Source organism: Schistocerca piceifrons, chromosome 6 (assembly GCF_021461385.2).
Source record: "Schistocerca piceifrons isolate TAMUIC-IGC-003096 chromosome 6, iqSchPice1.1, whole genome shotgun sequence".
NCBI lineage: Eukaryota > Metazoa > Arthropoda > Insecta > Orthoptera > Acrididae > Schistocerca > Schistocerca piceifrons.
The window spans coordinates 273,597,041-274,151,540 of NC_060143.1; the positions used below are offsets into that span (position 1 = coordinate 273,597,041).

A 554,500-nucleotide genomic window follows, 5' to 3' on the forward strand; every position below is an offset into this window, starting at 1 on the left:
CAACTGTGTCAATGAGTCGTGAGTCCGGCGTGCGAACGCGATAGCGGCGGCGGAAAACCGCTGTGACCGGCGCGGCCTCGAACTTTGCCGTAGGACCGCCAGTGGGTGAGCCGAGCGGCGATTTCTCACGCAGATCCACCGCCTAACGGCCTTATTATACGCCGTTTTGTTTCTCGGAATTAAGCGACACCGAATCAGATACAGCTAATGCTAGAGTTATGTGCCGGAAATCGTCCGAGCGTCGTAAAATTTAAAACCTAACCACGTTCACAAGGTCGTCTGGAACTGCCGGCGACTCGTCGCCAGAGAGTGGAGCGGATATTGCGGTCAGCACCTCGACAGCCAGTTTCTCTAAGGGTATTGTATATTCAAATTTCCTGTCAGATTAAAACTGTGTGCCGGACCGGGGCTCGAACCCGGAACTTTGCCTTTCGCCGGCAGCGTTCTTGCCGACTGAGCTACCCAACAACGTCCCACGATATATTCTCACACATTCAATTCTGCCAGAGCACCTCTCTCCTACTTTCCAAACTTCACGTTATCTCCGCTTGATATCTTGCATGCTAGAGCAACATTTTTGGGGAAAAGTATGTCGCGGAGAAGTGGATTAGCCACACAAAAGGTAAAAATGCCACAAAAGGCAGTGAAATAGTCCAAGTCTGTATAAAACTAAGCAGCGCAAAAGCGTAATGTTAAATAACAGCTCGGCTAGTGTACCAGCAATGCGAATGAAGTTTCGGGACGCCAAAATCGTAAGTGGATGCAAAACAACCTGCATCCCACACAGGCTGTGGTGTGAATCACAACAGACCACGATTGACAGCTCCACGGGAGCACAGGACACCTCTGGACACCGATTTCTGGCCACCCACTGTCGTCTTACCCCTCTCACACCCCAATAGCCAAAGTACTCTTACGTTAAATGGCTCTGAGCACTATGGGACTCAACTGCTGTGGTCATAAGTCCCCTAGAACTTAGAACTACTTAAACCTAACTAACCTAAGGACATCACACACATCCATGCCCGAGGCAGGATTCGAACCTGCGACCGTAGCGGTCGTGCGGTTCCAGACTGTAGCGCCTTTAACCGCTCGGCCACTCCGGCCGGCCATTCTTACGTTAATTTAGATTAAGACGCTTATCTTTAAATTACATATATCTGTATTCAAAACGCCTGACGAAGAGCGAAACAGGAAATAGGCTGCGGTATGTTAAATTAAATATAAAATAAATAAATGTGATTGTTGGCAGAAAGCACAGATAATTATCACACACAGACACCGCTCCTGAACTTGGCCAGCATGGCCACAGTTACTAATGCTCTAAGTCTTTCATTGTAACCATTAATGTGTCTGGAACAAATCTTAGACCGAAAGCGATTATGTAAATGAAATAGTAAGTACAGCTGTCATACGATACAGTTCCCAATATTCATGAAGGCCGTCCAACACCGTCCACACAGATTACTCCCCAAATTGTTTAGACGTTCAGGTCTTGCAGCTAGTCAAACGTGAGCTGCAGAACGATGAGATTTTGGCATGGTACTGATACCATTCTTAGTCATACGCTTGATGCGCTATCTCCTACTAATAACATTTGTCTGATACGAGTTACTATCTGGCAGGACTTCTTACGTTATTGTTTCCCAATGTTAGAGCATATTTGGCGTCGTTGAATGTTCCATTAAGCGAGCGAGCAGACTCAGTCGCCGGTAAACGTAAGAGTACAATGTTCACTTACAGGGGACATTACCGTATATATCAGAACTTTTACCACGTGTCGTCCCTGGTGAATCTTTTCTTCACATCTTTGAGAGGCGATGCCTGCGTTAAAGGCAAACTGAAAATTCCTTGCGCCGCCCGGTATTCTGATAGAGGAACCATTCGGTCTTCAAGCACAGACCTCGCCAACAGACAAGATCCGACAACTGATGTGTCACACACACACTAGTAAAACCATCAGTGGGCACTTCCACTAAATCCAAATTTTGTCCCAACCTCTCATTGTATCGTTAGGCCAAAAGGCATAACTGTTTCACTATACTCCTCAGGCTGACAATTTCGAGAACATTCACTTTCTAGTTGCAGATCCGTTTTTTTCTATTCACACTCAAAAACCGTTCCTGAGACCATACCCAGTCACTGCTGAGACACGTACAGTGCAGACTGAAAGTGTAGGTAAACTGTATTTGCCTTTTGAAAGAATATGGGTTTATGCGCTGGATCACAACGTTTTGCACACCCAGACCACCGTCTTCGCAGCTGTAGTCACAAACGAGCACCCCTAGCCGCTTGGGCTCTCGGTTAACTCCATCAGACGTCGACTCGTATCACGTCCCACGATGCACTGCAAAACTTAAAATCCAAATCGTATTGTTACTCCTCCGAACACTGGTCTCCACTGGCAAACCGAGCTAGGCGGTGCAGAAATTAAGGCAATAGATTCGCATTCAGGAGACGTGGACTCATGCGGGTATCAAGCGTCGCCTCAAGCGAAGAATTGATCTTCAAAAAGCGAACTCACATTCTGCACGCCGCACAGACATATCAATGCTGTATCATTTTGAAGAAAGGCGGGATGTGTAATGGATACTTACTAGTATTAGGTGTACCCAGAACTATTTGCCACCAATTCTGAAAATTATTTCGTCATGAAATTGCTTAAGACAACTGCCAGGATAGCTCCCTTGAAAAGGACAGGGTCAGTTTCCTCCTAAATCTTCCCCAAAACCATGCTGGATGATAACAACCTCGTTGTCGAGCGCCCGTAAGCCCTACCCACCGAGCCACCCATCCACCTACACACACCATGTTACTGACTCAGCGTCGAAGCCTAAGTTGTTTTCCTATCTCGCATTATGTAGTTTCCGTTTGAAAAAAAAAAAAAAAAAAGGAAAACAAAAACACTCGACGGACGCGGAAATGATTTGTTACCAAGCGGCTGGGAAGGTTCAAAATAAACCTCTCGGTCACTGTGCCGCATGTTGTCTTTGGTGGTAAGACTAAAGTAGAGTACTGGGATGTGAAAACTCGAGTTGAGGTAAATAAATGTCGACACTTACGCCTACATCGGAGAGGCAGAACTGTTAGCGAGCGCTACGGTGGGAAATGTGCAGCAAAATGTGAGCCGGTGCGGCGATGCACCTGCAGAGTAAACGAGCTAGCCGGCGGGGCTTTCATCGATAGCGGCGAGCGCTGCTCCCGTTCTCCGAGGAAGTTCGTGAGGCACGGCGGCGGCGGCGCCGGCGATCGGGGGCGGGTTTCCAGGTTTCCCACAGCCGGCGGCGGCGTCGCGCCGCCCCCGGTGCTGGCGCTACCGGGAAGGAATGCCTAATGAGGCCGGCCGCCACCCAGGAAGTCCTCTCGTTAGGGCGACACCGCAGATAACGATTTTCGCGGCTCCCACTTGCTACACGCGCAGCCTCCTGCCGCTGCCGGCGATAAATCTGGTGGCGGGCGGCGCGACGACCCGGCCACTCCTCTTTTTCCGTTCTGTCGCTTCTTCGCCAAACCTACTTGTAATTGGTTCGAAATGACAACGTTCGTGTGTTAAACGGCCAATTTATTTTTGGGAGCAGGGCGATAAGTCAAGTGATCGGGCGCTCTCGCCGCAGTGTGGGCGGTGTTAAGGGCGGAGTGCCAGGTTTCTGCAGCGCGCTTCCTGCTCTACGATACTTCCCGTTTCTCGTCTCTGAAGGCGCCGGGTGATTAAAATTGCGATTTCGGGGAGAGTACTCCTTTGAAAAATTTTCTCCAACCCGATACGTCTATGTAATCGTCGTTAATGTGACGATTTCGGTGTGCATAACTCATAGATTAGGTGAACAACTTTTCTATAATTATTTGTGACACGTTAAAACTGTGTGCCGTATCAGACGTGAACCTCAAACTCCTGTGTTTGCAGTCGGTGCTCTTCCATATTACCCGCTTAAGAATGCCTTACCAACCGACTCAGAAGAAGCTGCAGCTGAGCTCATAGTATGTCGAAACTTTACATTGATCCGTGAGGCGCGATGTAACGGCCATAGCGACTCAGTGTCAATGGACGCGACTGCTAGCTGCAGCGAAGAAGTAAACAAACTAGGCGCGCTCGCGTCTCTGCGGACGGGACACAAACGAGACATCCTCGCCGCTCACCTGCCGAAAGCAGACTGATTGATGTGATGGAATTACATTTTCCTGGAGACATTTCAGTCTCAGCTCTGTCTTCGATAAGGATAGAAGCTGAAGCGAGGGATTAAAAATCTGCGCCAAGGCCGTTACTGCTGCTCACTAGGCAGGTGTGGTAACCACTACAGCAGCGCAGCCTTGTGACTACCACAGGTGCACGGACTAATCTGGTCCAATGCCCCCTCTAACACAAACTTATGTTCATTCATTCGGCAGTAAGCAGGAGACTCGGGCTGAAGTTGGGCCCGTGGCGTAAATTGTTAATTCGTTTGTTTCAACTTCTGTCCTCGCCTATAGGATCGTTTGCATACGAGAGTACACGCCTGCGTTGCCACTAGAAGGCTGGCACTCTGTGTTGATGAAATTGTTTCGTCACCCTTTTTTGTGACGCTTCTTTCATTTGGTCTGAATTTGTTATTTTATACTCTTACAATGATGAACCATGTGTCATCTCTGTTCTCAATAAAATAACCTTGTCCTTGGGGGGGGGGGGGGGGGTTGCATTTCTTACCCCGGCAAAGAAAGTATTATTTATTATTATTGTCTGACAATCAGGGCTGTGGAAGACCGGTGAATTGAACATAAGCGTCACACACGCTTACAACAGCCGAGCAAATCCGCTATTGGAGAACATTGCCTTGGCACCGGTCATCCTATGGAATACAACAACACGGAGATTCTGGCTTGCACGTCCAGCTATTGGGATAGTGTTATTAAGGAAGCTGTTGAAATCAGACTATCAAGCAACCTTATTAACAGAGATGTTGGATTGTGTTTAAATGCTGCTTGGAATCCGGCTCTGTCTCTCATAAAAAAACAGAGGGACAGAATTAGTGCTACCTCACCTGTCGATTAATAGTAACTATCGATATTTCTGATGTTGGTTACCTTTGGTTGCGTTGACACTTGTCCTGTGTGTGGTGTCTTCCTTGTTTGTCCTCTGTGAACCGAGGTATTAAATTTGCTTGCACATTTTTTCTTCCTTGCATTTCTGCCTTGAGAATGACAGGGTGTGCTCCTGTCGAAATATCGTCGGTGTTTGTTCGACGACGTCACCCGGCAGCAAACCCGTAAGTTATTTGGCCCTATATAGTTTGTTATTGCCTAGTTGAGAAGAATATGATTTATAATTTATTCAATTCAAACGTCAAAAATAAACTGAAATAAAAAATGTAATACAATAAGATAGGTAAAAAAAGTTGCAATGTATAGAAAGAAATGATATGCTACATTTGGATGTGTAATATAGTCTACGTAGCTTGTTGGTTGATGATAGCCTGTTTCTACCTATTTCAGGTGGGAAGGTATCGGTAGAACATCGAGTTATTCTCATCTGAAATGGTGTGTGTCAATGTTGGTTTTTGTGTTGGTGTATACTGATATATTACATGGAGTGTTGCATGTATGCACACTACAGGATATTCAGTAGTTGTTTGTTTGTCTAATTGTTGGCAGTTGGGGTATGTTGTCTGTTATACCTTAGATATGTATTCCTAGTGTTATACAGATTATATACTGACTGAGCATTTGCAACATGCAATACATGAATGTTAGATATAAATTAAAAATAAACTTAGAGTTGTAAATTTATTAGTAGAAATAGTACGTAGTTCACTGCTACTTGTCCACAGTGTTGCTTAAGTAACTCAATACGTTACATTTTTAGTTTCATACATGGTTTATACGGAAAATACATTTGATATATATCATATATTGATTGTAGCTTTACTTAAAAAAGAGAATATACTTCTGCCTGCACAAAATAAGATGAATAATACATTACTGCTTGTTTGCAGTATACTATAAACAATATACAATGAATCAAATGGTTCAAATGGCCCCAAGCACTATGGGACTTAACATCTGAGATCGACAGCCCCCTAGACTTAGAGCTAATCAAACCTAAGAACATCACAGACATCCATGCCTGAGGCAGGATTCGAATCTGCGACCGTAGGAGCAGCGCAGTTCCGGACTGAAGCGCCTAGAACCGCTCTACAACGTATCGTTGGGGAGGAGGAGCATCGAAGTAAAAGGTATTCGAGCCTTTTGCTCCCAAACGACGGTATGTATGAGAGTCGTGCGGAAATAAGCTATATCGGTGACCTGTCGAATATTCATGTCCCTCGTAAGAGACCTAACATGCAAACTGTCTGAGCCACATCAAATAGAAAGATTTTACTCAGGTCGTCAGTGAAGTTAATCGTTAAGAATTAAATTTCCGCTGCAGTTTTGTCCTTTTCGTCCTATAATGAAACCAGTTGCACGTTGTAGTCTAATACGAAACCGCCGTTCGGAGGCGAGATGGTTGGGAATGCCGATGCAGTGAACGAGGCGAGGCGAGGCTCCCGCGAAATGTCTGAATGTATTCGAGATGCGAGCCAGCTATATTTCAGGGGCGGGAGCGCGAGCGGTGAACGGCCGCGCGGAGCTGTTTCTGGAAATGGTGGGGAGGCAGGCTGGCGGCCAATTTCCATACCGCCTGCCGCCGCCGCCGCCGCCGCCTCTTGGACGCTACCGAGCGCCGCGCCACTAAATCAGCCGCCGCGACGCCGACGCCGGCTCCCCGGGTCGTGCCCGCGCCGCCGCTCCTCCCTCCCGACAACAAATGCTTCGGCATAGTGGCCTTTAATCGTGCCCCTTGGATCTACATGCAATAGACTCGGCATATCAGCAACCTTACAGAACCAACCGTGTCTCCGTTTGCACTACCTTGCGCAACACAATGTAAGAGGCACTTTCTCGACTCCCCATAATTATTTCCCATTGCATCGCAGTAGTTTGAAATTTTACCTAAAGGTGTTTACCACCTCCCTTTGTAATGATGCAAAAGCGTGGCACACTGCGACGTCTCCTTCGGGCTCGGCGAGGCTTCAGACAGCAATGTCTCGACACGTGCGAGGAAAGGCCAGAGCTCAGGAGTTGGTGTCCCGTGTAGGATGGGTGAATGTTGTCATATTGGCACCACAATTTTCCCCCAACCACCGTGGACGAGTCAGACGATGGGGAGGTCTGACACCCATTCTTGCTCACATTTCACCCCTTCTTTTGACGCCTCTGCGGTACAGGTCAGAACCGCAGCGCCCAGCTCTGAAGTCACGCAGTTTGCTTATGCGTTGCCGAGAAAAACATTGCAGATTCAGCGATATTCAGGATTGACACAAGAAGTTCGCAGGGTGTCGCATAAAGGTATCCGCAGTGCGATGACCGACAGGAAGACGATCTGGACAGACACTGACTCTGCTGACACCCACCGGACGATTCAGCCCTTCTCTAAGGAAATTGTGGCACTACAGCCCCAGTGAATGTGGTCGCACCCAGTTGTAGATTGGCGCGACCACGAGTTTTCTTTTGGTGTACATCGTAGAACAAGTAGGGATCGTCCAAAACCATTCGTCGAAATGCGATCGTGATCCGAAGCAGAAAAAGGGTGTTTATACTTTTTCAGCCCTCCTATTTCGGACCCTCTTGTTGCGTGATCGAGGAGAGGGGCGAGACGGGTTTCAGACATCGACACGTGGGTGGATAAAACTCAGATGGTTCCTCTAAGACGCCCCCTCCATAGGTCCTGCAACACCTTCAGTGCCGACCGCACACCTCTGTTAAGCACTTTAAAAATGACCCTGTACAGACACAGCCAGTCACTCATTCCTAGGCGCCGGCGTGGCAGGCATTCCTTTCGCCATCCTGAAGATTTCGCATGTGGCCAGCAGGTGCTAGCTAGTTCAGTGACATAACGCCATTCAGCTCAGCGGTGTCCAAATGGTTGCCTGTCACACCAGCCCACAATAATCAATCATTGCCTCTCTCTGTATACGTACATTTTTGAAATGCTCAACAAGGGTGCGCGGGTGGCACTGACGATATTGCCGAACTCAGGAGCGGATTGAGGGAGGGGAGGGGGGGCTCAGAAGGACCCTTTGCCGTTTTATTAACTCATGTGTCAGCGTCGGCGCCCCCCTTCCCTTCCCTTGGTACACCACAGTAATGCACCACACAGAGAGACTGAAAAAGCATAAGCATCGTTTGCTGATTCAGATCGCGTTCAAATTTCGTCGATTGGTTCCACCACGTACCACACAAAAATTGTGCTCGCGTTACGCTCCACAGAACGTTCAGTGCGGTTGCAGGAGCACGATGGCCTTAGTAAAGGGCTGAATCGTCCAGAGAGTTTCAGCGGTGTCAAAAGTTGGTCAAAAACGTTTTCCCTGTTGCTTTTCGTAATGTGATCTGTTGTTCTCGACTGCGAAATGTGTGGGAATTATACCCCAGGGAAAGGGGCGGTTTCATTGCAACCCCTTTACGCCCGCTCGTGTCAGTAGTAACCGACGGAATGTCTGGAATGTTTCCCTCGGCCATCTTCAAGAAAATGGCGTCATTTCAAAAGCTGCGCGTCGCGGTTCTGACCTCCATCGCTCAGGCGTCAAAAGAAGGGGTGTGAGACCTCCCCATCGTCTAACTCGTCCACGGTGGTTGGGGAAAATTGTGGTGCCAATGCGACATCATTCACCCACTCTACACCTCGTATAAAATTCTAGCGATTTGTTCGCCTGTGTCGACACCTTCCTGCCTGAAGCGCCGCTGGGTCCGAGGACGACGTCGCAGGGCGCCACACTTCAGCGCCGTTACAGGGGAAGGTTGTACGCAACTTTGAGCCAGCTACGTCCAAACTCTACCATTCACGTCTCTTTACACGAGGCGACGGAAGTCGTTGTTTATGGAGAAGGTCTTACGCGGCCGGGTCGCACCAAGAAATAAGAGCGGTTGGCAGAAATTAATAAAATATAACTTCAGAAGTTTTCCATGGAGTTGTAGGGCAACAGTCAATAATTGATGGGTCTATTCGTGGAGGGTACTCATAATTGCACACCAGTGCAGAAAGCAGTGTCGTCATTTTCATCAGCATCATCCGTTGACGGGTTGTATTATTACTGAAACAGTTATTATGACTACCGTGAATTGATATTAATTAGTAAAATCAATACATCAGTGGCAAACTTCATTTTGTAAGCGGAACTAAATGTGACTGCTAATATGATGAGCACAAGCTGCAATAAACGATAGGATCGAACAAAGATTTCATTCGACAGTGTAACGCTCGTCTGCGAACTTTGGAAGCCAGTTTGTAGCAAGAGTCGTCGACCGACTGCACAAGCACCAAGAAAACAAGCATAGTCCGTGAGGGAAAACCAGGCGTCGTAGTAGCGTTCGTCGTCGACGTTGAGTCCGTCCGGCAGATTGCGATGGTAAACGGCATAAGCGTAGCGCCAAGAGAGTGCTGATGCTGCCGTGGTTGACACTCCGTCTCAGCCAGTAGGTGATTCGCCAAGCCCGTCGCTACGTTCTTGTGTGTTGTGTGGTGACGTTGACCCCCCGCCACCGCCCCCCCTCCCCCTCCTCCCACGGCGAGAGACACCTCCCCTCCCATTTCCGGTGATTGCATAGTTATATCTGGTGGCTGCCCATAGTAAAGGTTTCAGTACAGAAAAAGCAAATGGAAAAACTCAGTGAACGGTTCGCCGCAAGCTACTGTACTAGCGCCAACACTATTCGACCTTCATTAACGCGATATCGACATGCGGAAACTTATTTATGTAATTTAAGTGGCAGCTTCCAAACAATATGTGAGGGTGGTAGTAACAAGCGATATGAAATCAAACATGTAGTGCATCTGCAAAGGGAATTGCATACAACACGCTAAAGAGCGCTGTTCCAGCTCTTTGTCCTTACCATGTAGGTTTGATAGCAGTAACCATACAAATTCTAAGACGTGTTATTAGGTTAGCCCACACGAAAATGTAACTCATGTACGTGGGGGAATGTAAAAGGAAATCTTTGGAAGAAGGGCAGCGTTATTCTCTGCTGTTGAAAGTGACGAAACCGGTATTAATTGAGAAGAGAGTGAGGCAATGAGGAATTTGGAAAGGAAATTAAATTTCCGGGAGAAGAAACAAAAACTTGTAATCGTGTCGGAGACAGAAAAGAATCGGAAGAGTAGTTGAACGGAATGGACAGTGTCTCGAAAGGATGTGAAAAGCAAAAATAGGCTAATATAATATAGCGAATTAAATCAGGCGATGCTGAGGGAATTAGATTACAAAATGAGAAACTAAAAGTACTTGATGAGTTTATTTATCTGGGCAGCAAAACAGCCGACGATGGCCGAAGTAGGAAGAATGTCATGTACAGACTGTGACTAGCAAGAAATTTGCTAAAGTCGAATATAATTTAAGTGTTGGAAACCCTTTTCTGAAGGTATTTTGTGTGGAGTGTAACCTAGAAAGAAAGTGAAAAGTTGATGATGAGCATTTTAAGCAGGGAGAGAATAGAAGATTCTGACACAAAGTACAAAAAAATGTTGAAAATTAGACGAGTAGATCGAATAACTAATGAACTATTGAACCGAACTGGAAAGAAAAGGAAATTTGTGGTACATGTTAACTAAAAGTACGAGTCGATTGACAGGAAACATTCAGAAGTATCAGGTGATCTTCAATTTCGTAATGGAAGGAAGTGTGTGGGGTAAAAATTGTAGAGGGAGACTAAGACGTGAATACTGGAAGCAGTTAAAAATGGATGTTCGTTGCAGTAGCTATGCAGAGAAGATCTTCCACCGGATAGACTAACTTGCAGAGCTGCATCGAACCAGTCTTCTGATTGAAAGTGAGAAAGGAAGTATTTCCTACCCATCGCTACCCGAAGTGAAATAGGTGACAAGTTCACAAAAAAATGGACGATGAATTGCACAGGGGCTGGCGTAATATATTTCGATATGTATATGTAAATTAAGCGTAAGAAATGCATCGCAAATTGAGCTACGTAACGTCCCTCGGAATTAAATTACCTTTAAGTTTAATCGAGTAGGTACTGCATACGAGTGTCAAACTCGAAGACTTTGATCGTCAACCATTTTCAAAAGTTTGACGCCCACGAATTGTTGCAGTTTCTTTCTTAAAGCAGACATAGAGTATGTCGTCAGTACGTAGCAGAGACACGATGTACTGCTTTTAGAAGTTTCCTCTTACGGAGCCTGGGACTGGTCCGCAGGCACGTTGATGTATGGTACTTAACACCTCGTTTTACAAGTATTACGTGTTTAAAAGAAAGTAATGTTTTATGTCCGCTGCGCAGCCGCCCGTGGAGCTAATGAAAGAGAACTCTCAGGCATACCGGGTGAAATAGCTGGCACTCCGGCCGGCTTTGTCGCTGTCAGCGTGTTATCTGGGAAATTAACAGATGGCTAATGAACGGCATCAATCATCGCGTCGTGTCCGGGACGCGGCGCAGCCCGGCCGGGAAAAGTGGCTCGGGCGGGTGCGACGCGGCTCGGTAATGGCGCCTCCGCCCTTATCAGGGGCCGCCTCCTCCGTCACGTCGCGGCCTTCTCGTTCCGGCAACGTGGAAACAGCCGCGTCCGCCAGCCGTGCCTTCTGGCCGCGCTGCCGGCTCCGTCGTCGCCGTACCGAGACAAGAGAGCGTCTTAGCTGAGGACCGTAAAGCGCGCACCGGACGCTCAGTAATATTGTGGAATATTTCCTGATGCGGAATAATACTGAGCTTGTAAGGGTGAGATTGAGAGATTGCGCAGTAATACTGAGAGCATCAGAAACAATGTGAGACCTTTCCCGGCGAATCGAACGTTCAAATAACTTACGGGTTTGCTGCAGGGTGGCGTCGTCGAACACCGCCGATATTTCGACAGGAGCACACCCTGCCATTCTCAAGGCACAAATACAAGGAAGAAAAAATGTGCAAGTAAATTTAATACGTTGGTTCACAGAGGAGAAACAAGGATGACACCACACACAGAACAAGTGTCAACACAACCAAAGACAACCAACATCAGAAATATCGATAGTTGCTATTAACCAACAGGTGAGGTAGCACTATGTTCTGAATTCAATCCACCCGAATATTCAGTTCATTATGGAGGTGGAAAAGAATGGATGCCTTCCCTTCCTTGATGTGTTGGTCAAAAGAAAGACTGATGGTACGTTGGGACATTCTGTTTATAGGAAGCCCACCCACACTGACTTGTATCTGCGAGCTGATAGTTGTCACCATCCAGCTCAGCGTGAAGGGGTACTTCGCACCTTGGTTCACAGGGCCCACGTTATCTCAGACCCTGAAAGTTTGGCAGCTGAGCTAGCACATCTCGAAGTCACCTTTCGTCACAATGGTTATAATGAGAGGCAGATCAAACGTGCGTTGCGCCATCAGCCTTCTGTGCAACGGGTGAGGGACGATAGCAACGAAGTGGCACCTAAGTCTACGGCCTTTTTGCCTTACTCAGCAAGAATTTCCAACAGGATTGGCCGTATTTTGCGGAAATATGATGTGAAATGTGTTTTTCGACCACCTTATAAGATTAAGGCCCTGTTGGCGTCCGTAAAAGATGATCTTGGTTTGCGTAAGGCTGGGGTCTATCGTATTTCTTGCAGTTGTGGCATGTCCTATATTGGTCAGACAATCAGGACTGTGGAAGAGCGGTGTATTGAACATAAGCGTCACACGCGCTTACAACAGCCGAGCAAATCCGCTTTTGCAGAACATTGCCTTGACATCGGTCATCCTATGGAATACAACAACACGGAGATTCTGGCTTGCACGTCCAGCTATTGGGATAGTGTTATTAAGGAAGCTGTTGAAATCAGACTATCAAGCAACCTTATTAACAGAGATGTTGGATTGTGTTTAAATGCTGCTTGGAATCCGGCTCTGTCTCTCATCAAAAAACAGAGGGACAGAATTAGTGCTACCTCACCTGTTAAACATCTTAAAACCAATGTGAATGAAGAGACATTGTGCACAAAATTTTCCATTTGCGTACTTACAAACTTCAACTTTTGCATCTCATAAGCATGAGGATCAGCACAGACTATGTGATTTTGATGCTGAAAATTTTGTAAATACTTGTCGCCAGTTTTGTATAGGCCTCGTCGCTACAGTTGTGGAGGCCGAGTTGCCCGCCGGCCGGGGTGGCCGAGCGGTTCTAGGCGCTACAGTCTGGAACCGCGGGATCGCTACGGTCGCAGGTTCGAATCCTGCCTCGGGCATGGATGTGTGTGATGTCCTTAGGTTAGTTACGTTTAAGTAGTTCTAAGTTCTAGAGGACTGATGACCTTAGAAGTTAAGAACCATAGTGCTCAGAGCCATTTGAACCATTTTTATCCTTCCCCAATCCGAATTTATGTTCCGTCTGTAATAATCTCGTCGCTAACGGGACGTTCAGTTGTAATTTCCCTTTCTTCCTACAACAGTGAGTGTATGTTCCGTAGACCCGCCTCCGTAGCTGAGTCGTTACTGAATCTGACTGCCATGCGGAGGACTCTGGGTTCGATTCCCGCTTCTGCCACGTATTTTTCAATGGTGGGAGGACTGGATATTTTATGAGTATTTTAGTATAAGGGAAACAGAGTCAGATAGGCTCGTTATAAAATAATAATGCAATTATGGTTTTTTCGGTTTGTCGTCCTGATTACCTTCGATTCTGCAACACCTACAGCATGGGGGATTCTTTCCACTCCGGTGCAGAGTGACAGTTCACTCTCGAAACAATTCTCCATGCTGTATCTAGGACACGACTCAGCAATATCCTTTCTTCCAGGAGTGCTAGTCGTGCAAGTTACGCAAGAGAACTTCCATTAAGCCGGAAAGTAGGAGACGAGGTACTGTAGAAATAAAGCAGTGAGGGCGGGTCGTGAGCCATGTTTGGGTAGCTCAGATGGTGGAGCACTTGCCCGCGAAAAGCAAAGGACTCGGTTTCGAGTCCCGTGTTTTGTAATACACTAGAAAAATATTATCCACATTTATCGCTGCCAAAAAACTCATAATTAAAAACGGTCAAGTCCATTATCATGACACAGAAAGACACAAATTCGACAAATTTCAATACAAACGGAAAAGGTTTTAGAAATGAAATAAACGAACTGAACACAGTAATGCAATAAAAGCAATAACTATGAAAATGGAAGAAAAGAACATCCGGCACACAATTTTAATGTGCCAGGATGTTTCATATCGGCACATGTTGCACGGCAGAGTGAAAAGTCATTCTGAGCACTGTGATTTGGTTCCTGCCGCAGTGGGAACAGCTCACTGTAACATCGTTGTGTCAGTCTTAACACTACATTCAGTGAACCCATACTCGAGTTGCATATCGACTACTACAACTGCAACGCGCATATTGTAGTCGTATCTTCATCATTTCCCTCTCCTCCCTCTCCCACCCTGCTGCATTCGCGGATAGCACGAAAACCTATCAGTAAATTTATACAAACTGCTGTGAATCGCAGTTAACGAACAACTAACAATGCCAGAGACAGAACCGAGCAGTACTGAACGCAAACTTGAGGGTGAAGAGTAAAGTCGGCATTAGTGCTATCAACAGCAAGTACCATCAGTGAATGAAACAAGTCTGTTTTACAAACTAAGCACACAGCCCATGCTATCGAAATTTGCACTGGTGTGCAGATATTGTAAGTGCAGTAAAGGTCTAATTTTTTTTAAGATAAACTGGTGGTAGGAAAACAAATGAAACGCAGTTCTTCTGTAAAGAACAACCAGAGACCACGGGTCCCGTGTGGGACCTACCAAAATATTCAGAAAATATCATTGGACAATTTTTGAAATTTTTTGATTGGAGTTCGAGTTCACTCAGCTAAGTGGGTGAAAGCTTTAGAAACATTACGAAATGTGTAGAGACTTGCAGATGGTCAGTGCCTGGCGAAAATGTTAATACCTAATCCTAAACGTAAATAAATGTAATGTATTGCCCTTAAATAGAGCCGTCCAGTGTCGCATGACATCATCATCGACAAGCAACGACTAGCATCGGTCACAACAGTCAGGTGGCCAGGGAATCTGCGGAGTCATTTAAGGAGGGACGCGCCAGAAATTGAACCGTGGGAAAGGCAGATGTGTGATTCAGATTTATGAAGAGAATCCTAAGGAAATGTAACTGATGCACGTAAAAGGTCGCTTACAAAAGCCTTGTTCGACTAGTTCTTGAGTATTTTTTGTCAGTCTGGGGCCTTAGCTAACTGGGTTAACAGAAGAGACACAAAAGATTCAAGTAATACCTGCACCATTCGTGTCGTCTGTTTAGCCAGCATGAGAGAGTCACGGTAATGTCCAACGATCTGCAGTGGAAGACGCTTCTACAAAAGCACTGCGAATCGTGGAGAGCCTGCTCAGAGAATTCCCATCGTTCGAGTTTCAAAATGACTCGAGAAACATACATGTATTACTTGCCACGACGCCGAAAGTAGAACAATTTGAGCTCATACAGAGGGCTACTGACAATTTTTCTTTTTGCATACTATTTGCGAATGCGTCAGCAAGGGGAGAAAATGGCAATCGTTCACTACGAACCCTCCGCTACACGCCGTAAGGTGGCTAGCGGAATGCAGTTAGACCTGTACAAATAAAAAGATCCGGAAACAGCTCTCTGGCGCACCGAATGGTCAAGTAAAAACCCTATTGTAAATATAACGGTCATTTGTATCATCCACCTAAAAGGCCCTCTCATAATGGCACTGCGACTTGGCCCATAAAAGAGGTCTCTAACTGTTTTATGGTCTACGTGTGAGTTAATACAAGTTAATTATTTTAGTCTGTGTTATTTATAAATTAAATCTCTTACTTGGCATTCGAGACTGCGTTTAGAGGAACTTCCCGCCAAATTTAAGCTTTGTGCCACGCGAAATACAGTTCAGGCTCTCATGCAGATCATTCATTATGAAAGCAGAATGGCTCGTTCATTGCTTTTAATTTATGCAGCTCTGTAGTTGGGACGGAGACTCATTTATCTAACCTTCACGCAGTAAGCCTGGGGATTCGAGATATAGTCGGAAATGAATGTGATCTTTCCTAGAGAATCCATGAACACCCCGTGTCCACGCATGCTACTCTTACTTGTGTCAGAAATAAGCAGAAATGTAGTAGTCCAAGTTGTTTTAAGCATTTGTTCCGTTAACGTTTTACGTAATAGTGTAACCCGTGAATGAGACGTATTTGTAACGAGGGGGATGGTTCTCCACATTGAGAAGCTCCTACTGAGTAGGCCACCAGTGATGTACGAACTGCTTCGATTAAAAGAGTGCATTCACAAATGGACGGACGTTTCTGCTTTATGAAGACACTCAACAAAATGGAACGGCAGCTGTACACCACAGCTATCAGGGGGCCGTTTCCATCTCAGGCAGATGTGGACACCCAAAAGTAGGGCGGATTTCACGACTCTCAAAATTTCCAAGTAATATTTGTGACGCGTTGAACTGTTTATCGTAATCTAGAGACTGATTTTCACAAAATGTAGAGCAGGGCAGCCAACAAACATTCCCATGTGCTGAAAGAGATGAGTGAACGGTGGATTGTCGAAATGCAAAGTTAGTCTCAGTTGTACAGAGCCTTCCGCAAATCAACTGTGAGGTTTGAACGCTGAGTAATACCACTCGATCGCAAAGTGATTCCGAAATTGGCACCCCAATTCACTTACCTTACACAGGAATATCAACCCTAATTGCCGATTACCTTCTAGATAAGAATAACTGTTACATATATTTTAGGAATAAAATTTATTTTTGTTTTCAATCAAACATGTGTACATAGTCGGTTCAGTCACATTCAGCCATTCAAAAAGGAAATAAAAGAAATACTTGTTTGCTTAGTTATAAGTATTTTGTTTCAAAATACGTTTGCTTTCGTAGCAAGCTTAATGTTCATATTCTTCACTAAAAAGTACGTAGACTCGAGACTTACTTTCACGTATCCTGTGTTATATATATGTGTCGAATTGGCTCTTCCGTAAGCAATGACTTACTCAGTGGTCTTTGACAAAAGTTTTCGTTTAACTTCAAGTCAACATCTTGCCCTTGGTGAATCACCTGTACTTGTCACTGGGCTTACTAAGGGATTGCGGGAGCTGTAGAATGTGTCAGCAGAATTAGGTGTGGAGGTTTACCAAGGAAGGTTTGAGTAGACAATTACCCGCACAAGAGTCAGTGGGCTTTACTTGTAAATGACGTGAACATTAAGTTAATATAAAAGTGCTACTACGTAACACTGTGTGTCTCAAAGCAAAATATTTATAACTGAGCAAACAGTTATTTCTTTTATTTCCTTTCTGAAGTACTGAAGATGTCAAAAATAAGTACGTGAAAAACATTTAGTTAAAAAACTCAGTTGCAAAAAACGTATAATAGTCATTGTTAATTACAAGATAAAAAGCACTAAAGTATCAACTGGCAAGAATGTGTGTAAATATTAAAAATACGAATCTTCATACTGTTGTCACGCGACGTCATTTACTGTTGTCGGAAATAAACTGAAAATTTCAGTAAAGGACTCTTTGTTTGTTGTTCGTTTCAGAGAATCGAAATACAAATATCTCGACATGTCTGTGGAACTGTGCAAGCGAGCAGGACATACGTGACTAGCGTAGCGCAGACACCACACTGCCATGTTTTAGCTGTACCTGCAGCGAGGTGTGGATTCAAAACGAGCCGCAGCTGCCCTGGCTTCTGGTCTACCTCTTAGCCTGCCGTAGCCGTCCCCCCGCGGGACAAACACACAACAGTGGCGCCCGCTGCTAAGCCGACCGCTCCGACCGGGGAGCTGCGTCACCGCCGGAATGTTAAGACGATTTTGATTGTGCTCGGGGCGCGCGATACACGGACGCGCTTGCTGATGGAATAAAGATGGTGATTACCGCCGCCTGCCGACGGGCGCCGGCCAAATCTCTCTTAAATTGTGCCGTAATTTCTCTCATTTCCCGGCTGTTGTTGATACAGGCCCCTTCTTCCGCAACTAGCCGGCACGTTTCTCTGCTTACCTGCTGCCCTTCGTAACTGTCCTTTGTCAGCGAACTGACTGCGGGTCTACGACGTCAACTGCCGTCTGCCAAAGAAACAGTAGGCAGACAGTTTTCTGGCTTTTAGGAAGGCTTAATTTTCGTGTAATTACATGTTGTACTGTTCTATTTCTGGCTTACTGACACTCCAATGCAACTGCACAAGCATCATGTAAAAAAAGAGTGCGTTGCTGATATTCTAAATTTTGAAATATTTCTGGGGCTTCTACCAACCACCTTCCTTCATAATTTTCTTAAATTATTTTATATTGTAACTGCCATTTTTTCTTGATTATGAGGTTACATCTCGAAAAACGTTGCAATATAAGAAACATTAAGCAACTTAACAAAGAATTTTGACTGTTAGCGATCACTGAGAAACTTGTATACAACTTTAAGAAGCAGTCACGACCGAATAATAGCTAGAATGACTTTCAGTTGCGCTATACTACAATTTCTTAATTTTTATTTACAAATAAAATGATAACGTCTTATGGCCTTCGTTCCGTGACTTTGTTACTTAGATTTAACAAATCGCAGGTGTTGTCCGTCAAACATAGATTTGTGTACAGCAAAAGTGAATGAAACGACTTTAAATGGTGTGTTTTTCTTGAATACGTGGTTTTGTAACGTGGGAAAAGGGAGACTGAGATTTGCTTGGGGTACTGCAGCAACGCCGAGGGTGGTTCCGGCATTGGTCTCAAAAGAGACGCGTTTCCTGACAATTCCTCGAATAATGCTCTGACATATCGTACGCAAATAAATAATTTGAAGAACTGATTTAGGAAGATCAACAACATCTGCGCGCCAATCCTGGTCGCCGTAGCTGATCGGCAATAGTCAAAAAGCAGAGTTGTTTGCTTACAGTTCCCTTGGAGCGAAATTCTGTTGTGTATCTAGTTGCAGATAAGTTTCAGAAGAGGAAGATAAAGATGAAGACGAAGAGAAAGTCCTTTCTCTGTATTAAAAGGGACGGGTGGAATAGAAAATCTTGGGGTTCTGTCGGAAAAGAGAAAATTTGGAGGACCCTTTGTATGTTTTTGCATGTCACATGAACTCGTACCTATGAAGTGTACTAACTTACAGGTATTTGTGGAGACGGCAGTGCACTCATGTGGTCTGATGATCTGCCACTGTAGTGTTATAATTTATGCGTATTCAAATTTCTCGACGGCGTTGCAAAGTGTTGAACAATGGAAGGGCCTGCAGTTGTTTTATTCGTTGGGTGTCCGCCGTGAAGATAACAGCTGCTTTATCACGCTAGGTTTTACGTTTTAATTTTTTGGTAGTTGTTCTTCTTTTTGTAGTGTTCCTACTACGTTTTTCTACGTATTGATTGATTGAATGAATAGCAGTGGCAACTTTTTTACTAGACTTTATTTTGGAACTACCAAGTAGTCGGTTCTGTGATTATTCAAACTGACTAGTATCTGATCTATATCTGCGATGGAAGGCTCATGTGATAGGCATCCTGGACGTACTTGCAATACCGTCCATAGAGACTCACCTTAATCTTAGTGTTGTGATTATTGGATGTGTTGGAAAGTTTACGTCGATATTAAATCCAGATATGAATTAGCCTGCGATAACTGTGTCCGAAGAAAAAGCAGCAGACTACATTCTGTGTTTGCATTTTCGGTTCGATTCAGGTTTCTCAGCAATGAAGGTGCTTCAAATTGGGCCGCATGTGCGACTTCATTGCTTAGTAAAACCGAGCAGGCCGTAGCTAAGTGTAAGCCAATTCACTCCCTAAGGGTAATTTGCAAGACAAGACAATCGAGCTCCGTCTTCGTTAGGCAGGCCAGAGAAACTCTGGTGTCGCAAAGGAACAAAGCAAACTGATGAAATTGCCTCGACAAAGGGATGCGGTGTTAGCATCTGAAGCAGAGGATTTGTTGCTAATAGGAAACATCTTTCGGTATGTTCCTTATGATAAGGTCAATTCCTAAAATGCTTCAGTGAGCGTCGTATAATTACAAGATTGCCGAAAAAATCACTAGAAGCGATCAGATAGATTAAACATCTGTGAGTGTGCGTACGGACCGATTTAAAGTAAAACAACGACATAGAACGAATTGTAGGAAATACCAGACTGAGATTCACTGGAAGACTCGTCAGGAAGTGTAGCCCATCCTCGAAGCAAGCAACTCACAAAACTCTCGTCGACTTTTACTTCAGTAAACCTCGTCAGTGTGGGACTCTTACCAGACAGCATTGACAAAGGAGACGTGGAAGGTCCAAAGAAGAGCAGCGCGTTCTCTCACACGTTCGCTCATCCAACTCCCATGTCAGACGCTACAAGAGGGGCGTTGTGCATTGTTGTTGTGGTCTTCAGTCCTGAGACTGGTTTGATGCAGCTCTCCATGCTACTCTATCCTGTGCAAGCTTCTTCATATCCCAGTACCTACTGCAACCTAAATCCTTCTGAATCTGCTTAGTGTATTCATCTCTTGGTCTCCCTCTACGATTTCTACTCTCGACTCTGCCCTCCAGTACTAAATTGGTGATCCCTTGATGCCTCAGAACATGTCCTACCAACCGATCCCTTCTTCTAGTCAAGTTGTGCCACAAACTTCTCTTTACCCCAATCCTATTCAATACCTGCACATTAGTTATGTGATCTACCCATCTAATGTTCAGCATTCTTCTGTAGCACCAAATTTGAAAGCTTCTATTCTCTTCTTGTCCAAACTATTTATCGTCCACGTTTCTCTTCCATACATGGCTACACTCCATACAAATACTTTCAGAAACGACTTCCTGACACTTAAATCTGTACCCGATTTATCAAATTTCTCTTCTTCAGAAACACTTTCCTTGCCATTGCTAGTCTGCATTTTATATCCCCTCTTCTTCGACCATCATCAGGTATTTTGCTCCCCAAATAGCAAAACTCCTTTACTACTTTAAGTGTCTCATTTCCTAATCTAATTCCCGCAGCATCGCCCGACTTAATTCGACTACATTCCATTATCCTCGTTTTGCTTTTGTTGATGTCGTGCATTACAGTGTGGTTTACTGTTGACATTCGGAGAGCGAACGTTCGAGAATACCCAAAACATTGGTTCCTCCTACATATGAATTTGTCTCGATGAAAGACACGAAGTTAAAATTAGAGAGATTGGAGCTTACTCGGAGGCCTGCCAACAATAGTTTTCCCCGCGCACCATTCGCGGCTGGTAATAAACGGGCTAAGGGACAGTGGCGCACAGAGTAAATCCTCACCACACTGGATAAGGGGGTTTGCCGAGTACGGACGTAGGTACAGAACTGGTACAGGAGCAGCCACTGGGTTTGAGCGAGGCGGGCGGCGCGGCAGACAGCAGACAGCGGGCGGGCGGGCGCCGCAGAGCAAACAGCGCGGCGCGGCGCGTCGTTATTCTCGCATCAGCCTCCACCCACCGGCACGCATTAGCCGCTAAGAGGCGGGACGGCCAGCCGGTGGCGCAGTCTGGCAGGTGCCGTGCCGCCGGCGTCACAGCCACCACTGCCGCTGTGCGCAAGTGCCGCCACCTCAAGTCTCTAAACTCGACACACTTCGCGCTTTTGTCTAGTGTCATACTTGCAACGTTAAGCACCTCCCCACGTCAGGATAAGAACCGCTCCCCGGCCGTGGAGGCCTTGCATCGAGGATAAATTCGTTTCCGCCGTATCGTTCCTCCTTGCCATTTCAAATTGCGGTTGTGACACGAGAGATGCAGTCTGTCTTTTACACTGATACTGCGAAATACTGCCGAGGCACTTGTTTAAGAACCGCACGCCAATGCTATTATACTTCTTGCTCTCCTCCCCCTTCAGTTCATCCTCCTCCGCATATATGCGGTGGTTTACTGTTTGCAAAGTAGTGGGGCTTAAATCCTTGTGAAGAAATTCTCCTTACAGATGAAATGGAGCAGTGTCATACCTCTGTGTCGGTCTGATGGTTTCTCGTCGCTTAAAGCTGCTCTCTTTCACCGCTTCTCTCGCGGCGTCGACGATTCTCTCGCCACGCGTGTACTCACGTGTTGTGGTACGAGGTACCCTCCGCCACGCACCGTATATATGTAGATGTAGAAGTCACTGTCATCTTCGCCCCCCCCCCCCTCCACTTCAAGTCTATCTCTCTCTCTCTTACACACACACACACACACACACACACACACACACACACACAACCTTTGCTACCTTTCATGAACAATGAGGTGCTTCCCACTCTTTATCGAAAAACCACCCGATAGGCTGCCTCAGACTTTTTAGTAAATATCTTCTAGGATTGGTGTACATGTTGTCCTCCTCTACAAAATTCTGAAGACACTAATCTTACGCTACACTCTCTGACAGTTCCTTTATTCAGGTCTTCTTAGCTACAGTTTTTCCACAGAGTGGAGTTAAAATTCAGGGTGAAAGGATATCAGTGATCAGATTTGCTGAAATTTATTCTCATCGTGGAATTACAGGATCAGTTGCATAGAATGAACAGTCTAACGAGTACAGAATATGGATTGAGAGTAAACCGAAGGAAGAAGAAAGTAATGAGAAGTAGCAGAAATGAAAACAGGGAGAAACTTGACGTCAGATTTGGTAATCACCAAGTTGACGAAGTTAAGGAATTCTTCTACCTAGGAAGCAAAATAACCAGTGGCGGACGTAAAAACCAGGCTAGCCCTGGCAGAAAGAGTATTCTGGGTCATGATAAATCTAAGAAAAGTCTCCTAGTATTAAACATAGGTGGACTGATGAAGTAAAGAATGAGGAAGTTCTCCGCAGAATCGCCGAAGAAGGAAATATACGGGGAACCTTGACAAGAAGAAGAGACACGACAACAGAGCATGTCTTAAGATACCAGGGAAAAGCCTTAAATCCAGAGCACTAGAGGAAGATGTACAAGGTAAAACTGTAGAGCAAGACAGAGACTGGAATGCGGCCAACAAATAACTGAGGACACTGGGTGCAAGTGCTAGGACATTTGGAAATTTGTGGTAAGTTCCTATGGAACCAAATTGCTGAGGTTCAAATGGCTCTGAGCACTATGCGACTTAACTTCTCAGTCATCAGTCGCCTAGAACTTAGAACTAATTAAACCTAACTAACCTAAGGACATCACACACATCCATGCCCGAGGCAGGATTCGAACCTACGACCGTAGCGGTCGCTCGGTTCCAGACTGTAGCGCCTAGAACCGCACGGCCACTCCGGCCGGCATTGCTGAGGTCATCGCTCCCTAGGCATACACACTACTTAATCTAATTTAAACTAACTTACGCTAAGGACAACACACATACCCATACCCGAGGGAGGACTCGAACCTCCGATGGGAGGACCCGCGCGAATCATGGCAAGCCGCCTTAGACCGCTCGGCTACCCCGCGCGGCCTGCGAGTGCTACCCTCAGATGAAGAGGTGGCGCAGGAGAGGAATTCGGGGCGGGCCGCATCAAACCAGTCAGAAGATTGATGAGTCAAAAAAACGTTATATGCCTAAAGGGGTTTAATTATTCACTTTAGAATAATGAGAAGTTTAACACAGTAAACGTCGGCTTCCGCGATCGTCGTTACTGTGAATAAAATTCTTCAGGGTATGTGACGCATTGTCAGTAAGTATAATTCCCCAACGTTTTGGTCGGTGCTGTGATTGGCCCTCCTCAGGGTGTTGCGCAACACAATGGTGGAGACCTTTGCATCAATGGACGAAATGGTGGAGAATTTTAGATGTTGACAGTGAGGTCATAATAGCCTGAAGAATTTTAATGACAGGTTTTACCCTGTCTGGCAGATCAGTGGAAGGCTGACGACCACAATTTAGACGGATTTAACACCATGGCGGGGGAGAGAATTAATATGTATCCGCTAAAACATGTTGTCAGCTAACTCACAGCTGTGGAGCAATACATCCCACAATTTGTCTCGTGCGCCGTAGATCGCTAAGAAATTCTGACCACACGACGCCAAGGAAGCTCCGAGAACAGAAAATATGAACGTTTTATCCCGTATAGTAAAATTGAGCTAGCAGTTTGTGTTTCGAAAGATGCACCGAGGAATTACTATATTTTAGTGCGCTAACAGCCACGGATAACCAGTAATCTCACAAATTGGACGTCGTTCCTCTATGTCCCACGCCGTGCATCGTACATATTGTTCGAGAGCTACGGCTCCGTGTGTCCACACCGACTGCAGACAGCGTCTTTCCTGTTGGTGCAGCCGTGTTTTACGCCGCGACGGCTCGTAGCTTGTAGTCAGATAAACAGATCGCAGGTAGCGCATTGCCTTTTGACGCTAAATAGTCGAGGGTTTGGCGGTCCTTCACGGCAGCCGTAGTTCTGTTTCGTGAGCTCTTCCCTCTGTCTAGGGCCACCAGTCAGCTCGAGACGCACACTCGATTCCCGCCGATATACTACTCAGAAGCACTCAGGCGCAACCAACGCTCTGCATCGTGCGCGTAATTTACGAAAGCGCGCCTGTCACCGGGCCGCCCTGCGTGCCCTCTGCCGGTACCCGTACGCACTATCGCGTTCGTAACACGTCCAAAATAGTTCTAGCGTACTTGGCGTACTCTGAAGCATTGATGCATGAAGAAAATTGTTGTAATAGTTCGCTATACAGTATAAGAGGATGTTAGAAATGTATGTGCAGATATTTTTATTGGTGATTGAGGACAGTCTACCGAACAACACTACAGCAATATTTACTTCATCTGCAGACTAATAATTGTAGCTACCTGTATTAGGAGTAGTATGTTTTTAGATTGGTTGGTACCTCCGAGTACATGTGACGATTAATGCTTGTTTTCCTCTGAGCTGCAGGTCAGGTGTTGAAATGTGGACGCAAGGCGATTAATCTATAGAGACAGACGTAGTCGTCTTGGTGGTATAGTTACGACCGTGCAGAAGGCACCAGGTAGTAAATTACGACTAAGTGACATGTTTGCGGGAAGAGTGCTAGGCGCAGAGAGAAAACAAGTAACACACTGAAGTGGGTACGTATTAAGGTTTCAACACCTGCATTTACACCCCTAGCACCGGATATTGCATACGATAAAAGAGGTGGCTTTACGAATAGATCCCTCAGTCCACAACGGGGAGTCTGCCGTTAGCAAATTTCGTGGCTGACTACAAGTGCGAATGACGGGAATCGAACTCGGATCTCTGACTCCGGGGGGAAATTCTGTTACCTATTGACCTACCTAGTCACGCGTTACAGCCTGAATCAGATCCTTGGCCTGCTCTCTGTAGACCGCGATCACACTGAAGCATCTACACACGCGACGAAGCAGCTGACGGAGACGTGAACGCGGACGAGAAACTCAACCGCACTTGACGTCCGCGTCGTAAAGGACGTGATGGTTAACATGGTCTGCGACTATAGCGCTTTCCAGCTATGGATACGTGTGAAATTACTACGTTAGCCTGTCCGCCGCTCGTGGTCGTGCGGTAGCGTTCTCGCTTCCCGCGCCCGGGTTCCCGGGTTCGATTCCCGGTGGGGTCAGGGATTTCCTCTGCCTTGTGATGACTGAGTGTTGTGTGATGTCCTTAGGTTTAAGTAGTTCTAAAGATGTTAAGTCCCATAGTGCTCAGAGCCAGTTGAACCATTTTTGAACTACGTTAGCCCTATTAAAACTCGCGTTTCCTACGTTGCCCATATGCTAGTCACGTTCTTCTGTCTACCGCATACATAAATAAAAACTTCAATACACTTGAACATGTTATAAGACAAAAAGGAAAGTTCCATGTCCAGTCAGTAAGGACAGCAGCTCTCAAAAGTTCTTGAGAGAGAGGGCGCACTTACCTTTACATAACAATATCAGATAAAATATTTCTATTAATCAAAAAGAAGTCCCGCTGCTTTTTACAAAACGTGAAGGCGAATAAAAAAAAAAAGGCTGGATACAGCAGGACGCGAAACCGCTTCCCGTGATTTCATATCTCGGCGCCTCTTTCCACTATGCTACAATGTGAAACACGACGTTATATTTTATGTTACGATCTTTTGAAGGCTTTAATCGCCGATATGTTATTAACTGATATTTAATTGTAACAAATACCAACACGAAATACGCGTTTTCGATAAATCTCCAATGTGCCGTTGACTTAAAACAGCACACTTTCATATCACGCGCATTGTTATACCAAAATAACTAATTACGAACGTTATTTATCCACCAGTACGACCTTTCTCGTCGATTTATCACAACAGATCGTGCTAGTGGTGATGTGGTTTGAAGACATCCTCGATGTACTGGTGCTCTGAAACAGCATGTATTCGAAGGACGTAACTTACATTGCAAAATCCAGCAAACGTGGGGTTCAGCTGTTAGCGACGAAGGCCGGTATGCCTGTGAAAAGTTCTGCTAGTGACGTAGAGACTGTTCTTGCTTCCTGTTGGCTCAACCTTTCGTAAACGTTGCGGAAAAGGCAACGGCAATGGCTCCTGAACTTGAAGTAACAGAAAGTGATGTCACAAAAGTCCTACTGCTCCACGTGGACATTAGCTGTCTCGTCCCGTGCGAGGACACCTCAACTTGAACCTTTTTTCCAGTTCGTTAAATCATTTGTGATGTGGCATTTTTCACGTATTCGTATGTAATGAACGAATTCCTCGTTTCTGCTAAATAAGAAGCTAAAAAAGAGCTCTGTTTTAAAGAAACCTGAATCAATCGACAGGGGGCTTTCATTACCCGGGCGCTACTCTGTTTGGAAATAAAATCATACTCTCTGTCAAGCCAAGTAAGGGCTATGTACCTAACAAGGACTTTGATAGATGGAAAAATAATATCTATTGTCATTTCTCGTGAATGTCCCTGCAATATTTGCTACGCATTAGCACACGCACCGTCGCAACGTACAACAGATCTCTTTGTGTTTCGTATTGTTAATTAAATTGGCTTGTCTTCAGACTACCACTCGTGAGAATAATGGATGTCAGTGCTACACACTGTAGCTGTAACGCTCACTAATCACAGAGCCTTCGATTCCTGTTGTTTCCTTCTCATACACGGTACTTGATTTTAATGCAGTTTTAAATTCGGAATTTTTATTACCTTTTCTTCATCTACTCGGTACCCAAAACCGTTAAAAGGTGGTCCGTCTGCGTGACTGTGAAGTATCCGCTATTCGAGGAGCTTCCCACCGGAGTTAAGCTCTACTGGCGGTTGCACTCTTCCTGGAATCTCAGTCGTAAGCCGGCTACCTAAGTGCTCGAGGTGGACGATGACGATCGCTCGCATCGAGTACGCGATAGTGCAAATGTTGCCAGCAGGTAACTCGTAGGAGTGCTTAACCGTAAAGCGCAGCAGTATGTATTTGACTGAAAACGCGGACGCTCGGGGAAGGACGTCGGTTTACGGCCATAGTGCTCACAAGCGCCGAGTCGCCGCCACGATTTGAGGCGCGGCGCCCCGCGCGACCGCAGTAAACGTCGCCCGCTGAGAACCTGCATCCGCTGACCGGCGTGACGCTAGTGGCTACTTACTGCAGCGAGCGCGGCCGCCGCTCCGCGAGCCTCCTCAGATAGCAGCCGCCGAGCTGCGGCCGTATCGCGGCTACTCGCTGTTTACAGTGCTTCGACGTGCGCACCTCGGTTCCGATACCACTGACTCGATCTGGCGTTCCGAACAGTCTACGCTGCCTACTCTGAAGAAGAATCTAGTGGAACACTGAGCAGGTTTGTCGCCCCCTGAGCAGCAGCCACCCATCTCGAGATTTATTCACGCACCGCCGAAGAGACTGCCGCGCGCTCCTACGTCACCCGTCGGCATGTCAAGAACGCCTGTAACGCGTACCGAGAAATGAGCTGAGCGTGGGCAACAAAGATGCATTGCGTAAGAGGTGACCTCTGCTCCTCTGGCCGCATCCTGTCCCTTCTCACCGAGACGGCACCGACTCCGAGAGGGCACCGCGCCTCACCGAGTGTATTATGACTCGATGGCCCGGCTGTCGTCTACTGTTGTTCCGGCGGCGGGCGGGCTGTAAATAACACTTTTACTGTGACGGGCTTAAGTGAGAAAGGGAGGACGCGCCGCACACCGTGGCCGGCAAACCAGTTCCGGCGTCAGCGGCTGAGCCCGCGGCTGCCCTCCGTCCACGGTCCGTGTCCTTTCGCGGACCACTGTGGACAGGGCAGCCTTCGCGACACCGGAGTGCCGAAAAATTGTCTTCGGGGCTGCTTGGAAACGTCTAAGTTATGAATCAACTTGCGCTTTCGCTTATTTATGGCATAGGTAACTACAGTGTTACAAATGAAACTGATGGTTGAGATTATACACGGGCAGTTGTGAGCGCTCTCTCTCTCTCTCTCTCTCTCCCTCTCTCTCTCTCTCTCTCTCTCTCTCACACACACACACACACACACACACACACACACACACACACAGAGAGAGAGAGAGAGAGAGAGAGAGAGAGAGAGAGAGAGAGAGAGACAGAAAGACTGTTAACTGGTCATTTACTCGACCCACCAGGTGGGTTCCCGTCAGTCAATGGACTTGGACTTTTTTCCACTTTTAAGTGTATCTACCGATAATACGCAATTTTGCCACCTGGAGGAAAATGCGGTTTGGCAGTTCTGTCTTCTTATAGCTCCAGTTTTCTCAAGCCACTTGTTCTCTTCGCACGATGATAAACGAAAATACTTTTAAGTGTAACGAAAGTTGTCAAAGAAAATCATTCCGTAGCTTCAGTCCGGAACCGCGCTGCTGCTACGGTCGCAGGTTCGAATGGCTCTGGTTCAAATGGCTCTGAGCGCTATGGGACTTAACTTCTGAGGTCATCAGTCCCCTAGAACTTAGAACAACTTAAACCTTACTAACCGAAGGACATCACACACAACCATGCCCGAGGCAGGATTCGAACCTGCGACCGTAGCGGTCGCGCGGCCCCAGACTGTAGCGCCTAGAACCGCTCGGCCACTCCGGCCGGCCAGGTTCGAATCCTGCCTCGGGCATGGATGTGTGTGATGTCGTTAGATTAGTAAGCTTTAAGTAGTTTCTAAGTCTAGGGGACTGATGACCTCAGATGTTAAGTTCCATCGTGCTTAGATCCAATCGGTAGCAATTGGTGCACTTCTAGAGATGGCTGCAGTACAATGTACAGGCACTCATTACCAAACGTTATACTCACATTTCCTGTAAACTATCAAATTTTTACCAGCAGCGTGAGAACGTTGGCATCATCTCGGCTAACAGATCCAATACGGCACCTAAGAGAAGTTCAGTTCAGCCCAGAGATACCTCCGATCCCAATTTCCCTGAAAAGACAAAGATACTCGTCTGTTGTACGTAGTGACAGATATCCCGAGTAGAACAAGACGTCCAAAGAAATCACTGACATGTGTTATACAGAACAGTAGCAAATGTCTGCACTAATATTCATGTGCAGACGGAAACCGTGAAAGCTTCATCACGAATGTTTCCCAGTACTATTTTATTACAGTGTCCATTTCGAAGCTTATCTGCTGCGTCTATGGCTTTCTGGTGGCCATCAACGTCTTTATGAGAGGTTTCATGCACAAATATCGTTGTCAGGTTCCGGTAGAAGAAAAGAAAACGGCAAGCTGTAACGAGAAAACAGCTTTCTGCATATAGGCAGCCATTAAAACAAATAACACTTCATAGGAAAGTATTGGACCTTTGTGTACAGTAAAGCAGCACTCGAAATGACAGGCACTGGTGTTGAAAGCGGCGATTACTTTGCCTTATCTCCGTAATGAGTTTACTGGCACCTATAACGCCTTCTGCGGACATGGCCAGAGCTCTAGCGTATTTATTTGTTGCAGTAAACAGGCAGACTACGACACGCAATTGCTGCTCTAGCGTCTTTCAGTATTTGTATCTTTGCAGTATCGTTTGGCTTTCATAGCAGTGCGAGCTGTTGACAGGAAGAAGGTGTAAATTCTGTTTCTGCATCTACTCGACTGGCTCACAAAACACACATCCGTCTGTCTCAGTCCTCAGATGTAGCACTTACGTAGCAGGGTTTTCGCTGCATGGTATAAAATTATTCGTCGTTACAGTTGTTGGTCGTTCAGTAAGACTTTCAATAAATGCTTAAACACTGTGGGACACGACATACCGAAGACGTTTCTGTGAAATTTAATTCCCCTGCTAACAAGGAGGAAAGCATTTTTAACAAGATATAAACGACCTACACCTTAAGACAGGACCAGTTTGTAGCAAGTGACGACCAGCGGCGTCGATGGACGCATTACAACAGCACATAAAAGTTTGGTGCACACACTTAAATGTGTCTGTTGTATAAAGAGACTGACAACTAGGACCCTATTAAAGAGTTCTGCAATACTTTACGTTTCCGTACACCGACGACTTATCGAGCTGCCCATGGGACAGAATCTCCCCACCCAATCCAACGATGAAGGACTTTGTTATTTAGGCGGTGAAAGACGTTAGTAAGTGCGATGAAACATTTCGCCGTCAAGGAAATGCATATTCTCTATTGACTGTGGTGTCACATTTAGAATGAACATCGGTTAGTGTGAACCATTCAGACGGAATGCCAACAAATAAGGTCCTCTTGATCTTGTCCGTTCCAGCTCGTAAGTCGTTACATAATTGTTGTTGGAGAAAGTAACGCGTTGATTTTCATCAATCCTGACATGGCTGTTGTAGTTGTTAAATCACCACAACAGTTGAAAGAGGCCTCATTCGTGTACAATACAAGGTGCACCATTGCGCTAGATGCTCGATTGAATTAAATAAACTCTGCATTTGATTCATTTGACCGCAGGTGAATTCTTTCACTTCGTCTACCACCGTGTGGTATCAAATTCTGATGTTAAGCAAGTCTTTATTTATCGTTCTAGTTATCTTTCTTGCTCCATATTTTATCCTTAAGTCATAGTGACTCGAATTATGCACAGAAGAATGAAAGAAACGTAGAAGTCAATCTCGTGGAAGACCAGTTTGGATTTCGGAGGTATTTAGGAACACGAAAGGCAGTACTGACCGTGCAAATACCTTAGAAATCAGATTAATGGAAGATAAACCTACGTTTGTAATATTTGTAGATTTAGAGAAAACTTTTGACAATGTTGACCGGAATACACTGAACCTCTGAAGGTAGCAGGGATAAATTACAGGAAGCGAAATGTTACTTGTTGTGTAAGCCCCGAGTGTAACCTGTCTCCGATGTTATTCAGTATGCACATTTAGCAAGCTCTAAGGGAAGCTCTAAGGGAAACCAAGGAGAAATTTGAAAACGGAATTAAAGTTTAAGAGAAGAAATAAAAAATTTGCGGTTTGCCGATGACACTCTCACTTAGGCACCAATGTAACTGACGATTGGTCAGGTAGACTGACAATAGCAAGGTAAGCTTTTCCGCAAAACAAGACCCTATTCAAAAATGTTAAAATGTGTGTGAAATCTTATGGGACTTAACTGCTAAGGTCATCAGTCCCAAAGCTTACACACTACTTAACCTAAAACACACACACCCATGTCCGAGGGAGGACTCGAACCTCCGCCGGGACCAGCCGTACGGTCCATGACCGCAGCGCGTCAGACTGCTCGGCTAATCCCGCGCCGCCAAGACCCTATTACTTAATGCAAATTTAGTGTAAGCAAGTAATTTCCGAAGATATTTGTCTGGAGTGCAGAATTGCACGGAAGTGAAACGTGAACGATTAGTAGTTGAGACAGAAGAGAATAGGAGCTAATGAAATGTGGAGCTGCAGAAGAATGCTGCAGATTAAACTGCTGCATGTAATAACTAATGGGAAGGTATTGAATTATAGAAAAAATAAATCTATAGCGCAGTTGATAGGACAGATGCTGAGGCATCAAGGAATGGTTAGTTTAGTAATAGAAATGTATGTGTCTGTGTGTGCGGGAGGGGGTAAAAGTTGTGTCGGGAGACCTAAGTAAGACTACAGTAAGTAGGTTCAAAGGGATGTTACTCAGAGATGAAGAAACTTGCTCAGAGTAAACTAGCCTGGAGCGGTGCATCAAATCAGCGTTCGGACTGAAAACCACAACAGCAACACCAAGAAGCCGTGTCCTGTTCTAAGTTTGCTGCCCACACCTGTCTACAGGTCTAGTAAGTCCTCAGAAGTCGTGTTCTGTTCTAAGTTTGCTGCCCACTCCTTTCTTCATGTCTAGTTAGTCCTCGTTACATCCAAACAGATGGGCTGTGTTGTCTGGGAAACTTAGAATTGGTATTCGTTCGCCATGTTTCTTTTTTCACGAAATGAGATTTTCACTCTGCAGCGGAGTGTGCGCTGATATGAAACTTCCTGGCAGATTAAAACTGTGTGCCGGACCGAGACACGAACTCGGGACCTTCACCTTTCGCGGGCAAGTGCTCTACCAACTGAGTTGCCCAAGCACGACTCACGCCCCGTCCTCACAGCTTCAATTCTGCCAGTACCTCGTCTCCTACCTTCGAAACTTTACAGAAGCTCTCCTGCGAACCTTGCAGAACTAGCACTCCTGAAAGAAAGGATATTGCGGAGACATGGCTTAGCCACAGCCTGGGGGATGTTTCCAGAATGAGATTTTCACTCTTCATGTTCCGAAATTTCCTTTCACTTTCTTCATTGCTTCTTCGACACACACGTTGCTGCAAGGCCGTCTCACATCGTTTCTTAAACGATCTGTTCTTTCTCACCCTTGTACTTTTATCATTCGCACTTTGGTTTCGTTGACGTCGTAGATCATCCATCTCTTTGGTTTTGTTGACGTCGCAGATTATCCGTCTCTCTCTCTCTCTCTCTGCTTTTGCCACAATGGTACATGAATGGTGGAGGAGATTAGTGTTTAACGTCTCATCGACCGTCGATAACTATACCATTAGAGATGAAGCACAAGCTCGGATTAGGGAAGGGCGGAAAAGGAAATCGGCCGTGCCCTTTCAAAGGAAGCATCCCAGCATTATCCTTAAGCAGTTTGAGGAACTCTCAGAAAACCTAAATCTGGATGGCCTTCCCTCCGAACGCGAGTCCGGTGTGCTAATCAGTGCGCAAACTCGCATGGACATCTTATCCTGTCAAACGTTGTCAACAGCATCACCTCGACCTACAAAAGGCACACTTTCCAGCAGTACGCGGCGCTCCGTTGGCAGTTGGCAGATGCGTCGTTAGGGCAGCAGCGCCTGTCGCCGCGGTGTGTGCCGGGACGTCGGGCACCGCCGTGGGAGCGCCGCGCGCGCCGCCGCCGTAATGAAATGTTACGCGGATATTACGCGCGCAGCCCGGCCGCCACAGCCGCGTCATCTTGTTCATTATAAGGGGGGCCAGGGCTGTCCACTGTCCACGCGGGTCGCAACACTCGGCCGCACCCGTCCGCTGGGATTTTCATTCTTTTTTTCAGCGTTATCTCGATAGCCGTCCGCAAAAATTTTAATCTAGCCTAGATGCTGAGGCAGTCAGCTAAGTGTTACAGTGTGGTCTTCGCGTTCCAGAATGCGCCTCCTAGAGTTATCTATAGCGAGTAGACATTTTTGAGTCATGACAACGGCGTATTTCGCTCTCTCTGTGAGAGTTAGTGTTGGTGAATTTTCAGTGATGTTACGTATCATATACAGGGTGTCACAGTAGTACTGGTCAGTCAGGAATATGATACGAACACTGTAGGCAAAAAACTTTACACGGAAGTATGGTTTCCATGTACAACACATTTAATCGTAAGTTACTAAACCCTCGTAAAATGTACGATTGTAGGTGGTATCGGTTCGCGGTTCTCGCCAGTCTGGTATTGTCAGTGTAGGGTGTAAGACAGGACATTTTCTACTTATTTTGTATGTGACATAACATTGAAGACCTTGCAATTGTAATTAACTAGTACATAAACTATAAATTGTCATTTCCTTTGAATAAAATATGGATTAGTAAAAGTTACGATGGTTTAGTAACAATGCAACTTTTTCCCCTCTTCAGTGCCCTAGGGTTAATGTAAATCGTTATTTATTTTCTGTATTATTCAATATATTGTCAGGTTTACACGTACACGACAGTCAGTAAACATTACGACATGCGTTTTACCGCTAACGATAATCGTACACGTCACATTACAGTTGTTGTACAATTCATAACTAACGTTGGAATATGGTTCAAATGGCTCTGAGCACTAAGGGACTCAACTGCTGAGGTCATTAGTCCCCTAGAACTTAGAACTAGTTAACCCTTACTAACCTAAGGACATCACAAACATCCATGCCCGAGGCAGGATTCGAACCTGCGACCGTAGCGGTCTTGCGGTTCCAGACTGCAGCGCCTTTAACCGCACGGCCACTTCGGCCGGCTAACGTTGGAATATCCCACTGTCAAATTCAGTCGATTTATGCATTCTACGGAGAACATTGTGCGTTGCTTGTCTGACTAACTCTGTACGTCATCTAATGACGGCAACAGCGTCCATCATGCAACCAGACAGTTTCATCTCGCGAATTCACCTTGCGTTTGTACCCCTCGGACTTCATCCAATGAAATGAACAAAAATGTAATGGCATAACATCTGACGGTCTTCGTGGCCAGTTAATTGTCCTAGCACGACCAATCCAGCCATTAGGGTAAGAGACATGCGTGCACACGACTAATCCAGAAACAAACGTATATTAACTGTGTTGTGTCTCGGAAACCATTCGGAATAGGGCACAAGTCCATATGAAGTTTTTGACTTCAAATGACCGTTCCTGCCTTATCCCTGAGTTTTGACCATTCCTGCTGCGACATCCTGTATTATGTGTACATTACATTTTAGCCTAATGTTTGCCCTGTTGATCTGTAGATCGCCTGAAGCTGTTCATTTAGAACGAAACAGGTTTTGGCGTAATGAACGCATCTGAAATGCAGCTTTGGTGGTTTTTATTAACAGTTAACTCAGATGCGTGATCTTTTAGACTGAGGAGATAATTAGTCTGTTCTCCTCAGTTCTTCTCGAGACAGCGGAAGAGTATTGAACAGAGTGCAAGATAGCAATGTTTCTTGCAGCCACAACTGCGGGCGTTTACCTATACTGAGAAGGAAAGCTTAAAGCACTCTGTGTGTTGCGTTTTACTGTTTTCGTTACAATTCCACGAGCCCTGCATCATCAGACTTCTTGTAGGCAAAGTACCAGTGGATCATGCACCATTTCTCACTTTAATCAAAAAACACTTTTAAACCGCTATTTGACAGGATTCGGTCAAAGGCTTTCGTTAACAGCAAGAGTAACATTGGAAGAAAATGACGTCCAGAAAGGAGCAGGACGTCAAAAATTCCTCGTTGAATTTTTTGCTCTCCAGGTATCTAATTCTTTGGTACTTAAAAATATTTTGGAATCTACCGAGCCAGGCGTGAAGTTGTCCTGAAGTATCAACGAATGAGATACAATCCTCGAAAGCTCGAAAGTCAACAAGCGGTGCCCACCTAAAGAAGTGACACCGACGTGCACCAAACTCAACAAAAGTTTTCAGTCGACTTTTTGACGTTGTACTTATTTTACATCATTGTATTCCAATGTAACTTTTATTGTTAACCCAAGCTGTGCTGGAAAATGGTCTTTGATCGAAGTTTATCGTTATTGAAGAATGCTTTTAACTTTTTCATTTCTGAAGTCGATCAAAGTTACGTAACAGAACCAAAAGAAATTTTTTTGGCTTGATTAGAGATTTGTTCTATCGTAGACATAGAGGATTTGCTGGTAGGAGAGTGCGCTGGTATACGAGTACTCCAGCATGAAACGACCAGTCATTCTGTGCTAAGTGAGGACCAGGACGACTGACCAGGACAGATACAGACGTTCATGCCGTGAAGCTGTTAGTACGTATTAAGACGCCACCTTGATAGATAGCTTTGTGGGTACGAAATCCGGAAGGGCTGATCACCAACCCGCACTGCAAACAGCGTGCCGAGTCAATATCTGCACCCATCTAGAGTTGAATGCATTACAGGTCACACACAGACAAACTGGCTGCCAAATGACAATACTGACTCGAGCGCTCTGCTGGCACGTGACCAGTATGCGAACCGGCCGTGCTGATAGCAGGCTTAGGGAGGCGCACTCGGCCGTGGACGGACACTGCTCTGAGCTTAGCCCTGCCTAGTTTAAGCACTGAACGTGCGTCCCCAGGCTTCAGATGCGTGGTCTCATATACCCTCTTCGATTCTTTTTTACCATAACTGTGTAAGAACGCTCCAATGATGAGTCAAGGAAAAGGAGGTAAGCAGATAGGACGTTTCACATTCTTCGCAGTTCTCTTCGCCTGTTGCGTTGTTTTAATCCAGGATAAAGTCTCCAGGTGCAGTAATGTGGAAAGAAGTTATGATAAGTTGAATGATGAAGTTCAGGAAAGACTCTGATGTATACCGAAAACTATCGAGTTAATTTTTTCGGTCATGATGGGTTAGTATTGAAGTTATTAATTTCACCCCCGCTTTCTGTGCGATTATAGTAAACAACGGGTAATTAATTTCCCAAATAGAGAAAATCGTTAGGCGTTTGTGGTCACGAATTGAATCTTACAATCTGATAAAGACTACATGACGAGCTGCATAAGCACTAAGCGGGCCGTGGCGGCCGAGCGGTTCTAGGCGCTACTGTCTGGAACCGCGGGACCGCTACGGTCGCAGGTTCGAATCCTGCCTCGGGCATGGATGTGTGTGATGTCCTTAGCTTAGTTAGGTTTAAGTAGTTGTAAGTTCTAGGGGACTGATGACCTCAGATGTTAAGTCCCATAGTGCTCAGAGCCATGTGAACCATTTAAAAAAAAAAAAAAAAGGCTCATAAGGTAACATTTTGCGGGTTTCAGCGTAAACACGGGATGAAGATAAAAAGAGCCTGTCTGCATCGATCTCACAGATGATAGAGATAGATACGGATATTAAGCACGCAGTAAAATATTCGCACTTTCGCGTCCTTCCACTTGTCGGAAACATTGTTCCTACTTCATTAGTTGTTTATATGTTAGAGACACATATTTTTTGTGATCATTCACTGTTGAAGAGAAGTGGTACCGAAATCCTTATGATCACTGATACCTTCCTCTCCGTTAACTGATTCGACAAGTTCAGGTCTGTCTGTTGCCAGGAGGTTACCCTCACGAGTTGGCTGTCTAACTATCTGCTCAAGATGATTTCCGGACGCAGGTTCACGTATGTGTTTACTTTTATTGCGCTGTTGGTACGTACAATTCGTGTAGTGCAATGCAATGGAAGCCTACTACTCCACAAGTGAAATGATATTCTGCGATGGTGTAGCAACTGGACGTAGCCTGCGAGTCAGTGCCCTCTGCGCTGAAAAATATCCACATCGCAGAGTGCCCTCTGGTCAGCTGGTCGGCAGACGTTTCCAGCGTTTGAGGAACACAAGTACGCCGGCACCTCGGAAGACTGACGCTGGAAGGCGCCACACAGTCCGCACCCCTGACATGGAGGAGCGTGTGCTATGTTCGGTGGAAGGAACCTCTGGGACCAGTGTGTGACGATTAGCGGCAGCAGAAAGCGTGTCTCTCTCTCTTATCTGGGGGCTACTTCACGAGCAATTGCCGTAGCCATGTCATCCACAGCGCGTTCAGCCTCTAAGGGCACACACAGACTCATCTTGGCAGACGGCGGTTCTATTAGTGGCCGTTGCAGATCCACTGTCCACATCCCAGGTTTTATGTACCGTAGAGGCAGAGTTCACAAGAGATGGCGTTGCGAATTTCCGTAACCAGCTTGTATTGGCAGATGTAAATCCCCGAGCAATTCAGGAAAGAGGGCATCAACACCGATTCTCAGTCAAGGTATGGGCATGCTTACTTGGCTATAGATTGATAGGGCCATACAAAGGTTAACAGGAGCGCATTATCTGAACTTTCTCATTAATGTGTTGCCTACGTTGCTGGAGGCTGTGCCATTGCAGCAACGAATACATACGTGGTTCTTGCATGATGATACACCAGCACTCTTCCGTCACAATGTACGCGACATCTGACGCAGACATTTCAGGACTGCTGAATTGGACGGGGGAGCCCCACACCTTGGCCTGTCCATTCCCCAGTCCTCAGTCCCCTAGACTTTTGGCTATGGGGACATTTGAAGGAATTGGTCTAAATCAACGAAGTGCGAACAATACAGGGTAGAGTCTTCAATGCGTGCCAGCAGGTGCAACAACAACCGGGTACACTTCAAAGGAAGCGTCGTTCCTTACGCCGAAGGGCAGAGGGAGCACTGTCATGAATGGACGCCACTTTGAACACTTCCTGTAAACACGTGTTTATCGCAGGAAGTACGCATTTCCGGACCCAGGTTTATTGGACTTATTTTTCTTGTTTCGATGAATACTACCACCTCTCAAAATATTCGACGCTTTTTTGAACACTCTATGTAGTCGGTACGCTAAACAACTGTGTCTCATGCGCTCCCTCCATGAGACATTGTGGAGAGGTTGGAATTTGAACAAGAACATTGGTGCAAGGAGAGGTAATAAGCAAATGTACACTACCACTGCTCCTCCCACTGCCGGCCAGATACTAACGATTAGTACCTCTTCCACTACTGGAATTCGAAGTGGCTAGCTCCGAGTCGAGCCCAGCGCAGAAACGTGCGCCAGCGGAGGGAGCTTCTTATCTGCGCTGGGGTACTGCTGGACGACGCCGGTAGTTCCACTCTGAACTACCCACGCATCAATCACAAACTTTTCGCTGGGAGCAAAAGTCACTCACCAGTGAAAATATTTTCTCAACGAACCTACAGAGTCACGAAGGGGGGCAGACGAGGCAAGACGCGCGCGCAGGCACGCGTTCCAGCAGAATGAAGGTTTCTTCCGACGAGGGTACTCAGGCCTACAAATATTTGCGTCGCCTTCGAGGGTATTTATGCAACTCCTTAGCCGTTAAAGCGCTTGACGCTATCGCAAACAAGGGCTGGCGAGTAGCGGCCGAGCCGCACGGCGTCTGTAGCAAGCGGACGCGGCCCAGCCGGTCCGCATTGTTTGAACGTGACAGCGACTGGCCTGTGTGCGTAAGAGTGTGTGTGTGTGTGTGTGTGTGTGTGTGTTGTTTGTTGCGCAGCTGACGGCAATATTTGTGGGCGCGCGGTGCCGCGATCGGCCGAACATCATTTCGCTAATGGAAGCGGAGTGATGGTGCACTTCGGCTGCTTAATTGAATAGCCCAGCCCCCGCTGCCGCCGCCGCTGCTGCCATACCTGGACTGCGGCGAGCGGCCCGGCTGTACCGTCCCGTTCCGTCCGGAACGCGTCGCGTGACAGCTGCCGAAATGCTGCGTCTTCTTCTTGCAATAGAATTCGTATGTTTTCTGCCTCACTGTGCTATTGCGGTATTTTATTTCACTTGGTCAGCTCTTATTCACTTCGCAGTCGTAACTGTCAAAGTATAAAAAAGTGGTGTGGCGATTTCAATACACCCGCGCCACGTTGAACTCTCATCCAAAATTAGCACCTAAATCCCTAAATCACAGTAGCTGAAGCCTGCTGACGATCTGTTTAAGTGCGCACAACATCTCTGTCATCAGCGTCTGTGTACTAATACTTAAAATTTCAAAAAAAAGAAAAAAATAATTCAACGTTTCTAGCCGCCGCTGTGGCCGAGAGTTTCTAGGCACTTCAGTCTGGAACCGCGCTGCTGCTACGGTCGCAGATTCGAATCCTGCCTCGGGCATGGATGTGTGTGATGTCCTTAGGTTAGTTAGGTTTAAATAGTTCCAAGTCTAGGGGACTGATGACCTCAGATGTTAAGTCCCATAGTGCTTATAGCAATTTGAACCATTTTTCAACGCGTCTGAAAGTTGGTTTGAGCACCGCATTATGTCACTGTGCTTTCCTCCGACTTCATAACTGACTTTCCCAGCTCGTTTTCGGGAAGCCTATAGTTTAACTGAGGTACAGCTTGGCGTTTTTCACATTGACAGATCATTACCAGTGGTAAAAGAAGTGACAAGTGACTCCAACGACTGAGGATCAAACACCAGACCCTTGGATTGGTGGTCTGCCATGTACCAACGAGCTTCCGATTACGTGTTAAATTGATCGGCTGCAAGTCTTACGGTATCCTACCACAATTTTCTAAAAGCACGACCTTCGTGCTAACAACTGCTTGTTTTGCTAACAGCCTGTTGTCGTAGCTATTTAGCAAGTCTTTTACACACAAGGTACGCCATGCAACGCGGCCATGCCTAATATTTCGCAAACGGTTCCAAATTCTAAGATAACATTTTCGGTACGAGGTAGACGAGCATGAGTTTTGTTCGCTGATAAATACTTGCACTGTTACTCATATACAGGTCAAATTTACACTCAATTGTCTTAAGATAGAATTCTAAAATCCCAAAATCAATCATGTAATATGAATGACTTCAATAAAAAGCATACGTGAAGCAAAATGAAGGTTAAAGTCCTGCCAAATGGAACTGCAGAGGAGCAATCTACATAATTACTTGGACTGTCTTAATCTTGCTATATATAAAAGCAATTTCCTCTAGAAATTAAGGAAACTGACAAATTTTTATTGTTTTTGCGTCGGTAGTGAAGGTGGTAGCACGGAATATAAGCTAATTAATGTTGGCAACGCAGAATTTCGCAGAAACATGCTACAAATATGGGTAAAAATAAAGGCACATAAGGTAACATTTTGCAGGTTTCAGCGTAAACACGGGATGAAGGTAAAAGGAGCTTGTCTGCATCGATCTCACAGATGATAAAGATAGATACGGATATTAAGCACCCAGTTAAATATCCGCACTTTCGTGTCCTTGCACTTGTCGGAAACATCGCTCCTACTTCATTAGTTGTTATGATATGTTAGCGACACCTATTTTTTGCGAACATTCACTGTTGAAGAGAAGTTGTACTGAAGTCCGCACACTATCTTTTCAGTAGAATAATATTTTCGACTCTGTACAGTGCGAAGCATAGCTTCATCTTCAGGGTTTCAATTTGCTCTCGAAGAACTTTAACTGTGATGTCAGTGTTACAGATACACCTATGTGTTAAGTTTACTGCCTCTTATTGCACATGACATCGCAGTGATTTTCCGTATGATTTTTACTCTCGTATGTGCTTAAACAGTTTTGAAACACGAATCAGTGCTTTTCAACCCACTGCTTGGTTCTTTGATCGGATTATGTTTTTGCTAAAATTTCTATACAGAGCAAGTTTTGAATCAACATTTTCTTCGGACACATTTAGTTGAAGCGTTATATTTTCTATACCATTAACTAACCTCAGCTTAATGCATCTGTATGTGAGAAATGTTTTAATTGTTTGACCAAGTGTCATAGATCTTCAGTTACAGTGGTTATTCTTGGCAAAACCGATATGGTGCAATAAATGGAAAGTAAGTGTACTGTCTTTTCAGTAGTAGATTTTGTTCTCCAGTGTACATTTCAAAGCAGTCTTCAGAGGACCTTACATTGGGTTTTCAAAAGGAGCTACAGTTCCTCTCGTGCGTCGGACGACGCTTTGGCAACTGACGATGTCTTGCCGTTGACAAAATCTTACTGAATTGTGTTAAGTAATAAAAACTCAATGGCATGGCGAATGTGGGCTGGTATTCGGTGGTTTGGCTCCCCTGTTCCCGGTACGGTTCCGCCCTTCTTCCGCGCCGCACGCGCCTCCGCCGCGTTGCGCGCCCGTGCCGGGGGCGGCGGCGGGGGTGGCGGCGGGGGCAGGGCGGCGGCCGTCTCCCAGGAATGCCATTCTGCGGCCGGGCCGCTCTTTTTGCTTCCCCCTGTCACGTTCCTCTCGCCGGCGCCCGTTCTCTCTGTCTCTCTCTCCCTCTCTTTCCTGCCTGCTCCCTACCCGTCCTTTCATCGCCATCTTTTTCGTCGTCTCGTGACCTCTTACCTTCGCACACCCGTCAGTCCTTTCGCGTCGATGCTGCCTTCACGCTAGGGCGTTATTACGTTATTAAAACACGGGCCAATAGGCTAATAGACTGTGTCATTCTTTCGCCTGCCACGTTGCCGCACACGATATGCCGTCTGTCACAGCCGCAGGAACGAACAGCTCGTGGCTTCCTCAGGGGCTTCCTAAGCGACTGCACGACTTGTCGTTGCTGATTGATTTATTTATTATATTAACTGCCATACTCAAATTCAAAGGTCCGATATTCTGCTCGCTTGAGGGGCCTTGGATTTTTTCTGTCTCCTATCGCTTTTTTCTTCTCGTAGGTTCACCTCGAACAGCAACTTGCCTAGTAAGGCACTGCGACTTATATAACCACCTTCTGATTGATAGGAGCTTTACTTTTGTGAGTACACAGTACTCGTATTCTTGTCGGGTACGCAGCTGGACCACACGTTAATCACCACTGGTGCACAATGCCTTTACTTTACGTTACGATGCAGCATCGACAATTTTCTCGCTCACGGGCGTTTTGTGTCCTTGGTATGTGAAAGGGCCGCCGTACATGTGTTTGCGAAGATAACTGTCAGGCTTAGGAATCAGCCACGCACCCTCCTGACGGGGCTGCATCGCCCAACACTCTAGCTGCCCAACGTTGCAGTTTGTTCTGCGAACTATAGGAAGGAATATTCTTCGACTTAGGAATCGGCCCCGCATGCTGCTGACGGGGATGCGTCGATCGGCAATCGTATTACCCAACGCCGCAGATGGCAGACATCCGCGACGTACCGCTTCCGACTGAGTGATGTCATTTGACGTCTGTCTTACCTCTCTGACCTGTCCCTAGCCTGCCACGTGCCTGTGAGTGTTAGAGAAACGTGACTGAATACATGTTTGCAGAATACTCTGACACGATCCTTCTGTATGGCGAAGCTCGGGGTATTGGAAGAGTTGCTCGTCGCCTTTATCAAGATCACTATGAACAACGTCTGACTCCATCGGAAACCCCTTTCGACACAATTACGCAACGGCTTCCAGAAAGGGATACGTTCGGCGTCAACAGGCGTGACTGTAGCGCTTCACGGAGACGCCCCACACCCTAACTGGAAGAGAAGAACCCGTCAATGAGTAGACGAGCAATTGCTCACCAACGTCTGGTGTGTTGTGCATAACCAGCAACTGCACCCATACCACCTCCAACACTCCGTACAACCTCCGACACTCACAGACCTGTGAATCAAGCTCGAACAAGCTGAGAGACGTAGGATCCACATCAAACGACATCACCCAATCCGACGTAAGTATCCCCACAATGACTACTCTGTTGCAAGCCTACCTAGCAACCATGTTTCTAAACAGGCTTCGCACAAAAACGGTACGAAATATTATATACTCACTCCTCTCTCCAAGATCTAGAACCTATTCAAAATGAAAATGAGGTCTTATTTCGGAGTTTATTGTGGCGATTTAAATTGCAGCAACTTCAGTTGGCTATGGCATACATGAGCGACTGTTTATCAGGGGCTGGAAATTAGTATGAGACGATTCATTGACAATACATCAGTGATAGTGGAAAGTGAAGAGCAATCTCGTTTTGTGCTAAATGTAATGGAACATATGTTACCTGTAGCTTAAGATAGTCATGTAACTAAGAAGAAAGCGTCACAGGTGGACATGCTGGAGGACTAAATGTTACAGCCGGGAAAGGAAATCTTAAATATTTATATACAGTTTGATGCCTGGAAAGCAGAGAGTGCCTGTATTACTGACCTGGGAGAGAACTGCTCGCGACAGGCAAAATCAGCCAGCAACTTCTTCTGTAAGCCGCCGTCTTTGCTCAGGCTCCTTTGTGACGACCCAGTGTCGTTGAAATGGGGCAGGCCGAATCTCACTGGGCTGGAATGCCAGTTGGACAGTTTCTACGTGCCAAAAATGGTGCTTAGTTCTTGGACGACACGACGGCGATATTTTTCCTGCGAGCTGTTATGGACTGAGCCGGCGCTCTGCATGGTTGGACGACGGCCGCCGCTGTGGGCAGGACAGAGCTAGGCCCGCGCTGCACCGGGTCACGCGCGCTCCTACTGACAGCGCAGGCCTCCGTCCGATAAGCGGCCCGCTTCACCTCTGTCGCCGGTGACGGCTCACTTCCCGTGCCACGCGACGCCACTTGCCGTACGTACGCTCCCGCCACCACGTCACAGGAAGAATCCGGGCCGGCCGTAGTGGCCGAGCGGTTCTAGGCGCTACACTCTGGAGCCGCGCGACCGCCACGGTTGCAGGTTCGAATCCTGCCTCGGGCGTGGATGTGTGTGATGTCCTCAGGTTAGTTAGGTTCAAGTAGTTCTAAGTTCTAGGGGACTGATGACCTCGGAAGTTAAGTTCCATAGTGCTCAGAACCATTTTTGAAGAATCCGGAGCCTTAAGGACACATGCAGCGTGACGGCACTCTCCAGCTGTCGCCGTTACTAAGTATTTACCGTGTTTGATACCTCATAGTTATCACCATCTGCTTCCAGCTTATTTAGGATTTTATGAGTCGCGTGGTTGCCTGTAGCTATTTTCTCAACTGTTCAATATATTGTTACTATTCATGACGTTTCGTACAATGTTGTGGCTCAACGATACGTATTTGCTGCGATCTTGCACTAGTTTCAGTTTTAATCTTTACCCCACGTCCTCACCGTCAAGGACGCTACACCTTTTGAAATTGCTTAGAAATCCATTCCTGCTGCACTAATTTTGTTCGTTTGCATATACAGACACACACAGCAAGCCACCCTACGGTGCACGCCTTGTACCACTGCTCGTTGTTTACTTTACTGTTCCAATCGCAAAAGGAGCGAGCGAAAAATGACGCTCTGTATGCTTCTGAAGGAGTCCTGATTCCTCTTACCTTGTCTTCGTGCTCCTTACGCGAGCTTTATGTCGGCGGCAGTAGAGTTGTTCTGCAGTCTATCGGAGATGCCGTTTTTCTAAATTTACTCAAGAGCGTTTCATTAAACGGATGCCTTCTTCCCTTCAAGGATTCCCATTTGAGTCCACGGAGCATTTCCCTAGTACTCGCTAGCTGACTGGTCCTACCGGTAGCATATATAGCACCTCGTCCTTGCGTTGCTTCGATGTGTTCCTTTAATTCGACTTCCAACACAGGAGCAATAGTCAAGGATGAGTTGCACAAATGTTCTATATGTGGTCTCCTTTACACATGAGCTCCACTTTCGTAGAATTATGCCAGTAAACCGAAGTCGAACAGTCGAACTCTGCAACCGACCTTATGTGCGCGTTCCATTTCATGTGCCTTTGTAACTTTACACCTAGATATTTAATCGACGTAACTGTGTCGAGCAGCACACCGTTAATTACATTTTCGAACGTTACAGGACTGTTTTCCCTGCTTACCAGCCCTAAATTAAATTTTCTACATGTGCCGCTCATCTCACCAAATGGAAATTATGCCGAAATCATGCTGCACCATCCTACAGTCACCAAACGAGGACACTTTCTCGTACACCACAGCATTATTAGGCGACAGTCGCAGATTGCTGCTGTCCGATCTGGCCATGAAATCGTTTACTGTTACATGGAACAGGAGGGGTCCTATCGCATTTCCCTGGGACACTCCTGAGGATGCTTTTGTCTCCGACCGACGCTCGCCGTCCAGGACAACATATTGCATTCTGTTACCGTCACATTCTCGTCGTCAACGACACAACGCCTTTTGTCAGTGATTAGAAAGTCATTGGTGCTATATGAATTTTGTTCTCGTTCTTACGGACAATGGACCACGCTTTTAGAACAACATAGTAGTTTTAGGATTTCCGACGTTTTATAAAACCGAACCAAAAAGGCAGACAGCAACGGAAACTCCAAAAAATATATATGCTCTTTATCACTGGCGCTGCTCGACTTGAAAGATTAAATGCGAGAGCTTAGGAGACGTATACTCCTTGGAAGTTATTTAGTTTCTGAATCCGTCTCCCATGCAGTGTGCCTGTATTGCAATGCGGGGAGAAGTGTATCTCTGCAGAATCGTTGTTGTGTTTTGATTTTGAGTTTTGTGTTGAAGAAGTGGATGGGAGCCAACGCCATTTGGTTACATTTATTCTTTTTCCTGCTTTGTGTGTCTACTTAGTGTGATTCTAAACAATTTTACTTCCTTGGCCATAGCACATCTTGAATGGAGAGCTCGAGACTGCCCTTCATTCTCTTTCAGCCGCGAATGATAGACACCTGCTAAATTCAGTCAAGAGTAGGATATTCATTCTGGAAACAACCACATGTGCTGTTGCTAACCCAATTCTCCCCGATCTATTTCCTTTTCGGGGTGCTAGTGTGACAAGGCGTGGAACGTAGGAGAGAGAGAGTGGAGAACTGATATCTCACTTCCACGAGCCCCCTAGCTGTAACCTGCTCACACCCACTAGTCCATCGGTGCAGGTCGCTCATACCCATCCACTCCCACTTGCCCATTCTCATACGCTCGTTGTCGTTATGTCTTTGCGTCTGTCTGGCTGTCACTATCGCCTGTCTCACAGCCGCAGTCTCCTCCGTTCTGCCCCACTACTGCTGTCTCTTTTCGCTTGCTCTTTCTCGCTGCTTCTGTCCCACTCATTCTTTCCAACTGCTGCTGTCTCTTGTCACTGTCACTATCTCTCTCTCTCTCTCTCTCTCTCTCACACACACACACACTCTTTGTCATGTCATTAGCCTTTTTTGTGCTTCATTATTTCGCATATTCCCTTTTGTTCTTCCCATCAGTAGAGATGTCACCTGTACGAAAAACCTGTATGGGCCAGTAAAATTTTGATAGTTTGCTTGGGTGAAACTGAAATAATGTAAAACTAATTTTACTCCTCAGACCGGATTTTACGTGCACGAAACATTTGACTACAACAAGCGGTTCCCAGAAACCTCCTGATGATAACGGGGACAATTTACAGCATATTTTTCCGTGCTACGTCACTTTATAAACCACGTTTCAATCTCACACAGGGTACTACGAGCGTAAGTAAGGTAACTTTGAACCTCTGTATCTCAGAAACGGTTAAATATATCACGAAAATTTTCAAGGTTGTTCGAGACCGGGGTCCTGGCAATGTATCGTAAAAATTTAGGAACCGCCCATTAACGAAATGGTGCCTCCTTAAGGCGCACCATGTCACGCAAAAAGAACCAACCGATTTGCTCCATTTTGAAACTTTAACTGTGTACTAAGGGATAGTTACAGTAAGACGATCCTGCTGTCGCATGCGTACCAATGAAGCCCACAGCATAAGAGTGACCTTACCTGTTACCATTCCGCGGCGTCCGATGTAGAAGCGCAGACTCGGTGGAAGTTTTCGGCTCTGGGAGGACGCGCCGCCCCTGGTCCCCTGCGAGTTGTCCGGCGCGGCCGCCGCCCACCTTGCTGCGGGTCGCGGCTATCTGGCGCGGCCATCGCCTCTCCTAATGTGACGCGCGGGACGTGCGGCGACCGATAACGCCGCCCACGGCCATCCTCTTTGCGACACACCGCCATTAAACAAGTCCGACGAGGTAATTCTTGAAACAATATGCTATTCTCCCGCCGACAATTTCCGTGAGCCCGCAACCACTAAACAGCCGATTCAGCGCTTCGTTTGTCAAGGCACCTCACGTTCCATGTTACTATGCGTTCCTTGTTCGTATATACACTAGTGCAACGAACAGCCGGCCGAAGTGGCCGTGCGGTTAAAGGCGCTGCAGTCTGGAACCTCAAGACCGCTACGGTCGCAGGTTCGAATCCTGCCTCGGGCATGGATGTTTGTGATGTCCTTAGGTTAGTTAGGTTTAACTAGTTCTAAGTTCTAGGGGACTAATGACCTCAGCAGTTGAGTCCCATAGTGCTCAGAGCCATTTGCAACGAACATAATACTTTATAAGGGAAAGAAAACCATTACAGACATCAGTCTCAGCAGTCATTATTTCCTTCGAGAGACGATGTGTCGATTTGTCAGTTAGAGCTGTGTCAGAACTGTGCTCTCGATTAAGCCTTTCTCTCCCAGAAGTCCCCGTTTTCAGTTACCTGCAACTCCTTCTACTAAATCTAAGTGCAGTATCCAAAAAGTAAGTTATGGACCCATCAGGACCTATCACCAAGCGCTGCTCACAACAATCCTGTCTCTCAAATGGTCCGAACTTAAGAAAGTACTTCTCAGGCTAACCCATAAACCACCATGTATTTTGAAAACTACACTCCTCTACGTTCTTCTAGAGTCATTGTAATCGCTACGCACTGAAATCCTTGTCCCAAAGTTAAAGATCATCATCTACTCTCCCAGGGTGCTGCTGAAAAACACGACCGAGGACGACGACAGATATCAACTACTTTAACTCAGTTTCAACGATTCTTCGCTGCGCAGTATAGATGACTGCAACTGCCGAACGCTGCAGTTAGAACAGAAAGATTTTCATAAGGATGCTACTAGTTAGCGCCTACAAACCCAGTAGCACACACTCCATGTTTTCCAGGTTTTTCTGTCCACGTGGGGGTGACGAGATATCGTGTAACAGTACCTCCTTGCCTCCCATAACAATCAAGACACTGACCTTTTGAAGAGCGTCTAGCACAAATATTTTAACGTACTTGCCGTCGACCCTGTAGAATATCTCCCGTCTCATTGGTATGAATACGTAGTGTTCGCAATAAGTCGTCTGCGGAGAAACATTCCCGAACTCTTCTGCTAGCAGCATCGTCAAAATATTCTGTCGTTCCAGGAAACTGTACCGAACAGTTATTAAGTTCTTTTCTGCTAGAAAGATTCTGATAACGTCTCAGGTCACCTGGGTGCTCGACGGCCCGCCTGATGAAAAGGAAACACTAGGATGGCAGAAGACTAGTTTAATCTAACACTGTACTCCTCTCTGTTTTCTACAGATGAGAAACGCGAACTCCCAGCCACAAGGACGGAGTTCAGATAACGTCTCAACGTGAGTATAGGCAGAAGTGCTCTCAGTCACTGAACGCTGCATACTCAACGACGATTCCCTACCCGGAGGCGACGTCCAGAACCGTATAAGTTCGCAACAGTACAGTGCCTAACCGTTCTAACTATAAAATCTGCTAAGAGCAAAGACAGCAAGTCAGTCTGTACGAACAAAAGCTGATACTGAGCGACCGTCAAACACGGCGCTCAAAACGGAAGATCTCTTTCTCTCCACCGTTGGCTTCTCAGCAGAGCTCGGCTCCCCTCCCTCGAAACTGAAGAAGGCGGATCATATCCTCGAAACCACGGAATATTCTCCCTCTCTACAGATTCTTCCGAATGTCGACCAACCATATTTTAGTCTTTTGTCGACCAGCGCGGAAAGTTTTCGATGAAATACCTATCCTCGTTAATTAGGAATACATATAGTGGTACGCTTCTCAGAGTAAAAATCTTCGGAAATAATCCACCTTGCGTGATTTCCGAGGTAAAGGTTCCTCTCTGTGGTGTCCAAAATTTTCTGAGTTTCCGAAGTATTATCCGGTTATACTTCCTGCCTCGCTACCAAATCGGCCAGCCGCCACTCTATTGTGCTTCAGCGCTCTGTTGCCCCGACCGTTCATCTTGGGCTACTTCCTGTTTTTAGCAGGAGCAACACACCTGTACGGGCTTTTCCACCCAGGGTCTGAGTTACGCCTGCCTTTTCGTTTCCACTGCCGTTCCAACCTATGCTAGTATAGGCAATCATTCATTACGCCGTTTTGATAATAAAGACGATCCATCACCTTTCATGCAATAAGCGTTAGCAACTATTTGCAAGGTGTTCATGACAATGTCAGTCTTCTTTAAATATTCAAATATACGATGTACAACCTAACAAATGATACCTAATTCCCGTTATAAATCACGGCAAAGTATGTAGATGAGAGGCGAATAGAACCTCAGATTTTAGGAAGTGCTCTGGGATCCTGCCATGTCATCTGTGAAGTAGATTGCATACAAGACGCTAGTGGGGTCTGTTGTAGAGCATTTGGAGTCAACATCAAGTAGACAAGACAGCAGACATCGGACGAATTCAGAGCGGCGGTGGTAGGGTCATAATAGACCGGTATAACTGAGACGTAAGTATAAGACACAGTCCCGGGAAACAGTAATGTGAATTTCTTTAACGAGTCCATGATGATTTTTCTTTGGACACAGAGGCAGTGAGAGATATATATTTTGTGATTAAAAGTCCGTCGCTTGTCAGAAAATTGTTTTTTAGGTTTTTTATTTCCGATAATTATTTTGAAAGGAAAGCTCTATCATTAGGGTTGCCAAGATGCTATTGAGACTTTTCTTCATGACTTGGGGAAAGTTGTGTGTTATATAACTGTAAAAATGTACGAGCACTAGTAAATTACAAACTTCGGTTGTTTAAAATACCTTCACATTGCGGAAATTGACCGTCCTATAATATTCTGTTAGAGTTGGCTTATTTTATTGATGTGGTACAGTGGAGAATCAATGATAATAATTTCCTTAGTACTGCGAGAAATAACATAGATCATAATGAAAAGAGTGTCAAGGAGTTCTCTTTAATTGTGAGTAGCTGTTTTTTTGAGAAAAATTTTGAGAATTCCGATGTATTCACTGTCTGCCTTTTCGTTAAATACGTGAAGTGGTTGATTAATTTTGTGCCGGGAATCACTGGTGGAAAGTTGACGTTTTTCTTGTGAAATCATGCTGCATAAATTTAGAGAGAGGCGGAATGACGTTGCTGTTGTTAGCCTCATGTACCTAGCGTAGGAATTGTGAGAATAACAGAGGAGACTGTGTCTCGAACAGAGACATACACCGTCGATCCAAAAGGATCGAGACATATATTCCTAGAGTACAAGCAACGTGAACACTGTAACTAAAGTGGAAGCTTGAACTAACAACTACAAACAAGAGATCTGGATTCTACTCTTAATAACCAATTTCGCCCAGCAGTGTTAAGGATGGGCTTGCGATGGTGCTGTGTCACCGTTGTTGTGTCACAAATCGGAATGGGGAGTGATCAAGACGTTCTCCAGGATATTTTGAAGAAGAGAAAAGTGTGAGTCCCGAATAAAAAACAACGAAGCGTGTATGCGTGCCGCGACTTGATTGCAATGCAAAACGTGGAAAAAATCGTCACGGTTGACGGTACTTGATGTTAATCAGTACAACAAGAGCACAATGAGTCTCTGACGGTTCGTCAAGACTGAAGCAGTACTACGGTGACGCGCGAACATCATCCCAAAGAAGGACTTCTCTGAGGGCTTCACATGGTTGTAGGAACTGTTTGTGCGCTGTGCTCTAGCGGGGGAGGTTACGTAGAACACCTGAAGCACTGAAACCGCCATCTTAACTTTTATCTGTTTGTAGGGTTCCGTGCCTCGATCGGTAAAAACGGAACGCTTACAGGAGAGCTTTGTCGTCCGTCTCTATGTCCGACTGTTGAAAACGCTTTCTTCTCGGGAATAAGTAGTCGTACCGAGTTGAAATTTAGTCACATACTGAGGCCTGCTGTCCGTGGCGGTGTAAAAAATTGAAATTTTCAGGTCAGTGCAATCAAAAGGCACGGCCAGTTATGTTACATATTTTGATACTAGCAAACTTACTCATCAAAAACTTGTGTACTTCCCGTCGATCTGTAATGATGAAATTTGGAAGACGTAAGATTCACAGTACAAGTAAAGGAGAAGAATCCGAAAAGTCTTAATTTGTAATTATATCACACAAAAATTATTTCTTTCGTCATTTCTTATCCGACGACAAACTTGAAATTAAAACAATTAGTAGTTCTGCATTTAGGCGGATTGGGTGGCAATGGAAAAAGTCAAACATCAGGCAAGAAATCGCTTTATTGCTCATGTGACGCATTTCGGAATTTGTCCGTCATCAGATATGAAACGCAATATGAGCAGTAGAGTCATTCCTTGCCTGATATCTGACTTTTACCTTTGCGTCCCAGTCAGCTTGAATGGAGAACTGCTGATTATTATAATGACGTGCCATGCCTGCTGTATGACTTTATATCACATCTATATTACTGACATTAAAACATTCCCGAAAATCTTGGAGTTTTTAGGACTGATGTTTTGCCAGTATCGATGTCAATAACAGGCAAAAATGGTCGATATTCTGGATTTCCGGAATGCACGAACTGCCTACATACAGAAATAAGTTCTTAAAAGAGATCATAGTTGCCGTTGACTGTATAAAATATTTATTGTTACTATTGCAATTTCTGCCTTATGGCTATTTTCAAGTAACACTGCAACAACATATTACAATGTAATAAGTGTCGCACTCATCAGATCTTGTGGGACTGGCACAGTCGAAAGGCTGCATTTTGACAACGACATGTAGTCATGTCAGATAGTTTTATATTCTGACAGTATGTAACTTTGCAGTGTTACTTGAAAATGGCCATAAGGCCTAAATTGCAATTGTAGCAATAAATATCTTATACAGTCAACGGCAACTATGATGTCTTTTAAGAAATATTATATGACTGTGAATCCCAACCAGGAGAAGAAATAAGTTCATTCGGGGCCCTCAATGCGCGAGTCCTACTCGCACGTGGCCATTTTTTTTTTATTGTTCCAGTCTCAAAACGTTTTGGACAAATGGGATGGATATTTCTCACCGCTTGGTTCGCGAATGGTGTAGAACAGAAAATAAAACATTGGTACGGAATACCGTCCGCCACGCATTGTACGTCGTCTTACAGGTTACGTATGTTGATCTCGATGCAGAAAAGAGGAAAGAAGTTCGTTTGGCGTGAACGCGTACCGGTGTCTGGCTCGAAGTGAGTCCGAAAAGGCTTTGGAAATAATGCGCCTAAAACGGAGTACATTTAGATAGCAGCGGGCAGGCGAGCGGGTGGGAATATTTCGCCGGCGGAGTGTGTGGGCGCCAGCGCAGGGGGCTGTTTCGGCGCGGCCTCCCACCACACCGCCGAGTCCGCACACGCCCTCGGCCTGGTCCAGCCTGGCCCGCCTTGATGGACTGCTCTGTTGTCGCGCGGGCCGCGCCGAGGTGAGAACGGATAGGCGGCGAGAACATATTATAAATAAAATACAAGCGGCGCAGCGGCGGCGGCGGCGGCCGGAATGAATGCCGATCGTTTGTGGGAACACGCGAGTGCACTTTGGCGGGATAGGACCGGCGCCGATAAGGGGCGAGGCGGCGGCGGCCGGGCGGCGAGGGCCACGGCCGGCTGGAGCAGGAGGAGGCGGGGGGGAGGGGGGCGGTGGACGGCGGCGGCGACACGCGGGCCTGCAGCGTAGTGGAAATGTGCCGGGCAGTACTGCCAGTGTGGTGTCCACAAAAGGTTCATACCACTTCATAAGGCTGTCTTCAGGTTCAAGCCCTTCTGTCCGTGTTTGCTTGCAAATAGATTTCTTTTCGGATGGAGTCCACCTTGAGAGCCGGCCGCGGTGGCCGTGCGGTTCTAGACGCTTCAGTCCGGAACCGCGGGACTGCTACGGTCGCAGGTTCGAATCCTGCCTCGGGCATGTGAGGTTTAAGTAGTTCTAAGTTCTAGGGGACTGATGACCTAAGATGTTAAGTCCCACAGTACTCAGAGCCATTTGAACCATTTTTTTCCACCTTGAGAAAAACTCACTTTTATGTTCTATTTCCCACATATGTTTCGCTGAAGTTTCGGCATCATCAGTGTGTTTTTATTTTATTTTTTTTATTCAATTTGTTGTCTTTCACAGTTTCATCGCTCCAAAAACAAATTCATGAGGCTATATCTTTACATTAACTGAGATATGCACCTCCATACGACCCTGCGTAGTTTTTCACAATTATGTTCAGGATCAAAATTTTGATTTACTTCTCACAAATGTTTAATGTGCCCCCCAACAGACGCGCGAAACAGATTTCGATGATAGGGAAAGTTTCCTTCCAACAATCGTCGGGTAGACCAGACACGACAGTAGGGCGTGCTCAAAACTAATACCTCCAGTTTCTTTTTGTTCTATTCTCTATATCGGCTGGGAGGTATTACATGTCATGCATATTACTCGATCGACTTTCCCACTTCACTGACGCAGTTTGTAAGCCACTGCTACTACAGGGCTCAGAATTATAGCTGTAACATGGCGGTGTTGCCGTGACCACTCGTATGTCGGCGCGTGAGGAACAGTGTTCTGTAATCGAATTTCTAACCACAAAAAAGTGCATCCAGTTGAAATCACTAGAAGAATGAAAGATGTGTACAGTGATGACAATACCAGACCACACACAAGCGCTGTTATATCTGCAACTCTCCGACGTCTTGGTTTCACTGTCATCGAACATCCTCCATAAAGTCCCAACGTGGCCCCATCAGATTTTCATCTGTTTCCAAAACTTAAAGAACACCTTCGAGAACTTCACTTTGGCAATGATGAAGCAGCCCAAGCAGAGGTGAGATTGTGGCTCCACCAGCAACGCCAAAAATTCTACCGCCGGCCGCGGTGGTCTCGCGGTTCTAGGCGCGCAGTCCGGAACCGTGCGACTGCTACGGTCGCAGGTTCGAATCCTGCCTCGGTCACGGATGTGTGTGATGTTCTTAGGTTAGTTAGGTTTAAGTAGTTCTAAGTTATAGGGGACTGATGACCACAGCTGTTAAGTCCCATAGTGCTCAGAGCCATTTTTTTTTTTTTTTTAAATTCTACCGCAGGGATAGTCTACCTTTTTTACCTACTGCCCAATTTTGCGCCTCTGTTATTAGTAACATTTACTAATCATTCATTCGTTCTTCAGTAATGGCGATTTATAAAGTAGGAATGTAACTCTACTTTACAACATTTATAAAGCTGAGTTGCAGTAAATTACAGCATATAATAGTAATGACTTTGTCAAAATTTTATGAAAACCTATAGAAAAATTATTTAAAACACCTGCCGCCCCAAATGAAAGCTGGAACGCCCACTAGTAGGCGGTACGGACCAGGTTAACTACGACTGTCCTACAGTAACGGTATCAACAAACTGATCTCTCGTTGGGAGAACTGAGTTCGTCGCCAGGATAGTTACACTGAGAAACAAATGTGGGAACACGAAGAGTAACTATTTAGAACGTTAATAAATTTTGTTTTATTTTTAAAGCTTTAAGAGTTTCCACATGAAAATTCGGAGGCATTACCTTTCAGCACTCTCTCCTGTATCTTTATGTGCGAGGATTGTTTTTTTTTCCAACCTCCAATCGGTGGCGAAATGGAAATCGCAGTGAAAAGCAAAAATGTTTTATTTGTAACATTTGGTTACACCTTCCACCTACTTCTCTACATAGACGCCACTCCAACTTAAACTTTCATCGTAGCGTGGTACCAAATTTCCAATAACTTCGTCATAGAAGGCAGCTGCCTCTGATTTGCCATTTTCAGAGAGAGGAATCCGTGCACTAAAAGTAACTGTGTCTTTTGCCAGTGCCCACGTAGGTCATAACTAATACTGTCAGATTGCGTTACAACGCGAGGGAATGTCTATTAAGAGATATCTATTCCACTGGCAGGGAGACACAGTTACGTAGTAATAACAAGCAAGTGACTAGTAATTAAAACTGGCGCTAATGACCGGATAACTGACATCTTCTCAAACTATCCTAATGCATCGACAAAAGAGTCAGAAAACTGATGCGAAATATTTCCGACCGTTATGAGTAACTTGTTTCCGTCCAATTGAGTTCATAAATAGTTAAGTCGGACTACTTTTTAAACTGCGTGAAGGCGTAAGTCTCAGCGCCACGTGTGGAGCACAATACGGTCGAAATTAAAGTTTCAGGTTTCTACTCGAAGAAGGTTGAGGAACAGACGAAATTTTTCAATGAGATTCACTCCATACACCTTCATTTTATATTAGCTCATCTCGCTGGGAAGCTAACGTTCCATGTCGTATGCTGTACTTTCTGTGATCAGCTTTCCCCTACTTCCCACAGGATCCAGACAAGTTCAAGGTATTTTCTGACTGCAGACTTGAACCTTTCGGTTCAGAATCATGCATATGGTACAGATTTCTCATTTGACTACTTTCAGATAAGGACTAATGGTCGGAAACGAATATTTAGTTTCGTTATTGACATAAGCTTACACGTGTATCTACAACTCAAGCAACTGTTCAACTACGATCGCCACTCTCAAGACATACATTACAGCAACGCTTAAAATGTTCCCTCCCTCTCTCTCATATATCCTGTCACCTGTTGTACAAAGAGACAGGCAGCTACGCCTCGCTAACCAGGTCCTCCTCTTGAGTTTCTACTTGAGCCTATACACGAACGACTTCATGCAGAAAAAAAAAGTCCGGTGTTGGAATACAGTATATAGAACTTCGAGGTAACACCACCAGCGTTGACGCAGAAACATAAAGTTCACGCGCTGTGTTCAGTCCTTATTTAAAAATACTAAGCCTGGGTACCTCTGCGTCTGTACAGTTTTGACCCTAAGGCTTTTGGACATCCAGTAAATTTGTTTGCCAATGATGAGGTACTGAGGTTGCCATGGATGCAACAGCTACCAACCATAATCTAAATGCGTTTTCACAACTCATCATTTCATATGCCATTTTGCAAAAGTAAGATATTACTGCCTGTAAGTACGGGTTTTATCTTAGGCAGTATGAAGCTTCACTTGGTGGCTGGGAGCAAGACCCGCGCCGAGCGAAGGACCGGCGTTGTGACGTGGTCGCCATGTATATGGCAGATGCCGCCCTCGCAACTGACAAAACGGCTGGCACTAGAATACGGAATGAGTTGAGGTCACGTCACGAAATTGGCCGGACTGGAGACGAGGCACAACTGAATTTAATATGAGCGGGAATAACGGGCGGGTCCCGGAGGTGCAGGGGAGGGGGAGGGGCAGGCGATTTATGGCGGGCGGCGGCGGCTCCCACGTCACCTGCGGGGGCGGGGGCAGGGCGCAACTGCCGCCACCTCGCGGTCCTCTGCTCACAGCGGGCAGGGGTGTGGCCCGGCGTCTGTTCCAAGTGAACTCGACTCATTTTGTTGCTAAAACTTACTGCAATTACTCATCCACGCACATGAACTGTGAGCTCTATGCTGTCGTCACTCGTCACTTTGTCCCTTGAGGTAGCCTATTTGCAATGCGTAGGGTACAGCAGAAAAATCATTGCGAACAAGTCTCTCTCTCTCTCTCTCTCTCTCTCTCTCTCCCTCTCTCCCTCCAGCCCGAATAACTATCTGATGAGATGACGGATGCGCGAGCAGGCTTTTCGAATCCATTTCACTTGCTCAGACTGTGTCACCTCGTAACGGAACAGAAACAGGAGGTAACGTGCTGTATAAATGACTGCGTTACTATCTTTTCCAGCGGAACACTTACAGAAAATCAAATTGTTTTAGCGTCTTATAGGCAGCACTATTGGAGGTTAAAACAATACACTACAGAATTTCCCAGTTATATCTCTGTTGTTCGCATACTGTAAAAAGATTCTTTTTATAATCCAGTATCTGACTGTAGTTTGTCATTCTAGTTCGTAGAATTGTCTACAATAATTTAGCTGATATCCGTAAAACGGTGGCAACTGATTAAGCAGCTGTACAGTAATCCAGCCGACTGGGATTCAAAGCCCTGTCGAAAGAAAACCATCTAGGGTTTGTTCCACTCTCAAGTATTTTGGTCTGTCCATATTTTCTTTCTTCCATAGTCTAACTTACAGCTCAGCAGTGACTTTGAGATTCTGGTTTCTTCCAGTCTTCACTGTTCCTTCATTCAGATTAAACGTCTTTGATTCTTCCTGATCTCTTCATTTCTCTTTCTGTCAAGTATGTGTAGCCGGCTACTGCTCCTCTCTGCACTTCATATCTGGTTGATCTGCGTTTAATAAGTGCCTAACATTCTTAACCATACAACAACGATGTTATTGCTATTACTTTATGTATGTTCATTGTATCAATTCTGCTGCTTTTAAAATTCCATTTTATTGTGCTAGATGGATGCTGCAATTTATGAAGCTTTCTATTCCCAAGTTAAAGGAATTTATTAAATTCTTCTTTTCATTCGTTATAAATAACAATTTTGACTGTAATTGGTTCATATCATTTACACATCATCACTTCTCCGAAATAATTTAAAGAATTCTCTTTTGATGCTTCACAAGCAGGTGCAGCCCACGGCATAAAAAGTCTTCAGTTGCAGCTAAAATCATTTGGTCCTCTGATAACAGTATTGTGCCTAAGAGCAGCGTTTATAATTTTAAAGTGTTTTGATAAAATTTCTGCCAATTATTTATGACAACATGAACGTAAAAGTGATATGGAGGCCCAGAAGTGGCAGTTTCGTCACTAGACTGAACTTCCATAGCCCTCGTAATGCTTTCAAGGGGCACTTTCCTTACTGAGAACGTTAACGCTGTCATGGCCATTACTGGTGTTCTCTTAAGATTTACGAAAATTTTCTGACTTAAACCTCACGAAACTGAAAAATCCTAACATAAGGCCGATTGGCTTTGGTGGGAAATTCAGGCTGAATGAAGAAAGAAAACAGCCTACACTCAGTGAATAAAGAAAGGTTTCTGCCATCCAGTAGAAACTAAGATGCAGTTTAAATGCATCTATTTTGGGTTCCGTTTTACCGTGACTGAAATGAGTTTTAATTGAAGCTACAAATTACTACTTCGTGTTTCTGAGGATCAGACATCCATCATCAGGTGAATTTATGTAAATTAGTACCGTCTGTAAGTATTGTATTTACGAGTTTTGTGTAACATATAGCACTGTTTTTCCGTGATCGCGGGTCCTGTTTCCTGTCATATTTACAGTACACACATGTGCATGTCTGCGCTTTACTTAGGTGTCTCACTGACACCGTCTGATAATGGAGGTTTAACAGTAGGTGAAATAAAAATAGATTTAAGACATTAAAGTAATTCGTTTTTTCAGTTGGCGAGATACAGTACCGAAAATACAATAAATACGTAAGAAACACCTAGGACTGACAAGCGCAAACTGGTGGCTGAAATGAACTCGGATACTGTAGCCGGAACTGGAGAATGGGAGATACTGCGACCAACCGTGACTTGGTGTTCGTATGCGTGCCAGGGCGGGGCGTCGAACCCCGGGCCGACACCATTTTAGGGCAGGCCCATCGGCCCGCTGATAGCGGCGAGGTTATTTAGTGTCGGTCGGTGTCCTGCCCGAGATAGCGAACCCACGACCGCGCCGCCAGCGGCCGCCCTATCTGTACTGCGTCTTAATTGAGAGGCCTCCTCTGGGGCGTAAAACAGGGCTGCGACATCAAATAAAAAGATGTTGTCCCCCCCCCCCCGTCTTTTCCCTCGTAACTGCCCCACACTCACTCCTTCCCTCCTCTCTTCGTATTTCTCGGTTTCCGCTTAGCCAGGCTGACCGGCCCGTACGCCGCGTCGCGCAGCTGCTCCGCGATACAGCGCCTGCGTGTGCGCTTGTCTGCAACCCTGCCGCGCGCTGCGAGGCCGTAAATTTGTTGGGACTGTTTGGGGGGGGGGAGGGAGGGGGGAGGTCCTAAGTGTCAAGCCCCTAGGCGTGACATCTGCCCACGTGTGCTCGCTGGACTTTCAGCAGTGCTGTGCCACATCTCGCTTCGTATTTCACTGTTAATTCGACATAAATTAGGGTATAAACCTCTGTCGAATGGCGTCCGTGCGTGGACACGCTTTTAGAAGCCTGCTTTCGCGACATGATTCGCGAGGCGAAACAAAAAAAAATTACTTCTTCTGAGACCACTGTACCATAATTTATCTGCGGACTCCATTTTTTAGTGTGCGGGCAGTGATGAGTTGCTCTATAGCAATTAGCAGAGCCACTCCCGCAGGTAGAAGTTCGATGGTCATTTCGTCGAAGATCTGCTCGGATGCTTCAGCACGTGCACTTACAATTGTTATAGCCCATCTCGAGACCGGGACATATTCATTTGGTAACACGGTCAAATAGAACGCTCTCAAACTACATTGCAGCGTGCTGCGACAAGTGTGTAAATAAGTCCATTTTTGTGTATGTACTAATTCTAAGTGATGTTTTTCTTGTAATCAGTAGAGGTCGTACGGGAATTTTTTGTCTACAAGTAGTATATTTTCCTTTGCAGGTAAGCTGAAGTCGGAGCCCCGTTGCAGCGCCAGTACAAGCGCATTAACTGTTGCAGCCAACGCTAGCGCATTAACTGCAGTCTTCTGTGATTGTGTGGTGAATTAATACTGCCGCTAAAGGTATCCTTTCTTTTGACCTTGGTTCTAAAGGTATCCTTTTTTTTACCTTGGTTCTATAAAGAAGATGAGAAGAATAGCATAATATTAGTTTGATATGCAACACTCAACACAGTATTCCCTTAGAGCCACTATCACTAATGGAGAGCTCTCTAGGTTCTGCCTGATGCCAGAGTAGCATGATGTTAATTCGATCTGCAGCACTTAACAATTTAATCTTTTAGAGCCACCAACAAAATTGTACAAGACTCTGTAGTAGATCAGTAAATAATTTCATTTTAAAATAAGTGACATTCTCTTGGGTGTTGACTATGGAATTTATGTTTTTATTTTCGTTGCCCACAATATTTTGATTGTCACTTATGTTTCTCACGTTACTCAGTAGCTTTCTTTTTTTCATCTAGCATTTAGAAACTAACACATTACTCTGTAGTGCGTTTACTTACTTGGCATTCAGTGCCTCATCACCGTCAGATACAACATTCAGTTACAGTGCCGTGGTTTTGAAGCGAATCTGCCTCAATATCAAAAATAACCGTTTCCGAGGGTTTTCCAGCTCCACTAAGTAATATTTTGTGAGTGAATTTAAGTGTAAATCTTCAAAAAATCTCCCGCAATAACAGGAAGGAATAGGCACAGGCGGTAACGCTGTTTTACATTCGTCATCTATAACATTTTTTTGTGTGTATGGACCGATCTCCTGCTAGAGCTCGCTTTGGTTTGCTAGCACTTAGGAAGCGTGTGACAGAAAGACTGGAGGAAACGACAAAACATATATTGAAAATAGATGTCAATGATCGCTGTTTATCAAACATAAGAGTTACGCTACACACAAACGGGTGTGAAGAACAGTATCTGAAATTCAGACGGGTACTGGAAATGCGATACCTCAGCGTGTGACGTAACTCGTAGTGGATGTAGTTTCTACACTGAATACATCCACATCTTTTGAATGTAGGACACCAGGCAGATAAAGCCAGTTATACTAATCACATTGTCTTACCAAATAAAATTATTTTACAAATTTCCTTCCTTCAACACTGAATTACAAGAGATGTTATATGTACTAATGTTAGGGACGGGGCGAACAACGTACATGCCACATGCTGTGTTGTGAATGAAAGGAGAAAATGGACGGTAACTTCAACTTTCAATTGTCTCGGAAAATTAAAAACTAATCGACCGACAGCTATTTGGATAGCGGAGATTCTGTGCAAAGATCGGACCTGTGTTGATCACGGGGTAAGAAAAAAATTGTTACCAGCCTTGCGATCGAAGTAATAATCACGGTACAGGTGGAATGTCCGTGAGACTCTCAAATTTCGTGTACAATCTTTCACATTGTTTCCGCTTGACGGTTTCAGTGTGTTAGTACGAAGAAACGCAAGTTAAACTTCGTGTGAATTTTTTTTTCTTCAGCTTTCTGACTAATTTGTTGCGACCGACCACGATTTCTTCTTCTGTGACAGCGTCTTTATCTCAGAGTAGCGTTTACACTCAACGTCCACAATTATCTGGTGGAAATATTCCAGTTTCTGTGTTCCTCTGAATTTTTTGAGGCTGTTTATGGTACCATGGAAGTAATTCCCTGATGTATTAAAAAATAACTTATCATTCAGTCCTTTGTCCTAGGTAATTGCTTGCGCTAGACTGTTTGTAACGTCTGCCTTGCTCCTACATTCACTGATTGCCCACGATAAGAAGACCCATTTTAGTGCTGCTGGCAGTAGCGGAGAAAATCGGCACTATTTGGAAAACATTTATTTGTCTCCGAGCCCCGCAAACGTATACGCGAAATCAGCCGTGCTTTCGTATAAGCACAAAACACGGAGCCAGCGCCGGTTGAGGTGGCCGTGCGGTTCTAGGCGCTTCAGTCCGGAACCGTGCGACCACTACGGTCGCAGGTTCGAATCCTGCCTCGGGCATGGATGTGTGTGATGTCCTTAGGTTAGTTAAGTTTAAGTAGTTCTAAGTTCTAGGGGACTGATGACCTCAGATGTTAAGTCCCGTAGTGCTCAGAGCCATTTGAACCATTTTTGAACGGAGCCAGCCATCACTGCGGCAAGGAGTCGACGCTAGGCTCGCTTCACCGCGCCCCTCTCATCGAGGCGGTCCAGTGCAGGGCAAGGCATGTTTCCTGCCGTTCTCGATAGCTACCCCGTGAAGGCCTTTCACATCGTGGCAAAACTATACATAAAAATTTATATACCGCGAGATATGCAGTCGCTACATCATAATGGCTTCGTCCGTTATGCTTCTTCACGTCATCTACTGTGTGCTACCCACATTTGTCGATGATCTTATTTCTTGTGTCGCATTTGAACCGTCCAATGCATTTAGCTGTTAAATCTTACTTTGTATGGTGTTACATGTGACTTTCTGCCAAAACAAAGATGTCACCTCGGGATAGTCTTCGAACCTCGATATTGGTACGGACGGTCGGCAGTGGCAGTAAGTTCCACATTTGTTTATCTCGGCTTTTAAGCTGCTACCGCGAATTTGTCACCTGCGAAAGTTGCGGCTTGCGAGCCGCCCTTAATTACGCCGTGACGGGCGCGCTCGCCTTAATGCGCCCTCGCGACCGGCCGTAATTTCAGCCGACCTCTTGTTTAGGAAGCGGCGGCCGCGGATAAGTCCATTACGGGTCACGAGGGGACCTTATTAACAGCCGCGGAGCACAAAGGCGTTATTACCAAAGTGACTCCCGACAGCCCCGATGTTTCTTATGCTGGGGCGCCGACTGCAAATCGCTCGGTTCCTCACACTGAGAAACGTTCACTGTCAATCCCTTCCTCTCATCTTTAGACTCTAGCCCATACCTGTCTAGACAGCTGCTGCGCTGTTCGCAGATAGGAGGCGCACAGGACTTTCCTATCTTGAGGAGCCAATACACTGATGAGCCAAAACATTATGACCATATGTTTGATAGCTTGTTTGTCCGTCTTTGGAACGAAATACATGATTGATTCTGCGTATCAGAGACCAACAGTTTGTTTGTAGGTTTATGGAGGTGTGTGGCATTAGATGCCTACATATAGATTACGTAATTAGCGTAAATAAAGGGCCGCTGATCTGCGTAAATCGGTGATGGCACCCTTTAGCCATCTAGATGGGTTCCATGGGATTTACAGCAGGCGAATTTAGCAGCCGAGACATCGATTTGAGATCACTATAATGCTCCTCAAACCACTGTAGCACGGTTCTGAGTCCGAGACACGAACAATTATACTACTGAAAGATGACATCGCCGTCGGGGAGGAGATCAAGCATGAAGGGATGTAGGTGATTCGCAGCTGTCAGCGTGTCTTCGATGTGTACCACGGGTCCCATGCACCCGCAGGACAATGTCTTCCATAGCATTAAACTGCTATCACCAGCCTGCGTCCGTGACGCGTTGCACGTTTCGAGCCGCCGTTCACCACGGCGACGGCGTTTGTGGAGACGACCATCGACCTAGTGTAGCAAAAATGTGTTTCACCCAACGAGCCGACACGTTTCCAATGATCGACGGTCGAATCGCTATGGTCTCACGCCACTTTCCGTCGTAACTGACGATGCCGTTGAGTCAACATGTGAGCACGTAGATGTATCCTGCGAAGCTCCATGTTCAACAGTGTACGATGCACGGTGTGCTCTGAAACGCTTGAACGCGCACCAGCATTGTGGTCTCTCGGCAAAGATGCCACAGATCACCATCTACCCTACTTTACAGAGCAGAGAAGCATACAAACCCCACGTCGTGTGGTGAGTCGTTGACGTCCAACCATTTAGCGCTTAGTGGTAGTTCACTGTCTACTTCTTTCCGTAGATGCTCACTCAAGTAGGACGTGAACGGTCAATCAGCTTCGAATTCTTTGAGAGGCTATGCGTAATAATAATCTGCCCTTTGTCAAAGTCGTTTTTTCTGGATTTCCGTATTTTCAGCCCATATCTTCTCGACCGTGATTGCCCGTCCCTATCTGCCCCACGTGCGCGCAACGCTATCCGGCGGCATCCATCGTCGAGGTGAGGAGTGGTGTTGGCTGATCACTGTATATAAATATATATATATATACACACACACAGCGGCGAACGCCGCTACGACGGCCAGGTTTCGTTCAGACAGCGGCATAACGTAGGAACGGACGAGAGCGGAGTCCAAAGTCCGCAAAAAATACACTTTCACTGAGACGAAAACGCAAGATGGAATTTCGAGACATACTCTAGTAAACTTTTTTAATTATTGGGTCGCTGCTAGACTAGCAATAAACCTCCCTAGGGTTATTTACGCTTACAGTACATTGAGTTCGTAGATAAAGGTGTTGTAAGATTTATTTTCCATGTCAAAGGCAAAAAGTTAAAAATGAAAGATACATAACTCCAGATATGATGAAATCGTAAATAGCAAAAACTAATCTTATGAGGTTTTTGCAAAATAATTCACGGATTCAGGCTGAATGCCTTGCTTAGGTAACGACATCGTTAAAGTATACTGCAATAACAAAATAAAAGTACAGTTATAACAATAAAACTATCTGTAACCACAATCATTATCAGTGTCCTTGTAATGAATTTTTTACTCTGCAGTGGAGTGTGCACTGATATGAAACTTCCTGGAAGTGTGCCAGTCCGGGACTCTAACACGGGTACTTTGCTTTTCGCGGCCAAGTGCTCTACCGGCTGAGCTACCGAAGCACGACTCACGACCCATCCTCGCAGCCTTACTTCCGCCAGTATCTGAGCTCCTACCTTCCACACTCCACTAAAGTCCTCCTGCAAAACTTGCAGGACTAGCACTCCTGGAAGAAAGCGGAAGGACTTCTGTGAAGTTGGAAAGGTAGGTGATCAGGTACTGGCGGAAACAAAGCTGTGAGGACGGGTTGTGAGTAGTTCTTGGGTAGTTCAATCGGTAGAGCACTTGGCCGCGAAGAGCAAAGGACCCGGGTTCGAGTCCCGGTCCGGTTTTAATCTGCCGGGAAGTTTCATTTATATTCCTAATTTTGACCGTAAATCTGCAGTTGTGGTATATCATTAGACAATGAAACATTTACAAGGCGATTTTTTCAGCATAAAATCTCCAAGTGAACAGTGCTGAAACAAAAAACTACAAGTGCGGAAGAAATACGGTCTCTATTTTTCCGCACAAACAGTGAGCTGCAATACCGAATCCGAAAGAAAGCCTTATGTTTTGAATCGTAATAAATTTGAGATTCACATCATATATTCGGATGACCAAGGCAAAGTAACTGTCGAAACTTCACATTATCAACACAGACTGACAGTTTCAGGCTTCATAATGCCTGCTGGACGTATGCAGGAAATTTTATAACGTGTAGACTATCTGTCGTCCTTTTCGGAAACTGACGTTAGTAGCGACACAATTCACTAAGAAAAGTAGTAGTGTCGACATCAAGATCTGAGCTGCAAGCCAGTTCTAAACAATGAAGGAAAGGCTGGAAGATGGAAGGCATATATAGATGGGCTACACAAAGTAAACTAACGTGAATACAGTATTGAAGAAAGACGAGATACTGTAGCAAGAATTTGACATAGCATTGAAAGACCTAAGACGACCTCCAGCTCTACCTAAGCGTCAGACCTGAAGATGTAAACACTGCAATTGCTCAGATGAATGATGATCTGTCTTCAGTAGTGACATGGGCGAAAAACCTGGGGCTTAAACTAAATGCAAAAAAGACGCAAGTAATCTTAATAGCCCATCAGAAATTAATAAGTTCAGATTTCCGCAAACGGCTACCTCCTATTCTGCTCGACGGTACTCCAATACCATATCAGAAAACAGTGAAGAACTTGGGTGTAACTTTGGAGGAGCATCTCAACTGGGCGGAGAATACAGTCGCAGTGTGCCGAAAGACGTCTGCTTGTCTCTATGCTCTCAAAAAGTTTCGGAACATATTTCCACAGGACTTGAAACGCCAGCTCGTGCAAGCACTCGTTCTACCGAACCTCCACTATTTTGATGTGATTCAACAAGGCATGAGTAGTGAAAAGAAAAGACGGCTAGAGCTAACCATGAATGCCTGTGTGCGTTACACCTGCAACATTCGCCGATATGATCATGTTAGTGCTTCATACTCCGAGCTAGGGTGGTTGCGGCCGGACAAATTGCGTGACTACCACACTCTATGTCTACTCCACCGACTCCTCGTCGCGCAAGCACCCCAGTACCTTGCTTCAGAGACTAAAAACCTGTCATGTCATCATAATCGAAACACGAGGTCACTCTTATTTGGTATCCTAACTGTGCCCACTCACAAAACAAAAACTTTTGCAAACTCCTTCTCAGTTGCCGCTGTCCGCCTCTGGAACAAACTGCCCCTTACCCTGCGCAAAATTCGATCTCCTGCTGCTTTTAAGAAGAAGTTGAAGCATTTCCTACTATCATCCTCATAAAGTTCTCCACAAAATTAATGTACAAGGGCAATCCCCTCATCTGTCAAATAGCAAAGCTACCGTCTCCTATCTTGCTCCTGAGATGCCTTCCTCTTCATCTATCTCTATTAGCCACGCAATCTTCTTTTCCTTTATATTTCCTTAATTATTTTTCATCATGTCTCTCTATTCTTCTCCTCCCTTCACCATGAGTCTCCCTCATACTCCCTGCTGCCAGCACTCCTATCTAAAATCTGTCTCTTCAATAATGTCTAATTATAACAGTACTTGTGACCTAAGAATATAAACTCTATATGTATGTATTTTTCCAAGTGTACCTATCAAATTGTTTATTTCACTTTTTGTACTAGATGTAGTTTAACATGCCTACTAAAACATATGAATGTAAAATAAGTAGAATGCCTGGTTAGATGTAAGAGAGGGCCTGATGGCTCTAATCTTGCCAGGTTAAATAAATAAATAAATAAATAAATAAATAAATAAACAAGTACATCGGATTAGACGACAATTCCTCAGAATTATGGGCATTTTGGGAGAGCCAGCCATGATAAAACTGTTACACGTGGAGTGTAATCTATATAAGTCAGACGAAATACCCCAAGATTTCAAGAAAAATGTAATAATTCAGATTCCAAAGAGCGCAGGTACTGATAAGTGTGAATATTCGCGAACTATCAGTTTAATTGGTAATCGTTGTAAAATACCGACACGAATTGTTTACGGAAGAATGGAAGACTTATAGATGTCGATATCGGGGAAGATTAGTTTGCGTTCCTGAGAAATGTATAAAACAGGCAAGGCATTACTCAACCTATGACTTAGTTTAGCAGATATATTGAAGAGAGGCAGTCTGCGTTTATAGCAGTTGTAGATTAGAGAAAGTTTCCGACAATGTTGAGGACAAGACACTGTGTGAAATTGTGAAGAAACCAGAGGGTGAAAAGTTCTCTGCAACTTGTACGGAAGCCACACTATACCTATAAGCGTTGAGAGGCATTTAGGGGAAGCAGTAGGTGAGAAGAGTAAGACAAGGCTTAGCTTATCCTCGTTGTTACCTGTACATTTGCTGTTCAACCTGTACATTGAGTAAACTGTAAAAGAAACGAGGAAGAAATTTGAAAAATGGATTAAAGTTCGGGGAGAAGAAATAAAAACTTCAGGTTTGCCGATGAGATTGTAAATAGCTCGGAGACGGCTAAGAACTTGTAACATCAGTTGAACAGAGTGAATAGTGTCTTGAAAAGAGGTTATTAGATGTAAATCAACACGAGTAAAACAAGGGTAATGGAATGTAGTACTGGCGATGCTGAGGGAACTACATTAGGAAATGAGATCTTAAGATTACTAATGAATTTTGCTGTTTGGAGAGCCAGCTTACGAAGGCAGAAGTAGAGAGGGTATAAAATGCAATCTGGCTACAGCGTTCCTGAAAAATAAATTCTAACATCGAATATAAATGTGCCTAGAGTGTAGTCTTACACGGAAGTGAAACGTGAACGATAAATTGTTCAGACAAGAAGAGGATGTAAGATTTCGAAATGTGGTGTTACAGAATAATGCTAATATTAAATGAGTAGATCGGTTAACTGCTGAGGTACTGAATCGTACTTGAGAGAAAAGAAATTAATGACACAACTTGACTAAAAAAAGGGATCTGTTGATAAGACACTTCTTGAGACACAGAAGAATCGTCAATTTGGTAACGGAAGAAGTATGGAAACTAATAATTATAGGACACCACTAAGGTTTGACTACAGTAAGCAGGTTCAAATGGATGTTGGTTGCAGTAGTTATGCAGAGCTGAAAAGGCTTGCACAGGTTAGACTAGTTTGTGGGGCTGGATCAGACTAATCTTTAGACACAAGACCACAAAAACAACGGAGGATGGGCCATACCTACATGTACATAAACGTTTCACAAGCCGCGGTACAGTGTGTGGCGGGGGTATTCCATATCAGTACAAAGGATTTTCTTTCTTATCCATTCCCACATTCAATGTGAGGAGGAGGGAGGGGGGGTAGAATGTTTATATGCCTCTGTAACTACCCTCATTCTATAATTGTATTACTCAGATCCATACCAGACTTATCGCACAGTCTTCTTCGTATGTCGTTTCCTTAAATTAACTCAGCTAGTTTTGTAATAGGATACCATCGATATCTTTGTAGACATTACAGTGATCTATCATTTATTAAAATAGGAGAAAATTTTGTCCATTTTTCCCTGCATTTCCTTACGATCGCCCAACGAAGGCGATGCCTGCCTTTGGACAACGGCATGTACGGCGAACAGTCTACCGATTTTGACGAGCACATATAACTCGCTTATGTAAATGGAGAACAATAGGAGTTTCAATTACGCTTCCTTGGGGCAACCCCGATGGTGCTTATATTATTTGTGACAGGAGAGTCGAACGCAGAAGAAAGAAGAAGTCCTCAGATCTACAGATTCATACTGACAATTTCAGTTAGCAATTCGGTCATTTCTGATAGTGTTTCTAAGTTTTCTCCAGTGACTATCGAAAGATGTCAGACGTGCCCTCCCTCTATTGGCTGAGTCTCGTAAGTCGTCTTGGCGCTCTGTGCTTCACTCATCTTGCTCCTGCCAAAATGAGCTGTACAAGATCCTGAAATGGTATTTTCCTCTGTCATCCGAGTATTATCTGCAGGTTAACGTGCCAGCAATAGCAACGTTTTAGAAAAGAATAAAGTAAGGCCACAGCTCGTTCGGTACGATAACTTTCTCGTTTCAACTCAGAAACAATATGCGACTACAACTAGCGAACTGGATCAGGTGTTTTCCTTTTACCTCTCATACTTACGTGTACCGTACGAAGAGAGACCAGGCGGAACGACTGTGGCTCCATTCTTCCCTTTCGTGCAACTCTCAAGTCTGCCAGAGGGCTCTCTTCCTAGATCGAAACCTGTATTTATGAATTGACCAGTCTGAGCCGCGCGTGTATGGGTGCCAACTATCAGTGTATCATAAACTTTCCTCTAGCGCTGTGCGGGGAGGAGAAAGTAGTGGGAAGGCAGGGCGACCTCTGAACTGCAGCAGCGGCGCAGGAATGCTTGCAGCGCGCCGCCTCGCCCTGTTATTCCAGTCTGTCCGCCCCCACCCTGACGTCTCTGTTGCCTGCCCTGCCGCAGGAGCCAGTCTCGTGTCCAAGCGACTGTCGATACACCCTTCACCACTAACAGCGTCATTCAGCCCACCTCTCATACTCTCTGCATTCTCACCAACGGCAGAAGGCATCCGAAGATACACTGCTGCACACACACGGAGACTCTAGGGCCTTGAAGATTATGTAGAAAAAAAATTAGCTAGCGAGCAATCTGTGTCAAGAAACAGGGAGTTCAGGATTTCATTACTTTCCGTTCGTGCTCTATGCTTAACAAGAAGCATTTGAAATCTATTCTTATTCTGAAGTCTTTGCTTGGTAGGAAATCTTTGCTTGTGAACGTTAATATTTCTTGCGGAGCTTGTCGGAAGCAGGGTATGTTGTGAGACATATCGCGATGTGATCACGTGAATGCAGTGTGTGATGGTGTTTCCTATGAGACGTTTCGTGTTTTCTGATTATTTAGTTCGGCCGAAATTGGAATAAAATATTGAACACTGGAGCAAATGTACGCGAGGACGTCACATTCACTTCCTTTGTCTTCGTATAGACACACATTTTTGCTTTTTAATGTTTGTGTGTCACCTATACAATGTGGCGTTCCCTTCATAACTATTGTCACGAGGTGCTGTAGCGAAAGAAATGGATCGTGCAATCAACACAAATGTAACCATCTGAAGTCGAACGAATAGTGTCCGAAATCGGTAATGGCTTTCAAATAAATGCTTTCGTTGGTGCGATCTCTTCAGCAGTCTTTAATTAAATAATACCCACGGAGCTTAACATAATCCATCTTGAATAATTTTACTTCAGCTGACGCAGAGGCCATGTTTACTAGACAAATGGTCCAAATGGCTCTGAGCACTATGGGATTTAACATCTGAGGTCATCAGCTCCCTAGAACTTAGAACTACTTAAACCTAACTAACCTAAGGACATCACACACATCCATGCCCGAGGCAGGATTCGAACCTGCGACCGTAGCAGCCGCGTGGTTCGGGACTGAAGCGCCTAGAACCGCTTGACCACAGCGGCCGGCGTTTACTAGAGAAATTTTCTTTTTCTGTCCATACTACCTCCTCCTAAAATGTGGAAACCAACGGGCTAGCAGCAGAAGAGATTTGTTTCACAGTATCCAAGATGAAAAGTCGGTCATAGCTCTTAAGACACGCATTTTAAAGCCCACGTTTACTAGAGTGTTTTGCTTCGAATGATCGTTCCTATTGTATCCCTGAATGTTGACCAGTCCTCCTGGCACATCCTAAATATATGTAGGCTATTTAAAAGATACACAGCACCGTTCTGCAGTCAGCCTAAACATTAAAAAGATACCTATAAATATTACAGCAGATATTTTAATCGATTACAATAGAAATGGCGGTCGTATCTGTCACTTCGTAACTGGTGGTTACCATCGACAAGAAATGGGACGGTTCTGATAATTCAGTGTTACAGATATTCGAGCACAGCAAGATGTTATAATTTTATGTACGGCTCATTCATTCGCTGCACAAGGAAATAGCGCCGCTTGTCGAGAAATCACACGTACTGTGCCATTTATTCCCATTTGAAAACTTTCTCTTCGTTGCGTCCAGGTAAAACCGTGTTGAGACACAAATTTGAGTGGACAACGGTTCAGATCCCATCCAAAATCGATATTTAGGCCTTCCATGTTTTTTCCGCAAATCACTCAAGGCGAGTGCCGTGCTTTTCCCTTTGAAAAGGACACAGCCCATTTCCTTCCCCAATATGAACCCGTATTCCGCCTCGTCCGACGTCGTCGTCGTCGTGGTCGTCAACGCCGTCGGGACGATGATTCCTAGGCTTTCCCGCTGTTTTGCAGTGTGTGAGGACTTGTCGTAAAACGCACATTCCACTGCAGATCGGCTGTCTGTTTCCTTCCTGCAGATGCCCCCTGCTGTCCGCCTCGGTTGTCTCCAGAATGAAGGCGATGTCGCGAAATAAAGTCTCGCCAGTGGTCGGGATCTCTCGCGGCGGCATTAATCTTTCTGTCTCGGGAATTATGCTAATGCGGCCTTGTTAATGGACCGATATCTGCATCGCTACACGGGGGCACGGTGGGGTACGTCGCCGCCGGCTTCTGCCGTTCCCGTTCCCCCGCTGCCGGCCGTGACAGCGTCGCAGGCCCCCGAGATAGGCGCGCCTCACCACTCATTAGCCGGCTTTCTGTCCCACTGCGCACGCAAGACGTTTCATTTGCTCGTACTATTCGCCATCTGCACTCGGCAGATAATAAATCGTTGTGGAGCGTAAACTGTAGCACAACGGTAAGTGTTGCTCATTGTTGCTCTCGTCGGGCTTCTTTTCATCCATCGGTCGCCGATCTTCTTCACGGTCAGTATCAAAAGCCATCCAACAGTGATTTACTTCCTCTGGAGAGTATTCGTCATTTTTTCAAGCCAGCGGTCTTTCGACGTATTTGATACTGTCCTCCTGTCTTGTGTTACTTTTCTCTTCATTTCCGCGGGGTTATTACACCCAACGTTATCTGTTTTGCACATTCTAGTCTTCGTCTGACCCTCCAGTTCTCCCCGTTCACTGCTCCTTCCAGCGGCAAGTGAACTACTCTTGCATGACATAGCAAATATCCTACTAGCTTGGTTCTTTTCCTGCTACGGAACTTCCCTAAACCTTTATCTTTACCTTTTCCTATTAGTACTTCTTCTCCTCGTGCGTTATCTGTACACGTAATTTTTGCAATTCTTCGAGAGCTTCACCCTGCGTCTTCTCGCCAGATGTTAATGTGTGAGTCGGTTCTTGGAATCACTTGCTGGACCTATTTCCACTATATGGGACACTTGTCTCTACTTTATGCTGTATCAGTTACCTCCCCCATATTCGTGTTGAATATGTTCGAAATGTTATTTGCCAAGAAACGTCCTGGTGGATAAAAATTGTGTGACGAAGCACGAGTTGAAACTAGAACCCTTCTTTACATGCTGCGCTATCGAGGCTCGACTCATGACACGTCTTCACAACTGTACTTCCGCCAGTACCTCTCTTCTACTTTCAAAACTTTACGCAAGCGCTTCTACCTAACTGGCTGGAGTTGCACTCCTTTCTTAAAGGTAGTCCAGCGTGACGGGACGTCGCATTGCGGATATCAAAATTCAAAAGGCTCTAAGCACTATCGGACTTAATATCTGCGGTCATCAGTCCCCTAGACTTAGAACTACTTAAACGTAACTAACCTAAGGACGTCACACACATCCATGCCCGACGCAGGATTTGAACCTGCGACCGTAGGAGCAGCGCGGTTCCGGACTGAAGCGCCTAGAACCGCTCGGCCACAGCAGCCGGCGTGCGGATATCGGTAGACCCCTTCTTGCCAGCAGACAAAACCTGACGATGTCTGGCACTTACTTCGGAGAATTTGTGGGGGGGGGGGGGGGGGGGGTACACAAAAAGTGATCCGGTGACGGACATAAGAGCCGTATGCTGACGATATCCGCCGCGAAAAACTGAAGAGTGACAAGATTTTAATTATTCGTACGCTTTGCAGTTTTCTCCTCCTTCGACGGAGTCCTCTCCTTCCCTTCGTGGTCGGTGTGTGCTCAGAGAACGAGACCACTCTCCGGGTTTCGGCTTCCTGTAGGAGTCTACAGAAGACAAGTAATTAGCGCTGCTTGTGGCCACCGGTGGACCGGCAGGGGCCGCGGTGGCCGTTTGCGCTCCGCAGCGAGTGTACGTCGGCGGCGGGGCTGGCCCGGTAAATTAAACACTGTGCCCGTGTCTCCGTAATTAAGTAGGGTTGGTTCCTTTCCGAATTCCACGGCCGGGGACGCGGGGAGGCTGTTGGGCGTGACGCTCCGATAACGCGACCCCCGGTCCCTCCCTCCCTCCCAGCCACTGCCTAGTTGCCGTCGTTACCCACGCTGTCGCCACCGGCCAGTCGATGCCGACACGTCCCACAGATACTTAGACGACCACCTTTTCAACCATGTTGCGGGCGTGCTAAATGTGTTTTGTTCTCGTCATCGTCGCCGTCTTCGTTGTCGTGGTGGTAGTAGTAGTAGTAGTAGTAGTAGTAGTCCTCAGTGCAAAGATTCTTTCCCTGCAGCTCTCCACCCTAGTCTATCGTGTGCAAGTTCCTTCGTTACAGCGTAACAACTGGAACCTACATCGATCTGAACCTACTTACTGCAGTGAAGCCTCGCTCATGCTCTACCATTTTTACCGCCTCCTTCACCTACCGACACTTCCCCCATTACCATATTGACAATTCCGCGTTGTCTCAGAATGTGTTCTAACAACCAGCACCTTGTTTTGGTCAGGTTTCTTTTTCTCGTAATGGACAGTTTCGCCTATGCAACTATTTTCAAATATATGTACAGTACAGCCCATCAAAATGAACATAACTGGCTCGAAACCAAAGAACTCGTCAAATCACACAGTAATTTAAAAGTAGCAGATTGGCCACATTACCGGAGTTGGTAGTCACAGACATGCCTCTAGAACGTTCAACCAGCATATTGCTTCCTGCTACCCAAATAGCGTGGGAGTAAAATGAGACGGTCCTACGCCACATGGAGGCTTACCAGCAGCCGCTGTCCTCGCGCAGCACTAGCGACTGCAGCGGGAAAGGGGGACGTGACGGTGCTACACGAAGTACCCTCCGACTCACACCATCACTTGGCTTGTAGATCATACATGTACGAGGCTCATTCAGTAAGTAATGCCCCACTTTTTTTATTTAAAAAAAGCCATTAATATACGTAGACAAAAGTCCTTTTGGTGCTTCGCATTTGATGTTTGTTCTGTGCGCCGGTGAAGTTTCGAACCGTTCTGGTAGGTGGCAGAGCCGTAGTACAGCGTCAAAATGACGTCTACGTACGATTCACGTTACAAGCAGCGTGCTGTTATTGAATTCTTCTGTGCAGAAAAAGAAACCCTGGTGAACATCCATAAACGTTTGTGTGCAATGTATGGCGATGCTGCAGTTGATAGGAGTACAGTTGGGCGATGGGTAAAGACAGGAAATGCAGAAACAGATCTCCACGATCAGCCACACCTGGGACGTCCCGTCACAGCCACTGCCCCAGACGTGCTGAATCCTGCGAATACCGACCGCTTACAGATTCGCTACGAGGAACACACTCTCAAGCTGACTAGATTATCAGTCACGCAGTGAAAACATGGGTACGCCTATAGGACAAGACGTGGACATGTTGATGTATATTGCCACCAAATTCTGAGTCTTAACAATAAATGTTTTCTGAGAAAAAAATGTGGGGCGTCCACAATACGAGCACGAAGAGTCTCTACATTTGGTACCGGGGTTGCGTAGACAAGAGCTTTCAAATGCCCCCATAAATGAAAGTCAAGAGGGTTGAGGTCAGCAGAGCGTGGAGGCCATGGGATTGGTCCGCCTCTACCAATCCATCGGTCACCGAATCTGTTGTTGAGAAGCGTACGAACACTTCGAATGAAATGTGGACGAGCTCCATCGTGCATGAACCACCTGTTGGTCGTACTTGTAAAGGCACATGTTCTAGCAGCACTATCCCGTACGAAATCATGATAACGTGCTCCATTGAGTGTAGGTGGAAGAACACGGGGCCCAATCAAGACATCACCAACAATGCCTGCCCAAACGTTCACAGAAAATCTGTGTTGATGACGTGATTGCACCGAAGTCAACATTACCTTCCTTCAATTGAGCCAACTGGCGATGAATCGAGGAAGTACAGTACATACTGACGAAACTAAAATGAGCTCTAACATGGAAATTAAGCGTTTCCGGACACATATCCACATAACATCTTTTCTTTATTTGTGTGTGAGGAATGTTTCCTGAAAGTTTGGCCGTACCTTTTTGTAACATCCTGTATATCACAAAGTGGCACATTGTGAATATAGAGTATACACACTTTTCGTCCTACTGCGCATTTGTAAACACGGTTCAAACAAGTTAAACACTATCGAAATGCAAAGACCTTTTTCATCCAGTTATAAGTCCCTCTATGCTTACAGTTACGGCCACGTGGCATGAGATGGATTAAAAACATCCAGTTCTACGGCTTGTGGTACCACGAAGAACACTATGAGACCATAAACCAAGCGTGCGGCACGCTTCGTATGGGCTTTTAAAACAATAAGTCCAAGCGGCAGCGGTACTGTTGTAGTAGAATTGTGATCTCTCAACATTTCTCAATTGTACTTTGCTATTCCTGTTGATAAAAAATCTACACGACCCATGTATTCGTGTTAATAACACACGAATAGAAAGTAACATAACAATATCATAATAAATCCCGTTAATGCCTAAAACCGGTACTTCCAAATAGTTCCATCAAAACTTTTATGAGCCTCGCTATCTGAAAATATGCTACGTTTGGAATGCTGTAACAATTTCCCTCTGTAGTGCTGCAGACTTAAATCGCAAAGGTGACTGATATAGTAACTAGAAAAAAGAACGCATTTCAAACATTTATTGCATCAAATTTATAACAAAACTAAATTCAGCTTATCGCAGTGGTTTATAGCGCCAGCAACGCCGATGACAGTTGCCAAATTTGGCACTCTTCCTAATGGACGACATACGACATAGCTGGACTGTGGAGGGGACAGAAAAAACCAAAAGTCTCTAATGGGAATGGCGAAGCCGCGATACGGGAGCTCGCAGGCCTGGAAGAGCTGAAAGTTTCATTCAGTTACGATCGACTAGGTCGTGTTCTAGTCGCATGCTGAGACTTTATCGTTAAATGACATCACGTCGGCAATAATTCTGCACCGGCCGCAGATACACAGCCGCGGAATTATCACTCTCATTACGCAGATATCCAGTTTTATCTGGCAGTACTGGTCGTCGACGCGGTGCGGCATCAATCTAATCAGAGGGAGGCACGGCCGCAGCCGATGTGGAGCGCGGTTTCCACTGCGGCCGCGACTCGCGCCGGCTAATGAGCGGGGGCAGGAAGTGGGGCGCCTTTTTGTGCGCTTTGTGACGGCGACTCCGTGGAGCGTGCGTGAGCGGCCGCGACGGAAACAGGGAAGTAATATCGGCCGTTGCGGCGCTGCGAGGAGCATCCATCAGTGTTCGCGTCGCGTCGTTCAGGCTTGACAGAAGAGCCGGAATGCCGCGCAGGCAGCTCTGCCTCCTCGCCACGCATTGCATGGAAATTTACGGCCTAGGGGAGTGATCGTGTTTCCTCATGTATCTAGCCACGATATCGAGCATAGTGAGTATGAGTGCATGTGTGTGTGTGTATGTGTGTGTGTGTGTGTGTGAGTGAGAGTGGTGGAGGGGGAGTTGGGGGGAGGGGACTGCTGTTCACACTTTCGTTGTATCGCTTTCTTAAAATATGAAAATTCTTTATTTTCAAAATGGTAAAATAGTGAGCTTATAATACTCAGATCTTATTGGGTTTTCAAATTCTGTCTTCTGGAACACGCCGTCTATTTCCTTTTTATTTTATTCTTTACCAAAGACGATTCGACACCTGCGTGCCATGCTCAGGGGTTCTCGTTTTATTTCTATAAATTATTGTACAAAATCATTTGCTCCTTTTCTATTTTAGGCCTAAAAACTATAAACACGTGCATTTTCATATTGTTACTAATGCACCGTACAGTGCTTTGCAATTGCTAAATGTTTATAGGAATTGGATATACATCCTAAATTCCTTGCCCTCCCCTCTCTCTCTCTCTCTGGCCATCTTCTCATTCCCCCCCCCCGTCCCTCCGTACATCTCCTCCTCCCCCAACTGTGTGCATAACCTCTTCCCCTATCTCTGTGTCCATTTCTGCCTGAATGTTCAGTAGAGTATAGTGCAAAAATTTGGAGTGAATCTGTCAAGATCTTTTCGAGTTTTTCGGCAACAACGTTTCGCCTTTATATATTACACATATATTTATTTATGCAATACACTACAAAAATGTGTGCCTATGTCCGTCCGAATATTCATTAGAGTATGACGTAAAAAATGAAAGTAAATCGATCAAGAACTTTTCGGGATTTGTGGTAACAACGCTTCCCCATTTATGTATTATATATTACAAAAATATGTGGCCTATGTCGGTCCGAACGTTCATTAGAGTGTCGTGTAAAAATTTGCAATAAATCTGTCAAGTACTTTTCGAGATTTTCTGTAACAACGTTTCCCCTTTATATATTAGATATGTATTTATATATTATATACCTGTCAAACGGACATTTTTTGTTATGAAAGATGAAAATGGTTCAAATGGCTCCGAGCACTATGGGACTTAACATCTATGGTCATCAGTCCCCTAGAACTACTTAAACCTAACTAACCTAAGGACAACACACAACACCCAGTCATCACGAGGCAGAGAAAATCCCTGACCCCGCCGGGAATCGAACCCGGGAACCCGGGCGTGGGAATGAAAGATGAATGCAATTTTTTATTTTCTTTTTAATATAAAAAATTCCAATACCTTCAAAAATTACGAACGTACACAAAAAAGTCGTTCGAGCAGTTTCAGGTGCTGATTTTTCACAATTGTTTTTAAATTCTAACTGTTTGGGTGGTTTTTCCGAAAATTTTCTTTCTTGCAAACCATGTCCTGACTATTACGAACACAACAAAGACAAAAATCAACCAAAGCTGTCGACCGTTCTTAACTGATGATATTTCATATATGAAGTAATTGACGTTAACCTCCGACTTTTCCTGACAGTAACGAATAAAAAAATAAAAAAAAACCAAACCGGTCAAGCCGTTCTCAGGTGATGATCTTTCATATATGCGGCAATTCATTTCTATTTGTATAGATGGTTGTTCACTTCATGTTGCATATCCTGTACAAATCTCATATGGAAAGTAGTCGCAGGAACATGTGTCTTTGTTCAAAGAGTATTTGTGTATACTTTTTTTCAACGAGTATTTATGTATACTTTTCCCTATAACGGCGGTGGGAAAGTACACAAAAATAATTACTCTTCGAACAAAGAAACACATTCTTCCGACCACTTTGCAGATGACATTCTGCCAAGCCAAAAAATGGATAAGCGCAGGGCTACCTGTACAACCAATTTTGGAAATAAATGCCATTTTAGGGAGCAATCAGACGTACTACTGTTTTTAGGCTTGAAGTAAAAAGGAACAAGTAATTTTTATAATACCGTAACAAAAAAAAGGAGACCGACTGAAGATAACACATACGTGTCGAAATATATTTGGGCAAAGAACAACAGGAAAGAGGCAGAAGGCGGAGTTTAAAAACTCAAAATTAATTCGCAAATACGGAAAACCGGCATCAGAAGCTTACGCTCCTGGCTTGTATCTGGATAATAGGTCTGCCTGAACATTCTCCACCAGTCAGACCGTTCGCATGCGACAAGTTGTGTACTATAGAGGCCTGTAATCGTTACAAACTTGGTACGAACTGCAGAGAGAGTTGAAGATGATCAGTGCTTGCTACAAAGATTAGCAGATGACCCCCAACATAAATAAACATAAGGTAATGTACGTAACAAGACGGAAAGATTCGATACCCATTGATACCGTCATTCCCTTCATGTAACTGGGAGTTTCCGTCCGTCGTGATTTCGGGTTTCGGTCTGCAGAAGGCGGATTTACTGAACTGTCTTTCTTTGGCCGTCAGCCAAGCTCTACTGTACTCTTTGCTATGATATGTACGTGTGTTGCTCTGTGTTTTGAACTACGTCGCACAAAAAAGAACAGTCGAAATCTGCATCGTTTACTTCATTAGCGAAGTGTGTCGATCTCAATAAACGAATAAATAGTCTTCGCAACGATAAGGACTAAACTGATACAGTAATGGGTTACGTCACGAAGGAGAGGAGGTGAGGTAAAATTAAAGTTTCACTGGACGCCAGTTACCCTAGTTGCGCCACTACTTGCTACACAAGTGAATTAGTGCTACGAGACATTTATTGTGGTGCTCAGACATCCTTAGTACAGCTGTCTGTGCGGATGAGAAATAGTGACGTGCAATTTCACCTGTACGTGGTGTACCTTGTGTAAGACTGGGGTGTGTAAGTAACGGGACAGCTCGATGAGCGTAAGGTGGGGCGGTATTCGGGCCCCGAGATCGCACCGCGTGTGGTCGCACACGCGCAGTTGGCCGGCAGCTAGGCGGCGCCGTTCACCTGTACCAGACTCAACAAATACCAGCGCCGATGAACGAGAGGGCGTAGAGTCAGCGCGCGCTTCCCAGAAGAGGAGAAAGTCGCATAACTCAGCGAGAACAATACTGGTGCGCACATGTCGGCCGCTTGTCGATTCGCCGGCTCGTAAAACACACGGCCGGCCGGCCCGCCGGGCGGGATTCCTCCGCAGCTGCGGAAGGCGCACGTGACGTGGTCCCCGTGAGCGTGCGGCGCGGCAAAAGGTGGAACCGACGCGGGGGCGGGGGCGGGGGCGTGGGTCGCCTAGCCTAGCGCGACGCCTCTGCGGCTGTTTACAGGGCGAAGGGTGGGCGCAAACGTTGATCAGCTTTTCTTGTGCTTTTACCCAGTATTCGAACATCAACTCACGTTTTCCTCTGTGTGAGAAAGCAGAAATGAGAACACCCGACAACAATACTGTCAAGGAGCTTGTCTGAGACCTTCCGCACCAAATCCTCTCTTTTGTACTGGCCCTGCAGTAGCGTTCCAGTATTTGGACAGAATTTTTGTTTCGTGCGATGACTGGCAGCTTGCTTCAGACGCAGATAAATACAGGGTGATTCCGTTATGATGCTACTGTCATGGAGAAGGATAGATGTATCAGTTTGATGTGAGGGACCCACGTCAGGAAACGAACGATTCGAAAGTTATGACCGGAAATCGTTCTGATATTTCTACCATTGGACCTCTTCTGCTGCAAGCTCTTTTTTGTTTTCCATATTTTTAGTGGAGGCAGTATACAACAAAACAAGAAAAACTGTACAGTAAACATGGGCTGTGAAGTGCTTACCTTAATACTTGTTCGATAGAGGAGATGTGCTTCATAGTCGCAAAAGTGAATAAGTATCCGTAGTCCTTAGGGTACGCCCTTCACGGCTCACGTTTATTGAACTTTTTTCCTTGTTTTGGTCGATACTACTACCTCTGTAAGTAGCTTGCACTAGAACATGATCGGTACTTGTACTCATATCCCACTGTCACAGGTATCACAATGATTTTCACTTATAACTTCCGACCCGGTCGTTTCCAGACCTGATTCCCTTGCCTCAAATTTACCGGTCTCCGTCGCCCCTGAAACTTTTTAATATCATCACGGAGTCACCCTGAATAAGTTAATGCGGATGGATAGCGAAAACATCACTGTAATGACGGAATACAATGTCAGTGGCGTGCTGAGTGACTCAGTCATGTCGATTCAACATTTAGGCGTAGTGTTGCAAACCGACAAGTAGTGAGACAGTAACATATAGCGACAGTTGTAGAGAAGGCGAATGTCCTTTTAGAATTGTTTCGAGATTTCTGGGCAAGTATAGCACTCCTGTAAAGAAGACGGAATACCGGACGCTTCTACGACCATTTCTCGCGCAGGCCTCCTGCTCGATTGTTTGGGATCACCACCAGGTTGGACTGAAGGAAATATCGAACCACATCAGACACGTGCTGCTAGGATTCGATCGCTACGGAAACGCTTCGTGACCTTAGATGGCAATGCATGGAGAGAAGAAGATAATCTTTTCGCGAAACTCTATTGAAGAAGTTTAGAGAACCAACATTTGCAATAGACTGCAGAACGAACACAGCTTCCAACATAAGGACCGTGAGGATAAAGTTAGGGAGATTTAGGTTCGCACAGAAGAACGCAAGTATCATTAAGCCTCGTTCCATCCGCAAGTGGATCACCGAAAGGGACGGACTCGAGGCAGTACAACATCAATAACACCTCCATCCTCGATTTTTTAAAGAATCCGAGTCCCATGTACAAAACCGCTTCAAACATCTGACTCCTTTACAAATGAGTTAACGTGTTAAAATATCTGACGTGTAAAGTTCCCTCATTATCAAACACTGGATGAATACAGTCGAGGTAATTTTCACGCCGTGAGTTATGCCGCCTCAGTTTCTAACTTCAGTACTTGGTTTACTGTATTGAAGCTTTACTGTAAGATTTTACCTCTTAATGAATAGCTTGTGGCAGCATTTTAAATTTTTAAACTCAGTCAACAATTATATGAAATACTGACAACCAAATTGTTGTTACTCCTGGAAGCAGTTAGATAGGTAACCTGCAACTAGAACCTGGTGATGGGCTGACTGTTTTAGTTTTTTAGTAATATGCAGTAGATACCCACTGCTACATACGGAACTGTAGATTGGGGAGTGTATCTGTAGATGGAGATGATTGAGCGACATATAATGAACGTCTGGGAGTATTGCGCTTCGACGGACCAGGACGTTTACTGTTGATTCCAGTGGAAGAGTTTTGATTAGACTTCGGGAACAGACGTCGAAAAGATTTCCTTTACTGGTGTTCAGTTGACAGGAGGAGAACATGCAGAAACGTTGCTCGCGACTGTGAACCTGAAACACATATTGTGATATGAAGAGGCGTTCAGAATATTAATTTACGGACGTGAATCGACAGATTAAATGCTTAGTTTTATCTTCTTCAGCGAACTAAATGCGGAGGAGATTAGTCTTTAAAGTTCCGTCGACAACGAGGTCATTAGAGACGGAGCACAAGCTCGGATTAGGGAAGGATTTGGATCTGCCGTCCCCGTTCAAGGGAACCGTCCCGGCATTTGCCTGAACTGATTTAGTGGAATCACGGAAAACCTAAATCAGGATGGGCGGAGCGGGTTCGAACCGTCGTCGTCGCTGGACGTCTTCAGAGGCGGTGCTCCTCTGTGTTGTTGATTACACGTACCGAAGCATTTTTAGAGTCGAACAGTAACTGATGATGGTGTAACAAAGAGATCACATGGCAGTAGGATTTTAGTAATTTTTTTATATTTATGGCACTTGAAGTTCAGAACTCAAACGTCTTACAAAGTATTTGGGGGCAACTCTGAAAAATTCTCAACAAAATCGACTGTAAATAGATAGTGGTACAACAAACAAGTGCCTGATGCAAGTTATTTATATCATAAGCAGTTAGTTATCAGTTTTATCGACGGCCTACTAGCGTAAGGACAAACTGACACGGTATTTGTATGCTGCTGTTGAGTATCAACATGCGTCTACGATAGACCACGCAGTCAGTAACCAGATTCATATGGATCTGACGGGGCGAGTCACCGTAACTGTTACTTGCTCCGTGATACAACGTCAGTTACAAGACGAAACGCCGACGCGGCAGAACGGAAGCTTTCGTCAGTGCAGGAGCTCCTACCGTGCAGGGTGCTTTACGTCGTTACGAGCGCAGGATCTGGAACCAACGCTGGGAGTGCCGTATCGCCGGCTTGTTTATACTGCGGCGCGTGTCCCGGGCGCCCGACCGCGTCAAAACACTCGGCACGGCCGTCGCAGCCCGCGCGGTGGGCCATTTGTAGCCCGGAGCCGCGTATTCACCGCCGTGACGCCCGCCGTCCGCCTCCGACACAAAGATGAACGCGTGTCTTTGTCACTGCTGAGCCGCATTTCCTGCTCCATGCACCACATTTCGTTCTCCTAGACGGCCGTGAGACAGATATGCTGGCAGACATTAAGCCGCCCTCACTCCTATCTGTTGTGCTTCTTGATGGAACGTTCGTTACTGCGCAGTCAAGACGCGAGTAATGCGATTCCCCAGAAGAAATCTAAAACGAATCTTGTATTCTCCCGACCAAAACGATTTTTAAAATTCCCCCAATATTCTTGAAGTTTACAAAGATTTCTATGCTGTAATAATTCATTTTTTTCTCATACTGATCGTGACAACAGATGGCTCTCAGCCTACAAAAGACGTAACTCGCTTTCAGGCTCTTGTAATAGCGTTGAACTGCTACCATTTAGACGCACGTAAGTTACTCTCTGGACACTCCTACCAAATTATCAGTGATCATTTTGCAACTACTTGCAACTTTTATAGCATTGTATCCATCATACCATCCTTGATATTTCCATTCTTATAACGAGCCTTCCATCAGAATTTCTGAAATCATTGGGGGAAGTGAAAACGAAACGATTAATCACGTTGATGTGTAGAATGTATGAGTCTGGCGACATACCATCTGACTTTCGTAAAAATATCGTCCACACAATTCCATGACTGCAAGACCTGACAAGTGCGAGAATTACCGCACAATCAGCTTAACAGCTCATGCATCCAAGTTGCTCACGAAAATAATATACAGAAGAATGGAAAAGACGATCAGTTTGGCTTTAGGAAAGGTAAAGGCACCAGAGAGGCAATTCTGACTTTACTGTTGATTATGGAAACAAGACTAAAAGTATCAAGACACGTTCATAGGATCTGTCGATCTGGAAAAAGCGTTAGACAATGTAAAATGATGCAAGGTGTTCGAAATTCTGAGAAAAATAGAGCTAAGCTACAGGGAGAGACTGGTAATATACAATACGTACAAGAGCCAAGAGGGAATAATAAGAGTGGACGGCTAAGAACGAAGTCCTCGGATTAAAAAGTGTGTAAGACGGGGATGTAGTCTTTCGCTCCTACTGTTCAGTCTACACCCATCAAAGAAGCAATGATCGAAATAAAGATTCATGAGTGGAGTCAAAATTCGGAGTGAAGGGATATCAGTGATACGATTCCCTGGTGACATTGCTATCCTGCGTGAAAATGAAGAAGAAGTACAGAATGTGCTGAGTGGAATGAACAGTATAATGAGTACAGAATATGGACTGAGAGTAAATTGAGGGAGACGGAAGCAATGAGAAGTAGCAGACATGAGAACTGGGAGAAACTTAACATCAGGATTGAAGATCACGAAGTAGATGGAGTTAAGGAATTCTGCTACCTAGGCAGCAAAATAACCAATGACGGGGGACATCAAAAGCAGACTAGCAGTGGCAAAAAGGGCATGCCGGCCAAGAGAAGTCTTCTAGTACCAAACATTGGCCTTATTTTGAGGAAGGAGTTTCCGAGAATGTACGTTTGGAGCACAGCATTGTATGCTAGTCAAACACGGACTGTGAGAAAACCGGAACATAAGACACTCGAAGCATTTGATTTGTGGTGGTACAGACGAATGTTGAAAATTAGGTAGACTGATAAGGTCAGGAATGAGGAGGTTGAGCGCAGAATCGGAGAGGAAAGGAATGTGTGGAAAGCACTGACAAGGAGAAGGGACAGGACGATAGGACATCTATTAAGACATCACGAAATGACTTCCATGCTACTAGTGGAAAAGCTGTAGAGGAAGACAGTGAGTGGAATACATCCAGGAAATAGTTGAGGACGTAGGTTGCAAGTGCTACTCTGAGATGAAGAGGCGGAGGATTTCGTGGCGGGCCGCATCAAACCAGCCAGAAGACTGAAAAAAAATCCTTATTAGGTTGTTTCAAGTGAAATTTACGCTGCTACTTTACTTATTATGTCAGTATCTCCACATTGAGGTTTTGTTAATGTTTGAACACACACGGAAAGAAACACGTCTTGCTAGATACTACACTGATACCTGTACACCTGTTCGTCAATGTCAGTGGAAGCTATTGTAGTTACGAGTAGCTTAGCTTAACCGTATCGTGTAATTTTTATAAATGCATCATTCCAGCCTTCACAATAAGCGATTCAGGGGATCCGCGGAGAAATTGAATCTTGATTATCGTATCGAACTTTGGATCAATGCCTCTTGCAGATACGAGTCGAGTGCTTCAACAGCTGCATCGACTCGTTGGCCAGCGGCTTAACGAAGTTCTGTTTGGCGATATTTACAAGCAAATATAACTAAGATTCTCTCATGTCGCCAGACTTTGACTTCAAGGTAGAAAACATTTTAGTTTTTTTGCGAAAAGTTTTATTACGGTCATTTATATGTGTTGTTCCTTTTATGAACTCCTATATAAATATAATGTCATTTTAATAGCGGTGGGTTTTGTAATGTTATTCCATTAATGATAGTTAAGGGAAAACGTGACCAGTCACAAGTACTTTTAAAAAGCGTTATTTTACTGCCATTATCACCTTCAATGCATTATGCCTATCCTTAGAAGGATTCTCTTGCCGTGTTGTAGCATCACAAGTGCCATCATCATGTCATCTTCTCCTGTAATTGTTCTATGTCCATCTTTGCGACTGATGGTCTACCGGACTTCGGCCGTTCACTTACGTAATAAAATGAAACACCTGCAGCTGTCGTTTCCATGTTATTTTATTGTATTGCAACCAGTTTCGGTGAGTCAATACCCGATCTTGAAGTCTTAACTGATACTGAGGGGTTCAACTCCAATCGTATACACCAACTTGAATCATGATTTTGTTGCTAGTTGATGGTTGCAGGCACAAAATCGCTTTTACAGTATTGTACGGAATCCACTTCATAGATGCTGGCCATTGATGGGACCGCGTATAAGATTGGAGTTCAACTACTCAGCGTCACTTAGGGCTTGAAGATGGTGTATTGAGTTACCGAAATTGGTTTCAATATAGTAAAATAACACGAAAACGGCGGCTGCAACTTTTATTACGTCACCCGTAATTTTTTTCCAAAATCATTACGTGTAAAGTACGTTTCTGAAGCTGCAAATATCAGGAACAGTATCGCTAAATTTTCCTGTATCACAGCTAATTATATAATATGTAACTGCGGTTTTCACGCAGACACTTTGTGTTTCCTGCCAAAAAGGTATAAGGACCAGGGTGAGGCTAAACTGCGTTCAATAGAACAAATTGCAGGAACAGGTGACATGCTGCTGCCGGCCGGGGTGGCCGAGCTGTTCTAGGCACTTCAGTCCGGAACCGCTCGACTACTACGGTCGCAGGTTCGAATCCTGCCTCGGGCATGGATGTGTGTGATGTCCTTAGGTTAGTTAGGTTTAAGTAGTTCTAAGTTGTAGGGGACTGATGACCACAGCAGTTAAGTCCCATAGTGCTCAGGATCATTTGAAACATTTTTTTTTTTTTTTTTGTCAGAGATGGCCGCGATATGGAACTCATACAGTAGCGTGCTCACTTCGCAGACAGCATTACTCGTCCACTGGTAAGGTTCCACAGGAATAGTTTTTGAATGACGACGTCACACCTTAAGTAAACAAGATTGGTGACCTCACTGCGGCTCTGTTCCGAAGCGATTGGTCGAGCTATACAGGCGGGCGTCCTGTCAGAGTGCGTGTCCAATAAAGGTGTATTTTTAACTGTGGCAGGCGTGGGCGGTAACCGAGAGGACTGCGACGGGCTAGAACTGAGGCAAGAGGTGCAGCGCTAGAGGCAGAGAGGGGCGGCCAGAACTGTTGGAGCCCGACTGAGCATGTCACCGCCGGGGCCGACAGACTAATGGAGGCGCTTATCTGGGCCCACGGATCTCTCCCAGTCACACGGGGGGCGAGTAAAAAAGTGGCCAAATAAGAAAAGCCGGACAGAGTGTGTTACCCGGCTCACCCTGGTGGCCATGTTGGCGCGGCCTTTTTGTGGCGCGGGGTGGCGGCGGAGAGACGCGCGCGGCTGCAGCGCCGGCCCATCCATCAGAGCTGTCGGCGGCTGGTGGGCGGCGAGGCGTCATTTACACCTCGGGGCCCCACCAGCCCGCGGGCCTCCCTCGGGACCTCCGCATTGCGGACGCGCCTTCTCCGCTAATCGCCTGCCACCGAAGAGTTGTGGCCGACGTCTGGGACTACAGTTAGCTCCCTCGGATAACGCTTCTACCGTACCACACCGATCTGGATACCAAATGGGAAGAAAGTGAGGTCACAGCATCTAGTTGTCGTTGAGGTCATTACAGACAGAGTCCTAACTCGAGTTCAAGTGAGCGACCGTGGCATATTTTGTGGTCCGCCACAGATGTTTCTCGAAAATCTAAATGGGAATGCACAAATAGAAATCTGAAGTTTCTTTCTGTCGTGTACGGGAAAATATCATCGTTGGACGAACGCGATGAATTCCAAATAGAATTTTTATAACAATACTGGCCTCCCCCCCCCCCCCCACATATATGTTCGATATCCATGTTGAACACACATCATCCATGCTATCTCTGTGTCCCCACTCTCTGCATCTCATCCTGACCCTCTCTTTCTCCATTTCCTCCACCCCTCTCTCTGACTTCCTCCCTCTTCTTTCTGACAATATCCTCCTTCCCCCCCCTCTCTCTTTCTATCTCTACCTCCCTCTTTCCCTTTTCCAGCTGCCCACTACCCTTCTACACCAACTGGACTCGCATTCGGGACGACGACGGTTCAATCCCGCGTCCGGCCATCCTGATTTAGGTTTTCCGTGATTTCCCTAAATCGCTCTAGGCAAATGCCGGGATGGTTGCTTTGAAAGGGCACAGCCGACTTCCTTCCAGGTCCTTCCCTAATCCGATGAGACCGATGACCTCGCTGTCTGGTCTCCTCCCCCACAACAACCCCAACCCCTTCTACACCTTCCACCTGCCTCATAAATCTTCCTCTGCTCCTCTCTTTCAGTCCAATTCCTCTTCCCCCTCACTCTGTCCATCTCTTTTCTATCCCTCTCAACCTATCCCCAGCCATGCTCATTGACAACTGTAGCCTCTGCAATACAGCTCAAAAAAGCAAGCCAATACTGCTCCCACAATACACTTGTGCAGGATGCACATAAAGGGTTTGAAAATCATTTATTTGTCCCTGAGGTACAGCCTGCCATGCAAGCAGGCTGATATTACACCAAAATGCTTGTCATACAGGCAGCCTACATGTTGGGGCTTAGAAAAACGTTCCTTGCGCATGTCATGTAGGTTGCCCTGAAAAGCAGCTTGATTTGGCCAGCTGATACTGTTCCTGTACAATACGCCATTCGTGCAAGGCAGTCTATATGCCACGGGTGGGAAAAACCGTTTCGGCCTGTACCTCCACTCCTGTTGGGGATAGGGCATTGTAAACACCACAGTACGGATACTTGTGAGGCCTGCTGTTTCTGTGTCAAGTTTGGTTGAAATCTGTCCAAGGATTTGCGTGGAGATCCTGGACATACACACACATACATATATGCACTCTCTCTCTCTCTTGTAGAACTACACATAACTGCTTTACCATTGTATTGATACACGGTTCCAAGGAGGCCGGCCGCTGTGGCCGAGCGGTTCTAGGAGCTTCAGTTCGGAACCGGGCAGCCGCTATGGTTTCAGGTCCAAATCCTGTCTCGGGCATGGATGTGTGTGATGTCCTTAAGTTAGTTAGGTTTAAGCAGTTCTAAGTCAGATGTTGAGTCCCATACAGCTTAGAGCCATTTGAACCATTTTGGTTCCAAGGATGTAGAAAGGGAGTCGAAAAGTGGCTGGGTTCAATGAAGAAGCTCTTGTGTTCCTGATGGTTCCAATTTACCACATTGTATTACACTTCCTTATCACAGGTGAACCTCTGACCTTTCAGAGATTGTTTTAAGGGGTTGAAGATATGTGAGTCACATGGGGCTGTGAGGAGGCTCTTCTTGGCCACACAGCTCGCCTCATAATGCTGACACCACTGGAGCATTGTGCGCCGCGCCAGACACTGATCTCTGTACACGTCTTTCATCTTGTGATAAATTTGTGAAGCACGCTCTCTTTTGCGAGAAGAAATTTGATAACTGCTGTTTGTGCCGGTCTGGTGAAATCAGTCGTGCGACGAACTGCAGAAACAACACTCAAAAAATGAGGAAATTGTTCCGAAGCCGTCAGCTCTACTTGTGGAACAGGGAATACCACCACATCATCTCTTGACAATTACATTCAACTACTGGGATTGCACAATGGAGTTCTCCCTCGTAACTGGTCATACCTTATATTTAGCGATAAAACTAAAAAGTAATATGAAATAGAATCGTCACTTAAAAGCAGTATCGGGGAAGGCGAGTGGAAGACTGTTTGTTGGAAAAACTATGGAAAAATACTATGCGTTTGTGATGGGAAACGCAAACAAGACCCTACTGCCATCTATTGCAGAGTAAGTTACAAGCGTTTGGAGTTCTTATCGAGCGCACGTGGAACGCATTTAGAGACACGCTGCCAGGATCGTAACAGTAGAACTCTTAATTCTTCCATTTCTTCCGTATTTACATCGTCGATAGGATCTCTTCTTCCCTCTTCCAAAATGTCATTAACTCTGTCACAGTCGTCTATGTCAATAATAGGGATGTCAGCTGAAACATTGGTGCAAGGTCGGCCTTTGCGTAGTTTGCAAACAGTGGTACTCTGTGGGGAAACATCAAAATGTGACTTGGTTCGTGACAAGAGTTTCTCACAACATTAGTAGATACGGGGACAGCTATCATAAACGTGAAGTTCATATGTACTTGTAAAATGAAGAAAAAAGTGCAAACCTTAGGCACGTTTTGTTATCGCATAAGGATTTCACTTTCGCGCTTTACATATGGGCATCACGTCTGTAATAGCTGAGACTGTACGTACTACTGTGAGAAGTTCTTATTAAGAATTCCATCATATTTTGATTATTCTGCATATGTGTGTCGACTGTAACACGCTGTGCGTATAATAGGTTTTGATGTGCTGCATCTTGTTAAGACCCAAAAGTGATTGGCTAACTGCTAAATAACCAAATAAAAAGTAAATTTTGAAATAAAAGGACAGCCTTCGTGGAAAGTGACTTCATTTACGAAATTTACTGCGGCTGTGGACCCACACGTAAATAGTGATACATATTTTCGTCTGAAGAAGATGGCAATGCAGAGTTTGGATTATCCACAATCCAACAGGGAAATGGCCCGTGTTTGGGGAAAAAGGGAATTGCGTGTGGGGTGGGTCGGGTGGTGCAGCGTTGGCACCTCGCAGGGTAGTGCGGCCAACGTTCGGTTTCCCACGCGCACGCGCAGACGGCGCGTATGCTAATACGTTTGGACGCCCCGGCGCGCGCGGCGAAGCGGCCGCTGAAGCGAGCAACATCGCCGGCCTTGTAGGCGCGCCGTACAATGGCGTGACGCAACGCCCACCCGCGACAAACTCGCCTCGTAATTGGATGTAAGTGAAACAAGTGACACGGATTACTGCGCGGGTCGCCGCCAGGGGTCAAGGGGATGCACCCCGGCAGCCCGGCGCCCCGAGCCCCCACCTGCGAGAGCTGCCCAATTCTCACTTCGTCGGCGCGTCAGTTAGTGGCTGCGGCCAGTCCAGCGACAACTCTTCGGCTGTAGACGAGCGGAATATTTTACCTGCACACGATTTTCACCCGACTGTTTCAGTCCCTCGGCAAATTATTTACGAAATTTTTTCAGGAAAATGTGAAATGCGAGCAATGCCCGCACTCCCTTGTAATTGTTACTGATTTTTTACCATCGGCCAGTTTTGGTTATTATGACACTTTCAAGCGGAAGCTGAATAGTAACTGTCGTAATTACAACATTTACGAAGGAAAATACAAATAAAAACGACAAATTCGGTGTATTATACCGACTGTACGAATGAGTGCCAGTCATAAGTCTGCTTGTCGTATGGTCGTTGCTACATAGCTTGGTCGCTTGTGCTTGTGTACGTCAAGGAAGTTTTTATTGATTCGATGTAGTGGTGTAACTGTCACTTATCGTAATTTCATCTTTTTTTCCTTTTTGAATTTTCTAATTACGGCCATTTCGTTGAAGCTATCGCTCGAAAATGGCTTAAAGGGCGAAACTGGCCGTTAGTGGAAAACAAATCAGAATTATAGACCAACGCGAAAACCGTGATTTCAGAAATTTTGTCTGTGGTGCCTACCAGAAGAGAAGTATTTCTAGGGAATGAAAGTTCACGTTGTTGCAGAAATTCAGCAGATAAGACAATATGACATTTCTCACTTACCTTTCTACAGACTACCATGGTCTCTCCTTCACGCTGAATACCGTAGGTCTTCATAATCACTGCTCTCCCCCCCCCCCCCCCCCCCCTCCCTCGATTTCACCAACCTGACGTTATGATACATATCCCCTGGTATTTAATGTTTCAGGCTGGACGGGCAGTTTGAACCTCAGCGACCTAGAAATTAACGAAAAATCGTTTGCATGTCTGTTGGCTGATGTTAGTACCTTTTGGTAATTTTCTTGGTGTAACTTCGCTCTGTAGCTGAATTTGTTTCAGAACTGCAACCCAGTTCAGCTTTTTCACTAAACCTTTATTTGTGACTGAAAAATTACACACAAAAATTGTGAGGCTTTCGCCCAAAGCAAAGAGAATTAAACAGTGGCAGATACTTTGAAACCCACAGCCATCGCCCATTCCAGATACGCACTACTCGCTCTGTAATTCGCGTGAAAAGTGAATCTTAACACTTACATCTTTTAACCCTGAATATTAATAAAACCTCAGAACGTTTCTCTTATTTCCTTCATTGCTTCTTCCATATACCGAATGAACAGTAACTGACACAGACTGTCTTACACTCTCCTTTTTAATATGAGCATTTCTCAGTTAGCCTTCTATTTGTATTAGTCTCTCTTTCTCTTTGTGCATACTGTCACTTACCCACCTCTCCCTATAACATAGATAAATTTTTCTGAAAATTTCAAAGATCGTCTACCACTTCACACTTCGCACACTGTTTCGCGGTCTACAAATACAGGGCTATTACAAATGATAGAAGCGATTTCATAAATTCACTGCAGCTCCATTCATTGACGTATGGTCACGACACACTACAGATACGTAGAAAAACTCATGAAGTTTTGTTCGGCTGAAGCCGCACTTCAGGTTTCTGCCGCCAGAGCGCTCGAGAGCGCAGTGAGACAAAATGGCGACAGGAGCCGAGAAAGCGTATGTCGTGCTTGAAATGCACTCACATCAGTCAGTCATAACAGTGCAACGACACTTCATGACGAAGTTCAACAAAGATCCACCAACTGCTAACTCCATTCGGCGATGGTATGCGCAGTTTAAAGCTTCTGGATGCCTCTGTAAGGGGAAATCAACGGGTCGGCCTGCAGTGAGCGAAGAAACGGTTGAACGCGTGCGGGCAAGTTTCACGCATAGTGATGTGAAAGATTCAGTGTTTAAACCTCCTCTACCAAGAAACGTGCCAGAACTGCGAGCTCGCATCAACAATGCTTTCGAACTCATTGATGGGGACATGCTGCGCCGAGTGTGGGAGGAACTTGATTATCGGCTTGATGTCTGCCGAATCACTAAAGGGGCACATATCGAACATTTGTGAATGCCTAAAAAAACTTTTTGAGTTTTTGTATGTGTGTGCAAAGCATTGTGAAAATATCTGAAATAATAAAGTTATTGTAGAGCTGTGAAATCGCTTCAATCATTTGTAATAACCCTGTACTGTGAGAGCGATAGGTGACTCGAGAGGGCTGAGCTAAGAGGGGATACAAAAAAAATTAAAGCTGTATATTTTAAAATTGCTTAGAAAACAATCTTATCCCCTTCAAAATATTCCCCATTACAAGTAATGCATTGTCTCACTGGTGCTTTCACTGCTCGAAACATTTTTTTGTAATCATCTTTAGAAATGGCTGACAGCACCTGCATCGTTTTTTTCTTGATTTTTTCAATATTGTCAAATCGGTGTCGTTCCATGCTCCTTTTCATGCGCGGAAATAAGAAAATGTCGCACGGAGCCAGTTCAGGCGAGTAAGGTGCGTGGGACAGCGGAACCATGGTATTTTTAATCAAAAACTGTGTAACAGAAATGGCTACGTGTTCAGGTGCGTTGTCATGGTTGAAGAACCAGTCTCATGTCTGCTACAAATCGGGTCTTTTTTGACGAATACTGTTGCGCAATCTTCTTAGAACTTCCAAATAAAATGTTTGATTGATGGCGTGTCCTGGGAGAACAAACTGTGAATGAAGGACGCCCTTGGCATAAAAAACGCAAATCAGCTTTGTTTTGTTGTTTGATTTGATTTGACGACATTTTTTTGAAAGGGGTGGCGATGACGTGTTCCATTGGCTTGACTGTTGCTTTGTTTCTGGGTCGTAACCATAGCACCGAGACTCATCACCAGTAATGACCTTTGACAGAAAATCTGGATCAGTTTCAAGCTGTTGTTTCAAAGCACGACATGTTTCAACTGAAGTTCCTTTTGGTTGTCAGTCAGAACCCGAGGAACAAACTTGGCAGCAACCCTTTTCATTCCCAAACCTTCCTTTAAAATTCGCTGAACCGAGCTCCAAGATAACCCTCTAATCTCTGACAGTTGATAAATTGTCTGTTGATGGTCAGTGAGCACAAGCTCTCGAATTTTTTAAAGCACATTTTCGTCGATTCGGGCAGTTGGTGGACGTCCAGAATGAGGTTTACTATCAATCGACATGTCGCCATTTTTAAATCGAGAATACCACGTACAGTTGAGTTTTTCCCGTAGCGTCATCTTGGTTAGCTGTTTTCATCATTAAAACAGTTTCAGCAGCATTTTTACCGAGTAGAAAACAATATTTCATAGCTGCACGTTGTTCACTTAAATTTGGTATCATAAAAAACGAAATAAGAACAAAACAGAGGTAGCAAAAAAAAAATCACTGCAGTTGAACAGAACAAGCCATGTCGACAACACAGGCGGCACTGAACTGGCAATGAGTTCGCTACACACGCCCTGCGGCTGAAATGCATACTAAACATGCTCTGCCCATGGCACTGTTATTCGGCATTTTTTTTTTTTTTGTACGCCTTCGTATACCGGGCGCGGTCTTTTTAACGCAAAATTGTGACCTGAGCACTGCTCGGGCTTCGCCTCCAAATTTTTTACGAGTGTAAAGTTATTTAAGACTGAAAATTTAGGACCTTCATTCTGCATATGAGCGCTCAGGCTTGCCTCCAACTCTGAAAATTTGAAATGCATACTGAAGTTGCGTTGAGGTAATTCGTGTCCCTCGGCAGATGCCGCGCCTGTCCGCTGCCGCAGCGCGGGGGAGGACAGAGTGAGGTGAGGAGAGGTGAGGTGGGCGGCGGTCGTGAGCGAAAGCGGCCGAGTGCGGACAGCGGCCCTCACGTCTCAATTAGGCCGGGGAGGGGGAGGGGGAGGGGGTGGCGGCGCAGGCGCCCCCGCCATCAATTACCCCCGGCGCTCGGCCGCATCTTCTTGTCTCGGTCGCATTACATCAAGGCGCCGGGGAGGCGCTGTTTGTGAAAAGTGAATGATAATAACCACGATAATGAGGGGCTTTCACAACTAAGTGACAACTCACCTTAATCACTTAGGACGGAGTAACGCGGCCTGATGGAAAATTCTTTCTTACCCGGTTTCTTGCGCGCATTTGTACCTCTCCGCGTTTCTCCGAAAGCTTTCTTTTTTTCTTTCGCTCTCTCTCTCTCACTCTGGCTGTCCGGACTTCACTCTGAAAGATAACGACACAAAAAACGCGCCAGATCCTTTACACCTACAGTCATCGTCTCATTTACGCTTCCTTCGTTTGGAAAGCCTCTGATGAGGTAATGAGATACAGAAACATTGCGTCAAAATGGCTAGGACTTTTCTTTCTAATCGTTATGTCTTTATCCTTATCGTTTCACTAAATCTGTTCGCATTTGGTGCGTAGAAGTTAACAGTGATTTTATGAACGTAGTAATTCGCTAACTTGAAAACTACAATTAGTTTCTTTCTGCTGATTTCCACAGCCTCTAAGAATCATACAATTGACGAAAACTTTCATTTTCCGCAGAGTATGTTCTATTCTAGAGTAACCTGGTCTACTATTTCGTCAGGAAGTTTTGTTTTGAGTGTTTAGGTCAGTTTCAGATTTTATATGTGTCACGTACATGTATCATTTCCCTAACATCCCAGACCAGCTTATCCATCTACATGACAAACACTAAATCTGAATAAGCAGACGATTCCATTAAACAAGCGGACGGAACCGGAAGAAGTTTTATGAGCACGTCGCTTCCACATGCTAGTTAACCGAGAAGATCATGTGACGTTCACATGCTCAGTATAGCATAGAAACATGAAACGTTGTTCATGCGTCGTGCCTCCAAGCGTGGAAGCGCTGTGCTCACTCTACTCGTTCTGTTTTGGATCACTTTCATAATGAATTCACCTGTTTATTCCATTTGAGTATTTATCACACAGTTGCATCATATGGTGTGGGCTGTTACAAAACAGATACTTTCACATGTAAACAAAACGTCTGCTGGTCTGACAAAATCTCCGAAAAATTTGAACGGTGAACTGTTCTCACAAATCTACGAAAAATTTGTACGGTGAATCACCTGCCTGATAAACAGCTTGTAACGTGCTGCTGTGTTAGTTCATAGTCGACGTTTGCAGCTTTTATGTTTGACGCACGCACAGATACGCTGCATTTTTGGTGCTGTTGTACCAAATTACTGTGACACACTTGGCGCTGTTTTCCACAGTATAGGCATACTGTGGTACAGCTTTGAGCAGCTTGTTGTTGGAGTCTCAACGAATAAACTGGCATAGTTCCCACTCTGGAGTCAGTTTAGTAATGACTGGAAGGCTCGTGTCCGAAATATCACATGAAGAAATAATTAAGCTTGGATGCGCTCTGAAAAGTGATGCATTAGTCCTTGGTTTCACTACTGAATAGCTAATTGGCGTGTTCATGTTGCGGCTAGCAGTTAAGTATCCCATAGGCCCATTATGGTCACGTGTTTTGTGGCTTCTCGTTATCATACGACCTCTCTTAAAGAGCAGAAGCAGAGATCGCCCCTAACGTCGACCTAGTGGTTGCTACCATGCTGTCCAGTGTCTCAAGTGAGGTTGCTCGGTCAAACACTGTATGTCTCGGGAGAGGCATGGCCAGCTTTCAGCTATTTTCCTGTGTGGCCTTGACAACTTCTGTAACTGCCGGCAATGCCTGCAGCTCTGAGTCAACTGGTTCTCGCCTCTCAGTGCCATCTAAGGTCGAGTACCTTTCTTCGTCGTGTAGACGTATCGCGCATTTCATCGTTTCCACTCACGACACATGGTAGCGAGCACACGCCGGTACAGGCGTCTCTAAAAGCCTCTTTGCAAAAGCCACGGCTGCCGCTGTGAGCGTCGCAAACGCGAGAGGTACGCTTGTTCGCTCAAAAATTACACGAAAAGACCGTTACAGCTACAGTAAATTAAATCATACAGGTAAAATGCGAAATACTGCTATCACTACCAAACAAAAAGGTTTCACTGTAATGCACGATACACTTCGGCTCGTCCATGTTCGTGCACCTGTTGGCATTGGTGTATTCGGACTCAAGTACAAGTCATTACTCTTCACACACACTGCGCCGCAATAGCTTTGGAGCTGGCTTGGCAGCAGTTTTGAAGAAGTCGGGCCCTTTTATCTCGTACGTCTTTGTGACGTTATTCCCATAAATTTTGTTGTGTCCGAAACAAAAATTAGCTCGTACAAAAGCATAGCCTTTCGTCGCACGTCTATGCATTTCGTTACTTTGCTCTTTTTCCTTTTGTGTGAAATTCCTTGTGATGATAATATGATTCAATGTTTTGCAGACATACCTCGTTGTATACCTCTCGCGTGGACAAGTCTTCCCTTTAGAGGGTGTCGACATGCCGGCCGACATCTGAAAATGATATGATCCAGCTACGATTTCTAAACACCGTTTGTCATCGTTCTTGCTCAGTTATTTCTTACACAGGGTGTCCAAGTAGAAACGCTCACTATTCAGTGATATGACAAGAACGACCAAATGAAGCAAAAAAGTCTGGTAAACAAAGCGCATACCTTAAGACGTATGAACACTTGATCAGTAGAAGTGATGCGTTACACAGTAGCAAAGATGAACAAGTGCTAATAGCTCGTAAGATATGCACTTTAGTGCCCATTTTTGATAGACTTTTTTGCCGGCCGAAGTGGCCGTGCGGTTAAAGGCGCTGCAGTCTGGAACCGCAAGACCGCTACGGTCGCAGGTTCGAATCCTGCCTCGGGCATGGATGTTTGTGATGTCCTTAGGTTAGTTAGGTTTAACTAGTTCTAAGTTCTAGGGGACTAATGACCTCAGCAGTTGAGTCCCATAGTGCTCAGAGCCATTTGAACCATTTTTGGTAGACTTTTTTGTTCGAATGATCATTTCTGTCATATCCCAGAATACTGACCATTCTTCCTGGGATATCTTGTATGCGAAGTACGTAAGTTTCCGTAATGTTTTACATTTCGAATGAAATTTTATGCCGTGTCACACGGAGCAGAGCTACGTACAGACAGAACCGTTTACGACGGGCGGAGCACAGTACTGGCAGAGGCCGTTGGATCGGTGCTGTGCGTATGTCGTTTTACCTACCAGTGTCCGTCATATCTACTCGTTTATGAGGCGTATCTTAACTTTTTTGGGTACTACCGTCATGCACACATCCAACGTTGCACCCCAATGACAGGAAAACACAAAGCTTTAGTTCGACAGAAGAAACAGAAGCTCACTAACTGTAGAACGTAGCTCGCTTACGTGAATTGTTTATACAACATTCGGTTTCTAGTGGTCGTTTAATATATCGGGTGATCAAAAAGTCAGTATAAATTAGAAAACTGAATAAATCACGGAATAATGTAGATATAGAGGTACAAATTGACACACATGCTTGGAATGACATGGGGTTTTATTAGAACCAAAAAAATACAAAAGTTCACAAAATGTCCGACAGATGGCGCTTCGTCTGATCAGAATAGCAATAATTAGCATAACAAAGTAAGACAAAGCAAAGATGATATTCTTTACAGGAAATGCTCAATATGTCCACCACCATTCCTCAACAATAGCTGTAGTCGAGGAATAATGTTGTCAACAGCACTGTAAAGCACGTCCGGAGTTATGGTGAGGCATTGGCGTCGGATGCTGTCTTTCAGCATCGCTAGAGATGTCGGTCGATCACGATACACTTGCGACTTCAGGTAACCCCAAAGCCAATAATCGCACCGACTGAGGTCTGGGGACCTGGTAGGCCAAGCATGACGGAAGTGGCGGCTGAGCACACGATCATCACCAAACGACGCGCGCAAGAGATCTTTCACGCGTCTAGCAATATGGGGTGGTTCTAATAAAACCCCATGTCATTCCAAGCATGTGTGTCAATTTTTACACGACGCGCGCAAGAGATCTTTCACGCGTCTAGCAATATGGGGTGGTTCTAATAAAACCCCATGTCATTCCAAGCATGTGTGTCAATTTTTACCTCTCTATCTACATTATTCCGCGGTTTATTAAGTTTTCAAATTTATACTGACTTTTTGATCACCCGGTGCTACGACCTCTTACCGAATCGAACAACCAGTGTAGGCGCTTGATTTGCATGCAGACTTTTTGTTTCGGATGTGAATAGGATTTCTACGTTTATCACTACAATTGACATTATAGTATTTAATTTATTTTCAAGGCATTACTTTCCTGATTGCTATTGGAGGCTAAATCACTATCCCCATCCTTTGCTAACGTAAAAGTAGCCATCCATATCGCTGAGCACAGCCTACTGAAATTACTGAAACAGTTCCAATCCCTCGGTTCCGACCGAGGTTTTTGCCTGGGAACATCAAGGCCCCACAGTGACGACGCTACGTGCAACAAATGATGAGTCCATAAATAAACATACATTGCATTGTGTGTGTATGTGTGTGTGTGTGTGTGTGTGTGTGTGTGTGTGTGTGTTTGTGTGTGTGTGTCATTAAATATGGATTTTATTTACTAAAGAAAAGTTCTGCTCAATAGAAGTAGGAGAATATCATGAATGGGACGCTAGCTCAGTGGATATTAAACAACGAGTTCCACTCCGTTTCTACGCACACCCCCGCGACAGTGCAGGAAGTAATCTGCTGACTGCCACGCACGGTCCATCATCCTCAGAGAGAGAAGGTGTACTAATATTTTTGCTGTTTGAAAGCTGGAACGGTAGAACCGTGTTACGACTGTGTACACGTCTGCATCTGTACTCCGCAGACCGTCTTACGGTGTATGGCGAGAGATAGTTGTGACACCAAAGTCATTTCCCTCCATGTTATGTTCACGGACGGTACGCGGGAAGAACGACTGACTGTTGGTAAAACCGAAAATTCGGTGGCACCGCTCGTGCGACTGCCTGCAGAGGGTGCATCGGCACAGCCCGAGGCGGGTCTGCTTTCTCGGAACGAAATTAACGGTTATGTTCGCAACGAGGATGTACGCTTTTGTGGCGGAACGGCCAGCGATTGTTGCTCGGAATACTGCTCTCGGACCATTGTTCTCGGCAACAGGTACAAAGGCTGATTGTACGGGCAGCATGGCAGGGCGGGGGGGGTGGTGGGGGGAAGGGAGGGGAGGGGGAGAGGAACGAGGTGAGACGGGACGGACACGAGTGCCGAAAAAAGAAGGCCGCGGGAGGCGAATAGCAGAGGCTCGGGACAAATTGAAGCTAGTAGCCGGTAGCCGGTAGCCGGTAGCGGTGCCACCGCAGCTGCTCTCGCCAGGAATCTGCGACAGCCAGGCGGCGCTTCCTGGAGAGGAGACGGCGCAGCAGTCACAGAGTGGCTGCATGCCGCCTGCAGCCGCGCACGTACCAGCCCACAATCACTATTCGCCATCAAATCAAATCCACAACTTTGCAAGGTACTCCTCAGCGACGTCAGCACTATCCTCTTAGTCGTGTTTAGGCTGGACGGCCTTATTCATTACGTCCGACGCTAACTCTTCAGAAGAATTTTGTTTTTGACATAGTGGTTTCAGATACGTGCTTGTGTCAATATTTTGTAATGGCCACTGACTATTACATTCTCATCTAAATTTCCCATAAAGGTGTCATAAAGACAACTGCGGCCTCTTCATTATGCGGAATAGGCTTCAAATTCTATTAATGTGTCTATAACCTTTCTGAAAACTGGCACTTACCTTACGCGCCCGCGTCCGGTTTTCAGTAACTTGATTTGTTTCATCTTGTTTTGTAACCCTCCATTCGCTCCCGGAGCTGTTAAGATGCTCTACCTTTAGTTGTTGCTTCGTCTTATACGGCACTTGTTTGTCATGGTTCATATCATACTTCTTCATTTATTACTGAAGACTCCATCTTTTCCTGGGCGCTAGTGGTTCAAATGGCTCTGAGCACTATGGGACTCAACATCTTAGGTCATAAGTCCCCTAGAACTTAGAACTACGTAAAACTAACTAACCTAAGGACATCACACACAACCATGCCCGAGGCAGGATTCGAACCTGCGATCGTAGCAGTCCCGCGGTTCCGGACTGCAGCGCCAGAACCGCACGGCCACCGCGGCCGGCTGGACGCTAGTGAGCGGAGAGAAATAAAAACCCATCATCAATAAAACATCTCTAACAAAAAACAAAGCTTACCTACATCGGTACTCTACAGGCCACCGTACGACGAATGACATTACGTGGTGAACAAAGATCGACAGTATCGTTCTAACTTGCCTAGTTTTAACGTCGCACTCGTTAAGCGAGATATATTTGGGGGGGGGGGGGGATATATATTCTAATATGGGCTCTGCGAATATTGTGAGTATGGTTCTCCGCGATGCACAAAAGTCTTTCTCGTAACGTTTCCCATCGCAGTACTTTGAGCATTTCTGTGGCGCTGTCTCGCGGAGTAAACAAACCCGTAATGATGATCACGCAGCTCTTCTTTGAATCTTCTTTATCTCTTGCGTTAACCCAGCTTGGTGAGGGACGAACAGGATTGAAAGAGAGCTTTGTAAGCGACATCTGCCGCGAGGGAATTGTACTTCCTTAGGATGTCCCAGTAAATCTGAGTGTGGAATGTATCTTCCCGATTATATATTTATGTCGTCGTTCCACCTTAGACTGCTCTGGACAGAAACTTCTACATACTTAAAGAAAGTGGGTCATTCCAGAGAGAGGCAATCGGAGGAGTTGTAGAAAGGTATCGGATCTTTTCGCCTTACATGCGATATGTTGCATTTATTTATGGTTGGGTTCGGCAGCTAAGCTTTTTATAATTACCCTAACATGTGGCTGAAGCTGTCACTCCCTTGTACACGTTCTTATATGTGGAGGATGTTTCCTAATGTTCAAATGTGTGTCAAATCTTATGGGACTTAACTGCTGAGGTCATCAGTCCCTAAGCTTACACACTACTTAACCTAAATTATCCTAAGGACAAACACACACACCCATGCCCGAGGGAGGACTCGAACCTTCGCCGGGACCAGCCGCACAGTCCATGAGTGCAGCGCCCAAGACCGCTCGGCAAATCCCGCGCGGCGATGTTTCCTAATCTTGGCATCGAATGTCTAAGGGGTGACAGATCACGCTATGGGGAAGAACTTCTGTTAAAGACCAAATTTCGCTAGTAGTAACCAGGTGTGCTGTATCTGCATTTCTAGCTACCCAAATAAATTCGTAGACTGATTTTCAACAAGAAATTCTTCAAGATGAGTGTCTGTAAGTGGAGAAATAAGCTCGGCCTGTCTGCTTCTACAGTGACTTTTTACAGATGACTGGACGGTAGACAACCCACATTGCCAGCGAACGCCACAGAGAGCCTACGCCCTGCCGCCTCTCAGGGGCATAACTAATTACAAACGACGCCTAGCGAAGCATCAGCGAACATATGTCTCTAACAGAAGCTGTTGCCGATGACGTGATGTATCACCACTAGTCGTTTGAAGCAAAGATTTTGAGCTCTGTTCGAAAATATCCAAGACACAAAGCATATCTCCTAAAATGTGTATCAGTACAGCAAGGATTTAAAGAGAAAAGAACGGTCGTGATTTTTGTAAATGAGTTTAGTTATATTCGTCGCCGTACAGCGTCGTTATTGGACATACACGTATAATAAAGAAGCGCGCTACAAACTTCACAGTGGGTGCCGCGCGGGATTAGCCGAGCGGTCTAAGGCGCTACAGTCATGGACTGTGTGGCTGGTCCCGGCGGAGGTTGGAGTCCTCCCTCAGGCATGGGTGTGTGTGTTTGTCCTTAGGATAATGTGGGTTAAGTAGTGTGTAAGCTTAGGGACTGATGACCTTAGCAGTAAAGTCCCATAAGATTTCACACACATTTGAACATTTTCACAGTGGGCATCACTCGCTGGCGTACTGAAAATACTTCAGTTGCTTCTAAACAAAATTTAACTATTCGGTCCCGTCCGCTTTAACTTGCAGTTAGCACGTCTCTTGCAGGGTTTGACCGCAGTGAAACAAAGGGGATTAGCTGAAGCTCCGCGAATGGTGCACCGAAACAGATGCAGATGCTACTGTGTGAGACTCGGCCAAATACACGAAAGCAGACGTGTTTTGTTGGTCACCGTGGGTCCTGCTTTCCCTCGAGTACTGTGGGGACCCTCTCTCAGGGGATGCCGTGGGAACAGTGGGTCGCCTCTCGCGTCCTTGAGCCCTCCGCCCCGTAATCGCATCCGAGGACGTTTTTCTTGCACGTCCCTTCCCGGATAAGTAATGTTTATTGCCGGCTGCTCCATTAAAAGCGACGGGTTGATACGCATTGTAGCCTCATTGCGGGCCGGATACAATGGCTCTCCGGCCGTCCCCCCGCGGCCGATACCCAGAAGTGATTATTTGCTAATGACTCCGTATGTCTGTGTCATTTCAGCGGGGCACAACAATGGGACACTAAGTCGCTCTCAATGGCTCCCGTTCGATATAGAAGAGAGATATGTAATTCAAGAGGGCTTTGTTGTTGCCGGGTGTCCTGCGTGAAGTCGGCCGCGGCGGACGTCCGCTTGTCCGGCGCAGACGGCCGCCGCCCGGCGCCATTGTGTGGGCGAGGGGCCGCCGTTAATTTGCCGATAGCGCACGCGGCGGGCGGCCACGCTGCTCGGTGCAGCCGCCGCACCAGCCTGCCCTACTGCGGTCGCTCTCAGATGTGACGTTTATGAGCACGAGATGTTGCAGGAACACGTTTCGTTCTCCTCCTGTATTTACCGCGTAAATACGTTACATTGGGCTCTTGGAATCACGCGACACGTCAAGCACACAAAATTTCCGCTAAGAAAGAAAGAAAAGGACAAGTTCGGTTTAACGTCCAGTCGACGACCAGGTCGTTGGAGACGGAGCGCAGATTCGACTGGGGAAGGAAATCAGCCAAATTATTTTCAGCGGGCCATGTAGACAGTCGCCTTAAGCTACTAACGAAAGTCACGGAAAACCTAGGTCAGTATGGCCGGACCGGAAAACCTAGGACAGTATGGCCGGACGGGGATTTAAAACGCCTTTCTCACGAATGCGAGTCTATAGTAGCTTAACTGCTGCGCACCTCCTAAGGTAAGCAGGCAATACTCAGGGTGTGACAAGTGCACCGCTAGATGGAACGACGATTGGCTAAGCTGTAGCTTTGCCGGAAATGCACCAGAAACTATTTTATACTTTGTAAGATCGGTTTTACTTTACGCACATTCTTGTCCCCTCTTTAAAGAGGAAGACTCATTTTTTCGAAACTTCGAAGAGAGTTGAACACGGAGGGAGATGCTTCATGCTGAGATTCGTTCGATCCACACTCTCTTCGCCAGCATACTTCGCTGCAACCTGTGAGCGACGAAATTCAGTGTTGTAACGTTCCGTATTGCTTCGTGTGAGATTTTTTCTTATGCGTTCCACCATGCTGGCGACCAATTCGTCTGCAGCAGCTGTATTTTCTATCCCGACTAATACGAAATGTGGTGCTACTGAAGGACACTAAACAGTAGATAACTGATGAAGAGATGATGAATAGAATACGGGACAGAAGAGAAAAAATTGTGGCACAATTTACTAATGGAAGGGATAGGTTGATAGGAGACATTTTTAGATCAAGGAATCGTCAACTGTTAATTGAGGGAAGCGTGGAGGGTAAAAATTGTAGACTTCAACACACAATTAATATGGTGATGGAGGGGAATTTGAGTGGCGAAGAGAGGAGGCAATTATAGGGCGAAAATCTAGGATTGACTGCAGTAACCAGGTTCAAGTAGATGTAGGTGTAGTAATTGGGCAGGGATTAAGAGACTTTCACAGGATAGCCTAGCGTGTGAAGTTGCATCAAACCAGCCATTTGAGTGAAGATCACAACTTATCAGCATTTTCTTGTCGGAAATCGTTCTGATACGTCTGACAGCGTACCCACGTTCCTGGAACACATCCCACATGTTATTCGTCAGCGGAGGTGGTTCCAACATGATGGAGCCCCACCTGTCTTTCGACTGACGGTTTGTGGACACCTTGATCAGACATTCCCTGGAAAGTGAATAGGCCGAGGCCGCCTTGTTTCGTGGCCGGCGCGTTCACCTGGTCTCATCCCGCTTGATTCCTCCTTGTGGGGCCATATGGAAGGTCTTGTATACATGACGTGTGTCCAGACTGAAGAGAATGACAAGGATTCTCGCTGCGTGCTACACTGTTCAAACGACACCGGGGGTATTAAAAGGGGTATCACAGAACTTCGATGCACTGGATGGCACCATTTTGAACAAGTATTGTAAATGTAGCAGTTTGTGAAACGTGGATATAAATAGAATTCATTATCACAGTACCATAGACAGCTTTTTCGGTCTCTCGGACATGAAGCTGCTTGCGCCGTTACTAGTCCAGCAACAGGGGAAATTAATTATCTGAGGGTTGTGGGGAGTATTCAGCAGGAATTCTGTACGTCATGATCAGGATTAGGAAGTTGCGGCCCTCAGTTTGAGCGCTATGCGAGGCTAATGTATAGTGTATTACAAGCTACATATCTACTTATACGCTGTAGAGTTCCATATATCTTACTGTAACTGTAGCAGTAAAACAACATGGGTCCAAACGCCCCGTCCCATCCAGTATTTCCAGATGTCGCTTAGTTTCTACGTAAAGAATGGAAGTGGAAATGCCGACACTATTGCAATGGACCAACCCGCTCGCAGGGAGCATTTTAGTGGAAATTTGGCTGCGCCTGTTACACAATACAAACGAGTAAGGTATTTTTGATTCTGAAAGCAAACGCAAAGGGAAAAAAAGCTTTTATACGCTGCATGGCGGCCATTCTTCCCTTAATGAGCATAGGCTGTCTTTAGAGAGTCAAAATCTTTGAAGTGCACTTCTTGCAGGCAGTTGAACCTACGCTAAGAGTTTTAGCTCCTCTACATGGGTTCTAAACAGGTTCACATTCGACTAAAGGATGGGAGTCATTTATCGGTAAGAATTTTCTTCCCTCCTTTCTTTCTGACTTGGAGAAGTGCCTCGGCTGTTTGGGGGGGGGGGGGGGGGGACGGTAGGAGGAGCGAGAGGTTCTTGGTTCGTCCACTATTACAAAGCTTTCTTTCATATCTGATACGGAGATTTTTTATTAACATCATGCCGAATGTATTATGTATTTTGGTCTGTGTCCTCTCTCGAACACCTAAATCTACTGATCGCCAGGGGAAAACTGTAAGTTTTGATGTTCTTCCACGAATGAGTGTGCGTCACATGAATGCGACAAACAAACAAAATTTCTTGAATTCTTCATGTTATTTATGCAAATCCTAAAATGACGCTGTGGGTTCAGGGGTAAGGTCAATGTTCTTCATTTATTCATTACTAGATATGCTACAAACATTTCGTGTAAAGCTATTTGAAGCTTTGATGTTTCCATAATTATCTCTAGATCATTAAAACCGATTTCAGCAACTAATTACTGTCTATTGTAGAATTCGAGAGCTTGGTAGATAAAAGACATCTGTCTACCTGGAGAACGAGATAACCCACATACAAATTGCAGATGGACGTACGCCTCAAATTTTGAAGCAAAACGTGACAATCGCTTTAAGATCTGCACTACAGTGTTGTATTAATGGAGACTACTGGCTAGGAGAGTCAAAGCTTTGGAGACATTCATTTCTATGCCGGCGATCCAGTTTTCTCGCGAAGAGGCATAGTGAAACCTTGAGACCCTGACCGGTGTGTGAAGCAGTCTCGTAAGGAATAAGACGGCAGAGTTTTTGCCACAGCGCTCTGTTCCGCTGGAAATGCAAGCGATGAGCGGGGCGGGGCGGGTTTCGAGCCCCGCCGCGCCGCACCTCGGCTTCCCAGAAGCCGGCGGCCGCTTAATATGCTCGCGTGCGTATTTGTATGGCCGGCCGGGGCGCTGTATATGCCGGCCGGTCGTGCTCATTGTTCGGCCGCGCAAACACGGCCAAAGGAAGCCATCTGCATACGGCTTATTGTAAATGTCCGTCCGCGACGCGGCTCAGCGATTCGGGGGCTAGGGCGCTCGCCGCTGTCCGCTCTCGCACACAATGCCCCTCATTGCGCATGCGCCCTCGGAATCAGCTGCTACAAGTGCCGTCTCTGCGCTCGATTCTCCTCTCCCCCAGCCTCCTCCCCCCCTTTCTCTCTCACACACACACACACACACACACACACACACACACGATATCAAGAATACAAAAACGCCGATAGAAGTTGCGTGTTTACTTTCTGGATTAGGAATGACACTGAAAGATGCTCCCGGCTTCCAGGAGGTCGAAGGATAAGGTTAAAATCTCCGTCGACATCAGGTATCATTACAGGCGAAGCATTACCTTAACTGAGCGCGATAAAAAAGGAGGATGACCTGAAGCCTAGGTGAAGGAATCACGCTGCCATTCGAAAAAGAGATTTGGGGTAACAACGCAGACCTGAAATCGTGATGGCCGGAAGGGTGGCACGCCGTCGCTGCCTAGCGTTTGTCCGCTAGAATTTAAGTCCTGTTTCTTTACGCGTTCTACAGTATCAATAATATAAATGAATGATAAATAATACACTGGATAAAATGTTCTCTGGTTTCCAACTGCGTCAATTGCTTAAAACTACACGAACTTTCGGCCAAGCACTCCTTGGCCATTGTCAAGTGTTATGATTGCCAGTGGGCTGTTGGTGCGTCCTTATATATGGTAGCTGCCGGCTGTGACGTCACTGGTGCCCGTGACATTGCCATATATGGACATACCAGCTGGTAAGTGGTCATAATGTTCTGGGTGGTCAGTGTGCATTCCCTTATTAGCGTTGACAGTTATAGTAGCTTTCGTGCAGGCATCACACTGCACGTATCTATTACCCCGAAAAAAACTGACGTATCCATATTCTAAGTTATGAGTACTGGTTACAGTACATTTCAGTAGGAGTATAGGCCTAGTCGGAATATACAGGTGAAGATTTCCCAGTTTCCGCACTCAGTATACGCTTAAGCAAATCGTGCTGTTCTCTTTAGTTCGTTTGGGGAATTGATTCAAAAATAACCTTAGGAGGAATTCATATTAACATCGTCAAGAAATTTATGGACGGTTCTTTTATTTACTCTTCATAAATGTTTTCACACTGGAGCCGTTGTAACAGACACGAAACTTCACTCATTAATTGGAATGGGGTAGGTTTCCGTGTGTATCAGAAAATTTGAAATACAGTAGCAGTGCGAAAATGGTGACAGCATCGTGACCAAGCAGTTTTGTTCAGCGCAGGATTTTTCGTCACAGACCCAGGAAGGTTCCGAATTTCAACAAAATACTGCCTTTATTTATTTGGCCTTTAGGTGACGCTATTTAGTCATGTCATTATATGTTTAGTCCTCATTGCTCTGCTTGCGGCGTTTTAAAAAGTTTAAGACATCCAGCCTACATTTATTCACAAGCAACGGATACAACTACCTTGAAATATAGGCAGGTATCGTTAAAACTACAGAGATATCAGGAGGTTCATCTTTCGATGGTCTTCTTGGTCTTCATTCAACTGGCTCACTGCTGTATATCTGCTTCATCCAAAAATGTAAGCAGTATGACGTAAACGCCAGACTTAGCAGCCGGAACATTGTGGTAATTACCGTACCGCTGGCTTTCGACAAAATTGGCGACCTAACTTGCTTTTCCGAACTCTGAGATATGTGTGCACCCCTGTAATTTAATAGGAAAGTAATGTCGACGACTGGATCAGTCTCTCATCTTAAGCCATTATCTGGTGGCACGTTTAGTGCCCACTTCGCTACGTAAGTTCCTAAAAATACGTTCTCCGTTGTGCGTCAACGACGATCGAGAGAATGGAGCTGCGTGTCGCGAATAGTTCCATTATCTCCCACTTGAAGGGGAAAAGCAGCTCCGTAAAAATTTTACGGCTCTCCACGGACCGTTTCCTAAACCAGTTTCGTGTCACTAAACTAAACGCAATTCCGGTTGGGATAAACAAGCAGTGTGTGAGCCGTGTCGGAATTAGCCCCAGCACGGCCTCGAAAATCACTGTTAGCTAATTGGGAGTCACTTTTGTCCCTAGCAGCAGCATAAACTGGATTCGTTGCGGCTCACTGCGCGCCTAGAGACAAGACACTGAGATCGCCAAAGGAGCGGCACAGAAATTGCCACATCGTCCGAGGGCAAAGGAGCGAGTGGGGCAGTCCGCCCGAGGTAAGGGCCGGGAATTTGCAAGTTTGATGTCGTGGCCCGCGGGGGCGTTGCTCCCGGCCGCCGAGTGTGGGGGCGGCATCGTGAGGGCCGCGGGCGTCCGCAGGTCCCCAGCCTCGTCTCAAGTATCCTGCCGCCACCCAGGTGTTGTCTTGCACGGTCTTACTGCTACAAGTTTGTCTTTGCCCCCGTTAATCGCGACGTCTCACAATAGAACCTAAAGCTGGATTTAGTTAATTCTCTGCCTGTCGCAGTTAAATAAACAGGTGGAAGACACAGCATACCGCCAGAAACCATTACAGTTGATTTATTCGTACGAGTATGAACTGCTGTCCTCAATACCTCTTCCTGCTTATCAGTTACCTATCATCGCTCCATAACTACACTCATTTTCAGAAAAAAAACCTTCATCGACTATGTTCATATTCACAGGGCATATACATTAATATGTCCTGCAGAAATGATTAGCATTTCAGTAACTTCGATTCGGCATGTGTCCTGTTGCCTAGTAGACACAGGGTCAGCCATTGGGCCCTGATAACTTGCATCATGTGCGGTGGCATCGACACGTATAAGGCACTAATGGCGTCCTGTGGTATAGCCATCCATGCTACATTCACCTGGTTCCAAAATTCATCCGTCGTCAGAATGAAATTTTCACTCTGCAGCGGAGTGTGCGCTGATTTGAAACTTCCTGGCAGATTAAGGATACAGGGTACTTTTCCGGCTCAATATTATGTAAAAATCAACACCTATTTCTTTCAGGCACTGCTTATAATCTATATGTTTTACAGATTTTTTGTTGATATCAGGTAATTCAGCACACTTTCTAAACAAATTAGAAGTATTCTGAATATTTTTGCACCTGCTTAGGGTTATTAAAAAATTACAAAGAAATTGATGCAATTTTTTTCCAAAACGCTTCCTCAGATTGAGGTACCATTTAATCCAATCTTATACATAAGAAGGAGACCAAATATTTACTAGATATGCATGACATGATGGCTGAGGTACTAGACCTATTTAATTCCACATATTTTTATAAGTATAAAAAATATCACATCTTACATTTTAATATTTATAATTTTTTTCCTAATAAAAATGTTATTTTTTCTATAATTTAGTTGATTCAGCAATAAATCTTAGGTCTACTACATAAGTATGGACTATTGTAAATTACAGAAAAAAATTAGAGCAATGCTTTATAAATTTTAGGAAATATTTCTACCCGAATTCTGAAAAATACAACATGCGGGAGACAGTGAATGAAGATATGAGTCCAATTAAACAAACTGTACCTCAGAACATTCCTGAAGCATAGTCTTCATCCTGCAACATTTCTCCATCTTCAAGCTTCCACTTCGCATTCCTTTTAGTACTTCTTACTTCTTTTGTAACTTGAAGAGCGAATCTTTCAGCTTCATGCACCCGTTGCCTGCCACACGCAAGCAATTGATCTTCCATATAAGAGCCACATTTTATGCCTAAATTTCTTAGGTCTTCCAACCTTCCTGTCACTCCATCACTGAAACATATCACTGCATCTAGTACACCAACTTTTAATGTACAAAAGTATTCTTGGGTAATCTTTCCCGTATGCAATGGTTGAAACTTTCATTTGTATTCTGAGTGCCCCCATGAAGAAATTTACTAAGCAAAACACGGTCACTCAGGTCTCTAAAAATTGATTTTATTTTATTCATGACAGGCTCAGGAAGAGAATGCTTATGATGGTATATTTGACGACTTTCTTTTGCCTTTTGGTAACCACACCAAGAATCTGCTCCTTTAGGGCAAAGTCCGTGAACAGAGTTTTCATCTGTGGACAACATATGAAAGTAGGTGGCCCATACAGCTTTTCTCATTGCTGTAAGATCATTCAGAGGTGTAGTTCGTCTAATGGCCAGTCCATAATAACTCTGAAGAAGGTCTATTTCAGTTTCTGTCAATCTGCCTCGGCCACACAGAGATTTTCCATAAGATAGCAACTTTCCTTTCATTTCTCCTCGTAGTTTCCTCAATCTAGCACCCATCCTCTTTTGCACATGTCCACAACACTCCAATTTTGTTACCAGGGTATCGCCACAAACGTTGAACTCATTAATTTTATTGAAAGCTTTAGAGTTCCCATAGCCTAGGTACTCCGTACATCTAACTTTACAAACGGGCACCGACCTCTGAAATATTTTTAAAGCTCCATCACACTCCATACCTTCACTGTAACCATCATAATTCTTAGAACATTGATGTTCAATATGTCCTTCAGTGTTACCATGGCAGTACTTACATAAGTACTCAACATCAAAATGTTTTCTATTCTCCAGAAAAGTAGCACTTACAACACCATTCACGGAACGATGTCCTCGACGTTGCCATGGCCCATCAAGTGCAACAGCAATATCAAAATTGGTTCAGATGGCTCTAAGAACTACGGGACTTACCATCTGAGGAGATGCTTGATCTTCTCGGGGGGTGATGTGGGTGACGCGACCTGTGTCGTACGGCGTCCCATGAACCATTCTGCACACACTCGTTGCACTGCCGAAACACTTCCTCCCACAAGAGCAGCTATTTGCCGGATAGATGCATCACATTCTCTCATGCCAAAAATGCGCCCTCTTTCAAACTCAGTGATTGGACAGTACGGTTCACGCATACGTCTGCGGAGCATACTGCACGTCTTCTCAAGCCACACTGATCCGTTACCTTCGGTTCCTAGCGACTACGAGAGCCGCAGGCACATCTTACCGGTAGGTGGTGTTGCACCGCAATGTAGATGTTGACCATGAACCCGCGGGCCGACATGATTCAAATGTTAATCATTTCTGGAGAACTAGTAACGTACATGTCCTGTGAATATGAATGTCCTATCCCAGTTGTTCGAGGCATTCTGTTTTTTTCTGAACATGAGTGTAATACGTCCACGCGTCTTGGCTGTACCTGTGAATAACTCTAAACCTTTCTTCGTCTTCTCCGTTCAGCTACACGATTCTCGCGCAAATTACCCACTAACGTGCGACTGATTCAAAACCTATCCGCATTCAGGTGAATATTAAGTATTTACTTGCCGTCATCAGCAAACTTTCGCTCTCGGCATATCACAGCTGTCCAACAGCGGACTAGTATTTCTGTTATATTGTCAACATTATACCACCTTTTCTCATACCAATCTATTCCTGTTCTTTTTCTTCCATTTCAACTGCTAACATTATACTATCACTTCTCACTCTACCCTGGACGAGGCATCCTCTTCTCCAAAATTGATTTCTTCGATACTGCTGACACACATTTATAGTGGTATGTCATTAATTCCAGTCGATAGGCAATAATGAGAAACCTACTAATCAGTATGTTAACAACAGCGATTTTTCGGAAGTAATATACAGGGCTATTACAAATGATTGAAGTGATTTCATAAATTCACTGTAGCTCCATTCATTGACATATGGTCACGACACACTACAGATACGTAGAAAAACTCATAAAGTTTTGTTCGGCTGAAGCCGCACTTCAAGTTTCTGCCGCCAGAGCGCTCGAGAGCGCAGTGAGACAAAATGGCGACAGGAGCCGAGAAAGCGTATGTCGTGCTTGAAATGCACTCACATCAGTCAGCCATAACAGTGCAACGACACTTCAGGACGAAGTTCAACAAAGATCCACCAACTGCTAACTCCATTCGGCGATGGTATGCGCAGTTTAAAGCTTCTGGATGCCTCTGTAAGGGGAAATCAACGGGTCGACCTGCAGTGAGCGAAGAAACGGTTGAACGAGTGCGGGCAAGTTTCACGCATAGTGGTGTGAAAGATTCAGTGTTTAAACCTCCTCTACCAAGAAACGTGCCAGAACTGCGAGCTCGCATCAACAATGCTTTCGAACTCATTGTTGGGGACATGCTGCGCCGAGTGTGGGAGGAACTTGATTATCGGCTTGATGTCTGCCGAATCACTAAAGGAGCAAATATCGAACATTTGTGAATGCCTAAAAAAACTTTTTGAGTTTTTGTATGTGTGTGCAAAGCATTGTGAAAATATCTGAAATAATAAAGTTATTGTAGAGCTGTGAAATCACTTCAATCATTTGTAATAACCCTGTATATTCATAATTTACATCACATAGCTGAAAGTGAGATACATGTTTTTCCATTTTCCATTTAGCGTTATATTAGAATATATTGGATGTTTTCCTTTTAAAAAAATGGTTCAAAATGGCTCTGAGCACTGTGGGACTTAACTGCTGAGGTCATCAGCCCCCTAGAACTTAGAACTACTTAAAACTAACTAACCTAAGGACATCACACACATCCTTGCCCGAGGCAGGATTCGAACCTGCGACTGTAGCGGCCGCGCGGCTCCAAACTGAAGTGCCTAGAACCGCCGGCTTTCCTTTAAAGGCTATAATTTTATTTTCTGATATTTTCAAGTTATAGAGATTGCTTATCAAATGCAAACGATGTAGAGTAAATTGTAAATCATCCTCTGTCTTTTGTAAAATCATTTGGTCTTCAACAAAGAGTACAGGAATTAATTTGATTCCTGAGTTAACTTCTTTTTTACATTCTCTAAATATGTTTTCAGTTTGTATGTTTAATAAAGTGGGAGAGAGGCTGCAGTCTTCATTATTAACACAAATATGACTAAAAAGGCTATTTTCATCTTTTTAATCTGAAAATGAAACACGAAGCGTCTCACGTTGAAGTTTCTTTCCAATTCTTGTTAAGGCTTCACGATCGTTTTGTATTATTTTTGTAAAACTCGATCCCAGAGCTCTTTAATCAGCTGTATGAACGTTGTTGCAGTTGTAGTCTCGAGTCAGAAGGCAGATTTGATGCAGTTCCCCTGGGAAGTCTATGGTGTACAAACCGCTTCAACTCTGCATAACCAGTGCACCCGACATTCCTTCGAATCGGCCTATTGTAGTGAAGTCTTGGTCTGCTTCTACGACTTTAACCTCCCCCTTCGCCCAATACGTCTCTCCATTACCACAAAGAGGATTCCTTAATGCCTCGGAATGTGTCGAATCAGCCAATCAGCCTACTCCCTCTCTGTATCAAGTAACGCCATAAATTTCATTGCTTCCCAGTTCGATTTAACACCTCTTCATTAGTTAGTCGATGTTCCCATATAATCTTCAACATACTTCTGTAGCACCGCATTCCAAAGTGTCTGTACGCTTTTTATCTGAACTGCTCATAGTCCACAAGATTATGTTGCCGGCAAATACGTTCATAAAAGATGTCCCAACACTGACATTTGCATTCGATATTTACACATACCCATTTTTCAGGAATGACTGTCTGGCTACCGACAGTCTGCGTTTTATGTCACTTGTATTTCTACCGTCATCAGTTATTTAGCTACCTAGATATCAAAACCCACTACTTAGCTGGAGTAAATTAATATTTCTTCTAAAGGAAATCGCAAGATTGTAAGCCAGTGCCCATAATATTCAATTTATGCATGGTGACTGTACAGTGTCTTACTTAGCTGTGCACATTGTCGCCATTCTTACACTGCCTTCCAGTTGCCTTGGCGACTATGACCTTCCATTCATTGTTCGCCCTTACGACACTTGTCCGTTGTCTTAGTTTTCTCTTTCCAATAGTTAATGTCTCCTTGCTGGAGTTATGAATACAAAAATACAGCTGGTCAAGGCAATCATGTGGAGAGTACGTTCATGTGCTCGCGAAAGCTGGACGTCGTTGAAGACAGACAAAAAGCGCTTTCAAGCGTTGGGAGGGCGGCTTTGAACAAGACTGACAAGGACCAGTTAGAAAGAAAAAAAAACAATAAAGATATTCTAAAAGGGATCTGTGAGCAGGGAAAACTCATAAAAACTCTTCAAAATGGGATAATAAAACCTTTTTTGAAGTAACCAACTGCCAGATTCATAAAGACCTAGAGTTGTAAAACCACTGTAGGTTAGCACACCAAGTAAGCATAGCCTACGGCAGTTTTCCTAGTAGGCTTGGTCAGTAACCGCATAACCTGTACATTAGGTGTGTTGCAGATCTACCGGGCGTTACCTCATTTCGATCGCTTTGTATGTGCGGTGAGTGTCTTACTAGATTCCCCTAGAAAACGGATGTGGTGAACCATGTAGGAACTTAGTGAGGATACATAAAGCGCCGCGTAACCTACGGAACATTGTTGTTCTATGTAGTTATCCTCCTATCTCTTAGTTAAAATAAACAGTATCTATAGCAAACTTGAAATTGTCAATGTTTAATCCAGGTTATATTCGAAAAATATTGATTTGTAATGTGAAACAGACGGATGTTACAGTAAAAATAAAAAAAATGCATGTTAAGCAAATAGTGGTATGTATAACCTTTTTTGTGAGGAAATTATGTTTTCCATACAAAAAACATCGTATCAATACTACGTCGAGCTTATGTAAAACATATTTCTGATATTCATAAACAGCTTTTTCACTTATCAATATCTTGCTTTTGATCATGAAGAAGAACGTTCCATTGAGCACAAAATAACAACAATAATTATACAGCTTTTTTATCTTTCTGTGTGCAATTGTACTTGTATCAAAAGTAATTGCATTCGTTACATAAAAGGGCAGCAGGCACGCGATCAACTAATTGTTATTACTTATAAAATGCAATTTGTATTTTGTAAGAATATAATTAATTCTAAACATGTGCCCAACAAACAAAAAAAACAAAGAGAAGTCGTCGGTTCCCAGTTTCTGTTCCAGACGTCCATTAATATTTTTGCCCCTACCAGTAATCCTACCATTTACCATGTCATTTACGCAGTGTACTAAAACTACCGAACCTAGCTTCGGTAGAGCGCAACTCTGTAAAGAAGCGAGAGGACAGCGCAAAACAGGGGTGATTGACTGCAGCGAAAAGCCTTTACAAGATGACGATGCTAGAGACGCTACCCCGACCCTGGTAATTTTCGGAAGATTGTGGGCCAGGAGATGAAAAAATTCGACACGGTACGTACGGTTGCCGCAGTGGAAGCCGAGGCGCCGGTAGCGGACCGGTCACCGCGTGCTGTAGATGGCCGATAGCGGCCAGCCTCACACCTTGTCACCTGTTTCCGCCTATCAGCGGGGGCTGTCGGCCCGGGGCGGAGGTATGCCGTGCTGTGCTGTGCTGGGCGCGGCGGATTTTTTCGGCGCCGTAGATTCGTGGAGCCGCGGACCGTGCAACCGTGACAAGCGGCAGTATATAACTGGCGGGCCCCGTGTAATTTGGTGTCGTGTGTGGAAGTGTTCGCCGGTTTATCTCGACGCCTGTTTTCCTCTCGGCCGCTATAATTAATTACCGCTTCGTCTGTAAGCAGTGCTCGAAATGGGTGGCTTCACTCTGCCTTATGATATATGGTCCCGCGCCTACCACATGTTATTTAGGATCGGCCCGCTGATTACGGTTTTCAATTAAACTATCCTTCTTGCGCGGTTTGCGCTCAAACACATTACTCCGCCTGCGGAACTTCTCCCGGACGTGGACCGCTAAATCAATTTATCTTCCGGCTGTGTTAGCACAGCGGAACCCGGATAATTTCACCAGACACTTGTAGGAGATATATTCGATACGTACAGTTTTACGTCGGCCGCGTCAGATACGTTTGTTTGATGCTTATCTCTTTGCAACCTATTCGCAGTCGCTTCTGGGGTTTATGATGTTTCTCTAAACGTACACTTTCTCGTCGAAATTATTGTAAGCTTTGGACCAGAATCCCGCATATACGAAATTGTGACTTCTACTCTCGGAGGCATCTTCTCCGTGATCTCTGTCGTCAGCACCCTCTCTGATGTCATTTTATTATCATTGTTCTCTTCCTTCTCTTTCATCTCATCCTCCTCTCTCTCTGTCTCTCTCTCTCTCTCTCTCTCTCTCTCTCTCTCTCTCTCTCTCTGTCTTCCTCTCTTCGGGGCAATGCCCGTAGGACCTGGGACCCCAAGGCGCCCAGAAAAAAATAAGGAAAAAATAAAATGGGAAGTATTTACACGAAATTTCGTAGTTGTTGATGGGCGACATATGTAAATAATCCTTAGAATGGCAGCTAAATGGAGTCCGATCCGATCATCCTGAGCTAATGCCTTACTGTAGGTGACTGTACACAACGGTGGTTGATTTCCGCCAGTACACCACCTCAGGAGAAAACAAGAGAAGAGATTTCTTCGATTAACTGAATATCTTCGGCCGATTTTGAATTAGCCTGCGTGGACTGTCCATAAAGTTGGTTGATACACTGATGTGTCCAAGAGCTATTCCCGGGACTGTGGGCTGTGTGCGACGAGTGTGGATGACGTTTCGGTAGGATGGGCGCGGAAGAGTGGACAGTCAGAGATGTATTTTAACTGGAGTTCCCATAACTGTAGATACATCCCTGCTTCCTTTTACCACTCAATGGAAGATGTTTACTCATGAAAATTCATTGACGAAGTACATATAAAACCATTTTTCTGATTTCGCAAACGATTTTTTGTAGTGGTTTCGTTTTTTCTGGCACGACTCCATCAGCAATTTTGCCGCAGTTGACCACTATCTCAGTGGTAAGTTCACCCAAAATAAACAAGCACGACCAATCAGTTCCGACTTTTGCAATTTTCTGTCTTCAATTGTAGCTTATTACAGTCCTCCAAACTGAGAAAAATTTTAATGCAAGACTGCGAGGCACTAGCTCGTGAGTTTCCCACACCTCAGATTGTGTATTTATTTAACCTGAGCAGATTAGGGTCGTTAGGCCTCTACTTACGTCGGAGTAAGATTTCACGCATGCAAGACTTTTCACATCACTGTTTCGTTAAATCACAATAAGGATAATAAATAGCAATGACAACGCTAGTAAGAATTGAAAAAAATATTTGAAACAATAAATTCCTGTATCTAAGGTCATTTGGAATAGTGATACTAATCAATAATAGGTGCAGATGCGCCCTTAGAATTAAAGGGTGGTATCGATTGACTGAGTTTGGGTTAGCAATACAGTTTTTATTTATTTATTGATAACATGAATAACAGAACTGACTTGATCAGACCAACCGACCACAACCACCAGATTCACGAACAGCATGTTTCGAAGACCAAATATTAATACAGCTATAAATTATTAACGAAGAATTAGATTAAATAAAATGTAAATGAATTTACATCATAGTTAAAATAACAACAGCGTAAGAAAATGAACCTGTGTAAGGCAACTTCAGAGATATATTGAGTCGAAAAGACTAAACGCTTACCATAAATACTATAAAACTTAAGAACAGTAGCTTCCCTTTTGAAGGACCACGAGTGCTTGCCATAAAAATACACCTTGGTGCATGAAACTAGTTCACATTCGCACATACAAGTCTAAGAAAATACCAGAGAATCTAGTTTTATACAGTTCAGTAATGGAATCAGAAAATAATCATACGTTACTCTATCAATAATATAGGACCAGCTGACAACATACAATCGGTACAAAATATGTATCCTATACAGCAAACGTGACACACTGTGGGCAGCCACCCCGTGTCATCAGTTATTAACACAGTCTAGCAAGACACTGTCGGTTGGTAGGTGTTATATAATGCCAGTTTCGGCAGACTACAGATTACAGTACCTGTTTAGTAGATAAATCTGCTTGGCACAGCTAGCTATATACACACCATGGACACAGTGTAACTTCCTGTGTTTGATGTACAAGCAACGCCAACACGCTACAAGCAACATCCGTAAGCCACAGGTTCTTGCATCAAGTCTGCTCAGCTCAGCAGGTGCGCCCTGACACAAATGTGTCTGCTCTCGACTTGTGACCTAACTGCTACCGCAAACCAACCAGCACCGTCAACATTCGTGGCTCCACTCACAGTTCCCTCTCTCATCGTTCTGTGCTGGCGGATAGGCGTTTCCTCCGCCAGGACGTCACACCACATTCACCAGCCACGGAAGTGCAAACCTAGGAAACCTAGACAAAAACAGTGCCGTACTTGGCACAACAGTAACAGCAGCTACTGCTAACAACACTAATACAGAAAAGTATTCAGAATGATTCAGCTGCCTCTACCTAAGGGTTTTATGCAACCTGCAACACCTTCGAGAACTGCACACGAGAGTTTCATATTCGCTCACTCGCTGAGGTGCAAACTTGTTAGTGCTACAGAAAAAAATGAAGATGACCTTTTTGTAGGAAATTTAATGTAATTAAATTTTTTATAGAGATATGCTTTCACTGGAGGCCACTGTTTTCGATTTATTAAAGAAAAACGCATCTGAAGATCACTTTTGTACGTTTTTCTTGAGCAATTGGAAAACTACGGTCTCTAGCGAAAACTAGTTAAGTTTCGTACAAAAAAGGTCCTGTTCATTTTTTTTCTGTAGGATTAGTATGCTCGTAGCGAGTGAGAGAATATGAAAATATTGCGTGTGGTATCTAAAGAATATGAATGTCTTGCACGTCCTATTCGAAGGCGCTACAGGTTGCATAAAACCCATAGGTAGAGCAGATGAATAACGCTGTATATGGTCGTACGAAAATGAGTTTTATGACATAGCGAGTTATAAGAGAGGTAAATTCACATAGACCGCCCAGGTAGACTCTTCTGAAAATGAGAAATGCTTGGTGGTAAAGCAGGGTACTTAGTTACAACGGCGTAAAAAGTGCTTACGAAAACAAGGACATGCGTTGTTGTTCGATTGTTGTTCGTTTGGTATGTAGATTATAAACTGTTTTTGGAAGCTGGGGATGTGATTCAGATCTCTGATATTGTGATAGAGGCGGTTTCAGAATGTGGTTCCTGCTACCGGGAAGGCATCAGTGAAGGTGGTTGTATGACGACTCGAGAGATAAAAGATTGTACTCCGACGTGAAGAGTCAGGACAGAGCGATGAGGCTGAGGAAAGATATGACAGCAAAGGGGACAATGAACGAAAATCTCTGCACTTGCATGCACGTAGAGAGGATAGCCGCACATAAATGGCAGAATATAATCGAAATGACGAACCTCAGAAATGACGTGTTCAGATGCTGCCTACGAGCATATCGAACAAGCGTTGCTGAGACGTATGTCGTAATGAGGTTTCCATCCGCTGAACAGATGAGGCCGACGTTGGGAACGAGTGTGCGGTATTCGTGTAGGAAGGTCTCCGAGGCTGGGAGCTGGAAGGGACACGCCAGAGATGGCAGCACCAGATGGGGCCGCGGTCATGGGCCAGTAGCGGGACCCGGCTGCTGGCGTATCTCTCGCCGCGCCGTGGCTCCCACCGCCCCTGCGAAGTCGAGCTAACGAGAGAGCTCAAACTGAGGTACCTGCTGCGGCGAGCGCCCTCGTAAAACAAAGGAGACTCGGGAGGGCAACAAAATACTTCCATTCTCCCTCAGAGTGATGCACGTTGGCCACAACGTGGTTATGAAGTTAATGGAAAGTATTAGCAAGGACTTCTTTTACAAATCATATCACACGTCCTTGATGCAGAAAGCTTTCCTCTGCGACAGTGATACTTACCTACCTTACACCGCCAGGCTTCATATCTCGCAATGACAATTTGTAGAAAAAATGCATCTCAGTTGCTCTGTTTAAGACCTTTCCGACAAAGGACCTGCTCGATCGCAATTGCTTCACCTGTATACCTCTGCCTCGATGTCTGCTGCTTCGAGAAAGCTAACCTAATGCAGGGAAAGATCCATACGACATTGTTCCATACGGTATCCAACGACTGTGCCCATAGATCAGCTTCTGAAACTCACTCCCTAGAGTTCGATTTACATGCCAAAATTTTCATTTCTTTGTTGTTGTTGGTTGTTTTTGGGAAGGAGACCAGACAGCAAGGTCATCGGTCGCAACGGATTAGGGAAGGACGAGGAAGGAAGTCGGCCGTGCCCTTTGAAAGGAACCATCCCGGCATTTGCCTGGAGCGATTTAGGGAAATCACGGAAAACCTAAATCAGGATGGCCGGACGCGGGATTGAACCGTCGTCCTCCCGAATGCGAGTCCAGTGTCTAACCACTGCGCCACCTCGCTCGGTCATTTCTTTGTAGTCCGTCAAATAATCAGAAGAAATACTGTTTGCAAAAGCGGATTTTTTGCTTTGGGGGAAACTACTATATAACTGGCCCTTTGTAATGTACTCCTGGACGGTGCGCATTGTTCTCTATAAGATTTATCGCACTCGCTCGGAATTCTATAAACCCCTGTCTGAAACAGAATTCAACAGTGTTTGACCGATGACAGTTGCACCGAAAGTTTTTTGTAGGATAAAATATAATATTTTTCTGATATTTTTTCAGTATTTCACCTATTTTTCACGATAGAATTCGCAAAGTATTGTGAATACTGGGCAGGTCTGAGTGTATGAAAGTCTACAACAGCCTACCTAGAACTGCAAGTTTTATTCTGTTGACGACGCCAGAAGGCGGTTATGTTGAGCACCTGTCGATCAGGCGGCACAGCACTAGAGTGTACGGATTAAGACTATGTCGATAGTTATTGTACGAACCTATAACATATGTTAGCTTACGGCAGTTGTAACTCCTCAGCCTCTACAGTTTACAGTTTTCCCAATTATGCTTTTGGAGACTCGTGGAGTTCTTAGCTTCCTCAACTCCTGTCACCCTTCTTCTAAGAGGGCGACCTCGTTTCCTTTTTTCCCTAGTGGGATCCACCTCCGTTCCTTCTTCGGCCTCCAATTATCATCCATTCGTTCTAAATGGCCATACCGTGGTAACCTCGTCCTCTCAATAGCTTCTATCATTTATCTGATTTCAATACTTCTTACATCGTCTAATCTTGAGATACCATCACTTCATCTTAAATAATCAATTTTCATGGATAGGAGTACATACACTCCTGGAAATTGAAATAAGAACACCGTGAATTCATTGTCCCAGGAAGGGGAAACTTTATTGACACATTCCTGGGGTCAGATACATCACATGATCACACTGACAGAACCACAGGCACATAGACACAGGCAACAGAGCATGCACAATGTCGGCACTAGTACAGTGTATATCCACCTTTCGCAGCAACGCAGGCTGCTATTCTCCCATGGAGACGATCGTAGAGATGCTGGATGTAGTCCTGTGGAACGGCTTGCCATGCCATTTCCACCTGGCGCCTCAGTTGGACCAGCGTTCGTGCTGGACGTGCAGACCGCGTGAGACGACGCTTCATCCAGTCCCAAACATGCTCAATGGGGGACACATCCGGAGATCTTGCTGGCCAGGGTAGTTGACTTACACCTTCTAGAGCACGTTGGGTGGCACGGGATACAAGCGGACGTGCATTGTCCTGTTGGAACAGCAAGTTCCCTTGCCGGTCTAGGAATGGTAGAACGATGGGTTCGATGACGGTTTGGATGTACCGTGCACTATTCAGTGTCCCCTCGACGACCACCAGTGGTGTACGGCCAGTGTAGGAGATCGCTCCCCACACCATGATGCCGGGTGTTGGCCCTGTGTGCCTCGGTCGTATGCAGTCCTGATTGTGGCGCTCACCTGCATGGCGCCAAACACGCATACGACCATCATTGGCACCAAGGCAGAAGCGACTCTCATCGCTGAAGACGACACGTCTCCATTCGTCCCTCCATTCACGCCTGTCGCGACACCACTGGAGGCGGGCTGCACGATGTTGGGGCGTGAGCGGAAGACGGCCTAACGGTGTGCGGGACCGTAGCCCAGCTTCATGGAGACGGTTGCGAATGGTCCTCGCCGATACCCCAGGAGCAACAGTGTCCCTAATTTGCTGGGAAGTGGCGGTGCGGTCCCCTACGGCACTGCGTAGGATCCTACGGTCTTGGCGTGCATCCGTGCGTCGCTGCGGTCAGGTCCCAGGTCGACGGGCACGTGCACCTTCCGCCGACCACTGGCGACAACATCGATGTACTGTGGAGACCTCACGCCCCACGTGTTGAGCAATTCGGCGGTACGTCCACCCGGCCTCCCGCATGCCCACTATACGCCCTCGCTCGAAGTCCGTCAACTGCACATACGGTTCACGTCCACGCTGTCGCGGCATGCTACCAGTGTTAAAGACTGCGATGGAGCTCCGTATGCCACGGCAAACTGGCTGACACTGGCGGCGGCGGTGCACAAATGCTGCGCAGCTAGCGCCATTCGACGGCCAACACCGCGGTTCCTGGTGTGTCCGCTGTGCCGTGCGTGTGATCATTGCTTGTACAGCCCTCTCGCAGTGTCCGGAGCAAGTATGGTGGGTCTGACACACCGGTGTCAATGTGTTCTTTTTTCCATTTCCAGGAGTGTATTTTCTCTCTTTCTTATTTTCTAAACTTCCAATTAAGGTAATTAGAACTAATAGCGATTCCGGCCAGGACAGGAAGAGCAGAAGGAGGGTAGACGAGAAGAGGGAAAAAAATCCAAACAGTTGTACAATTTAATTAGTTACATATTCCATAGATTAACTTTTGAATCCAAATGATATTAAACTGTCAGTGTACACGATGTGTGTGTGTGTGTGTGTGTGTGTGTGTGTGTGTGTGTGTGTGTGTGTGTGTATGTGTGTGTGTGTGTGTGTGTGTGTCTGATTTTTAGGCGGTTTCCCCACATCCTACTACGTGAATACTGGGCTGGTTCCCATGTTCCGCACGCCACCCAAACAATTAGAACACTTTCTCGCACGTGCACACAGAATTTACTCTGTATGCGGGCAGGTTGGGTCCACTGCTTCTGTGAAGAGGAGACTGACGATCTTAGCTGTTTGGTCTCGTTAAACACTTAATCAGCAGTGGCAACGATGTATATATACGGTTAGTCACTGTGGATGTCTACTACATGCTGGCCATTTACAAGTTCCTAAATGGCACAGTGTCCTACATTTATCATTAATGAACATTTTATTTTTCAATCCTACTCATGCAGCTACACTTAAAACTAGGTTTCTTCTTACAGTCTACCAGATTTTAAATAAAATCTCGTCTATGGAATAGAAGAAGTGATTTTAGCGTTTCTATCTGTCAGCCGAAATATTGTATTGGGAAAATGAGCAAAAGATTTTTTTGATGCCGACTGAACTCCTTCTTGAGCCACTGACAGCTTCACTAACGGTTAATAAAGGTCACTGTTTTCTTTTAATGTTTCATTAGAACATTACTGTTCTTTTGAAACTGTGGTGGATTACTTACTACCAATTTAATTAGTGACTATATATATTGCGAAGATGCAGTTAAAACACCGATACATGACGACCTTCAGTGAGCACTACGTATTATTCTTACTGCTCGCTTTTGTGCAATCAGTATTTTGTTTCTGAAGTATGAGTTACCCCAGAAAATAATCCCATAAGACATTACTGCGTGAAAATGTGCAAAATATGTTAAGCGGTAGATTCGTTTGTTTCCAAGACTAGCAATAACACGTAAATCAAAAGTAGCTGAATTGTTTGACCAGCTCTGTAATATGTTTCTTAGACTCAAGTTTTGTTAATGCGTATATTCAAATACTTGGAAATTGTATTCTGTTAACTATACATGTGCCACCTCAACTGCTGATTGCTATTTGTTATACAGAACTGAATATAGTGTATTTTCTGCCATTTAATTGGGAGACTATTTTCAGAGAACCATATAATAATTCTTTGAAAACCATGATTAACAATTTTTTTCTGTTGCTTTCTCTCTTAATGGGAGTTGGTGTAAAACTAGTATTGTATGCAAAAAGTATCAATTCTTTTTGATGTTAACTGGTAAGTCATTCACATGTCCAAGTAATAGGAGCGGTCCCAAAATTGAACCCTGTGGGGCTCTTTTCGTGATTCCTTAAATTCTCTCTCCATTTAATATTGTTTGAATCATTCAATACAAAATTTTAGAATTTAGCACTCTCCACTTACCCTCATGCTAAATCATAAATTTTAAACTTGACCCGGTTCAGATTATTTCACTGAGTGTGTGACATTTTCTGGCAAGACTTCCTCTCCTGGAATGTGTACCAGAGGGTTCAGAATGGCGTCGCTGGAGACGGAAGACTCTGGCGCTGCGAATAGCGGGACAGGCCGCCGGGAACCGTTACGATTGCCATGCATGTGAGCAAAACGTGCCCGGAGATGTGCTATCGGGGCTCCCGGGCCGGACCCGACCCGGCCGCCTGCAAATTCGCGATGTGCGATCTGGCCACGTAGCGAGGTCCGCGGCAAATAAAAGCAGCGCAGGCCGGCGGGGCAGCCAGGGGGAGGGAAAACACGCGCTCCGTGCACAGCGATACCTAACAGCAGTTGGCACGTGCTCAGTAAGGCAATGGTACACCAGGAGACGGATTTTACACAGGAGAGGCGTAACGCGTAAATACTACCAGGCCTGTCAGAAACGAGGTGCGGAACATATGCGCATTTACGATGCAAGCCATAGAACAATGAGTGGTGAAGGCTACCAGTAGTAGTGGATTTCTCCTCTACGCCATCCACGGACTGAGCGACGGAAAAAAAACGTCTGTAGGAACACTTCTCTCGTTCTCATGATCACTATGCGAGATATGCTGCCAATAGAACTGATGCGCAGTGTTTCTCGAAAACCACATCTCTAAATGTACCCAAAAGCTACGAAATTATTGAGGCCTTCGTGGCAACTTGTCGACAGACTGCCTGTTGACCCTTTATCGTGTTCTTCGGGCGGCGTTTGTTTGACGATTTTTCTAACGTGGCCACCAGCAATGGAAGGTGAAGCTTTGACAGTGCCAGTCAGTCGTGCTGGCGAAACGCCAGAAAAATCACCAAACGTCGGCCGAACAACCCGAGGCAGCAGCCAACAGTTACCCTAAGGGGTTTCGCTAGAACGACCTTTACAAGATTCCTATTTTAGTCCCCGCGATCAAAATGGCTCTCAGCACTATGGGACTTAACTTCTGAGGTCATCAGTCCCCTAGAACTTAGAACTACTTAAACCTAACTAACCTAAGGACATCACACACATCCATGTCCGAGGCAGGATTCGAACCTGCGACCGTAGCGGTCGTGCGGTTCCAGACTGTAGCGCCTAGAACCGCTCGGCCACTCCGGCCGGCCCCCGCAATCAACTGTGCTACACTTCCATTTGGGTTACATTGACCTGTTACGATCTTAGTGGTGCATGAATTTGTACGATTCAAGGTGTCGTACCCACTTGGTAAGGACTCGAATTCTGGCGTCTTTTATGTGATTTGCGTTACAGATGCACTTTTCCAGAATCGGAAGACAATCCGGAGATGTTCGCTTTGTAACACATCTAACAAATTAACTGGCGTGCGTTCTTCATCACTTCTGCAACACAAACAGATTCTGCAATAGTTGTACACGTTCGTCAATAATGTGTATATTATTTGAGGATGCTTGACCTATGACATTAACAGTGTTACAACTTTACCGTGAATCACTTGCTGTTTCCGTAGATCCGAGCGACCATGATGCTGTTATGTACCTTAAGGTGGCAGAATCTGACGTGTTAGAAATATGCTGGTTCTACGTGTTTCCACAATTTATTGGAGGACGGTGACCCTCATGTGCAGCACTGTGGCATAGTTTTTTTTCTATTCTTATGAGCGCTGTGTAATGCCCACAGCTTAGGGTTTAGTCTAGTACTTTTCTGCCGCTGGATAAAACAAAAATGTTGCACCTTTATTTGGCATCACGCGTATGGCCGTCTTCACACAGTGACACTTGTTAAGACGTGGTTCCCTACAGAAGGCAGCTATGAAGAGAGAGAAAAAGCCGTCGTGGAGTGGAGCACAATTTCTCCAGACAAAGCTCGTGATACGTTCTCTAGATTGTAGTCTCTGTCTCCCTTCTTTGCTATGATTCGACCACTGCGCAATGTAGAATAATGCACACAAGTGAGGCATGTGTGGAAATTGCCATATCTACGAATCAGTGTAATCGAGCGGAGTAACTTGAACAAAAAGGGCACAGAACTTTTTTTTCCCAAGTTGTTTAGCGCCTGAGTGAAGATTGGACATACAGTACCGAAGAAACATACTGCGTGGTTATAATTAAAGGACAATTACTCACAGAGATCCATAGTGAACTGTAATTATCGTATGACAGCGAAACTTGGTAGATATTGTAATGTGTTAGTACGGGACAGATTACGCTGGAAAAAATTAGTTCCAATTTTGGCCACCAGGTGCAAACCAGGCGCTGTGAGTGCAAGAAAGGCGTGTAATGGATAGGAAGCAGAACGTGCGCAGAAAAGGTCAAACAAGTGAGAAAGGCATGTAATGTTGTAATGTTGATTTCATTATTAACCGCCGCTTACACAGTTTTTTCAGTACGAGTACCGGACACGTGGATGAGATGCTGTACAGCGCCAGATTTGCACCTGCTGGCCAAAATTGGAATTGCTTAACGCGTCAGAATGCGTACCGAGTTTTGCAGCCCACACTGAAACTCCGTGAGTAGCTGCACTTCAATTGTAACCGCCCGGTACTTCTGCTTTGCATAAATTCTGATCTTAGTTTTTGCGGAATATGATTTTCATGACCTGTTCATCCAACGACGACAAACTTGTAAACACTTCGGTGTTCGCTCAGGACGAGAGGTTCTGCCGAGCCTCTTCTTTTACTTTACGGTAGCGTTCTCTGCATATTTTGACCTGCTCTTTGGCGGCGAGGCGTCTCGCTTGTTCGTTTTTCTCGTTTTACCGCACTCGTCCTCATTCTCCCTGCCGGCTTTTGTTCGTCGTACGGCAGAGAGGCCACATCTTTTCGCTCTCGTTATTTCGAGTTGCATGTGCACTATTTTAATTTCGCGTGTATTGTTTATAGGCTGGGCGGCCAGGGCCGGCCGCTCTGCGGCCCGCTATTGTCGGCGATGCAAATGACATATTCGGACATTCCGCGGGGTCGTCGCTTGATGAAGCACCCGCCGCAACAAAGGCTTCATTTGTAATGCAGAGGGACGCGGGGAAGGCGGCAGTCTGCGGGGTAGGGGCCGCGGTGCGGTGCGTGCGACGCGCCTCCGGGAGCAGAGTGCGAGGGGCCCGCGGCGCGCCGCCGGCCGCTCCTCACAGCCGAGTCCGGAGCGAGAGCAGCAGGAGAGCGCGCGTAGCTTCCGAGATAACCTGGTCACGACAGGTTCACCGAACAGTTTGTACATGGACTGTGGAACACGAAAACCAATTTGTCTCTCTCATGTGCAGGGACTGATTTGTCCATATAATGAACAGTACAAAAGGTGCAATTGGCGATTTATGTCTGTTACATGCACCCAATCTCCTTTTGAATTTGACACAATTTATTGACTTTAATTACTGTGTGCGGCTAGACGTTAGCTAGTATCGTCGTGCTGGCGAAAGAAACGAATCTTCAGTTATAAATTACCGAAATGTTTATGTAACGAAAGGACCGTTACGTTTTAGGATACTTACACGACACTGTCTCTTGGTACCCGTGGCGAATATCTGCTAGCTTAAGCACACGTACACAGTTGTGTTGCCATACCACAAACAAAAGCTAAATTTATATACACATTACAGCTTTCAGTGGTTATCTTTGTATGCTGCTAACTCGTTCACTCTTTAATTATATACTAAATATTTTAATTTATTTCTTTGCATGTAGCTTTTCTATCCGTATTTCATGTACGCTGTCAATTATCATTATTCTGCAGTTTAATGCAACTTAGCCGGCCGCGGTGGTCTAGCGGTTCTAGGCGCTCAGTCTGGAACCGCGCGACTGCTACGGTCGCAGGTTCGAAGCCTGCCTCGGGCATGGATGTGTGTGATGTCCTTAGGTTAGTTAGGTTTAAGTAATTCTAAGTTCTAGGGGACTGATGACCACAGATGTTAAGTCCCATAGTGCTCAGAGCCATTTGAACCATTTTTTTTAAATGTAACTTATGTCAAAGACCGCGATCTCGCAAAGTTTGTAATCCAGCACCTTCGTATACAGGGTCCCCCAGAAGGAATTGCCGATTTTCAGCGATGTGATAGGAACGCTCATTCGAAGTGAAAAAAGTCTAGTAAACATAGGCACTAAAATGAATACCTTAAGAGTTATGAGCACTTCCTCGTCTTCGATGTGTGAAACAGATCTCTTCTATTGCACGTTCTTTCCCTTCCATATTTTGAGAGGTGTATTATGGTCAAAAACAAGAAAACTATGCAAAGAAATGTAAGCTCTAAAGTGCGTACCGTAAGAGTTGTGAGGGCTTACTCGTCTTCGCTACAGACATTGTAATTCTGTCAGAGACAGCAAAGGACTTGGAAGAGCAGTAGAACGGAATGGACAATGTCTTGAAAGGAGGGTATAAGATGAACATCAACAAAAGCAAAACAAGGATAATGGAATGTAGTCGAATTAAGTCGGGTGATGCTGTGGGAATTAGATTAGGAAATGAGACACTTAAAGTAGTAAAGGAGTTTTGCTATTTGGGGAGCAAAATAACTGATGATGGTCGAAGTAGAGGGGATATAAAATGCAGACTAGCAATGGCAAGGAAAGCGTTTCTGAAGAAGAGAAATTTGTTAACATCGAGTATAGATTTAAGTGTCAGGAAGTCGTTTCTGAAAGTATTTGTATGGAGTGTAGCCATGTATGGAAGTGAAACATGGACGATAAATAGTTTGGACAAGAAGAAAATAGATGCTTTCGAAATGTGGTGCTACAGAAGAATGCTGAAGATTAGATGGGTACATCACATAACTAATGAAGATGTACTGAACAGAATTGGAGAGAAGAGGAATTTGTGGCACAACTTGACTAGAAGAAGGGATCGGTTGATAGGGCGTATTCTGAGGCATCAAGGGATCACCAATTTAGCATTGGAGGGCAGCGTGGAGGATAAAAATCGTAGAGGGAGACCAAGAAATGAATAACCAATCAGATTCAGAAGGATGTAGGTTGTAGTAGGTACTGGGAGATGAAGAAGCTTGCACAGGATAGAGTAGCAAGGAGAGCTGCATCAAACCAGTCTCAGGACTGAAGACCAAAACAACAACAACAACAGCGAAACACACCTCTTCTGCTGAACAAGGGCTCATAGCTCTCAAGATATTCATTATAGAGACCATGTTTACTAGACAGTTTCTTCTTCTTTGGTCGACACTATTTCCTACCAAAATATGGAACGCAAAGAGGCTGCAGCAGAAGAGATCTGTTTCAAAATTTCGAAGATTAAGAATTGCTCATAGCCCTGAAAGTATGCATTTTAGAGCCCATTTTTACTAGACATTTTTGCTTTGAATGATCATTCCTATTATATCCCCGAATAGTAGACCATTCGTCTTGGGACACGCTCTATAAATAATATTCTAACAGAAGAAAAATGGTTCAAATGGCTCTGAGCACTATGGAGCTTAACTTCTGAGGTCATCAGTCCCCTATAACTTAGAACTACTTAAATCTAAGTTACCTAAGGACATCACACACACCCATGCCCGAGGCAGGTTTCGAACCTGCGACCGTAGAGGTCGCGCGGTTCCAGACTGTAGCGCCTAGAACCGCTCGGCCACTCCGGCCGGCCGAATGTAGAAAGGATACAATTACAGCGTACAAGAGAGCGCATCCAGACGATAGAACAAAATGGATAAATCAGTCAGCGAAGATGCTCAACACTCTTATTCCAAAGAACATATATTCATGTCGCACAGCGTGACGATGACAAAGGGTTAAAAGATGGAAAGATCAGGTCTGCAGACAATAATTGCAAATCGTCATAGACTACACTTCTTAGTCGTCCATCTTTTCCTGTCTTGTGTCATATTTTCACCTCTTTGCAGATACTACCCACAACGTCTCCCATCCTCACAACAGTTTTGTACGTCCTGGAGCCAGCCTTTGTCTGCCCCTATTGGTTTCCAGCTCTACTGTTCCTTCCGGCGCAGAGAGGTAACGGATGCCTCTAACTTCTCGCATCTATTAGTAAGGGCTTCCACGGACTTTCTTCCTTTGCAAATCGTCATAGACTACACTTCTTAGTCGTCCATCTTTTCCTGTCTTGTGTCATATTTTCACCTCTTTGCAGATACTACCCACAACGTCTCCCATCCTCACAACAGTTTTGTACGTCCTGGAGCCAGCCTTTGTCTGCCCCTATTGGTTTCCAGCTCTACTGTTCCTTCCGGCGCAGAGAGGTAACGGATGCCTCTAACTTCTCGCATCTATTAGTAAGGGCTTCCACGGACTTTCTTCCTCACATGCTTGCTTTAGCACTTCACGTCGTACATTAACCGGCCGCTAAATTTTTAACATTCTTTGACTGCAAAACATCAGCTCGTGAAATAGGCAGCTAAATCTGAAAACTGTGTAAGGTTTTTGCTTGGTTTCAATCGGTGGAAGAATATAAAGCGACATAGTTCCATCATGCTCTAGAGCACTGGTTCCCAAGAGGTGGTCCGCGGACCCCCAGGGGTCCGCGAGCTATGCCAGAGGGGTCCGCAAGATGCTATTAGAATAAAAATGTATTAAATACATTTCGTATGATAACAGATTTTTTGTTTTGGACGCTTCCTCCATGAGCAGAGCTTTAGCGAACGCTAACTTCCACGTCTAGCGTCTTCCTAGAGCCAACTAACACCCAGCGCACTCTACCGCAAAACTAGAATTAGATAGAGGCAAATAGTTTCGCTGTGTGCCTTATTTTTCACACATGTCTACTCAATGCAATCTCAAGTGTACTACACTTGAAAGACCAATACACTCGGTTTTAATTTTTTCCTGTCATTATCAGTTCATAATCAATTTTTATTTTTTTAAGGAGATTTTTATACTAAACACCCAGATTTGAAGACAAAGATTTTGAGCAATAATCAAAAATTTAACAATAACGATGATGGCTAAATTGAAAATGTTTTAATCTCAATATTTTTTAATAATGAATATGTCAATGTTTTTTCTAAGTACGAAAAATAGAAAACGTATAAAAAGACTCTTAATTTGGCTTTTTTAGGTACTTGATACTGTAATATGACAAGGTACCAATCATGCTCGATGAGGGGGTCCTCGGGAAAATTTTGTTGGGAACCCCTGCTCTAGAGTGATGCCACTCCAAGTTCGTCGCCATCAGTTAAAGGCTACAACGAATTCAACATTAAATACAAAGGCGGCAGCAAGCTTTGCTACTAACGCCGACTGCTAGTCGCACTCGGCCGGCGAGCGAACTCTTGTGGACGGGGCGGCGCGGGCGTTTGTTTCCGCGGGCAGCTGCCGCGCCTGACCCGACTAACCCCGCGGCTGCGGCTGCGCGAGTGTTTTAAGAGGCGCTCGCCGCCCGACACAGTCAATGAGTCAGCCTGCCTACAGGGAAAATAGGGGGAGGCACGAGGCAGGGGTCAGTTCGGCGCTTTGTGATGCAAAATAGTGATCGCCGGCCGCCGCGCTGCCTTACTGGGAGGATGGCGCAGGACGCGGGAGGGCAGGGTGGATACGGTAGGATGGGACGGCGCTGTGCACGTCCTCCCCGTGGCTGGGTCGCTGTAATCGAAACTAGTCGATACTAGACGATTAATGGTGAGGTGAGCTTTGCCTGATTCTTAACAAAAGGTTCGAGCAAGATACGGCGTACAACAATTATCTGCACGCAGCCCTTTCTGATGATAGCAGTCTCAGGCACGGTGTAGATGAGATGCAAAGGAAGCAGATTACAATTACCTGAATGCAGGTTCAGATTCCTCTATTCAGTCCAATGTATTAAGTGTGCTAAATTTCTTAAAAGTATGTCTCCCTCTTTCTTTTGTAGTCTATATTAACAAAAATGATGTACGTATGCAGACTGAAGCGACGAATGAAAATTTGTACCAAGGTCGGGATTCGAACCCGGGTCTCTTTCTCACTAGGCGGATGCGTTAGCCAGTACGCTATCCTGGCTCAGTGGCTCTGCACAGACTACCCTAGCACGCCTTCCTCCTGAATCCAAATTCCCGTTCACGCCTCTGCCCACTTGATATTCCCCCTAAACTCGAAAAGCATTGCAGATGCTCTCCAAATAAATTAGAGTAGCATCTCACCCTCGAAGGAAAGGGGATCACGCATGAAACCAAGGTATAGGTGCTTTTCATTTGTCGCTATAGTCTACATACATTGTATTGTATTGTATCGTATGTTAATCAGGGGTCTAGGAACGACGCCGGCCGAAGTGGCCGAGCGGTTCTGGGCGCTACAGTCTGGAACCGCGCGACCGCTACGGTCGCAGTTTAGAATCCTGCCTCGGGCATGGATGTGTCTGATGTCCTTAGGGTAGTTAGGTTTAAGTAGTTCTAAGTTCTAGGGGACTGATGACCGAAGAAGTTAAGTCACATAGTGCTCAGAGCCAGTTGAACCATTTGAGCCTAGAAACGACGGAGAGGCTCCGTCCCCGCCGCAGCCGCAGTGGTCCACAAACCCCACGACAACTACCGCAGTCCATTTCACCCCTCCGCCGCCCCACACCGAACCACTCTTTCAGTGGTATAGTCTACACACACACATCATAGATGTTTGACAGTTCAAAAGGACGCTGGAACCATATGGTTTCATTTGATTGAAGCACCTATGCCCGGGTTTCAGGCAGGATCCCCCCGTTTCGTTCGAAGCTGAGGTGGTGTTTCAATACGTTTGGAGAGCCTGTTCGAGTTTAGGATGAATACCAAGTGGACTGAGGTGTGAGCTGGAGTTTGGATTGAGTAAGGAGGTGTGCTTTGTGAAACTGGCAGAGCCACTGTCCCAGGGACGCGTAGTGGTCAGCGCATTTCTTGAGTGAGTAGCAGACGTGGGTTAGACTCCTGGCTTTGGTATAAATTTTCAGTCGTCGCTGCAGTGTGCTTATATACGTCATAGATGTTTGAGACCTAAAAAAAGGTCTCTGAAACCATATAGTTCCGTTTAAATAAAAATAATTTAGCACGTCCCTGACTTTTAAATAAAATCATTACCGTGTGGCTCCTTAAAGTGTTTGAAACGCTGTTATACTCAGAGTTCAAAGTTGGTTTTGAAATATAATTAGAACAAACAAGATGTCGTATGGCCCACAGTCGCATTCTGAAATACTCGTAGTCCGTTGTTCACTGTGTCTAAATGTACTGCCATCCTGCGTATGTTTTATGTTCTGTCAGCTTGATTGCTACCATTTTCTATGAGTCTGTTACTGGTGAATAATTAAGTTTGTTTAAGCAACGCGGTGTATCTCATATATTACACTAATGTTCAGAAAAAACAGAACAGCTTGAAACACTATAGACAGGACGTTCATATTCAGCGCACATGTACATTAGTATGTTCTGCAGAAATGATTAGCATTTCAGTCACTTCGGTTCAGCATTATGTCCTGATGCCTAGTAGGCACAGAGTCCGCCATGGGCCCCCATAACTTGTTCCATGCGTGATGGCGTATAAGGCGCTAATTGCATCCTGTGATATAGCAATCCATGCCGCATTCACCTGCTTCCAAAATTCATCAGTCGTGTTTGGCATTGGGTCACAACGCTACAACCGTCGTTTCACCATGGTTCAAATGGCTCTGAGCACTTTGGAATTTAACATCTGAGGTCATCAGTCCCCTAGAACTTAGAACTACTTAAACCTAACTAACCTAAGGACATCACACAACACCCAGTCATCACGAGGCAGAGTTTCACCATGTCACACACGTTTTCTATCTGGTGATCTGGCGGGCCAGGGCAAAAGACTGACATCCTGTGACACCAAGAAGGCACGTGCTCGTGCAGCAGCATGTGGTCGTGCATTGTGTTGCTAAAAATGGGGTCTGGGGTGTTGTGTAGAAAGGGTTTAGACTACGGGTTGAAGGATGCCATTCATGTAGTCACACTGCTAACAGTGCAAAGGACACGCACCAGCTGTGATTTTTGGTTGTACCCAATAATATCCCACACCATAAAGCTTTGAGTTGACGCTGTATGTCTTATGCGAATGCTGTAGCTGTGATGCCGCTCCCCCTATGTGCTGCAAATCAAAATGCGGCCATCATTTCCAAATAAACAGGATCTGGATTCGTTCGGAGACACTATCTGACGCCATTGCTGTCCCCAGTGACGTCGTTCCATACACAATTGCCGTCTAGAGTGTTTCTGCACTGTCGTCAAAGGTCAGCGGAAACGTGGGCGACGCGCACCCAACCCATACCGTAATAAACGGTGACGGATTGTCATACCTGTGTGTACGATGTGTTGCTCTGTTCCACAGTTGCGCCAGAACCGAAAAAGACGTAGATCTGTCCTGCAAATCCATTCGGATGAGGTGTGGATCTTCCCGGGGGGGGGGGGGGAGGGGGGGCAAGGGGGGGGGGTGATCTGGGAGGTTCGACGTGACCTATCTCGTCGTATTCTACGGCCTTGCGTGAACCATTCGGCACACACGTGTTGCATAGTGATCCATTAATTTCGGTTTATAGCGACAATGAGAGACGCACGCACGTTTTACCGGTAGGTGGTGTTACGCCGCGATATCGATGTTGACCTTGAACCCGCGGGCTGACATGGTTTAAATGCTAATCATTCCTGCAGCACATACTAATGTACATGTCCTTTGAATAGGAACGTTCTATCTCTAGTCGTTAAAGGTGTTCTGTTTTTTTTTCTGAACATGAGTGTAAATGACGAGGCCCCATGTAAGTGAGCCTCACGTGTTCGATGAACAGGCGTTGGTCGTTATACACTTAATTTCGCTTTCTAGTGGTTTGATGGACAGCAAATAATGCTCTCGTACAATGAAATTATTTCTTGTTCACAACTAATATGGGACATAGCTATTCGAATAAGAAGCTACTATATTCAGAAATTGCGTCTCTTTTGTTACTGAATGGTATTACTTTAACCCCATTTGTTATAAATGACCATTAATCTTTTATGCGCAAAATTCGTCGAGGACTTTTGGAAAAATGTTCAAAATATTTTACTTACATTTTTTGATAAATAATTTTTTGTAACTTTGTGTATCTGCAAAACTGCGTGTACGTGGTCACATTACCAATATTCGTATAGAGCTGCGTCATTTCAAATAAACAAAACAATGAACAATGTTAGAATCTGATTGACAGCAGAGAAAATCCAGCTGAAACCCAGCATACGAGCAAAAGCAGCGCAGTGAAGAGCAGAACTATCGGATGGATGCTGTTTCCCACCAATTCGATGTCAGGCTATTTGTCCTTGTAAGGTTTACAGTGAATGTGATTTTAAACTCTCTCCCTCTCTGACGAACAAAATGTCAGACGTAGCTTTTCCCACCCGCTGCACGTGGGCCCACTTTGTATTAATTCTCACATACCGTGTTGACTGTAGTGCAGCTGTAGGAAGCATTAATACCTGCACACCTGCGCGACTGTCAGTAGCAATTTGCATACAATAATAGGCCGCTAGTGTCCACGAGTTCGAGCCTGCTAAGCACAAGGAGACTAGTGTAAACGAATTGTATACGTTTATTTCCTCGCCGACTGTGTAGTAGGTGAATTAAAGCGACGGAATCACTGCAGCTCGCACCAACAAATAGAGGGGCTTCATGCCACCTACTGACCACACTTGGAAAAACGCGGTAATGCTAACATTGCGTTTCCTCCTCAGGCGCGTGTCGTATTGTCTTCTTAGGCTTCTTCATTTGGTAAACTATATTTAGACACGTCACACATCTACTTCACTACAGTTGTGACTTCAAAGTTGAAGCCATCTTACGGATGCGTTTTATTCGTGAACCATCTGCAGCACTCTCTCGGTCGAAAAAAGCATTTATTTCTGCGGTTTCACAGAAAAGAGTCAAAACTGGCAGGTTACTATGTGTGCTAGAAGAAATTAAATACTGAATTAATACTACATAACCAGTCGTTAAACTTTCATTATTCAGCTACACCTTTCGAATGTTTTTCCCCATCATTAGGTGACATTTTTTGTTTTTAGCTCCACAGAATTGCTCCCAAGAAAGGAAGTCATCTAAAAGTAATGCTGCTGAGCTAAAAAAAAAGTAAAACCATCGAAATTCTTCGCAGTTGAAAAAATATAATTTAGTGACTGGTTACACAATGATTATGTTTTATTTATAGTTTAAAAGTACAGTCGCGAGCAGCCTGTGAAACATGTTTGCGTGTCAGTAGCAGGTCTGCAGTTTTGCACTTGACGTTTCAAGCTGTCAGGCGACAAGGTACAGTCTCTCGTACCAGCTGCATTAGCACCACTTGTAGGGTTTGGTCCGTCTTCCGAATAATGAACCCCACGTCTTCTCTACTGATTTCTCTCCGCTCATGTCTTCGCTACAAACGTGTCTCTTCAGTAGTAAACGATGCTCTTCTTTTTAATGAAGGTGATATGTGCTAGAGCTTTTCCCATGTTCTGCATGTCTTCTTTGTTGAGATCCTCGTTGCAGGACGTCTACATTTCTCTCCGCCGTTGTTGGCTTTGCTTTTACAGTACCCTTACGTGACCTAGTTACAACTTAGCCAACTTGCCGTTCGCTCACTGCTGCTGTCACTGCTATGGTCACAATTTTTTTTTTCTGGAGTAATGTGCGCCGGCTTACTCGATACAACCGGATGTCTTTTAGAGAGTGCTCCGCCCGCCCTCCCCCGGCATTTGATTGCTGTCACGATGTTGATTCATCGCAATGACGAGACCTTGGCCAGGAAATAAGAAGTCCTTACGAAGTTCGAACGTACAGTTGCAGGTTTTTGTAAAACAACCAGGAAGAACTACTGCTTCAGCCGTTTTACAGTCTTGAGATAACACGAGATGAGCAATTGCCTTTGTACTCACCCTGTCCACCGCTCCCCAACCCCAACTCCAACCCCACCGAAATTTCGTAAAGACTCTTATATCTGACACATCGTTAGGCACGGTAAGGTAGCCATTCTCGACCTTTATTAAACAACGGTCATGGAGACTTGGAAGGAGGAGAGTTCATCGTAGCTTCAACCCTGATGTAGTAAATGCTCGCTCAGCACGTTCGGCTATTATTGGTCGTCAGACTTCTTGCCGCGTCAATTCGGGGTAGAACCTCGACTTTTCGACGATTACCTCCATCGTCTTCGTCAGCAGCAACTGGCTGTCAAAACTGCTGATGTGGCAGCCTTATATAGTCCAAAGAGAGCTTCTGATTGGCCAGTAATTACGTCATGCTGTCGCAGATGGTGTCAACGTCTTCGCCGATGGCGACACCTCTCCGACCGTAGCGTAAACATTGCGACGAATATCTGGCTTGTGACTCCATAATCAGAGAGGCTGTATAAATAAGAATATATGAGGAAATCTTCAACCGTGATAGCGGATATAACCTTGGCGGTGCGTCGAAGCGTGTTCTCGATGCAGAGAAGATCCAGAGATGTTCTCCACAATGTTAAGGCTGCGGCGGGAGCGTTAGCGCCATCAGATCAGACATTGACACCATGTGCGACAGCATGACGTAATTACCGACAAATCAAAAGCCGTCTTCGGGCTATATAAGGCCACGACAGCAGCAGTTTTCACAGTCAATTGCTCCTGACGAAGATGATGGATGGTTCAAATGGCTCTGAGAGCTATGGGACTTAACTGCTGTGGTCATCAGTCTCCTAGAACATAGAACTAAGTAACTAACTAACCTAAGGACATCACACACATCCATGCCCGAGGCAGGATTCGAACCTGCGACCGTAGCGGTCGCGCGGTTCCAGACTGTAGCGCCTAGAACCGCTCGGCCACTCCGGCCGGTTGAAGACGATGGAGTTAATCGTCGAAGGCTCGAGATTTTACCCCAAACTGATGCGGTGAGAAGTCCGAGGATGTTTCATACAACAATGCCATCACGGAAGACTTCGTTCTCATTTCAGTTACTCTGTTGGTGAATTGCACAATGGAACACGGTGAAGTATTAGTAGTCTCGACTGTTTCTATATTCCAATCACCAAGTTAAACTCGAGTTATTCATGCTCCAGGTCTACATTCGCTCACTTTCACGTGAATAGCACTGCACACAGACATTTGGGTACACGTATTCAGTCCCGCTGGAGAGAGGGGAGTCATTTGGCACCCCATTAACTAACACTACCAAATCTGTTCATAACCACGCCGACTCTGTCCCTATGCGTGACAAAGGCACATAAAAAGAAGATATTCTCGTTTCAGGTCTCACTGGGTAGCCGCTTTCTCTGTCTCACTAGTCGTGCTCATACATGCTGTGAAAAACTGTGAGGTTGCTACGTGTTCTGTAAGGTAACATACGTGCGGGAAACCGTTAAAAACAGCTATCAACAGGTTGTCTTTCAGAAGGCTGCGGGGGGAAAAATCCGTCGCTACCCGTACGGGAGAGTTAAAAATAACAGCAGAGTGTACCAGAGTTTCCGTGTCCAGTATATTAAGTGCGCGGAAAAACACAGAAGGTATGTAAACTGTTTACTTCTGAGCAATACCTCAAGTCAAAATCGTGTATGTTACGAAAATGTGACGACTTCATGAAAAATGCTGCGCGGTCGAAGATGCACTCGTGGGGACTGCATGGCTTCTACACACTGTTGTTGATCGGTTCCTCATAAAATTATCAGATGACAAGTCCATTTGTGAACTGTGTTCCAAAAAATCTGATAAGGAAGGAGTTCAGAGACTACCAGACGACGAACTGTAAGTAGTGCCTTCTGTATATCCAATATTTGGTTATGTGGTGAAGTCTCGACAATATGATTTTCACCACACATACTTAACACACCCGCTCTGATAGTCGCGTGCTTTAGTTAAGAGCTTCCGGTATTCCAGGAGGTGCGGCGGCCTGTGTGCTGGCCGTCCGGGATATGGTTTTTAGGCGGTTTCCCACATTCGACTAGGTGAACACCAGGCTGGTACCCACATCTTAGCTCTGTTGCACGATTCGTAAACGTTCAGAAAACGTTCTCACAGTTTCACCCGAGATACCACCAGACGCAGACAGATGGAGTACACAAGTAAGGGGGAAGGGGCAGGGGATTGCAAACGGGAAAGCGGACGCGGCCGTCCTCTCCCGCTAAAATTTCCAAATCGAAAGAATAGCATGCTGACCGCGTGAAGACACGTCCAGGAAGGTGAAAGAAGCCTACAGCAAATGAAACATCCTATGTTTACCACAGATTGCTCAGCTGCTCTTTCGATTTCCGCTTGGCCGGCCGCTGTGGCCGAGCGGTTCTAAGCGCTTCAGTCCAGAACCGCGCTGCTGCTGCGGTCGCAGGTTCGAATCCTGCCTCGGGCATGGATGTGTGTGATGTCCTTAGGTTAGTTACGTTTAAGTAGTTCCAAGTCTAGGGGACTGATGACCTCAGATGTTAAAGTCCCATAGAGCTTAGAGCCACTTGAACCATTTGATTTCCGCCTGGCCCCTATCGAAACGTATTACGGTGTTTTACCGTACATTACTCGTTATTTCAAGTACTGTGCTAAATGGAATTTGACGTTATACTGTTTGCTTGTTGTTCGTCGCTTTAACGAATCACATACACAGGGAACCTGACGCTTTGTTGTTCTGCTGTTATGATGCGTAGCGTGATCCTTGCCTGGCGCGGACCCCGGGGGCGGGGACGGCAGCGCAGGAGCAGATCATAGGCGCCACTGAGGTAAGTGTGGAACTTGCGTGGCTGCAGCACAAACGTACCGTAATAACCGTACGTACGCGTCTACCCCTCGACAGGGCACGTTGTACGTTCCGCAGGAGGAATGCACAGGACGGTGTTTACTTCCGTGTTGAACGTGTTGAAGTTAGGATGAAGCTGATTTCCGGACAGAAGCCCACCGGTACTGCCCCGGCGCGGGTCGGGCGGCGCGAGACAAGGCCCGGGCAGCGGGCTGGCACTAAGAAGGGCGCAGACTTATGACCCCCGCGCGGCCGGCCGCCTGTCTTCACTTTGTATTCCGCGCACAATGGGGGACGTCGCGCTCCCGGTAAGGCCGTCCGGCGAGCGCGCGGCGGCGCAGCGGCGCGATCTCCCAATAAATGGCCGCCATTGTGTGCGCGTCACAGCCCCTAATTATTGCATGCGGCCGCTTTTGAATATGGAACGCGCGTCTATCACCTCGGGCCGCGCATCCGTGGAAGACGACAACAGACGCCACTATTACTGCGTTTCCGGACATCTCACGTACCATTCCGTTAGATGTAAATATCTCAGCTCTCTATTGCCCGAGGGCGAGTTAAAAGTGCTCTTTGTCTCTCGGATGCGAGGTCATTTCCTGACCTTCGGCAGGGCACAAGTGCTTACGAAAAGCGCACGTTCGGCCGAGAAGCAAAGAAGGACGATTAGTGTTTAACGCCCCGTCGACGACGAGGTCATTAGGGACGGAGGCACTGGAGGGAAAACACGAACGACCTAAATCGGGATGACTGAACGCGGATTTGAATCGTCGTTCTCCCAGTCCACGTTCGGTGTCTTGCCACTGGGCTACCACACTCGGCGTTCTCATTACTTCGTAAGCGTCAAGGAATAAAAACTAGGAGCAAAAAGTTCTCAGTTGGCTTTTGGACCTGCAAATGACGCATCCATTCCAGAGAAAACTCTTTGATCTAAATGAGCTGTTAACTAATCCAAATTCTTGCTGTAATTCATTGTACAAAATGTTAGATTCAGGGTAGCAAATCCCTTATCTAAATAAAAAACCAAAAAACAACTAAACTCTACCTGAACAGTCCATGAACGCCCAACGGTACCGACTGACCGCCGTGTCATCCTCAGCTCACAGGCGTCACTAGATACGGAAACTGAGCGCCATTTGGTTATCACACTGCTCTCCCGGCCGTATGTAAGTTTACGAGACCGGAGCCGCTACTTCTTAATTAGGTAGCTCCTCGGTTTTCCTCACAAGGGATGGGTGCACCCCGCTTGCCAACAGCGCTCGGCAGATCGTATGGTCGCCCATCCAAGTACCAGGCCGCTGTTTAACGTAAGTCTCCTCTTGCCTGCTGCACAATGGAGTGGTTTTCTGCTGCTGCAGTTGACCGTGTTCGGGCAGCAGCACCTGTGGTTCGGAACGCTCCCCCATGCGTGTGAAACAGTGCTGTAAACAAAACCAAACTCCTGGGCTGCACACCACACTTAGTCCTTCTTCCAGTTCCCCGATAGTTCTTCTATCACGCTCTGCTTGTTTAGCATCACGTTCTCTATCGCGTTCTGCTTGCATAAGTGCAAATTCAGCTTGGAAATTGAGCATGCGCTCGAACATAACCCTTAATGATGGTTTTCTGCTGCTGCAGTTGACCGTGTTCGGGCAGCAGCACCTGTGGTTCGGAACGCTCCCCCATGCGTGTGAAACAGTGCTGTAAACAATACCAAACTCCTGGGCTGCACACCACACTTAGTCCTTCTTCCAGTTCCCCGATAGTTCTTCTCTCTGTGAAATCATCCATATCTTTTTGCTGTACACCCCCATAGTCCACCGTAACTGCTCGCTGATTGACACACACACACACACACACACACACACTGTCCATCTTTTTCCGTTCCTTCTGCATTATGTTGCGAGGCCAGTCCCAAATAACACTATAGTCAAGGTGACCTCGCACCGCCTGACGTCCAACCTTGCACGTACGACAGGGAGATCTCTGGCAACACGATCCCGCACTTTCTTTTATTTCCACCGATTCATTTCCACTGAGTTTCTAGTATGTTAAGTTACTGTATCTATCTCTGTCTTAAGCTTTACAGAGCAGTGTATTCGTAATTGGAAATTGGGTAAGGGCTGTTGTTCCACATAGACGAATTGACTGGATCAAACGAAAAAGATGTGGAAGAGGCATACTCACATAGTTTTGAGGGTCTGAAACCGGGGTTTCTACAACATGGCTACTGTCATTCCATAAGCTAATTCTTATTAACGTCACGAAATAAATATTGCGTAGCATTGAAGTAAAAGACTGCGAGAAAAGAAGCAACGTAGAGACGTATCGGCGCGTGTTTCGCGTGCGTCGACACCCACTGCCTGTGCGTCGAGAACGAGGCTGTAGAACAAAAAGTGACGCCGGCGCCGGTTCTTTCTCGTGTGATACTGCCAGGTGGTTCAGCTCACGACATCTAAGATGAATACAGGGATTAGTCGTGTGACAAGAATTAATTCAAGACTGCTATCGAATAAAGGCGGTGTAAGGCGGGTCGATGGGATCTTTCTCGGACTTGCAGCTTTTTTTTTATTAGGGACAACGTTTTGTAGTGTGTGAGTTCTGTCCTGGCATGAAAAGCGTAGCTAGTAATACTTACGTTGGGCCAGTCGACAGTGTGTACGTAATGAATATAGCTGAAGAGTTCATTTGTAATTCTTTGCGCTTCACAAATTTTAAATCCTTATAATATGCCAAACTTCGAACTTTTAATTATTTATCCTGAATAACAAGATCTTGGTGAGTAACGTAAAATCACTTATTCAAAAGAATTTTCCTGAAGTTATTCCGCGTGTGTTAACTGGACTACAATCGTGATTGGTCATCCAGCATCGATTTTGTATTCGTTGATGGTCGTAAAACCTTAATCCGGAGATGATTCTAACCCTAACACCACTTTTCATTTAACCATATCTTACTGTACTGAATGGTAAGTGTAACACGCTATCAGAACGTATAAGGGCAGTCAAGTGAAAACGTGACGGATGGAAAAAAAAGTGAGTCAACTGTTTATTATTTCCAAAGTAATCGCCGTAGCTGTTAATACATTTATCCCACTGTGAAACAAGACGGTCAATGCATTCATGGAAAAATGTTGTCAGTTGCCTACGGAACCGTGATTGTTCCCAATCGTGCACCTCTTCGGCCGAAGCAAATCGGCCGCCAAGAACGTCTTTTTTCAGAGCTCCAAAACTACAGAAATCGCTTGGGGCAGAGATCGGGACTGTGCGGAGAATCTCAGCGAAACTTCCGCAGCGTAGTGGAAACAGCCTTGGCCATATGTGGGCGGACACTACCCTGCAACAGTGAGATGCCGCCCGTCAAGATTGCTGGGTGTTTGGACCGCATGGCGCATTCCAGTTTTTGAAAAAAGGCCACGTAGTGCAGTGCGTTAATTGTGGCGCCGTTTTCCATGAAGTCAACGAGCAGCGGACCCTTGCAGTCAAAGAAAGATGTCGGCGTGCCTGTTGTTTCGGCTACGCTGCAGAAGTTTCTCTTGATAGCCATTACACATCCTTCATACGGTCCCCATTTCTCCCAATGAGATTTCCATGTTTTTCGAGGCTTGAAGAACGACATTCGTGACTGTCGATTTCTTTCGGATGAAGAGATGCACGCCTGGATACAAACGCAAACATTTTTCCATGAAGGCTTTGACGGTCACGTCTGACAGTGGGAGAAGTGTGTTAAGAGTTATGGCGATTACTTTTGAAATAATAAACGTTTTTTTTACTTTTCTCGATCTGTTTCGTTTTCATTTGATAGCCCCTTGCAGCTGTATCATTCCGATAAGCCTCACCGAAAACGTGACGTGTGAGAGAGAGACACAAGCTGAATTACACTCCTTTTTATTTTTTACAACATGAAAAACTACGCTCTTATATATCACTGTGAGGGAACCAGGTATGACACTTGATTGTTGACTATGACAACGGAAAGTAATTGACTTAATATATTCAACAATGAAGGTAAATGAAGACATGTATAGAACTTACAAATTGTACAGAATCAGATTTTCCGCTAATGTAACTCGAAGGGTCAGCTGGACGGATTAGGTGGTAAAATTATCCACTAGTAGCTCTGCGCACACCGTTCATCCGTCTTTGTGTCTTTGCAGAATCTTTATCCAAATTACCCATTCATTGACATCTCAGGATGTGTTCCATTGTGTCCCACTAGTGTAGTTGTGTCTTAAAGATCTTTTCTCTCCACCTTCATTAGCTGCTCGATCAACACACCTAATCTTCGGCATTTTCCTGTAGTACCACATTTCAAAGGCTTCTGTTCTGTTGTATGTACTGTTTATTGTCCACCTGTCACTTCTGTGTAATGCTACACTGCAAGTAAATACTTTCAGAAAAGACTTCCTAAAACTTGAATTTGCCGGGCGCTGGCTGTGGCCGTGTGGTTCTAGGCACTTCAGTCCGGAACTGCGCTGCTGCTACGGTCGCAGGTTCGAATCCTGCCTCGGGCATGGATGTGTGTGATGTCCTTAGGTTAGTTAGGTTTAAGTAGTTCCAAGTCTAGGGGACTGATGACCTCCGATGTTAAGTGCCATAGTGCTTAGAGCCATTTCAACCAAAACTCAAATTTACATGTGATGTTCATGTCAATTCCTTTCAAGTGATCTCCCATGTCCTATGTCGTCTCTAACAGAATTGCAATGTCATTGGCAAACCTCAAAGTTAATCTTTCTTCTTCCTGAACTTCAATCCCTTTTCCAAATTTCTCCACAATTCCCATTACTACTTGCTTAATATGCAAATTTAACAACACGGGAAGTATGATATAATCATGTCCTACTTCTTTCTCAGTCACTGCCTACATTTTACGGCTTTCGACTCTTAGAACTGCAGTCTGATTCTGTACAGTTTGCAGGCAGTATACATGGTCTTTATTTACCTTCATTGACGATGAATCTTGTTTTACAATGCACATGACATGAAGTGTGTAAATGTGGTTGACTCGATTACTATGAATGAACATGTATTGACGTCCTTAATACTGAGCTGTTACTTGAGAACGACAGATTCAAAAGCTAAATTCTCGCTTGCTGACAAATTTAATAACGGACAAGACGGAAAATGTAATTTCTAAAAGTCTTTCTCGAGATGATCTCGTAAGCATGGCCTTAACATCTTATAGTTCCCTTTGCAATTTGTAACTAACGATACTAAACATCTTGAGCTTAAGATTCACGTTTCTGGTCTGTTGTGGCGACACGTGTTCCATAACAGCAGTTGAATGAATGTCAGAACGGGACTAAGTTTTGTTTTTATGACTTGCGGAAGTATGACGACTTACGAGAAACAATTACGTTAAGTGTTGCCCGATTATTCTGCGTTCAGCTTTAGTGTCTGTGGACAACCAAGGAACAGTGACAATTGAAGGTTCCACCTGTTGGAGAATATCCTTACACATATACTAATTCGGGTAAACAAGGAACAGTGATAACCGGAATTTGTAGTCTTGCAGTTCTCCAAAGCAGGGAGCCAGTAAACGTGACAGCTGTAGGTTGGGCACAGATCCGTAGCGTGTACACCGTTACGTTGAGAGCCACGTGGCCAGGGCGCCTTCTAAAGGTCTCTGGTTTCCTTGCTTTTGGTCACCCCTGCACTACATCACCGGACACACAACGGGCTTAAGCCGTACGAGCATGAAGGGCTTTATCGTAATTAATGTGCCGAATTATTGTGAAGGATTCCCCACCTCCAACCGCAGCTGCTAAGCTCCCCTCTTCACATCCTGCTTCTCCCGGCCGAGAACATATTTCCAAGACAGACAGGCGAGGGGTAGGAGGGGGGAAGAAAGTGTGTGTGAGAGAGAGAGAAAAAGTCAGAAAGAAGTATGCTAGAGGAAAAAGAGCAGATGGTGAGCAGCATTTATAAGCATAAATCATATGGGTTTATAAGTGTCACCTCCTCGGAGTTCGTGCTACCCAGCCCGAACGACTCGTTCCCATTAGAGTCGCAAGAACTCGTCGACCGGCGCCAAATTTCTCGATCTGAGGAGGCAGAAAAGATTAGCGAACTGTGTGCTTCTTCACACTGTCAAAAGAACTTCAGGAGGGAGTAATAAAGTACCGGCAGTCTCATTGTGCGGGTCTGCGGGATACGCAGTACAGTACTCGTCCCGCTTCGGGCGAGTTTACACAGTTGTCGGTACGGGGCTCGGATGTGCCACGAGGAATTTCCCGCGTGCGTAGCGATTTCTCAGTCGCTATAAATCTCAATTAAGCTGAAGGGCATTTCCAAGTGGCTGCTTATCTCAAATAAGAAACGCCGCCGGCACGGTCAAAAGAGTTTCCCGAGTACCGCGCCGTCCCGTGCAGAATAAGGCTCGTGAAGTCTTAAACCGAGACGGGGATGCGTTAGTTGTGAAAATAAATTTGCCTCGGACCACTGATAAATTTTAGATCCGTATTTCTCTTTCTTTTATTTTCGGACGCCACTTTATGCAGAGCCGAAGACGTTCATTGCCCGGTGTGTGGCAATTTCAAGTGTTTCTATAAATATTATTACAAAATAACTGAAAATCTATCGCTTACGTGCTTCTCTCTATCTGAGTGAATCTTCGTAAAACAGTCTACCAAAACACCTCAAAAATGATTACCAAAAAACTAATACATAACTTAAAGTCTTGTACCGTGCTAAATTCTTAATTGTACTGAATTATACAAAGACTTAATGTGATTGGCTCAGTACTGTTTACAAACTGAAGCTAACTGTTTCTATACAAGTGCAGTGCTATCCTGAATGTATCCTGACTTCTGAAATAAATACAGAACTAAACTTTCAAAGAAATTCCTGGCCCTAAACTGTAATTTCATTTCCTTCGTATTTTGACAAACATTTTTGCAGATTTCACGAACGCAGCGCACAACATGGAGCAGCAAAGCAACATTAAAAACTTCGACCGCCAATTCCGTACCTCAAAGAACAATGTGCGTACGAACGTAATGAACTTAATAAGACTGGGAATTTTAACTGGTAAGAAATAACTTCTGATAAAATTCAAATGGAACTCTATACTCGCAATAGTATTTACGTAACATGAGCTAACGAAATAATGTAAGCAAGGGGAACCTCACCTTCCTATCAGAGCAATACATATAACAATTGTATTTCTGAGCTTGGTTACTACAAGCTCAATTACACAAAACAACGCTACGTGCTTGCGTGCTTACCTCAGTCTCTCAGCATTCCAGAAAAGCTCTCAAATAATCTCCTTAGCTTTTCTCTCCGTAACTGCATCAAAAATATTCAAACTCCAATTCTATCAATCTCGTATCACATTTTGAAAGAAAATTTCACGACCATTTTTTAAAATACGTGTGCTGCTCTACTTAAAAAGCGGGGACCTTTGTTAACGCTCTCAGGCAGAGGTGGTATAGCAACAGATAGATGTTGTAGCAATAGTCAAAGATTACTCAACTACATGGTTTCTCTCTGTGTGAGCTATGCATATTCATATTTACGTGAGAAACATTTACAGAGCGGCCAAAATAATATGCGTACCTCAAAACAGTCGTCACATCTGTTTGCCAAGTTTGTTACATTCGTCATTGAGGGCTTTATTAACAAACTTAATGTATGTTGTAATTTCATCACTATCTCTCCGTCCCCTGTCACTTCAAGATTCCGACTGTTAGCTGACATGTGTCCAAACTCATATTTCACATAATTGTCAAAGAGTATTCCACACATTCTAAACCACAGCCCAGCCCGTTCAGAACTTGCTTCTAATACAATAAACGTCATTCCTTTCGAAATCTTCTACTGGTAGGAAGCTGTAATTTTTTTTTAACGCAACAAACTTGATCATGCAGACACTCTTAAGCCACGTTCATGAAGGTGGTAGCTTCAGGATAACGTCAGACGGAATGTAACGTTTTTGGATTTGTTTCATTTGTTTAGATAAAGATTCAAATCTGCGAAATATACAGGGTGAGCACAAAGTCTTGCCCTGATTATAACAATTTATTACAGAATAACCGTTTGACATAATAATTTACATTTGATGCAGTTACATAGGTTAGTGTTACTAGTTCTTTTTAAGACCACTTACGTTAGTAAACCTCAACGCGTGCTCCCTTGCTAGCTCGGAGAATGTCGAGGCGGTATTCCAGTTCCCGCCAGGTGTTTCGTTAACATGTCTCCTGTCACAGTACCCACAGCAGCCTGTATCCTAGCCTTCAATTCGTCGACGTCAGCAACTGCTGTGACGAAGACTCTGTGCTTGATGTCGCCCCAGAAAAAAAAAGTCGAGGGGCGTAATGACTGGAGAGCGGGGTGGCCAGGGTGTTGTTGGACCGTTCCTTCCAATCAACCGATCCGGAAATGTTTCACCCAGGAAATCACGCACTATCAAAGCCCAGTGTTGGGTTGCTCCATCTTGCTGGAAAATTATCCATGGTTGATATTCTTCTAAGTGTGAGGCAATGAACTGTTGCAAATCGTCTAAGTAAATGTTAGCGGTAATGGATTTTTCCGCGAAGAAAAACGGTCCAAAACCCTTGTTAAGTATGAGGCCGCACCAAAGATTCACTTTTTCGCTGTCTCGCTGTAACTGTACAGTAGCATGTGGAGACTCTGAACCCCATACACGGACATTATGCCTATTTACTATTCCACTGACATGAAAGGTGGATCCATCGCTAAAGCATATGAGATTTAAGTAATCGTTAGCGCCATCAGTCCTGTATAGAATCTCAGGCAACCTAAGCCTTTCATGAAGAATGTTCACCATACTTGCTTGCGGTATTTGAAGTTCACGTGATGCTTGACGAGTTGATTTAGACGGACTCCGTTGGAACGATTGCCGAACACGATCAACAGTTGCATCACTCACACGGGTCTGCCACTTCGAGGACGATCTTCAACGCCGCCTGTTTCGTTAAACTGTGCATACCATCGCTTTATTGATTTAACGTCAGGAGGGCTGCGTCCATAAGAAGCCCGAAATTTACGCTGAACACTGATCGGTGATTTCGTTTCGTGAAACTAAAGCATACATCGCGCTTTCTCCTGCTTCGACGCCATTTCGCCAGCAACTAACGTGACCTAACAGACCGAGTCGGTGTTCTGGAGCACTGGCGCCATCTATTGGTCACAACAACTAGTAACATTAACCTATGTAACGGCATCAAATGTTACTTATTACGTCAAACGGTTATTCTGTTATAAATTTTTATAATCAAGGCAAGACTTTGTGCTCACCCTGTATATCAACTAATAGAAAACCTCGTCATTGGATTTAAAGCTGTCGGCGTGAGGGGAAAAAAAGAAAGATAACGGTGCTGTAATGCTAACAGTGACAGTAGAAGAAACTGCCTACTGAGCGTTACCGTCTGCCTAGCAGTTTTAGAGCGCTGAACTGTGACTGTATTGTTGTGTACTCCGGCGTCTCCGACTTGACCTTTCACTTTCTTTCTTAGTAAGTGTTTGTTGTTTGACAGCATTTAAACGAATTACTACTGTCAAGATTTTTAGGTTTTCTGAAAAGGTATAATCTAATATTTGTGCAGATAAGGGTATTCATCTCTAAAACCAAAATACACAGAAAGTAGTACAAGAAGAAACGCCACGTTATTGAATTACAGATTATTTCGGAAAGATAATCTTAGACTTAACGCAACGTCACAGTAATTGTTGCTAGTGTTAGTGGTTGAGCGAGAAGCACAATACGTGCTAAACTCTTAATGGACCAATTTCCTGGTAGTAGATACGTCAGTGTTGCCGTAGTTATGGCTGTTAGCCACGCTTCTTAATTTGCTAATGTCACTGTTTCACTAGAATAGGAAGTAGCCAAAGCCGAAAACAGCTCCAGATGTTGAGTGTTGCCATAGCTTCACTTGTCTCTGAAGGTAAAATTTTCGTGGATGACACTAGTCTGTGAGAACAGTCCCGACTTCGACTTCACGAAAAGTACGTTCATACAAAATTACTAACCATATACTCCTGCTACAGAGCGCTGGACCGTTAATACTAATCTAAATGTCGTGGAATCAAGCCAGGTTCTTCTCATTTCTTTTCCTAAAGATACTGCATCTGACGACGTAACAGAACAAAAAAAGAGGAAAACTGCACAGATGCATGTGAAACGTGAACCTCTGTAGCCACAGTTTCCTGGGAGCGTGGCCTGTCGCAACTGCCCATCACAAAAATGTTTTCTTACCGCGATTTACAATCTGGTTTTATAGAAACCGCTGCCAACTATAAGCAAAATAACAAAGAACTAAATTATTTTAATTTTGACTCATGTTTCGACTAGTGACCTCATTGTCAGGCAAGTATGGTAATCAAAATACATTTCCTTAAATGTACGTAGATTTTACTGTAGGGTCTGGTAGCCTCGGATTGTGCTGTACTGCGGATTGTGCTGGCTGCGGATATAGAGAAGTGTGGCACTTCTGAGACATCGCTTGCTTAGTTTGTTGATGTGTTGTTAATCACTCACTTTATTCAACAGAATTAACTGTGCTCGTCCTACGTATGGTCCTTTCTCCATCACTGCTCTATACATTTTGAGTTCCACCGTCTGTAACGTTGTGAAGAATACAAAGAATGCGCTGAAGCATACCAAGGACGCACTGTTTGTTGTGTACAATATCACTGAGCACTAGAACCAAGACGATCCGAAGAAATCCTGGTTCCACTTTACTACGGGTGGTTGCACGGTCTTCTATACATCTGGAAAAAGCAGATTTGATGTCAGTGGTCGGAGTGTGTGGCCACATTACTTCTAACGACAAATAAATAAATATTCTAAAATTAGGAACACATAGTTTGGAAAATGCTACTGACCATTATAGACGTTTTAAATTATCGACAGATCATTAATGCTAGCCGTGTGCTCTTGAAATCCGTTATTCCAGTTTTGCAAAGTAATATTTGCAAACCATCAGAGGCAGCTGACAGAACAATCTTTATTTGATACCAGCTTCGGCCGAAACTATCGTCACCAGACCAAGTGCTGTGATAGAAATGACACACGAAAGTAACAACGCTTCGTAAAATCGCTTTCCAGGGACGTTCATGTTTATATGGTACATTTGCAGTAACACTCGCAGACCGGGTAGCTACAATGCGACAAATGCTAGATCGATGTGTTGTCGGAAATCAAAATATCATAGTAACGAACTCTGAAAGTAACGTTGTGTATTGACATCGTTATTTGGGCTTGACGATGTGGCCGAGCGGTTCTAGGCGCTTCAGTCCGGAACCGCGCTGCTGCTACGGTCGGAGGTTCGAATCCTGCCTCAGGCATGGATGTGTGTGATGTCCTTAGGTTAGTTAGAGCCATGTTGACATCGTTATTTCATTACTTTTCTGTTAAGAGTAACTTTCTGGTCATCTGCCACCGTTACCAGAAAATTTGGAGTAAATTCCTAATTTTCAATTTCTTCATTCTGAATAAGTACGACTTCCGACTTCCATTATTGTATGGAAACTATATTTGTTTTAGGCTATCCCTAGGAGATTGCTAATGGGTCGGAGTGAAAGACACGGAGCTAGACACGCAACTTTTGCGTAGAGAAAGTAACAGAAATGTGGATATTCTGTTTTATTGAATGATACGTTTAAACGTGCACTTAAGGTAACGCTATATAATTTTGAGAGTCACAATTGCCGTTTGATGAATTTATAGTGCAAATTTCTTAATGCAAAGAATTTCACATCAGAGGTTACTACAAGTGATAAAATGGCATTGAAAAAAAAAAAAAGATTCAAATGGCTCTGAGGACTATGGGACTTAACTGCTGTGGTCATCAGTCCTCTAGAACTTAGAACTACTTAAACCTAACTAACCTAAGGACATCACACACATCCATGCCCGAGGCAGGATTCGAACCTGCGACCGTAGCAGTCGCGCGGTTCCGGACTGCGCGCCTAGAACCGCTAGACCACCGCGGCCGGCGCACTTTATCAAGCACGTATTTAAATGATCTAAGAATTCAAGAAAAGCCAAAGAATTAATTGAATAAAATTTGTATCTACAATAGAGCATCTACTATGGTCAGTTCTGCCGTTAAAATTTCAGCGATAGTTTTTCTTGAGTGAGGATATGTGACATTTGTTATCATCGATCGGGTCCAGTGAATACATGTAAAGATTCATGTCATGTGCAGTTAAATTTATTATTATTTTAACACTGTTGGTCGAATTTCGAACACAGACAATATTAGTGTCTATAAATTGATCCATTCCATGACCCTGCGGGAGACGACAGTGTTCCCAACCGTGACAAATTGTTCTGTTGGCAAAGTGCTGGTTGATTCCGCGTACTTAGTACCTGGAGGCAACGCTTTTGTCACGTTTGCGCTCGCAGGTGAGTGCGACCGGCAGCCGGCCACGTCGGCGCTACGTGGGGAGGTGGGGCGGCGGCGCCACGCGTTTGGGAAAAAAAGGGCGTTTGTGGGCGGCGGCGGCGGCTGCGGCGGCGGCCCCTAATGACTTCATTGGCAGCCGGCGCGGCTCGCCGCCCTGCAGGTTTTGTCCGCCGGCTTGTCGCGCCGCATTCCTGCGCGGGGAACACCGGAATGAGCGCACCTCTTCGTGAATTATTGGCAATCCGCGGCGACAAAAAAGTGCCCGCAAGAACGGCGGCGCGAGCACGGCGACAGCTGCGCGAGGGTGGAAGTCGACCAGCTGGCCTGCGTCTACTTGCTCTCTGCGCAAGCCTCTCTGCAGTGCGTGCTAGTGTTTCCAGCCCCCACTGGCAAATAGAGCGAGGAGCATATCAGTGTCCGCATCCCTCTGTACGAGACGAAAACCTTATTTTGTCCTTTCGGGAGATGAACCTTTCCATAGTTACCTACATCTACGCGTGTCCTTCGCAAGCCGCTGTACATTTCGTAGTGGAGAACATTGAACAAATGTTATCAGTTTCCTCTCCTGTTCCATTCGCGTATTGAGTAAGGCAGGGGCGGCCAAGGATGCTGCACGTGTGTCCGGTGCTCTCGCCTGGCCACACATTCCCCCCCAGCCACGCCGAGCTGTCCAGAGCGGGGACTGTGGGTAAGCTGCGAACAGCCTGCGTTCACGTGCCGCTTGGTTTCATACTTGGTGTCAACAAACATCAAAGCCAAAAATTTTCAGTATTATTCGATTACTTTTTCCACACTGAAGACGTAATGAAATTTATGTCTAGTACTAACCGTCGGCATATAAACAACTGCATGCAATTTCTCAAATTTTTGTTACTCAGTTTGCCATGTAATCGCGTCTCAATTAGTTTCACAGTTGTAAAAAGTCTTTTGCAGAGATATTTCAATCGGAAAGTTTGCGACTTCATTATCCAAGGTGAGTCACTAACTATTGTCACCTAGAATAAATCCGAAAGTATGAAAGTAGCTGAAAAGTTTGTGGGAAAAATGTTGCATGGGACATGTTACTAGGTGGGGTCGCGTGAGAGATATGAAGGTCAACTGTATTTGTTTAAATGGGATGCTATAGTTTGGTACTTGTTTTCTGATAGCGGCTATCGAGGTGAATCCAATGATGTGTAACAGTAAAGTCTTTGAGGGTCAACGAAGGTCACAAAGGTGGCATGAATGTTCATTTAGAGAAGGTGTTCGAAGTGATGACTGTTAGTATCAGTGCGGTACTGCAATCTTCTTATCATGGATTCAGAGGTATTCCTTATCACTTCGGCACTTATCGAAGCACATGCTCTGACAGTTCTCTCTCGTATATCGAGTAAATAGTAAATATTCGCCGAATACGGCGTATCCATCCAATTCTTATCACACAGTCATAACCGTTTTCGGCCATACAATGACCATCTTCAGATTCTATAACAATACAAAATAAAATTTATAATATACCTAAAAACAAGTGCAATATTTAACCAGGCTTATTAGTAATCTACTGAATTTATTCGAAATACATATAGTTCATACCTAAAAGCGGCATACACTGATTACAGGTTCATGCGTTGTCAAACTAGCTATAAAATGTAAAAACCGGTCTTATATAGATATAAAAATTTGTTAAATTTTGTTCCTCCTCTTTGTGGTAGATGCGCGCGTCCTCTATAAGAAGGTCTTTATTTTTGAAAAGCCTAAAATACGACAAATTTACTATTAATATTTAGGTCAAATGTATATAAAATTTAAAATTACAAATGTTATTTCACTGATTTATTTTGTATTGTTATAGAATCTGAAGATGGTCATTGTATGGCCGAAACCGATTATGACTGTGTCATAAGAACGTACTTGGATACGCCGTATTTGGCGAATGTTTACTATTTGCTCGATATACGAGAGAGACTTATCAGAGCACGTGCTTCGATAAGTGTCGAAGTGATAAGGAATACCACCCAATCCATGCTAAGAAGATTTCAGCAGTACACTGATACTAACGGTCATCACTTCAAACACCTTCTCTAAATGAACGTCCATGCCACCTTTGTGACCTTCGTTGACCTTCAAAGACCTTACTGTTACAAAATGGCTCAAATGGCTCTGAGCACTATGGGACTTAACATCTATGGTCATCAGTCCCCTAGAACTTAGAACTACTTAAACCTAACTAACCTAAGGACATCACACAACACCCAGCCATCACGAGGCAGAGAAAATCCCTGACCCCGCCGGGAATCGAACCCGGGCGTGGGAAGCGAGAACGCTACCGCACGACCACGAGATGCGGGCAATACTGTTACACATCATTGGATTCACCTCGATAGCCGCTATCAGAAAACAAGTACCAAACTATAGCATCCCATTTAAAAAAACAAAGTTGACCCTCATATCTCTGACGGGACCCCACCTAGCAACAAAAAACCGTCATATTATGGCCCCCGTTGCCCTATGCAACATTTGTCCCACAAAGTTTTCAGCTACTATCATACTTTCGGAGTTATTCTAGGTTATTCTAGTTAATGTCTCACCCTGTAGAGATGTGCAAACTCATTTCGAGGAAAACTACGTAAAACTCATGGATAGTTTTATCGTAAAACTCATGGACAGTTTTTATTGTCTTCCAATCGGGAATTACACTGCACATCGGTCGGCTCCGTCTGCACATGTGCAAGGGCACTCTGAATTGAAACGACAAACTGTCTCGGAAACAGCCCAAAAACAGATGTATTAATTGGCGGTGTCCTCAAAACATCTAGAAAACTATTCCTATAATTACTTCAACACCACAGTGAATTCTTCAAAACATGCGTTTTCTTTAACGCCAGTGAATTCAGAGATATGGACGGTCTTTTTGTGAGAAGTTGCCCCTTTCACAATGCGATTCTCTTTTTACATGCGTCCCAACCCCATGAGGAACAAGTTATGTAACACGTTGCAACGTCTTAGTGTAGGTAGTGTGCAGTCAAGTCCACTTAACGTGAGAAGCCTGCAGTCCATTCTGGATGTTCTAATTTTCGTTCCTGCTTTTCTATTTTCCTTCATAAATTCAGCAATAGCGGGTCTTAAATCGAAGAGCGTGCTACGGGAAGCGCAAACCTCGGCCAGGCCTGCCCTATACTGAAGCAAGCTGGACCATCAGCATGTCCTCTAGCCCCGCTTACATGCGAGTTGCTGGCTCTCAGGACAGGAGCCACCTGCAGGAAATGCCGATGCCAGCTCGGTTTCACTTTTGGCCGATCATACTTCCGTGAATGTAATAGCTGCTCCGTCCCTCACATAGTAAAAATGAGGTTTACCGTTTATTGTAAAATTATCGGAGGATGAGGGAAGGAGAGGCACATAGCTGTCAGTCGCAGTCCCGTTAGTTTTTAATTATTATTCCAAATCTAGATTTCGGCTATAAATAGCCATCCCCAGTGCATTTGCGTTACAATTCGACAGACTTGCGGCAGTTCACGTTACCATATTTTCTTACAGGTGTATAGGCCTGGGAGAGCAACGGCCTTGCCGCAGTGGTTATACCGGTTCCCGTGAGATCACCGACGTTAAGCGCTGTCGGGCGTGGGCGGCTCTTGGATGGGTGACCATCCAGGCTGCCATGCGCTGTTGCCATTTTTCGGGGTGCACTCAGCCTCGTGATGCTAATTGAGGAGCTACTTGACCGAATAGTAGTGGCTTCGGTCAAGAATACCATCAGAACGACCGGGAAAGCCGTGTGCTGCCCCCACGCCCCTCCTGTCCGCATCCTCCACTGAGGATGACACGGCGGTCGGATGGTCTCGGTAGGCCACTCGTGGCCTGAAGACGGAGTGCTTGTATACGTCTGGCGCAAGTGTGTTGAATTCTAACGTAAATACACTGAAGATGGCTATTTATAGACGAAATATAGATTAGCAAGAATAATAAAAATTAACGGGATTCCAACTGACTGCTGTGTGCCTCCCCTTACTTATAGTCTTCGGTCGCTGTGCACAACGGTTCGCGGTGGAATCAAAGTTAAATTAGCATTATATATTAATACCTTCAGCTGCTGACGGCCGTTGATATATATCAACGGGAACAGGTGAAAATGTGTGCCCCGATCGGGACTCGAACCCGGGATCTCCTGCTTACATGGCACACGCTCTATCCATCTGAGCCACCGAGGTCACAGACTGTGACTGCAGGGACTATCTCGCGCACGCCTCCCGCGAGACCCACACTCTCACCTCATACGTCCACACACTACATTCATAGAGTCCCTACCCAACACACTCATTACTCGTGGAAGACTTTTTTACCGAGTCCCAAAAGAGTTCGGGTAATATGTGTGCACCCGCACAGAAGAGGAAGGTCATAGCCGAAATTGCCAGAACTATGTGCTTATATGGATGTGGTGTCTGTTCTTTCGGACATGTACGAAAGGACCGACACACCACATCCATGTAAGCATATAGGAATCAAAATTGGTTTATCGGAGGATTATTTTTGTGCGTGACGGCAGCGACTGACAGATTGGTGAGTGCGGAAGGCCAAGGACGCGGAAGGCAGTGACTAGCGGGCAGCGGCGGCCCTGGTCGTGCCTCGGGCTCGGGCTGGTAGTGGTAACTGGTAGTGGTACCGCGGCCACGCCCACGTGCCGCCGTGGCCTTGGCCAAGCGCCGGCGGTAATGAACGCGCAGCTAGCGACCTCGCCCCTGCCGCTACTGCAGCGGCTCCCGGTGTACCCTCCCGCAAGGAAAACGTGCGTTACTTGCTGGTGTAGCTGCCCACCAGACTGCGTGAATCTAGCCGCGGTTGGCCTGCTTGTGTACCTCAGCGATACGCGGACTGTCCGATTAAAAGTATGCGGACACCCCTACTTTGATGCGGAATTGGCCACTAGATGTCACCGGAGACGGACACGCAAGCATAACACGAGGCAGGGGAGTGTTGTGTTGTCAGTAGAGAAGCGGAAACAGCTGAATGGGTAGGGCAGGAGATCTCAGTGACTTCGAAAGTCATCGGATATCACCTGAGTAACAAAACCGTCATGGACAGTCTAAAAGCTGCCCAAGTCGGCTGTTGGTGATGTGACTGTGAAGTGGCGCAAGTGGAGGAAAAATCGCGGCTAAACCACGAACAGGGAGACCTCATGTACTGAAGGACAGGGACCGTCGAGCACTGCGGAAGATGGCTGTGAAAAACTGCATGAAATCAGCGGTAGGAATCACTCGCCTGTTCCGTGTAGGCAGTTAAAGAAGAAATGGGGAACAGCGGTCGAGCAGCTACTCATAAACCACACGTTACTGCAGTCAATGGTAAGTGACGCCACTGGACAGTGGATGACTGGAAATTTGGAGTGATAAATGAGCCATATCCTGTGGCAATCCGCTGGAATCAGTTTGGCGAATGGCTGGGGGACGTTACCTCCCGACATGTGTAATGCCAACACTGAAGTACAAAGGGTGTGGTGTTAAAAAGAAAATAGTACAAGTATGTTCTTCGTGGTTAGGATGTAGTCCTCGTATTCCACTTAACAAAACTCTAACTGCAGAAGGTTTTGAACGCATTTTAAGCATTGTGGGCTGCGTGTAGGAGAGGAGCAGTTCGGAGACGATGGCTGTTTGTGTCAGCATGGCGATGCACCTGTCACAAAGAAACATCTGTGTGGACAGTAACATTCCTCAAATGGATTGGCCTGCCTACGGAATCGGCTTGAACCCAGTGGTACACCTTTTGGGGTGAATTAGAACGTCAACTTGGCTAGAGGCCACAGCCTCTAACATCACTACCTTCTCTGGCTTTGCCGGCCGAAGTGGCCGTGCGGTTAAAGGCGCTGCAGTCTGGAACCGCGAGACCGCTACGGTCGCAGGTTCGAATCCTGCCTCGGGCATGGATGTTTGTGCTGTCCTTAGGTTAGTTAGGTTTAACTAGTTCTAAGTTCTAGGGGACTAATGACCTCAGAAGTTGAGTCCCATAGTGCTCAGAGCCATTTGAACCATTTTTTTTTCTCTGGCTTTGGCTCTTGAGGAAGAATGTGCTGCCATTCCTCCGCAGACATTTAGACGCCTGACTGCCAGTTCTGTTCAAGTTGTCATCAGAGCGAAGGGTGGACACATCCCGTATTGATATCCACAAATTGGTGTCGTCACATGTTAGATTACGTAGTGTATGACCGTAGATGCAACCGCATGAGACGGGCATCTGTGATCAGGCCAGAATGACACATTTACCTTTTCGTGTCTGGGGTTAGGAGGCTAAAAGAAAAATACATGTCTGAGTTTCTTAAACTTCTGATGTGTAATGACGTACAGTTTTCGCAGTACTCCATTTCATAATGGATCACGGGGTCCCGGGTTCGATTACCGGCCGGGTTGGGGATTTTCTCTGCCCGGGGACTGGGTGTTTGTGTTGTCCTCGTCATTCCATCACCATTCACGAAAGTGGCTAGATTGGACTGTGTAGTGACTGAGAATTTATACGGGCTCTGATGACCACGCAGTTGAGCGCCCCGCAACCCAAACATCTTGATCATCCATTTGATAATGGCCACACGGCCAGTAAACGACTATCAAGTTGGTACTTTGTATGGATCGCAAGGAAAACTACAATCTCTATATTTCCTGGCGACATAAGGGCGTTATCAGAGAGAGAGAAAAAAACAATCAGAAATGGATAGGTTGAATTTAGTGATGTGCAATGGTAGAATTAACAGAATTTTTTGTCAGGTTATCACAGAGTTATCAACACAAAATCGAATTGGGGCAAGGCAGGAGTAAATCTAGTAGCAAACAGGAAAACAATAGTTCGGGAAAACTATTACGAAGAGTATAATGAACGCCTTATCATAGCCAAGATAAAGAGAAAGATTCACTACATTAGTGCAAGTATGTATGCTCCACTGATGATGAAGACTTTGGAGAAGTGTGTGAGAAGTTAAAAAAAATATTTAGTACGTTAAGAGAGATGAAAATTTAATTGAGATGGAAGAGTGGACCTCTGTAATAGGAAAAGGAAGAGAATGTTAAGTTGCATGAGAACACCGACTGAGGAAAATGAACTAAAATGTGGGCCCCCAGAAGAATTTAATCAATGCTAACACTTATCCGAAGAATCATGAAAGAAGGTAAAGTGGAAGAGACCTGCACACACGAGAAAGTTTCAGATGGATTCTATTGTGGCATGCTAGATATTCATAAACCATATTTTAACTGCACAGCTTTTCTAGGAGTAGACCTTAATTTGTTAGTTACGAACTGCGGATAAAATTACAGAATGTGGGGTTAAGGAGATCTTGAGTAAGTTGAAACATCCAGAGATTGCTGAGACTTTCAAAAGGAGCATTAAGGAACGACTGGCAGAAATAGGCGAAGGAATTACAGCGAAGACAAATGAGTAACTTTGAAAGAAGAAATAGCGAATGCAACAGAGGAACAAGTAAAAAACACAACGCCCAATAGGAATCCTTGGATAACAAACGAGATATTAAATTTAACCGAGGAAAGAAGAAACTGTAAAAGTGCAGCGAATGAAGCGGGCAAAAGAGAATGCATACGTCTAAAAAATGAAATTGACAGATGGTGCAAAACGGCAAAGCAGGAATGTCATAAGGGCAAAATTAAAGAAACCTTTGAAGAAAAGACAAGCAGTTGTACGAATATTAAGAGCTTAGATGGCAAACCCGTACCAAATAAATAAGTGAAAGCTGAAGGAATGTATAGAAGGCCTATACAAAGGAAACGGACGTGAAGACAATATTATGCAAAGGGAAGGGCAATGAGATGGAGGATGTGATACTGCGAATGTGCGTTGAAAGACTTAAATCGAAATAGAGTACGCGGAACAGATGATGATCTCTTAGAATTAATAATGTACTTGGGAGAACCAACCACGAAAAAACTGTTCCACTTGGTATGCAATTCATATGATGAATATATTGTAATAAACCAAAGAGGGTAGGTGCTAAAAGATGCGAATATTACCGAACATTTAGTATAATAAGTCATGGCTACAAAAAGCTAATATGAGGCAGGTACGGAAGAGTGGAAAGACTGCTATACTGTAGATTAAGATTATGACTCGTCACTGCAGGAACCTTAGCACGTAGGCTTAACAAAAGAAATAGCGATCCGAAAAGACTTGGCACATTTCATGACGGGCTGCTGCAGTAACACATTACGGAGGTGCTCATCATCCTACAACGGCAGACGCTGCGAAGGGCGTCGAGCGTAAGTTTAATATGAAAAATTTTAAGAGCTTACGTTAAAAAAAATAATCGTGCTACAACGTATTTCTTCCCGCATACATCTCGGAAAATGGCAACAATGGGAAAATCATAGAAATTGGAGCTCATATGCCAACTACAAATCGAAAAGTCTCGGATTTGGTCCCCGGTTAATCGTAGGATTTTTATCTGTCTCTTATCACTTCTTTTATTTCTGGGAATGTTTGTTGATGTGAAGTAATGACGCGTTGTAGCGTCGTTCGGAATCGATGGCAAATTGTATGTCCCCCTATAATTGGCGGCTGCACCAGTTCGGAGGTGGGAGGAAGCCCAACGACATACCACCTCCAACAGCCGGCCGGTGTGGCCGAGCGGTTCTAGGCGCTTCAGTCTGGAACCGCGCGACCGCTACGGTCGCAGGTTCGAATTCTTCCTCGGGCATGGATGTTTGTGGTGTCTTTAGGTTAATTAGGTGTAAGTAGTTCTAAGTTCTGGGGGACTGGTGACCTCAGAAGTTAAGTCCCATAGTGCTCAGAGCCATTTGAACCATTTGAACCTCCAACAGGAAAATGCCTAGTAAAGCACTGTTGCGTTGAAACCATTCTTCAGATTGATGAATGCATTACTTTTTTTTACGGAAGACTACCGACAGTCGTTAATCCCGCAGACCATTCGTGAAAGAAAGAGTGAAGGGGGGAGATATAGCGGTTCGAGATGTACCCTCCGCCACACACCATAACGTTGCTTGCTGAGTGTAGATACAGATATAAAAGCGGTTTTCTACGTTGTATATACAGGACTGCCCATAATGTCTGCTGTTCTTCATGTTTTTACGAGCAAGACTCGTGAGTTCGTTTTAATTCGTGGATATTGGCTCTTCGTTATGGAATTTTACTCTGAAGCGCCCCTTCATAGACAAAACATTTCATGGATTAGAAAACTTTTTTCTGGCTGTTGTCTACTTTTCACTTTCCGAAATAAGTGAACATTCTTTTGCTGAATAGCAGTGGCATTCAGTGGTATCTGACGATGGGTTTCGCACTGAAGTTTCAGTGTTGCATTTTTACTTGAGGCTCTTAAATTCTTCATCTCGGCGCTGGCTTTCCGACATTCGCTATCATGTTAACACACCTAGAATTCATGGTACATGAAGGTCACAAAATACAGTTTTTTAAACCCAGTTTACGGTCCTGCGAAAAGTTAGAGGTATATCTATGACAAAAAAGTATTTGTGGGAACGAGTATACTATGATTTATAGACTGTCTAGAAAAAGTATTACCATTGCATAATGACTAAGATGCCTAGTAGAACTGAAATAAATTCATCATTTAAAAGGCTGGAAATAAGAGAAAGTATGCATTATAAGTACACTTATTTTAATCTCAGTTGTACTGAAAATTTGCCGTCCTCTGTTTTATTAAGTAAACTTATCAGTCACCCACTGTCTGAAGTATGAGATCGTCATCACAAGATTTTTTTTTCAGTCGAAAGCATCGCCAAGCCCGACAACCTTACCTGGCTGATAGAGTTGCCTGCTCGGAGTACGATTCATCGCGATGTCCACCAGGGACAGTTGAAAAACACCTGTCTGCTTCAACCGCTTCATGGATATTGCGAAAACTAGCGTCAACAATTAGGAAAATCTTGTAATTATTTACGCTACTCATTATAATCCGCTCTCCGCAACCTAGAAACTACGTGACAAGCTTGTTATCACTGTCCAGGACGTATCAAATACAGCAACACTTAGAAAACTGCGGTACCAAGAAACAAAACGCCCAGTCATCTTGAAACGCCACAATATTTACACAGAAGGTTCTTGAAAATGATGTTCGCACACGTAATTAACATAAACATAAATCTAGGCGCTACACTCTGGAGCCGAGCGACCGCTACGGTCGCAGGTTCGAATCCTGCTTCGGGCATTGATGTGTGTGATGTCCTTAGGTTAGTTAGGTTTAATTAGTTCTATGTTCTAGGCGAATGATGACCTCAGAAGTTAAGTCGCATAGTGCTCAGAGCCATTTCAACCATTTGAACCATAAACATAAAACACTAGCAATCACAACACTCTTGCCACTTTCCCAAAACATCACAAGGTTAGCACTAAACTAAGCTGTATTTACGATTGACAAAAATATAAAACGGAGTTTTACTGATGACAAAATATTTCCTCCGATCATCTACCCTAAAAAAAAAGTGACTGAAACAAAGTCATTGTGATTGCTATTGAAATATAGACATTAGTAATATTGTGGGTGGCGGGGCGGCGAACCCCAGCGACTTGGATAACAAATTAACGCTGTAGGAGGAGAGAAAGCTGGGAGAAGTGTCTTCTGCAAAGTGGTGCTACCTAACGGGGCATTTGAAACTGTTTCTAGCCAGGGAGTTCGCAAACAGAGTGCAACACCGTGTGACGTACGCGCCGCCACTTCTCAGTAGCCTGTATCCGCATATACGTTGAGTGGGGTGCCGTGTCGACTGTGGCCGAGTCTGGTACTGGCTGCTGTCAACAACAGAGTACCTCCCGGTAAGCTGCCGCGCGAGGTAAGGAGCGGAGGTGAGTCAGAAGGGGCCACCCGGGCATCGGAGGCGCGCTCTACTGGCCGCTGCGAGCCGCGTAAATCAGCCGTGGAGCCCGCGGCCGTGGCTGGCTGGGATCGGCTTTACGAGGAGAGAGGCCGACTGAGCCCACAGCCGCTCAGCTGCTCAAACGCACCAGCCTTCTCTTCCGTTTCGGCCTGATCGGATCGGACCCGGCCTTTGTCACACAGACAGATAACTTCTCTCGGGCATTTATGTAGCAACGCTACACCGGACTGAAAACATTCGACTCGGGGCACGGTACGCACCAGCATTCAACTATAAATCCACTTCTTTTAAGTTATCAGTCGTTCTACTGGATCATTTCCAATCCTATTTCGTATCTACGTAACGACTACTCGTAAAGTCTTCCATTATCTGTTTAGCACATTATGCATGTGGAGCGTCATTAATGTTTTCGTACTTAAGACACCACTTCGGCCGGCCGGAGTGGCCGAGCGGTTCTAGGCGCTACAGTCTGGAACCGCGCGACCGCTACGATCGCAGGTTCGAATCCTGCCTCGGGCATGGATGTGTGTGATGTCCTTAGGTTAGTTAGGTTTAAGTAGTTCTAAGTTCTAGGGGACTGATGACCACAGCAGTTAAATCCCATAGCGCTCAGAGCCATTTTTGAACACCACTTCGAAACTCCCTTCCTTTCATCGAATGCGAGTCTGTCACCAGCCATGTTTACTCACATAACTGAGAACATAACAAAACAACGCTTATGTGACGACTATCACGTAACAAAACAAAATAACGTTACTGGCGTCTGCCTAGTAACAAAAATAAAATAGCGCCTACGTGGCACCTGCCATTGCGTTGAACTATTAAACCACCAAAAATCTGAAGTTTCTGTCAGTTAATTTGGAAATTATGAACAGTTAAAGAGTGTGTACATTTTTTTCGCCACTCTGTAGATACTTGACCCCGTTTCCTTTGGGCAAGTATACGTACATGCGTGTTTTCTTTCCTTGGCTTACAATTATTTCTTTGGAGAACGATGTTTGATACATATGTAGAGTGACATTAGAAATGTTGGAGTGTGATTTATTTTGGTGTGTTTTTTAGGATGTGTTTCTGTGCACTTGATGTTCCTAGTGTTTGTGTGTAGCTTGCAAGATCCCCTCGTTGTATTAAACCTCCATGAAAATTTCTCAGATTAGCCACGAGTCCATAGAAAGCGGCATTGATGACGTACGGTACAACTGATCATACCTTCCCGCTCGAGACTGCGCAACTTACACTAAGCCTTTCTTGGATTACTTTAATAAATCGGTGCTTACGATTTACTCTTACCAATTATCTGTGAATGTCTCGTTGTTGATGTCACTCGAAGCAGTTTTGTGATTCGTTAGGTGATGCGATGACGCGACCTGTGGTTATAAGTGGAAGTGCGGGTGGCTAATCTACTTGAAATAAGCTGCGGTTTGCCATTTCGGTGTATTTATTAGCGAACACCGTAAAACAGTTACAGTTAGTGTGAAATGATTCATCTCAAAAATTAATGAAATTCGAGAGCATGTAAAACCGACTATTAAAGGAGGACAGACTGGGACTGCCTCCTGTCTCCGACTGGCGAGGTTGTCGTGCAGCCTAAATCTGTTGTATGCTTCATAAATCTTCGCAGCTACTCGTATGTTGTCGGTAGCTTAACAAAATTTGTTAGTTTTCTGATTTAACTAGTTTACTGCGTAGTGGTATTGTCATATTGAAAATCTGATGAAACGAAGGCTCCCGCTAATATCCAGTATACCAAAAGTGCACATTTCTTACTAATATTTAATTAAAAATTCTAAGTTTCGCGCGGGAATGTAAGTGGTTCCCATATGTACAGATAGCGAAGCACGATTACTTCTTAAAGCTGGCCACCTCTTCTCACTCCCAATAATTCAGTACTGCGCCACATGGTCCATCCGTTATCGACGCATGCGTGGGAAGTGTAGCGTGATTAAAATTACTTGATAGTTGACACTTCGTGGGGTGGAGCTGGTTTCTTCCAGTCAGACCGCTCAACGCTACGCTCGAACCGTTCGCCGTTGCCAAACTGCCTCAGCGATTGTTCAGTTCAGCTTTTCCGGATTTCTTTTTTTTTATGTCGAATCCTGGATATGTCCCTTTAATTTCGTATTTCGTCACACATGATAACCGTAAAACAACACAGCCCCCCCCCCACCTCTTCCACACAAAAACACACACAACGATGCTAACGATGTACACAGCCTTACTGGATCCTTCCGCACTAGGCGCGATTCAGCGTCACGTATACGTTTACTATAATCAGAGACATTGGCTAGCAATTGAAAGAGAAATTTTTGCGGGCTGCAGTTTGTCAAATGGTTCAAATGGCTCTGAGCACTATGGGACTCAACATCTGTGGTCATCAGTCCCCTAGAACTTAGAACTACTTAAACCTAACTAACCTAAGGACATCACACACATCCATGCCCGAGGCAGGATTCGAACCTGCGACCGTAGCAGTCGCGCGGTTCCGGACTGCGCGCCTAGAACCGCTAGACCACCGCGGCCGGCTCCAATTTGTCGTTGATACTGGAATATGCGTCGTAAATGTAGCAATCTGAAGCAAGATAGTGTCATAGCGTAGTGGTATGAACTTTTCATGTATAAACTCGGATTTTAGAAATCTGGGAAAGGCAGCGAAAGTTTTTTTATTTCTAAATCTATTCTAATTGCTTTCATCACTTTTTATTCAGTTAATTGATTTAAACGTATTTTTTAAAATTTATAATCCTTTTCCGCGTCGTTTTCACTATCGTATTCACTTTTTTATTAGCCCACATTTTTCTTCCTATTTTTCTTTTGTCATTTGGAATCTGCCAGTATCGTCTATAATCTACAACCGAATGTCAAACGTGACTGCTCGTCGGTTGATAAACACCAGTTCATGTAGTCGTTGTGGGGGTAACTTCAGGTAACCAATGAATGGTAGCGAGAAATTACAGTTCGTTTTTTTAGCGCTGAAACGGAATTTTTTTGTCTTGAGTTCACTCGTAGAGTAGCCATGAAGAAAGCGTTCGTGATTTTAGTTTTGCCGCAGATTGGTGATCGCCGTTTTCTCGGGTACACTGCACATCACGAGTTTGTGGTCAGGCTATGACACGAGTTTAAATTCAGGGCTACAGTACGTGTCGTCTACCGCAGCTCAGTCACTGGTCACTTAATATCAGCAGCATTTCCGTCATACCTCGGGGCGGCCGCATCAAACATTGCTCCGCGTTACACATTGACGGCATTTGTTAAGAGACCCGCCGTGTTCCTGTGTCACTATACGCGAGTGGTAGCCGACAGCCCGTGTGGAAACACTGTGCGGCAAGTGACAGGCGTCAACTGTGGAGCAATCCTAAATCAGACTACAGCTCCTCACTCGGTGCTGTTGCATTCAGCAGTGCCGCTGAAGCCAGCGGATTGCGTCTGTTAACTGAAGCGTCCCAATAAAATGCACAATTTAGAAAAACAAAATGCTGTCCGAGATGAGAGGAGCCCAGCGAGCAGGGTGAGAGGAGCAGCGCATTGCTCGGCGCCGGCACAGCACAGCCAGCACAGCCGGCTGCTGCGGCCCGGCCCGGGCCACAGGCCAGCCAGGCCTCCTACGGCGCGCGCGCCATTGTGCTGCGACACACGGCTGCCTTTAATTAGCAGCGAATTAGTCTCACCCGGCGCTCAATCATACGTCGGCTGGCCGGCGACCCCAGCCCGCGTATCGCCGTGTATTTGTCGGCGCGCCGCCACATTCTGCTCGCGCTAGCTCACCTCGCCCGCCGCTGGGGCGCAGTGGGGCTCCGCGCGCAATTACGTGGGCCGCGTCCCGGCCGACGGCCCCGTGCTGTAGCCGCCACCGCCTCTCATTCAGCCGGGCCCTCGTTATTCGCCAGTATTTTAGCAGCCTCGGTGGGCCGTTAACTACTTCCCTGCGTTCATTCAGAAGACGACGACTCAGGGAGGGATCGTGCCGCCGGTTCGGTAGGCTTCGAGTAAAACACCAGGGCTCTATGGGGACGCACGACTGCAGCGAAGTCAGAAAAGAATTTCATTTGAACATCGCGTACGAGGGGTTATTATAATGCTTTTATCATAACATCGAAAACAATTTCTGTGGGCGCAGTTTGAGTCCGCACCGCAGATTTTTCGTGAAAATGTCGGGATGTGATCGTAAACAGTGTTTCGTATTAATACGTAGTTTATTTATCACAATCTCTGTAACATAATTTTTGTCACTCTGGCAACAACAATGGGAGGTTAGTGATAGGGCGCGCCCTATATAGAACATACTCCCTGATATTCAGGAGTGGCTCAAGATCAGCTATGCCAACCTCAGCCGTGGTGTGGTTCCCTTTCTGACCGGAATCGACCCTTATCCCACTCATTTACGTCGCATAACACTGAGCAACGATTCAAACGGCGCACGCAGGGAAACTGGAGCCCCGGGACACACCGTCCTGACCTGTAGGCTGTTCAACAACCTAGGGCAAACAGGACAATACAAAAATACGTTAACACGTAACATCACGCACAACATAGTGGGTAACGAAGACATATGGAACACACTGAAAACAATATGCCGCGCGGGGTAGCCGCGCGGTCTAGGCGTCTTGTCACGGTTCGCGCGGCTCCCCCCGTCGGAGGTTCGAGTCCTCCCTCTGGCACGGGTGTGTGTGTTGTAGTTAGCGTAAGATTAAGTAGTGTGTAAGCTTAGGGATCGATGACTCAGCAGTTTGGTCCCATAGGAATTCACATACATTTACGACACAATACCTACTGCACTATAACTGAGCACCGGAATAGACGAGTTAGCTGGCTCAAATGGCCCTGAGCACTATGGGACAACATCTGAGGTCATCAGTCCCCTAGAACTTAGAACTACTTAAACCTAACGAACCTAAGAACATCACACACATCCATGCCCGAGGCAGGATTCGAACCTGCGATCGTAGCGTTTCTCTGTCTCGTGATGACAGGGTGTTGTGTGATGTCCTTAGGTTAGTTAAGTTTAAGTAGTTCTAAGTTCTAGGGGACTGATGACCATAGATGTTAAGTCCCATAGTGCTCAGAGCCATTTGATCGTAGCGGTCGCGCGGTTCGAGACAGAAGCGCCTAGAACCACTCGGCCACAGCGGCCGGCAGACGAGTTAGCCACAGACAACATAAGAAACAGAACCAAGGTTAGCTCCAATAGGGTAGACGAATGCAGACAGTGGACGAAAAAAACCAACAGCCAATATGGACATGGGACAAAACCCACATAAGCAAACATGTAAATACAGCCTAATTACAAAGTAAGCTTAGGGACATAAAGGGACCAGAAAATAAACGTATTAGTACCCTATAAAGCAAAAATATATTTAGTGAAGTAGATAGTGGTCGGTGGTTGTCCTACAAAGAATCATTTTAAACTTGTACTTAGACATGTAGAATTACAATAGTTAAAAAAGTCACATTACAACAAAATTACCAGACTCCCGACACAAAACGTATATAAGTACAGTTTAGGATTAAAAATAAGGATTATAATAATTCAGCATAATTAAAAGCGTTAGGAAGTTAATGGCTCGACGACATAACCGAGATTTTCATCCCCGGACGCCTAAGGTGTGAAAAACCTCCTCTCTACTCTGTCCCATCGTCCGTTAAATCTAAATTCGTTCCTATCCTTTTGGTTTCCTTCTCTTACATAAAGTGTTATGTTTAAGCATTTAATTCCGTAATTAGTTTTGAGTTTACACCTATTTAAAGCTGCAGCATCGCTATACTTGTCTTCGCATTTAGGTGGCAGTTCTCTGTAAGCGGCAGCAAATAAAATGAAACAAAATAAAAAAATACACAGTGGTTAGACACAGTAGGTAGTATAATGGTTCAAGAACAGATAAATCACAAGTTGGGACTGCGGCGTTTTTTCATTTCCTTTTCAATACTGCCGTAGGTAGCTCTCGCATTTGCTCGGCGGTAGACTTTTAGGCGCTTTGCATTCCTTTCGCGCGCGCTCTCCAAAGACTTGAGTTTTCTATAGTCCAAAGCATATTTACGAATCGTATGAGATGACGTCTTCCATTATTTTGTAATTTTTAGTTTAATACCGATTTTCACTTATATTCCGGCGAATATCTGTATTGTCCCACTTATGATCCTATCAATGATCAGAAGCTCTTCAGAGTGACACCTGAATCGACGTCCTAGCTAGACACGTTTCCAAGCTATACCAATTTATAACTTTGCGAGAAGCTCACAATTGATGCATGAGTAGTTCATCTCCGTACTATAAAACTGCTTACTAACTGGTGCATAAATACTTCACCTCTCTACTATTACCTGTTGCACGTACCTCACGTTTTTCGTTCTAAGTATTACAAGTATATTCATACCTATTTAAAAAATCATGATCACAAATTTTCTGGACTGTTTGAATGGCATTACGAATCTGTATGGGGGTTGGAGAAATTATTTTATGCTTTTTAGTCCAATTTAAAAACGTGGCATTTAAAAATTTATTTTTATTTAAATAATTTTTTTCATTTATGAGGTTTCGTGGCACCATTTGGGCCAATGCTACTTGGTTATGGAACGACTCAGTATTTAATTTGCAGAAGGGAGAATTGAAAATCTGTAAACAAAAACTGTAGAATTAATAAAACACGAAAAATATTTTGAGCTAGTACGTGAATAAATACAGACTACAGAAGAAAGTGCTCAACAACCGATATACTCCTCTACAGAATGGAATTAGTGTGCCACGAGGAAACCTTTCAAGTTGATATGAAGAATTGGAGTTTACGCTCAATTTCCTTTCCATTTCTTCTAGAAGCCTATTGAAAATGAAACTTGCTCAGTAGTGTGGATGCTTCTGTACAATGCTTAAGAAAGAGCAATCCAACTGCAGATCCTTTTTCTGTCTAATCTTCGGTGAACGAATATTTCAGTTTGTTCTTCTAGATGAATTGGGTGAATGTCGTGAACAACAAATCCCATATTGGAATATATGCACAGGAATGGCAACGTTAGAAATCAAAGCACGTAAACAACAGCCTACACGAAATTCGAGAACAGACAGCGCAGATCTGCCTGTCCACCCTTTCGTAAGCCAAGAATGTTCTTGGTGAGTGCACCGAATTGACACAGAATATAACGCTTACAAGATAACAGTGAACGTAAGCAAATCAAACAAGCCTTCGCGAGCGGTTCTAGGCGCTTCAGTCCGTAACCACGCGGCTGCTACGGTCACAGGTTCGAAACCTGCCTCGGGCATGGATGTGTGTGGTGGTTGAAAAAATGGTTCAAATGTCTCTGAGCACTATGCGACTTAACTTCTGAGGTCATCAGTCGCCTAGAACTTAGAACTAATTAAACCTACTAACCTAAGGACATCACACACATCCATGCCCGAGGCAGGATTCCAACCTGCGACCGTAGCGGTCGCTCGGCTCCAGACTGTAGCGCCTAGAACCGCACAGCCACTCCGGCCGGCCGGAATTGTGTGTGATGTCCTTAGGTTAGTTTGGTTTAAGTAGTTCTAAGTTCTAGGGGACCGATGACTCCAGATGTTAAGTCCCATAGTGCTCAGAGCCATTTGAGGCAAGCCCTCGCATTTTCAGTGTTAGAGTCGGTGGAGATTATTCTTTTGGTGAACATAACAGCGTTTAGTTACTGCACAAGTTCTTGAACGTGGAGTTTTCGAGAAAGCCTTTCATCTAATCTCATTTGAATTTCAAATATCAACTTCAACTTGATACTTCCAAGAAAGTTTATTAAATGCCCACAGACGTAGAAAAAATGGACTTCACTCACCGTTTGACCACCGTGTGACGGTATAAGCTCGCTTTTAGTAGTTTTCCGTTTCAGAAACTGTTTGCATTACGTTTTGTTGCAGTTAAGCGTCAACTTGTTCTCTGAAAGGGACATAGTGACGTTACCGACTACTCTGTTAGCTGTAGCATTCCAAGTCTTAAACAAAGACACTTGTGTCAAATGCAAAGAGAAATATATTTTTTAATCGTATGTCATACGTAGAGAGAAATTACTGATGTGGCATCGACCTGTTGAATTAAGGATGTATTTGTTTATTACGGTATATTGATAATTTTCTTCGCATGGGCTGGTCTATTGTAGATTGGACAGCCGTGCTCGCTTGCAGATCCATCCGACGCTGTTTTGAAGACAATTTACTGCACACAATTTTTGTAAGGATGTCATTTCTTGCTGCAATTTCCTTGACCGAGCGAGGTGGCGCAGTGGTTAGCACACTGGACTCGCATTCGGGAGGACGACGGTTCAATCCCGCGTCCGGCCATCCTGATTTAGGTTTTCCGTGATTTCCCTAAATCGCTCCAGGCAAATGCAGGGATTGTTCCTGTGAAAGGGAACGGCCGACTTCCTTCCCCGTCCTTCCTTAATCCGATGAGACCGGTGACCTCGCTGTCTGGTCTCCTTCCCAAAACAACCAACCAATCAATTTCCTTGGCTGTGTGCTCACAGTTGTGCCGCGAAGGTACCTGAGCGTATACACGTGCTTCGGCGACTGCAGAAGACGAGTGAGTGACGGCGCGTGTCTGCTCGGTGTGCCCGCAGGTGTCGGCGACGGACCCGGACTGCGGCGTCAACGCGATGGTCAACTACACGCTGGGCGAGGGCTTCGGGCGCGGCGGCCAGCTCGAGGTGCGCTCCGGCACCGGAGAGCTGTGCGTCGCCGGCGAGCTCGACTACGAGGCGCGCAGCTCGTTCGAGTTCCCCGTCATCGCCACCGACAGGGGTCAGTACCTCTCTCTCTCTCTCTCTCTCTGCTCTCCACTGCCGCTGCTGCTGCTGCGTGTGTGTGCGCGCGTAGGTGGACGCAACTGCCAGTCTCCTCCACGGAGTTTTGGCTGAAATTAATTTACCCCTTAACAAGACCTTCTACTGTGGCCGGTGGCGTAACTAGGTCAACTGGCGCCCATCGCAGACTTCGATTTTGTGCCGCTGGCGACATCTTCCAGTATTTTGTCTAGACCTAACCCCCATCGCTGCTGAACGACCGTGCAATCAATTAAAAGGTACACATTTCAATAATTCTTTTTGCATTATTCAGTTCCAAACGTGAAACAACACACAGTCCAAATTTGTGTTGTCTGTAGCAGTAATGCGATTCCTTTATCATTCTTTCATTGAGAATCAGTTCATCGTCATCAGCAGCAACGTTCTGCCCAAAGGCAGGTATTGGCGTCGTTACTTACCGTGCTCTCCTGTCTACTGCCATACTCTTCGGATCCCCGTAATTTCCGTTTCCCTTTACCTGTCATCTCGTATCTCCTCCTTCCTCTCAATCTCCTCTCACGAACTAGGCCTTCCAAAGCGCCTGCAAGTAGGCACTCCTGTCTCGTCGAATGTCCCATCCAGTTCACCTTCCTTTCTTTTATAACCTGCAGAACTCTTTTCCTCTCAACGACAGTTTCCAACACTCTTTCGTTACTTACTCTATCCGCGCAGCTTATCCTCTCCTTACTCCTCAACATCCACGTCTCGAATGCTTCTATCCTTCTCTCATCCTCTCGTCTCAGTGTCCGTGTTTCCGCCCGATACGGGCCACACTCCAAACAAAACACTTGCCAAGTCTTTTCCACAGACCTTTATCTAGTTTTCCACATAATAATCTCCTCTTCCTATTTAATGCCACCTTCGCTATAGCAATGCGATTTTTCACCCCCTGACTGCATCTCAAGTCTTCAGTAATCGTACTTCCAAGATATTTTAATGCTTTTACTTGGCTAATAACAACTTGTCCCATCTTAATATGTGCCAATCTCCTTCCTTTGCCGATCACCTCACTCTTTGTTTTTGCTGTATTGATTCTCATCCCATATTCCACGCCGGTGGCGGTGGCCGAGCGGTTCTAGGCGCTTCACTCCGGAACCGCGCGACTGCTACGGTCGCAGGTTCGAATCCTGCCTCGGGCATGGATGTGTGTGATGTCCTTAGGTTAGTTAGGTTTAAGTAGTTCTAAGTCTAGGGGACTGATGACCTCAGATATTAAGTCTCATAGTGCTCAGAGCCATTTGAACCATTTTTTCCATATTCCACACAACCATCATTCAGATCTTTTGGCATTTTATTTACAGTATTTACAATTTCTGCCACAGATACGATGTCATCAGCAAATCATATACATTCTATTCTCTTTCCGTCAATAGACACTCCTCCTTTTTTCCATCCGAGTCTTGCAATAATCTCTTCCAGGGATAGGTTGGACAACAAAGGAGAGAGGCAGCGGGCTTCCAATGCTGCTTCCTTCAGAATTTCATTTCCAGTCCTTATTCGTACTTTTTGTTGTAAATGTAGGTTCTGCACCAATCCTCTCTCCTTCCAATCTACTCCTTTCCCCTTCAAAACATCCATCAGCTTGTTCCACTGTACTCTGTCGGAAGCTTTTTCGAAATCAATAAAAACAGCATAAATTTCTCTACCTTTCACAATATATGTTTCCCCTGGGGGTCTAATCGCACAACAACCCTGAGTTCGTTGTGGAGCGGCGGTGGGGTGGGTGGATTGCTGTGGCCTGTTGTGGGGCTGTGAACCACTGAGGGCTATGGCAGGGATTAAGCCTCTCCGTCGTTTATAGGTCCTCAGTTTCAATACACAATACACAATTATAAATGCACTCAGACTGAATTACATCTTTGCATCGTCCGTGACATTTGACTTCATTACTTGTGAGTTCAGGTACAGCTTACATGGCAAAACTCCGCTTGCAGTTACTATCTGTAACGTCAATAATTATGTCGTAGTTTCTGGGCATTTTTACGACTCTGTGCAGGCTCTTGTGTCAACTGATGGCACAGGTAGAGTGGCTGTACATAGCACATTTTACCTGAAGATCTAAAACAACAGTGTTACGGACGATGCAGTAGTGTTGTACACTGCGAGTGCATTTATAATGCTACATGTGATCTGAAGATGATAGTAAAGATACCGAAACTGGTCGCCAAATTAAAAAAAAAATTAATGTTAAGTGTAGTTGAGACAATATATAAACATATTTTTGAAGTTTTAAAAACTTTTATAGAACGTTTTTAAAATTTTTATGATTTTACGTTTGATTATCTGCTTACGACCGCTTTTTCCCATTCTGACAATGTGAGACGTATTCGTTAAACCTGCAGTATCGTTACGTAATGCAGGTTGTGTAATAAAAATTGTAATTGTACAAATATTAAAGCATACATTCATACAATCTTTATTTGGTGTTGAATAACTCTGCAAACTTCTTAAAACGAAATATCAGGATTATTTACCGTCGAGTAGATGTGCCATTTAATAAAATATGAATAATGACATAGTACTCCTAGAGCAACTAGTGCTCTGACACTCAGAATGTATACGTAACCATTCTGAAAAACTGAATATAATTACTCATTATAACTATTGACTGTACGCTACTGTCAGAGTACTAATGAATTATTCTGTCCATGTTACGGTATCTAGTCCACTGGAAGCCTTTCTAATACGAATTAATTTTACTATCTTGGAGTATGAAATGTCCAACCCCTGTCAAGAAACAATTCCTGATCTCAGATTGGTGGCTGGTCCGCCCCTGGTAGCTGAGTGGTCAGCGCGACAGAATGTCATACCTGACAGCCCGGGTTCGATTCCCGGCTGGGTCGGAGATTTTCTCCGGTCAGGGACTGGGTGTTGTGTAGTCCTTATCATTATCATTTTTCCCCATCGACATGCAAGTCGCCGAAGTGGCATCAATTCGAAAGACTTGCACCAGGCGAACGGTCTACCCTAGCCACACCGCATTTCCATTTCCATTGGTGGCTCTGACTAACTCTGTCCCAGCATCCAAATCGCCTTTCCACCGGGCTCATCAGCAGCCGTTTCTCCTCGAATATCCAAGGAGAACGCGCGCAGGACACTCAACCCCGATCACTCAGTCATATCACGAAAATTATCTTCCATTAGTAGTTCTTTTATCGCTGGTCTTCGAGAGACTCTCGCGTCGCTGAAAAGGACACTTCCTGATTTTATCACAACTTCCAGTGATATTTCTCCATCTGGATTGCCAGAGGGAGATTCGAACCGCCGTCCTCGAGACTGCGAGTCCAGCATCTTGCCACTGTGTCGCCTCGCTCGGTACGAACAATCTACAGAGGTTTTTACATCACGTTAAATACTGTCGAAGGTTGTAGACGTTTGCTACCGACTTCCTCTGGGTGCTGCGCTTCCGACAGCAAACCCGCCAGTCACCGGCGGTGCCCGCTAAACGCCGAGGGCGCGGCCGCCAGTCATAGGTCGCTCCTAAATCAAAGCGGGGCGGGTGGCTGGAATCTGTCACCCGCGCCTCCACATAAATAAGCGGCCGGAATCCCAGCGCCGCCGCGCCGCGCCGCGCAGACGCCGGGGCTTTTTTCGGCGCGCCGGCCGCCGGCCACCCGGCTTTTTTATTAACTTCTCTCCCAGCCTCTTTCTTTAAATCCCAGCTGCCGCGGCTCCTCGTGTTCGCGCCGGTCTTCGCCCCCGAGTTCTATAATCCCGTAGTCTGATTGGAATTAGAGGCCATCTAGCACTCCAGGTTCGTCGTTGTCGCTCCGAGCACTGTCTGCAGCCCGTCACGACCCTTCCTTCTCCGCGGCGTTAGAAAATTGATTTTACTTCTCCCTGATCTTCTCAACACGACTCCTCACCCTGTTTACCCAACTCTCAGCCCAATTTTTCCTCCATACCACTTTTCCAGTGCTTCCAGCCCTTCTTCCTGATCTTTTCTGAATGTCCGCTTACTGCGCAGTGTAAAATTGTGCCCCGTCGTTTCCTTAAGTTTCTGTTCTTACAAAAATCAAATACAAAGCAAGTAAACAATCATATTCCAGTGAGTAACATAGATATATGACGACCGAGAAACAAACGGATCTAGTTAAAACGGAACTGGTTGTAAGCCTACTCCATGAAGTGAAGAAGACGAAGAAAGATCTGAAATTCCCCTACGGAGTAAGTGCTCCGTGAAAAACTATTAATAAGAAGGCATTTTTTCTGACATTGTGACGACACTAATTATAAAATTTTATTTTTGTGGCGGTCCACAGCCTGAACGTGTTTTGAGAATGAGAACATGGTCCACATAGGTTGTATTTTTTTATTATTATTATCTATACGATTGGCCAATTTCGACAATTGGACATTTTCAGGCACGTATCTTAAGCTTCAATCTTTATTTTACATTATATCGCTCAAAGCTTAAGATACATGCTTGAAAATGACCAAAGTTGAAATTGGCCAATCGCATTGGAAAAAAAAAAAGAATGCAGCCTATCTGGACCATGTTTTCATTCTCCATATTAGTGACATTTACAAATTTTATTTTGATTTCTGTATTATTAGTTACAATTTAAATTTGAAGCACTTACTGAATACACCAAGTTTTCTCAATTTTTAAAATTTTATGAGCCTTCGAAGTAAACAGGGTTTCCATGAAAGTATCAGATTCTCAAAGTGCTTCGTCAGAGGAAAAGTGTGGGAAGCCCTGAATGTGTACTGTATCTAAGCATGTCAATAATTTGTTCTTAATTTTTATTAGGGCCGGTGTTATGTCAATTTCTTTTCTGAGATGGGTGAAACTTTTCCGAACGGGAAACATCAAGCGATCACTTCGTACCTTGAAAGCTATTCTTGTTGTTGTGGTCTTCAGTCCAGAGACTGGTTTGATGCAACTCTCCATCCTACTCTATCCTTTGCAAGCTTCTTCATCTCCCAGTACTTACTGCAGCCTACATCCTTCTGAATCTGTCTAGTGTATTCATCTCTTTTTACCCTCCACGCTGCCCTCCAATACTAAATTGGTGATCCCTTGATGCCTCAGAATATGCCCTATAAACCGATCCCTTCTCCTAGTCAAGATGCGCCACAAATTTCTCTTCTTTCTAATTCTATTCAATACCTCCTCATTAGCTATGTGATCTACCCATCTAACTTCAGCATTCTTCTGTAGCACTTCCATACATGGCTACACTCCGTACAAATACTTTCAGAAACGACTTCCTGACACTTAAATCTATACTCGATGTTAACAAATTTCTCATCTTCAGAAACGCTTTCCTTGCCATTGCCAGTCTACATTTTATATCGTCTCTACTTCTACCATCATCAGTTATTTTGCTCCCCAAATAGCTTTGTTATTTGGGAAAGCCATTGACCTTGCTGAAACCCTGTTTCAGTAGTTGATTACCGAAATACCTCGCTCCGCAACCGATGTTTCCTAAGTCGCGTATCGTATTGGATTGTTATGTGTTTCCTCGGGGAATCGTTCGCTCGGCACGACAACATTACGAAGATGCTCAGACAACTCCAATGGCAGAGGCTTTGTGCATCACGGAGAGGTTTACATTTGAAATTCCAAGAGAGTAAGTTCCGTAAAGAGTAGGGCAACGTATTACTTCTTCCTGCGTACGTCTCGCGAAATGATCACATCGAGAAACTTCGAGAAATTAGAGCAAATGCGAAGGCTTGGCCACACTTATTATTCCCACAAGCCATTCGCGAATGTAACAGGTAAGTGCGACGAAATAGTACTAACAGAAATACCCTCCACAACACTCCATAATGTGTCTGCGGAATATAGATGTAGCTATTTAAATCGTGACAAGTACAGACTTTAAAGTCCCTACCTCTTACCTAAAAAAAAGACGAAAATTCTCAAATTCACATATTGTGTTGCTCTCTGCGATGTCTATAAGGATGTCAGAAAACCGTTCTTAATTGAAATTTCGTCCGAAGTTACGTTTACTGTGCACATAGGCGAGTCCTGTTAACTAAAGGAACAATATTGTGCGCAGCGTAGTCGCAACACTGTGAGAATCTAAAATGCCAGCCTCCCATTGATACATTGCCGGCGGGAGCATTTCTATTCACTACCTGCCAAATGCCAACTAATTGAAATCGGGTTGTAGTTGTGCCAGTCCAACTACTCACGTACTACGTTTACTTGCTACACAACTGACGGAAGTCGAAAATCGAATATCAGTAACTATTTTTTGTATCATGTTTGAATGTTAGGACTGAACAGATTTTGCCAGCCCAAATAAGTATCAGCTTTCAAGCGTCAGTTTTACGCGAATGGCGCTTGTAAATCAGCTGGTCTGATTTCGCCAGCTCGGTGAAACCAAGTCATCGGTACCTTAATAGTATTTGAATTGTGAGAGATTACGATTTCCTCATGGATATCAGTGACCTCGTAATAAGGTGGAGATTATTCGAGAAGAAGTGTTTAAAAATATTATACAGCCGATGCGAATCTGCTCGTGTATATCGTGTACTTTGTAGAAATAAACTTGGCTGCAATAATTAGCGGAACATTATTGTACTCAAAAATTTTGGACACTTGGACCAGCTAGAGGACTTTGGAATGACTGAAAACACGTTCATATTCTTGTGCACATAATCAGCAAATACTTTATCACAAGCCATTGATTGTTTACTAGTGCCTTTGCAACTCTGAGAGAGTGGGGAAGTAGGAGTTAACATATTAGGTCGCTGGGCAGAGTATGAGGTTGCGGGACCGATCTGGCTGAGTATGCAAGCAGACTAGCACTTACGTATCTGAAACTTCCTGGCAGATTTAAACGGTGTGCCGGGCCGAGACTCCAACTCGGGACCTTTGCCTTTCGCGGCCAAGTGCTCTACCAACTGAGCTACCCAAGCACGACTCACGCCCCGTCTTCACAGCTTTAATTCCACCAGTACCTCGTCTCCTACCTTCTGCGCAGGAGAGCTTCTGTGAAGCTGGAAGGTAGGAGACGAGGTACTGGCGGAATTAAAGCTGTGAAGACGGGGCGTGAGTCGTGCTTGGGTAGCTCAGTTGGTAGAGCACTTGCCCGCGAAAGGCAAAGGTCTCGGGTTCGAGTCTCGGTCCGGCACACCGTTTTAATCTGCCAGGAAGTTTCATATCAGCGCACACTCCGCTGTAGAGTGAAAATTTGACTCTACTTACGTATCTGTTTGCAGCTAATGAAGATAAAATGCGCTTCTCTTTAAATAAATAAAGGAAATGAATAAAACTTCTACTTATTCTTCACTCCACACAAAATCACTTCCTCCACATTAAGTAACACCCAAAAAACAAAGAAGTAACTTGATTACCGACTCACAACTCGAATTCGGTAGAGCGTTTACACGAAGAGAAATGTGGCAGCTCAGTCGGAATTTCCAGAAGCGATTCTTAAGTTCTTACTTGGCTAACGAGAAGTGGAACTGGGAAATCGGCTCACAGAAAGGATGATTTGAATAAGCGTAACAATTGCTGAGGCAAAGCCGGCCGGAGTGGCCGTGCGGTTCTAGGCGCTGCTGTCTGGAACCGAGCGACCGCTACGGTCGCAGGTTCGAATCCTGCCTCGGGCATGGATGTGTGTGATGTCCTTAGGTTAGATAGGTTTAATTAGTTCTAAGTTCTAGGGGACTGATGACCTCAGAAGTTAAGTGCCATAGTGCTCAGAGCCATTTGCACCATTTGAACCATTTGCTGAGGCAATTGCCAATTCGTACGCTTCTTCCGAATAATTGAGTCTGGTTACCATATTGACACCATTTTAGATTGTGTCTTGGTGCGTGTGTTCATTCCACGCCGCAGCCACTCGTATTCACTGGCGAGCAGTATAGCGCTCGATTTCCACCTCTAATCATTCCTCCGAGGTTCGACGAATGAGATCCGTTACTACTTTGTGAAACGAGGCCATAAATCCGCGTCTCTAGCCATCACGATATCAGTTTAAATTCTACCTCGTGTTTTATTGAATCGGGGAGACAAAGGTCTGGCGCCCGTTTACACACTTGTCCGTGATTTACTTGACATGTAAATCGTTCTGGAAGCAGAAGGTTCGGGTGGGGCTAGGGCGCTATTTACCGAGGGGCCCCTACGGAAAGGGGAACTCGCCGAGAGCGGCAGTACGGAGCCGGAAAATTTACGAGTGATAAAATACGGAGCGGCCGGGCTCGTTACGCGATACGCGGGGAGCGGCGGCCACCCGCGCGCGGCGGCCGCGATGACGCGCAGGATTTACGAGTTTTTCCCGCGGTCGCGGCAGTCGTCACTAGGCGGGCGGCGCGCACAAAAAGCCGCGGTAAGTGGCCCATTTAGGCGGCCGATCGGGGGTGCGCGCGCGGGTAGCGGGGAGGGTGCATTGTCTTGTGCTAATGACGGCTCAATCCGGCGCTGCCCCCGCAGTAATGGCGGCCCCGCCGGACCCGGTATCAAACAATTTGGCCGCCAGTTTCAAGACAAATTGGGCAATTGCTCTGTGATGATGGGCGCCGGCCGCGCGCGCTCCCGAGAGAGCAATGAAGCGGGCGACTCATTAGGGAGGAAGAAGTCGGCGCCGCGCAGCGCTCGACACTTTATTGGCCGCTGGTCGGCTGCGTAATGGACGCGCCGAGCTGGCCGCTGTCCGTCCGTCTCGGACTCACGCCCCTCCGCCGCTGCGAGGCGCCGTCCGCCTCGTAAACGCACTGTGACGTCACAAGCAGGTGCGGGTGCGAGGGGGCTCCGTGGGGACCGTGATTCGCCCCCACAGCAGGGGCGCGGGAAACCTATAACACTGCAATACGTGTTTACGTAGCTCTTGTAATCAAATACCAATTTTGGTTTATTACGTACTATGCCCCAACAGAACAAACACTCCTGTCACGGAAAAGCCACGTATAAAACTACCGTCCGCTACTGCTATACCATAACCTCAAAACTGGAGACAGTTTGTAAAATGGAACTATTTTGTTAGAGTAATTATGGTATAAAGCAACAGAGCAGTGTTACCCTCTGAGAGGAATTTTGTTATGTTGACCGTGATATACCTAACGGAGGTTGCGTACCAGAAATATTTAAACAGTAATAAATGACGTTTAACCTATCCACACTGTTTAAAGGATAAAGAAAACGGTCGCCAGCCTAATTAGGCAAGAGAATGATTAACATTCTTGTTCAATAAAATAGTTATTAGTAACTTTAACGGACAAACACAACCTATACTTTACCACACGCGAGTGCAATGAACTCTGACACCTGCATATGTCACCGTTAAGGTTGGGACTAACAGCTAGAGCATAACAAACTATTTGCAAAAATCTAACAGATAACGAAACACACTATTACTTTCAGGGCTTATCAAACTGAATGGTCTTTATAACATTACTATTAACATTCACTGTAGAATCATAAATTGGACATAGGTTCAGTGTTACTTTTCACACATTTTCCTAGTTTACATAAAATTGTAAATGTAGTTCACTGCAAAATTATGAACTGTTCACAGGTTGAATCTCTCTCAACTAAATACTTTTCTATTAAGAATGAAGATTAAATGGAATTCATTAACAGGTTACTTCTCACTGTCTTTTGAATAAAGAAATTATTCTTTTCATAAATAGTGGTCATTCTATTAATTGTTATTTTTCATGAGCATAAAGGATAACCTGTGAATCCTATTACACTATTAATGTGCACTTTCAATACACGAAAGAAACAAGTGCTTAGCAAGCATGAGTATATAACTTTCCACAATTTCAGTTTTCCACTTTTATTACAGTGAGACACAAAATTAACATATTTGTAAGATACTGACTCACCTTCTGCGATTTACAACAGGCAGCAGTGTGATCATTTACTAAGCAAAACTTTATAAGCCTCAGTCTTAAGAACTTTTACTTTCGAAGTTGGCAGCAACATATTAATAATCAGTTTTAATAGAAAAATTATTCTCTGCAAGCATCATTTACTTTAACTCACTCTCTTGCCACATTAACTTTAACTTTCTTGTTACTATGTTCAAGAGGCATTAATTAGCAAAACACTGGGCTTTAATGTTCTTTCAGTGAGGACACTCGGTAATCACTTTAGTTCAAACGGAGAGGAACCGGAGAGGTGTTATGATAAGGAAAAAAAATCAAGGTAGGTACAAAAATGGTTCAAATGGCTCTGAGCACTATGGGACTTAACATCTCAGGTCATCAGTCCCCTAGAACTTAGAACTACTTAAACCTAACTAACCTAAGGACATCACACACATCCATGCCCGAAGCAGGATTCGAACCTGCGACCGTAGCAGTCCCGCGGTTCCGGACTGCAGCGCCTAGAACCGCACGGCCACCGCGGCCGGCAGGTGGGTACATAAATTCAGTTATAAATTACCTTATATTTGAGCACACTAACACATCCAATAAGCTGATCCTTCACTGTACATTATTATAGTGTTCTGTTACAGTGATTGCATATTGGTAGGTCGAATTGCTGGACTCTGTCATTTCTTGGTGGCGATGATAGATACCAATTTCAGAATAATTCCAGCTCTTTGTCTATCCATCCGAGGCATTGGAAAACGTCAGTGAAAGCCTCTCTTGGAACCAGCACAATATACAACTTTTACATGTACAATTCGCAGTTTGGTAGCTCGTCCCCGACTGACTCTTCGTTTCACCTTTTCTACCTAGGCCAACCACAATTTGCGCACGCTACACAGTTCCGTTCCCGAGGGGAACCACTACACCTTTTACATACAAACTCACTAAGAACCCTAAGTGAAGGTCAGCAGTTTACATAACAGCAAACAAACATTTTAAATAAAACACAACATTTGCACATATTAGTATTTCTAAACAAAATTATTTAAATAAAATTATCTAATTTTAAACATAACCAAAGAGATTATATGAGGAAGACAAAACATCATTTGCTCATATTGTGCATATTACAGAGATTACGCTTCATTACAGTATCGAATTAATCGTACACTAATTACAGAAGTTCAACGATGGGCTGTTGAACACAATAGAAAGCTAAATGAATCAACAAAAGGTATGTAGTGTCTAAGCTATGGTGTTACAAACCGATCGGCTAAAACCGGTACCGTTACTTTAGGTCCGAATCTCCGCTATTTTCGGTATTTGCCTAGTCTCAGTTAGAACATTTTTTTTTTTAATTTCTTACTAATAAGCGGGTTAAAAATATCAATTTGCCGTAGCAGCAGTGCTAAAATTTTTGTTTTTTAAATCAAACTTTCTTTTACGATCGAAAAATGTTTATTTGTAAAATTTCCATTCCTTTGAAATATTGGGTTATTATTTAAAATGGGGACAGAGACCAATGCTCTTTTAATAACAACGCCAACAGAAACTAGCAAGAAGCAAATGACATAAGAATCACTACAGCATTGCTGATAAAATAGTGTACTTTAATAGCATGGGGCGTGGCATATCAAACGGTACGTGTGTACGTGTAGTGTGCAAGTCTTGCACCCACTTTCTCCTTATCGTCTTAGGACATCGGTTGTATTGTGGAATCGCACCATCCCTAGGTTGGAATTATTTTAAGAAGTCTGACAGCAATGAATTACGACGCTTCTCCGTTTGCTCTGAGAGATTAAAAGGTAAGGAGCTACATCAGACTTGCAACACGTTATGAGGAGAGTACATCCACAATGTCCCTCACAAGTGAAGGCAAATTTAATCGATATACCTATATGTTGCTTGAGGTTTTCCCGACGGACATGTTGTATATATGGTTTTCGGGCGAGACGTCGGATGTCGTAGTGAAAACTCCACAATATTTCATCAGCGCAACTGGCCGACATGAAGAATACCTATAATTTTATTAATGTGCTATAAAATTGGAATGATAACGGAACTGCTAATTTTGTGGTTGCTTCAGGGCGAAAAATCGATACAAACAAAAGTGAAGATGTAGGAAAGTCATCAGTTTGTAGACATGTTGTTGTTGTTGTGGTCTTCAGTCCTGAGACTGGTTTGATGCAGCTCTCCATGCCACTTTATCCTGTGCAAGCTTCTTCATCTCCCAGTACCTACTGCAGCCTACATCCTTCTGAATCTGCTTAGTGTACTCATCTCTTGGTCTCCCTCTACAATTTTTACCCTCCAAGCTTCCCTCCAATACTAAATTAGTGATCCCGTGATGCCTCAGAACATGTCCTACCAAACGGTCCCTTCCCCTAGTCAAGTTGTGCCACAAACTCCTCTTCTCCCCAATTCTATTCAATACCTCCACATTAATTATGTGATCTACCCATCTAATCTTCAGCATTCTTCTGTAGCACCAAATTTCGAAAGCTTCTATTCTCTTCTTGTCTAAACTATTTATCGTCCATGTTTGACTTCCATACATGGCTACACTCCATACAAATACTTTCAGGAACGACTTCCTGACACTTAAATCAATACTCGATGTTAACAAATTTCTTTTCTTCAGAAACGCTTTCCTTGCCATTGCCAGTCTACGTTTTATATGCATCGATTATTTCTGAACTGTTTTAAGAGTCAGGTTAAACTGGAGACGAAAAAGTCGGTATAACCAAAAACTCGTTTCTTTCAGCTGTAAATGCCATCGCAGCCCCAAAGAACATTTTACTACAAGGTTTTACAAAACTTATCCATTACGGTTATTGTTGAACCGGCGTGACTGTTTTTTATTTCTATATACATCCATTGTTTCCTCTTCATCATCATCTTCTTCTTCTTCACTGGATTTTAGTCCAGACGTCTCCTCCGTTGTCTTCCCAAAATGTAGTTTTCCTCGCAGTCCGCCATCAGCAGTGGAGGGTGAACCTGTGACAATGTGCCAGGCAGTCGTTAATTAGCGAAAGGGCATGAAAATCGTTCAGCAAACGTAGGCCGAAGTCGTTGAGACAAAAGCCACCACGCAATATGTCAACAAGTGGCCACGAAAGCGTCAACAATTTTGTTATTGTTCCTTCTGTCATCATATACAGGTGCTCTTCTCAACTTACTCCCTTTTGTTTTATTAATCCGTTGACCAAATCAGCACTGATGTCTTCATTTCTTATCTGATTCCTCAGACTGTAACGCCTCGTGTGCCTCATAAATTGCATTTCAGTGGCTCGTAAAATCTTTTTTTTCTGTCTTACTTTCTTATTGTCAGACACTCTGAAACGTACTCAAAACAAATGTACCTATTACTTTACAAAATTGTATTTTACGCACTTTGTTTCCTAATGTTCCTTGTATTGTACCACACATCTGAAATTTATTTAATTTATTGTGTTTGTCATTTCCATTCAGACAATTTATCTAAGAAATTAAAATGAGAAACTTGTCTTAAAACATTACCCTTTAGCACTGCTTTAGAACGTAGAGGATCTTTTCCTTTAAAAGCCTTAATCTTAGCCTTTCAGTGAGAAATATTACAATTTTTGCCCTTGCACATCTGATCCAGACAATGTACTTTCCTTTACAGATCGTCCTCACTCCCTTGTAAAATTGTTCAATAATTACAACAAACTAATTTTTCGTTACTTTTGAGACTCCAAATGTGCCATACAGAAGTTATATAATTATGTTTGTAGCATGATGCTGTTAGTTACGTAGCACATTGTATTGCAAAACGAATTCTTTCACATTCTGCGGCAATATGGGCGGTATTCATGTTAATATCTATCTGGCAGCTTTCATTTCCATTGTCTCTCTGCCACAGAATCACTAAATCAGAACATCAATTTACCTTCGCTCCTTTTATTCTGTAGTCTTTGTCGCACGAGAAACCTGTATGCAATTTCCTTTACTGATGGACCCCGCCTGTCTGGAACCCTTCCAACAAATCCATCTTTTATTCGCTTTACCTATCACTGATTTTACGTGTTCGTTCATTTCATATCGCGTCCAAATACTTACACAATATGGCTTTTTGCAGGCGATAACTACTACCTATTCATCCTCTTTTTTACGGACAGTTTATCTGCTTCTAACTATGTTAAAAGAGAACTGCAACTAATTACATCAATGTGAATTTTGTTCAGGTCTTTCCGCATTACGATCGTGTCAAACTCTCTATTAATCGTAAATGCAAACAAGGGAACCTCCCCATCTCACCCTTCTCAGATTTAATAATAAGTTCGCACAGTGGATAGGCCTTGAAAAACTGAACACAGATCAATCGAGAAAACAGGAAGAAGTTGGGAGGAACTATGAAAAAATAAGCAAAATATACAAACTGAGTAGTCAATGTGCAAGATAGGCAACATCAAGGATAGGATGAGCTCGGGAGCGCTGTGGTCCCGTGGTTAGCGTGAGCAGCTGCGGAACGAGAGGTCCTTGGTTCAAGTCTTCCCTCCAATGATAAGTTCAATTTTTTTTTATTTTCAGACACTCACACATAATCAACTTCGCTCTCCAAAATTTTCTTGGATTTGCAGGATCTGACGGTCTACACACGGAAAAATTTGAAAACGTTAAAAACATATGTTTTGAACAGAGCACAGGGAAAACTGTGCGACTGTGAAACTGTTGCATTCATTTGTTGCAGTTTATGTGATAAACTCATCTGTTTTCATCACTTTTTTGGGAGTGATTATCACTTCCACAAGAAAACCTAAATCGGGCAAGGTAGAAGACTCTTGTTACCCATTCGCCAAGTGTGCAAGTTAGGTGGGTCGAGAACTAATTACTGTCATGCGACGCATATGCCGTCACCAGTGTCGTATAGAATATATCAGACGTGTTTTCCTGTGGAGGAATCGGTTGACCTATGACCTTGAGATCAAATGTTTTCGGTTCTCATTGGAGAGGCACGTCGTTTCGTCTACTGATCGCACGGTTTTGCGGTGCGGTCGCAAAACACAGACACTAACTTATTACAGTAAACGAACGGACAGATCGGCAAAAATAAATAAAGAAAGTAAACTTTTCACTCAAGGGGAGACTTGAACCAAGGACCACTCGTTTCGCAGCTGCTCACGCTAACCACGGGACCACGGCGCTCTTGAGCTCACACTATCCTTGTTGTTGCCTGTTTTCCGCATGAACTACTCAGTTTGTATATTTTGCTTATTTTTTTCATAGTTCCACACAACTTCTTCCTGTTTTCTCGATTGATCTGTGTTCAGTTTTTCAAGGCCTATCCACTCTGCCAACTTATAACTAAATCTGAGGGGGGTGCTATGGGGAGGTTCCCTTGTAAGTATCTCGGATGGACAAGCAGTATTCATGCATGGGTCGAACGAGATCTTTGTAATCCACATCTTTTTCAGTCAGGCGTGCTTAAGCTTTTGTGATTCTGGAGAATGCTTTGCCGATCGCTGTTGGCTGCCCCCAGTCTGTAGTTCGGTGTGTGGACGCCTGTCGCAGGTGGGCTGAGCACGACTGCCATGGTGAAGGTGCAGCTGACCGACGTGAACGACAACGTGCCCACGTTCTACCCGCGCACGTACAACGTGTCGCTGCCCGAGGGCGGCGGGGGCGGCGGCGGCGGCGTCGGCGTGTCGGCGTCGCAGCCCGTGGTGGCGGTCGTCGCCACCGACCCCGACTCGGGCAAGTTCGGCGCCGTGTCGTATCGCATAGTGGCGGGCGACGCCGCCGGACTCTTCCGCGTCGACAGGTCCACGGGCGAGATCTTCGTCACGCAGCCCGGCAGGTGAGTCTTGTCACGTGTCTACCTGTGTTTGTTTCCCGTCCCGCTTTTCGAGTCGGAGTGACAGCAGCAATTTATCTACTCTTCAGTCATGAAGTTGAAAAGAAAAGTCGTGTAAGATATGATAAAAGATGCAAATCTCGTTAGTCTAAAGTTCTGATCTTGATGGGATGGTGTCACCGATGGTGGTAGAGTTGATCTTGCAATTCTGCAGAGGGTGTTGATGAGGGTGTTGATGTTGGAGTAGCAGGTGGTCTGCCTAGGACTTGATGACCAGCTCAGATTAAATGTGGAGATGACTTTGAGACTGAGATTATCGGAAAGAGAGCGGAAATGGGTGGTAGGTGAGGGGCTGATGAGAGAGTCTTCTGGGGAGCCTTAGGATGGTTGGGATGGAGGAAGAGGATCTGGCTGAGTTTGTGACGCGGATCAAGAAGAGCTAGATTGGAAATGTTACAGTGGATAAACACCCAACTCCATAACATTTCATATGACTTGCAGAACGTAGCAACTTTACACTGGAGGCAATAAGAAAACCTCACAACATGAGAAGATGCGGATGAGGAGAGAACATGGATTCTAGTTCTGTGTTACAAAGTATATGAGTGGTAGGTTACAGGGGTCCTTACACATAAGTGTTGGGCAACATACCTCATTCAATCAAAAAGATCTAAACATTATTTGCATTGTACCATATTACAATTACAGCATTACAATTTACAATACTACAAAACACTTTTACAATGATGAGTGAGAGGTAACCTACATGGATATGTGGGAGGGATGGTTACGACATTGCATGCCACATGATAGCCACAATTTGTATTACCGACGCAATAACAGTACCAGTTTAGGGGGTTTGTGTTTGAGTAGGTCACTGGTGTCATACTCGCACTCACTGACGAAGGAGTGTGTCGGTTGAGGAAGGAGGTTTGGCATGAAAGCTTTCAGATATGAAGCGGATCTCCACTGAAACAGTCTTTATTCGTAAGTCATTATGAATCGTAATGAAACGTGGAGCATTTAGCATGATTCGAAATGCATTTTGAACAACCTGGAAGTTGTTGAGAAGCATAGACACCACATGTCCCCATATGGGGGCAGGCAAACACCATGGGCGGTTGTACTGCCGATTTATGAAGCACGAGACTGTTTAGAGAAGACTGTTTAGAGAAGATCTGTTTATTAAAAGATATAAGACAGCAAATGTGAGGGTTGTCCAGACTTATGATCCGATCCGTCTCGAAGCGGAAACAACAGTGAAAATCAGAAAGGCAAGAGTCAGCTACACGTTCCAAGCTTCTTCACCACATAATGGGCGCCCCGACTTCGACATATGTCGCAGCTTTCTAACTCTCTCGTCAGACGAGGCAGCCGCCTGTGCTCCCCGCCAGTTCCCTGTGCTGGCCTGCAGCTCGTTGTCTGCGCCAAACTGTCGTCTTTGTAGACAGCGGTTCGTGTGAGCAGAAATGTGAAAATCAGAGGGAGCCTCGTCCCGACTGTACGATGGGTGATCAAACACTTCCCGTCGAAAATGCTGCAGGGGCTTCCTCGTCGCCCCTGCAGTGTGCAGCCGTGAATGGTCACGAAGAAGGAAATGCATGGCAGTTACATTATGTGGGGATGCCTGAAATCAGGCGCAATGTCTTGGGAGGCACCCACGCTTGGCGGGAGACGCTATTTTTAGGTATCTTTACGTGCTAAATTGCAAAATGTAACGTGACGCGGCTGACGGGTATACAAGAGACACTGCCCAACACATCTGTACTAAGCTTCATCGGATTTTCTCTGTGATTTCCATTTCGCGACCATTCAGAACTTACTTTCCGGACACCCCTCGTATAATGTTTGCTTTGTTCTCTACGCCGCTTATATGTACTTAAAGATAGGAGGTTTATAACAAGATTATCAAGCCCGCAAAAAAATGGAGTAGATTCGGGAGTGTGTCGCGATGATTAGGTGAAGTACAGAACGGGCTGCTAGTGTGATTTATTGGAAGACGTGGAGCCGTTCAGGTCAAAGGGATGGATAAATTACGGAGAGCCTTGCTGACGAAACAGATTGTATCTTCGGTGGTGCGGTGGGACGTAATAAATTGTTTGGAGGAAGTGTTGTATCGACAGAACGGATGTGGACGGCTTATTCTGGTTTGGTGGGAGAAGACACGGCCTTACATTTACAGGAATAGGTTTGGGGAAGGGGATTGGGGGGTAGGATGCAGGTGTCATGTGAGAGTGGAAATTGTAGTTTGGGACACAGGACATTGATTCGAGGTATAACGAGCTTTGCTTTGGGAAAAGGTGTGTGTCGAATGAGGTGGCAGTTGTAGGTCACCATTATGTTTAGACTTGGTGTCCTGAGGGTTCAAAGCGGTGTCTGCAGTGAGGGCATCATTATTAACTGGGTGATCGATACTTGTAGGGGATTCTTAGACTGTACAAATTACACTACTGGCCATTAAAATTGCTACACCAAGAAGAAATGCAGATGATAAACGGCTATTAATTGGACAAATATATTATACTAGAAATGACATGTGATTACATTTTTACGCAATTTTGGTGCATAGATCCTGAGAAATCATTACCCAGAACAACCACCTCTGGCCGTAATAATGGCCTCGATACGCCTGAGCATTGAGTCAAACAGAGCTTGGATGGCGTGTACAGGTACAGCTGCCCATGCAGCTTCAACACGATACCACAGTTCATCCAGAGTAGTGACTGGCGTGTTGTGACGAGCCACTTGCTGGGCCACCATTGAGCAGACGTTTACAGTTGATGCGAGATCTGGAGAATGTGCTGGCCAGGGCAGCAGTCGAACATTTTCTGTATCCAGAAAGGCCAGTACAGGACCTGCAACATGCGGTCGTGCATTATGCTGCTGAAATGTAGGTTTTCGCAGGGATCGAATGAAGGGTAGAGCCACGGGTCGTAACACATCTGAAACATAACGTCCACTGTTCAAAGTGCCGTCAATGCGAACAAGACGTGACCGAGACGTGTAACCAATGGCACCCCAGACCATCACGGCGGGTGATACGCCAGTATGGCGATGACGAATACACGATCCAATGTGCGTTCAATGCGATGTCGCCAAACACGGATGCGACCATCATGATGCTGTAAACAGAACTGGATTCATCCGAAAAAATGACGTTTTACCATTCGTGCACCCACGTTCGTCGTTGAGTACACCATCGCAAGCGCTCCTGTCTGTGATGCAGCGTCAAGGGTAACCGCAGCCATGGTCTCCGAGCTGATAGTCCATGCTGCTGCAAACGTCGTCGAACTGTTCGTGCAGATGGCTGTTGTCTTGTAAACGTCCCCATCTCAGGGATCGAGGCGTGGCTGCACGATCTGTTACAGCCATGTGGATAAGATGGCTGTCATCTTGACTACTAGTGATACGAGGCCGTTGGGATCCAGCACGACGTTCCGTATTACCATCCTGAACCCACCGATTCCATATTCTGCTAACGGTCATTGGCTCTCGACCAACGCGAGCAGCAATGTCGCGATACGATAAACCGCAATCGCGATAGGCTACAATCCGACCTTTATCAAAGTCGGAAACGTGATGGTACGCATTTCTCCTTCTTACACGACGCTTCACAACAACGTTTCAGCAGGCAACGCCGGTCAACTGCTGTTTGTGTATGAGAAATCGGATGGAAACTTTCGTCATGTCAGCACGTTGTAAGTGTCGCCACCGGCGTCAACCTTGTGTGAATGCTCTGAAAACCTAATCATTTGCATATCACAGCATCTCGTTACTGTCGGTTAAATTTCGCATCTGTAGTACGTCATCTTCGTGGTGTAGCAATTTTAATGGCCAGTAGTGTAAGAATGTGGGGCCGAAGCTGTTGCTGACGAGAAGTGGGAACGAGGCTCGGCTTTTAGTTGCAGCTCAGACTCACCTGCTACGATTTCGCGATCAACTCCCGCGATGATGTGAGTGAGGGTGGGATGGACTGGGGTTTGTTGGGGACGCGCTGCGACCGGAGTGTTGCCGGCAGGCTGGTGGCGCGGTCGCAGCACCGCATCAACGTGTCGGCGACGGACGGCGGGGGGCTGCGCGCGCCGCACGACGCCGAGGTCTTCCTGAGCGTGAGCGACGCGTCGCAGCGGCCGCCCATCTTCCAGCACCCGCGCTACACCTTCAGCGTGCGCGAGGACGCGCCCCGCCACTCCGTGGTCGGCTCCGTCAAGGCCAGCAGCAGCGACATCGGTGAGTACCCCACCTGCCGCTCTGCTCGCTGCCCCGCCTCGTCTAGCTGCGGGTGCCACCAACACGACTCAAAGGAAGGCCTCGGCGCTTGTTGGTGACGTCACGTCAGCTTGGCAAGGCGAACGCCGGATCTGTTGCAGGCATACTCATAATGGTGGTGTTTCCCTCTCTCAAACAGGAAAATCCGGAACTATTGGCGGTAGTTGGCCAACACACATTATTCTGAGAGATTTCTGCAATCAATTAATTGTACAATTCATTTCACTTCTTAACAAATAGTGTACTCCTGAACTTAAATTTCCACCTGTTTTAAGGACTGACATACAAAAACAACTTCATGGTCCAGCAGCAACAGAATTCGTACTTCTTTACCTTATTTGTAAATCTGAGGAAGTTACATTTCTACTGGGTTGCTTTTACAAGAAACTGTGAACATATTGGTGCTCTTCTTTAGGTATCTTGGTTGACTATGGGGTGAGGAGCACTGAATTTCAATGAAATATCTTGCGATTGTACACTATGTAGGAGGGGGTGGGGGACAGAAGAAGAGGCAAAAGAGAGATACTTGTTTTATCAAATAAAATTTTTTTATCTTATAAAATTCCTCCTTTCAGTTGCAAGAGAGGAATATTTATCTTTTCTAATGTGCATGTTTAAAAAAGTTTAAGCTCAGCAGTATTTTCGATGTATGAAGCTATTTTGTTTCCTATTTAGAATTCCTTTCGTTGAAAACGACTGTAATCTAATGACTGGCAATAGTTGGGCATTTACACATGTAAATTAGTTCACATTTCCAGTGACGATGTCAAACGAAAATAAATAAACAAATAAAAGAAACGAGTTAATTGTAAGGGGGTTGGGGTAAGTTTCGATAGCAAAATGGATCAAGTAAATATAGTTACTTGAACGTAAAATTTCCGAAGCTTGCAATGGGGCAAAGCATCTTCTTATATTGATCTACGTTTGTTTCGACAGGATTCAGTAATACAGAACTATGATCTTCATTTGTAGCTTTACGATAGTAAGTAAATCTTTCATCTAAATAAAACTGCAGAATCGAAAACAATACCAAACATTTTGTCCAAAAGTAAGAGATTTAAAGTGATAAGCACGCCCAGGCGTTTCTGTCTGCAACAGACTTGGCGTTCGCCGTGCCTACCCGACGTGACGTCACCAACAAGCGCCGAGGCCTTCCCTTCAATCGGTGTTGATGCCACGCCCCTTGTCTCCATCGGAGAACAGCGACGTTACCTCCGGCGCCCGGGGTCAGGGTAACAATTCGAAGCTTATCCTGCCCTAGAAGGCTGGCACATGCACCCACAATTTTACACTTAACTGCACAGGCCAACTGAGATATACGTCTTTTCAATAAAAGCGTCTTATTCCCACAGTTTTTAACCCACAATTTTACACTTAACTGCACAGGCCAACTGAGATATACGTCTTTTTAATAAAAGCGTCTTATTCCCACAGTTTTTAACCAACTGAATCGTAATACGATAGCAAAACACCTCTGTCATCCACCATGTTTTTCTATCAACCCTCGATATTGAAGAAAAATCAGCTTTTCAAACGAGATGTATTTTACGTACTGATTCAATTAATAATATTATGAAGCTGAAATTTCGCTGGTAGTAATTGCACTGGTCAGTTTTCTCCTTATTTTTGCATAAAAATCTCATGGATGCGATAAAAAAGGGAGCTTAAAATAGATACTACACCAATAACAACGAAGTTGGCTCTGTAGCAACCTAACTGCACTGGAAAGGACTGCAAGATACGACAGCTGGACTACAAAAAGTAGAACGCTGCTACTAAACATTTCGTTACGACTTCAACACGAAGTTACACAAAAACAAAAAGACGGTTAACAGTTCAAAACTATGGAGGTAGACAAATGCACCAAAATCAAAACTCTTCAACTTCCCATAGGAACAAACGCCGTTTCTTAACGTTAAATACAACTCGCCAAGTTCGTCTATTCCCGTAAGAAAGCACCTTCCTCACATCAAAAGCTTACGTTTGAGTACAAAATCGCCAAGCAGTCAGTGGAATCAGTCACAACCTATGAGTATCTAGCTGTTTGTTTCAGTAGTAAATTAAAGTGAAATGGCTACAAACTTCACTGTGTAGAAGCCAGATGCCAGGCTCATATCTATTGGAAGAACACTGGTGTGGTGTAATTGACGTTGGAAGAGGTAGGTTATAAAACCCTTCTTTGATCAGTGGTATACTTTTCGTCGATCTGCAACTCTTACCTAGTGGCATTAACATAAGCGATTTACTTAGTCAGCGGACAGTGTCACGCAAATGCTAAAATAATTGAAGTGGGAGACGTTACAAGAAAGCCATTGTGCCTCACTGACAGATTTCTCACAAAATTCCGAGAGCCTACGGTTCAAAATATTAAATATCTTATTTCCTCGAAAATACATCACGAGGTGAGTTACCCGTAGCACTCTGTACTCACACATGGCCACTGACAGCTGTCATTCTTGCCTTGTACACAGACCAATGGAAACATCTTTGACCAAGTGTCCATTGAGTAAGATTTTGGAGTTTTCGTTCGTGTTAAGTTTCCTCATGAAGATCGTCAAACGATTCCCGTAACCCATAAGGGTCTGTAGTAGTCACTCGTGGCTGATGGGATCGAAAGCTCTTTGAAAGTCGGTGAATAGTAAGCTACCTTTGACTTTACTTTCTCCGCCGCTGTGCAGATGGCATCTCTGAGCGTACATGATGCAGTTATAGTACTTCGCCGACGTACAGTGCAATGCTGATACACCCCGAGGCTTTTACCCTAAACAACTTCCAACCTCAGTTATCTATATGTCATGTGCCAATTCCAGTAGTGATACTCCGATAGCGTGCCAAAAAATGTTGGTGAAATTAAGTGGAAAGACGGTCAGGTTCCTGTGATCTTCTTCTTTGTGTTTTGAAAGCCGGCTGAGCAGTTCTAGGCGCTACAGTCTGGAACCGCGCGACCGCTACGGTCGCAGGTTCGAATCCTGCCTCGGGCATGGATGTGTGTTATGTCCTTAGGTTAGTTAGGTTTTAGTAGTTCTAAGTTCTTGCGGTTCCAGGCTGAAGCGCCTAGAACCGCTCGGCCACAAACGCACGTAAGGATTGCCCATATTCGTCGTAGACTTTGTGGCTCATCATACTGTTACACCATCACACTTCTCGTAAAATGTTACAGGGAAGCAGTTTCACCGTCGGTGGCGTCTTTCGGTTTGGATGTGAGAATAATTCCCTGCAGCTGGTGCTGTCTAATGTTTGTCAGTTTACCTCTGTGCTTTTTGCAGTAGGTGTCAACGTTAAGGGCCTTTCCACTTTCAGACAATTCTCGAAAATCCAGAATTACCGCCTCCACTCACGGGGCATACCCTGATACGTGTCATCGGCACCACCGCCGGCTATTGAACTGATATAAAGGCTAATTAACAGCGCACAATGAACGCCCGCGTCGGAGCAGCGAGCGCAGCCGGCGGACTGCGGTTTCGGTATTTAGAAAACGCGACGCGGACGGCGAAAAGCGCGCCTCGCAGCAGGCCAAATACTTGAGTCGTCGCGCCCAATTTACGACTCAATTGTGGCGACCGAGGAGGCAGGCGGTAAGCGGCGGCAGCCGCTCCTTAATGACGGTGGCGTCGCGGGGGTGGGGCGAGGCGGCGGAGGTGGCGTGCTTGCGGGCGCCACTGCCAGGTGTCAGCACGGTCGCGCCGCCGCCGCTGCCCCGTCCCACGCTCTCCTGACAGAGGCCGCAGGCGCGTAAATTAAACGGCGGGCGCGGGCGCACGGCCGAAAAAGAGCTGCCAGGGGGCATTCCTCGCCACTGTTGACCTCCAGCGCCACATAAAACACCGCGCCCGGCAGAGGGGGCCGCGACAATGGCCGCGGCGCATGCACGCGCGGCCGCCCGCGTGCCTGCCCGACTTAATGGTCGCCCGAGTGGGCGGCGCCGCCCCTGCCACGCCGCACCCCGCCCCCCAACAGCTGCTGAAAAGTGTGTTTTCGGGAAATTAACAAGGCCCGGCCCCGCGGCCGTCCTCCCACCTACCTGTAATTGTGTGCCACGCCGCGACGCCTCGTGTCCGTTTTATTTTGGCGCCGCGGCAAGGCGTGCGGATTGTCTTATTGTGCGGGTCGTTACACGCGGTTGTACCAGCGACGCCGCATTCCCGGTACGGCGCGGGCGAGCAGCGCGCTCCGCCGACACGGTGGCCACTCCCCGGTACACACTGGTTTTATTACGAATCTTACATCACGACTCGAGACTTAAGAGGTAGCCACGCAGCCCTCTCTCTCTCTCTCTCTCTCTCTCTCTCTCTCTCTTTTCCTTTTGGGTTCTGTTACCTCCGAGCGAGCAGAGCGTAGCGTATACAGCGCTTGTGTCGCTTGCGAGGTGCACTTTTTATTTGGCGGATCTCTATACACAATTTATTGGAGTCGTGAGTCCGGGGACCGCTGCACGGCCGCTCGGTGCTCGGCTTCTGGGGCAGCGAGGGAGGGCAGGAAGAAAGGGAGGGAGGGGTGGCGTCTCGCCCCGTAAGGGTGGCTGCGAAAAATGAAGCGCGCCGAACGGTTTTAAAAAGCGAGCACCGGCTATCAGGCAGACATCTGGGGTGGGGGCGGGCCGCCTGTTTATCTGAGTGGAACACACGGGAGTTACACGGCGCGCCAGCTGCAGCAGTCGCGTAATCAGGAGCATAAAGAAGTCGCCAGCGGCCGATGTAAGGGGCGCGGAGCGGCGCGGCCTGTATAACACAGACGTCGGCCGGGACAGAAGAGCTCAGCGCCGCTGCCGTGATTCACTGCGCTGCCGCGGCACGGCACGGCATAGCACTCCCTCTCTCCGCGTTGTTAGGTTCTCCGCCAGGTGCTACTCCTCACTGATCATATCGCGTCCAATACACCCCAGAGGCCAGCAGGTACCGGCGCCTAGGTTGATGCCGTGTTCCTCGCCTTCCGGAAGGCGTTCTGCACAGTATTAATGCCGCTGTTTCGAAATTTACTGATCGATTGAAACTGTGTGTGCCGGAGCGAGTTTCAAACAAGGAACCTTGCCTTTCGCGGGCACACAGTTTTAATCCACCAGGAAGGTTCAGGTTCGATACAATTCCGCACTGTCGCCTAACGCACAAAATGGGTGGAACACCAATGGAATGAGGACTTACGTAGAAGAGAGCATGTCATTATTAATTATTATTTTTTAGGTGTAACAGTAGCTTCGGACGTATGGCACGGAATCTTGAGATTTCGCTTGGAGGCTTTTTCTACCAGAGGCTTCTTCTGGCTGAGTGGATCTGCAAGGTATTGATATATCTTTGAAGTGCATTTCCCGTAAGTAGGTTTGTAGTTCTGATTATTTATTTTCTTATTACTGACTTTAGTAGGAGTATGTTGCTCTTCAGTACATGCGTAAGTGATTAGTCTTTGAGGCCTCGTATTAGATCTGAAGTAAGGACGAGCAGTCCACGTGGGAACACAATGACAATGTATTTCTAAACGACCACTTTGTATACTGGAGAGAAACAGCCCACGTGCCGCGCGGGATTAGCCGAGCGGTCTAGGGCGCCGCAGTCATGGACTGTGTGGCTGGTCCCGGCGGAGGTTCTCCCTCGGGCATGAGTGTGTGTGTTTGTCCTTAGGATAATTTAGGTTAAGTAGTGTGTAAGCTTAGGGACTGACGACCTTGGTATTTAAGTCCCATAAGATTTCACACACATTTGAACATTTTTTGAATAGCCCACGTGTCGGCATTGCTATCTCATTTTCCTATGCGACTACCGTGTTGATTGAAGCTTCCGACTTTCTAGAGTCTAGACGATCAATTTAATCTGTATTACGTTGAAATAAACTTTATTCCTCTGACATACTTTTTACAGCCGTTGAAAGTGACGCTCGATGTAGTCACAATAATGCTGAGCCTCATGAGGTGACGTGATCTTATTTACTTTTCGTGAAATTGTCAGTAACTTGGCCGCCGGAGACAGGAAACTAATTTGAGAAGAACACACTAGTGTACTAAACCGTGTTTTTGCTGTTTGGAATCCCGAATTCTACCGAGCGAGGTGGCGCAGTGGATAGACACTGGACTCGCATTCGGGAGGACGACGGTTCAATCCTGCGTCCGGCCATCCTGATTTAGGTTTTCGGTGATATCCCTAAATCGCTTCAGGCAAATGCCGGGTTGGTTCCTTTGAAAGGGCACGGCCGACTTCCTTCCCCATCCTTCCCTAATCCGATGAGACCGATGACCTCGCAGTTTGATCTCTTACCCCAAATCAACCCAACCCAACCCAATCCCGAATTCTGCAGAGAGTGAGTGGAATTAAAATTTTAACTGTATCCGAATACAAGTTCAGTGCTTTAACAGTTCCTGCGATCTGTCGACTGGAGGGAAATCCTGTCGGCGTCAGTGTGTGTGCCTCTGCGGGAGGCAGCCGTGTTTGTTGACGCAGAGTATAACAGACAAGTGGTGAGCGGCGCTAGGGAGCAAGACGGCGGGCGGCGGGCGGCGGGCGGCGCGCGGCGAACACATGGCCGCCAGCGGACGGCGGCCGGCTCGTCGTGGCCGCGGCGCGAGATAAGCGCGGGCGAGCAGCGGCCGCAGCCGCTGCCCGCGATACGTATCTGTCCTCTGGCCGGGTTCGCATAAATATGCATGCGCCCGGCGTTCGGGCACGGTCCTCTTTGTATATTCTAACGTGACTCTGAGGTATTAATTGGTTTCCGAGACAATGGGGAAATGGTAAACTGCGCTCTCTAAGTGAACGCCTAGGAAAACAATTATATGCTCTTAGGTTAACATCTCGGGCAATTATATCATAAATATTTATAATGCGGCCAGCGACGACGCCGACTGCGAGTGTCTCCTCGAGATGAATTCCTCTCTCTCTCTCTCTCTCTCTCTCTCTCTCTCTCTCTCACACACACACACACACACACATACACACATACACTCACACACACATTCACACACAGAGAGTTTAATTTTTGGCTGGGACCGTGGGCAACACTGTCTCAGTACTAAAATAGTTCGAATCCCCTACTTGCGATCGAGATTTCGGAAGGTTTCGATAGGTCACCGGGCGAATGCCCCAGCTGGAAACCCCGTCACAATAATTTCTTACTGACAATCCCGCTCCCCCGCTCCCACCCTACTGCAATATTTTGCTGGAGAGGACAAAGTTCCACAACAGCACACTCAGATCTTACTAACAGGGAACGACTGTGAGTAGGCTGTTTAGGTTTTTATATTGGTAACGCCCGTAACGCTCTGTATGAAAATCACTGGCTGTGCTCTCTGCAGTCTCTGGCTGGTTAGCATTGTTGTAATACTCGCTATTGTAGTGTTGCGCAGTTGGCTGTTAACAGCGCGTAGCGTTGCGCAGTTGGAGGTGAGCCGCGAGCAGTGGTGGATGTGGCGAAAGAGATGCCGGAGTTTTGAGAGCGGATGATCTGGACATCTGTCCATCAGAGACAGTAAATTTGTAAGACTGGACGTCATGAGCTGATATAATGTCTTTTGAACACTATTAAGGTAAATACATTGTTTGTTCTTTATCAAAATCTTTCATTTGCTAACTATGCCTATCAGTAGTTAGCGACTTCAGTAGTTATAATCTTTTATTTAGCTGGCAGTATTGGCGCTCGCTGTATTGCAGTAGCTTGAGTAACGAAGATTTTTGTGAGGTAAGTGATTCATGAAAGCTACAGGTTATTGTCAGTCAGGGCCATTCTTTTCTAGGGATTACTAAAAGTCAGATTGCGTTGCACTAAAAATATTGTGTGTCAGTTTAGTGTTGATCGGAATAAGTAAAGAGAGTAATGTCTGATTACGTTCTGTTTTGCTCAGCTGTTCGAAAAGCAAATAATGTAAGAGGTTTATAAGCACAGTAATTCAAAAATTTTTCTAAGGGGACGTTTCACGACAAATGGAAAAAAGAAAAAGCTTTTCCGCAGCACCAATACTTCCCTTTGTCCATTCCAGTGACGCACTCTGCCCCTTGTGCTAGTTTCGTGGTGATCGCGCTAGAGGTATGACGCGCCGGTGAAAGACTGCAGTAATTTACTGGTTACCGATACTGAATTTTATTTCCTCCTCCGGCATCCACTGTAATGGATAATTATCGAAGCGAGCTGCATCTATAGGAACTGCCCTCGATTTGAAGCTGCTGTATACGGGCTACTTACGTAAGGTCTCGAGCCACAGAAACCGTCAATGTCAAGAGATATGGAACGTGTCCAGCTTATGGAAGGTGGGAATAATGCGGGATTAAAAGTTCAAATACCTATAAGGCTGTGGTACGTGGTATACGAGGACACATTTGGACCGAACAAAAATTTCCACCATCATTCGGCTCCTCTTGAACCACGGCGCCTTTCCTGCACATGTACTCAGAATCGACATTTACCGTTGTCCTATATGTGAGACTGATCCTGAGTTAGAAGCTGATGTAAAGCGCATCTTGTTTTCGTGTCCCAAATCTGACAGCAAACGATTGTAATTTTGTAACGCATTGATCAGTATGGGTGGCAACGGGCTTGCCGCAGTGGATACACCAGTTCCCGTGAGATCACCGAAGCTAAGCGCTGTCGGGCGCTGTAGGCACTTGGATGGGTGACCATCCGGACCGCCATGCGCTGTTGCCATTTTTCGGGGTACACTCAGCCTCGTGATGCCAATTGAGAAGCTACTCGACCGAATAGTAGCGGCTTCGGTCAAGAATACCATCATAACGGCCGGGAGAGCGTTGTGCTGACCACACGCCCCTCCTATCCGCATCCTCCGCCGAGAATGACACGGCGGTCGGGTGGTCCCGGTAGGCCACTTGTGGCCTGAAGACGGAGTGCTATTGATCAGTATGGAAAAGCACCTCGCTCAATCAGCTTCCTCTGTTTCGTTTGCTAAAGACATTCATATTTTTAAAGTGACTGTTAATTTCCTTAAGATCGTGGGCCGAAATCTGTACCTTTTAATAGTATTCACTTTTGTGTATAGCTTACGATAAAAAAATAGCGTGACTTGATAACACAAAAATGTCTACTTAACCTCCCATGCGGTTTGTTAAAAATTTACTGTGGAAAAAAAGGTCTCTAGGGAGAAAATGTATAAACTCCTATTTACAATTAACTATACAATGTAAACACAAGTTTTAGGTTGCTAAATAGACTACCAACTGTGGAGGCCAAAATAAAATTGGGTAGTCAGCAAAGAAAGAATTACGAGACTCTAAAAATCGTGTAAACGCGCTTGAAACTTATATAATAGAAAATTCGTTTTCACAAAAGGCAAATACATGACATTACGATACAGTTGTTAAAGCAGAAGTATTTTATGCATCTGAGGCTATAATAATTGCTGGTAGAACTCAAATCAAAAACACAGAATATATAGTAATGCAGCAACATATTATTTCACATTATTTTCTGTGTACCAACTTTTTAAACTTAACGAGCCTTCTGCATTAGCTATGAAGTAACAGAAAAGAGTTGTGAAACTATGTGACGACTGTAGCGAAAGTTTTGCGAACTCTGGGCAACTCTGGAGCCCGGCATTCGCGAGCGTGAGAAACAAGTCGCGGGCCCACAAAGAACAATGAGAGAGAACACAGGGATGGCATTCCTGAGCACATTTACCTTCAGAAAGAATTTATACTAAAAGAGTAGTGCGCCGGCCATTTTTACTTATTTTTATTTTTTTTCCATATAAGGAGACGGCGATAGCCCGGCAGCCGGACCGTGTTCCCGGCAGACAGCAGCCGCTTGTATATTCGCCCCTCGCGAAATTTACACCGCGCGGAACGTCTTTACACTCCAGGCGAATAATGTCACCCCGTAGCTGGCGTGGAGCCGCGCAGCAGAAAGAGAGAACCGCAGAGCCCTCCGCATGCTAAAAGCCGCGCCGGGCCTCTTCGGTACTCGACCGCCGCGACCAAGTTGTGCAAATGTTCCCAGAAGCCAAAAGGGCAACAGAAGTTAATGAGCGCATTGCGTTTACCTGCGGCGATGCATTTTCCAGCAAAACGTTGTCATCGGCTCCCACCATCTGCGCCTGACATTTAGAACTTTTAAATGATTTATGTTACGTGCAAATGCCACCACGAGTTGAAAAGGCTGCCACAACAGAGAAATTTGTGGCGGACCGCATCATACCCTCTCAGAAGACTGATAAATTTGTCGTATATATAGAGTGTTCATCTATAGATTCTGATAAGTGAATTTGCTAGTACCAAAATATGTGACATAAATGACCGTACCTTTTGATTCCATTGACTTAGGAGCTTAAATTTTATACACCGGCAATTTCAGCTTGACACCACTACCCGTTCCTGAGAAGAAGGGTTCTTACCAGACAAACAAACAACAAAGTGACCGTACAAGAGTTTCATTTTTACCGACTGAGGCACGCAACCCTGCCGCTATTTTTTAAAGCACAACAATGTATGGAAGTGAATCATGGACTGCATAAAAGGTGGAAATGAGGTACGAGGAGGATGCTGAAAATTAAGTGGACTGACAAGAAATGAGGAGCTATTCTGCAGAATCGGAGACGAAAGCTTTATGTAGCACATACAGACTAGAAGAAGGGACAGAATGATTTGACATGTGTTCTGACATCAGGAAATAACTCGCATGGTACTAGAGGGACGCGTGGAGGACAAAAGTTGTAGAGGAAGCAGAGTGTGAAGTGTATCCAACAAGGTATCGAGGACTTTGGATGTAAATGGTACTGTGTGATGGGTGTGGCATAGGAGAAGAAGTCAGCAGATTGATGCAAAGAAAAAGTAAGAAAGAGAGAAAGGGGGAATGCGGACAAGTGGTGTATGGAGCGTGATACAATTAGCTGACGGCTTAACGATTAACAAAGCAAAGACGAAGGTGATTGGTTGGTGGGTTGATTTGGGGGGAGGGGACAAAACAGCGAGGTCATGGGCCCCATCGGATTAGGTAAGGATGCGAAGGAAGCCGGCCGTGCCCTTCGAAAGGAACCATCCGGGCATTTGCCTGAAGCAAATTAGGGAAATCCCGGAAAACCTAAATCAGGATGGCCGGACGCATATTGGAATCGTCGTCCTCCCGAATGCGAGTCCAGTGTGCTAACCAGTGCGCTACCTCGCTCGGTGACAAAGACTAGTACGAAGAAGAACGACTTAACATGAAAACTGGAAGTAATACGATTCATAAAGATTTGGAGGAATTCTCGTATCTGACACGTAAAACCATACAGGATGTTCGAAGATATCAGAAAGCACATTCGTACAGAAGGAAAATGCGACAGAGTCAGAAAATTTAAAAAAAAAAAGCTAACAAATGTACCAATCACGGTCGCCTCCAAACGATAAAAATTTCTTTTCCTCATAAAAAAAATTAAAGTAACGAATCATACGCAGCTGGCTGAAAGGATGGATCATTATGTGACGGGTTAAAAGACTGTGATCCGACTACAAAACTCCCAGTAAGAAAAGCTAGCACAGTGACAGACTGCACGAGCTACCAGAGACTGGCCTAGGTCTAACCTGCACCTGCAGCAAATTCCATATTTTCCATTTTGAACTTTCTTCCTTTACATTACAATTCCTTTACGATGACATAGCTATATTAGTAACACCCCACAGGTCTAGATTATTCAGCGATTTTTTAAATTAATTACATGTGAACTGAGGAGAGCTTCATATTAAGGTCCAGTAACGCCTGTAACGAGTATTTTCCTCCTCTCCTGCAATTCACGTGCCAACAAAGAAATAACTATCCTTCATTCGACAAAACGCAACGGCATTATTTTGCTTTTGTTTACCTAGAACTATTGAGTTTGTCGTGAAGTTTTTGTAATGGTTTTAGTGGCTAGAGGAAGCCGACAGCAGCCGCGCGGAGTGGCCGCGTGGTTTGAGGCGACATGTCACGGAGTGCGTGGCCACTCCCGCCGGAGGTTCGAGTCCTCCCTCGGGCATGAGTGTTTATGTTATTCTTAGTTTAAGTTAGTTTAAGTAGTGTGTAAGTCTAGGGACCGATGACCTAAGCAGTTTGGTCCCTTAGGAATTCACACGCCAAAAAAATGGTTTAAATGGCTCTGAGCACTATGGGACTTAACTTCTGAGCTCATGAGTCCCCTAGAACTTAGAACGATTTAGACCTAACTAACCTAAGGACATCACACACATCCATGCCCGAGGCAGGATTCGAACGTGCGACCGTAGCGGTCGCACGGTTCCAGACTGTAGCGCCTAGAACCGCTCGGCCACCCCGGCCGACAATTCACAAACATTTGAACAACAAACCGGCAGTATAAACAAATAACAGAAGAACTGATGCAATACGTGCGTGTTCAAATGTGCAATAGTGATGTTAGAGAACAGTATGAAATCTTCTGGAATGTTTTGTCATTCCGCACATTCTCTCCCAATTCCATGCCCTTCGTCTTGGTCATGAACGTCACCCATCTGTAACTCTGCAAACCATCATTTCTTTTGCCTCTTGAAGTCCTGATGAATAAGTGCATGTATAATGTTCAGGGAAAGAGATTCATTCTTTTCTTGCTGCAGACGGATAAGCTACTGCATTGATAATCTTCTTCTCCTGTTGATCTGTAGTCCTTTATGAACTTTGTCCTCTTCAACAATTCTCCTTCAGTTACAATGCAACGCTCGACTTTTCCATACCCTAAAGACCATTTTCTATAGGTCCTCCATGACTCCATCTATCTATCCATTTGGTTCTCGGTAGACCCTGTCCTCTCTCTCTCTCGATTTCCATCTAATAACCTTTTAGCCACTTCCGTATCATCCCTCCATGCCAAGCGCCACACCCATCGGTGGCTGATTTTCTTATTCTTCCGCTATACGGAGCTTATAAGTTGCACTTCTTCAAATCACGTTTATCTCAAAGAAACCAAGCATTTCAAAAGCTTTTGGTTCTTAATGACTAAGTTTCCGAGACATCGTAAACACTGGTCTTTTAAATGTTTTATAAATGGTTAATTGGTGACACTTGTTAAGAACTTTGAGGGAAATAGTTTTTTATTGCAAAGTAGGCTCTGTTTCCTGCTATGAATCTATATTGATTTTGATAAGATGTGATATCTGAGTGGGCGACCTTCGATCACAGGCATTTAGAACTGCTCAACTCTCTCATAAATATAACTGACCAAAGTCATTGAGGGCAGCACATCGTCCTTACGTATGCCTCCAGCAGCCACATATTTTGTTTTCTGTTGGTTGGTATTCAATCCCATATTTCTGCTGGTTCGCTCAAGTGTGATGAATGTCTCATCCGTTGCTTTCCGAGTTCTTGCAACTATATCTAAAGTGTTACCTTCCATTGATTTATTCCAGAAATTTGGACAAAGTTCTCTAGACTGCAATGCTTTTAGAATAAGCGTATCCTATTATTATGGGTGGAGTTTATTACAATATCATGCTTGTAGTTCTTTCGGTGACACCAAATAATTTCCTCCGGTAGTTGTATTACTTTCAGTGTATGATGAAATGATATTTGGTGTGAATAACAATAATTACGGTAGCCAAGATGTTTCTGGCGCACGACGCGAATAGACAGTGCAAAGGTAACCGAAGGACGAGTGCGCAGTCGTCTGAGTAAGAATCCTCGTTAGCGGTCCACCCTCCTGGTAGCGCCGGGTGGGACCGCCAACACAACTCCTAAAGAGCTGCACGCTGCATTTTATTTTTGCAGTCCTCGTCTGGCTCGTTTCTTATTTCTGCGAAATGGGCGCGGTTTCCTGTTTTATTGCGTCGCTGAGGAGCCAGAATCGTGAGTACAGCCCGGTATGCTCCGCGAAATAAGCCATACATTCTAGTTTACACATGGCCTTCTGCCTGCCTCATTGTTTCCGATTCGCATGATTAACTCGGTGAATATATTAACGTGCTGGCCGCAGCCTTATATACGACAATGTCTTTTAAATGCCGATGCATCTTTCATGAGTATGTGGGAGCGCAAAGAAAAAATCGGCGAACAGAACTTTGCGAGCGGCTGACGGTTCTTAGTCTATAGAACGCTGAAATATCAAAAAAAAATTCACGGAGCACAGAAATAACGGAGAAAACGCAGAAAACATTATTTGCCAGATGCTCACGATTTGTACCTATCTAGTTGTGAATAGAATGTGCAGGAGGCTCATAGGGACTTGTGTGTTTTCACTGCATTTTCATTTGTATGTTCAAAAAACAGCTATTGATCCGATACGATAGGATAATTTATAGCAACAGTACCGTTAGGAGACGCATCTAGTTATATTTCATGATATTTTCTTTTTGCCGACCGCGGTGGCCGTGCGGTTCTGGGCGCTGCAGTCCGGAGCCGCGGGACTGCTACGGTCGCAGGTTCGAATCCTGCCTCGGGCATGGATGTGTATGATGTCCTTAGGTTAGTTAGGTTTAAGTAGTTCTAAGTTCTAGGGGACTGATCACCTAAGATGTTAAGTCCCATAGTGCTCAGAGCCATTTGAACCATTTTTTTTTCTTTTTACTCAGTTTACAGAGCGTCGAAAGAACAGTGATGAGACTTGCAAACATAAAAATAGTTTATATAGTTTTTACGTGATGAACTATTTGTAACAACTCAATGTAAATTAAGCGGCTAGCCAGAGAACAGGATTGCGTTAACAGAATCTTGTTGTAGCTTAGGAAGCCTTCTCTCGTTTATTTTGTTGATCTGATCTTTCTGTTTCCTCCTGTTTTGAACTATTTTATTCCGATTGTTACCTCCGCCTTTTATAATCATTTGTTCTTGTTATTCAGCGTTCGTGTCGTAACTTCTGTACCCCTAACATGTATGACTTCCGTTGAATAGGAATGTCACGGATAGCTGTCTAGGGTCGTATATGAAAAGTACATTGCGAAACCATCAATTTACGTGCAGAGGTATAACGCGAGGGATGTTCAATAAAGATCGTCACTGAGTTTCCAAAACTTTATTTCAGAAGTTCATACTTCTGTTACTGTCGTCGTACTTCTTACCTAGCGCGATGCACTTGCTTCCTCTGCGTTACCACTGCTGAAAGATGTGGTGGAGGCCGTTATTTGCCACACATTTCAAAATCGCCTCTAAAGCTTTTTCTGTCACAATTTCATTATCAAACTGTGTCCCTTAAGGTCCTTTTCGACAGTGGGACAGAGGAAAAAGCACAATGTCGGGTCTAGACTGAAAGTTGGATATGGTACTGTACAAATCCTTTTCGCTTCACAAACGGTACCAAATTTCGGTCAATGTGAGTTCTGATATTATCCCGATGAAGTGTCAACTTCTAACAATTTCTTCCCTTTTCATCGGAATGTGCTTCTTTGTCAGTTGTCTCAGGAACTGTCTATTGTATTTTTTCGTGACTGTAGGTCTCTTGGAACAATGTGAGTGTACGTCATGACTTCATAATCGACTAATTCGCGGACTACCGTACTTGCAATTTTTTTGGGTATTTGACCGAGTTTCATACACTGTGCATGGCTCCGATCCTTCCTGGGTCGTACTAAAACACTCGCTTTGATCTACAGCGAAGATGTTTCGCCACCATGCATCACTCTCATAATCAGCACACTGTCTTCCGCAGTGACTCACATCAGCACGTTCCTGCTTTTGGTCTCGAGTTAGCAAACGCGGATCCAGCGCGCACACCCTAGACGTGTGCAGATTCTCCTTTAAAAGAGTGTGAACACTTCCAGTTGACCAGAACACGCACAAGTTGTCTGTTAGTGAGGCGTGGATCACTGCGAATAGTGGCGACTGAGAGTCCATTTCCAGAGCCTCCGGGGATATATCTGCAGAATGTCTGCAATAATAACTACTTTGCGATTAGAAGCTAAAGTACAGTTGCCAATATTGTTATACGATTTTCGTCAAATTCCGATACGATTAGCGAACACAATTGAACGGAGCGGCAGCGTACTTTTGTTTTAAGGGTAGCTGATACTTGATATCTGCCGTCATTCTTGCAATGTTTGAAGGAACAGGTTCAGCGAGAGCCTTTGTCCTTCCTTACTTTTTGAATGTCACTGCTTTCCCTACACCTAGTCACTCTATTTTACGACGAAAATATCATTTCGACAGTCTGTGAAGCGAGTTCTGTACGACTTTAGTGACTGCTGACTGCGTGCGAAGTGCGAATAGTGGAATTTCTGTTACCCCCAATTAACGTTTTTCATTGCTGTAGTTATCAGCTGAAGAGGGTATCAGGCCAAACATTGCTGGCAGTGCGTTAGTATAACACCACGTGCACAATTTCGTGTAGAGTGAAGCGAGATACCAAATTGAAATAGGCGGTTTCGACGAATTTTGCTTACACTTTTTTTCTTGCTGAGGAGAAAGTCAAAGATTATAGTGGCTTGTTTTGCGTCTAAAACCACATTACTGAATACTCGCACGCGGATCAAAGACTTTCGATTTGCCGATACCATTTTCTTAGCCGCACAGACGTCTACTCTTCCCCATACGTGGTCGCCAACCTGGGGGTAATTACCCCTTTAGATGTTAAATGAAATTTTCTGAGGGTTAAAAACAAAAGGATTCGATTGTGTTCCGCTCACAATTCAAATTTTTTCAGAGAATATTACTACTACCTCTATTTAATGAAACTGTAAGTTGCGAATAATTTCATTTTTTAATACTAGCATTAACACGTGACACAATGTAGAGAAGATCACAGCTTGTGAAACGAATGTATGATCATCTTCTTCCTCACAGAGTCCATCCACTAGACCCAACTTCGTACGATGCATCTGTGATAGTGAAACTGAGACACATGCATCGCACATGCTTAAATATCTCATGAAAATGCCTACTCCGAGTTATAGGTAGTTCCCAAAATTGACCAGAATTATTCATTTCAAAACAGAAAAACGAACTATTTGACAGCACAACATAACAGTAACTAGACGTACGTAATGGCTACTACACAGTTGCAGAGCGTACACCTCATTATTAGCGCTAGTGGTCAGACACAAAGCATTGGCAGCCTGAAGTCTTCCAACTTCTGCCGGTTCAAAAGTATGGAGACTAAGAAGTCCAACAATGAAATGATTTGCGGACAATAAATACAGCGCACACATTTTAAGTTGGTTGATTTTTAATGTGTGTGCCTGGTGTGGATGATGCAAGTGTCGCTAGGGAGAGGAGTTATGCAGACGAATTACGTTTCGTAGCAAGAGTCATAGCGTAAATGTAGATATTCACTTTCTTTTCTGACAATCAGTTGTAGATAGCACTTGCAACCCACTTTGTGAACTTCTTCGTCATTCTATTAAGAAAAAGGTTTTTAGGAATAACCAGTATCTGTTGTTGTTGTTGTGGTCTTCAGTCCTGAGACTGGTTTGATGCAGCTCTCCATGCTACTCTATCCTGTGCAAGCTTCTTCATCTCCCAGTACCTACTGCAGCCTACATCCTTCTGAATCTGCTTAGTGTGTTCATCTCTCGGTCTCCCTCTACGATTTTTACCCTCCACGCTGCTCTCCAACGCTAAATTTGTGATCACCTGATGCCTCAGAACATGTCCTACCAACCTGTCCCTTCTTCTTGTCAAGCTGTGCCACATACTCCTCTTCTCCCCAATTCTATTCAATACCTCCTCATTAGTTATGTGATCTATCCATCTAACCTTCTGCATTCTTCCGTAGCAGCACATTTCGAAAGCTTCTATTCTCTTCTTGTCCAAATTATTTATCGTCGACGTTTCACTTCCATACTGGGCTACACTCCATATAAATACTTTCAAAAACGATTTTCCTGACACTTAAATCTATACTCGATGTTAACAAATTTCTCTTCTTCAGAAACGCTTTCCTTGCCATTGCCAGTCTACATTTTATATCCTCCCTACTTTGACCATCATCAGTCCTTTGCTGTCTCAGACAGAATTAGAATGTCATCGGCGAACCTCAAAGTTTTTATTTCTTCTCCATGGATTTTAATACCTACTCCGAATTTCTCTTTTGTTTCCTTTATTGCTTGCCCAATATACAGATTGAATAACATCGGGGAGAGGCTACAACCCTGTCTCACTCCATTCCCAACCACTGCTTCCCTTTCGTGCCCCTCGATTCTTATAACTGCCATCTGGTTTCTGTACAAATTGTAAATAGCCTTTCGCTCCCTGTACTTTACCCCTACTACCTTCAGAATTTGAAAGAGATTAATGCAGTCAACATTGAGAAGAGCTTTCATCAAGTCTACAGATGCTAGAAACGTAGGCTTGCCTTTCCTTCATCTTTCTTCTAATATAAGTCGTAAGGTCACTATTGCCTCACGTGTTCCAACATTTCTACGGAATCCAAACTGATCTTCCCGGAGGTTGGCTTCTACCAATTTTCCATTGGTCTGTAAGGAATTCGCGTTAGTATTTTTCAGTATTGACTCATTATCCTGTCGTTGAATGAAACACCTACAGAAACTAAGTATAATTCATCTTCTGTCATTTTAAAGCTAAGCGTTCGAAGAAAATTCTTTGTCATTCTGAAGTCTACATCATGATGGTGGAGAGGGGGTACCGGCTACCGTCCGGCTGGTCTGAGGGGTGACGGCCTCACATCGGACAGGCTGGTACGGCGTACGCAGGCCTGTGGCCGTGTATCGGCGAAGCGACCTGCGACCGTGTGTCGGCGCGCTGCGCCACCCCTGCACTCAGTATGCAAAACTGCCGGCCCGCCATTGTATTCGGAATGTGGCGTCCGCCGTAAGCCTCCCCACCCCCGCCCCCACCTCCGCCGGGCCGCCCGCGCCCAAATCCGGTCCTGGGCGGCGGGGCTCGCCGGCGCGCCGCTCCAGAGCCTTATTCCCCCGCGAGCGCGATTCGCCGATGGCATCGCGAAGGCCATGAAATTTCAACAGTGTTACAGTTGCCCTGGCCGCGCACTGGGTTACAACGCGAGGTCGATAACCCGGAGGCCGCACGCTTCACCGAACGTATAAGTGTAGCAACTTCTGGCTGTACCGTTAGTTAAACCCAAATGGACTAACATATTCCTTACATACGCCACCTGACAAAAACTGAAGCAGCCACAAGACAGTTACAATTCTCTGCGACAGGTACAAGACACCCAGGTTTTATATGTGTTGCTCATTTTTTACCAGCCTGATAGAGGATATAAAGGGCTTTAACGGCGTCAGCTGTTGAGTAACCACTGTGAAGGACACGAAAATGCCTCGTACTCGTATGAGCGTTATCAGCCCTTGGTAGGGTTTGAAAGGGGCCTCATTGCAGGCTTCCATTTGGCTGGCTGGTCGAATCGTACAGACTTGTGGGGCATTCGAATGTGACAGCGGTCCGATGTCAACAGCACAGGAACGTGAGGGCAACCGCACTCTTCGTCCAAGCTCCAGTCGATCACGTCTGGCCACCAAAAGGGAGGAGGGGCATACTGTGCACCAACCACGTCTTAGCTCTTTCCCATGTAAGGCTGTCATCCGAGAACAAGTAGTCGACTCCACGTAACGTTCTGAGCCATACCACTCCATTGGTCGGAGAGTAGCAGCGACTGAGCTATCGAGTTACCGTTCCATGTATAGGCCGCCATTAACACTATAACACAAAAGGTCGCGGTTGGTCTGACCCTTGGCCGGGAAGCACGGACTGCTGACGAATCGCGATTATGCGACGGCGACATCCTACTCGTCCAATGGTTCGGAGAGGGACAGTGATGTTCCTCCTAGCGTCGCGGAACCATCGAATGTAACTTAAATTTACGGTAGTGACTGAGGGAAATCTGGCGGTACAACTTACATGTGTGTCCTCACATGTTACGTCTCATGCGACGGTATCCTTGTGCCATTCTTCAACAGGGCACCTACTTGTCGACGCATAACACGTATCTGTATGAACTTTCTGCGTGATGCTGAGATACTCCTCTGGCCTGCAATATCACCAGATCTGTTCCACACAGAACACGCGCGGGACCAGCTTCGACATCAGCGCCAGTATCCAGGATATCAAGAAGCAATTGGAGCAGTTGTGGCTTCATGAGTCCATTTGTAACCGAATCAGTGCCTCCAACCAGGCTGGAAGTGAGACAGCATCATACTGAAAAGTGGATTCATACTGAAAAGTTCTTTGTAAATTTTACTCGATTTTGTAATGAGTGAAATCACGTCCCGTACACTCGTAACCCGTGAAGTTTCCTTTCGTTCCCACCTCCTGTTCTGGGTGCTTCCGTTTTTTGTTGCGCCTATTGGAAGCAAAAGTTGTTGAGTGCAACGAAAAACTCATCAGCTGCAAGTAAAAGGCAGTCTCTGATAATTGCGTCCAACAACGCAACATGTCAGTTTGTATCTGATGGAGAATATTTCTGTTTTATGGACTACTGCTCGAAGGAATGGAATTCCAAGCATGCTGTACTATCAGCGTGTGCCAAGGGTACTCAAAAAGCTTTATCACTTCGGAAAATAAGGTTACGTAATTTAATTTTTGTTTATTTGCCGGTTCGTTTCTGCAGACTTGATACACATTAAAATCGTGGCGCCACGGTACCGCATCACCGCACTACGGAAGTCAATACGACACGGAGCATTCCACTGTTAAAAGTGAAACATCGTGCGTTAACTAGTTTTCAGCAGCAGTAGGAATGTTGCAGCTATGTCCGTCGAACCCAAATTACTTTTTTTGGATGTCTGCATTGACTAATTCCGCTGCAACATTTCAGAGCTGCCGAAAAGTAATTAACGCACAATATTCCGCATTTAGCGATGGACGGTGCCATTTCATTTTGATCCATCTGGCGGCATCGCGAGGTGTCGTGGCGCAGCAATGAGATTTGTATCAAGACTGTAGAAATGTTTCTACATACAAACAAAAAATAAATTATATAACTTTAGTTTTAGAGTTGATAATTAAAACTTTATAAGTCTCGTACAAAGATTTGCGTAACAAAAATTTGTAGCTGACAGAAATACTGAAAGCTCTCAACTACCAGATACATAAGCACGGTTACTTTTTCTCTAAATCTTCTTACGAAATTACAGTACCTGACAGGCCAGATTCCACGAATATCTCCACATGTTCTCCATACCCTCACTCCAAGAATTTCTTCTGTAGGGCCTACTAAAATAAAGTTAGACCAATAAAGGGTCACTGAGAGCACACGAACAAGCCTCTTTTCAACGCTATATCGTAGACTGAAACGAGAAGAAATTGTAGTATAGCGCCTGAAAGGACTTATTTTAGTGTGAGAAGTATAGATGACGCAAGACGTGACAGCAAGGGGAAAACCCATAATTCAGGCGTGAATAATACTATACTTTATTAATTATTGTAATACGAGACGCTAAATGTCGATATGGTGTACCAAGAGAAAAATTGTGATACTTCTGAAGTCTTGTAAACATATCAAGAATTGATGGCGCTGTCGGTAGCCGAATGTTTACGGAAGGTAGACAATAGAACTGAGCTAACTTCGCAGTGCACAAAAGTTTTAATTGACTTCTACGAGTGATTCGAGTCATTAGCTTAGTAGTAAAGAAGGTGACATTTGAAACTTCCTGGCAGATTAAAACTGTGTCCGGGCCGAGACTCGAACTCGGGACCTTTGCCTTTCGCGGGCAAGTGCTCTACCATCTGTGCTATCCAAGCACGACTCACGCCGCGCCCTCACAGCTTTACTTCTGCCAGTACCTCGTCTCCTACTTTCCAAACTTTCCTCTCTTTCAGTAGTGCTAATTCTGAAAGGTTTGAGTGAGAGCTTCTATGAAGTTTGGAATGTAGGAGACGAGTTACTGGCAGAAGTAAAGCTGTGAGGACGGGGCGTCAGTCGTGCTTGAACAGCTCAAATGGTAGAACACTTGCCCGCGAAAGGCAAAGGTCTCGAGTTCGAGTCTCGGTCCGGCACACAGTTTTAATCTGCCAGGAAGTTTCATATCAGCGCACACTCCGCTGCAGAGTGAAAATCTCATTATGGTGACATTTGTCATATTTCAACACTAATGTTAATAACGTCCACCAATGCTCAGATTTTTTCTGAATCAATAAAAAAAATTTGCCGGCACCCCGAATTAAAATTTTTTCGTAGAGGTTGCATCTCGGCAAGTAATACTCGGTTACGTATTTCAGAGAGTCACGACGCCGATCGAAGCTATCTTCTGCAGGTACATCGTGAGGGAAACGGATAAATAAGTGACTCTAATCCGCATATTTCTTGATTCAACAAGTTGCAAACTAGGGAAAGAAAGAAAGAGCTAGAGTAACCAAAATGAAGTCTCCAGGGCCAGGGTTTTAGCGTGCAAACGCTTGCAGTACCCCCTGTCCAGCCTACGAGTGATGTGGGTAGTGGCAGTGTAGATCACGAATCGCAAAGGGACGTTTCAAGCAGACTTAGTCTGTTGTAGAGAGTCCTATAGTTTAGCGTGGAATGTTTAACAGTGAGCAACGTTACTTTTTCTTATACTACGTTAACTACCTACCATGCAACAGGCCGTTGGATTCTTATTTGTCGGCCGGAGTGGCCAAGTGGTTCTAGGCGCTACAGTCCGGAACCGCACGACCGCTACGGTCGCAGGTTCGAACCCTGCCTCGGGCATGGATGTGTGTGATGTCCTTAGGTTAGTTAGGTTTAAGTAGTTCTAAGTTCTAGGGGACTTATGACCTCAGCAGTTGAGTCCCATAGTGCTCAGAGCCATTTTTTTTAATTCTTATTTAAACACTTGGCTTCTAACTCACATACTGATGAGACAGTGGTGCGCTCTTAAGTACTCTGTGTATCGTAGAGCGGACTTCTCAAGGGAACAGGTCAGCCGCCATGTTTCACGGAGAACATCGAAAGAGCCGCCCGAGTCCTCCCACGCTCCGCCCGAGCTGCTCACAAATCAGTGTAATGCGATTAGCAGAACTCAACCAGCGCCGGAAGTCAGCTAATAGGTCTGGCCGCTTCCACCGGTGTTGACACACACAAGGCGAGCAGTCAAAATATTACGTCTCAGCTCGGCACACAGGCGACCGAATCGCGTAAATCCTGTGTCGGAGGCGACACGTGACGCGGATAAGCCGAGCACGAGTTATTAGGGGGCCGTGCTGGAGAGAGCGCGCTGCCCACACGCCGGCCGTCGCCTCCTTCTTTTTACAAATTATCGCAGTCTAGCAATAAATACACTCCGCACCGGCCCTAAATTTCGCCCCTACACCACCTGAGGATTGGGGAGTAATCGGTCTAGTTCACTGAACCTCAAATCCCTTATCGCGTGTGAAGGAGGGCGTAGTACTCGCGCACTGTCCGCGTTTCAGCAGTCTAATTGTGGAAATGGGATTATTGCGCACCGGTCCCAGATATATATCCGCTGGGACTCCATTAATAAAGCCGATGCCTGCGAGAGAGAGAGTAAAAAAGAAGGAAGGCGTCGAAGAAGGATGAGGGAGGGGTGGGGATGCTTGTTGTCTCCTCGTAAAATACACGCAAAAGTTCTTCCGTGGAAATATATTTATTAGAAAACACCCGCAAGTGTGGATGTCCCAGGATTTATGGGTCCGGCCGGGGCAGATGCTATCTGGTCTCCGGGAAGGCCGGCGCTGCCCCGAAAACAGGCTGCGCGTTCCGCTCCGCTCCTCTCCTTGCATAATGAAGTCATTGGCCGGCGGCTGCGTCTGCGTCTGCGCCCGCTTCCCCCCCACTCGTGTATCTCTGGGCTGTGGATTAGCGCGCGCGTCACAGCCGGGAGCGCTCTGCACCTCGCCTCTGTTACTCGGGATCGCGGGCTGTCTCTTGCTCCTGTCAGCCCGTCCGGACTGTACTGCGTTTTCTCAGTGGCCATTTATTCGTTGCTTAAAGCGCGCGCTAAAGCGAACGGGAAAGGCCGCTGTGGGCAGGGGCACCACAAAGCGCACTTCGGGACTGGGAGCACAGAGAGCAAGCTATCGTAGCGTCGAGTGCTAAAAGGTGACCAGCAGTATCCAGGTTGAGGCTTTGCTCCATTTTTCCTTAATCGTGCCAGGACGGTTCTTTTGAAAAAGGCACGGCCGATTTCCTTTCCCATCCTAACGCAGTCTGAGCTTATGCTCCATATCTAGTGACTTCATAGTCGACGGGGCAATAATTGTAATCTTCTTTCCTCCTTTTCGTCGTGGCAGTGGACGAAACGGTCATTATTTGTGAAATAGCGGTGAGCAGTCGGCAGATGAAGGAAAGCTCCTCCGAAATTAACTTCTTTTAGAAGGCCAATACTCTTTTCCACATTAACTGCGAATGAACGAGGATAGCTACTGATTCTTACGTGACCCTGTGATGAGGAAAACAGTTACTTCTTCCGAGAAATACGTAAACACCCTCACCGCCAGCTTCACTTCTACTAGAGGCCTCAATGACACGGGTTTCACGCAGTACTGTGAACGCAAAGATTTTATATTCTTCTTAACTCCCTTCACTGTCATCCGCGGTCTACGCTCATTTAACGTACGGCATATTTCGTTTATTCGTATATCACGTTTGTTCCTGTTCTGATAATCTTTACTTCTCATGTCCAAAAGACTGTGATTCAGTTCATATTATTCAACTGAAACATTTTCCAGTTCTTTACACCAAGTTGTTGTAGCCTGTCTTCTAACTTCTCGAAATCACTTCGTCATCGAATCGCGGGAACTGTGAAGTGCACAGCTGCAGACGACTTCACCGGTTGTGAAAGCTGCATTTGACAGTGAGCGCCTCGACATCGATCGTCAGCATTTGTGTAACACAGTATGAGCTCTCGCGCACGGATGTAGACTTACCTCTGTTTCCGTGCAACATGCAACAGTGAGGTGACGGTAGCGAGTTTATGCTTTCTGCACAATTGCTAGGGCTCTTGTTATGCGCTAAAAACAACGTGGAAATAGGCGCCTCCAGATCCATGGTGTTATAGGTCCATTCGTGAAGTTTTACCGAGAAGAAGGTGAACTGTTTCAGCACTAAAAATAATAAATTCTGTGGTGTAGTTGTGGTCTTGAGTCTGAAGAGTGGTTTGATGCAGCTGTCCATTCTGCTCCATCCCGTGCAAGCCGCTTCATTTCAGAATAACTATTGCGACTTACATCCTTCTGAATCTGCTTACTGTATTCATCTCTTGGTCTCCCTCTACAGCTTTTATGCCTCCATACTAAATTTGTGATCCTTTGATGTCTCAGAATGTTCCCTATCAACGGACCCCGTGGTTTGGTCAAGTTGTGTCCCCCCCCCTCCCCCCCCCCCCTTCCGTTCTATTCAGTTCCTCCTCATTAGTTACGTACTCGACTGATCTGATCTTCAGCATTCTTCTATAGCACCACATTTCGAAAGCTTCCATTCTCTTTTTGTCTCAACAGTTTATCGCCGATATCTCACTTCCATACATGGCAACATGCTATACAAATACCTTCAGAAAAGATGTCCTAACGTTAAATCTATAGTCGATGTTAACAAATTTCTCTTCTTCAGAAACGCTTTCGTTCTCATTGCGAGTCAGCATTTTATATCCTCTCTACTACCGCCATTATCAGTCATTTTGCTACCCAGATAGCAAAACTCGTCTATTACTTTAAGTGTCTCGTTTCCTAATTTAATTCTCTCAGCATCATCTGATTTAAATCCTCGTTTTGCTTTTGTCGATGTTCATCATATATCTTCCTATCAAGAGACTGTCCATTCCGTTCAGCTGCTCTTCCAAGTCCTCTAACAGAATTACAACTTCATCTTCAAACCCCATAGTTTTTATTTCTTCTCCATGAACTTTAATTTCGTCTCCAAAATTTTCTTTTGTTTCTGTTACTGTTTGCTCAGTGTAGAGATTGAATTTTACTGTTTGCTCGGTGCACAGATTGAATAACATTAGCGAGAGGCTACAATCCTTCCTCACTCGCTTCTCAGCCACTGCTTACCTTTCATGCCCCTCGACTCTTATAGCTGCCGGCTGCTTACTATACAAGTTGTAAGTAACTTTCCGCTCCCTGTCTTTTACCCAGATGATTGAAATTCAGGTCATAAACTGTAACATATTATTTCCTGTCCGTGTCTTGTGCGAGTCCCGTTCGCTTTAATGTTACCCATGTCCAGTTTCCTATTTCAGTGTAGAATGAGTTAATGAGTTTTCCTTCTGCATGAGTATGATGGGCCGGTCTTTCCCTAATCCTCCTCAATGGTTGGTGGTCAGACGGACGTGGCTGCTTTCAAAGGCGAGTAATTTTCCAGTGACGTTTGGTGTTTTCCAACAGTTGTCGCTGAGAAACGTCTTGTAAGTCCGGACAAGAAGCAGCACCTTACAGCAGCAGTAAGATGGCCATGATGGCTTGATGAAAGAAAAATAGCACAATAGAAATCGTGGAAAATTCGGAAATTTTTGGTACGTTTCTGTGGGCCCAAACAGCTGAGGTCATCGGTCCCTACGCTTACACACTACTTCATCTAACTTAAACTAACTTACGCTAAGGAGAAAACACACACTCATGCCCAAGGGAGGACTCGAACGTCCGACGGGGGGAACCGCGCGTACCGTGGTAAGGCAACTCAAACCGCGCGGCTACCCCGCGCAGCAGAAATCGTGCCTGGCTGATCAATGGACTACAGAGAGATGAGCCAGCAGCATTGAAACATACTAAACCCTCCAACCTAACAGTTTAGGCTAAAGTATGGAACTCACTATTTAGCACATAATACAGATAGAGAGAAAAAATGAAAAATAAACAAAGACAGGTGTATTGAAGTGTAGCAGAAATGACATTTGCGACGAACTTTACATCGGAAATGGGGATCACATAGACGAGAAGAAAAATTCTGCTGCATTTAAATCTACATAATGGATGAGAAATTAAGCAAGGAGGCTATAAACAGCAGACTAGCACAGGTAGAGAGAGCATTCCTCACCAAAAGAAGGCTGGTAAAATCAAAGGAAGCTCTCGAGAAAGCAGTTTCTCACGATGTCCGTCTCGAGCAGCGCACTGAATGAAAGTGAGTCATGGACTGCTAAAATTATTTATAGCTGTTAGGGTCGTGGATGTGTAATAGGAGGAGGAGATTAGTGTTTAACGTCCCGTCGACAACGAGGTCATTAGAGACGGAGCGCAAGTTCGGGTGAGGGAAGGATGGGAAAGGAAATCGGCCTTGCCCTTTCAAAGGAATCATCCCGGCATTTGCCTGAAGCGATTTAGGGAAATCACGGAAAACCTAAATCAGGATGGGCGGAGGCGGGATTGAACCGTCGTCCTCCCGAATGCGAGTCCAGTGTGCTAACCACTGCGCCACCTCGCTCGGTGATGTGTAATAGCTTACTATTGTTAGAACGGATCCTCGAGCCACTCACAAATCCAGAAGCCCACTCAGTCGTTCCAACTGATTACGAACCGTAACAGGAACGCGTTTTTTTCTAATCTACGTTGATACCTAACTGGGAATCGCTGATGAATGTTCCCTCAGTTAAATTGTAACTCGGGGTGAAAGTCGTGACAATTCACACAAACAAACTACTGTGCCACAGTAATATTTATTATCGTTAGACTAAAAAATGGCTAATGTGATTACAATTGTTCGCATAAACGATTCATGCTTCTGCCGAAAGACAGATACTGCCACTGAAATAACGGCAAAAGCCCTCTTTCCAGACGAATCAATAGCGTTTCTCTGAAAAGAATTTTCATTTACGTAGGTATAAATGTTTTGCAAGATTCTCCTGCAGATCGATAAAAAAGGATTCTGTACCACACCGTTTAAATATTTTACAAGAACACGCAGCTAATACCGTCCCTGCAGTTACGCATACGTTTACTTAAGTTCTTAATTCTTTGAACAGAAGTGAAAAAAATTATGTAGTAGTCAAATTAAAACAAAAAATCAACAGTATTCACAGTTCCGATGAATTTTTTCCAATTTATTTGCGGATGAAAATGATTCCTTCGAAACTACCTTTGTAAAACTTACCAGAAAACTGTTGATCGTGGAAATACGTATTATAAAATTGCGTTCACACAGTGAAGTACTTGCGTCAATACTTGCTACGAAAATGACGCTTCCAACGGAATGAAAATGGTTGGAAAGGGTGTTTAAGCCTCTGTCCTCCCAAATTTAAGACCAGTCAGTTGACGGTAGCGGAACTTTTTTCGGCTGGCTATGTGTACTTGCTACCGCGATACCTACCAACACGCTTGTAAAATTACTTGCGAGTGCCACTAAATCGTTTGGCGCGAAAGTCTAATACATTCGACGACACAGTGCTGTGTTGCTGTATTTGTTTGCTTCATGCGTTCCCGTCGAGCCAAACGCCGTCGATCGCTGCAACCCGCAGTACAGACAGCGGCACCTGGTTCCTACTGCACTCCACAGATTTGGCGCTGAGCAACAGGTAAAGGCGCTCACTGGATGGCAAACAGCTCGTTAACGGTTACACAAATTTACTTCAGCCTCATGCAAAATCAGATGAAGTAACAAAGGTGGAGCACTTGTCCCAGTAGCCTGCCGTTTTCCTCGTAGCCTGCCCCCAGGCTTCTTTTAGAGATGCGTATTTTTTCTGTGACCAGTTGCCTCTGTTTCCAAGCATGCTTACTATCACTACAAAATAGTCCACTGCAATCCTACTAGAGAAAGATTTTCATTTACACCACACTACACTCCATACGTATACCAATTATTAATGTTTATGACACGGCGCTACAATAACGCTAATTATTTTAAAAAAATTTTTTTAGATGTTTGTAAGCAATTTAAATTATTTGATGTCAGTTTCTATTTAGTACAGTTTAAAGTAACATAAACAATAACCGACCATGCCACGAAGAACGTTCACATTAATATACATAAGTACTTTTGGTAGACACTTCTCCAGTGGACTAGTTTTTTAATGATGAAGCAGTTTTGTTCACAAGATACTATCGCTCTTCTAATATTCGAACGTTTAGCACCACTTTATGCTTTAAACTGCAAGAGCCCTTACGAATAATTCCTTACAAAGTGTCAATGTTCAGAAGAAAAGGAACCAACTTCTCGCTCTCACAGCAGACGGAAAAGAAACGAATATTAAGCCCAAGAAGAAATTATATTTGGAAAAAAGTAGGCTTTCGTATTACACAACATAGAGCACCGCTGTGTAAAAGTGTAGTTGTTGTTATATAACATAAAAATTTGCAAATATTTTGTGTGATGCTCTCACTAACAGAGGTAACTCTGTGATGAACATTTTTCGTAGCAGGTATGGTAACTTTCAGATTCTCTCATAGTATGTTTTTGCCCACAGATAGGAATGCACTGAAATTTCCTTGCGGATTAACACTGTGCGTCGGACCAGGACTCGAACCCGAGCATTTGCCTTTCACGAACTATCCAGACACGACTCAACCACGGAAGACAAAGGGTGTGGATTCGAATCATGGTGTCACACATAGTTTTAATCTGATAACATTCCACTGAAGAGTGAAAATTCATTCATGAATGTTCCGTTGTAGACAAAAGTATCTTTTACACGCTTCAGTGTTTGACCAACTGAAAAGTTCTTGGAGCATATTTCAGTCTTGGAAACTGCTCGGATTTAAATACTACGGTATTGTTGACTGGTTTGATGTAGCTGCCCATGCTAGTCTATCCTGTGCGAGCTTCTTCATCTCTACATAACTACCACAAGATACGTTCGTTTGAACCTGTGTGTAGTGTGTTCAAGTCATTATCTCCACCTGCAGTTTTAGACCCCTACACCTCCCTCCATTAACAAATGGACAATTCCTTGATGTCTCAGGATGTGTCCTGTCAACCGATCTCTTCTTCTCTCAAATTGTACCATAAATTTCTATTTTCCCCAAATTCGATTCAGTACCTCCTCATTTGTTATTCGACGTACCCATCTATTCATCATTCTCTGTAGCACCACAATTGAGAATCTTGTGTTCTTTTCCTGCCTGCAATGTTTATCGTCCACGTTTCACTTTCGTACATCACATGTTAACAAATTCCTCTTTTTCAGGAGTGCTTTTCTTGTTACTGCCAGTCAGCAATTTCTATCTTCTCTACTTCGGACATCATCAGCTATTTTACTGCCCTAATAATAAAACATTCGTCTAATAAGACTAGATTTTTGTTTCCTAAACCAATTCCCTCGCCATCGCCTGATTTGAGACGATTATACTCAATCTCCCTTATTGTACGTTCGTCTCATATTCTCTTTTGAAGACACTACGCATTCCTTTCAGCTGTTCTTCCAAATACAACGCCGTCTCTGCCAGAGTTACAATGTCAACGGCAAACCTTTAAGGTCATATTTCCTCTTCCCAACTTCTCCCTGCTCTCCTTTACTGCTTGCCCAATGTACAGATTGAGTAACATCGGCAATAGGCTACAATCGTGTCTCACTCCCTTATCAACTACGGGAACTCTTATAACTATCATCTTGTTTCTGTACAAGTTGTAAATAATCTTTGGCTCCCTATACTTTATCCCTGCTACCTTCAAAATTTCAAAGAGTTTAGTCCGTATATTAGTCATGTAGCATGTTTCATGGATACAAAGTGCGTTGTTGGTTCACCTGTAGTTTGTTTGCAGATGATCTGCCTGAAAAAAATCCTTGCGTAATATGGCTAGTCATTCTTCTGATGCAAATTACCGGCTTAGAATCGGCCTCTCAGATTTTGGTTAGATACCGGTAGTGCCATGCCTCTCTGCCTCCGGTTGAGATATATGGAGGTCCGAAGAATGGACGATCTTCGGAATGTTGCCTCTCGGATAAAGTTCCGCGCATTCTCTGTCTCTAACCGCTTGATCCCTCTTTCCTGATTCCGTTTTATTTTTCTCCTCTCTCTTCTTCCCGCCAATAGCATCTTGTCCCTCGTTTTGGATTAGACTGTTGTTCACGACAGCAAATATCTGAATACTGAAGACTTTTGTGACCTCCGAGGAGGGTATCGACCGCTCTTTGAGGTTTTTAGGCAGTACGACTATAAAGAAGGAAAAAAGATTAATGTTTAACGTCATATTGACGGCCATATCGTTAGAGAAGGTACGACTACAAAGAGATAGCTGCTTATTCAAATTATTATTTATAATAACGTTTCACGGAAGGTAGAAAAGTCGCCGTGTGTTCAGAAAGTGTCTTGCACAGCACGGAAGTATCTATCAGTGCTGTTTGATTAAAATAAAGGTAAAGACAGATAGGTATGACAGATTTCCTTGTGAGAAAATTCTTGCAAGTGTCGTCATAGTGTACCAGAGTGACGGCAAGTTTGCAGTGGCTGCCATTACTTGTGTGTACGGGTGACTGAATTGTTCCGGGTGATTGCCGATGTTTTGGGTGGTGTGGTAAACGTGGTCTTTAATGCGAAGCGATTGTTGTTATAATGATGGTAATGAGGAGGAGAAGTGGAAGCTTTCAATAGAACAGTGAAGTTGATGTATACCAGCACCTTAATTTGAGTCGCACCGGTTTGGAGCTGGGTGCGAGTGGATACTAGAAAGGAGCCCATGCTTAGCCAGGCATTTGGTTGATGCTGCCTAGAAGAACTATCAGAATTTAACCACGGTACACAAACAAACAGCGTACTCTCATCCCCTCGGACATCTTAACTGTAATTGAAAAGTATATGAATTAAGAAGTGTGAAGCATCCAAGAAAGACTGACTCCATCTAGGGGTATAATCCACAACACACGGTAAAATTTATAGCGGAGGTATGCGTACCGATATACCTACTGTGATGCCTACTTGGTAAGGATCCTTTACAGTGGAGCACAAGTTGTCACACTAACATTATGCGATTTCCGTTACACCTCCACTGCACTTTCTTGTAATCTTTCTAAGAAATCCAATATTCTGTTCCCATTACCCATTACAAATTTTACATGTTTGTACCATTTCAGTTCGGTTTTTAGTGCTGTTCTTACATATTTAAGACGGTCGGTGTGGCCGAGCGGTTCTAGGCGCTTCAATCGGGAACCGCGCGACCGCTACGGTCGCAGGTTCGAATCCTGCCTCGGGCATGGATGTGTGTGATGTCCTTAGGTTAGTTAGGTTTAAGTAGTCCAAGTTCTAGGGGACTGATGACCTCAGATGTTAAGTCCCATAGTGCTTAGAGCCATTTGAACCATTTTTGAACCTCAAATATTTAAATTTGTTTCAGATTTCTGCCATAAATCTTGTGAAGGATACTGTCGGTTTCTTTCTCTTTGTTATTGACATTGTCTTGCATTCGTACCATGTAAAGAGAGGCATAATTCATTACAGCAAGGGAAAACTTGGTCGAAGTCTTTTCTCGCATTTCCATACGTCCGACCACTGATGACCCTCACCTACAGACCACAGCACCATGCTGCTGATCCAGTCTAATGTGTCGTTTATGTATACTGAGAATGTTACGCGTCCTATTGCGCTTCCTAGGAACACACCGATGTTAGTTTCATTTCTGTTAAACATTCACCCTCCAATATTATTTACTGGGTTGTATTACCCAGTCATTCATCGAAACCATCCCCTATCTGCGAAGATGGTCCATGTGATTTCGACGGGAATGAATCAAGTGACACAGATCAATTGAAGGACAATCCAATGGAAACTTCAGGAGAGAGGCACACCTGGAGCAAAGCGAACGCCGGACCAGGCGGCGGACTGAAGAGTCACGGCCGCCCGATAGCTGGAATTTAAAAGAAAAAAGGAGATGACAGCGGTGGCACACTGGAACGCCCACTAACCTCATCAAATCACGACGGCGTCGTCCGCAGTGAAAGGAGGCGTGGAGAAAGAAGTCGGGGCGTTGGGCCGGCTGGCGAACAAAACTGGTCCCCGGCGTTCCGCGAAGCGTGTGTTCCGGCTGCGACACCGTGAGAACCCACCAGCTGCGCCCGGCGCTCGGCTGGCACGCTGGCCGCGGGAAACCCGGAGCGGGTAGTCTGTGCCGGGGCTCGAACTCGGCTCCCTCCGAGTGGAAATCTGCTGCCTCAGCCACCGCGATGAACCGCACAGTCAGATACACGTTCAGAAGGTGATCCACACAACAATGAACGTTCTACAAGAGAGGTTATTTAAACGGAACGGTCTTCCAAAATAGATTTTGCAACCGATGCTTCGGCTGTCTGCCCCTATACGTCTGACTGCCAAGCGGATGTCGATGATCCGATTCCAAGAATTGCCAAGCATTTTTCTTCGACAGTAGAATTGGAACAGAGTACACTGTGCCTCGCGAGGTATACGAAATAAAGTAACGATTAGATATTAATGTTTTTATTTTTGTTTAACCTGATGAGATTAATGCCTTACAAGGGTTTTACGTATAGACGATTTCTTAAATTACGTTTTACTTAAATAATAATAATAACTGTAATACCATAAGTAGTAGTATTAGCGGTTACAACAGAAATTAAGAGATAATTTGATTCAATGTTTTCATATGCGAGTATCTAAGGTCGTTTGGATAATATGTTAGTAATAATAATAATATTGGTGGCAGTACAAGGTAAGATAAAATGTTTTTATGGGTCTACAAAATGATACGTGCTGGAAAAAAGGATATTTAGTTGTTGTGGGTCAAGGGGAGCATACAAAAATGAAGCTAATATTACTGTTACATTTTGTGCAGGTAGCGCCTTGCAGTTCATAAGTGTTTGAAAAAAATGTCATATTTAAAATCCAAGACGTCACTTTTCTGGATATTGTTGGCGGCCGATCGCCGTGACTACACGTGGAGATGGTTTAGATTATCTAAATATAAAACCACGTTGAACTGTAATATTGCCTTGCAGAAGGGTCTCTGTTACTCTTTTCCGTTGGAGCAAACGAAGCGACTTGAAATAGAATTCCTCTTGAGAAATGCATTTCATAAATTCACAAAATTTATTGTTGGAAGAAACAACCCACTCTGAATGAACAAGGTATCATTGAACATGTAATAGGGTATTAGTCCCATATCGACAGTAATTACTGGAGCGGAGAGAACCTGCAAAGGGGAAAAAATGGTTCAAATGGCTCTGAGAACTATGGGACTCAACTGCTGAGGTCATTAGTCCCCTAGAACTTAGAACTAGTTAAACCTAACTAACCTAAGGACATCACAAACATCCATGCCCGAGGCAGGATTCGAACCTGCGACCGTAGCGGTCTTGCGGTTCCAGACTGCAGCGCCTTTAACCGCACGGCCACTTCGGCCGGCTGCAAAGGGGAAACCGCATTACGAATATTATGACGGGGTGAGGAGGATGATCAGATACACGGGAAAACGGAAGATAATCCGTCATTAATATTCTACCCGAGCCACACGCGTCTCAAAGCACGCATGAACCTTATATTCCTCCACCATAGGAACTCCTTGGGTGTGCTGAGCAGTTCACAAGCTGCGAAATATTGGCTACAATGGACACGTGCTTCAAGTGCCAAGGACATTTCGGTATTACACGGGCTAAATAGCGTAACAGACATATTTAAACTCTAGTGATTGCTAGTGATCTCACAGGACATTCGCACATAGATTATTATACTTCACATATAAGTGAAAAGGACAAACTAAAGATCAAAAGCATCGAAAAATGAATCCGAATCAAGATGCAACTATTGTCTGAATTAACATGACACACCATAACTAATCTAACGTAGCACGTAATCATTCAGATGGGAGATTACAACTGAGTGCACATAGTCACCGCCATCGTGAACGAAGCCAGGTGCTTGCCAAAATGTTTCTCTCCTAAACTAACCAAATTGATTCACTGAAACGAAATAAAAACATTCCCGAAGGTTCTGGAAACTGAGTGAAATGACTTTCTCCTACTCAGATAACGCTTTTCCACACTAACAGAAGTACGAACACGTTAATATGCTTTCCGAAGGAACAACAGGTCTTACCATTCCATCGTCTGGAGCAGGTCTCCTAGATTTAAGACGGGCAATGAAGGCGATAGGCATTGGAGAGCGCTTTCTTCAGCCTGTACTTCTGTATGACCTTACACCACCGTAAGACTGGCACATTAAGGCTTACGTTAATCGTTTTACAATACACGTTTGTTTAATCAGTAGCCCTTGTTGGTTCTTAAATGTGACTTCCTTCAAACACAGTTGTTATTGCAGTGAACAAATGTCTTACTGTCATTTGAAACTGGAAATGTGTCCCAACTCTTTGATAGAGTGAGGGAGACCATTCGAAAGATAGTTCCTGTTCCCGAGAACTAATTAAAAAACGCGGCTCTGTTCAAATGGTTCAAATGGCTCTGAGCACTATGGGACTTAACTTCTGAGGTCATCAGTCCCCTAGAACTTAGACTACTTAAACCTAACTAACCCAAGGACAGCACATACATCCATTTCCGAGGCAGGATTCGAACCTGCGACCGTAGCGGTCGTGCCGTTCCAGACTGTAACGCCTAGAACCGCTCGGCCACCCCGGCCAGCCGTGGCTCTGTTGTGCGATGGGACTGGAAGAATTGATATTTCTGCTGTTTCGTTAAGGAAATTTGGGAAATTTTGGTAAGTTCGTATGGGATCAAACTGCTGAGGTCATTGGTCCCTAGGCTTACATACTACTTAATCTAACTTAAACTAACTTACGCTAAGGACAACACACACCCCCATGCCCGAGGGAGGAGTCGAACCTCCGACGGAGGTGGGGAGGGGAGAGGGGGAAGGGGAGCCGCGTGAACCGTGGCAAGGTGCCTAAGACCACGCGGCTACCATTAAAGCAGGAGCCTTAAGATCGAGGAGAGATGTGGAGGATTTCATTACGTAGCCAGTAAAGATGCGTGTGGTGCAGTGAAGTATGGTCAAAATTACGAACTCCTCAAATATGTCGCACGCGGTTTTTCATCACCAGCTTTTCTGCAGGATAAGATCGCGGTACTTAAAAATTAGAAGTACATGCAGTGACGCCGTTGGTGGAGGATGGCTCTGTGTGGCCCGGGAGCCCGAGCTCAACCATAAACGAGCCGTGCTCTTTTTGTCCGAGACAGTATTTACTTTTACATTACACAGCACCACCAGCGTCACTAAGCGACGTGTAGGCACTACTGTCGCCACACGTTTGTACAGGAAGGGCGAATTCAGGAAGGATAACCGCAAACGCCGGCGAGGTGCTCGCTCCGTACTGCCGCGCCCGTCCGACACGCTCGTCGCCGACTGGTTTGTGACGAACGAGACGAGTAAGTAGCGTCGGACACAGGCGACGATGAAGCGGGTGCGTCGCGCCGCGCATACAAAGCAGCCGCGCAGTAAGCTTACAACAGTATACGACGCTGGCGCGGCGTCGCCAAAGGCTGATCGGTAAACACGGCGGCCGGTGCTGTTTGCAGAGCTGTAACTCACGCCGCGCCAGCGGGTCCGCGGTCTCTGCCGAGAGCGATAACTGTGTGACGAGGCGAGGCGAGCCGGGCAGAGCCGAGCCGGCAGCTGAAGGCCTTCCGTTTCCCATGCGGCCCGCGCCAGCCCAGCTGCTGCGCCCGCCTTGTATCCTTATATGATTAGCAACATCCCGCCGTCGCTCGTCAGTTAGCGTTTACAGTCAAATCGTGAAACCGAGGACGAGTGGAGGACGTGCCTGGCACGCAACGAGGCGCACGAGCACGCGAGGAGGTGCGGGCGCAGCCGCAGGCAGAGGCTCTGGCCTACTTGTGACAGATTTTTGACATCGGAACGCCTGTTCGCCCTTCGGTCGAACGTTGTTGTGTGAGAGAGTACCGTCTGAATCTCCAATAGCAACCACATTAACGCCGGCCGCGGTGTCCGAGCAATTCTAGGCGCTTCAGTCCGGAACCGCGCGATTCTTACGGTCGAAGGTTCGAATCCTGCCTCGGGCATGGATGTGTGTGATGTCCTTAGGTTAGTTAGGTTTAAGTAGTTCTAAGTTCTATGGGACTGATGACCTCATAAATTAAGTCCCATAGTGCTCAGAGCCATTTGAACCATTTTTGAACCAACCACATTAACAATGCGTAAACAGTGGTGTTCAGCCCAAAACGGATAGGTCACGCCTGACGTGTTTGTCGCGCAATACTTGTTTTGCCTGTGAGTACGTCACCGTACCAGCGTATGCGCATGCGCGTCATTGTTACGAAGCACCTTGGTGTAAAGTTATCAACTGATGCAGCGTGCAAACTCGTTAAGCCACAATATAGACGCCGGTGTCATTGTGAAATGCTTGCGGGTAGCTACTGGGACTTTAAATCAGGCAATAAAAATTATCGCTGGAATATAAGTGAAAATCGTATTAAATTGCAAATTACAAAGTAATGAAAGATGTCGTCTCGTGTGATTCACAGGCATGCTCGGAATTCCAGAAAACGCAAGTCAGGGGAAAGCTGGGGTCGAAAGGAAGCCAAAATGTCTAAAAAGTCCAGTGCCGAGCGAATACGAGAGCGACGACAGCATAGAAAAGGAAATGAAAAAAAAAAACGGCGCTAAGCGATTACGTAGCTGGCCCACAGGACAAACAGCGACCAGCTGTATCTACAGCCAAAACTTGCGATTCATCTTTTTCGTAGCCGTTATACTACTTTGCGTAACCACTGCTGAAAAGAGGTCGATAATTAAACTAGATGTTAACACGAAACACTTGTTAAGATTTCACCCTGACGCTTTTACGCAAAATCTACGGCGCGAACCCGAACTGCGCACACAGAATTATTATTACAATTTTTTTTTCAGAAGCTTTTCACTTTGCAATGCATTGTGCTGCTTAACACATCTGAAGTCATTGTTAAATTTTCCAGGTCTGCTCTTATCTGTGCTACAGTTGGTTCGTGACAGTATAGAACTGAACTCTGTATGCCCGTGCACCTACGCCTACGATTGCCTTCACACACATACTGGATAAGTCATTATTCTGTCCATGGCGGAGGGTACTTTGCGCATTTGCTATTCATCTCTCTTTCTCATTTCTCTCTCTAATGCATTTAAGCAAGAATGTCTGTATGGCACTGTACGTGCCCTGATGTCCTTTATGTTACCCGCATACGAGGTGATCGTTGGATGGAGCAGAATCTTTCTGCAGTCTGCTGCAAATCCTGCTTCTCGGAATTTCCTGAGCAGCGTTTCGCGATAAGATCTTTAATATGACCTCTTGCCAACCCCAAGCACTCGGGCGGCACTGAAGAACGGACCGCACTAGCTTTCTGTATGCTGCTTCCTCTACAGATGCACTGCAGTTTCCCCATAACCCTCCTGGCGCCCCATATACCCTCCCCCAACTTTCATGTGACCGTTCCGTTTTGTGAGGTTACCTTTGCTGCAGCTCGATCGGTACGAGAACAAATATACAACCTCTGCCAGGTGCGACAGAGCGCTGTTAAACTTCTTTTAGCTCAACGATGAGTATTATAGTGGCCTGTTTTTGAGCAGTTATTAATGTGGAGTCTTCAGGTGTGGTCCGACACGAACTCTCGGTCCTAGAAAGCCAAATAATGCACTGAATTTTACGGTCGCAAGTCGGGAGAATATTGAATAGTAAAATCAGACGTATTAAATGGCCTCCATGTCTGAAGAATTACTGAAAGGTGAAATTTAATTCGGATGTTATGGCATGGTTTTATGACTTATTCACTAATACCATTCGACAAAATATGTAATAAACGAATACTGGTATCTCAATCCATTGTACTTAATGAACTTCACCCAACCTATCATTAAATAATATTAGTGACGAAACAATCAATCGTCGTTATGGAGAAGTATAAGTATCAACGAAGTGAAGAGAGAGAAGGAACCTCGTAATTTCACATCGTTTCTCCAAGATATTATCCGATGCGACAGAGTTAAGCCAAGCGTTCAAACGTAATAAGGACGTAGCATAATACTTAACGATAATACCTGTCATTGTTATCTAGACTTCGTCACTCATCGAACAGCTCTCGACTAACACATTATTATAATTTGTTCTATGTATCTGACATACTCATGTTTCCTTATGGGGATTCTGTTCACCGTGTCCGAAATATTTCATTTTGTCAAGATAGTCACGGAATTTTATAAGCTGTTTACACCAAGATGTTGAATAGCTTCCACAAATACTCTAACACTTATATTGAAGTTCGCAGAGTTTCTCGTCTGGACGACGTTTTGAAGTAACTGAAATGGATCAAGTTTTTTTAGTCTTCATTTTATCATTACATCTCTCGTTAGTGTACAATTCGTAATACACTCATAATTCCCCAGTTTACAAGTTAAAAATGATGGCACAGAGCTGGATTTTTTAGCGTTTGAAATCATTCGTAACGGCATGCTGTAGGAATTTAGTTTCACTCTATTAAATAGCAGAGAATATTTGCAACTGCAATCGTAAAAGCCAATAATTTATTGATTTTGTGATTTACCGGACAATTTTTAAGAATTTCTCATCCTGACAGTCCTGTAATTAATAAAATAAGTTGACTTGTTTTTCTTATTAACAGTTCTTCCTTCCGCAGCGAGAGTGTGTAAACTGCTTCTCACTTTCGCTCATTGTGATGTATCAGCTGTCGCAGTAGTGATAGAGAATTACGAATTAATTGACGATTTGTGCTAGCTCCACGAGTTAGGTTGTATGTTTGTACCCAGAGGAACTGAGGTTCAAAATACCTCTTGTGACTGGCAGGTTTCCGTTTTTGAAGAGTACTTCAGCTTTGGTAATCGGTTCGGAAGCTCGCGGGAACGGCTGAATGCAGTGCTCCGTCATACAGTAGGTAAGTTCTTAGAATTCGAGACCGCCGACTAAAATTGCAGAATTATAGGCGGTACGGCAGCTGGGACCCAGACCTGTGGGAAAGAGGGGCCGTATCGCACCCCGAGCGCGGTTAAACTGCAATAAGTTATACTCGCCGGCGTTTATTTACCACTTTGGTGGCAGTCGGTATTTCATTTGCACGCGTGATTTGCTGCGTTTGATCGATTACGATAAATAATTAGATAGGTGCGCGAGCGCGGCTCGGGGTGCTACACAGGCAGGCCGGACGGATTTTTGCCTTCATTAAAACGTAATTGATCGCCGGCGCCCACCGGCTCTGCACTCTGCCAAAGCCTACAGCGACCTTTCCAGCCTGGCGCTTATCTAATAAAGCAGCATAATAAAGTATTTATGCCGCTCAGGAGGTGACGCCCCCCCCCCCCCCTTGCTCTTCCCCTCCGCCTTGAGTTGCGCGCGCGCGTGTTTCACATGCGAGAACTGCCCCCCCCCCCCAATCATCCCCCTCCCCACTCGACCGCCATCACCTCCCCGCGTCCCGTCGCGGCTGTCTGGACGGCGCCCAATGACATGCGAGCCGGCAGGCGGTGTTTTTCAATAACTAACTGTAGGTGCGCGCTCATATAACGCGAGTGCTTGTCGGTGTCGAAGTCTCGCCGATGCATAACTCACGCTTTCACCGCTCTGCGTCCCCCCCTCATCTGGCAGTCGCGGCGGGGTGCTGGCTGTAGTTCTAATTGAACGCCGATAGCGGCCGCGATACACTGCGACGCAAGCACCAGCGCGCTCTCGCAGAAGAAAGCGAGCGAGTGGAAGAATCCGGCCGCAGCTTGACGATGTGGCAGTAGCCCATCCTCGGTCGATAGCAGATACTATTCATGTAATTTTATTAATTTACTGCTATTTCATCAACACCTGCTATCTTTAAAAACCAAGGATCACTATATTACACACCACGGTCGCAGGTTCGAATCCTGCCTCGGACATGGATGTGTGTGATGTCCTTAGGTTAGTTAGGTTTAATTAGTTCAAGGTTCTAGGCGACTGGTGACCTCAGAAGCTAAGTCGCATAGTGCTCAGAGCCATTTGAGCCACTATATTACAACGCATTGTTGTTCAGACTACAGTCATAAAGCTATTTATAACAAAACAAAATCTTTAACGTAAAATAGTGAGCAAACTAAAAATAAATTCGCACGCGCAGACCAGAAAAAATCTAAACGCCATTTATCTATAAGGGACAGTCAAATGAAAACGAAACAGACTCTACAGGTGGAAGGGTATAAGTGCAGATATTTTTATTGGTGACTGAGGACGATGCAGTGAACAACATTAAATCAGTATTTACGTCATTTGCAGACTAATAATTCAAAAATGGTTCAAATGGCTCTGAGCACTATGAGACTTAACATCTGAGGTCATCAGTCCCCTAGAAGTTAGAACTACTTAAACCTAACTAACCTAAGGACATGACACACATCCATGCCCGAGGCAGGATTCGAACCTGCGACCGTAGCGGTCGCGCGGTACGAGACTGAACCGCCTAGAACCGCTCGGCCACACCGGCCGGCGACTAATAATTGTGACCATAACAAGTCATATGTTATTAGTTGGTTAGTACCTCCAAGTACATGTGACAAGAACAAGCTATTAATGCTTATTTTCTCCTGGACAACAGGTCAAATGTTGAAGTGTGACGCATGTATGCAAAATGGGTAGTCTATATTGACAGGGGTGCAGTTACGATCGTGCAGAAGGCCTCAGGTGGTAAATTGTGTGACATGTTTGCGAGAGAAAACTGTTGGACGCCGAGAAAAAACAAGAAACACACTGACGTTTGTTCAAATGCTTCAAACGGCTCTGAGCGCTATGGGATTTAACATCTGAGGTCATCAGTCCTCTAAAACTTAGAACTACTTAAACCTAACTAACCTAAGGACATCGCACACAATTCCGGCCGACCGGAGTGGCCGTGCGGTTCTAGGCGCTACAGTCTGGAGCCGAGCCACCGATACGGTCGCAGGTTCGAATCGAGCCTCGGGCATGGATGTGTGTGATGTCCTTAGGTTAGTTGAAACCTAACTGGGAATCGCTGATGAATGTTCCCTCAGTTAAATTGTAACTCGGGGTGGTAAAAGTCGTGACAATTCACACAAACAAACTACTGTGCCACAGTAATATTTATTGTCATTAGACTAAAAAATGACTAATTTGATTACAATTGTTCGCATAAACGATTCATGCTTCTGCCGAAAGACAGAAAAAAATGGTCCAAATGGCTCTGAGCACTGTGGGACTCAACTTCTGAGGTCATTAGTCCCCTAGAACTTAGAACTACTGAAACCTAACTAAGCTAAGGACATCACACACACCCATGCCCGAGGCAGGAATCGAACCTGCGACCGTAGCGGTCGCACGGTTCTACACTGTAGCGCCTAGAACCGCTTGGCCACCCCGGCCGGGTGAACTTGTCCATATTAAGGTACCAAGTACAAAAATATGTGCACTTACGCCCGTTGCACTCCGTATAACGAGCTTGGCGCAGACGTTGATAACACTGGTAGGTCTATGTATAGAAGTGACCTCTGTTGCGAAACAGGAAGGAACAGCACGAAGGTTAAGAACAATGTTCCATTTGTCTGTTAGGCGTGCACGACGTTAGTTCAGCGAGTCCTGTGTACGCCCAACTTCGCTATGGAGGCCGGGATAGAGGAACAGCTAGGTGTAGTGCAGTTTTTGACTGTGGAAGCAGTGTCAGGAAGTGAATTTCATGCCCGAATGTCTGCTGGGTATGGGTTTGCGTAAAATACACGATTTCGACGAGATCAAGTGTTACCGATAAACAGCAGTCGGCCAGGACGGGCTCATCAGCTCATTACTACGTCTGTCATCACTGCGGTCGGAGCTGCTGTCAGAATTGACCGACGGCGGACTGCGGAAGAGGTTCGGCTCATGTCGGACATCAGTCACGGTACCGCTCACGGCATCACGAGAGAGCATCTGAGGTTGGGGATAATCTGTGCACTATGGGTTCCCCACAGCCTGACGGAGGAACAGGAGTTGGACAGAATGTCGACATCAGCGCAGCACGTAGGACGGTATCGCGATGAAGAATTTCGTTTCCTGCCCCCGTATTGTCGCCGGCGTCTTCATTTTGAGCCGGAGAGCTAGCGACAGAACCAGCAATGATAGCACATGGGTTCGCCTCCACCGAAAACATCGAAAGCCGTCACTCCAGCTCCGGGGAAGTGTTGATAACCGTTTTCTCTGACTGCAAAGGCCCGCTGCTCGTTGGCTTTATGGAACAGGATGCCACAGGTAATGCACAGCGGCACGTGGGCACTTTGCAAAAATTGAAGCGCGCCGTTAAGTCCAAACGCCCAGGAATGTTGACGGATGGAATCATTCTGTTGTAGAATTCTGTCCGTCCACACATTATCCAGGTTCTTTCGACTACGCTGCAGAAAAATCGCTTTCAAGGCTTTGGACATCCTTCACACAGTTCAGATCTCTCCCCACGCGATTTCAATATATTTGGAGTTCTGAAGAAAGACATTTGTGTCCGTCAATTTGGTTCGGACGATGATGTGCACTCCTGGGTACAATCATGATTCCGTAGGCAATCGCAAATATTTTCCATGAGGACGCCGACACTGTTATCTCGCAGTGGGATAAATGTATTAACATTCATGGCGATTCGTTTCGAAATAATAATCTGCGTCGATTTCATTTGACTTCCCCTTAGGCTACTACATTGTTTATATCCTGCATATGTTAAACATTTTGTGGCTGTCTCGGGAGGACTTCGAATCTTGCCAGTCCCTCGTTGTGCATCTCAACTACAATAAGTAGGCCTACAACCATATCTTATCTACTCGGATCTCTCCAGTTACGTGTCTCGGCCCTGTTCGAGCCTTCGTAAGCCAGTGCGGGTTACTGCTACTCTAATTCTTCTACTATTCTATAAATTTCTTACATAACACTGTACAAAACATGCAAGTACATCGCCGGAAAGGGGTAAAACAGAGCTCCATTTTTGTCAGTTGTGCCCACTGATGAGCACAGTTCTGAATTTCTTAGAAAGTTATGAAGCTGTTGATAAAGGCTACTCAAAATGTTATTTTGGGAGTACCAGTCTGTTTGTATGGCTCATTTTACACAGTGTCCCATAACATTTTGCTTATTGGAAGCGTGTTAAATTTATGAACTTAAAGTAGGTACACAACGTAATGGGATTAGCTTCCCCGTATCAGCAGGACACGTGAAAAGCGAGACACTGTCTGAAAAGTAGCTTGTTAAGCAGGACCTTGTTCTTGACGTCTGTTACTTTCAGTACTTTCTGTGTTTTGCTTGTATGTTTTCGCAATTACAGCGAGGGGTGCGACAGGTGAAATCTCCCAGTGATGAGACAAGGGAGAAACAGAGCCATTGTTTCGTACACAGCTGTGAGTTTCTCCCATTCCAGTAGAATTACACACCGAGGTATACACTTTTGTTATCCTATACGAGTTCTCTCTGTCAGTCTACGGCGATTTCAGGCTGATAAAAGGTCGTTATTTTTTCTGCGTTGTTTCGTCACACTGATAGTTTAGACTGCATTGCTCCATTCCTCTGTACCTTGAAAGTATGTATATCTCGTCTCGAAAAATATACGATTGCTCTGAAACTTGCTCATTAACAGCTTACCTCGCTTGTGTTCTCCTGAACAAGTCACTGGGCCGCAGTTCTAGCCGAAAAACATAAGAAAATTGCAAATATTGCTTGGAATTCCACGCCTGCTTATGATACCGTACTGACATGGAAATCACATTGGACCAGTAACAACGTAAGCGAAACAGCATCTGCACTTCAAAGGCCCACACTTGCTTCGTTCCTACAGTACGATTGCCGACCGATTCCTCAGTTTTCAGAGTAGACGAAGTTGCCGTGTGGTGTTTTAAATTTCTAATGTGTTGCCACAGGAGCAATGAGTGTCTGAGGATGCTCACATCAGGTGAGTGAAACTACTTATATGAAGAAAATAATACACTACCTGTGGCGATTTACCTGCAGTTCACTTCCGAAATTGTTTAAAAATACGCGACTTTCAGTCACTCCACCTCTGGACCACAATGCAGGCGTTCTCATTGACCGTTCCCTTGTTCCCTCTGATTCTTCTTGTGTCTTTTATAACTTTCTTGAAAGTTTGTTGCCAAATGCCAAATTACATGATGCTGGAGAATAATCCTGATGTCACGGGAAAGGTTCGAGACCTTAAGCGAGCCTAATAGGGCGCGACCACAACATCTAGGATGCCTGCGCTACAACACACTTTGCGCAGGTCGACAAGAAGATAACACTAGGCCACGAGACGCGCGGTGACTGCACACTGACAGCGGCCGAGCCGAGGTCGCTACACGGCCGTTTACCGGGTCACACTCAAAAGAAAATGACATCCCTGCCTCGACTGACGTACGAATCGGATAATTACTTCCGCACAGCTCCGTCTCGACAGACTCGGGAATGAGACGTCACAGAACCTCCATGCGACGCGCCGCGGTGAGCGCAGATAGGGGTGCCCGGCCGGAGAGCCGCTCTCGGCCGGCAGATTTGCAATTAACTCGAGTAACGGGCGCGGCAGTAAAACAATGAGATTTAAGGCTTTGATTACCGTTCGCAGGCCTCGGCCGGGGCCCCCTGTTGTCCCGGGATAGCTTCCGCGGCGCTGCCGACCCACGCCACACGAAGAGGCGCACTAACTGCAATTAAAGTGCCGCGGCTGAGATTCGGCCGAGCAGTGATGCGGCGCCGTCTGCGGCTTTGTCGTTAAGCACAGCGCCTGATCGTCTCGGGCTGTCTACATCTGCAGCATCGCGAAGGCGACGCGCAGCATCTACATCCGCAAGCCACCTAATGGTGTGTGGTGGAGGGTACTTTCGGTACCACTGTCTGATCCCTCCAACCCTGTTCTATTCGCGAATCGTGCGTGGGAAGAATGATTGTCGGTAAGCCTCTGTTGTTGTTGTTGTTGTGGTCTTCAGTCCTGAGACTGGTTTGATGCAGCTCTCCATTCTACTCTATCCTGTGCAAGTTTCTTCATCTCCCAGTAAATACTGCAGCCTACATCCTTCTGAATCTGCTTAGTATATTCATCTCTTGGTCTCCCTCTACGATTTTTACCCTCCACGCTGCCCTCCAATACTAAATTGGTGATCCCTTGATGCCTCAGAACATGCCCTACCAACCGATCCCTTCTTCTAGTCAAGTTGTGCCACAAACTCCTCTTCTCCCCAATTCTGTTCAATACCTCCTCAATAGTTATGTGATCTACCCATCTAATCTTCAGCATTCTTCTGTAGCACCTCATTTCGAAAGCTTCTATTCTCTTCTTGTCCAAACTATTTATCGTCCATGTTTCACTTCCATACATGGCTACACTCCATACGAATACTTTCAGAAACGACTTCCTGACACTTAAATCTATACTCGATGTTAACAAATTTCTCTTCTTCAGAAACGCTTTCCTTGCCATTGCCATACTACATTTTATATATCCTCTCTACTTCGACCATCATCAGTTATTTTGCTCCCCAAATAGCAAAACTCCTTTACTACTTTAAGTGTCTCATTTCCTAATCTAATTCCCTCGGCATCACCCGACTTAATTCGACTACATTCCATTGTACTCGTTTTGCTTTTGTTGATGTTCATCTTGTATCTTCCTTTCAAGACACTATCCATTCCGTTCAACTGCTCTTCCAAGTCCTTTGCTGTCTCTGACAGAATTACAATGTCATCGGCGAACCTCAAAAGTTTTTATTTCTTCTCCATGGATTTTAATACCTACTCCAAATTTTTCTTTTGTTTCCTTTACTGCTTGCTCAATATACAGATTCAACAACATCGGGGAAAGGCTACAACCCTGTCTCACTCCCTTCCCAACCACTGCTTCCCTTTCATGTCTCTCGACTCTTATAACTGACATCTGGTTTCTGTACAAATTGTAAATAGCGTTTCGCTCCCTGTATTTTACCCCTGACACCTTCAGAATTTGAAAGAGAGTATTCCAGTCAACATTGTCAAAAGCTTTGTCTAAGTCTACAAATGCTAGAAACAAAGGTTTGCCTTTTATTAATCTAGCTTCTAAAATAAGTCGTAGGGTCAGTATTGCCTCACGTGTTCCCATATTTCTACGGAATCCAAACTGATCTTCCCCGAGGTCGGCTTCTACCAGTTTTTCCATTCGTCTGTAAAGAATTCGCGTTAGTATTTTGCAGCCGTGACTTATTAAACTGATAGTTCGGTAATTTTCACATATGTTAATGCCTCCTTTCTTTGGGATTGGAATTATTATATTCTTCTTGAAGTCTGAGGGTATTTCGCGTGTCTCATACATTTAGCTCACCAGATGGTATAGTTTTGTCGGGACTGGCTCTCTCAAGGCTGTCAGTAGTTCTAATGGAATGTTGTCTACTCCCAGGGCCTTGTTTCGACTTAGGTCATTCAATGCTCTATCAAAATGTTCACGCAGTATCATACCTGGCATTTCATCTTCATCTACATCCTCTTCCATTTCTATAACATTGCCCTCAAGTACATCGCCCTTGTATAGACCCTCTGTATTGGCTCTAGTTTCTCGAATTTTTCTCGTAGCCAGTACGCGAAACGTATGTGGGGGGGGGGGAAGTAAAGTGCTGTCTCGAAATTTCAATGCGCAACGCCTCTCTTGTAACCTCTGCCAGTGGAGTTTGTTTAGCATCTCCGTAACGCACTCGCCAGCTATGATCCCGTGACGAAACGCGCAGTTCTTCATTGGCTCTTCTCAATCTCCTCTATCAGTCCTACCTGATAGGGATCCCAGACAGAGGAACAATAATCGGGCGAACAAGCGCCTTATAAGCCACTTATTTCGTCGATGAGTTACATTTCCTTAAGACTCTTCCGATGAATCTGAGTCTGCTGTCTGCTTTTCCCACTATCTGTTTTATATGGTCATTCCACTTAAGGTCGCTCTGGATAGTTATACCTAGATATTTTACGGCAGACGCTGTCTGCAGCAGCAAACGTCAGAGTGAAGTGTACTACATGCTCGGATATGCAAATGTGTAGCATTTCAGCGCAACCGCGCAAATTAAACGCACCTACCAGTGCGTGTCCGTATTCGTCAGCAGCAGGATCGTGACCCATCGATACAGCAGTTTATCGCTCCGCGACGTTGCTGCTCACCTCGGTCCGGATCACAAGACAGACGTGCAAGTATGGAATCGATGGGTTCAGGAAAGTCACGCTGCATCTACATCTACACTCTGCAATTCATTGTGGAGGCATGCCAGAGGGTACGTCCCACTGTACCAGTTATTCGGGTCTTTTCCCATTCCATTCTCATTCGGAACGCGGGAAGAGTAATTGTTTAACTGCCTCCGTGCGTGCTGTAATTAATCTTGTCCTCAAGATCGCTGGGGGAGCGATACGCAGGGTGTCGTAGTATATTTCCGGAGTCATCATTTAAAGCCGCTTGTTGAAACGTTGTAAGCAAGCTTTCACGGGGTGATTTACGTCCGTCTTCAAGAGTTCAGTTTCTTCAGCATCTCTGTAACACTCTCCCACCAATCAAACAAATCTGTGACTGTTCGTGCTCCCCTTCGCTGTGTCCGTTCGGTATCCGCTGTTAGTCCTGTCTGTTACGGGTGCCGTACATCTGAGCAGTGTTCTTGGATGGATCGCACGAGGGATTAGGAAACAATTTCCTGTATAGACTGATTGCATTTCCCAAGTGTTCTACGAATGAGCCGAAGGCCGCCACCCGCTTTACACACCACTGAGCCTATGTGATAGTTCCATTTTATGTCCCTACAAAGTGGCGCACCGAATTATTTGTTTGCATTTACCGATTCCACATGTGCCTCACTGATGACCTATTATAGTCGTTTTTGCTAAGTACACACTTTTACATTTCTGCACATTTAAACCAAGTTCCCAATCCTTGCACCATTTTGAAATCATATCGAGGTCTGATTAAATATTTATGCAGTTTCTTTCAGACAGTACTTCATTATAGATAACTACCTCATCTACAAAAACTCTCAGATTACTATTAATATTGACTGGGAGCTCATTACTATACAACACGAGCAGCAAGGATCCCAACACACTTCTCTGAGGTGGCCCTGAAGTTACTTCTACATCTGCTCATGATTCACTTTCCAAAACAACTTTCTCCGTACTCCCAGCAAAAAATCCCCAAACCAGTGACAAATTTCGCTGGATTCCCCATAAAATCGTACTTTTGATAATAAACGGAGATCTGGTGCTGAGTCAAATGGTTTTCGGATATCAAGAAACACTGCGTCAACCTGAGTGCCTTGATCTAAAGGTTGCAGGATGTCGTCGTGTGATAAAAGTGAAGTTGTGACCCATACAATCCATGTTTCAAGATATCTTATTATGTTTGAGCGCATAATGTGTTCTAAGATTCTACAACAAATCGACATCAACGATGTTAGACTGTAAATTTGCGGATCACTTGTACTACCTTTCTTGTAAACGGGTTTCACTAGTGCTCTCTTCCATTACCATTCAGGATCTCAGCGATCCCACGCGACTAGCACTCGAGAGGACAGATATATTGTTCGCTTGGCCATGCGAAGTCATATAGCAGTGCAGTCACGAAATCGGTTTGTTTGCAGCAAGTATCGACGCGAACACTGCGACGTCCTAAGCATCACGGACTACCAGCACTGCGATCAGTGTTGTGGCATCCTTAGACGCGGCAGCAGAGACGGACGTATCGACATGTTCCCAACTACATCACTTCGCACAGGAGAGGCACCATGCCTTCTTATCAGACGAGGCCCGGTTCTCTACACAGCAATACGATGGACTTGCCGGTATGTGGAGATTCTGTGGACAACGAACGTCAGCAGATTGCATTCGTCATCGTCATATGGGCCAGGACCTGGTTCGCAGAGCCGGTAATTTGGACAGCTGCGTTTACGCTTCTGCCATGGTTAGGCTGGTGACTTAGCCCTATCTTCTACCGACCCGTGGCATTACCTTCCAACAAGATAACGCAAGACAGTACAATGATCATGCTTCGCTGGCCACCAGGATCTCCAAATTTCACTGCTGTGCGCGACGTCTGACCATAGGCGGCCGAGAAAATGACATTTCACCGCTCGCCAGTCACTACGACCGATGGCCTTTTGCGTAGAGCTGAAGCGAGATGTAATGACTCACCCGTATTTGTCATCCAAGCTCAGTTCGACTCGATGCCCAGCCGGGGTAGAACCGTTGTTGCTGCTATGCGTACTGAATTCCAACGTTTTATACCCCCAAATCACCTGCAACTTTACTTATGTTTCCTTCCTAGCATTGTGTACGCACAATAAGTCAAATTTCATTGTTAGCCATCCTTGTCCATTTTTGTCTTATTCCATTCGCGTATTGGTTAACGTAACGACTGTCTATTGGCCTCTGCGTGCGTCCTAATCTCTCTTACCGAACGTGATGGACCCATATGCAAGAGAACACCGGTTCAAATCCCCGTCCGGTCACTCACATTTACGTTTTCTATTATTTTCCTAAGTATCTTAAGATGAACGCCAGGATGGTTGCTTTGAAAGGGGATCGTCGATTTCCTTGTCCGAATTTGTGCTCCGCCTTCAATGAGTCCATAGTCAATAGGACAATAAACCTTACCCTTCCATCCTTTTCTTGATCATCGTTATACATTTCTCATAGTGATTACGCGATAGTATGTAGTAATATTGTCTCACAGACATCCTCGAATTCTAGTTTACTGTGGTTCACGAGAACAGAATCCTTCTTTTTTCTTTTTTTTTTTTTTCGGCTTCTGAGGTCATCAGTCGCCTAGAACTTAGAACTAATTAAACCTAACTAACCTAAAGACATCACACACATCCATGCCCGAGGCAGGATTCGAACCAGCGACCGTAGCGGTCACGCGGTCCTTTTCTTTACAAGCATTCCGTTTAAGGAGATAGCCCTCTTTGAACGCATGAAAAAGAGGTGATTTTTCTTAAGTAAAATAAAAAGTAAAGCTAAATCTGATGGTACAACTTTATTCGTTACAGTTTTGTCTTCATTAAATAATCTTTGTGTCCACGTCGGACGCTCCCTGTAACCGCTGCATAGGCTGGAAGGACGCTTTGCACCAAGAACATTGGTGACTGGCGCGAATTCCCGAAACTCTTCTGCTGGACCTGTACCAAAATAATTTTGTGTAAGTCATTTTAAATATATTTTCTATGAGCATATGTCGGACAATTGAAAAATATCAAATTCTGACAAAATGGCGACGTGCCGAAACAAGTGTCGATTCCTTCGTCCACAAAATCGAGACGTGCACTGGAAATGGACTTTTGAAGATATCGCAGAGCGGCTACGTACGCTGATAGGGAATTCAATTGAAAATGCCGACATCAAGTCCCGATCAAAATCATATGTATTGTTCTCAAGTTATATTTCCCGCCAGTTTTAAAAATACGTTTTCGAGTAAAACGCTTTTTAATTGATGGGTTACGTTGTTGTAGGTAGATCTGTAGTCAGAAAACTCTGGACAATACAGAGATCCAAAAGGAGGCTCAACTCCATCTTCTTCGTAGAGACTTTGGTCCTGCGGGCCACTTTGACAGCTTCTCTCATCCGCTACTCAGCTGACTGCGTAATGTCTTCGTCCACACTTGTCCAAAACGCCTGTAAGAGTGTCGGTGAAATTACTTACAACCACACTGGCCGCGATGTCAACTATTTTTTCTTCCGCTGCGAATGTTTTACGGAGACACGTTTTCACAAATCGCCTTGTTGCTAGATAACGCAGTTTCTAGCGAACTTGGGATGAACACAGCAATAAAGGAGGCATCCGATATAACCTTTTAAGCAAAAAGAAATCGATTTTTTGAAATTTTCAGAGAGGACTGATCCTGTAGTGTTACACTTACATGTGAGCCTCACAAGATTTTACCAGCTCGGTTCCGAATTAGATTACTGCTGCGGTTCCAGAACATTTTTCCACACAAGCGGGTTATCATTTGGCGACCTACCCCCTTCCCCCTTTCCCCACTTTATACACAATGTTACACTTGGCCGTTTCCGGCGTCGCACTTAGCCTGGTGCCCCAACCGTCCGCTACTAATTCTGCTACGTCTTGAATTGTACTGTTACCCTTGTGGCGTCTCTCGCGTCCCTTTCAGGTTTACGCCCCAAGCGTAGGCTTGTGTCGTTTGGCCTGAAACCGGCCCTCTTGGTAATGACTCCAAACACCGGAACAGTGGACCAGCGCCCTAGAACTGGCAGTAATAGCGTCATTTAAGTGACTTCATTTAGAGATGCTCTGTACTTTTCGAGGACGCTTCCAGCAAATCTGTCTTCCGTTCGTATTACCTGCTACAGATTATCCTGCCTATTACGTATTACCTGTTACGTGTATTCGCAATTTCATATCGTCTCTAAGTATTGTCCCCCAAATAATTAATCGATGTGACGTGTTCCAGATGTTCGCCACTAACCTTGTAATCGCAGTAATGAATCATTCTTCTCTGTTACGGATAGTACCTAGCATTTATCCACATGTGAAGAGAGCCGCCGTTCATTACACCAAGTAGAAGTTTTGATAGTCAAAAGACAATACTTTCCGTAGACGACGTATCCTCAACGAACAGTTTAATGGTGCTGCTAATCATGTGTAATAAATAATTTACGTGTACAGAGAACATTACGTTTCCTTGGGGCACGATCAGTATTAGTCTCGTTTCTATTGAACATTTGCCGCCCGTGTAACAACTGCGTGCTAGTGGTCAAAAAGTAATTCAGCCAATAGTATATCTTTAAAGCTACTCCTTACGACGTTTCCTGGGTTGTCGCTTGACGATGTGGTACAGAGCTACACCTAGGAAGACTTAATCTGCTGTGCACACGTTGCAAGACACCGTATTTGATAGAAGCTAGCTGTGTCCAGCACGAGTGGTGTGTCTCTAATTTATGCTGATTCTTTTCAGAGAAACATCCTTTACTGCTGACTCACAGATTATTTGGTATCATACTGTTTTCCGTGCTTCAAATTAATTGTCCGATTCCCTACCGGACGTAAAACTTCATCACAGATCTTCGAAACTCTGTTTGCTCCAGAGGACGGTTTAAACGCCTTTGTATTCATTCTTGTCTGCACAAAATTCTTTCAATTTTTTTGTGTATTTTGTAGAATCATTCATGAAAACGCAGCCGTTTGAGGCGTGTCTGTTTTCGGAGGCAAAATTTGAGTGTCTGTTGCATCAGATGAGCCAGTAACCCGCTGGAGAGTGTTTCAGTCGAAAACCACGTTGCCTAAATCACCTCGTGTGAACTTTTTGAGAACTGTGCAGCCACGCTCGAAATCACGACCACGGCCAACACAAACCAGAGCTATTATCCTTGGCAGACGTGAGAGGCTTCCACCGAACAAAGATGCAAAAGCTTCACGAAACAAAGGACTGGCAGAACACATTGCGTGATCATTCGGTCCACCCGGTGTTTGAAGACGCACTGCTCAGCCGCGAGCGGAGCACAGATAGCAGAAGGGCACAACACTTCTTTCTTAATTGAAGTTAAGACGCCTGCTCCGTGGTCTCGAGTGGGCGGTGAGCGCCACGCTACGAGTATGTGTGTGTGTGTGTGTGTGTGTGTGTGTGTGTGTGTGTGTGTGTGCGCGTGTGTGTCCGTGCGTAAGGCACGCGGCCGCTCCGTGTCCCACGCGCGCCTCTCACGTGGAACCCGCTACATCTGTTGATAAGCCGCGCTGCAGTCGAGGCCTTAAATCCACGACTTATCCCCCCCCCCCCCACCCCCTGCTCCTGCTGCGGTCCGGTAGCGGCAGTTCCTCGCCGGTGTCGGCAGCTCTTATCGAGATGACGCGAAGCACTAATTTTTCTTCGCTTCCTCGCAGATTCTGTTACCTTTGACACCTCTTTGTAAATAGCTGAAATCCACGCAACGGCGTGTTCCTCCAGCAAAAGTTTTATTTTCGCGCAAAGAAAACGCAACCAGCTCGAACAGTTAATGTCTCATTCTGTACTCGAGCGACTCGGTAGCGTACTTCTTCGGGGAGAGTGATGTTCAAAAGGGCTTCTTTGGGTTTTCGATGCCTTCTTCGGGAAAAGCCCCAGCCCCTTCCTTCATTTTTGCCAGACTGACTAGTGTATCGGATGCAGTGACGTTGATGGCTAAAATCGAACCTTCTTTATGTTAACAGGTTCGTTGGACTAGTTAAAAGGTTGAAATCCACCATTTTGAACGCTACGTGTACGACACTGCTGATCTTGCCAATTGCAGCGTATATAGCGTCTGAAAACCATGACTAGCCACGGCTAGCTGTGCTCGTTTCCTTGTTGACGATGATCGAAAAAGCACAGTCGAGGCTGTGTGGATCAGATAAGCACGGATCGCTCATTTTCGTCGACCTAACACAACACTGCCGACCTTCGTGACGACAGGAGGCAATTCTTCTGCGAAAGAGCTAGTGCATTCCTCTACGTACGCCCCACGAGAAAATTACAGAACATTTGTTGAAAACTTTTGTCGAACAAAATGGGAAACGCGTCTGGGAAATTAAATGCCAACACTGTAGCAAAATAGGCGCTTTTTTACAAAGTAAGGCTTCGTATTGAGACTTCTTATGAGCCGGCCGATGGTGGCCGAGCGCTTCTAGGTGCTTCAGTCTGGAACCGCGCGACCGCTACGGTCGCAGGTTCGAAACCTGCCTCGGGCATGGATGTGTGTGATGTCCTTAGGTTAGTTAGGTTTAAGTAGTTCTAAGTTTTAGGGGACTGATGACCTCAGATGTTAAGTCCCATAGTGCTCAGAGCCATTTGAACCACTTTGAACTTCTTATTGATACTTACAGTCGCTCTGATTACCTGTAAGCTGCTGGAAATAAGCGAGTTCTTTAATTCTCATCGGTAACTTCACAAACGACAGTACTAAAGGGTGAGTGAAGTGTAGGCTTGCAGAGAGGACCTTCTCAAAGTATACAGACCCCTCTTCAACTCACCAAAACACACGCCTCAACAATAGATCTCTGTTTCGTTATAGTCTCTTTCGCCCCAAATAAGCTGGTTTATGAAGAACATTATGTTACATCACATACTTATTCGCACGTCCACGTAATCCATTAAAGGTTTACGTGAGGAAATACTGATAATTAGGACTTCTTTCAATTTGAGTTGGATTGATTGTTGAAGACAGTGCGTCAGGGCTGTAGTCTGTCATTTAGGTTATGCAGTATGTGCAATATAAATACTGTGAAAGAAGCTAAAGTAAAGAGAAATTCAGAATAGGAATAAATTACAGGAAGAAAAAATAAAGATTTTTAAGGTTTGCGTATGAGATTGTAATTCTGCCAAAGACTGCAAAGAACTTCCAAGATGGGTTGAACGAAATGGATACTGTCTTAAAAATGGGTAATGGCGGGTACAAATTAAAGCTGTGAAGACTGTGATGATGGAGTTAGGTTATGGAATGAGGCGTTAAAAGTAGTAGACGGGCTTTTCTGTTAAACAGCGAAATAATGGTAATGACAGATGCAAAAAGGATTTTAAATGTATTCTAGCAGTAGCAAGTGAAATATTCATGAAAAATAGAAATCTGTTAACATTGAGTGTAATTTTAACTTTTGGCAAATATTTTCTGAAAGTAGTGTGTAGCTTTATACGGAGCTGTAATCTGGACGACAAACAGAACAGACAAGAAGAGAATAGAAACATGTGAAATGTGGTGGTGCTGAATTCTGAAGATTAAATGGGCAGCTGTAGTAATTAATGAAGACGTATGGATCGAATTAGAAACGACAGAGCTTTGCGGCACTACTTGACTAGTAAAAAGGATGACTTGATTGTGAGACGATAAGGAAAAATTAATTTGCTGGCGGAGGGAAGTGTGGAAGGTAAAAACTGAGGAGGAAGACGAAGACCAGAGTACAATCAGCAGGCAAATAAGGATTTAACTTGTTGTAGATAGCCTAACCTGTAGAGCTGCGTCAGACCAGTCTTCGCACAGATGACTGCCACCATCACAACACTAACAAAGGAGATGGTGTGTGAAGCACACTGACTCACACCACACGTCCTCTCACTTGTTCCCGCAGTCAATGAAGGAGTTACATCAGGAAGTAACGGTGAAGGCAGTTACCTTTAAAATCTCAATTCTGGAGAATCGGAAGTACACTGACGGCAAAAAATCGTAACACCAAGAAGCAGTTGTGTGACTTAAACAGAAGGTGGTAGGCGTGTTTTTACTTCTGAAAGATGATGTCTATTCAGTCGCATGAGGATGTTAATCAGGTTTGCTTTAAACACACACTGTAACGATCGTGAGCATTAGTTACGTTTGAGGTTGACCGTGGTGAACTGATGAGAGCCAAGAAAGCTTAGGCCACAAAGACGCCGTTATTAATACCTCACTGAGTTTGAACGAGGTCGCGTAGTAGGGTTACGACAATCTGGACGTTTCTTCTGCGATACTGCAGAAAGACTTGGGAAGAATGTAGCCACTGAGCATGATTGGTGGCAGCGGTGGTCTCGAGAATGTATGGTCGCAAGAAAGCCGAGCTCCGGACGGCCGTTGGCACTACCAAGAGGGACGGCATCGTACTGCATCTGCAGCAGTAATATGAGGAGCAATTGGCTGCACAGTGGCACAACGAACTGTTACGAATCGGTTACTTCGAGGACAACTACGAGCCAGCGCGCATTCCACTGACTCCACACAACGGCTGCTTCAGTAGCGTCAAGCGAGAGCTCATCAGATGGCAGGGTGGAAGTCTGTTGTGTTTTCTGGTGAAAACTGGTTCTGTCTCGGTGCCAGTGGTGGCCATGTTGGTTATAAGGAGGCCGGTTGATGGCCTGCAGCCAATTTGTCTGCGTGCTGGACACACTGGAAGTACACCTCGAGTTACGGTCTGAGGTGCGATTTCGTATGACAACAGGAGCATTCTTATGGTCATCTCACTCACCCTGACTGAAGATTTGTACGTCAGGCTGGTTATTCGACCTGTTGTGCTGCCATTCACAAGCAGCACTCCAGGAGGTGTTTTCCAACAGGATAATGATCGCCCTAATACCGCTGTTGTAACTTAACATGCTCTACAGAGTGTCGGCATGTTGCCTTTGCCTGCTCGATAACCAGATCTGTCTCCAGTCGAGGACATATGGGAAACCATTGGACGACAATTCAAGTATCGTCTACAAACAGCTGTAACCGTCGCTGTATTGACCGGCCAAATGCAACTCCATCACACAAACTGACATCCGGCACCTGTATGAAACAATTCATGCACATTTGTATGCTTGCATTCAACATTCTGGCAGTTACACCGGTTATTAATGTTCCAGCATTTCACATTTGCAATGACTCATCTCGCGCCTACATTAACCTGTGATATTCCAATGTTAATCACTTAAATATGTTACCTAGAGAAATGTATTCCCAAAATTTCATTACTCTACAGTAACCATTTTTTGGAATCGCGATTTTTTTCCGTATGTGTATTTAGCTTCGTAGGTCGTTGACACAGAAACAACCGTCTGTCCGCCGCTGGTCGTTCTGGACGACGTGAGCCTAATGGCTCGCTAGCGTGACCAGCTCAGCTATCCGAACGACGAGTAACCACGCCTCCGGGAGCGACGGGGGACTTCCCGTCGTACTCTCTCAAATTATAGGACAGTCTCTAAGAATCTCCTCCACGAAGATATCATTGTTTCCTCAGTAATCCTCAGATCTCTCTCGCTTCATGTTGATAAATCCCAGTTTTCTTATTTGGAGAATCTTTACGCAGTTTGCTTTCTGCCGACTTCTTACTTCACACACATTCCGTGTGTCATAGTGTATCATTTGTCTGAGTGTCACTCATTAGAAGGGAAAATTGGAGGATAGAGTCGCAGACAGAACCTTCTAGCACCGGTGAAGGAAGTACAGAAGGGTCACCGAAACAGTTCGATGTCACTATCCTCAACCGTGCTTGCAATATTTCTTTGTTTTGAAGTTGCAGAACGCAGCGTTCGCCTTATTTTTTGGACCTCTGTGTCTCGATATATGTGGTTCCAGCTGTGACTTTCCAAATATCCAACATCCCAATTCTATCGGGTGAAGAGTCAATAGCCAAGTTAGCACACCAGCCGACGAGGCGAGAAGAATAACAGTTAATCTGCCGCGGTCTTCATTCCGTTTTCATGACGCGAGCTTCTCGCGGAAATCGCTAACGAGGCTAAGCCGTATAAATCACCTGCGGCGCCCCCTCACAGTCCGAGGCGGATACGTTTTCTCGCTCTTGGCCCTCGTCCTTCGCTCGGCCACTTGTACATCGTCCCCGCTGAAGTGCGCGGTAATTGACTTGTTATCGTCCCGTCAGCGGGGATGGCGCTGTGGCGTGCTGTTATATCGCTCCCTATTTCAGCCTGCTAGTATGTGTGTGTGTGTGTGTGTGTGTGTGTGTGTGTGTGTGTGTGAGTAGGGGACAATAAGATGTATGAATGTCGTCAGGCACGACTATGTGTTTGTTTCTAAAAACAGAAGATGTAATCCTGCTTTCATTGGAAAGGCACAGAATGCTTCAGCCCATTCTATAATTCTCTCTGTTATGTGCTACAAAGAGGATTATCGCTCTGAATAACTATAATCCCATGTTGAACTGAATGTATAAACTTCTACCCGTTCCATTAATACTAATCCACGTTTATTTCTTATTTTTTCAAATTTATGCAAGCGGATTTGCTACATTTTATTCTAGAATAAGAAACCCATATCCTTTTACAGTTTCCGTCCCTGTCTGTGAAAACGGCTACTTTGTACACAGTAATGTCCTACGAGCTCATACTGATTATAATTTAATGTTTCGATCTTCTTAACAAATCTTAATACAACAGTGCGTGTCCAAGAAAAGCAATTTTATCACAAGTTTGCATCGCGTAATGTATTAACAAAAGTCCAGGCAAGTTGGTATTTTACTTTCTTTCAGTGTCAGCTCCACATAAAACTGGAAGAACATTAATTTCTGATAGCCGCGTTGCGATGATGCTCAATGCCACATTATTTGCGAATTGTAATACTTCCATAAGCTTATTGCTTTACTCTACTGCGCATTGAGTCGTAGAATATCTACAGTCGCCAAGTGATAGCTGAGAAAATATATTGCAAAAGGTGAAGGACAAGAAAAATGATTTTTTGCCCGCCGAAAATACTTTTCGAAATCGAATTGCTATTCGCATGACTCTGTGAGTGCAAGATGACTGATACGGGTAGTCACACCGTATGGTGCTGTTCCCACACGCTCCTGTCGAAATTCTGGTGGCACCAGTTTCGACGGAAATTATTCGGACAGACATTGGTGATGTCATGCAAGTTATGACCTTGTAACTGAGCAAATTCAGCAAGAAGAAGAGGAAGCGCTGATGTTGGATTTGGCAGTGGATTTTGCGCAGAAATAACAGGAGGGTACCACACAAGTTTATAAAAGAAAATACCACTCGTAAACAAAATCCATTCGTGGAGCACTTTGAAATAACAGAAGTAAATGTCGAGTACTTTTTGGCCTGCGTACAGAATCAGAAATCTCAAACGCACACCAGAGGTGCCGTACTGGCTCAAGTGAAACTAAGAGTGACATGTTGAACATTTGGCGATTGCCTGATAAACACTACGCCCCCGAAAGTACATATTCAGAGTTCTTGTACGATGTTGATGGATGCTGTTTACAGTGCCTTCAAGACTCATTTTAAAGCTGGTATTTTCGCTCTTGTGCCACACGTCGGTTAAATAAGACGTTACGGCTTTTGTAAGTATTAAACTTATTCCATGCCGAATTTTGAAGTTACGGTTTGTGCAAATACAGTAAAAGACAGCCGGCCGGTGTGGCCGTGCGGTTGTAGGCGCTTCAGTCTGGAACCGCGTGACCGCTACGGTCGCAGGTTCGAATCCTGCCTCGGGCATGGATGTGTGTGATGTCCTTAGGTTAGTTAGGTTTAAGTAGTTCTAAGTTCTAGGGGACTGATGACCATAGATGTTAAGACCCATAGTGCTCAGAGCCATTTGAACCATTTGAACTAATAGACACGATAATATTCATGTTCCTGTATTAAAAACTACTATGAAGCTGAAATTGTACTCCCGTAAGAAATGTTGTTACTTCGTTTCTCCAATTCATTGGCAAAGTATTTAAGTGTATTTATGTCCTTACGTTGGCAGTCTACAATCGGAAGATCGTGCCAGTATTGCATTACATAATTTTTGTGATTCCATAAACGAGGTCGCTTTTTTTACAATTCGAAAAACTATACAGTTGTTGCCAACGACTTGTTGCCAACAAACATTTTTTGGCATTTTTTTGACACTGCAAAATACACGCACGATAAAATTACTAACTCATAAGTGAGAACAAAGCGATCTAACTTCGAAATTCATCCACGAGGTGGCAGTCAGATGAGGCTCATCAGGAATAAATGTGGCGTCACAAAGCTAAAGTGACTTTATCTTGTAGTTGCACGGCTAAAACTGGCGTCACACGAGTGACGGTACAGGAATCTGGGATATCCACGTGCAACTTCGGTGACGCCGCTCGAGAGGCCTCACTTTAGTCGCGTCGTGAACACGGCTTAGATCGTCGCAAAATCCAGTCTGTACGCCAGTTCACTACGGACTACCAGTACTTGGCAACAGAAGTCGCATCACGACCACTGAACGCCAGGGCGACCCTACCTGGTACGGGCCGTCACTCTCTCACCACGACGGACGGATGTCCCCTTGGGACGCCGCCTTACGTGAAGCACCTCAGCCGTGGGGCGTGCCCCTATGAACGGGCGGGCGGCCGCTGGTACGCTACTCTACTATAAGGTGGCGCCCGTGCCGCCTGTCCCCCCCCCCCCTCTCCATCTCGCCAGCAGCGCGTTAAGCGTAATTTACAGACGACCGGCGATTTCCACCGGCCGTGTAATCCTGAAATATGGATGCTCGCCCGTGCGAACAAGTCGGTGGACGGCGGCCAAAAAATTTCGTGGCCGGACCTCCCGACTGGAAGGTCGCGTCGGTGTCAGCCCAGAGCGCTCCACGGCGCACCACGCCACACTTGTGGCCCAGACTGGCGGAGCCCCTGCTCCCGTCCCGTCTTCCGATGTCGAGCTCGTCTGACGCTGGTGAGGGAGTAACAGCTTGAAGACGTGCTATCAATACGCTAAATATAGATTATTTTACTCTGATAAATAAAATTATTAGCTTTAGTCATGGGAACTTTACTTTAATGTACCTTTTGGTTCAATGCAAGCACAGGATGCGGAGAACGACATAAGGTGTGAGATGAAACTCTAATTTTATCTAAAAAAATATTTATTGTTCAAACTTTTAAGGCACATGTGAAAAACCAAAAAAACTTCTATAGCGTGGATTTACGAGAAAGTTTCACATTACGCTTATTGCATCAACAATGGGATTTCTATCTAGCTTTTAGACGTTATTTAACCAAAGAAAACTTATTTTATTAATTATTCTTTCTAGTTTCCCCAGGTATGTGCCGAGTTTCGCTCAATATATAGCTTATTATATGCGTAGCGCCAATTCTTACTTTGATGCTGTCACGACCCGGCTGCCTCCTGCAGGCATCTAGCTCCGACTCGAAACACGTCTGTCCGTCTCTGCGCATCTCCTCACCAGCTCTGTTAGCTGTCAAAGATCTTACTACTCGAAGATGTACTACTCGTCCAACCTTGCGGTTGGGAACTATCGACATTCTTCACTGGCTCTATACTGATCGAATCTCAGCACATACCTTTCACAACCCTCTGATCCGATAAACCAGAATTTTGTGGGGGGACCTGTGCAGTTAGCACAGATTTCCCCACGAAATTCGTAAAAAAATTACAATGGAAGATACAATATTTACATTCGATGTTTCAGTAGATGTATCTGCTTACGATCCTAGTCTGCGAGTATACAAACAGTTCAGTCTATCGACGATATCTCCAAGCGCCTACTGGAAAATTTTAACTAGCAGACCCTGAAAACAAACACCAGATATCCCGCGGAAACCTAATTACAAAGTTTTAAGAACCATTGATAAATGAAGAGCATAGAAATCAGCTCCGCAGTTACTGCACCTACACACAGTCAGCTCGCATATAGAAAACATCGTTCCTGTGAAACACAACTAGCTCTTTACACACGAAGTGTTGAGTCCTACTGACGAGGGAATTGAAATGGATTTTGACATTGTACCACACAAGCGGCTTGTAGTGAAATTGCGTGCTTACGTAAGATCATCTCAGTTACGTGACTGGATTCGTGATTTCCTCTCAGGAAGGTCACAGTTCGTAGCAATGCACGGAAAGTCATCGAGTAAAACAGAAGTTATTTCTGGTGTTCCCCAAAGTAGTGTTATAGGAGACAATCTGAGCAGCCGTCTTAGATTGTTTGCATATGATGCTGTCGTGTATCGTCTAGTAAACTCAGCAGAAGGTCAAAACAAATTGCAAGACGATTTAGAAAAGATATCTGAATGGTGCGAAAATTGGCAATTAACCATAAATAATGGAAGATGTGAGGCCATCCACATGAGTGCTAAAACGAATCCGTTGAACATCTGTTACACGATAAATCAGTCTAACCTAAAGGCTGCAAATTCAATCACGAACAATTTCAGTAGGAAAGAACACGTAGAAAATGTAGTGGGGAAGGCAAACCCACGACTGTGCAAAACACTGACAAAATATAACAGGTCAGCAGACAGCTGTGCAGTCTGTTATCCTTACCAGATAGAATTAACAGAATACATCGAGAAAGTTTAAGCAAGAGCAGCACGTTTCATGCTATTGCGAAATAGGTCAGGGACTGTCACGGACATGATACAGAATTTGAGATGGACACCATTAAAGGAAAGGCTTTTTTCGTTGTAGCGGAATCTTCACAAGAAATTTCAACCACCTAGTTTCTTCTCTGAATGCGAAAATATTTTGTTGGCGCCAAGTTGCATGGAGAGAAACGATCATCGTAATAAAATAAGAGAAATCAGAGCTCTCACGGAAAGATATACGTATTCGTTTTTTCCGCGAATTTCTGTGAAGGTGGTTCAGTGAGCCCTCTGAAGGCACTTGAGTGTGTTTTGCAGAGTATCCATGTAGATGTAGATGTAGATGCTCCCATAGGGAGATTCGACTAAATGCAGCGCATACGGAAGTATTTAAACATTCATTATTCCCGCGCTTTATAAGCCATCGGAGCGCGGAAAAACCCTCACATGTGGCGCAATACTGAATATCCTACTCCATTCACTTTACAATGTTTTTCAGAGTAATTATGTAAATGTACGGTCTTCCTAAATTCCTCCTTCCTCTGTGTTGATGCTGGAGCATTTTAGGTGGGAATCTTGTCCTCTGGTATGCTTACAGCCTTTAGACCGGTATTTTTGTACATAGTGTTCCACTCTTGTATGGTCGATTATTTTCCTCTGTTTTCCTTTCTCAGTCTGTCTCTCAGAGTTACGTCAGATAGGGAACGTAAGAATGTCATCTAGGCGCTGTTTAATGTACTGTTACCGTCTTTGCGAACAGCCCGACATCCACCCCCATAAAAACAAGCCGCTCTTCTTGCCACATTGTGAAATTTGATTTGTATTTCTTGTCTCATTTCATTCCTAAAACTTCTCTTTCGTATTCCACTCAATTCGTTGTATTTTGTTACATTTTTCTGTGTGTCTGTTTGGTTCGTAAATTACGAAATTGTTCCACATGATAGATTCTTGTTTTAGTTTACGAAATTTTCATTTTTACGTAGACATCAGTATACTTTCCGGTCCCTCAGTCCACACAGTGCTATTGTAAAACTATTGGTATTCTATCCCTGCCCACTTAGTTAAATAACGTTCACACTCACCAACAGTTCGGTAGGGGCATTGTTTTTATCATAATAATTCAGTTAGACAAGCAATCAATAAAATATAGGTACAAATCAAGAACATTTATGAAGTTATCCTAAAGACGTTTAGTGGAACCGATGACTGTAAATCGGACGTTGCTGTTTCAAATGGCGGTACCAGCAAACACCGTTTTCCGAAAACAGGAAGAACCGCTATATGACGTAAATCGTTAGCAATAGACAAGAAAACGATCTCTCCACTATGCAGAATAATCTCTTTACTGAGATCTTGTCTTTGTAAATACGCGAGCCATGTATAGCAACAGGATAATCCTCTGTACTTTGATCCGAGTTCTTCTGAACACTGAACGCTCGCATATCACTGACAAATGAATGCTACGGCGATTGTTGAATCTAACTTTAAGATCTGCTACCGACTGAGTGCTATTCCTCTCTTTCATAAAGGAATAATTCAGTGGAAAAAACAGATTTGGGCAACAAAATTCAGACAGAACCATCACAGATCACAAAATCTGGTGCGATCTGGTGTTTTACATTGCACTTCTCCATAAACATGTAATGAATTATCATGCGACTTCATAAAAAAACACCCATTTCGAGGACTTGTTCCGAGGAAGCTGTTCTTCGTTTACTAAACTGATAATTCTATTTTCGGACAGAAGTTGTTGAACAGATAAAGTGGAATGGTAACTTGTCTCACTATTTCCATAGGTCTCGTTCTCCAATGTATGGTACGTCCACATACAATTGCCCGAGGTTGATAAATGTCTCCGATAACTCAGCGGCTCTTCGTCTTTGCGAATGTAATGTTTACCGTACTCCGATATAACGGTGTGAGCACTTATTAGTTGGTGTTTTACTGCCAGCGTGTTTACGACTGAAAGAAAATCTCACATAAAGAATAACAGCTATTACGTGCAGCGTCCTCGTTCTTCCAATAACGGCACTGGCCACGAAGATCTTCGCGAGAGAAAGCAAAATGGCGTCTCCAACCATGAGACTTCTAAATCACGGTTTTTATCGGTCGTGGCTGTGTTGCTGTTGGTCGGTATCTGCGATCTGGGGCACGAGCAAATATTATGCTACAAGGGTCCGCTTGTATTAATGAGCTAATTCCTCGAGAACAGTATCAGATTATATATTAGCGTACGTGATCGCCCTGCGCTATTAATGCGGCTGCCGCAGCCGCTTGCAAATTAGAATCCACAGTCCCAGCAGATGTTTCTACAATCGCGCGATTCCGAGAATGCACTCTCCCAAATCGTCAGCTGAGGTGGGTGGAGGTAGTTCGTTCCTCTGCTGTCGTAAATGCGTTGCAAAATAAGAAACAAAACCTTTAAAGCCGAAGAAAGCACTTTGCGCAGTGCGAGGTAATTTTTTGTCATTCTTGAGACAGCGCTCTTCTACAGCTATTATTTCTGTACGATATTGCTATTGATTAGTGCTTCGAGAAGTAGGGAGTGCCCACGCAGGGATCCATGGTTCGGGTCTAAGGGATACAGCTTCCACAACACCCACATTTGACGTGGCACAGATGCCTGGGACTTTAAAAAAAAAATGGTTCAAATGGCTCTGAGCACTATGGGACTTAACTTCTGAGGTCATCATTCCCATAGAACTTAGAACTACTTACACCTAACTAACCTAACGACATCACACACATCCATGCCCGAGGCAGGATTCGAACCTGCGACCGTAGCGGTCGCGCGGTTCCAGACTGTAGCGTCTAGAACCGCTCGGCCACTCTGGCCGGCGCCCTGGGACTTTCAACAACTACAAAAATAAAATACTTAAAGTGTTATAATAACAGTAATCTGTATACATCAGTAACTAGTGCAGGGGTTCTGCTTTTTTTGGAAGGTGGGGGGAGGGGTCGTTACACTTATATACTCTCTTGTGTCCGCGGCTGCGAATACAGTGTACTGAGGCAGCCACATGTGTTCAGATCCATCTGTAATCTTATTCCTTACTCCACTCTAAAGGATCGGACCACTAGTAGAGAACGTGTAGACGCCCTGTATAATAAGTGTTAATCTGTAACTGAAGTGGCAGTCACGTACCAGGGGTTAATGATTTACTTTCGGTGACTCCATGTCTGGATAAAAAGGAGGTAAAGCTGTCGACAGTTCGAAGGTCGCTTTGAACACCACAGTGGCTTATTAGATGTGGTCGTATTGGAGGTGATATAGCCCTTGCCTTCCTCCTACCGTCGAACTGTCTTACCCAGACAGTTGTAGGAGGAACTACACGTAACATGGACGTCGGATCGCGGTGTAGCTCGGCATTTTTGATATTAGCAGATAATTTGCGTGGGTGAAAGAGCCGATGAATGACACAAAAATTTTTGGATCGACCGAGGATGGAAACCAGGAGCTTCGGGTTTTTAACCTAGCACTCACCGAGCTAGTGTGGCGCACATTACTACTGAGTGATTCTGTGGTGATGGTACAACCTTTCAGGGATGACGGAAAAGGGTAAATGTATCAATCTGCGGTAAGGGACCCTGGTTCGGAAAAAATGGATCGAAAGTTATAAACGAAAATAGTTCTGGCACCTCTGACAGTCGAATACACATAGCAGTAGTGGTGTTGGCAAGACTGCAAGGTAGGTAACTTTCAGAGGTGGTAGTATGGACCAAAGCAGGAAAAAAAGTGTAGTAAACATGGCCTCTAAAATGCTTACCGATGAGCATTTGTTTATCTTCGCTACCGTGAAACACATCTCTTTTGATAAACAAGAACTCAAAGCTCTTAATGTATGCATTTTAGGGCCCATGTTTACTAGACAGTATTTTTACTTTTTTGGCCATACTACCTCAAAAATGGCTCAAATGGTTCCGAGCACTATGCGACTTAACTTCTGAGGTCATCAGTCGCCTAGAACTTAGAACTAATTAAACCTAACTAACCTAAGGACATCACACACATCCATGCCCGAGGCAGGATTCGAACCTGCGACCGTAGCGGTCACGCGGTTCCAGACTGAAGCGCCTAGAACCGCACGGCCACACCGGCCGGCTCATACTACCTGGTTCAGAAATATGGAAACCAAAGAGGATGGTGTAGGAGAGATTTGTTTCACGGTATTAGGGATGAAGAAGGGTTCGTAGCTCTTAACGTATGCATTCTAGAGCCCATGTTTACTGGACTTTTTTCCTTGTTCCGGTCCAAACTACCGCCTCTGAAAGTTTCCTACCGTGCAATCTCAGCGTCAACAGTATCGGTACACGTATTCCACCGCCAGAGATAGCGGAATGATTTTCGCTTATAACTTACGACCCGGTCGTTTCCGGACCAGGGCCCTTTACCTCAGACTTATACATTTATTCTGCTCCATCATGCCTGAAAGTTTGTAACGTCGTCACGAAATAACTCTGTATACACACCACCAAAGATATTGTGCGACTGTCTGTCGTATTCCCTTCGCGTAATGAGCGATACAAAACCGATTGTATTCCTTTTATCTTGTTCTCATGGGTCCTACGTCAGATACACGATGGATGCAGTAGAATTGTCGAGGTCTTCCTCGAATTTAATTCCTGATAATTCACGCAGCAGATTTTCGCAAAATCAGATTACACGAATTATTCCAACAAAATTGACTGCCAGTGTCAGATTGTAATTCAGATTTTTCCTTAGGTTGTCTATTGACGAGAGCATGCTGGAAAGGAATACCTCAGAGTTTTGTATGTGTAAACTCTAAAGAACACAAATCTTATTAATATTCTACATCTTTATCCTATACGTCTACACATTTACAGTCCTCTGCCGCTAGAGAACTCCGAATTGTAGCTCGTAACACGCGGTACGTAGCGTTAACTATGTCGGTGCTCCTCTACGCACGGGGAACGACGAGTGTATCGAACGTCAAACTTCTCCAAGAATTAGAAAATAGATGTTTCCGTTTCATCCTGAAGGCACCATGATGGACTACGGTCCGGGATCTTTATCTGGAACTCTACATGGCAACCATCCACTACCAGATTGTTGAGAGGACGAGAAAACTATTCGACAAGGTCGACTCTCTTAGACCAGGTACGTGACAACTCGACTACGCAGGGACCGTCGCACCAGAAAGGTGGCACCGTGTCAAATTCCCCCGAGCAGTAACTGAAGCACCCACGTAACGCCAATGCCAAGCACTGACCGACACCATAGAAGGCTTTAAGGACCCATAGAGCCCACAGTCCTTCTCGAGCCTAATAAAGAAAAATGTATCCTTTCATAAATCAAATGGTAAGTCCAGCTACAAGGATGGCAGTACTTCTGCACACTAAAAAAAGTAAATAAAATAAAATAAAATAAAACTTGGTGTGTGAGAAACAGCATGGTGTAATCGATTTTCGAATCGAAGAGTTCGAGAGTTCGTTCACACATACAGCACCCTCTCCTTCAACATTACAATGACAGATCACACACGAGCGCTGCGACATTTGCAACAATGCGACGCATTGGATTCACTGTCATCGACCATCCTCCATACAGTCCCGACTTGGCCCCCTCCGATTTCCATCCGTTTCCAAAATTTAAAGAAAACTTTAGACGACTTCACTTTGATCGTGATGAAGCGTCGTAAGCAGAGATGAGGTTAGTGCTCCGTCAACAGAGTCGGACATTCTACAATGATGGCATGGACAAACTGGTCTCTCGTTGGGAGAAATGTGTTAGCCGACAGGATGACTGTGCTTAGAAATAAATACGTAGGCGTGACGAATGAAGATGCAGAATGTTAATAACGTTTGTTTTATTTTAAAAGCTTCACATAAAAAATTCGGAGGTACTGCTGTACTTTTCAGGATGCCCTCATATGACGCCATAGCGCACACCAGGGCTTCGGAATCGAAACTTCATGAAAGTCGCCACGAACAGTCATTCGTCTGTTGATACGCCCGTTATTGCGTGACGCTGATAGATGTGATAGCGTACCCCGTTGAAGACGGCACGTCCTTCACGCAGGACGCTGCGTGCGCTCGTTGCGGACGCTCGCGGCATGTGTGAGCCAACAAAGCGAGAGTTCCCACCTAGCGAGAGAGCTAATCAAGCGTGCGCACGTTAAACAAAGGCGGGGTAATTAATATAAGTCGGGCGTCGCCGCGGGGGCCGCGGCCGGAGACTCGACGGACTCTCCGGGGAGCGCCTCGCCTCGCCTCGCCAGGCCCCGCTACACTACACTACACTACACTACACTACACTGCCTGCATGCCCCCGTGTCGCTTGTCACCTGCAGTGGGTGAACCGGGGGCGGCCGGCACTGTCATTGTCAGGGACGGCCGAGGACTGGCCAGGGAATCTGAACTGGATGCACTGTGTATTGAAAACGTGAACGTCTTTAGATGCGGCTTTACCGCAACTGTTACTGATATCGAATGAAACAACAATTTTACTGTTACCAGTTACAATTTACTTATATCCAAGAGGCGTTTCGACGATTTGAACCTCCATCATCAGGCACATTTACGTATGTCAGTATGACATACGTGTGTAGTGTGTTACGATTTTGGCGTATCTTGTGGCACTGTCTAGTGGAGACATAAAAACACAATTTCAAAACACTTTTTTTTATTTACTGAAAACTAAACATATCTAATGGTGAAAAAATAACAAGTAAAATAGAATACCTCCAGCGATCACAGGTTCCTTCCTGTCTTAACAAATCATATGTAAACTGTCAAAAACAGTGTCTGGAAAGTACTAATTCCAAAGAACATATAGCAAAAGAGAAACATTATCTCGAAGTACAAGGCAACTATTATTTCGGAATAAGTTTTAAAGAATCCTGGAGCTCTCTGTTTGAGTTCTCGAATACATGCGTTGGAATAATGATTTCAGGTGGTATACAAATCCGATGATGTCAAGTTTATATAGCTTAAATTTAATATTTTTTTATAAAATCAGGTGGCATGTTGCGCGCTTTAAGTACAATAGTTATGTTTCCAACAGTGGCAAAATTATACATAAATAGCAATTTTGGGTGGGAGTCAGATAGGGATAAAAAGACGGAGGTGGAAGGAGAGAGAGAGAAAGAGAGAGAGAGAGGGGGGGGGAGAGGAAGAGAACATCAACACAAGTGAAACAACATCTCGGAATAAAGTCGAATTAAATCAGGTGAAGGTGAGGGAATTAGATGTGAAAGTGATACACTAAAGGGATTCCAATGATTTTGCTACTTTGGCAGCAAAATAACCAACGATAGCCGAATTAGAAAGCGTGTGAAATGTAGACCTGACGTAGCAAGAAAAGAGTTTTAAAGAAACCGAACGTTCTTAACATCGAATATAAATTTGAGTGTTACTAAGTATTTTCTGGAAGTATTTGGCTACAGCACAGCGTTGTCCGGAAGCGAACCGTGGATAAACAGCTCAGAAAAGACCAGAGTAAATGCTTTTGAAATAATAATCCTACAGAATGATGCTGAAGATCAGATGAGTCGATCGAATGATTAATGACGAGGTACTGAATGGAACTGGGGATAAAATAAATGTATGGCACAACGGTACAACGTGACTGGAAGAGGGCAGCGGACCACAGGACACATCCTGAGGCAGTAACTGAAGGCCAACTTGGCGATGAAAGGCGCGGTTAAAAACATGAACGAGTTCAAACGTATGTTGTCTGCAGTAATTACGCAGAAGATGAAAAGGCTTGCACGGCGTAGACTAGCATAGAGAATTGTGTGAAACTAGTCTTCGTTCTGAGTACCACAGCAACAAAATTTGTGGATATCCGCAGTAATAATTACTATATGGTTAAAAGTGTCGTATTATTATGTTCGTCTGTTTGCTTTACATACTACCGATAACAATATTAATAACTATCGTTTTGTTTTATTATTATTACAAATTGTGAACGGAGTGCCACTACAGTGGCTTCAGTTTTTAGCGTCCTGAAAAAATAAATCCGTCTTCTTGGGTATCCATATAATTATTCTTGCATCCTTATTCAGTCGTACCAACAGCTGCCTTACGTATCGGTCATCCCTGTATTGTTTTCAGTAACAGAGATCACTTACGCAGTTATCGAAAGTAACCACGAAGAGATATATAAAGGGCTGAGTACCCTATGGCACATTTTTTCTCTACATAGTTGTACTTTTGTCAGTTATTTAAGAATGAACAATATTTATAGCAAAACCGAAACTGGCAACGTTTAATTGTGGTTTTATTCGAAAATGCTGATTTGTAACGTGAAACAGAGGGATGTTCTAGCAAAAAAAAAAGCATATTTTTATCGTATAGCGCCAGAGAACTCAATTTCCCAAAAAAGATAAAAAAAGCTCAAAATAGAAATGTATTAAACATCGCTTCAATACTTCATCGAACTTATATAAAACATGGTCCTGTTTTTCATAACCAATTTTCGCATTTAATAATAACAATAAGGAGGTCTCGCCTTTGATTATCACGAAGAACGTTCTATTGAATACAAAATAACTGCAACATTTATATTTACTTCTTAATATCTGTGCATGTAAACTGTACCTGCATCAGAAGTAATTGCTTTGGTAACAAACAAACGCAAAAGTTACGCTATCAAGTAATTGTTATTACTTACAAAATGCAATTTATATTCTGTAAGCATATAAAAGACAACACACACTGAATGATGTGCAGTTCGAATTATGTGCAAAACAAACAATCAAAAAGAAAGAGAAGTCATCAGCTTCAAGTTTCTCTCTTACATATTCTTGTACGCTTTTTTCCCTACCAGTTGTATCAATACTAGCAGTAATCCTACATTTACTACGTCATTTATGTAGTGTACAAAACTACCGACATTGCCCTCACAGTACATATTTTCTTTAATGTCGTTTGTTGTTAGCAATATTAGCCTGTTCCCAAGAGTTAGCAGCTTTCACTCAGTTAATACTACGCAGAAATCAAATCTGCATGTGGAATGCACTTCCTTGACTCTTGTGCAGAAAGGAGTGCAGTATTCTGCTGCATCCATTTTCAATAAGCTACCACAAGAACTCAAAAATCTTAGCAGTAGCCCAAACTCTTTTAACTCTAAACTGAAGAGTTTCCTCACGGCTCACTCCTATTCTGTCGAAAAGCTCCTGGAAGAGCTAAAAAATTAAGCAAGTTCCAGTGTTACATTGTTGGATTTTCTTTATTTAAACTTACGACTTGTCGCCTGAATATGTTTTTTATATTTCATTTTTTCTGTTTCTACTATCGTGTTATAATTTCATATATTGACTCGTTCCGTGACCATGGAGATTTCTCCTTAATTTGGTCCCACAGAACAATAAATAAATAAATAAATAAAACCGAACCGTAGTTTTGGTGGATCGCAACTGTAGTCGCTATCAGGCACCTAAATTTCACGTCTGTACGATTCCTAAATTCCACATCAGTGCAATTACCATAGAGAACTAAAGTTTTTCAAGTAAAGGTATCTAATGTAATTCAGCAAGCGTTCTGAATGATTTTTCCTAAATCCAGCCAGTCATCGTTTTCCAGCAAGCGCGACAGTTCATCTGGACACCTGCCAGGTATCTTCAGACTGGCTATAGAAGACTGCTTTTGGTGCCCCACCAGAAGAGTGTCTGAAAGGTGCTCAGATGATGAAAGAAATGTCGTGTTTGGTAGAAGAAGGTGATCGGCTGTACTCGGCAGACATCATCGAGTCTTCTGCACGCTGAGGAAATTTCAAGATTCACATCAGTAAGTGTTGTTTAGTGCGAAGTCAGCCTCGGTATAAGCCCAGCGCGCACGGACGGCGCTGGTGGAAACTCGGAAAAAAGATGTGCGAATTAATGTTAACTTCCGTTCTAGAGAGGTTACGGAACCAGAAGCGGATAGTTACGACCGATGGCTGCGTGTAACGAGGAGGTTAGCGGACGCTGTCTCCGTTCCCAGGTGCTATAACGGACACCGTGAAGCGCCGGTAATTACACGCATTGTTCTGCGTGGCTCACGTCAGGCGAGTAACCGACCGTGCGACATGGTCGGCGCGGGGGAGGCGACGCGGCCTGCTGACCCGCGGTCACCCATCGAACCTCTGGACAGCGTCCGCCTCGCACTGACAGGAGCACCGCCGGCGCCGCGACGCCGCGCCCACGTGTGCGGCAGGCCGGCGCCGCGGCGTGGCAACGCCGCCCAGATATGAATGTCGTGTAATTTGACAAGACATTGTATAAAGGTAGAGGGAGGCCGAGCGTCGCGGCTCGTGAGAGAGGGGGACAGTGACTGGCAGAGGAGTAAAGCGAGAGAGCGAGCGAAAGCGCCGAGGATACAGAACCAAAACGACGAGCAAGAGAGAGGCCCGAGCAGGGCGAGGGGAGGGGGCTCGGTTCGTAAATGAAAGACAGAAGAAGGACGAGATGGCGCCGAAAGCAAAACGAGCAGCACGATCGAGATGACGGGGAGGCTGAAAGCGAAACGAGAAAAGAATCTGCATGCATATTAATTCGTGTGGAGAGAGACAAGACTCTATTAAGGTATTGACAAGCGGCGTCAGCGGCTGTTGTGCCAAGAAGTGTCTGGTCAGTGGGAGATGGTGGATGAGGGGGGCAGGGGGAAGAGGGGGACGGGGGAGGAACAGAAGGGCCCTCAGCCCTCCCTGGCGGACGCCTCTAATTACTGACGCGACTTGGCTTTTATTACAGGCTCCGCCCCGTACAAATGTTTTCTGTCCGCGTCTATTTGTGACTTCATTACTGTCTGGCGGTCACCCGAGGTGAGGTCGCGCAACTCCCCCGCGCAGCGCTGCGCAGCCCTGTCCGGAATCGGCCCGTCCAAATTAGGGGTGTAACAGAGGTGGTTTCAACGCAGCCGCAGTCTGGGCCGGATGCCGCGCAAGTGTTTTGTCAGAGGCTGAGTCGGAGGTGGTATTTACGTAATTGTGATTTGTGAATAAGGATAGCACAGTGGAAAATTGTTTATCTCTTCTTCCTCTTCTACTCCTCAACACATCCTCGTCTGTGCACTACTTTAATTTGGAGCAGCTTCCATTATTCTGGTATCTCATACTTTGCAACCTTGTTCTCTCTTTTGTCCATCATGTTTTCGTACAGGAACTCATTCTTTTCTGCAAAGTTCTGGCAGCCTGAATTTTTAATTAAAAACTCACCCTGTTGCGAATTTCCGTGTTCTGCATTCCCGTCTCATCTCGATCCTTGTGTACCTCTTCAATTTTTTCGTTCACTTGTCACACAAGAAACTTCATTGTCTGATGATATGTGCACGTCCTCTGGTTCAGTCTAAAAAAGTGTCGGAAGAACTTTGTTCTTCTTTCTCTCACAGTGTCAGAGATCCTTTCCATCTTTGCATACAGTTCTTTTTTCACTCGCCTTGTGTGTTGACCACCTGTTGTTCTTTGAGACTCCAGTATCCTCCTGAGAATACTTCGTTTCATAAGATTGTCCTACTTAATAATCCTGTTCTTACATTATTCAGACGTGTAAGACTTCATGCCGGACCACCCTCTGGCAAACTGTGTTTTTACTAAATAACGAAATTTTTTTATCGCAAGTGACTTACAGACAGCAAATTTGATGGTTAAACCGAGACATTCTAAAACTGACCGACTTATAATCTATCTATTAAGGGGGCGTATATAAACCCTCTAATTTTAGAAATGTTCTTTCTTCCTACTGAACCGTTTGAAAGAGACAAATACGGTCGTTCTATGGGATGAAATATTTGGAACTTTATGTTTACGACGAAAGATACTCAACAGGAGAGTGCGTTTTAATCTTTTGTACCCAATGGGTTATCTTTCAGAAAACTGTTAAGGCTTTTACTAAAAATCAATTTAGTGACACGATATTCCTTAGCTATAGAGTTATTATTATCATCATCGTTGCAAATGGATAAAATAAACAAAGACTGAACCATATTTTCACCCATTTTTGTCATAGTTTTAGGGCTAACGATACGTTCAATAGACATTGCTTATAACCTGTCAACCAGTCTACTCTTTCTTTTTTCTTCTTTGGAGAGGGAGGGGGGGGGGACGGGTTGTACGTTCTCAAATCTTCAATTTGACTAACAAACTCACTCAATGAATCATTGAAACACATTGGTTCTAATTGAACTTTTCTTTAACAGCGTCACTCAAACACTTACTTTTAACCCGTGAGTCTTCCCATAGGTGTCACAGTTGAAGTGGTTTGTAAAGAACCGAATTCCTTTGGAATTATACAGCTGTCAACATTGCTTTTTACTTCTGAAGATCAAACTTTGAACCTTCACCATCGATAAAAACCTCATTTCAAAACTGTTGGGGTCGGAGATGTAATCGTAGGTGTAGTAGTCAGAAGATCCGACCTTTCGGCATTACAGCTAAGCTCCGTTACATCCCTAGTCTAAACGCCTGGATAATCAGCCAGTAAAAGAAAAACGTGAACTTTATTACTCGTACTTCCCCTTGTTTCTCCCCCAGCGACTGAGATCTGTTTGTGTGAACTTTCGGCTTCTGATGCTGTCGCTTTCGTGAGTAATTAATGAAAGCCACATTATTTTTAATGAAATCTGCAGTCGTTTGATCTGTTGAAAGAACTTTTTCCTGCCTTTTCAAACTTTGACATGCGTGATGGGAAGCGAAAAGCTCTGTCCGAGGAAGCATGAACTGACGTGTCCGACACAGTACACATTCACCGTCAAATGCTGTTTTAGAGAGGCAATAAAATGGTAAAATAAGAGTTGCAGTTAGCGAAAATATGCCTCAATAGCGCAAACAGTCTGTAAAAATAGCAGATATACAAGGAATTAGGATTTCAGTTGGCTAATCTGCAGTCGTCCCTTAAGTAATAACATTACCTTATTTAAGCTTGTTCTGCGACAAAAATTACGATTCTGTAGAGAGAATCGGCTCCAACAAAAAATGTTCGGCTAATCCCGCGCTGCCGGCTATAACATACGAAGAATGCCTTTGAATAAACATATAAGAAAATGACGAATGAACTTATGTACTTGTTCGAATGTTTTGAAGAAATCGCAAATTGTGTCAAATCTAGCTTTACCTTCGCAAAAAGACCAGTGTCAACGCAGTAAGTTTGGAGGATACCTGCAACTGTATGAAATCACCAATGTAGAAAATAACGGCTTACTAAGCTCATTACCACTTCGTTGAAAATGTAAGAACACGATATTTTGATGCAGCACTACAAACCACTAATTAAGACTGACTAAACTAACAGATTTACTGTCAGGTATGAAGGAGAGGTAGCAGATTCGTAGCAATTTCACAGCAGTATAAGAAAGTTCAGCGAAACAGTTTTATATGTAAAAACGGCAGGTCTTTCCACAATCGATCAAAAATAATGAGCGTCTTATCCATCCGTTTTCTGAAACGACCGTATTAAGTTTCACATTGTCTTACGTTACAATGCCACATCTTCCAATAATCGTGTTCACTAAGCAGAATAACCATCGAGCTCCCTGGCAAGTGCCTGAAGGAAACCAGCCTTCTGATGGTCCTCCTGCTACGACTGTTTTACCGCTTCCCCATATCCAGAGGACGTGAGAAATTTTGCGGAAACCTTTTAGTGGCGGCGGGGATTGCACACGGATCCACTACCGGCACTTGACCGGCGCGACCCGGCTGCAGATGCTATCTGCCGCCACAGCACCAGTTCCGCATCGGAAAATTGCGCGGCAGGGCGATGTGAGCCGCTTCGCTTTGCTCTCCGTCATCAGGGCCGCCCGCTCCGCCACGCGCTGAGGTCACCTCCCACGGCCCTGTGTGGGAGCGTGCGCGCGCCGGTGACCACCGATAGCGGAAATTTGTTATTGGTTCTTGCGCGAAACACGCGGCAGCGGAGCATCGCCCGTCTGAAACAAAATCTCAATTTATGTTCTCGTTCGCCTGGATATTTGCTCACTTTCTTTATGGGCGGACGCCGTCTGTTGCACACCGCCGATACGTTTCGACGATCCGATCCGCTGTTGCTTCGGCGAATTGCAGAAACCTGTTGTTTTACACTAAATCAACCTCCAGACGTATTGTAGCAGATAATTAAGTTAGAGGAACATATAAATAATTTGTTTTTCCTCGCCGGCATCGGTAGCGCCTTTTTCTTTGTGTTGGGATGACTCAGTAACGCGTTAACGCCTACAGTGAAGCGGCAAAATACCTGAGTGCATTCATAAACAAATGGTTTTTTATCGAGCTGTAACTGCAGCACTGGCATTTTTCTTCCCGTGAGCTGCAGCACGCTGTGAGCTACAATAGTAATTCGATTTTCGTGACAACCAGGAGGCATTAAGTGATAAAATTATGCCGTTCGTCCGAGAAAATAATTTTTCTTTGGATGGAGCACTGAAACAAATCCAGCCTCTCATTCACAACGCAAAGTAATTGTTGTTATCGAGGCAAGTGAACATCTGGAATAATCTCACAGAGTAACCTAAACTACTGTACCGCCTTTCCGTTTGCGTGTCTTATACGTCATCTGTGGATTATGAATAGCGTGAGTACACGAACGCGGGCAACACCGTAGTCCACCGTCATTGAATTTACTGAAATAGTCTGTTTAGTGGAAGTTAATATGCCTCCTAGTGCGAAATATGAATGAATAAGTCCGCTGAACAAGGTCATTAGAGACCAAAAGAAGCTTTTTTCTTGTTTTAAATTCGCGTTTTGGCTTATGATATGACACAGTTTTACGCCATTTACCATGACAATTTACTTGAAAGAGAAACGTCCAGGTTTGCACTCAATTTATTGGTCCATTTTTTCGCACATTATTGGCTGTATGACAGAGAACAATCTCACCAAAGATGATTATTTGTCCTCCCAAACAAAAATACTAGTGGTTTTGATATAATCAATAAGTCGGGTGGATATTTGGCAGTTCTGGTATTTAGTAATCACACAGTCTCGAAAATCACACGTACCTTAAGAGGGTCGTTAAAACACGTGTGGATAATAAAATTATCTACGATAGCATCTACTGTGGAAATATACTTTGAGATAAAGGCTATTCTTGAAAGGGAAGAGTAGGCAAACTTTAGTATGGCATCTTTCGTAAGTCTGCAACGAGTATAGTCATTGCAGCAGGTGCTATTTAAATTGCTCTATAATCGCAAGAAATTCGATGGAGACAAGAACCAGTACAGGTGGTGAACGATATAAAGTAGCACTGTGAGAGCTAAGTTCGGTAAAATGGTTATGAGAGGCTGTGGGTACTGTTGGAATCATCCTCAGCGTTGTTGGTATCTTCAAGCAATTATTATTATTTCGTGCCAGAATTGTGAAAACTATGATAAATTACAAGAGTAGAAAGCTGATTGAAATCACGTGTCCCCAATAAAGCTTACAGACAGTTAAGCAGTAGGAACTGAATCAAATCTCGAGACAGGCTAGAGTTGACACCGATACATACGTACGTCTGTAGTTCCCTACAGTTACAATTATTCACTCGTCTTCTTACAGCTAACCCGATATCTTGAGGCTGGCTGTGAATTTCCCACCTCCACATCTGAAGAGGTTCAGCGTCTTTCAGGGTGTCTAGTGCAGCTAAGTGTCTAGTACAGCTAACTTGCAGAGGGTGGTCTTCAGAAGGAACTATTTCGTCAGACCTCAACATTTTGTTGTTGGCTACTTAATCAGAGTACTGGAGGCTGTAAACGAAAATGATCTTGCAAGTGGAGGACCACATCAAAATTTCGCATCAAAGTACGACCAGAGAGCGGGGAAAGTAGTTTACGTGTCATTCTCTTCCTTTACCCCAGTTAATAAGTATGAAACAGACAGACACACACACACACACACACACACACACACACACACACACAGAGAGAGAGAGAGAGAGAGAGAGAGAGAGAGAGAGAGAGAGAGAGAGGTGAGGGGAGAGAGAGAGGGGGGGGGGGGAGAGAGAGAGAGAGAGAGAGAGAGAGAGAGAGAGAGACAGTCGTCATCCTGCCAGCTGCGCTGCGAATTCGTTTCGCGTGGTGATTGCCATTCTGTCACTGTCGCCGCCGCCGCTGCCGCCACCCACGCCGACCGCAGAGATCATGCGCGCCGCCGTGTAGATGCCGCGCTCCCGCCGTGCCTTATGACGGATGCTGGGCCATCACTCACGCTCGCAGCGAGGCGCCGCCGAACACAGTGTATTTGTGTTAACAATATGCCGAAAACCGGCCCCGGCCATCCGGCCGTATCCCCCCCCTCCCCCTGCCCCCTTGCGCCCATCTGAAGCTGCCACCTACGCTGCCACCACACGACCGACGGACGTCGTCGCTTACTTTCGGCAACGTCCCTCGCAAACTGCTGCCACCAACATAATGGACTCGCACTTTTTACGAGTTTAACTGCTTTCGGAAAGATCTCAAGATTCGACAGTTGCGGTGCAAATGTACGCCGCTAACGGTCAATAAATCACATCCATACACTCATCTGCAACTTTCGCAGATATCTTAAAAAGCGCGACTGCTACGGTCGCAGGTTCTAATCCTGCCTCGGGCATGGATGTGTGTGATGTCCTTAGATTAGTTAGATTTAAGTAGTTCTAAGTTCTAGGGGACTGATGACCACAGAAGTTAAGTCCCATAGTGCTCAGAGCCATTTTAACCATTTGAACCACAGAAACAAATGCAGTGTATTAGCTTTCATTAACCTTCGCCAGGCCAGCCTTTTCGATGAAACAACACATCCAGCCAGCTAATTCGATGACCTAGAGCCCTGTAATTCGTGGTCTCTTGTCTGTCAGTTGCGCGCCCACTACGCCACAAAACGCGCCTACAAAAAGAGATGAGAAATCCACGGCTAATCACTGGGTAAAAGATATGTTTCGGATGCCGTTGCTAGTGGTTTCCTCATAAAATCTGAGCGCCGCGTATTTTGATTGAGAGGGGTTAGTTGTACCAGAATATTGATTGCCAGCGAAACAGGTAAACAAGTGTTGCATTTTTATCTTCTAGTTGTAGTGCCTTAATATTGTCTTGTGAAAGGTCCATAAGCGCCATGAAGAATACACTTCAGAAGTAAACATTAAAAACGAGGTCAACCTAATGGAATCTTATCGCAAGTATAATAAACGTTCCTGGGATCAATCATCATCATCATCATCATCATCATCGTCATTTAAGACTGATTATGCCTTTCAGCGTTCAGTCTGGTACCTTCTCCTTGGTCTGCCCCGACTCCTCCTGAGTCCATGAGTCTCTTGGGTAACCTTGCTTCTCCCATGCGTGTAACATGACCCCACCATCTAAGCCTGTTCGCCCTGACTGCTACACCTATAGAGTTCATTCCCAGTTTTTCTTTGATTTCCTCATTGTGGACACCCTCCTGCCATTGTTCCCATCTAATGGTACCTGCAATCATCCTAGCTACTTTCATATCCGTAACCTCAACCTTGTTGATAAGGTAACCTGAATCCACCCAGCTTTCGCTCCCATACAACAAAGTTGGTCGAAAGATTGAACGGTGCACAGATACCTTAGTCTTGGTACTGACTTCCTTCTTGCAGAAGGAGATCGTAGCTGGGATCAATTAAAGTTAATAAATCTGTCAACAAGCCTAGGAGAGTTTTTATGTTGGCAAAAGAATGAGATTTAATAACGAAACGTGGAAACTGCTGAGAAAACAAAGATGAACGGCAACAGAAAGATTCCCATATTCCTAGATTTCCGGAAAGCATTTTCACATAATGGTACACTACAGACTGTAAAGGAAGATCTGAGCGTACAGAATAGGTTTTTACATAGCGTGTCTCGAAGACTTCGTGAGTAACAGAATCCAGAACGTTGTGAACGGGATCGTGGTGCCAGCGGGTAACTGTAGGAGGTTGCAGGACGACTTGAAAAGAATTTGTAGCTTATCTCACGAATTGTAGCTGGTTCGAGAAATGACCTTGTCATGTTCAACTACAGTATAGTTGTGTGCTGCATGACACAGTCACGTCGATTTATCTAGGCATGAAACTGCAAAGCGACATGAAACGGAACGAAGATGTAAGGTCGGTTGTAGTGTTGTTGTTGCTGTTGTTTTTGTTTGTTCGGGGCGCTCAACATCGTCGTTCTTTGGTACTAGAAAAGGCGAATGGTCGACTCCTGTTTATTGGGAGAGTTCTAGGAAAGTATATCTCACCTACAGAGCATTTGAGCAGCCCATTCTTGAGTACTGTTCGAGTGTTTGGGATCCCCACCAGGTCAAATTGACGGAAGACATCGAAGTAATTCAGAGACGGGTTGCTAGATTTTTCACCGGTAGGTTCGATCAACACGCGAGTACTTGGAAAATGCTTCGTGAACTCAGATGAGAATTCTTGGAAGGGACGAGAATTTTTCGCAAAACACCTTTTAGTAATTTCAGAGCACCGGAATTTTCGGCAGACTGCAGAACGATTCTACTATCACCGACGTACATCTCGCTTAAGGACCAGGAGAAAAGGACCAGGAGGAAAAGATAACGGAAATCCGGGCTCGTTCGGAAGCATATAGAGTCGCTTTTCGTCGCTCTGTATGCGAGTGGAACGGGAAACGGAGTAACTAGCGGCGGTGCAAAGTACGCTGTGACATGAATCGTATGGTTTCTTGTGAAGTATGTCGGAAGATGTAGGTCTAAGGATTCAAATGACTACTGAAATAAAACAGTATGTTGTTGTAACATTTTCTAAGACATCGCAAATCAAGAGGCTTATGCCAATGTAAGGAGTCGGAAGAATAACAGACAAGATGATCAGCGCGGTGCCGTATTTGGCAAGTAAAATGGTTCAAATGGCTCTGAGCACTATGCGACTTAACTTCTGAGGTCATCAGTGGCCTAGAACTTAGAACTAATTAAACTTAACTAACCCAAGGACATCACACACATCCATGCCCGAGGCAGTATTCGAACCTGCAACCGTAGCGGTCGCCCGGCTCCAGACTACAGCGCCTAGAACCGCACGGCCACTCCGGCCGGCCTTGGCAAGTAAATCAACGGACTTTGTAGAATCCATGCAGTCAACAGAAATGGTTTAAATGGCACCATTATGAAACATCTTATTTATCACACAGAACATGTTCGCATCAGTTCGTTTTCAAATTCATTTTGTATTGTTCTAACCAGCAGAAATGAAGTCACAATATTGTAATAAAAATTTTAAACGTACTGACATAGGTACCAATCAAACACCAACCGCGGAACAGTTATGTAATTACATGGAAGTACAAGAAGCTATATTAACTTTGCGATGTCACCTCACGAATACCGTTAACATTGTACGGATGTGAAGCGTTAGTATTTTGAAAGAAAGATGAAAAACCTGTCAATAATCGAAAGGAAAAGCAATGAGGAAAACTTTTGACTTTTCTATGATAAAATTAGCGTGGAATGGAGGATAAGAAAAAAATAAAGAATTATGAGGTCTGTAAAAGACGATGGCTTATCGTCGAAATGCTAAAGAAGAGAAGATTGAACTGGGCAGGCCGCATTGCAAGAATGACGGAGAATAGACTGTGTAGAATGGCATTCTGCAGGAGAATACATGGAACAAGAAGAAGAGGAAGGCTCAGAATTATGTGGCGCGAGGTCACAGCTAGGATGAACATCAACATCAGTTGGACAGAAAGAATTGGGAGAGACTGTCAGAGCGGGCGTATGGTGGATGAGGCCAGTTTCACACCAGTTAGAAAGGAGTATTGCCATGATATATATGACAGAACTTGAAACTGCATTTACACACGTCATGGAAGTACCCATTCATACCTTTTGTTGCCCCTTCTTCCGATTGTATATTACGTTGACGAATAGTCCATTAAGTAAGTAAGAGTCCCTCGCGTCTAAAGTGGCTGCATTGAAACAAAATCGACAGAGTTTTTCTTTAAACACAGGTAGTCCCCTGTCGATCGATACTTTTCGATTCGTAATGCCTGTAAATGCCGGTCTTATTTCTTATGACGTTTATGACGTGTGAGAAATACAGTCCAGGTACTCATCACGCTGCACGGCAGCTGTCGATCCGCGCTTTAATTGGGGTTAGATGTCGCGCGTAATACCCCGTCTGAGTGTTAATGACAACAGCCGCACAAAGGGCTCCCTCGTCGCGATTCGCCGCCCGCTGTTGGTTCTGGGAAAAGCAATTATTGGTCGGGTGTTTCGCGGCGGGGTGAGGCCGCCAGGTTGCTAAGTAGCTGCCGGTCTCTGCCACGGCTTCCCAACACCGGCCGGCACGGATCCCGCAGGCTCCGTCTGCTGCGCTGGCTAGCGGCACTGCACTGGCACGCCACGTCCTCGGCCCTCAAACCGGACGTCGTCGTCCCGATGATGTTTCTCTGTTTCTTTCCCACGCACTGGCCCACTCTCGTTCTTGGAATTCCATCATCAGGCTATGTGGAGATGTGCATTAAACTTTACGAAAATCTGACACCGTCGTAAGAAAAGCTCTTAAGAAGCTAATAGTATGCACAGAAAATGTAGATTAGAGAAGAAGTGACAGGACTGTATAAAGAATCTTTGGTTTTGAACGTGAAACTCTTAGTTTTCGGATAGGCGTTTATATTGTCACGTAAGCTGCACTTGGGTGCCGGCCGCGGTGGTCGTGGGGTTCTAGGCGCTGCAGTCTGGAACCGCGCGACTGCTACGGTCGCAGGTTCGAATCCTGCCTCGGGCATGGATGTGTGTGATGTCCTTAGGTTAGTTAGGTTTAAGTAGTTCTAAGTTCTAGGGGACTGATGACCTCAGATGTTAAGTCCCATAGTGCTCAGAGCCATTTGAACCATTTCAACTTCGGCCAATTTAAGCGATTGGTAACTGCTATCGTGATCAAAGGAACTTCGCTTTGACTTGTAACTCTTTGAACGAACTCTAGACGGATTAAAACCATTCACTTATTAAGTTTTCCCATGCAGAAGATAGAGCTGATAGCTGTCAGAACTCTCAAATAAGTGACTTAGTACTGAGTGGCAGGATGCAATTTTTACAAAATCTTTAAAAGGCAGGAACCCAGCAGATCTTCTACTTTAATAAAAAAAATCCTGAAAATTCGTGGACGTGATAAATGTTACTGCCGAATTAAACACCGTTGTCTCTACTAAGCGGAACTTCGCATATCACTTAAACTTTGGCACTGTGCAGAGTTGTTCGTGTACTAGCCCTACCCTCAGCAGTCATTCAGCTACGTTCTGTTGAAAATACTGACGTCTACTGGTGTTTACTGCGCCTTCAAAGCAGTACTACTATTGTTGTTTACATACACCATATCGACAGTTACCGTCTTATGTTTCCAGTAATCAACAGCACACACTATCATTAGTGTCTGAATTGTGGGTCTTCCGCTTGCTGTCACGTCTTCTCTTCTATGCTTCTGTCGCTGAATGATATCCCCCCTCCCTTCTAATTCTGGCGCTGTTAAGCTTGTGAGATGCCACCTGCAGGCTATCTAGCTGTGCTCACTGCAGTGACAGAATATGACGCTGCAAAATTAATTTGGAAGAAAAATATGACAAGGATGCGTTTGCAAGTGCATTATTCTGCTGTATTTATCTCTCTATTATTTGTATACGGTTTTATAGCCTTGGCTAATCTGCCTCAATAGTTCCATCTCCGTGTGTTTGCTGCAGTTTGTAAACCACATAATCGCCTCATGCGAATTTTTTTGCAACCGAACCTCTTAAGTTCCTGTATTCCGTTATTCTTTCACTTCAGAAGTAATTAGCTTTTCCTGTTATCCAGAATTACTAATAATATTTTTGTACAGCTTTCTGTCGTGCTTCTAATTTGATTCTTGAGAATTTTATGCTTGTTATTTACCGTTTCATTTATCAGTCGCCTTCGTTTCTTCAGAGACTTTGCTATTTGACTCTGACTTAGAGCAGCTAGTCTAGTACTATTTCAGTGAAAACTGTCGACGCCAAAAAAATTCTTCTCTTTCTCCTCGAAGAAAATATTACATAAGATTTGTACACAAGGTCAAACTCGGATTCTGCGCATATCTTCTTGTTTCATTCATCTCCCCCCACGACAGTGATTGATTGTAAAGCTGCTGTCACGTCAGAACGCAACCGGTGACTCGAGTGACACGTGCGTCCAGTTCATACAAAAATGTTTCACAAATGTCACGGGGTCACTTGTTGGTCAGCCGACCTACGGCACAACCCGCTCATCACAGCCAGCCTCGAGACCAAGTCCGTCACGGCACTATGTGCGATGTCTAAATGTGCATTGCAGTATTTACGAATGTGCGCACGGCGCGTTAAACGCATCAGATGTGTCTTTGTGTTTCAATATCATTTGTCGTCACCTAGAAAGCTCTAGCTTTTTATACTAAAGTTCAGTTGAAGTTAATAACACTATCAGCGTTAGAGTCCAGTGCGGATACTTGTTTCTGGGAAATTGAAGTGCAGTTGCGAAAGAAATACCGTACACCAAATATACGTAAAGTGCCCATGAGTATTGCCCAGGTGTTGGTCATCGTCAGCAGAACAGATCAAAGGAGGAGTTTGAAGGAGGTCAGACGCATGCGGCAGGTCCAGTCAGTACGAGGATGTTACTCAGACACGTGGCCATCTTACAGCGGAATTGTTGGAGGAAATCACAAATTTAAAAAGACAATATTCGAAGCAGGTTTTAAAACAACTCTACCGCCTCCACTGTATATCTCCAGAAAAATCCTAGCATTCGATTCGCGAGTGGAACGAGAAAGGGATACGAAACTTCCTAGCTAAGCTGTTCTGTCGCGGTTAAGCAGTCCTTCGTGTTGCCTCTCAGGACATCACAGCAACACATCTGTGCAGAGCTTCATCGGATTTTCACTGTGGATTCCATTTCGCGACCGATCGTTCCTCGCTAACCGAATAGCCCTCGTACCAGGAAGTGGCTTGGGAGCACAGATGCAGTTGTAGGTTACTGATTTTAGACCAAGTCACTAAATTAATGCTGGTACTCGTACCTTTATTTTACCACGATGGCCGTTGAAAATGGCCCGAAACATTTTCAGTGTGAGAAACAAAAGTTTGTAGTGTGGCCACAAGTGTTTGATGTTGGTGCTATTTCAACGTTTCGGGAATTTCTCAGTGTGAAATGTGCCCGTTTGACGTGTATGTAAATTTGTGAAATTTCACGTATAAAAAGCTCGAACTGTGTTTCACACAAGTGTTGCGTAAAAGGTCGTATTCGATTCTTGATTGGAAGCTAACTGAGGATTGGCGCATCGCCTTCCTCGGCATTAGTGCTCGAGATTTAATTACATTTGTAATAGAGGTAGTGAAGGTGAGTGTGGACGAGTCACGACCGGTGCCAGGGATGGAACGGCAGCGCTTCCAGGAAGCGCGGAAGTGTCGTGACGCTGTGGGAAGAGAAAAGTGAAGAGAGTGGAAGGGAAGGTAAGGCGAGGCCAGCGGCGGACACCTCACCTCACCACACCACACCACAGCACACCTCACCTCGCGTGTGTGGTGGCGTGCGGCCGGCGCAGCCGCGCCGCGGTCAAGGACGGCCCGCGGCGGCGCGCCGCAGCGCACAATGGCCCGCGGCCGGCCACAAAAATTGAAATCTTAATTACTGCCGGGGGTCCGTATCAGACATAATGAGAAAACGCGGCCGGTACAGTCGCCGCCTCGCCCCGCCTCGCCTCGCCTCGCCTCGCCTTCATTACCGCGGCCGGGTAATTAACGAGCCGCGGGCACGGGCACGGGCGCATGCGCGGCCCGCCGACGAGTTCGCGTGGCCGCCGGCAGCTGCCGCCTCTGCACTGGATCTACATCTACATCTGTGCTCCGCACCCCACCTTACGCGAGGTATTTCTGCTACCCCTATCATCAGCAACCCCGCCTCTCTCCCTCCGTTGTCCGTTCCCTTATTCCAGATGCGAATGTTCCATGGGAAGAACGTCGGTCGGTAGTCCTCCGTTTCAACTCTTATTTCTTTCACCTCTTATTTCTCCGACTTTACTGTCTCGGCAATTTCCCAGAAAGTTTCGAGGAGGAAAAAAGTGTGACGCCAAGCCGGCCGCGGTGGCCGAGCGGATCTAGGCGCTACAGTCTGGAACCGCGCGACCGCTACGGTCGCCGGTTCGAATCCTGCCTCGGGCATGGATGCGTGTGATGTCCTTAGGTTAGTTAGGTTTAAGTAGTTCTAAGTTCTAGGGGACTGATGACCTCAGAAGTTGGCTCAAATGGTTCAAATGGCTCTGAGCACTATGGGACTCAACTGCTGAGGTCATTAGTCCCCTAGAACTTAGAACTAGTTAAACCTAACTAACCTAAGGACATCACAAACATCCATGCCCGAGGCAGGATTCGAACCTGCGACCGTAGCGGTCTTGCGATTCCAGACTGCAGCGCCTTTAACCGCACGGCCACTTCGGCCGGCTACCTCAGAAGTTAAGTCCCATAGTGCTCAGAGCCATTTGAACCATTTTGTCACGCCAAGCTACGATGAAAACAAACTTTCGCGATAGTCGCATACAGGTGAAAGAGATGTTGGCAGATTATGCTGCCAATAGCGACAATTCATGCAAGAGTACAACGATTCTCTGTAATGGGAAAGTTACCATCGTTGTTGGACATCAGCGATGTCTAGTGGGCCAACTGCAGCGGTCTCGATCTTATATCACGTCGAAGTTGTGACCACGGATGCCATCCTTGACCATAAACTGGGTTGCATGATTTATGCGAATTAACGTGTTGCCTGACCCCTCTTCAGATGTCCCATCTCGGAATTTCTACCAAGAAACTCTCAGTGATACCGAACGCCTTGTCTTGTATCGTCTGTCACCGGAATAATTTGTTGAACATTCCTGTAACGTTAACGTGCCAGATTTCTGGGTATGTTGTCGCGTCGGATTGTAAAATAATTGTCACTGATTAAAACAGACGATTCAACCGCTGCAGGCATAGCCGGAACGTCGGTTTTGTTCGGTGACAGGTGTTTCACAACATAACGTGTGACTATACCCAGAAATCTTTTATATTAACTCACTCTGTCCGCGGAAGCCTATGCACATATGAAAAAGGTAACTGGACCAAGCGTAGTGAATGAACAAGTGGCATTACACGCCGTTCTTAGGCATTTTGACACGTACATATGCCGCAAGCCACCGTTTGGTACGTGGTGGAGGGCATGTTGTAGCAGCACTAGTCATTTCCTTTCCACTCGCAAAGAGTACGAAGGAAAAGCGACTTCCTGTATGCCTTGGCACGAGTTCCAATTTCTCTTACCTTATCTTCGTGGTCCTTACGAGAAACGTACGTTGAAACCATTAGAATCGTTCTGAAGTCAGCTGCAAATGCCGGTTCTCTAAGTTATCTCAACAGTTTTCCGCGAAGACAACGTAATTTTTCACCCAGGGATTCCCTTTTGAGATCATGGAATTCTTCAGTAATACTCGCATGTTGATCTAACGTGCCGGTAACAAACCTAAAAGTACGGCTCTGATGAATTCCTTTGGCGTGTTCCTTTAAACCGACATGGTGGCGATCCCAAATACTCGACCACTACACTCGACTAGTACTCTGGAATGGGTCGCACTAGAATTATGTACGCAGTCTCCTTCATTGATGGACTACACATTTCTAAACTTTTTTCTGATAAACCAAAGTCTACTATTCGCCGTGCGTACCGCCGACCTCAAGTCCTCGTTCCATTTCATATCGTTTTGCAGCATTTGCAGCATTATTCCTCACTATTTAATTGAACTGAGAGTGTCAAACAGGACACCAATAATCCTGTAGCCGAACATTACTGGATTGCTTTTCTCATTCATCTGCATTGGCTGAGGTATTTTTCCTCGTTTAGAGCAAACTCGCATTCATCGCTGCAAATAGAAGTTATGGCCAAGTTATCTTGTTTCTCCCTACAGTCACTCAAGGACGATATTTTCTGGCACATTACAGCGTGAGCAGACAGTCGTAGATTGACGCTCACGCTGTCCGTCAGATCATTTACGTATATAGACAACAAAAGCGGTCCTACCACATTTCCTCGTGACACTCCTGAAGGTACCTTTCTGTGTGATGAGTAGTCACCCTCCAGTACTTTCTAACGGGTGCTATTACTTAAGAAGTCTTGCAGCCATTTTCATATCTGAAAACCTATTCCGTTTGCAGTGGGGCGCTGTGTCAAATGCTTTCTGGAAATCTAGGAATATCGGATCTGCCTGTTGCCGTTCATCCACGATTCGCAGGATATCATGTGAGAAAATGGCAAGCTAAATTTCGCACAAGCGATGCTTTCTAAATCCGTGCTGATTTGTGGACAGAATCTTTTGTGTCTCAAGCAAATTTACTATATTCGGACTTCGAATACGTCCAAAAATTTTGGATCATAATGATGTCAAGGATATTGGTCTGTAATTTGCCCTGTTAATATAGAGGAGTCAGTTACGCATTTTTCCAGTCGTTTGAGACTTTGCGCTGCACGAGAGATTCGCGGTAAATACAAGCCAAGTAAAGGACCAATACTGTGAAGCACTCTCTGTAAAACCGAACTGGGATTCCAATTGAACCTGGCGACTAACTTGTTTACTTTGGATCTTCTCCAAATTATGATCTCTACAAACCGAACTCGCGTTCGTCCTGCCACACAAACAGAGTGCGTATCAGTTTGAAGAAAGTTAGAGCATGTTGTAGATACTGACTAATAACAAGTGACTCAAAGCCATTTGTAGTGAAATATCGAAAGTATTTCGCCGTTCACCGCTACCCTCCTAGCAACTCAAAATGCCAGGTACCTATGGATTCTAGTTGTACCTTCAGTTCGTAATTTTTCCTCGCGTTGCTGGCCAGTGTAAGAGACTATTCAAAAAGTGGATATAAATAGTATTTACAAGTATGTGAACTGTACCTGCCTGACAGTTCAATAATACGTACAAATTTCATACAGTCCACACCGTGACAACTAAGACCATCGAGATAGTAGATATTTGCCACGCGGGATTAGCCGAGCGGTCCATGGCGCTGCAGTCATGGACTGTGCGGCTGGTCCCAGCGGAGGTTCGAGTCCTCCGTCGGGCATGGGTCTGTGTTTTTGTCCTTAGGATAATTTAGGTTAAGTAGTGTGTAAGCTTAGGGACTGATGACCTTAGCAGTTAAGTTCAAAAATGGTTCAAATGGCTTTGAGCACTATGGGACTTAACTTCTGAGGTCATCAGTCCCCTAGAACTTAGAACTACTTAAACATAACTAACCTAAGGACATCACACACATCCATCCCCGAGGCAGGATTCGAACCTGCGACCGTAGCGATCGCGCGGTTCCAGACTGTAGCGCCTAGAACCGCTCGGCCACACCGGCCGGCAGCAGTTAAGTCCCATAAGATTTCACACACATTTGAACAGTTGATTTTTATTATAAATATTTGATGACCTAGAAACACGATCTTCAACAGCTGTGAGTTTTATTTTATAAGAAATTGGGCTGGCTCCTTCCCTCCCGCAAGCAACAATCCAATACGACTTCTCCTCCCCTTTCCCTCCTCCACCGAATCTGACATCGTGGGTACACTCGTCGCCTCACAGCCAGGTGGCACAGTTGTTGAGCCACTGCACTTGACACCCACGTTTGACCACCCAGATCCAAGTTCCCCCCCCCCCCCCCCCCCCCCCCCGAGTGGCTGGAGGCAGTACTTGAGCGGCGCCCCCGCCTCCTCTGCCCACAGGTTCTCGCAGCTCGGTGCGGTACTCCATCTACTCGGGCGACCCGGACGGCTACTTCAGCATCGAGCCGGTGCTGGGCACCATCGGCACGGCGGCGCCGCTCGACCACGAGCTGCACCAGACGCTGCTGCTCAACGTGCAGGCCACCAGCGGGGACCCGCCCGTCTACGGCCACACGCAGGTCAGTCCACGACTTAATGACCTTGTCCACTCTGATCAGCCGTACACTCGGTGAGTACTGGTGTCAGTACTGTCACTGACGTCGTAAGCGATGTGGTGTTGGAGGTTGTTTACCGTTAGTTAGTTTATTCCCCACAGATCGTTTACACATCGACACACATTTGCACTTAACATGTAATATTATCGCTGGGAGATAAACAATTTAAACAGTTAAGGAATTCAGACATTATTACATGCTTAGCTAACAAAGGATTTATTTGTTGGGAACAATACTTTTCTATATAAACATACTTGTAAACAGGTTAATCAATAATCTTAGGAAGTGTCAGTATACTCTCAGTCCTCACAGGATAGAGCTTCCGATATTGATCACCAGCTATAACATACACACTGTTTATAGCTATTTTTTCATGAATTTTGTAAATTCATACTTCAGAGTTAATTCACGGGATTCAGTAATGCTTAACAAGCGTATGAAAGAAAAGAGGGCACTCTGAAATTAAACTGCAAAAGTGAGAGTAACTACTGTAGTCTGGCTTATTACGTTTAAAATTTCAGTCCAGATCGCGCGCGCGCGCACACACACACACACACACACACACACACACACACACACACACACACACACACACACTGACATCAGGGCCTTGGAGACATTTCTGCTTTTGTTTTACGTTCTGCTTGTTCCCCATCTGCCATGACTCAGTATCCTTGCGAATGTGAGCGGCTTGTTGTGCTCAGGAAAATCGAAGGAGGTCAGAGTGCTATTGGCCACAGATCTTGTAAAATACCCTATATTCTGACTTTGTTCCGCCCAATGACACAGGTGTTTATTATTACTTCACGTTAGTTTTTTACCAGTCCCCACTCTGCGCCCTCTAAATAATTGTTGATTGTGTTGTATGTATTGTTTAACTTGTATTGTTCAACGAATCTTTCATGGATTTTTAGTTATCTCTTTGACCTCCTCAGGCGATCATTTGTACCAAACGTATCGAACGCTGTATAAATACATCTTCATAGAGAGTCCATTGACCATTTTTGGTCATTATTCATGTGGTCGTTTTATGTAATGTCAAAATGTCGTCCATGTTCTACATAATCGATTGAGAGAAGTCATTCAGTACTAAGGGCTGAATTTATACGGGAACTTTTTTTTTTTTTTTGCATTGCTGTTTCTAGTCAGACCCGCAATCTAGATTCAAATTCAAAGGCAGGTCGTATTCAGAGTAGTCAAATGTTTTACACACAATCTGGAACTGCATTACCATTACGAAACGACGCATGTCCTGGTCGCTCAGTCGCTGTATTCGGCCACAGACCATTCCAGCCGTAGCCGTCCCATGTCCCACCACATGGCGGCGGATGGGGTTTCCTACTTGATTTAATTTAATATATTGTTGTACAGCATCGGAAATTGAAAATTTATACTAATTAGAAAAACTGACAAACACGCGAAACTATGGAAACTAAACTACGAACGAACGTAAACCTTGTCCCTCAATCCATGCAAAGATATATGAGCTTGGCGATATCCGTCTTGACCTAGACTCATCTTGTTGCAACTTACCAAAAATAGTAAAACCAGTTCCTCCAACTGATGCTTCTGCTCTCCGAGAAACACTCGAGTTAACACAGTGGAAGGTAGGAGACGAGATACTGGCAGAAGTAAAGCTGTGAGGGCGGGGCGTGAGTCGTGCTTGGGTAGCTCAGTTGGTAGAGCACTTGCCCGCGAAAGACAAAGGTCCCGAGTTCGAGTCTCGGTCCGGCACACAGTTTTAATCCGCCAGGAAGTTTCACAGCGCCTAGAGTTTCCAGGCGGTATTTACCCTACTCAGAAACGTTAGAGTTTGGCGTATTCCACATAAAATCACCTCACAATAATTGTTGAAACATAGCACATAATTAACAGAAGTTGCAACATACAACAGCAAACAGTACAGTAACTCATGTAGGTTGTCCCACAAATACAAAAAGTAGCAACATAACTAAAATAATAATAAAATTATAAACAGCCGATCAGTTGCAATGGATAAAGAATTCTTTACCTAGGTTCCGACAAATATAAGCTCTGTTGTGAGCTCTGCAAGATCCATGTACTAATTTATATTTACGTGACAAACCCTAATTCTAGGGCTATATTTCATTTTGACAAATGGATCTATGCCGACATTTGTTGAAACGGCGATGGTATATTAGTCCTTACTAATGTAAAATTGCCACCTTCTAAAGAAGACAAATTTATATTTGTCGAAACCTAGGTAAAGAATTCTTTATCCATTGCAACTGGTCGGCTGTTTATAATTTTATTACGTGAAACCGTTGCTCTTGTGCAGCTATGTTTAAAATACTAAAATAATAATCTTTTAATACTACCGGAAAACATATGCCATGCTCTTTGCGATTCCTTGATACATCAGAATTGGCTGAGTCTGTTAATAACAGTGTTCTCCATCTATTCCTTTTGCTGGTCCATACAGGAACACTTTTTTTTCACTTGCTGCTGGGTGTAAGACCCACCGATTAATTTTTTGTGTCGGCTCGTTTAAGGCCTCTTAGCCTTTGCGTCTGTCCGCCGAGCTTCGAGAATCCAAACACTCTACCACCGATCCCTGAGTCCATACGCATCGTTGCCCGTGTCCGCCACCTGGAGGCGGGCCAATTATTTTACTCTTTTTTCCTAAGGAAAAAAAAGTAGAGGATAGGCTGATGACTGAGGGAGAATATTTCGGTTTTTTTATCTAGCCCTTGATCCCCGGACACCATTTCTGATAAGCTGCTGACGGTAAGGTAATTTTATTAAGCTAAATCTAAGTTTTTAGATATAAGTAGCACTAAGGTTATGCAGAGCCTTAGGTGACAATACACCGATACTGTTTACACACTCCCTTTTAGATACCCTTATGTACATATCTGAAGTAACCTTTTGGTAACAATAAGCGATCGGTACTTAGCCTAATGCATCTATATGCAATCAGAATACGAATGCGATTGAAGGGGAAGGAGTAGATGAGAGAGTTGGGTTGGGTTGTTTGGGGGAGGAGACCAGACAGCGAGATCATCGGTCTCATCGGATTAGGGAAGGACGGGGAAGGAAGTCGGCCGTGCCCTTTGAAAGGAACCATCCCGGCATTTGTCTGGAGCGATTTAGGGAAATCATGGAAAACCTAAATCTGGATGGCCGGACGCGGGATTGAACCGTCGTCCTCCAGAATGCGAGTCCAGTGTCTAACCACTGCGCCACATCGCTCGGTACAATCAGAATGTCTGCAGTTCATATTCACTTAACAGAGTTATGTGTCTTCTTCTTCCTCCGTATAGATTCTCTCGGTTTTGCTGCAAATCGAGTCGCCGTCTGTATGGCCTAGTGCGCGGGTATTCATTGTAAGTGGTTTTAGAGGAACGGCGTGCAGTTACAAGACACTGGCGGCAGAGCTCTCCAGACACCGTTGCGGGGCGGGGCGGAGGGGGCAGTGCGGAACACTTTGGCGGGTGGCAGCGACGCGCCGGAGACAATGGCGGCTGATGAGCGAGCCGGCGCGCGTGCTGATCGGAATGTGTAATTAAAAGGGCGCCGGCCGGGCCACGCATTCCTCGCGCCTCCCACAATGGCCCCCTGTTTAGCGCCGCTTAAGGTCGCGCCCCGCTCCAGTTGTGCGTAAATTAGAAGCTCGCACCTCAGCCTGCAACGGTATCACTTACTTGCTTACTTGCCCACCTCGCTTAGCGCCCCTTCACCTTTGAAACTACTTGAAACTGAAAACTTAGATACCGACCCAACCGCTATCATTTCTCCTCGTGGGGTAACCAGGAGAACTGTTCCTATTGTCTTGCAAAAACGCAGACAATGGTCGAAGGTAAAATCACTCGAGCTTCTCGTCATCAAAACTTCAACCGTACATACAAAAACGTCCACACCACCAAAATACCTTGGACTACCTAGCTTAGGACCGTCACCCGCTAATTATCTAAAACACACTCCGCAATAAAGTGACCGACCACGAGAACTAAATGCCATCAGACGATACAGGGAAGGTATTTAGCTTTTAGTTACATTGTTTCGCCGGGCTTGCAGCGAGCATGTTGCCACTGTTCAACCTCCTAATATCATATATATATATATATATTGCTCCCTCCTACGTATATCTTGCGAAGAGACCATGAGGATAAAATCAGAGAGATTAGAGCCCACACAAAGGTATACCGACAGTCTTTCTCTCCACAAACAATACGATACTGGAACAGAAGGGAGAACCTTAGAGGTACTCAAGGTACCCTCCGCCACACACCGTCAGGTGGCTTGCGGAGTATGATGTAGATGTAGATGTAATAAAACAGTGAAAGTACACTGATTGGGGTGGAAACGGTGTTCTGAAGCTTGATGAGATGTGTGGGCTGCTCCTGGTTTTGAATCCTGTGAGGATAGTTGTGTTCCGGGCTCCCGATAGCATTTTCTGTGCTAGGGACTGGGTTGCACATGGGACTGGAGAGGTGCTAATATTAAAAAATGACGTGGTGTGAGTATTCAGATAGTTCAAGACACAGGATGTTGGTGATAGGAGGCGGATAGGATCTCAGGGAAACGGTGGGATGGAAGACGAAGTATAACTTATAGTTGATCCTTCCAAATGAATGACCAATGCAGTCTTTCCTTGCAGAACTGCAGTTCTGTCCACTTTCAGTCACTTATATCCTGCGTTATGACCATTCCCAATACTCATCGTACATCATTTTCTAATATCACTCCCTCTCCACACGTAACACTCCCTCGTCTGTACCACTTTCAACTATGCAAATATTGTATGGATCTCCACCCGTTTCCAGTTTTACCATTCCCTCCGCATCCTTTAATCTCATTTACTCTGCCCACTCTCCTTATCTTATCACCTTCCCGCACCCGTCTCCTCTACCTGCTGCTAAGTGTCCCAAATCTCCTCAGACACCTCAAATGTATTTAGGAGCTTACCTCTCCCACATAACTAAATGCAGCAGCCCGTTCTCTACCGCATCCTAGATATCCCTGACCTACTACAGCGCCTCTGTCGCCACGCTCCAACGTCCTTACAAACTCTCCACATCGTTTCCCACAGTAATTTCAGCCGCCTTCCCCTCACAGAGGACAAAATCATTCCTGATATCGACCCTTCCTATCAGCTACAAGCTATCGTTTTTCATCTAGCTATTGCCAGTCCCAAGTGCTGCCAAACTTGGGCCACGTATGTGGTAGGCTAGCATTCTGCCACAGAGCTACGCATCCCGTCAAAAGTCGTCCTTGTTTAAGGGAACTGAATATGCTTCCGAAACTTCAAAGTCAATTTTCTCGAGAATTTTTGGAGTTACAGCACACTGTTCTGGGAGATTGCTATTTGGGTTCTGAGTTTCACGAACCGGAAATATAAAAGATTACAAAAATCCAATTGTCGTGCGATTTCGTTGTCACTTGTTTACTACGGGTGCCGTTAAGCACGTAGTTGAGAAACATAAACAGCTCCCCGTCCTGCCACCCTCTCTCCACACACACACAGGAACACGCGCGCACCGAGACACTGATTGACCGACAGTGTAGCGCAGGCCTCTGCCGGAGCACTCGGCAGGGGCGGGCAGCGAGCAGAGGAGAGAGGTGTGTGTGGTCCTCTTGCTCCGCCGCGCCGCCAGCCAGCGATGGCCATCAGCGCCGCGCGCGGCCCTGGTTACGGGGGCCGCCCGCTCGGGATACTCGTGTCATTACCGCACTCGCATCGCGATTGCGTATTAGGTATTCGTTCTGGTCACGGCGTGAGGTATGCTGCTGCCGCGCCGGAGCGCAGCCGTGCTTTGACCGGCTCGCGGGCGTCCGGTTTCATTAGTAATAACTCTGACGAAAAACTGGACGCCGACGCCGCACTGCGGCCTGCCATGAAATCCGATAATGCCTAATGAAGACGTGCCGGCCACGCGCACTCTACACCTGCCGACAGCCTGCAAACCGTGATTTATTCTCGAGACAAAGCCTGTATCTTTTTCTGAACCTTCTTTTTTTACCATGCGTTTGCTAATGAGTTCCTGTTCTGCACAGGGGCTGTGTAATAATACTTTTACTTAAGATGTTCTCTCAGAGGTTGCTTCCATACCTTGTACTGCACGGAACGAAGCTACACTACTGGCCATTAAAATTGCTACATCAAGAAGAAATGCATACGATAAACGGGTATTCATTGGACAAATATATTATACTAGAACTGACATCTGATTACATTTTCACGCAATTTGGGTGCATAGATCGTGAGAAATCAGTACCCAGAACAACCACCTCTGGCCGTAATAACGGCCTTGATACGCCTGGGCATTGAGTCAAACAGAGCTTGGATGGCGTGTACAGGTTCAGCTGCCCATGCAGCTTCAACACGATACCACAGTTCATCAAGAGTAGTGACAGGCGTATTGTGACGATCCAGTTGCTCGGCCACCATTGACCAGACGTTTTCAAGTGGCGAGAGATCTGGAGAATGTTCTGGCCAGGGCAGAAAGCGAACATTTTCTGTTTCCAGAAAGGCCCGTACAGGACCTGCAACATGCGGTCGTGCATTATCCTGCTGAAATGTAGGGTTTCGCAGGGATCGAATGAAGGGTAGAGCCACGGGTCGTAACACATCTGAATGTAATGTCGACTGTTCAAACTACCGTCAGTGCGAACAAGAGGTGACCGAGATGTGCAGCCAATGGGCAGCGCGGGATTAGCGGAGCGGTCTGAGGCGCTTCAGTCATAGACTGTGCGGCTGGTCCTGGCGGAAGTTCGAGTCCTCCCTCTGGCATGGGTGTGTGTGTTTGTCCTTAGGATAATTTAGGTTAAGTAGTGTGTAAGCTTAGGGACTGATGACCTTAGCAATTGAGTACCATAAGATTTCACATACATTTGAACATTTTTTTTTTTTTAATCGGAGGTCCTGCTGTCGTTGTCTGGGGGGTCTCGTCGCTGGTCGTTTATCTGTCGAGCATTCCTCGTTCGGCATGTGCGAATGTTAAACATTAAAATGCTGTTAATGCTGAAGCTCTCGGTGTGGTGTTATGTATACCTGACTTGTTGGATTGGCCTCAGTAATGTAAAGATCCAAGTCCTTAAGCTGCTGCAGAGAAAATTATTCTCACAACAAGAGTCTGGTTGGTCTGGTCCACAGATACAATGAGCCAAACGTAAATAGCCTTCACTTGGACTGTGGGCTGCTGGAACATAAACTGAAATTCGCGTTTGCGATGTTAATTTTTTTTATTATTTGGAAATTTTTTAGTGTAGTTAGTTCAGAGTCAAACCCTCTTTACCTCCTTGGCTTGAATGAAACTGGACACAACCAGTGAAGCTCAACAGTAGCTGAGACTATGAAGTAGTCAGTGAATTCGTAGATAGTAGACAGCTAACTTCCTGCTGGTAGGGACAGGTACTCGACATTTGGCGTGCTAAGAGGAGGAATAGATGCAACGACTGTAACAACACTCAGTAATAGTTTAGATAAACCAAATGACCCCTCATAGCTTCCAGAGGAGGTGTTGTCAATGTTCACGCCAGGTAAGTGAATGTGGTTTTGCAGTCCGCTATCCTCGTGAAAATCCTCTCGGCCTTCAAGCCTCGTCATACCTGAATTGAAACACGAGCTTTCGAAAATATCCACTGTGTTCTTCGTCAGGAGATGACGAAGTACTTGTGGAATATGTCATCGAAAGCTCGAGTTTTATACGAGTGGCTTCAACTCACAAGGTAATTTGACATAGGTAAGTGTGCTGTGCGTGGTAAGCCTCGGCTAGAAGTTGGACGGCCGCCTGCCCGCAGGTGAACATCGTGATCGAGGACGTGAACGACAACGCGCCCGAGTTCGACTCGAGTACGGTGCGCATCTCGGTGCCGGAGAGCCTGGGGCTGGGCGTGCCGCTTTACGCGGCGCACGCCAGGGACCGCGACACGGGCCGCAACGGCGCCGTGCGCTACCGCCTCGCGGGGGCGGCGCTGGGGGCGGGCGCGGGGGCGGGCGCGGCGGGCTCGTACGCGCAGCCGCTGTTCGCCATCGAGCCGCGCCTCGGCCACCTGACGCTGGCGCGCCACCTCGACTACGAGACGGCGACGCGGCACGCCATCGTGGTCGTGGCCACCGACTCGGGCGAGCCGCCGCTGTCCGCCTCGCTGAGCGTGCTCGTCGAGGTGCAGGACGTCAACGACAACCCGCCCGTCTTCGAGCGCGCCGAGTACGCCGTCTCCGTGCTCGAGTCGCTGCCCGTCAACTCGCAGGTACGTCTACGACACTGTCACCATACTCCGAGTCACGATTACAGATGATTAATTGTTGCACCCAGCTGTCTCCCGCAAGTTAAAACTATTCGATGAGGACGCTGTAATTTTGTCTCTTAAACAGGCAATTTCGCTTATCCCACACTCACGTTAAAACATGTTCCTCCGATTTCCCTGATTTACGAGGGCTATTTCTTTTCTTTTCTTTTTTTCCGACCTCCGATCAGTCGAGAAGTTTGAACCACAGTAAAAGTCCAACTAAGCCTTGCACAGATGTCTTGCGCAGTGTCTGTAGTATGCCCATCGATGGCATCACGTCACACTTTTCAGTTCTGAGCGTACGGTGAGGACATAATGATGATTGGAACAATAGTCTCTCCTGTCGATTGTGTCCGCCGCTCGTGGTCTCGCGGTAGCGTTCTCGCTTCCCGAGCACGGGGTCCCGGGTTCGATTCCCGGCGGGGTCAGGGATTTTCACCTGCCTCGAGATGACTGGGTGTTTGTGTTGTCCTCATCATTTCATCATCATCCAGGAAAGTGGCGAAATTGGACTGAGCAAAGATTGGATAATTGTATGGGCGCTGATAACCACGCAGTTGAGCGCCCCACAAACCAAACATCATCATCATCATCATCCTGTCGATTGTGAACAAGCTCAGGAAGGGTTCCGCCTGCTTTCATGCATTGCCGTTCTTCGTGACAGTGCTCGGCCACACACTGCAGCTGGAACAGCGATGCTGCTGCACCGTTCTCGGTGGGAAGTGTTTGATGACCCGCCGTACATCTCGGACTGTTCCCTCTGATTTTGATCTCTTCGCTCGCGTGAGCCGCTGGCTATGAGGACAGCGTTCTGGCACAGACAGCAAGCTGCAGACCAGCGTAGGGAATTGTTAGAAAGCACATGAGGCTGGCCTTCAATGACAAGGATATTGGATACTTAGTATCATGCTACGGCTAAATTCTAAGTCGGAGCGGCGCCTTTGCTGAGAAGTAGCTGGAAGGTGTAGCTAGCTGTTGCAAATAAAACAGTTTTGATTTTCACCGTAGTTTCGATTTTGCGAACGATCGGAGGTTGGAAAAATAGTAGCCGTCGCAGTTTCTTTGCGTTGACTTTGAACCAATTCGGGACAATGCTGGGACAGCTTCCTCACAAAATAGTACAGAATTTCCTTTTTTATCCTTGTCCAACTGAGCTACAACACGTTATCTTCCGTGAGCTTATTGTGCAATGAATCTTAAACATTCTTTCTCTCCGTCGTCCTCTGGAACATTCTCATACCTAATCTACCTGACTGGGTCAAGCAGCATTCCATTATCACAGCGTTACGTGAATGTTTCTCTCACAAATCTGCAGTAAAATTTATTCACATTTAAAGCAAGCTGTCCATCATAGCACCAAGTAGGAATTATGTACACGTCATCCTGGATTCATTTATTACACTACGATGTTTTCCTACACACAACGCCGACATTTGCAAGCGGTCTCAGACTGGTTGTCGCCCTATCTGGCGAATCGTTGACGTGTATGGAGAACAAGAATGGTTCCAGAAAACTTCTCTAGCCTTACCTGACCGAGATTCGACTTGCAGGACTGCTGTTCCACCACTCAGAGTATCCCGCTTTAGCACGGTCACGTTCCTGTGTGCAGGTGGTGCAGGTGACGGCCGTCGACCTGGACACGGGCAACAACGCCCGGCTCACCTACCGCCTGCTCACCAACGGCACCGACCACGGCGCGCCCTTCGGCGTCTTCCCCAACAGCGGCTGGATCTACCTGCGCGCTCCGCTCGACCGCGAGGCGCGCGACCGCTACCTGCTCACGGTCAGTACACGTAAACAGGGAACCGGCCGGCTGTAGCTGGTTGTCGGTACACATCCATTACTGTCGTGCACAGCAGACCATATACACAGGGTGTACATAAAGTCTGCGAACACTTTCAATTATTTACTGCACGACAACCAAACACTGTACAGATATCCTATATATTTCATTTTGAAGAGAAACCCTGAAAAGTTGTTTTTTTTTTTCATGTATAGCGCCACATCGTAACTTGATAATTTGACGATAGTCTGCGCTAGTTGCAGACATGGCGAGTTCAGATGCGGAGATAACTTTCTGTGTCTGTTGGAGTTCGACAAAAACAAGTGTGCTACAGCTGTTCAACGAATGTTTAGAACCAAGTACGGTAAGAAGCCACCAACAAGGAAGACCATTTACCACTGGCATAGCAAACTGGATTTGAGCGTGATTCACAAAAGGTAAATATTTTTTGTGCCTTGTCACGTCGAAAACTGTACGGGCCATTCTTCTTCACCGAGAGCACTGTCACTGGATATTCCTGCTTGGATATGTTGCCGCAATGGCTGACGCCTCAAATACAGTCGGACTCTCCGTTCGTCTTTCAGCAGGATGGGGCTCCACCCCATTTTCATCGAGAAGTTCGTGGGTACCTGAACACGGAGCTGCCGCATCGATGGATCGACCGTGCTACAGAAGGGCACAGCTGTTTCATGAAATAGCCTTCCCGATCACCAGATCTCACTCCGTTCGACTTTTTTCTGTGGGGACACATTAAAGATCTGGTGTATGCCCCGCCTCTACCACGTGATGTAGCAGAGCTCCGGGAGAGAATACGGGAAGCGACTGCCACATTCGTCGATGCCATGCTGCGACGGGTGTGGCAAGAATTCGATTACTGTATTGACATCTTCCCGGTCACTCATGGTTCGCATATCGAATATTTGTAAAAATAAATAAATAAATAAATAAATAAATAAAATAAAACCTCTTCAAAATGCAATATGATGACATCTGTACAGTGTTTGGTTCTTGTGCAATACGTAATCAAAGAGTTCCCGGACTTTATGTACACCACGTATACAGGGTGTTTCAGAGTCTTCGCGACACAGATCCAGGGCTGCTAGATCACGTCTTCACGGGGGACATCTCTTATTACAGACAAAATGTTCGCCGGCCGTGGGACGGCGGACCAGCAGGGACTACTAACCAGCTGTGCAGCGTTCTGCCTACACCAGTAAACTGATAGAATCGTTTTCAACAACGAAACTGGAAGAATAAGTGACTCTAAGCCGAGAGATAGTTTAGAAGCGAATCAAGAACTTAGATTTTGCTCGGCGTACCGCCTTCCACGCGGAGAAGATGACTGGATGATAGGCAACACACGTTACATACAAAGGGCGCAGAGTGCCTATGTCCTGTCGCCTCTTAGGGGCATAACAATTAGAAAAGGAAGCGTCAGTGAACGTCTTGTCTCTGAGAACAGTTGTTCCCCATGACGTGATCTATCAACCGCAGACGTTCGTCGCAAATACTTTGAAACACAGTGCATAGAGTGTCCAAAACCTTAGGCTCAGAGTTATACAAATGGCATTAGAGGTACACTTTGTGTAATTTGAGTGATCGCAAATCAATATTTATTTCTTACGGTCATAAACAAATTACAAATTATGGCGGCAACTTAAACTCATACCCACTGCCCAACGTGACAGCCACCAATCTCAATGCATGCATCAAATTTTGCCGCATTCTCTCAGGTTTCAAAATACTTACATTTGAATCCTCTACTGCTCCTTAACTTTGATCATAAATGTTTTTATGTACCTATATTAACCTAAGAGAGGAAGAGTAGTAACTGGTTTGTGATATTAAAATTATCCTTCATTTTCCGCCGTCTCAGTTCCACAATGTCTATAGCTATTACTGGTTTCGAATTAAGTTAATTAATTGTATTCTCAAACAATGGACAATCCAGGATGGAATGTAACAATACCAGAGAAGGGAAGTTGCTACTCACCATATAGTAGAGATGCTGAGACGCGATAGGCACAATAAAAAGATTCATACAATTAAAGCTTTGTGCAATTAAGGCTTTTGTCAGCAGTAGACACACATACACACACGCACACACACACTCACATAAACGCAACTTGCACACACATCTGCAGTCTCAGAGAACTGAGACCACAGTCAGTATAGACAGCTACATAGGTAAATGTTATATTTAAATTTCTAACTGCAGATCCGTTTGAAGAGTTCTGCGCAACTGCGGTTGCCACTTAATAAAACTGAAAACGCCATTTATGTATGTCCTGAGTCCTGGAAGCGCGTTGGGAACAGCAAGACTCAGAATTTGCTACGTATTGTGAGCTAACGTAAAGTAGCTACTACATAGGCTGATTAAAATTACTTGGTAGTTGACGCTTCAGGGACTGGAGCTTCAGAGCGCTCAAAGTCACACCCGAACCGCTCGCCGTCGCCAAACAGTTGGTGAGTTCGAGTTATTCGGCTTTCTTTCTTGTTGTGTTTGGATCCAGAATCCTGCATCTGACCCTTAGTTAAGTATTTCACCACCCATGATAACCATAAAACAACACACACAACGATGCTAACAACATACAGCAGCACTAACCAAACACTACTAGATCCTCGCGCATAAGACGTGACTTAGCATCACGTATACCGTTATTATAATCAGAGAGATCTGCTTAAATTAGAAAAGTTTCGCACGACATTAGTTGAAGCCAAATTTTTGAAGGCAGCAATTCATCGTTGTTACTGGACTATGAGACACAAATGTAACGCTTGAACATCTTACTCTCGTAGTGTAGTCGGTAGCGCATTAACTTGCTGTGTAGGTTCGAACCTTGTGAAGAACAGCGATAATTTTTTATTTCCGAGGCTAATCAAAACACTTTCACTATTATTTTCATGCAAATAATTGATTTCAATGCATTTTTTGATTTCTGATACTTTGTCACGTCATTTTCATTATTGTACTGACTTTTTTATTGCCATTATTTTTCTTCGTATCATTCTCTTTTCAATCGGAATCTGCCAGTTTATCTACAAAGCGGCAGTTCGTGTAGCCAGTGTAAGGGTATAAATGAAACTTTTCTCCCTTGAGTTTACTACTAGAGTACCTCAGTGAACAAACCGATCGTGATTGTAGTTGTGCCGCCGTTTTCTCGGATACATTGCACATCACGAGGTTGTGAATAGGTCAGGACACGAGCTCAAATTCAGGGCTGCAATAAACGTCGTCAACCGCAGTTCAGTCACTGGTCACTTAAAATCATCTGCCGACAGAGCATCTCGCGTTTTCGCCATACCTCGCAGTGGCCGCCAGCAACATTGTTCCGCGTTACACATTGACAGCATTTGGGAACTGACTCGTCGTGTTTCTGTGTCACCTGTAACCGAGCGGTAGCCGGCTGCAACACTGTAGTGGCAAGTGACAGACGTCAACTATCAAGTAATTTTAATCAGACCATAGTATTCTGTGTACGAGGGTCACTCCAAAAGAAATGCACACTATTTTTTTTTTAAATCCATCTTTTATTCTGCATGTTTGAAAGTTTTACAGTGTGTGGATACATCCTTTAGGAACAATATTTTCATTTCTCCACATTATTTCCATCCCTCTCAACTGCCTTACGCCATCTTGGAACCAGCGCCTGTATACCCACACGGTAAAATTCTGGACCAACCTGTTGGAGCCACTGTTTGGCAGCGTGCACAAGAGAGTCATCTTCAAACCTTGTTCCACGAAGAGAGTCTTTCAGTTTCCCAAAGAGATGATAGTCACATGGAACGAGGTCAGGACTGTAAGGCGGGTGTTTCAGTGTTGTGACCCGGAGTTTTGCGATCGCTTCCATGGTTTTTTGACTGACATGTGGCCGTGCATTGTCGTGCAACAGCAAAACATCCTGCTTTTTGCCGATGTGGTCGAACACGACTCAGTTGAGCTTGAAGTTTCTTCAGTGTCGTCACATATTCATCAGAATTTATGGTGGTTCCACTTGTCATGATGTCCACAAGAAAGAGTCCTTCGGAATCGAAAAACACCGTAGCCTTAATTTTTATAGCAGAAGGTGTGGTTTTGGATTTTTTTTTCTTGGGTAATTTGCATGATGCCACTCCATTGAGTGCCTCTTCGTCTCTGGTGAAAAATGATGGAGCCATGTTTCATCACCTGTCACAATTCTTCCAAGAACTTCATCTCCACCATTCTCGTACTGTTCCAAAAGTTCGCTGCATACCGATTTTCTTGTTTCTTTGTGAGCCACTGTCAACATCGTGGGAACCCACCTGGCACGAACCTTTTTTAACGCGAACACTTTCAGCATTCTGCAAACACTTCCTTTCCGTATCCCAACGTAGCGTGACAGTTCGTTCACTGTGATGCGTCTGTCAGCAGTCACCAATTCGTTAACTCTCTGCACATTGTCTGGAGTGTGTGCAGTACGAGCCATGCCTCTGCGAGGACAATCCTCAATATTTTCGTGCCCGCTTTCGTCAACCTCTTGCGGGTGTTTCCTACTGTCTCGTTTTCACAGCACAGGAATTCTATGACAGCACGTTCCTTCTGACGAACGTCAAGTGTAGCAGCCATCTTGAAGACATGCTGTGACGGCGCCACTCACGGGAACAGGTTGAAATAGATTTGAAAACAAGCGGGAAGGATGTATCTACACACTGTAAAACTTCCACACATGCAGAATGAAAACTATTTTTACGAAAATAGTGTGCATTTCTTTTGGAGTTACACTCTTAATGTTATTTGAGACCTGATAATGATCTTGTTATAGCGTAATTGATCGCCATAAACATTGTGCATCTGAGATGTAGGAAATAAAGGATGATTTTGATACCATGTACTTATGTTTCTTAATATGGCATGCATTACAATCAAGTGTGATACCTGGTGATTCCAACACAGACAGCCAGCAACATGGATACGAGTAGTAAGGGTGGAAGCATGTGTGGGATTGTGTAATTTTGGAGGGTATGTGTGGTGTAACTGCAGGTTTGGTGGATGTGGATGGTGATACGGAACCACGCGAGGAATTGCATGGTGAATAATGGACTTGGGGAAGCTTAAGAAAAAGGGTCTCGATACAAGAGTTCGAATATGGAGGGAGCTGAGAGGAGCCCGTACACAGAGGAGTAAAGGGAGGCTCTCTCAGATCTGGTCCGAAATGTGGGCTCAGTATCGTGGATGTACAGAGTGGTGGTCTAAATGTACTCGTGTGGGTGTGGGAAAAGCGCCGGTGCCCAGTGCAGGGCAGGCGCCACGCTGGGCTGGTGCACAGTGGCTGGAGCTGAGTGGCGTTCGCAGGTGGCGGCGACGGACAACGGCTCGCCGGCCAGCTCGGCGACGACGCGCGTGCTGGTGACGGTGCTGGACGCCAACGACAACGAGCCGCGCTTCTCGCAGGACGCGTACGACTTCTCCGTGGAGGAGAACCTGCCGCGCGGCGCGCACGTCGGCCAGCTGAGCGCCGCCGACGCCGACTTGGGCGCCAACGCCGCCGTGCGCTACCACCTCATCCCCGCCAACTCCAGCTTCCACGTCAACCCCGTCACCGGTGAGTGCCGCCGACCGAGAGCCGAGGGGCAGCCGGCCGCACTCGCACACTTGTCGGTTCTCGGACGCGTATCTACTGTATCTGCGACCGTAACGTGGATGTTGTCTGCTTTGCCTCTAAACAAAACACAGGTTTACAAAATGCAGGGACGGATTCCTAACTGGAAATGAAGGAAAAAATTTCCTACCAACATGTGGCTGGAAATGGACGTTGCGTGTCCAACGAAAACAAACCGTTCCGGACCACAGTACACAGGTGCACCGCATCCACGTCACAACCGAAATTCAAAGTGGCATTCGTGGGATTTCAGGTGATAGAAATAGTTGCGGTTGTCATGCACGATACACATAATCGTACTTTGGTTTGCACTATGTTGGCGGCCCAGTTGCCTGGAGCTTGTACTAGTGTTCGTCCCAATATCCCGTACAACCTGCTCCTCCAGATCTGGTGTACACACAGTCCGCCACCTCTCTGCAAGTTCGTCTGTCCGAAAGGACCCATGATCACACAAACGCCCAAAAAGGGCTCGAAATGTTGTGTGATGTAGTTATTGCCTGTGATGGCACTTGTTTTGGTATAAGAACCTTCAACATCGCAGCGCGTCAGCAATCGTTGGTTAATATATTAAAAAACTAGAAACCAGCCTCGATTACGAAAAAAGCACCTAGTGTTAACCTAGGTTTCGGCGTAGACAACTACACCTTCTTCAGAACAATAAAACCCACAAGTGCTTAAGAAGACCTTTGTGAATGATTAAAAGAACACCATAGCTATACATTTATAAACGAAAAAAAAAGAAAACACAAACAGTACATATGTACAAAGTCAAAACCACTACTTAACTACAGTTTATGGCGAGTCATGGCCCATCGAACATAGGCCGGTGTGAGGTGGAGCGTACACCATTTAGTTAAGTAGTGGTTTTGACTTTGTACATATGTATTGTTCGTGTTTTCCTTTCTTTCGTTTATAAATGTGTAGCTATGGTGTTCTTTTAATCATTGACAAAGGTCTTCTTAGGCACTTGTGGATTTTATTGTTGTTCTGAAGAAGGTGAAGTTATCTACGCCGAAACCTAGGTTGACACTAGGTGCTTTTTTCGCAATCGAGGCGGGTTTCTAGTTTTTTAATATGTTTTGGTATAGTCGGGCTGCCTTTCGACCGCTTCCATCTGCTTGGCCGTACACAGACACCACCTTGACTTGTTCCCGGTATGAATATCGGACCATTGTGCTGCTTACAGTACGTTCCATCACTGACACAGCTTGCAACGCACAAGAGGCACACGACACATGCTCAGAGTAACTGTCATTCGCCAGCGCCGTCTACCGTGGCAGCGATGCATTTCCAATCAAATATTCATAGGACCTTTTTCCATCATTTCCAGTCTTGAATCCGTCTCTGCAATTTGTCGACTTTTTTTAACGTTGACCTTGTCTACTTTTATGTAAATGAATCAAATCTAATCCGTTTCTAAAATTAATTCTTACGTATTCTTAGTGAAAATCAGTGACGTACTGTTGATGCTAATATTAAGTACGCATGATCCTCTACTGTTTCCTGTGAATGCCTGTTTCAGTACGACATTTTCTGTATAACAAACCTGTACTGCTGTAGTAAGGGCCAGCTGTAAAGTAACGGCAACGTATACAGATCCGAGAAACTGGAAGTTTTGTGTGAACAACAATTGTCTGAGCTCTTTCCACACAAAGCTACAAAGTATCCATTCCACATAAACGTAAACGTGCTGTAAGGATATCTGAAGTCCATCCTTCAACTTCGAGTAATGAACTGTTTAAAAAAACTCGGCATACCACCATCTGCCACACAATACACGTTTCAGTTTTGTTCTGAATAATCAGGCACAGTTTGAAAATAATAGTATCATTCATAAATACAATGCTAGAAACAAAAATAACCTCTGCCATCTACAACTTAACCTTGCACTTCCATACAAACGACTAAAGTAGACAGCCATAAATCAACCGTAAAAACATTCCACCATGTCTTTTCTGAATTAATGATGAAGGCAGATAACGAAATAAAAAATATCATTTGCACTTGACAACTCCTTCTATTTCCATAAAGTAATTTCTGAGTTGATAGTACGTATGCAGTTGGCTTACATTTATCAGATTCCTTGTAGATTAAATATAAAAAGTCAAATTATGTCAATGACTAGCCACATTGTTACAGACAGAATGTGTCTTATTTGTGAACCTACTGACATGTTCCATGTGGCGAGTTGTCACAAATATGACCCATGGAAGATGAAAACATAAAAAAAAACACCTAGACAGACCTAAAATCTAATAATGTCGTGACATTCTCCTTGTGATCTGACATTCGGAGAGTGAAACGGGAGATCTTGTTCTCGGATGTGGTACTGGGATACTCGACGTCAGTTCTTAAGCATTTCGAGGACTCGTTTTGGTACCCGACTGGTCCTACACTAGCCTGCAGCACCAGAAGCTGCCCCGCTCATTTTGTTCTGTGTAAATGTTCAGAGTGGGTGACACAGCCTGCGAGATAGTGTCACGGAATATTTGAATTACGGTCCTTTTTATTTTGCGCGATTACTGGAACAATCTTCGTGTGGAGTACAGTAGAGTACTTCTCAGTTTTGTAGCGCGACTTTCTACCTCGACTCCGGTTTTTAGGAGGATTCTAAAAATAGTGAGCGATGAAACAATATTGTTGTCATTTGTGCTGAAATCCACGACAAGTCGGTGGCCGCATTGGGACCAGCCGTAGACCCCACAACTGTGGCGGTTGTTTCGACAGAAGCGTGCACGCTCGTGTAGCGCTCTCCTCAGCTGCGCGGATACGCCTTTCGCCCCACAGAGGAAAATCACCGCAGCGCCGCACGCTTACGGCTCGCCGCTGCCGGAAACACGAAGAGCAAAACTCGGGGCAAAGTACTCGACACAATGGTAACACAATAATGACAATAACAAAAAGCGACGCTGTTGTTTCATCGTTTTAAATGAACCGCTCACGCGAAAGTAACAAAGTAATTTATTAGCAGTACGTCGTAGGACGGGCGGAGCGACCGTAAAGGAATTGGAAATTGAGTGGCAGCGGGGCTTCAATCACGGGTGTGCAGCCGGTAATGGGCGGGGGGCGGCCTCTCTGCCGGCTGGCGGCGGGCAGCCGCGACCCCGGGGTCGAGGCCGCCGCCGCTACACGCCACACACACTACACGCCACACACCGCACACCACACTCTACACTTCTCGCATCGCTGTTTGCGAGACCGCGGCGCGGGGGTACGTGCTTCTGCCCGAGCGTCGCAGAGCAACACCGACGTACAGCGAAACGAATCTTCTGTTTCGTTCACTTTAGTTGACACGTACTGCTTCACAGGTTACTCAGTTCAGCTTCCATAGACGATCTGACCGATCTTTTAGACAAATTGTGTAGAATGAGCAAGTCCACGGTATATATAAACACGACTAGTGTTAACATTACTGAACGTGTTATTTTTCAGTCCTAACCATGCAACTACATTACAAGTAGCCAGTTTTTAAATCAAAGCTCGTCTATGGTGTAGGAGGAGTCGTCCAGAAAAAAAGATTTTAAGCTAGATTCAACTCTTGCTTTCTTATCTGTCAGACATTTTATGTTATTGGGCAAAACATGAAAATTTTTGTTGATGAACATACACCGGCGTCCAAAATTAAAGCAACAAACGGAAATTTTGCAAGACCGCTTTTATTTTCCCACAAAACGGTATAAAAAGGTGATAGTACAGTAGAAACATTGTAAAGAATACAGAACGTAATCAACTGCAACATGCATAACTGTAGACAAACATGTTCTTCGTTTTTTTCCAACTGAACGGATTGGCACACAAATTCCGAAAACTGGTTAATGTGCTCAGCATGAGGTGTGACGACCTCTGGCACCAATGCAGGCCTGACAACAATGCTGTGAATGATGTCATTAATCTCATGTTGAGGCAGTAATGCCCATTCTTCCTGCGGAACTGCCCACAAGTCTTGGTGAGTGGTTGGTGGATGCTGACGTGTGCAACCCGTCTCCCTAGTGCATCCCAGACATACTCTGTGGTATTGAAATCGGGAAAGCGAGCAGGCCACGCCACGTATGCAACATCTTCCTTACCCAAAAAAAAACATCAACCACCCGTGCTCTATGAGGTCGAGCATTATTGTCCATGAGTACGAAGTCTGGGCCCACAGCACCTCCCAACAACCGCTCTTGAGATCCCAAGATCTCCTCAAGGCTCCTAACAGCAGTTAAATCTTGCTGATTCACCCGTACAATTTCATGAAGAGTGGTCAACATAATTCTTGCCCACGCCATTAGGGATCCTCCTCGATATCAGTCTCCTTTCACAACGTTTGGGTCCCGAAATCGTGTTCCATGTGCCCTCCAGATGTGAATCCATCGAGAAACGCTCTCCAGACCAAATCGGGTCTCGTCTGTGAAAAGAACATTTGCCCAGCATTCGACCGTCCAGATGGCATGTTGACGCCTCCACTCTAGCCATTCCCTTCTGTGAAGACACGCCAGAGGTAAACAGACAGCAGGTTTCCGGCAATAAAGGCCACTGTGTCGAAACCTTCTCTACATCGGTTGCCCCGATACAACACGTCCAGTGGATGCTGCGAGAACAGATGCCTGTTGCTACACAGTGCTAAGGCGTTACCGTCATGCCTTTAGAGCCAAATAACGGTCCTCTCTTCCTGACGTCAAGCGTGGTCTGTCCTGCCCTGATCTTCGTTATACAGTTGTCCCGTGAGGATCGTGGGAGTAAAGTAAGGGATGAGGAGCGCACGGAAGCATGGAGGCATTTCTCCTTCGTTCATTATGCGAATAGAATGCGATAGGAAATCGATAATATTGCTACCAGATAGACTCCAGGCACTCTACACTGGCTTCCGGAGTATATACGTAGATATATAAGACAGAGAGGTTTCCAAACATAGTACTGTGTGCAAGTGTTGTTATTTAACTTTCGATTTCTCCGCATCGTTACTCACATTATTGCCACGTAGCACTGTTGGTAGTCTGTCGGTCTGAGGAGAATATTGGGCTCTACAACGATTTGCTGGTGTTCATTACAGCCACCTATTGGAAACATTGTTTTAATGTTGTCGCACATGACGTATCAGTCGCCTTCTTTCTTCCGAGTACAGCGTTGTTAAGTCTGCATTACAATCACTTAATATTCTACACACTTTCCAGTGTTCATTATCCAGTCAATCTTGCGACACAGAAGACATTCTGGAGACAGCAGAGTGGGCGGCCAACCTGTCATGCCCAGTAGTCAGTGGCTACTGGCTAATGCTTCTCTCCTTGGCCCATCGGCCACTATGGAGTCGTGCACGAGATTTCTCAAGATTTTTCCATCGTTTGAAATTCTTCTTGGAATGTGTTGTTAATAATAAATTTCACTGCAAAATATATCTTAGGTTTTCCAGTCTGTTTAGTTTTTGCGCCCTTTTTGCTGGAAATCATGTTGTTTCAATACCCTTTCAGCCACAGTGAGTTGAACACATAGCCTAACACACGACAGTCACACTTAACAGTGAAGGGGTCGAATAAAGAAATAGTACCAATTTTCTGGCTTGTGCCTGCGAATCCGTATCCAATGCGACATTGCATTGTCCAGTAGAAATACCCAGTGGAAATACTCGAAATGTCGACGTGTCTGGAAAAAATAAACACAGAAGTGGTTAAAGAACTCTTACTTGTTATTTTATCGACAAGACGGAACATTTCCGTAGAAATGAGTATTAATGTTGTTATATAAGAACTCTGGTATATTATGGATGATAAAAAGCTTTTTTTACTTCATATGGTTCCAAAACATCTGCCCCCTACCTCTTCAGATATCCACAGTTCTTGCTCAGTACAACTCACAGTTAATGTGACAGAAGTTCAGAGAACGAGCTCCGATAATTCGACCTCTCTCACACACGTCCCTTCCCTACGTTTGTGTTGCTTGATATGTAAGTCCAGTTGCGAGCAGGGTAGTCGTTCGTAGAAAGCTTCGTCGTCGTACGCAAACAGATACTCTAATTGCTACTAGTCGCGTAGTAAACTTGGCTGTTGATGTACTTACAAAAAATAGTTAAGACTCTAAAATTTCAGTTGTACTGGATGACTTGGCTACACTTTATACGTGCGTCACATCGGTAACACGATAGTATCCGATTAAATGATTAATGGAGAACATTTGGATTACGTCACATCGGTTAAATGTGTAGGGGTAATACTAAGAAGCGATGTGAAATGGGACGCACAAGCAATGTCTGTAACAGGCAACGCGAACGCAAGACTTGTATTCATCCGGAGAATGTTGGGGAAGTTTAGTGCATCACTAAAATAAATCGCACATAGGACGCTAGTGCAATCATTTCTGGAGTACTGTTCCAGCGTCTGGAGTCCTCACCAAGTAAGTAAGGCAGCAGTCGTCTGAAGACTTCAGAGACGCCCTGTTATTATCATAAGAGGTAGGCATAGCGTTAGCCCATACGGATGTGTAATATAGAAGCTCGGGGAACTTCTAGTGGGTAAATCTAGAGAACCAGTATTCGAGGAAGACTTTGTAAAGCCAAGGGAACGTGAGAATAAGATGAGAGAGTTTAGGGGGCACACGGAAGCACATTCACAATCATTTCACCTACCTCAATAGTCAAATTGAATAGGACAGAATATCCAGAATGAGATTTTCACTCTGCAGCGGAGTGTGCGCTGATATGAAACTTCCTGACAGATTAAAACTGTGTGCCAGGCCGAGACTCGAACTCGGGAACTTTGCCTTTCACGGGTAAGTGCTCTACCAACTGAGCTACCCAAGCACGAGTCACGCCCCGTCCTCACAGCTTTACTTCTGCCCGAGTTCGAGTCTCGACCTGGCACACAGTTTTAATCTGTCAGGAAGTTTCATAGGAGAGAAACTCGTTAATGTGGGTACGAAGTACCTTCCGTCACGCACTGTTCAGTGGCTCGCGCACTGTATATGCGGATTTATAACGGGGTCTGGTGTACGTAGCCACCCACACGCGCCTGTATGCGGATTTGGGGCGGCAGCAGTAACTGTTGAGGGTCCCGCCCCGCCTCCGTGTCGCCATGTTGAAGCGGCCGGCGGGCAGCGGGCAGTATTGACCGACTTCAAGTCAAGTCTAAATGAAAAGCAAACAGCGGCCGTCGAAGCCCCGCCTCCCGCGGACAACAACCGGCCATGAGAAACTGGCCGCAGGTAGACGGGGGGAAAAAGTGGCGACCCTGTGCGTACGGGTACAGCTACATCCGCAGCAGTTTGCGGATAAAAGCCTAAACCAATTAGCATATGCGCCAGTATATCTGCGGATATCCGCAGTAATAATGTCTTTGTATTTGAAAGTTAGTAGATCGTGTCCTCTTTGACATTTTCGTCTTTTTGCATTACGTGAGATGGAAAATTATTATTGTTATTATTGTTTTAAGTCACTATGATTACTCATTTGGAACGGATTGCTAGTATCTTGGCTTCAGTGCGCGATTCCATAGGAAGAAAAAATGTTCAAATGTGTGTGAAATCTTATGGGACTTAACTGCTAAGGTCATCAGTCCCTAAGCTTACACACTACTTAACCTAAATTATCCTAAGGACAAACACACACACCCATGCCCGAGGGAGGACTCGAACCTCCGCCGGGGCCAGCCGCACAGTCCATGACTGCAGCGCCTCAGACCGCTCGGCTAATCCCGCGCGACGCCATAGGAAGGATAGAAGCGTTATCGACATCTGTAAGTCAGTTGTTCGTGTTTTCCATACAACTCCACGTGCCTCCTGTTTCCGTTGGTCCAGTAGATCTGACAAAGACCTCTTTCGTTGACACTGCCAGAGGTGACGTAAACAATTACTGAAACCTATCGCAAAGTTACCTGAAAGCTCTTACAGAATACCTGATTCTTTGGTATCTTAGCAGCGTTGCCCAACTCCTGTTTGTCTAACAGATATGTCACAGATAATATTTGGTATAAAATTACTTAATCTACCAATGTTCCTCTCAAATAAATTTACAAGCACATAATGCGACGCTTATTATATTGAGGAGGGTAGCAGGTTAACTGAATTAGCATACATTTCATAAATGAAGTATACACCAACTTCAATCAATTTTTGTTTAACTTCCAAAAGTTGCAAAAATGCCCCACAGAAAATTCACAAAATCCGTTTCCTTAATTTATGACAGAGAGATATAACGTACGGAGCGTATCAAGAATATGACAAGCTATGCTGCAGTAAAATAAGATCTGATATGCCTCTACGTTTTTCAGCAGAAGAAAGTCTAGTCCAGAAGCAATCCCTTCGGCAAATTTCCCAGAAACAGACCGGGTTAAACTAGTTTGCCTGCGGATACGGATAAGGCACTTGTGAATGCGGAGCTGATGTGCATCTAATTTCTCTTATCCGCGCAGAGTAATGATAGGCAGGAAACCTCTTACAGACTGGACTTTTGTTTGAGGCTTAGTGAAACTTCACCGTTTTCGTCGGCGTTATCTTTGTGGTGGATCGTGAAGTCTGCTTCGTGAAATAGGAACTCTCAATTTATCCTCTCGTCTCTTCTTCGGAAGTCCAAGGTCTCTGAGAGCACTCGGTTTGCAAACTAAGGCGTTTTTCAGAGGGGTTTTATCTAGTTCATTTGTCGGTAATAGGTAGTACATTTATATCTAACCCAGCTGATGCCCGGGTGTCCTCATTCAGCGAATTTATTCTTAATTAATTTCGGACGGCTGTCAGTCGTCATTAATGTCTGTTCATCAGACACGCAAGGAAAACTTATATCTTCTGTTAGTAAGATATGCTCCCACTAATTGCTTTTTTGTCCGTCTATCTTCTGATTTATGTCGAAAGTCTTTAATTCGTGTCTGATGGTTTTTTTATTTCAATCAAAAAGTATATCCAGCCGTTTCTCTCAAAAATTTCATTTTTTGTATTTCAGTGACCCTCTTCTCGTTGCTGTTCGGAGACCAGTTCTCACAATAGTACAGCAGTATAGGCACTGCGGTCACTTCATGAAATTTCATTTGTGTGTCCTTCTTTGCCTTGTTGGTAAGCGTTCTCTTTGTATGTCACACATTACTTGGAATTTATTTATATTTTAATTTCCACTTGTGTGCGCCCTCGTTGTCCGGAAGTAAGACCTGATTATCTGCAAATATAATTGCCTTTAAAACTATTTCGAAATCGATTTTTGTAGCTGTGCCAGTCCTCAGTCCTTTATTGTTCCGTCAGTAATATATACTAAAGGAGTGCAGTGATCAGAGGAATCCTTATCCTTGGTTTATGATTTAATCCGTTGTCAACACAGATGGCAATATCAGAATACAGGATGTCCCAGGATAAATGGTTAATATTCAGGGATATGACAGGAAGTTCAATAAACATGGGCTCAAAAATGCATATCTTAAAGAGTTATGAGCACCTCTTTATCTTCGATATTGTGAACAAATGTCTTCTACTGAATGCTCTTCGCTTCCCACATTCTGGGAGGAGGCAGTATGGGCCAAAACAAGAAAAAATGTTCAGTAAGCATAGGCTCTAAAATGCATATCCTAGAGCTGTGCGAACATGTTCCGATTCGCTACTCTGAAACATCTCTTCTGCTGAACAAGTGGTCATAGCTCTTAAGGTATGCGCCTTAGAGCCCATAATTAATAGACATTTTTGCTTCGAACGATCGTCCTTGTCGCATCCATAAATACTGATCGTTCCTCCTGGGACACCCTGTATAACTACCGCGGAAATATTATGTTATTTACTGCGTTATTTATGCTGGGCGGTTTCGGATGATCTGTTACATCAATCAGTTGCGTTATATTTTATAATGCATATATTCATGTTATTGCAGATAATTAACGGCGCTTTTATCAATATTTTCATCGATTCGTTATAATAACTGTCGTATAAAATTGAAACTCACAACGAGAACGAAAGAAAGAAGAAAAAGAGAAAATAAAAGCAGAAAGGGAAGGGACGGAAAGAAGTGAGGAAGAAGTAAGGCTGATAATATGTTTTGAAGCAAACTGCTGGTAGTGGAGATGAAAGATGAAGACTGAACAACTGTTATTTCAAAGGAAAAGACATTAATTTATTGTGAGTACTGTGACTCAACGAAGCGGTTGAAGAGTTAAGATCTCGGACTAGGATTCCAGAGGAGCGGTGTTCAAATCCCCGTCTGGCCATCCAGATGTAGGTTTTTTCGGGGATTCCCCGAGTAACTTAATACGAACACCAGTAGCGATCTTTTGAGCAGGTCACGGCTGATACTGTTTCCCACCGCCGTCCAACGAAGTACGTTGAGAGTATGTGAATGTCTGAGCGACTGAAAACAGTTCACCAGATAGATGTGACACTACAGTATTTAGAGGAACAAATTCTGCTTTGTTCCATTGGAAATGTAATACCTTATTTACTTTGTCACACAAGGACGTTATCCGTAGAACAGAAACTTGTAGAGATGTCACACAGGAAGAACAAATGAGTGAACGATCGACTACTGGGCAGCATGTGCTTGTGTTAAATAGCCGATAGGCGCGCAGGCTCTTCCGATACAGCGCGTGTCCAATGGCCAGGTTACATGCTATCTACACTACTGGCCATTAAAATTGCTACACCACGAAGATGACGTGCCACAGACGCGAAATTTAACCGACAGGAAGAAGATGCTGTGATATGCAAATGATTAGCTTTCCAGAGCATTCACACGAGGTTGGCGCCGGTGGCGAACATACAACGTGCTGACATGAGGAAAGTTTCCAACCGATTTCTCATACACAAACAGCAGATGACCGGCGTTGCCTGGTGAAACGTTCTTGTCATGCTTCGTGTAAGGAGGAGAAATGCGTACTATCACGTTTCCGACTTTGATGAAGGTCGGATTGTAGCCTATCGCGATTGCGATTTATCGTATCGCGTCATTGCTGCTCGCGTTGGTCGATATCCAATGAATGTTAGCAGAATATGGAATCGATGGGTTCAGGAGGGTAATATTGAATGCCGTGCTGGATCCCAAAGGCCTCGTATCACTAGCAGTCGAGATGACATGCATCTTATCCGCACGGCTGTAACGGATCGTGCAGCCACGTCTCGATCCCCGAGTCAACAGATGGGGGCGTTTGCAAGACAACAACCATCTGCACGAACAGTTCGACGACGTTTGCAGCACCATGGACTATCAGCTCGGAGACCGTGGCTGCGGTTACCCTTGACGCTGCATCACAGACAGGAGCGCCTGCGATGGTGTACTCAATGACGAACCTGGGTGCACGAATGGCAAAACTTCATTTTTTTCTAATGAATCCAGGTTCTGTTATCAGCTTCATGATGGCCGCATCCGTGTTTGGCGACATCGTAGTGAACGCACATTGGAAGCGTGTATTCGTCATCGCCATACTGGCGTATCACCCGGCGTGATGGTATGGGGTGCCATTGGTTACACGTCTCGGTCACCTCTTGTTCGCATTGACAGAACTTTGAACAGTGGACGTTACATTTCAGATGTGTTACGACCCGTGGCTCTACCCTTCATTCGATCCCTGCGAAACGCTACATTTCAGCAGGATAATGCATGACCGCATGTTGCAGGTCCTGTACGGGCCTTTCTGGATACAGAAAATGTTCGACCGCGCCCTGGGCAGCACATTCTCCAGATCTATCACCACTTGAAAACGTGTGGTCAATGGTGGCCAAGCAACTGGCTCGTCACAATACGCCAGTCACTGCTCTCGATGAACCGCGGTATCGTGTTGAAGCTGCATGGACAGCTGTACCTGTAGACACCATCCAAGCTCTGTTTGACTCAATGCTCAGGCGTATCGAGGCCATTATTACGGCCAGAGGTGGTTGTTCTGGGTAATGATTTCTCAGGATCTATGCACAGAAATTGCGTGAAAATCTAATCAAATGTCAATTTTAGTATAATATATTTGTCCAATGAATACCCGTTTATCGTCTGCATTTCTTCTTGGTGTAGCAATTTTAATGGCCAGTAGTGTAGATAACCGTTCACACAAAATCAGCTGTGTATCGCTTAACACGAGCTTCGGAGTCGCCAGCGACTGACCAGGTGAGCCTAGAAAGAGTCGGAGTGATCTGTCATCGGATGTTCCGCGCGGCACATTCCTGTGACTGGGAACACAGCGGCTGTTGTCCGAGTCTCCGAGGCGGCACCTCCTCACAGGCGAGGGTCCCGGGCGCCCCTCGCGACCACTGTGTTTGCCGGCCGGTCCGCCCTCCAAATATTAAACCAGCTATTGTCGGCGAGTCGCTGCGCCCTCAAAGGCTGTTTTATTTTTTCAGTATTATTTTTCGAAATATTGACCGACGGCTCGAGTTACCCCCGGAGCACGACCTCCCACCAGAGGGCCTGGCCTGCCCGGACGTCATGGCGGGTGGCGGTCCCTTTCCTGCCGCCCCCTTCCGTCTCTTTATTGTTCATTCACGAGCCCACATTCTCTCTCGCCTGCCTTCGTCTCCCCCTCGCCCCTCTCCCTGCCGGCAGCGCCCCGCTTCGTACACAGGCGATGCGCGTGGGACGGGTTTGGGAATTTCCCCAAGTACAAACACGGTCCTGGGTGTAATGAAAGTCTTTTCGAGTTTGAGCAGAGGACGAGAATCCTAAATGTGAATGTCGTGTACCAGGTTTACCCGTGTCTGTAAAGGGAGGGCTGCGTCACATTCTCGACGAGCCGTCGCTTCGTGTGTGTGTGTGTGTGTGTGTGTGTGTGTGTGTGTGTGTGTGAGAGAGAGAGAGAGAGAGAGAGAGAGAGAGAGAGAGAGAGCGTCCGTTTGTGTGTCCGCTTAGCATACAGAGCACAGAGTCGCACAAATGCACGCTTAACGCAGTCTCTTCTTTCATTACTTCGCCAGCAGGCATCCGCACTTTAAGCACGTAGTTTCCCTGACTGCCCATTTCCTCTGAGCATTTAGCGATGACGGCGGCTTCTGCTCTCGTTCACTCTCTTGAGCAGCTGCTACTGTTCGCAATCCCAAGTCGGGTGTTAACGTCAGTGCGCAGTAAACGTGATATTGACTTTACAATTACGCTCTTGTGCGCGTACTGACCATTGGCTGCAGAACCAAAGTAAACGGACCTATTAGTCGTTAAACTACTTATTAACGCGCGACTTTTGTAGCTAATATACGCAAACGTTAGGCCTGTCTGTCGCCAGATATCGCCTCTATTCCCAACTAACATCTGTGAACCAGAGTGTTTGAGAAAAAAAGACTCGCCCGTTTGCATGTTGAAATATACGTACATATGTCTCTTATAGTTTATCAACATACTGACACGTATTCTAGTCACCACTTCTCATTGCTTTATAACTCAGTCACAACAACTCGGAAAGAAAGCGATATGCTACCTGTCACTTGTGGAAAGCCAATTACCTGTGTGAGGATCCGAATATGACCAAGTAAACCTCCGTTCGTACGCCAGAAGCCTAAATACCATGCTTAAGGTTTAGTCGTGAAACGTCCCATACGTGTATTGATGTTGCGCCGATAAACTTCGTACATTTTTATTCTGACGCACAAATGAAAGTAGACCTATAGTATTTGATTACAGAAAATGTTCTTTTCCGACTACACAAAGCTCTCAAATGCATTACCCTGTTCTGTCTGTCGCGTATGACGTTCTTTGGTAGAAAAACCATGCTTTTAATTCTGTTTCTGCAAAATGACTTCGTCTATGGAATTCGTCTGCGAACAATGGATATTCGCTGTGCAGTAGTCTTCTTGTAATTTCTTCTACCTATCATCGTGATTTCCCTGATAGCGAAACATGTAAAGGAAAATAAACTGAATCTGAGCCTGATGTCTTACTATTGTGTAGACCTTGTTAGCTCATGGAAAGAAACGCAAAAAATTGAAGGAGATGGCGAATCAGCATAGTCAAAAATCTGATCTAAATACGATAAATTGAAACAGAAGAGCCCCCAATAACACAGAAAGAACAAGTCATAACATCAACTTCGAAGGGAAATGGTTAAAATCTGCCTCACATATCAAAACTCAAGATGGTTTCGCATCAAAGGATGCAAACATGAAATTGTCGCTGCTCGTATGAACCCCTAAAAATCGTGAAATTTCTATAGTAAAGTGAGAAAACCCGCTAAGTTCATAGTTGACGTGCTGTGGAATTAAAGACAGAAGAAAAAGTTATATTTGTAACTTGAAGGAGAGCAATCCGAAAGAAGCATTGGGACACTGAAGTACTTATTGGTGACGTTTGAGTCGTTGTACTCTTCCTTGGGCAGGAACGGAAATAGTAACGAGTTCGACTACGACAGAAAAACGGAGGTACGAAAGCAAAAGGGCTAAATTGACGACCAAGTAAGTAATGGCCAGAGAGAGATAACTTAGAAATAGAGATAATATACCTCAGGTGAAAAAAAACCAGCCTAGGACCACGGAATGGTTCAAATGGCTCTGAGCACTATGCGACTTAACAGCTGAGGTCATCAGTCCCCTAGAACTTAAAACTACTTAAACCTAACTAACCTAAAGACATGACACACATCCATGCCCGAGGCAGGATTCGAACCTGCGACCGTAGCGGTCGCGCGGTTCCAGACTGAAGCGCCTAGAACCGCTCGGCCACACCGGCCGGCACCACGGAATGATTGTGCTCTATAGAAGAATGGAACTTAAGATAAGGGCTCCCCTACTAAATTGTCACAATGCTTATTCAATTGTCATATTTTTCATACTTCTTAAATCTGTTAGCTATGAAGGAAAATCATGGAGAAAAGACGGTATTGTGCCATCGTATTAGCTATGTGAGTCGCCCTAACATTTGTGGCCAATAGCACTAGAACATCGAAAATTCTGGGCCCCCCCCTCACAACCCCCCCTCCTTAAACTTACCGATCGACCAAGAATAGCGTGTTTCCACAAGAAAGAAAACTGCAGGAAAATACAGAAACGTGACAAAAATCAGTCTGTCATGGCGTTTGCAATGAGCAGCCATCTACCTACTTTAGCTGCTCTTTCTGCAACAAAACAGTGTTTAAAGATAATTTTCGTTTCGATGGTGTTAGATTGTTAATTTTATCGTCTGCTCTGTTCTGTACCGTTTGTCAACAACGTCTGTGTACTCGGTAGAGCGAGTTATAGGTTCGTCGATGAAATGGCCGCATCTACTACGTAAGAAAAGACGGACGCGTCTTCGCCTTGGACTTGTTATTTATCATTATCGTCCAGAAAACGGGTGGTAGGAGAGCACTCCTCCATATCTGATCTCGATACCCCTATTTCCGAAGTAATTTCGTCATCTTCTTCGTCATTTATACGAGGTGCACTCCACAATTTCTATCATTCTCGAAATGAAGTCTAAGATAAGTAAATTACAAAATGACGAAGACCAAAAGTGAAATTATGAGTGAGTGCGTATTACAGTACAAGATCGTCTCGTGCTTATTACGACTAACCGATATCGAAATTAGTTGTACGCGGGCACTGAGGGTGGAGAAACTTTTTCACAGGGTTTGTTAACAAGAAATGTTACGTCTAAGATGAGATGGAGAATGCTGAGTTGAGAAACTAATTAAATGGGCACGGGATTTGAAGTAGTATTGGCCGTAATAACATAGTGCGACTAAGAAGCAAATATAGTCAAGTGTCCGAGCCGAGGTTGCAGGAATTAAGTCGGGGTACGTGATACCCCGGGGAGCGGAGGACGTTTTCTGACCGAACCTGCAATTAAACACAAACGAACCAAGCGGAGCAAAAATGAAAAAGAAAGTACCTCCCAATATAGATTAGAGTTCACTAGAACCTTAACAATTCCTCTTGTCTTCGCTTCTTCTCGGTTTTTTTTTTCTCCTTCGTGAAAAAAGAAAACCTTTAGAAGCGAAACGACGCAAAATGATCGTCCATTTAAGATATTAATTGGATGCAAGGCATCAATTTGAGACAGAACGTAACTACTTTTAGTCAACGGAGACAGGGAGAGGTGGTGAGGGAGGGCAGAGCACAGGCTTTCGCCGGCATAATGATCAGAACAAGAGGAGGGGAGGGAAAGAGATGCGGAGGGTATATGACGGGGAGAGAGAGAAATAGAGACAGAGAGGGGGGAGGGCTACTTTAGGGTGGACATGACCGGGGAACAGGCTAGCGTCAAATGGGAAATTAATATTCAATCACGGGCTCTCGTACAAGGTACCGCAACGACAGGTCTCCTTCGAAAGCACGCAGGAAGTTCAGCTGACCAAGTTTGTCATGGTGAAACCAAGGTGATAGCTTTTTTCTTCTTTTTTTTGACCTCGTAGATTACTGTTCCTCAAATATGTCGTTCTGTCATCTCTTTCTTAGAACTGTTTGAAATGGAACGTATTTGTCGACTCAGCAATAGGGAACTCGAGAGACAAGCTGAGGTAGCCCTATTGTTCTGCATGTATGAAGTGAAACATTTTACTTCCGTTGGGCTAAGAACTTGAAGTGCGCGTGTGAAGAACTCAAAAAGTGAGAAATGTGTACCTGCACCTGCATTTTTCGGTGGGCACCAGGTTATGTATTTCGAACCGAATGAGGTGGCGCATCGTATTCTGGAGGATGTGCCTTCCAGATTTAGCTGCACTATAGTTTCCTCAAATCGGATGTGGTGAATGCCGGGCTAGTTGTTTCCAAAAAGAAGTTTTGGATCCATCTGTAATTGCCTCTTCGTTGACGGCACGTTAAATGTTCCTTCTTTTTTATTTTTTTTATTCCTTTTTTATTCATACCACCCTGTTTTATTACGAGCGCTTTTAAACGTCAGACCAAGATATCAATCGTATTATTATTATTATTATTAATCAATTCCGAATGATGCACTCGCGATTCGCGCAACGCATGTGGAAAGTGTTTGAGGCCGTTCGCGGCAGCTGATCCCCTGACCAGTGTCGAAGCCGCTGTGAGTTTACATTTGCAACTGAATCAACATCGATACTCCGCAGTCGACCTTACGACGCGAGGCGGAGGGTAACAAGTACCACTACTGCCTATTTCCTTTCCTGTTCCACTCGCAAGCAGAACAAGAGAAAAACGACTTTCTATGTGCCTCCGTTGAGCCCTAATTTCTGGTATGCTACCTTCGCGCTCCTTACGAGCAATAATGTTGGAAGCGAGAGGATCGTTCTGCAGTCAGCTTGGAATGTCGATTCCTTAAATTTTCTTAATATGTGTTCATGGATAACAATGTCCCTTTCCCCTCCATGGATTCCCATTTGAGTTCCCGGAGCACTTACGCGTTGTTCGAACCAACCAGTAACAAATCTAGTAGCGCGATTCTGAACTGCTGCGATGTCTTCCTTTACTCAAGAAAAGGTCACATTAGCGTCCTACATGCGGTTGCACTTACAGGTGAACCAAACTTTTGTCGAATTCTCCAAATAGACCGAAATCTACCACTCACCTTTTCTACCACAGTCGTCACATGCTCGTTCCATTTGATATTGCTTTGCAACGTTACGACGTGACTTTATCAAGCAGGACACTAATAATGCTGTATTCGAACATTATGGGTTTCGTTTTCCTATTTAGCCGCATTAACTTAAACTATTCTACATTTAGAGCTAGCTACATTTCATCACATCAACTAGAAATTTTCTCTGAGTCATCTTGTGCCGATCTACAGTCACTCAATTTGGACACCCTACCGTACACCACAGCATCGTCAGCAAACAGCCGCAGATCGCTGTCCACACTGTCCGCCAAATCATTTGTGTATACAGTGAATATAGCGGTCCTATCACACTTTCCTGAGGCACTCCTGACGATACTCTTTGTTTCTCATGAACACTCGCCATCGAAGACAGCTTTCTGGGTTCTATAACTTAAGAAGTATTGTGCCTTTTTTAACAGCCTGCAATCGGGCACAGTGTCAAACGCTTTCCGGGAATCTAGAAATGTGTAATCTGCCTATTGCCCTTGAACCGTCGTGTGTCTGGCCGCAGAGAATGGGAACGGAATAAAATCCGCCGGCCGCGGTGGTCTCGCGGTTCTAGGCGCGCAGTCCGGAACCGTGCGACTGCTACGGTCGCAGGTTCGAATCCTGCCTCGGGCATGGATGTGTGTGATGTCCTTAGGTTAGTTAGGTTTAAGTAGTTCTAAGTTCTAGGGGACTGATGATCACAGCAGTTGGGTCCCATAGTGCTCAGAGCCATTTGAACCATTTGAATAAAATCCGAACGTGTTACGTCTCCACTGTGGGTTCGGGAAGGACCTGGAGGCAGGCGGTGCTTCGAGATTTGCCCGCAGGAGGCAAAAGGAAGAGGGTGACTGCGCGCCGGCAGCTGCAGGGGGGCGCGGTGGCCGCCGTAAAAACTGGTAATAATCACAATCACAGCAGCGGCGGCGGCAGACAATCGCGTGTTGGCCCGTCACAAGGACACGCGGCCGCCATAATGAAAGATGGGCGTGCGCGCGCCGAGAGCGTGTTGGCACGCCTGCCACCCGGGCACGGCACGGCACGGCACGGCCCGCGGTCCGAAGCCGGTGATTCTCAACCGTTCTCCACGTCCGTCTACACTGCCGTGCCAGTACTCTAAAACTTACACGTAGCCGTCTCTCCACGGGCTGTAAGATACGCAATCAAATCGCATTTCAGAGTATGATGTAGGTATACCTACCTAACGTGACCATTTCTTTGTTCTTTGCCAGAACGGAACGCTTGCAGAATTTACGGAAAAAACTTATTTTACTATTTATAATTTATTCAAAAACAAAGACATGGCATCAAGTATATATAGTTTGAATGAATCAATTTTAGACTGCAGTTGCAAACGCATTTGTTTTATATTTGTCGACGGAGGAAGTCAGTTTCAAATGAAATGGCGTAAACAAAGTACATGTTCAGGACTGAGGCAAAAAATTCACAGTCGAAGGATGTCATTGATAAGGTACTCTAACAATATTGCTGTTCCCTTCGAAAGGGAGGAAGAATTAAAGGACTTGTTGAACTGAAGGAAAAGTCCACTGACCACAGACTGTGGACTGAGCTTTGTCCACAGAAAGACGATAGTACTATGCGCAAAAGACATGAGATTAGTAATAAACTTATCACCAAAATTGGGTGATCACGTATTTTATTAAAAAAAAGGAATTTTGGTACCTTGGAAGTAAAATAATGCATTATGGACGAAGCAAGGAGTACATAAGAAGCAGACTAGCAGGGACAAAGAGAGCATTTTTCCCAAATATTAATAAATCTAATAGCATCGAGCAAATCCATAATTTGAGAAAGAAATTTCTGAGAATGTACATGTAGAACGTAGCATATCATGGAGTGGAACATGGGTCGTCGGAAACCTGGAGAACAACCGGAAACTGGATGCTTTTGAAATGTGTTGCTATCTAAGAATACTACAAATTTAAATGGACTGGCAAAGTAAAAAATGAAGTACCAGAAAGAGTGAATGAGGAACTAAGTCTATGGAAAAATCTTACCAGCAGAAGGGATATTTTAGTGGAACATCTGCTACGGCATCCAGTAATAGTTGATATGGCGCTGTAAGGAGTGCTAAAGGGGCAAAAGTAGATGAACCTGCAAAGACTCGAATATTCACATTATATAGGGCGTCGTCTGTACAAGCTACATACAAGTGAAACCTTTGGCAAGAGATAGGAAAATATAGTGAACAGCATCAAATCAGCCGAAAGACTGACGAGACTTTTGTTTAAAGTGTCGTAGCCTCCGTGGACGTTCCTTCAGCTGTTTAGAGTCTCCCGCTTCTCAATTATCTGTCCCAGACGACTCTTGTAGACTTTCTTGAAAAAATGGAATGACTAGTAATTAGGCTAAGTACTTTTTTTCTAGGAGAAAAACAAACGTTGTAATCCCAGGAATAGTGTGAGTGTACAGTGCCTGCGCTTCCCAAATCGAGGAGCGGCCGCAGCCGGCGCGCCGTGTCGCACAGAGAGAGCACTGGGTGGTCCACGGCCCGGCAGTCGGCAGCAACAATTCCCCAGCTGCAGCTGAATCATCGCTCTGCGGGGTAATTGGGATAAGAGGCTTCGTGGAAGACACGACTCGCTAATGCAGAGTCCGCCGTCATTTGTGGGAGGGCCGCGTCGCTCGAGAAACGCCGCCACCGTCAAAAATGGTCCACCTCTGCTGCTGCTCCGTCTAATGTTTCCAACACGCAGTTACGTTCAAATGTAACCCTTGTTGCTCAGCTTACTCTGCAGGGACGATCGAATTAACGCGTCTGAAGGCTCCTCACGAGTTCCAGTCTTAGGCTTAGACAACAACACTGCGGTGTTGGCACAGTCGGAATCTTCCGACTAAAACGAGCACTGCCTACCACCACTGGCTCGTAAATGTCCCGACAATACGCGTCTATTCGTTAGGCAGAGCAACATGAAAAACCGAAATATAAAAGACACAAACTGCAAGCCATGTTTTATAAGAAATGCATCGGTAATGAAGTCCAGAACTGCTGTAGTAATGGACTCCAACAGTAAAATTTACATGAAGCAGAGCCAGGCAGGTCCCTGAAATTTGAAAACAGATCGGAAATTCCCACAGACGCAAGTGGCGCGATGCAAGAGAGTCGTAATAGAAAATAGAACCGAAGACACCTATAAACGATGCAGAGGCATAGAGATCAATATGCGCTGGAGCAGATTAGAGAGGCCAAGACAGTGTATTATAACTCGTTCAACGCCTCCTGGTGTGTGTTTGGCATCCCAAAGGATGGACCTTCACGTTTTCTGTTCTGCATGCCATAGAACGTGTTATATTAAAAGTGAGGTAATGTAAAACACCTGTTTTACATAATCAGGCGAATATTCACCGGGTGGCATAAAATATCGACTTCTGACGGGTGTATGCCTTAATCTGCCAAGTTGATCGAATAAACTCGTGACGAATCGTGCACCTGTCGTTGCGGTTAGTCCAACTTGATTAGGATCGAAGATCCACTATGTACGTTGCATAATTGAGAATAAATTTACATCGATCCGACGACCCGACAAATTAATAAATTGAAAATGTTTTTTTCGCTCTATCTGCTACAACCCTTTCGTAGTTAATTCTTAATTGGATGTTAGGACTATACATATCTGTTTGACTCTGCTTAAATGTTGTAGCTTAACTCTATTTTGTTTTCGTTTTACCTATCAAAGCGTATGTGACCACGAACCAGCAGGCACTTTTTTGTCACATTTCGATATTTTACACTTTAACCCAGATAATCTCACATTTTATGTCGTACATTTATTAATGACTAATTTTCCCATTTAAACAACAGAATAAAAACTGACTACCCAAGCACCTTCTCAAAAGCTGCAAGTGGAATGGTAGGAGCTCATGAAGCGTTTTGGTAATCATTCTATCTTTATATTTTTTCGTCCAATATAAATGTGCTTCATGTGATGTAACTTATTCCACCTTCGTATACATCGATATGTCCCGTGCTTTCCCACGAGATGTGGGTACTTTTCTTACTTGTTCGGATTATGCACCTAACGCATGAGCCTGCAATAAATAATGCACGTCATAATCACACCACTTTGTGTTGACGATGGCGTCGAAGGGCAGCGGAGCTTCAAACATCTAACGCATTGCCATCAGGACAATGACTGTCGTAAGTGACACTCTTGTTGTACACTGTAGTTTCCACTCATGTGGATATGCTCGCGTCTGATGACCGAAGGAAATAATATGCGACATGCGGCGGCAAGACTGTGCAGTAATTCCAAAGGCCATTGTTCTCTGTCTAGCGATGTCTGCCAAATTTCTACACTTCGTCTGCTTCTGGAACAACGTTGGCTGTCGCAAGAGGCGTCGATATTTTCTCTGTTGCCCGTACCAGCAGCAACAGTGGAGTGGACGGCAGCGGGCTATGTTAGGCGGACTGCGCGCGCAGCCTTTCAGGTTAGGCTGCCCGGCCGCTGCCCCTGACGTCAATTTAGGAGCTATAAAAGCCTCATTCAGCAGGGAATGCATTTAATGAGGGGACACAGCCGCCAGCTTTAATTGTACGGAGGGAACCGTCGTTTTATAGTTTTCGGGAGGAGAATGGCAGGCCTCTTCCACCCGGGAGTGTCCAAAATGCGTCATAACGACGTCGAGGTCGCACCCAGAGCGAATATCTTCGTCGAGGGCGAGTCGCCCAAGTTGTAAAGCCGTGGCCCTTTTTTTTCGCTCCGGGCATTCTGCATAGCAGTTTCATTTATCACGTTCTCTAGAAAATGAAGAAAGGAAGAATAGGGTTTAACATCCCACCGACATTAGAGGCAAGCTCGAATTGAGGAAATAAATCGGTCGTACCCCTTCGAAAGAATCAGTTAAGTATTTTCCCTACTTTATGTAGGAACCGATGGTACGTCTAAAGCAGCGGATCTAGACGGGAATTCGAACCGCCGTCATCCCGAATTCAAGTGCAGTGTCTTAAACATTGCACCACTGCGCTCAGCACGTTTTCTATCAGAACACGAAAGAGATCATCGTAGTCATAAAGTATTTAACGTCCACTGCTGAACAGAGATAACCTCCGGACGTCTCCATAAATTATTCTCTTCATCTACAGCTGTCCGTGTCACTCTTGCGTGTTGTCTGGTGATGTGTACTCTTTTGACATTACGTCGTCGTCTCGATTTGTTGTTACCTCTCGGAATCCAGGAGAAGCTTCGTATTTCCACCTACGCACCAATTCGCCTGTCTACATGTCCTCCACCTGCCTTTATTGCGTTTTCAAAGCCGTCATAGCTACGGCTTCCACTTGAGTATTTTCTGTGATCCATTTGTCATTTGTTTGTTTTCGTTTAACTCCTAGTAATTTCCCACCATGCAACTCTCTCTCTCTCTCTCACCTTTAGTTCTCGTATTGAAAGTTCAGGTCCCACTGCCACAACAAAAATTGTAATCCTTCCGTTTCAAACGAGAACTCTGCTGGGTGGTTATAATTATACTTTCGCCACATGAGAAGGCCTCATTGATAAACAAGTGATCACAGGACAATGAAACTTTATGCAAACGATTGTAAGGACACGCGAGAGAGAAATAACGAATAAACCATTGGAAGAAAGAAAATTTAATTGCCACAAGAGAGGGTAACATTTGTTAATTGCGTACCATATTTACATTCCACGCTACAAACGTTACTCGGTGTGACGAAGTGACGACCGTCTGCGTCCACGACAGCCTGAAACCGCACCAGAGATCGCTTCACTGCTTCCCGAAACATCTCAGGTGGGGTGCTGGACCACGGAATGTCCAGCTATCGTGACACAGCACGTGCTCTGCTTGAAGATCGCACATTGCGTCGGCCTCTCCCAGGAGCAACTCCCAAATCATCATATAATTCGAATTTCCGAATCATTTTCTTCAACCTCGGTGCGGAAAGAGGACCTCTCCGTATTCCTTTAATGCGTCGATACTCGCAAACGGCGGCAGCACTGTTACTGTTATTTTGATAAAACAATTTTACGAGTAAAGCCCTGCTGAATTTGTCCAGGCCGAAATTGAGTGCAACTGTAATGCACAGTGATGCTTAAGTTTCATCTCTACATCGTCGTAACAGAAACCGGCGCCTAACGGCAACTCATGTTGGGACTTGAACTTTCAATACGAGAACTAAAGGTGAGAGAGAGAGAGAGAGAGGGAGTTACGTGGTGGGATATTACTAGGAGTTACAGGAGAACAACTCCTGGAGCGCACAGTCTGAACATCACTCCTATAAAGTTGGGTACCTGTACAGTAAGTAGTTTTCCGCCTACAATGGCTCAAATAGCGAAAATTTAATAATATCCAAACTTTATTTACCAAAGACATAGCAGGCCATTTCTATTGTTGTGTTTATTACATTTGTTGATCATCTCGTCGTCGTCTTCGACTTCGCTGAACACCAGAACTCACAAACTGGTTGTATGACGTTGCTGTTAATTTCTTTTCGACAAATCAAATGGGTCTGAGCACTATGGGACTTAACTTCTGAGGTCATCAGTCCCCTACAACTTAGAACTACTTAAACCTAACTAACCTAGGGACATCACACACATCCATGCCCGAGGCAGGATTCGAAACTGCGACCGTAGCGGTCGCACGGCTCCAGACTGTAGCGCCTAGAACCGCTCGGCCATCCCGGCCGGCTCTTTTCGACATGCTTATTATATATTTGTCTAGTTTCATTGTTAATTGACATTCAGACATACTTTCGTAGGAAAACTAAACGAACACGTGTCAACGGACTACTGACTGCAAAACAAATGCAGTTACAGCAGAGTTTATGGAAAGTAACCTGTAACACAAAATTAATGTGAAGTGCATAAAAATGAAATGTAGTTAGAGAAAAGTGGTTTCCTAAAAGAAATTTTTGCTTCCAGTCTCTGCCAACAATATACGCAAAGGACCAGTAAGCCGGCCGGAGTGGCCGAGCGGTTAAAGGCGCTACAGTCTGGAACCGCACGACCGCTACGGTCGCAGGTTCGAATCCTGCCTCGGGCATGGATGTGTGTGATGTCCTTAGGTTCGTTAGGTTTAAGTAGTTCTAAGTTCTAGGGGACTTATGACCACAGCAGTTGAGTCCCATAGTGCTCAGAGCCATTTGAACCATTTGAAAGGAACAGTAAACACTATACAAAACATTATATTAGCAACGTAAACTGTGTTTTACTCTACATTAACTGAAATGTAGGAACGTATTAATTATAGAAAACTTTTGAAGACTCACAACTATTTATGCTTTACCAATAAAGAGACTCACCTGGACAATATTCTCTATTTTAAGAACGCTTAAGACAGGAAAAGGCATGTAGTACGTGCTGTTGCGAGAGTTTGTCACTAAAACACACAACACTGTGTAATACTGAATCGTCAAGGCTGATTAAAACTGTGTGCGGGACCGGCGGTAGTCGAACATCCAGAACCTTGTGTTTTGTGGGCAGTGCTTTTACCGACCAATTTTTTTTCTTCGGTCAGCAACTCTCTTACTGACTATTTTAAATACAGTTTTAGTAGTTCCATGATATTTACTATTCTTGACAAACTGATATAATGAAATAAATGCAAAATTTAATAATGAATTGTCTCTGTTGCCTTTTAAGTCATAATAATGAAGCTGTGACTTCGAAAGATGTCATTATTTATTTACTTATCGTACGGAAATGCAAACTGAAGTGCAGCTAACAGACACAAATTTCGAATTTTTCAAACCATCGAAGGGCTGCCTCTGTCGCTTCAAAAAAATCTAGATTTCCAGTGTAAGCTCGTTTCTTACAGATTCTTTGAATGCGCTTGATGTTGATTTTCATCGCTGGAGTCACAGTGAGAAGTCGCTATTCCTCGTCTCCGACCACTTCTTGTTAATTTGAAATCCGTTGCTTGCAGCAATTCTGCCAATATGATTGCTCATTCTAACTGCAGGGACATTAGAGAGGATTGGAAGCTGGGAGATTTTAGTTAAATTTTCATATTCCTGGAGAAGGACATTCTGTCTTTCAAGATCTGGTGGTGCAGTGTGGCTTAGAGACGGTAACTGATGAAGAGGAGTACACCTGATGCGTCACGTTGTTGTTCTCATTGCTGAATTTTGCTGAACATCGGTTTTTCTCACACGTCAACTGTTAAGCAGTACTGGAGCCAGCAGAGTAAACGAGCCCTAAGGCAGATCATGGTAGTATTGCAGTTCTCGCAACCCGTGACGTACCATTCAGCTTCTGTGTTATTAATTCTTATCTATTTTTTAATACAATTTCATTTTAACTGTTTAAACAATACGAAAAGTACGATTTATAATTAAGCGTCTTACACTGTATAATGAAAAAGGGGCGCTTATACTGAGATGTGAGCTATCTAGACGCAGGGCGCAGTACACAAACCGAATGAAAGATTTACTCTGACTACGCAATATTCTTTCTCTCGAGATGAGTTGTCAGGTAGGGCACAGAAGCGCTGTACCTCCGTGGACACCGAGGTTTGTCTGTACTACACGACCACGATATTATTGCACTTGGCCTCCTGTGGCCGCTATCGCAAACACGCGGCGATGTTACAGTAAACAAAAACCATACCAATTTTTTTACTGTCGTATAACTGTGGAAGTGCAAATAGATTCACGAGCAAGTTATCTGATCGTTAGAACAACAGAGCACATTCTCATTGTAAAAGAAAAAGTACCACCACAACTGTATCGTGAGAATTTCTTTATTCTATCAACGACTAACTTCGGCGGCCCATTACAGCCATCCTCTATTGGCAGTGGGCGTGTTGATGGCGGTAATGTGCCGCAGAAACTAGTCGTGTAATAGACAGTCTCAAGGTAAAGGTGTGGTGGTACTTTTTCTCATGTATATCATCAGCTGAAGCTCCTCATCTATGCAGTAAGATGGCCATCCATAAATTGAACATTCCCATTAGCCTCAAGAGCACACACAAAGACACGAGCCGACCCAAGCGCCCTCACTGCGAGGTGCAATAACATCTACATCTCCATGGTTACTCTGCAATTCACACTTAAATGCCTGGCAAAGGGTTCACCGAACCATTTTCATACTACTTCTCTACCATTCCACTCCCGAATGGCGCGTGGGAAAAAGGAACACCTAAGTCTTTCCGTTCGATCTCTGATTTCTCTTATTTTATTATGATGATCATTTCTCCCTACGTAGGTGGGTGTCAACAAAATATTTACGCATTCGGAAGAGAAAGTTGGTGATTGAAATTTCGCAGATAGATCTCGCCGCAAAGAAAACCGCCTTTGTTTCAGTGACTGCCACCCCAACTCGGGTACCATATCTGTGACAATCTCACCTCTATTGCGCGATAACACGAAACGAGCTGCCCTTCTTTGCACTTTTTCGATGCCTTCCGTCAATCCTACCTGGTAAGGATCCCATACCGCGCAGCAATATCTAGCAGAGGACGGACAAGTGTAATGTAGGCTGTCTCTTTAGTGGTTTTGTCGCATCTTCTAAGTGTTGTGCCAACAAAGCGCAGGCTTCGTTTCGCCTTGCCCACAATATTATCTATGTGGTCTTTCCAATTTAAGTTGCTCGTAATTGTGGTTCCTAGGTACTTAGTCGAATTGACAGCCCTTAGATTTGTGCGATTTATCGTATACCCAAAATTTTATGGGATTTCTTTTAGTACCCATGTGGATGACCTAGCACTTTTCTTTGTTTAGCGCTAATTGACACTTTTTGCACCATACAGGAATTCTCGCTAGATCATTTTGTAATTGGAATTGATGGTCTGATGATTTCACTAGACGGTAAATTACAGCGTCATCTGCAAACAATCTAAAGGGGGTGCTCAGATTATCACCTAGATCATTTATGTAAATCAGGAACAGCAGAGGGCCTATGCCAGATAGCATTTCTGATCTACTCGATGATTTACCGTCTATCACTACGAACTGTGACTTCTCTGAGACGAAATGACGAATCCAGTCACATAACTGAGACGATACTCCCTATGCACTCAATTTGATTAATAGTCGCTTGTGAGGAACGCTATCAAAAGGCTTCTGGAAATCTAGGAATATGGAATCGATCTGAGATCCCTTGTCGACAGCACTTATTACGTCATGGGAATGAAGAGCAAGCTGCGTTGCACAAGAATGATGTTTTCTGAATCCGTGTTGGTTATGTATCAATAAGTCATTTTCTTCAAGGTGATTTATAATCGAGTACAGTATATGCCCCAAAATGCTACTGCAAATTGAGGTCAGTGATATGGGTCTGCAATTGAATGGGTTATTCCTATTTCCTTTCTTGAATATTGGTGTGACCAATGCTACGTTCCAGTGTTTAGGAACAGACCTTTCGTCAAGTGAGCGGTTGTATATGATTGCTAAGAAAGGGGCTATTGTGTCTGCATACTCTGAAAGGAACCTGGTGGTATACCATCTGGACCGAAAAACTTGCATTTCTGAAGTGATTTGAGTTGTTTCGCAACACCTAAGATATCTATTTTTATGTCACTCGTGCTAACAGCTGTTCTGGTTTCTAATTCTGGAATATTTCCTTCGTCTTCTTTCGTGAAGGAATTACGGAAAACTGTATTTAGTAACTCCGCTTTAGTGGCACCATCATCGGTAACATTTCCATCGCTATCGCACAGTGACAGTATTGACTGTTTTTTTCCACTGGTGTACTTTACATACGACCAGAATCTCTTTGAGTTTTCTACCATATTTTGAGACAGTATTTCATTGTGGAAACTATTAAAAGCATCCCGCATTGACGTCCACACTAAATTTCGAACTTCCGTGAAACTTAGCCATTCTTGGGGATTTTGCGTTCTGCTGAATTTGGCATGCTTTTTTAGTTGCTTCTGCAACAGTGTTCTGACTTGTTTTGTGTACCACGGTGGATCAGTCCCGCCTCTTATTAACTTATGCGGTACGAATCTATCTATTGCTGTCGATGCTGTATCTTTGAATTTGAGCAATATCTGGTTACACTTACATAATTAGCTCGGAAGGAATGGAGACTATCTCTTAGGAAGGCATCAAGGGAATATTTATCTGCTGTTTTAAATAGATATCTTTTTCGTTTATTTATAGTGGTTTTGAGCCTCGCTACAATGACCTTGTGTTCACTATCCCTGTATCCGTCATGACGCTCTCTATTAGATCAGAGAGGTCAAGTGTGTTTTCGGTCGAGTGATAATGTCGACGAGCAGGCTGTTTACTTGTCGACCGGTGCGTGCGCAGGCGAGGTGGTGACGCGGGAGCCGCTGGACCGCGAGGCGCGCGCCTCGTACGAGCTGGTGGCGGAGGCGCGCGACCAGGGGGCGCCGGCGCGCAGCGCGCGCGTGGCGGTGCGCGTGCGCGTCACCGACGTCAACGACTGCTCGCCCGAGCTGGTGGACCCGCGCGAGGACGTGGTGTCGGTGCGCGAGGAGCAGCCGCCCGGCACCGAGGTGGGCCGCGTGCGCGCCGTCGACCGCGACGACGGCGCCAACGCCTCCGTCACCTACTCCCTGCTCACGGTGAGTGCCCCGGCCGCGCCGCCTGGCTTCCCGTCACGCGAGTTCCTTGTACTTCATGTCTCGAACGTGCAACTGTTCCCCAACGCTACTACTTCTCTTAGAGGAGGCTCCTGGTTGATTTAGCTACTCCCTTCTTACGGTCTCAATTCTCCATATACTTATTTCCGCCAAAATCATTTTAGGACCTCTTCAGTTCGTACTTCAATATGTCTATTTAATCTTTGACATCCTTCTGCAGCATCGCATTTCCTGTGATTTCCCGCACATTCCACGTCCCCCACATTTTGCTTCAGCAACTTTTTCCTCTGTTCCACGCTACTGTTAAATACATCAACATTTTAATTACTTTAGCAGACTGCAGACGATTTATAAAAATGTCCTATATCGTGCAACCTCTCTCCCTTTTTTTAGCAACACGTTCTTCACCCCCACCCATATACATTTGTAATTTTCTTGTTTGGCATTACCTTGTAATCTCACTACATGCATACAACAATAGTACTTTTACTCCTTTGGGGACTGTGTATACCAGAATTCTGATGATAACAAAGTCGCTCTTCTGTTCTATTTCTGTGTTTCCTTGCCCCATAAGTACGGTGCCTATTTCAATCAGTAGGACTTGTAAGTCGTCTCTTCTTTCCTCCGCTAGCGAATCGTAACGTTTATTCGTCTTCTTAAATTTTGTATCACCTTCTTCATATTTCTACGACGCTCATGTTAGAGAAAAGTAATGGTAATTTAGAACTCTGCTCTACAGGAATTTGTGTTTCTGTATCTATACATTTTATTGCTCCCAATTGGTTTGCATACCAGGGGTCTCCGCATACGTTATGCTATTTTGCATCATCATTTCTTCTTATATCTCTTAATTTGTTCTTCATTTTGTCTTTTATACTAACGCTATGATCATCCACGTTTTCTATATCCACTTCTTATTTCTTCCGTATTGGTTTTCTGGAAATCTGATGGTAAAGACAGCGCTGAATAGAGTCTGAGCCCATTATGAAATAACTTGCTATATTCTGTAATAAAGATCATTTGCCTCCTTTTTCCTTACAGTTTTTCACTCCCCTAGCCCACAATAAGGAGAGGGGGAAGGACGGTGTTTTCTATGACAAGAAAAACCAGTTTCCTTTTTTACATTCAAGAGAAAACATCAAAAAATGGCGAAGAAAGGTAAAGAGAATAAGTTTCTAGAGTGGAGGTTAGAGGATACATAGGACCACAGTAGGAGGGTGTAAACAAAGGGGTCAAGTAATGAAGTAATGTAGTGGGGAACTGGGGGGGGGGGGGGGGGAGAGAAGGGTATGTTAGAACACAGCAAAGTTATAGGAGGAGGCTGAGATGTGGCTGGGCCATAGTATGAAGAGGGAAGGAGTAGGAAAATTGTAGGGTAGGTGGCACCCCAGGTGTGGGGTAAAATAGGAAAGGATGAATTATTTCATAGAATGGATAAGTGTCTAGCCGATGTCACTCTGTGCCAGGGGGAGCCTGTTGAAGTATTGTTAGAAGAGGGTATGCAGTGTGGTTTGACGGTGTAGGTGTGACAGAGGAAATACTACTGTTCCTGCGATCGCTGGTGTTCGATATGGGCGAGGGCTTCGGAATTCGACGAGAGGAACGATAATACTGAACAGTTATGCGGTTTGCGAGACGAGAGCGGTGTCTGTGAGTGCGCGCTCTGGCTTGCCGCAGGGCCGTGACTCTGACGGCGCCGGGGTGTTCTCGGTGGACCCTGTCACGGGCGTGATCCGCACGCGGGCCGTGCTGGACCACGAGGAGCGCGCCATCTACCGGCTGGCCGTGGCCGCCACCGACGGGGGCAAGCCGCCGCGCCAGGCGGTGCGCCTGCTGCGGGTCGAGGTGCTCGACCTCAACGACAACAGGCCCACCTTCACCAGCTCCAGCCTCGTCTTCAGGGTGAGTAGCGAAGCCACAAAAGTCTTGCGTCACCTCTTCATTTCCAAAATCTTGGCACAGAAAACAAAAATTGGCTCTGAGGCATGCGTATATAGGGTGGTCCACTTAAACGTTCCAGCGCAAATGTCTCTGGAACAACAATAGATATTGAAAAACGACTTTCACGTGTATGAGTCTAAGGCAGGGACTCGCGAAAGTAAATACTGTGAGACATTCTAAAATGTAAGAAAATATTATTTTCAACGCAGACTTACGTTTTCATAAATGGACACCCCGTATTATTTCTTGCGGAATCTGTAATATGAAAAATTACACAAAGATTGGCATTGGTTGCATTGCAATACGTCAATTACATGCTGAGAAATTGCAAAGCGAATTTGATGCTTGAAATAAACGAAACGTGCCACTATTGCACATCCCGAGGTGCAAGTATGAACCCCACGTTGCTCGTAATCACGATGTGACTGACTTACTACGATGCAACGAACGCTGCACTTATTGCTATTGCTATTAAGTTAACTGGAAGCGATACAGCTGTCCAGTCACACAACTACGTACAACTACCATTTACCCCTCTGTTAGATCTTTGGTCAGCAATAAAATATGTTTACCCTGGCTGGTGATATTCGGATTTTCGTTACTGTTGCGTCTATTCTCGTACGGTAGTAAAGATCAATAAAGCACGACCGACTAAATCGTTTCTTATTTTTCATTGTGTCTGGACATCTGTATTGTTTCCAGTTTACATCGTAACAGTAGCAATAAGTACAGAGTTTGCTGCATCGTAGTAAGTCAGTCACATCGCGATTACGAGCAACGTGGGGGTCACACTTGCACCTTTCGCTTTGCAATTTCTCAGCATGTAATTGACGTATTGCAATGCAATCAACGCCATTCTTTTTGTAATTTTTCATATTACTGACTGTGTAAGAAATAATATGGGGTGCCCCCATAAAAAATAACTCTGTGTTGAAAATAATATTTGCTTACGTTTTAGAGTGTTTCATAGTGTCTCTGCCCTACATTCATACCCGCGAGACTCGTTTTTCAATATCTATTGTTATTCCAGGGATATTTGCGCTGAAACTTTTAGTTGGGCCACCCTGCATATGCGTTTCAAATTCAGTATGTGGTGGGACATCCTCTTGTTCGGATGCAGTTTTGAATAATCCAAAGACATCATCAAACCAGTCCTGGACGAAACTCTTCCACTCTTCAGTAGCGAGTGTTCGCAATTCGCACAGAGTAGGTGTTCACTGTCGACATCCAAACACAGATCGTTACAATCGACCTTATACATGTTCGATTGGGTTAACGTCCAGGGAGTAGGCAGAACAGCCCATCCTCGTGATCCTGGCGTGACGAAGGAACGTATTCGGGAAAACAGCACGGTGATCACGCGAGTTATCATACATCAAGATGAAATTACCACCAAAATGTTGGCAACACAATCCCGCTATTGGTTCCAGAATCTCGTCCCCGCACCATAGAGCAGTGTGATTTCCTGCGAGACACTCGATAGGTGCACGGTGACCCACGAAATGACGCCCCAGAATATCTGCCCACACGGCTTTGTTTGCACATGTGGGACAGCGTCGGAGGCATTCCAAACACGATGTCTGCGATTATCAGGACAAAAACAGTTCCGAGTGTCAAAACTGTTAAGGCTTTCGTGGCCAGTTATTGACAAACTGCCTGTTGACATCTGTCTCGTATCCTTCGGCCGAAGTTTGTTTGGTTATTTTTCTGACATTTCGCCAGCAAGAGTGGCTGGCATTGTTAAAGCTTCACCCACCGTTACTGATGGTCCACCAGTCTATCTGAAAACAAAGTGACGTGGTGTGGTCGTAACAAGCAGACATTTCACATGAGCGTTACGTATATACACTTCGGTCACACTTCGCGAATTTTCTTTCCATAAGTCTTGCGTCTTCTGCAGTTGTGTCCCTTCCGCAAAAGATGTGGCAAGGTCGTGACTATAGTGAGGATCGCTACATTTAGGCTACTTACCTACTGCTAATGTGTATGGACACTGTAATACTTCTTATTCACCACAGCTATCCTCGTGCGATATTATCACAAGCAATGTTAAAAAATATATCAGCTCAACCACTTGTTTATAGTGTAAAAACACTAAGACTGACGCGTTTCGGAACTCAAGCTTCCATCATCAGAATAATGAAAAGTAAAAGAACCTGTTAAAACTCGCTAAAATGGGACATGCACAAGGAACATTAAAATTGATAATAAAATTAAAACATCGTGGCTACTTCCCTTGTTGCAGCCACGATGTTTTAATTTTATTATCAATTTTATTGTTCCCGGTGCATGTCCCATTTTAGCCAGTTTTAACAGGTTCTTTTACTTTTTATTATTCTGATGATGGAAGCTTGACTTCCGAAATGCCTCAATCTTAGTGTTTTTAAACTATAAACAAGTAAATGAGCCGATATATTTTTTAACATTGACATTCACAACCAAGACCTCTCATCCAATATGGATAAAATCAAAATTATCACAAGCACTTTAAAATTATGGTACACAGATGAAATATAATAAAATACACCCTCCCACACCTTTCTACACAAACGTTCACCCTCAGACTGACGCCATCCCTTCGCGTCGTGACCATCTGGAGTCTCTCTCCTCAAAACAGCCAATCAGAGGACAGAAAACGCAACGCTTCCTGATAAGGGCATGCGCTAGACAGCGAATGGCAGACGAGAAAAGATGTTTCTCAGTCGTTTCACGTGATGGAGCACGTACTCAGCACGTAATCGCTACACAGTATGTGTCGCCAAGTTGAGTTCATCCCGTATTGCACAACAGTACAGCTTCCACACACTGCATTGTTTACCTGGAATAACTGTGTCCCAATAAAGCAAACTCATGTTTGACATTGACGGATCTGAGCATAGACTCAATTAGCCAAAAACATTACAAACGGTATGCATCTTAACTCAGAAACTAAGATGAAACATCTACATGTAACATTGCGAAACACTATCAAATGGAGGGATCATCTGCAGTCGGTAGTAGCGGAGGCGAATGGCCAACAGTTTACTGAGAAAGCTCTGCGGAAGTGTAACAGATCTATTGAGTACATCACGTACAAAACGCTTGGGCGACAACAGTTCTTGAAGCTGACAAATTTTCCAATGAGTAAAGATCTCGGCAGAAACAAACAGTAAACGAGAAACATTCAAGGGAAGGTGCGCGTTTACAGTTTCTAGTTCACAGTGTTTCGTTTTAGGGGAAGGATTAATGAGCTCCTGAGAGTGCTGGTGAGCTGCAAGGGTGAGACACGTACAGCTTTCACTGTGGGTTAGTCTTTTTTGACGTATACTGCAGAACAGAAATGTAAGTAGGCTTCGAACAACGTTGCACCAAGAGGCGGTGGAAGTGAAGACGCCATCAGAAAAGACTAAAGATCGGATTCTGGTGGGATTAAGGACTGCGTGGGGTACCTCTGCGATGTTTCCAGATGAAGTGGACTTACGCTTGTTGTATTTTATTGGTCATGTTGAATATTCCTTGTTATTTTCGATGTCTTGTTGATACTGACGCCCTTGTGTATATGGTTTGTATGGGGTTAGTATAGTTGCAGTTACATGAAGCAGATAGAATAGAGCCATATCCATGGTGCCATATATTTATTGAATCTGGTTATGTTCTAATTTTGAGAAATTTGCTCTATTTTAGTAATCATCTCTTTATAGTACGGCAATTAGTTATAGTACAAAAAGCACGACTACATAGCATTCTTTACAAGTTTTCGTTAGTTGGAGACCCTGTTTACTAAAGTCGACTTCTGCCCCAGTGGATCAGTCATAAGCCATCTATTCTGCCATAGGACGCTCGACAACATCAAATAGTTGTAGCTATACAATTAGTAAGTTGCCTTTCGCATAAACGAGTTTAATGCGGTAGCAGACTGTGAATCTTACAGTCTTGTTATTTAGTTGCCTGAACACAAAACAGACCTCTACACTACTACACTACACTGTGTACGTTTGAGGCCTGTGATAAAACAATCGACATTGTTTCGAAGGAGAAGAAGAAAAACACACGCCGAGTAAAGAACACGCGCAATGAAAACATGGAGGGGACCTGAGCTGTACTAGGACACCAGAAAAAAATTGTGAACTAGTTCTTCAAGCTCAGACCAAGTTACATCAAAACGATACAACCAGAAATGGCACTTGGGAATACTAAATATGACGAGGGGAATGTATTGGCACTCATCTTGTCTGATCAGCGGGAAAACGTGAAACGCCCGCTAACTTTATGTCTGCTACGTGTCCTCTGACAGGGCATTGGAAGTAATTATCCGCTTTAATGTAAGGTAATACGTCAACTACTTCTGTTTGCAGTGCAGAAAGTACAGTCTAGTAACTTGTCATAAAGCCAAGAGCGCAGAAATACCTCAGGCAAGTGACATATAGACGTTGCCGAGACTCTGATAATGTAATGACTGGTGCATGTTCAGTATTGTACGTACAACTGTTTTTCACAAACGCTTTCAAACCTAGCTAAGGTAAAAGGAACTGGGTAAAGAAACAAATTGGGGAAAACCATAAAGTGCGTCTTCCCTCGGATAATAACGAAGTCAGTTATGAGCTATTCTGCGGCGTCTCCACACTCAAAATTACCCTTGGATTAAGCAATCAGAGAACAAAGGAGTGAGAAGATTCACATCTCTTCACCAAAATATCGGCATGTTTCGCCATTAGTTATAATACTCCAAGCACAACTTTTTACGCAATTAAGAACAGTACAAAGGATCGCGCAACGCATTGTCTGCGTAGAAACCGAACGGAAGGAGCGTAAAAACAAAAATTAAGGGCGCTGAACGGCGGATGCTTCGCAAATTCCACACGCCATAACTGTCGTAGCGACAACGCGACAGAGATATATACACGCACGGCGGACCACGGGGGAAAAAAAAGAAGGTAAGAAGAACAGGAGGCGGGAAAAGGGCGCGAGTTTAGGTCGGCGAGCGATCTTGCGCCGTGCACCGTTCCGAGAGAAGCGAGAACAAAGACACGCCACGCTCTGCCGCCATAACTATCGGAATCCGCCGCTAATTGAGAGCGGCACTGCCTTGCGTCAGAGATATTTACAGTCATCTGCGTCGCGGACGCTCAAATTGCTGCACTCACTCGCACTTTGCGGGACGTAAACGCGGGAGCCCACATCCCCATCGATATCTGCGTTCTGCACGAAGTAATACCCTCTGGAAAAGTCATGCCACTGCGTAAACACCCTTACTACAGAATCTCACGGGTGAGACGAAGTGAGAAATAACGTTTCTCCTTCTGTCTGTCTCTCTCTCTCTCTCTCTCTCTCTCTCTCTCTCTCTCCCTCTCCCTCTTCTTCCCTCCCTACCTCCAAGTAATCCGGCGTACTATTTTTCGGCATATCGGCCGAGGGTGTTGCAGCGGCTAAGACGATGAACTAATTTGTGAGGTTCTGGGGCTATCTCTTTGTCTGGCCATTCTAAATAAGGGTGTGCGCTGTATCCTAAATTAGTTCTGGTGAATGCCGAGACAATACCGCCGAAAAGACTGTGGTAGATTTCCTTATTTATCCTCGTCGGCGATAAGTAGCGTTCTGTACCCAATGCTTCAACAGAACCGTAAACACCGAACTTGCATTGTCTCGGCACGTCGCAGGGCTCGTCAAACCCGTCACTTCCATAACATACCACTGTCAGCTAGGCAGTGACTCCACGATGTGATACGGGCCTCTTTCTAACAACCACACGGCCACAGTGTAAGCCTCAGATGTGCCTATAAATACCGGTAAACATTCGTCAAATTTGCAGTTGCAAACTCTTGTAAATTTCCCGTGCTTTAGGCATTGCTTCGTTGATCACTTTGGATCACTGACCACCGCATTGAGAAATCTGTATTACTACCACAACACCACCTGCTCTCAACAAAGCCCACGTCTCGTTCACACACAAGTTGCTGCTGACCTGTTCTTCGATTTCGCTATCTCGGAACAGTTCCCGACAAATGTTTTGACAATCAGGCCTTTCAGCCGTTTAATTCCAGAAGCAGATTGGAAGCATTCTTGTTGATCATTTCGGTCTCCCGCTTCTAACCCTCCTCTGGAAAGAGCCGCTTTCTGCGAGGACTTTTATTTTCAGCAGATACTGAAGAATGCTTGCCGTCATGGGCAAGTCACCAGGCCCTGAGCCGGCCTCGTAACCTCTGACCACATCCCACATTAAGAGCTACTTCGACATTAATTCGCCGCCTGCGAATTTCTTGATGTGACCTGTATTACGTATAGATCTACTACCTAATACTGACATTTGAAAATTTGTGCCGTTCCGGGACTCGAACCTGGATTTCCCGTTTATCTCCAACGGTCGCCTTAACCACTTCGGCTATCCGTGCACGTTCCCCAGTCCGACCGAAACTTCTATATGACATTGTCTACGTCTGTATACCGTAAATCGAGTAGATTACCATAGCCGAAGTGGTTCAGGCAACCGCTCGCGATAAGGTGGAAATCCGGGATCTGACAAAGATTTTTGTAGTCACTGTTGGGTAGCAGATTTGTACCTGATACAGCCGATGTCAAGGAAATTAGAGGAAGTGAATTAATTTCGAAGTATTTCGTACAACTGTAGATCGTCAACAGTGTCTGTTCTTTCAGACATGCACTTTAGGAGGATCAAGGAAAGACAAACCAAATAACTCCAGGCTGGACAAAGCCAAAATTCACAGAATGCTGGAAACCACCTCTGGAGTCCCTAACAGCCGCCATGGCTGGAAGTGCTGTGTTACAGCCTGACACCAAAACTGTGAGATATACCATACCAGTCTCTCGTCTATTTATGAAAGATATTTGTGATTATCATGAAGCTCTAGCAACCGTTTTTTTCTAAGTACAGAACTTTTTTACTGAGTCCTCCTTGCCTTTAGCTCGCTGAAGCGTTTACGCACTTGTATCTTTAAAGCAGACAGTCGTGCCTCGGTGTCCCGAGGTATCACTCTCCTAGTCGACTGGTGGGGAAGCAGCGCTCGGTCGCGCTCAGCGCCTCCTCCCCCTCTCCCTGCCCCTGTGCTGCCGTTTGGTAAGGACGCCCTTTCCGGGAGCCAGATGGGGCTGCCGCGCTGATATTTCACCGTGAGCACCTCGGCCTGCCGGCGACAATGGCTCCGCCTGCCCACGTGTAGTGTAGCGTGCCCGCACCGGCCGTTTGCCGCCTATCACGGGATGGAGCTCTCAGCGCCATTGTCGGTCCGCTTCTATACAATTCTAATATGGTTTTTACTGCCAACTGTTTGCGTGCAGCTGCTGTGGCAGGAAGACAAAAACCTCGTATTGTCGGGGCGGTACTTGTGTTTGTTGCCACATTACATGTATCCGCACCTCCACCTCTTGTCTGCCTGCCCTCCGACGGGGAAGACGCGGCATTTCTCTAGCGTTGGAGAAGGCTGATGGTATGTACCATTTTGTGCATACAGATTTCATGAAATCACTTGACACATTCTACTATCGATACTGGCTTGGACGAGCTCGGCTACTCGCCCACTAATTAAATAAAATTGTGCTAGAATGAGAAGTCTATAAAAATTATTTGTGACGAAACACAGTTCACAAATATGGCAATAAGGAAATTACAAATACGAAAGAAAAGCCAACAGCAGTTTCTAACCTTTGCAACACGCTGATCGTCTAACAACGAAATCGGAATAGCAGTCTCAGTGAGACTTTGAGTCGCATCCTGTTTTGGCGTAACCATCGGCCAAGAAACATCCAGACCGTTGCAAAGTCTTTGCATCAAACGACTAGCAACCGTATTGTAGCACACGTCTTGGGGAACAACGCCTGTTAGAGAGAAAACTGCCGTTGACGACTCTCGGCGACGCTAGGCGTCCTTTAGTATTGGCCGAACCTGGGACAACGAGATTTCAACAAACTAGCAGGAAGTACTAACCAGGTATCTACGCCAGTTAGCTGATAGTGATTTTCAATAAAAAAAAAAGTCTGAAGAATGAGTGTCTTCAAGGGGAGAAACATTTTTTTAAGGAGCGAATCAGGAACTTTTATTTACCTGTGCCTATTCCTTTTCATACGGATCACGTGACTGAACTGCTGGCAACACATTCACGCACCTCTTTTCAGAAGTGTAGCAAATACAAAACGATGCGTAGTGTTGCTGGAGAACGCCAGCGAATATTTTTTTCTCTAACAAAAGTTTTTTCCCCCTAGACTTTTGATGGAAACACTTTGAAATCCCGTTTGTATTACCTTTTGACAATAATTACGTCTATGGAAACTAGTATGGCCAATAAACAATATATGTATTGACGGAAAGATGCTTTATAATGAAAAATAATGTACTGACTGGTTCTCTCAAGCAATGTAACGGCAAATATGAACAAATCATTTTGCTTTTGTAGAACTTAGCACACATTGCTCTCATGCAAGTTTCGCTATGGCTGTGAAGCAGCAAGAGAAGAACCAGGATGGCGAAGATGGAAGTACGTTTTCTCGCCTTCAGCCTCTTCCAGCAATGAGGAAAAAACCTGTTGGCTTCAAAATGTGCAGAAGGGAGAATTAATAGCGAAATGCGTCTTGTGTAACAGTCTCTAAAACTGCAGTTCACTTAAGAGAAAAACGAAGCAATAAGGGGCCCCAAAGAAACATTTTTACGTAAAACACACAGCTAGAATAACAAGTTCAATTAAGTTCTTGAAATAGGTGATGCAGTAGCGATGAGTAATTTAATTCAAGTTTTGCGATGGTAAAAGATAGTTATAGCTGTGGTAGCATATCATATCGTAATCATTACAACCGAAATTTTCAGAAGGGGTTCCAATTTAATTATTTTTTCGTTATTTGCTAAGCACACCTTAAGATTTTGTTTGCGAACAAGCACTACAGTTATTTTTGTGAGTTATTTTATGACTAGAGCACAGGTGAAAGCTGCTTCCGCTTGCAGTAGAGTACTGGTGGAAACTACGAGGTGTATATTTTTCTTAACTGGAATGTCCAGGACCTCTTCTTGCTGGATTCGTAACAGCCTTGACATCTGTAAGTGTTTCACTTGCACACTCACAGTAGTATTGAAACGTCCCCTTAGAAAAATTAATGAATTACTGTGCTGATAAACCTCTTACATTATTTGATTTTCAAACAGCTGAGCAGAACTGAACGTACTCTCACATTTCGCTCTTTACCTATTCTGATCAACACTAAACTGACACACAATATTTTTAGCGCAACGCAATCTGACTTTCAACAGTCCCTACAAAAGAATAGCACTGACTAACATTAACCTATACCTTACACAAATCACTTACCTCACAAAAATCTTCGCTACTGCAATACAGCGAGCGCCACTACTGCCAGCTAAATAAAAGATTCAAACTACTGAAAGCACTAACTACTGATAGCAAATGAAAGATTTGGATAGAGAACAAACAAGGTATTTAGCTTAATAGTGTTCAAAAGTCATAATATATATAGCAGTTCATGACATCCAGTCTTACGAATTTACTGTCTCTGATGGACACACGTCCAGATCATCCGCTCTCAAAACTCCGCCATTTCTCTCCCCACATCCACCACTGCTAGCAGCTCACCTCCAACTGCGCAACGCTACGCGCTGTTCACATCCAACTGCCCAACGCTACAATGGCGAACATTCCAACAATGCAAACCAGCCACAGACTGCACACAGCACAGCCAGTGATTTTCATATAGAGCGCTACATGGCGTTACCAGCATAAGAACCTAAACAGCCTGCTTACAGTATGTCTCACGAAGTCCTATGCCATACAGGTGACTTGAAAACTTCCTGCTTTTTAGCTTAGCTGTAGATGATTTTCTGATGTAGCAGATCTCCTCTATGCGGTATTGGCTTCAGGTGGTGCGCAGTGCGTACCTTTTAATTAGCTCGACAAGTTTCGGGGTTAAACCGTGTGAGCTGGTGTCGGCCCTCCCGCCGGAGGTTCGAGTCCTCCCTCGGGCATGTGTGTGTGTGTGTGTGTGTGTGTGTGTGTGTTGTTCTTAGCGTAAGTTAGTGTAAGTAGTGTGTAAGTCTAGGGACCGGCGACCTCAACAGTTTGGTCCCTTAGGAACTTGTGAACGTTTTCGGTGTCGGCAGGTGCCAGAGGACGTGCCGGTGGGGCACGTGGTGGGCACGGTGGCGCCGGCAGACGGGCAGCCTGCGGGTCCGCACGTCACGTACACGCTGAGCCAGGGCCCGGCCGGCGCGCCGGGCCAGGGCGGCTGCTTCGACATGGACCGCGCCACCGGCGCGCTCATCGTCGCCCGGCAGCTCGACCGCGAGACACAGGCCGAGTACCGGCTAGAGGTGAGGCCCTCTCCTCTCTGTACTACCCGTCCTGCAGGCTCAAGCCTACACTTCACTGATACTTCTGCTGATCTCGATCAACACTGAAACTCGCGAGCAGCAATGAGAAAACTATCCCTTCATTATTATGCCCCCTACAACATTACTCAGCGTTCAGTCCACATAAGGAAACACAAAATACCCTTGGTCAAAAACTACCTTGGAATCCCCACCTGTCCAAAAGAAAGGGCAACAGTTGGTCGAAGATGGTGACCAAGCCGCGCCAATCTCATCTGCTCTATCATCACCTTTCTAACTGTCCTTCCATGTTTTAGCACTCCTTTCAAATCGTCGAAGGACCTAAACTCCGCCTCCTTTCTGCTTTTCTCCCATTTGTTGCCTGTTGCAACTCATTAACTTCCCACCTTTTCTCAAACACGTACAACACTTTTCTGTAATCTAGCCCTGCATTGCATGTGAACCTCAGTCCCAGCATCCTGGTGCATCCCCCGACCTCGAAAACCCTCGCTCGCTGCCTCCTTTCCGCTAGCTTATTCCACCTTTTAAGAACCTTCAACATCGCAGCGCGTCAGCAATCGTTGGTTAATTTCTTAAAAAACTAAAAACTCGCCTCGATTGCGAAAAAAGCACTTAGTGATAACCTAGGTTTCGGCGTAGATAACTACACCTTCTTCAGAACAACAATAAAATCGACAAGTGCCTGAGAAGACCTTTGTCAAGGATTAAAAGAACACCATCAAGTTAAGTAGTGGTTTTGACTTTGTACATATGTACTGTTTGTGTTCCACTTTTTTTCGTTTATAAATGTATAGCTTTGGTGTTCTTTTAATCATTGACAAATGTCTTCTTAGGCACTTGTGGATTTTATTGTTGTTCTGAAGAAGGTGTAGTTATCCACGCCGAAACCTAGGTTAACACTAGGTGCTTTTTTCGCATTCGAGGCGGATTTTTAGTTTTTTAAGTTATTCTACCTTCCTTTCATCTCTAAATTCTGTACCTCTGTTTCCAGAGCAATTGTAACTACCTGTCTCTATGGCACCATGTGTCCCACCTGTCGCACCCCAGATGAACGCTGCAACCCAATCTCCTCCCGTGTAACTGAATTCCTTCCTATCCTCTAGTTTCTTCATCCCGACTACCATCTCCTGGCCCAGTGTACCTGATACATCGTCTTCCATATTACATTCTTTCCACGATCATCCACATCCAAGTACCTTACCTACTGTTACCAGAAGCCATTACCGCTATCATCTTCACAAAGCACAAAAATTTGCATCATCGTCGAGGTGTGATGTGAGTTCACTTTTTACATTGAAGTATTTTGGTAAGGCTGAAGAGTGCATATCTGGCCGCCACCAGCCCGCCATCTACGAGGGGAATGTGGATAACAGATAAATAGTAGTGATGCATGCAGCGCACGGTAAAAGCACTTCGTCTTCAGGCCACAAGTGGCCCATCGGGACCGTCCGACCGCCGTGTCATCCTCACTAAGGACGCGGATACGAGGGGCGTGCGGTCAGCACACCCCTCTCCCGGTCCTTACGATGGTATTATTTGAGAGTGCACGGTAAAGATGGTTATAAAATGGGAAGTAGCGTGTAAATTTATAAAACCAATTGAAAACTGCGAAGGCTACGTAATAGGTAAGCTTGATAATTTTTTAATATCCTTAAGAAATGTGTGAGAACTGATTACTTAAACAAATGCTGCATTGTAATGAATATGTCATGGCAAATGTACGTTTATACCTTACTAGGATGTGGACCCTGTGTCATTGATATCATATCAAGCCAATACCTATCACTGACTTCATTACCATTGCTTCCATTAAGTTCAGTGTCTTTTATTTAACTGACGGAAACAGTACAGAGTTTATTTTATTTTATTTTTTTTTAAAATGCCACTGCAGTTGGGGTTACAGACGTCAAGGAAAGATAAGGCAATAAATGTTATTCAGCAATTGTAAATAGCTCAAAGAATCTGTTAGGAAGCAACTACTAAATTTGGAAGGATACGCACGAAAAGCAAGAAACAAATGACAGTGTAAGAGGTTGAAAGAACTCGGGATAAGAAAAGAAAGAATCCGAAATAAAGTCGGAATGTTACTGTCGTTGTTAATACGGATTTTGTGTACAGCGTGATTTTCGTAAATGGGGACAAACTTCAGGAAAGATCTCTGAGAAGATAAGGACAAAGCTCATAAGAATGGGGATGCATTCCAAGGGAGATACGCCCAGTTGAAGATGGAGATTAAAGGTGCTGAACCCCAGTACGAGCACGACGCAAGTGACCCACCAGCACAGAGTAAGGCAGACGCCGGTTTCTCAGTGGTTCGTCGCACGGGTCATGATGGTGCTGGGATTTCTGTCATCCATGCTATTCACAGGTGGGACCACCTTCACTATAGGCGCTGTCGTCAACCTCCACAGCACCCGCTTGTGGGTAGCGCTGGGAATTTCCATGATACGGTGACAGCGAACCATCAGCGCTGGTTCAGACTCAATATGCGGGCACTCCACCCCCTGAGTGTGGAGCTAAAACCTTATTACAGACAGAACATTCCCACCTGCCTTGTGTGTTCTCAAGTGTGCTATAATTCAAATCTACACTGTCATAGGTCTTTTATCTCCATTTTCAAGTTTGTGTACCTCCCTTAGAACACATTTCCGGCCATATACCCATATTACCTTCTCTGCTCATCACCATGTCTTGGGTCGTTTCCTCAGGTATGCTCCCATTTAACAGTGTCAGCCTTATGGTTTGACGTAATAACAAAAACTAAATCTAATAATAATATTAACTCTCATGCCAATAAAGATAAAGTAGAATGGGCAAAGAGTAACTGTATGCTAGGACAGCAGCGAAAATGGGGAAAATACTCGATGCAGGCGAGACAGGAGGACTCAGAATTCTGAGTGAAGAGGGAAGAAAGAAAATTGTTTCATTTGTATAACGTTTTTAATTCGCCTTTTGAAATATAGAAATATTTAAAGAAATCGTTTAATGCTTGTACAGTTTTCTCTCGGTTGCAGTTACTGCAACATATTTTCCTGTAGTACCTTTGTTAATTAACTGTGGAATCGTTAGTTTAAAAAAAAGTTGAAGTTCTTACCTAATTTAATCTGGTGCACCACCTTAAAAAATGAGAGGGCTTTTATTTCGAGTCCGATCGATCGCGAAATTAAGACCACAGTGAAAATCCGATGAAGCTTTGCGTAGATGTGTGGCGCAGTGCCTCTAAAAATGGTTCAAATGGCTCTGAGCACTATGCGACTTAACTTCTGAGGTCATCAATCGCCTAGAACTTAGAACTAATTAAACCTAACTAACCTAAGGACATCACACACATCCATGCCCGAGGCAGGATTCGAACCTGCGACCGTAGCGGTCACGCGGTTCCAGACTGAAGCGGTTCCAGACTGAAGCGCCTTTAACCGCACGGCCACACCGGCCGGCGCAGTGCCTCTAGTATGCCCGTCGATCGCGCAGTGAGCACGTAAAGATGCGTAGATCAACAGCGTCTGTCGCCAAGTGAGTAGCGCGTGCTGTCATTCGATTTCTTTATGCTGAGAGTTTCCGTCTGATTTGATGCAGCCCACGTAACGTAACCTGTCACGCATGGCAGCAAAGTGCGGCAGCGGCGCAGGAACTTTGAAGCAGAGCGTACAGGCGTTTGTGATGCAGGCCGTCAGGGAAGGTAGCGGGTGTCAGCCGACGATCGTGATCAGAGAGTGTTGGATCAGGCGATTCGAAAAATTCGTCTACGAAGGGTAATTCTGAACAGTCGAAGTGCAGCTCAACAAAGACGCTTCTGCAGCGTTTTCGATGGGAAGTGTTTGATCACCCACCATACAGCCCGAATCTGGCTCCCTCTGATTTTCATCTCTTTGCTCACACGAATTGCTGGCTATGAGGTCAGCAATTAGGCAGGATCAATGAACTGCAGACTAGAGTAGAGAATTGGCGGAAAGCACAGGCGGCTACCTTCTGTGACAAAGGTGTGGCGAAGTTGGTACCACGCCACGATAAATATCTAAATCGGAGCAGCGGCTGTATAGAGAAACAGGTGGAAGCTGTAACTAAATGTTCCAAATAAAACACTTTGGATTATCACTGTAGTTTCCATTTTCCGACCGATCAAACCTTGAAAGAAAATGGCCCTTGTACTTTCTCTTTAATTAACACTTTGTACTTCTTGCCTGTTGAATCTGTTTGTATTTCTGCTTTCTTTTAAGCTAAAGTTTATTCATCTCAGATCACTTGAAATTATAAGTTATTTAGGGCTGCCATCTTTTACAAGCAGTTCTCAGGCTTAATTCCAATTAGTCCTTGTCAGGTTCATTCCCTGCTTGCCTTCGCCAAGAAGAATGTATCCTCGACAAATTCTACTAGCGTTTGATTTTCGTCATTTCTAGTTTCACACTTAGAATTCCTCCCTCCAAGATCGTTCATGATTAAAGTACCTCCATTTACGTCTTCTAGTTTGAGATTCTGGCATTTATCAGCTCCTGTAGCTCCTCGTAGAGATCTGTCTTCTCATCAGAATGTCACCACGTTGGCGTACAGATCTGGACTGTATTCTGTAGAATATCTTTTTATTTTTTTACTTTTTAAAGAAGTCTGGCTACTCTGTTTGAGATTCCTTCAATATCTGTAATATTGTTTGCAATGACCCATTAAAAATACATTTTATCGACCACTTCTTCTAACTCCGTTTTATCCACCTTATGTTACTTAACTTTTCTTCCAATTCCACTAACCTGTGTTCGGGTTCTACAGTTCCACCGTTTATTGCGACTCGATAAAAACGAGTAAAGACAGTTGAGTTTGTAAGTTCCATGTTATTACTTTTGTTCGAATTCTGACAGACTGCCTCTTTTATCGTAAGTGCCTACCACTTCTCCAACTTTGTAAACTTCTGCGATTCATGCATAGCGTATATGTTGACATGCATAAGGAGACAGTGGTATCTTCTTCATTAATCTTCAGCGGCGTAAAGCATGTTATCGCTCTTCATCGTCTCAGCTTCCCTTGTACTATAATCAAGTCCGCAGAAGGCGACTGATGGTCTCTTTTTGCATTCCTGTGGTTTTGTGACAACATGCAAAGCAACACACACTCCTGCACGGAATTCCAGCTTGAGTCTACCTGGAAAATTATCGCTTCCTGTGACAGATTTCCTTTGGCCTGTCATTCGTGCCACGGCGGCTTCATATGCGAGGCGTTGTCCATGTACTGCTTGCGATTCAGCACGGCGCAAGGTTGCATTCCTCGGAGTCATTGTCTTCAAGGACTAACGCAGTATTCGTGGTGAAAGTTCTCAATCGAAAGATCTTTTTTTTCTTTCTTAGTTTACTGGCGAACTAACGAGGGTCTCTGCAACTGCTCCCAGTGGTACTTTTCCTTCGCCATGAATGAATGTTTTATCCGAAGAATAGCTTATCTGTTGATCACTGTGGCAAGTACGTGTAGTAGAATGTGTGTTTTGTTTATGTTGTCGAAGAGAGAGGGCGGTTATAATGCCGACACTTAGCCAACAGCAATGTTACAGCACAGAGAGCTGCCACCGAACTTAATTTCCCCTCCCGACGGAACGACCCGCAACCATTCGACTTATGAGGCACTGCAGACAGGTCTAGATACTGGTATAGAAGCTAGCGACCAGAAACTCTACCTCATTAGCTCTCCTATCTTTATGAGTCAAATCTCCATGCTGAAAATCCTTACACCGCAAGAATCCGAAGCTGGTCTGTCCATTCTTGGATTCTGTTTTATTTATAGAGTCAGAAGAAACAACCTTTAACACAAATACACTTATTTTAACTAAGGAAAAAGTAAATACTACAGATCTGAAACAAATGCAGACCAGAACTTGGCAACCACAAGTACTCGGGCATCAGCATTTGTTCAGTCCTGCATGGTACACGTGACTGAGCTGAAGTCTGCTCGACCCCATATTCACAAATCACAGATTCCACATCGAGACCCATCTCTGGAGACTTGTGGGTTTTTTTTTTCTTGTAACACATAACGAATTCGGTTGAGTGGCTCCCAGGTAGTCAATTTTTCTGCGTGGTCATGAGCGTCCTTCCATATTTCCACATAGTATGTCCCACATCATCACTTCAGAGTCTTATTTACTGTGGTGGTGCTGTGAGAGTCTCATTTATCGTTAACGAAACACTTTTCGACTCCAGGTATGAATGTCTTTGTCGGTAACTATAAACGTCAGCTGCCAAGTAGTACCGATCTACTGTTGATCTTAAAAAGCTCTGGAACTACACCCATCCTCTAAGAAGAAATGTGTGTGTGTGGGGGGTGGGGGGGGGGGGGAAGGGGGAGGGGGCAGTGTACGTACGTGTGTATGTGTGTGTGTGTGTGTGTGTGTGTGTGTGTGTGTGTGTGTAAACGAGTCATTCGGCTATTTTATATTAATAGGGCGCTGTTGCAGATAAATAAACAAAAGAAAAAGAAATGAGTGGCGGAAAGGAAAACGATGGCTTGGTTAAAAGCACAGTCGAGAATGGCATAGTAATGGGAGAAGTGAAAGAATTCTTCCTGTCTAGAAAGTAATGTTACGCAGGACGGCGGGGTGAGATCATTGAAATAACTCGATAACTTCGGAGTGGGTCAAAAAAAGTTATAATTTCAATTTGTTTGTCTCGGAGGGGGACAGTCAGTGATACCGCATTCAACCGCACACCCCACCCCGTGCATGGGTGGCGGGGGGCAACTTCAAAATCTTCAGTGCTGACCCCTGTTTTTTTTTATCTCAGATTACGACCGTAATTTACGACATGCTACTCAACGGCCTTTGAATATCGAATGGCACGTGGAACCCCACCTCCACGCTGCAGGGGTAGGACAGGACAGTATTTCATAACTTCTAATTGGAATCCGCATTCGCAACGTTGTACTCCTCCGACGTATCTAACGAGAGGATTACTCGACGCGCCGCTGTGGACGTGGCTCGAGTCAACGCTGCTCTACTTTTCTAACTACAGCAAGTGTTCAAACGTAGTAACGCCGACTTCAATACACTCAGTGATCTGCTTTTGAAATGACCGTTCACAGGACAGAAGCATCTATGCGGGAATGCCAGTACAGGCGTTTTTGATGCGGACGCCCATGTTCTCACGGCCTATTGGCACTTACTGTTATACCTTATCTTTTAGATATCCCCACAGAAAGAATTTCGGCGTCGTCAAATCTGGCGACCTAGCGGGCCAAATAATAGGGCCACCTCTGCCGACCCACCGGCTAGTGTAAACACAGTCTAATACTTCCCGTGCTTCATTTGCGTAATGCGCTGGGCAACCGTCATATTGAAACCACATACTTCTCGAACGTCCAGGGGAACATCCAGCAGTAGCACCGGTAGTTCCTGTTCCAAAAACGTTCGATCTGTTCAGCGTGCAGTCGGTAAAATACGGGCCAATGCGTTTGTTCCCCATGATGTCACACCATACTTTAACCGTCCAAGGACGTTGATGATCAACCTGCCGTAACCAGTGGGGACTACACTCCAGTAATGCATGTTATGCTAGTTAATGCTACCATGGTTTGTGAATGTAGATTCATTGGGAAATAGTATCTCGGCAAAGAACGTGGAGGTCGTTTGCATTTGTTGACGCCCCAATTCACAAAACACTACTGAGTTATGGATATCGGCGCCGAGAAGTTGATGCAGCGACCCTTCGTATGAACGGTACTTACGACAATGCAGTATTGTGAGGATACTACTTACGGACATACGGGAGTCGCGCTGTAATTGCAGTGCGCTCATCCGTGGGTTGTGGTGCACTGACGGTACTAAAGCTATTTCATTACCTTCTTCTGTAACACGTTTGTTTCCTGCCGGATAGTAAGCTGTCACCGGACATAAAGGCGTTCACAACCTTCTAAAAGAACGAAAGAGAGCGAGCTTTGCTGGAAAGTGCTCGGCATACAAGGCAACAGAAGCCTTAACATTTCTCTTACTTTCACCGTAAATCAGCATCATTTCACTCACTTTTGATATTCATGGTTCACGTACAGGTCTGTTATCCAAATGACAGGTAGATTTGCAGGTAGTAAACACTGCGGAAGTATTGTAATGTTTAGAGCCGCTGTGTGTTCTAGATCTGCACGATACGTAAGCTCCGATCGCAGTGTACTGCCTGTTACGATACGTCGTAGTTCGCTACAAGGCCACGGTGGCGCGTTGAGTAATCCCCTGTTCGATATGCCGGAAGAATACGATGTTGCAAATAGAGTTCTCAATTACAGATTATGAAATACTGGCCTGTACTATCCTCGCAGCATGGAGGTGGGGGCGCACATGCCAGTGGATATTCAAGGGCCACTGAGTAGCATGTTGTAAATTACGATCGTGTACCTATTTCTATTACTCCGATTACAGCACCATCTGTCGCGAAATGAAGAAATCGCTTGAGCCAAAACGTATGTAGATTTTTCTGTAAAATCGTAATCAGCGATAAAAAGCGGGGGCTGTCGCTATAGAGTTCAAACTTCTCCTACCGCCACCCACGCACGTGGTGGGGTGACGGGTCGAGTATGGTATCGTTGGATGTCCCCTTCCGAGACAAACAAATTGGAATTATAACTTTGTTTGATCCGATGTGTAGTTTTCGAGCTATTTTCATGTCTTGAGTTGAAATGAATATGTATCAGAGTAAGCTTGAACAAGAGAGAATGGTTTCATGAATAAAAGATCTGACACTGATATGAAAGAGGAAGAATAGGAACAGATTCCTGAAAGTGTACATCAGGAGCAGAGCACTACATGGAAGTGAATCATAGACCGTTAGAAATTCTGAGCAGAGTCCGCCCCCGGTAGCTGAGTGGTCAGCGCGACAGACTGTCAATCCTAAGGGCCCGGGTTCGATTCCCGACTGGGTCGGAGATTTTCTCCGCTCAGGGGCTGGGTGTTGTGTTGTCCTAATCCTGATCATTTCATCCCCATCGACGCGCAAGTCGCCGATTTGGCGTCCAATCGAAAGACTTGCACCAGGCGAGCGGTCTACCCGACGGGAGGCCCTCGTCACACGCCATCATCATCATCTGAGCAGAAACTGGACTCATTGAAATGTATTTTCCAAGTATGTTAAACATTAAGTATATAGGCAAATTACGAAATGATGAAGCAATAGAAAGAATAGTTGTGGGGAGAGATCTATGGAAGTTCCTTACCAAATGGAGGGACAGGTCAATGAAGAAGGAGCAGTAAAGGGTGAGAACTGTAAGGGCAGACAGATTAGAATATATAAAAAATGTTATACCGGTTATTTGGTTACATAGGGATGATAATATTAGCACAAGATCGGATACTATGAAATCTCTTGAAATGATGGTGACTTATAAAGATAAAAGCTCGCCGGTTTCTCGTAAGATGCTGGCCAGGTCAAAAGATGGCGACATTAGTCGATGATATTTGAGAGAGTAGCCGGCTGTTGCACACTGCCTCTTACGATATTTCACTCGGGCACCTGCGAGGCATACTCAGGCGATTCATCTGACATCGGCTGCCCACATAGCCGACGTTAGGTTTCGATGACAGTCTCCGATTGCTCACCTGAAGATGTCTCGCGTCTGCCCAGATGAAGTATCACGCGTAAGTGACGATCGGCTGCACTGCCAAAATATCGTCAGCTATCGAGGAAGTTTGTAGACCGAAGAGAGGCGAGAGTGTGGAGCTGACTCGCGCTGTGCCGCTGCGGCAGGTGCGCGCGCTGGACACGTCGTCGAGCAACAACCCGCAGAGCTCGGCGGTGTCGGTGCGCGTCGAGGTGGTGGACGTGAACGACAACGCGCCGCGCTGGCCGCACGACCCCGTCACCGTGCTGCTGTCCGAGGACGTGCCCGCCGGCTCGGCCGTCTGGAACCTGAGCGCCAGCGACGCCGACGCCGGCGCCAACGGCGAGCTGCGCTACTCGCTGGTGCGACAGCTGCCGCCGCCCGAGGAGGTGGCGGCGGCGCTCGCCGCGTCGCGGGGCGCGCCGGGGGCGGCGCTCGGCACCGCCGCCGCCGCCGCCGCCCCCGCGCACGCGCACGACGCCGCCGCCGCGCCCTCCTTCACCGTGGACGCTCTGACGGGCACGCTGACGCTGGAGCAGCCGCTGGACTACGAGGCGCTGCGCGAGTACACGCTCGTCATCCGCGCCACAGACCAGGCCGCCAACCGCTCCGAGCGCCTCGCCGCCACGGTACGTATCCCGCAACACAGTGGCGCGCGCAGTTGTCTCCGTGTGCTGTGCTGTAGTGCTGTGCGTGCTTTGGGCCATTATCAGAGTGCGCTCTCTCTCTCTCTCTCTCTCTCTCTCTCTCTCTCTCTCTCTCTGTCTACGGCTCTACGCCACTCTCTGCCCTTGTAAGTGACAACGCTGCAACGCTGGGGGTGGGAGGTGGGGGGGGGATACCACATTACTATTTCTGTTGCTGACTGTCGGTAGATACATATATTTCAAAAATACCTTTATAAACTTTGCAATCAGGTTCTTTACACAAAAACAAGAAAAACAAATCATATAAATATATGAAACTTCCTGGCAGATTAAAACTGTGTGCCGGGCGGAGCTTGAACTCGGAACCTTTGCCTGTGTGTGTGTGTGCTGTGAGGATGGGGCGTGAGTCTTCCTTGGGTAGCTCAGTTGGTAGAGCACTTGACCACGATAGGCAAAGGTCCCGAGTTCGAGTCTCGGTCCGGCACACAGTTTTAATCTGCCAGGAAGTTTCATATCAGCGCACACCTCGCTGCAGAGTGAAAATCTCAATCTGGAATCATATAAATATATATCCGAAGGTCCTTATTTTAGAATTATTAATGGAACTTTACATTGTAAGTGAATGGACGTCATCAACACACAAACCTATAATAAACGCTCGACATATTCTCCCCCTCTTGCTTCTAATCATGCATGCACTTGTCGAATCATGGACTGTCACACCCTTCAAATACTCCCTGATGGTGTCACAGGCTTCGATCACGCAATGATGAAGAGTTTCTGTATCCAGGTGCTCCCAGAGACAATAATACGAAGGACTGTGGTCGGTGCCGGCCATGAAATTGGTCCTCATCTACCTATCGCCTCGAACACTGAGACTGAAATACACTGGAACTCGATCATGCATAAACCATAGGTTTCTTCTTACTTTTACGGCCACATGTTCTAGTACGTCTTGGGCGATGTTCTGAATAAGGTCCCTGCAGGCAGCAACTGTAAGACGTCCTGGGAGAACGTATGACCCTGCCAGAAAATCACTTACAATTCTAGTCCGCACATTAATTTTAAACTGATGCTGATGTCTATCTTGTACTGTAGCTTGAGGACTGCAATCACGCCAAATGTGTTGGTTGTGGAAATTTATTGTTCCGCCTCTTCAAAACATTGACTCGTCTGTAAACAGAACTGAAGAGACATCAATGGATTGGCAGGTTAGCAATAGTTCTCCCTTGTTGGGTGATTGGCAGGTGTAACACCCCGCACAGAATGAAGATGATACGGATACATGGGCGAAGTATCCTCCAAGATCTGTCACAGACTAGGGCCACTTGTCTTGTACTGATACCTGGCTCTTCTTCGACACCCCTTAGAACTCGCTCTTGCAGGTCAGGGGTACAAGCAGCACGTGGTCTCCCTGGGTCTGCAGTCTGTGGTGCTGTGGATCCTGTCTCGGCAATGTGACGATACATAGCATCGAAGGTTCGATGACTCGGCTGTCTTTGGTCTGGTAACGTCATCTGATACAGCCGTGCAGCCTCGTGTCCATTTCCATACGCATGTCCGCCTGTTCATGAAATGCATATCCTGTCGTGTCTGAACAGAGGGCTTCCAGTTAACACGCTACGTCTAGTACATATACACAACCCCGCCCGGTTAGCTGTGCGGTCTAACGCACTGCTTTCCGGACAGGAAGGCGTGCCGGTCCCTGACACGAATCCTCCCGGCGGATTAGTGTCGAGGTCCGACGTGTCGGCCAGCCTGTGGATGGTTTTTAAGCCGGTTTTCCATCTGCCTCAGCGAATGCGGGCTGGTTCCCCTTATTGCGCCTCAGTCACACTATGTCGGCGATTGCTGCGCAAACACTTTCTCGACGTACGCGTACACCATCATTACTCTACCACGCAAACAAAGGGGTTACACTCGTCTGGTGTGAGACGTTCCTCGAGAGTTGGGAGGGGAGGGGGGGGGGGTGTCCAGTGAGGGCCGAACCGCTCAATAACGCTGGGTTCGGTGTGGGGCGGCAGTGGGGTGAATGGAATGCTGTAACCTGTTCTGAGGTTGTGAACCACTGTGGGCTACGGCAGGGACGAAGCCTCTCCGTCGTTTCTAGGTCGCCAGTTCCATACAATACGTATACACAATGGATTCGTTGAAGACAGACGAATGACGAGTGTGTAAACAACTCTCCCAGGTAACACAAAGCCATCTAGGAGAGAACGAAGCAAACGTGTGCATACATAAGCTAAGTTGTTGGGCTGAACTTGGAAAGCCATTGAACATCAACTTTCATTAACTAATTTTTTTTGTTTTCGTATAAGGAACCTGTCCTCAAAGTTCATAAAAGTATTTTTGAAGCACCTGTATATCCAGGATGATATTTAACTCTCTGCAGCGGAGTGCGCGCCAATATGCAACTTCCTGGTAGATTAAAACTGTGTGCTGGACCGAGACTCGAACTCAGGACCTTTGCCTTGCTGGGATGGTTATTTGAAAAGGGACGACCGATTTCCTTAGCCATCCTTTCATAATCCGAGGTTGTACTCTGTCTGTAATGACCGCGCAGTAGACTGGACGTTAAAGTCTAATGTTCTTCCCTCTTCCTTCCTTAGGCGTAGGGCAAATGTCGGAACTAGGAACTCCCTCCGAAACATTCACATCTGGGCCCCCTCTGCCCACACTACCAGATCGTCTGACATTTGCCTGAAAAGTGCTAGTGCTTGCCAAGGAGACGTGGGAAACGCTTATTTGTTTTTTTTTCTGTTACTGGTTCTTGAAGTTTTTAATTCAAATAACAATGCACCAATGCAGACCGATGGTATTCTTAAAAATTACCGATAAAATGGACTTCGAAGTTTTCCCAGAGTCTTTAATTCCCCCTGCAAGGCCAGTTTTTTGTTGGGCCCTGTGGGTCTGCGGTAGAATGCTTACCTGCCATGGGCAGCCTGGGTTCGATTCCGGGCCAACGCGAATTTTAAAACAAAACTCCAGTTCTACGAGCATTTCCCTGAAGTGTAAAATATATAAAGAAGAAAAAATATGATTTTTTAAAATTTAAACAGTCTTTTGTAAAAGATTGGTAAATAAATATTTATAGTTGCAGCGAAAGCGGGATGTTTGTGTGCAGTATGTCATTAGAAATGATACGACGTGAAATTTTCATAAAAAATGACAGATATATGATAATTAGCATAATTTTATGCATTATGGAGGAGGTTACAAAGCAAGCCTGACAATGACAAAGTTCGGGGTGTTGTAGAGGCTGTCTTGAGGGACGGATTGAGAATACGAACCTGTTTCTGGAAAAGTCGTCAACGACGCCACAACGTGTTCAAGTTACAGCCACCGGCGTCTGCCGCAATGCCACCCCTTCGGCAGCAAACGTGACTTTGTACGGTGACGGACCGTAGGCGGGACGACTCGCAGTGTTGTTTGTCATTTGGTGATTGCTGGTGCCTGCCACGATCGCCAGTGGGGAAGGTGGATCCAGCTGCTGCGTAGGCAGGCGTTGTCCCCTATGCATGCGATGCTTTGTTGCCTCGGCAGATGACGGTTTTGGACACGGGTTTCCGTCTGCATTTCATTTTTCTCTTGGACCCATCTACAATCTCCAATTTTTTTCGGTGTACAGGAGAAAAATAATGTTCAGGTGGAAAAAGGTGTCCGGAACCGTCACGTATGAAGGCAACAGAGCATCGTATTCATAGGAGACGAGACCTATGCTGCAGCTAGCTGCATCTTCTTCTGTATCGAATGTGGCATTCAGTCACGATCAGCGAACAACAAACGACATTGCGAAATATTTCACCTGCGTTTGGTCAGCGTACGAAGTCACGTTTGCTGCCGAAGGGGTGGCCTACTTGCAGGGGCTGAGGCTTATAGCTTCGTCGCCCTGTAGCGTGCCTTCAAGGCACCCTCCACAGGCCCTCGAAGTGCGTCGATATCGTTTTGTAACACCCTGTATATTAATTTAAACGATGTGGATTTCAAACTAAACGCAAAAAATAAAAAAAATGAAAAAATGGAAAGAAAGAAAGAAAAAAATTCCGAAACGAGACTGGGATCAGATATCCAGCGATTACCAGTATCGAGCGCTACCGGCATTACTTTTTTATCAATATTTACTTTATGCTTCACGGAAAAGCTCGTAGAACATGTACCCTTCTTTAAAAATTTGCATTGACCAGGTATCGAACTTGGGCTGATTACACAGGAAGCGAACCTGCTACCACTGAGCTAAAGGATCTATCGAAAATTTGTCCTCGAATTAGGGAATTAAAGACGCCTGGAAAACCGCACAGTCGATTTTGTCGAGAATTTTTGAGAGATGAGTCGAACTGCTTTGGGAAACTGATACTTGAGATCTGGACATCAGATACCACGAGTATAAACAATTACGAAAATCCGATGCCATGTGGTCTTTTCGTAAGTGGTTTATTACTTGAACAGGATAATGAGTCACGTGTAAAAACTACTGTGAGTGGTTCACGAGGTTGGCAAAACATCACAGAGCACAAACCTGGCTTGAGACAGCCACCATACAGTGTTCATTTCTCTTTCAAAATTTGGCCTTTGACTCTCTCTCTCGTCCCCGAAGCAGACGCCCTTCGCGAGGTGAGTATTGTGTGTGCTGGCCGACAGGTGACGGCGCGGGTGGTGGTGCGCGACGCGAACGACAACAGCCCCGAGTTCGTGTCGCCGGCGGCGTCGGCCGCGGTGGCGGTGGCGGTGGCCGAGTCTGCGGCGGCGGGCGCGCTCGTCTGCCACGTGCTGGCCGTGGACCGCGACGCCGGCGACAACGGCCGCGTCTCCTACTCGCTGTCGGCGGGCGGCGGCGCAGGCGACGCGGACGCGGCCGCCGTGTTCGCGCTGGACCGCGAGTCGGGCGCGCTGCGGCTGCGCCGACCGCTCGCCTCGCTGCCCCCGGAGCGGCGCGCGCGCGGCTTCGCGCTCGACGTGACCGCCGCCGACGCCGGGTCGCCGCCGCGCGTCGCCCGCCGCCCGCTGCGCGTCGCCGTCGCCGCCGCGGGCCGCGCGCCGCCGCGCTTCCTGCGCGCCGCCTACGCCGCCAACGTGTCCGAGGACGCCGCCGTCGGCGCCTTCGTGGCCCGCGTCGCCGCGCGCTCCGCCGAGGACGACGCAGGTGTGCGCCGCGCCGCGGTGGATGACGAGCCGTGTGTGTGTGTGTGTGTGTGTGTGTGTGTGTGTGTGTGTGTGTGTGAGTGTGTGTGTGTTGTTGTGTATGTGTGTGTGTGTGTGTGTGTGTGTGTGGTTGTGTCTGGAGTTTGCCGTTTACGGCCGTTCAACGGCTAGTTTATCAGCGTCCTTAAAATATTTAAAGAAAAGAATGTGTAGAAAATGGCTAAGTGTCTTCCCACACAACGAGCACCACAGAATCACTCCATCGTCCTCTTTACACGACAGACTTCCTTGCCTCAGTTGACTATTCGAAACAAGTCAGTCTAGTACAGCTCCCCTGGCCTTTTATTGCAGTACTGAGTCTCGCCTGTTCGCAGTGATTACTCTCGCTTGTACGTCAAAGCCAAAACTGCGCACGTTCGGAGAGCGGTCTGCTGCGCGGCTTTGCATCGTAACGGTGAAAATGAAGTTATGAGGCACTACCCTTTTTACAAAAAGATAGAAATATAGTAGCAAGCAACGATAATAGTTTATCAATATCTACACCTAAATTCATACTGGAAGTTCTTGTCTAAACAATGTGGTAAATTATTTACATCCCTGAGAACTGAAAGAATAGGAAAAGTGTCATTCACTCATTTGATAACGTTTACATTTATTTAATGAAGAAAATGTATGCGGTACTTCCAAAGTCCTATTTACAATTTGTACAGAAACCAAATGGCAGCCAGCCCGAGTGGCCGTGCGGTTCTAGGCGCTGCAGTCTGGAGCCGAGCGACCGCTACGGTCGCAGGTTCGAATCCTGCCTCGAGCATGGATGTGTGTGATGTCCTTAGGTTAGGTTTAATTAGTTCTAAGTTCTAGGCGACTGATGACCTCAGAAGTTAAGTCGCATAGTGCTCAGAGCCATTTTGAACCAAATGGCAGTTATAAGAGTTGAGGGGCATGAAAGGGAAGCAGTGGTTGGGAAGGGAGTCAAACAGGGTTGTAACCTATCCCCGGTGTTATTAAATCTGTATATTCAGCAAGCAATAAAGGAAACAAAAGAAAAGTTCCGAGTAGGTATTAAAATCCATGGAGAAGAAATAAAAACTGTGAGGTTCGCCGATGACATTGTAATTCTCTCAGAGACAGCAAAGAACTTGGAAGAGCATTTGAACGGAATAGACAGTGTCTTGAAAGGAGGGTATAAGATGATCATCAACAGAAGCAAAACGAGGATTGTGCAATGTAGTCGAATTAAGTCGGGTGATGCTGAGGGAATTAGAATAGGAAATGAGACATTTAAAGTAGTAAAGGAGTTTTGCTATTTCGGGAGCAAAATAACTGATGATGGTCGAAGTAGAGAGGATATAAAATGTAGACTGGCAATGGCAAGGAATGCGTTTCTGAAGAAGAAAAATTTGTTAACATCGAGTATAGATTTAAGTGTCACGAAGTCGTTTCTGAAAGTATTTGCATGGAGTGTAGCCTTGTATGGAAGTGAAACGTGGACGATAAATAGTTTGGACAAGAAGGGAATAGAAGCTTTCGAAATGTCGTGCTGCAGAAGAATGCTGAAGAATAGATGGGTAGATCACATTACTAATGTGGAGGTATTGAATAGAATTGGGGAGAAGAGGAGTTTGTGGCACAACTTGACTAGAACTAGGGATCGGTTGGTAGGCCATATTCTGAGGCATCAAGGCATCACCAATTTAGTATTGGAGGGCAGCGTGGAGGGTAAAAACCGTAGAGGGAGACCAAGACATGAATACACTAAGCAGATTCAGAATGATGTAGGCTGCAGTAGGTACTGGGAGATGAAGAAGCTTGCACAGGATAGAGTAACGTGGAGAGCTGCATCAAACCAGTCTCAGGACTGAAGACCACAACAACAACTTGCAAAGTGCGAACACATTAAACACTACCAGTATGCAATAAATAATGTCTTTTTTGCAGTGAACACATAGTGCGTACTCGTGCGATCACTCTGTTGTAGAAATTATTCAAAAGCGAAGATCGCGTAAATACTGTTTACTGGATACCTGGTTTCAACATAGTAAAGGTGCCATCATCGGATCTGAATGTAGATTAACATTTATAAACCAGTTGGATATAACGATACATGAGGCGGACCAATTGATATAAAATCATTATCACAAAAAATCACAACAAAACTGCTCTCATTCTTTTCCATAAAATATGTAAAACTGAAGTCACAAAATATAACTATTTGCTACATGACAGCCGCTTGACTAACAACAGTGTATCAAATAGTTTCATTTTTGACATAATCCTTTCCTTGCCGATTCCGTGGACAACTTTTTACACTTCCAGTGTTATTAGCACCCTTCTAAAACACCACTTCTCAAATGCCTCGATGTACTACCTTTTCAGTTTTCCCTCAGTTCTTCATTCAGTTCTGTACAATCCTGTTTTCCAGTTGCACGTTCTCGGAAATTTGTGAAAATCAGTTTTTGATTGTAGTAAACTCGATTTGGCTTTGCTCCTACCAGTCTGCTTCTTACGTCCTCCTTGCTAAGAAGTCTATACCAATACCCGAAATGCTATAGATATCTCGATAATATCATAACAGGAGTATTGATACCAACAATACCTCAAGGTATTCATTGCTATTTTAATCTGACTTGGTAGCTTTTCCGCCACAGGAAAGAACTTTTTTTAAATACAACATAAAATACGTAAAGTAAGGTATTTTTCTACTAACCAGTTTTAGTATAATACTAACACAAGCAATATCAACTATATATCTGGACAGAAACTTTATGCAACATATAAGGGCATTATCACAATTTATTATTACAAGCTTTTCCTAAGAAGAACTGATTTGCAATAAAATTTATTTTTAGGACAAAACCAGTCGCACAGAACACAGGGCAAAATACACTGTGTTTGTATGATCGACCCTGGGTGTAAAATAAATATCCAACCACTTTTCCAAGGCTATGGATTCCTGTTTAGTGCGACTGGTATATGTTACTGAAAACTGCCCTTGGTATTTAGTTTTTACTGCTGACCTTACGTTTCAAGTGCGTTACATAAATATTGGATACGTTTTAATTCTCATTAAATCACTCTTGTCGCATTGCCACTATCTAAACTTGCAATACTACGGAATTATGAAATACCTGGTATTTGCTAGTGGATACTGCAGCTAACTGAGTTGATGCAAGACTGTATTGGGGAAGAATAATTAGGCTTGGGCCGGAGGCTCGATGCGGGCTGCTCAAAAATATGAAGTCAGTCGTGATAGCTACAAGTTCACTGTTGCCAGTTCGAAGATAACAGAAATGCATTTGAAGTGTAAAAGATGGTTCACTGTGAAACGTCCCCATAGAAAAATTAATGAATGACTGTGCTTAAACTGACACACAATATTTTTAGCGCAACGCAATCTGACGTTCAATAATCCCTACAAAAGAATGGCCCTGACTAACAATAACCTATACCTTTCATGAATCACTTACCTCACAAAAATCTTCGTTACTCGAACTACTGCAATACAGCGAGCGTAAATACTGCCACTAAATAAAAGATTCAAACTACTGAAGGCACTAACTACTGATAGGCATAGTTAGCAAAAGAAAGATTTTGATAGAGAACAAACAATGTATTTACCTTAATAATGTTCAAAGGACATCATATATATGTATCCGTTCATGATATCCAATAATACAAATTTACTCTTTCTGATGGGCACACGTGCAGATCGTCCGCTCTCAAAATTCCACCATCTCTGTCCCCACATCCATCACTGCTGGCGGCTCACCTCCAACTGCGCAACGCTACGCGCTGTTCCCATCCAACTGCCCAACGCTACAATGGCGAACATTCCAACAATGCAAACCAGCCACAGACTGCACACAGCACAGCCAGTGATTTTCACACAGAGCGCTACGTGGGGTTACCAACATAAAAACCTAAACAGCCTAATAACATAGCCCCCATGCTCCCCACAAAAAAATTTTACAAATTGTTTTGGGCAGTGGCCAATACAGATTTGAAAAAAATTTACATAATTACAATAACAAAGAAATCAAATGCACACACTTATTGATATACTGTTGGTCAAAAGCAAAGATTTCCTCACAGTCCATGAAGACAGTCCTGATCGTTCATCACAATAAAACTGCAGTGTTTTCCTCAAAGTCTGAGCAGTAAAAGAAAATGCACACGGAAGTAGTGGATTTCCATGCAGTCTTGAAGAAGTGGTATTGTCCTTCCAACGGGAAGACAGTGCTGACACTTGACATGCAGACAGGCAATGGGCCACAACAGAGCAAACCCACAGCAGAGTCAGTGATTTTCATATAGAGCACTACATGGCGTTACCAACATAAAAACATAAACTGCCCACTTACAACTGATACCTGACACTGATAAACGTCAGTCTTGAGCGTCCTATTTCCCTAGGTGTACATATAGAGTTTTCGTGTCGAAAGCATTGCTTGAGGTATGATATCTTGGCCAGCTGGGATTCCTACCGGCGTGACCTTCGCTTGCACGGTACAGTCTAGTCCTCCCTACCTTCTAGACAGAGTGTTTGAGTTTTAATGCGCCGGATAGTTTCGTATAAATAAACCTCGTTTAAACTCTTTGTCTTATAGTTTTTACGGCCCTTCTCCTTGTGTCATTTTGTTGTGCCTCGGCTTTGATGTGCTTTGTTTCCATTCGATCTGATCAACTGCTTCTTATTTGGCTTTTATAAGTTGATTCTGCACGATATCGTAGTCACTACAAGGCGAACAACCGCGGTGCAACTAGAAGCGCAGTATTGCCAGTTGGCGCTACTTTCATCTGCAGTTGCGTTATAAACGGTCTTCGGTCGTTGCCGCAGAATGGTGTGTGTCGGCACGGTAGTCACCTCTCGTTACCCCACTTGATCGGTGCCTTCTCTACCTGGCACACTCTGAAAGGTTCGTTTAATACTTTACACGTGAAACACGAGACATACAATTGTCGTATGCCCAAACTCACGTCAGGGATTTCCTATCCTCATTTAATCTTAAGCTTGCTTTCTCACCGAAAACATTTTGTGCATTTATTCCAGTCCTGCGCGCTTGTTTTGTGCCCATCAGGAGAAAGCAATGTAATAGCAAGAGACTAGCGCCGCCACTGTTATTTGTGTGCGCACTGTCTAAAGTATGATCGACAGCAGTAATTACTGTACATGCGGCTCCATCACATAGCAGTAAACGACTTGCTTTGTAGATGGGACGCGTCTCGCAGACTCCATGCGAAAGCAGTTAAACACTCATCACTGAACGCAGTGTTATTCTAGTTAAGTCCTCTTGCAACGGCTATAAATCATTCTTTTTTTTTTTAGGTTTTGCGGCGTGTGTTTATTATCCTCTAACCATAATTCCAAGCGGGACAAAATGAATCTAGACGTAATAATTGAGACCTGTTCGATAACGCGGGAAGAACATTTAGAGATGTAATGTCGCTTGCTGCGAGAATGCTTTTCTCTTCTTACATCTTTACGATATCGAGAGAATTACCCGCGAAGAAAGATGTCAACCGGCGCCGTCAAAGTCGTGGCAACAACGAATGCTGTGACGGCTGGTGCAACAGCCTCGCTGTTGGCTTAAGATGCGGTGGGGGGACGGAGGGAGGGAGAGGAGAGAGAGAGAGAGAGAGAGAGAGAGAGAGAGGCGACCACGTCTAGGTGCGTCGCGAGTGCCGCGCCGTCCCTCGCCCCACGGATAATTACCCGGTATTAAAGATGGCGGTCGGCGCTGCTGGTTTAATTTGCGTTTGCTCGTTGCCAGCCCGCGGGCCGATTATCGCGGCCGGCCGTCCCGCCCCCCGCCTCCGCCTCCGCCCCCGGGGGCAGCGCTTCATTAGCCGTCGACGTCGCCGCCGCCACCGTGGTTCTGACGCCGCGCCCCATATGGAACGTGCTCTGCCGTGCCCAAAACCCGACACCTCAACCTCCGTATTAGGCGCAACTCTCTAGCTCCAATGAAACACACTCATCGGAGATTTCGTTATAACAGAAATTTGAGGAAATACCGTTTAAAAATTTTGAAGTACTAAGACACACAAACTAGTTAAGGCACCGAAAGTGTGAGGGAAAAGAAAGAAAGAAAGAAACCGCAATGCAATAAATTTTCATCAGAAAAACGACGGCGGTGCTGATCCGTAGAATGCGCGAACATTTACCATACAGTAATGTGGCCTGCAACTATCTACGTTCATATAAGGGGAAGTCAAATAAAAACGAGGCAGATCGGAAAAAAATAAGCAAACTGTTTATCATTTCGAAAGTAATCGCCGTAACCGTTAATACATTTAACCCTCTGCGAGAAAAGGAGGTCAGTTCCTTCATGGAAATACGTTTGCGGTTGCCTACGGGACTACCTCTTCGTCCGAAGCAAATGTACGGCGTGAATGTCTTTGTTCAGGGCACCAAAAGTACGGAAATGACATGGGAAGAGATCCGGACTATATGGAGCATGTGTAAGGCCTTCCGAGAGAAACTTATGCACCTTAGTCGAAACAACAGGCACGCCGGAGAACCGGGAAAGTTATGATGACCTATTTATTTCACAGTATGGGCCCACTTCTCATCTCCTTTCTGGAAAACGGCTCCACAGTTAACGCAGACCGCTACGGTGGACACTTTGCAAAAACTCAAGCGCGCCATCAAGTGCAAACGCCCATGAATGTTGACGGACGGTTTCATTCTGTTGCAGGATAATGCCCCCTCCCCCCCTCCACATATTGCCAAGATTGTTCCCATTACCTTGCAGAAATTTCACTGAGGGCAGTTTACACATCCTCCTTACCATCCCCAGCTCTCCCCATGCGATTTCCGTGTCTCTGAACCCTGGCGGAAGATATTCGTGGCCGTCGATTTGCTTCTGAGGAAGTGCTGCAAGCCTTGGTACAATGATGGTAAATAGGCATCTACACAGAGTACGCGAAAGAACTTGCCCCCCTTCTAACAGCCGTGTACCGCAAGTCTCTAAAGGAACGGAGGGTTCCAAATGATTGGAAAAGAGCACAGATAGTCCCAGTCTTCAAGAAGGGTCGTCGAGCAGATACGCAAAACTATAGACCTATATCTCTGACGTCGATCTGTTGTAGAATTTTAGCACATGTGTTTTGCTCGAGTATCATGTCGTTTTTGGAAACCCAGAATCTACTATGTTGGAATCAACATGGATTCCGGAAACAGCGATCGTGTGAGACCCAACTCGCTTTATTTGTTCATGAGACCCAGAAAATATTAGATACAGGCTCCCAGGTAGATGCTATTTTTCTTGACTTCCGGAAGGCGTTCGATACAGTTCCGCACTGTCGCCTGATAAACAAAGTAAGAGCCTACGGAATATCAGACCAGCTGTGTGGCTGGATTGAAGAGTATTTAGCAAACAGAACACAGCATGTTGTTATCAATGGAGAGACGTCTACAGACGTTAAAGTAACCTCTGGCGTGCCACAGGGGAGTGTTATGGGACCATTGCTCTTCACAATATATATAAATGACCTAGTAGATAGTGTCGGAAGTTCCATGCGGCTTTTCGCGGATGATGCTGTAGTATACAGAGAAGTTGCAGCATTAGAAAATTGTAGCGAAATGCAGGAAGATCTGCAGCGGATAGGCACTTGGTGCAGGGAGTGGCAACTGATCCTTAACATAGACAAATGTAATGTATTGCGAATACATAGAAAGAAGGATCCTTTATTGTATGATTATATGATAGCGGAACAAACACTGGTAGCAGTTACTTCTGTAAAATATCTGGGAGTATGCGTGCGGAACGATTTGAAGTGGAATGATCATATAAAATTAATTGTTGGTAAGGCAGGTACCAGGTTGAGATTCATTGGGAGAGTGCGTAGAAAATGTAGTCCATCAACAAAGGAGGTGGCTTTCAAAACACTCGTTCGACCTATACTTGAGTATTGCTCATCAGTGTGGGATCCGTACCAGATAGGTCTGACGGAGGAGATAGAGAAGATCCAAAGAAGAGCGGCGCGTTTCGTCACAGGGTTATTTGGTAACCGTGATAGTGTTACGGAGATGTTTAATAAACTCAAGTGGCAGACTCTGCAAGAGAGGCGCTCTGCATCGCGGTGTAGCTTGCTCGCCAGGTTTCGAGAGGGTGCGTTTCTGGATGAGGTATCGAATATATTGCTTCCCCCTACTTATACCTCCCGAGGAGATCACGAATGTAAAATTAGAGAGATTAGAGCGCGCACGGAGGCTTTCAGACAGTCGTTCTTCCCGCGAACCATACGCGACTGGAACAGGAAAGGGAGGTAATGACAGTGGCACGTAAAGTGCCCTCCGCCACACACCGTTGGGTGGCTTGCGGAGTATAAATGTAGATGTAGATGTAGAATCATTTTTTCCTTGAAGGCATTGAACGTCTTGCCTCACAGTGGGGTGAATGTATTAACAGTGATGAGGATTAATTTTGAAATGATAAAAAATGGTTCAGATGGCTCTGAGCACAATGGGACTTAACATCTGAGGTCATCAGTCGCCTAGAACTTAGAACTACTTAAATCTAACTAACCTAGGGACATCACACACATCCATGCCCGAGGGAGGATTCGAACCTGCGACCGTAGCGGTCGCGCGGTTCCGGACTGAAGCTCCTAGAACCGCTCGGCCACAGCGGCCGGCTGAAATGATAAACCACTTTGGTTTTTCTATACGTCTCGTTGTCATTTCACTGCCCCTTATACTTTTAACTCCTGATTCTTCCAGTGGATGGCAGCCTGTGACGTACAGTTCTTTGAACTAACTTTATGTGGTCGCTCCGAACTGCTACGTATGCCGCCCTTGTACATAATTGCAGGAAATATTTCGTTAAACTAATAACTGTCTTAATGCCTCATTCCCGAGCGCTGAAGTTCACAAATAATACTGTTCTTCCAGTACTAGCACGAGTGAACCTTCCGTCAAAACGGGGCCAATCACAAAAATCCCCGATTATGCGCAACGGATAAATGCTTAATCTTCTTTGAGCCTTAAATTTGTATCTGACTGTGTAACCTCACGGTAGTTCTGCAATGGTAAATGTTCCAGCACTCCAGACGAATATCAGTGTCAAACAGAAACCCACCAAAATCAGGGAGTAATTATGTTTCTCTAATTCGCACAATATTCATCAAATCAAAAGATAACTTTCACTAGCACTAGTAGAAATAAAAAGTCCAGTCACTCATACCTTCTCAAAATATCAAGAAAAACGATGAGTTACTTGAATAACCCAGATTCAGCATGTATTACAAATCCATTTACGTTCACAGCGCGTCCTAAAAAACTGACTTTTTCTGTCACCCAAACAATACTAAGTTTCATCTCAGTGTTAATAAATCTGGCTTGTCGCAATAAGTGATTAGCATCAGTTTCAAGAAAATGCAGTACTGCGACTTATGCGTTACATTGTAATTCGTGCCTTCCTTTTAATCAGGAACCGCATCGGCACGCTCTCTGTTGTCCAGTCTGCTCTGAACTTGCCGTCAGCGCTTGACGCCGCCTTCGGCCACGTATTCCAGGATGAAACACTGCGTGACGGCCGTCACTCAACAAGAAACAATTTTCCAGAAACACTAATACGACGAGAATACCCCTACTTGCAGTCCTAATTCCGTCACTCAGCAAATACAGGATGTCCAAAGATGATGGCCAATATTCGTAGGTATACGTGAAGCCTGACATGGTCACGGGGGAGGCGGCGGTCTTAATGTGGTTTATGCAGTAACTGTTTTTAAGTAAAAACCTTTAATGACTAGACCGCAATTTTCCTATCGCAATTAAAGTTCGATTACTAGTTTCGGCTGCTATCTCCAACCATCTACATATCGTTCAAAATATGAAAAGGCGGTGAATAATACGTGTTATATTATTACAAATAATGAGCTTTTGATCCAGCTTCTACTCATACAACTGAGCAGTTTCCTGTATGACCCCTGAGAAATTACCATCTACAACGCGGTCTGCTCGCGGTGATGTTCCCAAGTACGTACTGTTACCGTTTTGCTACTTATAAATGCATGTTGTTGCATGACTATAGCTAACGATGCTTTCCAATGCTTATTCACCTCCTTTTCGTATTTTTAACGATCTGAAGATGGTTGCTGATAGTAACTGAAATTAGTTGTCGAACTTTAATTGTGATAGGAAAACTGCGGTTTTTCTTAAAAAGGTTATTACATAAATTCATAGATATAAGAGGAGCGATCATTCGAATCAAAACAGTCTAGTCAACATGGGCTCTGAAATGCATACTTTAAGAGCTACGACCACTTGTTCTCCTTCGATAATCTGAAACACACATCTGCTAGTGAAAAAGTGCCAGTGGCTCTTAAAGTATGCATTTTAGAGACTGTGTTTACCAGATATTTTTGCGTCGAATGGTAGTTCTTGCCATATCTCTGAATGTACATCATTCCTCCCGGGACACCCTGAATGTTTACGGCACCGATCTGGCACCATTACTTTAAAGGGGAAAATAAGAAAACATGTTTACGGCCTGTATAGACGGACCTTTACGTACTTCTAGATATTTTACGGTTGTTACTATTACTCGTCATTTTCCAACAGCGACTAATGAAGCAGTAATGGATCTTCGCATCTATTTATACGGAATACGTTACATTTATTTACATTGAGGGTCAACCACTATTCCCTGCGCCAATCGTCGATATGAACGGAGTCTGCTACCGTTTTCTTGTGACGAAACATTCCTATAGACAACAGCGTTCTCCATGAACAGCTTTCGACGTTGTTTAGCGGCCCTACATCACTCCCTTAGAGCTCTCCCGAAGTTACCGTTAGACGTGCCATTTTCCTGCCGTTAGGTAAGATTAGTAGCGTTCTGTGCGCTGGGAAATCTTAAATCCAGAAAAGGACCTGATCCTGTACTCGGTAAGCTTATAAGTTGTGCACTAAATGACAGTACGGAACTGTAATAAAATATATGTTGAACCAGTCACTGTGTAAAGTGTAAAGACTTCTGTGAGAGATGGACAACATATAAAACTAGAACTCTTGCAGCTCCTGCAGTTGTGGGATTAGATCGGAAAGAGAGTACCCAAAAATTACTGCTGGTTGGTCGTGCATATAGCACGTACAATAGCTATTTTGCCGCATATAGACACAATATTCTTAGACAGCATTTTAAATCGGCCTTCCCGCCTCCCCTTTATGTATAATCTTCCTCAGAACTGAAGGTCCTTTAGAACAAAAAAGATAAAGTGCAAGGCAACGGGGTATATAGAAAGAGTGTTCATAAATTGTTACGAAAAGAAACATTAAAGAAATGTGGGACTACTAGTAAAAAAAGCTTGGTAAATAAAACGTCGTAGTGTTGTAATGCAGTGGAGGTATCTACGTCACAACAAACACTACGCCAACGTGAAACTCTGAAGACGGCTGTATTAATAGTTGAGGCGAGAGTCTTAGTCGTTTTCCCGCGGCTGCGCAGCTCGGGCAGTAGTTTACACAGATAACTAGTATATTTGTCGAAAACGTGTTCGTGGATGAAATTAGATGCCGGATGTAGGCAGCGCCTGTATGTCTCCACGGCGACACGCGAACCGCCTTCCAGTTCTCTGTCTCTCCGTGCCCGTGCTCTTACTCCCCCGCTGGAATAATAGATTTCTCAATTGAAAGGATGTGATGGGCTCTTTGGTCCTCTCTCGGGCGACCGGGCTTTTGCGGGAAAATCCGATTCTCAACGGCTGCCCCGGAATTTGTTCGTGATTCAATCCCCCGTAAATGCTCGCCCGTCTCCCTCCGCCTTCGTGTACACTGTTTCAGTTCCTGGCCCGATTCTGTTCGTTACGGTGATCGGTTGCTCGTAATTTGTCCTTTTTTTGTTTACCCTTCGATTACCGCTGCCTGTTGAAAGCTTTCTCGCCGGCCGTTTCCTCTTTTTTTCCGGCCACAGAAAGGAGAGCATTCATTCGGCGAAGGCTTAGAAATTGACATCCTGAGATTCCGACGGGGCTCGCGCGCTTTGTGTCGAGATCCCGCGGAAGGTCGCGATCAGTGAGTGACGGAAAAGCTCCGGTGGGACTGTGCAGCCGAGAAAGTAGGCCAGTGCGGCGTGGTGCCTTCACTGAGGTAACGCCGCTGTTGGAATCTGACATGCACTAGACGACACAATTGTCACCCAGGTGTCTCCCAGTATCTGTTAAACGCCGGACTCTGGTCTCTTCTTCTGCCTCGTGTCCTCTTGTAGGTACCTGTTCGTTTCCCCTTTTCTTTCGTGCAAACTCTTCTCCGTAAAGGGTCAGCAATAACTTGAGATTGGTCATGGGGTGTCGTTCTCTACAGAAAAGTATCATCATTGAACGACCATAAGGAAGTGCATAAAATGCACAAAAAATTCTGCATGCTGCATACTGTAATGTATAATAAAATGGTTCGTAAAAGAACCCAATAATATCTGGTTACATGAGTATCAGTGAACATCTGGAAGAGATCACTTTGGAAAAGTACACTTGTGTTCAAAACTTATGGACGAAAGTAACTTTCGCTTGATGCATCACTGCCAAGTAACACAGCTCGACGAAACTTGGAGTATAGGTAGAAAGAATTGCTGCAGTGTAGTGCGGGAGATAACTGAAAGAAATGGATGACAATGCGAGACCATACCGAATTGCGCAGGTGGAGGACCACTTTGAACGAGAGATATTCGGTGCCCGTTCCCCGACTTACGTCTCACCTGGCACGTGTGGGTTGCGTTGGTGAGGTGTACTGCAGCAAGCCACGTGCACTGACCACTACACAGTAGCTGGAGGTGTGGAGGTGGATGGAGGTGGAGGTGTGGAGCGCCCCACCACAAGGACTCCTTGCCAACCTCGCAGCCTGCGTGGGGGCACATCGCAGACCATGCACTGCTGTCCGTGTTGATCATACAGTATATTAAGAACCATGCACTGCCTTTGCAATGTCCAGGGGACCATCGTGAATCACGGTGACTTCGGTGTGATTATTGTGTATAAATGAAAGTATCTTTTCTGTTCGTCTCTTTCCGTATGTCTTACAGTTACTAAGCTACATCTACATCTACATCGTTATTCTGCAATCACACTTCAGTGCCTGACAGAGGGTTCATCGAACCATTTTCGTACTACTACTGTACCATTCCACTCTCGAATGGCGCGTGGGAAAAAAGGAACACCTAAATCTTTCCGTTAGAGCTCTGATTTCTCTTGTATTATTATGATGAGCATTTCTCCCTACGTAGGTGGGAGTCAACAAAATATTTTCGCCTTCGGAAGAGTAAGTTGCTGATTGAAATTTCTTAAATAGATCTCGCCACAAAGAAAACAGCCTGCGTTTCAGTGACTGCCACCCCAAGTCGCGTATCATATCAATGACACTCTCACCCCTGTTGCGCGATAACACGAAACGAGCTGCCCTTTTTTGCACTTTTTCGATGTCCTCCGTCAATCCTACCTTGTAAGGATCCCACACCGCGCAGCAATATTCCAGCAGAGGACGGACAAGTGTAATGTAGGCTGCCTCTTTAGTGGGTTTGTCGCATCCTGTAAGAGTTCTGCCAACAAAGCGCAGTCTTTGTTTCGCCCTCCCCACAAATTATCTTTGTTGTCTTTCCAATTTAAGTTGCTGTAGCAGTTCTTTCTGTATATGGTCCAAACTTCCTCGAGCTGTGTTACTTGGCAGTGACGCATCGTACGAAAGTTACTTTCGTTTTTAAGTTTTGCGCACCCCTGTATTTAAGGTTAACACCAGGAAGCTATCTTAATTGGCATGAACCCCTAGGATCAGCTACAGACAAGGGAAATGGAAGTCATGATTTTGGTGGGCGAATTCTGGGAAAGTGCAACCCATCTCTGAAAGTAGCCGCTTAAAAGATACTACTATCACCAACTGTAGGGTACTGCTGCAGTGTCTGGAATGCTTATCGAGCAGGCGTCAAAGCAGCATTAGAAAGTCTTCAAAGACGCAAGGTTAGGATAGTAGTAGAACGATATAGCCCATACGAAAGCGTAACAACGGAGAACTTAAAAGCTAATCTTAACGAGTAAGACGACTTGTTATCGCGAAGCGTTATTGGGTAAATTTAGAAAATCGTGATTCGAGGAAGAGTGTGCGGTGTTTATACCCTGTATCACGCGCAAGGGCCATTAGAATAACGATAGGATAAGAGAGGCCGGGGCGGTACAGAGGCGTATAATGCAGACAGAAGTGTCTTCAGCAATATTTTCGCCCCAAAATCCTGTTGCATTCCGCTTCTCTCTGCGTCTTCTACGCTGCGCTTGCTTGTGTTCGTCACTTGCAGGCGAGACGCAACAGAGTTCCTATGTTGTATGAAGCCGCAGGCCGCTGCACGACGCAGTGCTGTAAGGAATTATGCAGTGTAATGAAAACGGAGGTGGCGGCCTTGTGTTGGTGGCCATTCCGCTGCGCCGGCGCTAGTTATCCCGTGGTCTACGTGTGCGGTCGTGGTCGCGGCCACGTCCGCGTCGCCTCGTCTCCCAGCCGCTTGGCCGTCGCTGGTCGGCCACTTTCTGTGGTGGTCGCCGGGGCGTTGACGAAACGTTGTGCAAAAGCGTCTCCTGCACGTGTGGAAAGCGCTGGATCACACTTACTGCTGTCAGTCGCCAAACTGCCTGCCTCTTCCTGTCGCTGCCAGATCAATGACGAGACTGTAGAGTAGAAATTCACGTGCGGACTCACCCTTCGACGAGGTTAGCTCGGCACATTACTCCCGTTACGCGAGTGAGCCTACGACTCCGGCGCTGTGACCTTACAGAGGCGTTAAACTCTGCTCCACTGTGAACAGAAGATTGGCCGGTAACTCCTTGGCACTTGAGCGGTGACGTGTTCATTTGCGCCAGCAGTGCAGAGGAATCCCGGGCGTGATGTGAGGAAGTACGACACTTCCACGGCAGATCTCTACGTGTTTTACAGGGGTCCAAAACTTCAGTTACACACTTCATTGTTGCTTAGCTGGCGAGTACCCAAGTAATACTCTTCTTTCTTATGCACTACCTTGCCTTTATTTCTGTTAAAGCTGCAAGACTTTGGACTCGGTTGATGCTGTCCTCCATCTCTTCATCTCTACATGCTTTTGACACCCATCATCTTCTGCAGCAAGTTCTAGTCTTTGATTTGAACTACAATTTTCCTCTCTGCTGTTACTTCCAGCGCTAAGTTATTTCGCCCCAGTGTGCCTTTTCTCAGAACCGTTAACTCTCCTCATCTTCCTAGTGCATAAGCTCGTGCTTCATTTTTTCGTATTTAAAACGCTTCCCATTTCTTTTTCTCCAGAATTACCGTCACTTTCCTCATAAATGTGTGTTCCCGCTGCAGAACTTGTTGTATCATTCCATGACAGTGTTTGACAACAACAGATCAGCTTTTTTTTTTCACTACAGAAAGCTTTACTTTTCTGTGACAATCTACTTCTAAAATGTTTCTTTATTCGGTCATCCTGTGTACTCTTGTTAGATGTTAGAGAAGTAAGAGAGAGCCCTGTAGTCATTATCTTTTCAGGATGAGTAAAGCAATAAATAAATGAACGCCGTAAGTAGGTGTGCGACCGATAGCAGTACCTCTACATCGATACTCCAAAAGCCATCTGACGGTGTGAGGCAGAGGGTACTTCTTGTACCGGTATCTGATGCCTCTTACCTGTTCCATTCACGAATGAAGCACGGGAAGAATGATTGTCGGTAAACCTCTGTATTAGCTCTAATTTTTTGTATTTTCTTCTTGTGACCATTTCGCGAGAGGGATGTGGGAGGAAGTAATCAGTTGTCCGACTTTTCTCGGAAAGTGCTCTCTCGGAATTTTAATAGTAAACCACTCCATGATGCACAACGCGTCTCTTGTAACGTCTACCCTGGAGTTTGTTGAGCATCTACGTAACACTCTCGCGCAGATTAAATCGCCCTGTGACGAAACGCCCTGCTCTTCGTTGGATTTTCTCCATCTGTCCTAGCTGTTAAGTGTCCCACAGTGATGAACCGTACTGAAGAATCGGTTGAACAAGTGTTTCGAAGGCCACATCTTTCGTGAATGAGTTACATTTCTTTAAGATTCTTTTTATGAATTTAAGTCTAGCATCTTCTTCTTCTACTATTTGTTTTATGTGGTCATTTCACTTAAGGTCGTTCCGATGGGTGCTGCTAGATATTTTATGGTAGCTGCTGTTTCCAAAAATTTGTCATCAGTGGTGTAGTTGAACAATATTGAATTTTTTGTCTTAGGTATGTTACATTGGTTCAGCGCCAACTGCCAAAGACTGTACCATTTATCAGTCTTCTGTAGGTCATTTTGCACGATACTGTCTTTATCGTTGCTATTGCTTTATAGACAGCCGCATCATCTGCGAACAGTCTTCAAGAGCTTCCGACGCTTTCTACTAGATCATAAATATACATTGTTAACAGTAACTGTCGTATCACACCACCTGAAATCATGTTTATATCTAGATGTTTTTCCGTTAAGAGCAACGTGTTGAGTTTTCTCTGCAAGGATGTGATGAATCCAGTCGTAAATCTGATCCGATACTCCGTAGGCTCCTATGTTTTCTCTATTTTTTTTTCTAAACAACAATGCGAAATGGTGTCAAATGACCTCGTGAAGTCTAGGAACAGAGTATCAGTCAGAATGCTGATGTCTATAGGACAGTGGATTTCAAGGAAGAACAGAGCGAGCTGAGTTTCGCAAGATCTCTGTTTGCAGAATCCATGTTGATTTTATAGAGGATATTTTCGTTCCCCAGAAACTTCGTAATACGTGAGCATAAAACATGTGGCATAATTCTGCAGCAGATTGACGTCAGCCATATAGGCCTATAATTGTGTGCATCTGTCCTACGACTCTTTTTTGAAGAGGGGAATGACTTGCACTTTTTTCCAGTCGGTAGGTACCCTTCGTTGCTCCACCTACCTATGATGAACTGCTGAGTAGTTCAAATCATTCGTGAAAGACAGCTTAGCGGAATGTTTCTACAGAGTTTGCACCGGAAGAATGTCATTTTTCCTGCTTCAACCACTGGCTTGTTGGCTAGCGGTTTCGATGAATGTGCTTTTCAGTTCTATTGAACACCGTACAAGAAATAGACCGTTTCTAAACGTTATCTCCTTCAGATACGTATGACATCCCCGTCTTCGAGTACATGGCTGTACCACAACATAGGCCCGTCGCACTGTTCTCCCCTTTATTCGCTTCCGCCCGGTGCGAAGCTTTGACCCGCACGGAGACGGCTGCATGCTGGGACACGGTGCGCGGTTCACCTCGGCGCGCTGCCTCCTAATCGCCTGGCGATGGGAGAGCGAGCATGAGAAAATTCACCGGCCAATCGCCGCAGCCTGCCTACGCTCATAGCCGGTAATAACGGGGGGACGAGGCCGGCACTCGCAGAAACGGAAGCCCTCCTTCAACAAATGCACAGTCTACCCGCCTGCGATTCCCCTCCCCGGCTTTTTATTCTGCCCGGCGTGCACCTGCGAACTGTAATTGAACGGGAACAGGTTAACTACTCGCGAGTGCGCAACTGGAATGATCGGTGCGAAGCAGAATCCATTAGGCCACACCCACGTTATCACAGCGGCTAACGAGATGGCGAAAAATTGAGTGTGCGTGGGAACAAGGAAAGGGAAAAAGGGAAGCTGTTTAACGCTGCTGACCTCGCGGTGTAAAGGGCCTTTTAGCGGCGGTGTAAGTAGCCCACCCCCCTCCCCCCTTTTTTTTTAGGATCAGCGGTCCCTCCAGATTCTTCAACCCGATCCTGCGAACTCGCCGATCTTCGTGGCTGTGGTCCAGTTTCAGTTTCTCGGGCTGTTGTACGTACAGCTCCGAAAATCTTCTCTGCTTCTATACGTTTTCTCCACGCTGATATGACGATAAGCTGTAATTCACGCAGCTGTGTCAAGTAATAGTGAAGACGCAACAAACGCCAACGTGGTACGTGCGTAACTCCAGATGTTTGCATTCTCGTTAAATCTACTTTCTACAATGGTTCAAATGGCTTTGAGCACCATGGGACTTAACATCTGAGGTCATCAGTCCCCTAGAACTTAGAACTACTTAAACCTAACTAACCTAAGGACATCACACACATCCATGCCCGAGGCAGGATTCGAACCTGCGACCGTAGTGGTCACGCGGTTCCAGACTGAAGCGCCTAGAACCGCTCGGCCACACCGGCCGGCCTACTTTCTACAACCGGGCTCTTTTGTAGTAGGGGTTAGGTGAAGAAAGGTTGAAAAGTAAATGGAACATACTCGTGGTTGTTTTACAGGTAGGTCCAGTCGTCGATTTATCATCCGATCACACACTCACAGGGGCAGTATTGTCCCAGAAAGAAACTGAAACAGTTCCCGCCAAAGTTTCGCGGGCTTCTTCCCTCAGTTGTAGAGTAATTTCCGAAACTGATAATCTCGACCCAAATGGGAACCACTTAGCCTCACTCCGGGAGCAGATTCAGGTTTCAGTTCGCGGGGGGGGTTCACAGTCTCCCCCACACCCAATATAACTTTCTGTCAAGCCACACTTTTACCACGCCGATGATCGCTAGGATTTTAATTCTTCTTCTTCGTTCAAACGGCTAACCCTAGTGTCTGCAGCCACAGCTTACTCTCTTCAGCACATCTCTTCGTCTCCAAGTATGAGCAACATTCCATCTCACTGACCAGGGGTTTTTTAAGTAGGATTTTCTCGGTCGTCCCGCATGTTCTCGCCTTGCGAAAATGTTGTGTAGAAAAATATCGTGTCTAATTAAGTGTCCAGTGAATTTTTGCAAGTCTTGGTCTATAACATTCACTCGTTCCTCCTTCTGTTCAATTTCTTGTAGAACAATCTCGTTTGTTTTGTTATCAGTCCAGCTGGATTTTGTGATTTTCCTCCAGAGCCACATTTTAGCAGCTTCGAAGCGAGCTACCTCTTGCTTTGCTAACGTCCTGGTTTCACATTCGTACTTCAACCACGAAGCTGATATGCTTATTCAGTAAAAGATACTTCTTAGTTTGGAACGCGTTTTAGGCCAGTGCTATTCTTCTCTTGATTTCCATGAGACATCTGTTGTTTTCCTCCACAGTACTAATAATATAGTAACTTCGGTTAATTCCTCCAGTTGCTCACAGCCGCCGGCCGAAGTGGCCGTGCGGTTAAAGGCGCTGCAGTCTGGAACCGCAAGACCGCTACGGTCGCAGGTTCGAATCCTGCCTCGGGCATGGATGTTTGTGATGTCCTTAGGTTAGTTAGGTTTAACTGGTTCTAAGTTCTAGGGGACTAATGACCTCAGCAGTTGAGTCCCATAGTGCTCAGAGCCATTTGAACCATTTGCTCACAGCCGCCGGCCGGAGTGGCTGAGCGGTTCTAGGCGCTTCAGTCTGGAACCGCGCGACCGCTACGGTCGCAGGTTCGAATCCTGCCTCGGGCATCGATGTGTGTGGTGTCCTTAGGGTAGGTAGGTTTAAGTACTTCCAAGTTGTAGGGGACTGATGACCTCAGAAGTGAAGTCCCATAGTGCTCAGAGCCATGTGAACTTTTTTTTTTTTTTTTGCTCACAGCCTATTTTTATCTCAGCGTTGCCTCCATCCCCTTTATTGTCTCAAACCATCACTTTTGTCTTCTTGATATTTAGTTGCAGTTCTGTTATCTCTTGATTTGACATCTTCAGGATTTTATTTAGTTCTTTCTCTGAATCCGCCACTATTGGAATGTGATCAGCAAATATGAAGCAGTGAATATGAATACCATTAATGTTGATACCAGTCGTCTTTGCTTTCGATGTTGTTACTGCCTCGTCGCTGGACATATTAAATAAGTAAGCTGATGCATGCCACCCACGTTAATAACAACAACAATAAAATATATTTAATGTTTAATTTAATAATAATTATTATTATCACTTGTATATTCAGTGCTTAGAACATCAGTTTAGCATAACTTCGAAGAAAAGGAAAAGCATTCATCCGAAAATATGAAAAATTAATGTATCCTGCAGTTGATTCGAGAACAGGGGAGAAGCTTTGACAATATTGTTAAGTTCATAATTTACACAACATAAATTCGTAGTGTGCAGTCACCGTTATCATTATTTCACTTAGCACTATGATTATGGACACTGGTCTGCACTCTATGATTGTGCGAGGGAAATGGTGTTTTCATCAATCGTTTCCTCCTAAGTTGAGGCAGTCAATCTTTTTGGGTTTTTCGGGGCTCGTTCACTTTCTGTTTTGCCTGAGTTTTGCCAGTTCTGTCTGTGGACTCACGAACCCTGTCAGATTTATTCTTGAAAGCAGGTGCAGTTAACCTGTCAACGTGCGTCTTTTTCCTGTCTGAAATGTGCTCTGCAAGTGATCAGGCTGCAATATCCTGCGCATATGTTACCTCTCTCACAAGCAGCTGAAAAGTATCCTGTCTTAAACATAGCCTGTAATATTCTACAATTCCCTACTATTTTCGAGACTGGTAGTCTTCATGCTATGTTATTCTCATATTACCACTAACTCTCCCCCCACTCTCACCCCCCGTTCTTTAAGGAATCGCACTCCACTGTATAAAACGGCTTCAAACGTGTGATTACTTTACTTTGGTAGTCGCTAAGTGCCCTCATTATCTAAAACTGGACGAGCTAATTTGAGTAACTTGCGCTCCGTTTTAAGAAAAGCTAGTTTTTCACGCTTCTCAATGTTTATGACATTACGGTGGAACAATATGCGGGCTGGGGTGGGCGCTAATTATTTGGGAACTAATTAACCGTTGCAGCTTGATGGCAACAAGTGTCAGTGTTCATCACATCAAGTGTCCCAGCGTCCTTTGTATTTCCTCCCCTGTATTACTACACATTAAATGCTCCTATCCAGATTTGTACTTTGAATGCAGAGTGTACGAGGGGTCATAGTTCTGCTGCACCAAAGCGGAACGTATGGATTCTAGTTACTTACCCGCCTGGTATCTTCTAAAGGTGCCCTGTGCAGAAGCAGCTCGTGGGTCGTGGAGTTTGTCTCTTTTGATGTGAGGCTGTAAGAATCGTCTAGAGAGTGGGCTAAGGCTCTCTAAATGCTGCCGAATTCAGAGATGCCAGTGACTTTTCACTAAAAGAAACGACGTAACAGGTCAGGTCAGCTGCTAGTAAGTTACAGAACAAATATTTGACCACAACGTGACATGTGGTACAGGCCAAGCAGCTAACAGTGATTATCTTCGTCCACATGACTTTTCTGCACAAATCGTTTAACACAATAACTTCTTATTCCCACACTCTACCTTGCACTGTTCGGAGAGCGCTTAACCAAGCTGTTGAACGTGCGGCCTTGCCTACCGCCGTACCGAGCATCCGTCGCAACCGTTCGCTCACTCGCCCCTGTCCAGGCGAAGCCGCCCAGAGTGCTTACATAAGACTACAGCTGTTAAAAAAATACCGGTAACAAGAAGAATCTAAAAATTGTATGATGGGTTACTATTGAGGTTCGCTTGGATGACTGTCAATAAAATCTCAGTTATTTATCTTAAATAAATGTTAATAAATGATAGAATGTCTGTACCTCACTCCAGCTCTTACGTCATACATGAGTTAACATTATCGTCCTTAATTACTAACAGAGGTTTGGGACTCAATGGTATGGCTCAGTGCCAGGAATGCTACGTCGTATCTCCGTAACTATTTATCGTACAATGGTATATCATTCTCCAAGTACAGCTAGTGGTCTATGTGGATACTATCTGCAAAATACGTTGCAAATAGAGTTACTAGTAAAGAAGTAATAATTAAAACGAGATGCCTGGTGTTGTTTTACTGTGCGAACAGCGAAAACGCAATAATAATTTTTCTTTCGTTACTTTGTGGAGGCTGTCAGAGTGAAAAAGCTTCGTAAAGGTTTCAAACTATGTGTTAAGTTTTTTGCAAGTCGTTCTGAACAAAATAGTACAAATTAACAATCAAGTCATAGAATTACATGCATAGAATTACATGCAAAACCACAACACATTACTAAGCCTAATATTGTGTATGATAACCGTTAGAATTCAAAACAGCTTCTAATCGTCTCGTAATGTGGAAACACAGGCCCTGTGTGGTTTTCAAGTGAATCTCATACCATTCTTCGTGCAAAATAGTGGAATTTCAGGTGTCGAGCCGCGCGGGGTAGCCGCGCGGTCTGGGGCGCCTTTTCACGGTCCGTGCGCCTCCCCACGACGGGGGTTCGGGTCCTCCCTCGGGCATGGGTTAGTAGATGAAGTAATGTGTAGGCTTAGGGACCGATGACCTAGTAGTTTGGTCCCATAAGAACCTACCACAAATTTCCAATTAAAAGGAAAGGTATTTCAGGTGACGAGGATGGAGATGGATGGCACAAAGGTCTCGTGATTGTCGTGACCTTGGGAGGTGCGACAGTTGCTCCTCGTGCTCACAAAACCAGTCTTGGACAATGAGAGCTGTGTGAACAGGGGCCCTGTGCTCTTGGAACACAACAGCACCATTGGGGAACAAACATTGTACCACGTGATAGAGATGATCAGCAATAATGTTCACATATTTTTTGGCCGTAATGCTACCTTGTAGAGTAACCATAGGATCCGTGGAATACTCCGACAGGTGGCCCAAATCATCACCGAAACGCCGCAACGTTTCACTATTGGGACACAAACTCGGACACAAGCTGGAAACAGTGCAAATTTTCTTCCATTGCTCCATTGTCCAGGTTTCTTGGCTTCGGCATTACTGATGAGTGCTATTGTAATTCCAGCTCGCCCTCTAATCCCCTGCTTACGGAGCTGCCTCCGTGTTGTTTTGGCACTGACCACGTTCGCGAATATGACATTCAGTTCTGCAATGACTTTTGGATTTGTCGTCCTCTTACTTTTCGTCACAATCCTTTTCAGTGACCGTCCATCACGCCTGCTCACCACACAGTTTCGTCCGTGTTGTGACTTAGCACATGATGGTTTTCGGTTTCCTCTGTATGCCCTATACACTGAAGACCCAAAGAAACTGGTACACCTGCCTAATATCGTGTAGGGCCCCGCGAGCACGCTGAACTGTCGCAACACCAAGTGGCATGGGCTTGGCTAATGTATGTAATAGTGCTGCAGGGCTGTCCATAAATCCGTAAGAGTACTAGGGGGTGGAGATATCTTCTGCATCCACCAGCTTGAACAGTCCCCTTCTGACATGCAGGATCCATGGATTCATGAGGTTGTCTCCATACCCGTACATGTCCCTCCGCTCGATACAATTTGAAACGAGACTCGTCCGACAAGGCAGCATGTTTCTAGTCCAATGTCGGTGTTGACGAGTCTAGGCGAGGCGTAAAGCTTTGTGTCGTGCAGTCTTCAAGAATACACGTGTGGGCCTTCGCGTCCGAAAGCCCATATCGATGATGTTTCGATGAATGGTTCGCACGCTGACAGTTGTTGATGGCCCAGCATTGAAATCTGCAGCAATTTGCGGGAAGGTTGCACTTCTGTCACATTGAACGATTTTCTTCATTCCTCGTTGGTCCCGTTCTTGCAAATATTTTCCCGGCCGCAGCGATGTCGGAGATTTGATGTTTTACCGGATTCCCGATATTCACGGTACACTCGTGGAATGATCGTACAGGAAAATCCCTTCATCCCTATCTCGGAGATGCTGTGTCCCTGGACTCGTGCGCCGACTATAACGTCACGTTCGAACTCCCTTAAATCTTGCTAACCTGACATTGTAGCGGCAGTAACCGATCTAACAACTGCGCCAAACACTTGTTGTCTTGTATAGGCGTTGCCGACCGTAGGGTCGTATTCCGCCTGTTTACATTTGAGATCACGTGCGTTGGCGCTTCAGTGTATATGTACGATATGGTGCCTATTGAGACGTCAAATACTCGATGACGGAAGCATCCACCATACGAGCACCAGCCATTTGCTCACGTTCCAGTTCACTTAGCTCTGACACAACGCCATCACAACTACACAGAACACTGTTTCGAACGCGACTGAGACTTGCAATGTAGTGAGGATGCACAGGTGCCGTTGTGGTCACATGCGCTCCAGAGCGCAACCATTAGTATCGGCTAGGACATGCATTTATGTCGTGCATGCATTTCTCGCGTTGGCTCCATATTTTTGTCCAATTCCTGTATTTGTGTTTTAAGGACATTTCAAGGTAAAGCCGTCGGCACACGGACCGTGCTGTCGAACGTTAACGTTGAGCGTGCCAAGTTCGACGTGCTGCTGAGCTCAGATACGATGCGACTTGTGCATACGGTAGTGGGCCCCAACGTGGTATACGCGATCGCAGTGCACTCCAGCGGCAGTTGAGGGATGTTTCTAGTTCGTAAATCACATTGTTTACTGAACGGGCGCGCGTAAAATTCCCACGTTACCTCTATTAAAACGCACATTTCCTCCATCGTCCATGAAAAGGAAAATACCATGTCCAATCAATAAGGACACAGGCTTATAAAAGTTCCATTACAAACAGTGCGATACAAATTTTGAATACTTCTCCAGATAAGATAAACATTATTCCATCATCCCCACATTTTAGTAAAACCCCAGGGTCAGTCTTGCTTGATCACTGTTCCTATCCAGTAACAGAATCTTTGCAGAATGTGAATTACAAAGCTTAAAAGAAAAAGGAGCAAAATATCTTTATACAAGTAGCGCAAGCTGTCCTGTAGATGAAGCCAATCGAACAGTCACCTCCAAAAAAAAAAAAAAAAAAAAAAAAAAAAAAAAAAAAAAAAAAAAAAAAAAAAAAAAAAAAACTAATAATAAAGTATCAGAACCTAATAAAAACGCGAATTTTAGGAAAAGAAAAATTTGAAAGTGTCAAGACGCGAACCAACGTCCCAACAAACAACTCATTACTGATGCTACTCATTACGCTTCTTTATATATATATATATATATATATATATATATATATATTGTTCGTTGAGTTTGGTCTGGGCGGACGTCACAAGATATCCGTTCAAGTTGATCGTTGATTCTTTGACTCATTTTTTTTATTACAGAGAGCACACAGCCCTCTGACTTAACACGCTGAGCTACCGTGCCGGCTTACGCTAAACCAGCGATACACGCCTAACGTCTGATCATATTATGTTACGCCTTGCTGAAAACCTTAATCGTAGATATGTTAGTAATTGAAATTTAATTATAACAAATTGTACCAAGAACAATGCGTTTTGGGTGGATCTTCAGTCTGTCGCTGCCTTCAAATACCCTACTCTCATAATACGCAAGTTACAATAACTCTTTTGCCACGAATATGATGTTTCTCATTATTTTATTGGAACGAATCACACAGTTAACAACGGGTTCTTCAGTGATTCTCAATTTGCTGGTGCTCAGAAACGGCATATATACATATAGGCTTGAAATGAATGCCAATACGGCGCCTCACAACTCTGTACTGAAGGGAGACGAAAATAGTCCCGAACGTGCTATTCCACGCTGTGACGTCAGAAACTCGGCACGCTCGACGCTCAACGTTCGGATGCACGGTCCGTGTGCCGACGGCTTTACGATTAGTTTAACGGGTACAAATAAAACCTGTGGTTGTGTTTACTGTGTTTAGAGGGCGCTCTCGTCAGATCTGACGTTTGCGTCGTCACCGAGAGAGCGAGAGCGGGGCGGTCGTCTGCAGCGGCTCTAGCCCTTGTTGCAGGCGGTGGCGGCGGCGGCGTCGGCGGCGGGGGCGGCAACGTGACGTACGAGATCCCGGCGGGCGTGGCCGACGACCGGTTCGCGGTGGACGCCCGCACGGGCGTGGTGCGGCTGCGCGCCGCGCTCGACCGCGAGCAGCGCGCCTCGTACACGCTGCCCGTGTACGCGTCGGCGGCGGCGCCGGGGGCGGCGGGAGCGGCGGCGGCGCCCGGCGGCGACGCGCACCACGCCGCGCTCTTCGACGTGGCCACGCTGCGCGTCTACGTCACCGACGTCAACGACCACGCGCCCGAGTTCTCGGCGGGCGCCTGCTACCCGCTCTCCGTGCCCGAGAACAGCGAGCTCGCCGCCATACACACCGTCGTCGCCTTCGACCGCGACGAGGGCCCCAACGCCCGCATCACCTACTCCATCACCGGTACGGCCTCACCTCCTTAGCAAACTACTGCCCCAAGTCCGGTCTCGAAACTTACACCTCAGGTGGAATTGCAGGTGACGTGTCAAGCGGACTTCGACACCATAAATCGATTTGAAACTGCAACAAATAAAATGTATTGCACGATTCGGCCTCGAGTGCAGCAAAATTCATTTGAAACTTCCGCGGTCACAGTCCGTGGTCAACGCGTAAAAGCAGTCGCTAACGTTTCGTTCAAATGGTTGAAATGGCTCTGAGCGCTATGGGACTTAACATCTATGGTCATCAGTCCCCTAGAACCTAGAACTACTTAAACCTAACTAATCTAAGGACATCACACAACACCCAGTCATCACGAGGCAGAGAAAATCCCTGACCCCGCCGGGAATCGAACCCCGGAACCCGGGCGTGGGAAACGAGAACGCTACCGCACGACCACGAGCTGCGGACTAACGTTTCGTCCCCATCAGCAGGAGACATCTTCATAAATGAGATACTGGCAGAGGCATAGGCCCTTCGCCGGTGCAGAAAAGTATTCGCTCACGCTCCGCCTGCAGCTGGGGAAGAAACGTTAGTGAATACTGCACGACGGCCTCTGCCTCTGTCACGTCTCACCTCTGAGAATGCCCCTAGCAAACAAGAACGAAACGTTAGTGAATAGTTTTACGCATCAGCCACGGGCTCTCAGTCCATACCGTTTTACAATAGCAAACACTCGTCTTGAAAGGCTTCATTTTGAAACAAAATTTCTACTTCTTTTACTTGTACCCAAATATGTTTCTGTTACTGTTACAGTATCGTCAGTGACACTCTATTTTCTTATTTCTGTCGACTACATAATGCCTCCAGTGAATCCACTCTTGTTTCACGTGGCACACAGAGACAGTGATATATACTGGCTGTAATGGGTATAGGTCTACATATTTTTATCGCTGATCGTGGCCAGTTAGTGAACAACGCAGAGTCAGTATTTGCTTGATTTACAGACTGTACCTCCGAGTATATATGGCAACAGCGAGTCACTAATGTCTATTTTCCCTCGGGCAGCAGGTCGGGTGTTGAAGTGTGGACACGTGGACGCACTTAGAGCTGCAGTTACGGCCATGCAGAAAATATCAGGTCGTAGATTCTGACGCAGAGAAAAAGCAACCAACATACTGATGTGTACGCGTAATAAGGTACCGCATATAAAAATATCTCCACTTACACTAGTTTCACCCAACAGACATAATATATATGCGTCGACAGTTAGCGTTTCGGTTTCGGTTTTTCAGCTTCTTATGATTCCGTACCTCAATCGATGAAAACAGAACCTTGGTAGTTCGTCCGCTTTTATGTCAGTCCGACTGTTGAAAATACTTTCTCTTTCTGATACGTATTTCAGAGAAATAATGTTCCATCTTTAGGATTTCCAATATTCACTTGAGGTTTTTCACCGTGATCTGACAAAGCACACGCACCTGAGGGAGGTTACGTTCTTATATCAACAGAAAAAAAGTACGAATGCTAGTAAAAAATCTACCTATAGCTGTGTATTAAGTATATATATGTTGCGAGAACCTGCTTTGTTGGTGGTTCATGCTGTAATCCTAAACATTTTCGTTTTCATTACACAAATAATGACGCGCTGGGTGAAGAAAATTACTATCAAAGACTATGATTTTTTATTATTATTTGTGAGAAATTATGTATATGAGAAATTGTGTACACTGTAATGAAGAGAAGAGCAAAGTGTTTTTACAGTTAATTTTGTGTCGAATTGATTTTGAAGGAAAAGATGGGGATAAGATGAAATAAAAACCTAACAACGTGTGGGATATCTTAAGCCAAATTTTCTTGGATTTCACTACGCACACAGACAGTGAGAAGTATAGGCCCATATTTTCGAAATTACACTCTGTAAAGTGCCAACATTTCGGTTTCTTATTTATCTGTACGTATTTCAGAGCAAAAATTTCATCTAGAAGGTTTACAAGTCCCGTATGACGCTTTTCGTCGGAGCTTGGTGAAACATTCGCACCACAGTTATGCGAAACTCTACTTCACTGTTGTTGTATGGTGAAATTGCTCTGTGCTGTTCCTACTTCATGTTATTAAACGAGTATCGTCACAACGGATGTTCTCTGACATCAGTTTTTTTGAGAAAGTTACAGTTCAAACATTAAAAAAAACACCCTCTGGTAAGTGAAACGGCCTATTAAAATCCGATCCACGTGCTCTCATTTTCACTCACAGATTTATACGGATGCGTGAATTACTAAAAACTGCTTGGCTGCTCACTACAAGCAAAGCCCTGGCCAGCAGCCTTGAAAAATACACTAAACTCTCGTACTTAACAGTTCCACTCAGCCACCGTACAGAATCTGCAGGCTGCAGGTAAATCAGCTTGCGGTCCATCGCAACGTCGTTTCTCTGTTTACCTCACTGCGCCACTCAGTTTCGTGCCGCGCCGTGACCTCCACTCAGAATGGCTAATGTGCCAACATCGAAGTGTTATTAAATTGGCACTAGTGTCCATTAAATCTCTGTCATTAACGTCGAGTGTGATTTAGGCTGTATCCCACCACATGTTGCTCGCTATTCACGTGTCTCTCTTTTTCTTACTTACCGATTTTGACGTCAGTTCATTGATGCTATTTGACTAATGGCGTGCATAAAGAGAGGGAAACCAAACTCTCATAACTTCTAATCAAAGCTAACGTAAACCTGAAATATGCTCGTAGAAGCGACGGCGTTGTTCGGTAAGTAATGTCAGATAGAGAAAGAAAGAAGGAACGATCTCGCAAGTAAATCTGTTCGCGCTGTCTTCGTTTTCTCGTTGGGATAAACAACTTCCGTAATTAAACTAGTTTCGGACGCGAAACATTGCCAGATTCGTGGTCTTTTGAGGGTGTAGAGTATCTCATTTACTTTCAATGTATGTGACTTCTTGCTACCATAGTTAACAACTTCTGTACGTATTAAGTCTAAAATTAATGTGTCGTCGTTTGCACTCGAAACTCATTGCCCCGGACCATTTTCTGAGCCCTTAAATCCTTATACGTGGTAACCACGCCCAATATCTTCAGCTTTTTTTATTTATTTTGTCATATTATAAATGTGCAAAGACCTGTATATACTGCGTAATGCACTTGCTTCATTACGATTTCGCAAGCACTTAATTTTAAAAAATGAGGGAAAATGTTTATAGAAGTGATTTTAATAGCCAATGAGTCATGTTTAGCAGGTTAAGGCCTATGTAGGACTGGTGACGCGAAACTTGGGAGTTAGTCTGATTTATTGTAATCAGCGAAGTATGGACTCTCAGTCTCTATCAGTAGAAAAAAAAATTTCAGTGTCTCTTTAGGTAAGTCTTCGTGCTGGTGTTTCGACGTTGCAAACGACGAACTGGAGAAAAAATTGAGTATTCATTCGAAACACTGTTGCGAAAGGATCATGACCTGTTTCAGACGTTAGAGGTTATCACATCTGGACTGGTTAGTTATAATATGAAACATGGCATTCGCCGTCGTGAATAATCGCGTCAACATTAGAACGTTTAAAATTTTTTGTGTTGTGCTATTTTCAAACGATGCAAACGGCATTGTGAAACACGTTAAAAGTAAAGTATATAATTTAGCAAGTGGGGTAAGGGTAACTCTAGCTCTTGTTGGAAAGAGAATAGAATTCACTGAATTTGGAAAAAAAAAAGAATCTGTTTCTGATCCAGAACACTCGTGAAATATTAAAATGTGAGTGAAGTCAAAAATTTAACATTCTAATGACTGAACACAAATAACACACAGGTTTGCAGGATTGTTTTTAGGAAATAAGTGCGTCGTCTTCATTACAACAATAATTCGGAAGCTTGCGTACTTAGCGTTCTTACACTCTATTACCTCCTAGTATATCAAGTTCTGGGGCAAATCTGTGCATTCGAAGAAAAGAAAGAAATATTTGCAGACCGAGCTGTGAACAAGTGGTCAGAAGGGCTGTGCGATGTCAGTCCCTGAAAATCATGCAGACGGTTGTTCAAGAGTCCCGGAGGTGTACTTCTGCACTCCGTGTACACAAACTCCCTCGTGGAATTTGTGATTACTGCGTAATAGAGAGTTCCAAATGAGGATAGGAAACACGTGCGTCACGTACGGGTGATACAGCGGCCATTTGAAATTAACGCACAGATAAACCGCCACAGGGCGCGTGTTATTTTATTTATTACTAGTTCTACTCGTCAGCTGTGATCATCTTTGCTTCTGCGGCAACACTTTAAAGGCTTAAAGCTGCACTCGGCAACGTCGCGAACCTAAAATCTGTATTGTTTATCGAACGTTTCACTTCGACAAAAGGCCATAGTCCAAATACTTTTAGAAAAGATATGCTACCAGTTCAGTCCCCTTGAAAAGTCGTTCTTGCTGTTGCCTTGTCTGCACTTCATATACTCTTCATTTGTTCCATCGTCAGTTACTTTGTTACTAAATACCAAACCTTGTCTATGCCTCGATCAGAACAATTAAGTCATTGACAACTGAATTTGTAAAGGGGCGAAATTGTCGTTCGAAGGTGACCGCGCACGTGAAGTGGCTGCTGTAGAAATATCTGCGCCGTCCCTAACTGGCTGCGTTCACACGCATCCCTTTTCACATACATAGTTGAGTCCGCACTACACGATGGTAGCAGTTTTGTTACTTCGCTGTACACTTTCGCTGCTAGCTTGGCACATTCTGTCACGTAAATTAAAAACGCCGCACAGAGAAACAACGTAAATAAATTGGAACAATTGGGTTAGCTTTTTATCTGTCCTAAGTAGTACGTGATACAAGAGAGCGATGTAACGACCACGGAAGGGACAGAAGGCGCGGCGAAGTTCCTTCTCCGATTGTTTGTTGCTAAGCCAAGCGCCCTGTGAACTAGCTGTCTGTCACATTGTTACTCCGATGCAGGTACACAAACTACACTGGTGTACGAAACATAAGGACGCACGTAACTTCCGCATGATGTGTCCCTGTCAACTAATACACCTCGATAAAATTTCGACGACACGTAGGAAGAACTGCTACAGCATAGCACAATGATAACTTAAAGAAATGTGCAATGAGACGAACAAAATGCCATTTGATTCAAAGACAATAGTTACTGTGAAGTGACCGTGATTTATGACGGTCCCCTGTACGTTAGAAAAGGTGGGTCGTTATTCTTAATAGGGTGTATGATGACCACGGAGAGTAACGCACGTTCTGCAACGTGCTCCCGTGTGAGCCATAGTGTTGGTGAGGCGTTCTTGTAGCAGAGCGTTCCCATTCATGCACCGGCGCGGCTGACGACTGCTAGGTAGTCGCTGGTGCATTGGGGTGAGCTGCAGTAGGTGTCCCCAACGCATCCATCACGCGCTCGATGCGGGGGGAACGGGCGGACCGTTCGGCGAATATCCTCTCGTTCCAGGAGCTTCTCCACCTGTGCTGTTCGATGGTTTCACACGATGTCACCCATAAAAATGAAGCGAGGGCCGAATGCACCACTGAAAAGACACACGTGGGGAAAGGTTACAGTGTCACAATGTCATTGAGAAGTGAGTGTGCCGTATTTAAAGATTTGCAGGTCAGTACGCTCATGGAACATTGTCTCCCAATGCCCTAACATCTGGGGCATCAAAATGATCACGTTCCAGAATGTTCCTGGATCTGTTACGTGTTCCCACTTCTCGTCGTATGAAGGTACGTCCAGTGATCTCGAAGACAGTCGTTTTGGTGGTCCATGTGTTATGATGTGGAGAGGCATACTATTGCATAGTCGTGCTGACGCCCAAAACTTTGAACGCTTTACTCTCACCAGTCAGCTTCATTGTGTCACTGTACTCCTTCCCATGTTTGCCTTTTCAGGGGTGCATGCGCCCCTGACTTCAGTTTTATGAATGACACTGCACGACGTCATCGAGTAGCGCCGGTGTAGCAACTCGCGGAACGACGACGACGATGATGATGGCGATGTTTGGTTTGTGGGGCGCTCAACTGCGCGGTTATCAGTGCCCGTACAAATTCCCAACCTTTGCTCAGTCCAAACTCGCCACATTCACGAATGATGATGAAATGATGAGGACAACACACAGTCATCTCGAAGCAGGTGAAAATCCCTGACCCCGCCGGGAATCGAACCCGGGTCCCGGAAGGAGGGGATATTCGGTGAATTTACTGCCCTGCTGACTCGAATCGCATCGAGCACGTGTGGGATGGTGATGGGGGAGGTATTTCAGCACGTCTTCAAGTACCAGCGACCAGGCAGCGCTGGTGAAGGAACGAAACGCCCTGCCAGAAGAACTTGGCAGAGCATGCCGTCCACGACGATCACGTGCCATATTAAGAACCACGTCCCGACTTTTCTAATTGTTTACAATATACATAAATGACTTAGTTGACAACATCGGTAGCTCCGTGAGGCTATTTGCAGATGACACGGTTGTCTACAAGAAAGTAGCAACATCAGAAGACTCGTACGTACTCCAGGAAGACCTGCAGAGGATTAATGCATGGTGCGACAGCTGGCAGCTTTCCCTAAACGTAGATAAATGTAATATAATGCGCATACATAGGGGCAGAAATCCATTCCAGTACGATTATGCCATAGGTGGTAAATCATTGGAAGCGGTAACGACCGTAAAACACTTAGGAGTTACTATCCGGAGCGATCTGAAGTGGAATGATCACATAAAACAAATAGTGGGAAAAGCAGGCGCCAGGTTGAGATTCATAGGAAGAATTCTAAGAAAATGTGACTCATTGACGAAAGAAGTAGCTTACAAAACGCTTGTTCGTCCGATTCTTGAGTATTGCTCATCAGTATGGGACCCTTACCAGGTTGGATTAATAGAAGAGATAGACATGATCCAGCGAAAAGCAGCGCGATTCGTCATGGGGACATTTAGTCAGCGCGAGAGCGTTACGGAGATGCTGAACAAGCTCCAGTGGCGGACACTTCAAGAAAGGCGTTACGCAATACGGAGAGGTTTATTATCGAAATTACGAGAGAGCACATTCCGGGAAGAGATGGGCAACATATTACTACCGCCCACATATATCTCGCGTAATGATCACAACGAAAAGATCCGAGAAATTAGAGCAAATACGGAGACTTACAAGCAGTCGTTCTTCCCACGCACAATTCGTGAATGGAACAGGGAAGGGGGGATCAGATAGTGGTACAATAAGTACCCTCCGCCACACACCGTAAGGTGGCTCGCGGAGTATAGATGTAGATGTAGATGTAATGAACAGGGGACCATCATAAACCACGGTGACTTCAGTGTAATTATTGCCTCTCAATAAAGACGTTATTTCTGTTCGCGTCGTTGGGCATTCCAAGTTGCATCGAGGTACGTTCCTGGGGAGTGACACATCGTTTTGCCCACCGGGGCCTTACTTGTCTGACGCTGCAATGTGTGTGGTGTGGTGTGTGTGCGCAGGCGGCAACGCGGGCAACCGCTTCAGCGTGGACTCTCAGACGGGGCAGCTGGTGGCGCGGCCCCTGGACCGCGAGGCGCAGGCGCGCTACTGGCTGACGCTGGCGGCGCACGACGGCGGCCGGCCGGCGCTGTCGGCCGCCTGCAACATCTCCGTGTCCGTCGAGGACCTCAACGACAACGACCCGCGCTTCTCGCAGCCGCGCTACGACGCCGCGCTGGCCGAGGACGCGCCGCCCGGCACCGCCGTGCTCACCGTGGCCGCCGCCGACGCAGACCTGGGCGCCAACGGCCGCGTCTCCTACTCGCTCGCCAACGAGAGCCACTGGCTCTTCCGCATCGACAACCGCACCGGCGTCATCACCACCGCAGGGTGCGTACAAAAACAAAGCCCGCGCTCTGCACGCGTGTCTCATCGTGACGCGTCGGAGCGTGCGCGCCCCACCTGCCGAGGGTGCCGCCCTTGTGTAAAAGGCTGCTGTGCAGCTCGGAATCCTGATCTGGTGCACAGATTACTCTCACCACTCCCTGTCGAGTCTTCTCTGGATGCCCCTCTCTCTCTCTCCTCTTCCAGGTGATTCGCTCTCCAGTGGGCGCCTACATTGAAATTTCCACCCGAAGACGATTTTTCTTTTTTAAAAATAAAACTAGCGCAGCCATATATGATTTCAACAAGAAACCGGCGGTTTCGGCCTCCACCAGCCATATTCAGATCGTTAGAACTATGCATAAATTCGATCCCTGACATTGCCCATCTGGTTTCCCCTGTGTTTGAGAGTGAACTGCTGCATCTGTCTTCTGATCTGAAGATGGCTGGTGATGGCTGAGAACGCTCATTTCTTTTGAAATTAAGAGCGATTGCGCTACAAAATTAACTTTTTAAAAACCATCCCAACAGAATGGGCATATGATTAGTGAAACTGAACAGTTCAAATTTCTAGGTGTTCAGATAGATAGTGTCGTCGAAAGCCCACGTTCAGGATCTTGTTCAAAGGCTTAATACCGCCATTTTTACTATTCTAACGGTATCAAAAGTGAGTGATACTTCGACACGAAAATTAGTCTGCTTTCCTTATTTTCATTGGCTTATATCGTATGGTATTATATTTTGGCGTAACTCTTCCCATTCTACAACGATATTTTTGGCCCAGAAACGGGCGGTTCTGGCAATAAGTGATGTGAGTTCACGAACCGGTTGTCGACTGTTCACGAGTCTGGGTATTTTGACATTGGCCTCTCAATATGTATATTCCTTATTCTCGTTTCTTGTTACCAATATTAGTTTATTCCCAAGAATAAGCAGCTTTCACTCGGTTAATACTCGGCAGAAATCAAATCTGCATTCGCATCAGACTTCCTTGGCTCTTGTGCAGAAAGGTGTGCAGTATACTGCTGCATCCATTTTCAATAAGCTGCCGCTCGAATTCAAAAATCTTAGCAGTAATCCACGCGCTTTCAAATCGAAACTGAAGAGTTCCCTCATGGGTCACTGCTTCTATTCTGTCGAGGAGTTCCTTGAAAAATTAAGCTGATTCTTACTGTATTGCTGATAGCGTTTACTTAAACTTATGGACTGACTTTTTCCAGGTTGATGAACATTTATTTTTATCTGTTATTATTTTTATGTTGTAATTTCATGTACTGACACGTTCCATGACCTTGGAGATTCGCTCCTCAATTTGGTCCTACGGAACCTGACGTGTAAATAAATAAATAAAAAAAAGCACTAGCGTCTCCAGTACTACTGAGATGTCGTTTGTAACAGGAAGCTGGAAGTGGAGGGGAGGAACGATTGATTGACCGTTGTGGGACCTTTACTTTTCATTTGCGTTTATTTTAAAAAAAGGACGCTCTAAAAATTAATAAAATTCAACACGCAATGGCGTCTGAAATTGTTCATTAACAAAAGTCATCCATTATTTTAGAAAAACATAACAGTAAACACATCTCTGTTAAACAATAGACTTGCAGCTCTCGGGATCCTCAACATACGCAAATGTTGAATAAGAAAATATTTTAGCTATGTAGTATAATCTGGTGTTTCATGGAAGATCGCCAGCTGGCAATAAGAATATTTACGCAAGGTCCTCCCTGAAATGACTTGGCGGCTTCTGTATAATCAAACGTAATAACAGTACAAAACGTGACAGGGGAACAACTCCCCTCTGCTACCGTCACCCAGTCTGTATGTCCGTTCAGTGATACCATTAACAGCATTACATAAAATACACAGTAGCATACAATTACGGTACATTAATATCATTAGTACCGAACAAAAAGAAACCTTTCAAATAGGCATATATAAAAAGCACTGTACTATAGCTATTAATGAAATAAAGCAACGTGTCTTCATTCTATCAGTGTGTTAATGCGGAGTCAAATACTTGGATACGACGTCAGTCTTTGCTCTTGGTTCTTGCTTCTCCCGCCAATACTAACACTCTCATAAACACCTCCTTTACTGCTTGCGGAACAACACACTGCAATAAAATGACACCTGTAACAAACTTGAGTTAATAACGTGCAGGGGCAACGTTGGAATGTAATCCGCTCCACAGTAATCCACAAGGCCACTTCGTCGGAAGCACGAGAAGCACTATAAGTGGTTTATTATGACACCGCGACCAATGGCAGTCTCAGATATCGGAAACACTTAGCATCTTCCGCGGGACTGCCTATTTCCTTGGACATAATCACAGCTTGGGCACATAATCCACAATGCATGTTGCAGCCCAGTTTGCACGCCTCGCGCTCCAGATTCAGCCGCGTCCTCGGCGTCGGACACGAACCCGATGCCCTTCGGAGGTGAAGTCGCGAGCCGCAAGCGGCCCCAGAGCCGGCACGACGCACGTTGTGTCCAACTCAATTTTTACTTTGTATTTCTTGCATTCTTATGTGTCTAAGGCAGGTTGTACGGTGCACTCAGTACCCTGAATATACTCGACATAACAGTGTTTCTTTTTTATTCTTAGCTCTAATACAACAACAGTAAAGCTTTCAGATTATACTTTACGACTTAACGTTAAGCATAGAGGTTAAATCCACCGACGAAGAAACGGTAAATCATGAAGGTTATACCTTAGGACTTAACAATAAGTATACACGTTAAACCCAAACTGCAACGACAAAGTTTCGGCAGTTGTTCGGAGATATTCTCTGTGTATTTTGGTATAAAGCACCAGTGTTCACCAACGACTTATCAAAAAGTAATAATGGAATTACGATTTATTTCGTTTCTTATCTCAGTTTCATTGTTTCCGCGAAAATTCCTTCGCAGCAGTGACTGATACTGTATCGTGTCATCTCCAAAACGTACAACACAAAACAGAGTAATGCAGAAGTACTGTTGTCGATAGCAATTACCTCAGTGAATCGAACAAGTTCCGTCCAAAACAAGATACACACTGTATGCCGTCGAAATTTGCACTGTTGTCCAGATATTTTCAGTACGATACAGAGATAAACTGTGGTACCAAATTAAACTAAATTCAGTTACTCTGTAACGATCCGCCAAAACTCAAAAAATATTACTGAACAACCTCTGAAACTTTTTCGACGCCGTTCGAGTTCATTCTGTATATAAAAAAATACCGAATTAATTAGGAAGAGTATCACACGAAAGTAGCTAATAAAACATAAAGCGAATGGTTTAAGTTGTTTCTAACGTATTCATCTTGGTGGATTTCTTGGACACCCTTCGGTTTGCGGCAACCACGATACATCATCGACTGTTGTCGGGACCTATACTTGTTTTGCAAATAATGTACGCTTACAGCCTCCTCGTGTACACTCTTTGTATTCTATAATACGATTAACCCTCCAGTTACTGTGTGACTCGGTGAGTCTCGGATCAGCACGACCCCTTACGAGTTTAATTCCTAGCCTGTGGCAACAATGAGCTTCAGTGTAGACGCTTGACCTCGCGCTATACGAGGCCCCGTCATTCGTGTATTCCCTGTGTGGCCATTAGTATCCGACTTAGTTACTTGCCGCGCTCAGCCGCCTCCGTAACCAAAGGTACTTCCCCAAACCAGTTTTTCTTTACCATCACATTGTATCGTCGTTACATTACATCTTTATCAATATGTATTCAACTCCTAAACAGGAACGAGTCACGGAAGCTTACGGTAATATTCGCTCATGTTCACAAAAAAAACAGAAAATCTTCAATGACGAGAGATAAGACCTTCATATTCCTAGGACATGTACATTAATTTGTTCTGCAAAAATTATTAGCATTTCAGTCACCTCGGTTCAGCATATGACCCTTACCTAGTAAGCACAGGGTCCACATGGTCCCTAATAACTTGTTACATGTGTGATGGCATCGACTCATATAACACATGTGGTATAGCCGGGGCAGGGCGAAAATCTGACATCCTGTGACACTAAGAAGCCACGTGTTCGTGCAGCAACATTGTGTTGCTGAGAAATGGTGTCTGGGGTGATGTACAGAAAGGGTATAGCTATGGGTCACAGTGCGCTGGACACGTGCCAACTGTGATTTGCGGTTATACCCATTAGCACCCCACGCCATGAGGCCGTGCGTCGGCGCTGTATGTCTTGTGCGAATACAGTCGCTGTACGCAACTCCACCTGTCTGCGGCGAATCAAAATGCAGCCATCATTTTCAAACAAGCAGAACATGGTTTCGTTCTAAACCACTAACTGATGCCATTTCTCTCCTGAGTGACGTCGTTCCATACACCACTGCCGTCTAGCACGCTTCTGCACATTTGTCAAAGGTATGCGGAGAAGTGGACGATGTGCACGTAACCCATGCCGTAATAAACGACGACGGACTGTCACCCCTGACGGTGTACGATGTGTTACACTGTTCCACTGTTGTGCCAGAGTCGAAGAGGACCCACATCTGTCCTGCAATGCCATTCGGATGAGGTGTCGATTTTTCGTGGGGTGGTCTGGGTGGTGTGACCTGACCCATCTCGTCGTGTTCTACGGCCTTCCGTGAACCATTCTGCACACACACGTTGCACTGCCGAAACACTGCATCCCACACGGCAACCAATTTCCCGGATGGTTACATCACATTCTCTCATGTCAATTATGCGTTCTCTTTGAAATTCATTGATTTGACGGTGCGGTTTGTTTGCGCGTACGTCTGCGAGGCATCCTTCATATTTGCTCGAGTCACACAGATCCGTTACCTTCGGTTTCATAGTGACAACAAGGCCCGCAGGTACGTCTTACTGGTAGGTGGTGTTGCACTGTGATATTGATGCTGATCTCGCAGCCGCGGGCCGACATGGTTCAAATGCTAATCATTTCTGGGGAACATACTAAGGTACGTGTCCTGTAAATATGATCGTCCTATTTCTAGTCGTTCATAGTAAGGGACTACTCTCGGAATAACAGTTATGTACGAACTTTATGTACTTCTTTATAGTAAGTAGACACGTAAAAAATTTTCCACTTCATAGCAAATGAAAAAAAATAATTCGTGCGTGTCATGCGTATTAAACGTAATTTTTTACGTGTTACATAATGAAAAATGGTATAGATATAACTTATTGCAACAGTTTTTAAACTTACATTGTTGGGTGAATCCGGCGCAGTTTCAGAGATGCTTTTTCGATACACATAAGTGATCATTAGGTATGTTGAGAGATCACTGCAAAGAAAAAACTCGTTTTGTGAGTATAGTGACATTGTTGGTCCACATCAGAGTGAAAATAACTTTATTTTAAACCAGTGCTTCAGACCCTTATGAAGTCATTGTAAATCGCTGAGATCTGAGGCCAACATTCGGCATTTCGCCTCTTTTTACCGCGGCTCTTTTGACTGCGAGTAGCAGATCAGCCGATTGAAACAATACGAATGTTAATTCGAGGCGCTAACAGAATGGCAGAGGTGGAGGATACATCGAGCCACACCTTCTTCTGTATTGTTTTTGGATGCACTCTGCTGATCTGTAGAGATTCACAGACATTCCTACGACCTACGGTAAGAAGCTTTGTTGCAGTCCGCTCTGTTCATTATATCATTCTATTATGGACTTAGCGTTGTAGCGTTTGTTAACCAATGAACGAGCGACGAAACAACAAATTGTGATTTCTGACTTGCCATGGTATTATTGTGAAAATCAGTCTTGTAATTGAAGTATAAACACTGAAAACACAGTGCATAGAAGATACCATGTGAATGGCGCAGACAGATTTTTCCCTTTTTTTCCAATTTCCTTAGTGATGATTTCATCACTTTCGAAACAGTGAATTTTTGGGTGTGTTCTGAGCTATGAGAACGGCGTATGTGTCAATTCTGATGCCATCATTATATACGTCGCTTAGGGGTAGGAAGAATAAGATAACAGAAACTCCACCAAGCAGTATAAAGTCGCTTCCGGAGTGGGCATAAAAAATGTACACTCCTGGAAATTGAAATAAGAACACCGTGAATTCATTGTCCCAGGAAGGGGAAACTTTATTGACACATTCCTGGGGTCAGATACATCACATGATCACACTGACAGAACCACAGGCACATAGACACAGGCAACAGAGCATGCACAATGTCGGCACTAGTACAGTGTATATCCACCTTTCGCAGCAATGCAGGCTGCTATTCTCCCATGGAGACGATCGTAGAGATGCTGGATGTAGTCCTGTGGAACGGCTTGCCATGCCATTTCCACCTGGCGCCTCAGTTGGACCAGCGTTCGTGCTGAACGTGCAGACCGCGTGAGACGACGCTTCATCCAGTCCCAAACATGCTCAATGGGGGACAGATCCGGAGATCTTGCTGGCCAGGGTAGTTGACTTACACCTTCTAGAGCACGTTGGGTGGCACGGGATACATGCGGACGTGCATTGTCCTATTGGAACAGCAAGTTCCCTTGCCGGTCTAGGAATGGTAGAACGATGGGTTCGATGACGGTTTGGATGTACCGTGCACTATTCAGTGTCCCCTCGACGATCACCAGTGGTGTACGGCCAGTGTAGGAGATCGCTCCCCACACCATGATGCCGGGTGTTGGCCCTGTGTGCCTCGGTCGTATGCAGTCCTGATTGTGGCGCTCATCTGCACGGCGCCAAACACGCATACGACCATCATTGGCACCAAGGCAGAAGCGACTCTCATCGCTGAAGACGACACGTCTCCATTCGTCCCTCCATTCACGCCTGTCGCGACACCACTGGAGGCGGGCTGCACGATGTTGGGGCGTGAGCACAAGACGGCCTAACGGTGTGCGGGACCGTAGCCCAGCTTCATGGAGACGGTTGCGAATGGTCCTCGCCGATACCCCAGGAGCAACAGTGTCCCTAATTTGCTCGGAAGTGGCGGTGCGGTCCCCTACGGCACTGCGTAGGATCCTACGGTCTTGGCGTGCATCCGTGCGTCGCTGCGGTCCGGTCCCAGGTCGACGGGCACGTGCACCTTCCGCCGACCACTGGCGACAACATCGATGTACTGTGGAGACCTCACGCCCCACGTGTTGAGCAATTCGGCGGTACGTCCACCCGGCCTCCCGCATGCCCACTATACGCCCTCGCTCAAAGTCCGTCAACTGCACATACGGTTCACGTCCACGCTGTCGCGGCATGCTACGAGTGTTAAAGACTGCGATGGAGCTCCGTATGCCACGGCAAACTGGCTGACACTGACGGCGGCGGTGCACAAATGCTGCGCAGCTAGCGCCATTCGACTGCCAACACCGCGGTTCCTGGTGTGTCCGCTGTGCCGTGCGTGTGATCATTGCTTGTACAGCCCTCTCGCAGTGTCTGGAGCAAGTATGGTGGGTCTGACACACCGGTGTCAATGTGTTCTTTTTTCCATTTCCAGGAGTGTATTTTTAAAAAGCCCATTTAGTAGTTGCAGGTAAATAACGCAAAACGTGATTTTTAGTCGGACACTTTGCCATTCACACATTTCGTCTTGGAGATACTCTGAAAAAAACAATACACATTTATTCGGCATTGACCATATCTTTCCTAACCTCCATTCGCTCGTTAGAGCTCACATGCCCGCTCCTGGAAGAAGCCGTTCAGTTACGTGAAAGAAGCCGTTCATTTATGGGCAATGGATAATGAACTGCAAACAACTGAGGAATTGGAAAAATGTTGGTGTCCTTAGTGCTGGAATAAATATTTGTACTTTCTCATATGTTTCGTATTAATACCAGACGACAGTACTTTTGGTGTTGGCATACCTCACGAGTTTTAAAACTCGTGTCAAAGCAAATAATGTTAAAAAAATTGAAGAAAAATGCAGTCAACTGTTATGAGAACTGATTTGTCTGAAAGCAAGAAATAAAATAAATAAGAGAAGCATCTGACGCGCCTTTGAATGATGCTCGGTAAATGTACAGCTTGTAGACTGCACTGTGTACATAATCCACCAGACATTTATCCTCTGGTACTCTTTAAAATACTGAGATTCTAAGTTAAACATTAAACTTCAAATTCTCAATCGGATTTACGTTTACGGTAGGCGATTTGGAGTATCATTCAAAGGCACCTCAAATCTTCCTCTAATCTGTTTTCTTTCTTACTTTTAGAAAAATCGTTTCATAAGACATTTGATGTTTTTGTTCAATTTTTTTATTTCTAAAGTTTTATTGACGCTTAAATACCACACCAATTTAACTTTTTTATGCACAAAATAACTAGGCCTTTAAGATATCAACGTTTTGACACTCGTTTCACATGGCTAACAGCAAGTATTCGTGAAAGATTTCCCTTTTCTCTCGAGTCAGAAATTAAGCTTTTGTTAATTACTTTACTTTCAAGCAATTAAATTTTTTAATGCAAAACTAGACTTTATGCCGGTAATTTTGTCCATTTCGCACTCTTCGTTCGCTCCTCTCGAACATTTGACAAGAAAAGAAGACTAAGAGAGAGGTAGTGGTGGACGCGTAGCGAGAGGTGCCTCGAGAATCCAAATACAGTGTTACGGCTAAAGGGGAGTGCAGGTGAATGGAGAGAGACAGTAATCGCGTCAGTTTGATAGGCAGCGGTCGAACTGTGGCCTTTAATGACGATTACCGTAATTTACGACACGTTGAAACCGCTTATTGAAAATAATTCACCGGCTGCATTTCATTTGCCCGCCGGACAGAGTCGCCCCTAAGGTTGCGTACGACTCGGGCGTCCACTAAATCCGGTCCCGCTCGTCGGCCATTCATCTTGTCGAGATCTCCGGAGGCAGCCGCCGCCCTCGCCCCTCGCAGCCACCTGGCCGCAGATGACGTACCGCGCGCCCCAGCCGCTCGCTGGACAATGCGCGCGGCTCCAGGCCCGCCTCGCAGGTCGGGGGCTCCAGGACCGGCGGCGCGCCACACTCGTATGCAGATCGCGCCACTCGCCCTGATTTACAGTCGCCTCTCGGTCGCTCCCTGTACCTCCCTCCCCATCCTCCCAAAGTCCCCGGTAATTTCCTTTGGCTTGGGTATTGGGCTGCAGGGCTGCCTGGACGGAACGATTATCCCCCGGCTAAGGAGATTGGTCATCCCCACTTTGGACAAGAGCTCGGTTGCGCCGGTACAATTGTCTCAGGAAACCTCGGTGTCGGAGTCCCTGCTTTTTTATTCACAATTCTTTAGATCGCATTTGGGGGCATGTTGACAGTCAACGAAAATAAAGTCAGCTGAGCACAACAGGGTCACTTACAATTGGTTTTGAGCGACCACGATGGGCGCTAAATGGTCATGTGAGGCGTTGTTTTGGTAACAAGATGGGCTACTAGTGCTGACGATGACTCGTAAAGTGTCGAAATCGGTGAACTGCAAAAATTCCACCACATGCCATTAAGACATATGTTAATAAAAATGTACACTCTAAGACAAAAAAACGACTCACCACGAAGGAAATATCTGAATGGGACCTCAATATGTAGACGTGATGTGCATGTCTAGGCAGACATATGATTAAAATTTCAGAAAAAGTGGATGATTTAATCAAGGGAAAGAGCCTTTCACAAACTGAGCAACGCAATAACGCGTTGGTTCACCCCTGATCATTATGCAAGCAGTTATTCTGCTTAACATCGATTGACAGAGTTTTTGCACGTTGTCCTGAGGATATCGTGCCAAATTCTGCCCTCTTGTCGTATTAGACCATCAAAATACCGAGCTGCTTGGAGGCCCTGCTAATAATGCTCCTGCTGTGAGATACCAACCCGGATGTCGACCGCCGTGTGGCCCGACACCCAGGAATCTTGATCTGGGCTGCCATTTGTTTTCATAGGAGGGCGCCTTTAGTTGTCATCCGCGCCACCATTCATCACAGAGGTGCGTCGACGATATTCTGCGTCCTGTTTTGTTGCCCTTCTCGGTAAACCATCTTGGACTTACTTTTCAGCAAGATAATGGCCGCTCGCACACTGTTGCTTGTCTTCGAGCTTGCTAAATCCTGCGTCGAACTGCAAGGTTACTGGATGTCTCCCCAAGCATTGTAGGTAATATCCTTCAATCAACTCGCGGTTTTGACATTCTGACGCACTGATTGGACAGAATTTTGTATCACATGCCTCACAAGGACACCAAGCAACTCTAGTAAGTAGTCTGTTTAGGTGTTTATGTTGGTAACGCCACGTAGCGCTCTGTATGAAAATCACTGACTGTGTGCTGTGTGCAGTCTGTGGCTGGTTTGCATTATTGAAATATTCGCTATTGTAGTGGTGGGCAGTTGGATGTGAACAGCGCGTAGCGTTGCGCAGTTGGAGGTGAGCCGCCAGCAGTGGTGGATGTGGGGGGAGAGATGGCAGGATTTTAGGATATATATATATATATATATATATATAATGACTTTTGAACACTATTAAGGTAAATACATTGTTTGTTGTCTATCAAAATCTTTCATTTGCTAACTATGCCTATCAGTAGTTAGTGCCTTCAGTAGTTAGAATCTTTTATTCAGCTGGCAGTATTGGCGCATGCTGCATTGCAGTAGTGTGAGTAACGAAGATTTTTGTGAGGTAAGTGATTCATGAAAGGTATAGGATATTGTTAGTCAGGGCCATTCTTTTGTAGGGATTTTTTGAAGTCAGATTGCATTGCGCTAAAAATATTGTGTCAGTTTAAGCACAGTCATTTATAATTTTTCTAAGGGGACGTTTCACTCTTGTCAGGCAGTGTCAAGACGAATAGCCAAAGTTCACGTTTCCGCAGTTACCGCACACAAGTAGGAAAGACGCGAAGGCCACGCTAATCCCTTGTCAACATGCCGCTGCTTATAAACTCGAATTGTAGTCGCGCTACGTTCCATATAAGCTGCAGCAACGCCGTCAAAAGAAAACTTTTTGATCGGCCGTTATACACTGCTGGAAAAAAATAGTATCCCATTTCAGAAGTTTACAGTTCATACAAGATGTGGAGTACATGAAATGATTACATTTACAGATCAATAGCACAACGCATCGAACCATGCGGAAACGCCCATCTTAAAATGGCTCTGAGCACTATGGGACTTAACTTCTGAGGTCAACAGCCCCTAGAACTTAGAACTACTTAAAGCGAACTAACCTAAGGACATCACACATATCCATGCCTGAGGCAGGATTCGAACCTGCGACCGTAGCAGCAGCGCGGTTCCGGACTGTAGTGGCTAGAACCGCTCGGCCATTCCGGCCGGCCGCCAGTCTTAGTACGTGGTGTAGCCTCCGCGGGCGGCACGCCTGCTCGTACTGTCCACGTAGTTCTGTAACAAAAGTTGAAGCGTCGCACGAGTCAGTTCTCATTCCATCGTATCGCACACGTATTCGATCGCAGACAGATCGGCGGGTAGCGCCGGCCGGGGAAGTTGCTGCACGTCTTGCAGACCACGTCGAGCTTTACGGTCAGTATGTGAGCGAACGTTATCCTGTAGGAACAGCACATCACCTCCCTGTTTGCAAGAATGACAAAAGAACCGTTCTAACAATATTCTTCACGTACCTAGCGCTGATTAGCGCCCCGTCCACAAACAGAGGTGAACGAGAGTTGTAGGTTGAGGCCTGGTGTGTCTGCGAGACAGCGCTCACCAGATCTGTGTCATATGCGCGCACGACCTTCGCTTGCGTGCAGGCAGAATCTGCTTTCAACACTGAAGACCATGGCGCGCCATTCCATCTTCCGAGACATCCTCTGACGGCACCAGTGGAGCCGTCTATGTCGACGCTGTGGCGTTAGAGGAAAGTCGGCGAAAGGTGTGCGTGCCAGTATTCCCGCTGCTAATAACCGGTTCGCAACAGTTCGTGTTGACATTTCTGGTCTCACAAGCTCTCCTATCTGTGCTTCGTAGTTGTACGACCTGCCGCTGCTGCCCTTACAATAGGACGATGCTCGGTGGCGTCTGTGCTGCGTGGACGTCCAGAACGTCCATGGAGAAGAAATAAAAACTTTGAGGTTCGCCGATGACATTGTAATTCTGTCAGAGACAGCAAAGGACTTGGAAGAGCAGTTGAACGGAATGGATAGTGTCTTGAAAGGAGGATATAAGATGAACATCAACAAAAGCAAAACGAGGATAATGGAATGTAGTCGAATTAAGTCGGGTGATGCTGAGGGAATTAGATTAGGAAATGAGACACTTAAAGTAGTAAAGGAGTTTTGCTATTTGGGGAGAAAAATAACTGATAATGGTTGAATTAGAGAGGATATAAAATGTGGACTGGCAATGGCAAGGAAAGCGTTTCTGAAGAAGAGAAATTTGTTAACATCGAGTATAGATTTAAGTGTCAGGAAGTCGTTTCTGAAAGAATTTGTATGGAGTGTAGCCTTGTATGGAAGTGAAACGTGGACGATAAATAGTTTGGACAAGAAGAGAATAGAAGCTTTCGAAATGTGGTGCTACAGAAGAATGCTGAAGATTAGATGGGTAGATCACATAACTAATGAGGAGGTATTGAATAGAATTGGGGAGAAGAGGAGTTTGTGGCACAACTTTACTAGAAAAAGGAATCGGTTGGTAAAAATCGTAGAGGGAGACCAAGAGATGAATACACTAAGCAGATTCAGAAGGATGTAGGTTGCAGTAGGTACTGGGAGATGAAGAAGCTTGCACAGGATAGAGTAGCGTGGAGAGCTGCATCAAACCAGTCTCAGGACTGAAGACCACAACAACAACAATAATATGTTCAGCACACCGTAGAATATATTTAGAATGTACACATAGAGAGAACTCGTTCAAATCACATCTGCACCAACATGTTCTCTTCTGTATCTTCAGCATTACACTTCGTTTTCCGTTATCTTCTTTCAGGAAATTTGTTTCTACATGGAAAAGAAAGAGGTGAGAGTGGTGACGCGACCACTGATTCCAGCATCGTTGCACGTCTGTCGTAGCACGTCCAGCTTCTGTTGACAGTTCTCTGACAGAAGCGTCCCGCCTCTCGGAAGGCTGCAATTTGCCCCCTTTCGAACTCGCTTGGTTGGCAGTAGGAAGCACGAACGCCTCTCCAAGGCATTGTTGCCTGCTTCCTTCACACATTTCACTACACTGAGCTGCGAGCATTCTCTATTAAAAGGCAGACACAGACGGCGCTCTGGTAACTACACTACTAAACTATGTTTGAAACCATTATCTGCCAAGTGTCATATGCCGTCAGCGGATCAGTATCGACGTCATCTCTCCAGGTGCGCTACTTTTACTCTGGCAGTGTATTGCCCTCAGTATGACGTGACTTAATCCGACCACACTCTACTGTGCTTCTTTCTCCCTCGTTAATGGTAACGTGCCGATCTGCGTGCCGTGCCTACGGTGTCAACGTGGGGCCCCGCGGACCACCCCCGGTCGGCGGTAATTGCGGCCGCAGCCAGCCTGCTGCTATCTGGTGGCGGTGTATCGGCGGCCGGGCATCTGCGGCCGTTTCCACAGATCCGCGTGACCCGCGCCAGCCTAACGGCCGGCCCCGCCAGATACCATCGCACCGAATCTGCCGCGCCACGTGAATATCTTAATTGGCGAGCCTGGCACCCGCCCGTACCTGCGAGGCCGATTACCACCGTCCGTGCGTACGGGGACGTGCCCCGTGCGTGCGCCCGCGGCCGCCGACCCCGCTGCGCGCTTCACTCTGTGTGTGTGTGCTGCGGCTGGGCCCGCTGGCTGCTCCTAATTGGTAATATGTCGTTCGGTTTGCGAGGATCCTTAGCGCACTCTCCTGTACATACCACTACATTAATACTTTTCCCGGAGTAAAATAAACTTCGGCCGTACCGTAGGCGAATCTTATAAAACCGTTACAGCTCCCAGTTTATATAAATACCCAGCCGAGAAAGTCTTAAGCTCCACGAGGCTGCTCACGAATGATGGTGTTGCATGTGGAGAAGTCGCAGTGCTGCAATACTGTAGCAAAATGCGGGAAGACGTGCAGCGGATCGACACGTGGTGCAGGGATTGGCAGCTGACCCTCAACGTAACGAAACGTAACACATTGCGCATAAATAGTCGGCAGCCCCCGTTATAGTATGACAGAAAATTGACGACCAGTCACGGGGGACAGGCAGATCCATTACCTGTCTAGCAGTATTCATACGACGCTATGCCGGCCGGTGTGGCCGAGTGGTTCTAGGCGCTTCAGTCTGGAACTGCGCGACCGCTACGATCGCATGTTCGAATCTTGCCTCTGGCATGGATGTGTGTGATGTCCTTAGGTTAGTTAGATTTAAGTAGTTCTAAGTTCTAGGGGACTGATGACCTCAGATGTTAAGTCCCATAGTGCCCAGAGCCACTTGAACCATACGACGCTATTTAAAATAGAATGACCACATAAAACTAGTGGTAGGAAAGGCAGATACCAGACAAAAATTTACTGTAACACTCTTGACGTAGTGTAGTGTGATCACGAAGGAAGTAACTGATAAAACCCATGTGCGACTGCTACTTGAGTTAGCGTGGTACTCTTACCAAATAGAAATTGATAGGGAAAACAGAGAAAATACAAAGGAAAAGGAATACTTTTCGACACAGAAAGCATGGAGATACGCATAGAACTCCGGAGGCAGTTGTGCAACGCTGTGTGTTAAATTTCCGGCAACGTACGTTCCTAGAAGATGATAACAGCATGTCTTGCTTTCTCCTACATATAACTCGCGAAAATACCACGACAATAAAATTAGAGTGCTTACAGCTCTCACGGAGGCCTACCACTGGCGACTGGAACAAGAAAAGGGAGGCAAGTGAAATGAAATGAAATAATCGTATGGCATTATTGGCGGGGATACCCCGTCTGCTGTTGTTCGGTCGTCTGGTGCACGTCTTTCTATTTCGCGCCACTCTGGCGAGTCTCTGCACGTGGCACGTCTCTGTCCTGGTGGATTGGTGAACTCTGTCAGCAGGAAACAGTTGAGGAAAGTGGTGTCCCGAGAAACACGCAAGAAAGTGAAGTAAGGCACGCGGAGATCTATAGAATTGACTCATGGCCGGTTACGATGTCCTTAAGGCAGAAAAGCCGCTTGAACCTGAAAGGTGATTTGAATACCGCGGCGCCGTACTAGGTGTGGACCTAGTGGACGTAGTATGCCTTTGCCTTCCTCAGACCTTCCAACTTCCATTTCGCATTGAGTTGCCGCATTTTGAAGACTATAACACCAATTTTTTTCTTCCAAAAATTGCCTCCAAAATATTGTAATTAACATAAAAATATCCAGTGCTTGATTTAAAATTCCTGCCACCCTTAAGAATGGCCATATATCGGTAGTAATCATTTCAAAAATTCTGTGAAAGAGAAATTGAGACACGGAAATACTGAGCTTGCTGTTACTCCGGTAGGACTTACTTCGCAACTGCAACATCTTGATGTCTCGATAAATAAAGCATTTAAAGTGCACTTGAAAGAGGAATGGAACACATAGATTACGAATGAGACCGAACACGAATTCAGGCCTAAGGGAGCTTTAAACCGACCTACAATCAAACAAGTGTGTCAGTGAATAAAACAGCCGTCGTTTGGAGTGACCAAAGACATTATTGTTAAATGTTTGAAGAAGCAGTGAAAACCATTTTATATATGAAGAGGACAACGATGACGAGAAGAGGAAGAAGAAGAAGAAGAAGAAGAAGAAGAAGGGGAAAGTTCAGATGACGATTTTCAGGGATTTTAAAGGCCTGTTAGGTTCTATAAACTAAGAACTTTTTTAGCCTTGCTTTGCAGTCTAACAATAAAAATGGTAAAAAATTTATTTTCTTAAGAAATTGCTCAAAAATTAAGGTGCGTCTTATAGTTAGTAGCCTCTTATAATCCGCAAAATACGGTATAGTCGACCTACATTACAACGTGGAATAGGCAGCTAGGCATCATTCACACACGCTCTTACTCGTATCATTGCCAGAGACCAGAGAAGTGTTAGGTGGCGGGAAAATTCCTTCTTAGAATTCAACCTCCGACTTCTGGAATTATAGCCTGATACTTACCGTCGGAGCCATCTGACAATTTCTCATGTTTACAACAACTCGTTACAATCTGCCATATGGAATAATCCAGCATCTCTTAACTTTATAAGTTCAAGCACGTGAAAAGGACAAATATTTTCGTTGATCTACATTGTTAAAAAAGCACTGTGCTTAAATTTAATTGATGGTGGAACCAATTACTACAGATGCGCCGTATAATTTCTCAGTCCAGTTTTCTGCAACGGACAGGTTCCGTTCTGAAGGAAGCTTTGGGGAAAGCCATTTATTTCTCAAGCATTGCAGCTTGGTAACTCGTGTGGATGTTGGCAGAATTTTTCAGTAACAGAGCAGTTCGACTCGCTACCATTTAAAACAGATCTCGGGTTTCCTCTACGCAGATGGCTGCAGATGTCCGAATGTAGCCCACGCGCGACTCACCCCTCTTGCAGGAAGTGTTCGGCTGTGTCGCATGTACAATGAAACGCTTCCCTGCTACCGACGGGCTCACTCCTGCACTAGCCGGAGCTGGAGCTGTGCAGTGACTGAGAAACTCTACCATACACTGCATAGGCTGCCACTGGTGTCCTGTGTAGGTCTGCTTCCCCATTCTGCACAGCAACGACCTACGCTGGCAGTCTTTGACATATGGGCAGCATTCTTCTGGTATGGCTCGCCATGTAACCACATCTCGATCTACATTGTCGACGTGAAGACCAACGTCTTGTTGACTTTCCTAACGTCCCTTTACATTATGTATCGCGAGACATACATACACCTGCTGTACGTACATCGCTTTCTCAATAGTGCAATTTCGCACCGTCGCTTAGAACTCGGCCTGTAAAGGACGACCGCAAGACGGAAGCCACTCTGCTTTTAGGACAGCCAGAGTGATGTGACTCCTTCCGTCAGACCGCGGACACCCCGGCAGGAAGATGGCAGGAGGAAGCAAGGGGTCGCTCCCCTGTTGCTGGTGGCGTGGGCGGCGGGCGCGCCCTCGGACAATGCTCATTGTACGCCGGCTGCATATTGACAATGAACAATTAGGCGCTCATTTTACTTTTACACCGGCGTCATTCAGAGGCGCGCATCCTCCTTTTGTGTCGCGTCTGCCGGGAGCTTGCCTCACGAAGGCGAGAGATGGGGTTTCCGTGATCCCTGCAGAGCCCTTTCTGCGTCACGTCTACAGTACCCCGTGTCAACATAACCGCCAGCTCTGCTGGCATTTTGTCGCGCTTTCAGATAAGGAACAAACACATCACTGGAAACTAATTCTCTTCTCCTATTTCAGTCGCGGTTGCAGTTTTAGGCAGCCAGTGGACAGTAGACCTAGGTTAGTGCCCCTTGTACAGCTTCTTTTCGGTTTCACAAACAGATAGTTTCATAGCGTTTTAGAATCTGTTTCTCAACATATTCACGAACTAGATTGCAAACCGGCGGCAGTGTTGTGTATGAGGAGTCGAACTCAAGACCACAGCTACTGCAGCCTAGCTCCGTATTATGCAGTTCCCTTGTTACCTGGTGCTTGCCGAACGACTTTGATTTGGTGTGGATATCTAAAGGTTGGACAGCTCTTAACATACACCGCTAAGAAACAATATGGTGCAATTTACTCTAATTTATACCTGTCAATGATGCCCTTCATGCACATCAGCTAAACGTGTTGTTCGATGTGTGATACATAAAGCAGTTCGGAGCATCACGTAAGTGTGTGACTGTATTGAAAAAGTAGAACAAAAAGCAGAAGTGATAAGAAGTGGTGTAGTATTGTAATTCGTTAGTTGTAAGTCGCCAGTTCATTTGGTTGCTGGCAGTGGTCTTCCAGGTGCAGCTAGGTAGCTTGTTCACTCGCATGTCGTTTCATGACACATCTACATCGCTACTCTGTAATTAATAATTAAGTTCTTACCAGAGGGTTCATCGAACCACTTTCAAGTAATCTCTCTACCGTTCCACCCTCTAATAGCGAGCGCGGGAAATACGCAACACTTAAAACGTTCCGTGCTAACTCTGATTCCTGTTATTACATTACAACTGCTATTTCTCCCGATGTAGTGGGCACCAACAAAATATTTTCCCATTCGGTGGAGAAAGTTTGTGATTGAAATTTCGTGAAAATATCCTGCAGTAACGAAAATAGCCCTTGTTTTAATGATTGCCGCCCCAACTCGCGTGTCACTTCCGTGCCACCCTCTCTCGTATTTATCAATAATACGAAATGAGCTGAGTTTCTATCACCATTCATGTAGTCTCGAGAAATCGGAGGGATGTTTGCGAAACGTTATGTAGTACAAAACGGACAGATCACTTTGACAGAATGAACTACAACAGAATGGGTCACACTCGTATCTGATAGGCATCCGTTGTTGCATCACTTAGATCGTACAAACGCTAGAGTGGTTCGTCCGGCCTGGCCACGCCCAGCTGCTGGAGCCGAGTCAGTGTCCCGCCACGAGTAACATCTCCGTCGACGAGACGCCACGCACCGCCTCCCTGCCTGCCACGTCACTGCCGAGGCACCTGAGTCGCCGTCACGCCGAGCCCGGCGCGCTTTCCCAGGACCGGCGGCTGGCAGGTGCGGCGACAGCCCGATCGGACGCCGGTACGCCACAGGCGGGCGTCAAAACCGTCTACCGGCAGCCGGGCGGTAGCCGCAGCGAGCGCTCGGTCGCGTCTCTCTTAATCCGATTCAGTCGGGCCGACTGCGCCAGCGCCAGTTCCAACTAGAGTAAACAGTTTTTGCCGGCGCCGCGGCCGCACGTATGCGGCCCACGGCGCGCCTTGACGGACAGGCGGCGTCCGGGCGCTGACAAGCGGCTATCTCGCGTCCTATCTGCCTCCGCCGCCGCTGCCCCCGCCCCCGCCATCGCGGCCCGCCATCTCGCGGAGCCGCTGGCGGCTGGGGTCAGAGTTCGCCTCCCCCACTCCACCCCACCCCGCCCGCGGCTCGTTACTCAGCCGAAAGCCCTCCCCCCTCAATACGGCAGACACTTGTTAGGCGGCGTCACACTTGGCCCCTGCCGGCCGCCCGCCCCTATCGCTGCTGCTCTTTTTACGCGCGCTACTCGCGAGACGGCGGCCAAGTGCCACCATTAACCGGCCGGCCGGCTCCCCCATCGCTTGTTTTATCAGCATAATCGCTGCATCGCCGATGCGCCGCTGTCTAACATTGCAGACACACCGCGCCAGAATGCCATTTTCCTACTGACTCGGTTGCCTCCACCTTGAAACGTTATCTGACATCGGCGCAGTCACTTGTGTGTGGCTCCGGCGAGTACTCGAAACTATCAGGGACACGCCGGATTCCGCAGTATCTCTGACGCGCAGCCACCGCCGATGCGAGCAAGATGTATTATATCGCGCTACTACGACGACAGTGCGTCGAATAATGGCTTTCGTCACCGGAAACACTGTGGTTAGTTTTTCTTGTTTAATCTTACAGTGTTCTCACAGTCCTTATTTGCACTCTTGGTGAGTCTTATTATGTCGATGGTAGACCGTTGCCTAAGGCATCTTTCTGTGTCTTAGTGTCCATCTCCTAAGGCTCGAGACAAGTCTGGTGAAGTACGCACACGAGTTTCGAAAAATATACGTGTTGTTCAGAGTTTTTTTTATGGACGTGGTATGGTTCTAGAGTTCTCTCTTCAAATTTTGAATAGTTCTCCACAATTTCGCGAAGAAAACAAAAGTACTCGGGAAGATTTTAATCTTGTATAAAATTTATTTGCCAATAAAAATTATGATCATAATTCTGAATATCTCCCCAACAGTTCCATAGAAAAACTAAAGATATTTTTTGTGCAGATATTATTTTACGAGACAACTTGCAGTAATGAGGGACTCAAATTACATACAAAACAAAGGAAACCACTTCTGAACTCGGAAAACTTTGTCCTCAGGTAGGAGAACTGCCCGACTCCTAACTGGTTGGCCATCCGCGCAACGGTTACTTAGTGTTTCGTTGTCTAATTTAAATTAACCATTCAAAATAATATTGTAGCAGAGGTAGATTTTGCAGCGTTTTTAATGGTCACGGTAACGTACTATTTTCAGTGTGTAGCGTTCTAGAATCTGAAGTACTGCGGAGATTTTGCGACAGGAATTAGCGGTGCTCTTTTAATTTATTTATCAGAGGCAGCGAAAACTTATTTTCAGCTTTGCAAGACCATCATGACCACACACTAGCTCCAGAACATTTATCAAACAGAAGAACATCATGAAACTCTATTAAAAGAAAGGGCGAATATTTGGATGACATGCCCTTAAGGCAGGAAGTCCGTAACAATCGGATAACAAAGAACACGTCTCTGAGAAACATACGCTCGAATGAACTGTGCGATTATGTTCGTTCAGTCAGTGCTCCTCTGCAGTTGTCGCTCAAGTGTAACTGAACCATAACACACATAAAAATGCACACTCTACCAGAACTGAAACGTCTCCTCGGCTTGGAAGAATTTTACGTCATCGGTGATAGCAGCATTCTATTTACTTACGGTTTTACGTAGAACTCTTCTGGAGCTATTCAAAATTGTGACGATAATTTTTTCTCGAAATTCTGCGGAATTATTCAAATTTTGTACAGTGAATTCTAGAACTATAGCATATCTACCAAGAACTGTGAAAAATCTATATCTCTCGAAAGTCGGGTGCCAACTTCATATGACTCTTCCGACATCCTAAGAGACTATAAAGACTCAGTTACTATTTTCCAACTTGAAAAGCTCAGCAAGCCGAACTGTTTACATCTAACCACGGAACGCAAAGATCGCGGAGTTGCGTCCATGTTTGTTATGAAGCACGTACTGCGGGACAGTTGGCCCAGTTTGCTTTATTTGACATTAAGTCTAATTTCAAAGAAGAAGATTTGCGTAAAGGAGGAGAAGTAAAGGAAGGTAGCAGTACTTCAAAATTCTGACTAGAGCGTGGAGTACCAAAAGCTGCGAACTCACAATAACCGATACCATACACCGAAGAATGCACTCGGAGCTTTAGTTGACTACGACACATTTCTCACATCCTCCAAGCTACTTGTTTGACAAAGTAACGCACAGTATTCATATTTTAGGTCCTTGTTTCGTTGATATTTCTTTGATTCGCGCTCCAGTACCGTGAGTCTAGAAATAACAATAAGAGAAAAAGCTGCTGCTTGTCTCACACACGTAGACCGCACTAAAATCTCGTACCTTTTTAAAGCTAGTACGGCGCAGAATCCAATTCTAGGGCTATCGATATAAAGACAAATTTAGCTTTTCTATACCCTAGTTCTCTCGAGGGAGAATGTATCCTTAGGGAACAACTTCAGCAAAAATCATGAATTTTCGGAAACAGCTAGATGCCAATCTTATCAGTCGTTTCATATTTCGTTTTATTTCATGAGTTCTTCAGACTGTAGCAGTTATTTCTGTTTTACCCTTAACTCAGCGGGTAAGCTTCCGTTGCGCCGCGCAAATTCATCTTTGCGGCCACGGGCAGAGTTTACACTCTCTTGGCGACCTTCGGCGCGCGATACAAATTACCTGACCAACTGCTCCGCAGTCTGATCGTAAACGTTTATGGACGGAGCCGGATTAGTTCTCTGCACTGCTACAGGCGTATGAAATCAGTCGAAATAAGGATCGCCAGCCTCGCTTTCCACCGCAAGGCACGGTTAAACTCAGTATCCAGTCAGCAATTAAAGAGCGTTTAGCAACCCAACCACTTACAGAAAGATTCCGATATCCGACTGCTTTGTGCCTACTAGCAACTGCAGCCTGTAATATTCACAACAACAAAACTGGAATACAGTACAAAAACAGAAGGTCAAGAGAGACACAAAAACGTTGCAATCAAATTTCCATGGGAACGAATATTATTTAGTGGCTTCAGTGAAAACCTCGCGGAGTCCACCTCGTTCAGTAAACACCGCCGACCGGATAACTAAATATCGCTGACCGGTTTACTACCCGGGACCACATCCTAATTTGCGTGGTATACCTACTGAGCGCGTGCACACACGCTGAACGCCAACAATCGCCTAGGAAACCGGAGTGGCTCCACCCGAAATATACGCCAGCGCGTGGGAAAGCACTTTTAGAATCCCTCAGTCTTCCGCACTACCAGACATAACTCTGCCGATCACGAAGAATCACCTTCTCCCGACCTCTGCATTCGATTATGAAAACACACCTCCACCGCAGAGGGCACACTCACTGGGCGCCAACACTCCCATAGAAAGCCGCAACGGTTCGACTAGGAATCACGCCCGCGTACGGGAAGGCACTTACGGAATCTCTCCATTTTCTGTACTTCAACAAATCTCTTGTTTGACTGCGAAAGATCACCTCCTCTCGACTTCCGAAGACACAATTCTCCACCTCAAGAGGCCTGCCGGCCGACTACTTGATTTCGTGAGCTCCAAACCGCTCCATAAAATAAAAACTTTTAGGCCTTCAGGAACGGGAGCGGAATAGTGATGAGGTCCCATTCTCCGAGGAGCGTAGGGGACGATGCGGGAGGCCCGCACCGCCATACTAGACAAGATCCTAGAGGAAGTGGTTTGCCATTGCCTTCCTCCGACCGTAATGGGGATGAATGATAATGATGATGATGACGGCGACACAACAATACCCAGTCATCTGGAGGTAGGGAAAATCCCTGACCCCGCCGGGAATCTAACCCGAGACACCGTGCGCGGGAAACGAGAACGCTACCGCAAGACCACGAGTTGCGGACGGAGCGGAACAGAAGAAATTCAATTGGTCATTTCCTGCTCTCATTTGTAGCAATTCTGTAAGATTGTGCTTCCTGCCATGAACGTAAGAAGTTTCGCCACAAAGGATGTGCGAAACACTAGACGTCACGGGAAAATTATTCGAAAGAGGCCTAGTCGGCTATGCCAGCAGCCATTTAGGAGGATTAGAACAACTTGGCCAGTCATCTTAAGGTCGAACAAAATTCCTCTTCCCGTGCAACTTTTAACGAACAAAGTAAGAGCATATGGACTGTCAGACCAATTGTGTGATTGGATTGAAGAGTTCCTAGATAACAGAACGCAGCATGTCATTCTCAATGGAGAGTAGTCTTCCGAAGTAAGAGTGATTTCAGGTGTGCCGCAAGGGACTGTCGTAGGACCGTTGCTATTCAGAATATACATAAATGACCTTGTGGATAACATCGGAAGTTCACTGAGGCTTTTTGCGGATGATGCTGTGGTATATCGAGAGGTTGTAACAATGGAAAATTGTACTGAAATGCAGGAGGATCTGCAACGAATTGACGCATGGTGCAGGGAATGGCAATTGCATCTCAATGTAGACAAGTGTAATATGCTGCGAATACACAGAAAGAAAGATCCTTTATCATTTAGCTACAATATAGCAGGTCAGCAACTGGAAGCAGTTAATTCCATAATTTATCTAGGAGTAGGCATTAGGAGTGATTTAAAATGGAATGATCATATAAAGTTGATCGTCGGTAAAGCAGATGCCAGACTGAGATTCATAGGAAGAATCTTAAGGAAACGCAGTCCGAAAATAAAGGAAGTAGGTTACAGTACACTTGTTCGCCCACTGCTTGAATATTGCTCAGCAGTGTGGGATCCGTACCAGATAGGGTTGATAGAAGAGATAGAGAAGATCCAACGAAGAGCAGCGCGCTTCGTTACAGGATCATTTAGTGATCGCGAAAGCGTTACTGACATGGCAGATAAACTCCACTGGAAGACTTTGCAGGAGAGACGCTCCGTAGCTCGGTACGGGCTTTTGTTGAAGTTTCGAGAACATACCTTCACCGAGGAGTCAAGCAGTGTATTGCTCCCTCGTACGTATATCTAGCGAAGAGACCGTGAGGATAAAATGAGAGAGATTAGAACCCACACAGAGGCATACCGACAGTCTTTCTTTCCACGAACAAAGCGAGACTGGAATAGTAGGGAAACCGATAGAGGTACTCAAGGTACCCTCCGCCACACATCGTCAGGTGGCTTGCGGAGTATGGATGTAGATGTAGATGTAGAACTGTCCCTGGCGAACACAACAGTGAACGGGACTAGCACACGGGACCAGTCATGAGAAGATATGTAACCTAACACACCTTGACCGACACTTGTACTGTCGTAATTGTCGTAGTTTCCTGACGAATGGGTGCCGTCTTCATCCCCTCCTCAGGATGCACTGGATAGAGGGGGAGGCCAACTGAAGCGAATCGCGCTTCTCCTCTTTAGTTGCAGCACCGGCGCTAGGTTGTCTGCCGCTGTGCGCTACATTGATTTTATTATCATTGCGGCGCGTTAGCTTCGCGCCGCTGAGCGAAAGATGCGTGACAAGGGAAAAAGTAAAGCAGTCGCGAGTTAAGACGGTGCATCCTCCTGCGTAAATGCGTGCCGGGTTGCGGTCGGCAGTGAATCACTTCCTCGCGCCGCGAAATTTACGAGCGGCGCGCACACCGGCGCTCGTAAACGTCCCGGCCAGTGCAGTGCAGTGCCCGGCGCGCCGCCGCTGTCACCCCGGCTCGGCTCAGCTGGCGGCCGCGAGCGCATTCCGCCCGCCGCTCTCTCTTCACAGCACTCGCGGGCGCCCGCTCTCCGCTGTCGGTGGCCGACAGGGGGCCTGCGATTAAAGGTACTGAGCGCAGTTCTCACTGACGACTCCTCGCAGTGTGCTGTTTCCGCTGCCGTTCTGACTCGATTCGTGGATGTGCCGTGAAACCCGCGAAACAAGATTTGAGTCAACGTTCCATCCTATACTTTCTTGCCTTTCCTTAAAATACAGCCGGTACGTCGGATGAGAAAATAAGAAAAATTCTACCACTCCCTTCTCTGAAATATGTTTACGTTCGTCTGTGAACATTAAACTTCAGACACCTTACTCCTCCAGATGTTTTCCTTATTTTCATTTATTTATATAGTTGTCTTCTTTACTTGTAGTTTTGTTACCTAGCAGCGGTGCCATTGAGCAACGTAGACTCACTTTCGGCGAATTTTCATTATGATTTTTTGTGGGTAATAGATCGGGTAGGAAAGAATTATAATTTTTTCTGAAGATAGTATTTCAACATTCTTCTCATTCTTGTTAGAATTATAAAACTCTGTGTCGCAAGAATATATGCCGTTTGGTGTTTCTGTATTTTTTCATCCGTTGCATTTTGGTCATTTAAATTTTTGGTGGGCTGTATCGTACATGAAATTGCTATACGTAACAAATCATTCTTTTTAGGAAAAGTTTTAATTGGACCGTAAATAACTACTGATACTGAAGTAAGCCAATTAAATACTGAAGTAAGTATAACTTATATATGTTAGTACTAAGTTTCCACGTAGGGGGAAGTTGAAAAAAATAAGTGAAATTCTTGATGAAGTTATTTAATTAGTTTTGAACAGAATACGCCTAAATCAAAATATAACTGTAGCCTTTAGTAAAACATTTGTAACACGGATAGTTAAGACTGTTCAGATGTGTTTGGGCGCAATTGTCATGAACCCAACCCTCACAAATTTGGGATTAATCCAGTCTTTTTCGTAGGCTGCATTGGTCGTAAGACGTTCTTTCCTGTAGTGGATGTTCTCACATGCCTAGTATTTCTTGGAACGGTATATTTCTCACTTGCTCCCCCGATTGTTATTTGGAGAAATGTGACTTTTTCTACTACTTCCTCTATGTTGTTTTCATTCCATTTATGTCGTGACTTCTCCATATCTGCTTCTTAAAGGTTAAAAGAGCAAAAATTATATGTGTTTTTCCGATAGAACCTGATTGCACCTCTGTGTAGTTTAACGTCACCATTGTTATAATTTATTACATTGTCACAACCTACAATATCGAGAATATTGGATGTAAAAACGGAATAAAATTATAATATTACTCACCCGCAAACAAAACACAACAGTCCTCTGTTAAGTTCGTGCACCGGAAAAGTCATTAGAAGTAGATGACACGCACAGTTGTTTTGATTCTAAATCGCGTTCGTCCATAATTCTCACTAGAGCGGCGCTTTAGGTACCCCACTTAGCACTAGAGCTGTTATCAGATACAATCCGCTGCCGCGACACTGTCCGACCTTCCACTACTGCTTTATTTACCAGCCTCTCATTTTGAATTAATTGGCCTAACCTTTGAGTACCTTTCACTGTAATTAAGATTTCCGCGATCAAGACCAGCGGATCAGGCGATGCTGACCGCTCGCCATATCATTCTCTGCCAAACGGCGTCGTTTAGATGTGATACGGAGGGGCACTGGGGCCAACTCACGGCTCTCGCAGCTGTTGTCAGAATGCCGGCCCTTGGAGCCGCTGCTTCCCACTTAAGTATCCTCTCACGTGCCTAAGAGAACTTTGTTCCAGCCCCCCCCCCCCCCCCCCCCCATGAAGTAAAATCCGCGTCAGTACTGGGAATTGGTTCCTCCACACTGAGAGAGAGAGAGAGAGAGAGAGAGAGAGAAAGAGAGAGCGCGAGGGACAGAGCGAGAGGGAGGGGGCGGAAGACGCTCAGCGCTCTGCTACTGGGGCGGACACATTGGAATGGAACATTTGAAAATCGTCTAAACTAACTGATGGACTGGATTTCTACACCGGCGCCAGAAGGTCACCCCATAAAGAGAAGGTGCATTATGCACGATTATTGTACTTCCTCCCAGCTCAGACTAAGTAACGAAACAGTCCTCACTGTCAGGTGTTTGTTATTTGTAGCTCGGGCATTACTTGGCTGTGAGTATGATACTGAACGTGAACTAACGCATATGTCTTTGTAATCAGACGAGAGCTCTTGTTGAATCCTTGTTTTGTTCGTCCTCTTTATATACTCTGCAAGTCACTCTAAAATATATGGTGGAGGGTACTTAATAGGAACGTAAGCGATTTGCATCTTACTCCATTCGCATACTGAGGTATGAGAATCTGTATGCCTCGATATGCTCTGTACGAGCGGTTCTAGGCGCTACAGTCTGGAACCGCGCGACCGCTACGGTCGCAGGTTCGAATCCTGCCTCGGGCATGGATGTGTGTGATGTCCTTAGGTTAGTTAGGTTTAAGTAGTTCCAAGTTCTAGGGGACTGATGACCTCAGAAGTTAAGTCCAATAGTGCTCAGAGCCATTTGATATGCTCTGTAATCGCTTTCACTCTCGCCATTCCTACGACGGAAATAGCAGAATTGGTAAGTGATTTTCTTCGAATACCGATTCTCTAAATTTATCAAATGGTTCAAATGGCTCTGAGCACTATGCGACATAACTATGGCTTCAAATGGCTCTGAGCACTATGGGACTTAACATCTCAGGTCATCAGCTCCCTAGAACTTAGAACTACTTAAACCTAACTAACCTAAGGACATCACACACATCCATGCCCAAGGCAGGATTCGAACCTGGGACCGTAGCGGTCGTTCGGTTCCAGACTGTAGCGCCTAGAACCGCACGCCCACTCCGGCCGGCCTAAATTTATCGCAAAGGATCTCCGGAGCACAATGTCCCTGTCTTTCAGAGATTCACATTTAAATTCTTTCAAAGTCTCTACTGCACTTGCATATGGGCTATGCTGGCCCGTTACGTTCCTAGCAGAGCTCCTCTTAATTCATTCGGTAACTGTTCTCGTATCTTCACAACAGCGTCACACACGTACTTCCATTCTGAATGAATTCGTACTACCTACTAGCTCCCAAAAACACAGAATCACTACTTTATTATTTTAATGCTTGCCCTTCCTAAAATAAATGATGTACAAAAGATCTCGAAATCCTGTTACGTTACAACTACTCAGCTGAGAAGCTGTGTCGCGAGTGGGCAGCCCCCTGCTGGTTTCGCCACTTGTGCACAGCGGCTCGGCAGGCGGCAGTGGAGGCGACGCCACGGGACACAGTGTGAGTCGGGTGTGTGTGGGGTGCCGCAGGTTGTTCGACTACGAGCGGCAGCGCTCGTACACCTTCCAAGTGGTGGCCACCGACGGCGGCCGCTACGACGCGCGCTCCACGCGCGTGCCCGTCACGGTATCGGTGAGCGACGTGAACGACAACGCGCCCACCTTCACCAGCCACCCCTTCACGGCCGTGGTGCCCGCCTACACGCAGCCCGGCCACGTCGTGGTGCGCCTCACCGCAGAGGACGCCGACGCCGGGGCCAACGGAGAGGTCGTCTTCGGGTACGTACCGTGTACTGTGCACTGTTAAGATTGCGTGGAGAGCCAACTGGCAAACCCTCACTGTCAGTATTTTCTCCTGCGTACCGTTGGACTGTATTGTTGTGAGGAGTGTGCAGAGTCAACTCCGACTGTACAACTTCGTACTGTTGATACAAAAAGTATTACCTACAGCCTGCTTGATTTTGGGATCATCACTCTCCACATCATGCTTTACGTCTCATTAGACTACATGGTTGTGAGAAACCTGCAGAACCGACTTGCACTGCACAGCCTCGTTGTACAGTAGGTACGAAAGTACAACTGTCAACCTGTTTGATTCTGGGATTTCGTCGGTGTCTATATTTTTCCCTACGTCCTGTTCCACTTCATGAACACGAGAAACTTGCAGAACTGGGGTACGTTACTACCCAAATAGCAACACTCATCTACTGTATTTATTATCTCATATCCTATCCTAATTCTCTCAGCATCGCCCGATTTAATTCGACTACATTTCGTTAACCTTGTTTCGCGTTTTATTTCTTTTAATATCGTCCTCTTAAGACGCTCTCCATACCGTTCAACTACTCTTCTAATCCTTTTCTATCTTTTACAGAATTACAATGCCATCGCCACAGCTCAAATTTCTATTTCTTGTCCCTGAAATATAATTCTGGCTCCGAATTTTTCGATGATCAGTGTATACACTGAATAACATCGAGGGCAGGCTGCATCCCTGACTCACTGCCTTCTCAACAACTATATCCTTTTCATGCCTTCTTGTTCCTGTACAATTTATAAATAACCTCTCGCTCCCTGTATTATACCTCTGCTGCCTTCAGAATTTCAAAGAAATTATGGCAGTCGACATTGTCAAAAGCTTTCTGTGAGTTTATAAGTGCTCTGAACGCGGTTTTGCCTTCCTCTGACCTATCTTGTAAGGTAAATCGTAGGACCAGTATTGCCTCGGATGTTCCTACATTTCTCCGGAACGAAATCTTCCCAGGGGTCAGCATCCACCAGCTTTTCCATCCTCCTGTAAATAATTCTTATCAGTATTTTGCAACCATAACTTATTAATTACACTCACACCTATCAGCGCCTTTTTCTGTGGGAGTGGAATTATTACCTTCCATATCAAGCGTGAGGGCATTTGCCTGTCTAATTTATGTCGCGCGGCAGGTAGAATAGCTTTGTCACGGTTCTGCTTCTCAAGGATATCCGTAGTTCTTAAGGAATGTTTTCGTTACGGATGAAACCAGATAAGTTGCGTTGGTTCCAGCATTGTTTTTACACGGACATAGTGTGGAGTTTTTGTTGATGAGGATGAAACAAACAGATAACTAGTTGATGTCTGGGTTTAAATAAGGAGTGGGATTTGCTAGTGTTGTAGATGTAGTGAATATTTTCGTGTGACAAGCTCGTTTTTGTGTACACGAAAGATCCAGTGGACACGGAGCAGGCCTTTTTTTGTCTTTTTCTGCTTTTATTTATTGGCTTTCGGAACGTGGCCATACAGGTGCCGTAGCACTGGAAATGTTATACTACTGTTTGTTTTGACAATTGAGAGTATACATTAGTCTAAGTCGTATCCTGGTATGAAGTTACAGAGGCTTAAGAAAGGACAGATTCCGACACAAAACAGGTTTTATGTGTGCAGTATACCGAAGCAGGTGGCGCAGGATTAGACGGAGCAGGCCGTGCAGTGTGTGAGTGTGTGCTGTGTCGTGCGCAGGTTCGCGGGCGCGCCGCCGGCCAAGTTCCGCGTGAACCCCAACACGGGCGTGGTGACGGCGGCCGACAGCCTGGCGGGCGACGCGGGGCGCCTGCTCCAGCTGCACGTGCTGGTGCGCGACAAGGGCAACCCGCCGCGCTCCAGCGCCGGGCTCGTCGAGGTGCGCGTCGCCGACGCCCACGGCGCCGCCGCCGCCGCCGCCGCCGAGCCGCCCAGCCTGCGCTTCCACAACGCCTCCTACTACGCCTCCGTCGTCGAGAACGCCGCCCCCGGCACCGAGGTCGTCCAGGTGAGTCTCACGTCCCACTCTGAGTCTCTCCCAGCCGCGTCGTGTGCTGACACACTGTTCACAGTGACTGTGCCTTGGAATTTGTTGTAGTCGCTCCCCTTCTAATGAGTTACACTGTTTTGGCATTCCGATAACACATTTTTGAAGCTATACGAAACGTCTTCTACGCTATACAGGGTATTACAAAAAGTTACGGCCAAACTTTCAGGAAACATTCCTCACACAGAAAGAAAGAAAATATGTTATGTGGACATGTGTCCGGAATCGCTTACTTTCCATGTTAGAGCTCATTTTATTACTTCTCTTCAAATCACATTAATCATGGAATGGAAACACACAGCAACAGAACGTACCAGCGTGAGTTCAAACACTTTGTTACAGGAAATGTTCAAAATGTCCTCCGTTGGCGAGGATACACGCATCCACCCTCCGTCGCATGGAATCCCTAATGCGCTGATGCAGCCCTGTAGAATGGCTTATTGTATCACAGCTGTCCACAATACGAGCACGAAGAGTCTCTACATTTGGTACCGGAGTTGCGTAGACAAGAGCTTTCAAATGCCCCCATAAATGAAAATCAAGAGGGTTGAGGTCAGGAGAGCGTGGAGGCCACGGAATTTGTCCGCCTCTACCAATCCATCGGTCACCGAATCTGTTGTTGAGAAGCGTACGAACACTTCGACTGAAATGTGCAGGAGCTCCATCGTGCATGAACCACATCTTGTGTCGTACTTGTAAAGGCACGCAGCACAGGTAGAGTATGAAATCATGATAACGTCCTCCATTGAGCGTAGGTGGAAGAACATGGGGCCTAATCGAGACATCACCGACAATGCCTGCCCAAACGTTCACAGAAAATCTGTGTTGATGACGTGATTGCACAATTGCGTGCGGATTCTCGTCAGCCCACACATGTTGATTGAGAAAATTTACAATTTGATCACGTTGGAATGAAACCTCATCCGTAAAGAGAACATTTGCACTGAAATGAGGATTGACACATTGTTGGATGAACCATTCGCAGAAGTGTACCCGTGGAGGCCAATCAGCTGCTGATAGTGCCTGCACACGCTGTACATGGTACGGAAACAACTGGTTCTCCCGTAGCGCTCTCCATACAGTGACGTGGTCAACGTTACCTCGTACAGCAGCAACTTCTCTGACGCTGATATTAGGGTTATCGTCAACTGCACGAAGAATTGCCTCGTCCATTGCAGGTGTCTTCGTCGATCTAGGTCTTCCCCAGTCGTGAGTCATAGGCTGGAATGTTCCGTGCTCCCTAAGACGCCGATCAATTGCTTCGAACGTCTTCCTGTTGGGACACCTTCGTTCTGGAAATCTGTCTCGATACAAACGTACCGCGCCACGGCTATTGCCCCGTGCTAATCCATACATCAAATGGGCATCTGCCAACTCCGCATTTGTAAACATTACACTGACTGCAAAACCACGTTCGTGATGAACACTAACCTGTTGATGCTACGTACTGATGTGCTTGATGCTAGTACTGTACAGCAATGAGTCGCATGTCAACACAAGCACCGAAGTCAACATTACCTTCCTTCAATTGGGCCAACTGGCGGTGAATCGAGGAAGTACAGTACATACTGACGAAACTAAAATGAGCTCTAACATGGAAATTAAGCGTTTCCGGACACAAGTCGACATAACATCTTTTCTTTATTTGTGTGTGAGGAATGATTCCTGAAAGTTAGGCCGTACCTTTTTGTAACACCCTGTATAAACGATGATCTCGCGGCGATATCACCGAATAAAAAGTTATCGGCCTTTAGGTCGCGTCAAATCGCTGTACAAGGTTAACCTGAACTGCGCCGACAAAATTTCGGACGTTGTTGGTGGGTATTTTCTTAGTACGGTATTTTGATGTAAGGGACATACGGTCTCCAGTGACTCGTAACAGAATAGTTAAATAAAGACTTCTCACGCACGTTTGTCTTTGTACCAGAATTGCACTCCAAACAAGTGTACAACAGAGCAGCATCGAAGATACGCATTGCCTATCTTGTTTGGTAACAAACTTGTTCCATTAACTTACTTTTTTTTCTTTTTTCTTTTTTTTACTGTCCGCTTTACCCTTCGTCCTCGAACTTGTTCGATTGTGTTTTGCCCTTTTTTCCCGGCAGTGTTAGTCGTATGTTAATAGTGAGACGGACCTGATGCTACTTTCGTTTATGCGGAACATTCGCCGTGCAGTACAATGTGCTAGCATCTAGTAGGTTAACACATACACATACGAGGGTCACTCCAAAAGAAATGCACACTATTTCCATAAAAATACAGTTTTCATTCTGCATATGTGAAAGTTTTACGGTGTGTAGGTACATTCTTCCCGCTTGTTTTCAAACCTAGTTCAACCTGTTACCGTGAGTGGCGCCGCCACAGCATGGCTTCAAGGTGGCTGCTACACTTGACGTTCGTCAGAAGCAACGTGCTGTCATAGAATTCCTGTTCTGTGAAAACAAGACAGTGGGAAACATCCACAAGAGGTTGAAAAAGGTGTATGGAGATTCTGCTGTCTATCTCAGTATAGTTAGTCGGTGGGCAAGCAGGTTACGTGATGAATGCGGGCACGGCAATGTTGAGGATTGTCTTCGCAGCGGCAGACCTCGTACTGTATACACTACAGACAGTATGCAGAGAGTTAACGAATTGGTGACTTCTGACAGACGCATCACAGTGAACGAATTGTCACGCTACGTTGGGATAGGGGAAGTAAATGTTTGCAGAATACTGAAAGTGTTGGCGTTAAAAAAGGTTTGTGCCACGTTGGTTTCCAGGATCTTGACAGTGACTCACAAAGAAACAAGAAAAACGGTTCGAACATTACGAGAACAGTGGACATGAATTTCTTGGAAGAATTGTGACAGGTGAACAAACATGGCTCCATCATCTTTCACCAGAGACGAAGAGGCAGTCAATGGAGTGGCATCATGCAAATTCACCCAAGAAAAAAAAATTCAAAGCCACACCTTTTGCTGGAAAAGTTATGGCTACGGTGTTTTTCGATTCCGAAGGACTCTTGCTTGTGGACATCATGCCAAGTGGAAGCACCACAAATTCTGATGGATACGTGACGATACTGAAGAAACTTCAATCTCGATTGAGTCGTGTTCGACCACATCGGCAAAAGCAGGAAGTTTTTTTGTTGTTGCACGACAATGCACGGCCACATGTTAGTCAAAAAACCACGGAAGCGATCACAAAACTCGGATGGACAACACTGAAACACCCGCCTTACAGTCCTGACCTGGCTCCATGTGACTATCGTCTCTTTGGGAAACTGAAAGACTCTCTTCGTGGAACAAGGTTTGAAGATGATGACTCCCTTGTGCACGCTGCCAAACAGTGGCTCCAGCAGGTTGGTCCAGAATTTTACCGTGCGGGTATACAGGCGCTGGTTCCAAGATAGCGTAAGGCAGTTGAGAGGGATGGAAATAATGTGGAGAAATGAAAATATTGTTCCTGAAGGATGTATCTACACACTGCAAAACTTTCAAACATGTAGAATAAAAGATAAATTAAAAAAAATAGTGTGCATTCCTTTTGGAGTGACCCTCGTATTTACGAAGATACTCCGCATGTCGCATGTTGGTTGGTAGTTGACGATGTGGAAAAATTGGAAGTCGGGTTCTACCTGTTCCCCTGCTTCTATTGTTTGCAGGACGCCTTGTTTGAATAAAGCAAGCTGTGTTTCACGTTAGTGGTGTCTGTGCTGATTCTGTAAGAGAACCTTGTTTCTCTCCAGGAACGTTATAATATTTGAGCTAATGGCGTGACTTTGGGATCCCGTAGCAGACGGACGTCGACAGGTTGACACAGCTGGTTAGGACCAAAATATCTCGACACTGGTCGGGGTTGCGCAGTCCTGAGTCACGAAATGGAAACACTGCTCGACGTTCCGCATAGGCTAGCACTGTCCAAACCTTCCCGTCACCTAGCTGTTAGCTATACTGCTCCCTTTGGCTTGAAACCTGGAGCCCTTCGCTTTGCGAAGATCTCGATCGGATGTTCCGGCATCCCCATTACGGGACGACAAGAAGAAAACGAGCCACTACATCTCTTCATCTAGAAGCGCGACTCGCGTTCTGTCTCCAGTACTTCCCAGCTGGCAAAGACTCGCGGAACCTGGCGGTACGCTCAGACGGTGAAGAGTTTTCTTCGGACGAGGACGACAGGCCGCTGATAGGCCGCGCAGAGCTACCCTCAGCGGACTACTCGCGCCGCCTCCCGGCTGGGGTGACGAAACCGGCTGAGCGGCGCACTCGCTTTGTGCGGCCCGGCGCGGCGCCTGCCTGCCGCAGATGGTATCTGCGGTTAGCGCGCGAGCCGCGCTGTGCCAGTTGCCCTCCCCTTCGATGTCGCCCTTATCGCGCGCGCCTTTTCAACATTTTTGATTTAAGATCCGCGAACGGCGCCCGTAATGGAGTTCCCTTGAACTATGCTTTTGCTTGTTCGTCATCAACCGGTGCAATAAAGTTGGAGCCGTGGTATTAAACGCTCGTAACTCAGCCGGCGGCTCGCGTTCTTCGGCGCGGCCGCTTTACGGCGGAAATTAAGCAGATACGATCCCGCGAGGCAGCGGGGAGAGCTCCCGCGCGTCTGACGCATTCCTGCCTCCCTCGTACAAAGAAACCAATGTTTGGGTTGCGACTTAACTGAGCCCGCGACGTCTCCCTCCGCGTTTAAGCTATGCACTCGGCTGCACATAAACTCCGAGCTTAATGAGGTATACGGACAGTACGTCAGTAAAGACGTGTTGCACACTGCGAAAACGCTATGTTAATTTCAATAACGCATTAAGCTCGACTCCAAAGGAGACTCTGCGGCTACTGAAACAATAACGCTGACACGTTCTCTGTGATATTTGTCAAGCAGGTGAATGTGGTCTGCAGTACACAGTGTAACCTGCATAGTAAAATTTGTTACACGACCGGTGTCCTATGTAGCTTTCAATTCCTGGCTGCCTACTAGAAGGTAAGACCTAAAGTTACTGGCATTAATGTGGAAACTGTACAGGAAATTTATTCATATACTCATAAAGGTAGAATGCTTACAGTTAGTGCTGCAGCCATCACTTCGCCATGCAGGTTTTCTGAAGAGTTATTTAACTTGCCATTAAGCGTGGTAGTAGGTGGAATTGAATAAATTATAACTTATCACATTTACGTAGTAGGCAACATCGCAGTTTACCACCGTTTTAGACAGTGAAGAAAGTAAATGTCGAATGCAGGGTGAACCAGAGCTCCAGTGATGAACTTTAAGAGATAGTTAACACATATCTTCGGAGTATTTTGGTATTAGGCATCCACGGTCTCTGGCAGCTCTTTACAGAGTAATAATGTAATTACGATGTATTGGGTTTGTTGCTGCAATCGCCCTTATTGCTGTAAAAATATTTTCGCAACAATGTAGAAGCTTGTAACCAAAACGTACACCACACAACACAGGGTAACGCAACAACTCTCATACGTGATGCGGTTGCCGTCAGTGCGGAAACAACTCAGCGTAACGCCGTTCTCGTGCTGTTCCACTGCCTTCCCTGAACTTACGCAAGCTTCGTGTCGGCCAACACTTCATCATTAGACCTGTCCATTCAGCTGTGTATCATTGTTTACGTACAAATAACACTGCCAGAAAAACGAACCCAAGATGGAACCGACCAGTACTGAGTACAAGCTTGAGAAGATGGGTACTACTGTTTCGAAATAAGGTACGATAACTGAAAGGAAACGGAGACATACCGTCGACACTTGCACTGTTGTGCACTGTTTTCAGTGCAATACACATACAAAGGTAGTTGGTCAAGGAACGAAAAGAAATGCAGTAACTTTAATGAGCTGCCCGACACCATGGGCCTTATATCAAGCTACTCAGAAGCTAACTTGAACAACGTCTAATAGTTCGTCGGTGCAATTTTGGTTCGCCCTGTAGAAGACAACATCAAGCAGCACGTTACTCACTTGAATATTGCGTGTCTGTGGGAAATTCGTTTTATATCTCGTGTAAGAACTACAAAGCAGGATGGATCGGAACAGAATAGTGGCAGGATCTTGTTCTATTCAGACTCTGGTTTATCGTTCAACAATACAGGATGTTCCAGAAATGGTGCGACGAACTTTGAGTGTTTTTAGAGGGTATCCTTGAGGAACAATTCGAGGACAGGAACCCGTGTCCGTAAACGACATCTAGTGACCAGTGACACTACGGAATCTCGAAGTTATATGCGCCGGCGCTTGCCACTAGCCCACCTATTTGGCAGCAAACGTGACTTTGCAGATTCAAATGGCTCTGAGCACTATGGGACTTAACATCTGAGGTCATCAATCCCCTAGATTTAGAACTACTTAAGTCTAAATAACCTATAGACATCACACACATCCATACCCGAGGCGGGATTCGAATCTGCGACCGTAGCAGCAGGGCGGTTCCGGTCTGAAGCGCCTAGAACCGCTCGGCCAAAACGGCCGGCTGACTTCGCAGATGATGGACCGTAGGCGCAACGTCTTTCAATGTTGTTTGCTATTGAGTGGTGGCGACTGATTGCTGCAATCGAAGGTGAAGAAGATGGAGCTAACTGCTGCGTAGAAAAGCCTTCCCTCCTATGAATGCTTTGCTCTGTTCCCCAGGGCATGACGGCTTCGGACATACGTTTCAACCCACAGTTTATTTTTCTCCTGGAACCGCCTAAAATCTACAGTGTTTTTCGATGTACAGGAGAAAAATAAACAGCAGAAAAAACCCATCTCCGAAACCATAGAGTATATCACTCACAGGCAGCAGCCGCCTCCATCTTCTCCGCTGGCGATCGTGGCGAACAACATTGCGAGGCTTTCTGTCTACGGTTCGTCCGCAGCCCGTGGTCGTGCGGTAGCCTTCTCGCTTCCCACGCCCGGGTTCCCGGGTTCGATTCCCGGCGGGGTCAGAGATTTTTTCTGCCTCGTGATGACTGGGTGTTGCATGATGTCCTTAGGTTAGTTAGGTTTAAGTAGTTCTAAGTTCTAGGGGACCGATGACCGTAGATGTTAAGGCCCATAGTGCTCAGAGCCATTTGAATCTTTGTCTACGGTTCGTCAGCGTGCAAAGTAGCGTCTGCACCCGAAGGATAGCTTAGTGGCAGCCGCTGGCGCATGTGGCTCCGACGTTCAATAGCGTCGTTGGATGACGTTTCCGGGCACGGGTCCCTATCTTCGATTTATTCCTCATGTCACCCTCTACAGCCCATCTAAGTTTGTCGCACCATTTCTGGCACAAAAAATTGGTTCAAATGGCTCTGAGCACTATGGGTCTTAACTTCTGAGGTCATCAGTCCCCTAGAACTTAAACCTAACTAACCTAGGTACATCACACACATCCATGCCCGAGGCAGGATTCGAACCTGCAACCGTAGCGGTCGCGCGGTGCTAGACTGTTGCGCCTAGAACCGCTCGGCCATACTGGCCGGCGCTTTCTGGCACACCCTGCATTGCTGCTTGCATTGGTTGGGAACTCACTATTTCCATACGAATATGGAATTGAAGGGTTCGGGAGGGCTTACTCAACGCCGTGTAGGATCTCGTCAGTTCCACGCGACTAGCGCCCGAGAGGGCAAAAACATTGTTCGCTCAGCCCTACAGGATCTTCCAGCCACATCACGTCCCTTGAGACAGAAATGAGCCTGTTTGAGCAACCCAGGTATACACGTGGATAGTGTGACGACGACTGGAACAGCACTGGGGGTTACCCTGGCAACCATTGTCGCAGCTTCCGTTGGCCCGGCAGCAGAGAGAGATGCGTAGATAGTGGTTCCCCCAACGACAACAGTAGGCAAAGCAGTTGCACCACGTCATTTTTTTCAGACGAGTCCTGTTTCTGCGTACAGCGTCACGATCAACGTATCCGTATACAGAGAATCTGAGGAGAACGAATGTTGACAGATTCCATTCGTCATCCACGAAATCTCTGTTTAAATACCAAATTATCACATGTAGGAACCAATTCTGGAAACAGCTGACGGCGCGCGAACATCACTTAATTCTCTTCTGGGAAACAGTTCCACGTCGCCGACTCTGTGTGCACGGGAAAGAGATTTCCTTGGCCGGGCGGTTGCAGTCAAGGCGCGTAAAGACCGGCGTGCCGGAGTTGGTCGTCCAGGCTCGCTAAACGCGATGCGCGCCGCAGTAACTGTGCCACCGACGGATCTCCGGTTGCAGCTCCTCCGGAGAGCGGAGAGTAAGGGGCGGTAATTGGTCGTGGGAGGCGGCGAGGCGGTGTGTCGCCGCGGTCTGCCCGGCCTCGCAGCGGCCATAGCCGCGCCGCCTTTATTGCCTATAAGGCACCCGTAACGGACGTCTCGCTTCTCGCCTCAGATTAATGCTGACCACCTTAATGCAGAGTACGCTGACGTTAATTACGCCCAGAGCTACGGCGTCACCGGACTCAACGACTCCGTAAAGCGCGCCGCGACGATTCCAGCCGAGTGCAGTCCCGGACCTTTTCTGCATAGACGTACTCCCCCCCTCCGTCCCAGAAACCGGCAATGAGCGAGGAAAGATATGGGAGGATAGGAAATGAGATGCTAATGCAAGCCTCTAGCAAACGGTTTTCCATGAGAGGAGAACGTAAGGTCAGGTCACGTTCTACGATCAATACTAACTTGCAGGACGTGCCTCAGATCAATTACGCAGTGCTCCCGATGCTATCTCGAGAACTGATCGGCTATGAAGGGAACGCGGAGCTGACCGCTAGAGTTTTGTAATCGGTATCTAAGACGCATGACGTCACTGCTGTGTTATAATATTGAAATAGTAACGAACACTGTCAAGGACTTTCCGCGACTGTACTGCATAAAATGATATGTTTGCTAAATACGTCTTTCTTATTACCGTCTGAACCAGAAATTTTGCCCGCATCTCGTGGTCGTGCGGTAGCGTTATCGCTTCCCACGACCGGGTTCCCGGGTTCGATTCCCGGCGGGGTCAGGGATTTTCTCTGCCTCGTGATGGCTGGGTGTTGTGTGCTGTCCTTAGGTTAGTTAGGTTTAAGTAGTTCTAAGTTCTAGGGGACTGATGAACATAGATGTTAAGTCCCATAGTGCTCAGAGCCATTTGAACCATTTTTTTTGAACCAGAAATTTTCTCGGCAAATTTCACTGAGGAAAACTTCTCAGATTATCAACCGAGTGGCAGCGTCGTCTTGTATCAACGCTACAGAAAGGTTTTCTGTTCGTCGTACTCAGGCGAATAGGGGTAGGAAACTGACAGAAACGTTCATTCGAAATTCCACTGCCACTCGGCTGACATTACGCGACGTGTTCAGCTGATAACAGAATTTCAAAAACATTGGCAGAGTATTAATTCTCTCCTAGCTGCACGTCGTATTGGGGTGGCTCAGCGGTTCTAGGCGCTACAGTCTGGAACCGCGCGACCGCTACGGTCGCAGGTTCGAATCCTGCCTCGGGCATGGATGTGTGTGATGTCCTTAGGTTAGTTAGGTTTAACTAGTTCTAAGTGCTAGGGGACTTATGACCTCAGAAGTTGAGTCCCATAGTGCTAAGAGCCATTTTTTTAGATGCCCCTACCTATGGGTTTTATACAACCCGCAACGCCTTCAAATACCGCAAGCAAGATATTCATAATCTCCTACTTTATATGCAAACTATCAGTCCTACAGAAAAACGGACAGGGCCTTTTTATAGTAAATATAAAGTAGTTGAATTTTGTGTGGGGGGATACGTTTTCGGTAGAGGTCGTAGTTGTGAATTATTGGAGAAAAACGTATAAAAGTGACATTCAAAAGCGTTTTTTATTGAGTAACTCGAAATCTGTGACCTCTAGCGAAAACATATCCTAGTGCAAAATTTAACTACATTAAATTTCCTACAAAACTGTCCCGTTCATTTTTCTGTAGGACTATCGAGCGAAAGAATATGAAAAATCTCGCGCGTGGTGTCTAAATGTGTTACAGGTTGCATACAACCCGTAGGTAGGGGCAACTGAATCACCGTGTGTACCTCAATATCGATCGTTCCTCCTGGGGCATCCTGTAGAATACCTATCTACAATTAAATAATATTTGTTTGCAGGTACATGTCTTTAGTCTTAGTGCACACTGAAATCATCGCACCACTGTAATGTTTTGGCTACTGAAGCGTTATGCTACGGTACTGTTGGAGCTCGAGTTCAAGGTGCACGAGGGCTACAGACGTGTCCTTAAATATCAGTTAGATAAGTTTGTTTTGTAGTTGTAGTCGGAGAACGGACTCGAGTCTGGTGGTGTCGGCAGGTGTCGGCGGTGCGCGCGGACGGCCGGCGGCACAACATCGCGTTCAGCCTGGCGGCCGGCAACGAGGACGGCGCCTTCTCGGTGGACGCCGGGTCGGGCGCGGTGCGGGTGCGCGACCCTGCGGGCCTGGACTTCGAGGCGCGGTCGCCGGCCGAGCGGCGGCTGGTGGTGGCGGCGCGCTCCGAGGCGCACGCCGCCTACTGCCCGCTGGTCGTGGCGCTGCGCGACGCCAACGACAACGAGCCGCGCTTCACGCAGCCGCAGTACTGGGCCGCCGTCTGGGAGGGCAACTCCAAGGGCACCTTTGTCGTCCAGGTCAGCACGAAGCTTTGAAAATTTTACCACTTCCACTCACATCTGACGTAAAATTCAAAGTAGTTGTGGTCGATATGTGTACGTCAAAAAAAAAAAAAAAAAAAAAAAGGAAATATGGAGGGCACCACAGGCACCTAGCCGGTCAGTGTGGCCGAGCGGTTCTAGGCGCTTCAGTCTGGAACCGCGCGACCGCTATGGTCGCAGGCTCGGATCTTGCCTTGGGCATGGATGTGTGTGATGTCCTTAGGTTAGTTAGGTTTAAGTAGTTCTAAGTTCTAGGGGACTGATGACCTCAGATGTTAAGTGCCATAGTGCTCAGAGCCATTTGAACAGGCACCTAACTAACAGTGGACAACAGATGCACAGTGGAAAACAAAAAAGGGAATGCAACAGCTAAACGCGATTTCACTTAATGAAGGCAAACACTAGTCAACAGGCCGTTAATCAGGCTTATAGAGAAATAAAAAAGTCAAGTCATTCATCCTGAGCGCTCTTCTATATGTCTCTCAGAGCTACACACCTTTGAAATCAAACAAAAGCCGTTTTGAAACGATGGAAATGTAGCTTCGGAGAAGACTAACATGGGCCAGACGTAGGAAAAAAAGAAGAAAAAAACAAACATTGAGGATGTTCTGAAACATGTCAGTGAACCGTGAAAACCGTACAAACTATCGAAAAAATGTAGAAAAAGCTTTGTTTTCACATATTGAGGCACAAAATGATTTTACAGATATGTTGCAAGGAAAAATATTGGGAAAGAATACCAAAATAGAAAACAGTCGAATATGTGCTGCAAGTAACAGAGTGCATCATTATCGAGAAATGATGAAAGTAGCACAAAGTAGGCGAGAATGCTTGCAGCAACAAGGCATAGCCTTCAGAAGAAGAAGAAGAAAGGATGATGATGATGATTATGATCATGATCTGTAGGTCTAGAATACAAAATGCCTACTCACAGTAGCAAAAAATAAAGCACTTCTGAAATTTGTTAACGTGCACTATAGATTCATGTATTAAAAATTATTTTCTAAAGGTGTTAGTCTGGAGTGTACGGAAGCGAAATGTGGACAGCAAATAGTTGAGACGAAAAGAGAATACAAGAGTTATCAATGTGGTCTTACGTGAGAAAGCTGAAGTTTACAATAACATATCAACTAAGTGATGATGGTCAAAGTAGAGAGGATATAAAATGTAGACTGGCAATGGCAAGGAAAGCGTTTCTGAACAAGAGAACTTTGTTAACATTGAGTATAGATTTAAGTGTCAGGAAGTCGTTTCTGAAAGTGCTTGTACGGAGTGTAGCCATGTATGGAAGTGAAACATGGACTATAAATAGTTTGGACAAGAAGAAAGTAGAAGCTTTCGAAATGTGGTGCTACAGAAGAATGCTGAAGATTAGATGGGTAGATCACATAACTAATGAGGAGGAATTGAATAGAATTGGGGAGGAGAGGAGATTGTGGCACAACTTGAGTAGAACAAGGGCTCGGTTGGTAGGACATGTTCTGAGACATCAAGGGATCACCAACTTAGTATTGGAGGGCAGCGTGGAGGGTAAAAATCGTAGAGGGAGGCCAAGAGATGAATACACTAAGCAGATTCAGAAGGATGTAGGCTGCAGTACGTACTGGGAGATGAAGAAGCTTGCACAGGATAGAGTAGCATGGAGAGCTGCATCAAACCAGTCTCAGGACTGAAGACCACAACAGCAAAAACAGCATCAAGTAAGTGATGAAGAAGCACACAATCGAATTGGGGAGAAAAGAAATTTGTGGTACAACATGACTAAAGGAAGTGGTAATTCGAAAGGACACATGATACTCACCAACGAATAGTCAGTTTCCTAACGGAGGCAAGAGTGATGACTCAGAACTGTACAGGCAGACCAACGCTTGGCTTCGTTAAGCAGTTTGAAATGGATGTGACTTGCAGTACCTATGGTGGCTTGAAGAGGCTTGCTCGAGATGCGGCGAGAGCTGCAACAGATCATTCTTCGGACTGAAAACAATAACAGAAGCAGCAGCAGCAGCCCATACGTCATAGACTCTATAGGTCGAACAACGCACGTAACATGCGTTGTCATAGTAAACCAGAGAACACAGACTAGGGAAATATTTTGGCGTATCATGTGCTTCCTCAGTTTCGCCACTCACTGACCTAAATAGTCTAGACATCTACGTGTAAAGGAGTAATGACAAATCACTAATTGTAAACAGATATAAAAGGTTAGTCCGAAACAGATTTTAAACTTTAATTTTTGTTCTGTTCCACTAGGCTTGCACTTGAACATTTTTTATTTATTTATTTATTTTTGTAAGGATGGGCAGTGTGTGGCAACAACTTGTAATGCCGGAAAATATGTTCCGTGAATGTGTCTAAAAGAAATGAAATGAATATAGTAATGGAATGCCCTTGGTGGAATATAAATCATGGGACGAGTAAAGGGAAGAACCCACCAAATGGTCAAGGCGCTGGGTCGGCCATAGGCACATAAACAAGACAGACAACGTTGATAGCCTTCCGATACATCCTTCTTACTTCCAGCCATCAGCCACCCTTCTCCAGTACCGTTCCGCATCTCCTTTCTCCCCTCGTGCCCTTCACTTGACACACCTGTATACCCCACCTGAACTGCAGCACGATGTAGTCACCCAGGACGATGCTTCCCCGTAGATCTACGTGTGTGAATGAGTAAGGATTCGTGTACTTGTACACGAGTCAGCACCACACTTGTTTGGTTAGTTCTTACCTTTGCCTCTTCCGTCACAAATAACAAGTAGTGTGATTATATTGATGTTAGCGACTGATTTGGAGATTGGAAGGAGTTGTTGGTGATCAGTTCTGATTTATTGCTCTGTCCAATTATAATTGTCACAGACCTTTTGACTTTCTCGATGTCACAGGTGATGAAGATTGTAGTAACCTATGTAACCGCTGCCTCCGGTCGCGAGCAGAGGCTGACGCCCACTTCTGACCGGCAGGTCTCTGCGACGGACGCCGACAGCGGTGCCAACGGGCAGCTGCAGTACCACATCGCCGACGGCAACCACGACAACGCGTTCGTCATCGAGCCGGCCTTCTCGGGCGTCGTCAAGACGAACATCGTGCTGGACCGCGAGATCCGCGACGCCTACCGGCTGACGGTGATCGCGACGGACGGCGGCTCGCCGCAGCTCACCGGCACCGCCACCATCCGCGTCGCCGTCGTCGACGTCAACGACAACCAGCCCACCTTCCCGCCGCACAGCGTCATCACCGTCAGCGAAGGTGAGCCGCGCGCCGGCCTCTCTCGCGGAGCCAACTTGCGTGTGCACTGGCCCAGGACTCGAACCAGCTCGGAATGCAAGGTTCATTAAGAAAATAGCCCCCTAGCCTCTGGTTAAAACCATTTGTTCGCGATGTCCTTTCTTCGAGAGCCCTAATTGAGCAAGATACGCACCAGAGCTTCTGTAACATTTGGAAAGCACGAGAGATCTGGCGGATTTAAAGCTGTGAAGGGAGGTCGGAAGTAGCGCTCGGGTATCTCCTTCGCTTAGACCATCGCCAGAGAAACACAGAGGAGCGAGTCCCAGTCGCCATACAGTTCAAATCTGTAAGGAAGTTCTAAAACAGCACACCCTCTGCTGCACAGAGGAATCTTTATCCTGAAATCTTTCAAGTATTCATTTACGCGATTGACACATTTATATAATGCTGTAATACAAAGAAGGCAACGGCCTTGCCCCAGTGGATACACCGGTTCCCGTGAGATCACTGAAGTTAAGCACTGTCGGGCGTGGTCGGCGCTTGGATGGGTGACCATCCAGGCCGCCATGCGCTGTTGCCATTTTTCGGGGTGCACTCAGCCAATTGAGGAGCTACTCGACCGATTAGTAGCGGCTTTGGTCAAGAATACCATCATAACGACCAGGAGAGCGGTGTGCTGACCACACACCCCTCCTATCCGCATCCTCCACTGAGGATGACACGGCGATCGGATGGTCCCGGTAGGCCACTCGTGGGCTGACGACGAAGTGTAATACAAAAAACAGCGTCGAAGAAATAACGTAAAAATCGTACGTAATGCTTGCGAAATATCAAACGTAGTGTGTGAGAGCAATGAAGACTTGTTAGCAGAGCACAGTTGACCACTTGTATAGACGTCGATAGAAGCGAAAGTAGCGTCGGGAACCATTAGGGAAGTACTCGTAGGACACTCCTCTCCTTCGTAAGAGGCGTTTAGGAGAAATGATATTACGGAAACGAGCACGTAACTTTGTTAATACTCGTAACGTTTCTATCAGCCGAGATATTGAAGCGAGAACGAGTTTTTCTCGAACGCCATACTTTTTACGTTTCGTGAAGGTGGGCCCCCACAGTTCGTAAAAATTAGAAAAAAACTCCATAGTTCACCGCTAATAGTTGCCAATAAATATTTCTGTAATACAATTTCAGTCCTCAGACCGTCGTCAGGTGTTAATACCTGATGATAGTCTGAGGGCTGAAACTGTTTGTAATAATAGCGGCTGTTGACAGTGAATTAGATTTTCAAATAATTACGCCTTTTAACGGTATTTCAAAACTCTTGAAATTAGTGGTACAGTGAAATAATGTTGTTACTGTTGGCGCTGGAACTGTTGCAAAATAATCTGAGAGATAGGACAAAATTTAGAGTCGAGATGCCCGAAATCCGTTCTTCCTCTGCGAACACCTTCGCTCTTCTTGCTGCATGCAACTACAGAGTCTCGCGTGAGAGGCCTGTTTAGCCTCACGAGTTGCAAACGCATTTAAATCTCACCTAAGTGAAACAATAGTTTAGAGCTACTAATTTAATCGGGACCGCATTTGAGGTGCCCTCAGTCTACAGCAGATCGAGTGTAGCCTTCGGCGTAAGCGATAATGTGACATCTTCCTCAAGGCTTTGTTATCTACCTTCCTCTACAGAATCATCGCTCGCCGTTTACTGGGTTATCGGACCATCCCTCTGTGTCAGTTTTAACTGACTCCCGAATGCCCTGTTTCATTTACAGTTTTACTGTAATTTTTAACGAACACTGTGCGAATCGGCTTCGCCACTTCCGGCCTCCTTTATCGCCCCGTTTCCAGCACATCTTCCGAGGTAGAGAACCTTGAAGCGGCGCAACGACAGCGCGAAAAACAAAAACAAAAAACACCGTTACATGTAGGTGACAATAACGAGGCGTGAAAAAGGCGTAAAATAGCTCCGCACAACAGAAAAAGGCGCTTCCACCACCCGATAACTGTCTCCTCCGGAGATGTACGCCGAGTTCAGGACGAAAGCAAAAAGAGGAGGAGAAGCGAAAGTCAAATTGGCTTTGTGAGTTAGTTCGCCGAGCCGGCTCGCTCGCTCCCTTCACTCATTCATTCTCCGCGTGCGGCGGCGGCGGCGGCGGCGCATCGTAATAGCGCAACGCAATAAATACGTGCTTCGTTTGTCGTCGACGTACGCGGGACTCGAGCGTTACGGCCGCCCGCGGCTGGCTGCGACCCTCGACTCGGCGTTCGCAGCCCGTGGCTGGGTTTATTTGCGTCCGCCTCCCGCCCCCTTATAATCCCAGCCACACACGTAACGGCGGGCAGCGTTCAGCTTGTTAACAACAGTGACTCTTCAGCTATTATTTCAACATTTTAAATACTGCTCAGATCTACCTTCAGAATGAGAAATATTCGCCATGAGCTACGATACGCTTGCACCTGCGGTCCGCAACAACGGCACGGCGTTCGAGGAAATCTAATGCGAGACCCTTGTACGAGCGATTGTCTCGTTCCGGCGTTTTGAGTCCTTATCCGGCAGACATCGTAAGAGGCGTCGAACGAATTCCCAGAGGATCTGCTAGGTTTGTAATGGGTCGATATAGCCCGCACTGAGTGTTACAGAAATACTCTGTGAACTTAAATGGAAATTCTTGGGAGAGACACGACAAAGTTCTCCTGAAAGCCCGTTCTATAATTTACGAGTATTACTAAAGAAAAAAAATTCCCTGAAACGAAATGACCGTGTGGCATTAATGACTGGCAATGTTCGACTGCCAGAGACAAGACTTCCGTTTGATGAGAATTTGGCGACTTTCACCTCGATGAAATGAGGGAAAACGATTAAGACGATACAGACACCTAGTTCGCCAGTGATGAAAATCCCAGACCAAGTAAGGAATCGAACCCGAACCTCACTACTAGAGGGAGCGCTATTTTTACGTCAGACCTGCTTACCACCCCTTTCTAGCCCATTCTTTCCTCTTCAATTATGCTTTCATCGGCGAACATACTTGCTGTCATTAATTTTTTCCTGAGAAATGCTCTTAGTGCCAATTATTTTAGCACCTTGTTAAATTCCATGTTTTTTTAAATATAATTTAATAAATAATTATAAACTCCTTTGTGAGGCAGTTTAAAAGTCTCCTTTTTTATCATAAGAAATGAAAATTATTTTTTCTTGTGAAATATAAATTAAAATGTTCTTAAGTGAAAGATGGGAAAATATGTTTTCTCGGCCGGTAAGGATAATTACGTGACGTAAAAAGAAATTATTTGCGGTAATTAAGAATATTAAAAAAAAATAAATAAACTCAGACAGTAACTGCTTCCTAATAGTAGAGCTTCTGTACTTCGTCACAGCATGTTCCATATGATTGTTGAACTTTTCACCTGATTGTTATTTTTAGGAAATCTGTGTACCATAAAGCTAGGCTAATTTGCCCCTTGGGAGGTAGCATTGCTCCAAATATGAAGTAAGTTTTAAGCCTGCCTAAGACCTATTCTAATAAACATTTTGGAAGAGTTTTGATTCTGTGCAACAACTGACAGTTTCTTCTAGCTCATCTATATGAGTTATTTTGTCACTCGCTACTTGTAATTTTCTGTCAATCAAATCTGAGCTACTGTATTTTTCAGGTAATTTTTTCTCAAGAAAAAGTGGTATTTTGCTACCAGAAAACTACTTAAACATAAGCCAATGACATTGATTTATGTGTAGAAATATTGTCTAAATCGTACCCAAAAACTTGTAATCAACACGTTACCTATCAATCTATGATTGAAAGGAGCCGTGAAGGTTATATTCTGGGAAAAAAGGGGCAACTTTGCACCACTGACAAAGTGGATCAAAGAATTCCACTCTATTTTCGTTGCTTTGTTTTAGACCTATTCCACTTTGAATGAATTTAATTACATTTGAAACGAGTATTACTAAGATATTAATGGTGTTACAGTATGGTACTAGTGTAAACAGGAGCTAGGACATCGCCAAAATGCAGTTTACAGCACTGAAAATCTGAAAGAATACCTGGAATCCGTAAGAAATCATACTGTCACGGGATCCTGGACCAGTTACTATAATCAGTCACAATGGTCAAGAATCTAAGAGTACCTGCATCGGTTCGATTTAAACTGAAAAATTAGATAAATGTAACGCTGGATAAGGTAGAACACAGATTAAGATTTATCTGAAGAATGGTATGGACTCCAATGAAGGACGCCACTAATGGAACTCATGCTTGAAATACCACAACATGCTTCTAAACCCGTGCCAGGTACATACGAAGAGAAATCCCCGACAGTGCTTGATTTTTCTAGTGATGAAGACATATTAGAAGAACAACTTCTTGATGAAATTTGGGACGACGATTGGGAATCATACAGAAGAAATGAGATTGAAGTCTTAGCAGCATCTACTGAGAATGAAAGGAGCCTGTCAAAACTACAGGAAAAACTGAAACCAATCACCAAGGAGATTGGCGTTTTTATGGTTACACATTATGAAAATAAACGTTATCCTAGTGTTATTGAAAGTTTTATTGGATATGGTGCAGCCCTAAATACCATGATGCTATTTCCTGATGACTGGAAATGTTCTGTAAATAAAAAATACTTTTGCACAAATGGGATGATATAATTGAAGATCATAAAACTTTTAATTATTTCTCTGGTTACCAAATTCCTCAGATCTTCCTCATCAGTCCTCTGGCATTCACAACCGAGTGAGGCGGGGGCAGTGGTAACACGGCGGACTCACATTCAGGAGAAGTTGGTTCAAACCCCTGTCCGACCATCCTGATTTAGGTTTTCCGTTATTTCCCTAAGTCACTTAAGGCCAGGATGGTTCCTTTGAGAGGGCACGGCCGTTTTTCTTTCCTATTTTTCCTCACTCTGAGCGTGTGGCTGGTCTCTAAGCAATCTTAAACCATAATTTTCCGTTCTTCCTTTTTACATCAGCTGCTAATAAATGCTTGCTCTATACTGTTCCACACACAACGTTCTTCAACCATACGCATGCATGTTATTCCTGAACGTTTTGTAAACCCAGTCACCCAACTTCCACTACGTTGTTGAAGTAAGATTCTCCTTACTCCTCTACAAAAGCGCGAATTCGTCTTCTCTCTCTCTCTCTCTCTCTCTCTCTCTCTCTCTCTCTCTCTGCATCTTATGTCCTTTCTACTGTGGCCAGCGTCAGTTATTTTGTTGCCCAAATAGCAGAATTCAGCCAGTCATTGTGCGAGATGGACACTGGAGGAAGAAGCACGTCTCTTAACTCGCCTTGGAATCTCTTAGACTAAATCTACCTGCAGTGGGAAACACCTGTCTTCTAGCGTTTCCCATTAGCGTTCGTTGACCATTCCTCTGGCACATTTGCACTTACTAAACAAACGCGTGGTAAAACGCCCTGCTCCTCCTTACGTCTTTTCTATCTCTTGCTTTAATCCACCTCAAGAACTTCTCGAACGACGATTTTATTAGCGAACTCCTTCATTGGAGTCCACCCCTGTGTTACAGTAGATCTTAATCTGTTTTCTACCTGTTCAGTTTAAATCGAACCGATGCAGATTTAGATTCTTGAGCGTTGTGGCTGATTATAGTAACTGGTCAATGATCCCGAGTTTGTCGACTTGGTACGCGCACTGCATTACGACGTATAAGCTGAGACACGGGGCTTAGTCTACTACGTCGTATTGATTTTTTATATTTTGGGCAACACGTTTCTGTCCCTGAGTTACTAGAGTTTCATGCTTCTTGATTCAGAGACGTTGAGCGCGTCATGCCTGTTCTTTATTTGATCTGTTTTAACGGAATGTGTGTTCTGGTACGATGAGTAATCCTGTAAGTAGGTTGTACTTTTTTCGTTCCACATACGGAACCTATCACTAGTGGATGTACGACATTACCGACATTTCCCGGGAATATAAGGCGCCATTACACGTTGATGTACACGGTTGTGTTTTATCGTAACATCCAGACAAATGATATCATAGAACCACACAACACAATCAAATTTTTGTGTGATAATGCCCAACGGGGGGGGGGGGGGGGGGGGCGGGGCATATTAACGGAAGTGTTTAACTAGAAATCGGACTCCTGGAGAAAATGACTTCATTCGGGCACTAGATTTTCTTTCGGTTTTTGTTGTTCAAATGACTTCAGAATTATTTTGTATTACCATTGAGTACCTTTAGGGTACGTCCTGTCTCTAAAACACACACACACAGGCAGCCAACCAGAATGCAGCAAGACGTTTAGGGCCGTGCCCGCCAGTGATGCGTCTCAGTTTGACGTGACGTTTACGGGGCAGTAAACTGAGGTCGCTACGTCGGTAAGAAGCTCGGCCGCGGCTGACAGTGTAGTTGCGCTGAATTGTTCGCCGCAGGAAGAGAGGGGGGCGGGGGGGGGGGGGGGGAATGCATGGAGGTGGCCGAGGGCGGCCGCCAATCTAAACGCCGAGTGCAGACGGCCGATATTTACTGGCGCGCCGGGAAAAACACGCGCGCGCGCCCCTCTCTCTGTAGGTTTGCCTCTCCCCGGCGTGGCGCGCCGGTGGCGCCTCTCGCGGCGTAACATAATACCAGGAAATGTTTAGCATACGGCGGCGGCGGCGGCGGCGGCTGTTAGTTTTTGAGTGATAGGAGTAAACAGTTTATGGCGGCCGTTCGCACAGAGCCGTGGACGCGCGGGCGGCCACCTCGCTCTCTCCCATTGTCAGAGCAGGCGAGGCCCGCCGTAAATTTCCTCACGAGTCCGTCCGTGCGAAATTATTTATCTGCGCGGCACATCGTCGATGCTTTTCAGCTGCGTCTCGGTCATCAGGTTGTGTTACTCGAGGCGACTTTGCCCCCTCTTTGTTGGACAGTGTCGGACAAAGTGCTTTGTGTGATGGAGTCGAGCACGCAAATGAATATTTAGACGTTCTAGCGAAGGTCTGTGTGACGCACACCGACGCCGACGTTGTAACAAGTTACCTTCCAGACGGTACGACACAGATACAAGCCATTGCTACGACTTTGTAGTCGTTAGAAATCCAAAACTGTTTTCTTCGGAACGCGCCGGTGCGAGCAGGAGAATTGAGTCCGATTTTAAGGAATTTGTTTGCCCTATGCTTGTGGTGATAGTAATCAAACTTCGATTAAAAGTCATAGCTTCGATGAGGTTGTATACTGCATAAAAACGGTGCTTCATTCATTGCTGTTGACCACTCAGCCTAACAGACATTTTCAAGTGTCTAGTAGCGGATACGGCTTTAAACGTCTCGCAGCTTTCTGGCTGTGTGTGTGTTTTTAGAGACAGAACATGCCCATGCCTAGTGATGCCAGAGGAACCACCTACTGACCTCGTCAAATCTGCGTTCTATGCTGTTAATATTCGAGTCTTCTTGCTTTTTTTGTTTTCATGTTGCTACTTCAATGTCCTAGTGTTACGTCCGTAACCATGGAATGAGACAGCAGTCATTCATCTATTAAAAGCCGAGGGACCGCAGGCTATACAATCATTTAAATAGTGCGCCTTATTCACCGATCTGAACCTAAAGGTCATGTTCAAGAGTTTTCAGTAACACAAAAACAGACATATACGAGGATATGGAAGAGGAGAAACACCTACATACAAATTGACAAACAGCACGCTTATACAATAAGTATATTAAAAGAAAAATCCATTTGTTTTTCGCTTTTCATTTCTCTTTTATAGGGGAGAGTGTTATACCTTGAACCCTTCTCAGATTTTCGTCCCTAGCCAGATCTGTAATAGAATTTTAATGTATTTTCGTATTCCATTTTTAAATGACGGCATTCATTTTTTGTGTGCTGTAGTTTTTTTGCGTAAATTACAAACTTACTCCTGAAATGTAAGACTTTTACTCGTGTGAAATAATGTTCCAAGGTACATGATGGTCATATAACTAGGAAAAAATATATCATTAAAAATCACAAGTTAGTTTAATTTGCAAAATAGAAATATAAGATATTGAAAACTGACACAAAATTTCCCTTTTTAAGACAGGTAAATATGTTACTACAATAAAAAATTTAGTTCATTTGGGAATATCTAATGTTCTTTAGCAGGAGGCTTTCTGTTTAAAGGTATAAGATGCATGGGCTACAAAATTATGGCTTAACTGCCTATACCTTCTAGCTGGTTTTAAAAAAATTAGAATTTTATTGCCTATAAAATTCTGTAATTGAAGAATTAAGAATATCTTCCAAATAGCTTAGGTTTGATGTATTGAACACCACTTAAACGTGTAGGATCAGTAATATTGACAAATGCTGCGCAAATTACAACCTCGTGTCTCACAAAAACAAAAACAGCAGAAATAGCGGAAACTACTTATGGCAGTCTTTAGTGCCCGATCCTTGGTGTGATTCTAAATCCGGTCACTAGATTGAAACACCGACGAAAATACTTCGAGTGTCATTATGTAAACTACATCAGAGTGCAACACCCTCTGCTATACTCGTAACTGCATAACCATTTTGATTTTGGTTTTGTTTGTAGATAATTCCATTCTTTCATATCCATATATAATTACGTCCTTTGTCGTGTTACAGTGTACACTTGGAAATACCGATCAGCTTGAAACTGGACACTGAACCATTATATTCAAATATAATAAATTATCAGTGGCAACATGACTTCGTTGAGTTACTGAGATTGTTTAAAATCCAGTCCACGATTCATAGTTACATGGAGATCGGGAGATGATATCTGCGAACAAAACGGGGAGTTTCGAACCATTATCGGTAAAGGGACGCCGAAAAATTAGAGTCTCGCTAAACTGCTTATCTCCATCACAGGCGTTATCTGGAGTTCTGTTTTCATCCCTACGCGTTTTTGCTTACTTGTAGCGACTGTCGTCTCTCGTAGTTTTGAGCCCTTTGTTGTGTCCACGTAGCGCTTAGACTTATGTACCAGGCAAAGTAAACTGCTGTGTCGGTCGAGGAGCGAACCAACATGGCGACGTTCCACTTCCTGTAGTAAGCGTAGTTGGTTCACAGAGCAAGCGGGCAGCGGTGCGTAAAGTACAGGGAGAGGCATAATGTCGATCGATTTTAAAAAACCCGCGAATCGAGCTGCGTCGGAGAGAGGAGGAGGGGACAGTGTCGGTTACGTGTGGCGCGAATTAGCATTTAGTAATAATGGAGGGCTGGACCACACAGCATCGTGCGTACGCTGTCAGAGCATTTTATCAAAACAGTAGTTCGTACCAGCTGGCATGTCGTGCATTCCGCAACCACTTCAACATTAATCAACCTGCGCGATTAAAAAGTGGGTTGACAACATTGAAGAGACTGCGTCAACGACAAAGAAGAAAACTAGGAGACCGAAAACTGTGCGCACACGTGAAAACTTCGAACGCGTGAGAGCTGCCACTGTGAGAAGTCCTCGTCGCTCAGCTCGCCGCCAGACTGCTACACATAGGATTTCAAACAGGACGGTAAGAAAAATTTTACGCCAAGATTTGCACTTCCACCCCACAAAATCCAAATAGTTCAGCCCCTTAAGGAAACAAATTATGTGAGCCGAAGCCGGTTATGCTTAGAATTTTTGAACATGATTAATCAAGACGAGTACATCGTAAACCGTTTGTGGATGAATGATGAGACTCACTTCCATCTCCCCGGTTATGTGAAAAGCAGAAATTCCAATTTTGGAGTGACGTTAATCCTAGAGAACTGCATCAGCAACCACCGCATTCCGCAAAAGTTACTGTGTGGTGCGCCTTGTCTTCAAAAAATTGTTCAAATGGCTCTGAGCACTATGGGACTAGAACTTAGAACTAACTAAACTAAGAACATCACACACAGCCATGCCCGAGGCAGGATTCGAACCTGCGGCCGTAGCAGCAGCGCGGTTCCGGACTGAAGCTCGTAGAACCGCTCGGTCACAGCGGCCGGCGCCTTGTCTTCGTTAGGGATCATAGGACCATGCTTTTTCGAAACAGTGACTTTGAAGAGATACGCAGACATGTTGGAAAACTTTTTTACTCCACAAATTGCTCACTACTAAGTGAACGATGAGACGTTTTTCCAGCAGGACGGGGCAACCTTCCACATTGCTCGAATAAGCATGACTATTGACAATCGTTTGTTTCCAAATCATACGATCTTCCGAAATACGGATATTGCATGGTCCTCTCGTTCACCGGACCTCACAACGCGTGACTTTCTTTTTGTGGGGTAGTCCGAAAAGCAAAGTTTACCAAGATAACCCTGCTCGAACAATTGAAGCCCTGAAAGAGCGGATCCGACAGAAAGTTGTTCAAATCCCACTGGCAGTGCTGCTCTGTGCGATGAGCCACTTCAAGATCCGGCTGGAGGAATGTGTGCGTCCGAACGGACGCCATGTTACCCGAGTTATCTTAAAAAATTTACCGATGTCTTACTATTGCAGAAAATGTTTTTACATTTATTTTTAGATTATGAAATAAAAATTTTTTTAACGAAGTATTTTTACTTAACAGCCTTTAAAAGTGGCTCTTTATGATGCCTCACACTGTATCTTCTTGTTAGGCTCAAATGGATTGTGATTTATCTCGTTAAATGTACTGATAAACAACATACAAACGCTTGGTCAAAGAGGGATGGCATTGATATCTGGTAGTTAGAAATTCAAACTGTGCGTATTTGACCTTTAGGAGGCATCAATTTGTCGGCAAAGGCGAAATTAGTCGCGACCGTTTCTTGCTGTAGAAACAGAAATACATTTCTGAAAGAAGTATAGATTCGTCGTTTATTTCGCCGCCTTCTCAACAGCTGCAGCACGTCAGTTGCACACCGTACGAGTATGAAACGGTGGTGGTTACGTGTGCGATCTGACGCGACGACAAAGCACTGCATAGGGTGCAGGTAATTACCAGATGCCAGCGAAAGGCCAAGTGAGCGGACGCAAGCAAAGGGCGTTCGGTATAGGCAGGCGAACACCCGCAAAGTGACGTAAGCGCCTAGCGTGGTTCGGTCGCGTAAATCCGACTGCCGGTGTTTCCTGGCAGCCGTGAGCGGCGAGGGAGGGACTGCAGCGCTCTCGCGGGGCATCGCGACCGTTACCGTCCGTCAGGTGCGGAATTAAGACGGGCGTCTGCTCGCCTGGCTAACTCTCATGGACTCGGGTTCACTTGTCGCTTCACGTCGCCATCGCGCCTGACGAGTAAGCCGTCATATTCAGATGGCAAAGCAGCATGCGCCTAAGCTTTGTGTCAACCGCGCTGTACCGCTCCTGCTAATCCGAAATCATCCTTTGTCTTTGAAAGACGCGTCAACAAAGGTTTCCTGGCAGGTTGAAACTGTCGGATTGGGCGTCGAACCACGAGCTAACACTTGGGGAGAAGTGCTCTAACTGAGGGAGCTGCGCACGTGCGGTCACGGATACAAAGTGCCAGCGCTTCTCCTCTGAGGAGGACGTTTCAAACGAAAGTACATTCCGTAGTAGCTTGAAAACTTTATTCTTAGCAGATGGTCTGGGTCTCGAACCCAAAACCGCACCTTCCTCCAGCAATGCTCTTAGCAACTAAGTTATACGGGCACGACTCACGACTTCTCTTAACAGCTTCATTTGTGACAGTACCTGTCGCCTATTTCCCAAGTTTCAGAAAAGCTCCGCTACATATGTTGCTGTACCTACTTACGTTACGAGGGCTCGGCAGGGTAAAATAATATATCTTCTGGCCCTGCAGAAATCTCTACCACTTTATTCTTCAAAGTGCAGACGTCGTTACGTTGCTCGAGCCTACTTCTGTGAGAAGCCAAGGACTTGAGTACAGCCAAACAGATTTATAACAGTACTCAGATACATAGACCTTTTCAACAAAAGAATCAAACAACTGACTGTCTCTTCCATCCGACTGGCATTCCTTTTTTCATATAACATTGCTAACATTTATTCTACGAAGGTCCCTGCTTGAAGTATTCGTTGGAATGACGTACGGCGTTGGCATGTCTCTGCTGCACCTGTGCTGACGTCAGAGCGTCTGTCCCTGCCTCCAGAACACCGCACGAAGCCCAACGAATACCTCAAAAAGAAATTACACCGTACAAGCAGAACCTTTATCTATTAGACGTTACACAAACAAAACATTGATTAACCACATCTATGGACTTGTAATTCGTAACACTTCAGATTTACAGTATAGAACGTTTGTTCATTCATATTCAGTGCCGAGAGTACAGAAATTTTAAATCAAAGAAGATATGCGTAGGAATCTTCCCGTATTAAAACTCCGAATTTTCTATGCACTCACAACATACGCTGAAGAAAGGATATTGCGCAGAAATGGCTTCCAGTAACAATTTGAAGTTTCGGTCCGGCACGTAGTTTTATTTGCCACGATGGTTAAGAACATAGTATACTCCATCACAGACTGGAAGATTGATTCTGAAAACTCGCTTTAAGCTGTGGCTAAGCCAGTTTTCCGCCGTATCATTTCTTGGAGGACGATAGCCCGGCCGGCCAGGGTGGCCGAGCGGTTCTAGGCGCTACAGTCTGGAACCGCACGACCACTACGGTCGCAGGTTCGAATCCTGCCTCAGGCATGGATGTGTGTTATGTCCTTGGGTTAGTTAAGTTTAAGTAGTTAGAAGTTCTAGGGGACTGATGACCTCAGAAGTTAAGTCCCATAGTGCTCAGAGCCACGATAGCCCTGCAAGGTACAGAGGAGACTTCTGTGTACGGTATATTGGCAAGAGTAAGAGAAAAACTGGTAGAAGTGAATATGTGAGTGCGGGTCGTAATACCTGCGCAGCTCAGCTGATAACAACACTGTCCGGAGAGGGTTCCGGCACGCAGTTTCAGTGTGTGAGGAAATTTCAAACAGTGTACACCGCTGTAGCGAGAAAGGTGTATTTTTTTCAAACTGGTGCACGTGGCCCATCTGCATGGTATCTACAGAAGAGACTGTCTACACTACGTTTGTCCGGGCTCTTCTGGAGTATTTCTGCGTGGTGTGAATCCACATCATCAGATAGGACTGACGGAGGATATGGAAAAAAATCAACGAAGTGCTGCTTGTTTTATATTATTGTGAAATAGGGGAGAGAATGCCACGGATATGATCGTGGGTTGGGGTCGGAATCATTAAAACAAAGGCGTTTTTCGTTGGGGCAGATCTTTTCACCAAATTTCAATCACGAACTCTATCGCCCGAATGCGAAAATATTTTATTGCCGCGTACGTACATAAGAGGGAAATGATGATTGTAATGAAATAAGACAAATCAGAGCTTTCACTGAAAGATTTAAGTGCCCGCTTATCCCGCGCGCTGTTGGAAAGTGAATTGGTAGAGAAATAGCTCGAAGGTTGTTTGATGTACCATCTGCCAGACACTTAATTGTGAACTGCACAGTTGTCATGTAGACGTAGTTATAGAAATGCACGGGTCCAGTTATCTCCATACAGATTATATTGGTGACAAATACCACGTCCTCGATACCATACAATAGCTCTTCAGTTCAGTTTTCTAGTCTCCTTCATTACGTTCCTCACATTCTTGACCCAGAACTGCAAAGAAAAAGTGATTTCTATTTAAGCTCCGATTTTGTATCTGCGTGACTTCGCGCGGCGCATTTTACAATTGTTCATATCATCTCACAGTTCTTCGTTGTATTATATTTTTTTTCGCAACGTCGCATTGCGTTACTGTTTCTAGCTTAAAGTTGTTTCAAACTGAGAAAATTTAAGAGTATGTACGCGCTAATTTGATTTTCCTTCCGGTGAACAGAAGTTAGTAGCTATGCAGTGCAGCCTTTAGGTTTATTAGTAGATGAGCAGCTGCGGCCTCTTCGTCTGATTCGGCGCGTTACCAGCTCTGTAGCGTCGGCGTCTGCGTCGCGAGGCAGGCGTGGCGTTCTTTGTGTCTGCTCGTAAAACCCGGCCCGGCGCCTGCGCCTCATAAGTTGCCGATATGTTTCGAGCTAAACAGCAGGTGGAGATGATCGCTTATTATATACGGCGCTTTCGCCAGGAGATCACTGCTAATTAGCCACTCGGGAAAAACTTTTGCCCGCGGAAACCGAGTCTGTCGGCACGAAAAACTAGTCCGGCAGCACGGACGTAGGCCCGTCCTGCAACGCACGGCCGCAGGAACCGGACAGGCGAGAGATCTCGCCGCCGTGGGAGTCGCGCGACCGATTCGTTCGAGAACGTAGAGGACACGGGCGCCGCGCCCGCAAAATCATCGCCGCTTCCCCCTCCGCCCGCAGACGCTCCGCGGCAGCTGTGCGCATCCCGCTTCTCTGGCGCACCACATTACACGCTGTAAATTCTTGCATGAGGTACTTACCTGTCAGGTAACTATTTCGGGTAAGTGCTCGTTTCTGCTTTACTTTTATGCACGCGAGCTCATCGTGCGCCGAGTGCTTTTTGTTGCCGCCTCCTCCTGCGAGAAGCTCTGCGAACAATCGTCCCTGCTACCTGTCGGACCCGTACTCGCCAGCCGACCCACTGACACGTGCGGCGTCGGCTCGGTGGGCAGCTGCGACACGTTCCGGCGCGCAGCGACTGCTCACCCTGAGACATTACTGTCGCTGGTACCACCCACTAGAGGAACCAACAGAAAAGTGATCTGGCGGACAGGGTGGGCAACAACTTGCGGTCGTTTGCTGACAATGTTGTGGTGTACGGTAATGTATCGAAGATGGGTGACGCATGAGCGTCTAGGGAAGTGATTCCAGTGGTGGTTTCTCGTTTCCTTCCACTGGTGATGAGGAAATGATACTGAGTACAACACAACACCCAGTCCCTGAGCGGAGAAAATCTCCGACCCAGCCGGAAATCGAACCCGGGCCTCTTGGCGTGACAGACCGCCGCGCTGACCACTCAGCTATCGGGGCGGACGGACTGTAGGAGGATACATGATAACTTTGACAAAATTTCTAGTTCGTATGATGAATGGCAGGTAGCTCTGAATGTAGAAAAATGTAAGTTAGTACGCATAAGTAGGAAAACCAAATCCTTAATGTGCGGATACAGCGTTAGTAGTGTTCTGCTTGACACAGTCACGTCGTTTAAATATCTGGGAATAACGTTGCAAAGCGATATGAAGTGGAACGAGCATGCGATGATTGTGGTAGAGAAGGTGACTGGTCGATTTCGGTTTATTGGGCGAATTCTAGGAAAGAGCGATTTACCTCGAAAGGAGACCGCATCTGGGACGCTAGTGCGGCCTATTCTTGAGTGCTGCTCGAGTGCTTGGGATCCCTACTAAGTCGGATGAAAGGAAGACATCGAAGCAGTTCAGAGGCGGGCTACTAGCTTTGTTATTGGTAGGTTTGAACATCTTGCAAGTGTTAGGGCATTTTCGGGAACTCAAATGCGAATCCCTGGAGGGAAGGCGACGTTCTTTTCAAGGAACACTATTTAGAAAATCTAGAGAAGCGGCATTTGAAGCTGACTGCAGAACGATTCTGTTGCCTCCAACATACACTGCGCGTAAGGAACACGAAGATAGGATACGAGAAATTAGGGCTCATACGTAGTCATATAGACAGCAGTTTTTCCTTCGTTCTATTTGCGAGTGGAACAGGAGAGGAAATGACCAGTCGTACCCTCCGCCACGCGCCGTATGGTGGATTGCGGACTATCGATGTAGACAGATGTAGAAACTGCTTTCGAAGGAAGGAAGGTTAGGGTCTAACAAGATCTAGGTCATCAGGGACGGTTCGTCATTCGACTGTTATTTGTTGTATCGCAATATTTTCTTCCCTCGAAGCAAACCTTCTGCATCTGGTAAAGCCAGTACATTCACCCTGAATCAAGATTCTTCATTTCAAAAAAATGGCTCTGAGCACTATGGGACTTAACATCTGTGGTCATCAGTCCCCTAGAACTTAGAACTACTTAAACCTAACTAACCTAAGGACATCACACACATCCATGCCCGAGGCAGGATTCGAACCTGCGACCGTAGCAGTCCCGCGGTTCCGGACTGAGCGCCTAGAACCGCTAGACCACCGCGGCCGGCTCTTCATTTCAGTGGCTTCCGGTAGATGCTTCACGAAATTCATTGTTCACAAATATCTATTATAAAATATTGTTGGGCATGACTGCACAGTAGTAGAAAACTAAACTCGAATACTTTTCCGACGTAGGTGGCCAACGTTTCCGGAGGAATTCCTCCAGTAAATCCCCCCCCCCTCCCTCCTCTCCTCTCCTCGCACCAGCGAGCTGTGAGCACTCAAGCGGGAATGACGGCACAAGGAGTGCTTTCACAACCACACGCAGTCCGCATTAGAGTCAACTCGCCAGTTCAATAGGCGGGTTGCGGGGCAGCTTTCTTGTGTCCCACTGTGTGACTAGAGAAAATACAGTGACCTGTGGCTGGTAGAACAATTCCACAGAACTGCTGAAGAAAAACGGCCTTTATCTCTGGCGCACCTAATCATACCGTTTGAAAAATTAAATTTTACTTGGGATTAGAAGAAATGTTGTAAACATCTGGCTCGTATGAGGGCAACTGCTCACCCACATTTTTCACAGAATATCTCGTACACCCCCTGATCTGATAAATTCGAAGAATATTTGAATGTTGTAACCCTTTTTTGTAATGATTGAATATTAATCCTTTGGAAGTCATTAAGTTGATACTGACATTACCACTGATGATGAAACAGCGGAAACATGTTCTATGTAGCGTTCGCCAAAATAAATACAGAGGTATTTGACGCAGTGGTTAAAACATTGAATTCGTATAGGGAACAAAGGAGATTTATGTTCGCGTCTAGGACTTTCAAATGATGGTTTTCCGAAGTTTTGTGATACCATCTGCACACCTACATGTGTTTCATGCTCCATCTTTGTACAACTGAGATAATGTTTCATCCACAATGACGAAACTTTAAAACGTGACGTCCTTTCCGTGCCAGAGCGTATCAGGGCGTGCTGAAAAGCAGTGCCTCCGTTTTTTTTACGTGACAACTAAAACCTTTTTAAATAAAGCAAAAGTTATTAACACTCTCCACCTTTATTCTTCACGTCTACATATTTGCAGCGCTCTGCCGCTAGAGACATCCGAACTGTATCGTGTAAAATGGCAGTGTGTAATGTAACTATGCCGGTGCGTGAGAAACAGAGAGCCGTAGCCGAGTTTCGAATTCGAAGAGTTCGTCCACACACGGAGCACCATCCTCAGCATGACAATGCGAGACAACGTACAAGCAGACACCTGGGCTTCGCTGCCATCGATAATCGCCCACACAGTTCCGAATTGGCGCCGCCAACAAAGTCAAAATAACTGGTCTCTTGTTTGGAGAAAAATGTTCGGCACCGTGTTGAGAAATGAATACGAAGACACGAACAAAAAATTTGTAGACTGTTCATAACGTTTGTTATTAGCTTTAGGAATTATCACATAAAAAAATCGGAGGCATTAACTTTCAGCACGCCCTCGTAAGTAGTGAACATGTGCCCCCATTTAGGAATCGTGGCGAGTGACGAGTGGAGTGCATATTGCATATTTGAAAAGAGAAGCTTTCAGATTTTATGAGAACAGGGGAAAAATGTATTCTTTATCATGTTATACGCGGAAGAAAATAAAAATGACTGCCGCAGATAACTCTTTTAATTTGTCTTTTCAATCGTAGTTTACACATTCCTGTAAAGAAACGCTTCCATCTACGAATACGCTTTTAATTTGGAGGACAGACTATACTGCCAACTCGGAAACGCAGAGCGGCGCGTGCGAGCTGGCGGCCTGGTTCAAGGCGACGGAGGCGATGACAAAGGGCTGAAGACGCCGTCATTACGGCGGCTCTGCACGCAGCTCCTGCACAAGCGATCGCCATGCCGCGTGCGGCATGCCTGCTGCCGCTGAGGCGCATCCCAAAGGCCGCTCGCTACCCTGTGCAACGCCGGCCACAGCGCGCCCTCGCCGGTACAGACGCCCTTATCAGGAGCCTCCTTTAACCTCGCGCCCCTAGGGTCACAAGTCACTAAGTAGACACCCGTTAGAGAGCGAGACAGACAGGCACTTTAGTGCAACCAACTGTTACACTGCAGTGGCAAGAAGGCAAAGACTCAAAGACACGTATCAAACAGGTATACCACATACGAAACTCATTTTTCGGTTATAGCTGTAGAAGTTTTTATTTGACCACTGCAATTTAGGGTTACGCTATTATCAAGCAGAAGCAATACAACATATGAGTGTAATTAAGAGCGAGACGACAATAGACTCTGTTACCTGTTACACGTACTTACAAATATTAGATGCATACAAGTAACTGTAAACATGTAGCATTGTCTCCAATTTTGTAACCTGTTAACAAATCGAGAGTATACACGATACATATAATGCCACGGATTCAAGCTGAATGTGAGCACGAAGGTCGTCACGCCACGGAGAATCACTGAAACAAGTAAAATAACGCCTAAACTTCGGCTGTTCACATACAGAGTGAAATAGAAGCGTGGCTGTGCAAAGTAAGTTAACAAGGCGCAAAGGTAAGAAGGACAGAAGTATGTAACTACAGACTGACTAGTCAGAGCTCTTTTGGGACCAGGCTTTCTGAATTCCTACTAACTACGTGTTCGTGGAGTTCACTGTTCTCCACTGTGAGCTTCCGAGTGCACACACTGTCGCAGGCGCAAGCATCGGCCAGCTATCTTCTGGTTTGGTACGGCACGAAGGGCCCACTCTAGCCACATATAACAAAATACTAAGTGTCAAATTCCCGCGGAACAAACTAACATCTTGGTTCATTTATCCTATCGCAGCACGAGACACGTGGTTCTTAGAACGAAGTACGAACGTCGGTCAACAGAAGCCACAGGGCGGAATGTTAAAAGCTAATTTTAGTTGTTACATGCGATCTCTAGTTGCGACTCGTCACCGAAATCGCAGCAGAACTAGACAACGTGACACACGGTTCTCAGAAAGAAGTACGAACATCGGCCGAACACATGGCACACGCATTTGAGTGTTAAATGGTACTTTAGGTGCTAGTTGCTAAAAGCGACTTCTTGTTGTGACTGAAATTGGTGGTAGATGCTGTAAATTTGCTAATGTGAAAAACTGTGACTTTTCAGTCACAGTGATTTATAAGAGACATGTGATTTCTTGCCCTCGCCTACTGCAGATTGCCGCTGGAAATCGCCCCGCACCTGCCTTCTTACGTGCACAGCACTACAATAAATGTTTATATCATCAGCGGAGCCGGCCGCGGTGGCCGAGCGGTTCTAGACGCTTCAGTCCGGAACCGCGCGACCGCTACGGTCGCAGGTTGGAATCCTGCCTCGGGCACGGATGTGTGTGTGTCCTTAGGTTAGTTAGGTTTAAGTAGTTCTAAGTTCTAGGGCACTGATGACCTCAGATGTTAAGTCCCATAGTGCTCAAAGCCATTTGAACCATTTATCATCAGCGACTCTCGGTGTTTCTTAAATACATTTTCTAGATGACACAGGTTGGCTCCGAACACGCTGCGACGCGACGGTGCGCGTCGCGCGAAACGGGCGGGTGTGTAAACGGCCGTGTGGTGTGTTCAGGCACGGAAGTGGGCGCGGTGCTGACGGCGGTGACGGCCAACGACGTGGACACGAACCCGCCGCTGACGTACAGCCTGGAGGAGCAGCCGGGCGCCGAGGGCTTCTTCAGCGTGGACCGGTTCAGCGGGCGCGTCACGCTCGTGCGCCGCCTCGACTTCGAGCAGCGGCGGCAGTTCCGGCTGCGCGTCGCCGCCTCCGACACGGCGCACCGCGCAGCCACCACGCTCACCGTCTCCGTGTCCGACGTCAACGACAACGCGCCCGTCTTCTCGCGCGCCCACTACGAGGCCACGCTGCCCGGTGAGTGCCGGCCGCCTACTTGCCGCATTCCGCGCAGGGAAAAGTGCAAAAACTGCTTTTCGTGTTTACAGAGGTATAAACGCACAACACAGATTATAAAGCGAAATATTTCAGCAATTCGCTGTGATACTAAATTCTTACAACACTAGATACTATAGATACTAATGTTGATTAGCTTAGCATATTTGAAGTTCTGTGTAGTATTATCAGAAATGGGAGAAATAAAGAAAGAGGAGAAGATTGAAATTGCAGCGACAATAGCTATTCAGAAAGAACAACTTTCAATATAGGACTATGTACAACAAAGTGCTGGGAGAACTGCGCGTGATTGGGGGGGGGGGGGGTGTGGCATTATAATGAAGAGCATTAACAATAACAGTATTACTCGTCGTGCGTGATATTTTAAATTATGTACGTCGCACAGTTGTCATGAGAAGAATTGTAGCCTATAGGAAGGGGAACAGCAGTTCCACTGGTGCAGATGATCTCATCAGAGACGTCTTGCACAACATCGTCGATGCAGTCTGACAGAGAGGGGACGAAATAACAACAGAGGCGTACAACTGCCAGTTGACTCTTCGAAGCGACAGACGTGATAGTCAGTCCGTCTGGTGGTGGCAAGGAGGTGACAAGGTAACTAGAAAGTGGCCATTGTCACAAGGTTCGTCATGTGGTGACCAATGTAGCGAAGCCATGAGTACGGCAGGGCGGCACCGAACTGGGTAGGAGTACCGTCACTGATGACACACAGTTTACTATCAGTAAGAAGATGATGAATAAGAAGGCTCCTACCAGATCAAGTGGTACTCTCCCACAGAAAGTGTTGCACACTGAAGTCCCAAGCAGGAGGAAAGGGGGGGGGGGGCAGTTATTGGATTGAGGTGCCCAGTTCATTGTTAGTAAGCGGCCTGCTGGAGGTAAATGAATATTACAAATAGTGATCGCTGAGGTCGTTCGCAACCACACCGATATTGCTTCCAACTTGGTACGAAGGAGAGTCCACTCACAAAATCTGTGTGAAGCAATGTATAGAGCCATCCAGATGCCGTCTCAGCGGCAGCAGACTTTCGACAGAATTCACGATAAATACGGAGCATACGGGGAATGGTCATTGTTGAAATATGTTTCTCGTAGAGCTATGCAAACTGAAGAATATGAGGAAGCAAGTGTCGTAGTTTTGGCAGGTGACAGTAACGTCCGTTACAGTTCCACTGAATGATCACATTAGAGTTGCCCAGGTAAGATGTAAAAACGCTAGGAAGCCTGGTCATTCCTCAGAGTCACTATCTGTCACCTGGAACCGAATCAATGAGCATTCGTTCGGAATCTGACTGCGTGGGGGAGGGTGGGGGAGAGGTGATCTGGCACCTCCAGGGTCACTGGAGTAGTCTTGTCTCGATTATTCTTCTCCTTCTCCTTCTCCTCCTCATGCTCTCTGTCTTTCTCTTCCTCTTCCTTTGCAGCTTTTGGTGGCTGAGGTTCCTGAAAGGGCCTCTCAAGGCGGGTGCGGGTACAGATGAAGAGTGGGCAGCCCTGGCACCCAAATGCCGCAGTTCCTTCAGCCATTACTTGTCGTCAGGCTTCTGATCCGTGGGCTTCTGGGGAGAGGGTCCAAACAAGCAACCCTGTTGTTTCTGGAGTTGGAAGATGCTTTTGACACCGTTGCCACAGTAATCGCAAGAGAGGACAGTGGATGATCTGGTTGAGAAAAAAACGAGGTAGTGTGGGTGATGGGTGTGACTTCCGTATGATTATGATGTCAACAGGACGCAGGCATTCATATATTTTTGATGCCTCAGTTTATAACAGGTGGTCCAGAGATTTACATTCTTGTATCTAGGTAAACTACTGAGCGATTACAATCATCTTCTATATAGTTGACACACCAAGGCAGTTTTTCATAAGAAATATCTTTGTGCATGATCGTCTGCTGTTTCTGCATTTTGGCTCCGCCATGCAGTGGTATTACAAATGACCACATTGCGCGCATCGGAAGCACTTCATTGGCAGTGAGACTTATGGTTTCATGTCACACATGTACACCATGTCTCTGTATCTATTCTATAACCCTTTTGACCTTTTGGACGCATCAGACAAAATGTACAGTTCATTGCTCAAGATTAGCCTGTAGCTCCTCGTCTGAGAAGAGAGTAAGGTCTCGGTGGAAAATGACTCCTTGGCCCATATTTAAAGTTTTGTATGCAGCAATGATCAGTAGTGTGTCACCCAGACGTTCACATGCCTGAAGAGCTGTAGTTTGTACACCAGAGGATCGTTTAACTAGTAATGATCCATTCCATATTTTCCCCGATGATTCAGCTTTTTCGAATTTATCTTCATTGTGTTCCATAAAAAATAATGGCTTTATTGCATCAGTTCGAGTACATACTAAGTATTGGGTAAATTGTTTCACTCCTAAACATCTGGCTTGTCCCTGTTCCCATGAGGTAGCCAGGGTAGGGGAAGCAGTAGAATTGTAACTGTCCACAATGAACGTTCTATACTCGTCTCATGAGAGGCTCGGATCAGAACGGCGGCTGTTGGTTTGGTTTAATTTGGTTTGTTTCACGTGCAAAACGTCCACCCCAATGCCATCTGTTCAAATCAAGAACTTTCTCCACAAGTGTCATTGACCCATGGGAAAGGTCATCTGGCATGATGACCGTTGCTGGGAATCCTCATGCCCCAAGACGACAGGTATCTCATCGTTGGCATACGTGGGAAGTTAGCTGCTCGGACGTGAGCATTGTAACCCCTGCGGTGTCAGGGGCTGTACCGAAAGGATACATAACGACCCCACCAAATTGTATTGGCTGCCACGTTGGCTTTTAAGCGCATTTACGAGTCTACACAGTTGTTGTCTGCAGATAATCTTGAACACTGCCTACAGTAGACTCTATTTAAGGTGTTCTGCCCCAGTCTGTCACACTTTACAAAAGAATTTGGAGAATGAAGGTCAAACCCAGAAGGGGACCAAAAATTACTTCAGCCAAGAAATGATGTAATGTAAATGACTATGTCGAGAAAGGAAAGCAGAACGTAGGGGATAGCTGGGCCGACATCAAAGGCTGTCATCATGAGAAAGTAAATAAGGAAAGGAAGGCTAGTCTGAGATGAGAGATTTCAGCACAAGAAAGAAAGTAGGTGTTGCAATAGCTTGGGCCCCGTGCTCACCACGCACATATCACAAATCGTAAGATCCCTGAGAGGCTCTTCATGCACGTGTTTTACACACACTTGTGTAATCTCCTGTTTTATACAGACAAGTTTTCGTACCTTATCTGGTCGTTAAGTACTGACACTCTTCTGTAGCAGAATATTTCAAATTCTTCCAGTACCTGACTTGCATGTGGAGGTGTCTCGGTGTGTCGTGAAGGCTCAGTGGTCCTCGAGAGCACTAAAAAGAAAAAAAAGGAGAAACGTAGTTGCAGGAACGCCTTGCTCTTCCATTACGTGATACTAAATTACCTAGGCAAACGTACAGGAAAACAATTGCAAGTTTCCACTACGCTATGAATACAGAGAGGCTCTGAATATCGTAATATCTACGACACTGAAATTAATTCTTAAGAAACAAGTTCAAATACACTTCCTGTCGTCGTCATTTATTTGCTCATTGCAATTTGCTTGAACTACTTACGTTATGTATCATTGCCTACCTGAGCTGAAATTCCGTTTCAAATACCCTGATCTGGATGTGAACACAACATTTATTTACCCCTCTTCCCCACTTCCTTCCTACCTTTTATCTCAAATGTAGACATGTCACACACATCTTGCCTTATTTCACCATCCATATGACAGACTTAATCAAAAACGTTGCTTTTCGAAATATACAGAAATCGCGACCAACCGTATAACAAAGTTGATAGCTGGCATCGACAACTAGAACCGTATGTGACGGAGTGTCCAGCAACGACGCACTGTTTCGTACAGTCTACAGAACTTGCTGTCTCTAAGGACAGCGTGGGCCTTTTACACCACACACAGCAAAAAACCCGATAATGTTTACTGGAATATCAGTAGCTCTCTGTATGTGTCGGAATTCCTCCCAGTGAAAAGAATCGTAGACCACAGTGCTCGTGCACTATAAATGCGGGGCCGATTTTATTTTACTTTACTTTCACTCAGATTCAGAGCGGTGAGCTTCAGTCTCTATGTGTTGGATTATTTCTAGGTTGGAACACGTGCTCCTCGTGCCGTAGTGTTCTCTAAAATGGAGGCTGCCCCAAGTGGGCCGACCGTGGTCCGCCGCCATAAACCACACCGCAATTCGCCACGGCTTGCGTGCTCTAAATTAAAAGCAACACGAATTAACGGTTCTTTTCTCTCTTTCTCCCTCATTTATGCTGAAAGGGCTCACAAATGTCTGCCGCAGTGTTTTACAGCCGCCTAAGCCGACCCAGTCACTTTTCTGCTGTCCCGTTCCAACACTTGGTGCCTTTTATTAATGCTTTTTTTTGTCTTTTCTTTGTCCTGTGTATTCTTATACTTCTTTTTGTTGTCGTTCGTATAGTTAGGAGTAAATCCACGAGAAAAATGAACTATTTTGCTTATCACGATGTAAAAAAGAGCCGCATTTCGCCAACTCTGTTTAACTAATCATCGTCGAGCTCTGCGTATTTTATGTGTGGAACTTTTATTCCTGTTTCAAGTATATTTCTTTATGCCCGTGTGCCCGTTATGTTTCAATAAAAACCTTACTCTTACGCATAGCATCCTTCATTGCAGACGTTGTCAGAAAAAGAGTCCAGTGTTTGATGTCAGTTCTGCTCAATTGCTAACTCGAGATCGACCAACTCCAATTACCAAATCGATGCGCACTCGGTCTTTTTGCAGCGATGTTCTCCCTATTCAACATGGTAATACCAGTGAGATTCTTTACTAGGGATTCTTTCAGCGAGCAGTTCTACTCGAAATAATCCCCGCAAATGCTAATAAAAACTGAAAAATAGCCAATGATCATCTTCCTTCCCCACTTTTTTCCGCCCCAGATTGTGGTCCATCTTGAATGACCTCGACGTCCGCAAGATGTTAACTTTCCCATTTGACCCAGCGGAAACAAGCGGAGTTATTCCTATGACGATAGCACCCTTCAGAAGGAGCAAGATATTGATAATGCCAATGAAAATATCAGTGTACTCTGATGGTTCAAATGGTTCAAATGGCTCTGAGCACTATGGGACTCAACTGCTGTGGTCATAAGTCCCCTAGAACTTAGAACTACTTAAACCTAACTAACCTAAGGACAGCACACAACACCCAGCCATCACGAGGCAGAGAAAATCCCTGACCCCGCCGGGAATCGAACCCGGGAACCCGGGCGTGGGAAGCGAGAACGCTACCGCACGACCACGAGATGCGGGCAGTGTACTCTGAAAAGCGAAGTCTGTTGTCTCCTGGTTTCACCTTTCCAGCCGTTTCATTGACACGTTTGTCTTTTTGTTTTATATCTTCTGCTAAAACACGGTTCGAAATCCACTTGCGAGTATCACTTCTTCTGTTGAAAGCAAACAGGTTCTCTCAGTTCTAAAGAATTTCCAGACTATCTCCTGTTGTATTCTAGGAACCGACCAAATTAACGTACCACATATTTAACACATTAGCCGGCCGCTGTGACCGAGTGGTTCTAGGCGCCTCAGTCCAGAAGCATGCGGCTGCTACGGTCGTAGGTTCGAATCTGCCTCGGGCATGGATGTGTGTGATGTCCTTAGGTTAGGGAGGTTTAAGTAGTTCCAAGTGTAGGGAATTGATGATCTCAGATGTTATGTCCCATAGTGCTTAGAGCCATTTGAACCATTTTAATCCATTCTCCGGAAGCATTAAGGTAGTATTTATTAATGGCTACCATCGTACGGCATAGTTTCACTATTTCTTTTAGTGGCATATTGGTACAATGTGTATGCAGTGCCACATTAAATAGAAAATGGCTCTGAGCACTATGGGACTTAACTTCTGTGGTCATCAGTCCCCTAGAACTTAGAACTACTTAAACCTAACTAACCTAAGGACATCACACACATCCATGCCCGAGGCAGGATTCGAACCTGCGACCGGAGCGGTCACGCGGTCCCAGACTGAAGCGCCCAGACCGCACGGCCACACCGGCCGGCACATTAAATAGAGGAATCACCTCCAACAGCCGCGAGATGCTCTTGTGTTCGCCACTTCATGGTGTTCTCGTAGTTAGCTGCGGTACGATATACTGGGTTTTGTTGTGTGATTCTTCCGGGAAGTATTGCTAGTGTGTATTCGCAACGTATTCAGTATCATGTATCTTGTTAACTCGCGCGGCATATCTTCTTTACCACCATGCAAGTAGAAGAGATTTGTCTAAATCTTTTTCATAACCTAAAAACCATCGACTGTAAACTCTATTGCTCACTCGTAGGTTACTGAATTGATATATGCCGTGTTCAATACTGCGGAACTCAAAAATGGAAATCGAGTTTCCGTCTCATCTCCATAGATGATACTGATAGTGATGGCCATTATGAAGTCGAAAGTTGTCAAGTATTACAAATAGCTATGTGAAGACGAGGCCATCAACGACATGGCAGTTAGTTGCCACGTGGCAATGGCCGAAGAGTAGTCGGCAGACAGTTCGTAAGAATTTAACCGCTTCATGCAGCAGGGAACGTGAGAAGGCTGCATTAATTCATATCGAAACCAGACCATGCATTCTTAAATACTATAACAAATTTTATAAATCATGCTCCATTGTCCCTAATTCACACGGTGGTGACACATAGGGATATGCACAGCTCTGTTTTTGCATACCAGTAAATAAAAAAAATCCTAGAATTCATTCCCTCGTCATAAATAATACACTCTTTTCACTAAGAACAGCAAGTATAAAATCCTTGCTCCAAAGAGCTAAATCTGTTTCGTGCTGACGGAAACTGGAAAGAAAGACCTACCGCGCAGTACTCTTAAGTCTCTCTCGGAGAGCTTCGCCCTTTAAGACACAAGGCCTCATGTACGCCGCACCGAATATCAATTATTGTTTAAACCTTCTCAGTTCGCAGCGAGGGCTGGCTGCCGAACGCAGACGTCTGGCGCCAACGTCCACAGGAGGTAGACTCGTTCGCCTCTGACATATTCTCTCTCTCTGGCCACCACCTCGCCCATCAGCAGGTACCCGACACAAAGGAAACTGCACGGTCAACACGGGGTATGGTAATTTCGTGGAACACGTCAGTCGGCCTCTACGTTGGAAGCAAATAATGTAATAGCTGGGCGTGGACTAGTTTCGGACGTGGCTTCCCAGCGTGGCGGAACATCCGTTCTGTGTCGGGAGTCACTTGCAGCGCGCTGTCGCCATTCAAGTGTAATTACCGGCTAAATTGATGGTACCATCCACTGGTATCGCCTTACGGATCGACGGGTTTGGACCAGTATGATGGAGTAGCGATATTAAACTGAGAAGCGAAAACTGGTTGTTACGTGCGGACTGAACAATTAACTGATTACGAGCAGTGTCGAGAAGGAGATTAACGTTTCCGCCAGCAGCATTTATGACCAACAGCGAGACATTCGCAGGTATCCGATACGCCTCTCGCATTGAATACAAGTACTGTCAACGTAAGTGTCACTTCGTCAGACAGTTATTTCTGCAAATGATCACGGAATCGGTGTTGATTCTCTCTCTCAGTTCGACAGTGAAATTAGCGCTCGCAGATAGCAGCAGAGGCTCCATTTGGGATGGAGAAAGCATCTGGTGGAATGCTTCGGCGTTTCAATTCTGTGAAGCCAGCGAGGAGGTGCAGTGGTTAGCATACTGGACTCGCATTCTGGAGGACGGCATTCAAACCTGCGTCCGGCCATCCAGATTTAGGTTTTCTGTGATTTCCCTAAATCGCTTCAGGCAAATGGCGGGTTGGTTCTTTTGAAAAGGCACGGCTGACTTCCTTCCCCATCTTTCCCTAATCCAATGAGACCGATGACCTCGCTATGTGGCCCCTCCCCCCCCCCCCCCCAAATTAATCAACCAACCAACCATCCAATCAATTCTGTGAAAAAAATTACATCGTACAGTGTGCGTTTATGGGGCTGGTGAGCGAAGCAGACGATGTTGTCGTCTTAGTGCCCTCGTGGCGATTTCTAGTAAAGCCTTAAAAGCAACACAGCACTCGGCCTTGTCATACTATTACGATGAACTAAAATGCCTGTGACTCTGAAACCTGCTGCAAATTATGTATAGTTTGGTTGAATATAGCGTATTACTAGCTCGGTTTCGATCCAGATTGGGAATTATACCAATGTTTTACAAATAAGTCGTATAGGTAACTGTTCGGAATTTATCATACTTGCGTCAGGGAAATTACTTGGCTAGCCGCGTTTAGTCGAAATTCCGTTTCGATAAAACAAATAATGGAGTGCGCGGAGCATCGAGTGAATATTTTTTCTGCCTCCGCGTTGGCTACCTCGCTGCGTGGACTTATCATATCTGCAACTGGCATACGAGCAACAAGCGCCGACTGGCAACACGTAGTTCCCTGGCGGTATTCTCCAGATACTTGTGCCTCAGCCTACTTCACGAAAGGCTCCGCGGCGGACGCATCCGGAGGCAAAGTTGGCGGGCGACCTCGCCGAGAAGCGAACCGCGGTCACTGGCGAGGCTGGTTTCTCGCCTCTGGCGGCCACTCTCGCTTTCGTTTTTGGGCTCGCGGGGCACTTTGCATTGAATCGGTGGCGGCGGCGCGGGACCGCGGCAGGCGGACTCTGGCGCACGCAGACGGCGACGCCGCTCCGAGGACGACGACGCCAGTTAATTAGGCGGGCTCAGCCGACGCCTCGCCACTGCCGCCCTTAATGCGCCACTCGCACTCTATGTAAATAATCTCCGGCGCGGTGACGCAGATTAATGTCTAGGCTCTTCTGCGGACCGAAGAGGTCACGCAGTTTGGTTGATTACGCCGCGGAACATCTCTACTCTGACAGTACGTCGTTAATTGTATCAACTATTACCTGAAGGCTGCAGTCCCTGCTGGATGTTTCTTCTTTGGGCCCTCAATTAGGAGCTGCCCCGAGGACTCAGCGTGGCTCTGCAAGACATAAAGCGTTCACTGTTCCTCTCGATACGTCCTTGCATTTCACGCTGGATACTATCAGAAAAGTTTGAACAACAAAACCTACTTTTTCGCTTCTAATGGTCGTTTCTGCCATATCCCTGAATACTGAACATTCCTCTTGGGACACCAGTATACAAAAATATACGCTCACATTACCTCGGTGTCAAAAAGATTCACTAAAGTCATCGTTGCATCAAACGCCTGTAAAATAGTTCTTATAAAATAGTTCCTTGGACTGAAGGAAATCGTAAAAAACATACTGTTTTTAACGTAAACTCTTGACATGTCTGTTTACATAAGAAACAAACGGTAATCATTCTGTGATGTCAATGAAAATCGGGTAATAACACGAAATCCAAGCAAAGACATAACATGATAACGGTAACTGGAGATATTGTCACGTGGGTCTTCAAAATTTGTACACAACATTCAAGCATTACCTGCCTGCATTGTGGCTTTTATGCTGTGATCGATTACCCAATTGTCTTTGACAGCCGGCCGCTGGTGGCCGAGCGGTTCTGGCGCTACAGTCTGGAACCGCGCGACCGCTACGGTCGCAGGTTCGAATCCTGCCTCGGGCATGGATGTGTGTGTTGTCCTTAGGTTAGGTTAGGTTTAAGTAGTTCTAAGTTCTAGGGGACTTATGACCTCAGCAGTTGAGTCCCATAGTGCTCAGAGCCATTTGAACCATTTGTCTTTGACATCGCAGTATGATTATTGTTGGACTTATCGTGTAAACAGACATCAGCTAATCCAGTATTCAGGTTCGGTAATAGAGTAGGGATTTCTATGAAGTGAGCAGTTGCATACACCAACTTTTTTAAAGGTTGCAACGAAGTGCTACCAACTTAGGTCACAACCACAAAAAACGGTTCTGTGCAACTGCTGGACTTCCTTTGTGGTTGGTCAAGATGTAACTTGATCGCAATCTTGATAAGAGCACGGTGCCTTAATTCCTGTCGGATTTCGATAATCGCCCGAGGCAGCCGGACCCGGTGCAAACACCTCGGAGCTCATGTGATCCAACATTTTCTAGGAGACGTGACGTCAGTCCTAGGTCTTCTATTTCGTCCATGAACTTGCGCGTGTGTTGGATGATGCTATCCTCGATCGATGGTTGGTTAAGCTCTTCATCTAGATCACGGATTCTTTCCCGCCTAAGCGCCTCAAGAATGAGTCGAAGACATCTATTTTGCAGAGTCCGGATGGTTTTCAAATTAGAGGGCCTGGCTGTCCCTCACATGGAACAACCATATAAAATGACTGGGAAGGCTGTTGCCCTGTAAAGACGAAGTTTCGTATTGACGTTCATCTGCGAGCTGGCCAGTAGGGGGCGTAGTTTGCAGATGAGCCGTGAAATCTTCATCCTCTTATCCTGTACATGCGGTTCGAAATGTAACTCATTGTCGAATGTGCTCCCAAGGTACTTGACGTGATTGCTCCAAGGGATTTCCTGATGGTGAAGAATCAGCTGTCTGTCAAATCCGGGCGGCGTCGAGTGAAGATCATCGCTCTCGTCCTGTCTGCATTGACAGTACCTGCATTTTCGTTGGCCCAGTGTTCTATAATGGAGAGATGACGTTTTAGGCGAGCGATGACCGCGTTGACCCTTCGGCTACTGGTCAGCAAGACGGTGTCGTCCGCGAATTGGGCAATCACCACCCGAGGCAATAGCGGGATGTCATTGACACAGATGGCAAAGAGTAGTGGAGAAAAGACAGAACCTTCAGGGATGCCGTCTGTGAGAACCTTGAGGCTAGGGCGTTGCCTATCGATCTTCACTAGTATACGCCTATTGTGCCAAAAGCTGTCGATGATCTTAAGGCCGTAGTCCGGGAGTAGTTGTAAGTTCGCCAGTTTACGTGGTAACTGCAGAACAGGTATTTTGTCGCCTACATACATTGGCTCCTAGAGTCACGTGACAATGCTGCGGCGCAAGGTTTGTCCGTAACGGTTCTGCAGATTTCGAATGTCGTTACCTAGCTAGTACAGACAGATCCCGTTCAAAGGTACCGTGGATTTTGTGTAAACATTTTATAATCTTTTTAACGATTTGGTGTTTCGATATTTGGAATGAAATTGGCTGAAGTGCTTTTTTACACGTTCATTTAATGGCACAAGCGTCCGTGAAGGTGTGCGGAGTGTCTAGACTCGCTACCCCCATCCTGCTGCTGCATGTTCCAATGAACCGAAGGCAGTTCTATATCCGTGCGTGGAACGGCACGCGATGTCGTACGAATGCTTACGATAGAAGCCGAAACGTTCCTCCACACGCGTGCCTCCGAGACGTAAAGCACCTATGCACTTATAGTGCTCTTGCGCCGCACTGACAAAGTGATTTCGAGAAGAAAGAAGGCGCAACACGGCAACTTGGTACAAAACATGCGCAAGTGTTTTAATTGAACAACATGAACTGAAGCCGTGGCTTTCTGGCATCAGAAATGAAGATTATGACAAAAGGGACAAACGCGTTAGGGCATTATACGAAATATGCCGCACGTTAGAAGACTGTTGCCGCAGAGAAAGGCATGCCATTAAGACATCGAAGGGAAATGGTACAGGCAGTGAGCCTGTTTACGTACCAGAAGTATAGGTTTTTACAGACCTCTGTTGACCAGTGTCCGTTAACTCCTCAGAAGTAATAATTGGCTGCTTCCAAAGTTTCTGTTGAACGTACTCTATTACGAATTGGCAGTTATCTTCGCTCAATTTCAATTTCGAAACGAATGTTCGTCCTCTAAAAGTCTAAAAGAAGGTACTTTTCCGAAGAAATGTCAGACGTCCTCTCTCTTCTGTCTCTTCATCTACTTTTTTTTCAGCGGTAATGGTTCATTTCGTGCTTTTCACTGCCAGTGTATACAGGGTGAAAATTAATAAAACCGACAAACCGCAGGGAGGGATTCCGTACTGAAAATGGAGGAGAAAAGGTCCAATAAACATGTGTCCGGAAACGAATCGTTGGCACGGTAGATGGCGCTGACAGATGAAAGTTCCTCTGACGACGTGTCGTGTTCCTCGTGTGTTGCAGGCTGTGTGATTAACGCAGCGTACCGTAAGCACCACAATAGTCTGACACGCACATCGCGAAGAAGCCGAGCCGGCCGATGTGGCCGAGTGGTTCTAGGCGCTTCAGTCCGGAACCGCGCGACCGCTACAGTCGCAGGTTCGAATGCTGCCTCGGGCATGGATGTGTGTGATGTCCTTAGATTAGTTAAGTAGTTCTAAGTTCTAGGGGACTGATGACCTCAGATGTTAAGTCCCATAGTGCTCAGAGCCATTTGAACCAGTTTTTGAAGGAGCCGAGATAGTGTTTTCCTACGGCCAAGCAGTTAGCAACGGTCGATAGTCAGCACGGCTAAATCAAAACAAGTCCCCTCACAGACACCAACGGCACCACACAACATTTCAGGCCCTTTTTGGGCGTTTGTGTGCTCACATTTCAGACAGACGAACGTGCAGGGAGACGGCGGACTGTGCGTGCGCCAGATTTGGGGGACACAGTTCTGAAGAATATTGAAACGAACCCTAGTACAAGCTCCAGGCAAGTGGCCCGCCAAAGTGGTGTACTCCAAAGTGCGGCAATTCGTGATGTGTCGCTTGAACGCGTGCATTGCATCACAAGGAGACCACTTGGAACACCTGTTGTGAAGTGGATGCTAAGCACCTCTGTACTGGGCTCCGGGACTATTTGTCGTCGCTGCACACACACCGTCCATTTACGGACACGTGCTGATAGCACCTTTTTTTCATCCGTTTCCATCAGGAATCAGTGCCTGCGGTTTTGTTAAAGTCCACTCTGTATAATGAATAGAAGGCAAGAATGAAGTAAGCAACGCCACGAAAACTTGCCCTCTGTGCACGCAGTCGTGATGTGTGACCGTTGCGGGCAGCCGCGCGTGTTAATACGACCGCTCCGGGACGGGGAGGTTTGCCGGTTCCGGATCGAATCCATCCGGCAAGCTTAACGGCGAGGGGTCGGCGTGCAGGCCAGCCCCGATGTGGTTTTTCGGCCGTTTCTTCTCATCCCACTGTGTGAATACCGGGCAGGTTACCGTGTTTCGCCTCAGATACACGCTTCGCCAGCATTTTCACAAATTTGGCAACTAGAATTTACTCTGTATGGAGACAGACTGTGTGAATGGGGGAGGGGGGGGGGGTGATGACTTTAGCTTTTTGGTCTCCTTAATACTTGCTCGGCATCTGATGTGCGCTTTGTGGCGCGTCTAATCGAGCACGACTTTTCCCGTTCGCTCTAGCGCGCACTTTGTTGTTCGCTTTAAGTAAATGTAGATGGGTACTTAAACTTTGAAGAGGTATAGGCGAGGGCGCTTCGCGACAAATTTCACAACGCAGCTGTCGCTATTTTGTTATGGCTGCAGCTATTGTTTTGGGCTCTATGGAGGTACCGACGCAGATGACACGGGCTGCCCTGTTTCAGACGTGAGCGAGCCGTCGCGCGCGCTGCTGACGCTGAGCGCGACGGACGCGGACTCGGGGCAGAACGCGGCGGTGCGCTTCTCGCTGGCGGCGGCGGCGCGCGGCTTCTCGGTGGACGAGGCCCGCGGCACGCTGTACGCCAACGGCAGCGCGGCGCCCGCGGCGCCACACGTGACGCTCGTCGTGGCCGCCACCGACGCCGGCCGGCCGCCGCTGTCCGCCGTCGCCGCCGTGCGCGTCAGCATCTCGCGGGGCTCCGGCGGCGGCCCGCGCTTCGCCCAGGACGAGTACCGGTGAGTCGACGGCTGGAGCCGTGCTCTGGCGAGGTCTGTAAATACAGCCCAGTGTGGGACATAATATTGTCTCTGTTGGTGTCTTCTGTCCGAAGACTGGTTTGTTGCGGCTCTCCACGCTAGTCCATCCTAACAAGGGAACCTCCCCATCGCACCCCCCTCGGATTTAGTTATAAGTTGGCACAGTGGATAGGCCTTGAAAAACTGAACACAGATCAATCGAGAAAACAGGAAGAAGTTGTGTGGAACTATGAAAAAATAAGCAAAATATACAAACTGAGTAGTCCACGCGCATCATAGGCAACATAAAGGACAATGTGAGCCAAGGAGCGCCGTGGTCCGGTGGTTAGCGTGAGCAGCTGCGGAGCGAGAGGTTCATGGTTCAAATCTTCCCTCGAGTGAAAAGTTTATTTACTTCATTTTCGCAAAGTTATGATCTGTCCGTTCGTTCATAGACGTCTCTGTTCACTGTAATAAGTTTAGTGTCTGTGTTTTGCGACCGCACCGCAAAACCGTGCGATTAGTAGACGAAAAGACGTGCCTCTCCAATGGGAACCTTGTTATTGAAGTCGCGAGCTATATTTGCTGGATTCATATTGCCCACGGAATACATCTCACGTATTTAATGCACTCTCGTCCAAACTGCCAGCCAGCCAGCCAGCCAGGGAGCCTCGTTAGCAGGAATACTCTCTCTTCCGTGCGCTGTAGTCGACTGACGTCGTGTGTTTCAATGTTTGTTTAGGTGTAGCGTCCCCATTCTACGGCGCAGTTACCTCGCATCGGACAGACGGACAGGTCTGAAAATAAAAAACTAAAATTTTCACTCGAGGGAAGAGTTGAACCAAAAACCTCTCGTTCCGCTGCTGCTCACGCTAACCACGGGACCACGGCGCTCCATAGCTCACGTTATCCTTGATGTTGCCTATGTTGCGCATGGACTACTCAGTTTGTATATTTTGCTTATTTTTTCATAGTTCCACACTTCTTCCTGTTTTCTCGATTGATCTGTGCCAACTTATAACTAAATCTGAGGGGGGTGCGATGGGGAGGTTCCCTTGTAAGCAAGACCTGTTTACCTGCGATTAGCTACTGCAACCCATGTGCATTTGAACATGTTTTTACTGTATTCACCTCTCCTTCTGCGTTTTTTACACCCACCCTCCCCTCACGTCCATCCGCTACTAAATTCGTGACTCCCAGATGTCTCACAATGTGTCCTATCAACCGATCATTTATTTTAACCGAGTTGTGCCACAACTCTATTCAGCACCTCTTCATTAGTTACTCGGTCCACTCGTCCAATCTTCAGCATTCTTGTCTAGCGCCACATGCGGTTGTGCATTCAGTTTACAAAGGGAATTGCTTACAAATCTCTCGTGGGACTGATTCTGCACTATTGCTCAAGTGTGTCGGACCCGTACCAGTAGGACTAACAGCGGATTTTGAACGTAATACAGAGAAGGGCAGCACGAATGGTCACACATTTGTTTCATCCGTCGGAAAGTCTCACAGAGATACTGGAGACACTGAACTCCCGCACTCTTGAAGACAGACGTAAACTATCCCGAGAAAGTCTACTAACAAAGTGTCGAGAGCCTGCTTTAAACGATGACACTAGGAATACACTACAACCTCCTACGTATCGCTCGCATAACAGTCGTGAGGATAACGTTAGAATAATTAGGGTTTCGTGCGTGAATGGAACGAGAAGAAACCCTAACAATTTGTACAATGGGACGTGCCCTTTGCTATCCACATCACGGTGCTTTATGGAGTATGGATGTAGATGTAAATTTCAAAGGCTTATATCCTCTTCTTGTCTGAACTGCACATAGTACGCGTTTCACATCCGTACAACGCTACACTCCCGGAAAATACCTTCAGTAAATGCGTACCTTACGAGCTATGAGCACTTCTTCACCTTCTCTACTGTAAAACGCATCTCTTCTGCGGAACGAGTGCTCATAGCTCCTAACGTATGCGTTTATGAGTACACTTCTACTAGGAACTTTTCTCTTGTTTTGGGCTGTACTAACACCTCTCAAAATATGGGAACCCGAGAGCTTCTAGTGCAAGAGAGTTGTTTCACAATATCTACGATGAAGAAGTCCTCATACCTCTTAAGGTATGCAATTTAGAGCCCATCTTTACTGCACTTTTTTGCTTCTAATGATCGTTCCTGTCATATCTCTGAATATCGACAATTCTTGCTGGGATACCTTATACAAAGGAATCAAACGATACACGAGAATGTCTTGTATTTATGAAATGATACTTAGGTTTACATTCTCAACGCTTTCAAGATTCCACTTCTACGTCTCCTGTTAAAATGCAGAGCTTACGAGAATTACCATCGGAAGTGTCTGTACAAGATACCTCCCTCCTTCCAGCAAAAATAGCAACAACTGCTATGTGGACATGAAAGCTTTTTCGTTGAAGGACATGGTTTCCGAGACGTGCATGGAGGCATTCCGTCTGCCCTCCGAATTTTAACGTGTGAACTGTTCAGTTAATTGACGTTATCAAAAGTGGACACACTTGTCCTCAAGCGTTATACGCAATTCTTATTTGTAGAAAATACATTTATTGCTGTTTCATCATCTTAAGCTGACCGGTTTCGGACAGTGTCACCCATCTTCAGATCTCTTTAACTGTCTTCACATAAATGACGAATGGGCTCTAATCTTGTGTTTACAATATTACACGGCTAAAAACTTTTCTGTCCAGTTACAATAAAGTAGTCGTGTACATACCATTTCTCGTAGTTACAGAATTACTGACTTCAGAAACACACTTTAGAACGCTACTTCCGTCCCAGACTCATAGGTCCCCTCCAACAGCTATTTAGGAGGATTGGGGAAGACCATGTCACCTTGTTGTGTTGCGTTCTGAGCGACTGTGCTAACAAGAAACGAATTTATTGAATGCGGGTGACGTGAGAGCGGTGTGTGCTTGCGTGCAGGGTCCACGTTCGGGAGGACGCGCCGGCCGGGACGACGGTGGCGCGGGTCGCCCCGCCAGAGGGTGCCTCCAGCGTCGTCTTCTCCATCGTCGACGGCGACGAGGACGGCATCTTCCACGTCACCAGGTGAGCCGCGCCGCGCCGCGCCTGCCGCCCCTAACTCTGTCTGCCTCCTCCGTACTGTGTCTCACTTCGTGTATTCCTTTGCTCTGTGCACGCTTACTGCTCCACTATCGGACGGAACTATACGGTGAGTTACGCCCTGCTGCATTACGGCTCTAGTTGAGCGAGATTGTGTCCATACGTCTCCGCATATACCGGGCAGGTTGGTGGGAGATTGGGGGGGGGGGGGGGGGGGGAAACATCGCGCGCGTGCGCCAGCGTAGCAGCATGTGTGTAGTCTGCCTGGAGTATGTGTGTGTGTGTGTGTGTGTGTGTGTGTGTGTGTGTGTGTGTGTGTGTGTGTGTGTGTGAATATGTGCGCGCAAGTCTACATGCCTCTAGCGCCATTAGTAACAAGCCGCTGGCTGAACGTTTTTGCGAGTGCCGGCCATTGCATTCTCGAGTCGGTTGCTACACGCGGTAACTATGTGGGGCCGTTCTTGCGCAGAGCCGGCGAGCGACTGATGTTTCTCACGCACCTCCTCCGCCATAGTCCCCGCCTGCCTGCTTTCACTTTATGTACTCACAATGGTTACGAAGGTAGCACCTGGCGTAAATTTCACGCTTCCCACAGTAGTTACTTCGTCGGGGACGTCGTCTGAGACCCAAAAGATTGCGCCTGCAATTTGAAACCGGTACGTCCTTCCATTAAGCGAGAGCGTCGCTAGGGAATCCGCTGTTATGCGGACGCACTATTCCGCTGATGCAAATTGTAACATTGTTGCAGCCTTTTCTGCGTCTGATGGAGTGTAGGTAATGGACTGTTGTAGTTCTCGTGTGCATAGGAAAAACGCCGCAGTGCATCTTTTAGTTTGTTTCATCCGCAGTGTGTAGCAGAACCTGTTGCGTAGGCCACTTCTCTTCTTACGTCTCTAAACGCCGATGTCGGTTAACTCACTATGTGGCCGTATCTCTTACAAGTAAGGGTCCCTGGCCTGATAGTGAGAATATGTTATCGATTTAGCAGGTTTGCAACTATCCCCTCGGAATCTTCAACTGTAGAATTTAATACAGACGCATCGGACGCTGTACGGTGAGCATTACTTACCACCCAATATTTACTCGTGTTGTAAGATACCAAAGAAGAAGAAATCACTTGCTTGGAAATATGTTTCGTCAACACTGAGGTTTGACAGACCAAATAGACATTCGAAGCGGCTCGTTTACTCTCAGACACGGTGAGAGAACGAATCATCGAAGTTTTTATAAAGAGTTTACGCCAAGAGTTATTTATTTTATGTCCTTTAGCCATAGCTAGGTCATTATACACGTACACTCACGAGCCAAAACAAGTTGTCGGTCCATCAAGCGATTCTGCTTGCCATGTATTCGAGAACTACTTGGCATTTTCCGGAAGGATAAGGCACCGGACGTCTTACGCACAGATCACGCAGATTCGTAAATTGTGGGCCGGTGATTTGCATTAAGCAGGTTGCTCGCAATAATGTTCACGTAGTCCACGTGCCTCCGATTACTGCCACAGATCCCACGAAGCCCAGACGAATGCCACCATAGCAGAGTACTGTATCCATTGGCCTGCGATCGTGGCGCAGTGTATGTTTCGAGCAACTGCTCAGCTGGACACTACCAGCGACTTGGTGTAACAAGAAATGTGATTGGTCCGACCACGCGACCCACGGTCCACTCTCGATGATTCAATGTGCACGGTATCGTAACCGTATCGTTTCCTCAACCTGGGATCACGTACGGGTCGTGCGTGTGCTGTGGAGCTCACGTTGAACGGTAAGCTCCGAAACACTTGTGCCTGCAGCAGCAGTGTACCCTGTCATCGGACCTGCCACAGATGGCCGCGTATCCTGTTTTACAGAGCGCGCAGGTCTCCAGCTTCGTCGTTCCGTGATAAGACTCGGACGTCCTACAACTTGTCGCCTACTCGTGGTTTCAACGACGCTCAACCACTTTCCGTAGATGCTCACGACAGCACCAAGCGAAAAGCCCACCGGCTTCGCAGTTTCCGAGACGCTTGTTGCCAGGCACCAATCCGTAACAATCTGCCTGTTGCCAAAGTCAGTAATGTCAGTACGGTCACTGCAATGATTACCCATTCGTCTCTGCTCAGCTCGTTCTTCCCTTACAACGTCACGTGTCCACAACTTCACCAAGAGGCATTACATTCAATCTCGCGATGTGGAGTGATACCGTTGTTTATATAAAACGTCATCTTTCCTTTTCCAGCATCTGATAAATGAATGTTACTCTTCAAAACAGTCTTTTAGTTGTATCTTAATGTGACGTAACGTATTCCTTCGTCTGTTGTGATACGGTTGTGGAATTAACCAAACGAGTTGGTCCTTGATGAGACCTATTATCCTGTTACAGTCTTTAGTTGGTGCAGATCAGTTCGTGATAGCAAAATATAGGGGAAAGTATTACAACTTGTACAGAAACCAGATGGCAGTTATAAGAGCCCAGGGGTATGCAAGGGAAGCAGTGGTTAAGAAGGGAGTGAGACGGGGTTATAGCCTATCCCCAATGTTATTCAATCTGTCCATAGAAAAAGCAATAAAAGAAACCGAAGAAAAGTTTGGAGTAGAAATTAAAGTTCAGGGAGAAGAAATACAAACTTTAAGGTTTGCCAATGACTTTTTTTAGATGACTTATAATCCTGTCAAGACGGCAAAGGACTTGGAGGAGCAGTTGAACAGAATGCGCAGAGTGCCTTGAAAGGAAAATATAAGAGGAACATCAACAAAAGGAAAAGAAGGATAACGGAATGGAGTCAAATTAAATCAGAGGATTCTAAGAGAATCAGATTAGGAAACGACACACTTGAAGTAGTAGGCGAGTTTTGCTATCTGGGCAGCAAAATAACTGATGACGGTCGAAGTAGAAAGGATAGACCGGTAGTGGCAAGAAAAGCGCTTCTGAAGAAATTTTTTAACATCGAATATAGATTTTTAGCGTTGGCAAGTCTTTTCTGAAGCTTTTTGTATGTAGTGTTGCCACGTATGGAAGTGAAACGTGGACGATAAACTGTTTAGACAGAAAGAGAACAGAAGCTTTGGAAATGTAGTGCTACAGAAGACTACTGAAGATTAGATAGGTCGTTCACGTATCTAATAACGAGGTACTGAATAGAATTAGGGAGACAAAAACTTTGTGGCACAACTTGACCAAAACAAGGGATCAGTTGATAGGACACATTCTGAGACATTGAGGGGTCGCCAACTTAGTATTGCAGGGACGTTTGGGGCGTAAAAATCGTCGAGGGAGACCAAGAGACGATTACAGTAAACAGATTCAGAAGGAAGTAGGTTGCAGTAGTTATTCGGAGACGAAGAGGCTCGCACAGGATAGAGTAGCATGGAGAGCTTCATCAAACCAGTCTTCTGACTGAAAACCACAACAACAACAACGACAGCATTAAAATGGTTTCAACATTCGAAATATGGATTTCTTACAGGAATCCCGAAATACAAAATCGGGAGGTTTGTGTGAGACAAAAATGGAATTACATCAATACAAATTTTGGTCAGAGTCGATGAGGTTGTTATTAGGTATCACGATCGACTTTGCTTCAACAATCGATTGTGGAATTATATCACTATTTGGAGTCTGTTTTCTGTACAATTTGTAGATAACCTTTCACTTACTGTGGCAGCGCTCGTTAATTGTGCATTCGACGTGCTCTTAACAATGTGTCTGGTGCGGTACAGTCCGAGCGGCGACGTGGTGCTGCTCAAGAGGCTGGACCGCGAGTCGGTCGACTCGTACTCGCTGCGCGTGGCGGCGGGAGAGCGCGGCGCGCCCTCCGAGAACGGCACGGAGGCGGGCGCGTCGGTGCTGGTGCTGGTGACGGTGGGCGACGCCAACGACAACGCGCCCGCGTTCGGCGGCACGGACGCGCGCGGCGGCTACGAGGCGTCGGTGAGCGAGGCGGCGCCCGTCGGCCGGCCCGTGGTGCGCGTGCGCGCCGCCGACGCTGACCAGGCGGGCGGCCCCAACGCAGACCTCACGTTCGAGATCACGTCGGGCGACGACGCCGGCCTGTTCGCGCTGGACGCGCGCTCCGGCGAGGTCACCGTCCAGCGGCCGCTCGACTACGACGTCGGACCCGCCGTCTACAACCTGGTACGTCGCTGCCCGACTTACTCTTGCGCGTATTACCTCTCTGTCATACTCTGTCGCTGACATTCACGTCACTTTCCATTTTGTTTACGAATATAAGAAGAGCAACTGTCGTAATTACCTTACACTGCCTATGTGAACAATGTCAGTCACGGCCACATTCCTTAAACTGACTCTGCCAGGGGTAAATTACGTCATACAAAGCTAAAAAGCAATTTTTTAAATCTCTTACATACATCGGCCCAGTTCGTGGCTCTGTGTTCCTTTTCCAAAGAAAACGAGAGGTCGTCGAACTTTCGAAAGACAGCTGGTTAACGGCGACGGTGCAGAAACCTCATTAAGACTGGAGAAAGTTAAGTTCCCAGAGCCTAAGAGGAAAACGAGAAAGTTTCGTGTAACAAACAGCTTGATGCTTAATGTAAAATCTCCAAGATTATTCCGAATACAGACGCCTGTTTGAATGTGTACGAGTCCACTGCATGGCCCTGTCACCACGAAAAAAAGAATAAAATACCGAAGCTCACAACAGTTTCAGAAGTAGTTGTACATCCTTCTTCGTACGCAACTAATTGGCACTGAAGTGCTGTGATGATGATGATAGCAGAAGATATGGGTAAATAGAGAAACTGACAGGGCGGCACAATGTGTACTGAAGAGCCAAAGAAACTGGTACACCTGCCTAATATCTTGTAGGAGCCCCGCGAGCACACAGAAGTGCCGCAACACGACGTGGCATGGACTCGACTAATATCTGAAGTAATGCTGGAGGGAACTGACACCATGAATCCTGCAGGGCTGTCCGTAAATCCGTAAGAGTTCGAGGGAGTGGGGATCTCTTCTGAATAGGACGTTGCAAGGCATCCCAGATACGCTCAATAATGTTCGTGACTGGGGAATTTGGTGGCCAGCGGAAGTGTTTAAACTCAGAAGAGTGTTCCTGGAGCCACTCTGTAGCAATTCTGCACGTGTGGGGTGTCGCATTGTCCTGCTGGAATTGCCCCAGTCCTTCGGAATGCACAATGGACATGAATGGATGCTGGTGATCACACAGGATACTTACGAACTTGTCACCTGTCAGAGTCCTAGACGTATCAGGGGTCCCGTATCACTCAAACTGCACACGCCCCACACAGTTCAGAGCCTCCACCAGCTTGAACAGTCTCCTGCTGACATGCAGGGTCCATGGATTTATGAGGTTGTCTCCATACTTGTACACGTCCATCCGCTAGATACGATTTGAAACGAGACTCATCCGAACAGGCAACATGTTTCCAATTATCAACAGTCCAACGTCGGTGTTGACAGGCCCAGGCGAGATGTAAAGCTTTGTGTCGTGCAGTCATCAAGGATACACGAGTGAGCCTTCGGCCTCGAAAGCCCGTATCGATGATGTTTCGTTGAATCGTCCGCACATTGACACTTGTTGATGGCCGAGCACTGAAATCTACAACAATTTACGGAAGGGTTGCACTTTTGTCTCGTTGAACGATTCTCTGCAGTCGTAGTTGTTCCCTTTCTTGCAGGATCTTTTTCCGGCCGCAGCGATGTGGGAGATCTGATGTTTTACCGGATTCCTGATATTCACGGTAAACTCGTGAAATGAAATGGTAGTACGTGGAAATCCCCACTTCATCGTTACCTCGGAGATGCTGTGTGTCCCATCGCTCGTGCGCCGATTATTACACCACGGTCTAGCTCACTTAAACCTTGATAACGTGGAGTTATAGCAAAAGTAAACGATCTAATATTTGCACGCGACACTTGTCTTGTATAGGCGTTGCCGACCGCAGCGCCGTTTTCTGCCTGTTTGCATATCTCTGTATGTAAATACTCATGCCTATGCCAGTTTCTTTGGCGCTTCATTGTGACCTTGCAATTACTTCCCTATTACGGAAAGAAAGTAGTACGGCGTCAGGATATCCATACAGCCAATCTGCTTTAAATTTTCTTTTGTTCCCTACATCAGTGACGACTAATGAGAGAACAGGATGATTCTTCAAAAAAGGCTCATCCCTTTGCTTGCTATGCTTCTCCTCAAGACAGCTAGAGTTTTGTCTTTTGTTATGTAGACTTTCAACAAAAGCTGAATTCCTTCTTAGTGGAGAATGGCATAGTGTAGTCAGTGAGTGTTTACGTTGCGAAAGCAAAAGTACTGGAACATGTCTTAAGATACGGCATCTATTGCCGTAGTTTTAATTTGATTCCAATCTAATGTGAAGGAGTGCGATAGAAGTTTCATCTGTGTAATTGCATGCGCCATAAAATTCTGCGAATAACAAAATGGAATGAGTGCTGTTCATTCTTCACAGCCTCTGAATGTGTCACCAGTTGTTAAGGTGAAATTATTTGCATCCAGCTAACGTGGCTGTCACAATACCTCTAAATGTAGGTCTTGCAAATTGCTGGTGTAATTGTGTATTTGACCAATGGCCTGACTCGATGGACGTAGGTACAAAGTTTTTGAGTTAATGCTAATTAGTCACACTGGTATCACGCTGTACAAATACACTCCTGGAAATTGAAATAAGAACACCGTGAATTCATTGTCCCAGGAAGGGGAAACTTTATTGACACATTCCTGGGGTCAGATACATCACATGATCACACTGACAGAACCACAGGCACATAGACACAGGCAACAGAGCATGCACAATGTCGGCACTAGTACAGTGTATATCCACCTTTCGCAGCAATGCAGGCTGCTATTCTCCCATGGAGACGATCGTAGAGATGCTGGATGTAGTCCTGTGGAACGGCTTGCCATGCCATTTCCACCTGGCGCCTCAGTTGGACCAGCGTTCGTGCTGGACGTGCAGACCGCGTGAGACGACGCTTCATCCAGTCCCAAACATGCTCAATGGGGGACAGATCCGGAGATCTTGCTGGCCAGGGTAGTTGACTTACACCTTCTAGAGCACGTTGGGTGGCACGGGATACATGCGGACGTGCATTGTCCTGTTGGAACAGCAAGTTCCCTTGCCGGTCTAGGAATGGTAGAACGATGGGTTCAATGACGGTTTGGATGTACCGTGCACTATTCAGTGTCCCCTCGACGATCACCAGTGGTGTACGGCCAGTGTAGGAGATCGCTCCCCACACCATGATGCCGGGTGTTGGCCCTGTGTGCCTCGGTCGTATGCAGTCCTGATTGTGGCGCTCACCTGCACGGCGCCAAACACTCATACGACCATCATTGGCACCAAGGCAGAAGCGACTCTCATCGCTGAAGACGACACGTCTCCATTCGTCCCTCCATTCACGCCTGTCGCGACACCACTGAACGCGGGCTGCACGATGTTGGGGCGTGAGCGGAAGACGGCCTAACGGTGTGCGGGACCGTAGCCCAGCTTCATGGAGACGGTTGCGAATGGTCCTCGCCGATACCCCAGGAGCAACAGTGTCCCTAATTTGCTGGGAAGTGGCGGTGCGGTCCCCTACGGCACTGCGTAGGATCCTACGGTCTTGGCGTGCATCCGTGCGTCGCTGCGGTCCGGTCCCAGGTCGACGGGCACGTGCACCTTCCGCCGACCACTGGCGACAACATCGATGTACTGTGGAGACCTCACGCCCCACGTGTTGAGCAATTCGGCGGTACGTCCACCCGGCCTCCCGCATGCCCACTAAACGCCCTCGTTCAAAGTCCGTCAACTGCACATACGGTTCATGTCCACGCTGTCGCGGCATGCTACCAGTGTTAAAGACTGCGACGGAGCTCCGTATGCCACGGCAAACTGGCTGACACTGACGGCGGCGGTGCACAAATGCTACGCAGCTAGCGCCATTCGACGGCCAACACCGCGGTTCCTGGTGTGTCCGCTGTGCCGTGCGTGTGATCATTGCTTGTACAGCCCTCTCGCAGTGTCCGGAGCAAGTGTGGTGGGTCTGACACACCGGTGTCAATGTGTTCTTTTTTCCATTTCCAGGAGTGTACGTTGAAACGCTATGTGATTTTATTTCGGTGATTAGGAAACGAAATCAACAACGAAATTGACAGTACGAGCACATTGCTTTCCTTTGTATGTAGGATGTTTTATGCCGTTGGCTCTGAAAGCATACACTGACGCTTCAAGATGGGCGCTACGCATCACGATTTCAGAACGGTGAACAGAAGACCGGGACTATCTTTCGACACAGCACCATCAACAAACAGACAGTTATATTTCATTAAACGGAAATCTCCCATGCCTTTAGCTGCTGCTATTGTGTCATCAAAGAAGCGAAGACGTTGAGATCAGTTTGTGCAACAACTTTCAGTGGGACAACGGCTGTACCGTTAGTGATGCGTAGAAACGGGAGCTCGATGCTGAATGGCAACAAATAAGCTGAGTCATACACTATCTAATGAAATCAACTTTCGGTACCGATGTTGTTCCATCGTAGACATCAATGTAATGTCTGGTAGGATATGGAAATTCCATAGCTTCGTGAGGTCCCCATGACATAACTCGGCGAAGAAAATGTATTATCACTCCGCCTGCAGATAATTCTTGACGATAACAAGGAGAAAACTTGAGATTGCATAAAATGTGGCAAGAGCTCCGTGAAGCATTTATCCAACACTGCTTCCTCTTTCTGCCTAGATATCTCGCGAAAAGACCATGAAGGTAGAATTAGAGATCACCGAGCTCATACAGAGTAAATGGTTGTTCTCCCCATGAACTATTCATGACTGGAAGACGAAAGGGATGGGGTGTGACAGTGGTACGTGAAGTACTGTCTGCCACACATAGTAAGATACAGGTGTAGATGAATATCTAGCTGGGACCACAGACGCAGGGCGACGAGTTCAGAGAAATATATTCATTAGGGGAGAGGGGGGCGGGGGCAGGACATGTGGCACGTCTCCAATGGACGAGTTAGCAGTAATTATGGGCCTATGTCCAGTTGATTTAATCTTTCGACAGCTTGTAGCAATGTCTTGGTTAAAAAAGCATGACATTATGAAGGTGGATCACATACGGGAAGAGCTTGCCAGAATGCACGGGAAATTAAAAATCTAGTTCTACAGAAGTGGCAGACGGAATGGGATGCGTCGTAAATGGCTAGCTAGGCGCGTATGTAGGTTTCTGCCTTCAGTCAGAGAAAGATTAAAACTGAAACATTTCCAGCCAACTGAAGGGATAGTACACCTTCTGACTGGCCGTAGACACCCTACCCAGTGTATCTTCACCAGATAGGCAAACAGCCAGGACCAACGTGCGAATAAGAAGCAGATGTGGGCACCCCAGAACACATAGTCTTCGGGTGCCCAAATTACGCACAAGTTGCCTTCAATGAGAGGCAAACGGTCGAAACTCAAAATGTAGCAGAAGCGTTACTTGATGTAGAAAAACATAAAACACTGTGTGAACTTACTGCAAAAGTATCGGCTCACACTCAGAAAGAGTACCAAAGGGAAATGCTGCAGCGTGGCGAAAGACAGGGGAGAAAGCTGCGCGTTCTGAGAAGCACACATTGGCAGCAGTTAGATCGAGCCTATATTCAGGTTATGTTTTCTGCCCGAAGCGATTTGGATGGCCTGCGATTCAGGCCTTTCCTCTCTAGATTGGATATTAAACTATTTGTGGTTCGAAAGGTTATAGAGGTGACTTCCTCACCTAGCGAAATCTAGAAATAGGGATAGGTCTAAAGATCGCATTAAGTAGATGGTTTGGCTCTTCCTAACCTTCTGACAAAACCAAACAAGTCACGATTTGTAGAGGTGCGCTTGGTGGTTGGGCATAGTACTAGTCGACATCTGTAATTTAGACATAGTTAAAGTATTTTGTGATTAACTGAGTAAACTGGCAGTAGTTTGTGGTAGGTGGTGGAATCCCGCACATTTGCATGTAGTTATGGACGGGTACTAGCCATCAGAGATATGTAGGGCGATGCAAACGCAACTGTGCACACTTCTTGGGTGTAATCTATGCATCAAAATAAGAGTAAAATGTTAAATAAAGTTGTGTCTGAAACTGTTTTATTTCCGAGTAACGATGCATAACTTCATTTGTGGTAAGCATTACATCATGAGCCATTACAGGCTTCTGGCTTGTCGTGTTCGCTTGCATATCGGCTGATGTTACGTTGTACACCTCTCTACCCTGCTTGTTCATTCTGGCATGAAATGTCTTTGGTGTGGTCTGTTGTACTCTATGGCGCTCTTGTAGTGTAGACGTATCGCATACATCCATTCTGTCAGTAGTTCATAGATTGCAGTCGTTGTGTGTAGTGTAATGGGCTACTCAGACCAAGAATACGCGGAAATGCACCTTTACTATGCACCAGAGTTGATGCACAACTGGCAAGATGATGACATACGGAAACGTTTCCAAACAGAAGAGTACCAAACCATCAGACATCCTCAGCCTTGGATAGTGGCTTAGGGGAATACGGCGTTCTTGACGCGCGACTGTTAAGTAGGTAGCAAATGGATGGAGTGGGTGTTCAGAACATCCTGGAAATTGTAGAAAAAGATCCGACCGTAAGCACTCGCCTTATAGCTGCCACTGTAGGGGTTCCTCAATCAGCTGTATGGCACCTGCTTCAGAGACAGCGATTCCACCCATTTCACCTGCAGAAGATACAGGAGCTGACACCTGTAAACTACCCTAGACATCAGAATTTCTGTCAATGGTTTTTCGGTCACTGGATACTATTTACAGATGAGAGCCTCTTTACCGGTGCGGGTATTGTGAACGCTTATAACATGCACCTGTGGACATACGGGAATCCTCGCGTAATTGCACCACGAGGAAATGAACATCATTTTGCAGCTAATATTAGGTGTGATATAGTGGACAATCAGTTACTTGGACCACATGTTATTCCACAGTGCCTGACTGGCAGAGTGTATCGACAGTTTTCGGAACACGAATTGAGTGGTCTGCTGCATCATGTCCCACTAACTACACGAATCAACTTATTGTTCACGAACAACGGTGCCCCTGCATATTTCAATAGGGAGGCAACAGAGTATCCCAGTGTTGCCTAGACTGATCCGTGGACAGGTCGTGCAGCACAAGCTGCTCGGCCGGCCGTATCTCCGGATGTTAACCCTCGGACTTTACCTTTGGGCCGTATCGAGGAGCTCGTGTACAGTGTTGCAACTGACAATGTAGCACGACTACAGTAGCGACTGAACGTGGCTCTGCAACTGTGCAGAATTAGATGAACGGAGCGTGCAGCATTCCGATAGCAGTAACACCTCGAACGTGTCAGTATCTTCGTCTACAGGAAAGACGCTAGAACGTGTTTTTGGGTTGAACGTACGATACGTAGTTATTATGAATTTCGAGTTCCTCTTGTCGTTTCTTTATGAGAAGAATTAATTTTGTGTCGTCGTCTCGCACTCGTGTACCTACTCCATTGCATAACTCTGAAATAAAACTGTTTCGAACAAACTTTATTAACATTTGACGTTTACGCTTACTTTTGTGCACGGACAGGTGGTGCGCGTGACGGACGGCGCGCGGCCGCCGCTGGACGCGCCGCTGTCGACGCTGGCACCGGTGCGCGTAGTGCTGCTGGACGAGAACGACAACGAGCCGCGCTTCCCCGTGGCCGAGTACCTCGAGTTCGTGGCCGAGAACGAGCCGGCGGGCACGGCCGTGTTCACGGCGCGCGCCACCGACCTGGACCGCGGCGAGTTCGGCCGGCTCAACTACTCGCTGGCGGGCGCGCCCGACGACGCGGGCCGCCTCTTCCGCGTGGACGCGGCCACTGGCCTGGTGACGACGGCGGCGGCGTTCGACTACGAGGCGCGCAGCAGGTACGCCTTCTCGCTGCGCGCCACGGACCGCGGGGGGAAGGCGGCGACGGTGCGCGTGCGCGTCGAGGTGGAGTCGCGCGACGAGTTCCACCCGCAGTTCACGGAGCGCACGTACCGCTTCGCGCTGGCCGCCGGCCGGCTGCCCGTCGGCTACGTGGTGGGCCACGTGGCGGCCACCGACCGCGACAAGGGCCCCGACGGCCGCGTCGTCTACCAGCTGACGACGCAGCACCCCTACTTCAAGGTGAACCGCACGACGGGCGCCGTTACGCTCAAGAAGAAGCTGGACGACGCGGCGGCGGCGCTCGAGGCGGGCCGCGACATCAGCCTCGTGGTGACGGCCAGCTCGGGCCGCCAGGGCTCGCTCACCAACATGACCGTCGTCGAGATCGCGCTCGACCCGCGCGCCGCCGACGTCGACACCGACCTGGCGACGCCGGTGGCGGGCGGCGGAGGCGGCGCAGACGCCGGGGGCGGCGCGGCGGAGGGCGGCGGCAGCGACGCGGCCGTGTCGGCGGCGGCGGGCGGGCTGGCCGACTGGGCGCTCGGGCTGCTCATCGCGCTCGTGCTGCTCGTGCTCGCCTTCGGCGCCGTCTTCCTCTTCCTGCACGTCCGCAACAGGAGGCACAAGAAGGTGAGCCGAGCTCCGCAGTCTACGGGGTTTTATTTGCTTACCTTTTCGAGAGAACTTTTCCCAGTATTGGGTGTTTCACAACTCGTGTTACACACTTCTGAAGGTTTTAGAGACGACTTAGTAGATCAAGTTTTACACAGGAACGCATGGCCAGAAACGTCATCCAACGACATTAGACGGCGTCAAAGATATAGGCGCCGGCGCTTGTAAATATATGCATGAACAGGGTCATTCCGTGACAATGCTACCATCTTTCTGGAATAATGGAGAAGGATAAATGTATCAGTTTCAGTGAACAGTTCCTGTACCAAAAACGAAAGAGTCGAAAGTTATAAGCCAAAACTGTTCTGATACCTCAGAAGAGTACATGTACTCGTACTGTTGTTGCTAAGATTGTGGGGCATGCAACTATGGACCAAAACAAAGGAGAAATATCTGGTAAACATGGGCTCTAACATGCATACCTGAGGAGCTATAAGCACTTGTTCATCTTCGCTACTATGCAACGTATCGCCTCGGTTGAAGAAGTTCTTATAGCTCTTAAGGTATGCCGGTCCATGTTTAACAGACATCTTTTCTTGTTTTGGTCCACACTACCACCTCTGAAAACTGCCTACCCTGCAATCTTAGCAGTAGCACTACCAGTACATGTACTCCACTGTCAGAGGTATCAGAACAGTTTTCGCTAATAAATTTAGATTCGGTCGTTTCTGGTGCAGGGACCCTTACCTCAAGCTGATACATTTATCCTTCTCCATTACCCTTGAAAGTTCGTAACATCATCACGGAGTCACCCTGCACATGTGTACATTTAGAGGCACCGGTGCCTCTCACTTTGACGTTGGATGGTGTTTCTGGATATGAGTTCCTATGTAAAACTTGATTTACTAAGTCCCCTATGCAACCTCTAGAAGTGTGTAGCGCGAATTGTGAAACATCCTGTATGTAAGAGCACCATCATGTCGTTACGTTCCAGGTGGCTTTCATTAGGATACTGTATTTTCCACTGGCACAGTGCCAACTTCCATTATTATGCAGAGTGTTTGAAAAATACTTTTACAAACTTCGGGGACAGATTCCTTACACCAAAAGAAGAAAAGAGTTCATACATAATCCGAAAATCCTTTGTTTTCGAATTATTAATGAAAATTAACTTTCAACGCCTTTCCAGGTGCAAACCAACTTCACTTAGCTATGCACCTGTTTCACTCATCCTATGCTACATGGAACTGTCACTAGGGAGACTTCTTTGCATGTACTTGAATTTTTGCGACGTTATCGTTAGTTTACTTGTAGAGAAACGTTGCGCAAAAGGGTTCTTACCTATGTTTGCTTTTTTCCCGACGGTTTTTGGTGTGTCACCTACCACCAACCAAATTCCCACGAAACTGATTCCATTTTGATATCTCAAAACAATGGACCCAGAACGGATGTCTCTCTAATCCCTTAGTTATTACCTTATACACCACTGTGCTGGGCGCTGATAACCGTCTCTCGATCTTAACAATTGTGGCTTAGACACCCGTATCGCTTCCGTGGACACTCCATCTCCCACAGGCGGGCGAGAAGCGAGGGCTACCACAGACTGTCGAATCCACCGTTGATGTCCACCAAATACTGATCCGCTGATGAGAGGCCAGATTTATGTACTGCATTTTTTTCGAGCCGCACTATGACTGCTAGGACCTATCATCTTATTACTTTTGCAGTGCTCCACACACGCCTCTTAGCCAGCATCCGCGCCTCTCACAGTGCCCCTGAGTCGGAGACTGCGTGGAGTTCTTTTGTTTCCTTTTTATGTTATCTTCTATTTATTTGCAACAGTTATCTATATTTATAAGAAAAATACATAAAGCTGACTGTATGAAATTATAAACCGATGTTGCATTTCAAGACGAGATCAAAAAGAAGACAGAGAGTAGAAACAGATGCCCCTTCACTAACACCACCTGGGGATGGGGACTTGGTCTTGAACTTCAAGTCCGGCGTCTACATGTGGTGCTATCCTTGTTTGTATTACCCACATGAACAGCACGTCTAGGAAAAACTCGGTTTGTTCCGTCCATCCGGATCTAATCTAATATACAGGGTGAACATTAATAACACCGACAAACTGCAGGGACGGGTTGCTAACCACGTGCCCGGGGTTCTTTGTGTGTTGCTGGCTGTGTGATTGACGCAGCATGCTGTAAGTAGCAGAATGGTCCCGTACTCATGCCAGGAACAAGTCGAGATGATGATTGTGTACAGCGGATGATGTTCGTGTACACCCACGCAGTTCGAAACGGTCGATAGGCAGCACCGCTATACCGAAACAAGTACTCTCACAGACATCAACGACATCACACAACATATGAAGCCCTTCTCGGGTGTTTGTGTGTTCGTGGGCCATTTCAGACGGACGAACGTGAAGGGAGGCTAGGGGCTGTATGTACACCAGATTTGGAGGACCAGTTTCTACAGGCTATTGGGACGGCCGCCAACATGTTGTAAGCCAAAGTACGATTATGTGTATCCTGCATGACAACTGCTACTATCTCTATTACCTGGAACGAATGCAAGGATTATCAACAGAAAATATTCCTCTAAGGGAATGATTTTGTCGTTGGTTTTTGCACCCGACCATCAAAATTATGGAATTTCTGTCATCAGTCCTCTTTTGGACGAACGTTTAACAGAAGTGGCGTCATCAGTCTGCATAATCATCATCTGTGGCTTACAGACACGGCTTGTGGTTAGAGGAACTGTCATTTGTTAGCGCTGTCTAACGTGGCAACGATGTATTTCTGTATACATGTTCATAGGACCGTTTGTCCTCCATTTCCAGGCAGGGATCTGTCCGTGCAGTTTAACGGTTTTATTAATGTTCACCTTATATATCAGTGCTGTTTGTTAGTGTGTCGTGTGTGTTAATGTTTGTTAGGTTACAAAACAACTATTACGTACGTTAGTATGTAAACAAATTTGGTGTGGCTTTGGAACAAAATGCTGCCACCGAGGAATGGACTGTAAACTAATAAATGCAGAAAAAGTGCCACGTGAGCCTAATCTGCGCCGTCGCGTGTTGCAGGTGAACAAGCCGGCGCTGAGCGGCGGCGCCAGCGTGGGCGGCAGCGCCGACGGCTTCGTGGACCCGAGCGCCTTCGACACCATCCCGATCCGCGGCAGCGGTGCCGGGGGCGGCGGCGGCGCGGGCGGCGTCGTGCAGGGGCCGGCGTCCCCGTTCGGGCCGCCCAAGTACGACGAAATCCCGCCGTACGTGGGCGCCGTCGGCGTCGGAGTCGGCCCCGTCGTCCACCGGAACAACAACAACTCGGCGAGCTCCAATTCGGGTGCGGCGACCACTTCGGAGCTGTCGGGCTCCGAGCAGTCCGGGTCGAGCGGGCGCGGGTCCGCCGAGGACGGCGAGGACGTGGAGGACGAGGAGATCCGCATGATCAACGAGGGACCGCTGCAGAGGGACTCCGGCATCCACCACAGGCAGCCCGACGACGACAACCTGTCGGACGTGTCGGTGCACAACACGCAGGAGTACCTGGCGCGCCTCGGCATCGTCGACACGGCGGCCAACACGGCCGGCGCCGCCTCGGCCTCGTCGCGCCGCTGCTCCGACGCGGCGGTGGCGGCGGGCGGCGCGGGCGGCTCCGCCAAGGACGGCGGCGCCTCGGCGCTGCTGCACCACCAGGGCGTCGGCGTCGGCGTCGTGCCGATCGACATGTTCGATGAGGAGGCGGCCGGCGAAGCGGACATCGCCAACCTCATCTACGCCAAGCTGAACGACGTGGGCGGCGGCGCCGGTAGCGAGCGGGGCGGCGCCGGCGGACCCGGCAGCTCCGGAGCGGGCGGCGCCGGCGGCGGGGGCGGCGCCGCTTCGGAGGACGGGGGCGCGGGCTCGACGGCGGGCGCCGACCCCGTCATGGTGATGGGCGGCTTCGCCGGCACGCACCAGCCCTCCATGACCGGCTCGCTCAGCTCCATAGTGCACAGCGAGGAGGAGCTGACCGGCAGCTACAACTGGGACTACCTGCTGGACTGGGGGCCGCAGTACCAGCCGCTGGCGCACGTCTTCAGCGAAATCGCGCGCCTCAAGGACGACACGGCGTCGGTCCAGAGCACCAACAGCGGGGCGTCCGGCGGAGGCGGGGGCGGCGGCAGTAGCGGCGCGTCGCTGGGCGGCAAGTCGGGCGCCGGCTCGACGGTGAGCAAGGCGCCGGCGCCGCCCCCGCCGCCGCCGCCCGTCAAGACGGTGCCGCCGCCGCTGCTGACGTCGGTGGCGCCCCGCTCGATAGCGGCGCCGGTGCTGGCGTCGCGGTCGGCGCAGGCGGGCGCGGGGGCGGGCGCGGGGGCGGCGGCGCAGGCGGCCGTGCCGGCGCACCACCAGCTGCTGCTGCTGCCGCGCTCGCCCATCAGCCACGACGCCAGCGGCTCCGGCTTCAGCACGTCGGCCGCCATGTCGCCCAGCTTCTCGCCGTCGCTGTCGCCGCTGGCGACGCGCTCGCCGTCCATCTCGCCGCTGGTGACGCCCGGCGTGCCTACGGCGCACCACGTGGTGTCCCTGCCGCGCCAACAGCCGCTGGCTCAGCCCCAGCGCGCCGCCGCGGCCGCCGCAGCCGCCGCCGCCGCAGCGGCAGCCGCCGCCGCGGCCGAGACGGAGCTGCGCATCTGAGGCCGACCTGCTGCTGCCACTGCTCAGCCGTGCTGTTCTACGCGACATTCGTCTTCACACATAGAAGCACTCTGTTCGCCGTACCGTCGTGTCCCCGACAAACAACTTATTAGATCTCATTTGCTGACTCTGTGTAGTTCTCATATATTTTTGGTGTCCCATCACTTCACATACATCACTGATCCAGTTCGAAACCATTAATACACAGTCACTACAGGATTTCGCAGTAAAAATAAAAATGTGTTTTGTCGCAAGCTATGTTTCCCATCGACATGTAATCAGTACAAGTCCCGCCACTTAATCACATTTTTGCTCAATAAAGGGACATTAAAAATTTTTCACCATCAAAGGGAAAATAAAGTATGTAACACTGTTTTGCTGTGTCCTTACAATAAATTCGAATATTTACCCCAGCTAAACTGCTCTACAACTTAGAGAACTACCAGGTCATTCAGAACTTGCCTCATTACTTAGCATTATTATTCGGATTACACTATTTCTGAAATTGTCACCCGTTCGCATCGTCATGAAGTGTGTAAATGCTCGACCCGTTTCTGTCGGTGCTCGGACTCATGTACACCTCTGAACTTCACCTGCTATGTAAGGAAGAGTACAATTTCTCAATAATTTTTCAGGTACAGTTACTGCCTTGTATAAATATAATGTTTATTGATTCTGTGCCAAATAAGATTTCATTTCACGGATGAAATGTATTTATTCTTTTGAGTGTTCTCGGACTCTCGTTACTGTAAACAGAACCGGCATGTGTCGCGCCACACTTAGCCCTTACGTAATTTTCTCTGATGTAAAGAAAATGAGTTTGCCACAAAAATGGCCAATTTCCAGCAGCAGGGCTACGGACAGTGAACTGTGCGTGTGTGTTATTAACAAACGTGTAGAACCTCACCGAGTAAAGACACTGAACAAGTGCTCTGTACATAAGTGTGATCTTATAAACATGTATAAATGAGTGTAGTTACTGAGTCCATGTAAATACGGACAAGCATGAAAACAATAATCAAAATTTTCGTAAATGCAGTGACTATTTAACTGTAAATTTATTTAAAATGTGTAGCTAAATGATGATGTATGTAAACATTGGAAAAAGTGTGGAATGAGAGAATACATATTGCTCAAGGTAAAAATAAATGTTTTATAGCAGAACTGTTTGTATATTGACTGTTCACCAATGTTTCACTGACAGCGCTGCGTGAAATACCATTTCGGTAAACATCGTCGGTTATAGTACACACGTGTACAATCCTTTGCCAGTTGTCAACAGATTTTAGAATGAGTGACAAAATTATTTGTTCGTATGTTTATTTGTGCGAAACAAATCAAAACAACAATGGAATGCTTTTATTGTTTTTTGAAAAGTATCTTTTGTGATTTATGGCTGAACAAATCAGCATCGGATGGCAAAAATAGTGTGTACCTCAGTAATGTTACTGTCATTCTCTCAAATTTGCCTCACTCTCGGTTGTATTATATTACAATTGCAATGTGTAAAATTGTATTATGTCTCTGCGTGATTGTGTAATGTATGTGAAATACGTTGTACAAAAATAAAACGTTTTCTACTATTTTAGAAAGAAATAAAAAAATTTCATGTACTCATTTCATTACTTTCGTAGCTTACCCGTTAACACCAATAAAATATTTAATTCTTTTTAAAAGCAATATTTAAAAACACATTGCTGTATTATGACTGGGTCCTGGAACTTAGTTTTTACAGAATGTAAAGAAAACTTACACTACTGTTGCGGAATTTGTTTCTCAGCAATCAAAGGATTTTTCTGTGGAAATGCAAGCTGCTGGTAACAATTAGCATTTTCTGTAATTCGGCAAGATGGCTTTTTGATTTTTCTTTAATTTGATGAAACAATGCATTTGATAAAATCTACGCAATGGAATGAAGCTGATATCCGATTAGCCTTTATATTAAAAAAGATTAATATCTTACCTGACACGTACACATTCATTTCAAGTAACTTGCTACGACACATCTCACAGTTATTTGAAAAGCTGTTAAATATGCAACAGAATGAGTTCCCAGTTTTACACACATTCAATATTGTTTGTGTACAGTAATGTAAATTAGTTTCTAAAAAAAAATATGCAAGATCAGTCATGACATTCTGGGCATGACACTGCAGAAAAAAAACAAAGGAATGCCACACTGCAGTTTATCCTGAGAAGTATCACCAAGTTTGTTTGTAGTCTGTGATTCTGCCACCACTGTTCGTTCAACTGAAGAGTGGTAGCCTCTTGTGTACAGTGCCCGAATGTGACAGCTGATACATCTAGTTCTACTCTGATGAGGCAAAACATCATGACCACCTGTTTAATAGCGTGTTGCTCCACTTTTCAAAGAGAATACAGCTGTGATTCTGCTTGACATTAATTCAACAATTCCTTAGTTGGTTTTTGGGGTCATGTGACACCATATGTCACAACTCAGATCAGGCAATTCCTGTAAATTACGGGCCAGTGGTTTCCATGTGTGCAACTGGCACCCAATATATACATATTAGGAGCATTTGCCGGCCAAGACATCAATGTGAGTTCACTACCAAGCCCCTCAAACCACTGGAGCATGATTATTCTGACCCTGTGACATGGACAGTTATCCTTCTGGAATATGTCCTCAGTAATGTCTATATAGTCCACAGCTGTCATGTTGCCTTCAATTACAACCACAGGTCTCATTGAAGCCCAAGTCAATGTACCCCACTGCATAATTCTTCCCTCACCAGCCGGTATCTGTGGCTCAGTGCGTGTTTCAAGCAGCCATTCGCCTGGCTGACAGCGTGTAAGGAGAAAACCATCGACCTGGTGTAACAAGAACTGCAGTTCATGTGACCAGACACCCCGTGTCTACTGATCCACACTGAAAGCTCCGTGATGCTGTGCCCACTTCAATCGTAATTGACGATGTTGTTGGGTCAAAATAAGAACAACTAGGGGTCGTGTGCTGTGGAGCTCCATGCTCAATAATGGCCTTTGAACAGTATGCTCCAAAACACATGTGCCTGCACCAGCATTGTATTATATGTTGTCAGATATGCCACAGTTTACTGCCTATCCCACTTTACACAGTGAGCAATCCTCCAATGTCCACACTTCGTGATGACACATGGACGTCCAATACCATGTGGCTTATTTGTTATTTCATCATCCTTCAATCACTTTCTGCAGATGCTCGCGACAGTACTATACGAAAAGCCGACCAGCTTCGCTGTTTCAGAGATTCTCGTTCTCAGGGTGTGGGCTATAACAATCTGACCTTTGTCAAAGTCACTTATATCAGTGGATTACCACATTTGCGGTCCATATCTTCTCTATAACGACTACCCATTCATCTCTGTTCCACTTATGTTCTTTCCTTACCGTGTCAAGTGACTGCATCACTATGAGAAGGCATTCAATCTCGTGGTGGGCAGTGGTCGTAATGTTTTGGCCCATCAGTGTATGTACATTCCATTGAACCACTTGTTAAGGTTATTTCCTCTTCCGTCCACATATGGGGTGCTGGAAACAGAAACGTAAAGCTCTGTTCTCTAGCCCAGATGGGCCAATTGGGACCAACCAACCAGCATGTCAGTCTATGCCAGTAACGTCACGGGATGTGAGGCACTACTTCTCATTCAAGTAGCTCCTCATGTGGCATCACAAGGTTGAGTGCAGCTAGTATTTCACACAACTTTTAAGAAAATCGTACAGCCACATGTTTCCTGTGTAGCCAGAACCACAAAATAAAAACCACATGGTCTTTGATCAAACATTTGAACCCTGCACAACATATCTTTTTGGTCACTAAGCTAATCAATATGTTTTAAGAAAAGTGATTGAAGGCTTATCTCAATTCGTGAAATGTTCATGCCATTATCTGTAAGTACCTTTAAACAATGTGCCATCCTTATTTTCCATATGATGTCACAACAACATATGGAGTGGAGAACAGTCAGTTTCTTTGTAGAATGAATCAAGAAGCAAGACCATATCATACTGACTCTTAGAAGGTAGGAAGGAACGAAGGTCTCATCAAAGTCTATGTATCATTACTAACATTTAATAGAAAAAGTGTACCTTCATTACACTTATTCATTCGATTTCCCCTTCCCATGGTGCATTACACAAACCCATTGTGACAACATCCATATTGTTCTTCATCGTATTACCAATAGATCCTATTACACGATGAAGTTAGGCTTCATCTGATTGGTCTGGTGGTGCATCCTCCCAGGATACAATTGTTTGCTCCCCAGCCGTTTGTTGCAGCTCATAGAGTTCTTTGAGATGTAACACAGAGATTGGCACCAAGTCAAAGTACTTCTTTTCTTCTTTATGTTTTCTGATATTCGAGTCAGGAGTTTGCAGTTCATTTCTCAGCTTCTTCGCTGCTTACATGCTCTGTTTCGAACAATGTACTGTTGCTGTTTTGTGCCTTCACAATGAAAATTTTGGCAAGTACTGGAGGAAATAGGCTGCATTAATTGCACGCGGAGAGTTCCAGCATAATGCTTCCATCAGTCCAAGATTTGTCGTCGCATTTGTTTTCTGCATTAACAGAACAGCTAGTTTCACTCATCATCATCATCATCATCATCATCATCATTTAAGACTGATTATGCCTTTCAGCGCTCAGTCTGGAGCATAGTCCCCCTTATAAAATTCCTCCATGATTCCCTATTCAGTGCTAACATTGGTGCCTCTTCTGATGTTAAGCCTATAACTTCAAAATCATTCTTAACCGAATCCAGGTACCTTCTCCTTGGTCTACCCCAACTCCTCCTACCCTCTACCGCTGGTTGAACCCATGAGTCTCCTGGGTAACCTTGCTTCTCCCACGCGTGTAACTAAGCCTGTTCGCCCTGACTGCTACATGTATAGAGTTCATTCCCGGTTTTTCTTTGATTTCCTCATTGTGGACACCCTCCTGCCTTTGTTGCCATCTACTGGTACCTGCAATCATCCTAGCTACTTTCATATCCGTAACCTCAACCTTATTGATAAGGTAACCTGAATCCACTCAGCTTTCACTCCCAAACAACAAAGTTGGTCGAAAGATTGAACGGTGCACAGATAACTTTGTCTTGGTACTCACTTCCTTCTTGCAGAAGAGAGTAAATCGTAGCTGAGCGCTCACTGCATTAGCTTTGCTACACCTCGCTTCCAGTTCTTTCAGTATGTTGCCATTCTGTGAGAATATGCATCCCAAGTACTTGAAACTGTCCACCTGTCCTAACTTTGTTCCTCCTATTTGGCACTCAATCCGTTTATATCTCTTTCCCACTGACATTACTTTCGTTTTGGGTTTGCTAATATTCATAAGATAGACCATAGTCCTTACATTTCTGATCTAGCTCTGAAATATTACTTTGCAAACTTTCAATCGAATCTGCCATCACAACTAAGTCATCCGCATATGCGAGACTGCTTATTTTGTGTTCACATATCTTAATCTCACCCAGCCAGTCTATTGTTTTCAACATATGATCCATGAATAATATGAACAACAGTGGAGACAGGTTGCAGCCTTGTCTTACCCCTGAAACTGCTCTGAACCATGAACTCAATTTACCGTCAACTCTAACTGCTGCCTGTCTGTCTATGTAAAGACCTTTGATTGCTTGCAAAAGTTTGACTCTTATTCCATAATTTCGTAGAACAGACAATAACTTCCTCCTAGGAACCCGGTCATATGCCATTTCTAGATCAATAAAGCATAGATACAATTCCCTGTTCCACTCGTAACACATCTCCATTATCTGCCGTAAGCTAAAGATCTGGTCCTGACAACCTCTAAGAGGCCTAAACCCACACTGTTTTCATCCAATTTGTCCTCAACTAATACTCGCACTTTCCTTTCAACAATACCTGAGAAGATTTTACCCACAACGCTGATTAAAGAGATACCTCTGTAGTTGTTACAATCTTTCCTGTTTCCATGTTTAAAGACTGGTGTGATTACTGCTTTCGTCCAGTCTGATGGAACCTTTCCCGACTCCCACGCCATTTCAATTATCCTGTGTAGCCATTAAAGACCTCACATTCCACTGTATTTGATGAGTTCCGACTTAACTTCATCCACCTCAGCCGCTTTAGTGCACTGCAATCTATTGACCATTTTCTCCACTTCCTCAAATGTGATCCTATTTCAATCATCATTCCTATCCCATTGTACATCTAAATCTGAAACATACTGATCGTATTTTCACCTACATTTTGCAACTCTTCAAATATTCCCTCCATCTGCCCAAGGCATCAACAGGATTCACCAGCAGTTTCCCTGACCTGTCCAAAATACTTGTCATTTCCTTCTTACCTCCCTTTCGAAGACTGCTAATTACACTCCAGAATGGCTTCCAGCAGCTTGACCCAAAGTCTCCAACCTGTTTCCAAAGTCTTCCCAAGATTTCTTCTTGGATGCTGCAATTATCTGTTTGGCTTTGTTTATTTCTTCAACATAACTTTCTCTATCTACCTGAGTTCTAGTATGTACCCATTTCTGATACGCCTTCTTTTTCCTTTTAGAGGCTGCCTTGACTGTGTCATTCCACCAAGCTGTTTGCTTCATCCTACCTTTACACACTATTGTTCCAAGACATTCTCTAGCCACTTCTAATACTGTGTCCCTGTACCTTGTCCATTCCTTTTCCAATGACTGTAATTGACTACATTCAACTAACTGGTACCTTTCTAAGATCACTGTTATGTACTTCTGCCTGATTTCCTTATCCTGAAGTTTCTCCACTCTTATCCTCCTACATATGGACCTGACCTCCCGCACTTTCGGCCTCACAATACCAATTTCACTGCAGGTTAAATAGTGATCAGTGTCATCAAAGAATGCCCTGAATACACGTGTCTCCCTCACAGCCTTCCTGAATTCCTGATCTGTTATTATATAGTCAATGACAGATCTGGTTCCCCTGGCCTCCCAGGTATACCGGTGAATGTTCTTATGTTTAAAAAAGGAGTTTGTGATTACTAAGCCCATACTGGCACAGAAATCCAAGAGTTGTTTCCCTTTCCTGTTGGCCTCCATATCCTCTCCAAATTTACCCATAACCTTTTCATACCTTCCTGTTCGATTTCCAATCCTGGCATTAAAATCACCCATGAGCAGAACACTGTCCTTGTCCTTTACTCTAACAACTACTTCACTGAGTGCGTCATAAAAACTAACCATCTTATCTTGATCTGTCCCTTCAGAATGCGAATATTCTGACACAATCCTAATTTTCTTGCTAGACACTGTCAAATCTATCCACATCAGTCGTTGGTTTACATACCTTATTGCAACTACGCTGGGTTCCATTTCTTTCCTGATGTAAAGCCCTACACCCCACTGTGCTATTCCTGCTTTGACTCCTGATAGGTAGACCTTGTATTCTCCCACTTCCTCTTCTTTCTCACCCCCTACCTGAATGTCACTAACAGCTAAAACGTCCAACCCCATCTTACTTGCAGCCTCTGCCAGCTCTACGTTCTTCCCAGAGTAGCCCCCATTGTTATTAATAGCTCCCCATCTCGTTACCATTCGTTTGCCGAGTCATATCTTAGGAGTCCCTGGTTTGTCAATTAGAGGTGGGATTCCGTCACCTCCAAAGGTCTGAGGCATTTTGCTCTGATTGTTGCCAGCATCATATTTAAAGTACCTGGGAAGCAGGTTGCCAGCCTTACTTGCCCCTAACAGTTGAGGGACTAACCGGTGGATTTGGTAGTCTTCACCGTCTGAGCACAAAGGTGACCACAACTCAGAATATGTCCGAGATGCCCAGCCTTATTCCAAAGTAACTGGTATCCCGACTGTCAGGACCACTTACTTGGCCACTCATATGTTGCCCGTCGTTCATGAACGAGGACATGACAACAGGAACCCACACCACTGTATTTCATTATACACTCCTGGAAATTGAAATAAGAACACCGTGAATTCATTGTCCCAGGAAGGGGAAACTTTATTGACACATTCCTGGGGTCAGATACATCACATGATCACACTGACAGAACCACAGGCACATAGACACAGGCAACAGAGCATGCACAATGTCGGCACTAGTACAGTGTATATCCACCTTTCGCAGCAATGCAGGCTGCTATTCTCCCATGGAGACGATCGTAGAGATGCTGGATGTAGTCCTGTGGAACGGCTTGCCATGCCATTTCCACCTGGCGCCTCAGTTGGACCAGCGTTCGTGCTGGACGTGCAGACCGCGTGAGACGACGCTTCTTCCAGTCCCAAACATGCTCAATGGGGGACAGATCCGGAGATCTTGCTGGCCAGGGTAGTTGACTTACACCTTCTAGAGCACGTTGGGTGGCACGGGATACATGCGGACGTGCATTGTGCTGTTGGAACAGCAAGTTCCCTTGCCGGTCTAGGAATGGTAGAACGATGGGTTCGATGACGGTTTGGATGTACCGTGCACTATTCAGTGTCCCCTCGACGATCACCAGTGGTGTACGGCCAGTGTAGGAGATCGCTCCCCACACCATGATGCCGGGTGTTGGCCCTGTGTGCCTCGGTCGTATGCAGTCCTGATTGTGGCGCTCACCTGCACGGCGCCAAACACGCATACGACCATCATTGGCACCAAGGCAGAAGCGACTCTCATCGCTGAAGACGACACGTCTCCATTCGTCCCTCCATTCACGCCTGTCGCGACACCACTGGAGGCGGGCTGCACGATGTTGGGGCGTGAGCGGAAGACGGCCTAACGGTGTGCGGGACCGTAGCCCAGCTTCATGGAAACGGTTGCGAATGGTCCTCGCCGATACCCCAGGAGCAATAGTGTCCCTAATTTGCTGGGAAGTGGCGGTGCGGTCCCCTACGGCACTGCGTAGGATCCTACGGTCTTGGCGTGCATCCGTGCGTCGCTGCGGTCCGGTCCCAGGTCGACGGGCACGTGCACCTTCCGCCGACCACTGGCGACAACATCGATGTACTGTGGAGACCTCACGCCCCACGTGTTGAGCAATTCGGCGGTACGTCCACCCGGCCTCCCGCATGCCCACTATACGCCCTCGCTCAAAGTCCGTCAACTGCACATACGGTTCACGTCCACGCTGTCGCGGCATGCTACCAGTGTTAAAGACTGCGATGGAGCTCCGTATGCCACGGCAAACTGGCTGACACTGACGGCGGCGGTGCACAAATGCTGCGCAGCTAGCGCCATTCGACGGCCAACACCGCGGTTCCTGGTGTGTCCGCTGTGCCGTGCGTGTGATCATTGCTTGTACAGCCCTCTCGCAGTGTCCGGAGCAAGTATGGTGGGTCTGACACACCGGTGTCAATGTGTTCTTTTTTCCATTTCCAGGAGTGTATTTTGCTTTCAGTAATGATTGCTGCCACATCCATATTCTTTTCCACATCCATAGTCGCATTCTGAAGTTCCTCATCCTATGCATCGCCAGTGGCACTGATAGCACCATCTCTGACTGATTTGCTTTTACTGTCTGCTATGCCTCTCTCCATTCTGGTCTTTAACTCTTTGGCGAGAGTTTCACTAATGCTTACTGCCATCTCCATGTGCTCTTCCACTTCCATAGGCACATTCTTATGTTTCGCATCACGTATGTTATTAGCGACGCTCTTACCAGCTTCGTAGATTGTCATTTTATTGTCAGCATTATTGCTCACCATTTCCCCCCTTGCTCTTCAGTGACGTCTGTAACGTCCTCATTCGCATTTCTCTCACTCTCGGGCTCTGATGTACCCGTAGCGGTGTGTCTGCCCTGAAAGAACAGCAGCGCATGTCATTACTCGTTGTTGATTTGTTTCAACAGACAACTGCACAGTGCGTCTACGGGCACAATGTTCCCTCATGTGTTTAGTGGAATTGCATGCGGACCATGTGCAGGTTGATTTTCACATACAACACACGCCCTATGACCACGATCACATAAGATGGTATATGCTTTTGTTGAGCTGTTCAGTCGCCATTTCATTTGCCATGCAGAAATTTTCAGTCCACACTTCTTACATGATACCATAAACTGTCCCGTAAAAGCTAAGCACCTCTCTGATCTTCTCGAATGCAAATTACACACTCTCACTGAGCGCAAGCCAATAGCTGCGTTAAGTTACTGAGACTGTGCTGACAGATCCATCATTATGCTTAAATTTTATGCTACCATGAGTGTTCCTGACTATTCGTTTGCGAACTGGGTTATTTATATATTTTGCATATGTACTATTCACAGAGTTTTTAATTTAAATAAATGTCACTTTCCCGTTAATCATTCATTTCCGGATAGCGAGGGACGTAGGCTTTTCGGTGTTCCTCTCAAAACTAGATATCAATGCTTCTCTCCTCGAAGAAGACATGTTACTTACAGTTGAGTCCACACACCCCTTCAGCACAAAACGAGCGTAACGCTGCACAAAGCTGCAGCGTACTCTGGCCGCCACAGCAGCCGTACGCGGACTGCTGCAGAGGCGGATGTGCGGGACGAATGATTGCTCAAATGCGTCTTCACTCTCTGTAATTTGTCTATTATGTATTCACGGTCCCTAAGGGAATGATAAGTAGGGTACTGAAGTAAATTTCTAGATTCCTCACTTAATGCACTCTGAAAGAAGACTTTCACTGTATAATTCCGGTCTATCCTACTAGTTTAGGTTTTCCAGCAGACCTGTGAGCATTCGCTTCAGAGGTGGCCCTAATCTGGAGCTCCGAAATATTTTTTTGGATATTAATTTTGTTGCGGCATTTACACAAAACACATTTCATAAAATCTTTATTCATCACTACTCATACAACACTAAGGCATATAATTCTGTAAAATCTTTATTTATTATCACTAGGGTCCAGATATTAATTACCTAAAAAACAGTGAAATATGCAAGCATTTATGACCTAAAACTTACATAAATATGACCTTAAAAAATGAAATATGACTTAATAGAAGTTTATTTAAAGCACTGTTTGTTTATTTAATTTTTTATTCACCATAAAGTAATACAAAATTCACTTCTCAAAATATCGTAAGTATAGTTTTTTCTTTCTGTAGGGTTTGTGGCTAATTTGCACCTATATTTTGAATGTCTGAATGTTTTGTTTTCTAAACACAAAGTACAGTGAAAAGATCATCTATCGAAACAGTAAAACAATGTTTTTATTTCTACATAGTATTTAAAGTGTTTCACATTATTTAATACCGTATGTCAATCTTCAGTATCTGCAAAGTTGCACTGGATCATAAGGTACATTTTCAGGTTTTCCATTGTCAAAGATCTAAGGTTTTCGCTGAGGATAGTTTTGTACCTGGAAAAGCTCCTCTACACTTCACAAGACGTCACTGGAGCGTATTTGAAGGCACCCAGGTCACTGGAGTTCAGCTTTCTTTCAGTATCTTCAAATGTTGCGGCATTCCCTGAAAGACTGTCAGTAAGTTTGCACAGTGTAGAATATCCAGGATTCCGTTGGAGAACACTTTGCAATGTGGTTTTCACTTTGTTAGCCACATGACCAGGAGCTCGACCCAACTCACTCTGCCATGTTGCACAATACTCAGGGCCTCACGTAGCTGAGTGCCAACAGCTTCCAGTCGTTTGATGGCTTTTGATATCACTGAAAAATTGGCGTTGATGCATGCCAAGTTTCGAAACAATGTACCTGTAAAAACTTCTTTCGCAATTTTGATAGCAGTTGATTCATCGCTATCAAGCTCACAGAAAATTGTCTTTATTTGGGTGTAGTTGGTGCAGTAATACTCAGCAGCATTAAGCCAAGAACCCCATCGTGTAAGAACAGGTTTAGGTGGGAGGAGCGTTGAAGGTGCTTGTTCCTTGAATTTCTGCACCTGTAGAGGAGCCTTCACATAGATTTTCTTGCCACAGGAAATTAATTGTCCACGTCAGGGTAATTTGATCGCACCTCTTCGGCAACTCTGTGCAACACATGTGCATGGCAAATGGCGTACACCATACTGGGGTAGAGAATCTGAAGCCCTTTGGCTGCTTTAGCCATATATCAAGCATCATCTGTTACAAGCAGCAAAACGTTGTCTCTTTTCACACCATCCGGCCACAGTAGCTTCAGAAAGTTGTCAAACAAAATAGCAATCGTCGAATTGTTTACTCTATCTTGAGCTTCACACGTTAGTAGGAACATATCTCCAGGGCCATAAACTATTAGAACACCAACAACAACATTTGTAATATATCGCCCACTAATATCCGTAGTTTCATCTATCGACAGCCAGATCTTTTGCTCAGCAATAGTAATTCGTATTTTGTTGAGCACATCATTGTAGCATACGGATAAATAGTTCTTTCTCAGTGTAGATTCATCTGGAACTGGATGTGTTGTGTACTTCTCCAAGAACCGTCTGAAGCGTGGATTCTTCAGCTTTTCCAGTGGGATGTTGCAGGAAGCCATTATCTCACACAAATCCTTGCAGAATGATTGCACGGTTGACGATTGACCTGTCTGTTCAAATAACAGCGTTTTCCTGCTGTTATTTTCAGCACTTCGTTTCACACAGCTGCTGTGTTTAGCGGTATTACAGTGTTGTTGCACATTAAAGCGCTTTTCTGCACTAACTTTAACTTCGCACAGTTTACAAAATAATATTTTCCCATCAGTACTAAAGAACTTCTCTCCAAATTCTCGAACATATCCTCGCAACTTCACGCTGTCGGAGCACTTTGCTTTAGGCATGTTGAACAAGGCAAAGGCTGTATTCAAACTGGTTACTGGGAACACCTGTGCGACTGCGATGTTTATTACGGCAGAAGCCGCCTTTGTTGGCTCTGAGAGCTCTGCGCAACAATGTTTTATGTTTGCAAAACAACTGTTGTGGGCCGCCCGTCGTGGCCGTGCGGTTCTAGGCGCTTCAGTCTGGAACCGCGTGACCGCTACGGTCGCAGGTTCGAATCCTGCCTTGGGCATGGATGTGTGTGATGTCCTTAGGTTAGTTAGGTTTAAGTAGTTCTAAGTTCTAGGGGACTGATGACCACAGATGTTAAGTCCCATAGTGCTCAGAGCCATTTGAACCATTTGACTGTTGTGGTACACCGATTTTCTGCTACAGTCCTGAGAAATAAAGCTATGTACTAATTTATCTGTTTATCTTTCATAATAGCACGTTAAATATTGTCTCGTAAGCAACATATTCATTTTCTTATTCGTGTGTCCCGTAAGATACGAGAAAAACGGTATATGCATTTTTGGCAAAAGATGACGGAAATATGACCTATTATATTAAAAGTTAGCCGCAATATGGCCTATCACTAAAATTTTTGTTGTTGAAATGTGACTTTATATACACAGTCAAAATACATTTTTCGACACTAAAATGCCTAGATTTGTGTATAAACTGTTCTAAAATTCACCCTATAGTTCAGAAAAAAATATGACTTGTCATTAAAATCCGGGCCATAATTATCACTCATACAACACCAAGGCATATAATTAATCATCCATTTTTTTAAAAATGAAAGAATTTGAAGAACATCTACTTACTGAGCTTTAGTATTCATAAAGCCATTAACAATGTTACTAATTTTTATATGGATATTGTGTTCAGTACTTCACGCCCTGAGGGGTTGGCTTCCCATAAATGCTGAAACACAGTTTTTTCATTTCTGACCCAGAAACCAGGTGCCAATTTTCGTAGTTCTAGCTTCAAAATTGCCTTAATAGCAAAATATTTGCAAAAGACCTTTCATATCCTATTTCACGCCCTTTGGGGTGTAATTTCAAAAAATCCCTTTCTAAACGATGCCTACAGCACAAGGCCAATACCCTCTCCGAATATCAAGTTTCAGTCCTTTGCAATTAGTAATGAGATAGCGCTGAACCCATATTAAAAATTAGTTTAGTGATCGATCGTGTACTCAGCCTTCGGCGCGCCCCTGGAGATCAGTGTACTTCCTTATGCCATCTGCTTTACCTACACCTGAGCCTACGTGATCACTCTATATCAATCCCAACAAACTGTTATACTCACATATTTGCATAAGTTGAATGAGTACAACTGAGGTTCGTTGATATTGCAGTCGTTGGATATTTCATTAATACGTTTTCTGAAGTGCACAGTTTTATATGTCTGAACATCTGAAGCAAGTTGCCAATATGTGCACCACTTTGATACCTTATCACGATCTGACACGATATTTCTGCAGATATTACTTCACACCAGATAACTGCATCAGAAGTAGGCACGTCTCCTTTCATACTGCAGTTATTATTAAGAGAAGCAATGTTTCTTCCGCCTACAGCACTTCTGAGTGTGCAACGAAAATGCGACTTGGTCGTAGTCTCACAAACATTAGTTTTCTATAAACTATTTCCATTGCACAAAAAGCCAGCTATACTATTAAATTCAACATCCTTACGGTAAAATTGAATGCTTAAATACCCATCCTCTTATTCTGAAAACAACTTGGTATGTTCCCAGTGGTGGTTGGTCTTAAACCCAGGGTGAAAAATAAACGCAAGTGGCAATCATTTCGCACGCGCGCGCTCTCGCCCACATGCAAACACACACACGTACAAAATGATCAGCACAAAAAAAGGACGAGGTTCACTTGTTGTGAGGGAACAGATGGTGTGCTTCAAGTTGGAGGTGTTTTTCTCCAAACTGTGTCGGTTACATTATATAAAAATGGGGAATCTATAGCTTCCCCTCTGCCTCTGTAAGGTATTAAGCTGCGTACCACAGAAGGATTACATATGAAACGAAATTATTTTTTGGATCTTAACTGGATAGGCATATAAATAAAACCGTTGTGACTAATTATGAAGGTGGGATACTATTGCCGTTGTGGAGAATTTTTTTGCCATTCTCAACGCAGGCGCTCTAACTACAATGTTGGCAAACCAGAAAGTGATTAGCACAAACGTGATACCTGTAATTAAATATCACTGTGCCCAATCTGACGGAGAAATAAAGTGTTTGATCATTGACGTTCATTACGCTGAGCATTCAGGATGATGTCTGGGATTCGCAGAAAATGCAGTTTACTATAACAATATTCACTATATTCGGAAAACGATAAAGCGTAAAATTTCAGACAAATGTTTACCCAAGTAATGCTACTATCAGCTATTGTACTATCAGAGCTGTTCAGAGTCTATTTTGCGGATCCTATTTGTTGTGTTGGTAGAAGAGCCAACACCGTGTTACTAGAGGAGACCGAAATGCACGCGTTTTAGCTCACGCAGGCTGGCGTGAGGAGGGAAGGACTCTACTGACATGAGGTCTGGAACACGACAAAGAATTAGAATTCAGAAAGCGGATGTAATTAGTTTGATACTTAACTTTAATCCACTAACGATGAACGTCGCTCTTTACGGTACATGATTCACAATATTATCTGTTCCGAATACATTCTTGAAGAATATGGCGCTTTGCTAGGTCGCAGCAAATGACGTAGCTGAAGGCTATGCTAAACTTTCGTCTCTGCAAATGAGAGCGTATGTAGACAGTGACCCATCGCTAGCAAAGTCGGCTGTACAACTGGGCCGAGTGCTAGGAGTCACTCTAAACTAGACCTGCCGTGTTGCGGCGCTCGGTCTGCAATCGCTGATAGTGGCAACACGCGGGTCCGATTTAAAGGCTACCACCTAGCAAGTGTGGTGTCTGGCGGTGACACCACACTATTATACCTAGGTAATGAAACTGTTCAATAATCGTTATCGATGTAAAGTGAATGCTCGCCAAAATTTGATGTTAATACTCATCAAATGCCACGATAGTAATGGTAGAAGGTCTGTCCTGCGACGACACGTGAAAATACGACATAACGTAAACTGAAAATAAATCACTGAAGTCGTCCCACAATTAACACTTTACCACAACGCGAACTCATTGTTACGTGCATACCTAGTCACATAATACGGCATCCAAGGCTGTTCCTTGCAACTGCACAGACGCGACTCGGCTTCGGACACGGAGTGGGCGCTGATACGAATCTAGAAGAGAACTGGGGCCTGACTCTAGCTCGCAGCGCTTAAGGCCAATGAAGCTCTCAATTTAATTATGCTATCAGCACACAGGTAAGTATCTGTAATAAAATTTTGATGTGGCTACGTTAAATACTTTTGGCGAGAGAATTATTTTAGTTGCACTGCACGCAATAGATGAGCTCTGAACTTGCCCTTTGGAGAGATGTTACAGCTACAGTTTTATAGTTACCTTTTGGAAACTTCTCACGTCTTTGTTATTATAGCGTATCTCCATTCTACCTAAATCTAAACATCCTAGCTTTATCTAATCCTTATTTAATCTATCTTGCTTCTGTACTTTTAGGACACAAAAACAGAAAAAAATCACCAATTTCAACCAAAATATTACTTTGTGAGATCCAGCATGCTGTTTCCATTAAATTACAATGAAAAAGAAATCTGAATATAAGTTTTGAAGTTTCTAGGTCCTTCCTGATGCGCCGATGATTTTTACGTAAAATGTCCAAATTTCGAAAATCATAAAAATTCACAAATCATCAAACCAGCCTAATCAAGCTCCGACAACAATCCATCTAGGAGGATTAGGCAGAGACCAGCCCAGCACCTCCAGGCTGAAGAGACTTTCCTTCCCTCGGATATCATAATCTCTTTATCCCATTCTATGTGCTTTTTGAGACAGTACAGTCCGCAAAATTTTCCTATTTCTTTCACGAATCTTTGAGACGGGTTGAAAGAATCATGGTATCGGAAAATGAAAATTGGTGTAATTTTTATATTTTTCAATGTACGTATCAAAGGAGTCAAACGAAATTGAGGTCCATTGTCAGAAATAAGCTTGTCGACATGTCCAACTTTTCTTAAAAAGTCTTTGGTAAATGCTGCAGAAACAGTTCTCGCAGTCGCTTTCCAAAGAATTGTAAAAGAGACAAATCCTGATGTGAGTTCTACTGCCACAAAAATATACGAAAAATCTTGTCTGCCCATTGGAAGGGGCGCATACAGGTCCACGGCAGCTAAATCTCGTAATTTAACTGGAATGATGGGAAACAGGTGAGAAAAATGTGAAGTGGTGGATGTTTTAGCTTTTTAACAGAGTTTAAATTTGGTCAGAACACGTCACATGCGTTTTGCCATGTTGAGAAAGTAAGAGGTCTAACGAAGTATGTGAAAGCTTTTATTTACTCCATAGTGTGCATAACTAAGATGAATGTACCAAACCAACTTGTTGACCAAATCGCGTGGAATGCAAACAAGCAACGTACCGCTGACAGGTTTCAAACGTTTGAAGAGAACGTTGTTCCTTAAAAAATAATAATAATAAAAATGTTTAACTGTTGAGTTGTTTGTGTCTTTCCACAGCTGCTTCATGATCTTCCATTGGGATCTTTAATTTGTTCTTTCGCAATGTCTTTTAAAGAAGATGAAACATAATTTTCGAAAGCAACCTTTTTTATGTTTAGAAGACTGAAATTAGATTGACAGAATTCTATGAACCAAATTGTGAGCCACCAAAAGAGCAAACAACAATATTCTCTTTTCCAAAAATGTGTGTAACATTAAAATGAAATTCCTGTAAATACAGGGTGATTCAAAAAGAATACCACAACTTTAGGAATTTAAAACTCTGCAACGACAAAAGGCAGAGCTAAGCACTATCTGTCGGCGAATTAAGGGAGCTATAAAGTTTCATGTAGTTGTACATTTGTTCGCTTGAGGCGCTGTTGACTAGGCGTCAGCGTCAATTGATGCTAAGGCTGCGTTCACACTGCCGGCCGGGCCGGGCCGGGCTGACGCGTACTGGCTCGGCTCGTGCCTAGCCAGCTCAGGCCGACGAGTAGTGCATTCACATTGCGCGCCGCGCCGAGCCGGGACGGCGAAATGGGGGAAAATCCACTTCTCCGATTTTCATGTTTTAAAAATTCTAAGCGGTATATAAGACTTCGCCACATCGTTTTATGAACTTATTTTTTCCTTAAAAGCGTTACTTACGTCGTGAAAGAAGAAAAAGTCTACTTTTCGTTTCGCGTGATTTCTTAGTTTCGTAATGCTTCCCAACCGATTTTGAAGAAAGTATGCGGCTAAAGAATCTGATTTTTGTACACGTGGTAGTGCAACATCTTAGCTTCGTATTGAGTCATTTATCTTTCCATATTTCTTAACAGTCATTGTGAAATGATGCTATTTGTCAACGTTGTGCACTTGATTTACAAATCTTGTAGTGAAAAAGTTATGTAGCGGTTAGCTTACTGTTAGATCCGTTTTAGACCATACATTGTTGGGAATGAAATGTAGCTAAAAGTACCAAAAAGTTTTTGAAATGATAATGATACTGATATCTGTCTCTGGTCTCATGTAATGCGAGCTATTCAGTGGCGTCAGTGCCGCGTCCGCAAGCCACGGAGTACGCGCGGTTACAGCTTGGTTTAGTGTAGTCATATAATGCAGGACAGAAAAAGACTAATTACTAGTGATCAGCGCAGACCTAGCGCCGGTCCCTCTTATTATTTTAATGGTCTCATTCTCTAGATAAATCCAAATGTATAAGAATTTTTCCCTTGGCTACTGGACAATTCATCTGCTATGCTTTTATAATTGCATCACAAAAGACAAACAATTATTTGTCATCAACATCCTACAATTAGTATGATGTACATTTCGTATTTCGAACTAAAAGATAACTGAAGCGCAGTTCTGTAGTCTCGTTGTCTACTTTGACAGAAAAAATAATGGAGAGTTAATGAAACTACTGTAGATCGGCACAGATGTGCGTTTCATTGTTCTTCATTGTTTTTTTTTTTTCCTTCCTTGGCGGGCTGCGCTGCACTGTCAAGGTAATCCCCACTCTTTGGCTAAATGGCTGGCGGGAGGCCAAATAAATAAATTTAAAAAGATCTGCACCCTTCGACAGCTGACAAGCAAGTCAGTAGAAAACGTAGCTGCAGTCAACAGTTGCTCGCCTTTACCTAGTCTGTGCTGTCGTGTAGAACAATGTCTTCACTCTTTTATTGGTATTGTTTTGACTCTGCAGTAACTCGTCGAGTTTTGAAGTACAGAAGAACTAGGAGGTTATGGATTCATCCTATGAATAGCGACAGACATTTAGGAGGGTTTTTTTCTTTATATGAAGAACTTAAAAACTATCCTGAAAAATTTTATTCAAATTGCAGAATGAATCATAATACATTTCAGTATGTGCTGCAGAACATTCAAGACAAAATTTCTAAACAGAACACAAATTTTCGCAGAAGTATAACAGCAGAAGAAAAATTGTGTATAGCGATAAGGTAAGATTCGTTAGTACACACTTTTTGGTTTGCAGTAGAACTTTGTACAGCATTCGCTACCTCCAGTTAATTGTAGTCATGCTTTTGTATTTTAAATTTCACAAACGCTAACCTCTGAGGGGAAGAGAGTTTATGGGACTCCTGAGAATCATTAGGAAGTAATTAGCTTCGTCATTTTGGGTAATGTCTTGCTGTCCTTCAACGAAGAATCGCAGAAATACTCCTTCAGAATTTTCCAACTTTTTTCTTCTTTTTTCTTCATGATGCAGCGCTTGGCAGTGGTGATGGTTCATCATGTGGAGCCACTGATGACCTCACAGAATACTTTTCATTACCTTGTAAGATAGACAGATTGATGGGCGAAGAGTTTTGAGATAATGCCCTTTGACTCAGTGGTTCTATCTCCACTGATAAGGAACTGCCACAGCATGACTTTACAATGCATTATCATCTGGTAGGGACACATTTCCGTCCCTCAGTGACACTCATATCTGTCTCCGTTTACAAGTAAATGCGAACTATTCAGTGGCGGCAATGCCGCGATTGCTGGCAAGCTATTGTTGTAAATGCATGTAAATACGGTAGATTAAATAAATGAAATAAAAGTAATTTCGCATGTATCATCATAATAAACGTAATTTTTCCTCACTGATTGTGAAATGTGAGGTAACATCTTAAAATAAAAGACGTCTGCAGTCACACAGAAGGGAGACGTGTGATGCGTGTACTGCAGAAGCTGTAGTGTTGCTCCACAGGCTCGCGCCTGCGGTCGGCTCGCGCCGGCAATATTAAACACTCGGGATGTCGCCGGCTCGGCTCCGGGAGGCTCACGCCGTGTCGGCGCGGCCCGGCCGCCAGTGTGAACACCGCAATTCAAAACCATGTGTTTGATATCGAAGCGGGCGGCGGCCCGGCCAGGCTCGGCTCGGCCCGGCCGGCAGTGTGAACGCAGCTTCGATATCAAACACATGGTTTTGAATTGCGGTGTTCACACTGGCGGCCGGGCCGCGCCGACACGGCGTGAGCCTCCCGGAGCCGAGCCGACGACATTCCGAGTGTTTAATATTGCAGGCGCGAGCCGACCGCAGGCGCGAGCCTGTGGAGCAGCACTACAGCTTCTGCAGTACACGCATCACACGTCTCCCTTCTCCTTTCTTCACAAGTGTGACTGCACACGTCTTTTATTTTAAGATGTTACCTCACATTTCACAATCAGTGAGGAAAAATTACGTTTATTATGATGATACATGCGAAATTACTTTTATTTCATTTATTTAATCTACCGTATTTACATGCATTTACAACAATAGCTTGCCAGCAATCGCGGCATTGCCGCCACTGAATAGTTCGCATTTACTTGTAAACAGAGACAGATATGAGTGTCACTGAGGGACGGAAATGTGTCCCTACCAGATGATAATGCATTGTAAAGGCATGCTGTGGCAGTTCCTTATCAGTGGAGATAGAACCACTGAGTCAAAGGGCATTATCTCAAAACTCTTCGCCCATCAATCTGTCTATCTTACAAGGTAATGAAAAGAATTCTGTGAGGTCATCAGTGGCTCCACATGATGAACCATCACCACTGCCAAGCGCTGCATCATGAAGAAAAAAGAAGAAAAAAGTTGGAAAATTCTGAAGGAGTATTTCTGCGATTCTTCGTTGAAGGCACAGCAAGACATTACCCAAAATGACGAAGCTAATTACTTCCTAATGATTCTCAGGAGCCCCATAAACTCTCTTCCCCTCAGAGGTTAGCGTTTGTGAAATTTAAAATACAAAAGCATGACTACAATTAACTGGAGGTAGCGAATGCGGTACAAAGTTCTACTGCAAACCAAAAAGTGTGTACTAACGAATCTTACCTTATCGTTATACACAATTTTTCTTCTGCTGTTATACTTCTGCGAAAATTTGTGTTCTGTTTAGAAATTTTGTCTTGAATGTTCTGCAGCACATACTGAAATGTATTATGATTCATTCTGTAATTTGAATAAAATTTTTCAGGATAGTTTTAAAGTTTCTCATATAAAGAAAAAAACTCTCCTAAATGTCTGTCGCTATTCATAGGACGAATCCATAACCTCCTAGTTCTTCTGTACTTCAAAACTCGACGAGTTACTGCAGAGTCAAAACAATACCAATAAAAGAGTGAAGACATTGTTCTACACGACAGCACAGACTAGGTAAAGGCGAGCAACTGTTGACTGCAGCTGCGTTTTCTACTGACTTGCTTGTCAGCTGTCGAAGGGTGCAGATCTTTTTAAATTTATTTATTTGGCCTCCCGCCAGCCATTTAGCCAAAGAGTGGGGATTACCTTGACAGTGCAGCGCAGCCCGCCAAGGAAGGAAAAAAAAAAACAATGAAGAACAATGAAACGCACATCTGTGCCGATCTACAGTAGTTTCATTAACTCTCCATTATTTTTTCTGTCAAAGTAGACAACGAGACTACAGAATTGCGCTTCAGTTATCTTTTAGTCCGAAATACGAAATGTACATCATACTAATTGTAGGATGTTGATGGCAAATAATTGTCTTTTGTGATGCAACATGTGGCCAATTATAAAAGCATAGCAGATGATTGTCCAGTAGCCGAGGGAAAAATTCTTATACGTTTGGATTTATCTAGAGAATGAGACCATTAAAATAATAAGAGGGACCGGCACTAGGTCTGCGCTGATCACTAGTAATTATATGACTACACTAAACCAAGCTGTAACCGCGCGAACTCCGTGGCTTGCGGACGCGGCACTGACGCCACTGAATAGCTCGCATTACTTGAGACCAGAGACACATATCAGTATCACTATCATTTCAAAAACTTTTTGGTACTTTTAGCTACATTTCATTCCCAACAATGTATGGTCTAAAACGGATCTAACAGTAAGCTAACCGCTACATAACTTTTTCACTACAAGATTTGTGAATCAAGTGCGCAACGTTGACAAATAGCATCATTTCACAATGACTGTTAAGAAATATGGAAAGATAAATGATTCAATACGAAGCTAAGATGTTGCACTACCACGTGTACAAAAATCAGATTCTTTAGCAGCATACTTTCTTCAAAATCGGTTGGGAAGCGTTACGAAACTAAGAAATCACGCGAAACGAAAAGTAGACTTTTTCTTTTTTCACGACGTAAGTAACGATTTTAAGGAAAAAATAAGTTCATAAAACGATGTGGCGAAGTCTTATATACCGCTTAGAATTTTTAAAACATGAAAATCGGAGAAGTGGATTTTCCCCCATTTCGCCGTCCCGGCTCGGCGCGGCGCGCAATGTGAATGCACTACTCGTCGGCCTAAGCTGGCTAGGCACGAGCCGAGCCAGCACGCGTCAGCCCGGCTCGGCCCGGCCGGCAGTGTGAACGCAGCCTTTAAGATGGCGACCGCTCAACAGAAAGCTTTTTGTGTTATTGAGTACGGCAGAAGTGAATCGACGACAGTTGTTCAGCGTGCATTTCGAACGAAGTATGGTGTTAAACCTCCTGATAGGTGGTGTATTAAACGTTGGTATAAACAGTTTACAGAGAATGGGTGTTTGTGCAAAGGAAAAAGTTCTGGACAGCCGAGAACGAGTGATGAAAATGTAGCAAGCATCCAGCAAGCATTTGTTCGCAGCCCAGGAAAATCGACTCGCAGAACTAGCAGAGAGCTGCAAATTCCACAATCAACTGTATGGAGAGTCCTACGAAAAAGGTTAGTTATGAAACCTTATCGTCTGAAATTGGTTCAAGCACTGTCTGCAGCTGATAAGATTAAAAGAATCGATTTCTGTGATTTTATCCTTGCTCAAATGGAAACAGATGAATCTTTCGTTTCAAAGATTGTGTTTAGTGATGAAGCAACTTTCCACACTAACGGGAAAGTCAACCGTCACAATGTCTGTATATGGGGCACTGAGAATCCGCGGGAAACAACTCAGTATGAACGTGACTCGCCTAAGGTGAACGTTTTCTGTGCCATTTCAGCCAATAAAGTTTTTAGTCCCTTTTTCTTCGAAGTTGCTACTGTAACTGGACTACAGTATCTGTAGATGTTAGAGAATTGGCTGTTCCCTCAGCTCGAACAAGAAGCACAACAATTCATATTTCAGCAGGATGGAGCGCCACCACATTGGCACTTATCTGTCCGTAACTACCTGAACGTCAACTACCCGAGGCGATGGATCGGCCGCCAGGCAGCCCGTGACAGAGCACTTCATCACTGGCCTCCAAGAAGCCCTAATCTTACCCCCTGCGATTTTTTCTTATGGGGGTATGTTAAGGATATGGTGTTTCGGCCACCTCTCCCAGCCACCATTGATGATTTGAAACGAGAAATAAGAGCAGCTATCCAAACTGTTACGCCTGATATGCTACAGCGAGTGTGGAAAGAGTTGGAGTATCGGGTTGATATTGCTCGAGTGTCTGGAGGGGGCCATATTGAACATCTCTGAACTTGTTTTTGAGTGAAAAAAAATCTTTTTAAATACTCTTTGTAATGATGTATAACAGAAGGTTATATTATGTTTCTTTCATTAAATACACCTTTTTATAGTTGTGGTATTCTTTTTGAATCACCCTGTATAACGCCCATCTCCACAAGCGATCTTGTCAGTCATAAGAAATCGTACACTTTTGGATGACTGCCAAATAAAAAATATCGAAATTTTATAAAGACCCAAAGGACAGCTAATCCCTCAATTTCTGTGACTGGATAATTTCGTTCAGAAGCGGAAAGAACACGGCTGGCAAATGCAACGCACTTAGTAACAATAACACCATTTTTCTCTATCCCTTGAAACACGTGAACGCCAAGGGCTGTCTTAGAGCTGTCAGCCGCGATGCAAAAATCACGCGAAAAGTCCGGGTGAGTGAAGGTGCATTTAATAAAGGTTGTTTCAATTTATCAAATTCCTTTTGTGCTTGTTTGTCAATTAGAATTTGTACCACTTAAACGATATAATCTTGGATTGTTCAGCGCTTTGTAGTGAATGAAACGGCAAAAAGCTGACGAGGCTTAGAAAACTTCAAACTTGGCGTTTAGCAGTAGGAACTGCAATGTCACGAATGGCCTGAAGTTTGTCTGGATCTGGTTCGATACCAGAAACTTAAATTATGTAACCTAACAATTTAATAAACAACTTTCCAAGCTCAGATTTACTTAAATCGACCGTAATTCCATGATTTGAAAATGTTTCCAATAACGAGTTTAAGACACTGTTATGTTGGTACCAGGTTTCCTCAGCAAGAAGTATATCATCGACATAATTAGTGATTCTGTCCTTTAAATGTGCTGGAAGACTGGAGTTCAACCCCCGATGAAAGCTGCACATGAAATGTTAAGACCGAAAGGTAGTTTGCAAAATCGATGACAAATTCCGAAGCATAAAAAGGCCCTATCTTTGCGACAACTGGGTTGTAATTCGATGTGCCAGAATCATGATTTTAAATCGAGTGTAGAAAATACTGTGATTCCATGAAATTTTTGGAGCAACTAACTATCTGTTTCTGTTACTACGATCTCATTAATTAGTCTCGAATATAAAACAAGTATGAGAGAACCAGACTTTTTTTTGAATAACTTATTATATGCTGTTTCAATTATGCCTTCTGGGAGCATAGATTCAGCTTCCTGTTTTGCTGTCTCTATAAATGAGTGGAATGTTGTAATGTGTAAGAAAAAAAGTACTGTGGGATTTCACTTGAAATTCGTAAACAAATCCGCGCATGGTTGCGGGAACGTTGTCAAAAACAAGAGGGTGAGTCCGCAGAACTGCCTATAATTGTTTCCTATACCCGTCAGTTGCACCTTCACTCCTGTCTGTTTTTGTTTGTACAGTTTGAGAGACGTCCAAATTTGAACCTTCATTTTCATTCATAATAGGAAATTCTGCATCAGTGAATAATGATGAGTACAAATCACGTTTCTGACTGACGTTAAAAGCTGTAGCCCGTTAATCTCATGTTCTTCCATTTTTAAACTCCTCAAAATGACATGTAACCTGCCTATCATTATTTTGTAGTGAAATCCATAAATTCTCAAAATCTAATACTACTTTCTCTCTTTTTAAGAACTCCATACCAAGCACAATCTCTGTTAGTAGTAGAACGGTCCAGAAGTTTGCAAAGGAAGTGTAGCCGTGCATATTAAATCGTAAGTGTGTTTGCGACTTTCCCTGAAACAGCTCCTCTAACTTTTGTTCTGTATAATAGTAAAGTAGGGCAGGTTTCATCTTAATTACATTCATTAAATGTAGCGTCACTAATTACTGAAACTGGAGAGCCTGAATCTAAAGCTGCGTTTTGAGTATGTTCGCTTATTTGTATGCTGACGACTGGATAGTAAATTTGTTTTTGAGGTTCCTCTTTTTCTTGCAACAAGTGGCCCTGATGTCTTCTAAGCAAACGATATTTTCAGTAACGTCGATGGGATTGCTAACACATCGTGTTGTCTCTGTGTGTAGATCTTCTGTAGAGTTGCGAAACTTTTAACTATTTGTACAGATCGTTTCGGTTCTGCATTATTAGAATTTGCTTGTCCTGGGTAAAAACGACTGTCCGATTTATTCAAAACAAAATTTTGGTATCGTCTGTAGTTTTCTCGGAAATCTTGGTTCTTTAGTTTGCTGTCATGATAGTTGTGACTGTATGGTTGCTGCCTATGCATATGCAAAATTGCTGTGTTGCTGTGAAGGATTGTTCACATTGCCCCTCGAATTATGAAAGTGCTGGTTGTTGTGATAAAAACTGGGATTATGTTGCTGGTCGTACTATGGTGATCTATTGAAATTATATCCCTGATATTCTTTTTGGTACGGTTGTTTACTCCAATACCTTCTGTATCTGTTGTCACTGAACGATCTGAAATGTTCCCTATTCGTATTGTCATTGTAATTGCGGCTGTTCTAAGGAAAATTCCTCTATTTGTACATATATTCGGATTTTTTAATCTCAAGCAATTATAAAAGGTCACGGAATACACTGATATTTTGTTTCTGATGTCCTGTCAGCAAAGAAAAATGTAAGGATTTCGCAAGTTTAGAAACACAAAGCTGCATTAAATCAGACTGCCTGAACCGTTCTGTTAAATGTTGGTTCTGTTGTACCAAGTGACGGTACAAACCCCCTCTACTAGCTGAATAGGTCTAATATGCAAGCATTGCTTTGTGGCACGCCTGCGCGAGATTTGCAATGGTCACCTTCTGAAAGACCGATCTTTATTTCAATTCACGAGACGCCAAAGTTATAGTAACTTCAAAATCGGTTAATTTCACGAATACTGAAAGATTAATAAAAATATTAAATAATAACTTACAGGGATGAGCGAGCACTCATTAAAAACGTTTCGTCATAGCGGATCGAGTGCCATAGTCATATGTTAAGATTCATAAGTAATTAAACCCGTAAAGAGCAATAAACAAAGTTTGAGGGAAAATTGTTTATAAAATTCAATAGAAAATTCATGATATAAAGAATGGCACTGTATAATATTTTGGGTGGCATCACACGTATTTTAAACTAGTTAAGTTATACTGTACACTTAACTTGCAATAGTTTTCATTGTTTGCAAATTATTATTAACATTTATTGCCCATAATTAATTAATTATTATAGATATGAAGATTTTGAGCAGCGCAATGTATAGATCGCTATAGATTACGTCTAAAAACGATGCTATATGCAGTTCTAAGTTAAAACTTTGCAGCACAGATGTCAACAAACAAATTTGCGCTAAGTGGCGAAATTTTGCAGAAATTAAAACTTGATTTACGGGCGATAGAATAATCCTAGAAATCAATGTAACATAGTAGATAGGATGTACTTTTTAGCGCGGTTCCGACAGTGTGCTTATTTCTGTCGAGGGGTGTAGGTATCAAAATTTGTAACCTTAACTGGTGTGATTGGTACTTAAATAACCAGGGGGGTTGACAACTTGATTTACGGACGATAGAATAATCCTAGAAATCAATGTAACATAGTAGATAGGACGTACTTTTTAACGCGGTTCCGATAGTGTGCTTATTTCTGTCGAGGGATGTAGGTATCAAAATTTGTAACCTTAACTGGTGTGATTGGTACTTAAATAACCAGGGGGGTTGACGTCAGAGCCGATATAAGCGAGAGGCCATTTTGGCCAGGGCTGGACACACTACGACGCCACCAGCAACTACAACGACACACCAGAAACTTGTTCGCGGCTAAGAAACGCCGGGACTGGCGACAGACATGCACCTGTGTTACTGCTACACTTTCTATCAACTCGTCCAAGTATTGGTCAGCCTTCCGCCGCCTTACCGGATCTAACCCCCCCCCCCCCTCCTCCCCTACTAACCTCTCCTTCATGATGACCAACCCTTCCCTGACAACCTTAGTAAGGCCAATCACGTTGCCTCCTACCTCTCCGATATCTTCACCCTCCCTGACGTTCCCCAGTTCGATTACTCCCTCTTCCCGGATATCCGCGATCGAACTGACACCTCTGTCTCTCCCCTCGCCCGTGGCTTCCAGTACTTGGACAACATTACACACAACGAACTCAATGCCCCCATCACTACCCAGGATACCATCACTACATTCCGCACGAAACGCAACAATGCTCCTGGTCACGATCGTGTTACCTATCGCCACCTCCGTGAAGCTCCCGCCTCCTTCCTCTCCACCCTGGCCAGGCTCTATAATGTGGTCCTGTCCACCGGCTACTACCCCGACCTGTGGAAAACCTCCCGTATCCTGATGTTCCTTAAACCTGACAAACTGCCATCGGCTGTCTCCTCCTACCACCCTATCAGCCTTACCTCAGCATTCAGCAAGGTCCTGGAATCCATCCTTACCCGACGCATCCACCAGCATCTCCGCCAGCACCGCCTCCTTCCCACTACCCAGTATGGCTTTCGACCATCCTTCTCTGCCGATGACCTTCTCCTTCACCTCACTCATCTCCTCTCCGAACAGCTCAACTCCCGTCGATCCGTCATCTTCCTCTCCCTCGACCTTCAGCGTGCTTACGACCGTGTATGGCATTCCGGTCTCCTCTTCAAGCCCCAAACCTTCACCCTTCCTATCAAGTACGTCCGTCTGATCGGGTCCGTTCTTTCACAACGTCCTTCCTATGTCACCATCCATAACACAGATTCCTACACCTTCTACCCCTCCGCCGGTGTGCCCCAAGGTTCTGTCCTCTCCCCTCCTCTCTACCTCCTGTATACGGCGGACATGCCGCCGCCGTCACCCCCCGTCCACCTTCTCCAGTACGCCGATGACACCGCCTTCCTTGCACTCGCCCCCACCCTGCAATGTTCCCAACACCTTCTCCAACCCCATCTTGACCGGTTCACCACTTGGTGTAACCAACGGTTGCTCAAGGTCAATCCTTCTAACACCCAGGCGATCATTGTAGGCAAAATCACCCCTTCCTTCCATCTCTTCGATTTTTATATCACCATTTATGGCCGTCCTATCGCCCTCACCCCCACCCTCAAGTACTTTGGTGTCACCCTTGACCGTCGCCTCTCCTGGTCCCCCCATCTACTGACAATCCAAGCCAAGGCACACTCCTGACTCCGTCTCCTCAAGCTCCTTTCTGGCCGCACATGGGATCTGGACCCCTCCACCATCCTCCATACCTATAAATCCCTCATCCACTCTATCCTCTGCTACGCCCACCCTGCCTGGATCTCCGCCCCTCCTACCTTTTACAAATCCCTTCAAATCCTAGAACGCCATGCTCTCTGCCACGCCTATCGCATCTGTCTCCCCTCCCCCACGCGGATGCTGTATGACCTTATTCTGTTCCCACACCTCCTCCTCTTCCTTGAATGGATACGGATCCTCTACACCTCCCGTAAACTTAATACCCCTCACCCTCTTGTCTCTCCCATCCTCTCCCACCCCTGTCCACTGCCACACCTGTATTCCACATCCTGCCTGCTCTCCATCTCTGCACTCTCCATACCCTTGCCCAAGGTGGCTTCCACTAACTCCCCCTCCATTATGATGCCCTCATCCCCTCCAGCTACCCATCCTATCAACTTCGATCCTCCCCTTCCCCACCCTGTGTTTCCTCAGGGCACCCCCTCTCCCTTCTCTCCCTCCTCCCTTCCTCCTCCCCCCAGGCTTCCCCTACCCCCGTACCTTCTTTCCTCCCCCTCCCATCTCCTCTGCCACTGACATCTACACCCTCCCCTCTCCCTCCTCCCCCAGATTTTCCCCTTTTGGCAGGTCCCCGGACTCGCACACGTCAAGTGAACATTCGCGCGCCAGAGATCATCGCCATCAGTTCTTTGTATGTGCCGTCGTGTTAGTGCTTTAGTGTTTCCACTGCCCACACTCCATCGTTCACGTGTGTCGTTTCAGTCATCAGTGTCCATGTACAAGTGCTGAACGTTATTTTTATTATGCTCCACCTGTGAACGGGTCCATGTTTTTTTAACTCAAGTGTCTACTGTTTTTTGTCGACCAATATGTTTGGTTTTCTGTGTCTTCCACGGGTCTATTTGTTGTATCTGTGGCCGAAGAGCAGCGTAATATTCCCGTTCCCGCCCACCTTTTGTGTAAGGTGTTGAAATAACAATAAAGAAAAAAAATGGGCAGTGTCAGTCGTTGGTCAGTCGTTTTGGAGGGTGGGTGGCGAGCGATCCCCACTTGAGGGTGGCCTATGTGGTCGTTTGAGGATTCTTTTCTCGAGCCGATTTATTTTGACAAAGACTTTTGTTTAATAGTGCAAGTATATATTTGGTGAACTGGAAGTGCCACGATTATTTGTGTGAGTACGATTTACGAGGTATACATCGTCGTTAGTGAACATGTGGCGAACTGTGATTTCGCGCCAAAACTGTTAGAACAAAGAGGACAGTGGGACTTGTAGTTCTGTTCGAACTGATTGAGCAATTTTCGTTTATAGCAGCCTACGTTACTGCTTTTGGGGGCTCGGAGTCAAATTGTTATTACAGTAAAACTGTAAACCGCCTCACCAGTGCTAATTTCATTATGTGAAAGAAAAGGACAACGCCAATAAATAGTGGTTGAACTGTGTCGTGAAAAACTGATTTTGTTATAATAATCGCCTAATTTTTGTTCCCTAGCATAAATTGTACTCATGTCTGAGTGAATGAGTGAATAATTAATTCAAAAACTATAACGAATGCGCGGGTGTGGAACAGTGTACTAATGCACCAAGTGTGGAAATCATCCCCTGAGACTTACGTGAGTGCCAAAATTTGCAATAACATTTTTAACCAACATTTGTATATGCACATTCGCGTGAGAACTCTTCAGCCGCACTTCTGTATTTTTACCGCCCCATCGCAATTGGGGGCTCGTTCGTGATACTAGTGTGCTAGGCAACTAGGCCCGAAGGCTAGTGGATCTAGGCGAAGTATGAACATTTCTGGAAACGCGTGTTTCGGTTAATCGCGTGCGCGCCTACTATCGCCGTTCAACGACGCCACGCAGCGCGGATCGAGCGACCAGCGGACGTGCAGCGAGCGCCAGATAGTGCGGGCGCGGCCGATTCTCAGCCGGGCGATGGGCTGCCAGCGACCGGGTGTCCGGCTGACCTGCAACATGCGGCCATGACTACGCTCCGCAACGCAGCCTCTTCAGCAGCGCCGAGACCGTCGCAGCCCCTCCAGAAAGATAAGTGATGACAGCAGGCGCAATTTTTTTTTGTTTGTTTTCAGTTCTTGTGCTTGCCAGGGCAACGGAGCACGAAATTAAAAAATCGCTTAGTAATTGCGGGTCGTCAGGGAGTGGTAGTGGACCACAAAGTCCTCAGAGACAGGAGGATATCGGTATCCCTGTAATGTCTAAAGAGTTAAATGCTCTTCTCCAAAATATGAGTAGCCAAATAGGTTCATTTAAAACTGATACAGATAATAAATTAAGTGCTTTAGACAGTAATTTTGGAACTAAATTAAATTCGGAATTAAGTTCTCTAAAAACTAATGTGGGCCAAATAAATAGTCGATTGGGGCCAATGAAACAAGAAATTGTGACCGAATTAGATAATAGATAAGAAAAAATAGAAGAGAGCTGGCATTCCAAGGTTGAAGCTTTTGAGACTGAGGTGAGAGGTGAAATTGTTTTGGGAAGGCAGATGTGTGATGATAGGTAAGAGGCGACAAGGCAATCTTTGGCTGAAGTGAATGCAAACATAGTGGCTTGAAGTGAATGCAAAAATAGTGGCTAGCAATGATGAGACAAAAACTGTGCTGATAAATAAATTAGACAGCACAGCTGATGGTCTTAGAAAGGAAATGGCAGGTCACCTCAAAAGTAAATGACAAAATTACCCAGATAGAATTGTATAATGTTACGGGTCATGCTGGGTGTCCAGGAATGCAGGCACCTAGTGGAAAGCTATTTTCAGGCGAAATCGGATATCATGCTGTGGATTTTTTGGCCAATTGCGAGGACTATTTTCTGCCTGGGATGTCAGATGAGGCAAAAGTAAAGTTTTTGAAGTGAATGCTGGGAGGTTCAGCTCAGACATGGGCAAACAAATTTAAGGATCAGTTCATTTCATTCGAAATATTCGAACGAATGTTTCTAGGCAAATACTGGAGTAAAAATAAGCGGTGTAGGTTGCAAAATGAGTTTTTGAATGGACCTGCCTACAGGGGAGGCAATTTTTCCAGGAAGAGTTGAATAAATTAGTACATCTGGATCAGCCTTTAGGTGTGTTAACAGAAATTTTGTGGAGAAGTTTTTAGACTTTGTTGAGAGGATGGAGGCCTGGCTCAAAGGGAAACAATCCAAGGAATAACCATAGGGAGCTGGGGGTGAGAAGAAATATGAATTGGGGTACCAATCATCAAAATGGTCACAGAAATAGGAATTGGGGAAATAATCATCAGAGCCCTCATGGGGACAGAAATATAAATGAACATTGGAGAGGAAATGGTGGAAGATAAAATGAAGAGAGCCACAGTGAAAAGGATTTTAGGGGCAGTGAGCGAGAAATGAACTGAGGCCAATACTGGGAAATGGACCTGGAAGAGGGGGACAGAACAACGGCACACAACAGGGACAGCATCCTTTAAACTAGGAGTTGTCTCAAATGGGGTCCACTTTGGGACAAGACAAGTTGCAAACAATAGGGCCAAGAGATGGAACAATAATAACTGTAATCAGACTGGGGGTGGTTATTCTAAAAGGGAGTATGACAATAATGATAGAAGTAGGAGAGAGGAAAGAATTTGTGGTATGGAGGCCATTTTAAATGATGAAAATGTATTGGGGAGTTGGTGCATGGAGCATGGCAAAAGGAGAGCTTTTAAGAGGAAGAATGTTAGGGGTTTAAAGGCCCAAATGGAAGAAATCAATGCTGAGAATGTTTTTTGTAAAGAGTTTGGGGATGTGAATTCTGAGAAAGATAGTATAGGTTTGGTGAGCATTATTAACAGGTCAGGCACTAAGGCACTGTCGGAAGGTATAGATGGATGTTGTAATGATCAAAGTGTGCGTGAAAGTAATAGTAAGAAATTTCTTGAGTTATGTGTAATGGAAGCGGATCCAGTGGATGATAATGTTAATTCTGAGAGGGCCAAGGTGCCTGAATCTAATGGTTTTGTAGATGATGGTAATGATTTTGGGGCCATAATGCCTATTGTTGATGTAGTGATAAATGAATATGTACCAGAGAGTGTATCTGGTGAAATTTATGAGGTTAGCTGTGAGCAGTCAGAAGGGGCTGGTTCTGAGATGTCTGGTGAAAGTGTTTGTAATGTGCAGGATGGTAATGCAAGTGATGTTTTGGTGGGGAAAGCTGTATCTGAATCAACGAAACATGATGAAACAAATTGTGCTAGTGTTTACATGCATGGGGTTAAACAGCACACTAAGAATGATGAACAGTGGAGAACTAAGGGGGAATCTGAATTGAACTTAAATGATTGGGTAGCAAGGGCAAAATGCATGCAAAAATTGGACAGTAGGGAAATATAATTATGTGAACAGTTTAAAGCAGTTAAATGTTGAGGATGAGGCATATTATGATGTACTTAAGGAAATATTTGATGGGCATAAGGAGTTTGATGGATTAGGAGCGGGGAGGGGGGGGGGATTTTATAAATAAAATGGTAGGATGTGCTGTGGAGAGTAACTGCAGAGTTACAGATTGTGGAAAATTAGTGTGTGACGAGGGAAATGAAGTTGAAAAGGTGAATAATTATGTAGTGTATGAGGATGAGCAGTATGGGGGTATGGAAGAGGCTGAACAGAATACTGGTTGGATGGGGAAGAGTGAATGTGATTTTGATGCAAGTGATTGGATGGATTTTTCTAAGTATATACAGAATTTGGACCAAAGGTATGGGAGAAGAAGTTTAGTTTCTACCAGAAAATTAGGATGGTTGAGCTTAGAGAAGAAAGAACACGAAGATGCTTTTGAAGTAATATTTGAAGGGGATAATGAAATAGAATCATTTAATGGGGGGGGGGGCAGGTATGCACTATGGAAAAGTACTGCGCTAATGAAGTGGAGGAGGATCTTTTAGCAGAAGTAGAGCTCAAGGAGAAAAATTTTAGGAAGGTGCAACCAGTAGGTAAAGTCAGTGAAGAAGCCTTGGTGGACACAGGTAGTTCAGTCAGTGGGATAGCAGAGGGTTTCTACAATTACATCAGGAATGATAAAATGGTAGAATTCCCAGTCACAGGGGTTGGAATAAAAAATGCTACTGGTAATTACAGCAAGCCAGTGAGGAAGGAGGCTGTGTTAGATGTAAACATTGGTGGAGAGTTGTTTAGTCACCCATTCCTGGTGATTCAAAATTGAAGTATAAATATGGTTCTGGGTACAGATTTTTTAAATAAATATGGGGTCAAACATAAACTGTGGGGGGAGAGGTATTGAAATTGAATGTTGGGCGATGTATAAAGCAGACAGAATTTGTAAATGCAGAAAGTGATGATTTAGAGGCAAGCTTGCACATGGCCCAATGCATGTTGGATGAAGTAGGGATTGAGGAGGAGATAAAAAGGAAGGTCTATGAGACAGAGGGTATTGGTGACATTGAGAGGGAAGAACTATATAATTTACTGGTAGAGAATAAAGACGTGTTCTCAGAGAGACCTGGGAGAGTGGTAAATTTTGAATATATACTCAGGGTGAAGCCTCATGAGCCTATTAAAGTTACGCCATATCCTATTGCCAAAACAGACAAAGATGCTGTTAGGTCAGAAATAAAATGCATGGAGGTTTGGGAGGTGATTGAAAAATGCAGGAGTGAATACTGTAACCCAATAGTAGTGGTTAAAAAAAAGGACAAGTCAGTACGACTAGTTCTAGATGCTAGGAAATTAAATAAAATTATTCTTAGGTAAGTTAGCAATAAGAATTTTTGAAGAAGTAAAACATTATGTGCTGTGTTGTCTGAATAACTGATGGGCTTATATATATAATTTGCTTAATTTTTAGTGCATGGAGGGTCCATCAGAAGGTTTTATGTTGTTTGAGAAATTTGGGGGTGTAATTGCTAACTTGAACCTATTTTGCTCTGGGTTCCGTATGTAGACACACCAAACTTCCTTTGGTGCGTCGGGCTCAAGTTGGTGGACTGAATATTAGGGTAAGCAACACAGCATGGGGATTGTAAAATTAAAGTTAGTTCACTTTGCTGTTTGTAATCTCAGTCTGGGATAGATTATATGAATAGAGAATATTTTAACAAAGTGTATAGGTGAATTTTAATAGAGATTTTTAAAAGTGGATTAAGTTTTTTTTTTTTAGGGAACATTGCCAAACACTGTAATTTAATTCAGGTCTGTAATGATCAAGCAAAGTTTTTTTTAGTTTCTGCTGTCGAGCCATGACAACAGTCAGATATTATTTAAAGTCTGTTTGATTCCTGCCACATTATCAGTATAATTTTGATTAGGGAGGCTTTGTCGCCAAGCAGTACTCCCTCAATGACATGTGGGCATTTCTAATCTAGTAGTGAACAGTTTGTTGGGCACAACTACCCAGCTGTTGCTCTAGCCTGTTTCTTAGTGATGGTTTGCCCTGAAATTCTGTCTTAGCTGTGTCAGCTCTGGATTGCATAAGGATGGGTCTAGGCTGACCACTCTACGGTATACGGGGAAAACTTTCGTGTATATGAGATTTTCATTGGGGATTTTGTGTGCTCCCTGGTAGTGCTCCATAAACTGGATAGTGGGAGGACAGGAAAGGGCGCCAGAGTAGGGAGCTGTGACACTGCATCTAGTCTGGGGGCATCCCTGGAAGACATCTTAGGCAGTGAGAAGTGATAGTGCTTGTGAAACAAACTGTTAAATTATACGTGTTCCAAAGTGAATAGATTGATGTGGTGTGCATAATACGCTGCACGGAATAAGGCAGTTTTTTTCGCTTTGACAAAGTGTCAAAAATTTGATAAAAATTACTGTGATTTTGTTAAAATTGGTTGTGTTTGTTTTTATTTGCCAGGCCTGTTGTACTATACACACACATATAGAAGACACGAATTTCGAATCATAGTTAAGGAAATAGATAATTTTTGCATTGGAATTATTTACAGATGTTACAAATTTCTTTTTGTTGGGCACAAAATACATAGGGAATTATAAGCTTAGGGTGATGCCACCGCCAACTATATTGCCCTAGGACTAATTTAACATGAGTGGTCAGTCACTCTTTTCGCGTTTTTCTTTTTTTGGTGGTGCTACTTGATACCGCATTTACTGCGTGCATGCGCTAGCACCTGGGGGTATAGTGACAGTACAAACCCCCGTTACTAGATGAACCGGTCTAGTATGCAAGCATTGCTTTGTGACGCGCCCGCGCGAGATTTGCAACGGTCGGTGGGATGGTCTCCGCCGCCGGGCATCCACGTGGTCCGCAGCTTGGGGCATTGTCTGGTTTTTCGCGCATTACGCAAAAACTATGTAACTTACGGTGCAGACCGATGCGGCAGTGGATTGTGGTCAGCAATAGGCACCTTCTGAAAGATCAATCTTTATTTCAAGTCACGAGACGCGAAAGTTACAGTAACCTCAAAATCGGTTAATATCACGAATACTGAAAGATTAATAAAAATAGTAAATAACAACTTACAGGGATGGGCGAGCACTTATTAAAAACGTTTCGTCATAGCGGATCGAGTGCCATAGTCATATGTTAAGATTCGTAAGTACTTGAGCCCGTGAAGAGCAATAAACAAAGTTTGAGGGAAAATTGTTTATAAAATTCAATAGAAAATTCATGATATAAAGAATGGCACTGTATAATATTTTGGGTGGCATCACACGTATTTTAAACTAGTTAAGTTATACTATACACTTAACTTGCAATAGTTTTCATTGTTTGCAAATTATTATTAACATTTATCGCCCATAATTAATTATTATAGATATGAATATTTTGAGCAGTGCGCTGTGTAGATCGCTATAGATTACGTCTAAAAACGATGCTATATGCAGTTCTATGTTAAAACTTTGCAGCACAGATGTCAACTAACAAATTTGCGCTAAGTGGCGAAATTTTGCAGAAATTAAAACTTGATTTACGGGCGATAGAATAATCCTAGAAATCAATGTAACATAGTAAATAAGATGTACTTTTTAGCGCGGTTCCGATGGTGTGCTTATTTCTGTCGAGGGATGTATGCATCAGTCGTTGGCCAGTCGTTTTAGAGGGTGGGAGGCGATCGAGCCCCACTTGAGGGTGGCCCATTATTAAAGTAAAACTGTAAACCGTCTCACCTGTGCTAATTTCATTATGTGAAAGGAAAGGACAACGCCAACATATAGTGACTCAACTGTGTCGTGAAAAACTGATTTTGCTATAATAATCGCCTAATTTTTGTTCCCTAGCATAAACTGTACTCATGTCTGAGTGAATAATTAATTCAAAAACTATAACGAATGCGCAGGTGTGGAACAGTGTACTAATGCACCAAGTGTGGAAATCATCCCCTGAGACTTACGTGAGGGCTAAAATTTGCAATAACATTTTTAAACCAACATTTACATATGCACATTCGCGTGAGAACTCTTCAGCCGCACTTCTTTATTTTTACCACCCCGTCGCAACCATGTACTCAACGAACTGCACTAAGGTTACAAATAGTGAATTTTCAAAAATTGGAAAACTGATGAATTCGTCCTTAATTCCATGCTGTGTAGTACCTGACGAGTATGCTGCAAGAAATGCATTATGAAATTCTTCTAAGTAAAAACATTTTCTTACTATGGGTTGCCTCCGCTTAGTTAGTTCACCTTCCAAAAAACTGCAAATAAATGTAACTTGTGTGTCACTGACCGAGCGGGTGGTAAAAAGAAGCTAAACTGCTGGAGCCAATCCAAGGGATGTGAATCATTAATGCCATTGCGAAAAACTTCAAACTTTCTAACAGGCCAAAAATGTTTGTAGTCCAGTCCATCGTGTCTTGTTAAGCCTTTAAAGTTCTGTCGGTTAAAATAGGTTTGTGTTCACTTTCAAAGACTCTTTCACGTCTAAGTAGGCCAAAATGTTGTTCTTGTACGAAATCGTTTTCTCATTCGTCATAACTGTCACTACAATCACGTGTCTCTTTTTTAATGTCAGCTGGATGAGTGCGTAAGATATTGCTTTCTTGTTTGTGTTCTTTGTTTATACTGTCATCTGCCCTACCTTAAAACGCTCTAAAGATTGAAATTCTTCGATTTCTTTTAACTATATCCATTGCGTGTCTGCTGAGTGATCGTCTGGTTTTACTTCGATTTGCTCAACTTTCTTTGAAAGTTCGTCGTTCTGTGCTTTGAGTGTTTAAAATTGTTATTTTTCGCTGTATCTGTTCCGAAGCCTTTGTGACTTGCGCTGCAGTTTTGCAACCGCTGCACTAGGACCTACTTCATATTTTTTTCAATAATGGAAGCTTCATCTTTTCGGTATTTATCCGCAATTTCTTTAAATTTTGTTTCAACCTCAGCCACTATCTGAGAAAACTAACGTTGTGATTCTGTCTTTGTGTTTGCAATTCATTCTATTCCTGCAGTGATTTTGCTTAATTCAGTTTTCGTGCCTGTCGTTAGATTCTTTAGGATTGAATCATTCCTTTTTTTGTTTTGTTTCATGTATTTTGTTGTGTTCTTGTAATTTTGCTTCAAGGTGACTTGATAACTCATTTGCTAGTGTTTTTTTACTTTCCTGTAGTTCTGTCTCGGTTATTTTTTGATTTCTTGCAACTTTGTTTCAAGATGACTTGATAACTGATTAGTTAATGTTTTGTTACTTTCTTGTAATTTTATTTCACTTACTTTGTTGTTTTCTTGTAATAAGTGCTGAATCTAAGTCCAAGATCGTTTTTCTCCGAAGATTTCGTCCTAACAGCTTTGTAATGAAGTGACTGTTTATCTGATGTTCAAATTGTTATAGGCACTGAAAGCTGACTAAAGCCGGATATAAGCTCAGTCGAATTTTTTGCGAAGAACCTAACGGTGTTCCGAAAAGATAGGCTAAACACGGTTGGCGGTGGCGTGTTTGTTGCTGTCAGAAGTAGTTTAACTTGTCGCGAAATTGAAGTAGTATGGACTAGTTAATACGGGTCGAGGTCATTGTTGGCAACCGGAATAAAATAATAATAGGATCCTTTTACCGACCTCCCAGTTCAGATGATACAGTTGCTGAAAGGTTCAAAGGAAACTTGAGTTTGATTTCAAACACGTACCCGACTCATTCGATAATAGTTGGCAGTGACTTTAATTTACCCTAGATATGTTGGCGAAAATGCATGTTTAATTCCGGAGGTACGCATAAAATATCATCCGAAATTGTGCTAAACGCATTCTCTGAAAATTATTTCGAGCAGTTAGTTCTTGAGCCCACGCGAACAGTAAACGGTTGTGAAAACACACTTGACCTCTTAGTAAAAAATAATCCTGAGTTAATACCCAGCATCAAAACCGATATAGAGATTAGTGAACACAGGGTTGACGTAGCGAGATTGAATATTGAAATCCCCAAGTCTTCGAAAAATAGGCGAAAAATATACCTATTCAAAAAAAGCAGATAAAAATTCACTTGACGCCTTCCTGAGGGACAATCTCCACTCATTCCTAATTGATAATATAAGTGTAGACCAGATGTGGCTTACATTCAAAGAAATAGTAGCGGCAGCAATCGAGAGGTTTATATCAAATAAACTAACAAACGACGGAGCTGATCCTCCTTGGTACACAAAACGGGTTAGAACACTGTTGCAGAAACAACGAAACAAACATGCCAAATTTAAACAGACGCAAAATCCCCAAGATTGGCGATCCTTTACAGAAGCTCGAAATTTAACGCGGAGTTCAATGCGAGACGCCTATAACAGTTTCCACAACGAAACTTTGTCTCGAAACCTGGCAGAAAATCCGAAGAGATTCTGGTCGTATGTGAAGTATGTTAGCGGCAAGAAACAATCAATGCCATCTCTGCGCGATAACAATGGAGATACTATCTAAGACAGTGCTGCCAAAGCAGATTTACTAAACACAGCCTTCCGAAATGCCTTCACAAAAGAAGACGAAGTAAATATTCCAGAATTCGAATCGAGAACAGCCGCCAACATGAGTAACGTAGAAGTAAATATCCTCGGAGTAGTGAAGCAACTCAAATCACTTAATAAAAGCGTCTTCTGGTCCAGACTGTATACCAATTATGTTCCTTTCGGAGTATGCTGATGCATTAGCTCCATACTTAACAATCATATACAACCGTTCGCTCGACGAAAGATCCGTACCCAAAGACTGGAAAGTTGCACAGGTCACACCAATATTCAAGAAAGGTAATAGGAGTAATCCACTAAATTACAGGCCCATATCGTTAACGTCGATATGCATCAGGATTTTAGAACATATATTGTGTTCGAACATTATGAATTACCTCGAACGAAACGGTCTAGTGACACACAGTCAACGTGGGTTTAGAAAACATCGTTCCTGTGAAACACAGCTAGCTCTTTATTCACATGAAGTGCTGAGTACTATTGACAAGGGATTTCAGATCGATTCCGTATTCCTGGATTTCCGGAAAGTTTTTGACACTGTACCACACAAGCGGCTCTTACAAGGGAACCTCCCCATCGCACCCCCCTCAGATTTAGTTATAAGTTGGCACAGTGGATAGGCCTTGAAAAACTGAACACAGATCAATTGAGAAAACAGGAAGAAGTTGTGTGGAACTATGAAAAAAATTAGTAAAATATACAAACTGAGTAGTTCATTTTAAGATAGGCAACATCAAGGACAATGGGTGTCAAGGAGCGCCGTGGTCCCGTGGTTAGCGAGAGCAGCTACAGAAGGAGAGGTCCTTGGTTCAAATCTTCCCTCGGGGGAAAAGTTTAATTTTTTATTTTCAGTTTATGTGACAAACTCTTAAGTTTTCATCACTTTTTTGGGAGTGATTATCATATCCACAAGAAAACCTAAATCGGGCAAGGTAGAAGAATCTTTTTACCCATTCGTTATGTGTACAAGTTAGGTGGGCCGACAACATATTCCTGTCATGTGACGCACACGCCGTCACCAGTGTCGTATAGAATATATCAGACGTGTTTTCCTGTGGAGGAATCGGTTGACCTATGACGTTGCGATCAAATGTTTTCGGTTTCCATTGGAGAGGCACGTTCTTTCGTCTACTAATCGCACGGTTTTGCGGTGCGGTCGCAAAACACAGACACTAAACTTATTACATTGAACAGAGACGTCAATGAACGAACGGACAGATCATACCTTTGCGAAAATAAAGAAAGTAAAATTTTGAGTCTAGGAAATAGACTTGAACCAACGACCTTTCGTTCCGCAGCTACTCACGCTAACCACGGGACCACGACGCTCCTGAGCCTACATTCTCCTTGATGTTACTTATGTTGCGCATGGACTACTCAGTTTGTACATTTTATTAATTTTTTTTCATAGTTCTACACGACTTCTTCTTGTTTTCTCGATTGATCTGTGTTCAGTTTTTCAAGGCCTATCCACTGTGCCAACTTATAACTAAATCTGAGGGGGGTGCGATGGGGAGGTTCCCTTGTTAGTGAAATCGCGTGCTTATGGAATATCGTCTCAGTTATGTGATTGGATTTGCGATTTCCTGTCGGAGAGGTCACAGTTCGTAGTAATTGACGGAAAGTCATCGAGTAAAACAGAAGTGATTTCAGGCGTTCCCCAAGGTAGTGTTATAGGCCCTTTGCTGTTCCTTATCTATATAAACGATTTGGGAGACAATCTGAGCAGCCGTCTTCGGTTGTTTGCAGATGACGCTTTCGTTTATCGACTAATAAAGTAATCAAAAGATCAAAACAAACTGCAAAACGATTTAGAAAAAATATCTGAATGGCGCGAAAGGTGGCAGTTGACCCTAAATAACGAAAAGTGTGAGGTCATCCACATGAGTGCTAAAAGGAACTCGTTAAACTTCAGTTACACTATAAATCAGTCTAATCTAAAAGCCGTAAATTCAAATGAATACCTAGGTATTACAATTACCAACAACTTAAATTGGAAAGAACACATAGAAAATGTTGTGGGGAAGATTAACCAACGGCTGCGTTTTATTGGCAGGACACTTAGAAAATGTAACAGACCTACTAAGGAGACTGCCTACACTATGCTTGTCCGTCCTCTTTCAGGATACTGCTGCGCGGTGTGGGATCCTAACCAGATAGGACTGACGGAGTACAACGAAAAAGTTCAAAGAAAGGCAGCACGTTTTGTATTATCGCGAAATATGGGAGAGGGTGTCACAGAAATGATACAGGATTTGGGCTGGAAATCATTAAAAGAAAGGCGTTTTTCGTTGCGACGGAATCTTCTCACGAAATTCCAATCACCAACTTTCTCCTCCGAATGCATTTTTTTGACACCAACCTACATAGGGCGGAACGATCACCACGATAAAATAAGGGAAATCAGAGCTCGTACGGAAAGATATAGGTGTTCATTCTTTCCGCACGCTATACGAGATTGGAATAATAGAGAATTGTGAAGGTGGTTCAATGAACCCTCTGCCAGGCACTTAAACGTGATTTGCAGAGTATCCATGTAGATGTAGATGTGTTTCTATTCTCTGCTGCGTTCTCCTTGAAGTTTTGCGACGTCTTTGTGGTAATACCATCTGACTGCACGAAATCAACGACTTTTAATCTCGAGTGTCGCGTCTTAACATCAACAGAAATATTTAAGTTCGCAAAAATGTTGCCATCTGAAATCCGTGTAATCTCCATATTCCTCGTAACCTGGCTGTCTGGGAGAAAAACGTCTACCTCAAACATTGTTGTCTGAATTGGTCTTTGTAACATCAATAAAGGACTCGTCAGTAGTTGATGTCACATGAATTTTGCATATTGACTGTCTGAGAGATTGCTACGTGACTTGCAATTCATTGCGTTGCGCGGCATTGTAATTGTAATAGCAAAGAAAAATATTTTAAAAAATATAGACATTTTCAGAAATTATCCCAGTGAGCTGTAAGAAAACACAAATCATTATTAAATAGCGCAGCAGCAAAACAAAACTACAAGCAAAAAGCGATCGAGAGCAGTGCACTTTATCTGACAACTTGAAAAAATTTTCAGAAAAACTCCCCGACGCCCGAAGCTAGAGTGAATGACGTCAGGTGAAAGTTATGTATTTTGATAAGTTTTACTGAGTGGAAGTGAATGTGTATCTGTAGGTAGCTCAAAGCTAGCTGTTGGAAACAAAATTCAACAGCGAGAATGCATAAATCTAAATGCGAGAACCTTAAGAAAATCATGCCTGTTTGAAACTTATTGTGTTACAAAAATCTACCTATGAACTCTGATAAAAGAAAACTGCTTACTTTGAAAGTAAAGTTGGTCCCTGCCAAATTTAAAGAAAGAATCTCTTCTTTACACAATATGTCTTATCGTGGTGCAAAGTGCTCTCGTAGCTACAGCGCGTCTCGACTGCAGAGCTGCAAAATCTAACTACAGAGATACGCAGCGGTGCAAGGCGGATTCTAAAACCATTGCTATCATTCTTGGTTCATATTTTTTTTTAAAATAATTCAAAATTAATTAACTCATGGGATGTGGACAATACTCTGGTTTAAGTGAACTCAACTTCAATTCGACTTTTCCATTTAATGAAACTTCAGAAATACTTAACCTTTCTCTGAAATCAGGCATCAGTAATCCAAGAAATACACTAATCTCTCCTTAAACAAAATTCCAAAACCTAATACTTATATCCATTTCTTTCTCAGAAAAGCATGAAAAGCTAAAAAATTCTGATCTTGATATCTGATGAATCAAGAATGCCGCCTTATCAAACCGCTGCCGCAAATAAAACAAACGTAATCATTACCTGTAATCTATTCTTCAGAAATATTGTAGTAACAATGTAAAAGTCAAGTTTTTTCTCTCCAGAATAAGTCTTCTACTGATTGACAATATAACTCAAAATTCGCCATTGTTTTTCCTTTGCTGCTACAAAATCAAAACTCGACTTTTCAACTGTTAGAACACCATAGCTCAACTGACTGGCTTCTCTCCTCCACAGATAAATCTGGTGTGCATCTTCGCACAGTAAAGATTATCTCTGACTCATTTCTGTGCGGCGCAGCATCTCTGTCGAGATTGCGCTCATGTCTAAGCAATTTAAGCACTACGAACGCGTTTTCAGATGTTCAAAACAAGTAAAATTCCTACATGATTAAGACACACATATTTCAACGTAAGTCTTTGTACTACATAGCGTGCAGTCTTTGGAGCGTTCAGTGCGGCGCTGATCCGTCCCACAGGAGTCCAGTAATAGTGCTGCCGGACGGCCCGTATTTGCGGCATAATAATTTGAAATGTCCCGCCGGGACAGATTCTTGCGATATCTTTCTTGCTAGCTGGCAGGTATCTGTTACCTACGTACGTAATGCATGAAGATATGGTCAGCTCGGCTATCAGTCTATGTTATTGCCGGGCGGAGTCGGTATTCATCAATTCCCACCCTCTCGCGCCGCGCCGTACGTCTCTGTCTGTTTGCTTTACATTCTTCTGTTTGTTTAGTATCCATCTCACGTTCTTTCCACAATTTTGTGTTTAGCATCTGCTAACTCGTTTAATTGCTACGTCAACGCGTGTTGACAATACTGGAAGGATATTTTAATTCCAATCTTGATTGTCATTCTGTTTTAAAACTTCGTTCATTGTTCTGCAAGAACGGCTGAGTGTTGAACGTGTTACTCTTATGAATTATTTCTAAAACTATAGACAGAACGAGTGATTCAGGTGACAGTGACACAGATAATTCGTTTAGAAGGGATGGAAAACCTTCTCAGAAAGCCAAATGGCTCACTAAGTATAATCCGAACTGGGAGAATAGTTACTCCTCGTTGAGTCAAGTAAAAGAAAAATTGTACAAGGCACAGTGTCGCCTGTGCAATAAAGATTTCTTGTGTGCTCATGGAGGCGTTGCTGACGTAAACCAACATGCATCTACTAATTCTAACATGACCGTTGTACTTCATCCAAATATTTCTCGAGGCTGAACCATTTGTTCACACAAATTATTGCATATATCTGCAGTGATTCAAAATCAGCTCAAAATTTTAGCTGCGGAAAAACAAAAGCGGTAGCTATTGTATGCGAAATATTGGACAAAGAACCTGTTACAATATTTCAAAGACCATCCAAGGAAGAAATATATGCTTTTCTATAGCGGCAGATACAAGCGAGAAAAAAAATAGAAAAATGTTTCCAATTTGCTGACGATTCTTTGATTATAGTACTGGGGTTGTAAACAGACTACCGGAATCTGTAGAATGTAACGATGGATATGCATATCAAGTTTCGAAGTTATTAATAGACATATTGAAGAAGAATAGATGTCGTTAAATAAAGTTTCCGCAATCGCCGCTGGCAACACTAAGGTAAACTTCGGCACAAACCATTCCATACACTTCTTTTAGCTGAAAATGATAAAATTTTCGAAGCTAATTGCCCCGCCCATATTCTCCTCGTGCTGCAAAATTCAGTACTAATAAACCGGAAATGGACGTAGAAAGTCTGTACCGAAAATATGTAGTCATTCATTAGATTTGCGAAACGAAGAGCGGACTTGCAACTCCAACTTGAAGCGAATTAGATGCACTGGGAAGAAATAATACAACATGTTGCCACGAGATTTTTATCTTTTGGTACTGTTGCTGAAAGAGTATTAAAAATGTGGCCTCCACTAACTCTCGTTTCTGGAATTCCGCAATGAACGCCCTCGTCTACTAGAAATGATAATCACATACGAAGAAAAAGAGAAAAAAACATTGGCGTATTTGTCGTTTCCGCATAATGTAATATTTTCGGTAGCAACAACACTGAAGAAGACTCAATCGCATTCTCTGTCAGTTGTTGAAGTGCATGCTGAAATGCATGGGATTCGCGAAAAGATTAAACAAAGAATAAAAGGCAACTTTTTCGGAAGTAAGACAAGAGAATTAAACACCAACGCAAAAGAATCTATTCGGAACGAATTTCTATAATACTAATTTTGTAGGATATTTGTGACCATGATATGATTTCTCAGAGAACTATATCATTTCAAAGATACTGTTTTTAAACTTAAAAGCACCTTTAAATTACGACCATTTTCAAAAAGCTCTTGCGGGACTTTTAAAGATCTATGAACTGAACATGGGCTCCTTATACGAAGAATTTCATATAATTGAAAGACGCCTTGCTATGGCATAATCTTTTTATGACAAAAATAAGGGTGTGGTTGAGAAATGAAAGAAAATCGTGGAAGGGTTTTACAAGAACGAAATCGCAACATTTTTCACTTATTATCGTTCATCTTTAATGCCCGTACTTCTCACTGCTTCGTAGTAAGGAGTTTTCCACAGATGGCATTAAAATGGACTGATGTACGAAATAAATGTACCCGAAATTGATAAAAATGAGTTAATGACCATTTTCAACTGTAATTATAACTGCATAGTTTTTTAACTGCGTAAAATCAAACAAAAACATGTTAAAACTTACACATTCTCCATTCAAACATAATTAAAATTAATAAACCACAAAAAAATAATTTTGTTTCTCATTTACACCGTTTAAAAAAGTGAAATCCCGTTTTTTTTTTGCCTAACTGAACATATGTCCCTCACAGGGTAATAGTATCTGGCAACAGTAGCCCATAATCAAAGTGTGCCCTTAGCAGAACCGGCTATAAAGTCATCGCTGTTCGCCAATCAGAATCCCATTATACTCTCGTCATTGCTCTGATGAGACTGCATGCTTTTTCACACCCAATAATGATATTCCGGCTACGATGAGCACATCTCGATAATCATTCTAAGATGTGTTGTTTTCGCAACTGGAAAATTATGTTGCACCAATTTGCATTGTTTGGGGAATTGGAATCCTATGGCGGGTAAAGATCATTATAGTACACTTGTTATCGGAGATTTTGAGGCCACTTTCACTCACATGCATTATGATAGTGGTTGGTGTGCATTTTCCGTCGACACGACTGAAGAGAACCGTCTTCGGAATAAATGTTTACGTCGCCTGAGTACTGTAATATTCGGAAGTCACTGGCAAAGAGGTCATAAAGGTCTGCAGTATAGACAGCGAATAATAAGGGAGTAAAAAATGATCCCTGTGGGAGTCCTCTGCTAGTTTCTTTGGGTCCCAGTATAAATCTGTGTCACAAAATGATTGTCTTCCTATTGTTTATGAAGTTTATAGTGATACAGACTAGTGGTTTTGGAATCTCAAGTCTTTCCAGAATCCATGAACGCATATAATTATTCAGAGAGAAATTTACCTGTATGTCAGTGACTAACCGTAGAAGGAATTCAGTTGTCCCGTTTCCTGCGCGAAATCCAAGTTTTTTTTCTAGTAATATTTTGTTTTGACTTTTCCAAGCGCCGCTTAACAATCCTCTCCATTACCTTTTCTAAACACGGTGGTACTTTGATAGGTCGGTACGACTCGGGTTTATCACATCTTTTTTCCCGATTTGTAGGCGGGGACAACGCGGCATGTTTTCAGCGAGTCGATTAGAATCTTTTGAATCCATACGCTATTGTAAATTTTGAGCAGCATCGGTTTCCCTTCATGTGGGATGTGTCGTAGTGTTGGGAAGTCAGTATAATCCAGGACCGGTGCAGTGCCCTTCCCTTAGGAGAGCGCAATTTACACTGTTGACCTCTTCATATTCCGCCTCATCTTCATTGTCCATTGCGTCGGGCTGGGTAATCATGCACACGAACGTCTCTGTAAATCCGTCGGATGATGGATGTGTGTGCACGTTCATTGTCAGACGGTTTTTTATGTTCCTTATTTCATTCCAAATACTGGTTAGTTGTGTTTCTGCAGACCGCAGTGTAAAAATTTTTGCCACGATTTTAATTTTTGCACTTGAAAATTTTCTCAACTGTAGCTTGTGCGTTCTTAAGAGCAATAAAGTTTGCGTCATTAGAAACATTTTTGTATTTTCTTAACGCCTCCCCGCGTTCACTGAGGACTGCGTCGAATTCAGAAACCCACCAACAGGGTAATGACCTATGAGGAGTCCGCTTACATCCTTTTTAAGCTATTGAAACTTCCGCTGCTTCACTGATAAGCGACACTAAGAACCCACGGTCTCTTTCGGGATCCCCAGTTTCGACAATCGATTTCAGTTTTTCTTCCAGTAGTGTTTCGTATAGGTTCCAACTGGCTTTGTGTTTCATTTCCGGCTGATTGCATGTTTGACATTCTCCCTAGGTTGATCATTATAATTTTAATTGGCAAGTGATCCGAACCTGAAGTATAGAGCATCACTTCCCATGTTGTTCCGATAGACTATGCAGTTTGCACTATGCTCACGTCTACATGTGTCGGGACTTCATTTAATCGGACTATTCGTGGTGGTGAGCCATCATTTAATACTATAAGGTTTCCGAATCTAGTGTAACCATTAGTATTCCTCCCATTGCGTTGGCAGTTCTGCAAGCACACAGAGCTTGGTGTTCGTTAAAGTCGCATAGTAACAGAAGAGGTTTCCCGATGCAGTCAATTATTGTTGTTAACTGCTGTTTGGAAAGTCTGTCGTTAGATGCTTTATATGCTGAGACCAAATTCAGATAGAGGTCCTTTATCCACAGGCGGACACCGCCAGTTTTGAAACGGAAAAGTGGATATCTTATTTTATCGACAACGCCCCATCTCTATCTTCTCTAATAACAGAGTAGCCTGGGAAGACGAACGGGTCGTTCGGTTTTAACCACGTTTCCGTGGTGGCACAGATGTCTACGTTAGTTTCGAGCAGAAAATGGCGAAGGCTGTCTTTGTTTACCTTGTGTGATCCTACATTCCATTGGATGATTTTGTAGGCCATTTTAGGGTGCATGGAGTGGGTTCAACATATTTTTCGATTGACATTCGGATCTAATCTGTTTGTAGTGCTGGGAAGGGACATTAGTAGTTTGCTGGTACGATATAGCATTCGTCACACTCATCACTCAAAATATTTTTAAGGAGGTAGCTCCCATCTGTCGGTCGAGTATGTGAAATTATTGTGGCCAGGGGTTGGGATGCACTCGAGCAACGGAATGGCAAAGTTCTGATTGGCACACTTGGTGGCTAGGGACCACGCTTTGGTGGGGACTTACGCGGTGCTGGTGATGTAGTTGCGCTTGCTGCATTAGCGAAATGGGCGGCGGTATCGACGGTGAATCTGCCGGAGACTATGTTCCTGACGTCTGCGGCATTGTAGTCATGACGTGGGTTGGTTGCCGGAGGTCATAGGTGACAGTGTTGATATTTCCATTGAATAGTTGTTGTGTTGGAAAGGAGGGGAATTCTGTCCCCTAGCTCGTTATGTTTGGGGAGAAGTAACTGCATTCACATAAGGCCTGTTTTCAAACAAAACTACTGCTCCTCGAAAAGAAATATTGTGGTGAGATATAATTTTGTTAATTTCCCTGTATTCTAGATACATTGGGCAGGTTCGAGATATGGCGCTGTAGATTGATTGATTGGCCCTCCGATAGACATCACTTCTGTGAGAGCCTACGCAGTATGCACGTCTTGTGTTATTTCTGCACTGTTTTCTGCCACGTCCCAATGGCAAACAATTACATCATCGTAAGACAAAGGGTACATATACGTCCACTGGACAACGAATCCAATGAATATAAACAAACTGTGGGAGCGGCTGTGATCTGAACGTCACAACACAAAATGGTGTCGGCTTTGTTACCTTTTAATAGTTCATGTTTGTCAGTTTATTAATCGCCTGATGGCAATAACTTCGCAGCAACACGTCATTTCTTCAGCAGTTCGTCCTCCGTAAGGGAGGTTTCAACATTGCTGATGATGCCTTGTTGAGTAGTGAAAAACTTCGGAATATAGGTTTCCAAATTAGCTTTGTCTCGAAAGGATGCTGAACCAAGGCATTGGCAGTTAATCCTGACACAGTCTCAATTTTCACACTGTTTTTTCCTGCCACCGTAATGCTGATTATGTGCTACCGTAACTATTCAGTCCCACCGAATAAGTTTGTCTAGCGCCATACGGTGAAACTGCCTGTGTTTCTGTCTCTACTTTCAAGAAATAAGTGAAAGTTCCGGTATCGGTAGCCGCGTGTAAGTTAGCAGTGCAACTTATATGTCGGTGGGTGTTGGTCCCTTCTTGGGTGGTGTTGACACGTAACACTTTCTCCATTTTGCCTCGTCGGTCGTCGTGTTCTGCCTCTTCGTGCAGTCCCGTTGACGTTTATGCGCGGGCCACAGGTCTTTTGTTGTGGGTGGAACGTCAGGTGTAATAGGTTGATGAGTGTCTGCGTGTTGGGACGCGATGATTGAGTCCCCAATAGCTTCTCTGATGAATGCATCAGAATCCAGCCGACACTGTGCGCCAGTTTTTGCGACGTTTGTGTTGCACCTTCCACGGTGGTGACCGCAGCGTAGCAAAAGTTTGAACGCTTTCGCAGAGCCTACGGAAGTTTAACGAAAATCGGTCGAATTATCATTGTTCCCACTGCTCGAGCGCTAGCCGAGTAACAAGTGTGTACGCAGTCGGAGTGCGTAAATGTTCACACTTCCGTGTCTCGAAGCGAACTGCATTCGTAGTTTGTGCACTAAAAGTTTTAACCCTGGAACATTATCTTAGATTTTTGAAGTGGCAGTTCATGTGGGTACAGAAAGCGTTTCCAAGCCTTAACATTAAGGACTGCAGTTTTCACTTATGTCAGGCATGGCATCGAAAGACAGTCTGACTTGGACTTTATTCTGAGTATACTAATCCTCAATCAGAAGTCGGAAAGTTTCTGAATTATGTTTTGATAACGAATGAGACAACAAGTTTACTGTTACCACTCACTGTTTATTTATATCCACAACGCGTTTAGAAGGTTTAAACCACTATCATCCGGTGGATTTGCATGTGTTAATATGACACATGTGTGTGTTGTGTTATGATTTTGGGGGGTAAGCTGTGACACTGTCTAGTGGAGAAACAAAAACACTATTTCAGAACATGATTTTGGGGAGTTTTTGACTAAAAATCAAAAGCATATCTAAAGATGAATGTAAAACAAGTGAAATAGAATACTTGTTTGTTATGGATATTAATAAAAAGTGACTGGTAACAGTAAACTTGTTGTCATTCGACGTCAATAACAATCAGAGTAAAGCCTAATCTAAAATGTTTGCATTTAGAAATATATTTTGGTTTACGATTTCTAACCCCCAAGGACACTCGAGAATGCATTCGTAGAGTTGCTGGTATTGCTCCCAACCACAACCGGTTACATTTTACTTCTTGCAAACTATGTAAGTGAATATACTAAACTTCCCCCTTATTTATGGAGCAGTATACCAAAAGATGAAGTCAGAGCTGAAAATGGTGCGGAGAAGTTTCATCAACGGTTGAAAGAGCAATTTTACAAATCTCATCATTCTATCTACGGTTCTGCGGAAGTTTTAAAATAACTGCTAAGTAATTAACACAGTGCATTATAAAAGAAAAATAAACAGATGTGACGATGAAAGTCATCATATTGCTACTGAATTTTGGGACACATACCGACTTGGTGAATTATTGTAAGTATAGGATAGTCGCTACTGGTGGTGCCGTATTAATTGCAGTAAAGAAACCGATAATATGTTGCGAAGATATTACGGATTCCGACCGTGAATTAATCTGGGAGAAGTTAAACATCAAGGGTCGGTCAAAAATGGTAATCGGGTGCTTTTATAGACTACCTGGGACGCGAGCTGTAGAAAGAACTTGCAGCTTGTCGATAGCAATTTTCTTCATGATGCCGTTGTAATAGCGGGTGACTTCAACTTGCCAGGAATATGTTATAGTTATCAAAACTAGCGCCAGGGACACAGATTCGTGTAGCATTATTCTGAATGTGTTCTAAAATTACTTCGAGCAGATAATTACAGAACCAACTCGAGAAGGTAACATCTTAGACCTCTTAGCAACAAACAGATCTGAACTTATCGAATCAGTTAGCATAGAGGAAGGTATCAGTGATCATAATGCTGTGATTGCAACTATGACTACGGATTTCATATGGGATGTTAAGAAACGTAGAGGAATAGTTTTTCTTGGCAAGAGTGACATGATACAAATTGCAGCGTGAGTTGTCTGCATAAAATATTCGGTGCTGAGGACGAAGATGCGGAGCACGAATGAGGAAAATTCAAAAGCATCGTTCAGTATGTCTTCGACATGTATGTCCAGAGCTAGGTCTTAAGGAATGGCAAAGACCAACCGTGGTTTAATAGCCGTGTTTGAAAATTGCTGCCGGCTGGGGTGGCCGAGCGGTTCTAGGTGCTACAGCCTGGAACCGCGCGACCGCTACGGTCGCAGGTTCGAATCCTGCCTCGAGGGTGGATGTGTGTGATGTCCTTAGGTAGTTAGGTTTAAGTAGTTCTAAGTTCTAGGGGACTGATGACCTCAGAAGTTAAGTCCCATAGTGCTCAGAGCCATTTGAACCATTTTTTTGAAAATTGCTACGTAAACAAAGAGAGTTTCATCACAGCTTCAAGAGAAATCAAATACTAACTGGCAAACGAAAGCTGAACGAAGCGAGAATGAGCGTAAAAAGAGCAATGAGAGAAATTTTGAAAGTAAAATTACGTCAACCGTCATGACCAAAAACCCTAAAACATTCGAAATCCTCTACACATTCACTCAGTGATCATACTGGCACCGAAACGGAAGATAACAGATAGAAGGCCGAGTTAGTGAATTCGGTCTTCCAAAACTGTTTCACCGCGGAAGATCGTAAAACGGTCTCTCCTTTCAATCATCGTACGAACGTCGAAATGGCAGATATTGACATAACCGATTGCGGAATAAAGGAGCGACTACAATCGTTAAGCAGTGGAAAGGCATCAGGACGAGTCGAGATACCTACAACATTCTACAAAGATGACGCGAAAGAGCTTACCTCCGTTCTAGGAGCAGTTTATCGTAGTTCGCTGGAGCACTTAGCTACTGGAAAAAATCGCAGGTCATTCGTGTCTTCATGAAGGGACGTAGGACAGATGACTATATCGTTAACGTCAATCTGTTGTAGAATTATGGAACATGTTTTATTCTCACGAATTATGATTTTTTTGGAGAACGAAATTCTCCTGTATAAAAATATATATAACAAAAGACCTCAACACGTTGCTCTTAACGCAACGAACTAGACAGATGTAAAGATAATTTCTCGAGTATTCCAAGGAAGTATGGTAGACGTTTACTGTTTACAATGTACAGAAGTGATCTAGTAGAAACCGTGGGACGTACTTTAAGTTGTTCGCATATGATGCTGTTGTCTACAAGAAAGTAGCAATGCCAGAAGACTGTATCGATTTGCAGAATGTCCTGCAGAGAACTGATGAATGGTGCAAGCTCTGACAGTTTACCCTGAACGTAAAATTAAAAGTAACATCTTATGCATACATCGAGAAAGAAATCCACTGCTGCACAACTACGGTGCAGATGACGAAACTGCTAGAATGACTATCTACCGTAAAAAAACTAGGAGTAACAATCCTGAGCGACCTGAAGCGGATGACCACATAAAACAAGTACTAGGAAAAACAGATGCCAGACAGATTTGCAGGAAGAATCTTAAGGAAATGTAAGTCGTCCACGAAGCAAGTGGCTCACAACGACTTACAAGGGGCTTGTCCCGCCGATTGCTGGGTATTATTCGTCAGTCTGGGGTCTTTACCAGACAGGATTGGTAGAAGAGACAGCAAACATCCAATGAAGAGCGGCGCGTTTCGTCACGGGATCGCGTAGTCGGTGCGAAAGCATTACAGACACGATCAACGTCCTCCAATGGCAGACATTATGAGAGTTGCGTTGTGCATCGACGAGAGGCTTACTATTGAAATTTCGAGAGGGCACTTTCGGGGAAGAGTCAGCCAACATAATAATTCCTCGCACACTCATCTCGGGAAATGACCACGACGAGAAAATTCGAGAAATTAGAGCTAATACGGAGGTTTAACGACAAACATTCTTCCCTCGCGCCTTTCGTGAGTGGAACAGGGAAGAGGAGGTCAGTTAGTGGCACCAGAAGTACTCTCCGCCACACACCATTAAGTGGCTTGCGGAGTATGATGTAGATGCAGAGTACGTAAAAAAGAATTGCGAATCAGTTCCAGCCAATCCTAATCTAGGACATGTGTTTCTTCGGGGCAAGCAGTATGTTGTCCTGCCTCTTTTAAAGGTACGTCGTCGTGGACTTTATATTTTCGGTAATAATTTCTAATATTTTGTGGTAAAGATATGTGAAATTATGCTATAGTGAAAGACGATGTTTTGCGGTGAAGGTGGGTTATTTTGCGGAGATGGTATCCGCCGTCCAAAACATTGGGAGAACTGGACCTCCTCCCAGTTCGCCACCATACCCGCTGACGATGGTCATTCGGGGAAGTGCAGAATAGAGAATCATCGCCGAAGCAATGCGACCCCAGCCGTCAGCCGTCCGTGCTTCCCGGTCACAGCACCAGTCCTAAAGCAGCCATTTGTGACGGTGTTTCCCCAGTCCAGTAGCTGCCTGTGTCTGATCGATTGAGCAGGATGACAGGCAGCGTCAGTATTTGTTCTCGTATGGCGGGACCAGATATGAAGGGGTTACGATCTGCCTGGTGCACAGTACTGAGATCCTGCTTTGTGGTCGTCAGACGTGATCGACCGGAAACTTGACGAGGAGTAACCTACCCTCACGTCGGCATGGAGTCCAGCATTGTACCACTGTCACACCCTAATGCCACACAAATGGAGTTACCTACCCTCACATCCGCATGGAGTCCAGCATTGTACCACTGTCACACCCTAATGCCACACAAATTTGGATATTGCACTTTTCAACCTATCGGCCCCCTACTGCGCCAAAACTCCTGACAGCAACTAGTAAAAGAATAAAATTTCCGTGGTTTGTCAAAAGATTAAGGAGACTGTTGCATACAGTAGGGTTCAAATGAAAATATGTGCTAGCAAAAGAAAAATTTTGATTCAGAGTCCAAATATTGTCGCCTGGCGAGTGGAAAACTTGAGGACCATTAGAACTCTCCGTTCCCAGCAAGGAAGCAGTGTTTATTTGGGTAATCTTGTGTTGACAATAATTTTACATTTAGTAAATACAGGCAGAGCCAAAATATTATGGGTGTCACTGCAAATATCATCTTATCGAATAGGCTTATAGTTGTTCACGAGGGTTTCAGTGAGGTATTTTTCGGTGCAGCCGAAAAAATCAGCGGAGATTATCAAGGGCAAATGCATGCTACAAATTTCGAGGAATGGGTACAGAAAGATTGTTCCACAATCCACTCAAAGCTGCTGTTAAAATATTGTTCATAATACTCATTACAGAGCGCAAGAAAACCAAGTACTTCCACTATATGCTGTAAAAATCGATCAGATAAATTCGCTGCAAAATAACAACGAATCACACAGCGAAAAATTGGAGAAATTCGAACTGCGTGAACTGAATCAGTTTTTGACGAGTTAATGAAGTCATGGGTAAACAGTCCTCCGGTTGTCACCATGTTACACTGAAGAGCCAAAGAAACTGGTACACTTGCCTAATATCGTGTAGGGCCCCCGCACGCAAGCAGAAGTGCCCAACACGACGTGGTATGGACTCGACTACTGTCTGAAGTAGAGCTGGAGGGAAATGACACCATGAATCCTACACGGCTGTCCATAAATCCGTAAGAGTACTACGGGTGGAGACCTCTTCCTAACAGCAGCTTGCAAGGCATCCCAGATATGCTCAATAATGTTCATGCCTGGGAAGTTTGGTGGCCAGCGGAAGTGTTTAAACTCAGAAGAGTGTTCCTGGAGCCACTCTGCAGCAATTCTGGCCGTGTGGGGTGTCGCAGTGTCCTGCTGGAATTGTCCAAGTCCGTCGGAATGCACAATGGATATGAATGGATGCAGGTGATCAGACAGGATGCTTGCTTACGTGTCACCTGTCAGAGTCGTACCTAGATGTATCAGGGATACTATATTACTCCCACTGCACAGGCCCCACACCATTACAGAACCTCCATCAGCCTGAACAGTCCCCTGCTGATATGCAGGGTCCATGGTTTCATGAGGTTGTCTCCATACCCGTACACGTCCATCGATACAATTTGAAACGAGACTCTTCCGACCAGGCAACCTGTTTCCAGTCATCAACAGTCCAATGTCAGTGTTGACGGGCTCAGACGAGGCGTAAAGCTTTGTGTCGTGCAGTCATCTAGGGTACACGGGTGGGCCTTCGTTTAATGGTTCGCACGATTCTTGCGGCATCTTTTTCCGGCAACAGCGATGTCGGAGATTTGATGTTTTACCGGATTCCTGATACCCACGGTACACTTGTGAAATGGTCATACGGGAAAATCCCCACTTCATCGCTATCTCGGAGATGCTGTGTCCCATCGGTCGTGCGCCGACTATAACACCACTTTCAGACTCACTTAAATCTTGATAACCTGCCATTGTAGCAGCAGTAGCCGATCTAACAACTGCATCAGACACATGTTGTTTTATATAGGCTATCTGCCCCGGGCGACAATTTCAGGGGGCGACAATTTCACATTCTTGAAGAAAAAAAACCTTGTTTAAAAAAGCGCCTAGCTTCCAGCGCACATTGGTCTATCGATTATTCGTGTGATTTTGAAACCCATACTAGCTGGTTTATGAATATTTTTGAACACTTTCCAAGTTGATTTCTGAACGAATCATAAGTTGATATTTGAATGTGTGCATAGTGTACGTGATCTCTCTGTCAGGGGAATCCCCATCGGATCTAGAAATAATAAACTTTCCTGCAGACAAAATGGGACGGGGCTTTAGCCAAATAATAATACACTCGAACGGGCGAATACCAATCGCTGTTTGTTTATGTGGTTGACTGGATATGCGAATGATCAGCGTTGTTGTAATTATTAGCGAAATCCATATATTCAGACCACCAGAGTGGAAATGAAATGAAATGATCGTATGACATTGTTGAATAAACGACTAGCAGGAGTAACAGGTAAGAAATATTACATATTACCTTCTCGGTCTGTCCAAGAAAACGAAATTTTGAGAGAAAATGTTTGTCAGATCGCTACACTACCTGTTGTACAGTTCCCGATGAACAGCCGCTTTAAGTTGTGTCCTCTGGATGGCGCGGAAACCGACGTTTTGTACGAACATGTAATAAAGCCTAACCGGAGAATAAGTGCGGGATAACTGAACCTATCATTCTGGCAGCATATAAAAATTTCGTACTACAATTTTTTGATCTCATGCTTGAGAAACTGGAGCATATGAATGAAATGATTAACCGTTTCCTTACACAAAACTTTTTGCTTCGAGTAGGTCCAATAGGCACTAGATATTGGTACTTCATGAATTACATTCTGTCTTGTTATTTATGTATTTAGGTACATAGAAATGTCCATTGGTGCTTGTTTGGCGTGTGTTGCAATTGCTGCAATATTAGAAACGCCTATTTCGTTATATTTAACAGACAGTGACAAAATAGACGTAATCAGATCGAGAAACCTCACCATTATCGGGCGCAATTCGTATTAACGGCTTCTTCAGTATTATACAACGACTTTTGATTTTCCAAGTAGCAAAACGTTTGGCGATCATTTATGATTAATAGCAAGAGAAAAAAAGGCTGGGTAAGGGCTGAAGAAATGTGTACTGTCATGTTTGTCTCTTGTCTTTACTGATTTTAAGTTTCCTGTACTTAATTTTGTCACACAAAAGAGAAAGTTATTAGCGAATAGGCAATGAAGAGGGCAAATTTTCAGAAGAGTTCTTATTCTCCAGATCATAAATAACCCCACCGAGTATCACTTGTGAGCTTTTGCTTAAGGAGAATAGGATTTCCCATCGTAGGTCCGAGGCTGCTGCTTATGACATGTATTTGTTGCTAGTTTCTGTCGGCATTTTTATCAAAATAGCAGTACTCGCCTTTCCCACTTCCTATAATAATGCAATCTTTGAAAGCAATATAAATATTAAGAATAAAAATTGTTGCTTTTTAAAAGGTATATTTAAAAACGAATAATTTTAGCACTGATGCTACCACTATTTGGTATTTCGGTTTTTTACTCGGTTATTAGCAAAAATAAAAAAAACACCTGTTATAACCGAGACCAAAGAAATACCGAAACAAACCGGTTATTCATAACTAAAATATCGGTATAGATTTTTACTGGGCAGTTTTTCCCATCCCTACCGCATCAGAACAGACGTCTATCGTTAACATGGTTCATGTGACAGTGTACTCGGTTTATTCGGTTGCTGTCTACACAGCTCGTTCACGTTCAACAATAAAGTTCTTGACGGCAGTTCAATGACGTATTTGAAGATCAAAATAATCGGCGAGTGGGTGTTGAAACAATTATGTTATTTAACTGCGGGCTTCCGACTTTTGCCGACTGAAGTCTGCAAATAATTTATGAGGAGCATATAAAAATTTGATCTTTCTTACACACTGTAGCGCCAAAGAAACTGGCATAGGCATCCGTATTCAAATACAAAGATATTACAGGCAGGATACGGCGCTGTGGTCGGGAATGCCTCTATAAGACAAGTGTCTGGTTACTTTTGCCACAACGGCAAGTTATCAAGACTTAAGTGAGTCTGAACGTAGTGTTAACAGTCGGCGCATGAGCAATGGGACACAGCATTTCCGAGGTAGCGATGAAATGGAGATTTTCCCGTACGATCATATCACGAGTTTACCGTGAATATCAGGAATCCGGTAAAACATCAAATCTCCGAATCCCTGCGGCCGGAATAAGACCCTGCAAGAATTGGACCAACGACAGAACAGAATCGTTTGACGAGACAGAAGTGCAACCCTTCCGCAAATTGCTACAGATTTCAATGATGGGGCATTAGCAAGTGTCAGCGTGCGAACGATTCAACGAAACATCATCGATTTGGGCTTTCGGAGCCGAAGGCCCACCCGTGTACCCTTGATGACTGCACGACACAAAGCTTTACGCCTTGTATGGGCCCGTCAACACTGACATTGGACTGTTGATGACTGGAAACACGTTGCCTGGTCGGAAGAGTCTCGTTTCAAATCGTATCGAACGGATGGACGTGTACGGGTATGGAGACAACCTCATGAAACCATGAACCCCGCATGTCAGCAGGAGACTGTTCAAGCTGATGGAGGCTCTGTAATGGTGTGGGGCGTGTGCAGTGGGAGTGATATGGTATCCCTGTTACGCCTAGATACGTCTCTGACAGGTGACACGTACGTAAGCATCCTGTCTCATCACCTGCATCCATTCATATCCATTGCACATTCCGACGGACTTGGGCAATTCCAGCAGGACACTGCGACACCCCACACGGCCAGAATTGCTAGAGAGTGCTCCCCAGACATGAACATTACTAAAATATGTGGGATGCCTTGCAACGTCCTATTCAGAAGAGATCTCCACCCCCTCGAACTCTTACAGATTCATGAACAGCCATGCAGGATGGGCTCGCACACGATATTAGGCAGGTGTACCAGTTTCTTCGCTCTTAAGTGTACATTTGCAAGGACATACGGAAGAGAAATAATCCATAAATTACTGTCTTTACACATTTTAAATTCCACATAATACGGTAACATTGGTTAGCTGTATACCACGTTTACGTTTCAGGTTACAAACGTTGCCCAATGTGACGAATATCTGCATCCACGGTAGCCTGGAACTGTACTAGAAGAAAGGAAATTTAGTGTTTAACGTGAAATCGCACTAGAGATTGCCCGACTGCTGCCCAAAACATCTCAGACGAAATGTTGGCAACTTCCCTCATTATGCTCATCTTCAACCTCCAACATATTATAGTGTCCCGTCGATAAACGCTGTCTTCAGCTTCTCTGCAGCCAGAAATCACATACTCCAATCTGGTGATTTTGGTGGCCACACAGGAGCAATTCTCAAATGGCCAGTTAATTCGAATTTCCGAATCGTGTTCTTTAACCCGTACCGAAAGAGAACTTCACCATTTCGTTTAATGCGTCGATATTACCGAAGAGCAGCAGCACTATTGCTGTTGTTTTGATAAAACGGCCTTACGAGTAAAACCCTGGTCGCCCTGTCCAGACCCGTGTTGTCTGTCTGCGATTGCAATACATACTGGTGCTTGTGTTTCAACACTACGTTGCCGTACCAGTACCGGCGCCCAGCAGCAAGTCATGATTAGATTAGATTAGTTAATATTAATACTTGTTCCATAGATCATGAATACGACACTTCGTAATGATGTGGAACGTGTCAGGTTAATAAAAGATGTCTGTACAAGATATTACATTACACAAAATATTGCATGACACTAATGTTTAAGTTGGTTTTTTTTCCTCCCTTAATTTATATCTAAAAATTCAGCCAATGAGTACAAGGAGTTGTCATCTAGAAATTCTTTTAATTTATTTTTAAATGTTGGTTGGCTGTCAGGCTTTTGATGCTGCTTGGTAGGTGACCAAAGACTTTTGTCGCAGCATAATTTACCCCTTTCTGTGCCAAAGTCAGATTTAACTCTGCATAGTGAAGATCATCCTTTCTCCTGGTGTTATAGCTATGCACACTGCTATTACTTTTGAACCGGGTTGGATTATTAACAACAAATTTCATAAGTGAATATATATACTGCGAGGATCCCTAGATCCTTAAATAGATGTCTGCAGGATGACCGTGGGTGGGCTCCAGCAATTATTGTGATTACACGTTTTTGAGCAATGAATAGTTTTCTACTCAACGATGAATTACCCCAGAATATGATGCCATACGAAAGCAGTGAATGAAAGTAGGCATAGTAAGCTAATTTACTGAGATTCTTATCACCAAAATTTGCAATAACCCTAATAGCATACGTAGCTGAACTCAGGCGTTTCAGCAGACCATCAATGTGTTGCTTCCAGTTTAACCTCTCATCAATGGACACACCTAAAAATTTTGAAAATTCTACCTTAGCTACAGAGTTCTGTTCAAAGTCTATATTTATTACTGGAGTTGTGCCATTTACTGTACGGAACTGTATATACTGTGTTTTATCAAAGTTTAAAGAGAGTCCGTTTGCTGAGAACCACTTAATAATTTTGTGAAAAACATCATTTACAATTACATCACTTAGTTCATGGTTTTTGGATGTTATTATTATACTTGTATCATCAGCAAAAAGAACTAACTTTGCATCTTCATCAATGTGGAATGGTAAGTCATTAATGTATATCAAGAACAGTAAAGGACCTAAGACCGAACCCTGTGGGACCCCGTACTTGATAGCCCCCCAGTTCGAGGAATCAGCTGTTGTTTTAATATTACATGAACCACTTATTTCAACTTTCTGCATTCTTTCAGTTAAGTATGAATTAAACCATTTGTGCACTGCCCCCCTCAAACCATAATGATTTAGCTTATCTAAAAGAATTCCATGATTTACACAATCAAAGGCCTTTGAGAGATTAACCAAAAATACCAATGGGTGATGTCCGGTTATTCAGAGCATTTAATATTTGATCAGTGATCTGTTGAAAAGCCTTTCTGAAAACCAAACTGACATTTTGTTAGTACTTTATTTTTACAAATATGGGAGGCTACTCTTGAATACATTACTTTCTCAAAAAATTTTGATAGAGCTGTCAGAAGAGAGATTGGGCGATAGTTGTTGGCATCTGACGTATCCCCCTTTTTATGCAATGGTTTTACAATGGCATATTTCAGTCTATCGGGGTAACACTACTAACAGCGCAGATCTTGCAGCGCACAATCTGAACATCATTCCCATGAAGTGGGGTACCCATACGGTAAAGAGTTTTCGGACTACACTGGCTCAAGTAGCGAAAGTATTTACATCGCTTGTGCATAAACAAGTCAGTCGCATAATGTGGACGCACTTAAAACTGCGTTACAGAATTAAAGCGCCGCTTTTTTGAAACAGTTTTTTTCACTCATTGCATTAGCGAAGTTCATAAACTGCCTCGTACCTGCAACCTTCCTCTGTAAGGATGTAAAACGGTGATGCCCTGCGACGTCACCGTCAGAGGCCACAGCTCAAAAGTTCATGTGTCGTGTACGATGGCTTAATGATGTCACATGGAATTACATTTCACCACAGTACTAACCAACGCCACGGTAGACTTCTTACATAGTGGGAAGGTTGTCAAACTTCCTCTCACTCAAATCTTGCACTTTTCTTGAGGCCTCTGCGATGGAGGTCAGAACCGCTGCGCCCAGCGTTGAAATCAAGCGGTTTTGTTATGAATGACAGAGAAAAACATTCCGGACGCACTGCTGCTCAGAATCAAAACAAAAAGGAGCCATGAGTGTCATAACGACCGCAAATGACACCATTCCTTCCCTTGGGGCTTTCATTTTCACACATTCCGCTGTCGAAAACGGCAGTTTGCAGTGCGATGTGCAACAGAGCAACGTTCTTGACACTGCAGACACCCTCAGCGGTTCAGGCAGAACTTCACTGGACGGCAAACCCATTGAACATAACAATCGCCGCCTTGGAGTGTAGCGTCACCGCAGTTTTTGTTCTGGTAAACAGGATGGAACCACTAGGAGCCGTTTGAAACCATCCGACGAAATTTGAATGTCATCCAAAGCAGAAAACTTTGTTTATGGTTTCTCATCCATCCTTTTTCGCTTTCTTCTGCGGCATCTGCACGGGGGTTTTGCGACGTTGACAAACAAGTAAATAAAAAGGCAAAGCGTCCCTCTAAAACCTCCCAGTTCAGTAACACACTCGCGGCCACCCACACATCTTTGTTGTCACTGTAGGGAGACACCAGTAGGGTAGGCAACACTCTCGACACCCCTCAAATTTCACATGCAGCCAGGAAGCACTAGTGTGGCGGCGGAGTGCCAGTCAACTGGTCTTCAAATCATTTTCTGGACAAAGAAAGCCATATGTTCTGATTTTAATAATTTGAATGAATTTTCAGTAACAGGTGACGGCATTAACCTGGCTTTGGCAACTAAGCTGCAGATCAAGAAATTTAGTAGGCCACATGGATGTTTTATAGTGTATCAGCCAATTCCTCAACTGTTCCTGGTGGGGAATTTGCCCACCTTAGTCTTTGATGCATGACATCCCATACATGTTTCATTATGTTTAGGTCAGAGCTGTTGGAGGGCGCTTTCATCACCAGAATGTCTGCTGCATTGGGACAATTTCCGATGACTGGAGTGATGTGAGGCTGGTCATTGTCCTGCATCAGTGTGAAGTGTGGTCCAAATGCTGTAGCCTCCAGAATGACATACGGCTTCACAAGCTTATCCCGGTAGCACTGGGAGTTCAACGCTGGAGGTGGCATGACGACTAGGGCCGTTTTCCTGTTTAGCCTGATGCCTCCACAGATCCCGAGAAATCTGCCCCTGAATGTGATCTGTGGGGAAAACGAGGTCTGGATAATCCCTCGCCTCCACAATGCGACGCAAAACAAGGATCCTGCTCTCACGGCCCTCCATGGAGAGGGGTAACTCATCTGTGAAGAGCACCCAACACCAACGCTTCATACCACAGTACACGTGCCATCTGGCAAACTGCAACGTGGCCACACAATGTGCATGTATCAAGTGGGCACCTCCACTAACATGCATGGTCAAACACACAGTTCTCACAAATGTCGTCAAAATGTCTGTACACTGTGGCACGCCTAGCATTTTCGCAATGTATTGCTTGTGACCTGCCACCTCCAAACAGAGCAATCGCTTGGCTAACCTTAAGGGGAACAGCTGTCTTCATGCCATAATTTTGTGAAGCAGAATAAGCATTTCAGTTCCTCTACACTGAGATGAGACAGAGCCTAACACACATGTTGTTATTCATAGAATCTTTACCATGCCCTTGTTCGTTTAAAACCTTGTTAAAATTATTGGGCCACAAAATTGTTATTATTACAAATGCAAATTGAGCACCATATAACTATTGTGAATTAGTTATTTTAACAAGGCAATCATTATTTCTTTAGAACATATAACATAACCATAAAACTTACAAGATAGATAAGAGAATTGGGTTCTCTCTCAAGATTCTTAAGTTCCATCCAAATGTCCTAATAAACAGTTTTTAGATTCTTTAACTAGGAAAAAAAACGCACAAACAAAAATAAACTTTACAAACGGTAACAGTTGAAAATACCAAACTTAACGGGCAGAATACACACAGAAGTGACGCCTGTAAGGCGTGATCACCAACAACGCGTCCTAAGAGTGGTCAATGCTCCCAGGCGACACACCAACCAAAACAGGCACATAAAAGATCTGCCCAGCTCACGCTGCACATGCCAAGGCTGAGGTGAGGGACCAGATTCTAGAACACATCAAAATTCGTTAAGACAAGTGAGTAAACGCATATTACAACTGCCGTTTTAGACGTTGTTATAGGGGTGCCTCGAGAAAGCTTGCAGCTTTTAACAGTTTCAAACATGAAACACAAAAAGGCAGCTCGGACACACAAAGACGCTTCAAAAAAGTTGACAGCTGTTACTCTGGCCAGAAATTGACAGCGTACAAGTATAAAGCCCAATCAACAACAATGCCATACGATCATTTCATTTCATTTCAACAGGTGAACACAATAAAACAGAAACTCGTGGCAATAGAAGCCAAAAGCGAAAAGAAATTACATCCAAGAGAAAGACTGAGCATAGTGTTGCTAGATCGACATGAACACGCCAAAAGCACTCTAAATAAACAATACGGTTACTTGTCGAAAAAAAGAAGAAAGTGATGTGCCATAACAGGGCAAACGGGCAAGCTGCCAAATAATATTCCAAGAACTGTGCTAAACACTCCACTGCCCAGACTTGAGGAAAACCACCAACACACGAGGGTAATTATGGCGCTCATCCAGTCTTAATAGGTCCAGGAGCAGCGAGGCTTCGTACTCCGGATAAACCAGCACCAACAGCGAGATCTGGAAGACAGAAGTTGCCACAGGCAGCACGTCATCTGGTCGCAGTGTGATCCATATTCAGGAACGTCCTCCTTGGCGTATTTACTCTGTTTCTCCTTACTCGTCCAGCTAGCTCCAAACACGAGTCCTTCGTACAGAGGGCCCTGTAGTCAAAACAAACCCCCAGCGACCTCTTTCAATGGCAACGACCAGAAATCTTTCCCCGCGCGCTGCCCCAGTCTGCTCTTCCTAAGCAAATCAAAGAGAGCCTCACATACTCGCGAGTCGGACGCGATGTATTGACACTGCACCTCAGCTCAGCTCAGCCTCCGCGAGATTGGCCAACGAGCTTTGGTCAGTTGCGGCCAGCACTTTTGACTTGGCCAACTTTTACTCTCTAGGCTTGCCCCGTCTCTTCATTCTGGATGCGCAAGGTGACAGGGGTGGGCACCCCGAAGACGCGCCAAGGGGCAATAAAGCATGGCGCTAACTTTTTCGACATCGCATATTACTGCTTCCGCCCTCCAAACTTTTTAACAAAAACATTATCGCCTTCCTTAAAGTTAGCAGGTTCGCACCCGTGGTTATACCGTTCCGCCTCTCTATTATGTTCTTTCTCAACGATCCTCTTTGCCGTTTTCCAGTTATCTCGAAGAAAAATCTTTTTTGGAATTTGTGGTAAGATCTTATGGGACCAAACTGCAGAGGTCATCGGTCTCTAAGCCTACACACTACTTAATCTAACTTAAACTTACTTACACTATGGACAACACACACACCCATGCCCGAGGGAGGATTCGAACCTCCGACGGGAGGGGCCGCACGGACCGTGACACGGCGCCTCAGACCACGCAGCTACCTCGAAGAACATCAGGTGTTGTTTCATCTGGGAGTAAATCCACAATGCCCTGCATGTAGGCAAGCTTAGGCTTTTCGCCTACCCAAATAACTCTAACAGGCCTCGTGCCCTGCGGGTGTTTAAAGCAAAACTCAACCACAGCAAGGAGCGACACCATCTGGTTTGCGCCTCGACATGGAAGGTGATCGTCGCTACCTGTAACTTTCGATTAAACTTTTCGGCAAAAGAATGTTGAGGGTAATATGGCGTAGTTATCACATGAGTAGCACCATGCCAAAAACAAAAGCTCCGAAATCTGCGAGAAACAAAGACAGGAACATTGTCACTGACCAGTACCTTTGGCAGACCAAAGAGCGAAAATATTCCACTTAGGCGTTAGACACTAATATTGGTAGTCAAGGTAGTCAAAGCATAAGCGGCCACGAAAATGTATTTGTACCCGTCCTGAGCAAGGGGTAACGTACCCACATAATCAATGAAAATTCTTTCCATGGATCATTTTACCCTAGACGACTGCAGCAACCCCTTCCGGTTACCTGAACTGGGCTGTGCTAACTTACACACCTGGCAGTGGACGACTACCCACATAATATCTCTACACAGAGACAACAAAGTTACAACTTCTCCGTATGGTCTCGTACGTGCCAAGGTATCCTCCTAAAAGGAACGCATGATTATATTTAAAGACTTCTGGCACCAAGGCGCGTGGCAAACAAACCTTCAATTGATACCCACATAGGTGCCTGAAAGAGACGATCCTCTTCTCATTCCATACTTCTAGATTCCCGGAAAGCATTTGACGTGGTGCTCCATTGCAGGCTGTTAATGAAGGTACGAGAATATGGAATAAGTTCACAGATATGTGAGTGGCTAGAAGACTTCTTAAATAATAGAACACAGTACGTTTAGTTGAGTGACTGTGGGAAGATACAAGACGACTTAGACAAAATTTCCAGTTGGTGTGATGAATGGATGCTGGCCCTAAATGTGAAAAAATGTAACTTAATGAGGATGAGTAGGAAGAACAAATCTGTAATGTTCGGGTACACTATTACTAAGAGTCCAGAAGAGTCCAGTTTGACACAGTCAAATCATTTAAATATCTGGTTGCAAAGTGACGAGGTGAAACGAGCATGTGAAAGGTGTGGTAGGGAAGGCAAATGGTCGACGTCGGTTTGTTGGGAGAATTTTAGGAAGGAGTGGTTCATCTGTAAAGGAGACTGCATATTAGACGCTGGTGCGACCTATTCTTGGTTACTGCTCGAGTGTTTGGGATCCGTACCAGGTCGGATTGATGAAAGACACCGAAACAATTCAGAGGAGGGCTGCTAGATTTGTTACCGGTAGGTTCGAACAAAACTTACGTGTTACGGAGATGCTTCAGAAACTCAAATGGGAATCCCTGGAGGGAAGGCGGCGTTCTTTTCGGGAAACACTATTGAGAAAATTTAGAGAAGAGGCATTTGAAGCAGACTGCTGAACGATTCTGCTCCCACGAACATACACTGCGCGTAAGTACCACAAAGATAAGATACGAGAAATTAGGGCTCATATGGAGGCTTACAGATAGGCGTGTTTCTCTCCCTCTATTTGCAAATGGAACAGGAGAAGAAATGACAAGTAGTGGTGCAGGGTACCCGCCGCCACGCACCTTATGGTGGCATGTGGAGTATAGATGTAGATGATTTGATACCCAGGCACCAGGGACGGTTCTAGAAGTCGGTCAAGGGGGAGCTAATTGGGGGTTGGGGGAGTGGAATATCGCTTAACAATAGGAGAGTTGGGGTCCTCCGACAAATTGGTAAAATTTGGTGTTGCTTAAAGTAGTTTTTGGGAACTGTTTTGGATTTCAGGGTAAGAGAAACTTATTTTCACATGGGAGATTTTATAAATTACATAGACCGTGAGAAAGGTCAGGTTACAACAAATAAGTTTTCATCAATTTTCTGGATACAGAAGGTGACATGAATGTAGAAACTTGAACTTGACATGAATATAAAAAAAATTCTATAATAAAATTCACTGTACATTTCCGACTTCTGCCCAATTTGTCATGCTCATTCGCCTCTGTTTCTCTTTACTGAATATGTCAATGATATTTTCAATATCCATATCTCTTTCTTTATGGATATTTGCAAGAGCCAATCCATTTAGTCTCACCTGCCCCATTGTGTTACGCAAATAAGTCTTTATTCGTCTCAAAGTAGAGAAGCTTCGTTCAGGAGTGCTTGTGGTGACAGGAATAGTCCCAAATATTTGGAGTAAAACATATACATTTGGGAAAAACTGCTTGTTACAGTCCTTTAATGCTTCAGTTCCTGTTTCAGGTCTTTTACTTTCGTCAACCCATTTTTTCTTCCATAGTTTCAGTTCTCCTTTCATTAAAAGCGAAGAACTCTCCAAAAATTGTCCATATTTCTCGGATGCCTGGATCACTTCATCCTCGCAGTATTTTTAACAGTATGCAGGAATAAGGCCTTCAAGTGGCAACATGGTGCGAAAATCTTGGGGAAGTCTTGTTTCTAGCTCCGCAATAAAACGATCCACAACAGGTAAAAATACTGTTCGCCTGAAGTATTCCTCGGCGTTTGAAGCAGGAACGTTGTCTCTTGGTTTGTGTTGAAATAGTTCTTCGCATTGCTATTATCCTTCCAATATCTTCTGCCAGTTTAACAGCGTCTTCAAAAATACTTCCGAATTCTATTTCCGAATCTGCCCTTATATTGTTGATCACCTCAAGCACATCATTGACATGATTTAAGGCAGTTGTTAAATCCATTTTAGGATTTTGGAGCTGTTCGCTTAGTCTCAGAATTAAAGGGAAGCAATAAGCTGCAGTTGCTAAAGCTACTACGAAGTCTCCTCTTCGGACAGCAGAACTAAACATACAAGCTTTACTAGCCGTTTCTGCGTTGGTTTCACGACTACTTGAAAGTGCGTCAAGCAAGGTCACGACCAGGACAAATAGCTCCTTGAAAGTAATAAGGGTATCGTGTCTTTCCACCCTTCTTGTTGGACACATTGCCTTCATCTTTGTTTTCATTGACTCTGTGAACGGTAGTCGGAATGCTGAAACTGATCCTACAATTCCCATCATATTTCTAACTATTGGAGTATCACAAGACTTAGAAAGGCACAAGTTCAAAGAGTGGCTAAAACAGTGGGTATAAATAGCCACCGGTTGTTTACTTAAAATAAGAGCTTGAACTCCTTTAAATCTCCCATCCATGTTTGAGCCGCCATCATAGCCCTGTCCACAAAAATATTGATAGCTCAGCCCCAGTGTCTTGAGTTCTTCATCGATAGCTTCTGCAATCGAAGTGCCAGTAGTTGATTTAAGCTCAGTAAAACCCAGAAAGTCTTCTTTGGTTATAAAGGTCTCTATGTCAATGTACCTAATACAAAATGTCATTTGTTC

At 45.1% G+C, this 554,500-nt stretch overlaps 1 protein-coding gene and 1 pseudogene across 1 annotated transcript; both read left to right on the forward strand.

Moving 5' to 3' along the window:
* The first annotated feature begins 152,492 nt into the window (after window positions 1-152,492).
* Window positions 152,493-487,296, forward strand: LOC124803270 (protein dachsous). The gene is made up of 26 exons (XM_047264453.1): window positions 152,493-152,732; window positions 171,758-171,938; window positions 187,289-187,574; window positions 191,590-191,801; window positions 281,742-281,920; window positions 289,721-290,173; window positions 291,822-291,995; window positions 297,313-297,562; window positions 326,221-326,498; window positions 328,194-328,418; window positions 338,551-338,760; window positions 348,483-348,712; window positions 348,812-348,965; window positions 353,622-354,118; window positions 379,758-380,146; window positions 387,579-387,948; window positions 415,753-416,001; window positions 417,716-418,004; window positions 428,286-428,600; window positions 431,582-431,867; window positions 451,332-451,631; window positions 465,144-465,435; window positions 468,398-468,523; window positions 472,237-472,651; window positions 480,076-481,032; window positions 484,103-487,296. The coding sequence occupies exons 1-26, from the start codon at window positions 152,493-152,495 to the stop codon at window positions 485,696-485,698; spliced, it is 9,153 nt and encodes a 3,050-aa protein (XP_047120409.1). The 3' UTR covers window positions 485,699-487,296.
* LOC124803988 lies at window positions 432,309-432,426 on the forward strand (annotated as a pseudogene).
* Window positions 487,297-554,500: the final 67,204 nt, after the last annotated feature.

Coding starts and splice junctions, on each gene's coding strand:
- LOC124803270 (XM_047264453.1), top strand. CDS start 152,493: ATGACTTCATTGGCAGCCGGCGCGGCTCGCCGCCCTGCAGGTTTTGTC. Junction 416,002..417,715: donor AACGGAGAGGTCGTCTTCGG/GTACGTACCGTG, acceptor TGTCGTGCGCAG/GTTCGCGGGCGCGCCGCCGG. Junction 418,005..428,285: donor CCGGCACCGAGGTCGTCCAG/GTGAGTCTCACG, acceptor TGGTGTCGGCAG/GTGTCGGCGGTGCGCGCGGA.